The sequence below is a fragment of the Lissotriton helveticus genome, assembly GCF_964261635.1.
Source record: "Lissotriton helveticus chromosome 1_1 unlocalized genomic scaffold, aLisHel1.1 SUPER_1_unloc_58, whole genome shotgun sequence".
In the NCBI taxonomy this organism is placed as follows: domain Eukaryota; kingdom Metazoa; phylum Chordata; class Amphibia; order Caudata; family Salamandridae; genus Lissotriton; species Lissotriton helveticus.
The window spans coordinates 844006-1420721 of record NW_027611701.1 but is presented as its reverse complement, the minus strand read 5'-3'; the positions used below and the strand labels follow the sequence as shown (position 1 = coordinate 1420721).

The 576716-nt window shown below is 46.7% G+C and overlaps 2 protein-coding genes and 2 long non-coding RNA genes across 4 annotated transcripts; 2 read left to right on the top strand and 2 right to left on the bottom strand.

The window, feature by feature from the left end:
* Positions 1-32687: 32687 nt before the first annotated feature.
* LOC144806259 (uncharacterized) lies at positions 32688-49665 on the top strand. Its single transcript, XM_078672654.1, has 3 exons — positions 32688-34487; positions 34572-34875; positions 49063-49665. The coding sequence occupies exons 1-3, from the start codon at positions 33819-33821 to the stop codon at positions 49569-49571; spliced, it is 1482 nt and encodes a 493-aa protein (XP_078528780.1). The 5' UTR covers positions 32688-33818; the 3' UTR covers positions 49572-49665.
* Positions 49666-105405: 55740 nt separating this feature from the next.
* Positions 105406-485968, bottom strand: LOC144806261 (uncharacterized). The gene is given in 11 exon segments (XM_078672655.1): positions 105406-108359; positions 212189-213862; positions 381095-381098; positions 385637-385890; positions 385892-386859; positions 392526-392544; positions 410869-410925; positions 441157-441163; positions 449098-449113; positions 450016-451739; positions 485868-485968. Coding segments are annotated over 11 exon segments (6114 nt in total). The 3' UTR covers positions 105406-107069.
* On the bottom strand, positions 220247-266270 carry LOC144806264 (uncharacterized). The gene is made up of 4 exons (XR_013605747.1): positions 266211-266270; positions 265597-265666; positions 247340-247518; positions 220247-220634 (listed from the first exon to the last, which is right to left on the bottom strand). It is a non-coding gene; the product is annotated as an uncharacterized LOC144806264 (long non-coding RNA).
* Positions 266970-281761, top strand: LOC144806265 (uncharacterized). The gene is made up of 3 exons (XR_013605748.1): positions 266970-267029; positions 280443-280493; positions 281641-281761. It is a non-coding gene; the product is annotated as an uncharacterized LOC144806265 (long non-coding RNA).
* Positions 485969-576716: the final 90748 nt, after the last annotated feature.

Sequence of the window (576716 nt, the reverse complement as noted above, 5' to 3'; positions counted from 1 at the left end):
CAGCAGATAACAGCGCTGGGTAAGACCCCGGACAGGACAGGGTGGGGACAAGGGAATGGAGACAGGAAGGGCTGGGCCAGACCCCGGACAGGACTGGGTGGGGACAAGAGAAGGGAGGGATGGAAGGGTTCCACCAGCAGATAACAGCGCTGGGTCGGGCCCCGGACAGGACTGGGTGGGGACAAGAGAATGGAGGCAGGGAAGGGCTGGAGCAGCAGATAACAGCGCTGGGTTAGACCCCCGACAGGACCGGGTGGGGACAAGGGAATGGAGGCAGGGAAGGGCCGGGGCAGCATATAGCAGCGCTGGGTCAGACCCTGGACAGGACAGGGTGGGGACAAGAGAAGGAAGGCAGGGAAGGGCTGGAGCAGCAGATCACAGCGCAGGGTCAGACCACCGACAGGCCTGGGAGGAGACAAAGGAATGGAGGCAGGAATGGCTGCACCAGCAGATAACAGCGCTGGGTCGGACCCCGGACAGGACTGAGTGGGGACAAGAGAAGGGAGGCATGGAAGGGCTGGACAGCAGATAACAGCGCTGGGTCAGGCCCCGGACAGGACTGGGTGGGGACAAGAGAATGGAGGCAGGGACGGGCTGGAGCAGCAGATAACAGCGCTGGGTTAGACCCCCGACAGGACCGGGTGGGGACAAGGGAATGGAGGCAGGGAAGGGCCGGGGCAGCATATAGCAGCGCTGGGTCAGACCCTGGACAGGACAGGGTGGGGACAAGAGAAGGAAGGCAGGGAAGGGCTGGAGCAGCAGATCACAGCGCAGGGTCAGACCACCGACAGGCCTGGGTGGAGAGAAGGGAATGGAGGCAGGGAAGGGCTCAACTAGCAGATAACAGCGCTGGGTCAGACCCCTGACAGGACTGGGTGGGGACAAGGGAATGGAGGCAGGAAGGGCTGGGTCAGACCCCGGACAGGACTGGGTGGGGACAAGAGAAGGGAGGCAGGGAAGGGCTGGGGCTGCAGATAACAGCGCTGGGTAAGACCCCGGACAGGACAGGGTGGGGACAAGGGAATGGAGACAGGAAGGGCTGGGTCAGACCCCGGACAGGACTGGGTGGGGACAAGAGAATGGAGGCAGGAAGGGATGCACCAGCAGATAACAGCGCTGGGTCGGACCCCGGACAGGACTGGGAGGAGACAAGGGAATGGAGGCAGGAATGGCTGCACCAGCAGATAACAGCACTGGGTCGGACCCCGAACAGGACGGGTGGGGAGAAGGGAAGGGAGGCAGGGAAGGGCTGGAGCAGCAGATAACAGCGCTGGGTTAGACCCCCGACAGGACCGGGTGGGGACAAGGGAATGGAGGCAGGGAAGGGCCGGGGCAGCATATAGCAGCGCTGGGTCAGACCCTGGACAGGACAGGGTGGGGACAAGAGAAGGAAGGCAGGGAAGGGCTGGAGCAGCAGATCACAGCGCAGGGTCAGACCACCGACAGGCCTGGGTGGAGAGAAGGGAATGGAGGCAGGGAAGGGCTCAACTAGCAGATAACAGCGCTGGGTCAGACCCCTGACAGGACTGGGTGGGGACAAGGGAATGGAGGCAGGAAGGGCTGGGTCAGACCCCGGACAGGACTGGGTGGGGACAAGAGAAGGGAGGCAGGGAAGGGCTGGGGCAGCAGATAACAGCGCTGGGTAAGACCCCGGACAGGACAGGGTGGGGACAAGGGAATGGAGACAGGAAGGGCTGGGTCAGACCCCGGACAGGACTGGGTGGGGACAAGAGAATGGAGGCAGGAAGGGATGCACCAGCAGATAACAGCGCTGGGTCGGACCCCGGACAGGACTGGGAGGAGACAAGGGAATGGAGGCAGGAATGGCTGCACCAGCAGATAACAGCGCTGGGTCGGACCCCGGACAGGACGGGTGGGGAGAAGGGAAGGGAGGCAGGGAAGGGCTGGAGCAGCAGATAACAGCGCTGGGTCAGCCGAGTACTAAATTCGGCAGGGAGGTGGGGGGTGGGGAGGTTATTTAATTGAGGCGCCTGGCACAGGGTCCTCTTCCTCTGGGGAATTTCCACGAGAGAAGAGGTGCTGCTGCTCCAGAGTGTGAGGTGAGGGGGGGTCCGGGGAGCAGTGGGCCTTGAGCGGGATGGGGAGGTGAGATGCTGCTGCAGGGGGGTTGTGGCTGGACACGCAGACAGCAACCTGGTTTATTTAGTTTGTGAGAATGCTAATGTTGTGATAGAGGGGAAAGGTAATGTGTCACCAGGAACACAGGCCAAAACTCAAAACGTGAAGTTACGGAACTTTAATCCATCCAGACTGTAGCAAACATAAGAGCGCGGACACTTCTAACTGTTTTTGAGGTACAATGAAAGGATTCAAGTAGAGCACAAGGCGCGTGCACTGGTACAGACTGGAGAGGATCGACAGCAGCACAAAGACACGAGTGGATGAGAGCTTCCCTGAGCAGAGCCCGCGCCGGATCCGGAGTCAGAGCACCGCATCCGATCTGGGGGTGCGTGTTCGGAGAGGGGGGGGGGGAGCGGCGGGGATTGAAGTGCCATTAATGAGCGAGGGGGGTGCGGGGCTTTGACCACCAACAGAATAGGCAGAGGAGGACCATGCAGGGATAGCAACGGGGGTACCGATGCGAAGGGGATGGAGGGGGGTGAGAGGCAGGGGGTTGGGGGCACGCTGGTGAGGGGGGCTAGCTGTCGGTGCTGAGGTTCAGTGAGGGCTGCGTGGAGTCCATGACAGAGAACAAAGGGGGGGGGGGGGGCGGGCGAGGAAGCATGGCGCTGGAGCCAACAGCGAGAGTCTTCAAATCTAGTCTTCCATCCAGGGTTAAGAGTCCCGGGTCGGGGTGAGCCCCAGGCCCTGGATCCGAGCCCTGCTTTGGTATAATAACCATGCTTTAAATGAGAAAAAAAATAAGTGAAGGTACTTTATGTCCTTTAAAATACCTCCCTAGTGTCTGGATTCACACCCTCTTTCACTTTCTTTTTTCACTCACACACACACTCACAAACATGCGTAAACAAGCAGGCCAACACCCAGACACGAGCAGACAGACACTCATTCAAAAGACTTTGGTGGGATAAAGGCCATTTTACACCCCTTATCTCCCACAGCTTTCTTCATTGCTGCTATTGCTGCTGTCAGCGGGATGCCTGGATTCGAGTGTGCACACATACACACCATGGTGTGAATGTGACTGACAGCACAGGGCCTGAATGGACCCTGCTCTGTCAAACAGCGTGGGGGGTGGACACTGGACATTATGCGAATGAGCCCTGCCGAATAGTTTAGAGGTGGCTCCGCTTGGGTTACAGAGGTGCTTTGGCTGTCAGACAGCCTCGTTCGTGCTAGTGAGCACTAGCAAACATAAACGTCCTTAGATGAGTACCGGTACTCTCCTTGGCAGCAGAGAAGTGCCAGTACTCAAAGCGATAAAAATGAGAAGTGCCGGTACTCAGTACCGGTGAGTACCGGCCCATTTAAAGCAGTGATAATAACTGAAATAAGAGCTTCACTCTGAGATGCAGTGACACCCCCCTCCCCCCAAGAGACAGCCACATGTTTAAAATAGACACTAAACGTGCAATGAGCTCAGAGTTAAATGTTTAGTCAAAGCTGTGCAGTCGCCCCTCTGGGCCGGGCCTTGATGAAGCTTAAGGGTCCCCATTGCTCCCTGAACCCCCTCCTCTGTAATGGGGCTCCCAGTGACCCTCTCTGCGCCTCCGTTACTTGAGGAGGAGTGACCTCATCCAGATATTCAACATGGGTCTCTCCCTTCGTCTCCTCTGTCGTGTACAAGGTCTCGCAAAAGTGACCAAATATGTGCGCCTTTTAGATGTCCGACACTGTAACACCTCCCGTATCCCCTCTAATTTCCACAATGTATTCCTTTTCCCTCTTAACCCTCAACTGCCATGCGAAGTGGGTGCGCACCTTTTTTTTCTTTTTTTTTTTTTCGAAAGTGAAAAATTAATGGGAAAGTTTGAGCTTTTTAAAATTTGCTTTTATTGCTAAAAGACATAACAATATTGTTGACTATCATATCAATTTGTCTATTCTGTTGTCTCTTCTGTTCCTATTGCATCTTCTCTTTTTTTTTAAGTGTCTGAGTATTTATTTAATATATTTGTCTGTTTATTGGCATTTGAAATAATACTTACAATTTCACTGCCATGAACAACCATACAACCATTTGTGACTGAGTTTTACCCCAACAGTGTTCAAACAATACCAGTATTTGACTCATCAGCATTTGCAGTGACCAATTAAACATATCATGTGGCAGCACATCATTTGATTATATTAGTAGTGACGCTTATCAAACTGTGTGTCAGTGGAAGCCAGACCTAGCAGGTATTGGCATAGAGGTTCCCATATATCCCTGGGCCTTGACGTAGCCAGTAGCTCCTCTACATATAATGCAAGATTTTCATTACAATAAATCATATCGTTTACCCAACACTTAGTCGTAGGAGCCAATGCACTTTCCCAGTGCAGCGCAACTCGGTGCTTGGCCAATAACAGCGCAGCGCGCACAAAATTTCCCATCGCACCCTTTAAGTGAGGTACATGGCATAGCAAACATACTGACGGAACGCACTGCAATACAATCCCAGTCATTTCCTGTAGGTATTGCAATACCCCTTCCCAGAACAACATCTCTCGTCTGCACCCAGACACCAGATGTAAGAAGTCAGCTTCCGGCTGTCCGCATCTTTTACAGTTATTAGTTTCTCTAAGGCCACATCTGTGTAGTTTAACAGGCGTGTGGTAGACTTGGTGAATGTATTTGAAATGTTTGATGCGCAAGTTACCTTTGGGTGTGAGGGCACCGGTCAGCTTGCAAATATGGTCCCATTATGTTTCTGGTAGTGGTGGAGTTAAACTGCTATTCCCTCGGGTAAGACTTTTATCAGATCCAAGATCTATCCCATTGTACACCTCTGTCTAGAGTTTTGTTACTAGTTTACGAATAGTAGGTGCAACCAGTAGCGTTTGCAGCGCCGGCAGCACCGGGGGTTCAGATCGGTACGTCGCATAGTGGGCATTGATTGCTTGCCGCAGCCTATGAATGGTAAAATTAAACAACGGTGAGGGATTGGTTATGTAACTCAGGTCTTCTGTCATAAGGAAGTGCCCATCTGGGTATATGTCTTGCATAGTCATCATGCCCTAGTGGTGGTCGCACCCTCCCAGTAGATTGTCATTTAGTCTGTCAACACATGGGATGTGGTTTCCTTCCCAACCAGGTCTTCTAGAATGTCTGCCGGCATTTGCCATGTTCTGGGTAGGTGAGAGGGGGGTGACCCAGTGTGCCACACAACTGATCAGGGCATGATCAGACAGCAATCAAGCCAGATGGGTCACCTCCACGTTAGGAAGGCCTCCATCCCTGACACCAAGACCCTGTCCAACCTGCTGTGTGTGTTATGGGCAGGTATACAATTTCTGCGTTGGGTGCCTATCTCTCCCTATGTCCATTATTCCCAAGTCCTCCATTACCTCCCGATGCCTCTTGGTCATCTGCGGCTTATTTCCCTGTCTAGGAGGGTGCCTGTCCAAGTTAGGATCCAACACTCAATTTAAATCCCCCATCCAGAGAAGAGGAGCGTCCAGGTCCGGGGCCAGTATGTTTTGTATAGACTGATAAAAGCCCGGATCGCCTATGTTTGGGGCATAGATATTTAGGATAGTGATATCCCGTCTGTCAAGTATCGCCCTGAGTAGGACATAGCGGCTGTTCACGTCGGCTTTCATGTACTGCAAGACAAACGGCGTCCCAAGAGCCACCCATATCAATACACCTCTCGCATAAGTAAAATAGGATGAGTGAAATATCTGGCCTCTTCATTTTTTTTTTTGTCAACTTATTGGCTCCCGCATCATCCAGGTGGGTTTCTTGCCAGCAGGCCACTCAGACGTGGTGTCGCTTAAGAATTATATCATGTGCTGCTCCATTCGTTGCACTGCGTCCATCAGTATGCCTGAACTCAGAATAATAAAATACACCTTTTAGTGAAGTTTATTTTAATTTTCTGTGTTTGCAAATAACACTTTTAGAAAATAGGTATTTGCTTTTCTAACCATTCAAACCTGCCTCTGCTAGGATGTGTATTCCTATGTCTGGTTTCATGAAGTGACATGGCTGGGGAATTCCAGGAGACAGGCTGAGTCACCCAGTGGTGAATAGAGAGATCTGCATCTTGAGGGAGGAGTGCACCTGTACTCTGAATAGGGCTGTGCCTGCCTTCCACAATGCTGGCTCCACCCCTGGGGAGCGGCTGATGTCTCTGCCCTGCACACTGAAAGAAGTGAAGGAGTCCTGTCAACAAAGTGCTTCGTTTGTTAGTAGTTGTTATATGCAGCACATGTGGAATGTGGGTGGAGTGCACAGCTGGGGACTGGGACAACACCAAGCTAGATATCGCTATGGCAATGGAGGTTAAATTCCTTAGTTGAGATGTAAGGGGATTGGGTACAAAATTGTACCCAATCCCCTTACATCTCAACTAAGGAACTTAACCTCCATTGCCATAGCAATATCTATCTTGGTGTTGTTCCAGTCATCAGCTGTGCACTCCATCCACATTCCACATGTGCTGCATATAACAACTACTAAAAAACAAACCAAACTGTGCCATGCTCCCTCCACCCCCCAAGGACCAGTAACGTGCAACAGCGCTATCGTCAATGCCCTCCCCATGCTTGTTCCAGGATGTGCGCAGCTTCCCTCGCAGCCCAACAGGGGCCACTGAACTTCCCAAATTAACCAGCCTCACAACCTAGCCCGCCCATCACAATACCTACAAAATGCCCGTCAAGGGAAGTGTAGTCCAGCGGGGGTCCCCAATAAGGTTGCAGTACTCTCAATGTTACATTTGGATTGTCGTTACCCTCTTGCCACTCCAGGCACCCCCCCCCCAGTAGTAAATGTGTGGCCCACATGCACTTCATTCTTTAATTATTATAAATGTCAGAGCAGCCAACAGTAGTTCAGTTCCTGTGTGAATGTCCCCTTTTCCATGGAGCTTCCGTCGCTGGAACTGCTTTCAGGATGGTTTCAAGGACTATGTACATCATCGGGTTCAGTGTTTCCGGAGTATCCTCTGTGTCAGGCCCAGATTCAGTGTTCGGTGAGGAGGAGGCACCCAGCTTGATGGTTTTCAATGCATGGTGCCGTCCTCGCCCATCGTAATTCTCTATTCATCTTGTGGGTTCCCGTCCGTCTCTCTTGCAGCCCAGAGGATACAGTCGCTATCTTGATAGATCAATATTTTGGCGATTATTACCTGGGAGGGAGTCCGGGGGGAAGTACTGGGGGAAGAGGGGGCGGGGGGGGGCGAAGGCACCATGGCTCTGTGTTCTCTGTCCACTGCAAAGAGTTCGGATAAGCCTCACGGACGCAACTGGGTGCATATCCATTGCTCCAGGAATTGCTTCTCCCTGTCCTCCTCAACTTGCTCAGGGAACCCTAGGACTCTTATGTTGCTGTGCCTTGCGCGCCTCTCCGCAACTTTGGCCCGGCACTCAAGGGCCTTTGTGACTGGACGTCTGGGCCACGTGCTGCTTAAATGCTGCCACCTCTCCTTTTAAGTCCACTATATCTCCCTCCGCCGTGGACACTTTATCTGCTACTTTACGTAAATCGGCTCTCAATATGTTCACATCAATAGACACGGTCTCATTTTGTCTTTTCAGGAGATTCCTGGAACCCTGGATGGCCGCCAGGAGCTCCACACATGAGGGTTTGCAAGTTGCGCCATCTTCCCCCTCATTGCCAGTGCCGGTTTGTCTTGTAATTCTTTACGGGGGTGTCGAGGGGTAGTATACTGTGTGATTGTGTTGGCCCTAGCAAAGCAGGCCGTTTTGTCCTTGTCCATCGTGTGCACACCAGGTGCCCCCGTGCTCTAGACCCGGGTTGCGTCAACCACCTCAGTTCATCAGCCACCAAAGGCTTCTGCGGGCACTGTAGTCACTGTATTATCCTCTCTGGAGTGTGGTGGGGAGGACAAAGAAACAAGAAGAGGAGGCAGCTCTGTCTGACACCCTCCCAGGCCGACCTAAATGGCCTGCAGCAGTAGGACCAGGCCACATGCAGCTCGACAGCAAACCCTTTGTGTCAAATGTGTTGTAATTGCCTGTGATATTGTGCAGCATCCCATGCACCGCATAGCACCCTCAAGGAGAATTCGGTCTCCAGCACCCCAGGAGATTTCCCCCTTGGCCTTGCTAGGCAGCAATCAAGGCCCCACCTCTCCGCCCACAGTCCAGGGGGCCACAGGGGTCCAACGACAACTGTTCCTTGACTCCAGCAAGGTCAAGAATGTGCAACTGCACAATCTGCAGCCACCGCTGAAAAGGGAAATCGCCCTCGAGCTACAGGGAGAGCGATGTTTGGGACAAAACCGTCTGACTCACAAGCTCAAGAATTTGGGGACAAAATAGGATCCCTCAGATGCATGGACTGCCTTATTGACATCGCGCAAGATACTGAATCCCTTTGTGGGTTGGATCGATCACCACAAAAGAAAGGTCTTTATCAAAAAGGACATAGCCTTGAGAAAGTCGTGGGACGATTTCCCTTTGTAAGCAATGAAATACTTGGCTGTCTGAAACAAGACCAAAAGAATAAAAAAAATAATAATAATTGAAATAACTTGTGTATAATTTGTGCTTACATCGTTGTAGGAAGGTGGCTACCTGACTATGGTTACCCCAGATTTTTTGCCTGTGTTTAGCTGGTTTTTTGACTTAGTTGACCTGGTTCCCTGCTAATCAGGGCCCCAGGCCATCTGCTCTCTCTGTAAAATGGATTCCATGTACCCTAGGTACATACCAATTGGAAATGGACTCCTTGTCAGCCCCTGTAGAATGCACTATAGGTGCACAGGGCACAGGAGCCACTAAGGCCTACCAGGGGCTGCAGCATATCTTTTGCCACCCCTGGCTGGTTCTTAAATTGACACAACTGGCTGATCACTCAGCTGGGGTAAGGTGGTGTACACACCCCTTGCTTAGATATAGTATACCTATGTCTAAACCTATATCTGGACACATGTAAACCTGTGAGCCACTCCTATAGACAGGCCTCACCAATCCTGGAGGCTGGGTGCATGGTTTTTATGTGAGATGGAGCTCTAGCATGAGCTGAGCCTGTCTGCAGCCGTCGGGAACGAATCCCTAAGCTGTTTCAGGATAATGCCATACCATATACTATTAAGTGCCTTATAATCCTCGCGGTTATTTAGCAACTCTGGTTTGGCTTTATCAAAACATGTCGTGTAAGGTGTCATACGCTTTGGAATACCATCCCCTCGCCAGTTCTGGCGACGGGGATGGCATTCCACCCCTCTAGAGGGGTAAGACATGTTACTTCACTTTAATGCGGTTGATTTCTCCAAAGGCCTTAAGATCCACAAAATGGATGCCTCTGCCACAGACAAATGTCTGGACCCCTGGAGCTGACCGAAACCCAGTCAAGGGGGTCCTGGACAAAGGGTTTCCTGTCACAGGAGGGTGTCACCGCCCTCCAGACAGGAGATAGTGTATTGTAGCAGGGAGGTTTGAAAGAAACCAGACACTGCCTGGGGCGCACAAGGCTGCCCCTTGCATAATCCGGCCAAACCGGTTCTGGGGCACTCCAGCCCTCGTGCCAGGGCGGCCTGGATCAAAGGAAGGGGGTGTATCCACCCACTTCCTGGGTCCCACCCATAGGAGGGGACCTAGCAGGTAATCACGCCCACCAGATTCGAATAAGAGTGGGAGCAGTGCCAATGCACATCAGATTTCCTGGAAGAAACATTTGAAACGATATTCTGGACCCTTCGCCCTCCATCTCAACGTGGAAGCCCGAAGAATCTCCCTTGTGGTCAAGGAGTGACCACCCTGCAGCAGCAGGCACCATCCAGCCCTCGACGTCTACTTGGTTGCAGTTCCCGCCGGAACTCGAGCGACTGAGATCGACGAGATCAAGCCTGCCCAGCTTCTAACAGCCCGATCCACAGTCCCTGCAAAGCTGAGACCCGTGGAGGCGACCGGAAGCGTGGGGCACGCCATCTTGAAGTGACCACGAGACGCTGACCGTGCAGCCCACGAGCGACCCTCGAAGCTGTACACCGGGGTTTGAGAAGCCCCCACCCTGAGCTACTCCTGAGCCGAAGTTCAGCCCTCCACACTCGACGAGTGCTGCGTGGGGCCCTTTGGCACGATTTGGCTCAACGCGTTGGCCCGGTCACTTGCCAGCTGGCTTGTGGTCCCTGTGCCGACGAACTACAAAAGAAGACTCGTGATTCTGGTTGCTCCAGATCCACACCAGCTCCCCTGAAAGGGAGCCCCGACTCTGACCTTCCTGGTCCGAGTGAGACGCCATCTTCCAATCCCGCGTGGATTGCTCTTACCAAGGCTTGTTTGCTCCAAACCGGAAGCCGACTGCACCGACGGTGAGAGCCTGCGTGGGACAGATCGTGACCTGCTCCTGGACGTCGCAGATGCCCCAGAGCCCACGTGACAGCGAAGAGAAGCGCCTCGACGACCACCTGATTGCGCCCGACATTGCCTGGTTCCGTCCTGGTTCCACCCTGGTCACTGCTGAGTGACCCAGACTCTGTCCCCTCTGCTTTCAGGTACTCTACAACTTGAGTCCACCCTTGGACTCCACCGGACACTTCGTCTTCACCCTGCCTGCAGCCCTTTCAGCTTCAAGCACCAAGAGCCTGCGTGTCAAAACCCGACGCCACTTCGACCCTGTGCACCCACTTCCTGTGGGTGAGGTAACTTTGCTCCGCCGGTGTTCCCACACTGGTGCACACCTCTAGGGTCTGTGTGTTAAGTTTTGTTCCTCTAGGTTCAGCGGAAGTGTCCTTAAACTTTAACTATTTGACTTTTACGCACCATTGGTTAACATTGGTGCATGCGTGCGCTTTCCGCACATCTCCCGAATCCCGAGGGCCATTCCCGACTTCAGCATTGCTTGTCCTGACTGCTCCCAGCGATTCCCTAGGCCCTAGGCCTAACCACTGTTCGAGTGGCCTCTCTTATACCACTTGTTTAGTATATGGTTTGAGTGGCCCCCTGCCCTCATCCATAATTGTGCAACTTTGTATGTTTAAACAGTGCTTTTGATTTAACGCTTGTGCCCCTTTATTCATAAAGAATACTGGGGATTGTTTTTAGTAATAAACACATATATTTTTATAATATATACTTGTGTGGTGTCCTTTCATTTGGTATTACAGGATTGTATGTGGTAAAACAGCTCGCTTAACACGACCTCTTAAGTTAAGCCTTTAGGCTGCTTAGTCCATGCTACCCCTAGGATAGCTTGTCTAATAAGGTTGACTTACAACCAGACACCATAAGGGGATTGTTTGGTCAGGTAGTAGGTGGTTCCAGAATTGGAAACATCCCCTACCAGGCCAACTTCTCACATTGGTGAGCAGCGGTGCGGATTTGAGCTTGCTGTTGTTTTACCATTGCAATCTTTATATCAAATTGAAAGATCACATCAAGTACCTCTAGGTACATATAAAATCAAAAGCTTAGCATATTAAGTTCTACTGAACTTAGTAGTTGTAGGTTGAAGGGAGTAGCACACCCCTGACTACAACTCACTAGCAAGGTCCAGTAGGAAAACACTTAGTGTAGGTAAGTGCACCACTTACACCTCACTAGTAACCATGTCCGACACAGGAAAGGCCTCAGGGTCTAGTCCTGTGACAGTTGACCCTACCCAGGCAACTTCTGGATATGACAAACTAACCCGCAGAGACTTGATTGTCTTGTGCAAAGCAAGAGGGTTAAAAAGGGGCAGAAGCCCCACCTGCCTAATCCTGATAGGACTCCTAGAACAGGATGACTTAGAGAGGGCAAAAGCAGCTTCCCTAGATACAGGAACTGAAGGGAACCCCCCTGCAGTTGATCCCCCTGAAGAGGAGGATGATGATGACTTGGATGAGGACTCAGAAGTTGAGGACTTAGAAGTACAGGATCAGGGTAGCCAGGTTCCAGTTGGTAGGCTTAGCCAGGCCAACTTGGACCTACTGGGGAATGGAGAGGGCCAGCACCTCCCCAGAACCCAACATATGATTCCCCCAGGCAACAGAAGAGTGAGATCTCCCTCAGGAGACTCTCATCTTTCTAGTGCCTCCAGGGAATCACAGAGAGGCATGAATGCTTCTCAAAAGTTAGAGCATAGGGCCAGAATGAGGGCTGTCAAACTCCAGATAGAGAGGGAGGAGGTAGCCTTGGCTCAAGCTAAACTTGCCTTGGCAAGAGAGCAGAAATTGTGTGGCTTAGATGCCACTGGTGGCAGCAATATTCCAAAAGAGAAACCCAGGTCCTATGATAGTAGAAACCTGACAAAGATTGTGCCCCCCTTCAAAGAAGGGGATGACATCCACAAATGGATGACTGCTCTTGAGAGAGCCTGCATGGTACAGCAGGTTCCTGAGGAACAGTGGGCAGCAATCTTATGGTACTCCTTTTCAGAGAAAGGGAGGGACAAGCTCCTCACTGTCAGACATGAGGATGCAAACAAATACAAAGTCCTGAAGAGTGTTCTGATAGATGGGTTTGGCTTAACCACTGAACAGTACAGGTTGAAGTTCAGAGATACCCAGAAGACACAGACTCAGGACTGGACTGATTTTGTAGATTGTGCTACTAAGGCTCTGGAGGGTTGGCTACATGGCAGCAAAGTACATGACTTTACAGGATTGTATAATTTGATTATGAGGGAGCAGATCCTAAGTAATTGTCAGAACCAGCTCTTACACCAGCACCTGGTAGACTCTGATCTGACCTCTCCCCAAGAATTGGGAAAGAAGGCAGACAAATGGGTCAGAACCAGGATTAGGCCTAAGAATCAGGACAGTAACCAGAAGAAGGAGTCTACCAAGCCTCAAGATAAGGGTGGGGATAAAAGTAAAGAAAAGACTTCCCCAGGGCCCCAAAACTCCAAGGATGGGGGTGGGTCCCAAGACACTTCTTCAACTGAGAAAAAACCCTATTGTTATCCCTGTAAACAGGTGGGGCATTACAAAACAGACAGCTGTTGTCCCAAGAATAACAATAAAGAAAATATACCTCCAAAGCCAGCTTCAACACCTCCTGTTACTGTCAGCAGTAATCCCCCAGGAAGTGGAAGCACACCCAGGAATCTGGGTGGGTTTACTTTTGGAAATCAGGTGGACCCTGGCCTATCCAGGTCCCCATCACCCAATGATCTTGTTTATGAGGCTGGCATGGGGTTTGCCAACTTCTCTGCTTGCCCAAATACTTTGAGCAAGTATAGACAAGAACCCATCATCAATGGTTTAAGAGTTGAAGCTTTTAGAGACACAGGGGCTAGCATCACCATGGTGGCTGATGGCATAGTCCCCTCTAAGCAACTTTTACCTGGTGCCACATACCAGGTAATAAACATTGATGGCATCCAAACAAATCATCCCATGGCAGTAGTAAGTCTCAGCTGGGGAGGTGTCACTGGCCCAAAGAGAGTGGCAGTGTCCCCAAACTTGCCTGTAGACTGTCTACTGGGTAATGATTTAGAAATCTCAGCCTGGGCTGGGGTTGAACAGGAAATCCATTCTAGAATGGTAAATTCCAATGGAAAGGTTAGTGGGGCTGTAATGGCTACAGCCCCAATTCAAGATGTCCTTCCTGAAAAGGTTGGTAGGGCGGAGATACTCCCTGCCCCATCTTTAGCAAAAGCTCTTCCTGAACAGAATAGCAAAGCTGTTATGATAACAGCAGAAACCCAAACTGAGTCTCCTCCTGAAAAGGTTGGTGGGGCTGTGATGGCCACAGCCCAAACTCAAACTGACACGTGTGTTGTGAAACCTGAAATGATGGATAACTCCACACAAACTGAGAGCATGGAGGAGGAAGAGAAATCTCCCCCTCACCAGACTTTAGGACAGGATCAGCCTCCTCAGGGAACTGATCTTACCCCTGATGAAGGAACTGCCCCAGAGGTGGTTGGGCCTAGCCTGACAGAACCGCTGATGTCAGTGGACCCTTCTCAGGTGGGACCCAGTCTGGAGCAGGTAACCTGCCCCTCTCTACCTTGCCTTAGCCAGCCCAGGGCTGCAGAGGACAAGAAGGACAGTGAGACCCAGAGGGCCCCCTGTCAAATAAAGCACCCCCATCAAAAGATTAGGTGCACCAAAACTAGTAGCCCTAGTAAGGTGAAAACTTTAAAAACTCCTGAGGGAGCCCCCTTAAAAACAGTTAGGGACCTCCCACAGATGGATTCTGTTGGGCACAGCCAAACCTGGGACCCAAGGGGCCCAAACCTGAACTGTCCCTCCAGCAAGCCAAACAGAGGGACCCAGCCTCCAGCTTTAGGTAGCCAGAGGTTGACCCTGAGAGCACAGTGCAACTCAGTTAAAGAGAGAAAGGCACACATGGTGGAAGATAATTGGAGGAAGCTAAGCCCTAAATTAGTAGAGCCTCGCTTCAATACTCCACATCCAAACCAGCCTTTAACTTTGCATAAACACACCCAAGGTAGTGATTCCCTATGGTGGAGACCCTCTAATACCCAAAGGGTGAGGGACTGCTTAGTGGACCATGAGACAGGGGGTACCCATGCTAGTGCAGGTACTTCCTTATATGGCCACTCAGGCAATATAGGCTTACCTGGCCAAGGATAGCCTTATCTCCTTTCGTTTGGGGGGGGGTTATGTAGGAAGGTGGCTACCTGACTATGGTTACCCCAGATTTTTTGCCTGTGTTTAGCTGGTTTTTTGACTTAGTTGACCTGGTTCCCTGCTAATCAGGGCCCCAGGCCATCTGCTCTCTCTGTAAAATGGATTCCATGTACCCTAGGTACATACCAATTGGAAATGGACTCCTTGTCAGCCCCTGTAGAATGCACTATAGGTGCACAGGGCACAGGAGCCACTAAGGCCTACCAGGGGCTGCAGCATATCTTTTGCCACCCCTGGCTGGTTCTTAAATTGACACAACTGGCTGATCACTCAGCTGGGGTAAGGTGGTGTACACACCCCTTGCTTAGATATAGTATACCTATGTCTAAACCTATATCTGGACACATGTAAACCTGTGAGCCACTCCTATAGACAGGCCTCACCAATCCTGGAGGCTGGGTGCATGGTTTTTATGTGAGATGGAGCTCTAGCATGAGCTGAGCCTGTCTGCAGCCGTCGGGAACGAATCCCTAAGCTGTTTCAGGATAATGCCATACCATATACTATTAAGTGCCTTATAATCCTCGCGGTTATTTAGCAACTCTGGTTTGGCTTTATCAAAACATGTCGTGTAAGGTGTCATACGCTTTGGAATACCATCCCCTCGCCAGTTCTGGCGACGGGGATGGCATTCCACCCCTCTAGAGGGGTAAGACATGTTACTTCACTTTAATGCGGTTGATTTCTCCAAAGGCCTTAAGATCCACAAAATGGATGCCTCTGCCACAGACAAATGTCTGGACCCCTGGAGCTGACCGAAACCCAGTCAAGGGGGTCCTGGACAAAGGGTTTCCTGTCACAGGAGGGTGTCACCGCCCTCCAGACAGGAGATAGTGTATTGTAGCAGGGAGGTTTGAAAGAAACCAGACACTGCCTGGGGCGCACAAGGCTGCCCCTTGCATAATCCGGCCAAACCGGTTCTGGGGCACTCCAGCCCTCGTGCCAGGGCGGCCTGGATCAAAGGAAGGGGGTGTATCCACCCACTTCCTGGGTCCCACCCATAGGAGGGGACCTAGCAGGTAATCACGCCCACCAGATTCGAATAAGAGTGGGAGCAGTGCCAATGCACATCAGATTTCCTGGAAGAAACATTTGAAACGATATTCTGGACCCTTCGCCCTCCATCTCAACGTGGAAGCCCGAAGAATCTCCCTTGTGGTCAAGGAGTGACCACCCTGCAGCAGCAGGCACCATCCAGCCCTCGACGTCTACTTGGTTGCAGTTCCCGCCGGAACTCGAGCGACTGAGATCGACGAGATCAAGCCTGCCCAGCTTCTAACAGCCCGATCCACAGTCCCTGCAAAGCTGAGACCCGTGGAGGCGACCGGAAGCGTGGGGCACGCCATCTTGAAGTGACCACGAGACGCTGACCGTGCAGCCCACGAGCGACCCTCGAAGCTGTACACCGGGGTTTGAGAAGCCCCCACCCTGAGCTACTCCTGAGCCGAAGTTCAGCCCTCCACACTCGACGAGTGCTGCGTGGGGCCCTTTGGCACGATTTGGCTCAACGCGTTGGCCCGGTCACTTGCCAGCTGGCTTGTGGTCCCTGTGCCGACGAACTACAAAAGAAGACTCGTGATTCTGGTTGCTCCAGATCCACACCAGCTCCCCTGAAAGGGAGCCCCGACTCTGACCTTCCTGGTCCGAGTGAGACGCCATCTTCCAATCCCGCGTGGATTGCTCTTACCAAGGCTTGTTTGCTCCAAACCGGAAGCCGACTGCACCGACGGTGAGAGCCTGCGTGGGACAGATCGTGACCTGCTCCTGGACGTCGCAGATGCCCCAGAGCCCACGTGACAGCGAAGAGAAGCGCCTCGACGACCACCTGATTGCGCCCGACATTGCCTGGTTCCGTCCTGGTTCCACCCTGGTCACTGCTGAGTGACCCAGACTCTGTCCCCTCTGCTTTCAGGTACTCTACAACTTGAGTCCACCCTTGGACTCCACCGGACACTTCGTCTTCACCCTGCCTGCAGCCCTTTCAGCTTCAAGCACCAAGAGCCTGCGTGTCAAAACCCGACGCCACTTCGACCCTGTGCACCCACTTCCTGTGGGTGAGGTAACTTTGCTCCGCCGGTGTTCCCACACTGGTGCACACCTCTAGGGTCTGTGTGTTAAGTTTTGTTCCTCTAGGTTCAGCGGAAGTGTCCTTAAACTTTAACTATTTGACTTTTACGCACCATTGGTTAACATTGGTGCATGCGTGCGCTTTCCGCACATCTCCCGAATCCCGAGGGCCATTCCCGACTTCAGCATTGCTTGTCCTGACTGCTCCCAGCGATTCCCTAGGCCCTAGGCCTAACCACTGTTCGAGTGGCCTCTCTTATACCACTTGTTTAGTATATGGTTTGAGTGGCCCCCTGCCCTCATCCATAATTGTGCAACTTTGTATGTTTAAACAGTGCTTTTGATTTAACGCTTGTGCCCCTTTATTCATAAAGAATACTGGGGATTGTTTTTAGTAATAAACACATATATTTTTATAATATATACTTGTGTGGTGTCCTTTCATTTGGTATTACAGGATTGTATGTGGTAAAACAGCTCGCTTAACACGACCTCTTAAGTTAAGCCTTTAGGCTGCTTAGTCCATGCTACCCCTAGGATAGCTTGTCTAATAAGGTTGACTTACAACCAGACACCATAAGGGGATTGTTTGGTCAGGTAGTAGGTGGTTCCAGAATTGGAAACATCCCCTACCAGGCCAACTTCTCACAATCGTGCACTTAACAAATTGTTGCTACACCTATGACTGTGTGCTGAGGATTTCTTTGTCTATTCAGTTTTTGTATTTCACCCACAACTTGAACACCGAAAGACGTAATCTAAGATTAGCAGAAAGAGCCTGGAGATCCTCTCCATCCTTAGAACTTCTAAAACGCTTAAGATCAACGAGGAACACATACAACAGAAGTAAGTAAGGCAAGTGAAAGCTAATTTCTTTAGAGCACAGTTTGACCAAGCCAGAAATGCAGTCAAAAACTATTTGAAATAGTCAAGCAGCAGTCACGCCGGAACCAGCACCCTCCCAGACTGTGAAGAACTGGCTGCCTTGTTCATGGAAAATACCACAAAGATAGAGAATGAGCTACAACTAGTGAATGAACTACTACCGGTTTCCTCACTCAGTTTTTCACTCACCACCCAGTATACTGAAGGTAGTGATCCATCCAGGCACCCTTCCAAAAACAATGCCTCGTGCCACACCTTCTCCACAATCAACGAAAGTGACATTTACAAAATCCTTTCATTATTAAACCCATCTAATCACTTCACTGACCCTCTACCTCCATCTATATTCAAAGAGATCAAAACCTTCATTCTACCGATGGTCTAAGATAGTAAATGCCTCGCTACATCAAAACACTATCCATGATTGCCTAGAAGCAGGACACCCCAACTTAAAAAAAAACAACTCGCTGACTGCTCTGATCCTAATAACTTTCAGCCTATCTCCAACATCCCTACTCTTGCCAATCTCTTAGAAAAATGTGTATAGATCCAACTCTGCAACCACATAGACAACTTTTAACTCCTTGACCAACACCAATCAGTTTTCCGTCAAGGTCAGAGCACTGAATCTGCACTTACTTATTTTGTGGATGACATAGTAATGCTGGACCTAAATGAATCATCCCCCATGATACTGCTCAACTTTATGGCTGCCTTTGACAGTTAATCACGATAGACTACTGAAACTATTGGAACAAAGGATGGGCTTATTAGGGGTCGTATTGCAATGGTTTTCTTGATTCCACTAAAACAGATCTCAGAGAGTCCAAATGAATCCATCTCTGTCTAAGCCCTATACGTTCAATCTTGGCTTTCCACAAGGATCTGCTCTCTCACCCATTCTCTTCAATCTATTCCTGGAAACACTGGCAAATCACTTACAATCCGCTACCATCCAGTATAATATGTACACTGATGACATTCTGCTGTATCTCAAAATCACCTTCCCAGACATTATATTCCTCAATTCCACCTTGCAAAATACACATCACTGGCCCACGGATAACCATCTCAAACTCACTACTACCAAAACGTAATTCTTTCTCATCTCACCGCCGAATAACATCCCCAAGATTGATCTTTGATTGAAACCTCTTGCAGCCCTCACTTGCTCTCTTCACATCATACACTCTGCTAGATCCTTGGGTATTAGACAAACATCTGAATATGCAGGATCACATTACAGCAGTCACCAAAGGAGCTGAGCATTCTGCGGAAACTTAAACACTACCTTCCACATGAAGACCTAAAACAAGCGATTGTAGAAGTAGACCTCAGCAAGGCCTACCAGTGCTAGGGGTTTGCCCTTCTCTGCACACAAGTCCTCAGACCAGCAAATAGAAGTTAGCACGGAAACTGAAACGTCAAGAAAACAATGTATTAAACCTCATGAGGTGTAACTACATTCGCATAACACCCTTCGGCAGTGTGGATCAAGTAGCACAAGGAGTAGAAGAACCATGGGTCTTTTATAACCACACAGGAGCTCAAAAGGAGGCGGTACGAGTTCACATATGAAGAGTTTCATACATAGGTGGTCATATAGAGAATGCACAGTCAACAAAGAAGGAGGGCCGATAAGTTGCTGATCTCGGTTAAAACAGCCTATTAACAGACTATAGCAGGTGCATGGGCAGCTACAGACAGAGCATGTGCAAAGTAGCAAGGGCTAAGTATAGCCAGTTCTTGAGCAAAGCACAAGGGCAAGCAACAGCGAAGAAGGAAAGAGCACATGGTGAGCACATGCTCAGACAAGGTGGCTGCCGGAAACAAGATGGCGTCAGCTCAATGCTACTAAATGACGGGTTGAAGTGCACACCTTTAACTTGCTGTTTTCAAACTTGAATCATTTCAAATTGTGTGCATCCCGGAAAAGTGGTCCGCCCATCGGCTAACAGCGATCTCTGCCAAATTTCCTCAGACGTCCCTTTTAGGATTAGCTGAAGACATCTATAATCTAAGAGAGTCTAAGTATACATCATGTACATCGATCTGCATCATTTCATCAACTTCTTTGTCTAGTACACGTTGGGCATTCATTTGTTTAACATCACATCTGGCAGGTGTACAAGCATTGATACAGATGGAGCAAAGAATTGGACCACATTGTATACATAAACAGCATGTCAATAGAATTTCAAGCAATATATACAAACTGTTAACAGTTTCCTGCCCCGGGTGACAAACAATGTCCATAGCCAACCGGTTAAAGTTCATGTTCCAGTATCGGGGATGAATCTCAGCAGCAATCTTATGTAGTTTAGAGATCGCATCAGAAACTGAAGGGGCATGATCTGGAATGTACACGCAGCAACTACTCCAGATGAAGCGACATGCACCACCTCGATCAGCCAGGACTACGTCCAAGACCATACGGTGTTGGAGCGCCACAATCCTCGCAATCTGTAGTTCCTCTGTGATGTTTCCAAGTGCCATAGCTGTCTGGTTGGTCACAGCCTCTACGACCCACGTCAAACGTGTGATTTTCCTACAGTTCAGGGCAGCACCAACAAAGAACAGCCTCAAATTAAAATCAACATATTGCTGTAGTGTGGTGTCAGTCTGATCCACCTCGTCGTGATTTGCTGTCCTCTTAAATCTGTTTTTGGAAATGTCATTAAACAGTTTTGAGTCCTTGTGATATGATGCAGGAGCCAAAAATACAGGTGGCAATAAAAAGGACAGATAGCAATCTCCAGACGATCCAGCAGGTAGATGGTAGTATCCCTTATTTCCAAATATAAAATAGTTATTATGTGAAGACGTGAAGCTACTATTATTATTACCAACAATGTTCAGAACTAAAGTACATTAACTTTTCCCCACTGGAATTTTCCCAACACTACTCCCACATAAATCTGCTCAGGCTCTAGTTACAGCTATAACAAATGGTCCATTACCCTAAGCAGTTCGAGTATTTGGGTAAACATAATGTGTTGAAGCATTTCCTCGTCTGTACTCCTCCATCTCCTATTTAGTACCTTAAGCTTGCGGATCACCTTATTCATCAGGATAACATGCTTTATTAAGATAATATTTTAACCTCCCTACACCCATATCAGTAATATTAGTCACTTCATAAGCCAATAGAAGTGCAAACCAGGCTTGACAAGAACTGTTATGAGAAAATGGAAGAGGAATAAAAGGTGTTCCTCCCTTTTTCTGATGAGCTGGCATCATTCCATACACCGAGCAGTTAGTAATGTTCGTAGCATTGTGCGTGTGGTGCAACATCTGGATGAACGTGCTGTTCAGATAGCACTGTCTATGCTTCTGCTCATTGTAAGGGAGAGTGAAATAGTGGTGTTCAATGGATGCTGAAGTAGAGGCAGTCAGCATTCGTCGAGCATGAAGCACTTCCTCTACAATCCAAGTTATCACTGCCATAGTGAATGAACCCAACAATACACATAATCCTCTTGTCGCAAATCCTCACAGCGGTTGATGTCTTCTCCATAGGCATATTCATCTTGTTGTTGAAATAACAAAACAGTTGGAGCTCTAATGTCTTGATCAGTCGTTGGTTTCTTCACTGAGGGTTAAGATGAGTGTCACTACGCAAAAGACCCCCCCCCTCTTCAGCGCAGTTTCTCACTAACCCAGGACGGTTGCTCAACCAGTCGTTTTCAACAATGAAGTTTCTTTCCGGGGCCGCAGTTGATATTGAGATGCACCAGGAATCGTATGGTCCAGGAAGACTTCCTCAGGGTCTTCAGGTGATATGGCTTGGCCTTTCTCTGTGTCCAGGATATCTTGATGGTCGATTAGGGCAGCAGGTTCCACCAGGGTAGACGGCACCTTCTTGCAGTGGGTAGAATGCACCCAGTTCCTCCTGTTGGCTACTCGGACTGCAGTTCTCGTCGCTAGGAGGACTTGCTCTGGGCCGCGTCACCTAGGTTCCAAACTGCTCGATCTCTGGAAGGACCGGATCATCACATGATCGCTGGGCCGTAGTTTGTCGGCCTCACCTTTCGACCTGTCAGCAGGAAGAGCTTCTCGAACCTGTTGATGAATAGAAATCACACTGTCAGTCAACTGTGACAGGTAGTCACTCATCAAGACACAAGGTACATCATGTATGGGGCTTAGCTTAGGAATCCCCCAAATATTCATAGGCCTTCCAAATACCACCTCCATATTGTGTAAGACCAGTTCGTGAATGTGGCACTGATCTAATGGACAACATTGTCAAGGGTAGTGCGTCACGCCATTTCAAGCGTGTGGAAGCCTGGATCTTAGCTAGCTTAAGCTTGAGAAGCCTTGTACCGTTCCACTAGCCCTGCTGATTGTGGGTGGAAGGCAGTATGAAACTTCTGCTTAATCCCTAATCCTTTCAGGACATACTCAACAATTTGCCCAATAAAATGAGGTCCGTTGTCACTTCACAAAAGTTTGCAAACACCAAATCTGGGAAAGTATTCCTTTAGAAGTACCTTGGCTGTAGTAAGAGCTGTATTATCTTTCGTAGGGTACGCCTCTATCCACTTACTGAAGGCACATGCCACTACTAGAACATATTTTAGATTGTTGGAACATTCAAGCTGGATGTAATCCTTTTCAAAACTTCAAGAGAAGCAGTTGGTGTGGCAAACCCTCCTGTAGGAGTTTGTGTCCCTTTTCCAGGATTGTACTGGAGACTATTCAAGCAGGACTGCACTATCTTTTTAGCTGTGCCGGCAATTTCTGGATGCTCACAAACTTGTGTAAGCAACTTCGTTATCGAGGAGGCTCCAACATGTGCCGGCCCATGTGCCATATGAATCATAGGCTGTGGGCAGTTTCCACTTGGTCATTTCTTTATTTCTCCAACAGCCCTCATCATCCAATGTTCCCTCCTTAGACCATTGCCCATGTTCCCTCCTTAGACCATTGCCATGTTCTGCTGCATGTCTAGCATTTCCTGCCTGGCATCATGCTAACCTTCAGCCTGTGACTTCACTACGTACATAGATGTGGTGCTTCGCTGCATTGCAGTCTCACGGGCTGTGTGATCTGTGAAGGCATTACCTTGTCCGATTTTATCAGTCACTTTCTTGTGTACGCTACGCTTAACAATCGCTATTTTCTTCGGGTATGTCAAGGCAGTCAGAAGATTTTGTACCAATTCTCCATGCATTATTTGCATCCCATGGGATGTAAGAAACCCTCTTTCCTTCCAGAGCAACCCAAAAACGTGAGCCACTCTAGAAGCATAGCGGCTATCCATATAGATGTTCACAGATAAGTCAGTACTAAGTTCACACGCTCTTGTCAGTGCTATTAGCTCAGCTGCCTGAGCTGACTTCTGTGGGATACGAGCTGTCCCAACTACCGTCAGAAGTGTTGTGATTGCATATGCAGCTGATGTTGTGCCATCTGCTAATTTCAAACAGGACCCATCAACCCACAGTTCCCCATAAACATTTGAGAGGGGCGTATCTTGCAAGTCGACACGACCCTTTGTCTGTTCCTCAGTAAGAAATATACAATCATGAGGCTCTTGTGACTGAGTTGCTGGGTATGGCAACAGAGTGGCTGGATTCAGGGTTGAACATCTTTGCAGAGTGATGTGAGGAGCCAAAAGTGTCAATTCATATCCTGTCAACCTAGCACTAGTTAAATGCTGTGTTTTGGTTTGGTTCAGAAGGGCATCAACTGCATGGGATACTAACACAAACAGTCTATGTGACAAGACTATCCCTTCACTCTGACGTATGGTCACAGCTGCTGCTGCAACAGAACGGAAACACCCAGGCAATGCATGAGCAACTGGATTGAGAACAGCTGAAAAATATGCACAAGGACGCTGCTTGTCACAGTGTGTCTGTACTAAAACTGAAAGTGGACAACCATCTCTCTCGTGTACATAGAGTGTAAAAGCCTTAGTGTAATCTGGAGTGCCTAATACTGGTGCAGAACAAAGAGCTTGACGCAACTGGTGGAAAGCTTTCTGGCATTCAGTCGTCCATGGAAGGGGCATTGAAGTGTCTTTAGTCAGAAGAGTCAAAAGAGGTTTAACAATGTGTGAGAAACTTGGAATCCATTGCCTACAAAAAGAAGTAATACCAATGAATGCACGAACATCTGTCTTTGCAATGCTTGGCTGTAAATACTAGGACTCTCTGTATACCCTTGAGGAATTCTACAGTATCTAAAGGTCTGAGGAAGACGTGGTCCGTGAACTTTTGCTGGCCTTTAGGCGACTAGCCATTCCTGGCAACATGTTTGCAACAAATTTATCGACAAACCGATGCCTGCCCATACCATCTGTCAATGACTGGCCCCTAAAGTCGTGGAATGCCTCCTCAAGATGTGTAAAGAAGTCAGAGACCGATTCATCTGCCTTTTGCTTACAGGATGCTAACACAGTCCAATCTATCTTTTTAGGAGGCATGAGAGATTTCAATGTAACTAATATATCCTTTGAAGGTCTAAAAGTTCTTGTTGTGGTTTCTGTGCGGGTTCCCTTTCTGCATCTATCCTCTCTAGTGCCTTCCAAACATCCCCAAAAGTTGGATGATCATCAACTTTACGAATAGACCTTCACATATCAGAGGGTAGATAATAAGCCCAAAAAACATATCAATATCAGATAAAGTCATGGTACAAGACCGAATGGCTCCGTCAACTTCTTCATAGAAAGCGGCCGGATTTTTCCGTGGGTCAGGCAAAGCAGCTTTAAGAGCCATGACATCTGCTCTACTCCAAGGAGTATAGACCCAATAATAAATAAAATAACCCTTCGCATCAGTGGAATCTTTATTATCATCTGTTCTCGTACTCCAGGAGGGACATACAAAGGTGCGGCTTCCCGCATGGGTTTCCCATGAGCTACAATATTCTTATCTGTCCCTTGAGTGTCATCCTGTGGCACGGTGGTCTGAATTGTTTGTTCAGCTGCAGCAGCTGCCTTTTTCTCCTCTCAAACGGAATGCATCAGTTTGTGGTTTAACCACATGTCTAATTAAGTCAGCCACCTGGGAAGGGACAAAAAGACCGTCACGCAATTTTTTATAGTCATCTGCGATATCAACAGGCTCTAATTCTGTGAAATGCTTTCTAAACGGTTCAATTACTTCTGTGGTAAACATCTCTACAAAATATAACTGCTCTCTATCCAGCCATTGTTGTACATCGGCTATTAGATCTTAAGCAGGAGTGTTACCAAGGGCTGCTTTGCCAGCAACAGATCTAAGAGTGGCTGCACAATCAGCAGTCAGAAAAGAGCGAGTTTGACTTTGAGCATCTGATCCTGACTGATCCTGATCTGAAGGAAAAATATCAGCATCAGAATCAACCTTAGGGGCAGAGGGAAAAGTATATGGAAGCGGGCAACGATCTAACAAAATGGAATCGTCCTGTGGTCTATTAAATAGAGGGTAAAGGGGGCGCCGGACAGGGTATTGGCCATTTACCTGTAAACGACGCTCCCTATCCTCTCTCTCTTTTATCTCCTTCATTTCTCTATTTTTCAGCTCCAGCGCTTTCGCATGGATATTTTTGCGTTGTTCCTTTTCTACCAAAGCTTGCTCTCTTCTCACTCGTTCACACACTTCTTTCTCCCACATTCGTACACAGTCAAATATATCTTGTCTACTTTTGTGCTTAAACATAGATTGTTCCACATACTGAATTTTTCTAAGATCAAATGACCCATTTATAGGCCATCGCAACTCAGGATCATTACTAGTATATTTATTCCATAGTGTGCTGTAGGTTATAGAAGGAGTACCATTTTTAATATACATGTCCCTATTTGGTGTACCCTTGGGGGGAGGGGAGACAGCTGATTCCGTTCTAGTTCCATATTGGTACCTACAAGAAAGCAACACATTCTACGAAGTGTGCTAGGAACAGGCATGCCAAGAATATTGCAGCATATACAATATTATTTGCCAAGTGGCACTTACTCAATGTGTGCCGTTCAAGTTTTAAAAAAGTTAGAGAAAAATCTCCTCATTACCGGTCTATATAAATTGCAATTCATATATATCCAAGCAAGTTTCAAGATTTTGGTCAAACAAACAAGAAGTGTCGCATCGAATGACCTTACCAAGCAAGAGTCTCCAGATTCCAAGTGCCAAGTTCTGAATCGACCAAATGGTCTCTGCACGGCGAACACCAGAAGGGATCTCAGTCGAGGACCGGCACCACCTGAAGGGTCAGATCGGGAAGAGTAGAAAAACTCTGTGACTGCCAAGACACGGGCCTCCTCAGGCAGTAATCATCCGCAGCGAGATTCCAACCCTCCGTCAAGACCACTCCGTCGGGTATCCGAGTCGCCGATGAGCCACACGGGTGGGCGCCAATTTGTAGAAGTAGACCTCAGCAAGGCCTACCAGTGCTAAGGGTTCATCCTTCTCTGCACACAAGTCCTCAGACCAGCAAATAGAAGTTGGCACGGAAACTGAAATGTCAAGTAAACAATTTATTAAATCTCATAGTCAAAAGTCAAAGTCAAAAATATCTTTATTTAGATATAAAACAAATATCTTTAAAAGAGAATTTCCGGTTCACATTATTCATAACAATAAAAACGGTACAAGCAATCAATTGCTAAAACTTCTCCCCTGAGCTGCGAGTCCGTACATAAAACCACCCCATGCACGTGGACTACTATTCAAACCATTGTTAGCATTGTTTTCCCAGTACTTTGAGGTTCATTAAAATACATTGTTTAATTTAAAACAGGTAAAGGTAAAGTAGTGGCAGGCTGATTTTGTTTAAAATTGCGATAAGCATACTGGATCAAATTTGTCAGTCTTATGTTTAAGTCTGTATTATCTGGACTCAGTGCTGCAATAATAGCTTGCCTACAGGTCCAAACACCCAGCCGATTCCATTCCCCCCTCAGCTTAGCCCTGCATTGGAGGTCAAAGGCGGGGCAGATGCAGACCACATGCAGTAGCGTTTCTGCTACTTCGCCACACCCTCTACAGGTTGTATCCTCCTTCACGCGACGCCAGGGGGGAATATTTTGCAAGAATCGCCAGTCACCCATTCTAATAGTAATGAAACTGCGTTTTAAGTACAGTGAATAAGGACTGGAAAAGTAAGTGGCAGGGGTCAGTCGATTGTAGGAATTAATAACTGCCCACGCATGGCTTCGTTTTGTAAATAGTGCGTTGTCACTAATGAGTGATAGCAATCTTACGCATTTTTTGATGGCAAGCTTAAATGCAGGCTGACTAGGATTGAGCGCCCAGAGGCCTTCTGCTGAGATTTGTTGGATGTAGTCCTTAAATAGTCAACCAAATGATCCTCCTGGATTTTTTTCAGTTATTTCTTGCCAAACTAGGGTCTCTAGAGTGCCTGGATTGGATTGTCGTAGTTTGTGGCATAGGTTAAGAAATACCCCAATACAGGAGACGTCCTAATTCAGTAGCCCCATCTCTAATCTGATCTGTGGAGGGGATGCAGAGTATGGCAAGTGGAAAACCTTTTTATAAATTTTGATTGTGTGCTGATTTAGAGCACTGTTCAGTTTTCCCTTAAAGATCCCTATTCCATAGGACAGGGTGGGACCGATTTTCGCTTTCAAGACTTCCAAGAGAGAGGACAGCGTGGGGCCTGAAAGGTTTCTTGAAAGCTTAGCCAATGACACCACAAGCGTCATTGCTTTGACCGCAATCTCTTTGCGCTGCTTTATAAGGTTGCCCCTGGAGTCCAGATGGACCCCAGGTATTTGTAGGACTGGCCAATGGCGAGGCTGTTGTTGTTAAAGGACCATCCGCCACCGGTATATCGCTTCTTCCCGAATGGGACAACTTGAGTCTTCTTCAGATTGACTTCTAATTGGTTCTTGATCGTGTATTGCAGCAGTGTGTCAAGCAGCCTTTGCAACCCCACCCTGCTGTGGCTAAACAAGGCTAAATCGTCGGCATATAAAAGATTGCTCGAGGCCGTACCTCCTACTTTTGGCGAGTGGCTATTTACGCCATCCAGGGTACTAGACAGGTCAGCAATGAACAGGTTGAATAGGAGGGGGGCCAGCACGCATCCCTGCTTGACCCCTCTCGTTGTGAAAAATTTTCGCGAGAGCTGCGTGCCGGACCCCAACTTCACTCGAACCCAAGTGCGTGAGTGCAGTTGGATAATTGCATTCAGTAATTTGTCAGGGATTCCCCACTTCCTCAGCTTTTCCCATAGGGCCTCCCTGGGGACCCTGTCAAAAGCGGCTTTAAAATCGATAAAGCAGCAAAACGCAAACCTAGATGTTAAAAGGGCTTTGTCGACAATGGATGACATCACTAGTAAGTTGGTCATGGTCCCCGAGCTGGCAGTGAACTCGGTTTGGGTCATTGGGACAATGTTGTGATCGTTTGTCCATTGCCTCAGGTCTTCCAGATGGAGCCCTGCGTAATGTTTCGCCTCAATGTCCAACAGGGCTATGAGTCTATAGTTGTTAGGGACATCTCGCGGGCCTAACTTATAAATCGGATGAATGATTGCACCCCGCCACGAGTCTGGGCTTGTTGCGGTTCTCAATGCATAATTGAAAAGATTAGTTAACAATCCAGACCAAAAAGTTACGTCCGATTTGAACAAGTTTTGTGGGGGGCGTTGGGGCCTGGTGCTCTGTCTTGTCTGGCCTTTTTCACGGCTATGATAACCCTGTCTTCGGTCACCTGATGAGCCTCGTCAGAGAGTGGTGTTGGGTCGATGGGAGTGCGCCCTTTAATTCCAGGCCCGGGGCCCGATTCTGAAGGCAATTCTTGTCCTACTGGATCTTGATGGACTTGTGACGTGAAATGATCCGTAAGATAGATTGCCCATTCTGCTTCTTGTATATTTGAGTGTTGGACTTGACCCTTCTGGCAGGTTCACCCCTAGACTTTTTGCTTTTAATGGTGACCTGGTGATGGTGATTTTTGGGTTCTGCGCACTTTCACTGTGTCCCAGTGGAAAGTGCGTGCGCAATTTGAGTGCATGTGATGAGATAGGCCTGCCCTCCCATAGGAATGCATGGGGAATGTATGTGTCCCTAGTAGTTCCTGATGCGTGGGGTGTACAGGCTCGAGTCTGGTATGTGCAAAGTGAATGCTTCGCAATGCTGTATGTGGCATGATTGTGTCTTGTGCGGAAGTGCCACTCCTAGGAGTTGGCATATTAGTGTAAAATATTTCTGGCGTGTGATTGGCTGGAGCTGGCTGGTGAGCCTGGCTCCAGGAAGTCTGGATGGGTCTGCCCGGTGGTGAGTGTGAGATTAGCATGCTGATGGCTGGGGAGGGCTGCACCTGGTTCCTGAATGGGCTGGGCTTTCCCCACACAATGCTGGCTCCGCCCCCTGTGGTGCGACTGATGACCCTAGTCCTGCCAGTGAATGAAAAGGGTGATTGAGCACATCAAGAGTGCTCACCAACCAGCTGCGACTGGTTTCTCCCCCACCCTGCACCTACAGACAAAGGATTTACTAGTATAAGAAGGGGCTGTGTCCCCTAACAAAAGGTTCTGTTCTCTGCCAGGATCCTGCCTGAGGGGGCTGCTGCTGTTGCTGGGGCCAGGAGGACCGCCACTTGGATTGTCTCCCTGCCTGGAGACCCAGTGAGCTGGCTCTGGGCCCAGCCTTGCCCCCTGCCTGCTGCATTTCTTGAAGGGCTCTTACTGTACTCTTGGAGCCTCCAGCGCCTGGAAGCGCTTTAGTGATTGCCTGCTAGCGCTCAGAGCGCTTTGTTTTCCACTTATAGGGCTTGGGAGCGCTGTATTCACCTGCCTAGCGCTTGGGAGCGCTTGATCTTGGGGCCCCAGCGCTTAAGAGCGCTTTATTTTGTCTCCAGCGGCTGCCCACGCCGCATTTCGAGTGAGGAACCGCCGGTGCCCACCCAGCATTTGCCCCGGTGATTTGCCGCTGTTTTTATATTTTTCTAATTTAACTCGAGGGAGCCCACCCCTCGGTTAATTATTCCCCAGCCTACAAGTGACTGAAACGGCCCGGAAGTGGTTGTCAGGCCGGCCAAGAAGAGCCGCCGGGCAGAGGAGACGCGCTACTCCATTAGAGGAGACTGCGACCGAGGAGAGTCCGGAGGAGCAGGAGCTCTCCAGCCAGCTGCCACGAGACCGGTGAGTGCACCCAAGAAGGAGAGGAGGGGGCGTCGGGGCACATTGCCGGAGCCCGCCCCTCCCCTCCAGAGCAAGGGGCCGTTGTGTCGGAAGGCCCGTGGGGCCTTACTTAAGTCAGAGTCCCCCGAGAGGGACCCTACAGTAGAAGGGGGCAGTATCCTGCGTGTGAGAGCGGCCCCGGAAGGCAGCCGGCCGCTCCCCCCCCCAGCTATTCTCCAGCCCGAGGCTCCACAAATGGGAGGTGGTTCACAAGCCCACGAGGGGCTCCCGAAGGGCACAGGTTCTTAGTCCAGAGGCCCACGAGGGCCACGGGGGCATTGTGTGTGCAGCTCCAGAGGCTGAAGGTGGCCCATTTTGGTTATTTAGAGCCCACGAGGCTCCAGGGTCCCACAGTTGTTCTTCGAGCCCAGAGAGGCTCACAGCCCCCATTGTTTGTTTAGAGCCCAGCGAGGCTCTGGAGGGCCACATTAATTTCTTAGGGCCCGGAGAGAGGCTCCAGGCGCCACAGTTATTTTGAAGAGCCCACGAGGCTCAGGGGGGACATTTCCTTTGTGCAGAGCCTGAGAGGCTCCAACGTTGTCCCCACCATCATTGCTTCACAGCTGCCCAGCACTTCGTGGGCAGCTGCCACGTTTAGGCCCCTGACACTGGGACACAGTGCGTCCTAGCCCTAGAGAGGCCAGTTGGTCTAGGGACAGTCACAGGTGGTGACTTCTGTGAGTTTGGCGCAATTGTTCTTGTGCTGCACCTCTGAATGTGTTTTTATGCGTCATGTGCCTTGTTGATACCCCGCTGAATGTTTTTAGGCATCATGTGTTTTCCTTCCTTGCACCTCTGAATGTATGTTTATGCATCATGTGTTATGTGCTTATACCCCTACAGGTATTGTTGATACTTAGGTGGTTTTTCTCCTAGTGCAGGTGGTGCTAGTGAGGTCCTGGTTCCCTGCGCGACCTGTTCCTAAGGTGGTTAGGATTGCGTAGGTGGTGCTTAACCGTTACCAGTAGTTACTGGTTGTGTACTTTATGTTCTAATTTGTGATAAAGTGATTTATATTCTAAGTTCTAAAAGTGCTGATTCCTGACAGTGGTCCAGGTGGCCCTGTCTTGTACATATCCCCTGTAAATTCTGCCCATGCCTGTTGGCACGTTGTAAAGTGTGTGTTTTTATCTAATGTGTTTTGGTGTAATACAAGGGCTATTTTTATACATAACCTTGTGTGGATTTTCCTTTGGGGTGGGCCTTGGGTGTTGTTGCTGGGGTGCGTGCGCAAATACTTAACTCACATCGCCTCCAAGTTTAGCCTTGCTGCTCGCACCACGTTACCTAGAGGGTGAGCAGGGGTTATCTTGACGTGTAACTCCCTTGGTGGTCTCTGACTGACTTTGGCGCAAGCCCTGGCCAGCCAGGGATCCCATTTCTAACATTGAGGTTCCAAAATTTGAGGAACTCGAGGTTGATTGATTGATTAGGGCCCAAAATTTCCTGGCGTTTTTCTTCTTATTCTTTGAATATTCTCCCAGATCATTCAGTTGGTCCTCAGATCTTACCATCTGAGGACCAACCGAATGATCTGGGAGAATATTCAAACTATCCCCATTGATCACTGATTAGAAAATTTCTGCGGAGTGACTAGTGACTTGTGAATGTGATTGCAGCATTTATCTGGATGTGAGAAGTATGTATGTGTATGTCTGGTGATACTAGCTTGTGGTTTGATGTGTGGGCCTTGGTGAGAACACATTGGTTTTTAAATTGACGTCATGTCATATCCTGTTCTAAGAATTATATGCACTGTTGCGTTATTTTCTTTACTATGAATTCTATGTAACCTAGCTGTTTTTATGAAATGCATGATTTGAAAAGGTATTTGCTTTGATAAATAATTAAATAAATAATAAAATACGCAATTTATCTTGATATGTTGCTAAATACTGTTTTTTGAACTGCTAGTGTGGCTTGAGGCTAGTGCAAATATATTTGGACCTCTTCTGAGGCCACCTTGCATGTCGATAGGCAGGTATCTTTCTTCCTCCTTGATATGTATTTTCCCCGTCTACCTGCCTAGCATTGATGTGGGGTCCCCCTTCTTTTTGAGCTACCTTCCTCATGGACAAGTAGATATTTTATTAAATTCCACACCTCTGGTCTAGATTATGTGACTGGATGGGGTCAGCTATATCTTTGGCCTATTTAGCTGCTGATTGCAGTTGTGCAGTAAGCTTTTCAGTGTCTTTTTAGGCTATCTTTTTTCTGTCTTGATTACCTGTGATGAAGGGGATCTGTCTTACTTTTGGGAGGTTTTTAGTACAAGCTATGACTCATTGCGCCAGAGAAGTATTTATAGCTATAGTGTGTATTTTATAAGTTGTTTGTGTGGTGAGGGTATGTTATGTAAGATTGGCAAAGGTCATCAATGTCCACCTCTAACATCTGGTTTGTTGTCCTGTTGAGGCGTATAGTTGTGTTTGGCAAAGGTATTTCAATTGCCAGCTTAAAGTTGGCCAAAATATTCTATAATTCTTGTCTAGTGTCGACTCTTAAGTTGTTAACACATGCTTGCTCGGGAAAAGTAGCATTGTTTGTGGTGCTGGGAAGGGGAGACTGTTACGAGGATGGGCATGCTTGTTCTTTGAGATATTGCTTGCCTGGTTTAGGGAGTTGTGCGAAGAAGTATACCGCACAGTGAGTGGGAGGAATTTTGATCAGACACTTGAATAGCTTACTGATGATTACTGATGTGCACAAAACTGTTCATCAGAATTTCCATCTTTAGACCTCTTCAACCTAGTGTTCCATTGTTCTCAAGCTTTCTATCTCAAAAATGCATAGAGCCCTCTCATCCCTCTCTCAAAATGAACTCAGACTCTGAATGTCTGTTTTAGCTAATAAATGTTATTCCTTTGTTCCAGTTTGTATTCTTTAACAATCTCTGTTCTTAAATCCACAGGTGATTGAAGAGTGGGCGTAGAAGACAAAATGGTAGTCAGTAATAAGCAAATAATTGAAAACTATTAAAGGACCGATGCTAAAGAAGTAAAGTTGCTTCAGAGCTTCAACAAGAGAAAAGTATCTAATGAAAAGATGTGGTGAGAAACTTGGATTAGAGTAAAATAAGAATGTGAAAGCAGTTTATCTAAATAGACTTCCTTCTGCTCTAATGGTATGTGAAGAATGCCCTAGAGATGCTAACCCAGGGTAAGAAGACCAACTGTCTGAACCAGAGAGGACAAGCATCAGTCTAAAGTTCTATCCAGTCCAAGAGAAGATAAAACACACAGAACAAGTGGGACTTGAAGAGTTTTTAACAGACCTCGGCAAATGTAACACTTGAGCACCATATCCAGTGAATTGTCTTTATATCAAAAACAAATATCTGTTTGTCACTCATACAGTGTGAACAAAGCTGCTTAAAAGACAGGTAGTCTGCTTAGAACTAAGTTACCTGTTAGTTACGAACTAGCGATGTGGGTATATCTGGGACAAAGGGAAGGATAATGAGGGGAAAAAATGCACCTCTGTGACCAATAACCACCTTTTGCTTGTAGCCCGGGTCCACGTGCCCACTATCATTCCTGCCCATTAGATGTGACCTCGGGTACTTGTTACCTGGCAAGACCTGCAAAATCCTTAACATCCTCATTGTATACTTATATACAGACATAGGAGACATCCGTAAGAAGGGTGACCAGAAACAATGTGCTGCTACTGATACACAATAGTATTCTGAATGTTCATGCCAATACATTATGTGAATATGTACCTAGCTTTGAAATACTGAGCACCAACCAAAGACCTGATCAGTGCTGCATTTACTCATAAATAAATAAGTATGAGAAAAGGGTTAGAGAATCCACATGGATGTATTGAAGAGGCAATAATCCCATGAGAGGCTTCCCCATAAGTACCAGGGGCTGCTGATTAAGGTTGTAGGGTGAATTAGGTTGCCTGCAGAGGTTATACACTGTGAACTGCACAGAGAAGTGACCTTTGGCTAAATAAATGTCCAAGTGTTAAGTTGAACAAGTGCAGCAAATTTGAGTGGGTGATGCTAAACACATGCTGAATAAGATTTAGTATTGTCTTATGGTGTGTCTGCTAGCAAAATCCCAACTTGGAGATATTAACTTCAGAAAGAAATCTTATCTCATAATGGAATGTATACAAGACAAAACCGAACTTGGAGATATTAGCACCAAAAAGAAGTCTCATACCTGCTCTGAATGTGAGAAGAGCTTTAGTTGTCAATCCAGACTCAGTCAGCATGAGAAAATTCACACTGGGGAAAAACTTCATCAGTGCTCTGAATGCCTCAAACGCTTCACTCACAAACAGCATCTGACTCGACATGTGAGAACTCACACTGGGGAAAAACCTCATAAGTGCTCTGAATGCCTCAAACGCTTCACTCACAAAACCCAGCTGACTCAACATGTGAGAACTCACACTGGGGAAAAGCCTCATATGTGCTCTGAATGCCACAAAGGTTTCAGTTTTAAATTCAGCCTTATTCGACATGAGAGAATACATACTGGAGAAAAACCTTTTCATTGCTCCGAATGTCTGAGAAGCTTCAATTGTAAAACCCTTCTCAGTCAACATGAGCGCACTCACACTGGACAGAAACCGTATCAGTGCTCTGAATGCCTAAATTGTTACCAATGTAAATCAGATCTCACTCGACATGAGAGAACGCATACTGGGCAAAAACCTCATAAGTGCTCTGAATGCCAGAAAACCTTCAGTCGGAAAACCATTCTCACCCGGCATGAGTTAACCCATTCTGGGCAGAAATCCCATCAGTGCTCTGAATGCCCAAAAAACTTTAGTCGTAAATACCTTCTCACTCAACATGAGAGAACCCACACCGGAGAAAAACCATATCACTGCTCTGAATGCCAGAAAAGATATTGTCTGAAAAGTGGTCTTAAATTCCATGAGAGAACTCACACTGGGGAGAAACCATATAAGTGCTCTGAATGTCACAAAAACTTTACAGCTAGAACTAGTCTCACTCACCATGAACAAACCCACACTGGGCAAAAACCTTATCAGTGCTCTGAATGTCTAAAAAAATTCAGTTATAAAACCAGTCTCATTGTACATCAGAGAACTCACACTGGGGAAAAACCTTATCAGTGCCTTGAATTCCAGAAAACCTTTAGTCTGAAAAGTCACCTTACTGTTCATGAGAGAACACATAATGGGGGAAGAACCTCATCAGTGCCTTGAATGCCAGAAAAGCTTCAGTTATAAACTCAGACTAACTTTACATGAGATAACTCACTCTGGGGAAAAACCTTATCAGTGCTCTGAATGCCAGAAAACCTTCAGTGTGAAAAGTCATCTTACTGTTCATGAGAGAACACACAATGGGGGAAGAACCTTTTTGGTGCTCTGAATTCCAGAGAAGCTTTAGTTATAAAATAATTCTCATTCCACAAATAAAAGCCCATCCTAGCTAAAATAATGTATGAGTGTTATGAAGGCATGTAAAGATTCAGTTGGAAGGTCAAAGTTATAAAGGAAAAGTGTTTATTAGTATTTTGAATGCCAGAAAAGCTTTATTCAGAAAATTCATTTCAATGAACATGAAAGAACGCGTCCTGTGCCAAATCCTTATCACTGTTCTGAATGTCAGAAACACTTGAGTTGTAAAATGGATGCCCGTCGACATGAGAGAACCCCCACTGAGCGAAAAACCTTAAACATATACCTTTTGCCAGTGTACTTGTCACACCCATTGCAGTGGTTGTAAACCATCTATACTAAGAGCAAAACTGGTTTACTTCCAATCTCAAAAAGCTGACACTGATAATTCCTCAAATAGATCTTTGGTTCTCCCAAGCACAGTTCACAGGCCCCTCTTCTAAGATTCATGGGTTACCTTCGCTACAGCTTTTAGAATGACTTTATGTTTTCCTTTTTTCTTTTAAACATATCTTTGTTGCACATTTTATAGCTCATGTTTTAACGCACCTCTCCACGTGGACACTCCATTCTTAAGATTAATTCATGTCACGTCTTATACACAGATCAAACATGTATACATATATTGCTATCTTTCCCACGTAGAAGACACCTGCAGAAAAATGTATCCAATTGACCCCCATTCCCACATCTTATAGTGAATAGAAAGGTGCTCTACTATCCCTCTTCTAGTATACCCACCCACCTGTCAGAGGTGCCAACACCCTTGACCCTTTTCTCCTTGTCCCCTCTCCTTCTTTTTGCAAATATTGCCACTTCCGTATGATAAATAGCCATTAGACGAGCGAGCCATTGTTGGATCGATGGTGCTGAGAGGTCTTGCCATGCCGTAGCCAAGCTTAGCCGAAAATCCAGCATTACAATAAACACAAATGCCTGTGCCTGGCTAGGGATTGATTCATTACTAATCCCCAGTAATATAAGTTGCGGGCTCTGTACTATACTTAGTCCCAGTCTTCCCTCCAGGAACTCAGTAATGTCCCCAATCAGGCCACCTAGGGCTGGGCAGGTTGCAAACAGCGTATCAAATGCGCCCATGTGAATGGCATTGGGTACAATGTTCGTTTCTGGTTCCACCCCATTTAGCTAATTCCCCCTGAGTGTAGTACAACTTGTAATCTGTTTTAAAAAGCTGTACTTGAGAAAAGCAAAACTTAAGATTGTCTGTGCCAGATTTCTGGAATTCGCGAGGATGTCTGTTCCTGCTTGAACCTTCTCTTCCCACAGCATTATCTGCTTTTCTATATCATCTGTCATGAGCTTATTCAACAACTGATAAAGCTTCCCGATGGGGGTTTGCTAATCGACTCTATCCACCAGTTCAACCGTATATATACCTTTGCCCCTCCTGCTTTTTTCAGTAAAAAAATAAATCACAGAGCTGAAGATATTTTAAAAAACTTGTGATGCCCCAGATTAAACCTGTGCCGTGGGGTCTCAAACAATTCATATAAGAGTCCCAAAAAATTAACGGAGATTATACTTTTTGTGTAATGCAGTGTAGAAGTTCAGTCAACCCAGGCCTACTTTCTTCTGGACCTTGGCCCGTATTTTGAACAAACAATGGACCGTCTTAAATCAAACTCTTTTATAGTATCCATACTAAAGCTGCCTCCAAAGTACACCCCATGCCGGATCCCATATCAGAAGCTTGTACGGGATTAGGACTTTGATAAGCCTCTCATTTTATCCCCAACAAAATAGACATCTGTTGCAGGGCAGTGACCCTGTGGTAGATTGTTATATTAGGTACTGCTAACCCCCTGCGCTCTCTCAGGAGGGTTAGATATTTCAGCACCATTATAGGCCTAGTATAAGCCCACAAACTTTGAGAGATCGTCCCATCAATAACCTTAAACCATTGGTTCCCTACTTCAAGAGGGATGGCCCTAAAAAGTAGAGTATTTTAGGGTTCTTGATCAAATTGATTCTACCTATTAAAGACATTTGTAAGTTGTTTATTCTGCCAAATTCTACCCTTGTACTTTTTATTAATGGATCCAAATTTGCCTGTATAATTTTATCTACCTCAACTACGATTTTTACCCCTGAATAGGTAGCCACCTCTACCACTCGCCAATCCTCCCAGTCCACTTCAGTTTATTTAACAATTTGGTTCTTATCCTGATTTAATGGATATCCAGAAAATCTGCTGAACTGCTCAGCCTCTTCATTTATTTCTCTTAATGCTTCCTTGGGATCTGTAGTAACTACTGCCAAGTCATCGGCCAGTGTTTTTCTTTCCCAATCATGCAACCTAATAGGCTGAATAACATTTTTTTTCCCTATCCTCCTTATCATAGGATCAATATACAAGGCAAATAACTAGGGAGAGCAGGGACATTCTGTCTAGTACCTCACTGTATTTTTATAAGTTCCGACTGGCCTTCCATTATGGAAATCCTAACCTTGAGATGCTGTTACAATGCTTTCAAGGCCATTTAAAGCCTAGCCCCTAAACCAATCTGCTTGATCAGAGACTGTGCCAGGAGACCCTGTCAAATGCTTTTTCAACATCCAAGTGTATTTGCACCATTGAGTCTCCCTTCACTGCTGCTGCGTCAAAGTGTAATTACCCGCCTGACATGGTCAGTTGTTCCTTGATCCGGAACAAAGCTGTGTTGACAAGCAGACACGATTTTGTTAATTGTTCCAGACAGCCTTGTAGCCTAGATCTTGGAGTAGATTTTAGAGTCACTGTTCATTAGGTTAATCGGCTGGTATGAGCCTAGTTCTAATGTAGACTTCGCTTATTTTAGGAATACCACAATATTTATTAAGGCACAAGAACCCATGTGGCGCCTCCCCCCCTGTACTATAAGCAAAAGTTCCAGCAGGTACTTGTTGAGGCAGGGGACAATATCTTATAGAACTCTCCCGTAATGAGTTCCGTTCCAGCTGCCTTCCCAGCTGCAAGGGCGGAGGTTGCTAACTCTATTTCCTCCACAGTGATTGGTTGACTTAAATATTCCTGGTCTTCCTCTCCTATATTCCCCATTATCACGGAGTTCAGATATCTTATCAAGTCCTCAGACTCCCCTCCCACATCCTTGGTGTATACCTTTGGTAAAATCTCTAAAAGGCAGCCTTTATTCCTTTCTGGATCTGAGACTTTTCCTGACACAGGAACTTAAACTTCCTGAATATGGGACGGGGTTATTTGCTGCCTAGTCCACACCGCCAACAGATGACCCACCCCTAACTATATTCAAAATAATCATATTTCTGTGCCAGAAATTTGTCTGCGGCCTTCTTTGTCCAAAAACTCACTGTTGGGGCTTTAGCCACAGCCACTTTCAGCTGTGCCGTCTGAGTCTCCATACCCAAGGCCACTGTTTCCCTCACCGTAGCTTCTGTGAGTGACAGCCTTTTATAGAGGTCACCCAGAAGGAGTCTTTTTTTGACGGGCCCAGCTGTACCAGTCAGTCTCGCCTCGAACCCCATATTGGAAGGCATCCCAGATTATCCCAGCGGGAGCACTACCCATGGTTTTTTGGCATAAAATCTGAAATCCATTCCTGCATGTAATTTAGGTATGCATCATCCAGTAACAGAGCCCGTTCAAAAGACCAACCCCACGACTGACCCAACTTATCTAGATGAGGGACCTCTAGTACCTACGGGTTATGGTCTGCCGTGACCGTGGGATATTTCTCTATTCGGCTACCCTGCAAAAGATCTAGGGAAATAAAAAAAAATAGTCCAGCCTTGCATAAACTTTATGTGGAGCTGAAAAATTAGGGAAATCGCTACTCAAAAATGGAGAAAGAAGACCAGAACAAGCTGAACCGGCCAAGACATGGATACCAACACTGCCTGCAAACTAAGATGGGACTATTCTTGATCCAAAAGACCTCCCTCTATTAAACTTATTTACTCCACCTTAAAGCAAATGAAACGGGATGCCCGGTTGAAAAATCGTTGGGCCCACTAGGCCACAAAAAATTGCTAGGATCAATTTGGAAAATCAGTAAAACCTGCTCAGAAAAGAAGGAGAGAGTAACCCTTTTGGAGGAAGGGGCCGGATTAACAGAGGAGAAAGGCGGGAAACTCTAAAAGCATAACAAGGCACATTATTCACACATGACGGATGTAATGTGGAAACTTGAGGAATTCAAGAACCAACAGCACTGAAACAATCTAAAATTTCTGGGTCTTGCAGAAAACATTGAGAGGAGTGATATCAGATGTATTATGGTGAAACTTCTGAGGTGCAGCAAGCTCATCGTTTTCCGATGCTAAGAAAAAAACAAGTGGCAGGACTACCTGAATGGCCTCTGGCAGTTTTATTTTTCTTGGGTAACTTCCTACTCCGGTAAGCCATATTCAACAAGGCAGAAGGCACGCGCACCTATGAGATGCATACGTTCTTTATCCGCCCGGACTTTTGCCACACTATCGTGGAAAGGCCATGCCGACTATGCCAGCTGATTTAATCCTTTCAGGGCCTAGGTAGTGAGGCATATCTATTAAATCCAGCCCATCTTAAAGTCCTCTCAAATGGGAGGGTGCAGATTTTTACGTCTGAAATGAAGGCTGAAGAGTATCTGAAGGAGGTCCAGGGTGCCAGGATTAGAATGAAACATTTCCCATAATATTAACTCTGTAAGGATTTCTGCAGCCGGAAGTCTATGGACTTTAAGAAGGGGACTCTTTTTTTTTTCCTTCTTCTTACTTATATTATATTTACCACTGTATTTTTCTTTTCCTTTTTGTCTTTTTTTTCTGCCCTGATTTTTACATGAGGGTTGGAGCCTGGGGGCACTTCGGGTAAGGTGGAGTGGGTGGCATCAAAAGCGGGTCAGATCTGACCTATTTGCTTGTTTGTGGTAGAGGTGGTCAGGGGGTGTGTGCTAAGGGTGGGTTGGAGGAGGGGTCGGGTAGGGTAGGGCAAGGGGAGGTTATCAGAGTAGACAGGGACAGTCATGCACAAGGGGGGTGACAATTGTTTTAACATTTATTGGTTAAATGACCCCATGAAAAGGCGTAGGGTAGCCCTTGATATGCTTTGTCTCAAAGCAGGCATCATGTGTGCAAGACACACACATTGAGGGCCCTAGGAAGACACTGTTAGAGTGTTTAGGATACCAAGTGGTAGGTAGTACTTCACAAGGAGCACGTAAACGGGGGTGGCAATTTTGACGTGGAAAGGCGGGACATGTTCCCAAGGGTTTGGGTAGACAAAAGAGGGCGCTGGGTCATCATCGCTCAGTGTCAGTTCCCCTAAAAGGGTTTTACACTTTGTTCAGTATATGGGTCAGTCTTAGATGACCCAGCGGTGTTTGTGTGTTTAAATTCTGAGTTATCATTATGGCCACTCCCCCTTATCATGTGGGGATTTCTAGATCAATTTGAATGTGGATTTGGTAGGCATGGGCCCTAGAAAGTATAAAGGTCGTACATCTACGGCCCTTCAGTCTGCTGGATCTAGGCTCCACCCATGTTCTGAGGGACGTTTGGAGAAAGAAATATACCTCAGATCCTTGTTTTACATATCTGACGTGAAGTTTTCCAATGGCAAGATCATTGATATGCTCGCTAATATAAATGTCCCATATCCGCCAGAATGAGATCATTGTCCTTGCAGATCGATGGCCCTTCTGGGATTCCTTTGCCACACTGGTTGAAAGCATTTGTAAATAAAATCATCAACAAACTAAAACCTGTTACCACCTGCTCAAAAGCCTACAGTGCCAACACCATTTAAAATGACCAATATGCCTCAGTGACAATCATCACCATATTTGTTAAAACATCTCTGTTGGTAGGAAACATCCCAGACATACATGCTATTATAATGACACCTCTTGTAAAGACACCTGCCAGTGACCTGAATGTCCTTGCCAATTATAGACTGATTTCTGGCCTGCACCAGTATTACTAAATCCTGAAGTGTCTTAGTGACTTCTAGCCAGTCATCAGGCACCAAAGACGTATTAAAACTATCCTATTGAACCTCAGGTAAGCATCCCTCCGCCAGGGAATATAGTAAAAGCTGCATATAGATCCTCTTAGTCCTGTTTGCAGCTTTATATACACACAACCACATCATTCTCTCTTCTCAACTTTAGACCTCTTTTGGACTCAAATGTGTTCGAATCCAGTGGCTCAGATTGCATTTAACTAACTGCAATGACTAGTGATGTTTCTGAGGGTTTATCTCTCAGACCAACTCTCTTCAACGACAAAGGCTCCACTCACTTCTATCCTCGACAACACCAGCAGTGGCTACCACCAAGCTGACAATACCATAATACACATTAAAATCCTAAAAGAACTAGAGAAAAAAGGTAACTGCATCATTGCCTCCAACACATACAGAAATGATTGACAAACAATTGGCTATGTGTGAATAGCAGCAAAGCTATAGACTCTGTCTAGTTCCTCTCTCCCAAGCCAATAAATCAGTTGGAAAGCTTGGAATTTTTTTCAACGATGAACTGTACGTCTTCACTTGCATTGTCTTTTTTCTACCTCTTCTGCTGCCTTTGTGGACATCCACCCTACTGTATGGAGGGTCCAAACTCATGAACATCATGTCAAATTCAACAAACGGATGAGGATGCCAACATTTTATAAACTTTTGACAATCATCATGCTGCCAAGTTGTCGAAGCTCCAACAAGGCGATCTGGTACTTGCCAAGTCGAGTATTCATCACAAGGATGATACAGACTTCGCCCCTCAGCTTTATGTTATCACTGTTGTCCATGGCACAAGGACTACGGCCTGGTGAGATGAGCACACCATCACTCGCAACTCATCATATTTCAAGCCTCTACGAGGGGGAGAGCGTGAGTTAGTGATGAGAGATGACGTTAAAGATGACTCCAGCAACCCTGGGATACTTGATGGTGGAGGAGAAAATCACGAAGGCAGCACGGGACCAACTACCAAACAAACTGTGCACCCCTACTTTGTTTCCCAGTCCTTGACATCTTGGTTTTCTAATGGAAAAACAAGACCATAGCTCCTAGAATGAAAAGAAAAAATAAAATTAGCACAGCACATCACTACAGGACCTGAGAAACTTGGCAGTTATAACAATGGATAACTTGCTACCTTCGCCAAGCATATTGTGTCCTCTCTCTAAAAATTCACCTGCTCTGTTCTTTGTGTCCCTCTGTTTAAAACCTCTCTGTTGTAATATAATTATGTACAGATTGTTCAAAACGTAGATTTCCTTTATAAGGCATTCTTCACCCTCTATCTCCATTCACTGTGCTTTCACTCTCAATTCTCCCTTCACTTTCTGTTTGGTAGGTGTTTATTTTCCTATGTGTTTGTTTCTATTTTTCCTTTGCTCTACTGCAGCGCATGCTCCATCTCCATTGTGTGTACATAAAGAGATTCTGCCCTTAGGCTAGTCAGTTGCTGTTGTTTCCTGGCCTTGTATGTCTGCACAGGGACTGTAATTCCAGGAAACAATAAACTGCTTTTTCAAGACTTACCGCCTCTGGCACAACTCTAAAGTTTGGTCACAAGTTACTCTGCAGTCCTTTGTGGTGTCCACACCCTGCACCACAACTGATACAGGTTTTTACGTCCTGTATTCACATCAGTATTTCTCATACCTGCGCGTTCCTGCTGGCTGATATTTTCTTCAAAAGTGGTTTCCTGAAGCTTTGACTGTACCAGTCAAAATTGCCTTGTGCTGTTTATTTTCCTGATCAATGCATTTCATCAACTTGGAGGGGCTGCGCCCTGTTATTGTGTAACAGTGTCACTTATGTTCAAGTTGAATATCGCTTCTGGCAATTCATTTCAGTAAAGCTTTATGCGCACTTAAATTTAATATCTACAAGCTTTACAACTTCAAGTTGCTAATTTTCACATAAAGGTGGTCATTAAAAACATTTAGTTTAAGTGCGTGTGTGTGTGTGAACGTGTGTGTGTGTGTGTGTGTGTGAGCGTGTGTGTGTGTGTGTGTGTGTGTGCGTGTGTGTGTGCGTGTGCGTGTGCTTGTGTGTGTGTGCGTGTGTGTGTGTGTGCGTGTGTGTGTGTGTGTGTGAGCGTGTGTGTGTGTGTGCGTGTGTGTGCATGTGTGTGTGTGTGTGCGTGTGTGTGCGTGTGTGTGTGTGTGCGTGTGTGTGTGTGTGTGAGCGTGTGTGTGTGCGTGTGTGTGCGTGTGGGTGTGTGTGTGTGTGTGTGTGTGTGTGTGGGTGTGTGTATTGGCGGGGACTTGAACTCCTCCACTAATGGCATGTCCTCACCCTGGGAATACCACCCCTATGATGGAGCTGGACACTGTGGTAGGCACTATCCTTAGCAGCGGTGGCATCATGGCACCTGACAACTGTTTGTCAACTTGAATCACACCGGACACGGAAACTTGAATTTTGGCAGCATGAAAGCGCCCTTGTGAGCCCCTTTCTCCTTTTTAAATTGGATATTTATATTCAACAATGACCTTGTTCTCGAGCAGTAAAACTGTCCGTTGGGGACAAAGGTATTTAAAAGGAGCAAGGAATCAGATTGGGCTGGTAACCATGTTTGCATTGATTTCATTCAAATGGGCAGAAATGCGTGACATTTGCTTTTTTAAAAAGACATTATTGTGATGCCTTTATTTGCAGCTTAAGGACTTGCTTAGCAATCCGGTCCGGGTTTTACACGAGAAATGGCAAGGCATGATGGGACTTTGTGCAATGAGTTAAATTGTGTGCATAACTCTAACCAGCACAGCTAGTGAATTAATCTAAAAGCGATTTTATTTGCAGGATTTTCAATGCTGTGACTCGTGGTTGAAACTATGTAGTCTTGCAAAAATGTTGATAACTATGATTTTCCCATGTGCTTGTGTTAACCCAATTATTACAAATAATAGTGCCTCTTCTATTTCTAGTGTCATGGAAACTTTAAAATCAGCACCAATATGGCGCATTTTAGGTCGAGAAAGGCAGCGTGGCTGCCGAAACGCGTCCCTCCAGTGCCTGTTCTGTTTCTTGTGTCTGATGTGACTGACATAATAAACGGGAGAAACCCCATGATGACGAGTGCCGGCTCCTTTATTATAGAAGGTTTTGGAGACATTTATATATATATATTTTTTAATTTATTTATATTATATAACCTAGTGGTGTTGTCACTAGGAAGTTATAGATAGGTCTGTTTTCCTAGACAGAATGTTTTGGGGTGTTTTGGTAATAACTCTGACCCAATTTCCAACTTTCTAAAAAAGAGTTCATCCACCTCAGCTCCTTCCTGGAAAGTTTTGGGGTGACCCAGCAAGCAGTGGCCAAGATAAAAGGGAGGGTCACAAATCGCAAAATCCCCATGCATTTTTCATAGACTTCTTTAAGATGGGCTACAGCAAAAACTGCTAAATGGAATTACACCAAATTCTGCAGGAAGCTAGAGCTTGGTCCACAGATCGTGCTTTTTGTGATCTAATGTAAACCTATTTAGTAGTTTTTGAGAAATTAAGATTAAAAAATGATTGTATATCTGAACAGTTGGGTTTGAGGGATTCTTGCAAGAGTGCCTTGAACCCAATGTTAAAAAATAGAGAATTCATTTTGGGCAATTAGCTCTTTTCCCCTAGGGCCAGTTCACTCTGAAAAGGTTATTTTTTTTTTTTTAAACAAAAACAGATCTTTTGAACTTTTAAAAAAACACCGAAATTCACCAGTTATAGTTAGCACTGCTAACTATAACCTGTGCCCCCATCATGCAGTGCTTACGACCTCACATATTACATCATTCATGACATGTTGTGTAACATAATTTATGACAATACTGATGACATCTCAAATGACATAGTTGATGACATCACTGATGACATCTCTCAAAGTATGTTAGTTTTATTGTTTACACAGTGGTGAGTAGTTACCATATTAATTTTCTACCCAGTTTTGTACAGCCTGTATCTAGCTAATGGGTCTGTTTACAAAACTTGTGCTCTTAATACATCATAGGTGTGTAGTATTGAACACTTTATAAATCTTTGCACTGAAGAGTAATTCTGTGTGCAGATGACAGTTGACTGCATGTGTCCATTATGATCCTCACATTTTTTTTGTTCTACAGAGAAAGTTTCCAACAGGGTAAAGATTCTACTTAGTAAATACTACGTATTGTAAGCACATCTCAGTTGGCACCAAGGCACGCACACCGTGCTGCAGAGACTCACTTTCTTCCTTCACCCCCGATGCACACGCTAACCAGGCACTCTCACCAGTGCCTGCGGTGCACCATGACACGCACCCTGCGCGTCTGAGTCTCACTTCTCCGATACACATGCTGACCAGGCGCTCTACTCCATCCCCTGTAGTGCACCACGATATGCACCCAACGTGTTCAAGACTCGCTTCACCTTCGATGCACATGTTGACCAGGCGCTCTTCACCAACACCTCCTGTGCTCCACGACATGCACCCAGCGCGTTCGAATCTGGTTTCTCTGTGTGTCAAAAATCACAGAGCACACCTTCCGAGGGTCTCAAGCTGGCACAACACACACCTACCGCGTTGCTTGAAACTTCTCTGGAAACTTTTATATTCCTGTGTTTCCAAAGAGGGAGCCAGCTCACCCCGGGCCCTTGGGGTAACAATACACAGCACAAAACACAGTCTTCTTCAAGCAGGGGAACCCAGCGCACAAAGCACAGTCCCAACAGCCTCTTCCTTGGTTAAAACAGCAAACTGCAGACCAGCCTCAGATCACAAAGCAGGGGTTCGTCCTTCCAGCAGTCTCTTCAGTTGTTCCCTCCTTAGCAGAGGTTCCTTTTGACCACAAAATGGGTCCAAGCCTTTTCAGTCTCAATCCATTTCTATTCCAGCGTTCAGGGGTCTGAGCTCTCATAGTTCTACCCATAAATGTCTTTGAAGTTCGTTGCGCTCAGGGGTCCCTGACCCCTGCCTAAATCAGTTCTGGGTGTCTCCCTCCCAGTGTCACCTTTCTCCCTTTGATACTGGGGGTCTGGATCCTTAATCACTCAGCAGGAGATGGGTCAATTGTTTTATAGCAGCAATCCAGGCCTTTTCACTTCCTGGGCTTCTCCTCCCCCCTACTCCCCAGATGCAGGGCAGACTGGTGCCATCTCAACCCCTGCCTTGGGCAAGACCTCTCCCAGCTCCTCTCACCTCTCAGATCCAGACAGTCAATCCACATTCAGCAGAGACACACATAAATACTTAAAGCACAAAACTCAGCCACTTTCTAAAAGAGTGGCTTCTGAACACACAGTGACAAAACCACTTTCATAGAAAGATGTGTTATGACACTGTTAAACCACTTTCATAGAAAGATGTGTTTGGAAACTGTGCGTTCGTACATACTAAACTTCACCGCTCCATTTTAACACTATGGGAAACTAGGCCAACAAACACAATACCCAGCCTCCCCCATTCTGTCCTATGCGCAGGATGGCCTTTCACTACTGAAAAAACTAAATGGAGTGTTTTTCCCTGTCACGACATAGCACACACCTCAGTATATGTCCTTCCTTTTACGTACACTGCACCCTGCCCAGGGGGTACCCAGGACCTACCACAGGGGTGCCCACTGTGTACGCAAAAGGGAAAATAAGGCCTGACAAGTGGTTGCACTTGTCAGTACAACATGCTAACTTAGCAAAATGTGCGCAGGCCCTACACTGCCAGCCTGAGTTCCCTTCTCCGCGGACCTTTGCATTAGTAGCCCTGGCACACACAGTGCACATCTCTAGAGACTTTACTAGTAAGGCAAACATACCAATCATGGCCAACCAATTACCATTCCACTTTACACAAGGAACACTTGTACTTTGACACTGATCAGCATGAATTGGCAACTCTATGCAGAAAAAAAAACATTTAGCTAAACTACTGTAAAATTTCAGGTACCATTTCTTTGCAGCTGCAGCATCAGTTAGTTACGTGTTAATGTCTGCTACTATTTCCCAAACTATTCATTATGGGAAATCAGTGTAACCAGTTTCAGTAAGATTATGGGAAACAAAAATAAGCAAGCATCGGCAAAGCCAGTAGGTCTGAATTTCCTGGTCAGCTTTTTAGTTTTGTCAATGTGTGAATTGTTTTGGCAAGGTTTTTGAAAAACCTTATTGGTCTGGGAGCTGCCGGGCCCCTCACCATTATAACAAACTTTGGCAAAAGCAACAATTGTTTTTGGTCTTAAATAGCATACACTGCCGCAGTAGTTACTGGTATTGAGCAAAACTACTCTGTGCTGATATCCTCCTTGTGAAAGCAGAATGCTGTCACTCACAGTGAAACCAGCCGATACAGAGAGAGAGAGAACATTTTAATAAATGCAAAGTGTCATGGTCAACACTAGACCAAATTAAGGGCTCATTTATTAAAGGAAGTCTATGTCCTTTGCATTAAGTGCAGCTATACGCCTTTCATGAATTCCCAAGAATTTACAGAAGTACGACAAAACATAGTACCCCTAGAAAATACTTGTGAACTGCATTTTGTTATGAGCAAATATGCATGTGTATCTTTGCTCATGTGAACATCTGAGTGTTTGCAAGTTTACTTTCCCTCCAACCACTTTTTTCCCCAACTCTGGAAGAAGGTTTACCTCTGCCATTGTAAGGAGTACATTTCCCACATTTCTCAGTATGGGAAAAGATCAGAGAAGAGTTGTTGAAAACCCTTGAAATATGCAAGTTAGTAGGTTTACACAGACTCAAAAGGGCATTCTAACCCTAGAACTATTGCTTACCACTACCTTTAGCCCCAGTCTGTAGATCTGCAGAAATGTGGCAACATAAGGGGACCGCAAGTATTCAAACACTACTCTGGTATGAGCCCTGGCATAATCAGAGAGGCTCTATCCGAGCTCTTATATAAGGAGATTGCTTCCATAATTTGTCGCCACACTTCATGGCACTAAAGGGACAAGTGGATTTTGTTACAGGGCAAGAAGATTTATGAAGCAACCTGCCCCTTGGACAAGTAGATATTGTATTAAATTCCACACCCCTGGTCTAGATTATGTGACGGGGTGGGGTCGGCCATGTCTTTAGCATATTTAGCTGCTGATTGCAGTTGTGCAGTAAGCTTTTCAGTGTCTTTTTAGGCTCTCTTTTTCTGTCTTGATTACCTGTGATGAAGGTGATCTGTCTTACTTTTGAGAGGTTTATAGTAGAAGCTATGATGATTCATTGCTCCAGAGACGTATATATAGCTATAGTGGTATTTTATAAGTTGTTTCTGTGTGGTGAGGGTATGTTATGTAAGATTGGGAAAGGTCATCTAATGTCCACCTCTAACATCTGGTTTGTTGTCCTGTTGAGGCATATAGTTGTGTTTGGCAAAGGCATAGAGATCCGTCTAGGTGTGCTTGATACTGTGTGTTTGTGGTGGTGGGAGATCTATGCGGTCTCCTAATTTTCTGAGCCGTAGTTATTTCCACTGCCAGCTTAAGGTTGGCCATGATATTCTATAATTCTTGTCTAGTGTCGACTCTAAGTTGGTAACACATGCTTGCACGGGAGAAGTAGCATTGTTTGTGGTGCTGGGAAGGGGAGACTCTTTTGAGGATGGGCATGCTTGTTCTTTGAGATATTGCTTGTCTGGTTTGGGGACCTGTGCGAAGAGGTATACTGCACAGTGAGTGGGAGGAAGTTCTGATCAGACACTTGAATAGCTTACTGATGATTACTGATGTGCACAAAACTGTTCATCAGAATTTCCATCTTTAGACCTCTTTAACCTAGTGTTCCATTGTTCTCAAGCTTTCTATCTCGAAAATGCATAGAGCCCTCTCATCCATCTCTCAAAATGAACTCAGACTCTGGTTGTCTGTATTATGTAATAAATGTTATTCCTTTGTTCCAGTTTGCATTCTTTAACAATCTCTGTTTTTAAATCCACAGAAACCGTATCCGTGCTCTGAATGCCCAAAAGGTTACCAGTGTAAATCAGCTCTCACTCGACATGAGAGAACGCATACTGGGGAAAAACCTCATAAGTGCTATGAATGCCAGAAAACCTTCAGTCGGAAAACCATTCTCACCCGGCATGAGTTAACCCATTCTGGGCAGAAATCCCATCAGTGCTCTGAATGCCCAAAAAACTTTAGTCGTAAATACCTTCTCACTCAACATGAGAGAACCCACACCGGAGAAAAAACATATCACTGCTCTCAATGCCCGAAAAGATATTGGCTGAAAAGTGATCTTAAATTCCATGAGAGAACTCACACTGGTGAGAAACCTTTTCAGTGCTCTGAATGCCTAAAAAAGTTCAGTTATCAAACCAGTCTTATTTTACATCAGAGAACTCACACTGGGGAAAAACCTTATCAGTGCTCTGAATGCCAGAAAACCTTTAGTGTGAAAAGTCATCTTACTGTTCATGAGAGAACACACAATGGGGGAAGAACCTTTTCGGTGCTCTGAATTCCAGAGAAGCTTTAGTTATAAAATAATTCTCACTCCACATATAAAAGTCCATCCTAGCTAAAATAATGTATGAGTGTTATGAAGGCATGTAAAGATTTGTTGTAACTGTAGCTAGGACCCTAATTTAATATTCCTGATTTATGCCCTTATATAGTTATACTAAACCATATCCTTATATAGGCATAATATACCCATACTAAGTCATAGTTAATTATACAATAGTTCTGTCGGGTGGCAACACAACTGATTTGCAAACTCTAGTACATGTAACAGAAGAAACCAACCAACCTCTGACAAAAACACAAACCAGGTTCTTACAATTAATGAAAAGAAAGCCTGTATATGATTTGTTGTGCTTTTATATTTATCAAAATTTCATTCAAGGCAATTCACAAATGACTGTCAATATATTAATAACAAGTGCGAACAGTGAAGATAGTGAATAGTGATCACATGACAAGAACAATATATACAATAAAAAGAATTTCAATAAGGACAATCTATACAAATATATACAGGTTCTAATTACATAAAGGCCAACAATTGCTTTAAGTTTTTACAGAATCCTAGTCGTTTCATCGATGTACTAGGGTTCTGAAATTTTCAAGGCCTAGGTGGAAATGTCGACGTTTCGACCCTTAAGGCGCCAATCTTTGTGGTCGCAGAGGGTCTTTCTCAAGACAAGTATACAGGGCACGACAGTCCTGAGATCCAAGTGCGTGTAAGTCATCTGGACCGGATTGGTACAAAGTCCTTCAATCGGGCAATTTTTCATTCGTATCCCTCTGAGTGCGTAGCGTCTCAACCATCGGCTGCTGGAAGTCATAGCCAATGTAGTCCAATACGGCAAGGCTACTTCCACAAACTCCTAGAAAGTACAACGCGTTCTTAGAGAAACCAAAACATCCAGCATCCTGGGACTTTCCCCCGCCTCTGCTTCTGTATTGATTTGTCCTAGAACTCCTAGAGTCCTGAAAGAACTACGAGTTCTTAATGACGTCATATGTCCACCCTTACGTCAAACTCAGCCCCTACCAGGTATAAATATACCAGCATCTGCCCTAGCTAAACACATGGTGGTTTGGAGCAGATCGACTATCTACTTGCCTGATGCCCTGCTGTTGCAAGCGCCTGAGGAAGCCGACCCCTCCAGCTGATACACTGAGAGAGATGCTGTATTTTCTCCTGCCGAAAAATCCAGCTCCAGTGTTTCCCGGCTACCCTTGCGGGTTACTGGGAGATCGAGTCCTGAGAGAGAGATACAAGACCTCCCACATTCTATCACAAGGTACGGAGCTGATTAGACCCGTAGAGAATTCTTGGATAGACTCTTGGCAAAAACTATTTCAACTTAAACTTCTTATCAGTCACTTCTTCCCTGTACTAGGCTTAGGTTAGGTACACCGGGGTAGGGGTAACTTAGAAGCACTAGTTGAGTACGTTTAGTCATTGTTTTATCATTGTATATATTTTATTCGTTTTAATGCATCTTATGGCTTAGAAACTATATTGTGCTTTTACAGTATTATTTCATAATACTCTTTTTACTGTACGCACTTTACTTTATGACAAGTATTGTGATTGTAGCAATTCACTTCTCATGTTTGAGAAAGAGGACTGTTCAATAAATAACATTTTTTATTGAAAACGCCCGTCTCTCTGTTTCTCTGCACTTTCTGGTGAAACTAAGCATGCACGAATGACTGAGTAAAATAGCCATCTATTGTTTCCGCGACTCTGGAGATTTTCCTCCTCATTCTTGGAGAAGGAAAGTTGTCATGTTAATGCGGTTGTCAGAAACGAATCCCTTCTTGTCTATTCAGGAAGATTAATCTCTTCCTGTCTATTCGAGAAAGTTTCTAGTGATCTCTGAGCTAGCTGGCATTCATAATTAAGTCTAACATATTCAGTAGAGACCTGGTCGACCTCAGTCCCACGTCTAAACTACCGTTTATGTTATTCCAATGCGCAGAGCCTATTGGGAATATAGGAACTACACTACAGATTCAGTTGGAAGGTCAAGTTATAAAGAAAAAGTGTTTATTAGTGTTTTGAACGCCAGAAACGCTTCATTTAGAAAATTCATGTCAATGAACATGAAAGAATGCGTCCTGTGCCAAATGCTTATCACTGTTCTGAATGTCAGAGTTGTAAAATGGATGCCCGTCGACAGGAGAGAACCCCCACTGAGTGAAAAACCTTAAACATATACCCTTTGGCAGAAGCACTTGTCACACCCATTGCAGTGGTTGTAAACCATCTATATTAAGATCAAAACTGGTTAACTTCCAATCTCAAAAAGCTGACGCTGATAATTCCTCAAATAGATCTTTGGTTCTACCAAGCACAGTTCACAAGTCCCTCTTCTAAGATTTGGGTTACCTGCGCAACAGCTTTTAGAATGACTTGATGTTTTCCTTTTTTCTTTTAAACATCTCTTTATTGCACTTTTTATAGCTTATGTTTTAACACACCCCTTCAAGTTGACAGTCCATTCTTAAGATTAATTCATGTCACGTCTTATACACAGATCAAACATGTATACATATATTGCTATCTTTCCCACGTAGAAGACATCCAATTGACCCCCATTCCCACATCTTATAGTGAATAGAAAGGTGCTCTACTATCCCTCTTCTAGTATAGCCCCCCACCCATCAGAGGTGCCCACACCCTTGACCCTTTTCTCCTTGCCCCCTCTCCTTTTTTTGCATATACTGCCTCTTCCGTATGATAAATAGCCATTGGACAAGCGAGCCATTGTTGGATCGATGGTGCTGAGAGGTCTTGCCATGCGGTAGCCAAACTTAGCCGAAAATCCATCATTACAATAAACACAAATGCCTGTGCCTGGCAAGGGATTGATTCATTACTAATCCCCAGTAATATAAGTTGTGGGCTCTGTACTATACTTGGTCCGAGTCTTCCCTCCAGGAACTCAGTAATGTCCCCAATCAGGGCTGGGCAGGTTGCAAACAGCGTATCAAATGCGCATGGCATTGGGTACAATGCTAGTTTCTGGTTCCACCCCATTTAGCTATTTCCCCCAGAGTGTAGTACAACTTGTAATCTGTTTTAAAATGCTGTACTTGAGAAAGGCAAAACTTAAGATTGTCTGTGGCATATTTCTGGAATTCGCGAGGACGTCTGTTCCTGCTTGAAACCTTCTCGTCCCACAACATTATCTGCTATTCTATATCATCTGGCATGAGCTTATACAACAACTGATAAAGCTTCCCGATCGGGATTTGCTAATCGACTCTATCCACCAGTTCAACCATATAAATACCTTTGCCCCTCCTGCTTTTTTCAGTAAAAAAAATCACAGAGCAGAAGATATTTTAAAAAACTTGTGATGCCCCAGATTAAACCTGTGCCGTAGGGTCTCAAACAATTCATATAAGAGTCCCCAAAAATTACCGGGAGATTAAAATCTATGTGTAATGCAGTGTAGAAGTTCAGCCAACCCAGGCCTACTTTCTTCTGGACCTCAGCCCATATTTTGAACAAACAATGGAGGGTCTTAAATCGAACTCTTTTATAGTATCCATACTAAAGCTGCCTCCAAAATACACCCCATGCCACTTCCCCTATCAGAAGCTTGTAAGGGATTAGAACTTTGATAAGCCTCTCATTTTATCCCCAATAAAATAGACATCTGTTGCAGGGCAGTGACCCAGTAGTAGATTGTTATATTAGGCACTGCTAACCCCCTGAGTTCCCTCAGGAGTGTCAGATATTGCAGCACCATTATAGGCCTAGTATAAGCCCACAAAAATCGAGAGATCGTCCCATCAATAACCTTAAACCATTGGTTCCCTACATCAAGAGGTATGGCCCTAAAAAGTAGAGTATTTTAGGGACCTTGATCACATTGTTTCTTCTACCTATTAAAGACATTTGTAAGTTATTCTGCCAAATTCTACCCTTGTACTTTTTCATTAATGGATCCAAATTTGTCTATAATTGTTTTCTACCTTAACTATGATTTTTACCCCTAAATAGGTAGCCCCCTCTATCACTCGCCAATCCTCCCATTCCACCTCTGTGTTTTTAACAATTTGGTTCTTTTTTTTAATTCAAATAATTTTTATTGGGTGTTTCAGTATAAAGTAAATGCAAACGATACATAAATTGGAAACATACAATATTACAAAAGAAACAGTACAGTACAATAAAGCCAAGGGGTAATAGGCAACATACAGTGGGGTGGAAAATAATATACATTACAGTAGACAGTGTCCATGGTGATTTATAGTGGAGTCGCATGCAACAGTTTTCAGCAATGGAATTTGAAGGGGTACAGAATGAAGAGCAGCAAAGATGTGAGGTTGGGTTGCAGGGTTCCTGAGTGAACAGATCTAGTAGTGAAACTCACACAACCGGTTTGTGGTGTTGTCAGATCGGGTCAATGCGAAGGGGGGAGTGGATACCTAAGGTGGTTTATGGGTGGTAAAATAACTGTCGAGGGTAGACCACATCCTTCTTATAGGAGGGCGCCAAGGTGACTGTTGCAGAGCTATGTTATCCGCTCCCTGGAGGCTAATCACCCAATTGAGCCAGCATGCAAAGGTAGCTTTGCTCGAGTCTTTCCAATTACTAAGTCCTACTTTAACAGCTGCTGTGAGCAGGAGATCTAGTAGTGCTCTGTCGTCGGCGTGGAGGGAGGGTTCTTGGGTGAAACCAAAGGCCAGGTACGGTAATTCTCTGGATGGGGAAATGGGGAAGATTTTACTAATAAAGTCAAATATCTTGTCCCAGAAGGGGGTTACACAGTCGCAATGTAGGATAATGTGTGATAAGTCGTCTTCCGCCCTTTTACAGTTCCAGCAAAAGGTGTCTGAGCTGATGTTATGAGCGTAGAGACGCGCCGGAGTCTAATAGGCTTTGTGGAGGAACCAATATTTGGTCTGGGATAGAGTACGGCTAATTTTGTGTCTCATGCAAGATTCCCAGGTATTGGTCCAATCCGTTTCTGAGATCGGTCTAGAAGACAGTTCAGACCAGAACTGTGTAAGTGGTGCGGTCAGCTTGGTTTGTTGAGGGCGATTGAGTTTGTAGAGATAGGACACCTGATGGCCTAATCTGTTCAACCTAGTGAGGTAAGATGGGAGAAAGGGGGGTATAAAAGAGAGTTTCGCCTTAGAGAGTGCAGCTTTTATATTTAAGAAGGTGTAGAATTCTAGTGGCGCAAGACTGTAAGTAGTTTGTATGTTTCTGAACGGGATGGAGTATGACCTCTCGAATAGTTGGTGCGGGAAAAAGAGGCCTTTTTTAACCCATTGCGAGTTATACAGTGGTTTGCCTTTACATAATATAGATCGATTATTCCATAATGATTCCCAACCTGAGCGGCAAATGCTATGATCTAGAAATTTATCGACTTTAAGAAGTGCTGCTTTTGTATTACGGAAGATAGATTTCGAGTAGGATAACAAGTTTAGGTTGAGTGAAAGGGCTGCAGCAGGTGTGATGCCGTCTAGGATCGCTTGTTCGACTTCCAGCCAAACCGGGGTGTAGTCTATTGCGGGGGCTAGCCAGTGTGCACCTTGTCTCGCTAGAAAAGCAGTTTCATAGCGCCTAAAGTCTGGTAGGGTTACCCCTCCTAGTGATTTGTCCAAGCGTAGCTTTTTAATGCTGATCCTCGCTTTTTTCCCTTTCCAAAGGAAGTTGGTGAGTGCCTGGTCGAGCTTATGGTAGAAATCCTGGGTGAGTCTCAACTCTGCCCCACCAAGTGATGAAGCAAGGGGACCATCCTTCCAGTTGGCTTTTTATTTTAGTTAAGGTATCTTTCTCGTTCTGTTGAAGGGTTTCCATAAGGGAGTCCCCAAACTCTATCCCCAGGTACTTAACAAAACCTGATTGCCAGCAGAGACCCGAATCTCCCAGCACTTCTTTTGTGGTTAGGATGTTCAATTGCTTGACCTCCGACTTGTCCCGATTTAGTTTATACCCTGAATAGGTGGAGTATGTGTCAATGGTGGACATTAAGGCGGCGATGGAGGGTCCCGGGGATTCAGATACTATCAGGATGTCATCCGCGTAGGCGGCTAATTTGCACAGGTATCTCCAAAACTCACTCCCTTAATTTTATTGTTTTGTGTAATGTCGGCGATGAGGGGTTCCATCGCTAGGAGGAAATGGGATGGAGAGAGGGGGCAGCCCTGTCTGGTTCCCTGTTCCAGGGCGAACGGATCCGACAATGATCCATTTATGGCAATGCGAGCGGATGGGGAGAGGTATAAAGCCATCACCATATCTATGAAGGTGTTTCCTAGGTTGAAGCTGGACATACAATGCCTAAGGAAGAGCCAGGAAACTCTTAGCTCTTTTGAACGCTTTCTCCGCATCTAGCGTAATAGCCACGGAGGGAGCATCAAACGCTTTGGCCTTTTCTATAACATGGCAAAGAAGTCTCGTGTTGTCGTTAGACATGCGATGTTTTAGGAAACCAACCTGCGATATACTAATTAATTTAGGGAGGAGCGAGTTAAGTCTGGTCGCAAGAGTTTTGGCGTAGATCTTGCAGTCCAGATTTATTAATGATATAGGCCGATAGTTTTTTGTCAGAAGTGGGTCTTTCCCATCTTTGGGTATGATAATAATGGTGGCCTCACTCATTGAATTAGTCACCCCTTTTGTAGAGGCGAAGGATTGGAATACTTTTAGTAATAATAATAATTATTTCTTTATTCGTTTTTTTACCAATGGAAAACCATAAAAGTTATCACAATATACATACACATTTGTATAAAAAAGAAAAAAACAACTTATTACTTTAAAAACAATAATGTGACCGGAGTCCTGTGTGATTCTTGAGCGAGATATAAAATAATAGGTCTCATATCATTTTCTTTTATCTTTTATAGGTTATTCCTATGTCTCATAATGCACTTTAGGAAGTTAAGTACATGATAACAGGTACGTTCCGAGTCCAACATCTGAAGTGCTAGCATGGCTGGGCGACACTGTCTGTAACCCCAGCCCCTTAGTAAAGGAAATAGCCAGATTTTTCTATGGGTATGGAAAAATTTGCAAAACAAAATTGTGTGGATACATGACTGGTGGGACCTATCGTCACATGGGCAGAGGACCAAGTTTGAGTCCCAAGTGTTCTTTTCTGGAAAAGTCACTAGTCTGTGAAAAAGATTCAGTCTGAACCTTGTCAGGAGCATTTTATCATATGTTGTAAGTTCTAATGTCAAATAGAGCTGGATTTTCGGGTTATGCTGTATCATGTTTGCATGAAGCGCAGATTTTTTGGTCGATAGCAGAGTCAGCCTCAGGGACTCTAGATGGCTCAACGCTATTTTGTTTCAGGTCTTTCTTAGATATTTCAGTTAATTTTTCTGGGGTGGAATAGTACTTTTGTAAGCCCAGGTCGTAGAAAAAGTGTCTGATATAGGTAAGCCATGCTATTTTATGTGCGCCGTCCAGTGCCATGGAGTCCAGCAAATTATTGTCCGACAACCAGATTCGTCTCCAAAGTAGCAATGGCTGGATCTTTATCAGGTCTTCTATATATGGGATTCCCAGTTCCATATGGGAAGCATAGATGGAAGAGCCTTTTGGTGTGGATAAGAGGAATCTCATAAAGGTATTTTCTTCTATTTGCAATGAACCAATGGGTGTGTGTCTCCAAATCCCTGCCCCATAAAGGGCGATGGCTTGGCATTTTGCAGCATAAATCTTTAACAATTCGACTGGTGGTCGCTTTCCAAGTCTTTGTGAAAAATTCATCAGTGCTACAATTGCTCTTTTGAACTGATGTCTCCTGGCTTCGATAGCAGCCTTCCAGTTTAGGCTTTCATCTATCATAATGCCCAAGTAAGAGTACTGTGAGGTCCTTTCAACTTTTTGATCTTTTAAATAAATAGACTTTGTGGGTTTTCGTTGTCCGCCAGCTACCATAACATATGGTTTTTTTACATTTATATGTAGATCTAGGGCGCCCATAAAATCGGCATACTTGGATAGAGATTTCTGAAGCTCGATAGGGGTACGTGCTAAAATAACTGCATCGTCCGCGTAAAGCAGTGCGGGGATCGGGCGATGTTTCATTCTTGGTAGGTCCTGCCCCCCCCCTCAGCATCATCTCCTCCAATCCGTTGGTATACAGGGAGAAGAGGAAAGGGGCTAAGACACATCCCTGTCTTACTCCTCGCTCTACTCTGAATGATGCAGTCAGCTCTCTTTTTGTTCCGTAGCGTACTCTTGCAGAGGCTTCACCATATAGCTCCCTTAGAAAATCCAGAAGGGGCGGGTCCACCCCTCTTTTTCCTAACAGGGTCCAAAGCTTCGCATGAGACACGCAATCAAACGCGGAGGACAAGTCCACGTATACCATGTACATTGTCCCTGGCTTTGCGTGAATGTATTTAGAGACTATCATGCTTAAGTTAAGGGCCTGTTCCACAGTTCTGAGTCCTTCCCTAAATCCAAATTGTAAATCCGAAAGGATGTTTTTATATTTTGCCCATTGCTGTAATTTTTCTAGGACTACTCTGCCAACTACCTTGCCCAGAGAGTCTAACAGCGAGATAGGGCGATAACATTTCGGATCTTGGCGATCCCCTTTTTTAAAGATGGGAACCATGATAGAGCTTGACCATGACTCCAACAATCCCATTTTCGCCACTGCAGTGCAAACTCGGGTGAGTATGGGGGCCCAGAGATCAGGAAGATGTTTAAATAAATCTACTGGGACTCCGTCGGGGCCGGGTGCCTTGCCGCTCTTGCTCAACTGCAGTGCCATTTCGAGGTCTTGTAGCTTGAAGACTATCGATATTGGGTATACTACCGGAGGAACAATATGTTGGAGTTCTCCTATTAAAGGTGTTAGTTCGAAATTTTTTGAAAAGTGGTTTACCCAGGTTACCTCGTCAATAGCAACGTCGATCTGGGGAGTGGAATCCGATAGCAGGGGAGACTTTACTATTCGCCAAAAGGACTGACTGTCTTTCATGAGTGCGCTTTTATGCAAATCGCCCCATAGAGTCAGTTTCAGCTCTTTTTTCATTGTCTTTCTGGCCTTGTTATACTCTCGCCTGAGATGTTGTATCTCTAGCTGATCTCTATTCGATTTACCAAGCGCCTTTCTTAAGTTGGTTTGCGCCTTAGTGCATTCACGGTTGAACCAACCCGTAGTACTAAAGCTGTTTTGTTTAGGTGTTCAGGTCAACAGTGTTTTTGTTTGATCTAGTATTAACTTAAAATTTTTCAAGATTAGATTATCATCTGATAATGGATCTAAGCATGTCATTATATTGTTGTAAGCAGTCTTTATTAGTGTGCTAGTCAGCTTGTTGGGGTCCACCTTTTCCCATTTTATGGTGTATCCGTTTCTTTTGCCCAGTTCAAGCCTATTTTGGGAGAGAGTGTTTGCTATTTCTGTCAGGTGAGATTCTGGGTGGTTCAGCTGTAGATTCAGCCTGAAAGCAGAGTGATCACTTAGGATATTTTCCATAATTTTAAAGTCCCTACTTAGATGTTTCAAACCTTCTGTCAGGACTATATAATCGACTGTAGTCTCATGTCCCCTCCCCCGGTAGGTAGGTTCTAGTAGATACTTTGTTGGTTGTATTGGGTTTATTATTGATAGTTCCAGATCTGAGAGTAGGTTATTCAGAGCTAGCCCCGTCCGTGAATGGAGGAAATGTACGAGAGGATTCTCGTGTTCATCCACCATTCCACAGATCTGATTACCCGATAGAGGGCAGGGGTGTAGATTGAAATCCCCTCCCCATAATATATGAAAATTGCCCTTTTTTTCATGTAATTGTCTGTGATGGGCAGTTTTTTCTTGGATTGAGGAGAGAATGTTAAGTAAATGGTCATCCTCTAAATTATTATAAAGATTTATTAAGATAATGGTATGTTTTTTCCCTATCATGAGTGAAAACAGTTGGAAATTTGGCAAAGATTCTACCTCTAGTACCTTTAGGTCTGTTATTGTATTGGCTATGTAAGTTACCAGACCCCCCCTGGGTCTGCCTGCACTACTTGGTAGGGCAGGGGAAAAGTATGTCTTATAACCCACAAGATGTAGGGCCGTCATGGCCCATGTTTCCTGTAGACATATAATTTTACCTTCCTCCAAAAAGTGGGCAGCAGAACCATCCTCTATTTTCGGTCGGAGGCCTGCGATGTTCCAGAAAATAACGGGAATCCGTAATGTATTCTTTAATGGGTCTGCCGTGTCACTTTTTGGTGGCTCTGGGGCTAAGGCAGGAAAAGCCTGTGGGGGGTTCGGAGTTTCGACTAGTGGTCAGTCGACCATTTCCAGGCTGCTGAACCGATTCATGGTGGGAATGCCCGACCAATTTTCCCAGTGTGGGGTTTCTCTATAGATAGGTCTGTGTGGTTGATATCACGATCTACCCCACAGTTCCCAGTTTCTGCCTCTATTCTGTGGTCCCACGGTCTGCCATGGGCCCTCATAGTGTTGGTAGTTCTGATTTGCTGACAAATGTGCTCTACTACGCTTGGGTCCTCAAAGGTGATCACTATACAGTCTCCCTGTATACTTTTTTTCCTATATCCCACCCAAGGGGTCCTGCGTACTGATGTTATCCTACTTATCCAGGTTGGCGGAGTGCGTCGGTTTGTGTTCAACCAATGTTGTACCTTATTTTTTAACAACCAGTTTGGTTCCGCCCCCTCCCCCGTTAGTTCAGGTACCCCTGTCATCACTACCACGTATGGACATGCCTCAGGTGGCAGATTTAGGGGGGGCCTGCTACCAGTGGTCCCTCTCATACCTCCTTTATTTGGTGGGGGATTTGTTTTTTTGATAGCAGGAGTTTTGGGGGCCGGTGTTTTTATAGCTGGCGTGTTTGGTGACGGTGTTTTTGGTGCCGTATTACTCTGAGGGGGAATTGTAAGGACATTGGGAGTGGGTTTCGGTACTGTGGGAACTTTTGCTACTGTAGGACCCTTTGCTGTCGGTTGTTGTTTAGGCGACGGGCAGGCTAAAGTTGTAACTTTCTTTTGTGGGCCTAATGTGAACGAGTTATTTATCCCCACTTTTTGCGCTCCCTGTGTGATTTTTGGATTGGGACAGCCAGCAAGTTTTGTCAGTTGCGACTCGATGTTAAGGAGTCTAGTTTCTATTGGGCGAACATAGGAATCTAGCAGGGAAGCTATTTCCTTTATTAGCCTTGATGCTCCGTTGTCCTTGCCAGTTATTAAAGAGGGGGGGGATTCTTGGGTGATAGTATCTGGGATGTTCTGTGGTGGATGGTGGATCGTTACAAAGTTATTGGCTGGGTCAGGGATTTGGTAAGATGGACCTACCGAGTTTGTGATGTCAGTCAAATCGGTACGATCGTCCGCTTACTTATTTGCAGTGTTATCTACCTTTTCCGTATCTATCCTTTTCTTTATGGCTCCCTCCCTCCTCCCTCTTGCTTGTCTTACTTCTTCCGGGGTGTGATCAGGGAATATTTCAGGTGTTTTCTCTAGCTCGCTTTCTGAGAAAGTTACAGAGAGTTTTGAGGCTGAAAGGTCTACGACATTTGGAAGGCTAAGCCTATTGTTGGCCACTATGGTTTGAGTTGAGGGACAGTGTATTTCTGGTGTTCTTGCAATTGCTAGTTGGCCCAATGAGGATCGCCTTGCAATTGCAAGTTCAGTTGATACTCTACCCTCAATCAGGCTGATGCTTTGGTCAATGAATGTATTAGCTTTGGTGATAAAATCATCCATTGGACCCAACAGTTGTTCTCCTATCCCTGTCTTTTTCAGTTTTTTTTGTTTGCTTCCCCTCGAGTTCATTTTCACTAAATTGACTGTGCCAAGACTTTAGTTGATATTATTAGATGGATAGTTGGGTACGCAGAGATAGTTTATATGAATTCCTGTGATAGAGGTACGCAAATGTAAAGGTTAGGGGAGGGGCCCGGACCGGTCTCTTACGTTCTCGAACGGCCTCAAACGGCCCGCTCTTTGCCCGGTCTTCGCCCCGAGCTCCGCCCCGCGCGCGTCCCGCGTCGCGGTTATAATGGTATTAATTATATACTGGTAGGCGGTGGGCGTGTCCGTGGGCGTGGCCGCCACGGGAAGAGGAACCAGCTAAGGTGCGTGGAGAATGCTGGTCCTCGCAGTCCCCCGGCTCGCTGATGGTATTTGCCCCTAGCCTCTACCCTGGGGACTCTAGCTGGGAGCGTTTGGATAGTCCTGCCGATTGCAGGACGCGCTCACACCAGCGAGTCCTCGTTGAGGGGAGGCGGCGGCCAGACAAACAGGGTTTGATGTTAGGCGGACTTTCCTTTCGTCGTGAAGACAGCAAAGCAGCACATTTCACTGGCAGCTGAATGAGCGGCACCCGCGGAGCGGGTGTCGCGAAAGGTTAAGTGCAGGTAGGCGTGTCCATGGGCGTGGCCGCCGGGGGAAGAGGAACCAGCTAAGGTGCGTGGAGAATGCTGGTCCTCGCAGTCCCCCGGCTCGCTGATGGTATTTGCCCCTAGCCTCTACCCTGGGGACTCTAGCTGGGAGCGTTTGGATAGTCCTGCCGATTGCAGGACGCGCTCACACCAGCGAGTCCTCGTTGAGGGGAGGCGGCGGCCAGACAAACAGGGTTTGATGTTAGGCGGACTTTCCTTTCGTCGTGAAGACAGCAAAGCAGCACACTTCACTGGCAGCTGAATGAGCGGCACCCGCGGAGCGGGTGTCGCGAAAGGTTAAGTGCAGGTAGGCGGTGGGCGTGTCCGTGGGCGTGTCCGCCGGGGGAAGAGGAACCAGCTAAGGTGCGTGGAGAATGCTGGTCCTCGCAGTCCCCCGGCTCGCTGATGGTATTTGCCCCTAGCCTCTACCCTGGGGACTCTAGCTGGGAGCGTTTGGATAGTCCTGCCGATTGCAGGACGTGCTCACACCAGCGAGTCCTCGTTGAGGGGAGGCGGCGGCCAGACAAACAGGGTTTGATGTTAGGCGGACTTTCCTTTCGTCGTGAAGACAGCAAAGCAGCACACTTCACTGGCAGCTGAATGAGCGGCACCCTCGGAGCGGGTGTCGCGAAAGGTTAAGTGCAGGTAGGCGGTGGGCGTGTCCGTGGGCGTGGCCGCCGGGGGAAGAGGAACCAGCTAAGATGCGTGGAGAATGCTGGTCCTCGCAGTCCCCCGGCTCGCTGATGGTATTTGCCCCTAGCCTCTACCATGGGGACTCTAGCTGGGAGCGTTTGGATAGTCCTGCCGATTGCAGGACGCGCTCACACCAGCAAGTCCTCATTGAGGGGAGGCGGCGGCCAGACAAACAGGGTTTGATGTTAGGCGGACTTTCCTTTCGTCGTGAAGACAGCAAAGCAGCACACTTCACTGGCAGCTGAATGAGCGGCACCCGCGGAGCGGGTGTCGCGAAAGGTTAAGTGCAGGTAGGCGGTGGGCGTGTCCGTGGGCGTGGCCACCGGGGGAAGAGGAACCAGCTAAGGTGCGTGGAGAATGCTGGTCCTCGCAGTCCCCCGGCTCGCTGATGGTATTTGCCCCTAGCCTCTACCCTGGGGACTCTAGCTGGGAGCGTTTGGATAGTCCTGCCGATTGCAGGACGCGCTCACACCAGCGAGTCCTCATTGAGGGGAGGCGGCGGCCAGACAAACAGGGTTTGATGTTAGGCGGACTTTCCTTTCGTCGTGAAGACAGCAAAGCAGCACACTTCACTGGCAGCTGAATGAGCGGCACCCCTTTTGTAGAGGCGAAGGATTGGAATACTTTTAGTAGGGTTGGGCTAATAGAAGTCTTGAGTTCCTTGTAGAAACCGGCTGAGAAGCCATCGGGGCCAGGAGCTTTATTGCATATGAGGGTTTTAATAGACGCTAAGACTTCCTGTAGGGTGAGCGGGGAATTCAGCTTCGAATTGTCAGTGTCATCGAGTTTTGGGAGGCATAAGGAGTTTAGGTAATCAGAGCATGCCTGTGAGTCAAAGTCTAATTTGTTCTTGTAAAGGTCTTCATAAAAAGACTTGAAGGTGTGGAGAATGTGGTTTTGTTTAGTTTGGACAAGATTGTTTTGATCTTTGATTGAGGCAATGTTAAATTGCCTATGTTTATTTTTTAGGTAGGATGCTAATAGCTTCCCAGCTTTGTTGCCTTTGCATGTCTTCAAGGACTTGAATTTATTAACCCAAACCCCCGCTCTTCTGCTAAGAATCGCGTCGTAATCGTACTTCTTTTTAGTGAGGTCGTTTAAGATCGACGCGTTGTGGAGGTCCGCCGCATGAGATAATTCTAGAGTATTGATATCTCTCCCCAAAGCCACGAGATCTAGATTTAGTTTTTTGTTAGTTTGTGCTCGGATGCTAATAATCACACCCCTTATAGTGGCCTTAAGTGCGTCCCAGACATTCGCTATGTCCGAGCCAAGAGTATCGTTTAAGGTAAGATAATCCTGTATGGCGGACTCGATCTTTTTTTTGTTCTCTGGATCTGAGAAAATATCGTCATTGAAGCGCCATCTCTTCGGGGGAACAATGGATCTTGAGCCTACTAGTTTGGTTTGTATGCTGAAATGGTCAGAGACCAATTTGGGGGCAATATTCGTTTCGTCTATAAGGTGTGTGAAAGGGCTATTGACAAGGATATAATCGATTCTGGAATAGGAAGTATGTGGAGCCGAATAAAACGTATAGTCACGACCGTCAGGGTGTTGTAGTCGCCACGAATCCTGTAGGTCAAATTTGGAGCAGAGGCGTTTTAAACTGTCGTGTGAGCGGATGGGGTGATAAGTACAATTTGATTGACGATCAATCACCGGATCTAGAGGTTAGTTGAAGTCCCCCCCAATGATTAGTAGTTCATCCTGGGGGATGTTTTCAAGTAAGGGTTAGAGTCCCAAAAGATCGGGTCATCACCATTTGGGCCGTAAATATTCAGAACATGGATGTGGTCATCATTCTTTAAAAGGTGTGCCATGATGAATCTACCATCGGAATCCGGAGTGTGGGATATTATGGAAATGTTGGACTTTTTTTGAAGGGTAAGGACCTCTCTCTTTTTGTGCACAGCTGAGGAGCATAAAGTGTGCGAGATCCAGTGTTGTTTGATAAATTCTGCATCCTCGTTCGACAATTTGGTCTCCTGGAGTAGGAAAATGTCACACTTGGACTTGGCTAGATATTCTAGGACTTTCCTCCATTTTAGCGGGTGATTGAGCCCTTTGAGGTTTAGGGAGACAATGTTAAGGCCTTCCGCTATGGATTTGGTGCGGGTCATGAGGCTGCAGTATGCCGCTTGTGAGTTTGGAAACCTACTGCAGTGAGAATTACTGTAATGTTGCATTTGAGAATTGGTCTGATTTGGTGATAAGGTTTGTGAAATTCAGGAAAGGGCTGTGAGATTATTGGACGAGCAACCAGCCATAAACATTTCAGCATGATAAAAGTCTGTACTGTTGTAATTAAGAGGGCATCACAGAATGTGAAAAAAAAGAACAAAAGGCATACTGAAACAATCCAAGAAGACTTCCCCCCCCCCTCCACCCCCTCATCTCCCCCCTTCCCCTCCCGCCTCCTCCCCAGACCACTTCCCTCCCATAATTAGAATGTAGGAGCAGCGACGGCAGTACCGTCCAAGCTTAACGTAGGAATAATCAAAGCTGACAGCATAACAGGAGGATCAACAAATCTAGTTACTATGTTGTAACATATCATAACTAAGCAATACTGAGCAATTGGTGAAAAGCCAGTACAGGCAAAAATTAGACAGAGTTATAAGGCTAACAATTTACAGAACTATAGGATTATAGGAATTAATGCATAACTCGATGGCCATGCGAGGGCCACAGGTGTGAACAATTTCCACTCCAGAGTAGGTATAACATCAGCGTCATAAGGTGACTCTTCGAACTTAGTCCTTCCTGGACCAACAAATAACAGAGAGGTAATAGTTCTAAGCCGTAGCTTGATGCACAGATGAAGGTAAAGTTAGGTCCTACCTGGTGTTGAAGATCAACTCGGATTTTACGAACCATCTAGTACAGCAGAGACTTGCCTAACATGAAACAGGCAGGTAAGCAGATATATGTAGGCGACTTATGAGAATGGACAGACATGAAGCGTTGGTAAATCTCAGATAGATCAGTGAACAATTCATCCTTGTCCCATGATTGTGCTATCAGACTCATGGACGTCTGTCTTCCGTTTATTAGATGCGCTGTTAGAGGAGTCCATTGCTTGCGAAGGTGAGTCTTCCAGAAACTTCGCTAAGTCTTTAGGATCAGAGAAGAAGCGAGGTTTGCCGTGGATGATGGTTTTCAAGTTTGCCGGGCCTGCAAAGGAGAACTGTATACCTTTTGATCTCAATTTTTCCCTTTGGGCCAGGTATCCTTTCCAAACTTCCATCATGTCCTTTGAGTAGACCTGAGTGAAGGTGATTTTGTGGCCTCCCCAGGTGACGAACGGTTGTGTCTAGCGAATTGCAAGATGGCTTCAGTGTGCTGGAAGCGTAGAGGTTTGCAGATCAGTGGACGAGGGCCTTTGTATCCATGAGGGATGAAGGTTGGAGTTCTGTGAGCCCGGTCGAGCTCAAGCCCATGATTAAACGAAATACCTGTTATCGTTGGGATCCATGCCTCCAAGAAAGCAATGCAGGAATCAGCATCTTTCTCTGCGTTCTCAGGAACTCCAAAGATGCGAACGTTTCCCCTCCTATTTCTGTCTTCCAATTCTGCATTCTGGCGTTTGAGGCAGTCGGTCGATCTTTGAAGCTGTAGAATAGTTTTGGCTGAGAGGTTGGATTTGTCTTAAACGTCACTTATCCTTTGTTCTGCCTCGTCTAGGCTTTTGTGGACAGAGTTCATGTCCGCCCTAATCGCCGTAAGTTCAAGCTGCATGGTGTCTGTGTTGCTCTTCGTCAATTTGGCGAGGTCGTGTACTTCTGCAAGTTTTTTGAGGATAATGTCCAGAGTGCTATTAAGGTCCGCTCTTGCTTTGATGGGTGAATCCGATAGGGACGATTCCGGTCTCACCTTTTTGTTATTCTTTTTGTCGTCTCTCTCCGCCATTTTGTTGGATTTCCTTTTGCGGGCTGAAGGTGGGGCAGAGATCTTCCAGTTTGACAGACGGGTCAGCACCAGAGGAAGCAGTAGAGCTGAAGCAAGGCTGGGTTTAAACATAAACCTGGGCGACGTGATTTGGATGAAGGCCAGTATCATCAAGAGCTGCGTCGCTTGTGAATGTAGCGCTATATTGAAGCAGTGCAGATTAGAGTGAAAGCAGAGTCCATGAACGGAAGGCTCCCCGTCTCTCCACTTCAATGGCAATGGCAATGGTGATGCAATGGGGATGAACGTGGCGTCACCTCTTGAAGCAAGTTTGCGTGTCGTGACGTCACCTGGGCCTCCTCAGGGTTCCCTGGGATGGTAGGACACTGGACGGTAACTGATTCGGCGGCGGTGAGGGACACTCAGCAACACTGGAGTGTACAGGGGCAAAAGTTGGGCTTTTAAGGCAGTATTGCAGTATCCCTGGTGCTAGGTTGCAGTGTGTGTGAGGCTGTAGCAGCATCACTGGTGCATTGTGCAACTTAAGCCCACTGGTAACATTGACTCTGGCAATGGTTTCCTTGGTTGTAATTGCAAAGCCTTCCATGTAAAGGTGAGCATGGCTGGTGTTCTTCTGCTTGATTTAGAGTTTTTCGCGCCGTTTTTGTGTCCCAAACGTCACCATTTTAAGGTCAGGCAAGCCTCAGAGGATTGGTGCAGGAAACGTAGCGCCAGCGATCAGTGTTGGCATCTATTTGGGCCGTATAAGTAGTGATGAGGCTGGAGGAGACATGGCCATTTAGTGTTTGGTGAGCATTCACGGACAAGTCTATCAGTTGCGGTGATTACGGGCCGCCATTTGAGAGGCAGGCATGGCGATGACACGGGGACCGATTAGGATGGTGAAAACTCGGTGAGAACATGCAACGGGCACTAGCGGCAGACTCGTGGTGGGCTGCGCTGCGAGCGGCTCACCTCTGGAGGCATCTGTGGTGCTTATGGCATTTGTAGACTGGAGCAGCCGGTCTAGGGAAGCGACTCCCAGGCTTCACTACCCGTGAACAAGGGCAGAAGGGCGCTGAGATGCAGGAGCTAAACGGTACACTTCCCGATCCCGAATTACACCGCTTCTTCGCACCGAGTGAGCTCCTTGGCATCAGGGGTCCGAATCCGGCGAGTGTTACAGTGTGGCTTTGGTGTATCGCTCCTGTGGCGGCATAAGGCGCTCTCCTACACGACAGAGGAACAGATTAGGCGGCCATTACCACCGCCGTCCAAGTCACGCCCCCAACAATTTGGTTCTTATCCTGATTTAATGGATATCCAGAAAATCTGCCGAACTGCTAAGCCTCTTCATTTATTTCTCTTAATGCTTCCCTTGGATCTGTAGTAACTACTGCCAAGTCATCGGCCAGTATTTTTCTTTCCCAATCATGCAACCTAATAGGCTGAATAAAACATTTTGTTCCAATCCTCCTTATCATAGGATCAATATACAAGGCAAATAACAAGGGAGAGCAGAGATATTCTGTCTTGTACCTCATTGTATTTTTATAAGTTCCGACTGGCCTTCCATAATGGAAATCCTAACCTTGAAATGCTGATACAATGCTTTCAAGGCCATTTAAAGCCTGGCCCCTAAACCAATCTGCTTGATCAGAGACCGTGCCAGGAGACCCTGTCAAATGCTTTTTCAACATCCAAGTGTATTTGCACCATTGAGTCTCCCTTCACTGCTGCTTCGTCAAAGTGTAATTACCCGCCTGATGTGGTCAGTTGTTCCTTGATCCGGAACAAAGCTGTGTTGCCAAGCAGACACGATTTTGCTAATTGTTCCAGACAGACTTGTAGCTTAGATCTTGGAGTAGATTTTAGAGTCACTGTTTATTAGGTTAATCGGCTGGTATGAGCCTAGTTCTAATGTAGACTTCGCTTATTTTAGGAATACCACAATATTTATCAAGGCCCAAGACCCATGTGGCACCTCCCCGCCCTGTCCTATCAGCAAAAGTTCCAGCAGGTACTTGTTGAGGCAGGGGGACTATATCTTATAGAACTCTCCCGGAATGAGTTCCGTTCCAGCTGCCTTCCCAGCTGCAAGGACGGAGGTTGCTAAATCGATTTCCTCCACAGTGATTGGTTGACCTAAATATTCCTGGTCTTCCTCTCCTATATTCCCCATCATCCCGGAGTTCAGATATCTTATCAAGTCCTCAGACACCCCTCCCACATCCTTAGTATATACCTTTGGTAAAATCTCTAAAAGGCAGCCTTTATTCCTTCTGGATCTGAGACTATTCCTGAAACAGGATCTTGAACTTCCTGAATATGGGACGGGGTTATTTGCTGCCTAGCCCACACCGCCAACAGATGACCCACCCCTAACTATATTCAAAAAATATATATTTCTGTGCCAGAAATTTGTCTGCGGCCTTCTTTGTCCAAATATTCACTGTTGCTGCTTTAGCCACAGCCACTTTCAGCTGTGCTGTCTGAGTCTCCATACCCAAGGCCACTGTTTCCCTCACCGTAGCTTCTGCGAGTGACAGTCTTTTATAGAGGTCACCCAGAAGGAGTCTCTCTTTTTTAACGGGCCCAGCTGTACATGTCAGTCTCGCCTCGAACCCCTTCTTGGAAGGCATCCCAGATTATCCCAGCGGGAGTACTACCCGTGTTTTTTGCCATAAAAACTGAAATCCTTTCCTGCATGTAATTTAGGTATGCACAGAGCCCGTTCAAAAGACCAACCCCACGACTGACCCAACTTATCTAGATGAGGCACCTCTAGTACCTACGAGTTATGCTCTGACGTGACCGTGGGATATTTCTCTATTCGGCAACCCTGCAAAAGATCTAGGGAAATAAAAAAAAATAGTATAGGCTTGCATAAACTTTATGTGGAGCTGAAAAAATAGGGACTGATGCTAATCAGTCAGCCCTGGGGGTAGTCCCCGACAAAATCGCTTCTCAAAAATGAAGAAAAAAAACCAGAACAAGCTGAACCGGCCAAGACACGGATACCAGCACTGCCGGCAAACTAAGATGGGACTATTCTACCCATGAGGTTCACAGTGAGGACGGGGGAGGAAAAAGCTTAACACAAGTCGGCTCTGGCAACTTCCCTGATCCAAAAGACCTCCCTCTTTTGAACTTATTTACTCCACCTTAAAGCAAATGCACTGGGATGCCCGGTTGGAAAATCGTTGGGCCCACTATTTTCCAACCGGGCATCCCCTTGCATTTGCTTTAAGGTGGAGTAAATAAGTTCAATAGAGGGAGGTTTCTAGGTCAAGCAGAAAACATTGAGGGGAGTGATATCAGATGTATTATGGTGAGACTTCTTAAGGGAGTTTTTCCTGACTTATCTCAGTGGAACTGGGACGCTGAGGTGCAGCAAGCTCACCGTTTTCCGATGATGCAAAGAAAAAAACAAGTGGCAGGACAACCTGAATGGCCTCTGGCAGTTTTATTTTTCTTGGGTAACTTCCTACTCCGGTAAGCCATATTCAACAAGGCAGAAGGCAAGCGCACCTATTAGATGCATACGTTCTTTGTCCGCCCGGACTTTTGCCACACTATCGTGGAAAGGCGATACCGACTACACCAGCTGATTTCATCCTTTCAGGGACTGCGTAGTGAGGCATATCTATTAAATCCAGCCCGTCTTAAAGTCCTCTCTAATGGCAGGGTGCAGATTTTTACGTCTGAAATGAAGGCTGAAGAGTATCTGAAGGAGATCAAAGGAGGTCCAGGTGCCAGGATTAGAATGAAATGTTTCCCATAATATTAACTCTGTAAGGATTTCTGGAGCCGGCAGTCTATGGACTTCAAGAAGGGGGCTCTTTTTTTTCCTTCTTCTTACTTATATTATATTTACCACCAAATCTTTCTATTCCTTCGTTTGTCTTTTTTTCTGCCCTGATTTTTACATGAGGGTTGGAGCCTGGGGGCACTTCGGGGAAGTTGGAGTGGGTGGCATCAACAGGGTCAGATCTGACCTATTTGCTTGTTTGTGGTGGAGGTTGTCAGGGGGTGAGTGCCTTAGGGTGGGTTGGGGGAGATGTTGGGTGGGGTAGGGGCAGGGGAGGTCATCAGAGTAGACAGGGACAGTCATGCAAAAGGGGGGTGACAATTAGCTTTTCACAAATTATGAATTTATTTGCAGATTGCAACTATTAACATTTATGGGTTAAATGATCCCATAAAAAGGCGTAGGGTAGCCCTTAATATGCTTTAACTCAAGGCAAGCATCATGTGTGCAAGAGACAGATATTGAGGGGCCTAGGAAGACACTGTTAGAGTCTTTATGGTATCAAGTGGTAGGTAGTACTTCACAAGGAGCATGTAAAAAGGGGGTCGCAACTTTGGCGTGGAAAGTTAGGGGCATGTTCCCAAGGGTTCGGAGAGACAAATATGGACGCTGGGCATCGCTCAGTGTCAGTTCCCCAAAGAGGGTTTTACGCTTTGTTCAGTATATGGGTCAGTCTTAGATGACCCAGCGGTGTTTGAGTGGTTAAACTCTGAGTTATCATTATGGCCACTCCCGCTTACCATGTGTGGGGATTTCTATATCAATTTGAATGTGGATTTGGTAGACACGGGCCCTAGAAAGTATAAAGGTCGTACATCTAAGGCTCTTCAGTCTCTGCTGGATCTAGGCTCCACCCATGTTCTGAGGGACGTTTGGAGAAAGAAATATACCTCAGATCCTTGTTTTACATATTTGACATGAAGTTTTCCAATAGCAAGATCATTAATATGCTCGCTAATATAAATGTCCCATATCCACCAGAATGAGATCATTGTCCTTGCAGACCGAAGCCCCTTCCAGGGATTCCTTTGCCACACTGGTTGAAAGCATTTGTAAATAAAATCATCAACAAACTAAAACCTGTTACCACCTGCTCAAAAGGCTGCAGTGCCAAAACCATTAAAAATGACCAATGTGCCTCAGCGACATTCATCACCATATTTGTCAAAACATCACTGTTGCTAGGAAACATCCCAGACATACATGCTATTATAATTAAACCTCTTGTAAAGCCACCTGCCAGTGACCTGAATGTCCTTGCCAAATATAGACTGATTTCTGGCCTACACCAGTAATACTAAATCCTGGAAGTTTCTTAGTGACTTCTAGCCAGTCATCAGGCACCAAAGAAGTATTAAAACTATCCTATTGAACCTCTGGTAAGCATCCCTCTCGACCAGGGATCACCGTAAAAGCTGCATATTGATCCTCCTAGTCCTGTTCGCAGCTTTATATACAGACAACCACATAATTCTCTCTTCTCAGCTTTAGACCTCTTTTGGACTCAAATGTGTTCGACTCCAGTGGCTCAGATCACATTTAACTAACTGCAATGACCAGTGATGTTTCCGAGGGTTCATCTCTCAGACCAACTCTCTTCACCGACAAAGGCTCCACTCACTTCTATTCTCGACAACACCAGCAGTGGCTACCACTATGCTGACAATACCATAATACACATTAATATCCTAAAAGAACTAGAGAATTTTTTTTACTGCATCATTGCCTCCAACACATACAGAAATGATTGACAAACAATTGGCTATGTGTGAATAGCAGCAAAGCTATAGACTCTGTCTAGTTCCTCTCTCCCAACCCAATAAATCAGTTAGAAACCTTGGAATCTTTTTCAACGATGAACTGTACGTCTTCACTTGCATTGTCTTTTTTCTTCCTCTTCTGCTGCCTTTGTGGACAGCCACCCTACTGTATGGAGGGTCCAAACTCATGAATATCATGTCAAATTCAACAAACGGATGAGGATGCCAACATTTTATACAATTCTGACAATCACCACGCAGCCAAGTTGTCGAAGCTCCAACAAGGCGATCTGGTACTTGCCAAGTCGTGTATTCATCACAAGGATGATACAGACTTCGCCCCTCAGCTTTATGTGATCACTGTTGTCCATGGCACCATGACTACAGCCTAGTGAGCTGAGCACACCATCACTCGCAACTCATCATATTTCAAGCCTCTACGAGGAGGAGAGCGTGAGTTAGTGATGAGAGATGACCTTTAAGATGACTCCAGCAACCCTAGGATACATGATTCTGGAGGAGAAAATCATGAAGGCAGCACGGGACCAACTACCAAACAAACTGTGCACCCCTACTTTGTTTCCCAGTCCTTGACATCTTGGTTTTCTAATGGAAAAACAAGACCATAGCTCCTAGAATGAAAAGAAAAAAGAAAATTAGCACAGCACGTCACACCAGGACCTGAAAAACTTGGCAGTTATAACTATGGATAGCTTGCTACCTTCGCCAAGCATATTGTGTCCTATCTCTAAAAATTCACCTGCTCTGTTCTTTGTGTCCTTCTGTTTAAAACCTCTCTCTTGTAATATAATTATGTACAGCTTGTTTAAAACTTAAATTTCCTTTTGTAAGGCAATCTTCATCCTCTTTCTCCAATCACTGTGCTTTCACTCTCAATTCTCCCTTCACTTTCTGTTTGGTAGGTGTTTATTTTCCTATGTGTTTGTTTCTATTTTTCCTTTGCTCTCATGCAGCGCATGCTCCATCTCCATTGTGTGTACATAAAGAGCTTGTGCCCTTAGGCTAGTCAGTTGCTGTTGTTTCCTGGCCTTGTATGTCTGCACAGGGACTGTAATTCCAGGAAACAATAAACTGCTTTTTCAAGACTTACCGCCTCTGGCACAACTCTAAAGTTTGGTCACAAGTTACTTTGCAGTCCTTTGTGGTGTCCACACCCTGCACCTCAGCTGATATGGGTTTTTACTTCCTATAACCACATCAGTATTTCTCATAACTGCGCTTTCCTGCTGGCTGATATTTTCTTCAAAAGTGGTTTCCTGAAGCTTTGACTGTACCGGTCAAAATTGCCTTGTGATGTTTATTTTCCTGATCAATGCATTTCATCAACTTGGAGGGGCTGCGCCCTGTTATTGTGTAACAGTGTCACTTATGTTCAAGTTGAATATCGCTTCTGGCAATTCATTTCAGTAAAGCTTTATGTGCACTGAAATGTAATATCTACAAGCTTTACAACCTCAAGTTGCTAATTTTCACATAAAGGTGTTCATTGAAAACATTTAGTTTAAGTGCGTGTGTGTGTGTGAACGTGTGTGTGTGCGTGTGTGTGTGTGAGCGTGTGTGTGTGTGCGTGTGTGTGTGTGTGTTTGTGCGTGTGTGTGTGCGTGTGTGTGCTTGTGTGTGTGTGTGTGTGTGCGTGTGTGTGCGTGTGTGTGTGTGTGTGTGTGTGTGAGCGTGTGTGTGTGTGTGTGAGCGTGTGTGTGCGTGTGTGTGCGTGTGTGTGTGTGTGTGTGCGTGTGTGTGTGTGTGTGTGCGTGTGTGTGCGTGTGTGTGTGTGTGTGTGTGAGCGTGTGTGTGCGTGTGTGTGCGTGTGTGTGTGTGTGTGCGTGTGTGTGTGTGTGTGCGTGTGTGTGTGTGTGTGAGCGTGTGTGTGTGTGTGTGCGTGTGTGTGCGTGTGTGTGCGTGTGTGTGCGTGTGTGTGTGTGTGCGTGTGTGTGTGTGTGTGTGTGTGTGAGCGTGTGTGTGTGTGTGTGTATGCGTGTGTGTGCATGTGTGTATGTGTGTGTGGGTGTGGGTGTGTGAGCGCGTGTGTGTGTGTGTGTGTGTATTGGCGGGGACTTGAACTCCTCCACTAATGGCATGTCCTCACCCTGGGAATACCACCCCTATGATGGAGGTGGGCACTGTAGTAGGCACTATCCTTAGCAGCGGTGGCATCATGGAACCTGACAACTGTTTGTCAACTTGAATCACACCGGACACGGAAACTTGAATTTTGGCAGCATGAAAGCGCCCTTGTGAGCCCCTTACTCCTTTTTAAATTGGATATTTATATTCAACAATGAACTTGTTCTCGAGCAGTAAAACTGTCCGTTGGGGACAAAGGTATTTAAAAGGAGCAAGGAATCAGATTGGGCTGGTAACCATGTTTGCATTGATTTCATTCAAATGGGCAGAAATGCGTGACATTTGCTTTTTTAAAAAGACATTATTGTGATGCCTTTATTTGCAGCTTAAGGACTTGCTTAGCAATCCGGTCCGGGTTTTACACGAGAAATGGCAAGGCATGATGGGACTTTGTGCAATGAGTTAAATTGTATGCATAACTCTAACCAGCACAGCTAGTGAATTAATCTAAAAGCGATTTTATTTGCAGGATTTTCAATGCTGTGACTCGTGGTTGAAACTATGTAGTTTTGCAACAATGTTGATAACTATGATTTTCCCATGTGCTTGTGTTAACCCAATTATTGCAAACAATAGTGCCTCTTCTATTTTTAGTGTCATGGAAACTTTAAAATCAGCACCAATATGGCGCATTTTAGGTCGAGAAAGGCAGCGTGGCTGCCGAAACGCGTCCCTCCAGTGCCTGTTTTGTTTCTTGTGTCTGATGTGACTGACATAATAAACGGGAGAAACCCCATGATGACGAGTGCCGGCTCCTTTATTATAGAAGGTTTTGGAGACATTTATATATATAATATTTTATTTATATTATATTATGTAACCTAGTGGTGTTGTCACTAGGAAGTTATAGATAGGTCTGTTTTCCTAGACAGAATATTTTTGGGTGTTTTGGTAATAACTCTGGCCCAATTTCCAACTTTCCAAAAAATAGTTCATCCACCTCAGCTCCTTCCTGGAAAGTTTTGGGGTGACCCAGCAAGCAGTGGCCAAGATAAAAGGGAGGGTCACAAATCGCAAAATCCCCATGCATTTGTCATAGACTTCTTTAAGATGGGCTACAGCAAAAACTGCTAAATGGAATTACACCAAATTCTGCAGGAAGCTAGAGCTTGGTCCACAGACTGTGCTTTTTGTGATTTAATGAAAATCCATTCAGTAGTTTTTGAGAAATTAAGATTACAAAATGATTGTATATCTGGACAGTTGGGTTTGAGGGACTCTTGCAAGAGTACCTGGAACCCAATGTTAAAAAATAGAGCATTCTTTTTGGGCAATTAGCTCTTTTCCCCTAGGGCCAGTTCACTCTGAAAAGGTTTAAAAAAATGTTTTTTAAACAAAAACAGATCTTTTGAACTTTTAAAAAAACACAGAAATTCACCAGTCATAGTTAGCACAGCTAACTATAACCTGTGCCCCCATCATGCAGTGCTTATGACCTCACATATTACATCATTCATGACATGTTGTGTAACATAATTTATGACAATACTAATGACATTTCAACAACAGGGGGAACCGTATGCGGACAATATTTAACGGGGTCCAGTGTACATGTCCGGACGACTAGTAGCACAAGAAGGGTACAAAGTTCCCCGACGAGAGTGTGAGAGACAAGAGTGCGTGCAGCATAGAGGAAAGGAAAAAGGGAAAGGGCATTTCCCTTTTTGGAACTAAAACCCTCACACACCTAGCAAGCTAGATCTCATGCTTTATCATATGGGTTTTGCTCCTCGAAGTTCACCAGTTATAGTGGTGTGTGTGGGTGAGAGGGCAAGTGAAGGTGTAGTCGTGAAGTGGTGGTGAAAGTAAAAAAGGTTTGTCAGTCCACAAGGAATTTTATTAGCGTGGCTGACACCCTAGGTTAAAATGGTGGGAGGGGAGATATGTGCTAAGAAGTGTACTCAGCAGGATATCTACGACCCTCTGGTCAGGTCAACATGTTTCTTGCTCCAGTGGCAATTCTTCAGGACCTAAGTGCTCAGTACTACACAGTGAATACAAATTAAAACTCAATGTACAACCTTCTTCCAGGAGGTCAATAGACAGGTCCTGCTATTGAGTGGCGACCTAAGGAAAATATATGCAAATATGGAGAAGGGATCAATGCATCATTCCATTCATTTCTAGGTCACAACCATATTATGCTGGAAGAAGCACTCTTGTGGAAAGACACTCAATGGTTAAACACTTATAATGAAATTGGTGACAGAGATCCTACATAGGTGGGTATATCTGATTAAAACTGATTAAAAAGAGGGGGGTGGAGGTGCCCACACAGCTGAAGAGAGGGCTGGACAGTAGGAGAGAAAGAAAGGAGCTTTCCCTAAGTAATTCCCTAAGGCGCCTCGCAGTCTGCTCTCGTGGGACCTGCGCCAATGGTCAGGTACCTAAAGGGAAGAAGAAATAAGCAGCGAGGCCACAGTCTTAGGGACGACTCACAGGGGGGTGTGTGTAGTAGCGAGTCGACATCAGAAAGGGGCTCATGGGTGGTGGTGGCCGTGTAAGGAGTAGCTTTTAACCACACCATGAGTGGCTAGAATAACTGCCAAGCAGTCAAGATAAGGGCCCAAGAGGCTGTACAATACACCCCGGAGCGCCGCATACACTGAGCAAACCCGATCGGCCCTTGCCCACTCCAACCGGCAATCTGGCGGAGGTGGAGTCAGGCCAGAACGGTGCCCCGTGCATACATTGCAACCGGTCAGTACCGTACAGCTACCCAGACTTAAACCCTCCACTCAGGGAATTAGTTCTCGCCAACACTCAGCGAGCAAGAGCTCTCAAAACGGAACGGAACAACCCGCGCCCCCAGCCCGGTACATTATCAGGCAGAGAACGGGCTCGAATTTAACTCGTAAGGCACTTACCGGATATATGCGCGGTCACAGCCGTCACAACCTACCCCCACGAGCCTGGTCAGGGCATCAGAGTGACTGGTTGCGTCCATTCTGCAAACCCGCCGTATTTGTAATGACCGCGTTTCCGCCTCGCCGAGCTCGTGGTGGGCGGGGCCGCAAGCATAAGCGACTGCTTTTAATCTAGGTGAGGCATATATCAATATGGTCCTGGCCCTGTACTCTTGCCCTACTGCCCGAATAGCTATTATTGGCACCCTGTCAGAACCCTTCCGCTTAGAACAGGGAACCAGACAGGGCTGTCCCCTCTCTCCTGCATTATTTATTTTGGCCTTGGAACCACTGATCACGGATATCAATCGTAATAGCAATATAAAGGGTGTGTCATTCGGAGATACCATAGTGAAGCTGGCGGCTTACGCAGATGATATCCTAGTGGTTACAGAGAACACAAGTGATTCCATCAAAGCACTTATGTCCACCATAGAAAGATACTCTAGTCACTCTGGATACATATAAAACCGCGACAAGTCTGAAGTCAAACTTTTGAACATCCTTGGTACCCGAGATATGTTAGGGGACTCTGGGCTTGCTTGGCAACCTGTCTACATAAAATATCTGGGGATTGAATTTGGCAGTACGATCCTCGAGACACTCCATCGCAATGAGGCTAACACCCTAGGGAGAATTTAAGGTCTCCTTGATGCATGGTCCTCAAGATTCATAACATGGTGGGATAGGATTGAGACCATCAAAATGATGACCTCGCCCCTAGTTAACTATATAATCACTATGCTCCCCCTCCTTTTAACTAAGGACTGCCACCATAAATTAGACGCCCTTCTCTCCAAATTCCTGTGGAAAGGGAAGAAAGCGAGAGTTAGCATGAAGAAACTTAGATTAGATAATTCACAGGGTGGGATCAATCTTGCAGATTACAAACTCTACCAGACGGCTTTTTTAGCAAAACAAGGCTCCTATTGGCTTGTTAAATCAGAGGACTACACCCCAATTTGGCTGGACATTGAGAAACCAATCCACATGAATCTCTCCCCTGCGTCCCTGCTGACCATAAATCTCAAGGCGGTTACATGCCCAAAGTCCTTGTTTAAAAACACAAAATGGGCCCTACTGAAGATCAATAAATTTCTGGACAACAATATTAAGCGCTCCAAACTTGAATCACTTTGGAACAATCGATTGATTGAAAAAGCTTTATTTCGAGTTACACACTCATAAAAGCACACACATATAAATATATACATTTTAAAACTTCATGCATTCATTGACAATAAAATTGTAATTAAAAATACATAGTACACAGACATAAAAGTTATTGCCAATTGCGGTTAAAATAAGCTTTCTCATAGAGTGCTGAAACTAGGTGCATGTTGAGGTTAGGAATCCTCCGCGTTACGGACCATTTCCAAGTTTATACAAAAAACTCTTAACATACATATTAGCAGCATTTTATAGTTAAAATTCATATCGCTCTCCCAGTACGTTCTAACAAGGATGAATCAACAAGCGGAAAAGGTAAAATTCAAAACACATTAGGGGATAGAGCCCTCCTCCTTATGGACCATGCCCACCCCAGATATTTTGCAGTTCCAACTACAATGGACGTTTCAGTGGAGGAGCAAATAATTCTCAATCCCTCTACACCACTTAGCACACCAAGATTCCTGCAGACAGGAGCCAACCACGATTTTCTTGGATTTGAGTAAGCCTCGCATATAAATAGAAAATGTGCGATGCTTTCGTTGGGGGCCCCACATGATGGGCAGCGCGGACTACTAGTGGTTCTCCAGCTGGACGTCAGACACCCCAAGGGGAGAGAGCCTGCCCTTAGCTGGAAAAATAGTTTCCTATCTTGCGGAACAGATATAATGTCCCAATACTTTTCTAGGGCTGGTCTTATTTTAATTTCCATAAATCTACCCCCCATGGATTCCGAGGTTACGCTCCTCCAAAGCTTCTGATCGATGTAATCCCAGTATAGTTCTTTGATACTGGTTTTACTAGGGAACACTTCCCCAAGGGGATTTTCCCAGAGTCTGGAGAGGCCAAGCTCAGCAAGGACATCCCTTAGCTTTTTCAGCCATGTAATTTTACGGAAAACGTCTAGTTTAGCTAATGCTAAGAACCCCTCAGCGTAGTGTCTTATTTCCATGGTTGTCCATAGCCGTCTCCAATAGAGGATAGGCCTCAATCGGGCACGGTCGCTAAGCGATCTTCTGCCTAGGTCAAAGCCAAGCGGTATTAATGGGGTACTTTGGGGGAGACTAGTTATCCCTCTCATAAACCTGTTGGCCGATCTTTGGAGAATGGTAAGGCTCTCAAAGCCCCAGACTTCAGCCCCATAAAGGGTTGCGCCCAAGGCTTTCGCGTCATAGACCATGAGAACAGGTTTTATAGGCCTAGTTTTAGATTTTGCCTGCTCGACCCTGAGGGCTCCTGAGATCTGCTGGTGTTTCAGGACCGCCTTCTCAATGTGTCTCGACCACCCCAGTTTACTTGATATCTCTACCCCAAGGTATGTAAAAACATTTACTAGCTCTAATTTGATGTTGTTCAAAAATACCCTAGGTTGAGATTGGCGCTTTTGCCCAAAGGCCATCAACTTGGTTTTATTTACGTTAACCTCGAGACCCCGTTCTTTGCAGAACATATCAAATATGTTCAGGGCTCGCTGAAGTCCCGACGGGGTCTTCGACACAATCAAAGTGTCGTCGGCGAACATCAGTATTGGAACCCTGATGCCCGCCAGCGAAGGTGCGTCTACCATTGCGTCCAATAGCCTATCCACTATACCATTAATGAACAGGGAGAACAGCAGGGGTGCCATTGCACATCCCTGCCGCACCCCCCGCTCAACTGGGAAGTTGATAGTAGATTCCCCATTCCCCCCCCACTGAACCTTGGCGTAATTGCTTTCATGGAGACGCATTGGAACAATCATAAAGTATCCTACAAGGGAAACCCTCTATACAATAACTCCTGGGTTAACAGGGCATCTTTTTTCCACACCAACTGTTCAACGGCGCTTACCCCCTCTCGTTCAAAGTAATACAAGCTACTTATAACCTGGAACCAATTGAGTTCTATAACTTCCCAAAAATAAAATCAGCATTAAACAAAGCGAAGTTACCTCTCCTCTCTCCTTCCCTACCGCACTATCTCTCGAAGTTAAATAGGCTAGGTCATCCGGTCTCCTGGATATATGAGCTAATACGCCCTCAACAATCTTCCCTTAATAAGAAGTTGGTAACGTTTTGGGGATCGCAGTCCTCCTCCCCGATCTCAGAGCTCGATTGGTCCAAAACTTGGGCCTCAACACTGAGAAATAAAATTAGCCCGGTACTCTCCCAGACAAAGTTTTGGCTCTTGCACAAGGCCTACTGGACAGCAGCCCGACTCCACTCACACAAAATTAGGGAGGACCCCATCTGCTGGAATTGCAAGGACAAAGTTGGTGACCTTGATCATCTCGTACTCTAGTGCGTTTGGGTGACACCATTCTGGGATAAGATCTTCGACTTCATATCTAACCTTTTCTCTTACTCCCCTAGTAGTGATATCTTGTCACTAGATTTTGGTTTCCTTAGAGCAAAAGCACTGACTGAAAAGGACAGGACACTCCTAGATTTACTTCTAACTGTGGCAATTAAGATTATCCTCAACAATTGGAAAGACACACGCAAAGCCTCCTTTAATTGCTGGTTAATCTGGGTCATCAATCTAAGAGGCGCCGACAATATATCCCTCCAGAACGAGCCATGGAAATCTTCTACCAGACACATGTGGGAGACTCTCGACTCATATCTTAGCTCACACAAACCACCCTGATTCACCTCAATCACGCTAGGCCGGCTCACCTCAAAGATCTGACTATCGCACCAAGACCTACCAGCGGCACCGGCTATCTTAACCCCCCCTGCTCTCTGTGATAAACCTCTACAACCGGGTATCTGTTCACACCTCCTGACACTACTGTCATGTCGTTCACCTTAAGGCACTCTCCCCTGACACTACATATGCCTCAAAATTGTGGTAAGTATGTATTAGTATTGTTTTTATCTATGATTTTCTACTGTACCATTCTGCGCATTGATGTTAACTACGATACAATCGCACTTGTTACTTACTTATATGACTAGTTGATGTTTGTCCTTCCGTATATAGCCTTGTATGTCTTTAAATGATTTACTGTATGTAATTTCGTCTGGAAACAACCAATAAAAACTTGTTTGAAATCAATAAACCACTAGGACAGCAGCTGATGTCAAACTCTTGAACGGGGAAGAGTTGCGTTCCCTAAACCGCTGCAGTTAGAGCTGACCCTAGGAAACCACCCAAACTTCACGCAACTTGGCCTCCACTGGTTCTTTTGGTAGGGCATCACCAGAACCTCCTTTAGGCTTACTTCAGGAAGTAGTGGGGTTGAAACTCTTTGACTTGGATTACAGTCCGTCTTTGTGTAAGTAGCCCTAAAGTTGTAGGGTGCTTCATAGGGTTAGCATTAGAGTTGGAATAGGAATATCCCCTGCATTTGTTTCGGAGTTTCATTAAGCTCGCACTCGACCCAGAGGTATCGGGGATCATAGTGCTTTATGTGAGCCCCAGTTGCATTACAGATGGACACATTCATTTTTGTTAGGCACGGGGATATTGAATGATTTGCCCAGAATCACAGGATGTCTCATGTGACAAATCGGAGTGCCATGCCTGAACGTAGCTAAACCAGAACCCCTAAATGTGCGCTGCCAGCTTTGCTCAGTTTGACTTCTAATTATTATAGCAGCGCTTCAGCACTTGACAGCTCAGAAAGCCATACAAATGTGTGACTTTGCATTTCAGTACAGTGATGCGGACCACCACATTGAAATGTGTTATTCAAACCCCTGATGCATGGTACTTGTCAGGCCTGTTCCCCTCAACTCAGGCACCCTTGCACTATGGTGCAAGGCTGCCTGCATTGGTGCTAGGCAGCTAAATTTAGCACCAGCACAGGGCGAAATGCAAGGCTGCACCGTATTCTTGTAAATACGGTGTAGCCCTTCATTTCAGAAGTGGAGAGTGCGGTGTTAAGCCAAGGAGGCTAACGCCGTGCTCCACCACTTCCTTCTAAATATGCCCCTTAATGACAGCAGCCTGACCTATTTTATCAAGAGGCAGAAAATCCTCTTATTTCGGGGGATGCTCCTCCTTGATGTAGCATTGCTCCAGGAAACACACCTGTCACCTATAGAACATGATGAACTCAGAAGGGATTGGATGAGTACATGCCAGCCGGATCTAGACTACCCTTACACACCCACCTACTCCTTTGGAACAGAGGCACAGTGGGTTGGACATCTTATTTCACAAATTGCTGGGGGTTTGCACACAGCGAACATGGTGGGACCCCCCTTAGCAGATATATAACTTTGTCAAGGTTCACATACACAATGAATCTTTGTGTGTGGGCTCTATCTATGCCCTGGCAGCTGACCAAACTCATGCTCTTTTGTGGGACATCCAGGGTATTCATGAGGGGGGGTGCTGGAATATGGCACCTTGACAAGTCCAGAAACCATACGACCAGGCAGCCCCGAGACCGGTTCATCCTCTCTGACATTATTGATGATCATGCCTTGATGGATCCATGGTGGTTGACTCACCTGAGGGACATGGACTATACTTTCACCTCCTGCGTCCATTGTAAACGTTTACGCCTTGATCCTCCCAAACAGTACCTCTGATCATGATCTTCTGCTACTCGACCATAAACTTCGATTGTTGCAAACCCCTCAGGCCCATTGGCGTATGTATACAGCACGGTATAAAGCCCCTGAAAACAAGCACAGATGGTACCAATATCTGAGCCAGTACTTGGAGGAAAACATTGGGTCCACGTCCTCTGCACAGGTGCAGTGAGAGGGCACGAAGGCCTTTTAGAGGTAATTTGATGAATGATTTGGCTGCCTATAAATGCCACTGTGAGGCATAACAGCGTTGGTTGACTGACCTCACGTTTCACCTGGCTCAGACGTATAACGCATTGCTGACACCTGCTCTTCTCAAGGAGCTGCTTGGGGCCAAGTATGAGCTGAACTCCGATTACATAGTGAAGGACCAGAGGGATACGCTCTGTGGACGATATAGTAGGGGACGGTGAGTTGGCCCCCTTTGCTACTCTCATGCGTGATTATGGGCTGCCACAATCGCATCACTGACAGTATCGACAGCCTATGCATAGCCTGCCACACATGCTGGGTGCTCCCCCTTACGATCTAGAGACTGACCCAATGTTGCATTATATCCTGATGTGGAAAGGATTCAAGGACACTATGGTGGGATTGTATGTTACCACTATGGACAGCCTTTTTTCAAGCACCACTGCCCACACTTTATGCTGTTTGTTGGAGCAGAGGCTGTGCCTCTCACTGTCTGAGCAGGACGGGCACGACCTTTGGAAAGACCATGGCAGTTTCCTCCAGGAGGTCAGGCTGAAATGCAGTTATTTCAAGTTCCTACACCACTGGCACTGGACGCCGGAGTGGATCTATAAAGCACATATGGTGGAGGATTCCAAGTGCTGGAGGTGCTGAAGGTGTGACGCACTCGCCTATGATATTTTACATTTCCTGCAGACTGTACAGTACTTTGTGCTACTTGGGCTCCGTTTGGGATACCTTGATGACCAACCTAGGGGTGGCACCGCAATTGATGGCCCGTCTGACCTTGCTTCACAAAATGTCAGTATTCCAGGATTTATCCGCCACTGTAAGAGTCAGCTGGCTATGGCCTTCATAGTGGGAGTTGTCTTTTTTGGTGGCGACCTTTGGGCCTGGCACCCTAACATATTTTTTTTCCTGTTCCCAAGTCCCTTCCCCTCGTGTTCTCCCTCATCCTCCTTCCCTGATCATCTGCGGGATCTTCTGAGCCACATCACCTCTATCTAGAGGGTTTTTTCATTTACTGTTTTTCCTGTTTTCAATGTCTTCTCACAAGTTCTAGTTTACACAGTATCTTGCTGAATCGATAAACTTTCATACCTATTATATGCTCATTGTATATTAATAATCAATAGAGAATTGAGGTATAAAAAAAGACACAGGGAGTGGTGTCACTTAACATTTGACTTTGACAATTCCAAAGGAAGAGACATTACTGAATTTATAGACATGATCAGAACACATGTAAAGTGATAAAATTACAACCAAGTCTCACTAAAATAGACATTCAATGTAACATTCTACTGAACTGTGTGCAGTACTCATGGTGAAATATGAGAAAGGTTTTGCCACCAAAATGTGGGACAGAGGGCCTGCTCTGTGCCGAATAGTCACTTGTGAAGTTCTAGTTAATCCCCATAGTTTTGAAGAATGGGCCAGGTTTGAGTGAGACTTCAGACCGACCTCCAAATGTGTTAGTGTCACTTGTGATGAGTGAGGCTTGAGGGCTCTGAAGTATGCACCTCTGAATTAATGTCACTGTTGAGGCACTCAAGGCTGCTTGTATGACAATGCTACAAAGAGTTGACACCCTCGCTAATCAATGGTGTATTGATGACGAGCATACTGTGATATAGGGGCCTATGTGAAGGAGTAGAATATTTTCGATTAATGAAATGCCCCTCCCCTGTTCGTCAGACCAGTAATACCCACTCTTTTTATGATACAATGTAAACCGTGTGAGAAATTTCTGGTTCATACTCGGTTGCCCTATCTTAGGAATTAATTGTTTCAAATATATATTGCTTTATTTTTGTCAGTGAATCTTTGTTGAGAGAGGATGGTGGTTACTGGAAACAAAACAACAAAGCCTGCAAGAGACCGCTATCTTAATATTTTAGGAGACAGTGTGCTCTTAAACCAGAAACTCAAAACCTAATTAGAACCTACATTTCAGTCTTGTTCAAGGATATAAAACCGTATTAAATATAAGGAATAAGCCACAGACATAGGAAAATTAGAAATAAGCTGTTAATTGTCGCTTTGACACAAGACCTATGCCTCATTGTCACTGATCTGGTGTCTTAAACTCCATGGTATTTACCTCTGTTGACTTTGCAATCTAGGACGTTGTGGATTTGAAAAACTGCAAATAAATTATTTAAAAGAATAAATAAGCTGCCCAGTTTTTTTTTTTTTTTTGGTTTTTTTTTAAAACCTTTATTGACATCAAAAAGGAGAGACAAGTCAAGGCCTACAACCCAACCGGCCGGCCGCAATGTACAAAACAATCAGGAGTCACCAGGCAAATATCACATAATCAATCAATACAAAGCAGAGGCCGTACAATATAAAAGGGGGGAGAAAAGAATCGGGAACCAAAGGGCTAGAACACAGGAGTAAATAAGGCTTAATTTTATAATATGGGGAGAAGACGTATGACAGGCGCACTTTCAATACGGAGGCATCCGATATCCCGTAATCAACTGCAACATTAATAAGGGGGCATGGGGCCAGAAGATCGGGGGGGATAATACAATGCATTCAAGAAATCAGGATATGTGAAATACAATCAGCCCCTGAGCATTCTTCTCGTAACATGCCCGCCACCCAGGACACTACCAAGCCAGAACAGAGGTATCGGAAAGACAATAAACCAAAACCAACTCGTCATAAGAACTTCTAGGACACCGGGAGGAAAAAAGGGGGGGGGGACGAGGTAGGGAAGGGGAGGGGGAAGGGAAGGGAAAACGGAGGGAAAACAAAATAAGACAATAAAAAGGGAAATAAAGAAATAAGAAAAACGAAAGGAAGAAGACACGCCGACCCAGGCCCCCCGTGGCAGGAAGACAGGAGACAAAAGGAGTAGCGGCCCAAGTGGGGGATGGCAATCGGGGAGAAAGACAGCCGAAACCTATCAGGAGGATTAACGACGCCACCCCCCCACCCGAAACACACCAGAGGAGGTCAGGACAGACGCGGCCTCACAAAAAAGAGATAGAAAAGGGCCATAGAACCAGAGGACAAACAAAAAATAGTACCCAACCCACCCTGCACCCCTGTAGAAGGCTATGGCCTACCCTTCAGACAGCGTGCCTGTCGCCCTAAACCAGAACCCGAAATATAGCGAGAAGTAAGAAAGAAGAACGAGACAAAAAAGAACAACAAAAGCGAAGAAAAAAGGACAGGAGGGAGGAGCAGAATAACTATAATCCGAACGGGCGGCCGCAGCCCTCCGCCCAACCAGAAAAATACAGTCAAAAACAGACCAGGACGACACCCCATCACGCGCTATAAAACATTAAGAGAAGGGGACCGCCCACCGTTCTACGATTAAAAACAATGATGCTACTAAATCGTACACCGGGAATCAAACAGAAGTCGTACATTTCACCCCCAACCCTTTCGAGCGACAAATCCCACCCACCACATGGCAATGTAAAACCACATACTAAATACGAAATCAGCATATAGTCGAGTGGAATGGTGACTAACATAGCTACGTGGGGGGTAGATAGATCCACAAGGGAGCAATAGTCCGAACCGAAAGAGTAGATGCATCCACAATCGCAGCACGATCAGTGTAAAACAGGAGTTCAGTTGCGCCACCGGATCGGGCGAAGTGGTCCCAATGATAGACACAGGCAAAGTCATCGAAGTAAGCACAGGAGGCAGTCCACCAATAGTTTCAGGCAACAATGTCGAACATGGTCGCAATACAGCATCCAAGTCCCCGGGGTCCGAACCATGAAAAGCAGGGCGCCCCAAAGTCACCGGCACACCACACGATCTTCGATCAGCGGCGGAGACATTCGAGTCAATCGAGGGGGGCGAGGCAATGAAGTCGTCAAAACAAGAGGGCGACAAGAAGAAATGGCCGCCCAAAATGGCGGCAGATCGTGGCGGACCCACCGAGACTCCCAGGGCCAGGGAAGCGTGGAGGGATCTCAGGGCTTCCAGGATATCTCTGACCGTCGGCTCACGTCCACCAGATCCGCTCCCCACACGATTAGGCAACACGGGCCCGCCGCCACAGGGTGAATCTCGTTCCAGAGGGTCGGCCGCCATTTCGTGAATCAGCCCAATCGCCGCCCACCAAGACCCCCGGAAATAACAGTTCGCAAATGTAGGACTTTACAAGCTCCGGGGGTCCCAGCAAGGGCGGCCTCGATGCCAAAAGGATATCCGCCCAAAACGGGTCTCCGCCAGCACCAGCTCCGGTGCCCCAAACAAGCGGAGTCCGGGCCCCGAGGACCAGGGCCGCCGGACCAAGCAGCGGCGGAGGGAGACCCCTTCACAGAATCAGGTCCCGGGGCCTCTCACCCACGTCGGCCGCGAGGCCACCAGGGCAGGCCCGGGTCAGGATCGCCGGGATCTTCGCACATCGGCTCCCAACACTGGTTCTCGCTCTCGGCCGGGGCCGAGAGCCGTCGAATCTCGCCAGCCAGGTCCCGGTCCAAGTCTCGCAGAGGCCCCGATCCCTCGGAGGCCACAACTCCGGAGCCACTGCACACCGAGACCCCGGGGTCGGATGGTAAGTACAAACAAGCCGTTATGTTTCAATGCTCCAAAAGATGTGTCGTCCTCGGACAGGATAGAAGACAGGATCGTCAATCAGGACGGAGGGCTGCGGGAGCCGAGCTAAAAAGCGACCATCACGGCCGTGAGCTAGGCTCCTCCAAGCTGCCCAGTTTAATTGCAAAACTGACCCATTTACCCATATATTAATTGAAATACAGATATATTAATTGAAATACAGATATATTATTATTTGAAATACAGACTGCCACTTCCAGTTGTCACCTTTCTGTAAATACTCTTAAGTCCTTTACATCAGTGTTTGGAAGATGCTCATCTGAAGTGAAGCTATAAATTATTTTTGACAGCAGCAAAGTGTGAGGCCCTGTACTTGAACTGCCTGACCCTTAAAAACATTCCCATCTGTGACATCTGAAATCCCAGGTCTTTACAGGCACCAATGCTTGTTTGTGTGAAATGTATTCACTCTTGGAGCCTGGAGGCGGCGGTTCTGTCACCGGCCACCAGAGTGCGCTCCTCGCCTGCTGATGGAAACCCACTGAGCTGCACATTGGATGAAAGAGAGAAAGGTTTCCTCTTCTGGGTCAGAAGCAGCAGAGACAGCACCAGCAGCGGTGGTGACATCACTTCCTGTCTCTCCTGGTGTGCAGCCTGTTGCAGAGGAGGAAGGATCCCTGCCTGGTGGGCAGTTACCTCCATCTACAGCCCCTCACAGACTCCAGATCTGCCCCCCCAGGAGAAGGCAAGGCCTGTCCAGGGGTGCAGAGGAAGTGAGGCCTGTCCAGGGGTGCAGAGGAGGAGAGGCCTGTTCAGAGGTATAGAAGATGTGAGGCCTGTCCAGGGGTGCAGAGGAGGAGAGGCCTGTCCAGAGGAGTGCAGAGGAGGTGAGGCCTGTCCAGGGGTGCAGAGGAGGAGAGACCTGTCCAGAGGAGTGCAGAGGAGGAGAGGCCTGTCCAGGGGTGCAGAGGAGGAGAGACATGTCCAGAGGTGCAGAGGAGGAGAGGCCTGTCCAGAGGTGCAGAGGAGGAGAGGCCTGTCCAGAGGTGCAGAGGAGGAGAGGCCTGTCCAGGAGTGCAGAGGAGGAGAGGCCTGTCCAGAGGAGTGCAGAGGAGGTGAGGCCTATCCAGGGGTGCAGAGGAGGTGAGGCCTGTCCAGGGGGTGCAGAGGAGGTGAGGCCTGTCCAGGAGTGCAGAGGAGGAGAGGCCTGTCCGGAGGAGTGCAGAGGAGGTGAGGCCTATCCAGGGGTGCAGAGGAGGTGAGGCATATCTGGGAGTGGTGCAGAGGAGGTGAAGCCTCTCCAGGGGGATGCTGAGTGGTGAGGCCTGCCCAGGGGGATGCAGAAGAAGCTAGGCCTGTTCTGAGGGGTGCAGAGGAGGTGAGGCCTATCCAGGGGTGCAGAGGAGGTGAGGCCTGTCCAGGGGGTGCAGAGGAGGGGAGGCCTGTCCAGGGGGTGCAGAGGAGGTGAGGCCTGTCCAGGGGTGCAGAGGAGGTGAGGGCTGTCCAAAGGAGGGGCAGAGGAAGTGAGGCCTGTCCAGAGGAGGAGAGGCCTGTCCAGAGGAGGAGCAGATGAGGGGAGGCATGTCCATGGATGCAGAGGAAACAAGGCCTGTCCAGGGGTGCAGAGGAGGAGAGGCCTGTCCAGGGGAGCAGAAGAGTTGAGGTCTGTCCAGGGGATGCTGAGGAGGAGAGGCCTGTCCAGGGGTGCAGAGGTGGAGAGACCTGTCCAGGGATGCAGAGGAGGTGAGGCCTGTCCAGGGGTGCAGAGGAGGTGAGGCCTGTCCAGGGGTGCAGAGGAGGTGAGGCCTGTCCAGGAGTGCAGAGGAGGAGAGGCCTGTCCAGGGATGCAGAGGAGGTGAGGCCTGTCCAGATGTGCAGAGGAGGTGAGGCCTGTCCAGGGGTGCAGAGGAGGTGAGGCCTGTCCAGGAGTGCAGAGGAGGAGAGGCCTGTCCCGAGGTGCAGAGGAGGAGAGACCAGTCCAGGTATGCCGAGGAGGAGAGGCCTTTCCAGCGGAACAGAGGAAGAGAGGCCTGTCCAGGGGTATAGAGGAGGTGAGGACTCTCACGGGGTGCAGAGGGGGAGAGGCCTGTCCAGGGGACAGAGGAGGAGAGGCCTGCCCAGGGGTGCAGAGGAGGAGAGACCGGTCTGGGGGTGATGCAGAGGAGGTAAGGCCTGTTCTGTCCATGAGGGTGCAGCCGAGGTGAGACCTGTCCGGGTGGTACAGAGAAGGTGAGACCTGTGGAGAGGGAGTGAGGGGCAAAAGAGGTGAGACCTGTGAAGAGGGGGAGGGGCAGAGGAGGTGAAACCTGTCCTTTCGGGGGGAGGTTAGAAGAGGTGAAGCCTGTCCAGGGGGAGGCACAAAGAAGATGAGGCCTGTCCAGCAGGTGCAGAGGAGGGGAGGACTGTCCATGGGATGTAGAGGGGGGTGAGGCATGTTTGGAGGTAGGTGCAGAGGAGGCGAGACCTGTTGTGGGGATGCAGAGGAAGCAAGGCCTGTCCAGGGCCTCAGAGGAGGTGAGTGAGGCCTGTCCAGGGGGATGTAGAGGAGGTGAGGCCTGTCCAAGGGTGCAGTGGGGGAGAGGCCTGTACAGGAGGGTGTAGATGAGGTGAGGCCTGTCTCGTGTTTGGGTGGTTCAAAGGAGGTGGGGCCTCTCCAGGAGGGATGCAGTGGAGATGAGGCCTGTTCGGCCGGGCGGGTTTGTCGAGAACTGAGTTTAAGTTTGTTAATTGTTGTCCCAAGAGATTTGTGGAATGAGTCTAAGTTGCTTGTAAACTGGCCAATTGAAGAGCCACAGAGTGAAGCGCCTCAAAATATTTTATTATATAGTACAAGAGATTAATGCAGAGTTACAGACAATATTGCAAAGGCAAAGACCAGGTAAAAGAGGGCGCATCTTTTAGCGTTGCATCCAGAGGTTAGTCCACATATCCAGCAAAATGTGAGGGGCTAACATTCCGGATGAGATTTTGTTTTACGCAAAGTTCTATAGTGAGAATGTTGTTCCTAAGCAGAAAATTATCCCAAAAAAATAATGAGCGCTCAGACAAAAATGTTCCATACGGGTGACGATAGTGGTTCTCACGGATTGTATTCTTGTTTTGATTCTGGGTTTGTTGCTGGTGTGAATTTGGATATGCACGGCGTTGGGGTGCAGAGTAATGATGTTCAGTATGTGCAAGGAGGAAATGTTGTTCCTCTGGGTCAGGGCCAGACTTGGAACCCAAACCAGGCCTGACAATTTTGACAGACCAGCCCCCTGCCTCTTTTGTTGCTGGAGGGGGCGATATAGCAGCACCACAGCAAAACCAGCCCCCAGTAACAAATACGTTTCCCAGCACTGAAGAATCAGCCCCGACTCTTCCAGCCCCCGGGGAAACACCCGAAGCCAGTTACGGCCAGTCCGGCCCTGCTCAGAGTGTAGGTTTTACCGACAGTGGCAATTTAAATACCTCAAACACTGATAGTGTGCAGAATAAGACACGCTCCTTGCGATGTTTGCAGGAACCTGTGAAACTGGAACATGAATCAGATGGCACAGAATGGGATGTCTCAGTCAATGGTACCAGCCCAACTGGCCTCTGTGACGAGCATGCAGAATCAAAGGCAGATATATTGGAACATGCCTTCAGTCCCGATAGTCCCACAGCCCAGAGTAGAATAGAACGCCAAATTCTCAACAAATTCAGTATTTCAACAAAATCCTTCAGTGATTAATAAGGATTTTCCACAACTTCCTCCTACACTTGGAGTTTCTGCTGGACTGAATCAGACACAATGACGGTGCCTGGGACGGGAGAAGGGTTGCGTGCCTGGTGCAGTCCTAGAGGTCACCCAGAGTGGCTCTTTTGTAGAAGATGTAAATGGGAATCCAGCATCACTTTTAATCAATAAATGTGCCTCCTGTTCCACAGTCATACTGACGGGAGCTCCCAACCCCCCTCTTGGGAAAGGAGTCCAAGTTGTAGGCATTTCTATTAAACAAGTAATAATCTGTCAGCAAATGTTCCCGTACAAATTGTGTCAATGATGAATGGCCAGAAACTTAAACTGTGATTAAGATCCAGTTATTATGTTAGGGAATTACCTTGTAAAATGACTTGTGGCTTTTGGGGAAGAGTCACAATTAATTATTCATGTTGTAGGTGTGGTTTATTAAATTACATTTTGTTGTGCCATGTTTTCATGAACATTCATTGATTGCTGTCATTTTTACCCCATCGTGAACCATGTCAATAATGTGTTCTCTCTGTCTAAAAACATAAGAACTTTTCCTTGATTCCTAACTGAGCAGATTCCATATCAGTTTGCTATTTGATATAATAAAAAAAATGTTTTCTTATTTCTTAGCACACATTTGTTGTGTGTGGTCTGTCTATTGACATTACAGCTAGAGTTATTTCTGATTCTGGCTTTTCATATACTTTAGAGGTTATCTTTATGTGATTCTCCTGCAAATATTATGATGATTATTTCTCTGACTGAGTACCCATGTTTATGTCTTCAGTAATTATTTGAAACCTTTAATATAGCTTTGAAGCTTGTTGTAGCTCCAAAGGCAAGGGCCTTTACCAAGGGAGCGGTCCTTTAAGGGGCTGTACTGCCTGCTATGGCTGACTATAAGGTCATTACACTGTTTGCCCCATGAGGGCAGAATGTGTTAATTAATAAAACAATGGTGTCCCAGACACCGAGGGGGTTGAAACATCCCCCGTACTCCAAAACCTTTGTTTCACAGCTGTTGCGGTGATTGTTGAACAGCCGCATGCGGGACCACGGTGGTTAATTGTTGAACATTCACAGCAATAGCTGTGAAAGGAGGCTGAAGTCAGCGCTGGTTCGCCCTGGGCTCGGCTAAACTGCATTTCATCATTCAGGTGAGCCGGGGAGATGCAGGAGATGAGCAGAACCTCCCCTCCTTCCGAGACGCCAGTGACACTGCGAGCCACGGGAGGAGGAAGGGGGAGGCTCTTGTGTGCCCTGCTGCAGGCTCTATCTTCTGCCTTCTCCTGCCCAATCCATATATTTCGGAGAGGCAGAGGAAAGAAAGAGGCAGAGGCTGTGTATTTGGACATTGTAATGTTGAGAGCAGCGGGCCTATATCAGGTTGAATAGGCTGCTGCTGCTCCGTTGTCTTCAATGGAGGTCTCAACATTCCAATGTTCCAAGCTTTGTCTCGTGAAGGATTTATTCCAATGTTCTAGTGCTTTGGTCACTGTCCTATAGGGCTCACAAGACACTGATCCTCCACATCACACCTTTAGATAACTTATCAATAAAAAGCGGCAACACATTGATTGAAGCCTTGTTGCTTCCATTGCTCAGCATTCGAACTCTGCGTCAGCTGGAGCTTGAATTGCAGTTGCTCAGAGAACATGGTTTGGAAAAATCTAAGAGTCTTGTTGAATTATCTATGAACGGTGGGCAGAATTATGTACAAGGACATTAACATGCCTTTTGTGAACCAGATTGTTTTGATTTACAAGTTTCATGGCCTGGAAATGGAAAGATGGGGGTTATGAAGACGTGGACTGGGTTGTTGGGGTCTGTTATCTGAGACTGTGGGTGCACTCCATATTCACAGAGACCTTTTACAGCAGGGGATCATGGCTCTTGAGCCAAAAAAATTATTTATTCATAACCATAGTTGCTTCGCAATGGCCTCCAGAGAACAAGAGATTCTTTTGTTTTGGAAGTTCAGGACGGTTATTTGTAAAATGTGATGAAGTGTGATAGTCGTCTGACGCAAAACCATTTCTTTACTTCCTTTCAAGGTATTCTGGGATGACCAAGTAGTGCAGCGTGGCTGCCACACTCGGAGGAACCAAATATAATATAACTTTCAGGTAAGGATTCCTATACCTCTAAGTTTCCTCTTCCCGTGTTTCTTCTTTCTCTATTCCCTTTCTTGATCTCTGTTTTGTTTTTGTCTCTTCAGCTTCAACATTTGACTCCCTCAGTGCACTATTCTTGTTGTTATCAAACTTCTGATAATAATATGATGGAGCCACATTCCTCCTCGAACATGTGAGGGGTGTAGTGCAGGTCCAGTTCCTTTTTTGGTCAGTTTTGCCCAGCAGTTCCTTAACTCTGCCTTTGACACCGTCCCCCATGAGGGTCTCTCGCCAGACTCCATGACATCGGTCTGAGGGGGACGGTGTACAATTGGTTTGGATCATTTCTGGCTGGCCGCCGTCAAACGGTCTGGGCCTCATCTAGCTCGGCCGTGATGCCGCCACTGGGAGTCGGAGTTCCGCAGAGTTCTGTGTTGAGCCCGACTCTTTTTAACATCTTTATGACCCCTTTGGCGGCATTGGCTAGGTCCTTTAGGGCCCGGATCGTATCCTAAGCCGATGATACCCAGCTCCTCTTTTCGTGCAGGAAAGGAGAAGACTTCGATGGAAAGAGTATCCGTGAGTGCCTTGGGGCTGTTTTTAAATGGTTCCAGCTGAACAGCCTCAAGTGCAACTCAGATAAATCTGAGGTACTCTTCTTCGGCTGTCCTTTTGACCCAGATTGGCAGGCATGGTGGCCTGAAAACATGTTCCCTCCGTCTTCCCAGCTGGTTAAGAACTTGGGGGTCAAGATAGATAAGGGTCTGACGTTAAGATCTCAGACCCTTGGTTTAACGGGAACATGCTTCGGTCTCCTCAAGATGCTCCGGAAGTTTTTGCCTCTACTCTCAGAGGAGCACAGGAAGATGACAGTGCAGGCCCTGATTGGTTCAAGACTGGATTATTCCAACGTCCTTTATCTGGGCCTGCCGGAATATTTTTTGCAGCGGCTGCAAGTCGTCCAGAACTCGGCTGCGAGGGCGATTTATGGCCTAAACAGGCGAGTCAGTGCTGCTAGCCTTTTGCAGTCGCTCCATTGGCTGCCTATCCGGAAGCGGATAGCTTTTAAGGCCTTGACCTTGGCCTATAAGGCTCTTCATGCTGTGGGAGCACAGTATCTCCAAAGGAGACTTGCCTTTTACCACCCGGCCCGATCTCTAAGATCTGAATCTTTACTTCTTGCGGTGGTCCCGCGAGTAAAAAGGGCTTGTATTGGAGGCCGCTCCTTTGGGTTGCTAGCGCCACAGCTTTGGAATACTTTACCTCTGGTTCTTCGTGGTGCTACTAACCTGTTTACCTTTAGGAAGGGCCTTAAAACCTGGCTTTTTGCCCTTTAGGCTGTTTTATTCAGTTTTATTATCTTGTCTGATCTGTGTTCTTTATTGCTGTGTTGTGTTACCTTGATACAGGTTTTAAATAAAGCGCCGGGACACTCTTTTTGAGTAGCCGTGCGCTATAAAAGACAAACATATAACATAACATAACATAACATAACTATTATCACATTTGTCTCCTCCTCTACAGCACGTGATACCATAATCCCTCTGTCTGTCTTTCGGCGCCTTTTCTCTATGAATCTGACTTCCATCTCTTTAAATCCTCCTAAACTGCCCTTTTCTGTCTTGTCTACTACAAGCAAAAGACACAGTATATGTGTGTGGACAGACATGCACATAGGGCTTGCTTTAAGGTGGTGCGACTGGTGGAGCCGCACCTGGTGCTGACCTTGTGGGCACTGTGTTTAGAAGTAACTTATGGGTTCACAGGCATCTGCTACACAGTTCCCTGTGCTGGAACATGTGGTGAGAGTGGAAGATAGCCTTTTTTCTCTTTCTTCTGTTTTGTGTTTTCCTTATCAAGACCATTTTTCGTTTCCTTTGCTGTTGTGCTGGTTTTTTTCTCATTTTCAGGTGCTGCAGTACCCGGGTCCTTTCGAAGGAGCATGATGAGTTCTGGGCCACAAAGTAAGTCCTTATCATCCGCACAATTTGAAATGGTGAATTCCACTGAGCTAACTGGACACAGCGTCAGTCTATGGTGGCATTTAAAGCACTGAGTGTAACAAGGCCAATTCCTTTGTTCAATAAAATGTCCCTTCCTAAATCACCGGAAAAAGGAATAGATGAACAGTCTAGGTGGGCAGGAGAGTAAATAACATCTGAAAATTCATTAAAAGTATTACAAATATCTCATTTGATGCCAGCCTTTGTTACGGATATTGTAAATTGATAGTGTTGGCTGCTTCTGAAAATCTGTGTCACAATATATGTGCAGCTTATGTTTCTTTCTTAAATATTAATTACGTTTATTCTCACATCCTTGAGTTCCAGTGGTCCAAAGGTCCCGATCTACAGTGTCCCAGAGCTGTTTCACCACTATCAGAAATGATACTCAACTGATTTCCTATCTTGTTTTTGATAATGCTTTCTTTGTGCAAAGTATAAGGTCATAAATATTTTTTCTTTGTGTTCATTTACAATCTCTGACTCCATTTCTACAGGTGACTGAAGCATGAACAGAAAAAAGAAGGTTTAAATTTAGTGAAACACAACGAAAAGGATTATTTCAAGGAAAGTTAAAACATTCTCGAGCTCTTGAGAAGAAACATATTCTATGTTCCAAGAATGGTGAGGATGTTGGAGCGGAAGAAACTGGTGAATGTGAAAGTTGTCAAATCCCTAAAGGAAAAGGAGCATAAATGTTTACCAAGTGTCAGTAACTAGGATTGAGGAGAACATTGGCCACAATTGATCCCCATGCAGTGCACATGGGAAAACTCAGTGCTGTAACTTCTGTTTGATGGTTTATGAGAAATGCTTTGGAGACGCAAACCCTCCCTAACAGATCAGCATCCGTAGACGTGTTGTGATGTGACAGAACCGTCAAAAAGACTAATATCCTTGGTTTACAAGCACAAGCTTTGTCTCTGTCTCCTGAAGATGAGAGGAGAGAAAAGGTTGTTTAAAAGAAACTCATTGTAAATACACTTTCTCAGATGTCCATTCACCAAAGATGCTGGATTATCATTTCCAATATAGGAAGATTTTCCCCCACCAGCTCTGTCTCTTGGGTTGATCCGAGTGGTTTCAAAGTGACCTGTAACTTCCAAAGTGTATCATGTACCTGTCTTAGCCACTGAGCAAAAAAGCATATACTGGCACAGACAGTATAAAAGGGGCCTTAGTCTAGAAGCCCTACCAAAATCGTCTAGAACATCCATCACCTGTGGTAGATACGAATTCACGATCCTGAGGTACACAAATGCATCATCAGCATACAGTGATATCTCCTCTCAATTTGTCTCACTCGGTATACTGATTGCTGGGTCCTGTGAATGAAACAGGGCAGCAAACAGATCCATGGCTAGGGCAAAAGTAATCGACAGCGGGCCTCTTTGCTGCATGCTTCAAAAGAAACTGAGATCTCTGTCTGTCCAGATGCGGGCCAGCAGGATGGTGTATTAGTCAAAGCAGGGGCGGCCGGGCGCAGCGGGCTCCCCAAAGGCAAGCCGGTCTGCGCCCGTCCGTGCCATTACGAGACACGGGGCACGCCACCATGCCAAAAAATACATCTATTCTATAGCCAGTCTCCTACATATGGCACCCAATACACTTTATACTATTGAGGATCATTTACAGCAAAAGCTACAGTCCTTTGGGCTTTTAAACTCCAAGCCCCTGACTGCTGACGATATCCAACCCCGGGTGTACGATCTGTGATTCGTCTGATGTCATCCACATTAGGAACAGGCAGAGGCTTGGTTAAAGACCTCGATTTGATGTACCTTAATAACCGTTCCATGGTCAAACACCAGTTAGAAATTTGTAATACCATAGACACGAACGCACCGGATTGCCTGCTACTTACTGAGACTTGGCTCACAGAGGAGTCGTCACCTGACATCCTGGCAGCCCTCCCCGACAATTACTATATCCTACGCACAGACAGGCCACTAGGGAAGAGAGGGGGAAGAGTGGCTGCAATTTAAAAAAAAGAACTTCCCCCCTCTGCCCTGTCTCATCTGGTAATTGCATCAGTAGATTCTCTTGTAATTAAACTTACTTTATACAGTAGCACGCTTATTTTTCTGATGTTATACAGACCCCCGCAACAATGCCTGACTTCCCCAAGACCCAATCAATCAATCAATCAATCAAGAAATTTGTATAGCGCGCTACTCACCCAGGGTTTCAAGGCGCTTGGGGGGGGGGGGAGGGGTCCGCTACTGCTCGAACAGCCAGTTCTCGAGTTGCTTCCTGAAGGAGAGGTGGTCTTGGGTAAGACGGAGGTGGATGGGGAGGGAATTCCAGGTCATGGCTGCCAGGTAGGAGAAGGATCTTCCTCCCATGGTGGCTCTTCGGATGCGTGGAACGGTGGCAGGGCGTGGCTGGTTGAACGTAGTTGGCGGGTGGGAGTGTAGAAGGTCAGGCGGCTGTTGAGGTACCTGGGGCCTAGGTCGTGGAGGGCTTTGTGTGCTTGGGTGAGGAGGCGGAATGTGATTCTTTTGCTGACGGGGAGCCAGTGCAGGTCTTTCAGGGGTCCGGAAATGTGGCTGTGGCGGGGGATGTCCAGGATGAGTCGTGCGGAGGCGTTCTGGATGCATTGGAGTCTTTTCTGCAGTTTGGCTGTGGTTTCGGTGTAGAGGGTGTATCCGTAGTCTAGTCGGCTGGTGACGAGTGCCTGGGTGACCGTCTTCCTGGTTTCGGTGGGTTCCATCGGAAGATCTTTCGGAGCATGCGCAGGGTGTTGAAGCATGAAGACGAGACGAGACCCTTGCTAATCACATTGCATCTTTGATCACTGACTATGACAAAGTAATGATTATAGGTGACCTGAACTTCTAGGCCAATGAGACTGATGAGGGAAAATCTTCCAGAGAGCTTTCTGAGTCCCTTGCCTGTCTAAACCTTACTCAACACATTGATACCCCTATGCACATTAAGGGCCACACCGTTGATCATGTGTGGTCAATCAATGTTAACTTGACTAACCTGGCAGTACTACCCTGTGCTTGGTCTGATCACTATATCAATAATTTCATTCTGCTTGCCCCCCCCCCACTGAACTCTAATCTCTCACTCTCAAAAAGCACTTATAGAAACTGGAATCGGGTTGAGCTGGATAAACTAGTAGAAACTCTGTTTACAGAGCAGCTGGTATCAGAAGGCAATCCTGATAACTGGGAGAGTAAGATTAACGATTATCAAAAGAAAGCCTTCGAACTCCATGCACCTCTACAGACCAAACCTACCGCCCTAGGAAGCATGAAGATTCCAAAGGGTTTAACAAAGATCTAAAAAACATTAAACTCCAAGTACGCCAAGCCAAGCGGAAGTGGAGGAAAACCTACAAAGCACAAGATAAACTTGATTACACCACCATTCCCCATCAGTATATGGTGGCTATACTGGAGGCCAAGAGAGCCTTCTTTACGAATAGGGTACTCGACTCTGACAATGGCTCGAAAGAAATCTTCAAGATAGTAAAAGAACTCTCTAACCCCAGCCGTGTCACGCCATCTTTTGTGCCCAGTCAGGTACTTTGCGATGACCTGAACTCCTTTTTCTTGGACAAAATAAAGAAAATTCAAAATTCCATTGCTCCCACTAACCGTGACCACCGAAACAACAGGAGACTTCCAATCCTTGTGTTCTAAACTCCCTTCCCTTAATGGACAAGAAATGTTTCCTGGACCTTATAGCTAAGATCAAATCAGGCTCACCCAAGGAGGATTGCCCCATCTATGTCTCCAAAGCAATCTATCGATACTTCCCCAATACTTCTCTTAAATTACTGAACCATTCACTGTCCCGTGGCATTGTTCCACTTACTTTTAAAGAAGCAGTGGTTGTTATACTTCAGAAAAAAGGAAGGCATAGACCCCAATAAATTGGAGAACTACAGACCCATCTCTCTCCTCCCTTTCCCGACGAAAGTGCTGGAGACCCATGTGGCTACTCGCCTAAGCTCTTTTCTGGAAACCACTACATTCTTGGACAACCATCAGGCAGGTTTTCTTCCCGCACACTCCACCGAAGCAGTGATTCTATCAGTACTGGACGACCTCAAGGGACAGGTTGACATGGGCCATACTCGGGTCTGATCCTCCTTGACCTGTCTGCGGCATTTGACACCGTGAACCACAAAATCTTGTTGGAGCGCATTGCCGCAGCAGGTCTCGGGGGCTCTGCCCTTGCCTGGGTCAGCTCATTTCTGGAAGCCCGTAAACAGTTAGTGTGGCTCTCACCCTTCAAATCTAGAATGGTAGACCTGAACTGTGGCGTTCCTCAGGGTTCCTCTCTCTCGCCAATTTTATTTAATATCTATATACGACCCCTGATTTCAGGTCTACGTCAGATGGGTGTGAAAATCTTCAACTACGCAGATCACGTGCAGCTTATTTTCACCCTTGACAACTCTGTAGAATCTAAGGATTTTGTCAAGTGGTCGATGCTCTATGTGAAAGCATGGATGAATGAAAATCAACTAGAGCTGAACTCAGAAAAACCTGATATCATCGTTCCCCACAGCAAACATGACTACTGGACCCCTCCTATTGGTTCCTCGATCTAGGAGAGGCACCCATCCCTAAATCTGCTATAAAAAGTCTTGGTGTTCATATTGATGCCGACCTCTCTGTGAGCACCCAAATTGGCTCAGTGACTTCGGCATGCTTTGTCCAATTGCGCAAACTGCGCAAGATCAGACACTTCTTTAGTAAGAAAGCATTCACCCAAATCGCCATAGCCCTAATCCTTTCTAAAATTGACTATGGGAATGTCCTCTACATGTGTCTCCCACAATTCCTGAGACACCGATTGCAGATGATTCAAAATCAAGCGGCGAGGATCATCTATCTTAAGGACAGACAATGGCATATTACCCCCCTGCTTAGAGACCTCCACTGGCTCCCAGTGGAGCAACGAGCCTTGTTCAAAGCTGGTTGTACACTCTTCAAAGCTATTCAAGACACCGGCCCAAGATTCTTCATCTCTTTGATCAATAAACATCTACCTCAGCGGACTTTGAGATCCTCGCACCAGAACCTCCTGATGGTGCCCAGAATCCATCGCTTGAGGGAGACTATCTGCGGGTCATAAAACAGCTAAAGACCTGGCTTTTCACTACAGCCTACAACTAGCTATCTCAGGCCCACAACTGCACTCATCGATTCACTCTCACAGTGCCAAGAAACCTGGCGGTGTACCTGCGCTCTAGAAAGCCCCATATACCATAACATAACATACCATATTATGACACAGGACGTCACACCTTCTCCCCCTAACACATTCTAAACTTAAAGAAAATAAAAGGAAACTTAATAATGAATGCAAAGGATACAAAGAACATAATAGAGAATGCAGTTACGATCTTTGAAGAACTCAACAAAGCGATTTTATAGGCAAAGAGAAAACTGGGGTGCATGGGAAATGGGAAAGAGCTCACTTTAAGAAACACAATTGCACAAACGTCGGGGAATACATTTCAAGCGAAGTGGCCCAGAGCCCCTTTCTTGTGCAAAAGGCTCTTCCACCTCAGAGCCTGAATCAGGCCCACCAGTTGTGGTGCTAGTATCAAAACTAGCACTAGCCTGACACTTCACCACTCAACTTAAATTCTAAATTTTACGGTCACTCGTCTTTATTGCATTTTTGAGAACCTTGATAACCTTAAACGGAATTTGGATCTGGGAGACTTGATCTTGACCACTTGTTCTCTTCACAGACCTCCTTTTATCATACAAGATCTTTCTTTTTTATCACCCCTTTCTCTCTTTCCAGTTCTCAATACTGCCCACTGTTAGACCTGGTACCATTGAAGTGAGTCTCCCTTCCATTTTTCGCTGTTGTCTCCTCTGTTTTTGATATGTTTTTTCTGGTTAGATGCTTTGGGCACTGTGCCACTGCTATTCAGTGTCACAGTGCAAGTGCTTCCATTGTTAAATTGATGTAATGTATTAGGGACGCCATGAAAGTCTTATTTGGTTTACTCGTCAGTCCCTAGTACAGTACACTGCATGTGCCCAGGGCTTGTAAGGCAAATGCTGCTGGTAAGCTTGCAGCACTGATTGTGCCACCCGCAGAAGCAGCTTGTAAAGTGCATCTTAGGCCTAACCATCCAAGCCTGCCCCAGCTAGGTTGTGTATTCCATGTCTGGTTTGTGAGGAGTGAAAGGGGCTGGGGTGGCTCCAGGAGACAGGGTGAGTCAGCACAAGGCTGAATAGACCTATCTGCATTGGGAGTGGTGGGAGGAGTAGCACCTGGCCCTGAATAAGGCTGTGCCTACCTTCCACAATGCTGTCTCCACCTCCCGTGGGGCGTCTGGTAACCCTGGCCCACCCTGACAAAGGAAGAAGTAGTGCACTGGCAGGATGCACCCAGAACTGGTTTGGACTAGGTACAGAAACTCTCTGCCTTCAGAGACAAACTATTTGTGTGTATAAAAAGGGGAAACCAGAGCTTCTTTCTCTACAACAGAACAGTTGCATTCAGCACCTCTCAAGGGCCTACAGATGAAAAGAATGGCTTTATCCTCCCTATCAAGCATCTGCAAAAGAACTGCTCCTAACCCCTTCGACCTGGCTTCATTCAGATGTTTCTAAATGCACTCAAACTCTTCCTCACAGCCCCTGGACCAAACAAATGTGCCTCCCTTCTTGAGGAGAGTCCTCAAACAAGAGGTTTTCCCTGCAAAGTTCAGAATGAACTTGTGATAAAATTCAGCTATGGCCAGAAAGTTTACAAACTCTTCTTTGTTCAAAGGGGTGCGCAAATTACAAAGGGTGTTTACCAATGAGTATTTGGGTTTGATGCCTGCAGCAGACACAAAATGCCCTAGGTACTCTATTACTTTGACACCAAATTTGCACTGGTCAGCCCTAAGCGTGAGGTCAGCATCGCGTAATTTCTTCAATACTGACCTCAACATCCCGTTATGCTCCTCAAAATCCACGCCAAAGATGAGCACCTCATCTGGGTACACCTTGACATCCTGAAGGCCTCGAAGAATTCCCTTCATCACCCTCTGAAAAAATGAGGCTGCAGAAATCAGTCCAAAAGGCATTCATAGAAATCTAAAGGTACCAAAGGGTGTTACACAGGAGGTAAGGTCCTGGGAAGAAGAGTGAATATTCTGAATATTCTGACACGGTGTGAAGGCTGGCCTTGTGATAGGCAGAGGTCAAGTCCAAGGAAGGAAATGCCTCGCACCCTCAAGAGAACACAGCATTTTAGTTATGTTGCGTAATGGATTATGATCAATAACTGCTTTGTTGAGCTCCCTCAAGCTGACACAAAGCCTGGCCTCCCCATTGGCTTTGGGGCCATAACAACAGGAGAGACCCATTTTGTTGCTTCAACTTCTTGAATGATGCATTTGGCTAAGAGATTATCTAATTCAACTTTCATGCTCTCCCTTACTTACCAGGTGCATTCCTAACCTTAACTGTTTTTGGAACAGCATAGGATTTGACCTTTATCCAATGTACATAGTTGTTGAGACAACCCCAGTTCACCAGCAAAGATCTCAGGGAATTCCTTGATCCAGTCTCAATTAGCATTACTAACAACCTTAACTGGTGGTAATTCTTCTAGGCAGACAGATCTCATTGGGATCAAGGCAGATATGTAGATCATGTTGATGGGACCAACTTATGAGCGAGTCCCACTTCTACAAGACATAGATTTTACCAGTGATGACTCTCCCTTTGAAGTCAATTGTGCCCCAGAAATAACCCAGCAACTCAATAGTCACCCCACCTTAACCTTTTGGTCTAATGTCTGGCTTCAACAGGGTGACTATGCCCAGCAGATTATGCTCATAAAGTGTCTTGGGGACTAGCGGTATCTTGGCCCCAGAGTCAAAGAGCATGCTCACTGGAACATCATTAATCAAACTAGCTCCTGAGGGCCATCACTAGCATTCCCTGTGACTGGGAGAATATTGATTCCTTCCAAATCTTCTTCATAAAGATCAACTTCCCTGACTTTTTAATGCTCGTTGCCCATTCTGCAGCTCTTTGAGACGTGACCTTTTCTCTCACAAGTTTTTCACATGGCCTTCCAACCTGGGCAGTCTTTAAATTTGGCCACATGGGCAGGGTTGCCACACCTGAAGCACTTCCCCAGAAAATTATTTGTGTTAAAGGATTTTGAAGTGGTGCTCGATTTGGGTTTAACTAATCTATCCACCAGCACCTTGACATTAATGTTCTCCTTTTTATCACCTGAACTGTCTTTGTGCATAATATCAACACACGCTTTTGAATGCTTGTGACTTTTGGCTATGGTCAGCACTTCTTGAAGAGATGGCATGTCTTTTTGCCACAGGGCGTCTCTCATTTTGTCGAGGGCGCATCCCAACATGAACTGACCTCTTAAGCGCTCCTCTAAAGCTGCACCAAAATTGCATGTGAAAGCCAATTTGTGCAAGGTAGTTATGTACTGTTCGACTGACTTATCCTGCCTTTGCATCCTTCTCCCGAAGTGATATCGCTGAAGGACAGTACTCACTTTGGGGAGGTAGTGCAAGACAACTTTTTGAAGCAGATCTCGTATTCATTAAGAGTGACAGAGTCACTATCAGAGAGTTTAGGAAGATGTTCAAAGAATTCTTGTCCCTCAGAGCCCAAACAATGAATTAACAATGAGGCTTTCCTCTCTGTGCTTAAGGAAGTGCCACAGACACGAGCATAATGTGTGAAAACCTCCTTCCACGAGAGAGGAGGAACTCCTGGAGATGTCAACAAGAAGGGAGGGGCAATGACATTTTGCATGTTGTACGTACTGTTTTGACCTAGTTACTACTTAAGGGTGAACTTCAGTGATCTGCCCACAGTGCGCAATATCCACAAACCTTCTAAGCTGTGCGCATCAGTAAAACTGTGTGAAACTTCAGCAATTAAAATTTAGGCCAATGCGCGCAATCCCAGAAACTTTATTTGCTGTGCGTATCAGCTGAACCATCACCCCGAATACTAATGGCACATATTTATATAGGGAGTAGTCACTTTAGTCTGGTGCTCAATTACATGTGTAGATGTGAGTCTCGTGGTGCCTGATAACTGAAAGGAAAATATTTGTTTACATACAATTTCATATATGTCTGATTTATTATTCCTATTACAGTGCCTTCTATCTTGAGAAGGCCCACCCTAGACCAGTGTGTGGACAAAACACATGCAGAAAAATCGAGGACAAAGGGATTACGACATGGTCTAGGGACACTAACAACAAATCCTACATCAAACCTCACGTTTAACTGATGGAGAGCAAAGAGCGATATAAAGCAATATACTGAGAAAAAGTAACCTGGATAATTGCTGAAAACTAAAGTAAATTAAAATAAACTAATAAAGACCTACATATCCACAGCTGTATGACCTGGAAGCCGATTATTTCTCAATATATCCCTTGTTTGTGATTACCTTACAGTGCTCACATTATCATCCGCGCTAGAAGAGCTGGGACCCTGGGGTGTCTGGTCACAGAAGCTCATTTACATACAAAGGGGGGGGGGTCAGCCTGTTCACAACGCACTTCACAACTTGTTAACGTAAAATGCTTGTTCACAGAACAGGGTAAAGTCATGTGTCTCTTTTTTCATTTTTTTTTTTACTATATCCTGCACCTCACTCTCTTCTTCTCTTTCTCTCATTTCAATTCATCTTAAATCATTCAAATTCACTTCATCAGCAAGGCATAAGTCGAGGGTCGACACAGTTTGATGGGGTCCCCCCCTATTATCTGGAAACGAGACTCAGTTCCACCTAGCTCCTTAGCCTGCGACTGGTAATTGATACTTTGTGCCCCAGCACTGCAGACACAGGCATCTGAGTGTTTGTTTGTGTGAGTTGCGCACAAGAGGAACAGAGAACTAGACAAAATTGTCCCTTCTTTTGCTTAATACACTATAAATGTGAAACACTTTGGGGCTTAGGGGCTGGATAAAGAACAACGTCAGGAAACAAACGCAAATTAAGAGCACATTTTATTTATTCGTTGAAAACTGTTTAAAAATGTAATTTCCAAGTTCCACATATCTGTTTAAAAATATTTACACTTTCAGTCATTTCCGAGTTTAATTAAAAACTGATAGTGGGAAAAACACATGATGTATAATAACGGAAACCAAAAACATATTTTTACATTTTATGTTTCTTGTTTTTTGTTTTTAAAACAGGCCGTCGACCTTTCACGTGAAAATTATTATATGGGCCTAACATCACTTCTTGTGACGTCACTACTTGTGACGTCATTTGGATTTGCATATGATAATGGGCTCCTTCACTATTTTTCTTACTTGTGCCCTGTTTATTGGCATGACATGGGTCTATAGGTATTAAAAATAAATATATAAATTGACAGGCATTCAGCCTGTTTCTCTGGTGATGTCACACACTGACATGTATTCGGCTGCTTCTTCTATTTTTAGGTGAATACAAATCACCGGCTGTTCCCTCTCCTTCCATTTCTCTTTCTTTTTCTCCCCCTTTCTTTGTCTCTCTCGCTCTCTTTATCTCTCCCCCTCTCTATCTCCCACACACTCCTGTTAGCTTTAGCTTCATGAATGTCACTGCCACTTCTGGCATTCATACAACAAATCCTTCAGAACATTTGAGGACAAGGGACAATCAAGTGTGGAAAACAAGTTGCTGTGAGTGCAACTGATTGTCCTGGCACATATATGCTTATGCTGTGGGTTTTCGCTATTTCACACATTCTTCAAACAGAGTCTGCTGCTTACAGTGGCTCAATTCTGGTAAAAAGTAGAGTTTGGCAAGGCACAAAATGAATAGGGATAGCCAAGTCGGGGAGGAGCCACGGGTCACACTTAGTTTTAAGGCCCGATGCACAAGCTGATCCATCAACCGATAACAGTGTGTAAAAGGTGCAGCAAGCGTTACTTAAAAACAAGGTATATGCTCTTTTATATCTAAAAATAGGTTATTTCTTGAACACCTGTGCTTCACTTTAGTTCATTACATATACTGTAGTGGCATTTGTTAATAGTAATACATACATTTTACCAATGAAGCTTCCATCTCCAGAGCCCTGACAACATGTCCACTCTGGATGCGTTGGGTTTACAGGTTTTAATCTGACAAGTTAGGTGAAAGTACCGTTGTTAGTCCCAGTATTGTTCAGTGTTGCTTTTACAGGTAGTGTGATCAGATGCAATTGAATGTTTTTCTTTGTATCTCTTCATCACCAAATAAAAATCAAGAATGTTTCTTTTCTTTTAGTCCACAATGTGCTTGTCTCCCATTGTGTATCCTGATACATCATGTTGCTTTGCTTTGTGTACGGAAGTGAACAATCTCTGGAAACAAACACTATTATAATTCTGCAAATACCGTTATCTGTTTTTCTTCTTTACTGCTATTCAGGTCTTCTATCATTGGTATTTTAATGTCATACATAATTTGAATTTGATCTTTTTCCGTAATTCATTCCTCTCACAATAACTGCACTGTTCTGCTCTTGTCTATGTCCTTAGACGGGTCAATATTATTTTTGATGTTCTTAAATTCTTTCCGGAATCTCTGCATCTCTAGGATTATTTCCATGTGAGTTAAATGAAGGAGTGTATTCACTGAGGGCTGTGTGGGATCGAATGTTGACAAAAGCCCTTCTCACTTTCAGTGCCCTTCTATGTTTTCCCCCTGTGTGTTCGCTGATGACTTTGTAGCTCTGATCGTCGACTAAAGCTCTTCCCACATTCATTGCGCTTGAGTGGCTTTCCCCCTGTGTGTGTTTGTTGATGTTTTCGTAGGGTTGATAACTGACTAAAGCTCTTCCCACAGTCATTGCACTTGAATGGTTTTTCCCCGGTGTGTGTTCGCTGATGACTTTGAATTTGTGATAACCGACTAAAGCTCTTTGCACATTCACTGCACTTGAATGGTTTCTCCCCTGTGTGAGTTCGCTGATGTCTTTGAAGGTTTGATAACTGACTAAAGCTCTTCCCACAGTCATTGCACTTGAATGGTTTTTCCCCCGTGTGTGTTCGCTGATGACTTTGAATGTATGATAACCGACTAAAGCTCTTTGCACATTCACTGCACTTGAATGGTTTTTCCCCTGTGTGTGTTCGCTGATGTCTTTGAAGGTGTGATAACAGACTAAAGCACTTTGCACATTCACTGCACTTGAATGGTTTTTCCCCTGTGTGTGTTCGCTGATGTGCTTGAAGGTGTGATAACAGACTAAAGCACTTTGCACATTCACTGCACTTGAATGGTTTTTCCCCTGTGTGTGTTCGCTGATGGATTTGAAGGTTTGATAAATGACTAAAGCTCTTCCCACATTCACTGCACTTGAATGGCTTTTCCCCTGTGTGTGTTTGATTATGTCTTTGAAGGCTTGATAACCGACTAAAGCTCTTTACACATTCACTGCACTTGAATGGCTTTTCCCCTGTGTGTGTTCGTTGGTGTCTTTGTAGTTCTGAAAACCTACTAAAGCTCTTGACACATTCACTGCACATGAATGGCTTTTCCCCCGTGTGTGTTCGCTGGTGTCTTTGTAGTTCTGATAACCTACTAAAGCTCTTGACACATTCACTGCACTTGAATGGCTTTTCCCCTGGGTGTATTCGCTGATGTCTTTGAAGGTTTGATAAATGACTAAAGCACTTCCCACATTCACTGCAATGATATGGCTTTCCCCTTGTGTGTGTACACTGATGTTTCTGTAGGATTGATAACTGACCAAAGCTCTTTGCACATTCACTGCACTTGAATGGGTTTTCTCCTGTGTAGGTTTGCTGATGACGCTTGCATAGTGATGATAAACTAAAGCTCTTGCTGCATGTGTATGATTCTTTTTTCTTGGTTAGTGTCTGTGGGTCGGGTATATATTTGTCTACATCCCATGACTGCATTTCCTGATGGGCCGACATGGCTGATAAAGCACTTGTGTTTTTCTCACACACTTTATATGTGTGCAGTATTTTGCACGTTTGATTTCTGTTTTAACAATAAAATGCAATAGCCACCAAATATTTGCCACAGTCCTAATATGTAGAAGGTGTCTCTGTAGAGCCGATTGGGCCTTTAGATTGGATTATGGCTATGCACGCTTGCGGGTAAAGATGTATCTTCCTTCTGGCCGGTGCAAATCGGGACAGTCTGTTGTATTGTAGATACAAGAACTCCACTTTCCTTTACCCGTCAGTTGTCTGGCTCCACTCTGTTGTGCTCTTCTCTGGTTACTGTTGTTTGGCCAGAAACAGTTTACAATTCACCTAGAGCAGGGAATGATGGCTTGTCATCATATTAGAAAACAGAGCACTGCGGTAATCTCACCATACCGATCCCATGATCAAAGCTGGTGTTGGACACCTGTTTATACAGGAGGAGGTTTGTTATTGTTGTTGCCTTAATTTTCCTACGGTCATTTCTTCGTCTTGTGGCGTGGAGGTGCACAGCTCAGACTCTTACAATCACTGAACTGCCCTTGATGCTTCATCCGGGATCTGTCAGTTTGTGTGCAGGTTCCTCTGTCGCCAACTGCGCTGATGTTTTCCTGAATACTGTAGCTCATTATTTCTGCTATTATTGAAGATTTACAGCATTCGCTTCATTATTGATGGTCAATTCATACATTCAAGGCTTGTTTTCTGTTGGATGTAAAGATATTTAAAATTACTAAATTGAAACATATTGGAATTATAATTCACAAAGTTAACTGTTTGTAAAAGACATTTCGGGGGAGATTTACCAAATCTCCATGCAATGCAGCGCAGCCCTCCCCCTCACCCGGCGAGGCTGCGATGCTCGACAGGGAGGGAGCAGGAAAGCACCATATTTTCAAAGATATGGCTCTCTCCTTCCCTTTCCCTTGCGCTGGCACTGATTACAGCGGCCCTGCGCCATGCACACACCTTAGCACAAGAGCACTAGGATGTGTGTGTGTGAGCCCAGCAAAGGTTTTTGTACAGGATGTATACCCTTCCTGTACAAAATACTAGACACGAGGGAAAGCTTTTCCCACTTTGTATGCGTATTGCACGGTGCACCACGCATGTAAAGTCAGAAAAGGAAGGATAAATCAAAGCATTTCTCCTTCCTTTGCGCTTAGTTTAAAAGGGTGCAGTTTACTCACGCTAAACCCAATCTACTGTATTTGGTAAATTGGTTTTAGTGTGAGAAACCTTGGGTGGTTGCACGTGAACGCCCATGCACCCACCTTGACAGGCCCCCAAGGTGTGAAGTAATGCGAAGCAGTGATATGTACTGCTTCACATTACTTTTACGTTATTTCCAGCGCTAAACAAGAGTAGGGCTGGAAAGTAAATTAGGAAAAAAAGATTTTGCGCTGTTTTGTGCCACTTTTGGGACGAAAATACGGCGCAAAATATTAGTAAATCTCCCCCTTCTTCTTTACCGCCTTTAAAACTTAGCAAGGAATTGTTCATCATACACAGATATTTAACTAAAAGTTCTGTTGATCACGTGACATCTTATTAATGCCTGAAAAGGAGGTGATTTACCAGTGTTCACAGAGTAACTGAGCAAAGTAAGGGCGCTCACGGAGCACCCAAGTGCTAGAGGTATAGCTTAAGATAGACGCATATGGTCAGGATTTCATTTAAACAACAATAGAGTTTAGAAAAAGAGCTGGATCAGGCTGGGCTGAAAAATGTCCAGTAACTCTTTACGAAGTATACAACAAAAGCAACTCCAGTCACACACTTCTTCTTGTTCCTTTCCTATTCACTTAAGATCATCTCAAATGCCAACTCCTGTCTTTACCTCGCTGTTCATAAGTCACCTTTGACACTTTCAACAGCTCCCTTGGTTCAAGCATTTCTGGTTTCTTCTAACCTGGAAGATTGGAACATTATTGTCAGCTGAGGGGGTTTCCTATTGCCATAACATCTGTCCATCTCCCTGAAACTAGTGCAGCTTACAGCACCCTGTTCTGGCCCTGAAAGATAACTTTAAAAAGCAAGTCTTTAGTTCTTTCTAAAGTAGATAAAGTTCTGTAAGATGCAGCTCCTTCCAGGGCTTTTCTGTCAAACAGAACGAGGAGTTTACTGTAAGACCCGTCCTTTACATTATAAGCCCAGATAAGGCAAACAAACGTTGATTCATATAATTTAATATTCAACGATATCAGTCATTTAGTACTTATAGAGAATCCATCACAACCAATAATTTACCTGACATATCCCCGCAGCAGATGTGTGCATATTACTCTTTCCCCCCCTTTTCCACCATTACATGGCATCTGGCATGACGTTGTCAGTTTGGGGCCCAGGATGCCACTTTGTGACTGGATGGGCATTTGGCAGAGCGGTAGCAGGTGTCAGTTATCCACAGGTGATGCGGCATTTCTACCTTTCCATATATCTCATCTTCTAGTTTATCTTATTTCCTGTCCTTCGGCCCCCCTACTGCCCTCTGGCTGCTCACTCACTCTGTGGGGTTCATCAGAAGTCAGATAATGACCTGACACTCACAAGGCCGTGGCTCTCACTTCTACAACACTTATTGCAGACAAAGGGCCTAGTTAGGAGTTTGTCCAACAGATTTTTGCCTCAAAACTAGGGGTGGGTGAAGAATTCCACTCTGCCGGCGGAGCTCGCAAAGTTTTTCCCACTCCGCACTCTGTGCAGACTTGTTCCAAAAAGCTCCATGCAGAACGGAGATCTTTTCTCAAGCGGTTCGCCAATGGTAAGATGGCGAGCGCTTGTGAGAAAATATAACGCACTAGACCTCCTCCTGGCGAGATTTCTCAATGCGGGAGGTCACGGCAGGTCGCGACCACTCGAGTGTTAAAATCTGCCATTCTCGTTGATGAAGCTGCCATTCGATTAGAATGTCAATTAGAGCGGCAGTAAGCAACATCGCCCTCTGGCACGACGTGTAGTGCTGTTCATGCTGATTTTACAGTGGGGGTTGAACTCCTGGCACTAACAATCAGTGAGCACAGCGTAACTTAACAAACTCTGCCACTTGCGGAAGTCTGCAGAGTGCGGTGGAGTTTCCCTGGCACTTCGTGGAGTTCCGCAGAGTAAAAATCTGCAAACTACACCAAGGCATTTTCAAAACGTGACAGATATCCTGTCTGCCTTATTATAATTGCCACAGGATGCAATGCATTTTTAATGGGGCCAGCAGGATACCTGTCACATTTGTGATGGAATAAACCATCCGCTGAAATATAAATAAGGCCTTTGGTGTACATTGTGTCCAGTGTGGCTAGCTGGGCTTGAAAGATCTTGTTGTTTGTCGGTCTCTCACTGCTTTGAGTTCACCGCCAGGCAGAACTACTGTCAGCTGCACCCTGTACAGATCTTCCTTCCAGGCAGGGCTTCTGTCAGGGGTGCCTCGTGCAGATCTTCCTTCCAGACAGGACATTTGTCAGCTGATCCTTGTGTAGATCTGCTTTCCGGACAAGGGCTTCTTTCCTCAATGATCAGTTCAAAGGTCGGGAGAGGTAGAACTGGTCTAGGTCCTCTTCTTTATTGCTGTTCTACTGGTCAAGCCACAGACCTCGTGCTTTGAGAAGACGGAGAGTCTGGATTTTCTGAGCTCCGTAGAACATTAAGACAGTTCTACCACATCCAGCACACACTACAAGACTCCAAGAGTCAACGCTACAAGTGCTGCTCCAAGGTTTAATTCAAACACTGTATCTGAACATCCCCTTGGAAATGCCAACTAGAGAATAAACATCCTGCCTGCACCAGCAGAGGGCAGAAAGCTTTTCAAGCACCTCGAGGTACATGGACTTTCTCTATCTGCCGTAACTGAAGATGTTAAACCTTGGTAACATCAATCCCCTTTGGACAAGGTCCCCCATTTTGCTATCAGAATGTAACTCATCCTACGCAGACACAAACCCTTTAGTCCGTATTGCATGAAGCTCGGAGGTTCTCACCCAAAAGAGGGCCCTCCACAAATTGCTGACATTTCCTTACACCCCCTGGACAGCCGTGGCAACACACAGACCAACTAAACCCCTTCAGGGATCACCAGTCCATCTGCCAGGATCAAGACTCAGATCTTTCAACCTTCTCTGTTACCGTCTTTGGAACGGCCCATCTCTGAGATTCGTGGAAGCTCCACACTCAGTGAGATCAGATTTGCCTTGTAAAACCATCTCATGAGAGTGAAAGAAATGAACATTAAGTGACACGCTCTGCACACACGTGTAAATAGCTCTACCATTATCATTCCATGTACCATTGTCCTAGTGCTGTTGTTTCGAGATGGATATTTTGTCGTCTATCACAGCAGCTTCTTCATTTAAAATCTTACTCACTGCTGACCTATGTACTGTTTCTGACCCTACGACATCTCTGGCAGGCATGCTGTGCTGTCGGTTGCTACATAAATAGGAAAAAGATTGCTACTGCAGCAAGAGAGCAGTGTCCTAGCAGTCAGATGCACTTGATTGGGATAAAAGGTATCATGTTTGTTAGAAAAGCTGCAACTATTAGAATAATAACACACTAAAAGCAGCGCATATAATGCAATAACACAGACCAGGCACTAGAAAAACGTGACGCAAGCAATGCAATAACACAGTCCAAGCATTAGGAGAATACAGCACAAACAATGCAATACCACAGGCCACGCACGAGGAGAATCTGATGCAAATAATGCAATAACACAGACCAGGAACTAGGAGAATCTGATGCAAACAATGCAATAACACATGCCAGGCAGTAATAGAATGTGACGCACACAATGCAATAACACTGGCCAGGCACTAGGTGAATCTGACGCAAACAATGCAATAACACAGGCCAGGCACTAGGATTGATGCAAACAATGCAATAACACAGGCCAGGCACTAGGATTGATGCAAACAATGCAATAACACAGGCCAGGCACGAGGAGAATCTGTTGTAAGCAATGCAAAAACAGCGGCCAGTCGTTGGGAGAATTTGACGCAAACAATGCAGTAACACGGGGCAGACACTAGGAGAATATGATATAAACAATGCAATAACACAGGCCGGGCACAAGGAGAATCTGATGTAAACAATGCAATAACACAGGCAGGGCACTAGGAGAATCTGACGCAATCAATGCAATAACGCAGGCCAGGCACTAGGATTGATGCAAACAATGCAATATCACAGGCCAGACAAGAGGAGAATCTGATGCAAACAATGCAATAACACAAGCCAGGCACTAGGAGAATCTGATGCAAACAATGCAATAACACAGGCCAGGCGCTAGGAGAATCTGATGCAAACAATGCAATAACACAGGCCAGGCACTAGGAGAATCTGATGCAAACAATGCAATAACACAGGCCAGGCACTAGGATTAATGCAACCAATGCAATAACACAAGCCAGGCTCTAGGAGAATCTGATGCAAACAATGCAATAACGCAGGCCAGGCACTAGGATTGATGCAAACAATGCAATATCACAGGCCAGGCAGGAGGAGAATCTGATGCAACAATGCAATAACACAGGACAGGCACGAGGAGAATCTGTTGTAAACAATTCAATAACACAGGCCAGGCACAAGGAGAATCTGATGCAAACAGTGTAATAACACAGGCCAGGCACGAGGAGAATCTGATGCAAACATTATGTTATGTTATGTTAATAACATTTCTATAGCGCACAGATGCCCCAGCCAAGGGGCGTCCCGGCGCTTCTGGAAAATACCCAAACACAACACAGCAGAACGATGGAGGAAACACGCAGATGAGGATCCTAAGAGAAATGAGGGAACAGATGCGTTTTGATGGCTCTCCTGAATTTCAACAGCTCATCAATTTCTCGAATGTGGGAAGGTAGAGAATTCCACAACTTTGCAGCCAAGACTCAGAAGGAACGTCCTCCCGCTCTACACAGTCTGAATCGTGGGACCACAGCCAGATTTTGGCCCAAGGATCTCAAAGGACGCGAAGGAACATAAGGCTTCAGAAGATTGTCAAGAATCGGAGGGGAGGCCATCCTGAGGATCTTGAACGACAGGCACAGGGTCTTAAAATAGATCCTCTGTGTCACCGGTAGCCAGTGTAGCGACCGGATAGTACTCTCAGCAGAACAGAACCTCGGAAGCCCCAACAGGGCTCTGGCTGCAGCATTCTGGATACGTTGCATCCGCGCGATTTCAGCCTGGTTGGCCCCCAGCAATAGTGAGCTGGCGTAATCAAGCCGTGATAGTATAGATGCTTGAATAACCAGCTGCCTAGTTGAGGCATCGAAGAACCTCAAGATAGGTCTCAGCCCCGTAGAATACCAAAACAGGTGGCCGCTACTTTTTTCGTATGGCCACAGAAGCTGAGGGCAGGGTCAAGCCAAACCCCCAGGTTCTTAACCTCTGTCACTGGAATAGGGGTTACACCCAACTCAGGGGGCCACCACTTATCACCCCAGAGATCCGCTCGCTTACCCACTATCATGACCTCCGTTTTTTTGGCATTAAGCTGGAGACAGTTGGTATTCATCCAGCTGGCCACTGCCAGGAGTCCTTCCCAAAATCTGGGGGCATCACGGTCTGAGTCCCCACTCAAGGTGACCGCCAGCAGCGTGTCGTCAGCATAGGAGGCCATGGTCAGACCCCAATGTTTGACGACAACAGCCAGCGGCCTCACATAAAGATTGAATAATGTGGGGCTCAATGACGGACCCTGAGGCACACCCAGATCAAGGGGATAGAGTTTGGACTCAAACGGAGGAGTGGCAACCTTGAAGGTCCGATCAGATAGGAAGGAGCGGAACCAATCGAGTGCAGTGCCCTCAACACCTGCCTCTCGTAGACGTTGAAGTAAAATTCTGTGCGAAACCGTGTCAAACGCGGCACTGAGATCAAGAAGTATCAGTGCCGCAGTCTGACTGGAATCTAGCACAGAACGAAGATGTTCCGTCATAGAAAGCAGGGCAGTTTCTGTGCTGTGGCCCGCACGGAACCCATTCTGGGAAGAATCCAGAATACATTCCCTCGCAAGATGTCAGCACCTCATTCACATGGGCTTCCGCAATTTCCGCGGCCCAGAGAAGGAGGGAGATAGGGCGATAGCTCTCAAGTTTGAGGGGGTCTAGGGTAGCCTTCTTGAGAATGGGTGTCACAACGGCCTGTTTCCATTTTAACGGGACGATGCCCGAAGTGAGGGAGATATTAATTAGATGGCATACTGGAGGGAGGCAGACAGCAGCAGATTCTCTGAACTGGACAGGCTTCAAAGGGTTCTCTGGTGAGCCTGTTTAATTTTAGAGGCCAGTTTGTAAAATACCTCCATCGGTAAACTAGGTAGTGAGGATAGAACCTCACCTATAGTAAATATGGGACTGGAAGGCTCATCTCCCTGATTAATGATGGGAAAGGCGCGATAAATAGCTAGAACCTTTTCCCTGAAAAAAGCAGCCAGATTTTCGCAGTGGTCCACAGAGCAGACTTCTGCTTCAGTGGCTCTTTTGGCCATCAGGTCCTTAAGGACTTTAAAAACTAACTTAGACGGATTGGTGCTATTTCTGAATTCCTGGGCATAGTAGGCCGCACAAGCTATGCATACCGCTCTATGATATAGTTTAGTTTTAGAGAGATAGGCAGTTTTTTCCCAGCCTCATAAGATTTCCGCCATTCCCTTTCTGCCTGTTTACAGGCTTTTTTTAACAGAACCAGGGAACTGTCGTACCATGGGCTGGGTGCTCTAGAACTGCATTTAGTCCAGGCAGCAGGGATCAGAGCATCTAAAGCCCGGGAAACCCAATCACAGAAGGCGTCATACCCAGCTTCAACACTAAGGTGAGAGCCCAATGGGTTGACCTCCAGGAGATGATGAAAATCCTCCAGTTTGAGTTTCTTCCAGTGACGTCTCATCACCACTCTATCTTGGGGCTTAAACGGATGCTCTTTAATCACAAGAGAGATTTTCACCAAAAAATGGTCAGTCCAAGCTACAGAACTGGGCCTGGTTACCTTGGCCCCAGTTAAGTTAGTGGAAAAAGGATCAAGAATATGGCCCCCCAGATGAGTGGGGGAGGTGACCAGCTGATTGAGCTCAAGGGCCTCCAAATCAGCCAAGGTACTGCTGATAGTGGGCATATGGGTGCAGTCAAAATGAAGATTAAGGTCTCCAAGAATGCAAAAGCTGGCACAGCCCAATGCCAGGGAACTGACACAGTCAGGGAGAGCCTTTCGAAAAGCAGTGTCACAGCCAGGAGGGCGATAGATTAGGAAACCGGACAGAGTGAACTGATGGCTAATAGAAATCCTAAAAAAAGCACTTTCACACCCCACTAGGTCCACTACCCTCCATTCACATGGATAGCAGGATTTTACTACTACAGCAATGCCACCACCCCTAGATAACCGATTATGTGTAAAAATGGAATAATCAGCGGGGAGTGCAAGATTGATGGCAGCCACATCAGCATCTTGAAGCCATGTTTCTGTCATAAAAAATACGTCTGGCAGTTCTTCACTAATGAGATCATTGAGTTCTGCATAATGCTTCGGAAGGGATCTAATGTTCAGATTCCAGACCGTAATGTCTCGAGGAACCAGAGGCCTACTGGCGGGGGGCTTAACCGGGACAAGTTCTCTAAAGGCACGAATCGGAGCGGGGGCGATAAGGGACCATGTCCCACAACTACAGGTATGCGGACCACAGAGGGGACTGACCGGCTCATAGTGGCAGCGAAGAATGGAATGGCTAATGCCGAACAAGTCGGCCCGAGAATAAACATACCTTGGCAGCATTTACAGATGGAACCCTCAGGCAGAGTGCCACCACGCCTGATGCCCCCTTAGCGCGGACTGGCGCAGACGGGCAGGACTCTGGCACGACTCAGGCGCAGCGAAGGCACGCCCGCTGCGCGGAACCGCTGCTCGCTCGAGAACTGGCTAAAGTAGGGTTACCACGTGTAGGCAGCACCACTAGACCGCACCAGATGGCGCGCTAAAGCGTCACCACCCCTCCCAAGATGGCGGCCAATTTACAACAATTTACCAAGCCCCCAGAACCGGAGCCGCTAAAACAGCGGTGGAACATCAATTATATGCAGGTAAGAGGGAGAATGCCCTACGTTAAAAACAGGGAATAAGAAAATAAAGTAACAGAAATACAAAACAGGTATTAAAATGCGGAGCGCGCCTGCAACACAGCGCTAGCATGCGCGAGTCCGTAATGCAATAAAAGCAAGTGTACCTTGGCCAATGCAATAACACAGGCCAGGCACGAGGAGAAGCTGATGTAAACAATGCAATAACATAGGCCAGGCACGAGGAGAATCTGATGCAAACAATGCAATAACACAGGCCAGGCATGAGGAGAATCTGATGTAAACAATGCTATAACACAGCTCAGGCACTAGGAGAATCCAATGGAATAACACAGGCCAGGCACTAGGAGAATCTGATGTAAACAATGCAATAACACAGCCAGGCACGAGGAGAATCTGACGCAAACAATGCAATAACACAAGCCAGGCACTAGGAGAATCTGATGTAAACAATGCAATAACACAGGCCAGGCACGAGGAGAATCTGACGCAAACAATGCAATAACACGAGCCAGGGACTAGGAGAATCTGACAAAAACAATACAATAACATGGGCCAGGCACTAGCGTTGAAGCAAATAATGCAAAAACACGGGCCAGGCACCAAGAGAATCCGATGCAAACAATGCAATAACACGGGCCAGGCACCAAGAGAATCTGAAGCAAACAATGCAATAACACGGGCCAAGCACCAAGAGAATCTCTATGCAAGCAATGCAATAACACGGGCCAGGCACTAGGAGAATCTGATGCAAACAATGCAATAACACGGGCCAGGCACCAAGAGAATCTGAAGCAAACAATGCAATAACATGGGCCAGGCACTAGAAGAATCTGATGCAAACTATGCAATAACACAGGCTAAGCACATGGAGAATCTGAAGCAAACAATGCAAAAACACAGGCCAAACACTATGATAATCTGATGCAATCAATGCAATAACATAGGCCAGGCACGAGGAGAATTTGATACAAACAATGCAATAACACAGGCCAGGCACTAGGAGAATTTGATACAAACAATGCAATAAAAGAGGCCAGGCACGAGGAGAATCTGATGTAAACAATGCAATAACACTGCTCAGGCACTAGGAGAATCCAATGCAATAACACAGGCCAGGCACTAGGAGAATCTGATGTAAACAATGCAATAACACAGGCCAGGCACGAGGAGAATCTGACGCAAACAATGCAATAACACAGGACAGGCACTAGGAGAATCTGATGCAAACAATGCAATAACACAGGCCAGGCACGAGGAGAATCTGACGCAAACAATGCAATAACACAGGCCAGGCACAAGGAGAATCTGATGTAAACAATGCAATTACACAGGCCAGGCACGAGGAGAATCTGATGCAAACAATGCAATAACACAGGCCAGGCACGAGGAGAATCTCATGTAAACAATGCAATAACATAGGCCAGGCACTAGGAGAATCTTATGCAAACAATGCAATAACACAGGCCAGGCACCAGGAGAATCTAAAGCAAACAATGCAATAACACAGGCCAGGCACGAGAAGAATCTAAAGCAAACAATGCAATAACACAGGCCAGGCTCGAGGACAATCTGATACAAACAATGCAATAACGCAGGTCAGGCACTAGAGGAATCTTGTGCAAACAATGCAATAACACAGGCCAGGCACTAGGAGAATCTGACACAAACAATGCAATAACGCAGGTCAGGCACTAGAGGAATCTTGTGCAAACAATGCAATAACACAGGCCAGGCACTAGGAGAATCTGACGCAAACAATGCAATAACACTGGTCAGGCACTCGGAGAATCTGATGCAAACAATGCAATAACACGAGCCAGGGACTAGGAGAATCTGATAAAAACAATGCAATAACACGGGCCAGGCACCAAGAGAATCTGAAGCAAACAATGCAATAACACGGGCCAAGCACCAAGAGAATCTCTATGCAAACAATGCAATAACACGGGCCAGGCACCAAGAGAATCTGAAGCAAACAATGCAATAACATGGGCCAAGCACCAAGAGAATCTGATGCAAACAATGCAATAACACGGGCCAGGCACCAAGAGAATCTGAAGCAAACAATGCAATAACATGGGCCAAGCACCAAGAGAATCTGATGCAAACAATGCAATAACACGGGCCAGGCACCAAGAGAATCTGAAGCAAACAATGCAATAACATGGGCCAAGCACCAAGAGAATCTGATGCAAACAATGCAATAACATGGGCCAGGCACTAGCGTTGAAGCAAATAATGCAATAACACGGGCCAGGCACTAGGAGAATCCGATGCAAACAATGCAATAACACGGGCCAGGCACCAAGAGAATCTGAAGCAAACAATGCAATAACACGGGCCAAGCACCAAGAGAATCTCTATGCAAACAATGCAATACCACGGGCCAGGCACCAAGAGAATCTGAAGCAAACAATGCAATAACACGGGCCAAGCACCAAGAGAATCTGATGCAAACAATGCAATAACACGGGCCAGGCACCAAGAGAATCTGAAGCAAACAATGCAATAACATGGGCCAAGCACCAAGAGAATCTGATGCAAACAATGCAATAACACGGGCCAGGCACCAAGAGAACCTGAAGCAAACAATGCAATAACATGGGCCAAGCACCAAGAAAATCTGATGCAAACAATGCAATAACATGGGCCAGGCACTAGCGTTGAAGCAAATAATGCAATAACACGGGCCAGGCACTAGGAGAATCCGATGCAAATAATGCAATAACACGGGCCAGGCACCAAGAGAATCTGAAGCAAACAATGCAATAACACGGGCCAAGCACCAAGAGAATCTCTATGCAAACAATGCAATAACACGGGCCAGGCACCAAGAGAATCTGAAGCAAACAATGCAATAACATGGGCCAAGCACCAAGAGAATCTGATGCAAACAATGCAATAACACAGGCCAAACACTATAAAAATCTGATGCAAACAATGTAATAACACAGGCCAGGAATGAGGAAAATCTGAAGCAAACTATGCAATAACACAGGCCAGGCACGAGGAGAATCTGAAGCAAACAATGCAAAAACACAGGCCAAACACTATGAAAATCTGATGCAAACAATGCAATAACACAGGCCAGGAATGAGGAGAATCTGAAGCAAACAATGCAATAACACAGGCGAGGCACTAGGAGAATCTGATGCAAACAATGCAATAACACAGGCCAGGAATGAGGAGAATCTGAAGCAAACAATGCAATAACACAGGCCAGGCACGAGGAGAATCTGATGCAAATAATGCAATAACACAGGCCAGGCACTAGGATTGATTTAAACAATGCAATAACACAGGCCAGGCACGAGGAGAATCTGATGCAGGTGAGCATGTAATACCTGGTGGAATCTAGTGTATTGTGTGGACATGAGGGTGGGAGGGCAAAGACTAGCTTCATATGGACTGAAGCATGGGCAAAGTGAGCAATATTTTAAGGAAGTATTACCATATAGTAAATCATCCAGAGTCAGTTTTTTTTTTCCGGGCCAGGTACGGGATATTACGTACCAAGGGGTGTCAGAGAGATTATAATCTTCCCTTCAAGGGTCATCTGCTTTACAAAGAATTTCAATACAGGGAGTGACTCTAAAAAGCAGCAACGGGACATGCAGTGAGAGGAGAGATTGCAGATTATCACTAACGTTATGGAACAGCACACAACTTTAGAGGCTGCGTAGAAACAAAGGAGATCCCTGAAATGGGCTCTGCACTTGGCCCCCCAGATAGAAGAGCTCAGCTCAGCCCCAGGGACCCCTGACAGAAGAGCCCGGCTCAGCCCCGGGACCCCGGATAGAAGAGCCCAGCTCAGCCCCAGGGGCCCCAGATAGAAGAGCCCAGCTCAGCCCCCCAGGGGCCCCGGGTAGAAGAGCCCAGCTCAGCCCCAGGGGCCCCGGATAGAAGAGCCCAGCTCAGCCCTAGAATAGCCCAGCTCAGCCCCAGGGGCCCCGGATAGAATAGCCCAGCTCAGCACCAGGGCCCCCCGGATAGAAGAGCCCAGCTCAGCCCCAGGGCCCCCCAGATAGAAGAGCTCAGCTCAGCCCCAGGGGCCCCTGGATAGAAGAGCCCAGCTCAGCCCCAGGGGCCCCCGGATAGAAGAGCCCAGCTCAGGCACAGGGGCCCTGGATAGAAGAGCCCAGCACAGCCCCAGGACCCCCAGATAGAAGAGCCCAGCTCAGCCCCAGGGGCCCCCGGATAGAAGAGCCCAGCTCAGCCCGGCTCCTGCAGAGATTTTCTCCAGGATTATTCAGTCTATTTCTACAAACACAGCAGAAGGTGCTGACAATCTCCTACCTGAGCGGAGACCTGTGCAGACGTGTCCAGGCTCTCTCCTCCTCCTAGGGCTTGGGGGGGAGGTCTGGGGTCTGGGGGTGGTCAATCTGGGGTTTGAGGGGGGTCTGCAGATGAAGGTAACTGCACAGACAGACAGGGCTCCTTCCTTCTCTGCTGCAGGCTGCAAACACCAGGAGAGGCCGGAAGTGATATCACAACCGCTGCTGGTGCTGTCTCTGCCGCCGCTGACCCGGAAGACGAAACCCTTCTCCCTTTCATCCAATGTGCAGCTCAGCGGGTTTCATCAGCAGGCGAGGATCGCCCTCTGGTGGCTGCTGACGGAACCGCCACCTCCAGGCTCCAGCAGGAAAACAAGCACTGGCACCTGCAAAGACACAGACATGGATGACTTGGTCTCATATGGGAAACAAGCATTGGTTCCTGTAAAGACACAGACATGCGTGTTATGGGAAACAAGCATTGGTTCCTGTAAAGACACAGACATGCGTGTTATGGGAAACAAGCATTGGCGCCTGTAAACACACAGACATGGGTCTTATGGGAAACAAACATTGGCGCTGTAAAGACACAGACATGGGTGTTATGGGAAAAAAGCATTGGTTCCTGTAAAGACAGACTTGAGTGTTATGGGAAACAAGCATTGGCGCCTGTAAACACACAGAAATGGGTGTTATGGAAACAAGCATTGGCTCCTGTAAACACACAGACATGGGTGTTATGGGAAACAAGCCTTGGTGCCTGTAAACACACAGACATGGGTGTTATGGGAAACAAGCATTGGCTCCTGTAAACACACAGACATGGGTGTTATGGGAAACAAGCCTTGGTGCCTGTAAACACACAGACATGGGTGTTATGGGAAACAAGCATTGGTTCCTGTAAAGACACAGACATGCGTGTTATGGGAACCAAGCATTGGTGCCTGTAAACACACAGACATGAGTCTTATGGGAAACAAGCAATGGCACCTGTAAAGACACAGATATGGGACACTCACAGTCCAAGGGCAGGCCTCACCCTTGCATGGTGTGCTCTTGATGAGCCTCAGGTTCAGCCCTCATGCCAGCTCTGCTCCCTCCCTCAGTGAAATACCAGCAATTTGTTCATTGTTTAACTTCTTCAAAGGCACAGACATGATATTAAGGAGTGAATTGAAATGAGGACTTGTATTTCATTCAATGTGTTCAATGTAGACACAGCTGCTGCAATGAGGCTGAGCAGCGTTTCTAATGTTCCTGTTCCTGAGGGTGATTCCTTATATTTGACAGGGCTGCGAATCCTCAAGCTATAGCTGCCAAGGTTTCAGAATGTTATGTGTGACATTTTCATAATTTCAGTCAAAGTATGAGTGACATTCCAATGACTATGAGTGACACTGTCTTGCGGCGGGCAAAATCAAGTAATAAAGATTAGAGAAACAGATAAATATCAGAAATTACCCCCATTTGAGCAACTAGAAACTCTAATAAGGTCTTAAAACTGCAGCAAAGCAGCAGAAATGGAAAGAAGGGCAATAACCGGAGACAGCAGCATGACTGCAGCTCTCAGTGACAGAGACATTTTCCCCCTGAAATAAAACCAAACACGTAAGTCCACGGAAGAAGCTAAATATCAGAAATACACCCTTTAAAACAGTAATAAGCTTTGGAAAGACGTTCAAGCTTCTGCACAGCCCCTGAATTGCAAACTAACTAACCCACAGTCCCTTTCTAAGATGAATGATACTGGAAGGGGCCTGCTAGCAGAAGGCTTGTGTTTTAAAACTTCATGGGATATAAATTGCACATAGATGATCAAACATGATAATTAAAAAATCATTTTTAGAACCATTAAATGTGAACTGTAACTCGTCCAAGCATGTTTTTTTTTAAGGGACCATTTCTTCCTTTTCCGTCTTAATACTGCTTTTCAAAAAAGGTTTTTCTTTTGGCGTTTATAAAAATAGAAGAGTTCAGGTCTTACAAGCAATATTCTGCTTAGGCCGCATGTGGAGAGCAGGGCACGTGTACACTCCAGTACGGATGAGAGCGCTAGGTCAGGTGTAACATGAAAACGAAGTACAGAACTCCCACGATCGCTTTTAGGTGACCTCAAGACGCCACAATGTACTAAAGAAACAGCCCATGGAAAATAAAATGCAATCGTTTAGACAAAAACGCAGTCATGTAGATAAGAACCGGAGTATGTGCAAAACAAGAGAAGTTCGGTATTAAATACACTCGTATCACTGCTAAACAATTCCCAAGCAGGCCTCTGCGACAGATTATGAAATAATTGCATAACATTATGATGTGAATGCAGAGCCCCCACACTGCCCAGATGAACAGAAGGGCCCTGCACACATTTGTTTTCAGAAGTTGCTGTCAAGGAGAGCTACAACATAGATACTGAGCACGTGAGCTGCGCTGAATTAAGTTCGCTAGAAGAAACCAAGAGAACCTGTTTACTAAATAGAATAATTCAGTCTAAAAACAAAGCTACATTGGCACAACTTAGCTGAATAGCTTAGACAATTGTGACAAATGTGGCCTCTGTCTTTACAAGAATGGAATAAGACAACTGCAATGTATTCGCATGTCTTGTAAAAAAAAAAAAAACTCTGCCACACACGCTAGTTACATGAGGAAAGAGAGCGCACGACGGGAACGTCGTACCACACATAAATCAAGGACAATTTGCAATTAAATACATGTTTACTTTTTAAGGAACGCTACAAATTGAAGATATTTTCCATTCTTATTGAACAATGCCACTCCAGTAAGCAAAAACATAGCCGGGACTGCATAGAAGAGGGTTTCGCTGTGAATAAGCAGCACAACCTTTTACTATTTAGTACAAACAACTCAGGTCACAAACTGGCACTGAAAATATTAGGAACAGCAGCACTGGCAGTGCCCTAGCGCCATTAATAAAATGTAAAGTACACTTTGAATAAAACCGATACCTCTCGAACAGCAGCAATTGTACGGGCCGGATCTCGCCGCAATGACTACCTCCGACAATCAACTCTCTCCCGCTGCTTTGCACCACATCAGGGTTTGCATTTCTCTGCTGCTTTCTTGTCCACCTCCCCCTTCAGGAGCTCACTCATAAAACAAGGAAAGAAGCAGGTTGTAGTCACAATAAAGTCATGAGACAGAACCATCAGGTGTGACCCACACATGTGTCTCTGACTCAGTGGATGATGTCTGCTGGAGGGGGTATTTCACCCACACAGGGGTCTCTCACTGAGTGGATGGGGTCTGAGGACGGAAGGGGTATTTCACCCACACAGGGGTCTCTCACTCAGTGGACGGGGTCTGAGGACAAAGAGGGTATTTCACCCACACAGGGTCTCTCACTCAGTGCGCGGGGTCTGAGGACGGAGGGGGTATTTCACCCACACAGGGACGGTGGCGAGGGTGAGGTCAGCGGAGCGAAGCTGGCGGTTCGGGGTGTAGAAGCTGAGTCATCTATTGAGGTACGCTGGTCCGGTGTTGTGGAGTGCATTGTATGCGTGGGTGAGGAGCTTGAAGAATATCCTCTTGACGGGGAGCCAGTACAGGTCTCTCAGGTGGGATGTGATGTGGCTGTGGCAGGGGATGCCGAGGCTGAGGCGTGCTGAGGCATTCTGTATGTGTTGTAGTCGTTTCTGGAGTTTGGCCGAGGCTCCTGCGTAGAGGGCGTTGGCGTAGTCCTGCCTGCTGGTGACGAGGGCCTGGGTGACTGTCCTTCTGGTTCCAGTGGGGATCCATCTGTAGATCTTGCGGAGCATGCAGAAGGTGTTGAAGCAGGAGGAGGATATGGCGTTGACTTGCTGGGTCATTGACAGCGATAAGTCCAGAATGGACCCCAGATTGCGTGTGTGGTCGGTGGGAGTCGGTGCGGCTCCCAGTGTGGCCGGCATTCAGGAGTCGTCCCAGGTGGACAGGGTGCAGCTGTCTTGTCCGAGTACAGTTTCAGGCGGCTGTTCTTCATCCTTTCGGTGACGGCCTTCATTCCTTTGTGAAGGTTGGTTTTGGCGGTGGTGGGGGCCTTGGTGAGGGAGAGGATCAGCTGGGTGTCGTTGGTGTATGAGATGATGTTGAGGTCATGCGATCGGGCTATGTGGGTGAGCGGTGCCATGTAGACGTTGAAAAGTGTCGGGCTGAGGGATGATCCTTGGGGAATATGTAATTCAATATAATGATTAATCAATAGAATAAACGGTGGATGTTGCCAAACTGATACAAATACCCATCATTGATAAGCATGCCAAAAGCCAGGTGTTTCAATGTGCGAGATAACCATATCATGCAATCACGTCAACGTGAAGTAATAGAGGTATCACCCTATGTGAATGATTGTAGCAACCACAAACGCCAACAGAATTGTTAAACGACTGTCTGCTTACTGAATGTAATGTGTGGTCTCTCTCCTAGATGGAGGAGCTTTACAAGCTACCAAAATAACAAAACAGGAATGAGGGGATGCCACATTGCTACATAATAGCACATGATTATGTTGTATTTATCAGTAATCTCATGCAGACAATACCTTTAACGATAAACCTCATGTGAGGTTCCAAGGGTCAATATCTGGACACAGCGTACACTCGAAAATTATAACCAAACCATAGTGCACAAATTAGTGCAAGATTTTTAAACACAGGTGGTTAGGTGGAAAGGTAATCACAGAATTCTTACCAGCAACCTATGCTGACTTTACAATACTCCTTGAGTTTTACTCGGTGATCTGGAGCTCTCTATAACAAACAGAGCCATGTTAGCCTCACGTTCTACAAAATGAAATTACATCTACAAAGGGGTCGTGTAAGAAGCCTTCTTACCCAAAATAAATATCCTCCTATTCTTCATACTCCTCTGCTTATTGCTACGCTGTGGCACCAAAACAGTTGAACAAGAGTATCAGGGGGATTTTAATTGTAATTTGTGTGAACTAACAAAGGATAATAGGTGTGGCCTAGCACAGGACAATGGTGAGGGCCATTTGCATTTCAAACATACTATTTTAGGGGAACAGTTTAACAGTTTGTTAGCTAACTTTGACCTAGGGTTTGCAAATTAAATGTGTACCTCACCTTCTGTATCAGCTCCAACATTTAATGGTAGGGGTTGCTCTACAACCATAGACTATGTTATTATTTCTAACAAATGTGGGAACAGAATTCACTCCTTTAGTGTTTCCGATATAGTATTGAGCGACCACTTCCCGCTTTGTGTGACCGTCCTACTACCTACTGTATCCACGCTGATTAATGAGAAAGAAAGCGACAGTTTGGACACGAATTTAGCCATCGGTAGCGTTAATGGATATACGCTGAAATGGGCCATGGTAAACGAGGCAGAGATAATTCAAATAGTGGTTGATAAATGCTTTTCAGAAATAATGACGTGTCTAGGGGTAGATTCACCACCTGAAATTTGTCTTGCATCCTTCCTTGTAATATCGAATAAAATTAAAGATTCCCTTATGAGGCAGTTTAAGAATCAAAAAAAAGGGGGAGGTTGGTTTGACTCTAGGTGCCAAGCGCTGCGAGGCCTCCGGGTGGCTGGCGCTATACAAATATAATTTTTCATTTCATTTCACTAGGGCCTACGCGCTCCTAAAGAAGGCGCTGTACAAAAAACCTAGATCCGCTGAGGAGGTCAGTAGATGTAGGAAAGAATACAAAATGGCAATTAAAGAAAGGAAGAATACTCTGAGGACTGAAGCTTGGGAGGCTCTTCATTCTGCTTCTACAAGGAATGATGGCGCAAGTTTTTGGAAACTCATGAGAACTCCCTTTCTTAGGGAAGAGGTCGATCCAAAAATAGAAATAGCAATCCCTGACTCAGACTGGGTTAGACACTTCTCGAGAGTATATGAGGGCGAGGAACAAGTGGGGTCTTCGATCCCTGCTGTTGATTACTCCCCCAATAGAAACTTGCACTTTACTCTCGAGGAGGTTGAAAGAGCTCTGAGTAAAAGCAAGAGCGGTAAAGCACCTGGCCCAGACGGGGTCCCCATAGATATATTTAAGACAATTTCTTCTCTCTGGGCGCCCCTCCTGGTCCAGGTGCTTAACGCCAGCTGTGTTACTGATTTCCTGCCCACCTGGGTGGAATCTGTAATAGTTCCGATCTATAAGAAGGGGAATAGACATGACCCGGCCTGTTACAGGCCTATTTCCCTTCTGGATTCCTTTACAAAAATAGCAGGTAGAGTAATTTTGGACCGGCTCTTGGAGTGGGCAGAGGAAAACTCTGTTCTGTCTGATCTTCAGTATGGCTTTCGCTCCGGCTTGGGGACAGTAAAACAGGGATTGAACCTCCTTATATTGGTCGGGAAATACACGAGGGCAAAACAGGGCAACCTGTTTTTGGCCTTCGTGGATCTCTCGGCCGCCTTTGATTGTGTGATCCATTCTAAGCTGTGGTTATTACTGGAACAACTCGGGGTTGAATCTAATATTATTTATTATCTTAAACGTTTTTATAGCGACGCTTCAGCCCGCGTTCGCTTTGGCCTAAGGGGAGAACGCACCGACAAAATTCAAATCAGGAGTGCGGTCAGGCAGGGCTGTGTCCTGGCCCCTTTCCTTTTTAACTTGTATATAAATGGATTGGAAGAAGTTCTGTGCAAAGATAGCTTGGATCCCCCATATGTAGGCGGCCACCCAATACCAGCACTTCTGTACGCTGTCGATGCTGTACTTATGTCAGGTACTCAAGTGGGCCTACAGCGAGTGGTTGATAGCTTTTCCCGCTTTATGAATGAGCTGGGCCTGAAAGTCAATACATCAAAGACTTTCACTATGTATTGTGGTAGGCATAGCAAACCTAAGAGGCCCATTTTTATTGCAGGACAGAAGCTCGAATTTGCCAAGCATTTTTCTTATCTTGGGATACTATTCGCTCAAAATGAGACATGGACCCAAGCTGTGTCTGTAAAAAAACTTGAGCTGCTACAATCGACTGCTGCTCTTAAAATCTTTTCAAATAAATTAGGGACTAGACCACCTGTAGAATTAATTAAAATTTACAAAGCTAAGTGTGTGGCTGGCGCTACCTATGGTAGTGTTGTTTGGGGTTTTGCAAACCCCGCACCCATCCAGATGGCTGAAAATTCATTTTTAAAATATATCTTGGAACTTCCCAAAAGCTCACCTAATGACAATTGCCATGCAGAACTGGGTCTTTCTTACATAACTGATCTAATTAAACTAGAGCCTGTGCTATTATGGCACAGACTTTGGACACAAGAAGCAACGCACTTAAATAGAGATGTTCTGACAGACATTTTAAAATTAGAGGGAGCCACAAAGATACCATGGGTGAACTATGTTTGTAACTTTTTAAAGGACATGGGGAGAGAAGATTATTTCTTGAACCCTACCAACATTTCAGCTATCTCACGGAAAGAGTTGAAAAGGTAGGGTCTAGCTCTTCTGGACTCTCACACAATTACAACGGAGGTCTTAAAACCTTCTGTCCTACAGCATCAAATGGTTTTAATGACTTTTAATATTCAGCCCTATTTAATACATGTATCTAATAAATATGAGCATGTTTTACTTTCACGCTTTAGATTTGGTATTGTCCACAGATTGGTTAGTTTTCCTATGATTAATAACTGGATGCATGATCTACCTCCTACCCCTGGGACAATATTTCACCTCAGAGTACTATCCATGTTTTCCTATTTTGTAAATTTTATGATGCAACAAGGAAAAATGTCTTACTGCCATTATTAAGAGAATTAGGACATTGTTAGTGTCGTGCGGCGATGCTTAATATTCAATGTCTTGACAATCACTTATGTGTAGCGACAACAACTTCGTATTTAAAAGATGTGATGCGCATTAGGAAAAGCATGGACATTTAAACGCACTTTATAATTTAAATTTCATCCTCGGAGCTGAATCCCTTGAAATTGATGAATCCCTTAAAATTGATGAATTCCCATATTGTAATTATGTATTTTTAATATTGTAATAATGTGTTTTTATCTGTACTTTTATGATTGCTTCCAACAATCGAAATAAAGATATTTTGATTTTAATTTGACAGCTCAAGGCCATGACATACCCCAAACCCCATACCCTCTTGAACCCCTGCTCCCAAGTCACAAACAGTGCACAGTCTTTGCTCCAGTGAGTGAGTGAGATTGAGTGCAGAGGCGAGTTTGACAATCAGCAATTGGCACTGTGGAGTAGTGCGTGAGATTGGCATTCAAGGAGAGAGACTCTGTTGACCAAAGAACGACCCCCTGGCAGCCCTGCCGTGTCGCTCCTGTACCCGCTGTCCACTGGCGAGAGGCAACTCTGTTTCCAGACACCACCATTTCCTTCACCCAGGATCCATATGTCATGTCCTGGTTATGTGCAACAGTGCAGTTGTGCTCTTTATCCGGGTCCTTCACATAAGGATGAACATCTCATTCACTAAACATTCCAAGTGTCTGATCGAGACAACCCATCCCGAAGGAGTCCTTCCTCCTGCTTGCACCTTCCGTGACCTCGCCTGGACAGCACGTGCGATTCCTAATATATTCGTCATTAACCACGACCCCTTCTAAGCACAAACCTGCTTGGTAAGGTCTCCTTCAGTGACCGCTGAGGGAAAGCACCCGCTTCCTGGTGTCAGTGGCAATGACCCGGCCATGAGTTCACCGACGCTGTCCCTTTCAGTGCCAACCCATTCTGCCACTCTGGGCCCTGCACAGGCCGCAGGAGAAAGTGAGTGGGGGAGCTTTGGGGAGGGTGAAGCTGTCTGTGCTAAGGTAAAACTCAGCTTTGACATAAGTCGGCACCAAGGCGTGCCCCCGCTTGCCCTTTTTCGTGCTGTGCAGACACAAGCTTGGCAACTTGCGAGTCTCAGTCTGAGGTGCTTTCCGGGCGCAGGCCTGTCAGAGACTTCTGTAATTGGGATAATTTATTAACACCACGAGGGACACCTATAATGGTTCCATGGTATGGAGCACTCCCTTCAAAATACAAGTACGGTCCACCGATTTCTTATCTTTATTGGGCGATGTGTCTGAAACACATGGCCCCATAAAGATAAGTAAACTTCTGAGACGTAATGAGACGAGCTTGTCCAAGTGGGCCGCCTCAAAAACAGAAAAGTCTACATCACGGAATGCTCTTTCCCAATGGCTGGCCACCGTTTAGCATTAACGGTGACGCCAGCCAATGGGAAAGAGGGGCGGGGCTTAAAGCCCCTTACAGAATTCCCTCTAAATCATTAAATCTCGCCAGCGAGACTGCGCATGGGCGCAGCCTTACACTAGCCGAGACCTACAAATCTGAAAAGGGAGGGAATGTAGTTGTCTGGTCCTTAAAAATGTATTTGAGGAAAGGCAAGAGACAATTAGATGATGTGAACGATTATGAAACAAGCATTTACAATGCAATGGTCTCGGCATTATTAAAGGTAGAGCTATTGGCATTGCTCATGATTTTATGATTTTTTAAATTATTTTTTTAAATCATAAATAAATGGCATTGTCATTTGCATTGCCAATAGCTTAATCGCTTGCATATGAGACCTATTGCATTAGCACCCACACACAGAGTAAGTAGTAGAGTGAGTAGTTGATAGTGAGTGGGATAGAGTTATTAGTAAAGAGCGTATTAGAGAGCGAGTAGTAAAAAGTGAAAGAGTGAGTATTATATAGTGAGAGAGTGAGTAGTAAAGAGTCCTAGAGCCACACACATTTAAATGCACAGCCACACCTTTACATATACAAAGTTTATTTTTATTTTGTAGTAGTAAAGAGTGAGTAGTATAGTGACTAATTATGAGTGAGTAATGTTGAGTAGTAAAGAGTGTAGCAGAGTGTGTAGTACAGTATTACAGTACATACTATACATTAGATGCTATTTAGTACAGTGAGTAGTAGCGAGTAGTTGATATTGAGTATTACAGTGAGTAGAGAGTGTTATGGAGTCGTATAGTAAATATTCGAGTGAGTATTGATAATGTTGATAGTGAGTATTATAGGGTGACTATTTGAGTGAGTATTTGTGAGTAGTAGAGAGCGTAGTAAAGGGTGTGTAGTAGAGTGTGTAATAGAGCGTTATAGTGAGTACTGTAGAATATTTATTTGTGTACTAAAGTGAGCAGGGAGTATTAGAGAGTTGTTGAGTAAGTACTTTAGTAATAGAGTGATCAGTAGTGAGTAGTTGATATTGAGTAGTACAGTGAGTATAGAGTATTAGATATTTGTCGTGTAACTAGTACAGTGAGGAGTGAGAATAAGAGAGAGTAGTAGTGTGTAGTAGATCGTTTTTTGTAGAGTATTAGAGTGAGTACCTTACAGCATTTTTTCTCATTAGTAAATCTATTAGGCAGTATTAGAGAGTTGTAGAGTAAGTAGTACAGTATTAGAGTGAGTAGTAGAGAGTGATTAGTAGAGAGTATTTGAGAGTGAGTAGTCTAGAGTGTAATATTTAGTATTAAGTAGTGAAAGAGTGAGTAGTAAACAGTCTTAGAGTTACACACATTTACATGCACAGCCATACTCTTACATATACAAAGTGTGTTTTCTTTTAGTAGTAAAGATTGAGTAGTAATTGTGACTAATTATGAGTGAGTAATGTTCAGTAGTAGAGAGTGTAGCAGAGTGTGTAGTACAGTCTTATAGTAAGTACTATACATTAGATGCTATTTAGTACAGTGCGTAGTAGCGAGTAGTTGATATTGAGTATTACAGTGAGTAGAGAGTGTTATGGAGTTGTATAGTAAGTATTCGAGTTAGTAGTGATAATATTTGAGAGTGAGTAGTATAGAGTGAGTATTTGAGTGAGTATTGTGAGTTGTAGAGAGTGTAGTAAAGGGTGTTATAGTAGAATGTGTAATAGAGTGTCATAGTGAGTACTGTAGAGTATTTTTGGTGTACTAAAGTTAGTAGGGAGTTATAGAAAGTTGTAGAGTAAGTATTTTAGTAGTGAGTAGTAGCGAGTAGTTGATATTTAGTAGTACATTGAGTAATGGAAATAGGTGGGCAATAGGTGAGCATTAGAGAGTAGTAGAGAGTATTAGCGGACACAGAGCCACACACACACACAGAGCCACCCACACACACACACACACAGAGCCAGACACAAACACACACAGAGCCACACATATACACACAGAGCCACACACACACACACAGAGTCACACACACACACACAGAGCCACACACACACACACAGACAGCCACACACACACACACAGAGCCACACGCACACAGAGAGCCACACACACACACACAGAGCCACACATACACAGAGCCACACACACACACAGAGCCCCACACACACAGAGAGCCACACACACAGAGAGCCACACACACACAGAGCCCAACACACACACACAGAGAGCCCAACACACAAAGACACACAGTGCCCAACACACAGACACACAGAGCGCCACACACACACAGAGCACCACACACACACACACACACACAGAGCGCCACACACAGAGCGCCACACACACACAGAGCGCCACACACATACACACACACAGCGCCACACAGAGCGCCATACAGAGAGCCACACACACAGAGAGCCACACACACACACACACACACAGAGAGCCAGACACACACACAGAGCCACACACCCACAGAGAGCCACACACACAGAGAGGCACACACACAGAGACCCACACACACAGAGAGCCCAACACACACACACACACACAGCCCAACACATAAAGACACACAGAGCCCAATACACAGACACACAGAGCACCACACACACACACAGAGCGCCACACACACACAGAGAGCGCCACACACACACACAGTGCCACACACACACAGAGCAACAGAGCAACACACACACACAGCGCCACACACACACACAGAGAGCGCCACACACACAGAATGCCACACACACACACACAGAGCACCACACACACCCACACAGCGCCACACACACACACAGAGCGCCACACACACACAGAGTGCCACACACACACACAGAGCGCCACACACACACACACATAGCGCCACACACATGCAGAGCGCCACACACACAGCGCCACATACACAGAGCACCACACACACACACACACAGAGCACCACACACACACACACACAGTGCCACACACACACAGAGCCACACACACACAGAGTCACACACACACACACAGAGCCACACACACACACAGAGCCACACACACACAGAGCCACAAACACAGAGAGCCACACACACAGAGAGCCACACACACACACACAGAGCCACACACACACACACAGAGCCACACACAGAGCCACACAGAGCCACACACACACAGAGCTACACACACACACACAGGGGCTCCCTGGGACATGGCACAGCTGAGGCTCTGATGCAAGCAGCACATCTGCTTGTGGGATTTATACTATGGTGTAAAGTGTTGTCAAACGCGTGTGATATTTTGTAAGTTGAGGATGGGCGCCAGAATGATGTGATCTGGGTCAACAGCAGATACTGAAAACAAGATATTTTATATTTTTGGTGCATACACGTAATGAAGCAGATGTGGTTCTAAAGCCATGGCATACTTTTTCAATTCACCCTCCAAGCCCCAAAACGATGGTGACGGCTCTCTTATTGTTATTAATGCAATCACCGCCATCAAGCCTCCACTCCCACCCATGACACAACACAAGCAGCTAGTACTGAAGGAGGACCAATACTTCAGAGCCCGGCCTGTCATCTGCAACGGGCCTGTCACCTGGAGCGCGCCTGTCATTTGGCGGGCGGAGGCTGTCACAGGCAGGTAGTGGGAAGTCGGGCCTCTCGGGAAGGAGGGCGGGGGCACAGACTCTCACCCACAGGGGGCGCAGCAGTCTTCCTTCAAAAAGAGTGCACCCGTTCCTTGTGATGGTCACCAGCTGGTCGCGGGCTCCTTCCTGGCAAGGGGAGGGTGGCAGAGACCGACCAAATGCCCACTCATGGCCGAGTGTCACTTTCAGGGAAACATGTCCGCATCTCTCTACTTCAGGGTGCAGATATGAGAAGAGAACTGGGCGCACATGCAGGGCCCCCTGGAGAATGGGGTGACCTAGGCTTGCTCCTGGACCTGGAGGTGCCTTGAAGCCAAGGAAGTAGCGGCTGTTTCCATATCACCAGTGCAGCTGAGCTGATCACAGCCTCCGTTTCTCAATCTCTCTGGTATCGAGTTGGTATCAAGCCTGACCCAGGAGGGAGGCGCTGGGATCTGCTGAGAAGACTAGCCCAGCTCTGGGATCGGAGTGCCCGTGCGGCTCAGTGATCTCCATGGCACTCGCCGCAGCTCTGCTCCGGTCCTATCGGTGCAGAGAGCAGTTGGATGTAAGGCAGGTAGATCGAGGAAGGGTCTGACCCCCGCTATTTGCTGATCTCACGTGAAGCTGATCAGGCGCTCCCTGGTGCCTCAGCATGAAGGTGTCTGTCAGCCCGGTTTCAGAACTCTCAGCCACTTTTGAAGAGAAGGAAAAAAGGCAGGAGGCGGGTGCGTTCCAGAGAGAGGAAGTGCATGGGGGCGAGGACAGTGGTGGCGTCTTGCCCCTATGGGAGCCTGTGGTGTCCGTACAAAGCCGCAGCAGCAGCCATCAGAACTCCCTTCCGCGGCCCCTCAGATCACACTGTTGAACACGGGGAGCCGAGCTCTCCCAGCTGTGGGCAGGCTCTGTTCAGGTCGGGATCGCCCTACCTCCCTCATTCCTCCCCGTGACTCCCCCCTCCTTCTCTGCTCACGTTACTCCAGAGGATTAGAGGGCCAGAGGTCAATCAGGGCTGGGGAAATAGTTTTCAAAGCAGGTAGTAGAAAGGTGGGGGCCGGCACTCCTCCTTCGAGCAGAGGGGCCCAGTGTGAGGAGTTCAATGAGAATATCTTATTCTTTTCTCAGACTAGGGCACATTTCAAGCAACCAACCAATACGGCAGCCTCTAACAGAACCCCGGGTCTCTTTCCAATGCCTGCCATCCCGAGCATCGCTTTCTGAGAGCCCCGCAGTATTTCCTTTCTGTCCGCACCTAAGAAAAAATACAATTACATTAATACTCTCACCACCTGGTGAGCCCGCCATGAAGCATGCATTTATAGTGTGCATGCCGAATAACCGTGTGCTTTAAAAAATCTACCTATCAACGGTGTTTGAACATTTCCTTCCTGAGATGCATGCATTAAATCTGCTGATCATGTGTTAATGAAGCCGTTCTCAGGCGGGGCCTTTATTAGCTCAGCAGCCCTGACCCCTGGCCCACGCACACCTTGCCTGACCCCGGTGGTTCAGATTGGACACCCTCTGGCCGGCTTCCAGCATCCTCGGTTTCTAAATGTCTCTCTGAATTAATAGCCCGCTCCTCGCTGTGCCTTGTAATGTGCTCAGCATCGCGCCATCTATCAGCCTCAGAGCCACGGGAAGGGGGGATGTAGTCGATACACTCAATTTAGCAGCTCCGGCGGAATGTCCTCACATGTTCTTTCTAATGTGAAAATTGCGGGCTCCCTGCGGGCCGAGGGAAACGCCGGGGCGTGTTGCGCGCTTGGGACGGGAAAAGCATTTCCATTTATTTACTATGTGTATTCGTGTTGGGGGGCGGGGATGAGGCATGAGAGGGGAGGACAAAAGGAGAGAGGTAAAAGAAAACAAAAACAGACCTTGTGTAACGCGGTAACAGACGAGGGGGCGGCACCAAGCACAACAAGGGAACAGATGGCAAAAAACTTACCTGCACAACGACATGACACCACCATCTTTCTACAAGGTGAGGCAGAAATGCCTTGGAGAAAGCAGCGTATTTTTCAGATTCGGGGGCGTGGTTTTTGTTCTCTCCTCTTCCCATTGGCTGGAAGGTAAAATTAGGAAGCCAGCCAATGGAGAAGAGGGGCTAGTTCAAGCCCCCACTAAGAGACATTAATTCTCGGCTGCGCGAGCACTGCTGCGCAGTGCAACGCTAGTCCGAGACCTAAAAACGGACAGAGTGAGCTATGAAAGAAGCAATGAGAGATACAGAGTGTTGGACCCGGCATCGTGGCGTGGTCCCACCCCTGCCGCGCGGGCCCTGGATGACATCGGCCCCTGCCCTCCCCCCTGAAGATCCCCTCTCCAACCTTCAACCAGAGCCGCCACGCCTGGCGACCTCCGGCTCTCCCCCCCAGGAACACGGCGACCCCTACTCGCCCCACTCTGCTGGTCCGGCCCCTACCCCGGGCCGCCATCTCAGGCCCGACTCCATCTTGGGCCCTCCACGTCCGGACCACGTGGCCTCGGCCCGACCTCGGCCGCGGCCCCAGCGAAGCCCCGACATCGAGGCACCAAGATCTGACCAGGTGGTAAAGCGGCCACTTGACGGATCAAGGAGGAGGGGAGTTTCGATGGCCCTCCAGCCGTCCCCGGACGCCTGGTTTCGATCGCCCTCTGGCCTCCCTGGGCGCTGGCTCCACCCCCCTGCTGGGTGTCTGGACACTCTCATCCCGGCCCCTCTGACCCCCAGGCGCGAGGGTCCGGACATCAAAGGACTCCAGACCTATATCTGCGGCAGCCCGGGAAGGGGTAAGGAGTTGTATCCTGGAGTCGAGAGCCCGGCTGATTGAATCGCGGCTGACCCTGAGAAGAACTCGCTACTTTAAACCCTGGAACCTCAGAGCCCTGCTGACGCTGTTGCGGCCCGACCTCGCTGAACCATCCTCAGAGCCCTGCTGACGCTGTCGCGGCCCGACCTCGCTGAACCATCCTCGGAGCCCTGCTGACGCTATCGCGGCCCGACCTCGCTGAACCATCTTCGGAGCCCTGCCGACGACGTCGCGGCTCGACCTTGTGGAACCCCCCAGCTCGAGGATTGAGAGCTGTGCGTAGGGTATCCCCGTGCCAGGCTGGTACCAAGACTGTCCCGCTACCCGCTTCCCCCCGTTACCGAGACATTAAGGATCCCTCGATCTGTTTGAACATATTGCTGAGAGAACCTACTGTTATTGCTGATAAAGACTCTAAGAATCTATCCTCTTGTGTGGTGTCCCTTTGTAGTGGTGTGATTGCTCGGCTGTTACGGTTCTAGGAGAGGAGCCTCGCCAAGGGGGCCTCTCGACGGCGCTCGGCCAACTCCAGAAGGAGAGGTGGTTCTCGAGGTGGTCAGTCAGACATCTTCTGCCTCCCCTGGGATCGCCTTTCTAACACAGAGCCAATCTAACGAAATGGAAAGATTATTGTTTAATAACAATGGATGAGTATACATTCTTAAGCTGTGCTTTCCTGAAACTATCAGCAATGTATATGTTGCCTACAATCCACAAGGATAAGGATAATCCTCCGGGAGTCCAATAGTCTCCTCTATGGGTAGCCTAAATGAAAATACTTCAAGGTATATTGACTACCTTTTGAGACCCTTTGTGCAACTGCTTCCGTCCTATGTAAGAGATACAGGCGACTTCTTACGGTTGATCAACAATATAATTTGGGAAGAGAGCCTGTTGTTGATGGTATTGGATGTAAATAGCCTGTACACATGCATACCTCACGATTTAGGAATGAATGCGTGTAGCCATTTCTTAAGCGCATGGTCCATGTCATACTTCATGCATCCTGAGATGTTGTTAGACATGATGTACACATATTTGACAAATAATTTCTTCATTTTCAATCATGTATTATACAGGCAAACCCAGGGGACGGCAATGGGGACCTAATTAGCCCCTAGCTATGCAGGGTTGTACCTAGGCTGGTGGGAGGAGCAGATGGCCAATAACATCAAGGCTTTGACCAACATGTCGTTCTCTGGGTAAGGTATATCAATGATATTTTTTGTATTTGGAGAGGAACAGAAATGGATGCTAATGATTTTGTGGAAACCCTGAATAGGAATGAATTTAATCTTAGATTTTCTAGTGAAGTACATGCAAATGAAATTGAATTGCTAGAAGTAAAAATAAGGGTTGTTAACAAATTGGAAAGCACATTATTTCACAAAAAAACATCTGGTAACAGTTTCCTACATGCTGATAGCTGTCACCCCAAGAATTTAATTAACAGCGTACCATACGGAGAACTTCTTAGGGCAAGAAGGAACTGTAGCTCCGAGGAAGCCTTCTATGATGAAATGAATAAGATGAAAGTGAGATTCAGAGAAAGAGGCTACTCTAAGAAAGTGATAGAACAGGCCAGTAATAAAAGTAAGAACTGTGAAAAGGGATGACTTACTGTGGTTTTGACAAAACAAACTGACACATGGTTTGCTAATAAGCCTTGATTTAGATGTCAACTATTGGCTTGGATACAAGATATAAATATTTTTACTTTTCAAAATTGTACAAGAGTACCACTAAAGCTACTACTTTAGTATTTAAACAAATGTATGTGACTTCACTCGTTGTCCATCTTTAGTGTTGATATGACCTGTGGGGTTTAAAAACAGATCAACTGACCACATCACATGATGCATATGAATAAAGCCTAGAGGAGGCTCAAACGCGTTATGCTGAACCATCCAACAAATTAATAAAGGATTTTTGCCTCTGGGAGCAGAGGCTGTCTCTTTTGGAATACATGATACGGACGACACCCGCATAAAGAGCCCCGGTCCGCCAGGCAGAGCATCCTCAGGGCGTCACATTCATTTGGAAATATATGTATTTTTTTTATATCTAGTTTAATGAGAGGGGCAAGTCAGTAGAGAAGCACATTTTAAAAAGAAGACAAGTGGGATCCATTAGCATCGTGCCGTGCTGCAATGCAATAGGTCTCGCATTAGGAAAGTTTGAGTTATTTGTCTTGTACATGACAAATTTGTTATTTATGTGTTATTTTTGAAGATTGTGAAATTATTAGCCTTTTCATTTACAATGCTAATACTTTTATTTTTCGACAATGTGACACCTATAGCATTTTTAATTTAACATGTTTTGTATTTACGTGACTTAGAAGTATTGATTTTACAAATAACAATGTTTTAAAAAAAATAATTATACCTAAATAAAAGTTATTGTAATTTATAATGGCAAATAGCTTAAACTTTTGTAATTAACTTTTGTGAAGATTATGTTCAGTGTATTTTATTGTGACTAAAATATAAGAACAGAAGGGAAATATCAACTTTTTTTGTGACATTTGTAATAAAGCTTGAAACATTGAGAGAACATATTCAATAAGTTGTTATTGAATGTTTGCACAGATTGATATTGTGGTGGTGCTGAGTGATATGGTGGCGACAAGTGATGCTGTGGCGTTCAGTGATGCTGTGGTAGCGCATAGTGATGTTGTGGTGCCCCCAAGTGATGCTGTGGTGCCCGTGAGTGATGCTGTTATTGTGCGATAGATAGATAGAGTGAGGGCGATAGATAGCTAGAGGGAGGGGGAAGATAGATAGAGTGAGGGCGATAGATAGAGTAAGGGCGATAGATAGAGTGAGGGCGATAGATCTATAGAGTGAGGGCGATAGATCTATAGAGTGAGGGCGATAGATAGAGTGAGGGCGACAGATAGAGTGAGGGTGATAGATAGAGTGAGGGCGAAAGAGTGAGGATGATAGATAGAGTGAGGGCAATAGAGTGAGGGCGATAGATAGATAGAGTGAGGGTGATAGATAGATAGAGTGAGGGCGATAGATGTGTGTTTGTGTGTGTGTGTGGTTGTATGTGTGTTGTTGTATGTGTGTGTGTGCGTGGTTGTATGTATGTGTGTGTGCGGTTACAGAAGGATGTATGTGGAAGAGAGCAGCAGATCAGCATATTATAAGAGAAAAGGGAGTTAAAGAAGGATGCGTGTTGAAGAGATCAGCAGATCAGCACAGGAGAAGAGAAAAGGGAGTTAAAGAAGGATGCGTGTTGAAGAGATCAGCAGATCAGCACAGGAGAAGAGAAGAGAACAGGGAGTTCAAGAAGAAGGCGGTTGGAAGAGAACAGCAGATTATCACAGGAGAAAAGGACAGAGTTAAAGAAGGAGGCGGGTGGAAGAGAGCAGCAGATCAGCACAGGAGAAGAGAACGTGGAGTTAAAGAAGGAGGTGGGTGGAAGAGAACAGCAGATCAGCACAGGAGAAGAGAACAGGGAGTTAAAGAAGGAGGTGGGATGGAAGAGAGCAGCAGATCAGCACAGGAGAAGAGAACAGGGAGTTAAAGAAGGAGGTGGGTGGAAGAGAGGAGCAGATCAGCACATGAGAAGAGAACAGGGAGTTAAGTAAGGAAGCTTGTGGAAGAGAACAACATATTAGCACAGGAGAAGAGAACAGTGAGTTAGAGAAGTGGGCGGGGTGAAAGAGAACAGAAGTTTAGCACAGGAGAAGAGAAAAGGGAGTTAGAGAAGGAGGCGGGTGAAAGAGAGCAGTAGCTCAGCACAGGAGAAGAGAACAGGGAGTTAAAGAAGGTGGCGGGTGGAAGATAACAGCAGATTAGCACAGGAGAAGAGAACAGTGAGTTAGAGAAGTATGCGATGTGGAAGAGAGCAGCAGATCAGCATAAGAGAACAGGGAGTTAAAGAAGGAGGCGGGGTGGAAGAGAGCAGCAGGTCAGCAGAGGGCTAAAAGAAGAGAACAAGGAGTTAGAGAAGGAGGTGGGTGGAAGAGAGCAGCAGATCAGCACAGCAGAAGAGAACAGGAGTTAGAGAAGAAGGTGGGTGGAAGAGAGCAGGAGATCAGCAGAAGAGAACAGGGAGTTACAGAAGGAGGTGGGTGGAAGAGAGCAGCAGATTAGCACAGGCGAAGAGAACATGGAGTTAGAGAAGGAGGCAGGGTGGAAGAGATCAGCAGTTCTGTACGGGAGAAGAGAAGAGAACAGGGAGTTTCAGTTTCAGTTTCATAATCTTTATTCGGTTTTCATTATTCAGAAAAAAACATAAAAGTACAGGTTCAGCATGGTTTCAGTTAGCATCATTTTTAAAAAAAAACATATAATTCATTATACAGTTTAAAGTAGAACATACATTGGTTAATTAAGATTGGGTCGATGATTTATACAACATTTTAAAAAACAGGCAATGGACTTAGCATTCAGTTTGTTTTCTAACATCAAAAGTGCTAGGAATGCTGGTCGGCAAGTTCGAATTCTAATTTGCCTCAGTAATGGAAGAATCCATTGTCTACATGGGGCCTCGTAGAATTTGCAGAACAGGGACACGTGAATTGAAGATTGAGGTGAAATATTATCACACGGGCACGGTGGTAGATTCTTAGTCCAGTCATTCTGCTTAAGGAACAAAATCAGCCTGTGAAATATGGTTAGTCTAAGGCGAGTAAGCAGGAATTTCCCAAATTGGGTTAATTTGTACTTTAGATATCGCTGGATTGAAAAGGAGGTTTGAATGGTCAGCAGGTGTTGAATTGAGCACTTTCCTATTTCTTCAACCAGTCGAAGGGCTCCCAAATGGTGAAGTGAAATCTTTTTTAGGTCTTTTCTAGATATTTCAGAGATTGTGGTTGGATGATTGAAATATCTCTGTAGACCTAAATCATTAACACCATCAATGCTGCAGAGATCCCTCCTCCATGCTGATGATCTATGAATCCCATTGTTCATGACGAGCTCAGCTCGTCATGAGCAAACAAGCAGTGTACTGCATGACGAGCTCAGCTCGTCATGAGCATGGAAGGGGTTAAAAAAGGACTTTACATAAGCTAACCATCTAATTTTTTTGCTGTTATCAAGTTGCATGCATTCCTCTATAAGAGAGCGGGTTAAGATGCACTGTTCAGTGGTCCATATGCGCCGCCATAGCATTATGGGCTGGATCTTTATGATGTCTACTATGTAGTCCAGTCCTAATTCCAAATAACAGCCAGATGTCTTTGTGCTCTGGGGGACTGACAAACGGTATCTAATAAAGGAATTCTGTACCTTCTGTAACCCTTCAGTGTTTGAGTAACCCCATATCCCTGAACCGTAGGTTGCCACACTTATGCATTTGGACTGATATATTTTTAGCATCTCTTCAGGCGATCTCTTGCCTAACTTTTGTGCAAAAGCCACCAGTGCTTTTGTGGTTATTAAAAATGATAGCTTCCTACTTTGAATTGCCCTTACCCAGCTTATCTTATTGTCAATTAAGATCCCTAAATAGGGGTAAGAGGTAGTGGTCTCTAAACTTGAGTTGTTAACAAATATTTCTTTGCTTTTAGTTGTGTTTCTTCCCGGACCAATATGCATTGTAAATGTCTTTTTTATATTAATTTTGAGGTTCAGGGACTGCATAAATTTGCAATATGTGTTTAGCGAGCGCTGTAGCTGTACAGCGGTTCTGGCCAGTATGACCGCGTCGTCGGCATATAACAGGTGCCGGTATAGGACGGCGCCGTATTGATGGTAAATCTCGACTCTCTCTGGCCATCTCTTGCTCCAGCCCATTAGTATATAGTGTAAATAGAAAGGGGGCCAGAACACACCCTTGTCTGACCCCCCTTCCTATACTAAATGGCTTGGTCAGCTCTCCATCTACCCCATAGCTTACCCTTGCGGATGCATCTGAGTAAAGTTCTCTTAAAAAGTTCACCAAGTGGGAATCTACCCCCATGTCTAAAATTATTGCCCATAACTTTGAATGACTAACAAAGTCGAAGGCTGCGGTTAGGTCTACATAGACCATATGCAGGGCTCCTCCCTTTGCTGAAACGTACTTCCCTATTAGTAAAGTGAGGTTCAACGCCTGGTCCACCGTGCCCAAGCCTTCTTGGAACCCGTACTGTAGGTCTGATAGTATCTTATTGTCGGAGGCCCAAATCTGAAGACGAGCTAAAAGGATTCGTCCAGCAGTTTTGCCGAGGGAATCCAAAAGTGATATAGGCCGATAACAGGCCGGACTTTCACTGTCACCCTTTTTAAAAATTGGAACCAAAATGGACGTGGACCATGACTCAACCAAATTATATTTAAAAAGATCTACCGGAACCCTGTCCGGACCTGGTGCTTTTCCGGTTTTTGATTTTTTTAAGTGCGGTGATGACTTCTTTATGTGCGATTTTTAATTGGAGTGGATAGTTGACTTGAATCAAGGACTCTTCCGTACCTGGTGGGTTGTCATCATCCTTTTTAAAGATGTTTGAAAAGTGATCAACCCACTTGGCGGCTTCTATCGCCACTTCCAGCTTCGGGAAATCATAGCCATCACAGGGAAAGGGGGATTTGACTATCCTCCAAAATGTGATGTTGTCTTTCAAAGAGCAGCTCTCATGTAGTTGTTTCCATAATTTGTTCTTAATCTGTATTTTGCGTTTTTTTAGGGCTAGCTTGTATCTTTTCCTTAATTCCACTATTTCATTTCTGGACCTTATATCTCCTGTTAGGGCTACCTTTAATTTTGTATAGGCTTTTGTGCAGTCTGTATTACACCAACCCTTCCTTTCGGATCCTTTTGGTTTCTTTTTACATAGCAATTCATCTCCTATGATTTTAGTAATGGAATCGTAGTTGGACAGTACCAACTCAGGAGTAGTAGACAGATCTAAACAAGCAAAAAGCATAGGGAGAGCTTTCTTTACTACAGTGCTCGTTATTATGGTTTTATCAATCTTAACCCATTTTAATGAGAAACCATTTAATTTGTCTTAGTGGAGAGATTGCTGATCTAGGGTACTCCAATAAGCTTTCTCTGCAATGGCAGAGCGAATACTCATTGAAAACGTATTTGGGAAGTGGTCGCTAACTGCATTCACTCTTGTTTCAAATTTGCCTAATCTTGACGTATTGGTTTTTGATGTAAGTATAAAATCAATTATACTAATGGTGCCTCTTCCATTAAAAGTTCTAGAGAATGGAACCGATGGATTAACTATTTCATTCGTAAAACCCAGATTTGTAGCTGCCATTATTTCGTTCATATGCTCTCCGGCCCTCGTATGTGTAAAATGTGTCGGATGTTTTCCATCCTCGTCCTCAATACCACATTTTTTAGAGCCGCTATCTTTGCACAAAGTCAAATTGAAGTCACCACCCCATATTAATGTTACCGATCTTTTGATGTGTTTCTGAGTTAGATTCTGAATTAAGGAAGAGATCTCATTTAACACTTCTGTTAAATCTAACATATTCAAATTATTATAAAAATGTATAATGATAGAAATAGTAGAAGCCCTGTGTACAATAATTAAGGCCTGGTAATTGGAGCCCAATTTTAAGACTTCAATTTTGTCAGCAACTAGGGTATTAGATACAAATATTATCAAACCCCCCTTTGCTCTTCCAGATATTGACGGAATGGCTTTTGAAAAATAGGTCTTGTAGCCCAGCAAATGAACTGGGGTACAAAGCCATGTTTCCTGCAGAGCAATAATATTATGCAGTGTTGCCTCTGTACTCCAGTTAATGTTCGTGAGTTTATTCCAGCTACATTCCAAAAGATACTATCTAACGTTGGGCTCCCTTTATCAAGTTCAACTGACACTTTAAAATTCATTGGGGAAGGTATTATCTCGGGTATACTGACTGTGTACATCTGTTCAACCTCTCCCTCACATGTTATCTCTCCCCCATCTCCTGTAAACTTTGAGCTTGTTAAGTCTAACAGACTTGATAATGGTCCCTTGTAGGTGTTTAGGGGAGCCTTTGTATTTGATGGACATATGGGCATGGGATGAGCGTCATTTCGTCAGTCAACCCCATCTAAACTGGTAAGGGAAGCGAACCTATTTGAGGTCTGGATGTCGAAGACTGAGCCCCCCAGGATGTTATAATTTGGGTTAATTGATCTTCGTTGGTGGGGGAGTAATGACCTGGGATAAAAATAACTCAGGTCATGTATCCTAATCCCTTCCCCTCCACTCTCATGGTACCAGTCATTGATGAACGAGATAACCCTATGATCTCTAAAATTAATGATTATCACGTCACCTTGTGTGTCTTTGGGCCTCTGTCCTACCCAGCCAAGCCTTCTCACATTCAAAAGCTCCCCGTTAATATTAGGGGGTAAGGGTCTATTCTTCCCTAACCAATATATTACCTTGTTTTTAAGGACCGAGTACCCCTCAGTTTTCTCTGTTTTCAATTCTGGAACCCCTGTCAGTATTGCAAAGTAAGGGGCTGCTTCTGGCGGGAGGTCTATCTGTATCTTGGGGACATTTACATTTCTGATGTTTTGCCTCTCCCTCTCACCTTTTCTATATACATCCAGTGGGTTGTTTTGCTGTTCTACGGTTTCTTTCACCGTGGGAGCCTTAGATGTTTTCGGGGCATTCATTTTCTTCGTAGGGGGAGTTGATTTCTCCGTCAGTGGAGGTAGTGGTTTTGGTGTTTTGTTTCCTTTATTTAGGTCACACGGCCCAGGGTTTGCAACTAGTGTTAGTTTTCTGTTGTCTTCAACTAAAACCTTCATTAGGGTTGTATTTGTGGTGATGGTTTCTCTCTATTGACCCCAGGTGAGTTGCTAGCCTTTTGACTCTTTCAACAAGGGGCAACAATAAGGATTTTACTAACACCTCAATATTCCCCATTAGATCTTGGTTTGGATATTGGTGTCTGGTCGATGAATGGCCTGAGGCTATGATCTCTATTCCTGTAGTATGAGTAGTCGGATTAAGTCGAGAGGTGTTAGGTATTTTAGCCGGCCTCCCCTCTTGACTGTTTACCCCCCTTTTTCTCTTTAATGTGGGCCTTTTAGGTGGTAATGGGGCCTGGGGATTGTTCTTTTGATTGGACATTAGAGGGTGAAGCATCAGGGATTCTTCAGGGATTATTTCTAGGACAAGGTCTGTAGTGGTGTCCCTATTAGTATCGGCCCTATTGGGTTCAGATATTGTTGTAGTTTCAAGAAATATAGAAGGAATGCTAATGTCGCTGTTTGTGAGTTTTTCCTTCCCATTTGCCGAATTTGGGGTGATGGCTTGTTGTATTAACCCCAATGAGGAGTGCCTATTTTGCAGTTCTGTAGACGGCGCTCAGCGTTGGCAATTTCTTGTTCCAGCGCTGTGGCTGCTTTTGTAATATATTGATCTATGGTACTCTTCAAGGACCCTCCCGGTAGGGATTTCCTTCCCTTGATACCCCTAGCACCCCTTTGGGGACATGACCGATGGTATTCTAATACTGAATTACGATGTGAGTACCAGCGCAATGCTAGTACATGCAATGAGGGAAAAAATATAAAAGAAAAGAAAAATACAAGGCAATGGATGGTAGGTCCAAGAATCAGAGTACCTTAATTTGTAAGTAGTCTGGTGATCTGGGCAGTTGAATAAGGGGGGATCGGGCCAGGCCTGGCCTCCTCTGGTCTCTGAGGGCCTCAGAGGGCCTGCCCTTTGACCGGGCTTCGCTCAGCGTCCCGCGCCGAGGATGTGTGAGTGTTTTAATGCGCCTCCTGCCGCGTCAGCTGTGCGCGCCGCCGCTAAGGAAGCCGGGAGTTGCAGTCCCGGGGCGGCGACCCGGATGCAAACTGCGGCGGTGATGCAGGTAGGGTCGTGTCAGCCGGTGGTGCCGCTGGCCTCGCAAGATTGGCCCCTCCGCTGCACTCTCAGGACTCTTGCCGGTGTCGGCAAGACAAAGTAAGTTCCCCCCGCTCCACTGATGTGTGAGCGTTTTAATGCGCCTCCTGGCGCGTCAGCTGTGCGCGCCGCCGCTAAGGACTCTTGGAGGTGTCGGCAAGACAAAGTAAGTTCCCCAGTTCCCTACAGGGAGTTAGAGAAGGAGTTTGTTGGAAGAGAGTAACAGATCAGCACAGCAGAAGAGAACAGGGAGTTAAAGAAGGAGGTGGGGTGGAAGAGAGCAGCAGATCAGCACAGGAGAAGAGAATAGAATAGGGAGTTAGAGAAGGAGGTGTGGTGAAAGTGAGAATCAGATCAGCAGAAGTTAACAGGGAGTTAAAATGCAATGCAATATGTTTCTCATTTGTAAAGTTTGAGCTATTGCTATTGTAAATGACCAATTTTATTTTAATGTTTTGTTGTGAAAAATAGTGAAATTAATTGCTTTGTCATTTACAACGCTAATAGTTATAACGTTTGCAAATGTGACACCTATAGCATTTGTAATGCAATATGGGTTGTATTTATGTGACTTACATGCATTGATATTACAAACAACAATGGTTTGGAGTTGGAGGGTGGAGTTGGAGGGTGGAGTTGGCTTTTGATTTGGAGATTGGAGTTGAAGGTTGGAGTTGGAGGTTGGAGTTGGAGGTAGAAGTTGGAGGGTGGAGTTGGAGGGTGGAGTTGGCTTTTGAGTTGGAGGGTGGAGTTGGCTTTTGATTTGGAGGGTGGAGTTGGAGGGTGGAGTTGGATGGATTATTTGGAGGTTGAAGTTGAAGTTGGAGGGTGGAGTTGGCTTTTGATTTGGAGGGTGGAGTTGGAGGTTGGAGTTGGAGGTTGGAGGTTGGAGTTGGAGGGTGGATTTGGAGGGTGGAGTTTGATAGTGTAGGTGGAGGGTCGAGTTGGAGGGTGGAGTTGGAGGGTGGAGTTGGAGGGTGTATTTGGAGGGTTGTGTTGGAGAGTGGATTTGGAGGTTGGAGTTGGATGGTGGATTTGGATTTGGAGGGTTGATTTTGAGGGTGGAGTTGTAATTGGAGGGTGGATTTGTAGTGTGTATTTGGAGTCTGTAGTTGTAGTTTGCGGGTGGATTTGGAGGGTGGATTTGGATTTGGAGGCTGTAGTTGTAGTTGGAGGGTGGATTTGTAGGGTGTATTTGGATGTTGGAGTTGAAGGGTGGAGTTGGATGGTGTTTTTGGAGGGTGGTGTTGGAGGGTGGATTTGGAGTGTTGAGTTGGAGGGTGGAGTTGGATGGTGGAGTTAGAGGGTGTAGTCGGAGGGTGGATTTGGAGGGTATAGTAGTACTTGGATGGTGGATTTGGATGGTGGATTTTGAGAGTGGAGTTGGAGGGTAGAGTGGTGGCGCTAGAGTGTGGGCGCTAGAGTGTGGGTGCTAGAGTGATCGGGTGGTGAAAAGAGTTGTAAAGCATAGAGTGGTGACGGATAGAGTGGTAGAGTGTTGGTGGAGAGAGTGGTAGCGGTAGAAGGCTGTACTGTGTGTGAGAGAGAGTGCATGTGTGAGAGAGAGTGTGTGTGTGTGTGTGAGAGAGATAGTGTGTGTGTGAGAGAGTGTGTGTGTGAGAGAGAGTGTGTGTGTGAGTGTGTGTGTGAGAGAGAGAGTGTGTCTGTGAGAGAGAGAGTGTGTGTGTGAGAGAGAGTGTGTGTGTGAGAGAGAGTGTGTGTGTGTGTGAGTGTGTGTGTGAGAGAGAGAGTGTGTCTGTGAGAGAGAGAGTGTGTGAGAGAGAGAGTGTGAGAGAGAGAGAGTCTGTGTGTGAGAGAGTGGGTGTGAGAGAGAGAGTGTGTGTGTGAGTGTGTGTGTGAGAGAGAGAGTGTGTCTGTGAGAGAGAGAGGGTGTGTGTGTGTGTGTGAGAGAGAGTGTGAGCGAGTGTGAGAGAGAGTGTGAGCGAGTGTGAGAGAGAGAGTGTGTGAGAGAGTGTGTGTGTGTGAGAGAGAGAGAGAGTGTGAGTGCGGGTCCAAGAAATGGCGTATCATATCGGGTTGTGCAAAATTTGCTTTTGCATAATTAAGTGAAATTTGGCAAACATTACAGGCAATTGTACAGTATGCAAAAAGAATATTTAGCATTATATTTTTCTGTGAAATGTATCTTTGTGTACATTTTGGATAGAAGAACACATTTCGCGCTCAACCAAAAAAAAACCACAAAAACAACACATGCTGGAAGCAAGAGCTGCCAGTGTTCTGGTCGTTCACATTGTTTGACTGCTCTTGAGGGAAAATGTGGCGTAATTCCGGGAATTACTCCCAGACTCCAGGCGCTGGTCCAGACGTACCACTATAGATTGACAGAGCTGCAGATTCAAAAGCGCGGCTGCGCCCCCCCTACCCCACGTTTAACATCCGTAGCGAATTATTGCACCTAATGTAAAGCAGGGGCTCGGGATGGTATGAAGAATTGCTAAGAGAGCCTCCTACGTCCGAGACTGAATATGCCTTTCTCGCATACTATTACAATTGTATTTCTCTGGACATTAATAGACAACTGGCATTGCTAGAAACAACGGGCTGTTTGTGCAGCGAGAACATCCGGGCAGGCTATTTATTGTTGCACAGTTATGCAATTCACACCAATGCCTCCCAGCTGACGATATCATGCCCTCATTTTCATAGAAGGGCTCGCTACTCCCTACTCGATATAAAGTGATTTATCACCAAGAATCAATCGTCATCAATTAAATACACAGATGCAGATAGCTAAGGGTGATAAATGAACTGATGGGAACTTGGGGAGCAATTGCTACTCGTGTTGGCAACTGGCAAAAATCTTTCATTCTTTTGAAAGTAGCAACAAAAAATCAAAGTCAAGATGTCATGGACACTAAAACTGGAGCTCATAAAGCATGGACTGGTGGTGCTGGTCCCCTGAGGAGCGGAGAGTGGAAATACAGGAAATGAAAGAGCCGTAGGAATGGATCAACAGACGGGGAAGGGCAAGGGAGAGAATTCACTAGGACATCAAACGATGTAGGCATGGGAAGTAGAGGATGTATGGGTAGAGGAAAAGCCAAGGCCACGTGGAAGATAGAAAGTAACTGGGCAATATAAAGGAGGTACAGGAAATGGAGTAGTGGGTTTCAAAAAGGCTGAGTGGGTGGGACGGAAGGGGTGGTTTGGGCTGGGGCTACAGAATGGGAGCGCTGGACGGCAGAGACGGAAGAAAGGAGCCCGGGCTGGAGTCAAGGATGGAGGGAAGAGTAGCAAGAGAAAGAGGACAAAGCCTATTATTAGCAGTCCAAGTGGCCTGCAAGGGGGAAGGCAGATCGATGTAAATATTCTGGGCACTAAATGTACCCATTGATGGAATCCTATGCATTTTATGTGGCAATGCTTGTCATGTCCACACAGTGGCTTGTGCATCAAGACGGGAAGCAGGAATGGGGAGGAGGGCGGGAGTGGGGGATGCAGGGAGGGCACGTTGCTCCTGAACACTGGGCTCTGCTTTTAGGACATGTGAGGAGAGCAGAAGAACACAATTTTCTTGCTCGGAGATTAGCATCAGAGCACAGATAGCTATGGGGAGGGGCGAATAGAGCAAAGAGGGGGGTATACCTATAGCAACGGAGGAGGGGGCACAACTGGCCACCCTTGGCCATTACAGAGAGCAAAAGGCAGTGAACGGGGGAGGGGGTGCATCACCTGCAGGGGGAGGAGGTGACGTAGCAGGGGCAGACAGAACAGGGAGCATGAATTGCAGCTGTCGAGGTGGGAGGTAAAGGGACAGGGCGGGGGCAGAGCCAGCTGGCATCGGGTATTACTAGCAGTGGAGAGGAGAGAGTGCAACCAGCGACGGAAAGAAAATAGGAGCGGCGGGGGAAGTAGAAAAGAAGGGAGGAGGTGAAACAAGCTAAGAAAGGAATGAATGGCAGAGCTCAGAGTAGGGTGAAAGAAAAGGAGGAGTAGAAAAGCAGTGAGGGGCAAAAGGTAGTGAAGGCGGTAGAGGAAATAGGTGAATGAGAGTGCGAGGCAGCGACCATATGGAGAGGGATGGGCTGCCTACTAATGCGTGTGGCAACAGTGAGAGAGAGGCGGACGCTGGCAAAGCTCTTGGCATTGCTGTGGGGGGGGCGGGGTGGGAGCGCATTGCTTTGAAGTCTTATGCAGGGGCGGGGAGCGGCAGCTTTGAAGTGTGATGGGAGGCGGTAGGCACAGACAAATGGTTGTTTGTGATGTGGCTGGTCTGTGCACGCGCATAGGTCATATGAACTGTGCCAAATCTGCCGTTGGTAGACTGTTCTTTTGCCCAATTACTATAATCTCAGCCAGCAATGCGCAAGCGCATTGGCTGGCCGAGACCTAAAAATAAGAGGCCGCCATTATTAAAGTCCAAGCAGGGCATGATGCATTGAAAAAAAAAGTAATTACGTTGCGGGTGAGCGTGTCGTACCTGCAACAGCAGGTTGGGGAAAGTCTTTTAAGGAAATAGTGGCCAAGATTGTAAATAAAACATACAGCGCAGGAACACATGTAAGGGGGCAGTCACAATGGGAGGTTACAACATGAAAAAAGGTGGCTATAAATGAGAACTAAGCCTATTTATTTATATATGTTATATAGCGTAAGCTAGACGGAAAGGTATCAGAGCGCTTTACATAAAAAGAAAGAGCCTAATGCAGCTTTACATAGGATGCATCAAATTAGAAATAGAATAACTTAGTTCTGCGTAGGATGCTATACACTCACATTAAAGAGCAAGCATAAATAGAGATAAAGATAATCAGGCAAAAAAAGGTGTGTTTACAGTGTGAAGACTAATTAGAAGAGCATAAATCATAGAAGTGAATGGCATACTAGACAGCTGAAACAATCAAATAACTAACTACCCCAAACGGTCGAGTCATGGAGAGAGTGAGCTATTGGAGCCCAGTTCAGTTGGCGTGTGTGGTAAGGTATTTGTTAAGGAGGAGTTTCAGGCTCCCTTTGAAGCAGGAAAAGGAGCGGTGGCATCGCAGGTCTCTAGGGAGTACATTCCATACACTGGGTGCATTCTATTGACCAATGAAAAGCCACCATTTACAAATGACAGTAACAGGAGACAATCAAAAAGATGGGCAGAAAGTGGGTGGAGCTTCACTCCCATTATTATTATGCATTTTATACCGCGCAAACTAAAACCCGAAGGTGTCAAGGCGCCTAGCAAAAAGATCAGAAAGCTAGCACTCATGCGCTCAAATTATATGCTTGAGCAAAGAGACGGGTTTTAAGAGCAGCTCTAAAAGTTTGCAGAGAGGGGAGGGTCCTGAGCTCTAATGGGAGATCGTTCCACCAGTTAGGAGCCAGGCTGGAAAAGGCCCTGCCACCCCATCTGGCTTTCCGAGTACGGGGGACATGGAGAAGAAGATAGTTGGAGGAGCGAAGATTCCTGCCAGGATTGTAATAGGTCAGGATGGAACTGATGCCTGTAGGTCTGCTTTTTGCCAAGGCCTTATAGACCATACACATGGACTTAAAGACAATGCGCTCCTTCATCGGCAACCAATGGAGCTGCTTTCTGGCCAACGTTGCCGAAGAGCGTCGGGGAAGATCAAGAACAAACCTGGCTGCCGCATTCTGGACCACCTGCAAGCGCTGCAGCTGACTCTTATTCAGTCCAGCGTACAGCGCATTGCAGTAGTCCAGACGAGACCCCAGAAGGGCGACAGCCAGTTGCCTTCTTGCTTGCAGGGAGAGGTAGGTCCTGATTTTTCTAAGGACATGAATTATACCCCAGCAGGTAGATACCGTCCTGCTGACCTGTTGGTGCATATCGAGCATAGGGTCAATCATCACCCCGAGATTCTTGGCCGAAGAGGTGGGTTTAGGGCAGGAACCAAGCGAGTCAGGCCACCACTCCATGGACCAGATGTCTTCCCTACCGCCGAACACCATCACCTCGGTCTTCTCCCCGTTCAATTTAAGTGAGTTGTAAATCATCCACTGGCCGACGGCCTCCATACAAGATCTAAATCTGGAGGCCGTCAGCTCTATTGACTGGGAGAGAGACACGAGGATCTGAGTGTCGTCCGCGTAGGAGACTACCTCCATCCCGAAAGATCTAATAAGTCTGGCAAGGGGGGTCACATAGATGTTAAAAAGGGTGGGACTAAGCGCCTACCCTTGAGGGACCCCACATTGCACAGACAGGGATGGAGATAGAAATTTTCCCAGCATCACCCTCTGCTCCCTATGATCTAAGAAGGAGGAGAGCAGACCCAGGGCGGCCCCCCGGACCCCAATCTCACCCAGACGTGATGTTAGGACCCGGGGAGATAGGGTATCGAAGGCGGCCGTAAGGTCCAAAAGTATCAGGAGGGATGTCCGACCCTCGTCCACACTCATACGAATGGAGTCGAGGACCAAAGTGAGGGCGGACTCGGTGCTATTTTCCCTCCTGAAACCATGCTGGGAAGGGTCCAGGCAGCCCGATTTCTCCACAAAGGCAACCAGATGCCCATTTAGGTGGGATTCAAGCATCTTTGCCGGGGCCGGAAGCAGTGAGATGGGGCGAAAGTTTTTTAATACCCCAGGATCTAGGGAGGGTTTTTTAAGGAGAGGCCTCACCACAGCATTTTTCCACTGCTGTGGAAAGACACTCTCCCTCATAGCCCCATTCATGATCTCAAGTAACGGGGGTAAGAGAGATCCTCTGCACTGCTTCAAGATCTTAAGAGGGCAGGCATCTAGTGGAGACCCTGACTTCGTCTTCTCAAGCAACATGTCCAGATCTTGTAGGGAAAGCAGGGGAAAAGATTCCAGGTAGTCGGCCACAGGAGGCTCCGCCGCGGAAACGTCCTGAACAACAATGGCCGGAGGTTCAGCCGTTAGGAGTCTCTGTGACTCCAGGGAAGTATAGATGTCCGATATTTTGGACTGGAAGAAGAGGGCTATGTCATTGCAGAGCTCCTGAGATGGAATAACCGGATCGGGGACCTGAAGGGATGTAAGGGAGTCCACGATCCTGAAGAGCTCTTTGGGAGATGAAAGGGAGGAAGTCAGGGTCACAAAGTAGTCTTGTTTGGTCCCAATGACTTCCGCTTTATATCTCTTAAGCAGGGCTTTATGAACTTCCCTGTCTTTGAGATCCCAATTTGCATGCCATCGCCGTTCCTGCCTCCTGACTTCCTGCCTTAGAGTTCTAAGTTGTTCCGTGAACCAGGGAGCGGAAGGTCTTTTCCTGGCTGAGTGGCACGTTCGAGCCGGCGCCAGTTCATCTAAGGCCTCTGTAAGAGTATTATCATAATACCCAGCGGCCGAAGAGGAATCCATCTCCCAAATAGGAGACAGACTAGGAATCCATGGGTCAAAAGAATGTTCCCCGATGTTCTTAAGATTCCTACGTACTTCAAAAGTACTTGGAACTTTCCTGGAGGTGTCATGGCTAGGGAAAGACACGTTAAAAGGAACAGCCAGGTGATCTGACCAGGAGAGGGAAAAGGGATCCGCAACTAAAAGTCTCTGGTCGTTGGAGAAAATCCCATCGAGCGTGTGTCCCGCTCGGTGGGTAGAGCCTTTCACTAATTGGAAAAGTCCGCAGGCTGAAAGTGCTTCCACCAACGTGGAAGTGTCATGTGATTCCAATAGCTCTAAGTGGAAGTTAAAATCGCCCAGAATTGTTAAGTTCTCCCGACCAAAGTAGGGCTCAAGGAGTTGAAGCAGTTTTAGGCTAAAATCCGCTCTTGGCCCGGGCGGACGGTAGACCAAAATCCCATTAAAGGGAGAGTTAGAGGCATCCTGTAATGAGAAATACAGGACCTGGGTGGCATCCTTAAGATCAGACAAAAGCAAAGTATGACATTGAACATTGTCCCTATGAAGGATGGCTAATCCACCACCAACTCGGCCTACTCTGTCTTGCCGAGTCAAGCAGTACCCCTCAGGAACCGCTTCAATAAGGTCTGGGCCCGAGGAGTCCTTAGCCCACGTTTCAGTAATGAAAATCCATGTCGGATTTTTCTCCAGGACCAGCTCCTTAAACACAATATTATTTTTAATAAGTGATCGCGCGTTAAGGAGCAGGCCCTTAGCACTCAGTTTACTCAGAGGTATAGGCGCACGAGGCTCCCGGAAAGGAACAGGGAGAACGGAATTTACGCCAGCTAAATCCAACCTAAAGCAGCCACATACCTTAGACATGGAGAGGTCCTCAGGGGTAAATCTGTGGAAGCATGGAGCAGTGATGGGCCTAAGGCGCAGCATATCCTGTAAAGAATATTTTAAAACGCCATGGCCACCCATGACCGACTTATGGGTCCAGCCGTCCAGCCCGTCCTCAGAGCGGACGGGCGCAGACGGGCTGGACTCTGGCATGACTCCGGCGTAGCGAAGGTTTACCCGCTGCGCGCACACGCTGCGCGTCATTGCTCCGATAAAAATAGGGCTCTGGCTACTCTGCCTGCCTGCCTACTAGAGCGCCCAATAGCGCAGCGCTTCCCACACCCACCCAAGATGGCGCCCACTAATCCCAAGAAGCGAGGGTCAGGGCCGCCCAAACAGCGGTGGGGACACAAATTATAATGCTGAATTGCGGAGGGTGAGTGACAGCAAAGAATACTATGCTAAAATGAAGCAGAATTAAAATAGCAGAAAAACGGGTAATTTTAAAAGTGCAAAGAGCGTCTCAGAGCTCGCGTTATACAAATAACATGCTGCCATATCCTGAATACAGCATGTCTCAAAGAGACAGCGCAAGCGCTACCTAGGCAAGACCTAAAAAGGCCCCTGAATGGGAATAAAAACCCTTGTTAGCCTAATGTTATGTAAATCTGGAGGCTAGCCAAATGTAGAAAGCATGTTAAGACTCACTTCCCAGCCGGGATGAGATGAAAAGTGTGGATCAATGTTTTGTCCACGGGGCAAGGTAACCTAATTAGGAAAATTAATTAAATTAGGAACGCTATACAAGATACGGTGCCAAAGTTCATAATGCCATCTTTGATGCAATCTTTCCTGGCTTTTCAGTGCAGGGCATTAGAAAAACGAATTTGCGGGAAGTCGCACTGAGTGCGGCACTTATTTACAATCTCAAAGGGATACTATAAGGACAGTATCCACTGGTCCTTGCTAAAATTTACATTTTGTTACAATCAGTCAGGGAACTTAGAGTCAAAGAACTTAAAGTATAAGTAAAAGAGAGGGATTCATATATTCATTAGAAGTTTCAAAACTCCACGTTCAATTTCTGAAGAACAAATAATTCCACGTGGCTTCTCTCCGCCCTTCTGGTTAACGAAACACGGTATAATAGACCTACAACATAAGCGGGATGCAGCTGCAGCATGTACATGCACGTTTTTTACAGTGTTCAAAGGCCTCGTGTAAGATGGCCAATCAGTTGGCTGGCGGTTTAGCTGCCGCTTGCTGTATGGTACAAGTGGGATGATACGAAGTATGCATCTAAGACTACCCAAGGTTACAGTCCTGTTTTTCTATTACAAACTTACTTCAAATGTTTAGTTTGATTTAAGTTATTCCTGTAACTGTAGAAAATGAAAGATAGATCTTGAGAACAGAATTTGTCACAAGGGGAGGCTGAGAATTAAGAAAAACAAATCTCCTGGTTTTATAGCTTCCATCTTGTTTTTTAGTGGATGTCACTGTCTGTGATGGTGAGACCGGGACTGTTCTTATCATGGAAATGCCACTGAGTGCGAGCTGCCCAGACCTTTAATAGAGAGTTCTCAACCACAATATTTTGGCAAAGAGGTCAAGCCAGGAATAAATGAGCGAGGTTTGGGGCTGCCCAACTCAGTTCAACAACCTTTATTTGGTTTTATAAAAGAAATAAACCATAAAAGTTATACATAGGATGCCCAGTCGCCAATTTTTAGGTCAGCCCCTAACATGACCCCTCGCAATGGGTTGGGCCAAGCAGGCACTAAGAGGAAGCACCCCTCGGTTGGGGGCCCTTGTAAACAACATTGGATCACAGTCATCTTCAGCAGTCCAGCCAGGAATGCCTAACCTGGATGCTATTTTGTTAGACATGCCCAAAGCAGCCTTGCTGTCAGCACTTGGAACTAAAATTGACCCATCCTACTCCGACTTTCTGCACTGGATAGCAACCTTTCTGAACTGATAGCCTCCTTGCAAAGGGATTGTGCTATTCTCTCCACAAGTATCCCTCCTACAAGGCCTACAATCTTGACCACCATTTCCAGTCCCAGTAGTAGTGGCAGCCTAGTCATATGGTAGGAGATACAACGGCACCTATTATGCCCAGGATTGACACTCAGCACCATCCAGTCAACCGGAGGGGGGTAGGGAGGCACCCTGAACCCAGTTTCTCCTCAGTCTCGGCAATCTCAGGGTTTCAAAGTGGGTGGATTGTACAGTTCCGATGATAGGTGTTAAGGGCCGGAAGAAATGCCCCCCGGGGACTTGAAAAACTATTCTCCTAGTTTGGGCTCTGTTCATCTCCTACCTGAGTCCATTCCGCTTGTTGTGGTGTGAGTACCATGCCTCAACCCCGGGACCAAGAAAGACTTTTACCAGCTGAACAATAAGGCAGTGCACTGGCTCAATTCCAACATTGCCCCTGGGCTTAGGGTGGAAAACCAAATTATCATGGTGCCGTACACAGTGGGTTGATAGCGCCAAGAAATCCTGGGTGGGGGACTGCATTATCATCAATTTTAACAATCCAGTCATGGTAAACCGAATCTTAAGCACAGTTGCCCAGTCTAACTACAGGTGTTGGAACTCAGCAATTTTGACACTCCAGCTGGGATACTTCTACAGACCCAATTATTACCAACTATGGTCCCAGCGCGAGCGGCTCCAAGAGGTGGGCCATAGGGGTTGTGCAGAGGGGATGAAAGGGGTGAGCACAGAAAATTGGAAGATTGCATTTGACGATGTGTGGGTCCCTCGGACCCTGTGGCACCCGGCATCCCAGGAAAATGATTCGCCCCCAGAACAGGTATTGAGTGTGAATGGAGGGTGTAATGCCCACGCAGTCGGCAGCCCGATGTGGATCTGCTCCATATGCTTTGGTCTTGCACCTTCCTACAAGGCTACTGGAGAGAGGTCGCTGTAACTCTGGCGCATTATATCGACACCTCCTTTACGCCCACATGGGAAATCTGCATTTTAGGGGTATATGTCAGATCTAAAAAAATTGCGTCACATCGCGATTCAGAGACCCTGGTTTAATAATTGCCAAGCGCTTAATTACAAAACGGTGAAAGCAGGCAGATCCCCCAGAAATGAACGACTGGATAAGCTCACTTAAAATATGGGCACAGGCAGAGAGTACAGCGCTACACAGGGTGGAAATGGTGGGGCTCCGCAAGTACCCCATAGCGCACTAATGGGACACCAGACTTATGGAGTAAACGGGAAGGGCAATGACACCGAGCCAGCGACTGTATGATATACTAATTGAAGTTTCCGGGCGGCGGGGAGAGAGATAGCGGTGGATGCCTATCGCATTCTACTACATGATACTCCGTGGAGAAAGTCTGATGTACTGGGGGCCCTGTTCTTTCCTGCCCCGACGCCTAGTGCTGTGACATTAGCCCCCTACACCCACATGAGTCCGAGTCGAGTCCCGATGAGTCTCCAAGTAGTTATTCATGCACTTACCGGTCCAGCACTCAGTAAGGCAAAGGTTAATATAATTTTTCCAGATAGCAGCCCTTTAGTTTTGTTGTTCACTATTTTTCATTTACATAAAATATGCTTTATTGATGTGTCTGTTGTTATAATCATGCACCATCCCTTTTCTTCTTTGGCAAAGCCCGCTTCATTGTAAGATCGAACAGGTCACATGTATAGGTCTCCAGCGCCGGATAACGTTGTGTCCATTTGACACAAAGGACTTAAATAATGTGGGAAATATTAGCAATGTCCCTTTGATCTCTTTATATTTTTATTCTAGCATAGGCACTTAAAAGCTGCAGAGATATGTGGTGGGCAGGCAATCGCAACAATGTATGTGAAACTGTCTATTAGCGATAAGCTGATGTGAAACTATAAATCGTGTTGCTGTAATAGGAACAGTTATTCTATTATAATGTTATTAAGACGACGTTACATGCGGATATACACTGTATTCTCCAAATTTTTGCTTTGCCATGTATTGCAAGAGAATGGAATAATATGAAAAAGACCAATTCAGATATTTCTTTTTTTTAAAGTGAATGTAGGGTGTACATTTTTTTCTTGGAATATAGAGGGCCTGGAGAGCAAGATCGAGAACACCGAATGGTTGACCCTTGTTAAGAGTTTTGATGTGATATGCCACCAGGAAACATGGGCTGTAGACAATAATTATCACCTGGATGGCTATAAAACCCTCTTCGTTCCAGCTACCCCGTCCAGGTCAGGGAGAGCCAAGGGGAGGCTTATCACCTTTGTTTCTCTAGCTTTCCTTGGCATCTCCGCTCACTATATGTCTCTCCCAATTTACATGTGATATTGTTGTCCAGTGGAAAGAGCAAGCTACTTCTGGTAAACTTTCACAACGCAGGAGTTATACACCCGGATGAGGGTAATATAACTCAGCTGGGGTCTGTACTTCAGCATAGCATCTTGAAAGGTCAGAGTTATCCCTACATTTTTTAACAGGGGATTTTAACACTCATATGTGTGGGGACATCAGGCAAGGAGGAGTGGAAGCTATGGGCTGTGCACGACAAGCAGGATTACATATGGAACATACTCCCCAGGGTATTGAGCTCAACTCCATCTTGCTTGAATTTGATCTAACATCAGTAATGAATAAGCTGCCTCCAGGGAAGACATTACTCCCACCTTTTTAGGAGCGGGTGTGAGACTTTTATTGATTTCACCTTTGTATCTACCCCCTTTTATTTTCCGTTTACTGATTTTTCTGTGCAGGCAAGTGAATGTAGTGACCACAACCCCATTTGTGTCTTTACAGGCTGGACCCGAACACTCGCACACACCAAGGTGGACTGGTGTCCCCCTTAAAGCGGTAGAAGCGGGAAGGAGCTTAAAGTGGGGGTGTTATTGTCCAAGAGCTACTCCACAAGTCCCTTTTAACTCAGTGTTGCAGCGAGTTTGCAACCTGTGTCGATGATGAGGCAAGTGCTCCGGACATCATGGGTGCATTTGGATCCATGTCTACTGTCATAAGGAAGTTACTACGGGCCCCGGGTGGGGTCTGTAAGCAACCAGGTCCAAGATGGTTTAATTTGTCGTGCTCCCAGGCTTCCAGGGACCTGAGACAGGCCTTAGGTGTTAAGCCCCGAGACCGGTTGGAGGTCAAAGGCCTACGAAGAGCATATAAGGCTGCTCTAGCAACTCGCAAGTCTGCCCTGAAGGAGGAGGCCAGGATCAATTTAGTGGAGGCTAGTACACTGCGTAATAGCTCAAGGTTCTGGGGTATTATTAACAGCCCATTTTTATCTGGAAATAATGCTAATTTACTGGATGCCCAAATCACACAGGACGATTGGGTACATCATTTCGAAGGTATCTTCCAGTCGGATACCCCGCCAACTGAAGGGCAGAAAAGGGTGGAAGGCAAGACGGAACTCATTTTCACCACATAAAAGGTGAGAGCCGGTATTCTGGGTCTATCTAAAAACAAGGCCCCGCGCTGGATGGGATCCCCCCAGATCTCTACACCGCCAACGTACAAACCTGAGTGCCTGTCCTCACAGCTGTCATCAATGCTGCAGTCCAGGTTGGCCGCCCAGATTCTTGGGCTTTAACGATTATAGTCCCGGTATTTAAAAAGGGATAACAGGACAGTACCTATTGTTATAGGCCCATTTCTCTGCTGGACTCTGTGGTGAAGATGGTGGGCCGCATGGTACTTGACACACTTGTATCATGGGTTGATGAAAACAACTTTTTATCCGATATCCAAAACGGCTTTCAACCAGGTCGTTCCACTGTGGAACAGTGTTTAAACCTGTACATGGTCCTGAACAAATACACTGTGGCTCGTTCCAGCCCCATATACCTAGCCTTCATGGACCTGTCCTCAGCATTCCACTGGGTCAATATGTCCAAGCTGTGGCAGTTGATGTCCTCCATTGGCATTGACAGTAACATCATTTTATTTCTGAGGGATCTTCACCGTGATTCAACAGCGGTTGTCCGTTATTCAAAGAACCTGAACGTGTCCTGTCAGCTTGACATCAAGAGAGGGGTGCATTTTAGCACCTTTTCTTTTTAACCTATATATTAATTCCTTAGAGAAGGCCCTTTTGGCGACAAATGTGGATTGTTCCCAGGTAGGCCAGCGTAGCCTGCCAGTCCTCCTATACGTGGACGGCGCCGTCCTCTTGGCGAGGACAGCTAGGGGCCTACAACTGCTTCTGAATTCTTTTGCCCTTTTCATGGAGGACTTGGACCTTTTGTTTAATCATGCCAAGTCGTTAATTATGCAGGTGGGACCTCGTAAAGCTAAGAAGTTTACTTTTAAACTCTGACTATCATCAATACCGAAGACCAATGTTTTCTCCTATGTGGGAGTTGTGTTTGACGATTCCTTGAGTTAGTGCCCTATGCTTACTTTGAAGAAAGGGGAACTAGTGAAAGCTTTTGCAGCTGTTTTGAACTTTGCCAGCAGAGTGGGAGGGAAGCCAATAGGGGCTCTTTTGAAGACATATGAAGACAAATATATCTCAAAGGTTAGTTATGGGAGTGAGATTTTGGGCCACATTGGGGCAGGGGCAGTGCAAAGTGCTGAAAACTCTTTCCTGCGAAGGGCCCTTTCTGTCCCACAAAGCACTCTGTTTTATGTCGTGCACGAAGAGTTGGGGATGCCTTTCGTTTCAGATGTACTGGCATTCCGTCCCCTGGCTTTGTGGCTTAATATTTGGGCTAAACAAGAAAATACACTTAGCAAAGACATCCTACAGGAATGCCTTTCACTTGACCGTGTCTCACGCATCCGATGGCTCCAGTATATAAGAGTTGGCCTCTCCAGGGTAGGTAGGAACTATTTGATAACCCTGAGAGCATATGTAAGAGGGATCTTTCTCTGATCAAAGAATGTTTTTTAAAAATGAGCGACTGTGGGGGGGACGCAGAGGGTCGGCCGAATACTGGGGGAGAGGCCTCCGATGAGGGCCGTCTCCGGCGATCGTACAGATAGGTCACTTCCCTCCCCACAGATAGACACCACTCAAGGATGAGATCAACACTTTATATAGGGTTCTTGCGGCAAGGTTATCAGCGATACAGGAGGTACAGGACTCGCGGGTCCTCTCAATTCTAGTCTCTGTAGGAAAAGGGGGTAGCGGGACAGTCTTGGTACCGGATCGGTACAGGAGGTGGCAGGAGGGAAGCTCACAATCCTCGAGCTTAAGAGTCTGCAAGGTCGGGCCGCGGCAGCGCCAGCTGGCTAGGATGAGGTCTACAACGAAGGGGCCGCGGCAGCGCCAGCAGGCCAAGATGATGGTTTCACGAGGCAGAGGGCCGCGGCAGCGCCAGCAGGCCAAGACGATGGTTTCACGAGGCAGAGGGCCGCGGCAGCGCCAGCAGGCCAAGACGATGGTTCACAGGGCAGGGCTGCGGCAGCGCCAGCAGTCCGTCAAGGATGAGTTCTTCTCGGTGTCTCTCGACTCCAGGATACAACTGCCCTCCTGGTCTGGCGCTGCCCCAGTTATAGGTCTGGTCCCCTTTGATGTCCGGACCCTCGCGCCTGGAGGTCGGGAGGTCAGGGATGAGGGAGTCCAGACACCCAGCAGGGGGGTGGAGCCAGTGCCCAGGGCGGCCGGGGGTGATCGACACCTGGCGGAGGAGAGCCGTTGACGCCTCCTTCTTCCATTGACCTGCCAAGTGGTCTCTCTACCTCCTGGGTGGAGGTTGGTGCCTCGATGTCGGGGCCTGGCCAGGCCCAGGGTTAGGGTCGAGGTGAGGCCGCGCGGCCTCGTGCTGTAGTATCCAAAGATGGCGGCTGGGCCGGGGCCATGGTGCGGATGGGGACCAGGGCCAGCCGGTACGGGAGGGTTCAGGAGCTGGCGTCTCGTTGTGGACGGGTTGTGGATTACTTCGGGGGGTCGCCGGGGAGGCTCTTGCTGGGGATTCAGGGAGAGCCGGGGTCCGGGCCCCGTTGTGCGGAGGGGGACAGCCCGACCACGAGGCCTGTCCAACATGCGTCCCCCCCAGCTGAAGGCAGGGAGAGTCAGCCATCCTCCTGGGGACTCTCCTCGCCGAGGCGGAAAAAGCGTGACAGGCCGTCTGCGTTGGCGTGGTCCTGGCCTGGACGATGCTCCACAGTGAAGTCCATCCCCTGCAGGGAGATGGACCAGCGCAACAGTTTCGGGTTCTCCCCCCGCATTTGCATCAGCCATTGCAGAGGTCGGTGGTCTGTTTGTACCCGGAAGTGGGTGCCGAAGAGGTAGGGCCGGAGCTTCTTGAGGGCCCAGACTACGGCGAAGGCCTCCCTCTCGATGGTGCTCCATCGCTGTTCTCTGGCCAGCAGCCGCCGGCTGATGAATGCCACTGGTTGATCGACTCCCTCGGTGTTGAGTTGGGAGAGGACGGCCCCCACGCCATGATCGGAGGCGTCCGTCTGTACAATGAATTCCCGGCCGTAGTCGGGAGCCTGGAGCACGGGGGCAGTGCACATGGCGGCCTTCAACTTCTCGAAGGCCGATTGACAGTCCGGGGTCCAGTTGACTGCTTTGGGGCTCTTCTTGGATGTGAGCTCTGTGAGGGGCCTCACGATGCTGCCATAGTCCTTCACAAACCGCCGGTAGTACCCGGTGAGTCCCAGGAAGGCCCGGACCTCGGTTTGGGTCATAGGGGGTTGCCAGGCCTGGATGGCAGCGATCTTGAGCTGGAGGGGGGCCACCAGCCCGCTTCCCACTTGGTGTCCCAGGTATGTCACGGACCCTTGGCCATCCTGGCATTTGCTGGCCTTGATGGTGAGCCCGGCCTGCTGGAGGGAGTGTAGAACTTCCCGCAGGTGGCGGAGGTGGTCGGTCCAGTGGTGGCTGTACACAGCGATGTCGTCCAGGTAGGCGGCGCTGAATTCTTCGAGGCCCGCCAGCACCTGGTTCACAAGTCGTTGAAATGTTGCCGGAGCGTTCTTCATGCCGAATGGCATCACCTTAAAGTGGTAGTGACCGTCCGGGGTAGAGAAGGCGGATCGTTCTTGGGCCCTAGGGGTGAGGCCGATTTGCCAGTAGCCCGCTGTTAAATCGAAGATGCTCAGGTAGCGGGCGGCCCCCATACGGTCAATTAGCTCATCTGCCCGGGGGATAGGGTGAGCGTCGGTCCTGGTAACGGCATTCAGCCCCCAGTAGTCCACACAAAACCGGAGCTCAGGGGCAACGCCCGGGGCGGCAGCCTTGGGGACCAGGACGACTGGGCTGGCCCAGGGGCTGTCAGAGGGTTCGATCACTCCTAGGGCCAGCATCTTGGATACCCTGGTTTGGATGCAGGCGCGCACCCGATCTGGTACGCGGTACGCCCGGTGTCGAATAGGGGGGCTGTCCCCGGTGTCCACATCATGAAGGCACCAGGGGGTGACCCCGGGGGTGAGGGAGAATAGGGATACGAACCGTTTCAGGAGGGCTTGACAGTCTTGGCGTTGCTCCGGGGACAAGGCCTCGGAGAGTCGGACCCCTTCCACCGAGCCATCCTGCTCGAGGGTCCTCAGCAGGTCAGGAAGGGGCTCGGAGTCTTCTTCCGTCCCATTATCGGTAGCCATCAGGAGGCTAAGTTCTGAGCGTACAAAATGGGGCTTGATTCTGTTGGCGTGGAGGACCCGTAGGGGGTTCCGTGCGGTTTCCATGTCGATTAAATAGGTGACGGGCCCTTTGCGTTCGATCACCTTGAAGGGCCCGGACCATTTGTCCTGTAGTGCACAGGGTTCAACCGGGGACATCACCCAGACCTGTTGTCCCGGTTCGAACTCAATGGAGGAAGCGTGCTGATCGTACCATCTCTTCATGTCCTCCTGACTGGCTTCAAGGTTTGCTTTGGCGATCTCCCTGAATCGCCGGGTCTGGTTGCGAAGGGCCAGGAGGTACTTGTATATGTCAGGGGGAGTTTTCTGGGGGGGTTTTTCCCAACCTTCCTTGACTAGGCTGAGGGGACCCCGGACAGGGTGTCCGTACAGGAGTTCAAATGGGCTGAAGCCTAGGGATTTCTGAGGGACTTCTCGATAGGCAAACAGGAGGCACGGGAGTAGCACGTCCCACTGGCGATGGAGGGGTTCTTCTAGGCCCATGATCATTCCTTTGAGGGTGCGGTTAAACCGCTCGACCAATCCATTTCCTTGCGGGTGATAGGGGGTCGTGAATTTGTAGGTGACCCCGCACTGTTGCCAGAGAGACTTCATATATTTTGAGATAAAGTTCGTGCCCCTGTCGCTGACGACCTCCCGGGGAAAACCCACCCGGGAGAAGATCCCCATCAGGGCTCGGCCTACCACGGGGGCCGTCACGGTTCGAAGAGGGATGGCCTCGGGATAGCGGGTGGCGTGGTCCACCAGGACCAGGATGAACCGGTGTCCTTGGGCGGATCGGGGGTCCAGGGGCCCCACAATGTCTATTCCCACCCGTTCGAACGGGGTGGTGACGACGGGAAAGGGCTGTAAGGGTGCTTTGGTTTTCCGGCCACTTTTTCTACTGGCCTGGCAGGTGGGGCAGGCCCTGCAGTGGTTGGCGACATCCTTTCGCATTTGGGGCCAGAAAAAGTGGGTCACTAGGCGGTCGTACGTTTTGTCCTGTCCCAGGTGCCCGGCAAGGGGGACATCGTGGGCTAAGTTCAGGAGGAAATCTCTGAAGGGAAGGGGCACCACCAGCACCCGACTGGCCCCCAGTTCTGCAATCCTTTGCTTGCTGTAGAGCAGGTCATGGTCCCAGTAGATCCAGTGGGCCCCCGATGTATCCCCTGCGCTCTGGGCAAGGGCTTGCCGCCGGAGTCCCTCGAGGGAGGGATAGGTTCTTTGTTCGTGTCGGAATTGTTCCTGGGTGGGGCCCCCCTCCTGACGCCACTGTGCCAGGTCAGGGAGGTTCTGTAGCTGGTCGGATCCTTCTTCGGTTTGGGTCGGGAGACTTGCTTCTGGGGCGGCCTCCTCTGGGATGATCGCGGGAGGAGGCTCCGGCCACTCGGGCTCTTCTGGACTGGGGACCGCACGGGCGGTCATGGACCGGGTCGTGACACAGACCCATTTGGGGAGGCCCAGCATCCCCAGGTGTTCTCTCCGTTCGACTGCTGCCCAGGGAGAACTTTCGAGGTCGTTCCCTAGGAGGCAATCCACGGGGGCATCATCGCGGACAGTCACTTTTAGCATCCCGGATACTCCCCCCCCATTCGAAGGGGACGCAGGCCATGCGACATAGACTTTCTGAGTTGTCGGCTGATCGGACAGGGCAAAGAATGTTCGGCAAGATTTGGTCTGGGGTTGAGGTTCCGTAAAAATTATTACGACGTTCTGGGCATTACCGAATATGGACGAGTTTAGTATCTACGAACCGTAAATGGCGAGTTCGGTAAGTGTATGCATTTTCGCTACACTACCTGATAGGGTTCGCCTAATATTACGGGTTCTTCATCTGAACCCTCGGGTTCCATTTTAGATACGGCATCCATTTTGTTTCTTGCCCTCACGTAGTCAGCGAGCAGGTAACTGTTCGCCCCCTGACCTTCTAGTTCCCAAGCCTTGCGGAAGACGCATATTCCTTTCATGCGTCTTTATGGCCGGAGGAATGACACAGCGAAGGCAGATGGCTCAGCTTGAGGGTAATCTGGTCGTGCCGGTCTATTGTGACAGCCGTGCAGGCGATGGGATCCAGCTCTTTGATCCTACGATCATGCTTCCGATATTGCCCCCACACTCTTTTCTCTACACGTGTCTGACTTCCTTGCAGCTGCTCTTGTTTCTTCTTCTTGGTCATTTACAACTCTAATGGGTGTGCCTAATGGTGGGAAGATGTACTTTTACAGTTGGGAACCGGCACTGCTATTGTAATTATATTCCGGGATTCGGAAAACATGAAAGCGACCCTTTTGAGGTTTTACTGTGGGAACTGGATTGTAACCTTTTGTTCATATGTTGTGCAATGGCAAAATTTTGTATAAAAGAGAGCGACCTACATATGCAATTTGAAGCAGACTCGCAGAACCTACATGCCGATGTACTTCTATTGACTCTTGTTTCCCTGCAGTAAATAAACGCTGATCTTTGACGCCGAAGGAAGTGTCCCGTGTCTCTGTCACTTGTGCGCCGAAACAGGTATCCCATGAAGGTTATAGGTGTTGTTCCCTGGCACCGCTGGTTCTGTTAAAAGTCCAGTCCTTCAGTTGGCGCCCAACGTGGGGCAACATCAGCGGTACCGGTCCAAAGCCTGACGATCGTGAGGAACTTCGTGTGAAATCTCCGAGGGAAGGTGCACCCCGCTTCATCGATCCTGTTGTCGAAATAAGTGGCCCGAAGATTTTCCCTGCGAAGATTCCCACCTCCTGACGGCTGCGACGGACCAATGCCCTGACTGTCGACCTGTCTTCGACGCCCGGCGCAGACCTTACGTACAAGCGAGACGATAGACGGGCCTTCCTGGTGACGCCATTGAAGTTCTGAGTTAAGTATTTGTGGGTCGCTCCCAGTCCTTAGTGGTTGTTCTAGCTTCTTGAAGCTTTGTTGTAGCCTTTCAAGGCTTTGTTGTATTAGCTCACCGAGCTTTGTTGTAGCCTCTTAAGGCTTTGTTGTTGCAGCTCACTGAAGCTTTGTGGTAGCCTTAAGGCTTTGTTGTATTGCATGGTTCCATTGCATTTGTGGTTCTTAGTATTGGTTCTTAGTATTTTATTTGACAGTTGCAATTGCCAAAAACCGAGGGTTTTGTCTTACACGAAGGTTTAGCACTTCGGTAACCCTTGAAGTTTGATACTAGGTTAGTGTGCACGATGCCTAGCCCTAGTGGTTTGTTTGGTATCTTCAAATGTTGCGCAATGGATTCCCGGTTGGAGGACTCGTGTCCGATACCTCCAGTTGGAACTCCGATACATGAGCTCTACAGTCGACATGGTGTGGGTCCTATTATATATAATGAGTACTGGGTCCGCTACACGAAGAAAGACGGTGACCTTAGTTGGCCACCACATGGAAGTTTTGAACTTACGATTTTAGATAATCTTGAAGCTAAATTATTTTTAAAGAAAGCTAGGCCAGCTATGTTTGATTCTTTTCGGCTGTGGCGTAAAGAGGCCAAGCAGAAAGAAATCAAAAAACTTAAAAAGGATCAAAGAGAAGGGTTCGTTCCGATAATGCAAACTATACGAGAATGTAAACAAGAAAAAGAAGAAAAGGAAATGGAAGTTTCCACTAGATTACATCACATGAAAATAGATAAATGTTATCCGGTTTTACCGACTAGCCTAGATAAGAAAGAAGAAGATTCGAAGGAGGATTCCTTGTTAGCGTATTTAATGAAATCACCACCTCCTTATGCACAGGGTGCTACGGCTCCTGTAGCTCCTCCTGTAATTCCTCCTGGTGTTCCAGCGGCTGCGGGTCAGCCCGTTGTTAACCCTACGTTTGTTCCACCACCTGTCCTTGTTCCCACTGCTCCTGTACCTGTACCTCCTCAGTCTGTTATTCCTGTTACCCCGACTACCTTGTCCGTTCCTACTATGCCTTCCTTCACTTCCAGTGTTGTTGCCCATGTTTTTCTTTCTCCTTCTGTTCGTAAGCGTATCCCTAACACTGTCGCTACTCTTTATTCACCGCTTTCTGGACAGTTATTCCCATCCGATACTTCTGAAACTCCTCAGAGACGGAGTCAGATCCCTAGCGGAAGGGAGAGAGAGACATTAGTGACTATGGCACATAGATGGATAAGACATCCTGCTAACTACACTCCACGTGTGATCTTCGACACGTTTTCTCAGTTTAATGAGCCTACGCAGAGATTCGTGTTCGAAGAAATGTGTAACTTTTTGAGGGAAGAATGGTATAACGATGATCTAGATACTGTACCGCTCGATATAACTGAACTCCAGAGTCACTTTTCGAACGGTATGATTATAGGGGATGATGTACGACGTGCCTTGGAACGTTTGTTAGCGCGCAGATCCACAGTGCATTCTCGAGTGTCATTCGATGACGCCACTGAGAATTGGAAAGCGGCTCCTGGTCAGTATCCTATGAGAGAGGTTCCGCCACTTTGGGTGCCTGGTGATCCTGGTGCTGTCCCTGCGGTTTTACCGCATTTTCGAAGAGTGTGGATACACCTCCCATGGAAACGATCGGAAGTTTTGCAAGTGAAGCAATCCTTGCCTGATCCGCGTAAGAATCCAGCTGGTTATTATAAGGAGCTATCCCAATTGGTGGAAGCTTCTGTTATGAACCTTGCCGATATCGACATGTTGTTTGGTAATGTTGTACCACAACCAGTTTGGGCGAAAATTCGTCAAGCAAACCACGCAAATGAGCTAGGTGGTGATTGGGCTGCACTGGTAGCGGCTGATGCATTACAAGTCGGTGGGGCTAAGCCTGAGCAATTGATCTTGGATTTACCTCAGAAAATCATTACGCTCATGAAAACACTCATGCCAGCGATGAAGGTGAACTGGGATAAGTTATCAGCTTGTAAGCAAAAGAAAGACGAGAGTGTCTCGGATTTCTTCACAAGGTTTGAGGAAGCGTTTGTCGACCACAGCGGCCAGGACATGGGCGCTGAGGGAGGTCAGCGGTTATTTGTCGACAAGTTCGTGTCGAATTTGTTGCCTGAGCTAAGCAACAAATTGAAGAATTCAGAGAGTGCGTGGGCGGTTTCAACCACTGCACAGATATTAGCAACGGCTCAATACTATGAGAATAGGGAAAAGGAAGAAAGTGATCGTGTAGAAAAGAAAACGAAGGAGCTCAAAATGAAGGTTTTGTTGCAGCAAGCGTATCCTCCACGATCAAACCAAAATGATTCGCAACAGCAGTATCGACCGCGAGCACAGCCCGATAGGATGCAGCCGCGTACTGACAACTTTGACTATAGATCTTCACTTGGGTATAATCAGTGCGCATATTGTAGGAGAGAGGGACACATAAAATATGATTGTCCTGCTTTACGGGACCGTCTGAATGGTGTGTCGATACGAGGAAACCGTGGTGGTGGTCCTCAACAGGCACCACGAGGTAGAGGTCGCGGTGCACCCCAAAATCAGAGTGATCGTCTTCATAATCAGTCAGACGCGAATAATTGTTTTGACCAGCGAAATGCGGGGCCAGTTCGATCTGCACAATATAATGTGGACGATTATTACGTAGAACATGAGACTGTTGCAAACGACCATTACTAGGACAGCCAACGACAAAGAGAGGGAGTAGTATCAGTTCCGGTCGATCAGAGTGGGCCTTACGTTGCAGTGGCTACATCGGGCGTAGTTGAGCCTTTTCTGTTAGACACTGGTGCGACGAAAAGTTCCATCATGCATTCGAAACTCCCTGGCGCACCTTTGTCTGGCTTAACGAACGTTTCCGTTGGATTCTCTGGCGCCCCTGTTAGCAACCCAGTCTCTAGTCCTTTGCACCTTACGATTGGCCCTCGTGAGCTAACGGCTCCACTGATTCTATCTACAGGTTGTGGTGAGAATCTTTTGGGTCTGGATTTGTTGAAACGACTATATGCAACTTTGTATTGTTCCCCCGAAGGAGTGGAGCTTACATTAGGTCGGAGAGTGATCTCTCCTATGTATTTATCGGTCGATAAATTCCCACCGGAATTGAGTTCCCTTCCTGCGTCTCTATGGGCCACAGGTCCCAATGATGTGGGTCTGTTAGACATTCCACCTTATGTGATTCAATTGAAACCAAATGTGCGATTACCACGTTTACCTCAATATCGTATCTCTCTTGATGGTGAGCGAGCGCTGTTAGCGATCGTTCATGATCTAATTGGAAAAGGTGTTGTTGAAGAAACTCGTGGAAACGTGTGTAATAGCCCTGTATTGCCTATTTTGAAACGAACTGACCCATCTAAACCTCCTGTGTATCGTTTCGTAATAGATTTGAGAGAAGTAAATAAAATAGTGATTCCACAATTCCCCGTGGTCCCTGATATCACGGCCTTACTAACAATGATTCCGGCCTCTGCCTCCTGGTTCACGGTGATCGATCTAAAGAATGCTTTCTTTAGTATCCCGATTGCTGAGGAAAGCAGAGATCTATTCGGATTCTCATTAGGTGGTCGCAGTTTTAGGCTAAAACGCGCTCCACAGGGCTACTGTGAGAGTCCGTCAATCTACAGTCAAGCACTTAAAAGTCAGCTTGATGCCTTTGTTTTACCGACGGGTGCGGCTTTGATTCAATACGTTGACGATCTTCTAGTGGCTGCTGATACAGAAGCTATTTGCAAAACGGCTACAGTATCATTATTGCATTATCTACATGACTTACATCACAAGGTATCACCTTCTAAGCTACAATATTGTTGTCAAGAAGTTACCTATTTAGGTCACTTATTGTCAAAAGAAGGGAGAAGGTTGACCCCAGAGAGAATCACAGCGATTTCCCGAATGACTGTGCCAAAAACCCAGAGAGATGTTCGTGCCTTTTTAGGTATTACGTCCTACTGCAGACAATGGATTCTAAATTTTTCATTGTTGGCGAAACCATTGATAGCCCTTACGTGCAAGGATGTTTCATCTCCATTGCCTTGGACTGAAGAGTGTCAGAAAGGTTTTTCTGAATTACGTGATGCGTTGTGTTCGGCTCCTGTGTTGGGTACTCCTGACTACAGTAAGCCGTTTACACTATACGTTCACGAGAGGGATGGTTGTGCGTTGAGTGTTCTGACACAACCTTTTGGCGGCAAAGAACGCCCATGCGCCTATTTTTGCTCGACTTTAGACCCAGTAGCTAGAGCCTTGCCGAGTTGTTTAAGAGCAACAGCGGCAGCTGCGGCGACCATTCGACAGTCCGCAGGTCTGGTCATGGATAATATGCTTACGGTGATGGTTCCGCATGCAGTTGACACTCTTTTGAATCGAACGAAAACTCAACACTTGACGAGCGCAAGATTGTCTGGATATGAGTTGACGTTACTGGCCAGTCATATACGGATAAAACGATGTAATGTGTTGAATCCAGCAACATTGCTGCCGATCGACACAGAGCCAAGTAGTGAAGCACTACATGACTGTTATCTAAGAACTGAAGAGGAGACAAAGGGTCGTATTGACCTAAAAGATACTCCATTGGCAGATCCCGATGGTACTTTGTATGTGGATGGTTCCTGTTTTAAGTTACCGAATGGTGATGTGACGACTGCGTATGCTGTAGTAACATTGAGTACGATTGTGGAAAGCGCAAGATTGAGTCAGAATTCGGCTCAGGCTGCTGAGCTGATCGCATTGACAAGAGCGTGTGTATTATCTAAAGATAAACGGGTGAATGTGTTTACAGATAGCCAGTATGCGTTTGGTGTGGCACATAGTTTTGGGCGATTGTGGAGAGAGAGAGGATTCCTTACGTCGCATGGCACGAAGATTCAGCATGGTCAGCTTGTGAATGACCTTTTAGATGCACTCACATTGCCTAAACAGGTGGCCGTAATCAAATGTAGTGCACATCAGAAAGTGACGGATGATGTGGGTCGTGGTAATGCGTTTGCGGATGAAACGGCTAAAGAGACAGCTAAAGATTTGACGAACCGAATGTATGTTACGAGTTCAGTGAGATGGCCAACAGAGACTAGTATGTGTGAAGACACGATTGAGAGTGTGAAGGGAATACAGAATGAAGCCACTGAGACGGAAAGGACTAAATGGAAAGAGAGCACGGGAAGATTGGATGAGAACGGATGTTGGGTTGATTTGTCAGAAAAGCAGAGATGGATGTTACCGGATGCATATGTGCTCGCTGTCGTTACAATGGCTCATTGTACAGCGCACATCAGCACAAAAGGCATATGCAAGTTGTTGTCTCATGTATGGAAGAATGATGGGATTACTAAGTGTGCAGAGAGAGTGGTTAAGAATTGTATGGTGTGTTTGATGCACAATCTTGGTAAGGGCACTCCCACTCCACCTGGCCATTTTGCCCCTCCTACGTACCCTTTCGAAGTTATCCAGTTGGACTTCATCCACATGGAGAGATGTAACAATTTGAAATTCGTGTTAGTTGTGGTGTGTGCATTCTCTAGATGGATTGAGGCTTACCCCCTTAAGGATAATATGGCCTTATCCACTGCAAAAATTTTGCTCAAAGAGTATTTTCCCCGCTACGGAATGCCTCGGGTTGTATGGTCGGACAACGGAAGTGAGTTTGTGGGAAGTGTGATGAAGAGTGTGTGTCGTGGCTTAGGGATAGTACAGAAGTTCCATAGTGCAAATCATCCACAATCAGCAGGCTTGGTGGAAGGATACAATGGCACCCTAAAACTAAAACTGGCTAAAATTCAAGCGACAACTGGTCTATCATGGCCCGATGCTTTGCCCCTAGCTCTCCTATCGACCAGGGCAACTGTACACTCACGAGTAGGGCTTAGCCCATATGAGATCGTATTTGGCCGTCCTGCTAATATATGGGGAGTCCCAAGGCCTAAGGAGTTTGATAGAATCGAATATCCAATGTTGATTGACTATCTTCATGGTCTGACTGCTAAATTGAGTTTGATTCATCAACAGGTCTTTGAGGCTTTGCCGTCACGAACAGAGGGTCCTGGTCATCGGCTCCAACCCGGGGATTGGCTTCTTGTCCGAAATTTCGGACGAAAACAGAACCTTGAGCCGAGATTTGTGGGACCATTCCAGGTGCAGCTAGCAACGAGGACGGCAGTTCGGCTGGAAGGCCGGAAGAACTGGGTACATGCTACCCACACCAAAAGAGTCCCGCTTCCTTTGCCGTCGGACACTTGGATGAGAAGAGGTTTTTCTTCATCTGAAACCGACACTCCACAACGTTTTGTCCCATTCAGCGAAGCTCAGCTTGTATCTGACGCCCTTGTTGATTCCCCTCAAACAATTTCCTCTCCGTCAACCTTGGAAAATTTGAGTGCCAAACAATCGCCTGAACAATTGAACACTCCTTTGCCGTCCAATCCACTATTTGAAGACCAGACTCGCCCTGGGAGCAGCCGATACTTTCTTCGTCCACGCACAAGACACTGAATAAAAAGATTTTTCTGTTTCTAGGTTTCACATTTGAACTGAACATAGTGGACATTGTATATTGTGTATTTTTTTCCCTTTTCATACAGCCAAGAACATTATAATAAATTGAATGTTCAATTTAGCTAGAACCTATCATCCAGGTTGGCCGTAGGGCCGTGCGGGTACTTCCTTCTGTTTAGCAGCTATCGACACAAGGTCGGTTTCTTTTGTCGATTTCCGGGAACTCCTGGGAATTGATAATCGCTACTCAGAACGAAGTACGTCAAGAACGTCGCGGACGGTCGTTAGGGGATGGAATCGTCATTGTCTGAGCTGTCGAAAAGAGAGAGAATGTTGGCGCAAAGATCTGCATTAGGTAAAATGTTTCGTACAAAATGTTTTTTTCTACAGGTTTCCATATTGTTCCTGACTGTATCTATGTTACTGGTGGGGGGAGTATATTATGGGTCCCAATTCTTATTGCCTTCTACTACACCTACTCTTTCATCTCATGATCTAAATTTCGTTTCAACTGTCTCTACACATTCCTTTCATCTTCTGCCTCAACACGAACAAGCCAGACGTGCGGAATTCAGAAACAACTCCTTTATTCAACTCTTGCATCAGCATCAGTTAGTGGTAAACACTACCAATTGTTGGGTGTGTGGGTTAATGCCACATACCATGGATAAGGGTATTCCGTACTTAGTTCTGCCTTATAGTGCCCAAGGGTGAGCTCGAGCATTGCAAACTATGTTCCGTAGCGCACTAGATTCCTACCCTCATCGAGAACCACGCTCAGCAAACTTTGGTCCTGGCCCGTACCACAAGACTCTGGCGAGAGCTATTGCTGATTTAGATAGAGATATTTTTGATGCATCGCTTATCCCAGAGGAGGAGGTGCGAGCATATAAGGAACTAAGTGAGGCTGAGTATAGTGTATCAGTGGGTGATAGGCAGCTTAAAAGCTCATCACCGATATGGATTGTACCTCACCTTGGTAATTTCTGCTTGAAAGGTCTAGGTCGAAATCCGAGAGCTCAGTTTGGGGAGAGTGCGTGTACTGAGACATATGTCTTACCAACGCTCTCATCCCCTGTCTTCCTAACTGCCAAGGGTACCTACTTTGTATGTTATGATCGAGCCTATACGTGGTTACCTCATGACTTCTCGGGTACCTGCTACATTGCAAATCTTTTGCCTCCGACTTTCACTGTGGCCTCAGATTATCACAGAACTAGAGTTGTGAGAGGTGTTGTTAACAAAGAAGATACTGCCGGTCAAGAAGCAGGAGACTTCTTTAAGGGTTTTCTACCGTTCTGGGGCCCTATGGTCAATAGCAGGAACCTGAGGCAGTTAACTCGTGTAGTAGAATTAACTGCCAACATAACTGCAAGTGCCCTTGGTAATTTGAAAGCCGAGCTTCAGGCGGATAGACTGATGACGTTACAGAACCGTATGGTTCTAGACGTTGTTCTAGCAGATAGAGGTGGTGTTTGTAAAGTCATCCATTCGAGCTGCTGCATATTCATACCTGATAACGCTCCAACGGTTTATCAAGCCATCTCTAAGTTGCACAAAATTTCGGAGTCCATACACGTGGACGAAGGAAATTGGACGCTTCTGGGATGGTTTTGGGGTCTGATGTCGACTTGGGGTTGGAAGATTCTGATGATCATAGCGGGTTGTTGTGACGTTTCTATTCACATGTTGTCTTTGTGTGCAATGTGGTCCTGCCTTATGTGGCCTTTGTGCTACAACGTGTATAAGACAGCCCGTTGTCACCAAAGAGGCATTGAAGGATAGAATAATGAATCAGCAACATCTAAATGATCTGATGAGTATCGAAATCGATTATGATTCCGACTAGTGTTTGCCTACATGAGGGCAAAAGGACCGTCTGAGGTTCCGTAAAAATTATTACGACGTTCTGGGCATTACCGAATATGGACGAGTTTAGTATCTACGAACCGTAAATGGCGAGTTCGGTAAGTGTATGCATTTTCGCTACACTACCTGATAGGGTTCGCCTAATATTACGGGTTCTATTTTAGATACGGCATCCATTTTGTTTCTTGCCCTCACGTAGTCAGCGAGCAGGTAACTGTTCGCCCCCTGACCTTCTAGTTCCCAAGCCTTGCGGAAGACGCATATTCCTTTCATGCGTCTTTATGGCCGGAGGAATGACACAGCGAAGGCAGATGGCTCAGCTTGAGGGTAATCTGGTCGTGCCGGTCTATTGTGACAGCCGTGCAGGCGATGGGATCCAGCTCTTTGATCCTACGATCATGCTTCCGATATTGCCCCCACACTCTTTTCTCTACACGTGTCTGACTTCCTTGCAGCTGCTCTTGTTTCTTCTTCTTGGTCATTTACAACTCTAATGGGTGTGCCTAATGGTGGGAAGATGTACTTTTACAGTTGGGAACCGGCACTGCTATTGTAATTATATTCCGGGATTCGGAAAACATGAAAGCGACCCTTTTGAGGTTTTACTGTGGGAACTGGATTGTAACCTTTTGTTCATATGTTGTGCAATGGCAACATTTTGTATAAAAGAGAGCGACCTACATATGCAATTTGAAGCAGACTCGCAGAACCTACATGCCGATGTACTTCTATTGACTCTTGTTTCCCTGCAGTAAATAAACGCTGATCTTTGACGCCGAAGGAAGTGTCCCGTGTCTCTGTCACTTGTGCGCCGAAACAGGTATCCCATGAAGGTTATAGGTGTTGTTCCCTGGCACCGCTGGTTCTGTTAAAAGTCCAGTCCTTCAGGGTCACCAGGTGACAGCGGACCGCGGTCACACTGGCCCTGGTGTCGCGGAGGGCTTCCGCCCGGCGGCCATTAATGTTGACCCACTGGCTGTACTTCTGCGTGTTGGCGGGAAGGGGGGCCCGCGGGATCATGTCTCTTTCCCCTAAGCTGACCAGGGACATGGCGGCCGGTTCCCACTCAGGCTGGTCGGTCTCGTACTCTTCGTGGTCTTCCGGGACTGGTTCTTCCCCTAGGGCGGCAGCCGCGACCTGGCGGGGTATAGTGTTCTGGTTCTTTGGGCAGTTGGGATCATTGGCGTAGTGGCCGGGTCGTTGGCATCGGTGGCAAATAATGTTGGCCCGGAAGCCGGGCCGCATCGGAGGGCTCCCTCTGCCGGCCTGGGGCGAGGGGTTGCTCGCGGGAGTCATCGGGCCGGTGTCTCTACCCCGACCCTGGCCTCCTCCTCCCCCACGGGGGCAATGGGGCCCTTGGTAAGTTCTGTGCGACTCGCTGGGCCCGTTCCGTCCAACTCGTGTGCTTTCCCATCGGTCAGCTTCGGCGGCGAGTTGTCGAGGTTCCGTCAGTTTACTGTCCAGGAGGTGTTGCCGGAGTTCGATGAAGCAGTTGTTAGAAAGGTGTTCCCATACGATGAGGTCAAAAAGTTGTTCGTAGGTGGTCACTTTGCTGCCCTTGATCCACCCCTCGAAGGCTCGGCTAAAGAAGTTCACGTATTCCACCCAAGTTGTACCCGGGATCCGTTTGCAGTCGCGGAACCGCTGGCGGTACATCTCGGGTGTGAGTCCGTAACGAGTGAGGAGGGTGGCCTTCATGTGGTCGTAGGATGTCATCAGATGGTCCGGGAGTTGCAGCAGGGCGTCTCGTCCTTCGTTGACGAACCTCCCCCATAACCTGGCTCCCCAGTCGCTCCTGGGAATCCGGTGGGAGGTCATGGCTACCTCGAAGGCTTTAAACCACTGCTGGATATCATCGTTCTTGTAGTACTCCCGGATGACATCTTTGGGGATGTGAACCTTGGGATCGGTAGTGGCAGGCAGGATCGGGCGTTCGGGGACCCCGAGCTCTTTATTCTGTTTCTGAATTTCTAGTTCCTTGAGGTTGCACTCATGTTCGTAGGCTAGCTTCTTTTCCTCTAGCTCTCTCTGTCTTTGCTTCTCTTCTCGCTCCTCTCGGAGCCGTAAGTGTTCCAGCGTTATTTTTTGTTCCGCCAGTTTGAGTTCTCCGTCTAAGCGAAGTCGCGCCAGTTCCAATTCATGGAGTCTGCTTTTTTCTCGTTCTCGGACCTCCTCTTGGGAGAGGCCCGATCTTCTTTCTTCTATCGGCGTGGGGCTCGTTTCGGGGTTTCGTGTTTGGGGTACGGCCGTACCCGTCTCTGCCCAAGATTCCAGGGCTCGTTTGAAGTCTTCTTTCGTGCTCAGTCTGTGGTAAATAAATAATTAATTACCGGTACTATTTTTGAATACATTAATAATAACAGATAGCTCAATAAATAAGAGGCAGGATCCGGGGAATCTGAGTCTAACAGGCTTTAATCAGGCACAAGGGAAGGGACAGGATCGGAACAGCCTGAAATAGAATGGCATAGAAGGCAGCTGCAACGTCTCATTAACAGTACAAGGTATATATAGTAAAACATCACAATTACATTACATACAGTAGGCGTAACAAGTGACAAGCGTAAGATAAGAACACATGGGCGCGAAAAGAAGGCGTGCACAGGGCGTGCACGTAGACATGTGATGAGAACGTCACAGAAGTGTCATAAATGGGTGGATACATAGAGGGGGCTACCTGAGCAGCTGGAACCTTTAACCTAGTGGTGCGCGCAAACGGGCAATGACGTGTAACTGGGAGAACTGGGGGCTATGACTTCTGCACTAGAAGAGGAGACTAAAGTCTGCGGTGTCAGGACGACATGTACCTATAGCATATCTGGTATCTGGTGTTTGGAGTACATGTTGATAGAATCTAAAAGTTATCAGGGTAAAGGCTACTTGACACTAAGGCTGGTGCATGCATATATTCTACATGTATTGCGTGTGCTATGAATCTTCATGAATATTAATACAGTAATTCTCTTGCATGGAGACAGAAAGACTAGACTATAGCTGAAGCTGTTTATGCGGTTCGCTAGCTTAGGAATGTGAAGACGGAGAGCTGAACTGATAACTAGAGGCATAACATATTCTTGGCAGACAGGCAGGCAGAGCCAGGCCGGGCACCGCGCTGCGCGGCAGGGAGTAAGTGAAGGGTCAGGGATGCAGGTGGGGCTGCATCGCTCCTCGGAGTGGGTTCAGGAGACTGGAGCTTGAATCTGGTGTTCAGGCCCTTTTGAGGCCTAGAAACGGGGACAATTCAATGAATTAACGTGCACACTATAAAACGTGGCAACATAGGCCTAATATTTGTTGCTTTCACGAGAACTGGAAAACTGGCATACTAGAGTTGGACACAACTATAATTGCGTCTTTAATCGATCAAGGGGGATATATGCATATCGATCATGCACATATAACATAGGATGGGGAACACGTAGGCACATATGACAAGGCAAAATTCAATTTTCCTCATTCCCTCCTTGTGCCCTACGTTTCCATCAGGAAACATCAATATTCATGATACCATCTATCTGTTCATATAGCATCATTTGCTCGTCTTGAATTTTCTTGGAACGGGACTTAGGACTAGGAATACAAGAGGTAGCACACAAGCCGCAAATCGCAGGGCCACATTGTAAACAGAGACAGCAACTGAATATAATCATTACTGCTATACCCAGGAATGACAATACTTTCCATCCCCAGGCAGATATTATACTCCAGAGCCAACCGGACCATGTCCAGGTGCCTGGATTCTGGTGTAACTGATGGGCAGTTTTATGAAGTCTGGTTATAGCTGAATAAACAGACGGTGCGTTATCAGGAATGAAAATGCAGCAACTAGATCCAATGACTCTACAAGCTCCTCCCCTATCGGCCAGTATGACGTCAAGGACGAGACGGTTTTGGAGCACAACAAATCTCATAGCAGATTGCTCTTCAGTTAAGTTACCTAAAGCGGAAGTAGTCTCATTCACTACTGCTTCAAGAGTTCTGGTTAGCCTACGTATTAACTTACTATTCTGGACAGGACCTATGAAGAAGAAGAAACCTTTATTGAAATCTTGATATTGTTCTAAGGCAGTTTCAGTTTGATTGACAATTGGGGACTCAGTCTCCCTTCTATGTCTAACGTGTACTAGATGTGTGTTTCTGTGATAATCGGATGGGGCTAGAAAAACTGGTGGCAGTAGGAAGGCAATGAAACATGTTCCATCCCAATCTAGGGGCAGACGAACATATGCGGTCTGACCACACACAAAATAAGAATGACGTGAGGCTTTGAAAATAGATTTCCCACTGTCACTATACTCGACTACAGTAGTACAATCACTATGACCTACATGTGCGGAACCATTCTTTCTGACACATAATTCGCCTTTCACAGGTAGAACTGAAATAGCAGGCAAATCTGGAGTAGTCTCGGACTGAACATTCAAAACCATGAAATTCGAGGAATAATTACCTAGATCATATACTTCATTTTCTAGATCTAACCCTGTTCTATGGGAAAGACCTTCCTTGTCTGGGAAACATGTTCTATTCAGAAGGGACATATCATTTGAGGATGACGTTAACGTGGACCATGCTCCACACGAACCATTGTGTGAAAACGGATAGGGAAAGAGTGGCAGAACTCCCTTCGGTGTCTGGAAAGGGGGGAGTCGACCACACACCCAACAATTAGTGGCATTGCTGGTCTGATGTGAATAGTGTAACATTCGCATAAACGTATTATTGTGCATGGCAAGACGATAGGATAACTCTTGAGGAGGCAGGTCACTAAATGTGTGCTCTACTGTAATATTAGAAAACATATGTACATGTGAATTAATAGGAAAACATAAATGTAAGGCATAACTTATGCAGGTAACCATAAGACTCAGAAATATCATGAATAATAGAGTAATAATGCATCTACTTCGAAGATTCTTACAATAACGTATTCTCTTAGAGTTTTGACTAACTCTCTCACTGTGTGGGTCTATCTCATACATGTCAGGAACCTGTCTAACCGTTTCACCCGAGAGGGACTTAGACAATTAAACTGGCTGACTTACTAGACCGTAATTTCTCTTTATACTCCTGCTGCGGAGTTTTCTCTAACAGGGGAAGCTTAGAGTCAGTATCTAGGCAGTCCTTGAGAACGGGGCAGTCTTTGAAAAAAGTTTTTGGCCGAAGTCCATGGAATCGCTTCACATGACTGGAGTGCAACCACCCCTTGCGCCCCTCGACCTTGATGGCCGTCCTTGTTGTTAGCAATACAAGTCTTGGCTCCTTCCAGCGGGGCTCCAGCGGACTTGAACGATCAAAATTCCTCACAAGGACTAGGTCGCCTGGTATGACCTCGTGCGGTTTCACTTGGGTGTTGTCTGGAAAAGCAGCGGCAACCTGTGAACGACAAGAGAGTAGTGCAGACATCAAGGAAGCCAGGTAATCTGTCAGCATATTACTGTCAACATCTGTAATTGTACGTGGTCTAGGTGTACCCCACATGTTTGGGGGACGACCGAACACTACCTCATAAGGGGACAGACCTGAACGGGAGTGAGCGACCATTCTCATATAGAAAAGGGCGACTGGCAGTGCTACCATCCAATCTACGCCTTTCTCTGCGCATACTTTGGCAATGCGGATTTTCAGAGTCTGATTATGTCTCTCTACGAGACCGGCTGCTTCGGGATGTCGTACACAATGGAACTTCCACTGGTACCCTAACAGAAGAGATACTTGTTTCATGAGTTCGGATGAGAATGGCTGGCCGTTATCTGAATACACGACCCTAGGCAATCCATAGCGGGGGAAAAACTCACGAACCAACTGCCTGGCAGTGGTCGCAGCGGTGTAATCTGGAACTGGATAGGCTTCTGTCCACCTGGACAAAGCGCATACGACTACGAGGACATACTTGAAACCTCGACATCGCTCCATCTGAATATAATCCATCTGGAGGACTTCAAAAGGGTGGTCAGGAGGATGGAATCCACCTTGTTCCACCGGAACACCTTTACCTGGATTGAACTGACAACAGATCATGCAGGTACGTACTTTCTGCTTGGCTGCTGCTCGTAAATGCTTGTTAAACCAGAGATTCTGAATACTGTCTAACATGGCTTTTTCTCCCAAGTGTGCTGGACTATGTGCGGTGTTAATAATGACTTGAACCATAGAGTCGGGGAGAAACCATGTGGCTTTTCCCTTCGTCAACCATCCTTGATCTGTCTGGACCCCTCCTTGTTCAGACCATTTCTTGATTTCTTGATTTCATTAAAACTTACCTGTTCGCTTCTGTTAACTGATCTTTTTTCCTCTCAGCTCTGATCTGTTGTGTTGTGGTATTTGATCAGGCGCCAGGACGCCCCTTAGCTGGGGCAGCTGTGCGCCAAATAAAAGTTATTAACATAACATAACATAACATTTCATCGGGAGTAGCATGTGACTGTATATCTAGTACGTCTTGTATAGGGTCCTTAACTGTCATACAAGTAGTCTGATCTGGAATGTCTGTCTGTGTCGTGTTAACTGGAATGTCTGGAGTCTGAGCTGTAAGCTTGGCTGTTCGATCTGCTAGATCGTTACCCTGGGAAATGATGTCAGTGACTTTCGTATGTGCCTTGCACTTCATGATAGCGATAGCTGTCGGTAAATGTATTGCATCTAACAGAGCTTGAATGAGGGGACCATGCTGAATCTTAGTTCCATGAGAAGTCATTAAACCTCTTTCTTGCCAAAGCACTCCAAAGTCGTGTACGACTCCGAAGGCATAACGTGAATCTGTGTATATGTTTACTTTCAGGTTCTTAGCTCGTATGCAGGCTTGAGTCAGAGCGACGAGCTCTGCTGCTTGAGCAGACAGGGTGTCAATACGATGTGTTTCTATAACTTCGGTGTCAGTAGTCACTGCATACGCGGCTACTAGTTCTCCTGTACTTGTTCTCATACATGAACCATCTACATAAAGTGTCAGGTCGGGATCAGGTAATGCAATGTCTGTCAAGTCTTGTCTTGGCTTTGTCATGGTGTTAACAACTTCCACACAGTCATGTGTGGCAGGATTTGAGGTAACTGACGGTAACAGTGTAGCGGGATTTAAAATGTTGCAGCGTCTGATTTCTATGTGTGGCTGAAACAGTGTCAGTTCATAACCTGTTAAACGTGCAATTGTCAAGTGCTGAGTCTGTGTTCGGTTTAAAAGAACTTCCACGGAGTGTGGAACTTGTACTGTCAGGGAGTGTCCTAACACTATGGAATCACTTTGTCTGATAGCTAGAGCTGTGGCTGCAACGGACTTGAGGCACGCAGGCAGAGCCTGGGCCACTGGATCTAATGTGCTAGAAAAATAAGCACAGGGCTTGTATTGTCCTGCTTGATCTTGTGTGAGAACAGATAATGCAGTACCATCACGTTCAGTGACAAAAAGTGTAAAAGGCTTACTGTAGTTTTGCGTTGCTAGAACAGGTGCTTGGCATAAAGCTTTCTTTAACTCATTGAAAACAAGTGTATGTTCCTGGGTCCAAGGGAGGACAGTCGATACGGCTGCCTCCTGTGTCGTTAACTGTATCAGTGGCTTGGCTAGAAATGCGTACTGAGGAATCCATTGTCTGCAATAAGAAGTGAGGCCGATAAAAGCTCGTACCTCTTTCTGAGTCTTGGGCTGTGGAAGATGTGCTATTAACTGGATACGGTCAGGTGTCAACTGCCTACCCCTCTTGGACAGTAAGTGTCCAAGGTAGACCACTTGCTGGACACAGAATTGCAATTTAGAAGGGGACACCTTGTGCCCCATCTCGGCCAGGAAATACAAGACTGTAAGTGACGCACGTTCGCAGTCACGTTCAGAACGGGCTGTGATCAATAGATCATCGACATACTGGAGCAGAGCAGTGTCAGTTGGCATGTGAATATTGTCTAGTTGTCTTTTAAGTGCTTGACTATAAATGCTAGGGCTTTCTGTGAAACCTTGAGGAGCTCGTGTGAATTTATAGCTCCTTCCATTTAAACAGAATCCGAAAAGGAATTGGCTGTCTGGATGAATGGGGACACTAAAGAATGCGTTCTTGAGATCGATAACAGTAAAGAACGTAGCTTCAGAATCAATGGCAGTCAATAGGGAAGAAATATCTGGAACCACTGGGTACTGGGGTATGATACATTTATTAAGTTCTCGAAGGTCAATCACTAATCGATAAACTGGAGGTGCATTTGGATCAGTACGTTTCAGAATCGGAATGATAGGAGAATTACATACATTGGAGTCAGTTTCTACAACTACTCCTTGAGCAATGAGCTCGTCAATAATTTTGGATAAGGCTGCTACAGCCTCAGGTGGCAATTTGTACTGTCGGATTCGTGGTAATACAACACCTTTCTTCAGAGTGACACGATGGGGTGTGATGTGCATACAACCTACATCAGTTGGACCTTGCGCCCATAAATGCTGTGGTACATTCAATAATCTTGGATCAAAATCACGTAATACATAATGACCTTTAAAATCTCGCAAAAACAATCGCACCCCTTCTGGGGAACAGCATATAACTGCTCCTAATTCTTTCAGAGTCTTTATACCAAGTAAGTTCTCTGGACATGATTTTGTGAGTAACAAGTCTGTAGTTCGGGACAATGGACCAACTTCTAGAGTAACTGGTTTCGATATTTCATTAACAATAGGCTTTCCTGAAAATCCAAGGGAAACATTTCTAGAGCCTGAGAGTGGAGCCCCTGTAACCTCATCATGACTGATGGTAGTCCTACTTGCCCCTGTATCAATCAGAAACTTTCTGTCTTTCCCTAATACTTGACTGTGTACATAGGGACCCTCTTGATCTACAGGAATCTCGATGAGAGGCAAGCCAACCTCCCTCTCTAGGCTGTTTCATGAATACGGCTGATAATCTGGATACTCTGACTGTGCGTACTGGTACATCTGCTGTGTAACGTGTTGTGTTGCAGCTATAGGCTGCGGTACTGTAACTGTCTGTGGTGCATTCTGCGGTGGCTGAGAAGTCTGTGAAACTTGCTCTTGTCTAGGCGGACGTGGTCTCTCTTTCGTTTTACCAGTAGCTATGTTATGTTTCAGAACTGCACATTCGTTTATATAATGACCTGGCTGTTTACAGTAATTGCAGGTCCCTTTAACGGGAGCTGTAGGATGACTGGCTTGATTCGGACCCCTCTTCTGACTGTCTTGCGGAACAGACTGTGCAACTAGTACTTTCATTTTCGTGTCTTTCATACGTCTCCTTTCGTGTTCCTGCTCCTCCCTAATTCTGTTCTGGTGGTACTGTAGCATCTGGAGCATTTGTGACGGAGTATTAGCTTGCCAGGTACTTTCGACTTTCAGTACTCGATTTTTAACTTGTGGACTTGAATTCTCAACTAGCTTGGTAACAAAAAGGTGTGGATACGATTCACTACTTGTTTTCAGACCACTATTAATAATGAAACATTTCTCAAATCTAGAATAAAAATCACTAGTATCTTCGTCTTGTTTCTGTTTACAGGCTGAGATGGCATCCCAGTCTTCCTTTTTCGTGGCTAGTAATCTTGGCAAAACTTGGATTAATAACTCGGGCAATGCTTTAGCTTTATCCCCAAGACCGGTACCTGGAACTCGGGTGTTATCTTCAGTTTCTAATGCTGTCCAATCTATCTTTTTCTCTCCCACCTCCCATTCTTTCTCTTTGAGTTTTTCATATGTGCCCGCAGGCAACAGGACCTTTAACATTTTAATGATATCAGGATACGTGTATTCTCCCATACGGAGCATGTCCTTTAATTCACGGTGGAACCCTGCTGGATCTTTATCGTGACAGGGTATTAACTTTTTCATTTCCAGAAGTTCTATTTTCGTGATAGGGGTGTAAACAAATACTCGTTCTAGACCGCCCCCATCTCCCTTAACTGGATGTACTTCTCGCAACGGATTCTGTCTGTCTATGTAGAATGATTTTCTTTCTGGGGGTGGAACGGGAACAAAATGTGGATTCAGGAACGTTCTGTATTTGTGGCGCTGTTCTAATATGACACTAATTAAATCGGTACCTAGACCTTTCCATCTATTTAGGAGTAACTCGTTCAGTACATCATGTAAAGGACCTGGATCAGAATGCTGATCCTCATACAGTGTCATGAGGTGCTGGATCATATACGTACCCACCAGACGCTGCTCGGCTGGGGGCAGTTTCAGAAACGTTTGGGCCACTATTTCATCTGGAAACGTGGTAGAATCACTAGTCCATCGGACTGCTGATCGGGCTAGTTCTTGTTCATGCATTGTACTAAGCTCGCTATAACCTATTCGTGATTTCAGAATTTGATCGGTGGCCTGGAATACTTGTTCAAGAGAACACTGTTCTGGTACTGGAGGAGGAAAAACTTTCTTGTAATCTAGGCGTGAATGTCTGTCGGAAAATCTAGTTCTACCTACATACGCTATTCTGGAGGGATTCTCGCTGTCTACCTCTTCACTAGAAGAGTCATTCTCTTTCTCGGTTCCTCTTTTTGCTTCCTCCTTCTGGTGTATACTTATAATTTCCTTACGAATTTTCTTGTACATACTTTCTACACTACCTTGTGTCTTGTGTTTTCCCTCGGCTATATTGTCACTCCACCTGGTCAGGCCTTTCATCTCGTCTTTGTCTTTATCAGGATAATCTTGCTCTCTTATTAAACAGTTAATCAAGAACTGTAAAATCATATGTTGAATCTCGGCTTTTCTGTGTGCCATAGCTTCGTGAATACTTCCTGGATTCTCCCCTGTACGGACAAAACGATATATTCTGTCTAGATGTTCCTTCATGTCGGGCAGGGTGACCAAAAAGTTGGCAATCCGTCTTAAACGTACTGAATATAATACCATGTGATCTTCGCCTGGAACTGGATCATATATACAGTCAGTAAGAAGTCGCTTGAGGTCTGTGTATGTAGCCACTTTTGGCGTACGCTGTAACGCTGCTTCTCGCGGCGTCAGTCGTCTTACTTGAGGCGGGGTGATAGGAGCACCTCCCCCCCGCTGCTCCTGAACTAGAATCGTCAGTTAATACTGTACGTGCTGGTAAAGTGACTGGCAAAGCGGGTACATTTAATGTGGGCTGGTCCGGGGGTACTGGCACATTAACTTGGTCCCCGGGACCAGTGGCTGGAGGAACAGGAATTACATTATTTACAGGATGCTGAGGGTGAGCGGGCGGAATACGATTTGCATATGCTGGGACTGTGTCGTCCAAGTAGGACGAAAGAAAAATTTCAGCTGCGGTCGGTTTATGACGTAGCTTAATCGGGACCAATGGTGGCGGTAAATTACAGGGTGCTTCCGGGGTTGCCTTTGGCAAGCCCTCGGCAAGAAGAGGATACATACCTTTAATAAGGGCATTTCTCTGTCTGTCTGACTGTTCTGCTCTAACTCGTTCACCTTCTTCGATTAATTCCCTTTCTTGGGCTTTCTCTGAGGATTCCCTACTTAATTCTGTTTTTCTGAATTCTTTTTCGGTTCTTCTATGAGATTCTTTGCGCCATAAATTGATGGCATCTTTCTGGGATTGTCTGGCTTTCTTTTTCCATAATGCTTCTTCTACTCGCATGATGCACTCGGCATCCCATGTACCTGATACAGGCCATCTATATTTCTCTTCAAGATCCTTCGTGTAATCCGCCCATAAATCTAGATATAATATGGCATCTAAGCCATGCTTGTGATACATAAAGTGTCCAGGACTGTCCCTAGGAGGGACAGGAACTGCTTCTTCGAGTAACCCTTTTCTGGTTTTTATCTGACGTAATTTCGAAAACAGAGGCATGTCTGAATTGTACTTGCGAACACAATACACAATAATCACAGTAATGAAATGGCAAACAGATCACTCATACCACGACATAGAAATACATTAATAACAGTTCGAACAGAATACTACCTGATACACTGAAAACATAACACTTGAATTTCTCGAGAATGGACTTACTAGAATTACTGGATGCACTGCTAAAACAGTACAGAACATACCGGTCTCGTAAAGAGACACGTCATACCGTATCCACCTAGGTGAATACTTCGGACTGGATCTGTGTACCCAAACCCATCGGACCAGGAACAAACTAATGAACCTGTCTAGATACTTCCCCCGCAACGGTACTCACCGGGAAGCAGAAACTGAAGGCCTCGGACTGGACTGGACTGCTACGACGTCGGACTACGAACTTCGGACTTCAGAAACAGGTGGGCCTCCGGATACCTCGGACCTTGCTCTCTCGGCTTGGGCTCTGGTCGGGACGAACCGCATTCCTCACCGCCTCGTCTGGATGCCGGACCGCAGTTTCCGTCTCCTCCGTGGGCCTGAGGGAGACTTGAAGCAGAAATATCTGCACGTGCACGGTAGAGTTCCGTCACGGCTGTAGAAGGGTCAGGGGGCCTGCGTTACATCGCCGGCGCGTGGGGAAGGGGCTCGGCCCTGTTCGGGCGCCATTTATGTGGTAAATAAATAATTAATTACCGGTACTATTTTTGAATACATTAATAATAACAGATAGCTCAATAAATAAGAGGCAGGATCCGGGGAATCTGAGTCTAACAGGCTTTAATCAGGCACAAGGGAAGGGACAGGATCGGAACAGCCTGAAATAGAATGGCATAGAAGGCAGCTGCAACGTCTCATTAACAGTACAAGGTATATATAGTAAAACATCACAATTACATTACATACAGTAGGCGTAACAAGTGACAAGCGTAAGATAAGAACACATGGGCGTGAAAAGAAGGCGTGCACAGGGCGTGCACGTAGACATGTGATGAGAACGTCACAGAAGTGTCATAAATGGGTGGATACATAGAGGGGGCTACCTGAGCAGCTGGAACCTTTAACCTAGTGGTGCGCGCAAACGGGCAATGACGTGTAACTGGGAGAACTGGGGGCTATGACTTCTGCACTAGAAGAGGAGACTAAAGTCTGCGGTGTCAGGACGACATGTACCTATAGCATATCTGGTATCTGGTGTTTGGAGTACATGTTGATAGAATCTAAAAGTTATCAGGGTAAAGGCTACTTGACACTAAGGCTGGTGCATGCATATATTCTACATGTATTGCGTGTGCTATGAATCTTCATGAATATTAATACAGTAATTCTCTTGCATGGAGACAGAAAGACTAGACTATAGCTGAAGCTGTTTATGCGGTTCGCTAGCTTAGGAATGTGAAGACGGAGAGCTGAACTGATAACTAGAGGCATAACATATTCTTGGCAGACAGGCAGGCAGAGCCAGGCCGGGCACCGCGCTGCGCGGCAGGGAGTAAGTGAAGGGTCAGGGATGCAGGTGGGGCTGCATCGCTCCTCGGAGTGGGTTCAGGAGACTGGAGCTTGAATCTGGTGTTCAGGCCCTTTTGAGGCCTAGAAACGGGGACAATTCAATGAATTAACGTGCACACTATAAAACGTGGCAACATAGGCCTAATACTCGTTGCTTTCACGAGAACTGGAAAACTGGCATACTAGAGTTGGACACAACTATAATTGCGTCTTTAATCGATCAAGGGGGATATATGCATATCGATCATGCACATATAACATAGGATGGGGAACACGTAGGCACATATGACAAGGCAAAATTCAATTTTCCTCAAGTCCTGTGGTTGGAAGGCCAAGTTCTATGCAAAATTGTTTCAGTTCTCGGTGGTTGTATTCTTCCAACTTTTCCATCTGGAATTTTTCCGTTGTTCCGCTCTCTTTTGTTGTCATGGTGGTTGTGTGTCGTGGGGCGAGTGACTCTCTGTACGATTATGCGTCGGTTCGGATCGCGCCGCTGGCCACCAATGTTAGACGGGGACCCAGAGGGTCGGCCGAATACTGGGGGAGAGGCCTCCGATGAGGGCCGTCTCCGGCGATCGTACAGATAGGTCACTTCCCTCCCCACAGATAGACACCACACAAGGATGAGATCAACACTTTATATAGGGTTCTTGCGGCAAGGTTATCAGCGATACAGGAGGTACAGGACTCACGGGTCCTCTCAATTCTAGTCTCTGTAGGAAAAGGGGGTAGCGGGACAGTCTTGGTACCGGATCGGTACAGGAGGTGGCAGGAGGGAAGCTCACAATCCTCGAGCTTAAGAGTCTGCAAGGTCGGGCCGCGGCAGCGCCAGCTGGCTAGGATGAGGTCTACAACGAAGGGGCCGCGGCAGCGCCAGCAGGCCAAGATGATGGGTCAGCTGCAGAAGACCGCGGCAGCGCCAGCAGGCCAAGATGATGGTTTCATGAGGCAGAGGGCCGCGGCAGCGCCAGCAGGCCAAGACGATGGTTTCACGAGGCAGAGGGCTGCGGCAGCGCCAGCAGGCCAAGACGATGGTTCACAGGGCAGGGCTGCGGCAGCGCCAGCAGTCCGTCAAGGATGAGTTCTTCTCGGTGTCTCTCGACTCCAGGATACAACTGCCCTCCTGGTCTGGCGCTGCCCCAGTTATAGGTCTGGTCCCCTTTGATGTCCGGACCCTCGCGCCTGGAGGTCGGGAGGTCCGGGATGAGGGAGTCCAGACACCCAGCAGGGGGGTGGAGCCAGTGCCCAGGGCGGCCGGGGGTGATCGACACCTGGCGGAGGAGAGCCGTTGACGCCTCCTTCTTCCATTGACCTGCCAAGTGGTCTCTCTACCTCCTAGGTGGAGGTTGGTGCCTCGATGTCGGGGCCTGGCCAGGCCCAGGGTTAGGGTCGAGGTGAGGCCGCACGGCCTCGTGCTGTAGTATCCAAAGATGGCGGCTGGGCCGGGGCCATGGTGCGGATGGGGACCAGGGCCAGCCGGTACAGGAGGGTTCAGGAGCTGGCGTCTCATTGTGGACGGGTTGTGGATTGCTTCGGGGGGTCGCCGGGGAGGCTCTTGCTGGGGATTCAGGGAGAGCCGGGGTCCGGGCCCCGTTGTGCGGAGGGGGGACAGCCCGACCACGAGGCCTGTCCAACAGAGAGGGAAATAAGACGTGTAAGCCTAGTGTGTGTAAGTACATTGTGTTAAAAACTGTACCAACTACCGAACCTTATCTTCTAGGGTTTAAAAGCATCCATGATCATTTTCTAGTGACCCGGTTTCGGCTCAACCTCTTCCATTACCTCTTGGCACACCCTTGCGGCTTCCGCAGAGGCCAGTGCCTCATGCCCTGTGGCTGCAACGGTGAGTCTCCTTAGGACATGATGCACTTTACAATGTTTTGTAGTTTTTATGCTGTCACTAGAAAGTTATTTATTATTCCCATTCTCAATACAGCGGGCTTTAGGAGGGTGAGACCAGCTCTTATCTTTTTACAACTCCTCTCTAATGACACTGTTTTGCATATGCGATTAACTAATGTATTGTAATTCATGAATTTGTATGTTGTGTTTTCATTAAGTTTGACATATTATATATGTCAATCTGTAACTTGGAAGATGTTTTATCATTTTATGTATGACTTTTATTGTTTTCATTTTATAAAACCGAATAAAGTTTGTTGATAATAATCACTAGGAGATTTATTTACAGGGTAGCATGGTATCCCTCACAATAACTCCAGGAGTCGCAGTCCACACAATGTACATGCTTTGTTCCCCCTACTTCCAACCTTACATGTACCCCCAATCACCTGCCCAAACCTCTCCCTGCTGATGCCAATGTGGTCCTTCGTCAACCCGCAGACCATATTTTTTGGCCACTTTGAAACTGCCTATACAATAAAAATGCTGCAGTTGTAAATACATATCAACTACCATTTGTTGTGTTTGAAACATTTTATTGAATAATAAAACCTAATAAACATAAGCTGATTTTTAAAGCAAAACAAAACATCAGTTGCCATACACATAAGAAACACAAGTTGTACATAAAAATCAACAAACTGTAACACAGCAAAGTTATGTAGAGCACAATTCTTAATTTCGGGCAATCTTTAAAGTTCAACAATAGAAACGTTTATAAAGAACAGAAAAGGAAAGAAAGATGGTGAGATACAGTGATTTCATTAATGTAATACTTCCTACATATAGAAAAACAAATACTAATTATTTTCCTTAAGCAATAAAGTCCTTACATTAAAAAACTAAGAGAAATATATTGAACAATGAACATTTCATGTGTAATTTGAATTCAATTTGAATATTTTAACCACCTCAGCATTATTTCACTCATGATTACAACCTGAATGCTTTCTGGAAAGGAACCGCCACATGGGGTTCAAAATCACATCTTTTCCAACAATATGATTAAAATGATAAACTTGAATTTCAATTCAATTTATTGATTCAGGCCTTTTTGAAGAGCAACAATTTTAAATATATACAAACTCTAATACACATTTTTTAAATTTTCACCTAAACTTGAATTCAATCCACCTTTTGATTAAACACTTCCCATTCCAGCAAGCTTGTACAGTGGTTATTGTCATCTGCTCACCTACATTATGCTTAATATAAATAGTGCACAGTTTAGGCGTTTGTGTCCGCCTACAACGTGGACCTGATACAAATAGCAGTACCTACAAGGTGGATGTTACAATTCAACAAGAGTCTAAGATAGTCTAGCGCAACTGACTTTGCATCAACATTACGGGGCATCAGCCTTGATGGCAAGCCAACTTAAAACTTATCCGTATTGTTTACATTATTATCAGAGACCATACTTGTCTCTTGGATACAACTTTACAACAGAATTTTTTAAATTTTCATTCAGTTGTGTGTATATAATAAAACAACCTACCTACCATAATTGATCTATCTATTCATCTTTTTGGGTTCTGGAGTAGCATGCTAGTTGCCGAAAAGCGCTTCAACACTTCATCAGGGGTAGCAAGCACTATATAAATGCAAAACCTTCCCTCTTCTATCCCTCCACTATCTTTTTCAACCCAACTAACAGACCAACATGTCCAGCTCCCAAAATATTTTCTATATTTCCCTATACTAATTCACCACTAATCATTTTTGGATCCCGGAGTAGCGTGCTACTCTCTGAAAGAGCGCTTCAAAGTAGATCAGGGGTAGTAAGCGTTATATAAATGCAAATACATTACAATTACTGTTTACATCAGGCTGCACTAACACGAGGATAGCAGTAGAGTGGGGCTTAGAGTTTATCTGCCCAGAACGAATCATACTACAGAAAGTGTGTGAACAGTCTATATATTGTGTGCCAGGCAGATAAAAAACAACATACAATATTTATCGAAGAGTCTATTGGCTCAGTCAAGGCTTCTATTTTTAATACAATTCATCTTCGCAAGCACAAGGATAGGAAAAAAGCTTTCTAAATACACAAAAGAAAACTGAATGAGTTTGAAAAACGTTCCGGCCCACACCCATCTCCCATATAGCAGGAAGGATACTCTGTGAATGCAATATCCTCTGTGGAAATGTGCGCCTTTACAGGACTTACATTTGAATTATCAAAAACATACCTCCTCCCAAAAAGAAAATGTTAAAAGGCCAACTGGAAAGTAAATGTAAAGGAATAAATAGGCACGGTATCAATACTCTAGGCATTTTGGACAAACAGGGGTTAAATGTTTCAGAAGGCAACAATTCGATGAACCAGGCTACCACAGCACAGGAATGCGGTCTCCAGCACTGGGTCGGATTCCTGCAATGATGCATACGCCGCAGGGAACAGATACAAGGGGCATGCAGCGTTCTCGTAAACTACCTTGACCTATATGGTGCAAAAATCTAGGCGCTTTCATTATTTGTTATTAAAACACATAGATATAGAAAACAGACCCCACGCTTCGGATCTCAAAAGAATTGCTTCTTAGGCATTCTGAATTTTTTGTGCAAGGAGGGATTTAAAATTAGCTACATCGCCTGCAAAAGGTCAGAGGACACGACATGCTCCGGAGTGTGCATGATTTGGTTCCCAGAACTCCTTGCAAGGAGCTTGAGAATTTGAGTCTCCGCAGAGCTGCTGCGGGATCTCTGATGGGTCAGTTCATCTGTCCAAGCTATTACGCAATTATTTTCTCCTTAGTTAATGCTCAGAAACCGGCAGACGAGGTCCATTTTTCATGGGTTCGTCGTACTCCAATCTGCCATAGCTTCCAGGCAAAGGGTGATAAAAAAACAGAACAACGATCGGTCAGCAGGTTTTACAGCTTTTTGTTAAACATTGAAAAGCTCCCAAAGCAAGAGAGGGAAAGGCAGAAAAGAGGAAGATGACAAAGAGAGGCAGCAAGGATGAACAAGCGAGGCCGTGCGTGCCAGGTCGGCGGCGAAAGTGAAAGCGCCACATTTGGAGCAAAAGTGCACCAGGGCCGGCGCGACCGCCATCTGTTTCCAATTAACGGGACAGCGAGACGTGGGCATTATAACTGGAAAAAGATGGCGCTGCTGCTCGCTCCTGAGCTGCCTAGTCCAGGGGTGAGAGAAGGCGGTACATGCACCGCCCTTTGGCCAATTGTATGCTGTCTTTCTTAGAAAGACAAATGTATAGGCCGATACCTAGTGATGAAAAAACAAAAAGTGCACGCACGGGCGTGTGTTCAGAATTTAAAGCCCTTACTAAAAGCCTTGCAGAGCAGCGCATGCACGCTGGCTCAGGCGAGACCGGAAAATGGTGTACGAACCAATATAAGTATACAGAAGTTTTTAATGTACAAAACCATCCAGTGATCATATTAATCTACATAGAGTGGTGAATTTACTAGTGGTACCTAAAAGAATACATACATAGGAAATATAAGAAAAAATCTAGGTCAGACATTTGAACAACTGTGCAAGCGTTACATTTCAAAGCTATTCAGTCCAGGACATACAAAACCATCTGAACGGGACTACCATAAACTGTATAGTCAATGTCTGCTATTCTTAGTATAGGTGAAGATTTTTTTAGACAACAAGATTCACTACAATAACAATATACTGTACAAGGGTTAATCATCTGACGTTGGGAAATGTACCTCAACTCACCGTGGCATGCGGCTCAGGGTGACTCTCCGCCCTATCAAATAATTATAGGAAGGGGAGCATGGTAAGAAAATAAGTCTTTTGGAAGGCTGTAAGTGTTCTAGGCTTTTTACAAACAAGTGTAAAGATAAAGTGTGCCCATGTAGATTAAAAACCATCCAAATACTCATAGGCGGTGTCTGCGATAGTGAATCAGGTATTTTCGTGTGAAGTCCCTAATAGGTTCCCCAAGCATGTATTCAGATGTCACCAAGGTCTATCGAGACAAGCGGACAGCGTAATGGTGTTGAACACTAGGGGGAGACACACTAGGACCATAGAGGCAGTCGTGTGTCTGCCTTGAAGTTTGTGTATCAATGCATTTGATGGCTCGTGCTTCATAACAGGCGTGTGTTAAGGCAGCACAGGGGGAACAAAGGCAGAACCTAGTGCAGTAACTTCCATAGCAAATGTGGTGTTATGGGGAAAATCAGAAGCAACTGCCCCATCAAAATATGCAGAGGTAAGGCACATGATAACACTGCCTAGTTTAAACATAGATGCAGCATTCTTCAAGTTGAAAACAGCAGACAAAACAGCAGACGTGTTTGATGTGCACTGCAATAACAAGGCTGCGATGCAGTGGAGGAAATTCGCTTAAAATTGTTGACCTCAGCATGGGGGCAGCGTGCTTTGTTTTCAAGACAAAACACCTGCCACATGTGCACTGAGCGTTGAAAGGAAATACCCAGGTCCCAGTGACTCCTTTGGGTTAACCCTTTCTCTCATACCACAACATGTGCACTGAGAGCTTTCCTACGACATGAGAGAGTGTGCTTTGACACTTCCATATCTTTAACACAAATGCAACATTCTTTTCCGTTTTCATAACAAGAAAAAAAGAAAAGACGCGCTCAAGGCACAAAAGATTCAAGTTAAACAAAAAGGTAGGTTCAGGGACCCATTTCTGCATACAAGGAACATGCTGCTTCGGTGCAGAAACAATTACAGATATAACAAACGTAGGGTCAGAGACCCATACCTATATACGGGAAGCCAGCAATCCGTTATACCACTGCAGATGAAGGACGGTGCCCAGAGTAATTTGAATAGAGGTTCCGGGGCTAGCTAAAGCCGAATTTGGTGTGTGGCTACTCACTCAGGTTGTATAATCGAATCACTCTGATGCAGTCACGTGACCATGTGTACTTGGGAAATGTAGTCCCATGCCAGCAGCATGAATCTGAATGAACACGCACTAAATGCTGAAGGCTTTCGTGCCTCTGTCACATGCAGCAGGGTTCTTCACGTGGAATAGAATCACTAACGACGGGCCTCCATCGAAGTTAAATGCAAATGCCACGATGTACTGGCATGTGTTTTTAATGGGTCAGCGCCATAAACCCAAGGGCAGAAGACCCATTAGGAAAATCAGCCCACCCGAAAATCAGATTGCTCATAGTAGAAATGAGTGATGGGTGTGTAAACCATGTCCCTTGTACTACGCATGTATCCTGTTGCAAGCGGTCAGCCCCATATGTCTAAGGGTATAGAGAAGTCAGTGCACCTGAATCAGAGTGCCCAATCTTGTATGGATAAGTGTATGATGTTTGGACCATGCCCAACGGTATTACAGGTATCTGGTGGTGGTAATCTTCTTCTGAGCTTATGAGAGGACAATAAAAAAATATATATATGAAAATATAGGAAAGAACACGCAGTGTCCCTGGCACATATTCTAAGGCACCTGGTTATCAGAAGCCACAGTTCTATATGGTTAGCCATACGTATTCTCTTGTATGTTAGGTGACCTGTGGCACTGCACCACACACCCTGAAGAATTGCTCACGTGGAAAAGGTCAAGTCTAATGGGGCCGCCTCCGCCAGAGAAGGGACAACTCCCTTGTTCCTATATCAACCAATCGAGATTTGGGACTATCCTACATGGACAAGGGAAAATGGTGTTCAGGCCCGGTCCTATCCCAATCACTGCTTTTGTTCCCATGGTTTGTCTGTGCCAATTGGGATTTCAGTTATATGTGTGTATCAATGATATTTTGGTCATCTGGCGACGTGAAGATCAATCTATCACTACCTTCGGAAAATCGATTTGCAAAAACGTGTGGCATGCCAATGACTTCTTCCACAACAACTCCAAGAAAATATTGTCCTACCTTATAGTCCCTATTAACTGCGCAAATAAAATTTTCCTAAAGTAAACAATTGGTTTAATAAGGAATTCAGACTATCAAGTAGATATCTGAGTAAGGCACTTTGCACAAAGGACATTACAGAAATCAGTCTGGGTGGAGAGAGGTACAAAAGGGCCCAGGCTCGGGCTACGAAAGAATGGGAGGAAGAAAGATGGCAGGAACTCAAATTGGCTTGCTCTCTTAAGAACTCCACCAGGTTTCGGGCACTTGTAAAGTGGAGGGGAGAGAGGTCTCTGCTTCACCTCTGCAAAATAACATTTCTCCCCAGACCTGGGTTGATCATTTCTACAATCTTTATTCAATAACTCCATTTAATGAGCCGGACACTGTGCTGGGGACCGTGCAAACAGACAACTTTATAGCTATACTTGGCCCTTTCCTTAACCTGGCCGACATCCTCAGCTCTGGATGTAATAACCAGAGGTAGAGCTCCAGGATTAACCAGCATTCCAGCCTATATCCTTCTGCTAGAAAGAGATAAATTGTCTTAGTATAACCTTTTCTTAACTAATGTCATTATCAGTGGTGCCCCAGTACCAGACTCTTGGAAGGGAGCGGAAGTCGTCCCGTTATATAAGAAGGGGGAGAGATTCCATCCAGCCAATTACAGGCTGATCAGCTTGATCAACTGTGCAAAAACAAATTCTGCCCAACTGATCTTGAGCAAGATTGAGGAATGGACTGCTGCTAAGGCCAACGTATCCTCCTTTCAGACAGGCTTTAGGAAGAAGATATCCACGATTATGCCCAGGTTCTCTGGAGAACCCAGGGCCAGGTGACTGAACGATTTCTTATCAATTAAGGTGTTTGCCAAGGCTGTGCACTGGCACCCACCCAGTTTTTTTTATATCTTAATGTTGTTCATTATCTGCCCTCAACTGATGCACCATACCTGGCAGGCACAAAAAGAACGAGTTACTTTACTTCGGTAACGATGTATCTGTAAGAGACATAAATTATTTATAGATTCTTTACCTTTCTTAGCAGTACCCCTGCGTGTCGGTAGGTGGCATCGGTCGACTCCGGGTCCGTCATCAGCGCCGTGGTCGCCGGGATGACGCCGCAGTGTCTACTTAGACTCCGCTCCAGAGCGCTAATCTCAGTTCTGACACAATGTCAATGCCAGAAGCGCAGACCCATGCATGACACTGACCATTGGTGCACAAAACTAGGGCCCTGCAAGGGAATCCCTATCCCTAGAAGTCAGTGTGCAGAATGGGGAGGATTGGTGGGGCAGTAAGGAATCTATAACTAATATATGTCTCTTACATATACATCGTTACCGATGGTAAGTAACTTGTTCATCTGAAAGAGACTATTGGTTATAGATTCCTTACCCTAGAATAAATACCCCAGCAATACCAACCCTGTAGGCAGGGCCGGGGAACTAAGTTCACCCAAAGAAGTCCTGGAGAACAGAACAGCTAAAATAGCCATATCTCCGGACTTGGCTGTCCAGGCAGTAATGCATAGTAAATTTGTGCAGGGATGCCCACGTGGCTGTGTGACAGGTGTCAACCAGCGGAACTCCACGTCCCAAAGCAGTAGTGGCTGCCATCGCCCTGGTAGAGTGGGTGCGCAGTCCTACTGGCGGTTCCTTTCTAGCCAAATAACAGATCCTAATGTATAGGACGACCCATTGAGAGATGGTACCTTTGTGCACTGTCCGACCCTTCTTGGTGTCCACATAATCAGCAAAGAGTTGATAGTCCACCCGGAAGTGTTTAGTGTGGTCAAGGTATAAAGAGAGCGCACGTTTTGGGTCCAGACAGTGGAACCTCCCCTCCTCTTTGGAAGGGTGGAGTGGGCGGGAAGAAGGTAGGAAATGTGATGGTCAGACCTATGTGGAAAGAGGCAATCACTTTGGGCAGAAAAGAGGGCTTATACGGAGGACCACTTTATCCGGATGGACAGCAAGAAAGGGAGGTCTGGAAGATAAACCTGAAGCTCACTCACCCTGGGAGCAGAGGTGATGGCAAGTAAAAAAGCAGTCTTCAAACGAGGCAAAGAGGACAATTATGTAGGGGCTCAAACGGAGCACACATAAGATAAGCGAGGACAAGATTCAAGTCCCACTGGGGCATTACGAAAGGAGAAGGAGGTAAGAGATGAGTAATGCACTTCAGAAATCTGATAACAATAGGATCGATGGCCATGCTCAAGAGCTCGGGGTACCAGACTCTTCGTGCCCAGTCAGGAGCCACAAGAAAGACTTGGGACCGGTCGCATTTGATCTTCTTCAGCAATCTTGGCAGAAGTGGTACAGGCGGAAAGGCGTACAGGAGGCCGCAACTCCACTCGCAACGGAAAGGGTAGCCGAGTGAGAGCCGCCTTGGAAACTCTAACACGCAGAACTGCTGACATTGCATGTTCTCTTCGGTGGCGAATAGATCTAACCAAGGCTCTCCCCACTGTTGAAAGAGACCTTGCACCATCTTCGAGTAAATATGCCATTTGTGATCCATCATGCACCGGCGGCTGAGTTTGTCCGTCCTGGTGTTCAGTGAACCTGCTAGTTGTTGAACCACCAGAGATATGCCCTGATGTTCCAGCCATGTCCAAAGGTGAAGAGCCTCTTGACATAGGGTCCCCGACCCCACCCTGCCCTGTTTGTTGCAGTACCACATGGCGGTGGTGTTGTACGTGAACACCTGCACAACTCTTACTTTAACAGAAGGAAGGAAGGAATGCCTTCAGTGCAAGATGAATCGCCCAGAGCTCCAGAAGGTTGATGTGGTGCCTGGACTCCGCCGGAGACCAGAGGTCTCTGATCTCCGCCTCTCCCAAATGCCCGCACCGTCCCAGGAGTGAAGCATACGTCACTACTGTGAACTCAGGTTGAGGAAGGGAGAGGGATCTGCCGTTGACTCAATCCTGGTTCGTGAGCCATCACTGCAACTGACTTGCAGTCCCCTCCGAGATCTGAACGTCATCGGAAAGATTCCCCTGGTGCTGCGCCCACTGGAACTTCAGGTCCCACTGCAGAGCCCGTATATGCCATCTGGCATGATCCACAAGCAGGATGCAGGAGGCCATGAGGTCCAGCAGCCTCAAGGTCATTCTCACAGAAAACCGGGATGGATGCTGAAACTTCGGTATCATAGTCTGAATATCCTGGACTCGCTGCTCCGGAGGATAGACCCAAAACTGCGCTGTGCCAGAACCGCTCCGATTCAAAGGACTTATGGGAGGGAATCAGGTGCGACTTCTGCACGTTAACTGTGAACCCTAGCAAATGCAGGAAGTCCGCTGAAGTCTGGAGGTGGGAGACGACAGCCTGGGCGAGCCTGCCTTCAACAGCCAGTCATCGAGATAGGGGAAACTGGAACCCCTGATCTGCGCACATGAGCTGCGACCACCGCCATCACTTTCGTGAACACCCTAGGGGCGCTGGTAAGGCCAAAGGGGAGCGTGGTAAACTGAAAAAGCTTGTGGCCTACCATGAACCGTAGGTAGCGCCAGTGGGCAGGCAAGACGGGGGTGTGAAAGTAAGCGTCCTGCAAGTCCAACGCTACCATCAAATCTCCAGGGTCGAGGGCAGACAAGACCTGAGCCAAGGTTAACATCTTGAACTTCTCCTTCTGGGGAAACCGGTTGATGTCCCTGAGGTCTAAGATAGGACGCAGGCCGTTGTCCTTCTTGGGTACCAAGAAGTAGTGGGAATAGCAACCACGACCTACTTCTGGCACAGGGACGCATGTATCTCTTCTGGAATGGGATGGGAAGGCCATATGGGAGACAGAGATTAGGGAACCCTCGTCAGCGGCAGATACCCAACTCCACATCAAGCTGTTGGAGTTGCGAGCATTTCACTTGGCGGTGAAGGTCTTCCGGCCCACCATCACAGGAGGGCTGGAGCAGCTTCTCACAGACAAGACAGTCAATGGCGATGGTCTCATCAGGAGTCACACTTGAACTTGTTTGACAGCCAGCCCAGGATTCATTGGCTGCAGTTGTTTGGTACGACGAACAGGCGCTGGAACTGCTTGGTGGAGTTTGACTTTCATGAGCAGTACCCCTGCGTGTCGGTAGGCATCGTCTGCGGCTCCGCGTCCGTCATTGTGATCACCAAATGACGTCACTGGAGTACTTAGACGCCACCCTCGCTGATGTCAGTTCTGTACATAGCTTTCCGCGCCAGGAACGCAGAGCCATGCAAGAAACAGACACTGGTACGATGAAACTAGGGCCCTGACAGGGAAATTCCTGAACCCTAGATATCGGTTCGCAGAAACGGGGAGGACGGGTGGGGCGGTAAGGAATCTAACACGAACTAATGTTTCTTACAGATATATCATTACCGATGGTAAGTAAATTGTGCATCTGAAAGAAACACGTTAGTGTTAGATTCCTTACCTTAGAATAGATACCCCAGCAATACCAACCCCGGTGGTGGGTCTGCAAACCAAAATCACACCAGGAAGTCCTGGAGAACAGAACGGCCAAAGAATAAGTCTCTCCGGCCTTGGCTCTCCAGGCAGTAATGCTTGGCAAACGTGTGCAGCGAGGCCCACGTAGCTGCCTGACAAATGTCCAGCAAGGGACTCCCCGTCTCAAACCAGTAGTAGCCGCTGTAGCCTGAGTGGAATGGGCGCGCAGCCCCACAAGAGGTTCCTTTTTAGCCAAGGAATAACATATCTTGATGCACAAAACGACCCACGAGAGATGGTCCGCTTGTGCACTGCCTGTCCCTTCTTAGCTCCCACGTAGCCAACAAAGAGTTGGTCGTCCACCTGGAACTGTTGTGTGCGGTTCAGGTAAAAGGAGAACGCATGTTTTAGGTCCAGACGGTGGAGCCTCTCTTCCTCTTTCGAGGGATGTGGAGGCGGAAAGATGGTGGGCATGGTAATGGTCTGTCCGATGTGAAAGGCAGTAACCACCTTGGGTAGAAAAGAAGGACAAGTCCTCAGAACAACTTTGTCCGGATGGACAGAGAGGAAAGCAGGCTAAGAGCCTGGAGCTCACTCACTCTTCTGGCCGAGTTGATGGTAACCAGGAAAGCAGTCTTTAGGGTCAGAAGACGGAGAGGGCAATTATGAAGTGGCTCAAAGATTCAAGTCCCACTGAGGCATCACGAAAGGAACAGGAGGAAACATGTGCGTGATGCCTTTCAAGAATCTATTTACAACAAGGAACTTGAAAATAGAAGGCTGACCAGGAAGCCACAAGAAGGCTGAAATGGCCGAAAGATAGCTCTTGATAGCGCCCAGGACAGAGCCCTGCTGGGCGACAGAAAGAAGAAAGAGGAAAACCTCTGAAAGAGGGGCAGAGAGAGGATCCACAGCCTTTGCTGTGCATCATGCCACAAATTTGTTCCACCTGCAGGCATATACCGTTTTTGTGGGGGGACGCCTGTCTGGCAGAATAGCATCACAGACTTCAGGAGGCAAGTCAAATGGCCTCAACTGTCGCTGCTCAATCTCCACGCATGGAGGTGGAGGCTGGACAGGTTCGGGTGGAGGACCGTTCCCTGCTGCTATGACAGAAGGTCCTCCTGAAGACGCAGTCGAATCGGGGGATCGATTCACATTCTGAGTAGCTCGAGATACCAGTATCTTCGTGCCCAATCCGGAGCCACAAGGATGACTTGGGCCCGGTCGCACCTGATCTTCTTCAGCACTCTGGGCAGAAGTGGGATAGGCAGAAAGGCGTACAACAGACCGCAACTCCACTCGCGACGAAAAGCGTCGCCGAGCGAGTGCCGCCTTGGAAGTTCCAATGCGTAGAACTGAAGACATTGCACGTTCTCTTCGGTGGCGAATAGATCTAACCAAGGCTCTCCCCACTGCTGAAAGAGACCTTGCGCCACGTCCGAGTACAGACGCCATTCGTGATCGATCATGCACCGGCGGCTGAGTTCGTCCGCCCTGGTGTTCGGCGAACCTGCCAGGTGTTGAACCACCAGGGTGATGCCCTGATATTCCAGCCATGTCCAGAGGCGCAGAGCCTCCTGACAGAGGGTCCACAACCCCACCCCCCCTTGTTTGTTGCAGTACCACATGGCGGTGGTGTTGTCCCTGAACACCTGCACTACAGTTCCCCGGACAGAGGGAAGGAATGCCTTCAGTGCAAGTCGGATCGCCCGCAGCTCCAGAAGGTTGATATGGAGCCGGAGACCAGAGGCCTCGGATCTCCGCCTGTCCCATGTGGCCACCCCATCCTAGGAGGGACGCACCCGTCACCACTGTGTGCTCCGGTTGGGGAAGGGAGAGGGATCTGCCACTGACCCAATCGCGGTCGATGAGCCACCACTGCAGCTGTCTCGCAGTGCCCTTCGAGATCAGGACGTGGTCAGTCAGGTTGCCCTGATGCTGTGCCCACTGGAACTTCTGGTCCCACTGGAGAGCCCGCATCCGCCACCTGGCGTGATGTACCAGCAGGATGCAGGAGGCCATCAGCCCCAGGAGCCGCAGGGTCATTCTGACCGAAACTCTGGATAAAGGCTGAAAGATTGGAAACAGATCCTGAATATCCCAAACCCGCTGCTCGGGAGGATACACCCAAAACTGCGCGAGTGTAGAACCGCTCCGATGAAGAGGATCTTCTGAGAGGGACTCAGGTGTGACTTCGGCACGTTGATGGAGAACCCCAGCGAGTGCAGGAGACCGGCCGTACTCTGGAGGTGGAAGACGACTGTCTGGGGCGAGCCCGCCTTCAACAACCAGTGGTCGAGATAGGGGAAGACTGGAACCCCTAATCTGCGCAGATGAGCTGCAACCACTGCCATCACTTTAGTGAACACCCGGGGGGCACTGGTAAACTGAAAGTGCTCGTGGCCTACCATGAACTGCATGTAACGCCGGTGGGCCAGCAGGACATGAATATGGAAATAGGTGTCCTGCAAGTCCAACGCTACCATCCAGTCTCCAGGGTCTACGGCAGCCAGAACCTGAGCTAAAGTCAGCATCTTGAACTTCTCCTTCAGGAGGAAGCCGTTGACGCTCCTGAGGTCCAAGATAGAGCACAGGCCCCCTTTACCCTTCTTTGGAACCAGAAAGGAGTGGGAATAACAACCACGTCCTACTTCTGGACTAGGAACGCGCTCAATGGCCCCCTTGGCCAAGAGGGCCGTAACTTCCTCTCGCAGAAGTTGCAAGTGATCCCCCGACATGGTACTGTGGTGGCATGGCTGGAGGTGTCGCCTCAAAGGGGAGGGAGTAGCCCCTTCAGATGATTTGCAGCACCCACCTGTCCGAAGTGATGGAACGCCAGTGGAGTACGTGATGGCAAACCCTGCCTCCGACTGGCGTGGAATGAGCCTGAAAGCTCGGACTAGGAAGGCTTTGAGGCAGAAGCTGCGGGAGCTGATGTGGACTGACCGGCTCTCTGACCCCCTGCTCCGCCACGGCGGGCAGCACGTCCGCGACCGTGTTGAGGCTGTACAAATGTGTGGGGGTGCCCCTTCCGTGGCCACGAAAGAGACGAAAAGCAGAAGCTTGCTGGCGCTGGCCCGACAGGCCCAAGGACTTGGCCATAGCCCTGAAGTCCTTAAAGCGCTCAAGCTCGCTATCTGCTTTGTCGCCAAAGAGGAGACGGCCATCAAAGGGCATGTCCATGAGTATGTTCTGGACATCCCCTGAAAAACTGGCGGACCTCAGCCAGGCGTGACGAGTAATCGCCACAGTCGTTGAATTTGCTCTGCCCAGCGAGTCCGTGGTGTCAAGTCCACATCGGATGGAATACCGTGCTGCGTCTCGGCCGTCAGCGACAGCCTGGGTGAGCCGTGTCTGGGCCTCCGCCGGACACTGGGGCAGCACGTCCGCCACCGTATCCCGCAGAGAGTGGGTGTAACAGCCCAAAAGGCATGAAGTGTTAATGGACCGCAATCCTAGGCTGACCGAGAAGAACAGTTTCTTGCCAAACTAATCTAGCCTTTTGGATTCCTGATATGGCAGAGCGGTCGGGAATGCGGTCTGGGACGTGGAGGCCTGGATAACCAGACTCTCGGGGGTGGAGTGGGTGGACAGAAAGCAGGGGTCGCCCGAAGCCGGGCGTTGGCGTCGGTTCACGTACTGATCCACAGGGAGAACTGTGGAGGGCTTGGACCAAGTGCCCATCAGAAAGTCAGTGAGGGCCTCAGTAAACGGCAGCAGAGGCTTCGTAGAGCTGACTGGCGGTTGAGTACTGAGAGAAAGGGGTCCCAGTGTGGAAGCAACAATGATTTTATCATTTCACTAAAAAAAAAATTCAAAAACAACAAATGAATCCACATTGTTTTAATTCACAATGAGGATGGGTATAACGAATATACAAAGTATCGTAGGTTGTACAGTGCCCAAGGGGGGAAGGAGGAAGTAATTGAGTGAGGATGGTGTGGTACGGGAGTTGTGACAGTAAAATCAACCTGAGTAACAAAATTACATTTGTATGTTAATTCAAATACAAAAATAGGACCAATGGTTCAATGCAGCAGTATATACATGTCATACTCCAGAAGTGCAAATAATGTCAAATTAGGTATGGAGTTGACAAATATCGGGACAGTTGTCGATGTTTCGACCCTCAATGTAACGCAGGGATTAGTGCAGCCCTTGCAGCAGGGTCTTCATCAGGACATGGAACTGGGCGGGCAACCTAACTAATATATATATAAGTTCTATTAATAGTTCAAAATAATCGTGGGACACAACTTAATTGTGAGTTGTAACAAAAAGCACACATCAACAAAGAGCATACCGTTATGATTATTGCTCTTCCTGTGAGGGGCTTTCGTCGCCGTGGGTCATATTCATTACTAAGGGTGGGAGACAAATTAAATTAGAATTGTGGGAACCGAAGGTTCTGAGAGCAGCAGAATAAACATACTGTTATTCTTTTCAGAGGCTCAAAATGGATTACCGGTCATCATATACACAAGCGTTGTGTACTCACTTTGTGAAATTGAGAGAGCGGTGGAGGTCGAGACCGGCCCGCAGGCGGTGGATTTGGCCGTATCTGGAACAAGACATTGAGTTAGACTTTACAGAGCAACGTCTCGTTGGAGTGATCCGGCACCAGAGACGTGTGGAGAAACATGCGCTTACCTACGTAATGCGGTAGCTCGGCAAAAAGTCCAGAGGTGGTCTTAAGGGGATCACTCCGTAGTATCTGTGAAGCAATAAGTTAAAAAATGATCGTGAATAGAGGATCTCATCGGGGATCACGATCTCAAAGACTGCAGTGGCAGGGCGGATGAGGCTCACCGAGCACCGTCCCGTGGGAGTGACTCAACACCGGAGACGTGTGGAGAAAAGGGCGCTTACCTAATGCGGTAGCTCGGCAATAAGTCCAGAGGTGGTCTGAAGGGGATCACTCCGTGGTATCTGTGAGGCAATAAGTTAAAAAATGATCGTGAATGGAGGATCTCATCGGAGATCACGATCTCAAAAGTTGGAGTGGCAGGGCGGATGGAACTCACCGAACGCCGACTTAATCGGGCATGTACTCCCGCTCGTGTCTGCGTCTGCAATCGCAAGACGAGCTTCCTGGTTAGGTTAGTAACCTAGGGAACGGTGTCACGTGACTATGGGTCATGAATAGACATTGAAAAAAGACTGCGCGTTTAGTACGATTATAATACTTTAGCGGCAATTAATGGAGTTCGTTTGAAGTGCTCTATAATAGCCGAAAAGGTCATTGACATGATGAAATGATGATTAATCAGACATAGAAAAACCACAGACAATAATTGCAAAAAGGATTAGATATAGAATTCCCCAGACACATTGGTGAAGCCATTGCAGTGCGTAACAACCAATCAAAGAGGAGCATCTTTAAGGATCTAACTCATTCTAACCGATTTTAGCTATTTTTGGCGTACCTCTCACATGAGGGTATAGGCCAGTTCTGAGTCAGATCAGTTCAGGATTATGCTACCACCCCAGGGTAGTCAGTTACATAGGAACATATTAGGGTAATATTGCTAACTGGGAAAAAGAGATATCCTGTTCGTTGAGTCCATTATGGATAGAATTAAAAAGAAGCATCCACTTTACTTCGCGTACATTTAGAATACTAGCAATGTTACCACCTCGTGTTCCCAAAACTGCCTTTTCTAGTACCACCCACCGGAGACTATCTGGGGGGTGTGACGCGAGTTTGAAATGGTCTACAAGTGGGGCGCCTTGGACCTCACATCTGATCCTGCTCATATGTTGGAGAATTCTTACTTTAGCCTTTTGTTGGGTTTGGCCAATATAAATCAATTTGCATGGACATACTATCGCATAGATGATGTTAGATGTATTGCAATTGCTGTGGAATTTGAGTTTGATTCTGTGTTGGAGATGTACGAATTCCTTTGTTGGTATGGTGGTGTCACAGGCCTTGCAGTGGCCACACCTGAAGTGGCCAACAACTGGTGGAAGATTCCATAATGAGGTAATGGTGGGGTCATCAGGACTTGGTAGAAAGGACCGCACTACATAATCCTTCACACTTTTGGCTTTTTTGAAAGCATGTAATGGTGTAGCCATTTGATTGACATCGTCGGATATCAATTGCCAATGTTGGTTTACAATGCGTTTGATTTGATTGCTTTTAGTCGAAAACGTTGTCACACACACAATCCTGTTATTTTGTTCCTCTGTCCTGTCTTTTGGAGTGAGTAGTTCATCTCTTAGATAAAACCAGGCACGTTTCCTTGACTTCTTGACTAGCCGTCTAGGATAGCCCCGTTCTTGAAGACGGTTCGCAAGGTCCTCAGATTCCTTGAAATAGTGATCTTTGTTGGAACAGTTCCTCCGGATACGGAGGAACTGTCCGAATGGCAAGTTGTCACGGAGTGCGCGAGGATGATGGCTGGTATATTGTAACAGTGAATTCCTCTCAGCAGGTTTGCGATAGAGTGTGGTGAATAAGGTTCCAGACTCCTCGTAGATGGTAATGTCCAGAAAATTGATAGTTTTGTTGTCCGATTGGCTTGTGAATTTGAGATGGGGTGATTGTTGATTCAACCATATGAAGAACGATGATAATACCTCAGTGTCGCCACTCCAGATTAACAGTATGTCGTCAATATATCGCATCCAGAGACTGAGTTGGTCTCTGAATGGATTGGAGTTGTTTAGTACAGTATCATCTTCAAATGCCGCCATGTATAGAATTGCCACGTCTGGGGCGAAGGGAGCCCCCATCGCTACGCCAGAGATCTGAAGATAGAATTGATTTTTAAATATAAAAAGGTTTTTTGTCATTGCAATCGTCAGAAGAGCTACAATGAACTCTGTTGGAACTTGCACTGGAGCAGGTCGTTGGTTTAGACACCTGGTTATCACAGCTAAAGCTTCCTGTTGAGGGATGCAGGTGTAGAGCGATACCACATCGCATGTAGCTAGTACTTGACACTGTGGGTCGAAGGATCGATTCTCGACAATGTTTATAGTGTGCATGGTGTCACGCAGGTATGATTGAGTAGACTCTGCGAGAGGTTTAATGAAGAAATCGATATACTTCCCAAGTGTTTCCAGTATGGACCCACAGCCAGAGACTATGGGGCGTCCCGGGGGGTGGTCCATGCTTTTGTGTATTTTGGGTATAGTATAAATGGTTGCCAGTCGTGGATGTTTTTGATTATGATATAAAAATTCGTGTTCGGACAGAAAACCCTGGTCCAGGCCAGCTTGCGTCAGCTGCTGAATTTAGATGGCGGTGGCTTTTGATGGATCCGATCTTAGTAGTTGGTAACTGGTCCCATCGTTTAATTGGCGCAAGATCTCTGACTCGTAGTCGGACATGTCTTGGATCACAATTGCGCCACCTTTATCCGCTGGCTTAATCACCACATCGTTGTTGCGGGCGAGTGATTGCAGGGCCAACTTTTCAGTTTTACTGATGTTGTACTTTGTGAATGATTTTGTATCCAGAATTTGTTGTACATCTCTCCAAACAACGGTCTCATAGGCCAGTATTTTGTGTGACATGGCACTGGCGTGCGGTACAAAGGTAGATGGTGTTCGTAATCCTGTCAATGAAGGGTTGGACTGTGCATCAGAATTGCGAAAAAAATATTTCAGCCGTATTTTTCGAAAGAACTTGAAGAGTTCAGTTCGTATTGTAAAGTTATCAGGTCTGTGGGTCGGTACATATGATAACCCTTTGTTTAGAACTTTGATTTCATCCTCGTTCAAGTTGTGTTGAGATATGTTGATAATGGGGCTCAGGATCTCAGGAGTGTCTACCATCGGTAGGTTTTGTTGCGGGTTACCCTCTCCCCATGCTGTTCCGGTTGAAAGTGCACTTGCTTCGGGGCCTGGCCTCGTCCTCCGTCCCAATTGTTCGTATTCTGTTGGCCGCGTTGCTGGCCACCTCGCCAGTTGTTGCCTCTGCCACGGGATGGACGCCATGGTGCTTGGCATTGTCCTAAAAAAGGGTTATATTGATGTTGCTGGTAGCCGTAGTTTTGATAATTAAAGAAAGGGACTGGGGCCTGAACTATTAATAGAACTTATATATATTCATTAGGTTGCCCGCCCAGTTCCATGTCCTGATGAAGACCCTGCTGCAAGGGCTGCACTAATCCCTGCGTTACATTGAGGGTCGAAACGTCGACAACTGTCCCGATATTTGTCAACTCCATACCTAATTTGACATTAATTGCACTTCTGGAGTATGACATGTATATACTGCTGCATTGAACCATTGGTCCTATTTTTGTATTTGAATTAACATACAAATGTAATTTTGTTACTCAGGTTGATTTTACTGTCACAACTCCCGTACCACACCATCTTCACTCAATCACTTCCTCCTTCCCCCCTTGGGCACTGTACAACCTACGATACTTTGTATATTCGTTATACCCATCCTCATTGTGAATTAAAACAATGTGGATTCATTTGTTGTTTTTGAATTTTTTTTGTGTGAAATGGTAAAATCATTGTTGCTTCCACACTTGGACCCCTTTCTCTCAGTACTCATTCAACCCAGGTCCCAGTGACTATTTTTGGGTAAACCCCCCCATATATATATACGACTGGCGGTTGAAGCACCTCGGTGAAGAAGTTAGTCCTCCCGCTGCTGCAGGGAGCTCAAGGGCTAGGGCCTTGGCCGCCCTGCGCAACACCACAGCATAAGTAGCCCCCTCCTCCGTAGTCACGGAGGGAGGAGAGAGAAAACCAGTGTCAGGCGAAGTGGCTAGACCACTGGCACCCCCCAGCTCATCATCCCAGTCCTGACTTAACTGGCACTGCTGTGCCAGAGGGTCCTCAGACCCCTCCCAGTCCTCCCCTTGATCCGTGTCCTGATTAACAGGCATGTCAAATGTCAAAGGTTCTTATATAGCGCCTTATCACCGATAGGTCTCAAGGCGCTTGCTTTGGGAACCCGTCCTGGCTTTTCCCTGTGAGATAATCCCTACTGGGCATCCCCAAGGTGAAAGCCAGGCATCCCGCCGCTGGGAGGCCGTAGTGGAGATTAAGCAAGCTATTGCCCAGAGTTGCAGAGTGTGAACCCGTGATTCGAGTAGGCACCGAAGCGAGAATTGTCGAGTCCGTGGACATTTGGGCTCAAGACCCTGCCGCGTCGGGAATTGAACCCTGGTCCCGGGTCTGACCTCTGCTTCAGGGTCTGCCTCCTCTAACCAGTGAGCCACACTTGCATAAATGACAGAGCCGGGTCATAGGTGAAGGGCTCACCCATCGACATCGGGGACGGCACTGCTCCGACGCCGAACCGGGACTGGGGCTAAAACCAGAGACGGTGTTGTCCGAGGATGGTGCCGGGGTCAGCACCAGCGGAGGAGTCATAAGGTCAACTGGCGTTGACCGGGATCCAGGCCTGGATCCCACGGGGTCCTGCACGCCGAGACCGAAGTTGCTGACGGCACCGGGGCCGAAGCCGCCAGCAAGTTAGGACTCCCAGTCGGACCCGCGGGCCCGAAGCCACGCCGGCAGGTGTCGACGGCGGGAAGAGAGTCCTCTTGGCTACGAGGAAGTCTCTAATATCGCCCGGAGTCGCATTCAGTCCAGGGACCAGAGGGTGTGGGACAGGATGCGACTCCTGAGCCGCGTGAGTGGCGAGGGGAGTCCTCACTGCTTCTTTTTGACAGGCCTCGGCTTACCTGAGTGCGAGGACTTGGATCCGGATGATCGGTGATGACTGCGGCTCCGCGACCAGTTCCTCGACTTCCTCCCCGACTGGGACCTCAAGCGGCACAGAGTCGACTGCCGGAGCTCGAGGAGCTTACGGTAACGCTCCCGCCTAGCCTTCGACGTCAAGGCCCGGCAGTCGCCCCCAAACAGTAGGAACACCGGTGGAGGGGGTCGGTAACAGACATCAGTCGGTGATAGGCGTCACACAGCTTGAAACCGGGCATCCCTACTGGCACCAGGAGTCGAGTCGACTCGACAAAGATAGACAAAAATGTCCAAAAAGTTAGTAAAAAAATGACTAAAGGTACGTGCTCTTCCCGGATCTGCGCTAGCTGGCGCGGAAAAAAGAAGAACTGACGTCAGCGCACGAGAGCGGCGTCTAATTACTCCAGCGACATCATTCCGGCGATCACGACACCGACGACGGACACGGAGCTGCAGACGACGCCTACCGAGGCGCAGGGGTACTGCTGACGAAAAACTTTCCGTATCCAGTCTGACGCCTGGGGGTAATTCTAAGGTAAGGAATCTAACACTAACGTGTTTCTTTCAGATTCTGTCTTTCAGATACTAGCTTTTTTGGCATAAGGATTTTCTCCAGTGTGGAGTTTCTCATGGTGAGATAGCGTTTTTCTCTGCAGCTCTTCTGGCATTCAGAACACTCATAAAGTTTTTCATCAGTATGGAGAATCGCTTATGATTAGTGAGGCTGTGCCTATCAGATAGGAATTTCTGGCATTCACAGCATTGGTAATGTTTTTCCCCTGTGTGTGTCTGCTCATGTAGAGGGAGATTGTGTTTAAAACTGATGCTTTTCTGGCACTAAAATATTTTGATGGTGTGTTTTCTTATGGCGCTTGAAATTATCTCTACCTCTGAATCTTTTCTGACAATTAGAGCACTGATAATTGTCTTCTCCAGTATGGATTCTCATATGTTTAGTGAGATTACATTTAAGGCTGAAACATTTTTGGCATTTGGAGCACTGATAAGGTATTTCCCCAGTGTGGGTTCTTATATGGTAAGTGAGACTGCCTTTTTTACTGAAACATATCTGGCATTCCAGCACCTATATGGTTTTTCCCCAGTGTGGGTTCTTATATGATTAATGAGACTGTTTTTTTGGCAGAAATATTTTTGGCATTCAGAGCACTGATATGGTTTTTCCCCAGTGTGGGTTCTTATATGATTAATGAGACTGTTTTTTTGCCCGAAACATTTTTGGCATTCAGAGCACTGATAAGGTTTTTCCCCAGTGTGGGTTCTTATATGCTGAGTGAGATTGCTTTTTACCCTAAAACATTTGTCACATTCAGTGCACTGATAAGGTTTTTCCCCAGTGTGGAATCTCACATGCCCAGTTAGAAGTGATTTAAGTGTGAAATCTTTTGGGCATTCAGAGCACTGATAAGGTTTTTCGCCAGTGTGGACTCTCACATGTGCAGTTAGAAGTGATTTAAGTTTGAAATCTTTTGGGCATTTAGAGCACTGATAAGGGTTTTCCCCAGTGTGGGTTCTTATATGCTGAGTGAGACTGAGTTTGTCTCTGAAACATTTCTGACATTCAGAGCATGGATAAGGTTTTTCCCCAGTGTGGGTTATTGTATGTTGAGAAAGAGTTCTTTTGTCAGTGAAACATTTCTGGCATTCAGAGCACTGATAAGGTTTTTCCCCAGTGTGGATCTTTGTATGCTGTGTGAGTCTACTTTTTAAACTGAAACATTTCTGGCATTCAGAGCACGGATAAGGTTTTTCCCCAGTGTGGATTCTTATGTGCCGTGTGAGTCTACTTTTTACACTGAAACATTTCTGGCATTCAGAGCACTGATAAGGTTTTTCCCCAGTGTGGATTCGTATGTGCCGTGTGAGTCTACTTTTTACACTGAAACATTTCTGGCATTCAGAGCATTGATAAGGTTGTTCCACAGAATGGGTTATTGCATGTTGAGAAAGACGTCGTTTGTTACAAAACCTTTCCTGGCATTCAGAGCACTGATAAGGTTTCTCCCCAGTGTGGGTTCTTATATGATGAGTGAGACTGTTTTTGTCATTGAAACATTTCTGGCATTCAGAGCACTGATAAGGTTTTTCCCCAGTGTGGGTTCTTATATGATGAGTGAGACTGTTTTTGTCATTGAAACATTTCTGGCATTCAGAGCACTGATAAGGTTTTTCCCCAGTGTGGGTTCTTGTATGCCGAGTGAGACTCTTTTTTTCACTGAAACATTTCTGGCATTCAGAGCACTGATAAGGTTTTTCCCCAGTGTGGGTTCTTATATGATGAGTGAGACTGTTTTTGTCATTGAAACATTTCTGGCATTCAGAGCACTGATAACGTTTTGCCCCAGTGTGGATCTTTGTATGTTCAGTAAGTCTTCTTTTGTCACTGAAAAATTTCTGGCATTCAGAGCACTGGTAAGGTTTTTCCCCAGTGTGGGTCCTTGTATGTATAGTAAGTCCTCTTCTGTCACTGAAACATTTCTGGCATTCAGCGCACTGATAAGGTTTTTCTCCAGAGTGGATTCTCATATGTTCAGCGAGTTTCGATTTACGGGCGAAACTTTTCGGGCATTCAGCGCACTGGTAAGGTTTTTCCCCAGAGTGGGTTAATGCATGTAGATATAGACTCGCTTTGACATTAAACCTTTTCTGGCATTCAGAGCACTGATAAGGTTTTTCTCCAGTGTGGATTCTCATATGCACAGTGAGATAAGATTTACGCCTGAAACTTTTTTGGCATACTTTGCACTGAGAGTGGTTTCCCCCAGTGTGCATTGTGTCAAATTCTGTGAGATAAGATTTATGGCTGTATCTTTTTTGGCACATGTAACTTTTTCCCCCGACTTAGGTTATTTTGCCTTGATTGAGGCGGTTTTGAACACTGAATTTGTTCTCACAGTCCGTGTTTTTATAAGGTGTATTCCTAGAGTTAATATCTCTACGTTTAGTTTTCTCTTGCTTATATGCCACAGTAAGAGTGAACCCGATTTTAGAGTTAGGCTTGTTTAGATAATGTTCAGCATTTATCTCTAAAAGAAATTGTGTGTACTCTTTTTAACACTTGAATTGAGCAAACTATGTCTGGAAGCAGCCCTGTAACACCTGTCGAAATATTTCTAGCAGATAATAGTCTTTAGGTTATAGCCTATCCGGCAGCAACTTATTTTGTGACTGAAGATTTTCTCAAATCTATTTGTAAAGGTTCTTAGCAATGCAGTGATAAGGTGTTAGTCTGATATTTATTAATTAAACTGATAAGTACCTTTTTGCACTGACGTAATGGCAGTAACTGAGGGCGTTAGAACGTGCACAGTACTATTGTGGATCACGAGTCTCAGAACATCAGTTCCTTTTACCCTTTCTATGTTTGGTGTAAGGTTAAGGTTTGTAGTTCTGAAGACGAGGATTTATTTACATTACCTATAGCGCAACTGTGCTCATTTAATCCATTTTTATATTTAACAGTTTTACATATCACTCATTCACAGCAGATACTGTTGAGGCGATTTACATAGAATTACAGAACAGTACACAATAAAAAATAAACAATCTGAGATGGTTATGAACACAATAAAGTGGTGAATTTTTAAGGTTTTCGCAAGAGTGAGCAGAGTGGGTCGTGGTTTTCTACCCAGAGTCAGATAGTCTCAAACTTGTGTAACTGGTTAAAAACAGTTGTTGAACAAAGGTGATTTTCCAATCTTTCAGTTGTTAACGTGTCAGCTTCGGAGTCTTCTCTCAGCGTCTTTTCTTTGATGGTCTGCAGAAGCAACCTTTTGTTATAACTTTCTTTTTATGCAGTGTGTGCTTCCTCTCTAGAATTACATGATGTTTTAGATGAAGGTTATTCTGTACACAGATATGGCTTTGCTCTGGGTTAATGAAATGCTAAATTAGAGACTTCACTTACAGTATAGTACTTTCCTCAGCTCCCACTTCCTCGACACACTTAGATTTTGGAAATTGTTTAAACATAGAATGCTGGATGTCCTTCAGTTTTTCAAAATAATCCTTCTTATGGCACAGACTTCAGTTGCCTGGTGCTAAATCTTGCTTTCTTCGTCAGTAATTTCAATCACCTATAGTATTAAAATTAAATAGTTAATACATGAAAATTTCCCAAAATATAAATTACAAGCCAAATCAATGCAGAGTTGCTGAATTTTGAAAATGTTGAGCTGGTTTTCATACAGAGCAGAGTGTAGAATTGTAGCCTGAGAGTACTTGGATGTAGGAGTGAGGATTTATAGAATTTTCAACATTTTATTAAGCTCACAAAGGATACATGCACCCTATGGACTTGTAACATTGAATCCCAAAGGCAGAAATTAAAGTCATATGCACTGGCACCAAACAGATATTTAAAAAAGGATACTATTAATTAATTTTTAATGTAGATTTCTGGGACGGGAATTTCCCCTCCACGGACAACAGGCGTTTCCCCTGCCCTGAGTTACCACCTACTTGTATCTGGTATCCTGACTTTTGAGTTCTGGTCTCTGCCGCACACAAATCTATTGTGTGCTGCGAGGACTATGCCTACACATATCCCTCAACTATGTCCAGAGTATGAATCAAGGGCAATGAAATTAAGGAGTACTTTCATGTGCTCATTTTATTCCACCTGATTATCAGTTGTTAGGTTTTTCTGCACCTGGATGTACCGGGTGCAAAAAAACAGGATACCATTTTTTTCCAGACAGGAAAATAAGACTGAAAAGACGCACAAGACTCTGGGTGCAGCAGAAGCAGCCAAGACTTATGCTGTTTTTATACAAACTGGGAGAAACACACAATTCTTCCCTTTGTTAGACATTTCTTTACCCTCCCCTCCCCTGCTTCACTCATCGCCCAACCAACCACATGCATTTATCTACCACCTGCTTAAAACAAGTGGTAAATAAAAGCAGAAAAACACTATGAAATAGGGAATGGCATGTGGTTTGACAGGCAGAAGAATCTGTTCCTCGTGGCAACTCCCCTGTCCATGGCGTCAAACTTGTGACTGGATGTTGCTGGGGTAAATATACCACAAAGTTTTAAAAAAAACAATAACATGAGATTTTTCTGCCACTCCAGCACTGTGCAACTTCTAACAAGGGACTATGAGCGGTCTTGGACCGGTCCTGTGACCTGGAGGGTCACACCAAGTGTTCCCTTATTTAAGCCAGAGGACTATCATGGGTTTAACAGCTTGAGCGGTGGTGGCAATGCACCCTGTTGGAAGGATCAATAGCCTGATGAGATCTTTGCATCATGGTCAGTGGAGTGGCGTCCTGCTGACACACCTATGTTTATTTTTTTTGTTTTTTGTTTTTTATTAGCAATACATGAGTATTCAACTCACAAGAGTACAAACAAATTAAAGTATAGTGAGTACATGCGTCTTAACCATCACACCACATTTAAGCATATACATTTAACTCGGACAGTTCCATAGCAGATCGACTTCTTCTGGTATGCCCAACTTTAGTACATAGAATTAAACACAACAAAAAAAAATTGCCATTCAAAAATCCAAATAAGATAAAACAGGACCCCAAATTTGTACGCCCAGCTTTCGCTTACGCCTACCTTTTAATGCATACAAACTATACTCTAAATTAAATTTAGCCTAGAACCTAGCCCTCCAAGCCTCAAACTATGGGGGATCCCTTTGTTATCAGCTTGAAGCTATACATAGCCTTAATACTGCTGTTGCTAAAAAATTCAAATATATAGCATTCCTTGGTACACTATGAGCATTTACCCCCATCTCTACACCCAACAAAAGCTGCGTAGGCGACAAATCAATAGGTGTTTCCAAAATAGCAGTTAGAAATTTATCAACATGCTCTAATAATTCTTTTAATAGTGGACACGTACAGAAGATATGCATCACATCTACATCAGGGTTATCACAGCGAAAGCATTTCCCCTCCTGTCCACCACCCCATTTGGCAATCTTATGAGGTGTCATATATAAATAAAAAATAGTTTTATAATGTTGGGCAGACAGGTTAGCAGTCATAAATAATCGACTAGCTAATTCAATGGAGGTCTCCAAACTAATATCAGAACATCCTAACCTGCTTTCCCACTTACGATTATGTTCTTCCAAATCATTGGATCTTGTTTCTAACATACAACTATATAACCCCCCTATTCTTACTGCTTTTCGGCTAGCTTCAATAAGAGAATTAGTCTGAATATTCCACCGGGCAGTGAGGAGATAGTTCCTAATTTGTAAATATTTTAAAAAATCTGCCCGGGTATATGGTATTGTTCCATGATCTGATTAAATGATTTCAGACCCCCTTCCGTATACAAACCCCCCACTATTTTTATACCCTTACTCTGCCAGTTCTGCACTGTCCTATCCCAAAATACACTCGGAAAGCAAGTAACAACAGTTAATGGGGTATACCAGGAGACTTTCTCTATCATGAACATTTTCTTAATGGCTTTCCAAACCTTCCAAGCTGCTAATACAGTCTTGAATCTTGTGCGCTTATAATAGCTCCAGTCTAGGTGAATGAACAAACAGTTTTTTGCATCTGACCCCAGCAACATATGATATATAGCAGGAGATTCAGCAGCCACACTTGGCCCTATTCCAGTAAAGAGTATATTCATATGTTGGAGCATGCATGCTTAGTAGTAGAGTGTAAAGTCCGGTACAGACCACCCCCCAACCGCTCTAGGTAACACCATAAACCGTGCAGCTTTGCGGGCCTTCCCTCGTGCCCATATAAAGTTTATACATAAAGACTGTAATTGTGTCAAATGAGTGCGTGAGACTTCAAGTGGAACACATCTAAAAAAATACAGTATTTTTGGCAGGATCATCATTTTCAGCATATTGCACCTGCCAACTAATGACAGATGCAAGCATTCACACCGATCAAGCTGTCTACACACCCCTTGTAAAAGCTTCCAACAATTAGCGCCAACTAATGCTGGTGCCGACGTCCTTAATAGCACTCCTAGATATGTTACTTCCTGTGAGACCCTTGGGTCATTAAAACCCCTAACATTATGGCACAAGATTTGCGTTTTGGCGGTGTTTAATTTATATCCCGAGACAGACCCATATTCTGCAGCGAGATGTTCTACTGCCTGTATTGCTGCTGCAGGTTTAACAGAAAGCACCGCAACATCGTCTGCGTAAGCCAGAACCCGATATTGTTGTTGCTGAACAATAACAGGCTGTATTTGTGGGCTATGGTCAAGCATTTTCAAAAAAGGCTCTATATACAGGGCAAATAATAATGGGGAGCAGGGGTAGCCCTGTCTAGTACCCCACTTTATTACCACTGCTTTTGACTCGAGGCCCAGGGTACAGATCTTAGCGACAGGTTGGCAGTATAGCGTTTGTATTGCTACTATATATTGCTGCCCAAAACCCCGCTGCCGCATTACTTCCCATAAAAAACACCAAGACACTCGGTCAAACGCCTTCTCGGCATCTAACAAAATAAGGCTCAGCGGGTCCCCAGTAGCGTTGGCGTTATCTAATAATGCAATAACTCTACTAACATGATTTGTAGTGCCACGCTTAGGGATAAAGCCATGTTGTCTAATAGACACAAGTGGCGATATTACGGTGGCAAGCCGAGTGGCCAACATTTTTGAATACATTTTGCCATCCGCGTTTAAAAGAGATATGGGGCAATACGATGCTGGAAGCTACGCTGGTTTACCTTTTTTCTAAACACAATAATACTGGCTTCGCCCCGTGATTTCGGTGCCAATCCACCTTGTGCTCTTTTAAATATTAATAACATATCATCTTTTATAAATTCGAAGAAAGCTTTATATACCTCCAATGGTAATTTATCAGGGCCCGCAGCCTTACTAATTGCAAGTTCCTTAATAGCTTCTTCGAGTTCCAGCATTGTAATAGGAGCTTCTAATCTCGTTACGTCCTCCTCCCCAATATCTTGCTCACACTGTTGAGATACAAATTTCTTGACTTTCTGGACATCATATTGATCATCCGTGTATAATGCTTCATAAAAACTTCTGAACACCTCCAGTATACCATTCTCATTCTCAACACGCTGGCCATTACTATCCAAAATGTAATTGATTCTCTCAGCTGCGTCCTTCATCCTTAATTTTTGCGCCAAGCACCTACCGCTAGCCTCCCCATATTCATAGTTAAGTCGCTGTCTTACTACATATTTTTTAGCAGCCTCTTGGCTCCATTGGAGATTTATTTTCGCCTTGATCTTTGACACTTCTACTACTAATGCCCCAATGTCCCTACCCATATGTATACCCTGAACTAGAGCCTCTTCAGCTCTGACCAGACCCTGATATAGCTCATGTTCCTTTAACACCTGTTGCTTCTGATTATACAAACCATAACTAAGGGTTTCTCCCCTAAAAGCAGCCTTGAATGCATCCCAAACATACTCGGGATCAGTACTACCCTGATTAATACGAACAAATTTAGCTATCCAAGCCTGCATCTACACAATAAACTGTTCATCCAGGAGAAGGGAGAAGCTTCCGGTCAAAAGAAAATGCCCTGGGTTTATTCAGAACTGCTACACCTGGAATAGATGACACACCTATGTAATGCTCCATTTCTCTGCCTGTGCCCAGACTTTGCACTAACATCATGTGCGTGTTTAGGGTGTTGGTGTGCGTAGCATAAAAGCAATGTGAGAGTGCGACAGAGTAAACTGCATCTCCTGCCTGCCAGTTGTGTATACAAGTGGGACCATCTATCCCTCTTTTATACCCCAGTTCAAAGTCCTGTTGTTACCTAGGAATAATGTGCTCTACAAAGTACCCAGGTTCCTTTTACCCTTTCTATGTTTGGTGTAAGGTTAAGGTTTGTAGTTCTGAAGACGAGGATTTATTTACATTACCTATAGCGCAACTGTGCTCATTTAATCCATTTTTATATTTAACAGTTTTACATATCACTCATTCACAGCAGATACTGTTGAGGCGATTTACATAGAATTACAGAACAGTACACAATAAAAAATAAACAATCTGAGATGGTTATGAACACAATAAAGTGGTGAATTTTTAAGGTTTTCGCAAGAGTGAGCAGAGTGGGTCGTGGTTTTCTACCCAGAGTCAGATAGTCTCAAACTTGTGTAACTGGTTAAAAACAGTTGTTGAACAAAGGTGATTTTCCAATCTTTCAGTTGTTAACGTGTCAGCTTCGGAGTCTTCTCTCAGCGTCTTTTCTTTGATGGTCTGCAGAAGCAACCTTTTGTTATAACTTTCTTTTTATGCAGTGTGTGCTTCCTCTCTAGAATTACATGATGTTTTAGATGAAGGTTATTCTGTACACAGATATGGCTTTGCTCTGGGTTAATGAAATGCTAAATTAGAGACTTCACTTACAGTATAGTACTTTCCTCAGCTCCCACTTCCTCGACACACTTAGATTTTGGAAATTGTTTAAACATAGAATGCTGGATGTCCTTCAGTTTTTCAAAATAATCCTTCTTATGGCACAGACTTCAGTTGCCTGGTGCTAAATCTTGCTTTCTTCGTCAGTAATTTCAATCACCTATAGTATTAAAATTAAATAGTTAATACATGAAAATTTCCCAAAATATAAATTACAAGCCAAATCAATGCAGAGTTGCTGAATTTTGAAAATGTTGAGCTGGTTTTCATACAGAGCAGAGTGTAGAATTGTAGCCTGAGAGTACTTGGATGTAGGAGTGAGGATTTATAGAATTTTCAACATTTTATTAAGCTCACAAAGGATACATGCACCCTATGGACTTGTAACATTGAATCCCAAAGGCAGAAATTAAAGTCATATGCACTGGCACCAAACAGATATTTAAAAAAGGATACTATTAATTAATTTTTAATGTAGATTTCTGGGACGGGAATTTCCCCTCCACGGACAACAGGCGTTTCCCCTGCCCTGAGTTACCACCTACTTGTATCTGGTATCCTGACTTTTGAGTTCTGGTCTCTGCCGCACACAAATCTATTGTGTGCTGCGAGGACTATGCCTACACATATCCCTCAACTATGTCCAGAGTATGAATCAAGGGCAATGAAATTAAGGAGTACTTTCATGTGCTCATTTTATTCCACCTGATTATCAGTTGTTAGGTTTTTCTGCACCTGGATGTACCGGGTGCAAAAAAACAGGATACCATTTTTTTCCAGACAGGAAAATAAGACTGAAAAGACGCACAAGACTCTGGGTGCAGCAGAAGCAGCCAAGACTTATGCTGTTTTTATACAAACTGGGAGAAACACACAATTCTTCCCTTTGTTAGACATTTCTTTACCCTCCCCTCCCCTGCTTCACCCATCGCCCAACCAACCACATGCATTTATCTACCACCTGCTTAAAACAAGTGGTAAATAAAAGCAGAAAAACACTATGAAATAGGGAATGGCATGTGGTTTGACAGGCAGAAGAATCTGTTCCTCGTGGCAACTCCCCTGTCCATGGCGTCAAACTTGTGACTGCATGTTGCTGGGGTAAATATACCACAAAGTTTTAAAAAAAACAATAACATGAGATTTTTCTGCCACTCCAGCACTGTGCAACTTCTAACAAGGGACTATGAGCGGTCTTGGACCGGTCCTGTGACCTGGAGGGTCACACCAAGTGTTCCCTTATTTAAGCCAGAGGACTATCATGGGTTTAACAGCTTGAGCGGTGGTGGCAATGCACCCTGTTGGAAGGATCAATAGCCTGATGAGATCTTTGCATCATGGTCAGTGGAGTGGCGTCCTGCTGACACACCTATGTTTATTTTTTTTGTTTTTTGTTTTTTATTAGCAATACATGAGTATTCAACTCACAAGAGTACAAACAAATTAAAGTATAGTGAGTACATGCGTCTTAACCATCACACCACATTTAAGCATATACATTTAACTCGGACAGTTCCATAGCAGATCGACTTCTTCTGGTATGCCCAACTTTAGTACATAGAATTAAACACAACAAAAAAAAATTGCCATTCAAAAATCCAAATAAGATAAAACAGGACCCCAAATTTGTACGCCCAGCTTTCGCTTACGCCTACCTTTTAATGCATACAAACTATACTCTAAATTAAATTTAGCCTAGAACCTAGCCCTCCAAGCCTCAAACTATGGGGGATCCCTTTGTTATCAGCTTGAAGCTATACATAGCCTTAATACTGCTGTTGCTAAAAAATTCAAATATATAGCATTCCTTGGTACACTATGAGCATTTACCCCCATCTCTACACCCAACAAAAGCTGCGTAGGCGACAAATCAATAGGTGTTTACAAAATAGCAGTTAGAAATTTATCAACATGCTCTAATAATTCTTTTAATAGTGGACACGTACAGAAGATATGCATCACATCTACATCAGGGTTATCACAGCGAAAGCATTTCCCCTCCTGTCCACCACCCCATTTGGCAATCTTATGAGGTGTCATATATAAATAAAAAATAGTTTTATAATGTTGGGCAGACAGGTTAGCAGTCATAAATAATCGACTAGCTAATTCAATGGAGGTCTCCAAACTAATATCAGAACATCCTAACCTGCTTTCCCACTTACGATTATGTTCTTCCAAATCATTGGATCTTGTTTCTAACATACAACTATATAACCCCCCTATTCTTACTGCTTTTCGGCTAGCTTCAATAAGAGAATTAGTCTGAATATTCCACCGGGCAGTGAGGAGATAGTTCCTAATTTGTAAATATTTTAAAAAATCTGCCCGGGTATATGGTATTGTTCCATGATCTGATTAAACGATTTCAGACCCCCTTCCGTATACAAACCCCCCACTATTTTTATACCCTTACTCTGCCAGTTCTGCACTGTCCTATCCCAAAATACACTCGGAAAGCAAGTAACAACAGTTAATGGGGTATACCAGGAGACTTTCTCTATCATGAACATTTTCTTAATGGCTTTCCAAACCTTCCAAGCTGCTAATACAGTCTTGAATCTTGTGCGCTTATAATAGCTCCAGTCTAGGTGAATGAACAAACAGTTTTTTGCATCTGACCCCAGCAACATATGATATATAGCAGGAGATTCAGCAGCCACACTTGGCCCTATTCCAGTAAAGAGTATATTCATATGTTGGAGCATGCATGCTTAGTAGTAGAGTGTAAAGTCCGGTACAGACCACCCCCCAACCGCTCTAGGTAACACCATAAACCGTGCAGCTTTGCGGGCCTTCCCTCGTGCCCATATAAAGTTTATACATAAAGACTGTAATTGTGTCAAATGAGTGCGTGAGACTTCAAGTGGAACACATCTAAAAAAATACAGTATTTTTGGCAGGATCATCATTTTCAGCATATTGCACCTGCCAACTAATGACAGATGCAAGCATTCACACCGATCAAGCTGTCTACACACCCCTTGTAAAAGCTTCCAACAATTAGCGCCAACTAATGCTGGTGCCGACGTCCTTAATAGCACTCCTAGATATGTTACTTCCTGTGAGACCCTTGGGTCATTAAAACCTCTAACATTATGGCACAAGATTTGCGTTTTGGCGGTGTTTAATTTATATCCCGAGACAGACCCATATTCTGCAGCGAGATGTTCTACTGCCTGTATTGCTGCTGCAGGTTTAACAGAAAGCACCGCAACATCGTCTGCGTAAGCCAGAACCCGATATTGTTGTTGCTGAACAATAACAGGCTGTATTTGTGGGCTATGGTCAAGCATTTTCAAAAAAGGCTCTATATACAGGGCAAATAATAATGGGGAGCAGGGGTAGCCCTGTCTAGTACCCCACTTTATTACCACTGCTTTTGACTCGAGGCCCAGGGTACAGATCTTAGCGACAGGTTGGCAGTATAGCGTTTGTATTGCTACTATATATTGCTGCCCAAAACCCCGCTGCCGCATTACTTCCCATAAAAAACACCAAGACACTCGGTCAAACGCCTTCTCGGCATCTAACAAAATAAGGCTCAGCGGGTCCCCAGTAGCGTTGGCGTTATCTAATAATGCAATAACTCTACTAACATGATTTGTAGTGCCACGCTTAGGGATAAAGCCATGTTGTCTAATAGACACAAGTGGCGATATTACGGTGGCAAGCCGAGTGGCCAACATTTTTGAATACATTTTGCCATCCGCGTTTAAAAGAGATATGGGGCAATACGATGCTGGAAGCTACGCTGGTTTACCTTTTTTCTAAACACAATAATACTGGCTTCGCCCCGTGATTTCGGTGCCAATCCACCTTGTGCTCTTTTAAATATTAATAACATATCATCTTTTATAAATTCGAAGAAAGCTTTATATACCTCCAATGGTAATTTATCAGGGCCCGCAGCCTTACTAATTGCAAGTTCCTTAATAGCTTCTTCGAGTTCCAGCATTGTAATAGGAGCTTCTAATCTCGTTACGTCCTCCTCCCCAATATCTTGCTCACACTGTTGAGATACAAATTTCTTGACTTTCTGGACATCATATTGATCATCCGTGTATAATGCTTCATAAAAACTTCTGAACACCTCCAGTATACCATTCTCATTCTCAACACGCTGGCCATTACTATCCAAAATGTAATTGATTCTCTCAGCTGCGTCCTTCATCCTTAATTTTTGCGCCAAGCACCTACCGCTAGCCTCCCCATATTCATAGTTAAGTCGCTGTCTTACTACATATTTTTTAGCAGCCTCTTGGCTCCATTGGAGATTTATTTTCGCCTTGATCTTTGACACTTCTACTACTAATGCCCCAATGTCCCTACCCATATGTATACCCTGAACTAGAGCCTCTTCAGCTCTGACCAGACCCTGATATAGCTCATGTTCCTTTAACACCTGTTGCTTCTGATTATACAAACCATAACTAAGGGTTTCTCCCCTAAAAGCAGCCTTGAATGCATCCCAAACATACTCGGGATCAGTACTACCCTGATTAATACGAACAAATTTAGCTATCCAAGCCTGCATCTACACAATAAACTGTTCATCCAGGAGAAGGGAGAAGCTTCCGGTCAAAAGAAAATGCCCTGGGTTTATTCAGAACTGCTACACCTGGAATAGATGACACACCTATGTAATGCTCCATTTCTCTGCCTGTGCCCAGACTTTGCACTAACATCATGTGCGTGTTTAGGGTGTTGGTGTGCGTAGCATAAAAGCAATGTGAGAGTGCGACAGAGTAAACTGCATCTCCTGCCTGCCAGTTGTGTATACAAGTGGGACCATCTATCCCTCTTTTATACCCCAGTTCAAAGTCCTGTTGTTACCTAGGAATAATGTGCTCTACAAAGTACCCAGGTGCCTGCTGTGACACCAGGGATGGTGTCAGCCTGACAGTCTATCTAAGTTGAAGGGACATCACCTGCAGGCTGAATTACTTAATGGAGAAGCTTTGTACCTGTCCTGAAGAGCCTGGAAGTCTGCCTAGAAGCCTGCCTGTCTGGTAGGAAAGGGAAGGGAGTTTGACTATCCAGCAGGAGGACAAGGCTGCCCTGGAAGAAGCAAGGTCCGACACATCCTCGTTATTTGTAGGGCGGGCCAGAAAGCCATCCAGCAGGACCAGCTAGTCTGAGGGACCCCCTCCTCCCCCCGCCAAGACTCTCCCAACAGTTCAAGGCAGGAAATAAAACTCTACGACAACGTGATTGTTGAGGCCCAGTTGGACGATTGTGTGCTGCCAACTGCCCGTTCAAGGTTGCATTTGCCAAATTCCTAACACAACAGGGTCTGAATCTACTGGCTTCCTGGAGAGCCTGTGTTGGGCTTTTAGCTGCTGAATTTCTGACTACTCTGTGTCAGAGGCCCATGAGGGACTACAACTACTCCAGTGTCGAACACCCTGTCTGAGCTTACGCCTGTGGTCCAGCCGACCACAGTGTGGGCTTAATTGCTGACGGTCGGGCCTCCAGAGGGGCTGCACTTACCGACAGGCCAGGTGTGACTGCTACCTTGGGACTGCTGATCTTCAGGCAGAGGCAAAGAAAAGACAAAGTGGATGCCCTACTGTACGCAGCCTTACATCCAGGACAAAAGCTCTCCACAAAAGCCTGCTGGTGGGTCACTGCTCTCTCGAGTGTTTGGGCGTGCAATTCAAGTGCCGGGAAGCAGGAAAGAGACCCAGACAAGACTGACTCATCCTGTGGAAGGATAAAACGCTTATGACAGAGCATATACGCATTGGGGTGACTGGAGTGACAGAACTGCACCTATACTATATTCATGATACTCCTAAATGAAAATGTAAATTTGGGTATACTTGTAAAGCGCACTATCACCTGAAAGGTATCTTGGCGCTGTATACCGCTGTGGAACCCTTCCTGGCTTTCCCTGTGAGATGCCCCCTTACTGGGCACCTCCACGGTGAGGCCAGGCATCCTAGCGCTTTCGGGTCCGTTGTGGAGATTAAGCAAGCTATTGCCCAGAGTTGCAGAGTGGGACCCATGATTAGAGTAGGCACCTAGGCGAGAATTATCCAGTCCGTGGACATTGAGCCCAAGACCCTGCCGCGTTGGGAATTGAACCCTGGTCCCAGGCCAGACCTCTGCCTCAAGGTCTGCCGCTCTAATCGGTGAGCCACACTTCTCCTCTTCCCCTTGAGGGGAAGAGGGTATCAGAACCGGACGCACCTATCTGCAGCACATGGTAGTCTGGCATGCCTGCACCATCCTTTCACCCAGACTGTCCATAAAGTTGATTTTAGAGCTGTTACGCACATAGCAGGGGGAATCTCAGACCATTCGCTGGTGGAGGTGCAACTCGATGGTCCGGTTGTGGACTTCATCCTACCCCCAAGGGTTGATCCGTGATATTTAAAAGACAAGACAATCAAAGGTTGTATGAGAGATAGAGCAGAATTCTATTTTAAGGAGAATGGGCGGCCTGTTGAATCAGCTTGCGTGCTATAGGGTGAATTCAAGGCAGTGATTCGAGGCCAGACACAAGCCTTGATTGGGAGAATGTCGAAGGAACGTAAATTGAAGTGCGAGGCTCAGGACAAGGAATGTGCTTTCCTGGAGGTTCGCTTGGCAAGTGGGGAATCAGTTTCTCTCCCATTACACCATCAACTGAAGCAGCACACATTAAGAGCACTAATGGAAAATAGCGTGCACTCATGCGCTGGCTACCCAGCATTGTCTCTATGATGTCGGTGATAAAGCCAATGAGTTGCTTACATGGTTAGAGAGACAGGACAAAGGACGGAACTGGATCCTTGAGGTTATTGACAACAAGGGGACGGAAATACTGGGAGAGACTTCCTGAAAGACCTGACCCTGCCAATGCTAACGAATGAGGACCGAGACGCACTAGACCAAGACCTGACAGTAGACTAAATAAATAAGACAATAGGAACCTTGCAAACAGGGCAAGCGATGGGGCCTGATGAGCTACCCTTAGAATTATATAAAAGCATGATGGATAAAATCAGGGAGTACCTCCAGAGTAGGTTTCAGACTGCCTGAAAGTAAGGGTGTCTCCCGGAGCACCAAAGAACGTCTGAGGTGGCGGTCATCCCAACAAGCATTAGAAATGCAATAGGTCTTGGATTTATTTGAGTTAGAGCTAACGGCATTGTAAATGGCAATGTCTTTTAGCCATGAGTTATGGAGTGTATGCAGGTGGTGTGTAGTGGAATTATGTGGGTTGGATTGGAATTGTAGCAATGGTGGCATGCTGCACTCACTCACACTCTGCCGCACTCACTCACACTCTGCCGCACTCACTCACGCGCTGCCCTCAACACGCTGCCCTCAACACGCTGCCCTCAACACGCTGCCCTCAACACGCTGCCCTCAACACGCTGCCCTCAACACCCTGCACTCAACATTCTGCCCTCAACACTCTGCCCTATGCACGCCCTCAACACTCTGCACTCTCACACACTCTGCACGCCCTCAATATGCTGCCCTCAACACTCTGCCCTCAACACGCTGCCCTCAACACGCTGCCCTCAACACGCTGCCCTCAACACGCTGCCCTCTGCACGCCCTCAACACTGCCCTCAACACTCTGCCCTCTGCACGCCCTCAACACTCTGCCCTCTGCACGCCCTCAACACTGACCTCAACACTCTGCCCTCTGCACGCCCTCAACACTCTGCACTCACACACACTCTGCATGCCCTCAACATGCTGCCCTCAACACGCAGCCCTCAACACTCTGCCCTCAACACGCTGCCCTCAACACGCTGCACTCACACACACTCTGCACGCCCTCAACAAGCTGCTGTCAACACGCTGCCCTCAACATGCTGCCCTCAAACACGCTGCCCTATGCACGCTGCCCTCAACACTCTGCCCTCAACACGCTGCCCTCAACACGCTGCCCTCAACACGCTGCCCTCAACACGCTGCCCTCTGCACGTCTTCAACAAGCTGCCCTCAACACGCTGCCCTCAACACGCTGCCCTCAACACGCTGCCCTCAACACGCTGCCCTCAACACTCTGCACGCCCTCAACACTCTGCACGCCCTCAACACTCTGCACGCCCTCAACACTCTGCACGCCCTCAACACTCTGCATGCCCTCAACACTCTGCACGCCCTCAACACTCTGCCCTCTGCCCTCAACACTCTGCCCTCAACACTCTGCCCTCAACACTCTCTGCCCTCAACACTCTCTGCACTCAACACTCTCTGCACTCAACACTCTCTGCACTCAACACTCTCTGACCCCACCCCAGCCCAGCGCCCCTCTGTGTCTGCAAGAACCATGCCCTAGAAGCTGACTGACCCTGCCCCAGCCCAGCGCCCCTCTGTGTCGCAAGAACCATGCCCTGGGAGCAGACTGACCCTGCCTAAGCCCAGCGTAGACACAGAGAAGAGGCTGACAGGGAGAGCTCCTTGCTCAAAATACATATTTGGAATTTTTGCAGTTTCCCAACTCCAGCTGGAAAGCAAGCGCCGGCCCCAAGTGCTTTTGTTATTCAGTTCATAGACAGCTAAGCGGCCCTATTTGCTGACATAAATCATGGGCATGAAATGTATCCAGTCTCTCAATTAAAAGTTTTAAATATAATTTAAATATAATATACAAGTCTATCTCTCAGCACCCCTGCCTACTCGATCTCATAACAGATATTAGTATGCCCGATACGAGAGCAACTCGCAACAAAAAACAGAAGCCGCAAAAAAAAAAGAAAGAAACATAATCGTAAACCGCCAGCGAGTGGTGCACGCGCGCACGCCACTGCCACCATATGTCTCAAATTATCTCCGCCGTGACGGCTGAGATAATTGAAGATATATGGCCTTCTGGTGCGCGTAACAGACACCAATAGGCCATAGGCGGAGCTACTCGACCGCCTATGGCCTATTGCGTGTTCTGTTTCTAAAGCACACGCACACGAAGGACAATAGCAATGCACGTAGCAAAAAAAAGCACGAAAAACCACGAGCAGCCAGGAATTCTTAGGTACGTTTTCAGAAGCCCTGAGAAAAGGACTCTTAGGCCACGCCCACTGCTGACGCAGTGGGACAGTTGGCCGAGCCCTAAAAAGGACGAACCAGCAACTGAGTGTGGGTCTTATAGGCCTATCTCCCTGCTTAATATTGAGACCAAGGTCCTTGCGAACGCCCTGGCGATCTGCCTGCGGACAGTAATTGCAACAGTGGTTCATCCTGATCAATCGGGCTTTATACCACACCAGGGAACGCGCTTAAATCTCCGACACCTTAATGGAGTACCATATGCAATAGGGGATTCCTTTGCTGAACCAGTGGCGCTGCTGTTAAGCTCTTGTATGTGGCCCCTCTAGCGAGCAGGTGCCTCAATAATACAGTCTACCGAGTCTTTGCCATCCAACAGGGATGCTCCTTGTCTCCTATGCTCTTCACACATGTTTGGGTTCACCAGGACCTCTCATATGGGGTATTCCAGTTGATCAGGAGTGGGATGTGAGAATCTCCGTCTACTCAGACGTTTTGTTATATGACACGTAGCCAGCCTTCTCGAGTGAACGAATCCTACACATTTTTCACATACTTGGAGATTATTCAGGATATAATATTAACTGGAAGAAGTCCTTAATATTCCTGCTGATGGCAGGGACCCTGCGGCTGCACTCTAGGTGCACAGTTAGGGTGGCACTACATAGTTTTAAATATTTGGTTGTGGTCATTACAAGAGAGCACAGGCAGGAACATACTCCCGAAATTAGACCTTCTTCGCTGGGATGCCCCACACTTGCGGGCGCTCCCGCTCTCCTTACTGGGCTGGGTGGCCCTATTTAAAGTGATGACCCTCCAGGGTCTCCTGGAGATTGTGCAAAAAATGTCCTTTAAGATCCCACCAGACATTTTTTTTCAAAAGATAGTCTGAGAACTTTGGCTCCTGTTGTGGGATGGTGGCACGTCACGCTGAGTAAGTTGCAGAGGGGAGTTTATTAAGGTGGACTGGCGGTCCAGAGCATTCACAAGTATTACTGGGCCTCGCAGCTGGTGGCAGTCAACAACTGGGTTTTTGCGGACCGTGAGGATCCTGCTTACCGGGTAGATAGTTTGGCCATGGACAAGAGAGGTTACCCCACCCTGGTGCTGTATCGAAGAAAGTATGAGTGCACCCTGCCTACTCATACCCAAACATTGGTAAAGGTGTGGAAAGAGGCTACCAGGTATTTAGGCTGGGAAGGTAAGCTGACTGAAATGACTCCACTGTAAGATGGTGATCTCGTAAGTGCAGCTGGAGTATTGCAGGGCTTCACAAAATGGGGATTGATTAGCTTAGAGCAGCCGGGCGATGTGTGGGGGGACAGGCGCTTGTGTCCTTCACGTTCCTACAACAAAAGTATAAATTAGGCGACTAAAAACAGTTCTGGCATTTGCAGGTGGCCATGCTCTGCAAAGTCACATCCGGGAAGGGGGGCAGTTGCCTGATGCATCCCTACTGGAGGACCAGCTACTAACTGACCCCCTGACCAAAAAAGTAATCTCAACAATCTATAGGAAGTTGAACTACAATTCTCTGGATGCCTTGGGGATGCGGAGAGCTGTGCGGGAGAGGGATCTAGGAAAGCTTGGCGATGGCGATTGTGTTGAGGTCATTCAGGGTGTCAGGGAGTTGGCAATTAAAACTCATTTTTGTCTAATTTAACTGCAGATACTGATACTGCCAAATCAATTACCCTGTTTACATTAAAGGGCAGCATGAACTCCGAGCTCAACAACAGACTCAATTGAATAAATAACCAGCACACTGCTTATCTTGCCAAGACACAGGTACTTTGTAAATCTCTTTTTATTGAACAAGTGCTCAATCGATGGTGTTGACACCGAAAATACGGTGCACATTAATGAGAGTGATTAGACCAAAAACACAAAGTCTGCAAATATAGAGTGAGTAGCATAGCTTGGCTTGTCCTGACACTCCCTGGCCAAAACCCACTACATAAAACTAGATTGCCCTTTATCGAAGGCAGGTAGTCCTCCCAAGGTTATGGAGGTCGCTGGGCTGCAAGACGACTTGACTTTTGGTTCTGGATCATCCAGGGATGCAGACAGGCCAGTAGGACTGGGACCAGGACAATGGTACTCTACAGATCCTCACCAGCAGAGAAGGCTGCAGTGCCCTTAGGTAGCCAAGAACTGAAATTCATGGTCTGGGGATGCCACCTAAAATCTTGATTTAAGGGTGTTACAAGGGAGTGACTAATGGGCCCCTTTACTGGGGTATCTACACCCTCTATTATGCCCACCTCCTGTTGGAAGGGGACATAGTCCTAGCCCTGATTGGATAAGTCCCATCATCTTCAGGATGGTGGGCACTACAAAGTGTACTTCACCTCGCCTCCAGCACCTGAGGGATGGAGTTAACAGAGGGGGCGGGGGGCACACCTCCTGTTGTATCTAAGGTTTCCACCTGTCCTTGCGCCTAAAAGGGGGTGAGGACAGGAAGATCGCTTGCTCCCTCTAAGAGGAGAGGCTGGGGCCGCATTACAAAGGCGGCAAGCCCTTTGAAAATCCTTGCCACAGATGGCTCTTCCTGACCAGGGGTGGAGTGAGCACCTCCACCCAGGAAAGGCATCGTTATCGACCTCGAAGTACACAGGCACTCTCCCCATGAGGACAGAACACACTCTGGTGGTAGCAGGCTGGCTCAGGCCAGTCGGTGACCACAATAAGGATTGGTAGATTTTAGGGGACCCCTCTAAGGGGTACTCTGTGTGCAATTTTTAATAAATCGGACACTGCAATCATCGCAGGTATATTTCCTAGGACAGCGAAAACTCTACAGCAGGTCTTGCTCATAGTCCTTATACTGTGACTGCCACTACTGAACATTAATCTTGAATTGTTAAACCAGGGCCAGGATGTGGACAGGAGCCAATGAACAGGAGGGCAACTCACCAGATGATAGAAGTCTTCTGTCTTCACTCTCACTCAAAGAGAACAATGCCATCCCATGTATTGCATGACTAAGAGGCCACAACCCTCAGTGAAACACTCACCTCTCAGATGTGATTCCTTAATAAGAATAAAATTAACATAACGCGTCCCTGGGGACCCCACAGATACACCGTTCCTACCAGTACCATAAATGCTTGGGGTCCCACAGGTAAACCTAACAGTGCTACAAAGGCTTAGGGGCCCTACAGGTAAACCTTTCCTAACCCAGTGCTACAAATGCTATGTGCTCAGTGCAGCAGGACTGGGCGCTCTAGGGGCGCAATTAAGTTGCTTGGCATTTATCTACCCTTAGCTAAGCCACGTGATAAAGGCAGTAGATCAGGATGATTTTCTTCGATCAGAAGTAGCTCTCACTATTGAAAAGGGTAAGACCCTGGTATAACACAAACGCAGACATGCGGTTAGGCTCTACCACGACATGTAGTAAACTATTAATTTATGTATCTGTAGGATTTGATTGCATTGCAGGTTAATTCTTATGTCACTATTTTCCGCACACAACATACAACATAGATTCCTCACATGCATCCCCTGATGAAGGGAGAACCCCCAAAATGAATTGGGCAGACTGAATTTGAATTTACTTGAGGAACATTGGATTTTGAAACTGATTCTCTGAGAATAAATATGCTTAAACTGGAATACAGGTGGATTTGCTTCCAAGGGAAGGAGACATTGATGCACTTTTGCGGGTACAAGCTGTGGAGCAGGAGACACAGACCTGATCTAGTCTGGGCTATATAAACAACTGTAGCCACCCACATCTCCCTTCCCTTCTGGCACGCGATGAGTGGATTACATAAATACTAGAATAATGAATGAAAAACACACAGCATGCATAGACAAGGTTTGCTATGTAACCTCTGGACTCCTGTAAACCTAAACAAACACCAGTAAATCATACACTAGGGACATCACCTGAAGCTCCTAAGATTATCCTTTTGTTGGTATCTTGTTTTTGGATGGTGGGTTTTTAGGATAAGCTATTTTTAGGTGTGTCTTCTTTTATTCCAGGATGGGGATTAGTTTTAGCATTGTCAGCTTTATACTCTGCATACCAAGGCAGTACATAAAATGCAGCCTGCATACCACAATCCATGGCTGTATCCCATAAAACATCCTTACCTTTTAACAAAAAGGACCCAAGACCTTCTGGACTTTATTCAGTTAACCAGACGCATCTCCCAGTCGATTGACATTAGTTATAGGATCAGCGTTAAGAAACAATTGGTGAAATGCCTCACAGTAGCCAACAATCTAGCACCTAAAAAAAGAGCGCAATAAATGTGTCTGGTCTCTGTCGCAAGGGTTGGTAGTTAAATGCCACTCTAGATATTTACATAGTGACTTTTCCGGGCTCAGCTCTGTAGGATACCAAAGGGCGTGAGTCCTGTGTTTATTATTAGAATACGTTCTAAAAGGAGCAATGTTATCAAAGGCAGAATTTAAAGCCGTACACTAGTCCGCCAAGGCGTGCTTTATGTCTTGTTCCTTTGAGGTTACAGAGAAATCCAATTTTTCAGCGATAGGAGTAATGCGCGGCCATTGACAAGAGACTCTTTTGCTCAGGTCTTGTTTCTCAGGCAACCCAGCTTTAGGTATTTGAAAGAAGAGTAATGAGTGGTCAGTCCACGTCAAGGCATGGGCTTCACAAGTCAGTGCAGTAGAGGAGGTGAAGAGTAATGAGTGGTCCGTCCACTTCAAAGGCATGGGCTTCACAAGTCAGTGCAGTAGAGGTGGTGAAGATTGATGAGTGGTCAGTCCACGTCAAAGGCATGGGCTTCACAAGTTAGTGCAGTAGAGGAGGTGAAGATTAATGAGTGGTCAGCCCACGTCAAAGGCATGGGCTTCACAAGTTAGTGCAGTAGAGGTGGAGAAGATTAAGTCCAAGATTATGGCCCGCCGAGTGAGTAGGGTCCGTAATCTTTTGTTGCAGTCCTCAAGTCTTTAAGTCTGATAATAGTTTTGCTACTTCCATATCTAAAAAATCTTCTCCACGATAATTATAATCCCCAAGCAGAAGAAATGTTTGTGATGACTACACATAAGTCGCTAAATAAAATAGTCAGGTTCCAAACAACTAGTCTGCTAATTTGCCCCTACAGCTCTGGATGTGGGGCTTGAAAGACTTACTCTGCTCAATCGGGGAAGTCCTGCTGCAGATCGGGATGTCAAAAAGATACAGCACAGTCTATAAAAAAAACAAAGATGGTATATACAATAAAATCAGAAGCAGCCAAGTTTTTGTCTTTAAAAGTATTAAGAAGTACTAATGCTCTATTTTCATTTGCCTGCAAGGTCCGCTGTGTATTCCTTATATATTTCTCTGAGAGAAAGCACGAGTGACTGAGCGAAAGGGCTATAGATTTGTTACCACAATTCCTGGAGGGAGACGGGGCAGTCATGTTTGGTGGCTGCCAAAACCATTTTCTACCTTTCTAGGTTTAGGGATGCTTATAGTTTTGTTGCTTGCTGTTGCATTATTTTTCTGCTTTACTGAGGGTGTTATACTCCTTTTTTTCCTGCACTTGTACTTTGAGGAGCTGTTCGTGCCCGGGTGGCCATTTTGTTCGGCCACACTCTCCCTCCGCGAAGCGCTCTAGTCGCTGCAGGCGTCCTGCCTAACCCCTACTCAATGGCCCCAGATCGGATGCGTGCAGCTCGCTTAATTTTCCCAATGGCCCCAAGCGCCGGGATGCCTCCAGGTAGCTGTGCACTTTACAAATACTGGATTTACAAGTTGCTATATATTTTACGCAATGTTTCTTACTGAAACATGGCTGCACATGAGCTCCCGCCCTGATGTAGCTGCAGCTTTACTGTTTAACTATGCTATAGTCAGGAAAGACAGGAACTCCAAGACAGGTGGTGGCATTGCTATAATTTATAAAAAGTCCTACATGTGCAAATTTGAAGACCTGCCATTTACGAGCTGTGAGGCAGCTTTATTTAAGCTTGCCCTGACCCCTAAGTTCACCTTCTCAGGCATACTAGTTTATCGTCCACCAGGGTCATCCGGTCCATGGGCTTCATCCTTTCATGACCTAATATCCCCTTTTCTCTTATATGCCACCAACTTCTACTTCTTGGGTGACCTTAACTTACGCTAGGATGACTCTGCATGTACTAATAGCGCTACTTTTATCTGGCAGCATTGAATATTGCACTTTGCAACTCCGGTCCCATTCATGTGGCCGGCCACCCTATTTTCTCCAGTTTATCCAACATTCAAAGCCCACCAGCTCTTCCCTTATGTTGGTCTGATCACTTTGCGATCGGCTTGCGTTTCGAGATCTCAGTGAACTCACCTGTAGCCGCACCTAGCATCAGGAAACCAACTATGAACTGGGGAAAACTGGACATTGAAGCTCTCAATAAGATTCTGTCTTCCAATGCTCCTATCACAAAACAAATGTCTGTCACTCTTTCGGGTGGCGTCCAAAAGTGGCTTTTACATGCCATTGATACCTGTCTCCCACCCTCTATTAAGAAGGTGAACAACCACAGCCCCCTGCCCCTTGGTTCTCTGAGAATTTAAAAACAGAGAAAGCCGGGGGGGCGTGGCCAAGTAACATGGCCGACAGGACGTGAGCTCCCGTCCTACGGACCCGATATCCTGCCAATAACATCCTGCCCGGGCTGTCCTCAACAAGAATACAGCATCGGAGGTTCCCCTCGTGCCTCTGGGCTTCAAGCGGGGCGTTGGACCTCGGGGGCTCGCCCAAGAAACGACAGCATTGGCTCTGTGTGCCGGCTCCCAGCTACGAGAGGCCGGGGACTGAGGCCTCGCCGGAAGGGGATTGCGGACTGGGACCGAGCCGCGGCGCACCTGAGGCATGGTCTTGCTAGTGCCGGGAGATCCGCCTTGGTGAGTGCGGCGCTGTACCGACAGGCTTGTGAGCGTCACTGGCGGAGGGCCCCTGACCCGTGTCGGAGCGCGGAGACGCGGAGGCCGCCATCTTGCGGACGTCCCTCGGCCAGATCTGCGGCTGCACGGTGAGACCCCGTCGGCGGCGACGGCTATGTCCTCCTGTTCACCGGGGGCTTGCTGATGCCCGGCGGTGACTGAACAGTGCGGGCCCCAGGGGGATGCGAACGGTGGACCCTGCGCCCCTCCCCCATTGGGCCGCCAGTTTCGATTCCCCGGACGGACCCCTTCTCTGGAGATTCGCGGCCTCATGAAGGCCTACCACCTTACCTGGGCAAATTGAGACAGGCGGCGAGACTGGGGGATCGTATATACTGCCGGGGACCTGGGCAGTAGCTGGGAAAACTCATCCGGTACCGCGAGAGGCGGACTCCCGTGGCTTGCTAATTTGTCTACTGGGCCCGGGCCTTGTTGACGGCTCGGCGGGAGTGCTGCTGCTTGCTGCTGTTGCCTCACGGTGGGCCTGGATCCTCCCGACCCGGGTGTTCTCTACGGAGGTGGTAACAGGGAGTTGGCCTTGACGCTGGTGCGATCCTGGTGGAAAATAGGGTGCCTCGTGCACCTGACCGACCTCCTGCGGTGTTATAGACTGGCACACCCTGACCTGCTGGGGGTTGAACGGCGCCATTGGTGCGGGGACTCGTTGTGGTCTCCGAGCAGCCCTGGAAGTGCGTACCAGAGAGACAGAGGTCGAGGGATCGCTTTACTCGGCCCCTAGAACGATTGTAGGGACTCCGGCCTGATGTCCACGCGCAAGGATAGGATGTCGCGATCTACTCAGCCCAACACCATTGTACAATATACTACCCCGCGACTCCCGTCGCAGCGTCTTGCGCGGCAAGCGGGTCAGGAGGTGAGCGAAGATGGACCGGTGGAGCCTTCCCGAGCGGAGATATTAAAGGCCATACAGGGCTCTCATTCAGCACTGGAGAGACAAATTGAGACTGTCTCAGTAGATGTCAATTTATTGCGGACTGACCTCCGGAAGGTAGCTGATAAGGTCTCAGATGCCGAGGGTAACATTACCCAACTGCAAGGGGAAGTGGCCACGTTAAATAAAACGGTGGCACAACTCACGGCTACGACGCGAACTCTGGAGCGGAGAGCTGAGGACGCGGAGGGTCGGGCACGCCGGAGTAACATCAGGGTCCTAGGTGTTCCGGAAAGGCTGGAAGCGGGGAATGCTGAACGATTTCTGGAGACATGGATACGTGACCACTTATGCCCGCGGGGACTGTCGAATGTGTTCGTCGTTGAAAGGGCGCATAGGGCCCTGGTCCCCCCTCCGCGGTCCGGAGAGCCCCCCAGGGCGCTGATTGCAAAGATATTGAACTACAAAGACCGGGATTGTATCCTGAAGGCAGCGAGAGAGGCAGAGTCCCTTACCATAGAGAACAGTCGCATATTTGTATATCCTGATTACACCCAATTAGTTCAGGAGCAACGGAAGTCCTACCTTGGAGTCAAGCAAAAGCTCAGAGAGATGAAGCTTCAATACATGTTATTGTACCCGGCCAAACTTAAGGTGCTCTCACAGGGCCGAGCACACTTCTTTGCATCTCCGGAGGAGGTCTGGGAGTGGCTGGAGATAAGAGGAGTTGATCTTCCTCCGGGTGAGCGCGGAGGACCCCGAGAATCGTGGGGGACACGTCCCCAGAGACGAAGGCGCGGGCGGAGAAGTCGCAGGTCCAGATCAGGTGGCTCTGTTGAACCTCGAGTCCTGGTAGGAGAGGATGGAGCTCTACTTCTAGGCTCTCCATTGGATGGGGATGGTCCTGAGACTTCTGGGGCGTCCGCCCCGGTGGATGTTCTGGTCCCAGACACACTGCAGAACGATGTGCCAGGTATAGACTCGACGGCCCTGGTGGTTCCAGAAACAGGTCTTACTGAGCCCCTGTCGGAGCTGGCTCCTGCCTGAGGTACTGTTTATTATTTGAAATGTTGATCGCTGCTGGGGTGGCCTCCGGACGGGTATCTGACCCGTGGAAAATGCTGGTGGCCCACACTATTGGGTATTGGATGATTGGATGGAGCGGAGGACTTGCACCCTGTGGAACTGAAGGCATGGAGGAAGGAGATTCAGGGTGTCGTATAGGGAGATCTTGGCTCTAGGGGGACAAGCCGGGGAATTGGCTCATAGTTCTGGGTCCTGTGGGGAGCTGGAAGGGGGGCGGGGGGGAGTGTGTGGGATTGCATTGGTGTGAGTGGGGGTTGTTGAGTGGCTGTATGGGGTGGCTGTGCACGTCCTGGCACCGGCAGAGGGAGAATGGGGTGGCATTATTGGTTGTTGTTGTCATCTTATTCGTGGGTGGGGGTGGGGGGAAATGTTTAGTGGGGGTTTTGAAGTTGTCAGTTTTTGGGGGGAGGGACGGTATGGAAATGGGTACAATCATTGGCATTGTGGGTACTGTACTACAGGTTTATATGTTGTTGATCAGGAGTGCCGGATTGCTCGTCCCTGGCACTCAATGGGCCTGGCGGTGGTGGACCGCACTAACTGTACAATACGTCCCGAAGGGGCGTAATCTTCAGACATGGGTCTTAAATTCCTAACTTGGAATGTGCGCGGCGTGGGTACTTGCACCAAGAGGCACCGGGTCCTTTCCTTTCTCCGGAGACACGGCGTCTCCATTGCGCGTCTTCAGGAGACACACCTGGACGAAGAGGGCGCCCAGCGATTGTCCAGAAAATGGAGAGGCCAACTATTCCATTCCTCCCTCTCCACCTATGCTAGGGGGGTCCTGATCTGGGTGGCGCCAGGGGTACCCTGCGCAGTTCAATATGTTGAGGCAGACGTTGAGGGCAGATTTCTAATGCTGAAGGTTAAATTGGATGGTAGGGATTTTCTGATTCTCAACTCTTATGCGCCAAATATAGATGAGCCTGGTTTCTTTTCCCGCCTACAGGATCTTGTGATCCCGGACCTCGATGCGCCCCTTCTCTGGTTAGGGGACTTTAACTGCGTGCTTGATCCGAACTTGGACCGGCATCCCCCTCGCGCTGGCACCAAACCGCGTATGTCGGCGTGCCTTAGAGAAGTAATGCAGAATCTGGGAGCTGTGGATGTGTGGCGAGCGGCCCATCCCACACAGAGGCTCTATACTTGCTATACCCCAACACATAACACCCATAGCAGGCTTGACCGAATTCTTGCGGCCAATATCGCAGCCTCTCTCTCGTTGACAGTCACCCACCAGGCCCGTTTCCTCTCGGACCATGCCCCGTTAACATGCGTGGTGCAATGGATAGATCAGGCCCCACGACCCCGAACCTGGCGTATGCCGGCGGACATTCTGCAGGACCAGGTTGGGAGGGATCATGTGGCCACAGCAGTAACGGACTATATAGACCTGAATTGGCACAGCGGTGAGTTGTCCTACTCTACTAAGTGGGAGGCCCTGAAAGCGGTGGTACGCGGCGCCTGTATGGGCCTTACCTATGGGGTCCGGAAGCAATTGCTCCGCGACCTGCAGGATGCGGAGGAACACCTCAGGCGATGTCAAATTCTACCTAACCCGGATGACGTGGATCGGGAGGCCGAGCTGGCGGCCCATGTGTCCGTGCATGACATCCTTACGCGTCTTGATAGATTTACTCTGGGTCAGTATAGACAACGTCTTCACCGTGAGGGGGACAAGTCGGGTCGCCTACTTGCCTGGATTCTTCGCCGTGAGTCCGCACCAGAGAGGATAGTTGCCCTGCGGAATCCGGCGGGGGACGTGGTGCACTCGGTACACACCCATATCTAGGTGCTTCCAGGCGCTACAGCAGGGTCCAGTTATTTTATGTAGCCCTTAATACTGGCCTTCAGACAACAGTTCTCTGCATTCAGACAAATAAAGAAGCTAACACACAGGGAATAAACACCAAGGACGTCCAAAAATATATAAAAGCCTGCCCAGTGTGCGCACGACAAAAGTCCTCCCATTCATCCCCTAAAGGTCTTCTACAACCATTGCCCATACCTCTGCTTCCCTGGCATACTATCAGTTTGGACTTCATCACAGATTTGCCTAAATCCCACAACTTCACTGCAATTTTAGTAGTTGTGGATCTTTTGTCTAAAATGGGGCACTTTATTCCCCTACAAAAACTACCAACAGCTACAGAATTTACCACCACATGCATCAAAGGTTTTTGGAATCGCAAACGGTGCGAATCGGAAAATTCGGCCGTTTGCGATTCCAAAATCACTTTTTGCTATGCATGAAAGTTTTAGGAATTTTTTGCACTTCTAAAAAATGCGTTTGCATTTAAGGAATCGCATGTGTGCGATTCCTTAAATGCAATGCATGATTTAAAAAAAAAAAGCGAATTCTAAAATAGGAGGTGCAAATTAACACGAGGTTGACCCTCGTGTTAATTTGCGAAAATTTTAAAAGAAGCAAAAAAATGCATTTTTTAAACATGCATGTTACAGACACACATGTCCTTAGGACATGTGTGTGTGAAACATGCACTTGAAAATACATTTCAGGGGTGCAGGGGGGGGGGTCCTTTGGACCCCCCTCTGCACCCTTGCAATGCATCAACAAATTGCGAGTGCAAAAAAAAAGAAATGCAAAACGGCATCAATGTAATGCCATTCCTTAATTGCGATTCGCAATTAAGGAATGGCAATTTCCGAAAATTAAGAAATCCTAAAAACTTTTAGGATTTCTTGATGCATAGGATTTTGCATTTCCTAAATAGCGATTCCTTAATTTTCGTTATTTAAGAAATGCAAAATCCTAGATTGATGCATGTGGGGGTTAGTGAAGTGTTTTGAAACCATATTGGAAAACTACATGGCCTTCCCAGTAAAATAATTTCCGACAGGGGCCCTCAATTTGTTTCAAAATTCTGGAGTCAGTTGTGCACACATTTAGGAACTGAAATAACATTATCCTCCGCTTTTCACCCACAGACTGACGGCCAGACAGAAAAAGTTAATCAATACCTTGAACAAAGTCTACGGTGCCTAGCCTCCATTATATCGGCTCATTGGGATGAGGTCCTACCATTGGCAGAGTTTTCATACAACAATAGCTATCATGCAGCTTTAGGATTTTCCCCTTTCTTTTTTATAACTGGCTTACATCCACGATCTATTCCTGCCATCCTTCCAGATTTATGCCTGCTGTGACCAAAAGATTAACAAAATTGCGGGAATTTCAAGAACAAGCCAAGCGTAGTTTAGCCAACAATAAACAAAAAGGTCAAATTATCAGTCGATAAACACAAAACACCAGCATCACCCTATAAAGTAGGGGATCTCGTCTGGTTATCAACCAGAAATATCCAGATTGAAGGCCCCAAGAAACTAAAACCTAGGTTCATTGGCCCCTTTCCCATAAATAACATTTTGAATCCAGTTTCAATGAGATTAACTTTGCCCTCGGAATATGCCAATCACCCAGTTTTTCGTGTATCTTTGCTCAAACCACATGATCCGGTGTAGTGACTGAGGTATTGGTGCTTTTTTGGCTCGGTTATGACCGTTGCCCACCACCATCTCAATATTATTATTATTATTATTGTGAAATTTATAACGCGCTCAGTTACCCAGGGGCATCCCGGCGCAGGACACAGCGAAGGAAAAAAGACTCAAACTCAGCCATTACACCGGAAACAGATGGGTCTTAAGGAGTTTCCTAAAGTGCAAGATGTTAGGCTCTGAGCGTATCTTAAGGGGCAGGGAGTTCCACAGTGCCGCTACTGGCACCGAGAAACGCCGGCCACCTGAACGAGCTCTTTTAACTCTGGCTGACTGAAGCGGGTGTTTTTGGTCAGAGCGAAGAGCCCGTGTGGACTTATATGGACGTGCCATATTAATCAAAATGGAGGGGCCCCTCCCATGCAGGATTTTGTGTGCAGTGCATAAGGATTTGAATTTCACCCGCTCCTTAACAGGGAGCCAGTGAAGAGTTTTTAGGGCCGGTGCAGCTGATTGTCTCCTAGGGACCATCATCAGCAGTCTAGCGGCTGCATTCTGAACCTGTTGGAGGGTCTTAAGAGTCGACTCCGGGGCACCGAGGAACAACGCGTTCCCATAATCGAGTCTAGACAAAACAAGACCACGGATCAGAAGTTTCCTTGATGAATCAGGGAGCAACGGTAACACCTTGCGAGCTGAACGCAGCAGGCCAAAACAAATCCCCGCTGTCTTCCTGGCGTGTGTCCTGAAGGACAGATCTTCTTCCAACCATACTCCTAAGCTCTTGATCTCCTTCTTAGGAGATGGTGGAACGCCCAAGGACCGGGGCCAACAACTAGCTATGAGTGAAGGCCTGGATTTACCAAGCAACATCAGCTCAGTATTTTCTCCATTGAGCTTCAAAGCAGAGTGGGACATCCACCGATGTACATTGGCAAGACAGTCGTGGAGAACGTTAGGTCGTTCCGCCAGCTGGGTCAGACCTACTACCAGCTGAGTATCATCAGCATAGCTGATGATCTTCACACCTGAAGGGGAGACCACTCTTTCAAGTGGAGTCATATAAACATTAAATAAAGTAGGGCTCAAAGATGAGCCCTGGGGGACTCCACATTGAAGAGGGAACGAGGTCGACTGCCCTGCCCCTTCCCAGACTTGATAAAAACGGTCTGAGAGGAAGGACTCAAGCCACTTCAGGGCCATTCCCGTAATGCCCACCTCTGACAGACGTTGGAGGAGCACCTGATGACTAACGGTGTCGAAGGCAGCACTCAAGTCCAGGAGGATCACTGCCACTGACCCCCCTGAATCAAGAATGCTCCTTGCTTCCTCCACCACTGCCAATAAGGCCGTGTCCGTCCCCTGACCAGGGCGAAAGCCAGTCTGGGAGTCTCCCAACAAACGATGGAATTCAAGATGGTGTGAGAGCTGGCGATTAACCAATTTTTCTGCAATTTTAGAAAACCCGGGCAAAAGTGAAATGGGCCTAAAATTGGCCAAATTGGAAGGGTCCAAGCCCGGTTTTTTCAGCAGTGCTTTAACAACTGCTTTTTTCCAACTCTGGGGCACCGTACCCTGAGAGAGGGAAAGATTGATAAGGTCTGTAAGCGGGGTGGAAAGAATGTTGGCCACTTGTTTGAGCCATTTCATAGGCACCGGGTCACTAGGCGACCCACTCTTCATTACTTTCAGGACTTTTACAACCTCTTCCTCCGTAAAAGGGCCAAAGGAGGACAGCTCAAAAGGGCATGTTACTGGGCCAAAACCCACCTCCAAAATCTGTGACGTCACCGGCAAAGAGGACAAGATCTTCACTATTTTAGAGTGGAAGAAGTCTGCCAACTCCTCACATTTTTCCTGAGGGTTACCATGCACGACTGGAGGGACCGGAGCCTTCAGAAGATCCTTAAAGATTTTAAAGGATTCCCCTGAGGAGTTACTCGCCCTATCAATCCTGTCACTGAAGTAGCTAATTTTCGCGTCCTTCAAAGCAACTTTGTATTTCCTCATGGCTACCTTATAGTCTTGCCGGCTCTCTTCATTCCACTCTCTCCTCCATGCCCGTTCCAATCTTTTACAGATTGTTCTCAGACACCTAAGTTCAGGAGTGTACCAGGGAGCGGAACCAGTTCTTCTATCCCTGGTAGGCCTTTTCTTTTTCGGTATTATTAGATCAAGGGAACTAGTCAGCCAATTTTCCACGTGCTGGTCAGCTGTAATTGGGTCAGAGACAGGAGGAGGATAGGTTCTCGCCAACTCAACCGCCCAGCTGTCCACTGGCAGCCTAGACCATATCCGCTCAACTGTATACCGTCTGGGTACAGGGTCTCTCCCCTTCTCCAACTGCCACCTAAGGGGGACTAGGCAATGGTCTGTCCAAGGAAGCGCCAGGGGCGGCAGGGCCTGTAGGTTCTCTGAATTAGAGAAAGCCACATCCAACTGGTGACCCTTGTTGTGGGTAGCTCCGATGTTAATGAGCTGCAGATCAAGTGCTCCCAACATGCCTCGTAGGTCTCTCGCCACTGCATCACTCGGATCTTCAAAATGCAGGTTGAGGTCCCCAAGGACTATAAAGTTGGAGGACGCGGCGGCTAATTGTATAACAGGCTCAAGAAAAGAATCAGTGAAATTCCCTATCGCTACAGGAGGCCGATAGACGAGAAGGCCCGCAATAGAAATGGTAGGAGAGATAAGTAGCGAGAATTGACAGCCTTCACAGTTATCCATACCGCTATCTAAGGCTTTACACGTAAATTTATCTCTGTACAAAATGGCCACTCCTCCCCCTCTCCCGACTGGCCAATTTAAATGAAACATAAGATATCCAGGAGGAAGGGCTTGGACAATATCAGGTCCTGAGCATGGGGTCAGCCAAGTTTCAGTAAGGAGCAAGGCGTCTAAGCTGTGGTCCAGAATCAACGAATTAATTTCCGTGGCGTGACAGGGCAATGACCTGCAATTAAGCAGAGCCATAGAAATTTGAATGTGATCTTTTGACGAACTACCGGAGCAACATAAGGAGCAGTTCTTAAAGGGGACACCTTCTGCCCATTGGTAGCCGCAACTAGGGTGTCTAGGAACGCGTAGCGAAAGTAAAGTGTTACTGGAGTACCTGCGAGTAGGATCCGTGAGTCCGGTCGAGCTGGGCAGAGTAATGCGCCCTATGCCCATCTGGGCCCGGACGGGCACAGACGGGCTTAACTCTGGCGAGACTCCGGCGACGTTCCGGCGATGACGCTGCGTAATGACGCTGCGCGTCAGCATGGCTGGCTTTATGTTCGCCCAGCGTCAATAAACTAGAGCGCTGACCACGCCGCCGGCAGTGTACCCCCTCCCAAAATGGCCACCACAAACGAGACAGTGGGCAAGGGACCCGCGATAACGCGGTGTTCTCACAATTAGAGTGGGGGTAAGCGTGACAGCCGTGCAAGTCTGCGAATGGCCTCAGGTAAAAGCAGGGGAAAAAGGTAAACTAAGAAGCAAAACAAAATAGGCAAAAACGGGACGATTAAAAAAGAATTAAACAGAGCAGAGTTGCAGTAATATGCTGTGAGCACCAAGTCCTTCCTAGAGCGCTATGAATCAAGATGTTAATATATGCTGCTGTCAAACGAACATGTATGGTGTTTTGTCCATTCCCGACCTTTATTTCACCTAGTTGGTAGGGCTTGCCTATAGACTTTGACAGCTTTATGTCCCCTTATATGCTGCTTTTTGCTCTTTTTCGGGCCTAAAGGCTTATGCTCGAGCGATGCTATGTTCTTTTCTGACACCATCCTGCTAAGCCTCTTTAGGTGAAAGGCAATGTTTTAGTTTCAATGTGTTGTTCGCTAGTAGTGAACCAGCAAGCACCGGTTCTTGTCGGAGAAATGTACTCTCTTCGCGCTGGAGCCATAACAAAAGCTTGGCCAGCTGCTGTTGTGTGCCAGGAACGGAAAGGTACAGGAATCTCATGAGAACGGTAGGCGGGTTCTTCTAGAAGCTTCGAGAGAGAGCTACATTCTATATTAGTGAAAGCGGGTCCAAATGAGGGTGAGAGGATTGTCTGGTGGTTTTGGCGGTCTGGTGAAGCATCACAGTGCAGACGTGCAGTCGTGTTTGTGGAACAGAGAGTCCTGACCCAACCGAAGAGGGAAAGAGAGACGGACCTGTCTTCAGATTGCAGATGTCTAATAATATGGTGAGGTGTTCCATGTATGACTCATTTTATCTAATTATTCCTTTATTTTCAGGTTCTATATGTGTGTATGTATATTAATATGTCATTTCTTTCTATGTCCTTTCATCATTGTCTAATAAAAGACCCCAATTTGCATTAATTCCATTTGTTTGTTGTCACTAAGAGAGAGTGTGGGTTCTTCTTAACCAGGTGCTGTAGTATAGAAGGAGGGGTGATTCCCTTCTTACAGGTAACTGATGATGGGAAGGTGTGCTGCTCATAATTAGGGATGACTACATGGGAGAATATATAATTTGTCCTTATTCTCTGTGGAGGAAGGTCGGGCCCCTTTTTTACCAAGTGCTTACAGAGGGATGTGCTAGTTCCCCTCTAATGAGTACTTGTAGATACGGAAGGGAAATCGGCTCCTAAGCAGGAATACCTAAATTGCTGGTAGACCAACCCAACATAGCGTAAGAGGTATGTACTGATTTTCACCGGAAGGTGTTGCTGATTCGCACCAGGGTGCGTTGCTCGCATAAGTGCGCGTTGAACGTCGGAAGACGTTGCTGACTTGATTTGATATTTGATTCGTCGGAAGACGTTGCTGATTTGATATTGATTCGTCGGAGGACGTTGCTGATTTGATATTGATTCGTCGGAAGACGTTGCTGATTTGATATCGATTCACACCAGGGTGTGTTGCTCGCGTAAGTGCGCGTTGATCGTCGGAAGACGTTGCTGACCTGATTTGATATTTGATTCTGATTCGTCGGAGGACGTTGCTATACATACCCTCTGAGCTTTGATCTATAGTATCTTTAGTTATTTATGTTACTCCTCTCTCAGATAGGTAGTCTGAATGTGGTGTTTTGTTGTAAGGCATTCTGGGAAGGGACTGTGATGAGTAATTACTTTATAGCTAACTAGCTGAAACACCAGAAAAGTAGGAAAATATCAGTCATTACATCAGTCCACATGAAAAGACAACCCTCCTCCACCTGTTGTAGTTGGAGACAATATTGCATATGAAGAAAATCGCATTATAGATGCAAAACGTAAACATGGTCGATTACAGTATTTAATTAACTGGAAGGGTTATGATGCGTCAGAAAGATCCTGGAAACAGGAACACATGTACATACTACAAGATTGGTCAGATCTTTCCATGCCTTGCATCCGGAAAAACCCTGTCACATACGAAGACCTTTGGGGGGGCAGGAGGCATTTCCTGCATGTGTAAACGTTCTTGGCATGTACACGTGAATTACTTGGGAAAGATCTAAGGCCCAAATCACCTTCACATGCACACGTGAGAAAACCTGAGACCCAAAGCAATTCAAACCCCACCCACTTGGTTCCCGATGCTTCGCTTCGTGCCTAAACACTCACCTGACTCCGGACCTTGGTGGCAAATACTCCGAAGCTCTTTAGCGCTCCACCCAGCTTCCTTCCCTGTCTTCACTCAGTGTCTTCGGCTGTGTTCTTGCTCCCCGGAGCACATTTCAGACATTCCTTCCTGTTTCTGAATTTCCGGCTCCAGATCCTCTCCCGGCACTGTTTCCGATTTCCTGCAAAAGAGAAAAGAAAAGAGAATCAACAAAGGGATGCCAAGCAACACCTCGCTCTGAATGGTAAAGCGTTAGCATGCTTGAACACATACCAGTAAGAATTTAAACTTTATGAAAACTGTGGCAGACCTCTTGACCTTCTATAAATCAAGAGAACGTTTTGAAACTCTTCCTGAAACAATCCAAGGACTTTAAGGACATTGAGTAAGTGAAGAATGTTAAAGTAAAACAGACATTTGTGTAAATACCTTGAGTCTGATTAGAAGACTGAAAGGAAACAGAGAGCTCGATTGTTGTTATTATTTATATATATTTAATGTGAAATTACGGAGCAAATATTGTAAAGGAAATCAGTAACTCTTGAGATAATTTGAGCAATCACAGATTATTAGTGCACCTGTAGTGTTTTTTTTGTTTATTCTTTCTTTTAGTTTCAAGAATCCTTTTGAGAAAAGGTCAAGGGTAATTCAGGTATACCTAATTAATAGTTCCAAAGCAGATGTTTGACCTAAAAAAGTGATTTAGGGTGTTCAGATTAATCGGGTACATTTATCAAATTATACACGAGCTGAAAACTGAAGCCCAGTCACACTTTGCCTTTCTCGAGAGACATTCTACACGACTGAATTGTCAAGTCGGTCTACAAGAATCCAGTGTGTCTTCTCTTTTCTCGCGTCCCTATTCCCCCCTCCCCCGGTGTTCGATCAGGGCAGCAAGTGAATCCTATCCTTGCCTCTCTGGTGGAGTTCAGAGTGAGTTGGGTAATAGAAGCATCAAGGAAGGAAAAAACCGGAGTACAGGCTGGTGAATTCGTGACACCATGGGCCCCAGGGACCACCACCTCCAAGGGGCTTTGTACTCGTTGGGAGGGGGGGGCCGCGCAGCCCCCATTCTAGAGCCCTTGATGGCCTGGGGAATATCACCCCCTAGGGCCAGCTGCATGGTCACCTGCAATGCCATAGAAAACTCTGCTTTTCTTCTTGGAAGCGAGAGCAGGAAACCTGCTCTCGCTTTCAAGAAGCAAAGCAAAATTGCTTTTGGGCAAGGGGAGCTGCATGTTAGCAGCTCCCCTTGCCCAAAAGCAATTATGGCTCCCGCAGGAGGGTCGGCCCCCGGGGTGCTGGTTTCCTTCACAGCGGGCTCTTCCCTCAAGGCAGATTGGTATCCTAGCGCTGCTGCGCCAGACACTGATCACATTTAAAATTGTGACGATTTATTTTAGTACTACTGCGCAGAACTGTGTACATTGCCTGCTTACATAGTGAGCATTTTGTTATCGTAGCACTGCGCTGGTCAGCTTCATTAGTAGCATTTAAAGTGTGCCACATCGTAGCGCTATATCGTAGCGCTACATCGCATTGCCTTGGAATCACCCATGGACCCTTCACCTGCCACTCCTGCAAACTCGACTGCATCAGGACCAACCCTAAATCCACATCCTCCAAACAGAGCAGCAACACTAACCACCTGAAGTGCATCCTACTCAACACCCGCTCGGTCCACAGACACGCCATTGAACTCTGGAACCTACTCGACACCACTTCGCCGGACGTCGCCTTCCTTACAGAAACCTGGATGAACGCCTCTTCAGCGCCCGACATCGCCATAGCCATCCCGGACACTTATAAGATCATCCGAAAAGACCGCACCAACCAAACAGGAGGAGGCATCGCCATCGTCCATAAGAACACCATCCGAATCACGACCAGCTCTAACGACAAGCTCGCGACCGCCGAACACCTTCACTTTCAGATCCACCCCGACCCCAGGACCACACTTAGAGGCACCCTCATATACAGACCACCAGGAACACGCACGCAATTCAGCGAAGACATCATTGACTTCATCAGCCCACTTGCCCTTGCCTCCGAGAACTACATACTACTGGGAGACCTCAACTTCCACCTGGAAAAGAATAACGACAGAAACACCACCAACCTTCTGGACAATCTCGCCAATCTCGGACTCAAACAACTCGTTGACACCCCCACCCACCTGGCCGGACACACGCTCGACCCCATCTTCACCTCCAGCAAGCACATCTCCTTCGATCTCACCACAGCTCTCCATTGGACTGACCACAGCTGCGTTCACTTCAGCTACCAAAAGACCACGTCCCACAATCCCCCACAACCTATTCCTCGAAGAAACTGGAACAAAATCACCACCGACCAACTCTTCACATCACTTAACCAAAACCCTCCTACCATATCATCGGACCCAAACCTAGCTGCTAACAAACTCACACATTGGATCACCCACAGCGCTGACGAACTAGCACCCTTGAAAAACCTCCAGATCAAACAAGGCAGCAAAAAGGCCCCCTGGTTCAATGATGACCTTAAGAAATCCAAGAAATGATGTCGTACTCTCGAGAAAAGCTGGAGAAAAAACCCAACCACTGATAACATGACCACCTTCAAGGACGCCACCCGCAAACACCACCAATTGATCCGATCCACAAAGAAATCAGCATTCAAGGATCGACTCAACAACAACGCCCACAACAGCAAGGAACTATTCAACATCGTCAATGAATTTACCAACCCCACCGCCAGCACCAACGACATCACTCCCTCCCAAGACCTCTGCGACTCTTTAGCCTCTTTCTTCCACAACAAAATCGCCGACATACATAACAGCTTTGAAAACCATTCCGAAGAACAGTCCATTCCACCCACCTCCGAACCAAAAGAACACTCTCACAACCTCTGCGCCTGGAACCCAATCACTACCGAAGACACCATCCGCCTGATGAACTCCATCCACTCTGGCTCACCAACCGACCCATGTCCCCACCACATCTTCAACAAAGCAGATTCCATCATCGCACCCCATCTCCGCGATGTCATCAACTGTTCCTTCAACTCCGCAACCTTCCCGGAAAGCTGGAAACATGCCAAACTCAGCGCCCTTCTGAAGAAACCCACAGCAGACCCCTCTGAACTTAAGAACTACCGCCCCATCTCACTCCTTCCATTCCCTGCTAAAGTCATTGAGAAAGCCGTCAATAACCAGCTCACCACCTTCCTTGAATCCAACAACTCCCTCGACCCCTCTCAGTCCGGCTTCCGAGCCAAACACAGCACTGAAACCGCCCTCATCGCTGCTACAGACGACATCAGAACGCTACTGGACAACGGAGAAACAGTTGCCCTTATCCTACTTGACCTCTCTGCCGCCTTCGACACAGTCTGCCATAGCACCCTCATACAACGCCTCAGCAACGTCGGAATACAAGGAAAAGCTTTGGACTGGATCATCTCGTTCCTCGATGGAAGAACCCAGAGAGTCCGCCTCCCCCCTTTTAGATCAGAAGCCACCAAAGTCATCTGCGGCGTACCACAAGGATCATCACTCAGCCCCACCCTCTTCAACGTCTACATGAGTCACCTCGCATCCATCGCGCGACAACACAACCTCAACATCATCTCCTACGCAGACGACACCCAGCTGATCCTCTCCCTCACCAAAGACCCAAACACCGCCAAAACAAACCTACACGAAGGAATGAAAGAAGTAGCCGAATGGATGAAGAACAGTCGTCTAAAACTAAACTCTGACAAAACAGAAGTCCTTATCTTAGGATCATCCCCCTCTGCTTGGGACGACTCATGGTGGCCACCGGCCCTGGGTACAGCACCCTTACCTACAGACCACCACGCAACCTGGGCTTCATCCTAGAATCCTCCCTCTCAATGAGCAGACAAGTCAACGCTGTCTCATCTTCTTGCTTCAACATCCTACGCATGCTCAAAAAAATCTTCTGTTGGATCCCCACCGATACAAGAAAGACAGTCACCCACGCACTGGTCACTAGCCGACTGGATTATGGAAATACCCTTTAAGCCGGAACCACAGCCAAACTACAAAAAAAACTCCAACGCATACAAAACGCCTCAGCCAGCCTCATACTGGACATCCCCCGTCAAGCTCACATCTCCAGTCACCTGAAAGACCTCCACTGGCTCCCCGTCAACAAGAGAATAACGTTCCGCCTCCTCACCCACGCACACAAAGCCCTCTACGACCTAGGACCCGAATGCCTCAACACACGTCTGTCCTTCTACACACCCACCCGCCAACTACGATCGTCCAATCAAACCCTCGCCGTAATTCCGCGCATCCATAGATCCACCATGGGAGGAACATCATTCTCCTACTTAGCGGCCAAAACCTGTAATTCCCTCCCCAATCACCTCCGCCTTACACAGAACCACCTCTCCTTCAGAAAGCAGCTCAAAACCTGGCTTTTCGATAAGTAATGCACCCACCATCCCTTAAGCGCCTTGAGACCCCCTGGGTGAGTAGTGCGCTATATAAATTACTGAACTTGAACTTTAACAAATGGCATGGGAGGGGGGCCACAAAGCCGCCTCCCCTTTAGTTTATTGCTTTTTTTTAAATGGAAGGGCAGCCCTGGGGGATGTGGTCCCCGGGGGCTAGAGGTGGCCCAGGGGAGTGAGGCCACGCTGTCCCCCTACCGGCAACATTTTTTACCACAAGGCCAGGTCCTGGGGGATTGGGTCCCCGGGGTCAGAAATGACCATGGGGCATGGGGACCGCCTCCCTGCAAAAAAATAAATAAAACAAAACCAGGCCCCGGGGGATGGGGTCGCCGGGGCCAATAGTGGCCCAGGGATTGTGGATTTCCTCTCCAAGGTACATAAACTCTTTAATAATTTTATTTGGCAGGATAAGGAACCGAGAATTTCCCTGAAAAAACTTCAACTGCCAAAAGACAAAGGGGGTGTAGGTCTACCTAACTTTAGATGCTACCAAACGGCATTCTTGTGGCAAATTGGTTCCTTAACCAACAAGAATACACTCCTGTGTGGGTTCATGTTGAAAAATCCATCATTCACAACCTGCCTCTCTCCGCTATAATGACTATGGACTCTTCAGCCTTTACTTAATCAAAATATATATTTCTCAACACTAGGCGGGCTCTACTTAGCCTTAAGAGACACTGTAAAGCTAAAATAAAATTCTCCAAATCAAACCTAGCATCGTTCTGGTTTAACCCGGCTATAAAGGATGAGTGCGGAATTCTCTTTTGGGAGGACTGGGCTAACAAGGGTCTGAATTTGATGCGGGACCTTTACGACAGAACTTCCCTGCTACCTTTTGCCACCTTACAATCGCAATTTGATCTCCAACCGCTCAACTTTTACAGGTTTCTACGCCTTAAAGCACTTGTCTCTGCCAGAGCCATTGTCCCGCAGCAACCCACTCTATGCACCAAGCTAGCTCATCTTATGTCACAAGGCCACATGGTATCAAAAATATATAAAGTCATATCACCGTCACCACAGAAAATACATAGAAAGTGTGAGAGGGATTGGGAAAAGGAAACAAACTCCTCTAACCTGGTTTTTGATTGGGACAAGATTCCTCTCACCCCTTTCTACGATAAAATATCCCCGATATTATCCCAGACCAAACTTATGTTGATAAATAGATCCTACTGTACACCTGAGAAACTCTTCAAGCTCAAACTTCTGGACAGTCCTCTTTGCTGGCACTGTAAAGCACACGTGGTTAAGCATGGCGCATATGTTCTTTTATTGTCCGTTGCTCCAAACATTCTGGGATAAGATCTATGCCTACATCCATCGCACCTTCCACTTCAGTCCACCTAGGGACTTCTCAAATATTCTCCTGAGAGCGATTGATCCGAACATTACTAGGGAACATGACAGATACCTCCTAGACCGTATGCTAACGCTGGCTTGCAAAATTATCCTTAGCAAGTGGAAGAACGCTTCTGACGTCTCCTTTGTGCACTGGCAAGAATGGCTAGCTTCATTGAGGGGTGCGGATAACGACGTTTTACATTCCTCCCCCTGGCAAAAGCCTCACGCCAAACTCTGGAGTTTGCTTGACTCCTTGGAACTCTGTTATGACCCACCTTAGATACACTAACAAAGGGCTTGCTATGTCTCTACATGGCCGCTGCTGCTACATTGGGCATTACTCCCGACAGGTATGACGGATGTCCGGACACAAGCAATTTCTACAAACCTTGTTGCGGTCATTCCTTTCTCCTTGTCTAACCTCTCTCCCTCTTCTTCCCTCTTTGTCTTCTTTGTCTTCTTAGTTCCTTCCGCTCCAAGAGACAGAGAGGTATGTTTGGATATCTGAAACAATGCTTCTTCTGCTTGACAATTATATGACTCGCGGTGTATTTCCCACGGATGTGTTATGTTACTGGCATCTTCTTATTTCCTGCTGACCACATTGAATGTAATTATCCAGGCATTGTTCATTGTATCTATCTTGCGAGCTAATTATTGTATGACGTCCTTCCTTTTCTTTGTACTGTTATGTTTTTGTACTTTAATAAAAAAGATTTGAAATAAAAAAAAAAATGTTAAGAGAAGGCGGGCCACACAGCCCCCTCCTAAAAAACGAAAAAGAAAACCGAAGCTGGATCTCGCCGTAGGCCCGCCCCCTCCCTGTACCACTTGAAAACACGCCTCTGGCGCGTTTTGGGTTGGGGGATGAAGTCCCCTCGCATCTTATGGGTCCTTAGGGGCCAACTAGCCCACTAGGTACCTGCAGCAAGCACCACACAGTGGGATTGCTGAGAGGTGGTCCGAGGCCACTCCCTTTTTTACACCACTTTGCAAATGCGCCTTGTGGCGCATTGCTGATGGGGCAATGAGGTCCTGTTGTGCCCTGAGGCCCTCAGGACTAAAGTGAACTTCATCCCCTGAGCAGCAGTGTGCCATGAGTCGCGTTTGCAGAATGGTGTAAAAAGGTGGCGTGGCCTTTGAACACTCTCAGCAATCCAGCTGTATGGGGCTTACTGGAGGTAACAGGAGGGCTAGTTGGCCCTGAGGGACAGGGCACTGTCGCAATTAAAGCTCACATGTGATCAATGGCAGTGGTCTGCATTTTCTGAGACTCTGGCTTTACTGCCTCACTGATGAGTGATCCTATTCACTTTCGGGTACTCACTGACACCCAATGTGCTCCTCAGCCCTTACCTCTACGCTCAAAGATATCAATTTATAATAGGATCTTCCATTTAAGCCATAGGCTAGTTAGTAAATTCTCTCTCTCTCAATCTATGCAGCCTCCATTTGTAACTGCTTCGACTGCCTACTCTTTGGAGTGCAGCACGTTGGCAATCAAAGTCTTGTATCGATCATGATTACTGGACTATTTATACTTCACAGATGTGCCTGCGATTACTCTGTGGCATACTTTTTCCCCAAAACAGCAGTCTACAGACAGCATTTGATTGTGAGAACTAGTTGGCACTGAAAGTCGATGTATCATTCTATTGTGAGATAATTTCAAACTGTTTATCCTGAATTTTTTTAATGGATCAATATTGCTACAAGTGGTGTAATTGTTTTGATTTTCATTAGTAAATCCCGTACAAAAGACATTGCTACCTGCGCCTGGTTATAGTTTTTATGAAAAGTATGTATAGTTATGAGAAAAAAACCTTTAACATCACAAATTCCTTCACTGAGCCTTTCTTCTCAGTGCACTTTACTTTATCTCCTAACATGTCTCTCACGAATGTGGTCCCTCTTCTATCCTTTTCAGCCTCTCATTCCCTCACTCAAGTGAACCTTCATGGTCTTAATTTATCTCTTACTTTCTCTTTCTAGCTTCTCACTTTCTTTTTCCCGTATTATCTCACTGTTTTCTTTTAACTCTCTTCCTCTTTTTCAACAGCCTTTTTTTCTTTCAATCTTGTTTTTTTCTCACTTTTTTTCTTGCTTTTACTTTTTATGTCTCACTGTCTGTTGTATTTTCGCTCTCTTGATCTTGTTCTCTTCTAGCTCTGCTGCTCTTTTTCTCCCTCTGTTCTTCTCTCATCCTCATCTTTGTCTCCTTTTATCTCTCTCTTCATTTTTGCCTTATTTGCTCTTCTTCTCAACCATTGCCTGCATCACCCTCTTTCTTTCCTCTTTTTCACTCTGTTCTCTGATACCTTTGGGTTTCCTCTTGCTCTCCATTCTCATCTTTCTCTCCCTCCACCCTACTTGCAGAGTGTGCACCTTTAAGCACTCTGAATAAGTGGGACATCATATCTGACAATCTCTGGCTGATATCCATCATCTCACAAATTCTAAATGCTAACCTTTGACTTTTTCACTCTATTCTAAAATTCCCTTGATTTTGCAGTCACTTTCATGTTAATTTGTTTCTCTTTTGCTCTGGTTCTTACCCTATTTCATTCTCTCATGCTATTTCTCATATAAATGGTACATTGACGGCTCCCTTCTCACTTTCACGCGGAATGAGACAGGGCGGTCCGTTGTCGCCTCTGTTGTTCATTTTAGCCACGGACCCACTAATACGGCACTTCCAAAAGAAACACCTTCATAGGTGTTTACACTTTACCACCGGCCCATTGTTAGTATCATTTTATGCAGATGACACGATTTTATATGTATGCAACCCCCAGACTAATTTGGATCCTCTGGGAGACCGACTTGGGTATTCCGATCACAGACGAACAGTGGGCTGCCTGCTGTGCAGTTACGAAAAATGTCTCCCTTAATAGCCGACACAAACTAATACACTTTAAGTTTCTTCGTAGGATATACATTACCCCCTCCAGACTCCACAGGATAGACCCTGCTAGACTGCACCATTGTGCAAGATGCAACGCTCCAAATGCAGACTTCGCCCACCTCGCCTGGACCTGTCCACGCAAACACTCATACTGGGTAGGAATACATAAGATAGTGAGTGGCTTGGTTAAGGTACCGATGACCCCCTTGCCCGAGATTGCTCTATTGGGATATGTAAAGCAGTTCCCACCGGCAATTTGCAGGTTTGTTGCCATAAGCTTACTACTGGCCAAAAGGGAGGTATCCATTCATTGGGGTGGCAGAACAGCACCATCGATAAAGGGATGGCTGAAGAGCATGGCGTCCTGTTCCACAAACAGCGACCTATACGCAATAACGGTCCCCCCCACCTCCAGGCCCAAAGATATCTGGGGACCTTTCAGAACATACCTAGAGGCGCAGCGACAAGACCCCCTACCCAGAAAGAACAGGGCATAGTCCCAACAGGGGTGGGTTAGACTGTCCCGAGATACATGTCAATAATCAACTACACCGGATGCTAAACTCCTTTTTTTATGTCGGTACAGTTGATGTATCCCTATGTCATGTTTGTAAACACCGTTTATGTGAATTAGAGTCAAGAACGATTGTAACAGAAAATATGTTAGCAGCCGAGGGACTTGCTTTATGTAACATGTGATCACTCTGCAGCATTGATTGAACACTTGACAGTGTGTATTATGTCTACCTGTACTTGCCAAAGGATTTTACTTGTCCTAGTGTACTTCTTTACTCATACCTAAACGCAAAATAAAGTTTAAAAAAAAATAAGGGGTCAGAGCTCACTGAAGCCTACCCTACGCCCACACAGGAGCAGCAATCATTAGTGAAGCAGGTGCAAGGAAGCTCACCAAGGTGCAATTTCTGTAATCAGATGTAGGATAGATATATAGCCAATCACCGCTGCATGCAAGACCGTCTGTCTATCAGATCGGATAGATGGCTTTGCATACCCGACGAGACTACATGCTAGGACTTATCAAAGGCAATAATCCTTTCAAGATTTTAGCTGAGTGGATGCGATGGTGATTACCAGCTTATTGATATTGCATCTCTTAATGAGAATAAGCGACTTGGTGTTCTTCAATAAAACTATTTCAATATGGATCGAAGGAATTAAATCAATCATGAATGATACGGTGATTGCCTATATATCTATACTACATCTGATTACAGAAATAGCACCTTGGTGAGCTTCTATAAAAGACTATTCCAACCCTGATGAAGTCCATGTTGGACGAAACACGTTGGCTGGGCTGATGCATTTGAGTACAAATAAAGAATACATTGAAAAAAAGAAATCTCAAGACTCTGCGCTGTATTTTCTGATTTGGTGGAACTTATAATATTTTGTATAGTTTGCAAAGGAAATGAGGTTTAATTACATGCTTGAGCATAATTGATTTAGGAATCTAGTAATAACTGTATGCTCCTTTTCAGAATTTGACAATCCTAGTCAGTATAAGGCACAAGCAAACCCCATATTTAAACTGTGGTCAACCCCCTGGTAGCTTGGCACAGAGCAGTCATGCTTAATTTAGAGGCAATGTGTAAATATTTGTGCAACACTTCAAACAGTAAAACAGCGTAAACAGCACACAAAATCAACACCAGGTTAGAAAAATAGAGCTCAATTTAATCAACAAATCGAAACCCAAAGACAAAAATCCAATCAGTATAACCGGAGATATGAATTTTTAAAGTATAAACTTCTATACAGCACCTAAAAACATAAAGCGTCAACCGAGGCAATCTGGTCATGCTGGACCAGGTTAAAGTAAAAAGTTCAAGCTAATCACAATGGAGCGCGAATTAGATAGAACCCCAGATTAGTTCAGCTGAAGGTTTTACCCTCTCAAGTTTTGAGCCAAGAGCCCCGTTCGCATTGGAGAGGGTCGCAGGGAGTAAGGAGAGAGTTGATGGCGGTGGTGGACATGGCACAAAGAGCAGGCCAGGTGTCGCAGAAGGTCGGGCTGGAGCTTTACGTTGTTGGTCTTCCAGATCGATTGATGCTTTCCGTGCAAGGGGATAGGCAGCAGGGGCTTGTGCTGAAGTTCCGTGCGAGCAGTGGGATTCCGGTGCGAATGGGCTCATTTCCACTCATGAAGAGTTCAAAAGCTTGATTTAGGAGCCCACCGAACCACAGCAAGGGTCTAGGGCCTGAGAGGCACCTTTTGGGAGCAAGGAACGCGCTGAAGACTGGTCCAGGCACTTCCACAAAATGAATGGGAGGTCAGGAACAGCTCCAGCCCTCACTGCACAAGCTTCTGTTGATTGTAAATACAAGAGTATGGCTTTAACCTGTTTATTGCAGCGGCAATTCCGCTGCGGTGTGGGCGTTCGAATGCGCAGGCGGGGCCGTGTCGGCTAACGGACGTGCGGAGCACTAATGAGGCAGTGCTTGCGACGGCTGTTGGCCAACGCACGCACGCAAGGGTTAAAAAAATATTTGCTGCAAACCCCAGAACAGCCAAATTAAAAGATGCTCATGTGGACACACTTGTGTCAAAAACTTATTTTATAGATGCGGTCAGCAAGTGGGTAAAGTCTGTGGTTGCGGTGGCTCAGGAGAAAGGTAAGAATGTGCAACTTGAGATTCGCGGACTACGGCGGCATTCAGAATCATGCCTGAAGCCTCCAAAAGCAGCCCGCCGGAGCCTGAGGAATTGCCAGTTCTGAGTTGAAAGCTGCAACAGTCTTTATTCTACAGACCTGAGGACGTGTGACTGGGAGCCCCAAGGCCACGACGAGCCTCCAACAGCCTGGTCGCAGGGCATTGGATTTATTTAGGCATTTTTTTTGCGCATACTTTACCCAGAGGAGTCAGAGCGCTTTACAATAGAGCGAAGTATATAGGATTAGATATTATGGTAACATATTTACAGAGTATAAATCCACCCAAAATTACACGATACAAACTAAAGTTGGAGCGATTAGGGTTCCAAAAAAACACATTCCAGAGTTGAAGCGTAAGGACAAACTAGTCTCCAGTGAGGAACACGAAACAGTCAATGCCTCCAGGCTGTGTAGGTGTATTGTTTTGACCCCGCCCCCACAGCCACTGACCACGCCCACATGCCCTGCCCCCAACTCACAGACCCCGCCCCTACTGCCACAGGCCCCGCCCCTACAGCCACCACACCCACAGGCCCCACCCCCACATTCACTGACCCCACCCCCGGCAGAGGAGGAGCTTTAACACCCACAGGCCCTGCACCCCACAGGCCCCGCCCACACATTCACTGACCCCGCCTCCAGCAGAGGAGGAGCATCCACACCCACAGGCCCGGCCCCTACTGCCACAGGCTCAGCCTTGATACCCACAGGCCCCGCCCCCTTGCAGGAATCATAAGTTAATGCTGTTCCACCACTGCCTCGAGGCCTTGCCTCCCCTTACCTCTCTTGTGGTTTCGAGGGGGCAGTGTCGGCCTGGTGGAGGGGACACACCCGAGGGCCCCGCGTGACAACAAATTGTGCACGGGACAAGGGCCGCCCTGATCTGTAGCTGCGCATGCGCAGGACACTCAGTTTGTCACAAGTGCGCATGCGCAGGATGTCTGCTCGTTGTGGCCGCGCATGCGCTGAGAATAGCGAAGCACATAAAACTGTAAGAGTGTGTAATTGAGCAGCCCGCAGGGAAGCACGGCCTGGGGAGTCCAACCGAGAGGGGACGCAACTGAGACCGTACACACTGTCTTCCATTCAGAAAAACTGAAAACCCCAGGACTTAACTAAGAGCGCGGGTTAAAGAGGTCTTGATGGGTTAACAACTGCGCATGCGCTGGGGACAGACACTGCGTCCCGCAGCGGAGCACGAGCTAAGAAGGGCCTTCGATTAACAACTGCGCATGCGCTGAGAACAGACACCTTCAAGAGGGCCTTGTATTAACAGCTGCGCATGCGCTGAGGACAGACACTGCTCCCGGGCCTTGGATTACCATGAGCTCCTCACTGCCATGCCAGGGACACTGCAGCAGCAGCTCCAAGCAGCAGGTAGAGGGAGCACAGAGGGGTGAGACTCTGAGACACACATGCAAACAATCAATCAATACAATCTGTATTCGATCTCTTAAATACAGATCATATTTTATCCCATAAAGTGCATCATGTGCCTCATAGACCGAATCCAGTTAGTTTACATCAAATTACTCATTTCTGCATATAATTATTAGTTAAAACCAACCTCGCGCCTTTCTACTTTTCATACAGGCCCACAAAAAGGTGGCTACCACAGACAAAGGGATCAGGCAGAGATTTAAAGAAGTAACGTGCCACCTGGCATTGTTTAAAATTGTGGCGCTTTAAAATCGAAAGGATAAATTCTTCTCTTCCTGTATTATAAAACACACAGAACAAGACTAGGTGCAGGTCACATTGGGGGGAATGGTTGTGGGTGGGCACCGGCCTCCAGCAACAAAGCGCTCCCAGCGCTAGAGGTAAAAGAAAGCGCTCCCAGCGCTATAACCAGAAAATAAAGTGCGTCCAGGCGCAAATACCGCGCTTCCAAGCGCTAGGAGGCAATTCCAGCGCTCCCAGCGCTAGAGGACAGCACAAGTCCAGAGAAAGCCCTTGGAATGCAGCAAGATGGGGGGGCAAGGCTGGGCTCACTGGGCCCTCCTGGCAGAAAGGCAGTCCCAAGTGGCGGTTCCTCCTGGTGCCAGCAGCAGCAGCAGCCCCCCTCAGTAAGATCAGGAAAGAACAACTTGCAAGGGGACACAGACCCTTTTTATACTAATAAATCCTTTGTCTGTGTGCAGGGTGGGGGAAGAACCAGTCGCAGCTGGTCTGGGAGCACCCTTGATGTGCTCAGCCCCTCACTCTATTCACTAGGCAGGCTAGGGTCGTTAGACGCACCACAGGGGGCGGAGCCAGCATTGTGTGGGGAAAGCCCAGCCCTATTCAGGACCCAGGTGCACTCCTCCCCAGCCATCAGCACGCTAATCTCCACACTCACCACCGGGCAGACCCATCATGACTCATGGAGCCTGGCATCCCAGCCAGCTCCAGCCAATCACACGCCAGCACCTTTACAGCACACACACAGCCATGTCTAGAAGTGGCACTTCCACACTAGACACATACACGCCGCATACATCATTTCGCAGCATTCAATCACACGAGTCCGCACATACCAGACTCGAGCCTGTACACCCCACGCATCAGGAACTACCAGGGACACATACATTCCCCATGCATTCCTATGGGAGGGCAGGCCAACCTTACTCCACGCACTCAGAGTGCGCACGCACTTTCCACTGGGACACAGTGAAAGTGCGCAGAACACAAAAATCACCATCACTAGGCCACCATTAAAAGCAAAAAGTTTAGGGGTGAACCTGCTAGAAGGGCCAAGTCCAACACTAACCATGAAGAAAATGCTAACCACCGAAGGGAAAGAATGGGACATGTTGTTGCCACTCGCCCTCTTTGTTATTTGAAGCCAGGTTCAGAGAAGCTTGGGTTGTTCTCCCTTTGAACTTCTTTACGGGAGACAGCCACAAACCTTGCTAGAAATGACAAGAGAAGCGTGGGAACAAGAAGAGACACAACACCATCTAGAATACACCCTAAGAAACCGCATACAGAAATTGCGAGAGTTTGCTCACAAAAACCTAGAAAAAGCTCAAAGAAGCCAGCAGATGTCTTACAATAAAGGAAAGAGGTGACAACAGTTACAGGTCCATGACTGGGTGCTCCTATTCCTACCTTCCTCTATACGCCAAAAACGGGCAGAATTGAAGGGACCATATGACGGTGCTGAAAGGGTAGGCCTCACTACTTACCGGTTACGCCTTTCCTCAACCAAAACCCAGATATACCACATAAATCTACTATAGAAATGGTTGGGACCCCTCCCCAAAGACACCCATTACGTTTTGCCTGACTCAAAACCCATTCCTTTAACATTGAATAAATTGCCCATAAACGAACATCTAACAGAGGAACAAAAAGTGTCTCTTCAGACCCTCTTAGAGTCCTTCTCCTCCATCTTTTCCGACCTCCTGGGAAAATCAACAATACTCGAGCATGCCATTGTTACCCCACCAAATAAAGCAATAAAACAAAACCCCTACAGAATACCAGGCGTTAGGCGGGACGCAGTTCCTGACGAAATAGAGAGCATGTTACAACTAGGAGTCATAAAACCTTCCAGCAGTAACTGGTCTCCCCCATTGTCATAGTTCTGAAACCTCATGGTTCCATCCGTTTTTTAATAAAGGTCCGATCAGTCAATACCATCTCGAAATTTCACTCATACCCGTTGATGAATCGAGAAATTAGGCTTAGCCCAATATATAACCACATTCGATCTTACAAAAGACTATTAGCAGGTACCACTTAAACAGGAAGACCAAGAAAAATCGCCTTTAGCACCTCTAATGGGCTATACAAGTTTACTATACTGCCTTTTGGGTTACACAGAGCACCAGCGATGTTCCAAAGACTTATGAACAAAGTTTGCTCCCAACATCAAAAGTACTCCTTAGCCTTCATAGACGATATCATAATATTTAGCCCTAACTTGGAACTACATCTCGTCCATTGTGGGAAGATATTCCAAGCACTTAGGACTGCAGGGCTCCACGTGAACTCCAAAAAGACCAGGATAAACTTCACCAAAGTCAAATATTTGGGCTATTTATTGGGAGATGGGGCTATCGCTCTGCAACAAGAGAAATTGAGAGCAGTCTTAGACACCCCCTTCCCTCCCACCAAAAAAGGCATTAGATCCTTTTTGGGCTTACAAGGCTACTACCGCTGGTTTAAACCCAATTATTACTAGCAGAAGCAACTAGCAGAAGCAACTTTCCCTCCTGAGGCGGAAGCCGGGAGGTCTCTTCCTTTACTTTGGCACTTTAGAAACATTTCTTGCAATTTTAATCGTGTTTGTAATTTCGCCTGATTAAGAAGCGTTTTAACTATTTCCCCTGCAATTTTATTTTGTGTGTCTGACTGCGCTTGATTACGAAGCGCTAGAGTTTAGAGACCCCCTTAGCGCTCACAGCGCTTCGTGCTCTCTCCCCCCTCCCCTACCTCTGGACCGCCCTCGGCCGAGCATTGACGCCGAGGGCTGGGATCTCGAGCTTGGCGGCCATATTGGGTGTGGGCCAGGCGGATCTCGCGCTCTAGCAGCGCTATAAAAAGAACAGCCATGACTCCGCGCAGCGGAGGCGTACTGCGGACGCGCCGGACCTGCGCCGGAGTCATGCCAGAGTCCTGCCCGTCCGCGCTCGATCGGGCTCAGGGATTAGGTACTCTGGCAGGCGTTTGTCTTATTCTGCAAACGACCTTCTCTCACTGGATTCAGATGGGCACATTATAAACTCCATAACGTTGTCCACCTTAAAGGAATGTAACATCCTATGTCCTCCTAGTCGGAGAAATAATTGCCAACCACCTCCTTTAAAGTTTGCCACCTTAAACACCAGGTCACTCCAGAAACATCACCTGGAAATATTTACTCTTTTACAGGATGAGACTATCGACATACTGACCCTTACCGAAACATGGTTGGGTGAAAATTCTTCCCCAGACATCATAGCTGCTCTCCCAAGTGGATATGATATGATCTGGCATAATCGTCCGGATGACGCTCGAGGTGGAGGTGTAGCAATTATTTTTAAAAAACAGCTAACAGTAGCTAAGGTTCTAGCTGAAACTATAAACAATGTAGATCTACTTGGAGTAAAAATCACATTGAATAACTTCTGTTTCATCGTTCTCACTGTTTATTGCCCACCACGAAGTACGTTGGTATTTAATGACCTTTTCTTCCCTATAGTATCGGACATATGCACCCGATACAAGAAAATCCTAGTGACAGGTGATTTTAACGTTCATTGGGATAGAGCAGATAAAGATCTACCGACACGTCAGCTACAGACCTCCATGACCACATTAGGCTTTGAACAATTAGTGGAAGCCCCAACCCATATAAAGGGCCACACCCTTGATTTAATCTGGACCTCTATTCCGGAGGTGGCCCTCACGAGTATTGTACCAGGTATCTGGTCCGACCACCATCTACTCCTGTGTGATGTCCCTCTGGACAGTCCTCAGGCCAAACTCCCATTAAAAACTAAAAAAGTGCGTCAGTGGAAAAAAGTTGATTCAGTAACTCTCCCTGATGTCCTCCCCAAATACATAAAACAGTCAACGAGCCCACATGATACCCCAGATTTAGACCAAAATTACATTACCATAGTGATGAGTCTTAGACAATCCATCGACCAGATAGCCCCGGAAAAGACCCAGAAAATAAAGGGCGCAGAAAAAGGAGCTCCCTGGTTTACTCAGAGCCTGAGGGATCAAAAAAGAAAGCTCCGCCACCTTGAGAGATGCTGGAGGAAATCTAAAGATGATATAGACTGCGATCTTTATAGAACATCGTTGAAGTTGTATAAAAAACTGATCATATCAGCTAAAAAGGACTATTATGAAATCCGTATAAAAAATGCAGTAAACGTCCAAAAAGAAACTTTCAAAATCTTAAAAGAACTAAGTAAGAAGGAGGAAAAGGCAGATACAGTGATTGATTGTGATACTTTTCAAAACTATTTTCTTGATAAGGTAGCAAACATTCTGGCAGAAGGATATCCCTAATATGCCTATTATTTCACCGGCCCCCCAAACTCCTCCGACCTTCACTATCTCTAAATTCCCCGTATAGACTCTACAACTTTTAGACAGATCGCCATCTCAACCAAATCTGGCTCCCCCGCAGATCCTTGCCCTCCTGGAATCTTTCGGATGGCGCTTCCCGTTCTGGAGGACCAGATTTTAGACCTTTTAAACAACTCTCTAGATACAGGCATATTACCAACCTGTTAAATTTCTCTGTTGTTGTATCGGTTAGTAGCGCCTTGAGACCTGACGGTGATTTGGCGCGATATAAAACCCAGTTAACAATAACAATAACAATTCTGAAATAGCAGCACCACTAACCGACCTACTGAAGAAAGAGAAAAGGAACTAAGAGTTGGTAAATCCTCCCCAAGCCGCCAGAAAGGCATTCCATGAGCTCAAGTGAGCCATAACCTAAGGCGGAGAAACCAGCAGGGAAGACCGGAAAAACGGAGAACACCGAACAGCCTTCCGAGAGAGAGAACTGGAGCCTTGGGGAGGTCACAGCTTGTTGGCGAGGAGGGAAAGTCGAAACAGAAGGAGACCAGACCTCACTGAAGGACGTGGAGTTACCACGCCATGGCCCCGGAGTGACGTGGCTCTTACAGGTGAGTGGGCGTCTATGGGGCTTTTGGAAAGGGGCTGAGTCAGAGAGGGACCGGAGGGGAGGCTGAGGGGTGAAAGGGACCCAGGGAAAAGGAAATAAGTGAGATGGAATAGGAAGACAAGAGCAGAAATCATTGGGTACTCTTCTTGTTTTGGCTGCTCCAACCCCCTCCCTTCACATTTATGCATAGCAATTATTTATCTCTCACATCCTCCCTTGTCTAAACCATAAAGCAAAAACACTTACCTGAGTCTTTTCCTTCTGTCCGAGGGACGACGGCGGCCGAGGCTCACCTAAGGGACTGAAGTGGAAGACCCTGTGGGAAAGAAGAATATAACAGAGACAATCAATCATTGTGATTTCCTGTAATACTAATAAAAAGTTCACACCAAGAAATTATTCAATGCAGTGAGCTCCTTCTTGACCGACTCTTCTACAACGGGGAGCTACAAACTCTCCCTACAGGGAATGGGAGACAGAAACACAGAGACCAACAGACACACAGACAGACACGCAGACACACACAGACATGCAGACACACACACACAGACACAGACACACACACAGACACAGACACACACACAGACACACAGACAGACACACAGACACATAGACACACACGAGGGAAAGCAAAGTAGGAAAACGCTACATACAGTTGTTCTATGCTGGCATATGTACACTGTTTTATAAAGATGGAGGAACTATTGATTTGAATGCACTCTCTTTTCTTAAGTCACACATGTATGACGCAGTTCAGAGTCTGGACAGCACTGCAGCCCCTGCCCTGAATGTTGCCTCTCAGTGTCCTGAAGATGCCCCCCGCGCTCGAGAGTCACCCTGGGGTCAGAGGCCTCCCTCACCTCTGCTGGAGCCCCGGGGGCACGGCTGCCTGTGAGGAGTGGGGCCCGGTGTGTTATTCCTCCCCAGGAGTGATGCGCGAGCTCAACAAAATAAAACAATGCGTCTCACTGCTGGGCACGCGCAGGACCGCGCGCTACAGCTGCGCACGTGCGGAGCAAAGACACTACATCCTATCGCCGAGTTAGGACCTTGCACGGGGTACGGACTGTAAACCGCCCTCCACAGAGAACACTCAGCCTTACTGCGCATGCGCAGAGAAAAGACATTTCCCCCAGAGGAGCGGACCGAGGAGCTTTGCATTTAAATACCTCTCACCCTGTGCTGTGGCGCGAGGCGCCTCGCGCTCCGCGGCGGGAGGCAGTTATATCTCATTCATTGTGTCCCCGCGCGGACACTGGAATTCTTGTGCTTCTTTGAGTCCCACCTGTGCTGGCTCTGAGCTGTCGCCCTTTACTGCGCTCCGTACTGTGAACTAAATGAAATCTTTCTTGCACCGACTTCTGGAGTTGGATTGTAGTAACATCGGCGTCTATTCTCCGCGCATGCGCAGTTGTTCTTCCAAGGCCCTCTAACCTTCGTTCCGCAGCGGGAGGCAGTGTCTGTCCTCCGCGCATGCGCAGTTGTTCATCCAGGGCCCTCTAACCCTCGCTCCGAAGCGGGAGGCAGTCTCTGTCCTCCGCGCATGCGCACCAATCCAATGCCCGATTAGCCCGCGCTGTGGGAAGCAGTTTCTGTCCTTGGCGCATGCGTAGTTGTTCATCCACAGGTCTTGTAACCCGACCCACAACAGAGAGCACAGCACCCACATGAAACCCCAGGTGAGGTCATTTATTTAATGCATTCTTATAAAGCGCGGACTTTACCCGAAGGTGTCAGAGCACCGTACAATAGAACCAATAGAACCAGTTACGTTACATGAGAGAACTGTTACAGGATGGAACAAATAAAAATAGCAGGCCATAGAATCAAAACAACGCAGGCAAAAGGAACACAATCTCAAGCACAGCAAGCTCAGACTGTACCAGAACGTAGACATTGGGAGGACTCTGGTTCAGACATGCCAACACTCCCGATTCAGGCGTGAGACTACCGATTTCAGGGCTAGTCTCCCGCCTCCCGATTCCTGCAAGCCAAAACCCGATTCCTCGGAGTTTCAGCTGACAGGGCTTGGTATTGTGTAAAGTGCCAATTGTTCCAGCGATAGTCAGAGTGACCATGCAGGGGCTCTAGAAGGGGTGAAAAACAAACAAAGCGCCATTAACAAGGGAATGGTCTTTTAAGGATCTGTGAAGTAGGGGTGGGCATCTGTGTGTATGAACAGGAAGCTGTTTCAGCGGGGCGGGGGGGCTGTCACACAGGGGGGGGGGCGCGCATGCACTGCCAGCAGCCTGCCAGGCCAGTGCACAACACTTGCATCCTCCTCTCTCTGCCTGCCATTGCGCTGCATGCTTCGGAAAGGTAAAAAAAAAAACGCGCATTTGTGTTTCAAATGTCCGATCCTGCAGCAGCCACTTCCAAAGCCCATACATGACAGTAACCCGATTCAAGGCCCCATTCTCCCGAATTTTTTTTTTAAATCTCCCTATTTGCTCTTCTGAAATGTTGGCATGTATGCTCTGGTTGGGAAGGCTTGCTAGCCGCAGCAAGGGCAGGAGATCAATCACTTTTTTTGCGGATTGTTGCAAACGGCAATAAGTCGAGCAAGCCAGCCCAGGACTACCATCTAGATCCTAAAACATGGTTCAGACACTTTGCACATTTATATGCATGTCCGGGTTCACCTTCAAGTGAGAACTTATGCATAATTAAAGAGCTGACAATGTCCAAGGAGTTTGAACCACTGTATTTTAGTATCTTAGATACTAAGCAGGCTATAACCGCCATTAAGCCGTCCAAAGCGCCAGCCCAGATAACATCCCGGGAGACCTCTTAAGACATGACCCAGAGGTATGGGCACCGTTTATCAACTTACTGTGCAATGCAATTAGCAGAGGGCAGCCTATCCCTATATCATGGAAGGGCGCGGAGATCGTCCCTATATACAACAAGCATTTACAATGCAATGGTTTCGCCTTTGGAAAAGTTTGAGCTATTGGCATTGTAAATGTTAAAATTTGTATTTATGATTTGGTTTTGAATACAGATAAATAAATGTCATTGTCATTTACATTGTCATTAGCTTAATCTTTCGCAACTGTGAGACCTATTGTACCCTACGAACGAGCTCAGCAGACAGCAATTACTACTACACACACACACACACCCAGAGCCACACACACACACACACAGGGACGTCCTGGATCTTTTGTATCCCCATGATAGTGAGACATCTGGCAGCCTGGGCATGACCCCGCAAGTCTGATATTCCTCTCAGTTCAGGTGTCAAGGTAACTAAATTCCTGACCCGAGAAACGTGGTGGGGGTGGTATTTCTAATCCCAGCGTTGCCACTGCACTACAAAATTTGTGTTCTGGGCAAAGACATTTAGTACAATATGGCTGAAATTGAAAATATGTAGGTTTATGTAGCTCGGTCCCCAATACTCCATTGCATCATAAGCCACATCAAATAAACCTCTGTATCCATCAGAAAGCATTAGACAGAACACTGATTCCACATCCAACATAGTGCATACATACTATGATGGTTGGTATTACTCTGCTCCTCTCAGCAACAAGCACACCGGACAACACATTAGACACTACTCTGCCTATGCAACCAACACAGCTCACATATTCCATATAGTTTGGGATCAATGCACTAGTAACATCGTGCAGTATAATAAATAACAGAAGTAGCCATGCATGCAACCTACATGGGGATGCACTTGGATGTACAGAGTCGGGTGGATTCAAATAGTACTTAGAAGCTACATTAGATAACTGGGAAAATGCAACATAACACACTGGAAGGAACACTACGTATTTGTATCACACACTGACATTCCATAGTTGGATAACGCAACACATTAGTCAGAACAATGCACATATATCAAACACTGTTTGAAAACAATGAATAACACCCTACACCAACACCTGACAGCTAACAAGACTAAAAAGGATACTGTGGACCTTAACAAGACAACATAGTCTCAGTTTCCTCCTGCAGATACCTCAAGCTGAGTAATACCCATATCAATCTTCAGGTGGCACATACCTGAAACTGAGTAAGATCTCTGGTTACCCACACTATAATCAAATATAAACACTTAGCATAAAGCATGCCTAAACTGCCAGTGTTGGTGCTGACACACAAAACATACTATAGTGTGTGATGAATTCTCAAAACCTGAGGGAGAAGTTACCCGAACCTGAAAATGCTACATGGCCATACTAAAGGCTATACAGCACTATACAAATCTCTGTTAACATAAAATAAAGTTATCAGTGGGCAACAACAGACTCATATAAAGCCCACTATGTACGCATTTGCAATATAGGTTTAGTAGTGCATACTCAGTATAAACCTAGCACCAGCCACAACGAGAGACCTAACTGCTTACACAGACCCCACTGAAAAAGAAATGCCTGTTGCTCTAGGTTTCTCGTTTCGTGGTTTTGGAGAGTTTCCACGACACTCTGTTGGGACAGAAGACCTGACGGCCTGATAATCACCCAGAGGTCTCTTATAGCAGACATTGTGTGGAAAAAACACGGACTACATCACCCGGTGTGCTGGGAAAGAACCTGAATAGTTTGCTCAAAAGCAGCAAACCCGTGTTTCATGAGTAGCACCGGCAGCATGGTCCCAAATGAATAACTGCACTCAGACAGCGAGCACTCGGGAATAAAATGGTGGATGATGTAAGCAGCCATTCTGGTGTATTTACTAGCTGTGCATCAGTGCGTCACGGGTTTTCGGATCTTGGAAACGTGCATTTCTCAACGTGCAATATTTATGAGCTCTTATGTATCTGTTATTATTGACAACGGGACTAGCTAGTAACCGGGTTTATTTCTAAGAGACATCCTGGTTCAAAACAAGCCAGAAACAAAATGAGAGGTTAGATATAAACAAATACACGTCACATACGATGCCCTAAAATTGAACTATTAATTACACGTTCGAGTTTCAAATCCGTGGAATGTTGGGTACATAGCGGAAAATCGAGACTAAAGCAGATACTGATCGGAAGACTCATTTAACACAAATATTTTGCTACTTGCTTTGCTAATAATTGCTGCTTTGCTAATTGTAAATCCATTAAAAATGATTAGCACAAGAGCAGCAGCCGGGAGCCCGGCCGGAGACGAGGGAGGCGGGGATCTGCTGTGGGAGGGGAGAGGGAGGCGGGGAGATCGGAGGCCGTGTTACATCGGCAACGGGACCGGCTGCGGCTCGGGAGGCGGGAAACATGTTTCAAATAAACAGATCTCAGCAAGTGACAGAGCATTCACTGTTTCAGGCAAAATAAACAAGCTCAAGCACCTACGAGCACACGGACAGCGGGAGGGGGCGGGGAGGCACACGGAGAGCGGGAGGGGGGCGGGCACACGGAGAGCGGGAGGGGGGACGGGCACACGGACAGCGGGAGGGGGGGGCGGGGAGGCACACGGAGAGCGGGAGGGGGGACGGGCACACGGAGAGCGGGAGGGGGGACGGGCACACGGACAGCGGGAGGGGGGGCGGAAACGGCCAGCACTCACCTGGACCTGGACTTCCTCTGGCAGAGATCGGCCGCACAATGACCAAACGAAACGGACAAAAAAAAAAAATAAACCCCGCCCACGGCTTTGATGACGATGCGAAAAGGGTGGAGAGGGAAAAAATCTCGGGAACGCCCACGAATCTGGTCCGGCCTTGACGGACAGATCCATCTTCCAATGGCTAGCCTCCATTTATGGAGCTAGCCAATGGAAGAAGGGGCGGATTCAAGTCCCCCATACTGCAAAACAAAAGATTTCGCCTGGGGGCGGAGCTAGGAGCTCCGTGCCCCAGGCGAAACCTAAAAAGGGCAGTAGGGACGATCCCGCTAATTATAGACCTATCAGCTTGATAGACATTACCCAAAAGGTCTATTCAAAGCAGATACTGAACAGGCTAAACAACTGGCTAGTTGACAACAACATATTATCCCCATGCCAGGCAGGGTTCAGAAAAAGAATCAGCACCATAGATCAGGTGTTTAGGCTGCTAACCATTGCCTGGAAGTATACTAAAATAAGATCCGGCAACTTGTATATGGCCTTTATTGACCTAAAGGCCGCTTTCGATTCAATTCCAAGAGATCTGCTGTGGATAAATCTGCTAAATCAAGGGGTCCTAAAAAACGTACTGGTGCAACTCATAAAATTACATGAAGATAATTTTGCAAACGTGCGCTGGGGTATGGGCGGGGAGTTGACAGAGGAGATACCGGTGAGGAGAGTGTCCGCCAGGGCTGTGTCCTGGCGCCTACCCTGTTTCTCCTCTATGTTAATGATATGGTGGATTTCCTATTGGACACAAACCACGATTCCCCAAAGTTAGGTGGCTCTCATGTATGTGCTCTGACATTTGCGGATGATACCATCCTCCTCTCACAGACCCCAATGGGACTGCAAAATCTTCTGAATAAGTTGGTGGTGTACTGTAAACAAAAAGGATTGGAAATAAACCCATCAAAAACAAAATACATGTCCATCAGGCCGCACAAAAGTTTTAAGAAAAAGATGATGCTGAATGACGTAGCGATAGAGAGGGTTCACACTTTTGTTTACTTAGGGGTGACCCTAGATTCTAAGCTCTCATGGTGCCCGCATGTCAGAAAATCTGGGACCATTTTAATGCAAAATTCAGTGCCCATCTTGAAAAAGCTCCATGCAACTAGTACCAAGTCCATCACCCCAGCATTAGAGGTATATGAATCTAGGGCCCAAACCGCTTCTCTCTATGGCTCAGAGCTGTGGAGCGGAGAGCAAATCTCCACCTTAACCGTGGGAGAAAACAGGGTTTTAAGAGCGATGGTCCCCCTCCCCCAAAATACACCATTGATCCCCTACATGTACGATCTGGGGTTAAAACGCATCGAGCATAGGGCTGTGTGGATGACTTTGTCATATTGGTTTAGGTTATGGGCCACTGATGAACTCCATATCTACAGGCAGGCACTAAGTGAACTTATCGCACTAGATACCCATGTTACTTTCCCATGGCTGGCTAATATACGTAGATGGATTTTGACCTTGGGGCTTACTGAGTCCCGGCACCACCCAGAAAGGTTGACCGCAGAATCAAAAAGGGAACTCAGAAGGGTCTATTGGAACTTCACTGTGCACAAAGTTTTACAAAATTGTGGAGTTGGCTCACTCACAAACAATATTCTGATGGTTAAACCAACACCCCGCTTTGAGGCATTTTTAGACCAAATAGAACCCCAATTGGCGAAAATATTGTACTTGAAAATCAGGTATGGGACCCTCCGTGTTAAGTCCTTTACAACCAAATGGGAAAGTTGCCGAAATGGGGGGGAAGATAGTGCGTGTAAAATGTGCCAGCTGGGAGTGCAGGAAAATATAGCACATGTTTTGTTCTTCTGCCCCACTTACCTGAGAGCTAGACAAAAATGGATTGTGCCGTTGGGCAGGAATATGGGTGTCAGAAGATATAATGATATGTTACGCATTTTAAAAACAGATAACACCCAGCTTACTGTATTTGGAGTTTCTACATTTTTATTGGCTATCAACTATATAAGAATGAAGAAGGGTTTGAAATTTTATCTAGGATTCTGCAATAGAGGATAAAAGAACATTAATTGAGTATTGCAGGACTGAATCGCCGAAACGTTTTATTGTATATAGTATTTAATATTTTATAATGTATTTGGTTTGTAGTAGTTCTTATTATTTCCTTTTTTAATTGTTACTGTGATAAACATATAAGGGGCACAAGTACCTTTGGGAATACAACTATGATACATATGCACTGTACTTTACTATTGTAATTGTCTATTGCACCGAGAACCTAATGGCCATGTTATTTGCACTGATTCTACTAACTGCACCTTATCTTGGAATTGCGTATTTGCACAAATGTAATGATACCCAAAAATATGCAATTTACTTTCTCAAGGATTATGGCATTGGACGGAAATGATGTATCTATAAATATTGCATTGTTTTTCTTTTATGATTCCACAAATCGAATAAAGATGTTTTGAATGAAATAGATAGCAATATCCAATCCATAATGTAGCAAAATACAGTAAACCTAGGTAAAGTGCATATTGTGAATAGTACAATATAAATGACTTCATAGATCGCACATAGATTTCCGTGCACCTGTAGCTAATCTCAAAAAGGTGCCAATGCTCAAGATCAATTCAACATTGTCCAATTTAAATTTGCAGTCAAGAGCGTCTGTTAAATTAATAGGTGACAATTTTTTAAAATACAGAATTAGCAACCATAGTGCATATTTCATATAGTATCTACTAAAGAATAAAAAGTGTAAAAGTGTTTGACCGCTGTGACCATCACATGGACATGGCAGGGAGTCACGTTTTGCTTTATAGCTATAGGGAAAACAAAGCAAATATCTTACTGTCCCAGCTCTTAACGGAATAGGAGGCCTCTCTCCCATTAGGACATGGGTGGTGCAATATAACTTGGAAGACAATGCTCAGGGTACGCAATGGATATACATTTTGCAACAGTTTGTTTATTCAATTCCCTTTCTAGTCTTTCCGCGCTATGAAGTGCGTACAATGCTGTCTTTAAAACTTTTTTGTCCATTGTTCCATCTGTGTTTGAATTGGCAAACAGTCTACCAAGGTTAACGCTTTCCAGACTCTTGACTACCCCAGGAAGCCATGGAATATCCATCCCTTTCTCACAGCGAAGACTAGCATCTATTATGTCCCTTGTGAGAGAAGCCTCGGGATTCTTCATTATGGCTAGCCAAAATAGTGTGGGGCGGGCCCTTATGATGTCTTCAATGTATCCTAATTTCAGTTCGTCTTGACATATGTACAGAGGGGTGGAGATTGGAGCGCCAAGAGTTTTCTACAAAATCTATTTTCCTCTGATTAGACGCAAGACCATTTGGCAACACTCCATACCTCTGCCTCATAGGTAGCTATTGGTACACTCTGGATCTTAAAAATCTTTAAAAAGGCTGAAATTGTTCTCGATCTTTTAGGGCGGAGGAGACTGAGGATTGATTTAAAATCCCTCAAGAACTTACTTTTACAATATGCCAAGTGTTCACACCAGGTGCTGTTCGCAGCGAAGACCATTCCCAGATAAGGTAAAGTAGCAGTGCAAGTTAATTTTTAGTCACCCACAGAGATAAAATTTAAAGGACATTTCCTTGGCCCACAAGGCATTATAAAAGATTTCTTAAAATTTGTGCAAAAATCTAAGCCGGACATAAAATCTGTGAAACCTCGAACTAAAGTGCGTAGTGCATTTGGTGTGCGACCAATTAAAACCGCATCATCTGTGTATAAAAGCACTGGGAGAGGTTTGCCTTGAATTCTGGGAATATCATTAGTTAGTGTGATCAGTGATTTATCTAAATTGTTTATATATATGATAAATAGAAAAGGGGCCAGAACACACCCCTGTGTGACCACTCTGTCTACACTGATGTAAGTGGAAACCTCTCCCCCACCAACAATCCTGACCCACGCTTTCAGGTCCCTATGGAGATAGGCCAAAAAATGAACAAGGGCCTCATCCAGTCCATATTCTAAAAGGATGGACCATAGACGGGACCTATTGACAAAATCAAAAGCTGAGGACAGGTCCATAAAAGCTAAGTAAAGTGGCGAGTGCTGTGCAATAGTGTACTTCCCTATGATCAAATTAAGATTAGGACTTTGCTCGTTTGTGCCAACTTTACCCCTGAAGCCTAGTTGGCATTGTTCTAAAATCTGATTGTCCTCTGTCCAGGTTAAAATGTTTGTATATAAAACTCTGCTAAAATTTTAAGGGTGTTATCTATGAGGGAGCTCGGTCTACAGCAACAAGGTTGTGTGCAATCGCCCTTTTTAAAAAAAATAGGAACGATCGTGCTAGTACACCATGTCTTAGGCAGTGGGGCATTGGTTAGAATATTAAAAATATTTAACAACAGTGGGGCCAACAAATCTGGTTTATATTTAATAAGATCGATTGGCAACCCATCAGGGCCTGGAGTTGTATTGCCCGCACTTAGCTTCCTCAACCTCGTTTATTGATAATGAGACACCAGGTGGCACCCTTTTCATAAAAGGGTCGGATTCAAAAGCAGGCTCTTGGTAAATAGTGGAAAAGTGACTTTCCCAGGTAGCGCTCATTATGTTGCAGCTGATGGGAGTTAACGGTTGTCCCATTGATCTTAACTCTTTAATGGTAGTCCAAAATATATTCCCATTATTTAAGCTGGCAGCATTAATGAGCGCATCCCAGTGCTCACCTAATAATTGTTTCTTCCTATTATTAATAGCCTTGCCCATATGTCAACCTTAAGGACTTGACCAAATCATTACACCTAGGGCTTTGAGATAGGGCCTTGCGGAGCTTCCTGTTGACAATTGAGCACTCCTGATTGAACCATCTAGGTTCGCGCAGTACTGTACAAATGGGGTTAGACAGCAAGGATTTAATGGCTGCACTGAATTCGGTAAAGGCGCTGATAGCCACTGGGTGTGGAACAGGGCCTCTAAACAGATGTTACTAAGATTCATGTTTCCCCTAACCATAGAACTGAATCGGTCTGCGTTATTAATGCCTCGCCATACCAGTCTGCGGTTATCTGTGGATGGTGATAGATCTCCAGCACCACATTCTGTCTGAGGCGTTGGAACTGGAGACATCCGTAACATTATTTATATTGGGTTATGGTCCCCAAAGATTGTGGCCATAATTCCGGCTTTAAGCAAGCTTGCTTCTAAAGCGGGGGGGGATAAAAAACATTATCAATTGTAGATGAGCAGCCCCTCCCTCTGAATGTCGGTTCAGGGGGAGCATTATCTTTTGTAGTTGCATCAATTTCCATAACATTAATTAAGTTAAGGGTGTTCAAATGGTTCATTAGCTCTCTACCCCTAATGCATGTTTGTCTGCTGCTATGTGAATATTCGCTTGACCATGAGTAAGTTAGCTTAGCATTAAAATCGCCCCCCCCAGACAGATTCCTACCGACTTAAAAGAGTCTTTGGATTTTTCAATAGATGCATTAAAATTAATCACATTTAAAATGCATATTTGGAACAGAATGAAAATAATTGTTATAAAAATAAATTATCCAAAAGGAAATTACCCTATTAAATAATATGCCTAGAAAATTATTGTTATCTGTATTTACAGTTTTTATGCATCTCCCTGTCTTAATATTGACCCAGATTGATAAAGTCCCCCCCCCTGCTTGGGGGTTGTTGCTAGGATATTATGGCATTCAAACACCTCAATATGCGATTCTTGTGTGGCCCATGTTTCCTAACACAACAGGATATCTTGGTCTTTAATAAGTTGTACCCAATCTGGCTGGTGAAGTTTAGAGTACAACCTTGCAACAGTCCAGCTTAAGATACGGATGTCTGAACTTGCTGAGGCCTTCGTTTGCATAGGGGGGATAAGTGGGTTGTGGGAATAGTACACTCAGTTACTGGCAGGGCATGAGGTAACCTAATAGCAGGATCAGTATTTTCCCCAAAAGTTCATAGTCAGTCCTGTGTCTCTAATCCAGACAAGGTCTGGAACCTATTAGAGGTAGTAATTCAAGAGAAATTGTTGGTGAAAGGAGCATGACTTGGTTTGAGGAAATAACCAAGGGGTAGTGTGCATATGTTAGTGCTATTAGGTGTTATGAATTTGCAACCCCTTAGTAGGTGTCTCACCAAAGAAGGTCTGCGAAAGTTAATTAGAATACTGTCCCCGTCGATATTTTTTTGTAGATGCACTGACTCACCCAACTCTGCGTGCCATAATAATATCCTTTAATTCGGATACATGGAAGCTTCTATGCCTTGATAGCCAGTCCGCACATTTCATGCGTAGCTGGCTCCATGACTCATGCTGATCCCTCTTTAAAGTGGGTACCCCTGCCAGTACCAACACATAGGGCAAGCAGCGGGCGGCAGACTCAGGACATCCTGATTATCCATTCATACTTGGGGCGGCAGGAACATTAATGCACGAGGTACTAGGCAACCTGTTCTGATTCGAGCCCCTGGGCCTGTTTAACCTATTAGCACCATCCCTGGTGGGGTTGGTATTTGAAATGGTTATTGGTATAGGGGGTTGGGGGGAGGACCCGATTCTATCTATAGGCAATTGACGCAGCCCCTGGATTGATCGTATATCGGGTGAAGGGTGATTGCAGGAGCAGTATCTGCCAGTTTGCGACACAATTTCGGCATCTAAAATACTCATACCAACACCTACGCTATCGATGGCCCTGCTCCCATCAACCTCTTTGATTTCGGCCACCTTTTCCCCCACTGTCCCCTTAAAACGCTTGGCTAATAAAATAGCCACCCGCCTTCTTATCCAGGGTAGATGAAAAGAACTGCTGGGGAAAGAGTCGTGACCTCATTCTATGCCAATCTATGGAGAGGAGCTGTGTCTCCTGGAGGAGGCACACATCTGCCTCCATGTTATCCCGGTAGGAAAGGATGGACCTCCTTTTATTGGGATTGTTGAGACCTCTCGCGTTGAGAGTGAGAATTTTCAGTGTGGGCTGGGAAAAGCGTGTCATAGTGAGTGCACCAGCTTTGGCCTGTATTTGGGTCCCTGTGATCCCTTTTCCCCCTGAGCCCCCAACGTCTGCCCGGCCTTCATTGCCCTTTGATCCTCTCTTCAACGTCTTTAACCTGCATACCAGTTCTCCACCCTCCCCTCCCTAACTCCAACTTAGAAACCCATTAACCTCAAATTGTCCAGGGCCCGCCTTTCATGCGTGCGCGTCCTTGGAAGTCGGAATAGTTGGGAACGTGTGTTTCCTGTTCCCCATGTCTCTACACTCCCCGTGTCTCTACGCTCCCAGCAGATTTGTTCGCCGCCCACCCAGCCTTGCAAATGTCACTTATCTGTCCCTCAGTCGTTCACGGTGTCATCATAGGGGAATGTCTCTTTCGCCAATGTCTCCAGCACTGCCAGAATTTCTCGTGCCATGGTCTTGGGGTTCGGTCTCGTTGCTCGCTCTGTGCTACCTTATGCCATCTTTCTCGAGGAGTTTTGGTCTGTGGGCCCTCTGTCTCCTCCTGGATTGGATTCTCGATGCCCAGCACCTGGCAAGTGTCCTGCATGGATCTGAGCTGGAGGAGTTTGCCCTGCCATATGAAAATCAGCCAGAAAGGGTGACCCAAAGAATACGGTATTCCTTGATTTCGAAGACGCAGAGTTGCCACTCGGAACTCTCTACACTTTTGAAGGGGTATAAGAGCCAGGTCATGGTGCAAAGCTATGGAGTGGTCCTGATATCTTAGTGGTTGCTTGTCCCTGGCAGCACGTAGCATACACTCATTTAGTTGAAAGTCTGAAATGTAAGCCAAAATATCCGGTGGGGCGCCCAGTATGCTCCTGAAGAGACCCTGCAGGTATTGTGTGATGTCTGGCCCTTTTTCTTTAGGTGGAACTCCCTTAACACGGATGTTGTTTTGCCGAGACCGATTCTCCAGGTCTTCTCTGTGTGTCTGGAGATCGATCTGTTGAGCCTTGAGCCAGACTATCTCTTGCTGTAGATGCTCCACCTCCTTTTCCTGGGCTTGCTCCTGATCCTCGATGGAGGCCATACGATCCCCAACGGTATCGACGTCCCGCCTTATCAAAAGGCGGGACGTTGATGCCGTTTGGGAACGTGTGGCCTCCATCGGTTATCTCCTTCATCTCCCCGCTATTTCCCTTTTCAGCGTCTGCAAGTCGCCTTGTAATGCACCGAATAGAGACTCTAAAAAGGCGTGGGTAACTGGGGCTTCAGAGGTGTCCACATCTTGGTTGATTTGTGTCGTTGGGGAGAGCATCCCTTCTCCGCTGCTGTCATCGGGAGCTTGGTCAGCATCTTTTTTAGATTCTGATCCTTCTTGCTTCTCGCTGAGGACATGGCTGCTATATCTCTTACCACATCACCAGACCGGCATGCCTTGTCGTGGGGGTCCCAGCCCCAGTGGGTGGCAGTCACCGGATTGTCTTCCCGCTGAGCTCCACTACGCTGTTGCTTGATGGTGAGGGCCCTAGGTGTCACTCCCTTTCAGTCTCGCCCGGGCCATGCTGTCTTCGACCGTCTGCTATTGCCCTGCTGGGCATCTGCTGCTTGTTCTCAATACTCTAAGCAATTTGCGCCCAAACCTGCTGTGAATCCCCCTGTAGGCCAGCAGCCCTATCGGAGCCGGGAGCACTAGATGTCTTCTAGTACCACTGCGGCTAATTCCTGCATTATGTGCTTGCAGGCCGTGGCCTCCGGTTTCCTCTGACTTGGCAGTCCGCTCCAGAGAGACTAATCCATGCCCAGGCCTCTCACCCATTGGCACCTTGTGATTCTTACAGAGTTACAGTTTATATCTCATTCCCCTTATTGGATTTTGTCATTTTAGTGTCATGTTGTTCAATACACTTTACTTTATTTTTCTATTTCTTTTTTTGTTTTTTTTTGTTTTGCATTTTGACTTTTACTTTTTTGGTTTCTGCATACATATTTTTCATATTACCTTAAGTTAAGCCTGCCTGTTCGGTGATTAGGTACCAGGGGGTTGATCCTAGGTTAATTGAATGGCTTTGAAAGTTCACGCTGACAACGGTTGTGATTGTTCCACATCTACCGCAAATAATAATTCAGTTTCTTACAGAAACTATCTAACATTATCTGCAAAACAGGCAGTTGATAACCTACCAGGGTTGAAGCACCATGTGGACAGATTGAAATATGGGACGAGTATTGTGTGGCAATAGAATCTCTAAAAAACTTCAGTTTGCTGCAGACGAACCAAGAATTACGCTTGAATGTCATAACTTTTTAAAACAAGGTAGTCAGGAAAGTGTGGCGAATATATGGCAGCATTTTGACAGCCCCAAGCAAATTTGAGAACAGAGTTGATGTATGTTGCAGAGACGAGTCTGTTCACCCAATGTGAGTTGTGATATCCGCTTTGCTGATCTGCCTGAAGTTATGATGCTGCTGACAGTAGCGTGTCTGCTAAAAGCGATGGCGTGACTGGTGGAACTATAAAGCCAAATAAGAGAAAGTTATCTTCCGACACCGCAGTCTTCGTGACTGAGACCAGTAATGCTGAAGACTCTGAGACTCACAGCAGTAATTTCTCCTTTCAGACCGTTATTGCTGCAGATGGAGCGAAGCCAAGAAGTAAGCACATTACTAAGGTACCAACAAAGTTTAATATTATTAATTTGTATTAACTTTTTCTCTTTTACAGCATTTGGAAATGCATTTTCTAATTGTGTTGCTTTTTGGTTAGTTTTTTTATTGTAGGCTATTATCTTCGTTTTAAAGGGAAGGATGTTGTAGTGTGTGACCTTAATGCTGCAGTTTGCATTTCATTACCATCATTTGCTTACCCAGGAGAATCTCCAGGGTGGAGGAGGTTTGCTGTTCCAGAGTTCTTTCTTCAGCTTCTGGGCAGTTGTCGCTCTGTGGCGATCTGTGGTCCTGTTTCTCTGCTCTCCTTGTAGTAGCTCTTATCAGAGATTCATCCATCCGCCAACGATAATAAGATGCCAGGCATCACCCAGCACACAACACAGACTATGATGTGCTACGTCTATCTGCTCGGCGCAGTTAAAGCGCGGATAAAGTTCTCCGGACCCATCAGGCTGTGAATGTAACCTAAGGGCTTAAGATGAAATGAAGAGCTTACCTCCTTCCTGAGTGGCTCCAGACTGCTGTGTGCAGACCCGATAGCTGGCAGTACCCTGGACTATGTATGTATAAATCAGATTATGTTGGAAGTAACCTGCAATATATAGTGGCAGGCAGCACCCTGCCATAGAGTAGGATTTCCTGGGTGTGAAGGGCGGCTGATTCCGATTGGTTGCTTGATGGTTTTCCAGAAACTCATGTTCTTGATTTTTCATGTAGTTAATGAAACATGCCTAGGCGTTTTATCTCTTCAGTTGACAGAAGCTGCAATAAAAGTTTCTTTGTCGTTGCAAAAAAATATGAACGGCAGACGAGCCTCTGTCTGTCAAAGAATGGAAGGGCTGGGGAACTGTCCGTCATCTCACTGCTAAGCAGAGCAGTGTCATGCTTCATCCTCCGTCAGGCCTCTGATTTTGACCAACATCGCTTAGAACACTGGGACTTTAGAGCCCATCCTTTTAATGAGAAAAACAAAACGACAAGTCCAATAAGCAATAGTGGTGGAGGGTGTCACACATGACCTGGCGCAACATCCGATTCAGCATATCCAGTTTCATTTTATAAGTATTTGACACAATATTGAATTTATAACATTTGTTTTTTATGGTCATGAGTCACCAGAATACTAAAAACGTGTCTTTTATTTTGAAGGTCAATTAAGTAATGGTCACCAGCTTGGAAGCTCTGTTAATTCTTCAGTATTTGTCATTGATCTCCACATGTGGATGGTTTGGGTCTGCCTCCTGCATCGTTCCCGATAACTCACACAGGTAAGGAGCTTGTAGCAGCAACATGATAACCCTGTACTCGTCTGTAGGAAGTGCGCTCCGAGGCAGATATCTGATCATTTTTGTGAAACAAGCAAGCGCCAATATCTGCTATGTACATTTGTTAAAATAAAACAGTCAAATCACAGTATACTGTTCCGCAGGTTCAGTCCCAGAGACATTATCTGTAACTGAACGCAGACACCCTAGGAAGCATGTGCTTTTAAGACAAGTTGCGTTCACTCACCTGAAGGTGACATGCTTCATCATTGGGCTATACTCCTCACCAGGCCGGCGCTACAATGCCTGGCGGGCACCACAAGAGGCCACTTTGTCGGAGATCTTTTAATAAGTACGCCGGGTGAGCATAGTAGGACAGAGGATGTTGTGTCATAAGATGTGAGATTGGTGAAGTCTGAATATAAGATCAACCATCGACCAGTTGCCACAATATAGTTAATGTTATCTTCCTGGTCCATGTTGAGATTAAAAACAGTGGCAGAGAAATTGAGGAACTAATGGCCCCTATCACTGTGTGAAAGTGTCGATCACCTGTGGACCTGCTGGTAAGCTGGGGTCTATACTTCAGGTCAACGTTTTTCATGCTTTGTGTAGTCATGGAGCAATCTGTTGGCATTTCATCAGGACCAAATATGGGAAAATGGGTAAATGTGACCTAATCTTCTCCACAGCGTGAGGAGCTCTGTAACTCAAAGCCCTGCACCGTGCATAGGTTATAAGGTGCCTATTAACATCTTACTACCACAGGTGAGCACTGCCTAACAGGGTACACTAGATACGGTAACCCTCCTAAAATTCAGGGCATATTGACTTATCCAATAGCGAGGACGCCGCATCAGAGGGCAACTGGTTTGAAAAGCACATGCTTCCTAGGGTGTCTGCGTTCAGGTAGAGATAATGTCTGTGGGACTGAATCTCCAGAACAGTATACTGTTAGTTGATTTATAAGAAGAAAGTGTATACTGGACTGCCATTTTCCTTGTCATCTCACACCGGGAGGCCAACACATCTATCATACATTTAATTCAAAAATAGCAAAAGGCCAAGCAAACTAACAAGTGACAATTGTCTTTGCAATGGACGAGTGCATCCACCCTAAAGCAAGTTGGAGTATATAATGCTAATGCTACACAATGTATTTTTATACACTTTTCTCCTAATACAAGTCAATGAAACATGAACACGTGATAGAAGCAGTTACTGTAACAACACTAATGAGTAGGAGGCAGGATCTTCTCTCGAGAGGAATGTGAGGAGTCCGTGAGGTGCAGATCAAAGATACACAGAAAAGCTGCAGAATTCACTGTTTCTGGAAATAACACTTCTGTTTGTCAATGTTCAATTTACTACAAGATGCAGGAAAGTGTGCAGATGGACATCACTAAAGAAAATGGTTCTGGGCCCTAATAGAATCATGTAACTTTGCAGGCATATTAAGGCGAACAGACACATCAAATTAATATAAGAATATTGTAATTTGGTAATGTAATATATCAATGCAGGTTGTGGCATTCATGTGTAACCAATTATCGGTATTAAAGAAACCAGTATATCCAGTTATGCTTTCTCAATTCCTTCTTCCTAGAGGTCACCACTGCTGCTAGCCAGCTGTATTCAGCAGTGCCTCCTGTGACCTGGAATCCTGCATTTAATCAATACCAAAGGTTGTCAATGCTTCTAGCCAACTCCGGTCACTGGTGCCACTCGCACCCCACCATCTATGGGCCTGTTATTCTTTTAGCCGGCTCCAGTCAGTAGTGGCCCCTTGGACCCGTTATCATTCTAGCCAACGTGAGTCATTAGTAGCACATTGGGACTAGTGATCATACTAACCAGCTTCAGTCAGTATTGGCCCCCTGAGACCTATTATCCTGCTAAGTAACTCCAGTCAGTGGTGACCCCTGTACCTTAAATCCTGCTAATATTCAAAACTAGAGGTCAACTCTACTGCCAACCAGTTCCAGTCAATATTGACATGCATTGTTACCCTGCCTGTAATGAATACCAGAGGCTAGCGTTGTTGCTAGCCAGCTCCATTCACCAGTGGCCCGTCACATATTATCCTCAATAGGATCAATGCCCATGGCCTTTGCAGCTGCTAACCTGCTCTAGTCAGTAGTGACCTCCCAGACCTGTTATTCTACATATAATCAGCAAGGCTTCGGCCCTAATAACACTCACCCCACATCCTTATGGTTAGCGATGTCCAACAAACTAATGGTCTGCCTGATCTAGTGCACGTCAGGTGGATTGTCATGTGTCCAGCCTTTCTTGGGTGCCGTCGGTGTAAATACATCGGACGGCCCTTCCTTTTTAGATCACGCAGTCTGATGTATTTTTCTCTTATTCTGGACCACAAGGGAATACCTGGCAGTCGTGATGAGAATCTTTTTTGAATAAACCCCACTTCCTGGGATAAAGTTATTCAGGGAGAAAGTTCCAAGGGTGTGAGGGTGATTAGTTATTGGTTTTCAAAATCAAACTGCAGCTTTGGAAGCTTGTTTTTGAAAAACACACAAGTTGGTGAATGGGCGCCTGAAACATGGCAGCCGCTCACCACCCATGCAGTGCCTTCAGAGGAGCCACCATGGCTGCTGAAGGGACATAGAGCGCCACAGGGCCAGCAGGGATCTCTAACAAGTCGGGTGACCCTTTGGACTTTTAATCAAACCCAAAGTCTTGATAATTGAAAAAATAGAGGAGTGGAGAAAAGAGAGAGTTAATTAGAATGCTGCAGGTATGTGATTTCTTGTATGTGAATAAGTAAATGACAAGACGCTGCTGTGTTCCTTACCTTAACGCAGCATTTTTTTAAAAACCTGATATATATGTCGCATTGGTTTATCTCTGCAAGTTCAGCTGAACAAGTTACTGGTTATGTTAAATTATGTCATACTGGATTGCGGTCTAGAAAACATACAAGGACCAAACGCTTCAGCTTGTCAAAGCAAGGCAGTTTCAGTCCAGCTGATAGAGAGCCCGGGTCACCCGGCCAAATAATTTCACCATACACGTACCAGGCCCATATATTGTTTCAATTTATCATATACACTAATCGGGTGACCTTACACTCTACTATCAGTAACCCTGATTCCTTCCTATTTATTCTTGCTGTACCTGACTTACCAATCCACCGTTACGGGTACCTATGACCACAATGGATCAGGGAGCTAGCTGGAAATAAAAGCAGGCAACCAAATACCAACTTTTATATTTTTCTGTATTAAATGACCACAGACTACTGGAAGGTTTAAAGGTTTATCTAGAATTCAGATTCGGAAAGCATACAGTTTACAACCAATAGGCAATCAATAATCAAGATAACGAACAGCACATAGCCATAGAGAAAGTAAATCAGGGCAACCATTTATGAATCTATAGAAAGATGAGGACATGAGAAATACTAGACAAATTTCAGGAAATGGAACTTTAAGAAAGTATAACTATAAATGGGCAATTTTATGCACGTACTAGAATTTCACTACCGAGAAATACTTAAAAGATTTGGTGAGAAATTGGAAATCCTATACATCTATAGGGAGGGTAAAATAGGAACACGCTATAGTTCTAACAAATTTACTTCAATCAGCTTACAGGAGAAAATTAGAAACCAGATCTATAATTTATAAACAGTATGGAGAGAATATGCTCTAAAGGTGGGGAAACATAGGAACATGCTATGAAAAATAAATGTATGTCTTTTCATATAGTAGATTGCGAAAAGCATGGAAAATTAACGTATGCAAAAGTATGTCTTTATTGAAGCAAAGACAGAAAAATAGAAGGTGCAGTATAGAGTTTCAGCACTATATATTTACCTAGAATGGTGTGAAGACCAACCCTGGCCACGGATCAGTCAAGGACAGGAAATACCCCAAGGAAGGACAGTTATCAATGGGACAGCAGGTGCAGAATGGACACCCCAGGACAGGACAGGAAAACCAGATTAGGATCAGGACAGGACCACCAAGGAACGACCAGCACCCGCAGTTCGGAAGCAACGCCTGCGCTCCACCCTCTCTGCAGCTATCAGTCAGAACCCCGATTGGGTTAGCGAATTCCCCAGCAAAGTGCTCCGCCAGCACTTAAGGTTTAGTAAAACCTCTTGAGTCTATGGTATATTTCAGACAGAGTGCTCCGCAACCCTATGTATCAGTCACCTATTGAGTGCGTTGGGTCAGTGACAGGTCAGCTATTCAGACAAGTCGGACAATTTCTCTAGCTAAACCTAGGCTAGTTATACTGTTTTCGGGTCAGTGTACCACCCCCCAAATGTTGCAAGTGTCAGAATCCCCAATTTCGATTGGTCCCCAAGTAGGATAGGTCAACACACCAATCATATTCGAATTCTACAAGCCTAAATTTGCATACTCTAGGACCGCCTAGTGATTTTGGGGTTCTCATGAGATATTCTACAGAATACAATGGAAAAATTACAAATGTAACAATTGCGGTACAGTTCAGCTCCATCCTGCTGGGTCGCAGGTCACGTTCTCAGGAGCATCTTGACTGTGGCTGCCAGCTGGCTGAGTTCCACTGCTCAAGGTTGCCTTTTCTCTGCCAGGGTGACATGCACAGTAGAGACTTTCAAGATGGCTCGCATATCCCTCAGACCCCCAATATCGCGGTACATGAAAGGAAAGCGAAAATAAATTAAAACATAGAAATAAATGAATTCACTGTATACCATGAATAGTTACTCTATACCTCTTACTTGAAAAATATACTATGGTATTACGGTTTAGTGCAACAGACAATAACACGAAAACATCAGCGCAAGCTTCACCATGTGAGTACACAGACGGCCATTTTAAAAGCAAGTGCGCAGGCGCAAAGATTCCCTCCAAAACTGCAAGTATGTCACGTCACGTGAGTGTGACTAACGCATGCGCAGAAAGAAACCCGCCACGCAGCGCCATTTTTAGTCACAAGGGTTATTGAATTAGTAGACACATAGGCAAGCGTCACAAGGACACCCAAAATGTAAATTAAAGGGAAATTAGTAAGATGAACAGGTTGAATTACATGATTATATGTTATTCGAGGTTCTTGAATTCCAGCAAGTCGCGTAATATGCGAAATCTTGCTTCATCAATCCCCTCTTTGATGATATTTACTATCTTCACAAACATAATAGAATCAGATGCCAACTTTTTCATACTTTGTGCATTTCAATCTCTTCCAACATTCGATTCAATTTCTCCTTCACATCTTTGTTAGGGTGAGAATTTTTCACCCTTTTGTAAATCTGATTATTCAGTTCCTCCAATTCAAGCTCATCCACACTCCGTTTCATACCTCTCCTATTCACAGTGTACTTCTTTGTGTGCTGGCGACATTTGCAACAGACACATATGAGGAATATGATGAAACCTATTACTCCAATTGGCATCAGTACCTTTAACAAAAATCCTTTACCTAAATTAGAAAACCAATGACCTACAGCGGAGAGACCATCAGTAAGTCTCTTCCAGGCACTATCAACCTCCAGTGGTTTGAGTTCTTTTTCCAAATTGGTAATGTTTTTCACATATTGCTTGATTTGCACGCTTTTGTCCGGTATGTAAGTGCAACAATGTTGCGCCTTCAACATCCGGCAGACTCCGCCCTCTTTTGCTAATAAGGTGTCAAGAGCAAGTCTGTTCTGTAAAACCATAGATCTGATCGCAACCATTTCGGTATTGACCAACAGAAATCCATGAGCTGTGTCAGTAGACAACACATCCACTATTGTGGACAATTTGCAAATTCTGTGTGTGTTCAGAACCACTCCCACTCCAGGTATCAGTGCACTAAAAATACTACCCATTATTTCACCTACACTTTCTCTTTTACTACGCACTAAGCCATTAGTGTTTTCACTGCTTCCAGCAATTTCATTCACATGGTATATTTTCGGGAAGACTATGCCAAAGTAGCTGCTTCCATACCAGTGATCCGGCAATTTGAAATAAGCCTTGTTTCCACATATAATAAATTCCGGGAAACACAGGTTCTAACCCATTTTTGAAACCCCAACCTCCAATTACTTTGTAATTGTGTTCACATTGACTGGAACCAATGAAAATGTTATTATAATAACTTGTCCTTTCGCGGTGAAGACACAGTTTCCCCTTTCTTTCGAAATCCAGTAACAAAGCAGGACCAGCCCCACCATTCGAGGTGCTTTCCATGTTTTCAGCCTATTTATGAGTTCTCTGCTTTTTATCATTTGCCTTTCTTTGGAAACTTTCTCTTCTTTTCTCTGCCATGTCTAAAAACATGTTTTCTTGTTCATGTAATGAACAGGTCAAGTTATCTCTATGTGCTTCACCTAAATCCATGGTACCTATAGTCAGAAAGTATTCTCCCATATAATGTGTAACGTCACTTTTAGTATGTACAGGGTTCAGATTTCCACGTATAGGAAGTTCAGAAAATATCACGTCTGAGTTAGAGTAATAGTACTGTAATGGTCCTCTTTTGTAAAACAAGCTAGCTAAAACGCTACAGGAAATTCCATATGTCAGGGGTAGGTGATGGTAAGTCACTCCCTCGGCTACAGAAGTAGGTAGCTTCATGCACACATAACAATCTTCTATCTCCATGGTCTCTACGTAATGCACTAAGAGATTTGCGAAAACATTTAAATGAGTCCTGTTCTTTATTCCGTGATAATGTAGTCCTTCCTCACCTGATGCTTCTAAGTCTGATTTTGTTTGTCTGATCCTAAGTGCTTTCTCACATCTTTCTACACTACGTGTTGTCAGTTCTTCAGTGTCTTTTGTCACCGTCTGTGTAGGGTCAATATTAGTATTTTTGCTCATCATAAAAGGAATAAAAACTGTTAGTCCTATCCAAATTATTAACACTATAGCTATACTACATATACATACTTTGCAGCATGTTTTGCAACAATTGCGTCTAGGCCTTCCATTCACATTTGAATCAGACATTTTCGCTTAGAAGAAGTTCTCAACCCCTCTTTGTAACTATGCACAGGTAGCTTACACTGAGCAACTTCAGGTTGGTTCGTCTTCTTCAGCAGACTGATCAGCAATCTGTTCTTCGTCACTTTCGTCAGTTATATCAAGATCCTCAAATTCCTCCAATATCAAATAAGTCCATTCAGGATCCTGGTATTTTTCGTTCAGTCTTTTTATTCGATCACTTCTTCTTTTGGAGCTTTCTCCAACTTGCTCTGCTATACGAGAACTTTTCCTTCTTTCTGCAAGTTTTTCTTCTACTGTTTTTAGTCTCAGTCTCAGTCTCTTAATATATCTTGGTTCGATATTTTTCTTTTTCTTAAGTCTTTTAGTTGGCACTGTGGTTTGGTTTTCTTCTAATGCTCTTTTATTTTCGTTTGTTTGTGGCACTTATACTTCTGCTTCTTCCCTTCCTATCTGACTAGTCCCAGGTCTTGTATCTATTTCTTCTGCCTGGTTACTAAGCTGGCCTTGTTCAGGTGTATATTGGATTTGGCTTTTGGGCGTTCTAATTTCTGTATCCTGAACACGTTCTTCTAATTCTATCTGGTCCTGTTCAAGCACTTCGACCCTTTGATTTTCTTCCGCTTGAACCTTTGCCCTAATGTCTACCTGTCCCTTTTCAATCTCAGGAGTTTGTGGAGGTGTGTCGATCACTTGCTCTGTCCCTGTCTGATCTTCTTCACCTTCAGATTTGACATGGATTTCGATAATCTGATTGTCTTCTCCTGTTCCTGTCTCTTCCTCTCTATTCCACTCTCTATCTGCGTAAGTTTGACTTCTTGTTCTGATTGGGTCATCAATCAGGTCGATTATGGGTATCCACTCATCTTGACTGGTGCTCGGTTGTTCGTCATCAGCTACTTCAGGACCATCATCTGGAGACCCCTCAGCTGGACAACCTTCAGCGTCAGTTTTCTCGTCTCTGACCACCTTCTTGGTATGGCTGGCATGGATCCACTTTGGAACGCCGGCACACTTCACCGCTGTCGTGGTCACCAGTATCACTTGGCGTTGTTGTCCCCACCTTGGTGAAAGGCAATCTGTACGAGTATGCTTCTTTAGTACAACCCAATCGCCTGGAACCAATTTATGGATTGGAGTTGTTGGACTGGCGACGGCGTCTTCCCCAATCTGGCGAGAGATAGAACGCACTTGGTCACCCAGTTGCTTGCAGTACTCAAGTACCAAATCATCAGAAATGCTTATCAGTTTATGTCCTGGTACCCATGCTTGTCTCATCACTCTTCCCATCAGGATTTCATGGGGGCTCAGGCCCGTTTTTCATTCTGGAATACTTCTGATTCCCATCTGAACAAGAGGCAAAGCATCTATCCAGTTCATGCCAGTAGATTCACACATCTTTCCTAGTCTTGATTTTATAGTGCCATTTATCTGTTCCACCACTCCAGAAGCCTCTGGACGATATGCACAGTGCAGCTTTTGTGTAATCTTGAATGCTTTACAAAGCTGATCAATTACTTCATTCTGGAAATGCCCACCTCTATCTGATTCAATTGTGACTGGAACCCCGTACATAGGTATCAACTCTCATAGTAATAGCTTGGCTACAGTCGGTGTGTCATTCTTTTTGGCTGGGTAAGCTTCCACCCATTTTGAAAACAGGCAGACAATGACAAGGACGTATCTCATTCCCTGACAAAGGGGCAACTGAATGAAGTCTATCTGTAATCTTACAAAGGGACCGCCTGACTTCCCAATTTTTCCCAATTCGACCACTGTTCTCTTCCCAGCGTTGAACAGCTGACATATCAAGCACCTCTGGCAGAGTGACTCTGCTACCTTCCTGAACTTCGGGTTGTACCATGTCTGTTGGAAAACCAGAACCATGGCATCCCTACCAACGTGTGAATCTCCATGTATCAGCCGGGCCATTGAAGCAAGCAGATGTCTAGGTAACACAGGCATACCATTTGGGCCCACAATTACACCATCCTCACTTCTCTGTCGACAACCAAGTTTCCTCCATTTTTCCTTTTCCTTTTCCTTTGGTGGCACAGCATGCTGCCAATCTTTCAATTCTTCCCAGGTAGGCACATCCTCAAACACCATAAGTTGGCAGCTGTTTCCACATCCCCCCAATTTGATGTTAACAGACATTCGATGTTTGGCCAAATGTTGGGCCACTTCATCAGCAAATCGATTTCCTACTGTCACATGATCAGTGCCAGATTTATGAGCAGCACATTTGACCACTGCCAATTCTTTTGGTAACTGGATTGCCTCCAGTAATTCTTGTACAACTTTTCCATTTCTGATGGGAGTACCTGAAGAAGTCAGAAACTCCCTCTGTAGCCACAATTGGCCGAAGTCATGCACAACCCCATAACAGTATTGACTGTCAGTGTATACTGTTATTCTTTTGTTTTTCCCAATTTTGCAAGCTCTTGTCAATGCAATCAATTCGGCTACTTGTGCAGACTTTACTCCAAATAAACAGGATGCTTCTTCAATGCGTTTTACTGTGACTACAGCATAAGCAGCACTCAGGCCTACAAGTTCGTGTCTCATACATGAGCCATCCACAAACATCTCGTTATCTTCCACAGGCAAGGGTGTTTCTTTGATATCTGGGCGTGGTTTAGTACTGAATTCTGTCAGGTCAATGCAGCCATGCTCGACCTCTCCCTTGGCTTCTGCAATTATTGAGTCTGATAATAAAGTAGCTGGATTCAGGATGTTACACCGAGTAATGACTACATTTGCAGCACCCACGAGAATCCTCTAGTATTTAGTCAGCCAACTAGGTGTGAGATACTGAGTCTTAGTTCTGGTCAGTAGGATTACAACTGCATGTGGAACATACACAGTTACAGGATGTCCCATGACAATGGATTCACTCTGTTCTAGACTCGTGCAAGTCGCAGCTACTGCTTTTAGACATCCGGGTAATCCAGCAGCCACCGGATCCAAAGTGGCAGAAAAATATGCCACTGGACGTCTGGTCAAACCATGGGCTTGGGTTAGGACTGACAATGCACAATTGTCTCGTGTATCACAAAACAATGACAATTCTTTAGAATAATCAGGCATTCCCAAAGCAGGGGCTGTACACAGACATTCTCGTAACTTTGTAAATGCTGTCAAGCTTTCCTCATTCCATTCCACTGGGTCCTTTGCTCCTTTCTTGGTCATCTGTATCAAGGGCTTTGCTAGGACTGCAAATCCCACAATCCATTGCCTGCAGTAACCTACAACTCCAAGGAACATTCTGACTTCTTTCTGAGTACGGGGTAACGGCATGTTCCGAATTATTCTGACTCTCTCTGAAGTAACTTTTCTGATGCCTTTTTCTTTCTGGTGCCCCAGATATTTTACTGACTTTGTACAGAACTGCAATTTGTCAGGTGATACTTTATGTCCTCTTTCACCTAGGTGATTCAGTAAGGCAATGGTGTCAACAACACAGTCTCTCTGACTCTTAGACGCCACCAAGAGGTCGTCTATATATTGCACCAAAACAGATTTTCCGGGTAAGACTAAAGATTCAAGGCACTTTTTCATAATCTGGTTAATAATAATAATAATAATAATAAGATCGAGGGGCTTTCTGTGTACCCCTGAGGGATGCGATTCCAAACGAACACGTGACTGTCGAAGGCAAATGAGAAAAGAAATTTGCTATCTGGATGCAATGGGATCGAAAAGAATGCGTGACATAAATCAATCACAGTGAACCACTCAGCATCAAAGGGAATCTGATACAGGATCTCTGCTGGGTTTGGAAAAATAGGACAGCAAGGAACGACAATTTTGTTTACCTTTCTCAGGTCCTGCACTACCCTATATTTGCCACTAGGTTTCTTGATTCCAATTATGGGTGAGTACTACTCATCACTTCTTGTATGATGTTTGCTTCTAGCAATCTTTTTATTTCAATGGCAACTCCTGCTCTCACTTCTGCACTCGTTTTGTATGGCTTGGTATTGGGGTAAACTGCATTTTCTTTCATAGCTATTTTTATTGGGTCTACATTTTCCATTAAACCTACATCCTTTCCAGTAAAGTCCCATACTTCTGGTTTCACTGTCTTTTGGAGTTCTTCGGGTAAGTCTTTTATAGTCATTTGTTTAATTTCTGAGTCAGGTTTGATTAACATTAATTTGTATATGCCATCTTCGTCTGGGGTTTGAATTTCGACGCCCTTTGGTGTGCAAAAGATGGTACAGTTCATTTTACACAACAAATCACGTCCCAGTAAGTTTACTGGACTGGTATCACAAATTACAAATCTATGCATTTCCTTGAAGTTTCCTATAGTGATCTCCATGGGCTCAGTAACTGGGGTACTAATCAATTGATTAGATACACCCACTACTTGGATTGTTTCTCCCGAGAGGGGTAGGTTTGGAACGTCCGCTGTTCTCACAGTAGAACGGGTAGCACCAGTGTCCAACAGAAAGGTGACATCATTTCCATCAACCCTTCCTTTAATGTATGGCCCTGACTAGTCTACCGGCAAGGAGGCGCCAAGTACACACTCCTCGTCCTCCCCTCTCAGGCCCCGTCAGTATTGATCGTCACACAGAAAAGTATCATTCAACAGAAATTGCGAAGTTGCTGCATTTCTATCCTCGTTACCTCCCCAGATTTCTATATCATCACCCTGCAGTGTTTTCCCCTTATAATTCGATTTAGGTGCACGAGGCAACTGACTCGCCTTTACCTGTTGCTGGGTCTTTCTTGGTTTCTCATTCTGCGTCTGTGGAGTCAAATCAGTGGTTTGGGGGTTACCATTCTGTAAGTATGGACATTCGTCTCTCCAGTGCCCGATTTCTCCGCACTGGTGACAGGGAAATTTCTTTTTAGCTTCTTCCCTGCTCATTTTTACTTTGAGCTTCCCTCCACCCCCAGAGCCTTGATTTTGGGAATTCTTATTCATTTTACTCAGTTGCTTTTTCTGTTGTTCTGCCAATTTTACCTGTGCCCACATAACTTTCTCTTTCAGAGCCTTTCGCTTATCAGCCATTTCGTCTTCACAATACTTTGCGTATCGCAAGACCTCATCCATTTTCTTAGACTGCCAACAAATTTTATTGTCTTTGATCCACTGGCAAATTTCGGGTCTTAAACCGTTTACAAACCTGTAAATGAAGTGGGTCATATCCTTCATCTCGATGTTATCTATACCACTGTAGGTTTTAAACACCTGTAACAGTCTCTCATAAAATGAGTGCACAGTCTCGTCCCTTTCCTGTGTGGTTCTATCTATCTTAGTCCAATCAGTTTCCTTTGCAGGCACTTTTCCTTTTAGGTGCAATATTACCTGGTCGTATTTTCTCATCACCTCATCGGAGGGAGCTCCTGTTTTAGAGTCCCTCGGGTATTCCTCACTAGGCCAACCCACGGCAACCTTGCATTCGGTCCATAAATCCACTGGAACCACTATGTCGAAAAACCCATCCAGGTCTTTCCATAGGCATTTTTGCACCTTTACAAACCTTTCCACCTGCCTGTACCAGTCCACAGGCTTTTCTCGTAATTTTGGAAAATCATTGGTAAAGGACACAATATCCTGTCTGGACCATGGAACGTGCACATACTTTCCACCTGGCACTTCACGCATAGGGTATAACTACTCTGGCTTGTCAGCTTCCTTTAAAACGAACTCAGAAGATGTCTGTTTAGATCTAGCCTCATCTTTCTTCTTTGCCCACCTGGCTTTCCATTTTTCTACGTCTCCCCATTTTTGCAACACAGTCAATAATTCTTTGATCTGCGCCTTTTTCCCTGACACATTCATGTTTTCCAGATCTTTGTCTGAGAATTCTGCTCTGTAGGGTTTTTGTAGTGGCTTTGATTTGGAAATATCTATTCCCATACTAGCTGCAGTGTCGGTTAATTTCTCATGGAGCACTCTAGTATTCCAGGTAAGACTCTTGCAGATAAACAGCAGCTCTTCCTCAGAATAGGTGTTTAATCTATCTAATCCTACGTTTCCTGACATCAGTTCTTCCATTTCTACTCTCAGCTTGTATATATCTAGAGGTTTCGACTGGGGAGTTTGTCTTTCTAACTCTCGACTCCATCTTTCAATCTCTTCAGGAGTCACCAACGTGACACTCTTGGTACCCGAAGTTGATTCCATTTGAATCTCCCTCGTATTGAAAGGATTATGTATTTTCTGTAATCTTTTTCCTGCATCCCTAATTGGCAAATCCATTAATGAAACCTCAGACTCACATTCACTTGTCTGATCATCCACGATTAAGGGCTCTGGTCTCGGCTGTGCTATAACTGGGGTAATAACTGGAGTTTTTGGGCTTCCTTATCTGTCCCCATACAACGGAACCACTGGTCCAATAGTTACCGGTATTGTCAAGGCCTCAGGACTTGTATTTAACTGGGAGATTTTCTGAATTATCTCAGCTCGTTGTTTCGCTAGAGCCTCTCGCTCCTTTTCTTCTAATAACCTGTCTAGGGATTTCTCATGCAATACCTGTGGAGTCAAAGTCGGGGCACAACTCGGGGCAGTAGGATGTGTCATACTCGGTCCTTCACCATAATTAGGTTTTGGGAACAAGCTTCCCGTGCTTAAGGATCTGGGTTCTTCCTCATACGGAGGTCTCGAGAACGGAATCCCTGAATTAGAGGGTCTTGCCTCACCCTCGTAGGGAGGTCTGGGGCAGAAGTCTCTTTCTCCTGAGTATCTTGACTCCCCACTAAATGGTGTTCTTGGACAGATATCTCTCGCACCTATGGGTCCCAAACCCTCGTTATAAGGAGGTATTTGACAACCATCTCCTATGTTTACAGGTCCAGTCCCTTCCTGAGGAGGAGGTCTTCGGGAAGCATCCCCTACACTAGAGGATCTGGGTCCCTCGTTATAAGGAGGTGGATTTTTCATGAACAAGTCCTCCAAATAATCATCATCCGACTCCCCACTGGTTACCCAGTGTTTGGTCTTTTCTGCCTTTTTCTCTCCCACAGGACCACCCATTGACATCATTGGATATAATCCCTCGACTATCATATTCTGTCTCCATTGTTTCATCTTTTTATCTCGGGTTTCTTGTTTCTGTTTCGGATACCATTTGGTCAAACCTTTATCCAATGCGGGGTTTGTCTCTCTCAAAAGCCTCTATTTCCCATTCCTCTAATGCTTCGTACTGGGTCAATCTAGGTTTGGGATGTAAATCATTCATTCGGGTTCTTAGATTAAATAAAATCCTGCCATTAAATGTACCCTCTAACGGAAAAGCCAAAATTGCGTCGTCCTTTGTGTATTCCGCCCAGTTTTCCAACCATACACACGAGTGGTACCCTTTATCAAACATCATGAAAGATGCGGGAGTATTCGGTGGCGGTATGACAACACCTTCTCTGGTTTTAATCGGCTTGTCCTTTTTGAAATAATTTTTCACCTTATTTACAAGTGACAATTTTCTTTTATTTCCATACATGATGCTAGTGTTATGACCTTTCCACTGATCGTTCTCAAACCCCAAATGTCTCGGATCCGGTCTAGTGTGTGGTCTATACGTATGCCACATATAATTTTCTACACGCGACTTTTGTTTACAAAATCACTTCCAATCCAAGTGCGTCTCTTATTTTCGTGCGACCAATGAAATGCACGATTTCAAATAATCTCGACCAATGGGTGCGCGGCCTTTTCGTGAGACAGGTTCTCACGCTTCGGCACTCACCCCTCCTTTACAATTCCAGCTCCGCTACACACCCGCTGTTTCGACCAATACCAGCGCGGCACAGAGTGACGTCAGAGCAGCTCCGCAACTGACTCCCTCCTTTACAAGGTAACGGCAACTTGATTTCTCTTTTAATGTTCAAGTGCTTTAGTTATTTTAACAACGTGAACACATTCGCCACTGTACTCGAGTGTCTAGAAAGGAAAGATTATGTTTTACTGCAAGTAAACCTCTTTTGTCTACTTTTCGCACACTATGGATAGATCTCTTCTGCCTACCCTTCACACAAGCATTAGGGATCCTGCTACTTCTTTGACTCATCCACTTCTTTCCGGGATATATACTAAGTCTAAAGTTTCACCAGCGAACCCCTTTGCTGTCACCCAAGCTCCGACGAACCTGCTACTCCTTCCGGTGTGACCCTTACTAGGTTATATCACAATAGAAGTTTTGCCAGCGAACTCGTTGCTATCATTTATTCAAACATATATTCAGAAACCCTAATTAGTGCTTCCAGTTCTGCTTAACCTGCACCAATTTTCATAGAGTAAGTGACCGCAAAACGAAGTGGATTCTCTTCACCACTCGCTAATCAATTCCCTGGGGATTCCAAACAAACATTTAACAATTACTAACGAGTGGGTTAATACGTATATCAGTATAACAATAAGAAAAACAATTTAAAACATTTCATACTTTTTCAAAGCAAAACATTTCACGTGATTGATCAATTCACAAAAAATGTTCACCGTTTAGCAGCAATAAAATGTTAGCAGCATCCGACCTATCTAGCTATCTTAACTAGTCCTACCTAACTTTAACTAGTCCCTAACCATAGCTCTGCTACCAGAAAATTACTGATAGAGCGCGCAGGTCACCCGGCCAAATAATTTCACCATACACGTACCAGGCCCATATATTGTTTCAATTTATCATATACACTAATCGGGTGACCTTACACTCTACTATCAGTAACCCTGATTCCTTCCTATTTATTCTTGCTGTACCCGACTTACCAATCCACCGTTACGGGTACCTATGACCACAATGGATCAGGGAGCTAGCTGGAAAAGAAAAGCAGGCAACCAAATACCAACTTTTATATTTTTCTGTATTAAATGACCACAGACTACTGGAAGGTTTAAAGGTTTATCTAGAATTCATATTCGGAAAGCATACAGTTTACAACCAAAAGGCAATCAATAATCAAGATAATGAACAGCACATAGCCGTAGAGAAAGTAAATCAGGGCAACCATTTATGAATCTATAGAAAGATGAGGACATGAGAAATGCTAGACAAATTTCAGGAAATGGAACTTTAAGAAAGTATAACTATAAATGGGCAATTTTATGCACGTACTAGAATTTCACTACCGAGAAATACTTAAAAGATTTGGTGAGAAATTGGAAATCCTATACATCTATAGGGAGGGTAAAATAGGAACACGCTATAGTTCTAGCAAATTTACTTTAATCAGCTTACAGGAGAAAATTAGAAACCAGATCTATAATTTATAAACAGTATGGAGAGAATATGCTCTAAAGGTGGGGAAACATAGGAACATGCTATGAAAAATAAATGTATGTCTTTTCATATAGTAGATTGCGAAAAGCATGGAAAATTAACGTATGCAAAAGTATGTCTTTATTGAAGCAAAGACAGAAAAATAGAAGGTGCAGTATAGAGTTTCAGCACTATATATTTACCTAGAATGGTGTGAAGACCAACCCTGGCCACGGATCAGTCAAGGACAGGAAATACCCCAAGGAAGGACAGTCATCAATGGGACAGCAGGTGCAGAATGGACACCCCAGGACAGGACAGGAAAACCAGATTAGGATCAGGACAGGACCACCAAGGAACGACCAGCACCCGCAGTTCGGAAGCAACGCCTGCGCTCCACCCTCTCTGTAGCTATCAGTCAGAACCCCGATTGGGTTAGCGAATTCCCCAGCAAAGTGCTCCGCCAGCACTTAAGGTTTAGTAAAACCTCTTGAGTCTATGGTATATTTCAGACAGAGTGCTCCGCAACCCTCTGTATCAGTCACCTATTGAGTGCGTTGGGTCAGTGACAGGTCAGCTATTCAGACAAGTCGGACAATTTCTCTAGCTAAACCTAGGCTAGTTATACTGTTTTCGGGTCAGTGTACCACCCCCCAAATGTTGCAAGTGTCAGAATCCCCAATTTCGATTGGTCCCAAAGTAGGATAGGTCACCACACCAATCATATTCAAATTCTACAAGCCTAAATTTGCATACTCTAGGACCGCCTAGTGATTTTGGGGTTCTCATGAGATATTCTAGAGAATACAATGGAAAAATTACAAATGTAACAATTGCGGTACAGTTCAGCTCCATCCTGCTGGGTCGCAGGTCACGTTCTCAGGAGCATCTTGACTGTGGCTGCCAGCTGGCTGAGTTCCACTGCTCAAGGTTGCCTTTTCTCTGCCAGGGTGACATGCGCAGTAGAGACTTTCAAGATGGCTCGCATATCCCTCAGACCCCCAATATCGCGGTACATGAAAGGAAAGCGAAAACAAATTAAAACATAGAAATAAATAAATTCTCTGTATACCATGAATAGCTACTCTATACCCCTTACTTGAAAAATATACTATGGCATTACGGTTTAGTGCAACAGACAATAACACGAAAACATCAGCGCAAGCTTCACCATGTGAGTACACAGACGGCCATTTTAAAAGCAAGTGCGCAGGCGCAAAGATTCCCACCAAAACTGCAAGTACGTCACGTCACGTGAGTGTGACTAACGCATGCGCAGAAAGAAACCCGCCAAGCAGCGGCCATTTTTAGTCACAACGGTTATTGAATTAGTAGATACATAGGCAAGCTTCACTAGGACACCCAAAATGTAAATTAAAGGGAAATTAGTAAGACGAACAGGTTGAATTACATGATTATATGTTATTCGAGGTTCTTGAATTACAGCAAGTCGCGTAATATGCGAAATCTTGCTTCATCACCACCTCTATGTTCAGTCCAGTTCTGGGGCCACGGGATAGGCAGCGGCTACTGGTTTGAGGTCACTTTCCTTTGATGTCATGTGACCTGTCCTAGTAAGGCTGCGCAAACTGACCAAGTAAACCCTTTTTTGTACTTGACTCTCAAGTTAGCGAGGGCGAGCATTCACAATATTCTCAGCTTTGTAATGTCGACCAGCTTGAACTCCGAGCTCAACAATAGATCAACAGGCTTGATTTAATAAGTGTCCAGCACACTGCTTATCTTGCCAAGACACAGGTATTTTAAAAAACTCTCTTTAGTGAACTAGTGCTCAATCGATGGTGTTGACAACGAAAATACGGTGCACATTAGCGAGAGTGATTAGACCAAAAAGGCAAAGTCTGCAAATAAGAAGTGAGTAACATAGCTTGGCTTGTCCTGATACTCCCTGGCCAAATCCCACTACATAAAACTAGGTCGCAAGGATGGTACATATTCAACTTTCACTACTTCATGGCGCGTCACATGGCCCGGTAGCTCTACCATCTCTCCCATATCTTTCCCATTTAAAAGGGCAGCCCCTGCTGAGATGCACCCTGTGTCCACCCGTTGACACCAATCAAGATCTGCTTCCCAATCCTCCACCCTGGGGGGGGAAAGCTGGCTCCCCAACAGCTGCAATATTACGCTTGCCAACCGCCGAAGCCAGGGCCAGTCATATTCTGCAAAAACGATGCCATGTCACCTCACTCGTGATATTCAGGAGGCGCCATTTGCCCCCACGGGGATCGCTAGTCCCATGACTTGGGACATTATTCTCATGATCTCTACCCAGTACCATTGAATTACCGGACAACTCCACACCACATTAAAAAAAGCCCCCCCCTCACATTCCCTTACACAGAGAGGTGGCCGCCCACCCTATTCGGCGCAACAAAGCTCTGGAGTAGTAGGTCCTATGTAGGATCTGTAGTTAAATTAGAGCAAAACAAGTTCTAATTGCCACCTCCCTGGCACCCTGAATGGCCTCAACCCAGTCGCCATCACCAAGCGTGCCTAGATCCCTCTCCCACACATCCCTCCGCGTCCCCAAGGGATCCAGGGAATTGTAGATCAACTTCCTATAGATGGTTGAGATTGCTTTTTCAGTCAGGAGATCAATTAGTAGCTGGTCCTCCAGTAGGGATACATCAGGCAACTGCCCCCCTTCCCGGATGTGACTTTGCAGAGCGTGACCACCTGCAAATGCCAGAACTGTTTTTAGTCACCTAATTTATACTTTTGTTGTAGGATCGTGAAGGACACAAGCGCCTGTCCCCCCACACATCGCCCGGCCGCTCTAAGCTAATCAATCCCCATTTTGTGAAGCCCTGCCATCCTCCCACTGCACTTAAGAGATCACCATCATACAGTGGAGTCATTTCAGTCAGCTTATCTTCCCAGCCTAAATACCTGGTAGCCTCTCTCCACACCTTTACCAATGTTTGGGTGTGAGTAGGCAGGGTGCACTCATACTTTCTTCGATACAGCACCAGGGTGGGGTAACCTCTCTTGTCCATGGCCAATCTATCTACCCGGTAAGCAGGATCCTCACAGTCCGCAAAAACCCAGTTGTTGACTGCCACCAGCTGCGTGACCCAGTAATACTTGTGAATGCTCCGGACCGCCAGTCCACCTTAATAAACTCCCCTCTACAACTTACTCAGCGTGACGTGCCACCATCACACAACAGGAGCCGAAGTTCTCAGACCATCTTTTGAAAAAAAATGTCTGGTGGGATCTTAAAGGACATTTTTTGCACAATGTACAGGAGACCCTGGAGGGTCATCACTTTAAATAGGGCCACCCAGCCCAGTAAGGAGAGCGGGAGCGCCCGCAAGTGTGGGGCATCCCAGCGAAGATCTAATTACGGGAGTATGTTCCTGCCTGTGCTCTCTTGTAATGAACACAACCAAATATTTAAAGCTATGTAGTGCCACCCTAACTGTGCACCTAGAGTGCAGCCGCAGGGTCCCTGCCACCAGCAGGAATATTAAGGACTTCTTCCAGTTAATATTATATCCTGAATAATCTCCAAGTATGTGAAAAATGTGTAGGATTCGTTCACTCGAGAAGGCTGGCTACGTGTCATATAACAAAACGTCCTGAGTAGACGGAGATTCTCACATCCCACTCCTGATCAACTGGAATACCCCATATGAGAGGTCCTGGTGAACCCAAACATGTGTGAAGATCATAGGAGACAAGGAACATCCCTGTCGGACGGCAAAGACTCGGTAGACTGTATTATTGATGCGCATGCACGCTAGAGGGGCCACATACAAGAGCTTAACAGCAGCGCCATTGTTTCAGCAAAGGAATCCCCTATTGCATATGGTACTCCATTAAGATGTCGGAGATTTAAGCGCGTTCCCTGGTGTGGCATAAAGCCGATTGATCAGGATGAACCACTGTTGCAATTACTGTCCGCAGGCAGATCGCCAGGGCGTTCGCAAGGACTTTAGTCTCAATATTAAGCGGGGAGATAGGCCTATAAGACCCACACTCAGTTGCTGGTTCGTCCTTTTTAGGGCTCGGGCCTACCGTCCTTTTCTCAGGGCTTCCGAAAACGTACCTAACGAATTCCAGGCTGCTCGTGGTTTTTTGTGGTTTTTTATGCTACGTGCATTGCTATTGGCCTTTGTGTGCGTGTGCTTTAGAAACACAACACGCAATAGGCCATAGGCGGTCGAGTAGCTCCGCCTATGGCCTATTGGTGTCTGTTACGCGCATCAGAAGGCCATATATCTTCAATTATCTCAGCCTTCACGGCGGAGATAATTCAAGACATATGGTGGCAGTGGCGCGCGCGCATGCACCACTCGCCGGCGGTTTACGATTATGTTTCTTTCTTTTTTTTTTGCGGCTTCTGTTTTTTGTTGCGAGTTGCTCTCGTATCGGGCATACTAATATCTGTTATGAGATCAAGTAGGCAGGGGTGCTGAGAGATAGACTCGTATATTATATTTAAATTATATTTAAAACTTTTAATTGAGAGACTGGATACATTTCATGCCCATGATTTATGTCAGCAAATTGGGCCGCTTAGCTGTCTATGAACTGAATAACAAGAGCACTTGGAGCCGGCGCTTGCTTTCCAGCTGGAGTTGGCAAACTGCAAAAATTCCAAATATGTATTTAGAGCACGGAGCTCTCCCTGTCAGCCTCTTCTCTGTGTCTACGCTGGGCTTAGGCAGGGTCAGTCTGCTCCCAGGGCATGGTTCTTGCGACACAGAGGGGCGCTGGGCTGGGGCAGGGTCAGTCAGCTTCTAGGGCATGGTTCTTGCAGACACAGAGGGGCGCTGGGCTGGGGCAGGGTCAGAAAGTGTTGAGGGCAGAGAGTGTTGAGGGCAGAGAGTGTTGAGGGCAGAGAGTGTTGAGGGCAGAGTCTTGAGGGCAGAGTCTTGAGGGCAGAGTCTTGAGGGCAGCGTGTTGAGGGCAGCATGTTGAGGGCAGCGTGTTGAGGGTGCTCAGAGTGTGTGTGAGGGCAGAGTATTTAGGGCAGAGTGTTGAGGGCAGAGTGTTGAGGGCAGAGTGTTGAGGGCGTGCAGAGGGCAGCGTGTTGAGGGCGTGCAGAGGGCAGCGTGTTGAGGGCATGCAGAGGGCAGCATGTTGAGGGCGTGCAGAGGGCAGCGTGTTGAGGGCATGCAGAGGGCAGAGTGTTGAGGGCGTGCAGAGGGCAGAGTGTTGAGGGCGTGCAGAGGGCAGAGTGTTGAGGGCGTGCAGAGGGCAGAGTGTTGAGGGCAGAGTGTTGAGGGCAGAGTGTTGAGGGCAGCGTATTGAGGGCATCATGTTGACGGCTGCATGTTGAGGGTGTGCAGAGTGTGTGTGAGTGCAGCGTGTTGAGGGCAGCGTGTTGAGGGCGTGCAGAGTGTGTGTGAGGGCAGAGTGTTGAGGCCGTGCAGAGGGCAGCGTGTTGAGGGCATGCAGAGGGCAGCATGTTGAGGGCGCGCAGAGGGCAGCGTGTTGAGGGCGTGCAGAGGGCAGAGTGTTGAGGGCGTGCAGAGGGCAGGGTGTTGAGGGCATGCAGAGGGCAGAGTATTGAGGGCAGCATGTTGACGGCAGCGTGTTGACGGCAGCGTGTTGAGGGCAGCGTGTTAAGGGTGTGCAGAGTGTGTGTGAGTGCAGAGTGTTGAGGGCAGCGTGTTGAGGGCAGCGTGTTGAGGGCAGCTTGTTGAGGGCAGCGTGTTGAGGGCAGCGTGTTGAGGGCGGCATGTTGAGGGCGTGAAGAGTGTGTGTGAGTGCAGAGTGTTGAGGGCGTGCAGAGGGCAGAGTGTTGAGGGCTTGCAGAGGGGAGCGTGTTGAGGGCAGCGTGTTGAGGACAGCGTGTTGAGGGCAGCGTGTTGAGGGCAGCGTGTTGAGGGCAGTGTGTGAGTGAGTGCGGCAGAGTGGGAGTGAGTGCGGCAGAGTGTGAGTGAGTGCAGCATGCCACCATTTTTTTTTTTAAAGTTTCGAAAACCTTTATTTCACATCACATAGAATACACAGCTGTGAATCCACAACCCGGACGCCGGCAGCGCTACATAGCAACATATCAGTAGCACGATATTAATCCATACCTGCGTGAAACATATCCAATCATTTTAGAAAACACTTTCTTTATGTCCTTGGAAACCAAATCAACAGTACCCTAACTCAACTTCCTGCCATGGCCCCGAACTGTATAATAACGATGTACGACGTCTCACAGTGTCCAACCCATGGAACTCGTTTTTTGTCAGTCATGAGGATCGGGAGGTCCCAACCTCCACTTGTATGGACACTGTGACGTTGCCCATCGCTTGTCGCAAAAACTTTCTTGAACGCAATTAAACTCCCATGACACCCCACCCATCCCCCCTCCCCTATTCGCAACTTCCCCTTACCCTTCCCCCCCCTGCCTAGATTAGAACCCTTCCCAATGTGGTCAGTGTGCTCTACAGTTTGATTCTCTAGAAACAAGCAAAAACAGTGATATCGGGTCTGTGCAATCAGCTCCTCAAATCGGGTCACCAGGTTACATGCATACACTCCATAACACATGGCTAAAAAACATTGCCATTTACAATGCCATTAGCTCTAACTCAAATACATTCGAGACCTATTGCATTTTTACTACTTGTTGGGATGACCGCCACCTCAGACGTTCTTTGGTGCTCTGGGAGACACCCTTATTTACAGGCAGTCTGAAAACTACTCTGGGGGTTTTCCCTGATTTGATCCATCATGCTTTTATATAATTCTAACGGGAGCTCATCAGGCCCCGTCGCTTGCCCTGTTTTCAAGCTTCCTATTGTCTTATTGATTTAGTCTACTGTCAGGTCTTGGTCTAGTGCGTCTCGGTCCTCATTCGTTAGCATTGACAGGGTCAGGTCTTTCAGGAAGTCTCTCCCAGTGTTTCCGTCCCCTTGTTGTCAGTGTCCTCAAGGATCCAGTTCCGTCCTTTGTTTTGTCTCTATAACCATGCAAGCAACTCATTGGCTTTATCACCGACATCATAGAGACAATGCTGGGTAGTCAGCGCATGAGTGCCAGCTATTTTCCATTAGTGCTCTTAATGTGTGCTGCTTCAGTTGATGATGTAATGGGAGAGAAACTGATTCCCCACTTGCCAAGCGAACCTCCAGGAAAGCACATTCCTTGTCCTGAGCCTCGCACTTCAATTTACGTTCCTTCGACATTCTCCCAATCAAGGCTTGTGTCTGGCCTCGAATCACTGCCTTAAATTCACCCTATAGCATGCAAGCTGATTCAACAGGCCGCCCGTTCTCCTTAAAATAGAATTCTGCTCTATCTCTCATACGAGCTTTGAACGTCTTGTCTTTTAAATATCACGGATCAACCCTTGAGGGTAGGATGAAGTCCATAACCAGACCATCGAGTTGCACCTCCACCAGCGAATGGACTGAGATTCCCCCTGCTATGTGCGTAGCCTCTCTAAAATCAACTTTATGGACAGTCTGGGTGAAAGGATGGTGCAGGCATGCCAGACTACCATGTGCTGTAGACCGGTGTGTCCGGTTCTGATACCCTCTTCCCCTCTAGGGGAATTTAGGAGTATCATGAATATAGTATAGGTGCAGTTCTGTCACTCCAGTCACCCCAATGCGTATATGCTCTGTCGTAAGTGCCTTATCCTTCCACAGGATGAGTCAGTCTTGTCTGGGTCTCTTTCCTGTTTCCCGGCACTTGAATGGCACACCCGAACACTCGAGAGAGCAGTGACCCACCAGCAGGCTTTTGTGGAGAGCTTTTGTCCTGGATGTAAGGCTGCATACAGTAGGGCACCCACTCTGTCTTTTCTTTGCCTTTGCCTGAAGATCAGCAGTCCCAAGGTAGCAGTCACACCTGGCCTGTCGGTAAGTGCAAGCCCTCTGGAGGCCTGACTGTCAGCAATTGAGCCCACACTGTGGCCGGCTGGACCACAGGCGTAAGCTCAGACCGGGTGTTTGACACTGGCGTAGTTGTAGTCCCTCATGGGCCTCTGACACAGAGTAGTCAGAAATTCAGCAGCTAAAGGCCCAACACATGCTCTCCAGGAAGCCAGTAGATTTAGACCCTGTTGTGTTAGGAATTTGGCAAATGCAACCTTGAATGGGCCTGTTGGCAGCACACAATCGTCCAACTGGGCCTCAGCAATCACTTTGTCGTAGAGTTTTATTTTTTGGCTTGAACTGTTGGGAGAGTCTTGGCGGGGCTGGGGGGGGGAGTCCCTCAGACTAGCTGGTCCTGCTGGATGGCTTTCCGGCCTGCCCTACAGATAACGAGGATGTGTCGAACCTTGCCTCTTCCAGGACAGCCTTGTCCTCCCTTCCCTTTCTTACCAGACAGCCAGGCTTCTAGGCAGACTGACTTCTAGGCTCTTCAGGACAGGTACACAGCTTCTCCATTAAGTAATTCAGCCTGCAGGTGATGTCCCTTCAACTTAGATAAACTGTCAGGCTGACACCATCCCTGGTGTCACAGCAGGCACCTGAATACGTTGTAGAGCATTTTATTCCTTGGTAACAGAGGACTTTGAACTAGGGTATAAAAAGGGATAGCTGGTCCCACTTGTATACACAACTGGCAGGCAGGAGATGCGGTTTACTCTGTCGCACTCTCACATTGCATTTATACTACGCACACCAACACCCTAAACATGCACTTGATGTTATCGCAAAATCTGGGCACAGGTATAGAAATGGAACATTACATGGGTGTGTCAGTAGGAAGCCACTACACTGACCATGATGCAAAGATCTCATCAGGCTATTGATCCTTACAACAGGGTGCATTGCCACCACCGCTCTATCTGGTAAACCCATGACAGTCCTCTAGCTTAAATAAGGGCACACTTGGTGTGACCCTCCAGGTCACAGGACCGGTCCAAGACCTCTCATAGTCCCTTGTTAGAAGTTGCACAATACTGGGGTGGCAGAAAAATTCAGTCTAATTTTCCTGTCTGGAAAAAAATGGTGTCCTGTTTTTCTGCACCCGGTACATCCAGGTGCCGAAAAACCTAACAAAGGATAATCAGATGGAATAAAATGAACACATGAAAGTACGCCTTAATTTCATTGCCCTTGATTCATACTCTGGACTATAGTTGAGGGATATGTCTAGGCATAGTCCTCGCAATACACAATAGATTTGCGTGCGGCAGAGGCCAAACTCAAAAGTCAGGATACCAGATACAAGTAGGTGGTAACTCAGGGCAGGGGAAAATGCCTGTTGTCCGTGGAGGAGTCATTCCCTTCCCAGAAATATGCATTACAAATTCATTAATAGTGTAGATGTTTTTAATATCTGTTTGGTGCCAGTCCATATGACTTTCATATCTGCCTTTGGGATTCTATGTTGCAACTCCATAGGGTACATGTATCCTTTGTGAGCTTAATAAAATGTTGAAAATTCTATAAATCCTCACTCCTACATCCAAGTACTCTCAGGCTACCATTCTACACTCTGCTCTGTCTGAAAAACAGCTCAACATTTTCAAAATTCTGCAACTCTGCATTGATATGGCTTGTGAATTATATTTTTGGAAATTTTCATGTATTAACTATTTAATTTTAATACTATAGATGATTGAAATTACTGACGAAGAAAGCAAGATTTAGCACCAGGCAACTGAAGTCAGTGCCATAGGAAGGATTATTTTGAAAAACTGAAGGTCATCCTGCCTTCTACGTTTAAACAATTTCCAAAATCTAGGTGTGGCGAGGAAGTGGGAGCTGAGTAAAGTACTATACTGTAAGTGATATGTCTAATTTAGTATTTCATTAACCCATAACAAAGCCATATCTGTGCACAGAATAACGTTCATCTAAAACCTCATGTAATTCCAGAGAGGAAGCACACACTGCATAAAAGAAAGTTATAACAAAAGGTTTCTTCTGAAGACCATCAAAGAAAAGACGCTGAAAGAAGACTCCGAAGCTGACACGTTAACAACCGAAATATTGGAAAATCACCTTTGTTCAACACCGTTTTTAACCAGTTACGCAAGGTTGAGACTATCTGCCTCTGGGTAGAAAACCACGACCCACTCTGCTCACTCTTGCGAAAACCTTAAAAATTCACCACTTTATTGTGTTCATAACCATCTAAGATTGTTTCCTTTTTATTGTGTACTGTTCTGTAATTCTATGTAAATCGCCTCAACATTATCTGCTGTGAATGAGTGATATGTAAAACTGTTAAAGATAAAAATGGATTAAAGGATCACCGTTGCACTATAGGTAATGTAAATAAATCTTCGTCTTCAGAACTACAAACCTTAACCTTACACCAAACATAGAAAGGGTAAAAGGAACTGATGTTCTGAGACTCGTGATCCACAATAGTACTGTGCACGTTCTAACGCCCTCAGTTACTGCCATTACGTCAGTGCAAAAAGGTACTTATCAGCTTAATTATTAAATATCAGACTAACACCTTATCACTGCATTATTAAGAACCTATACAAATAAATTTGAGAAAGTCTTCAGTCACAAAATAAGTTGCTGCCAGAGAGGCCATAACCTAAAGACTATTATCTGCTAGAAACATTTCGACAGGTGTTACAGGGCTGCTTCCAGACATAGTTTGCTCAATTGAAGTGTTAAGAAGAATACACACAATTTCTTTTAGAGATAAATGCTGAACATTATCTAAACAAGCCTGACTCTAAAATCGGGTTCCCTCTTACCGTGGCATATAGGCAAGAGAAAACTAAATGCAGAGATATTAACTCTAGGAATACACCTTATAAAAACCCTGGCTGTGAGAACAAATTCAGTGTTCAAAACCGCCTCAATCAAAGCAAAATAACCTAATTTGGGGGGAAAAGTTACATGTGCCAAAATAGACACAGCCATAAATCTTGTCTCACAGAATTTGACATAATGCACACTGGGGGAATCCACTCTCAGTGCAAAGTATGCCAAAAAAGTTTCAAGCGTAAATCTTATCTCACTGAGCATATGAGAATCCACACTGGGGAAAACCACTCTCCGTGCAAAGTATGCCAAAAAAGTTTCAGGCGTAAATCTTATCTCACTGAGCATATGAGAATCCACACTGGGGAAAAACCTTATCAGTGCTCTGAATGCCAGAAAAGATTTAGTGTCAAAGCGACTCTATATGAACATGCTTTAACCCACTCTGCGGAAAAACCTTACCAGTGCGATGAATGCCAAAAAAGTTTCTGCCGTAAATCTAAACTCACTGAACATATGAGAATCCACTCTGAGGAAAACCCTTATCAGTGCTCTGAATGCCAGGAAAGTTTTTGTAACAAACCAAGCCTATTTCGACATGCATTAACCCACTCTGTGGAAAAACCTTATCAGTGCTCTGAATGCCCGAAATCTTTCAGTGACCAAAGGAGTCTCACTCTGCATATAAGAACCCACATTGGGGAAAAATCTTTTCAGTGCTCTGAATGCCAGAAATGTTTCAGTGTCCAAAGCAGTCTCACTCGGCATATAAGAACCCACACTGGGTATAAACCTTTTAAGTGCTCTGAATGCCAGAAATGTTTCAGTTACAAAAGCACACTCACTGAACATACAAGAATCCACACTGGGGAAAACCCTTATCAGTGTTCTGAATGCCCAAAACATTTCAAACTTAAATCACTTCTAACTGCACATTTGAGATTCCACACTGGGGAAAAACCTTATCAGTGCTCTGAATGCCCAAAACATTTCAACCGTAAATCTATTCTAACTGCACATTTGAGATTCCACACTGGGGAAAAACCTTATCAATGCACTGAATGCCAGAAAAGGTTTAGTTTCAAAGCGACTCTATATCAACATGCATTTACCCACTCTGTGGAAAAACCTTATCAGTGCTCTGAATGCCAGCAATGTTTCAGTACAAAAAGTAGTCTCACACGGCACATACGAATCCACACTGGGGAAAACCGTTATCAGTGCTCTGAATGCCAGAAATGTTTCAGTGAAAAACGCTCTCTCACGGTGCATATAAGAATCCACACAGGGGAAAAACCGTATCAGTGCTCTGAATGTCAGAAATGTTTCATAAACAAATGCAGTCTCACTAAGCATATAAGAATCCACACTGGGGAAAAACCTTATCAGTGCCCTGAATGCCAGAAATGTTTCAGTGACAAAATAAGACTCACTCAACATACAAGAATCCACACTGGGGAAAAACCTTTTCAGTGCTCTGAATGCCAGAAATGTTTCAGTGTAAAAAGCAGTCTCACTATGCATATAAGAATCCACACTGGAGAAAAGCCTTATCAGTGCTCTGAATGCCAAAAATGTTTCAGCCAAAAATCTCATTTCACTGGTCATGTGAAAATCCACACAAGAGAAAAAAAGGTATCAGTGCTCTAAATGTCAGGAAAGATTCAGAGGTAGAGATGGTTACTAGCGCCATAAGAAAACACACCATCAAAATAATCAGTTCTCCGAATGCCAGAAAAGCATACATTTTAAACTCAATCTCACTCTACATGAGCAGACGCACACGGGGGAAAAACATTACCAATTTCTGTGAATGCCAGAAATTTCTATTTGATAGGCACAGCCTCACTAACCATAAGCGACTCCATACTGATGAAAAACCTTAAGAGTGCTCTGAATGCCAGAAAAGCTGCAGAAAAAACGCTATTTCACCATGCGAAGCTCCACACTAGAGAAAATCCTTATGCCATAAAAGGTTGAATCTGAAAGACAGTGTTATGCTTTATGAGCGATCTCACTCTGGGGAAAAACCTTATGAGTGCTCGAAATGCAAGCAATGTTTTGGCTACAAATTACTTCTCACTTGACATGAGCGAACTCACACGGGGGAAAAAAGACTTATGTGTATTCTGAATGTCAGATAAGGTTTAGTCTTGAATACAATGTCATTTCACATGAGAGAATTCACACTGGACTAAAGCCATATACAGGAGGGGAAAGCCAGAAACGTTATACTCAGAAAGGAGATATCACTAAACATGAGAAATGCATCCACACCAGGTGAAAAGTAAGGCGTATCTTGAGTTGCAGAAAAGCTTCTAACAGCCTGACTTTACATGAGAGAGCACATATTGTAGTTGCAATAGAATTCATCAAGAAACTCTTGCAGGATAACTTAGGCTGCCTGCATGCAACCTCCAAAGAAATTTCAGGCCTGGAAAATTTTTTCATTGCAACAGAATCCACAATTTGAGTATCTGAAAGTTACAAAACTCTCAAGGTCTTTACTTGACACAGAGAAGTGTTAGTGCTTGCAAAAATCAACTAATTGCCCAAAGGTTTCTGCTCACCCTTGTTTCTTAACATATGCCTTATATCTATTTTTTCATGATAAGATTAAGCCTATGCGGAGTTCCTCAGTGAGGAACTCCGCAAAGTGACAAAAAAACTCTGGCGGTCTACGCGGAGTTCCGCAAGCAGCGGAGTGCGTAAGGGTCATGCAGTGTGTGGTGATTTCATCCCATGTCGGAGGATCATTTGGCCCTTCTCTTCCAGGAAGTTATGGATCTCTTTGTCAAACGCGTCCCTGTGCCAGAAGTAGGTCGGTGTTGCTACTCCCACTACTTCTTGGTACCCAAGAAGGACAAAGGCCTGCATCCTAGCTTAGTCCTCAGGGACATCAACCGCTTTCTCCGAAAGGAGAAGTTCAAGTTGTTAACCTTGGCTCAGGTCTTATCTGCCTTCGACCCTGGAGATTTGATGGTAGCGTTGGATTTGCAGGACACTTACTTTCACATCCCCGTCTTGCCTGCCCACCGGCAATACCTACGGTTCACGGTGGGCCACACGCATTTTCAGTTTACCACGCTCCCCTTTGACCTTACCAGCCCCTCCCCCGGGTGTTCACGAAAGTGATGGCGGTGGTCGCAGCTCATCTGCGCAGGTCAGAGGTTCCAGTCTTCCCCTTTCTCGACGACTGGCTGTTGAAGGCTTCCACATCCAGACTACGACGGACTTCCTGCATTTGCTGGGGTTCTCAGTTAACGTGCTGAAGTCACACCTGATTCCATCCGATAAGCTCCTTTTCATCGGAGCGGTTCTGGACACAGCACAGTTTTGGGTCTATCCTCCCTAGCAGCAAGTCCAGTATATTGGGGCTATGGTGGAGAAGTGTGGCTCACTGGTTAGAGGAGGCAGACCTGGAAGCAGAGGTCAGCCCGGGACCAGGGTTCAATTCCCGGCTCGGCGGGGTCTTGAGTCCTAAAATGTCCATGGACTCGACAATTCTCGCTCCGGTGCCTACTCGATTCACGGGTTCACACTCTGCGACTCTGGGCAATAGCTTGCTTAATCTCCACAACGGCCCCTCGCGGTGGGATGCCTGGCTTTCACCTTGCGGATACCCTGCCAGGGTTATCTCACAGGGGAATCCAGGATGGGTTCCCTAAGCAAGCGCTTAGAAACCGCTCGGTGATTTGCGCTATATAAATTCCTGTACATTTACATTTACATATGATACCGATGTTTCAGCCTCCATCCCGGTGTTCGGTGAGAATGACCCTGAGGCTGCTGGGCCTCCTGCATCCTACTGGTGCATCATGCCAGATTGCATATACGTGCTCTGCAGTGGGATCTGAAGTTTTAGTGGGCGCAGCACCAGGGGAATCTTTCCGATGAAGTTCAGATTTCGGAGGTGACTGCAAGTCAGTTGCAGTGGTTGTTCACGAACCAGGATTGGGTCAACAGCAGATCCCTCTACCTTCCCCAACCTGAGTTCACAGTAGTGACGGATGCGTCACTCCTGGGTTGGGGCATCCATATGGGAATGGTGCAGATCAAAGACCTCTGGTCTCTGGCGGAGTCCAGGCACCACATCAACCCTCTGGAGCTCTGGGCGATTCGTCTTGCACTGAAGACATTTCTTCTTTCTGTCAAAGGAAGAGTGGTGCAGGTGTTCACGGACAACACCACCGCCATGTGGTACTGCAACAAACAGGGCAGGGTGGGGTCGTGGACTGTATGTCAAGAGGCTCTTCGCCTTTGGACATGGCTGGAACATCAGGGCATATCTCGGGTGGTTCAACACTTAACAGGTTCACTGAACGCAAGTATGGACAAACTCAGCCGCCAGTGCATGATGGATCACAAATGGCATCTTCACTCGAAGGTCCAGCTAGGTCTCTTTCAGTAGTGGGGAGAGCCTTGGTTAGATCTATTCGCCACCGAAGAGAACGCTCAATGTCAGCAGTTCTGCGTGTTAGAGTTTCCAAAGCAGCTATCGCTCGGCGACCCTTTTCGTTGCGAGTGGAGTTGCGGCCTCCTGTACCACTTCTGCCAAGATTGCTGAAGAAGATCAAACGCGATCAGTCCCAAGTCTGGTACCCCGAGCTCTTGAGCATGGCCTTCGATCCTATTGTTAACAGATTTCTGAAGTGCATTACTCATCTCTTTCCTCCTTCTCCTTTCGTAATGCCCTAGTGGGAGTTGACCTCACTTATCTTATGTGTGCTCCGTTTGAGCGCCTATATAATTGTCCTCTTCGCCTCCTTAGAAGACTGCTTTTTTGCTTGCCATCACCTCTGCTTGCAGGATGAGTGAGCTTCAGGCTTATCTTCCAGACCGCCCTTTCTTGCTGTCCATCCGAACAAAGTAGTCCTCCGTGTAAGCCCTCTTCTCTGCCCAAAGTGATTGTTTCTTTCCACATAGGTCTGACCATCAGATTACCTACCTTCTTCCCACCTCTGCTGTGTTTTTCTTTGCCAGGCGCACAACATATAGACTGTTCACACACTTTCTGTAGTATGCTTTGTTCTGGGCAGATAAACTCTAATCCCCACTCTACTTCTATCCTCGTGTTAGTACAGCCCGATGTAAACAGTAATTTTAATGTATTTAGATTTACATAACATTTACTACCCCATACGAACTTTGAAGCGCTTTTTCGGCGAGTAGCACACTACTCTAGGATCCAAAAATGATTAGTGGTGAATTAGTACAGGGAAATATAAAATGTATATGAGAGCTGGATATGTTGGTCTGTTGGGTTAAAAAAGATTGTGGGGGGATAGAAGAGGGAAAGTTTTGCATTTATATAGCGCTTGCTACCCCTGATGAAGTGTTGAAGTGCTTTTCGGCGAGTAGCATGCTACTCCAGATCCCAAAAAGATGAATAGACAGATCAATTATGGTGGGGAGGTTGTTTTATTGTATACACACAACTGTACACAAATTAATAAAATTCTGTTATAAAGTTGTATCCAAGAGGCAAGTATAGTCTCTGATAATAATGTATACAATACTGATAAGTTTTAAGTTGGCTTGCCATCAAGACTGATGCCCCGTAATGTTGATGCAAAGTCATCTGTGCTGGTGTATCCTAAACTCATGTTGAATTGTAACATCCACCTTGTAGGTACTGCTATTTGTATCAGGTCCACGTTGTAGGCAGACACAAACGCCTAAATTGTGCACTATTTATATTAAGCATAATAAGCATAATGTAAGTGAGCAGATGACAGTAATCACTGTACAAGCTGTATTAGGTGCTTAGAAGTAGAGTGACATAGAGGGCAAAAAACACTCACTAAATCTTTTTTATTATTATTAACAGTCCTCATAAGAACATACAATTCAATACGATATACAAATAGCCCATTGGGGAACAGTTCAGGCATCATCTGGGGATTACATATCCGAGAAACACAAGTGTCTTTCATGAATACAAATTGACTACTCCTCCAAGGACTGCACTGTATTATTGACACGGGCGAAAAGGCAAACAAGCAGTCAGGAGGCGCACTGATTGTATACCCCCACCTGACAGGATGGTGACAGACCCCAACCACCTGCAGGGGAAACATGCCACCTCACTTAATAGCTGCCAGACGATTTACTATGTAAGCAGACTGGTGGTTTACAACTGCGCCTACGTTGGGGCACCACATGTTTTTTCCAGCATAATCTGGTGTGCTCCCCCCTGTGTGGGATGATAGCACCCACTGAAAACTGCACCGTTGTGTAGTCTGGGACAGTGTCCCTTCCATGTAATTCTGCACTGGGCCTTTAAATATGGTACTATTTTGTGTGCCTATTTAATTCAGGTATACAAAGAATGTGGTACTACTTGTATACTAGGGTAGGACAAGGAAGATTGAATTTCTATGGTGGCAGAAATGTTTTTGTCAAAGTGCTTTATGTCCTAAACACTCTCCCGTACCCTGAACATAATGAGATTACGTAGAATACACCTCTGCGTGCCTAATGCTGCCATTTGTATTTCAAGACCAGTGATTAATGTGGCTTTATCAAGTTTAAAGCCATTAGGCGTTTCCGACCTGTCTGATACTTGCATATGGAAAAGATGGGTCATTTGAACCTAAAGATAGATAAACATGTTCATAGGTCACGATTTAAGTCTGCATCTAAAATAAAACTGTAAACGGTGATAAGTGAGAAGTTAAAGGCAGTTGCTAATCGAGCTGCATTTGTACATAGGCCTTCCTATATTATGATATCTATTCCTGCTTAAGTCTTTAATTGTAATGAATACTTTAATACCCAGGCATGAAGTCATCGTCGAGCTGTTTAGATAATCCACCTGTCTCGCCACTTCTTCCCCACTGCATCCTTAACCAGTGGCCTAGCCAGTGTGCCCTGGGCCCCAAGGCAAGAAAGGAAATGTGACCTCTGCCGTTTATTTGGACTGTGGAAAACAGCAATAATCATTGTTCTGTGGGCCCCTCAGGCCTCTGTTTGAACTGTGACAAACAGCAGTTATCAGGGTTCAGTGGGCCTTTAAGGCATCTGGGACCTGGTGCCACTGCACCTGCTGCACCAATGGGAAGCTGAGCCCCTGCCCTTAACAGCTTCTATTCTAGCCCCACTGGAGAACCGAAACAGCAAAGTACTGATCTGGCTGTATATGCAGGCATGCAGCCGCCTCTTCAACTGCAGGGATTTAAGTCGCATGAAAGCAGCATGCGGGAAACAACCATTTTCTGAGGTAAAGTCAACCAACACCTCGTCTGTTCCAACCTGAATCCATTTAAAACCAGGGACGAAAAAACGGTTCATCGTCATCCCTTGCTTATCAGAAGGGTAAAACAGATTCATCTAACATTACAGTGTACCACATAACAAATTGTGATTCTGTTTACAAATTAAAAATAGCATGCATATAGAAAGGGCAGCTTTTGGCCAAAATAGCCATTTTCCCTACCCATACTTTTAACACATCTTATTCAAAAAATGCTAATTACGTTGTCATCCGGAAATAGTCATTTGTGCCTACTCATAACCAAATGCCACTTAGAATTGTCTTTCACTTCAAGCTTTCAAAGGTAACTTGATATAAAAGCAGTATTGAATTTTTTGACGTTGTGTACTCTTACCAAAATTTAGAGCATCAATTTTATTTGACACACCATAGAAAAAAGGAGTTATTTATATATACTAAACCTCCAGAAAGGTTTGATTAACTAGTTATAAAGTCACGTCTAGCTTAGTTAGTTTATAGTCTTCTTTTTTTAATAGTAATTATTTCACATTGTTACTGAATATGCATGGCTAAACACTTATAAGGTCCCTAAGGCGAGACCTATTGGCTATGACAATGCTTGTTATTGATTGAGTACATTGAGCGGCACAACTTTTGATTAAGTCCTGAAGAATGCCGCAAACACCTCTTTGGAGGGTTAATAGGCTGAAACATGTTGACCTCTTATTGACTCTAACAGTGCATATATATTTCTCCTACAGTGTCCTTGTTTTTAATCCTGGCCCAGGGGCGTTCAAATAATGGAAACCACATACCCTTTAGCAAGTTTTAACTTTTAACTTTCACTTTGCTGCCCCCACTACCCTGAGCTCATTATTGTGATATTTAGTATACCTTTCTCTATAACAAAATATGCCTGAACTCCTCCCTCTCAGTGAGTGGGTTGTTTCATGGTGCAAAGAGATTCCCAATAAGCAAGCGTGCCAACTATGGTGGGTGAGGGAAATCATCCTTTTAAAGGGATATTTCATCTTAGCTAGGTCTTCGTTTGCAACAGTAATCGTCATAGACCCAAGGGTTTCTTGATTGTGGTAGAAATGCATTTTAACTCCTTCATTGTTCGTTCAAGCACAGACCATTGCATGAAATGTTGTGATCTATGTAGGGAAAATACTCTGTGCACTGACAAAATGTGTTAAAAAGACAGAAAGTTGATAATCGCATTAAATAACTTCTCAAACCTGGATTTATCTAGAAGAGAAGTCTGTTAATTCTATCATATTTTTGATACCATAAGGTATAAGAAATTAGGGGATCTTTATCTGATATCTTTATCAGTAAATTATTGAAAATAAACTTTTCCAAGTATTATTTCTAAAGATTAAGGAATTGGTCTTTTCTAAACTAACCCCAGTGCGTATGACTACAATAACCACCACTCTCAAATCAATATTGTGCTTGTTTTAGTGAGAAAGCTAAATGATCTAGGAGAAACCAGGAACTGGCGTCAGTATTTTTCTTAGGAAGCTTCAAGTTAGAAAGTGAAAACACTTTTTAGAATGCCCCAAAAATTGTGATAAAGATATTTCAATATGTTTGACAAAAAGAATAGGTACATTTCATGACAATATTGAAAGGGGAACTAACAGGAACAAATATTTACACAACATTACAAAAATATAGAGACAAAATTTCAGCAATATAGGAAATACTGAGGTTAATGTACTAATAATCCATTTGTTAAAAAGTGGTTGCTTGTAGAGTCAGCACACTACTTTGTCTGTGATAGCTTTTAAATAAAGGCATTTTTAATGCACCCCATTTTACTTTCAGATTCACAAATGTCCCCTTGGGTTACTACCTCCTGTTACTGTTTTTCAGTCCACATATGGTTTGAAAGCTCAATACATACCTTAACAATGTATTAAATATTCAGAAGGGAAACTATTAACATTCCCCTTCCAAATTCTGAATTGTTAAATGGGCTTAGTACATTTCAAAAAGGGGTTTAGCATTTGCAAACTCTGTGAATTACTGAACCAGTGGATTTTTTTAACAATAAAACATGAGGCCATTTTTCTCAATTCCCTCCAAATTAAGGGGCAGATTTATGAAGGCCTTGCGCCGCCGGTACGTCACTTTTTCCCATGTTAAAAATGACGCACCGGTGATGAAGGTTGCATATAATCACGTGCAATGGGTTAGGGAGGGATGAGGGGTGGGTAGTTGGGAAGTTGGGTTGTTGGGGATGGGGGTGGAGGGTAGGGTGGGGGGGATCTGCTTGATCCGTTTCATTGTTTGAGATTTGTGATGATGCAAAAACATGTCTTGATATTTGGTGGCACTCTCCTGCTTGTGGGGAGCCACGTGTATGCTTCTCTCTGACCGATCAATAATAACATTTTGTTGTGAAAAAAAATGACGCACCGGCGGCGCAAGGCCTTCATAAATCTGCCCCTAAGTTTGCTAATAATGTTAGTTGGATGATAACAGGTGCATGTACCTATTTAGTGTTAGTGTTGCTTCAGATCAAAGAAAAACCATCACACATAACTCTTACACAATACTTAAAGACAGAATTTCTGACATCCAGCGTTAATGTTTTGTTAAATATAATTGCAAATGTCACTTAAACAGGAAAGCAGCTAAAGCAGTCTCTGGACATAAAATAGGATGTAATCATAATCTTTAGATACATTTTCTGAGTTTCAGGAACAATGTGTGTCTTCTGGGTTTACTCTAAACCACTATAATAAACAAATTCAATGATTTTAGATTTGATCTGCTTGTACTTTTTAGGTCGCGCCTGCGAATGCAGGGGCGAAAGCCCCTGCTGTCGCAAAGCGATCTATTGTTATCATTTCAGTCCTTTTCCCGTTCAAGGACTAGGCAGAGACAACAGACTGTCACGAGCACGCAGCCGGCCGGGATCGGATCAGGTCACGCGCTCCGATCCCGGCCGGCTGTTCACAACACATGCACACATGCACACGCAAGCACAGGCAGGTACGCACACACACAGGCAGGCACACACGCAGGCACAGGCAGGCACACACGCAGGCAGGCACACAGGCAGGCACACACGCAGGCACAGGCAGGCACACACGCAGGCGCACACAACACACGCACAGACAGACGCACGCACGCACGCACACTCCCCCCCTCCCAAACTCACCGGGCTAAACAGTCACAGAGGACGGACTTAAAAACAAAAATGCTGTCGCACTCGCACCCCTTCTTCTGGGAGCAGTGTAGGCCACTTTTACATAGCTGCCAAGGTTTGAGATTGCCAAGTGTGACATTTAAATAATTTCAGTTCAATTAGGAGTGACATTCCAACGAATATGAGTGACACTTTTTGCAAGCAAAATCAAGCAATGAAGACTAGGAAAACATATAAATATCTGCAATTACAACCCATTTGAGAAACAAGACACTTGAAGAAGATGTAAAAACTGCTGGAAAGCACCAGAAAACTAAAGCATCTAGTGCCCCTTTTAAGCTGATCCTACTGTTAACCACAACGAGGACTCAGATCTGCACCACTCATTGACAGTCATTGCCATACCACTACTAACAAAAGGACGCTTCTGTAAATTTCAGCAAAGTCAATATTTGTAAAACAGCCTGTTGAAAATAAAATGTAAACCTGTATACAAAAACGCCGTCATGGAGAGTAGATGCAGTCAGTCAGAGCATGTGCATAACGAGGGGTTGGAATCAATTTAAATGTGCTAGTGTGACTGCTGAACAATTTCAAAGCAGGCCGCCCTCTGCAACAGTCTAACTTTCATAACATAATGTAAGTAATGCTGAGCCCGCACACTGCCCAGATGAACAGGGGGGCTCCTTCACATATTTGTTTTCACTTACAGGCTGTCACAGAGCAACTACACCGACACAGAATAGGAGGTACTGACCACGTGAAGTAATAGGATCGGCAGCGCTGTTGGCGCACTAGCGCTATTAATAAAATGTAAAGTACTGTACACTGAAAAGAGAAATACCTCGCTGACTGAGGCACAACTTACTTTATGAGTAGACTTCAGTAACGTTAATTGTGCAGGCCGCACCTCGCTGCAAAAACTCCCACCTCAGCAAGCACTGGCCCGGCATGATTACAGGAAGGGCTGGTGTACTGCTGGGGAAGAACTCCACAGGCTGCCACAGTCCGTGCGGACGCCGGAGTTCAACTGATCCACCGGTCGAGACCCACGGTCATGGTGTCAGCAGCGCACCGCTGCCATTGCCACTCCCTGTAGCCACTATTTTATTTAAACTACAGCCGCCGCTCCCCACTTGCGCCATAGCGCACTTTGTGAGGCTAGTAGAGCGACAATTCTGTTCAGTTGCACCCACCGTTCTCAGTCGAGTCATGCATTCTCAGCTACCATGAAAGTACGGGAATTACACCCGTGAGTTTTAATCCATCGTTAAATATTATTTCGCCCCACAGTGCGGGCGGCCCGGCCCGGCCCGGATCAGCTTGCTGGGCAGCCGAGCCCCATTCCAGCGCCACCCGCTAACCATTGAGGAGCCGGCCTCCACCTCAAATGTCTTTACAAAATGTATGTAACGCCCTGCGCGCACCCTGTCTGTAGGACGTGACGTCGCGTCCCCACACGGCGCCACGCACAATGCCCTATATATTTAAACTGCGGCAGCTAGGTGGCAGGCAGGGCCCGGATCTCCAGGGCACATCAAATATAACATTGTAGCACTGAGAGCAGTGCACATGACGTCGAATCTTTAACTGCTACACACTGAGCCTGCAGCCAAGCGAAGTCTGCTTTACCCGGGCCGGGCCACAGCACACTTGTGTCAGGGGAGCTGGAGCATGCGCTAGCATCTGGCGTAGGTTAATGCAGCCACTTTCAGCTCTGTCAGGTTAGAGTAAAAATGCGTGACCATGCATTTCAGTGCGGTGATGCGGGAACACCACACTGAAATGCGTTAGCGTCACGCCAAATGCGTGATACTTGGCAGGACTGCTTTTACGTCATTGTAACATCAGAAACCGAAGGCTCGTCAGCTAGGGGAGTCCCCGGTTCCTCTTCCATGCCGTGACCACGTCATTCCAGCTCTGACGTAAGGAGCCGCGCCTCTGCTGGCGCCGTGCCTGGGGGGAGGGGGACTGCAAGGGTTAAGTTGACAAGTCAAATGAACTCCGCGGCTCCTGCTTAATGCACTCTTATCCGAGCCCGGCTGATCCAGTCAGCGCAGCTGTTCGCTCAGTTGTGCACTTGGGTGCCGCGTCCTCCGGTCTCATGCAGTAGTCCAAAGAGCCGGTTTCTTTTACTTTGTGTTTTAACCTTTCCGTCTGTCTGTTCTGGTTCCGACCTCTCCTTTGATCCCCAGTATTGTCGGAGTCGGCGCAGGGCTAGTGTGAGGAGGCGCAGGTTCTGAGAACCAAAAACCGAGACATTTCTCTCACAGAAATGCACGGCTGTAATTTGGCATCGCCCAGGGGCCCACGGTGGCTTGATTGACAGCGCTCATCGTCAGAGAGAACGCAGACAGTGGGCGGGCAATCCATTGCACCTTTTACACACACTGCTAGCGGCTGCTAATTCATTCTGCACTACGGCACGTGCAAAGGGCTCTCGGAAAACTGGGTCTGTACTAAATGTTCTGAAATTTGCTGGAGCCCAGAACAGGTGCTGAAAAGGGAGGACTGCCCTAGCAAATGCGTGGCGCCGTCACCCTGGCTTATTTTTTTTTAAAGCAACTGTTGCAGAATAGATAATGCTGGCCATCAGGTGCCTAACGAGCCACTAACCCAGGCAAAACTAACCCAGGCAAAACGCGTCGTCCCTGATTACTCGTCAGTTTCATTGCAGCATCTGCAGAAGTCCGTGCCTTATAATGTGTGGCCTATAGTAATCAGGAGGCCACACTCGAAAGCATGAAGACGCCGTGGAAGCAAGTGCACAGAGAAGGCTTCCACTTACAAATAATGCATGTTTGCACAGAAAGTGACTCGCATGCACTTTGAGGTCTAAATGAAGCTGCAGCAGGATGAATGCATTTCTGCATTAGAGAGGGAAAAAACACATACGAATATCGAAGCTTAGAACTAGAAGCAACATCTGCCTCCCGGCCTGGACAGTGGGTGGCAGCAGACATGCGGCATTAGGTTGGGAGGCGGCACCAGTAAACTCTGCTCCTTGGAGATTGGCAGAGTTCTTTTTGTGCGCTAAAACTCTGTGTACTCCTCCAACGGAGCGCAGTTAAACGCCCACCCCTAGACAAAAGGCCCTGGCTAGAAGCTCGGACCAAGACACTGGACGACCTTTCAGTACACAGGATGCTTTGCACAATACAAAACAGTGAGGACGAGCATTAGTTGGACCAGGTCAATTCATCATATAAAATGTATATATAAAATGTCCTAATACATGCATTGGGCCAGAACTGGGAGGACCATTGGCCATCTTGCAGCCCTTGATTACCCACAGCCAAGCGAGAAGGGTTTTGATCTGGCTTTTGTCCTGGTTGAATGCAGCATTGCGACATCATGTAAGTCACCCAAGCCTTATTAACTGAGCTTGTGGCAGAAAGACCCGAGTCTGACACTCGACCACCTTGAGGCAAAAGTTAGAAGAAAACCGGTATCCTTGGCTGTGCCGGTTTGGGCGGTGGTAAAGAATGGGCACTCCATTAATGGAATTTGTTAAGTACATCTGTTTGTCAAGCTGCACCATAAACGTATTATGAATCAAAAGTTAGGGCTACCATCGGACCAGGAAGGCCTTGGATGAAAGATGGACTTAATATGACAACCTTGTTACATGCTTAAGTTAAAAAGAGAATGCGAGAGGTGAGAACTGATGAAACAAGCATTGGTATAGCCAATAGGTCTCGCCTTTGGGACCTTATAAGTGTTCAGCCATGCAACAGTTGATGTTGTTGCACCAAGGATATTGTGCTGGATAACTAAACACTTATAAGGTCCCAAAGGCGAGACCTATTGGCTATGCCAATGCTTGTTTCTATTGCAGACAATAATCTAGATTTAGACCAAGGATCAATTCCACCCATGGCTTTAAAAATCTATTTATCAATGATCTTTATTAGTGTTATCGCAACTAAAACTGTACTAGAACTGATCTGAGAGATGGACCTTGAAGTATTATGCTCAGTCAATTTATTGAACAAACTATGGAGTTAAAATCTGAATAGATTAGATCCACAAGCATTGCCTGACCACTGTATTTTACATCAATAGATTACTTATCAGCACAATTTCTCTAAGTACAATTCACTCATCTTCTATTTTTCGCGGAGCTCGTGCTGGGTCTGTTAGAACTCTTTCAAAAATATGACATTTAAATGTCCAAAAAATCAGGAATTCTAGTTTCAAGCCTGGTCAAACCTTAATGAATGCTACACCAAAATATGCCCTTGTGTTCCTACATTTTATTGTGCACCATGATTCAGAAATGGCATGTTTTTGCTTTCGGAGGTAAAATTATAAATATATTTATTGTTGTTGCCAGCCGAAACATTATCACTAATTGGGAAGATAACAACAAGTGGTATTGTGATGCTTGCTAGAATGGGAAGTGTTTAATCAAAAAGTGGATGGAATTCAAGTTTAGGAGACAATTTTACAAAAGTGTATGGATGTTGTATATATTTCAAATTGTTGATCTCCAAAATGGCCTAAATCAATAAATTGAATTCAAATTCAAGTTTATCACTTGAATCCTATTGTTGGAAAAGATGTGATTTTGAACCCCATGAGGTGGTTCCTTTCCAGAAAGCATTCAGGTTGTAATCATGAGTCAAATAATGCTTAGGAGGATACAATATTCAAATTGAATTCTAATTACATATGAAATGTTCATTGTTCAATATATTTCTCTTAGTATTTTAATGTGAGGACTTTATTGCCTAAGCAAAATAATTAGTATTTGTTTTTCTATATGTAGGAAGCATTACATTAATGAAATCACTGTATCCTACCTTCTTTCTTTCCTTAACCTGTTCTTTATGAACGTTTCTATTGTTGAACTTTGAAGATTGCCCGAAATTAGGAATTGTGCTCTACATAACTTTGCTGTGTTACAGTATGTTGATTTTTATGAACTACTTTTGTCTCTTATGTGTATGGCAACTGATGTTTTGTTTTGCTTTAATAATCAGCTTATGTTTATTAGGTTTTATTATTCAATAAAATGTTTCAAACACAACAAATGGTAGTTGATATGTATTTACAACTGCATCATTTTTATTGTATCAATTTATTGTATCAATTTGTATAGAAGAGATATTCAGTGAAGGCCAAAGTGGCGACTCCCGGCTGTCTTGGTTTTAGGAAACAATACTTGCATACAGCATGTGACCCTGGCTGACACAGTTACTAGATATGGTAAACCTGGCAACATGCCACAGCAGCTGCGATCATTCAACGTAAGGTAACTCCCATTCGAGAGTTGTCTAAAAATTGGATCAATCACTGCGGCTGGTGAAACTTGCAGGTGGCAGCATACGTTTTTAGAGGAGCTATTGCAGGCCCCGTGTAAGTTTATACCCTGACATAGGAGAGAACCGCTTGGTACATTTTCACAATTTTCCCCGCTAAGAAACATTTCACTACCCCCACTCCAACATCTGTATGTGTACGGCAATTCCCAGGATGTCTTGATGTATTCTTTACCCAACCTTTTATATGTGCCTGCTGGTATATGTTGTAGGCAATATTGAAAATAGAAAATTGTAACAGGCAGAGTGATTGTTCCATGTATAATCCATTCCATAACTGGCTTTTCAGCGACAGTAAATTTGCAATCTTTACAGTTTTTCAATGCTCAGCACCGTATTGTCTGATCCCCTTTGTGCCAATTTGATCTGATTATCAGTGAGATTGAATTCTGAAAACAGTGACGTAGTATTGATTAAACGTCACGGCACATAGCCTGAATGAAGATTTTGCAACGTCCAGCCTAATAGCATGATAGAACGTAAATGCGACTGACCATGTTGCAATATGACCAAGTCCTGTTCCATGATGTCTATGGCAGAAGACACTATGCTACATAAAGAATATATCCTGGACCACTGAGTCGTTAACCCATTGTCAACCACAGAGAGAGATTTCTCAAAATTAATACGATCAATTTCTCGTATTCGTTCTGCAGTCTCTGCTTGCGTAATTTTCCATGCTTCATTATGAGCAGCAGAGATACCGGCATATATAAAATGTTTATGACGTGATGTTCTTGGTCCTAGCAACAATTCCCCAAGATCAGCGCCATCTTTAAGTAAAGATAAGTGTTGCTTTACATCCTTAAGTGTAGATCTATGTATCCAATCAAGGCAAAGTTTACCTACACTGTATGTTGTTACTATTCCTGGATGCTGTCTTTGAACATATCTTGGTTCTGGCCTAATGAATGTGAACCCCTTTGTTTTATTCAGGAATCTATCTTGACAGTTGTTTGTGTCTGTGGGCCAGATCAACCATTTATTCCAATCTGAATCTGTTCTGTTGTGATGCAAAATAGTATGTACGTCGACTCCCCCCTCTGAAGTGTTATCACTAACAGGTGTAGGTGTAGGTATAGACGGATTGTTCAAGCTTTTATCTTGGCTAACCCAAGACAAGACATCTGTTGGACAGTGTCATTCAAAAACATAATTTGCTCAGGGATGATGTGTAGGAGAGTAGGGTCTGCTATCTTATGGTCACCCCATTTTTTTTTTTTGCTTTTTGCTTCACTGGTTTCGACTTAATGTGGCTGTGGGCCTGCTAATCAGACCCACAGCCCTGCTTTTCTCTCTCTAAATTTACAACCATGTACTTTAGGTACATCACCAATTGGGATTGGGTCACCTTATGAGCCCCTGTACAGAGTACTATAGGTACCCAGGGCATAGGTGCATCCAAGGCCTACCAGGGGCTGCAGCATATCTTTTGCCACCCCTGGCTGGCCATCCAAACTGACACAACTGGCTGATCACTCAGCTGGGGCAAGGTCGTGTAATCACCTCTTGCTTAGCTATAGTATACCTATGTCTAACCTTATATCTGGACACATATACACCTATAAGTCACACCTATGGCCGGCCTTAATAATCCTGGAGGCAGAGTGCTTGGGTTTATGTGAGATGGTGCTCTAGCATGAGCTGAGCCTGTCTGCAGCTTTCGGATCCATGCCCTTATAGCTGTTCTGGGATATTGCCATACCAAATACTCTTAAGTACATTATAATCCTCGCGGTTAGATGCTATCTTTGGTTTGGCTTTATCAAAACATGTTGTGTAAGGTGTCATACACTTTGGAATACTACCCCCTCGCCAGTTTTGGCGACGGGGGTAGCATTCCACCCTTCTAGAGGGAGAAGACATATTACTAACCTTAATCCCGGTTAAAGTTAACCAGAGCCTCAGCATCACAAAATGGATGCTGCTGCCACAGACACACGTCTGGCCTCCTGATGCTGACCGAAACTCCGGCAGGGGAGGCCTGGACAATAGGTTTCCTGTCACAGGGAGGTGCTAGCACCACCCCAGACAGGAGATAGTGGATTGGGGCAGGGAGGGCTGAATGAAACCAGACACTGCCTGGGGCACACAAGGTGTCCCATGCATAGCCCAGTTCAAACCGGTGCTGGGGCACTCCAGCCCCAGCTCTGGCGCGAAACTGGACAAAGGGAAAGGGGTGTAGCCACCCCCTTCCTGGGCCCCACCCATAGGAGGGACCTAGCAGGTAATCCAGCCCCTTGATTTGGAATAAAGGTAGGAGCTGTGTCCATAGACTTTAGATAATCCTGACTGAAACTTTGAAACAGAAATCTGGACCCTTCGACATCCTACTCGATGTAGAAGACTGAAGAATCTCCCTTGTGGTCAAGGAGTGACCACCCTGTGCAAGCAGGCACCATCAAGCGCTCAACGGTTTGCTTTATCATTGCTCCCGCCGGAGCTCGAACGACAGAGCCTGACAAGAACCAGACTTCCAGACATCCAACAGCCCGATCCACAGCCACAGCAAAGCTGAGACCCGTGGAGACGACGTGAGACGTGTGACCGGCCATCTTGGAAAGCCAGCAAAGTGCTTTCTGTGCAGCTCCTGAGGCACCCTCGAAGCTGTGCATTGGGGATTGAGAAGCCCCAGCCCAGAGCAGCTTTTGCACCGAAGATCACCTCTCCACACTCACCGAGTGCTGCGTGGGGCCCTTTTGTATTTTCCTGCTTGATGCGTCCATCCGGTCACTTGCCCGTTAGCTAGTAGCCCCCGTGACGACGAACCTTCGAATTTTCAACGCTGGTCTGGTTGCTTCAGACTGGCCCTTGCTCCCCTGAAAAGGAGCAGCCCATCAGACCTTGCTGGTCTGATCCAGAAGCCATCTTCGATTCCTGCGTGGGTTGCATTTGCCAAGGCCTGTTGACTCCGAATCGAGAACCGACACCGCCGACAGCGAAAGCCTTCATGGGACAGTCTGTGTCCACCACCTGGTTGTTGTCGACACCTCCTGGTCCACGTGGCAGTGGAGACAAGCTTCACGACATCACCTGATTGCAACCCGACATCGCTTGGTTCCTTCTTGGTTCTTTCCTGGTCACTGGCTAGTGACCCAGACTCTGTCCCCTCTGCTTTCAGGAACTCTACATCTTCGATCCACCCTTTGATCCAACCGGACTCTTCTCTCCTGGTCGCCTGCAGCATCTTTTCTCCAAGGCTCCATAGAACTCCACAACGAAACCCGACACACTTGGACACCTATGCACCCGCTTCCTGTGGGTGAGGTAACGCGAGTACTGCAGTGCTCCTATAGAGATTTACATCCCTAGTGTCCTAGTTTTAAGTGGTTAAGTTCTAGTCCAGTCGGAAGACTTCCAAATCTGCAACTTTCTAACTTTACGCACCCATTGACTTAAATAGGAGCACGCGTGTGCATTTAGACACTGCACCCGCATCCTGTGGGCGTCCTGCTCCCTAACTGCTGTTAGTCCAGTGTAGCCCCAGCGATTCCCAAGACCCTAGGCCTTACCATTGTTCGTGACGTGGTTCTTATACCACTATTTTAGTATATGGTTTTAGGGGCCACCAGGGCCTATCCATATTTGTACAACTTTTGTATGCTATATTAAGTTTCTTGTTATACGCTTGTGTTCCTGTGCTCATAAAGAGTTAAGGGGATTTATTTAGAAATAAATACATATATATTTTGAATATATAACCTGTGTGGTGTCCTTTCATTTGGTATTAAAAGGTTTGCATATGGTAAAACAGCTGGCTTCACATGCCCTCTTGAGTTTAGCCTAAGACTGCTTTTGTCCATGCTACCACTAGGATAGCTGGTCTATAAGGGTGACTTTACAACCATCACCATGAGGGTTGTTTGGACTGGTGCAAGTTGCTCACTAGAATAGTGAACATCATATACCAGGCCAACTTCTCACATTGGTGTGCAGGGGGTGGGATTTGAGCTTGCTGTTGTTTTACCATTGTAATCTTTGATATCATTTGAAAGATCACATTATGTACCATAGGTACATATAACAAAGCTTAAAATACATAAGTTCTACTGAACTTAGTTGTTGTAGAGGAAAGGGCCTAGCACACCCTGACTACAACTCCTAGGGAGGTTTAGTAGGTAAACACTCAGTGTAGGTAGGTGCACACACCACACCTCACTAGACACGTCTGGCACAGGTGAACCCTCTGGTTCTCTACCTGTGGTAGGTGACCTTCCCAAGGCACCCTCCAGATATGAGATGCTCAACTTCCGAGAGATGAGGTCACTGTGTACCTCAAGGAAGTTGAAACAGGGTTCCAACCCTACCATCCAGCACCTGATAGAAGTCCTAGAGGCAGCTGATCTTGAGAAGGCCTCTAAACCAGGCCCCCAGATCATTCAGGTGATGGTTTCCCCTCCACAGAAGATGACCCCTTAACCCCAGAAGTAGAGGAGGAGGAGGAGGAAGAGGAAGAATCAGATGGAGAAGATAGCCAGGCCCAAGTCAGGAGGCTTAGCCAGGCTAACCTAAGCTTACATGGGGATGGAGAGGGGTCACACCTTCCCAGACCTAACAGTAGGTTTAACCCAGGCAATAGAAGGGAAAGGTCTCTTTCCAGGGAGTCTCTCCTCTCTAATGCCTCAAGGGGTTCTCAAAAGGGAATGACTTCCCCCCAGAGAAGAGAACATGAGGCTAGGATGAGAGCTGTCCAACTTCAGATAGAAAAGGAGGAAACAGCCCTGGCCCAAGCTAAACTTGCTTTAGCAAGGGAGCAAAAGTTATGTGGATTAGATTCCACTGGTGGCAGCAATATCCCCAAGGATAAAGACAGGTCCTATGATCATAGAAACCTGAGTAAGATTGTGCCCCCCTACAGAGATGGGGATGACATCCACAAGTGGATAACTGCTTTGGAGAGGGCCTGCATGGTACAGCAGGTTCCCCAAGGTCAGTGGGCAGCAATCTTGTGGCTCTCCTTTTCAGAAAAAGGAAGAGACAAACTCCTCACTGTTAGTCGTGAGGATGCTAAAAACTACTCTGTCCTGAAGAGTGCTCTGATTGATGGGTTTGGCTTAACCACTAAACAGTACAGGTTAATGTTCAGAGATACCCAGAAGACACAGACTCAGGAGGACTGGACTGATTTTGTTGATTGTGCCACTAAGGCTCTGGAAGGTTGGTTACAGGGAAGTAAAGTCAAGGACTATACAGGATTGTATAATTTGATCATGAGAGAACAAATCCTTAAAAATTGTCAGAACCAGTTGTTGCACCAACACCTGATTGACTCAGATCTGACCTCTCCCCAAGAATTGGGAAAGAAGGCAGACAAATGAGTCAGAACCAGGGTTAAGCAGAGACCCCAGAACCAAGGTGGTGATCAGAAGAAGGCAGACCAAAAGGGTGGAGATCAAAACCAAAAAGACCAGAAGTCTTCTTCAGGCCGCCAAAATACTTCTAATGAGGGGGGTCCCAAAATACCAAGAAAAAGAAGAAAGAAGGTCCAAAGAAACCTTAGTGTAATTATTGTAAAACTGCCTCTCACTGGTTTAGTGAGTGCACCAAGAAAGGTACAGCCCCTACCACTACAGCCCCTAAGGCACCTGCATCCCCTGGTACAGTCAGCAGTGGTAGTTCCCAACAGCAAGGCTATAGTGGGGTTAACCATAGGTACTGAGGTGGATCCTGGCCTAGTCCGGATCCCTACTCAGGGAGTCCTGATCTGTGATGTGGACATGGCTATGTCCACTACTGTGTGTCCCAATACTTTGGGCAAGTACAGACAGACACCTTTGATAAATGATAAAGTGGCTCAAGCTTACAGGGACACATGTGCCAGTGTCGCTATGGTGACACCTAACTTTGTGAACCCTGGACAGATTGTACTGGGTGATAATTACCTAGTGACCAATGCTAGCAATGTCACTACTGCACATAGTGTGGCAGTTGTTAATTTCTCCTAGGGAGGGGTAACTGTCCTCAAAAGAGTTGTGGTAAGTGCAGACCTCCCAGTTGAATGTATTTTGGGCAATGATCTAGAAAACTCAGTATGGTCAGAAGTGGAGTATAGGACTCATGCAGAGATGCTAGGTATTTCAGCACAAATCCTTGCTGTGACCAGGTCACAGGCCAACAAGTGCTTACCTGAACCTGTGCTGGATCTTGAAACAATATACCAGACACAACCCAAGAAGTAGTAGAAAAATTCTTTATTTAGATATAACATAGATATCTTTAAAAGAGGGTTACATTATTAACTTCATGTGCAACTTGTTAGAAATGAAGACAGCAAAACAGTCGGTAAGTCAGCCGTAGTGAGAATAATAAAAGAAAGATAAGAACCAAGAAAAAAATAAAATAAAATAAAATAAATAATAATAATAGAATACAAAAGTTAAAACCTGATATACAAGGAACTTCACTCCTTTTTCTTTACTCTCACTGACTTGTATATCATACATTTAAAAGACGACCCAATTTTCCTAGGGGTACTGCTCGTATTCTTTTCAAGTCATCCCTCTAGAAATTTGGCGTGTATCATAACAATCGTTAAGTGGTAAAAGAGAAAGAAAATAAGAGGGAGGATTTTAACAGGACCTCTTTAACTTAAAATTGCAATATGCTTGCCGAATGAACCTTGTTAGTCTTATATTTAAGTCAGTGTTTTCAGGGTTCAAGGCCACAATAATGGCTTGCCTGCAGGTTCGAGCGCCCAGCCTGTTCCATTCTGCTTTTAGTTTGCACCTGCGTTGGGAGTTGAAGGCTGGGCAAAGGCAAACCACGTGTAACAGTGTTTCGGCTGTTGTACCGCACCCTCTGCATGTTAGATCTTCCGCCGTGCGTCTCCAGGGGGGTAAGTCTTGCAGGAACCGCCAGTCACCCATTCTAATGGCTATAAGGCTACGTTTTAGAAACAATGGGTATGTGCAGGAGAGATAAGCGGCAGGAACTAGCCGACTATAGGAGTTTACAAGGGCCCAAGAATGGCTCCGTTTTGAAAAAAGTCCTTTGTCTGTAATGAGTGATCTCATTCTTACACATTTTTTGATAGCAGTTTTAAACGCTGTCTGACTAGGGTTAAGAGCCCATAGGTCTCCTGCTGACATTTGTTGGATATAGTCCTTGAAGAGGCGACCAAACGTTCCTCCTGGGTTTTTCTGGGAGATTTCTAGCCAGACTAAGGATTCTAGTGAGTCTGGGTCAGCCTGTCTCAGCTTGTGACACAGGTTAAGGTATACACCAATATTAGAAACCTCATAGTTTGGTAGCCCCATCTCCAATCTTATCTGTGCGGCAGATGCAGAGGTTGGCAACTGGAGGACCTTTTTATAGATTTTGGTGGTATGTTGGTTTAGGGCCGTATTCAGTTTGCCCTTGAATGACTCTATCCCGTATGATAGGGTGGGGCCGATTTTCGCTCTCAGGACTTCCAAGAGTGGAGAAAAAGTTGGACCTGAGAGATTTTTCGAAAGCTTAGTTAGAGATACTGCAAGTGTCGTGGCTTTAATTGCTATCTCATGGCGCTGTTTTATATGGTTGCCCCTTGAATCCAGGTGGACGCCAAGATATTTATACGATTGACCTATCTCGAGGCTTATGTTGTTAAAGGACCACCTGTGGAAAAGTATATTTTGCCATGTTAAATGTGCCTACGTGTTCCCCATCTTATGTTATATGTGCATGATCGATATGCATGTATTCCCCTCTGATCGATTAAAGACGCAATTACAGTTGTGTCCATCTCTAGTATGCCAGTTTCCAGTCCTCGTGAAAGCAACGAATATTAGGCCTATGTAAACCTACGTTGCCACGTTTTACAGTGTGCACGTTAATTCATTGAATTGTCCCCGTTTCTAGGCCTCAAAAGGGCCCGGACTCAGATTCAGCTCCTGTCTCCTGAACCCTCTCCGAGGAGCGATACAGCTCCCACCTGCATCCCTGACCCTTCGCTTACTTCATGCCTCGCAGTGCCCGGCCCGGCCTGGCTCTGCCTCCCAGTCTGCCAAGATTATGTTATGCTTCTAGTTATCAGTCCAGCCCTCCTTCTCTGCATTCCTAAGCTACTGAATCACATCAATAGTTTCCGTCATGGTCTAGCCTTTATGTCTCCATGTATGAGAAATACTGTATTAATATTCATAGAATATTCCTCGCACACGCAATACAAGTAGAATTATGCATGCACCAGTCCTAATGTCTATTAGCCTTTGCCCTGATAACTTTTGGATTCTATCAACATGTACTCTAAACACCAGATACTAGATATGTCTTGGGTACATGTCGCTCTGACACTCCAGACTTTAGTCTCCTCTTCTAGCGCAGAAGTCATAGCCCCCAGTTCTCCCTGGGTGGTAACACGTCATTGCCCGTTTGCGCGCACCACTAGGTTAGAGGTCCCAGCTGCTCAGGTAGCCCCCTCCATGTTTCCACCCCTTATCTTTCGCGACTGCTACGAGTCACGCCTACTGCTATGCCTACTGTATTGAATGTAATGCAATTGTTTTGATATATATATTGTGAACTGTTACTGAAAGTTGCCCAAGCCCCGATTTCCATTCCCCGGCAGCTGCCTTCATTCCTTTCCCGTACAGGCTGTCCTGTTCCTGTCCTTTATGCCGATTAAAGCCTGTCAACTCAAGATACCTCGAATCCTGACTCTTATTTATTGAGCTACCTGTTTTATTGATTATACTGAAAAATAGTACCGGTAATTAATTATTTATTTACCACATAATGGCGCCCGAACAGGGACTTGCCCTTTCCCCACGCGCCGGAGAAGCCACGCAGGCCCCCTGATCCTCTGCAGCCGTGACGGAACCATACCGTGCACGTGCAGATATTTCTGCGTCAAGTATCCCTCAGGCCCACGGAGGAGACGGAGGTTGCGGTCCGGCATCCAGACGAGGCGGTGAGGAACGCGGCGAGTCCCGACCAGAGCCCAAGCCGAGAGTCCAAGGTCCGAGGTATCCGGAGGCCCACCTGTAACTGAAGTCCGAAGTTGGTAGTCCGTCGTCGTAGCAGTCCAGTCCAGTCCGAGGCCTTCCGTTCTTGCTGCCCGGTGAGTACCGTTGCTGGGGTAGTATCTAGACAGGGTTAATTAATTTGTCTCTGGTCCGTGGGTTTGGGTACGCAGATCCAACACGAAGTGTTCACCTAGGTGGACGCGGGTCCTGACGTGTCTCTTTATGGGACCGGTAAGTTTCGTGCTGTTTTAGCAGTGCATCTAGTCATTCTAGTAAGTTCTGTTCTCGAGAAGTTTATGTGTTCTGTCCGAACTGTTATTTTAAATGTTATTCCATGTGTTTTCAATGTCGTGGTATGAGTGATTTGTTTTTCCAGTTATTATTGTGTTTATCGTGTATTGTATTGTGTCCAGATTCCAGCCTAAACCATGCCTCTATTCTCGAGGTTACGTCAGTTAAAAACCAGAAAAGGGTTATTAGAGGAAGCAGTTCCTGTCCCGCCTAGGGACAGTCCAGGTCATTTTATGTATCATAAGCATGGCTTAAGTGCCATATTATATCTAGACTTATGGGTGGAGTACACCAAGGAATTAGAAGAGAAATATAGATGGCCCGTATCAGGTACGTGGGATGCCGAGTGCATCATGCGAGTAGAAGAAGCATTATGGAAAAAGAAAGCCAGACAGTCCCAGAAAGATGCCATCGAGTTATGGCGCAAAGAATCTCATAGAAGAACCGAAAAAGAAATCAGAAAGACAGAATTAAGTAGGGAATCCTCAGAAAGAGCCCAAGAAAGAGAATTAATCAAAGTAGGTGAACGAGTTAAAGCCGAACAGTCAGACAGACAGAGAAATGCCCTTATTAAGGGTATGTATCCTCTTCTTGCCGAGGGCTTGCCGAAAGCAACCCCGGAAGCACCATGTAATCTTCCGCCGCCATTAGTTCCGATTAAGTTACGTCACAAACCGACCGCAGCTGATATTTTTCTCTCGTCCTATTTGGACGACACAGTCCCAGAATATGCAAATCCTGCTCCGCCAGCTCCTGTAAATAATGTAATTCCTGTTCCTCCAGCCACCGGGGCACCGGTTACAGCACCTGTTACGGTACCCCCGGTTCAGCCTACAGTACATGTACCCGCTACATCAGTCACTCTCCCAGCACGTACAATACCCGTTGACGATTCTAGTCTAGGGGCCGTGGGGGGAAGTCCTCCTGGAACCCCGCCTCAACACAGACGTCTGACATTACTCGAGCTACATGCACGAGCGTTACAGCGTTCGCCCAAACATCAGTCAGTTGCAGATATCAAGCGAGCCCTTACCGAATGCCGTTATGATCCAGTCCCAGGCGATGATGATATGGTCCTGTATTCATTACGTGTAAGACGGGTGACCGAATATTTGGACACCCTGCCGAATATGAAAGGTTATCTAGACAGAATATATCGTTTTATCCGTACAGGAGTAGATCCAGGAAGTATTGGCGAGGCCATGGCTCAAAGAAAAGTCGAGATTCAGCTCATGCTTTTAAAGTTTCTAAATAATTGTTTGATAAGAGAACAAGATTATCCGGATAAAGATCCGGAAGAAATGAAAGTCCTGACCAGGTGGAGTGACCATATAGCCGAGGGAAGACACAAGACACAGAACTGTATAGAGAGTATGTACAAGAAAATCCGTAGGGAAATAATAAAGTTACACGAGAAACGAGAAGCAGCACAAGTAACCGAGAAAGAAGACAACTCTGATACCGAAGAGGTAGACGACGAAAATCCCTCCAGAATAGCGTATGTAGGTAGAACTAGACTCCCCGACCGACATTCACGCCTAGAACACAAGTACGTTTTCCCTCCTCCAGCACCAGAACAAGGTTCTCTTGAGCAAGTATTTCAAGCTATCGATCACATTCTGAAATCACGAATCGGTTATAGTGAACTTAGTACCATGCATGAACAAGAACTAGCCCGATCAGCAGTCCGATGGACTACTGATTCTACCACTTTTCCAGACGAAATAGTGGCACAAATGTTTCTGAAACTGCCCCCAGCCGAGCAGCGACTGGTGGGTATGTATATGATCCAGCACCTCATTACACTGTATGAGGGACAGCATTCTGATCCAGGTCCGTTACATGATGTTCTGAACGAGTTACTCCAGTATAGATGGAGAGGTCTAGGTACCGATTTAATTAGTATCATTCTAGAACAACGCCACAAATATCGAACGTTTCTGAATCCACATTTTGTTCATGTCCCACCTCCAGAAAGTAAATCATTTTACATAGATAGACAGCATCCGTTACGAGAAGTACACCCAGTTAGGACAACGGGTGGTGACCTAGAACGAGTATTTGTTTACACCCCTATCACAAAGATGGAACTCTTAGAGATGAAAAAGTTAATTCCCTGTCACGACAAAGATCCAGCAGGGTTCCATCGAGAATTAAAAGACATGCTCCGTATGGGAGAATACACGTATCCTGATATCATTAAAATGTTAAAGGTCCTGTTACCCGCAGGGGTATATGAAAAACTCAAGGAAAAAGAATGGGAGGTGGGAGAGAAAAAGATAGATTGGACGGCTCTAGAAGCCGAAGATACTTCACGAGTACCAGGTACCGGTCTTGGGGGTAAAGTTAAAGAATTGCCCGAGTTATTGATACAGGTTTTGCCAAGGTTACTAAACACGAAAAAGGAAGATTGGGACGCAATCTCAGCTTGTAAACAGAAACAGGATGAAGACACTAGTGATTTTTACTCTAGATTTGAAAAATGTTTTATTATTAACAGTGGTCTGAAAACGAGTAGTGAATCGTACCCTCATCTTTTTGTTACCAAACTAGTCGAGAATTCAAGTCCACAAGTTAAAAATCGAGTATTGAAAGTCGAAAGTAGTTGGCAAGCTAATACTCCGTCACAAATGCTACAAATGCTCCAGTATCACCAGAATAGAATCAGGGAAGAGCAAGAACACGAAAGGAGACGTATGAAAGACACGAAAATGAAAGTATTAGTTGCACAATCTGTCCCACAAGACAGTCAGAAGAGGGGTCCGAATCAAGCCAGTCATCCTGCAGCTCCCGTTAAAGGGACTTGCAATTACTGTAAACAGCCAGGTCATTTTATAAACGAGTGTGCAGTTCTGAAACACAACATAGCTACTGGTAAGACTAAAGAAAGACCACGTCCGCCTAGACAAGAACAAGTTCCACAGACTTCTCAGCTACCGCAGAATGCACAACAGACAGTTACAGCACCGCAGCCTATCGCTGCAACACAGCATGTTACACAGCAAATGTACCAGTATGCTCAGTCAGAGTATCCAGAGTATCAACAGTATTCATGAAACAGCCTAGAGAGGGAGGTAGGCTTGCCTCTCATCGAGATTCCTGTAGATCAAGAGGGTCCCTATGTACACAGTCAAGTATTAGGGAAAGACAGAAAGTTTTTGATTGATACAGGGGCAAGTAGGACTACTATCAGTCATGACGAGGTTCCAGGGGCTCCGCTCTCAGGCTCTAAAAATGTTTCCCTTGGATTTTCAGGAAAGCCGATTGTTAATGAAATTTCGAAACCAGTTACTCTAGGAGTTGGTCCATTGTCCCGAACTACTGATTTGTTACTTACGAAGTCATGTCCAGAACATTTGTTAGGCATTAAAACATTAAAAGAATTAGGTGCAGTAATTTGTTGCTCCCCAGAAGGGGTCCGATTGTTCCTGAGAGACTTTAAAGGTCATTATGTATTACGTGATTTTGATCCAAGATTATTGAATGTTCCACAGCATTTATGGGCGCAAGGTCCTACTGATGTAGGTTGTATCCATATCACACCCCATCGTGTAACTCTCAAACAAGGTATAGTTTTACCACGAATCAGACAGTACAGATTGCCACCTGAGGCTGTAGCAGCCTTATCCAAAATTATTGACGAGCTCATTGCTCAAGGAGTGGTTGTAGAAACTGACTCCAATGTATGTAATTCTCCTATCATTCCGGTCCTGAAACGTACTGATCCAAATGCACCTCCAGTATATCGATTAGTGATTGACCTTCGAGAGCTTAATAAATGTATCATACCCCAGTACCCAGTAGTCCCAGATATTTCTTCCCTATTGACAGCCATTGATTCTGAAGCTACATTCTTCACAGTTATCGATCTCAAGAACTCATTTTTTAGTGTCCCCATTCATCCAGACAGCCAGTACCTTTTCGGTTTTTGTTTAAATGGAAGAAGCTATAAATTCACACGAGCTCCTCAAGGTTTCACAGAAAGCCCTAGTATTTACAGTCAAGCACTTAAGAGACAACTAGACAATATTCACATGCCAACTGACACTGCCCTGCTCCAGTATGTCGATGACCTACTGATCACAGCCCGTTCTGAACGTGACTGCGAGCGAGCGTCACTTACGGTTCTGTATTTTCTGGCCGAGCAGGGGCACAAGGTGTCCCCTTCCAAATTACAATTCTGTGTCCAGCAAGTGGTATACTTAGGACACTTACTGTCCAAGTGGGGTAGGCAGTTGACACCAGACCGTATCCAGTTAATAGCGAGTCTTCCACAGCCCAAGACACAGAAGGAGGTACGAGCTTTTATCGGCCTCACTTCTTACTGTAGACAATGGATTCCTCAGTATGCATTTCTAGCCAAGCCACTGATACAGTTAACGACACAGGAGGCAGCCGTATCGACTGTCCTCCCTTGGACCCAGGAACATAAACTTGTTTTTAATGAGTTAAAGAAAGCCTTATGTCAAGCACCTGTTCTAGCAACACCGAACTACAGTAAGCCTTTTACACTTTTTGTCACAGAACGTGATGGTACTGCATTATCTGTTCTCACACAAGATCAAGCAGGACAGTACAAGCCCTGTGCTTATTTTTCGAGCACATTAGATCCAGTAGCCCAGGCTTTGCCTGCGTGCCTCAAGTCAGTTGCAGCCACAGCTCTAGCTATCAGACAAAGTGATTCCATAGTGTTAGGACACTCCCTGACAGTACAAGTTCCACACTCCTTGGAAGTTCTTTTAAACCGAACACAGACTCAACACTTGACAATTGCACGTTTAACAGGTTATGAACTGACACTGTTCCAGCCACACATAGAAATCAGACGCTGCCACATTCTAAATCCTGCAACACTGTTACCGTCTGTTACTTTAAATCCTGCCACACATGACTGTGTGGAAGTTGTTAACACTATGACAAAGCCAAGACAAGACCTGACAGACATTGCATTACCTAATCCCGACCTGACACTTTATGTGGATGGTTCATGTATGAGAATAAGTACAGGAGAACTAGTGGCCGCGTATGCAGTGACTACTGAAACTGAAGTTATAGAAACACATCGTATTGACACCCTGTCTGCTCAAGCAGCAGAGCTAGTTGCTCTGACCCAAGCCTGCATACGTGCCAAGAACCTGAAAGTAAACATATATACAGATTCACGTTACGCATTCGGAGTCGTACACGACTTTGGAGTGCTCTGGCAGGAGAGAGGTTTCATGACTTCTCATGGAACCAAGATTCAGCATGGTCTCCTCATCCAAGCTCTGTTAGATGCAATACATTTACCGACAGCTATCGCTATCATGAAGTGCAAGGCACATACGAAAGTTACTGACACCATTTCCCAAGGTAACGATCTAGCAGATCGAACAGCCAAGCTTACAGCTCAGACCCCAGACATTCCAGTTAACACGACACAGACACTCACTCCAGATCCGACTATTTGTATGACAGTCAAGGACCCTACACAAGATGTCATAGACATACAGTTACATGCTACTCCCGAAGAAATCAAGAAATGGTCCGAACAAGGAGGGGTCCAGACAGATCAAGGATGGTTGACGAAGGGAAAAGCCACATGGTTTCTCCCCGACTCTATGGTTCAAGTCATTATTAATACCGCACATAGTCCAGCACATCTAGGAGAAAAAGCTATGTTAGACAGTATTTAGAACCTTTGGTTCAACAAGCATTTACGAGCTGCAGCCAAGCAGAAAGTCCGTACCTGTATGATATGTTGTCAGTTCAATCCAGGTAAAAGTGTCCCGGTGGAACAAGGTGGATTCCAACCTCCTGACCACCCTTTTGAAGTCCTCCAGATGGATTATATTCAGATGGAGCGATGTCGAGGTTTCAAGTATGTCCTCGTAGTTGTATGCGCTTTGTCCAGGTGGACAGAAGCATATCCAGTTCCAGATTACACAGCCGCGACCACTGCCAGGCAGTTGGTTCGTGAATTCTTTCCCCGCTATGGACTCCCTAGGGTCGTGTATTCCGATAACGGCCAGCCATTCTCATCTGAGCTTATGTATGTAGTTGAGCTTATATAGCGCACAGCTACCCGCAAAGCAGGTGTCCCGGCGCTTGCTTAGGGAACCCTTCCTGATATTCCCCTGTGAGATAGCAGGGTATCCACAAGGTGAAAGTCAGGCATCCCGCCGCGAGGGGCCGTTGTGGAGATTAAGCAAGCTGTTGCCCAGAGTCGCAGAGTGTGAACCCGTGAGTCGAGGAGGCACCAGGGTGAGAATTATCGAGTCCATGGAATTTTTAGCCCAAGACCCACCGGGGCGGGGAATTGAACCCTGGTCCAGGACCGCTCTCAGATTCCGGGTCTGCTGCCTCTAACCCCTGAGCCACACTTCTCCACTAATGAAACATGTTTCCCTTCTGTTAGGGTACCAGTGGAAGTTCCATTGTGTGCGCCATCCAGAAGCAGCCGGTCTCGTAGAGAGACATAATCAGACTCTGAAAATTCGCATTGCAAAAATATGTAAAGAAAAAGGTGTAGACTGGCTAGTTGCCCTGCCAGTTGCTTTATTCTATATGAGGATGGTTGCACATTCCAGATCAGGTCTGTCCCCGTATGAGGTCGTATTCGGCCGACCCCCAAACATGTGGGGTACACCTAGACCCCGCAGTATTACAGATGTTTCCAGTAATATGCTGACAGATTACCTAGCTTCCTTGATGTCTGCCCTACACTCTTGTCGTTCACAGGTTGCCGCCGCATTTCCAGACAACACCGAGGTAAAACCGCATGAAGTCATTCCAGGCGACCTGGTGTTGGTGAGGAATTTTGATCGTTCAAGTCCGCTGGAGCCCCGCTGGAAGGAGCCCCGCCTCGTTTTGCTAACTACAAGGACTGCAGTAAAGCTCGAGGGGAGGAAAGGCTGGGTCCACCTGACCCACATAAAGAAATTCCATGGAGTACGAGAAAAGACTTTTGCTAAGGACTGCCTTATTCCTAAAGACTGCCTAAAAACAGACTCTGAACTCAAAGTTCCCCTGTTAGAGAAAACTCCGCAACAGGAGTATAAAGAGAAGCTTCGGTCTAGTAAAATAAGTCAGCCAGTTTAATTGTCTAAGTCCCTCTCGGGTGAAACGGTTAGACAGGTTCCTGACATGTATGAGATAGACCCCCATAGTGAGAGAGTTAGTCAAAACTCTAAAAGATGTATTATTGTTCTAAGTTTCTTGTTATTTTTGAGTCTTATGGTTACCTGCACAAGTTATGCTTTACATTTATGTTTTCCAATTTCACATGTACATATGTTTTCTAATACTACAGTAGAGCACACATTTAGTGATCTGCCTCCTCACGAGCTATCCTATCGTCTTGCTATGCGAAATAACACATTCATCAGAATGTTACACTATTCACACCAGACCAGCAATGCCACTAATTGTTGGGTGTGTGGTCGACTCCCCCCTTTCCAGACACCGAAGGGAGTTCTGCCACTCTTTCCTTATCCGTTTTCACATAATGGTTTGTGTGGAGCATGGTCCACTTTAACGTCATCCTCCAATGATATGTCCCTTCTGAATAGAACATGTTTTCCAGACAAGCAAGGTCTCTCTCATAGAACAGGGTTAGATCTAGAAAATGAAGTATATGATTTAGGTAATTATTCTTCGAATTTCATGGTCCTGAATGTTCAGTCTGATACTACTCCAGATTTGCCTGCTATTTCAGTACTACCAGTCAAAGGCGAATTATGTGTCAGAAAGAATGGTTCCGCACATGTAGGACATAGTGATTGTACTACTATTGTCGAGTATAGTGACAGTGGGAAATCTATTTTCAAAGCCTCACGTCATTCTTATTTTGTTTGTGGTCAGACCGCATATGTTCGTCTGCCCCTCGATTGGGATGGAACATGTTATATTGCCTTCCTACTGCCACCAGTTTTTCTAGCCCCATCTGATTATCACAGAAACACACATCTAGTACACGTCAGACCTAGAAGGGAGATCGAGTCCCCAATTGTCGATCAAACTGAAACTACTCTAGAACAGTATCAAGACTTTAATAAAGGTTTCTTCTTCTTTATAGGACCTATCCAGAATAGTAAGTTAATACGTAGGTTAACCAGAACCCTTGAAGCAGTAGTGAATGAGACTACTTCTGCTCTAGGTAACCTAACTGAAGAGCAATCTGCTATGAGATTTGTCGTGCTCCAAAATCGTCTCGTTCTTGACGTCATACTGGCCGATAGAGGAGGAGCATGTAGAGTCATCGGATCTAGTTGCTGCATTTTAATTCCTAATAACGCGCCGTCTGTTTATTCAGCTATAACCAGACTTCATAAAATTGCCCATCAGTTACACCAGAATCCAGGCACCTGGACATGGTCCGGTTGGCTCTGGAGTATTATATCTGCCTGGGGATGGAAAGTATTGTCATTCCTAGGTATTGCAGTAATGATCATATTCAGTTGCTGCCTCTGTATACAATGTGGCCCTGCGATTTGCGGCATGTGTGCTACCTCTTGTATTCCTAGTCCTAAATCCCGTTCCAGGACAATTCGAGACGAGCAAATGATGCTATATGAAATGATAGATGGTATCATGAATATAGATGTTTCCTGATGGAAACGTAGGGCACAAGGAGGGAATGTGGAAAAGTATATTTTGCCATGTTATATGTGCCTACGTGTTCCCCATCTTATGTTATATGTGCATGATCGATATGCATGTATTCCCCTCTGATCGATTAAAGACGCAATTACAGTTGTGTCCATCTCTAGTATGCCAGTTTCCAGTCCTCGTGAAAGCAACGAATATTAGGCCTATGTAAACCTACGTTGCCACGTTTTACAGTGTGCACGTTAATTCATTGAATTGTCCCCGTTTCTAGGCCTCAAAAGCGCCCGGACTCAGATTCAGCTCCTGTCTCCTGAACCCTCTCCGAGGAGCGATACAGCCCCCACCTGCATCCCTGACCCTTCGCTTACTTCATGCCTCGCAGTGCCCGGCCCGGCCTGGCTCTGCCTCCCAGTCTGCCAAGATTATGTTATGCTTCTAGTTATCAGTCCAGCCCTCCTTCTCTGCATTCCTAAGCTACTGAATCGCATCAATAGTTTCCGTCATGGTCTAGCCTTTATGTCTCCATGTATGAGAAATACTGTATTAATATTCATAGAATATTCCTCGCACACGCAATACATGTAGAATTATGCATGCACCAGTCCTAATGTCTATTAGCCTTTGCCCTGATAACTTTTGGATTCTATCAACATGTACTCTAAACACCAACTAGATATGTCTTGGGTACATGTCGCTCTGACACTCCAGACTTTAGTCTCCTCTTCTAGCGCAGAAGTCATAGCCCCCAGTTCTCCCTGGGTGGTAACACGTCATTGCCCGTTTGCGCGCACCACTAGGTTAGAGGTCCCAGCTGCTCAGGTAGCCCCCTCCATGTTTCCACCCCGTTTATGACATATTCTGTTACGTTCACATCACATGTCTATGTATACGCCCTGTACACGCCTTCTTGTTACATCATTTTGCCCTTATCTTTCGCGACTGCTACGAGTCACGCCTACTGCTATGCCTACTGTATTGAATGTAATGCAATTGTTTTGATATATATATTGTGAACTGTTACTGAAAGTTGCCCAAGCCCCGATTTCCATTCCCCGGCAGCTGCCTTCATTCCTTTCCCGTACAGGCTGTCCTGTTCCTGTCCTTTATGCCGATTAAAGCCTGTCAACTCAAGATACCTCGAATCCTGACTCTTATTTATTGAGCTACCTGTTTTATTGATTATACTGAAAAATAGTACCGGTAATTAATTATTTATTTACCACCAACATATCGTTTCTTCCCAAAGGGAACTACTTGGGTTTTCTTTAAATTGACATCTAATTGGTTCGCCAATGTATAACGAAGCAGTGTGTCAAGAAGCCTTTGCAGCCCGACCCTGGTAAGACTGAAAAGAACAAGATCATCGGCGTATAACAGATTGCTAAGTGCCGTGCCTCCCACCTTTGGGGGATGACTATTGGTTTCATCCAGGGTCGACGACAAGTCTGCTATGAACAGATTAAAGAGCAAAGGGGCCAGCACGCATCCCTGCTTGACACCTCTCGTTGTCATAATTTTGCGCGAGAGATGCGTGCCGGACCCTAGTTTCACTCGGACCCAGGTGCGAGAGTGAAGTTGGATAATTGCCTCCAATAGTTTGTCAGGGATCCCCCAATTCCTAAGTTTTTCCCATAAGGCCGCCCTGGGAACCCTGTCAAATGCTGCTTTGAAATCGACAAAGCAGCATAGCACTGTCCTAGATGTTAAAAGAGCTTTATCGACAATGGTTGACACTGTTAGAAGATTTGTCATAGTCCCTGAATTGGCGACAAACCCCGTTTGATTCATCGGAATCCGGTTGTGTTCCTTTGCCCATAGCTTTAGGTCCTCCAGAAGGAGGCCTGCATAGTGCTTAGCCTCAATGTCCAAAAGAGCAATGAGTCTGTAGTTGTTGGGGGCTGCGCGGGTTCCTGATTTATAAATTGGGTGTATTATTGCACCCCGCCATGATTCTGGGATAGTTGCGGTTCTCAGGGCATAGTTGAATAGGTTTGTTAGGGTTCCTGACCAAAAAGGAATATCAGATTTAAAGAGGTTCTGTGGTAGGCCATTTGGGCCTGGTGCTCCGTCTGATCTTGCTTTAGTCATAGTCAACGCTACTCTGTCTTGGGACACCTGAAAGCCCATATTAAGAGGACTTGGCAGCTCAGTGGGTGCACTCCACTTAATGCTGGCCTCGGTATCAGTCTCTCTCGGCGGGTCACCTCCTATGGGACCTAGATGTTCTGAGGACCTGAAATGTTCTGTGAGATATGATGCCCATTCAGACTCTTGTATATTTGCTGATCCAAAGCTTGAGGTACTCGGGTTGGTGCGGTTAACTAGGGCCCAGAATTTTTTGGGGTTTTTGCTCTTACTCTCCCACACCAATTTGCACCAAAATTGATTTTCGTGTATTTGTTTGTCTTTGATGATCGCCAGCCTGAATGACTTTTGGGCAGCATGATAAAGATTTAAACATTCACTGTTCCCAGGGTGTTTTGCAAGTGACCGCAGGGCGTTATTCCTGGCTTTCTTAAGTACCTTTGACTGTAATGAGAGTTTAAATTTGTAGCGCTGGTTTGTCCTTTGGGCCTGCTGTTCTACTGGAAAACAATTAGTCAGGTGGGTGCACAGCGTCGTCCATGTTACAATGGGGGAGGCATCATGTTTGTTTCCGTTTTTTATACGTTCCATGCATACCTGTAAGATGGACGGGCTGATGTCTTCGCTCCACTTGAGGCGCTTAAGATTTTCCGTATATGTTCCTCGACACGTTGGGGGGGCGGGTTTGTGCTTCACAACCCAAGAGAAAGAGCAAGAGGGTTAAGGCAGTGCCTCCCCCCCTGCCTCAGGTTGAGGATCACCCCTCCCAGGAGGATGATTCTGTGATCCAAGAGGGAACTGTCCTAGAAGAGCTTGAACCTGATCAGGTTGGGTTTCTTGGGACAGGGGGACCCTCAAGGGCAGAGCTGGGGCAGGCTCAGTTAACTTGTACTTCTCTTGATCCCCTCAGACAGCAGGCTGCTGCTGAGGCTGCTGGGAATGCTCAAGGTACCCATAAAGTGTATTGGGATGATGGACTCCTTTATTCAGAGGCTAGAGACCCCAAGCCTGGTGCTTCCAGGAGGTTGGTTATACCTCTGCAATTTAGGGGATTCCTTACCTTGGCCCATGATATTCCCTTAGCATGACATTTAGGCCAGAACAAGACTTGGGACAGGCTTGTCCCTCACTTTCACTGGCCCCATATGTCAGAAGATGCCAAGGAGTTTTGTCGCTCCTGTGTTACCTGCCAAGCCAGTGGCAAATCAGGTGGCACAACAAAGGCCCCCCTCATACCACTACCTGTGGTGGGGGTACCCTTTGAGAGAGTGGGGATAGAAATTGTTTGCCCAATTGACCCTCAAACAGCATCTGGGCACAGATTTATACTGGTGGTAGTGGATCATGCCACCAGGTATCCAGAAGCTATTTCCCTGAGGATCACAACAGCACCTGTTGTGGCAAGGGCCCTACTTGGATTTTTCTCCAGAGTGGGGTTTCCAAAGGAGGTTGTCTCTGACAGAGGTGCAAACTTCGTGTCAGGATATTTGACTGCTATGTGGAAGGAGTGTGGTGTTAATTACAAATTCACTCCACCCTATCATCCACAGTGCAATGGGCTTGTTGAAAGATTCAACAAGACCCTCAAAGGGATTGATAGAGCAAGATTTCGCATATTACGCGACTTGCTTGAAATCAAGAACCTCGAATAACTTATAACCCGATAACTCAACCTGTACGTCTTACTAATTTTCCTTTATCTTTATATTTGAGTGTCTTAGTGACGCTTGCCTATGTGTTTACTAACTCGATAACTCTTGTTCCTAAAATGGCCGCCGCTTGATGGGTTTCTTCTGCGCATGCGTTAGTCACACTCACGTGACGTGACGTAGTTGCAGTTCTGGTGGGAAACTGTGCGCCTGCGTACTTGCTCCTAAAATGGCTGTCTGTGTCCTAACGTGGTGAAGCTTGCGCAAAACGCTTTACGTTATTGTCTGTTGCACTAATTCGTAATGGCATAGTATATTTTTTATAGTAAGAAGTATAAAATAGCTATTCATGGTATGCAGTGAATTCATTTATTTCCATGTTTTAATTTGTTTTTGCTTACTTTCCATGTACCGCGATATTGGGGGTCTGAGGGAGACGCGAACCATCTTGAAAGTCCCTACTGCGCATGTCGCGCAGGCAGAGAGAAGGCAACCTTGAGCAGTGGAACTCAGCCAGCTGGCAGCCCCAGTCAAGATGCTCCTGTGAACGCAACCTCTGACCCAGCGGGATGGAGCTGAACTGTTCCTAACTCTCTACAAATGTTATTTTCTATTGCATTCTGTCAAATATCTCGTGAGAACCCCAAAATCACTAGGCGGTCCCATAAAATGCAAATTCAGGCTTGTAGACGTAAATTGTGATTGGTGTGTTAGCCTATCCTACCTGGGGACCAATCGAAATTGGGGATTCTGACACTTGCAACATTTGGGGGGTGGTACACTGACCCGAAAACAGTATAACTAGCCTAGGTTTAGCTAGAGAAATTGTCCGACTTGTCTGAATAGCTGACCTGTCACTGACCCAACGCACTCAATAGGTGATTGAATACAGAGCGCTGCGGAGCACTCTGTCCGAATTTGACCATAGACTCAAAGGTTTTACTAAACCTTAAGTGCTGGCGGAGCACTTTGCTGGGGAGTTCACTAACCCAATCGGGGTTCTGACTGATAGCTGCAGAGAGGGTGGAGCGCAGGCGTTGCTTCCGAACTGAGGGTGCTGGTCGTTCCTTGGTGGTCCTGTCCTGATCCTAATCTGGTTTTCCTGTCCTGTCCTGGGGTGTCCATTCTGCACCTGCTGTCCCATAGATAACTGTCCTTCCTTGGGTTTTATCCTGTCCTTAACTGACCCATGGCCAGGGTTGGTCTTCACACCAGTCTAGGTAATTATAGTGCTAAAAGTCTATACTGCACCTTCTATTTTTCTGTCTTTGCTTTAATAAAGACATACCTTTACATACGTTAATTTTCCATGCTTTTCGCAATCTACTATAAAAAAGTCATACATTATATTTTCCTTAGCATGTTCCTATGTTTCCCTACCTTTTAGAGCACATTCTTTCCATACTGTTTATAAACTATAGATGTGGTTTATAATTTTCTCCTACAATCTGATTTGAAGTAATGATGCTAGAACTATAGCGTGTTCCACTTTTCCCCCTCCTATAGATGTATAGGATTTCCAATCTTTTTTTACTCTTGAAGTATTTCCCAAACAGTAAAATTCTAGTTTGTGATCCATTCCCGAATCTGCTTAGCATATTTCACTTTGTTCTTACCTTCCTATAGACTCATAAATGGTTGCCTTAGTTTTCTTTCTTTACGGTTATGTGCTGTTCGTTATTTTGATCATTGACTGCCTCTTGGTGGTAAATTGTATGCTCTCTGAATCTGAATTCTAGATAAACTTTTAAAACTTTCCAGTAGTCTGTGGTCATTTAAAGCAGAATAATATAAAGTTGGTATTTTGTTGCCTGCCTTTCTTTTACAGCTAGCTCTCTGATCCATTGTGATCATAGGTACCCGTAACGGTGGATTGGTAAGTCGGGTACACTAGAAATAAATAGGAAGGAAACCAGGGTTACTGGTAGTAGAGTGTTAGGTCACCCGATCAAGGTATATAATAATTTGGAAATATATGGGCCTGGTACGTGTATGGTGAAATTGTTTGGCCGGGTGGCCTGCGATCTCTATCAGGATGATAAAAGGGTTACCTGAAAAGCTTAGGCGAAGATGGGGCATCCTTTTACCCTGCCTTTGCTTACAGAGAGGTCCCACAAAAGGGGGTTGGCTACAGCCCTTTTGAGCTTTTGTTTGGGCATCCTGTAAGGGGACCCCTGTGTCTTGTGAGGGAAGGATGGGAGTTACCTCTCAAAAAGCCTAAACAAGATATAGTGGACTATGTACTTCGCTCTCCGCTCCAGGATGGCTGAGTATATGGAGAAGGCTTCCAAAAACCTTGAGGCCAGCCAAGAACTTCAGAAAGCTTGGCATGACCAAAAGGCTGTGCTGACTGAGTATCAGCCAGGACAGAAGGTGTGGGTGTTGGAGCCAGTGGCCCCAGCAGCACTCCAATACAAATGGTCTGGACCCCACATCATTGTTGAGAAAAAGGGAGAGGTCACCTACTTGGTGGACCTTGGCACCCCTAGGAGCCCCACAGGGTGCTCCATGTCAACAGACTCAAGGCATATGTTGACAGGGCAGACATGGGCTTGCTCATGGCTACAGATGGGGAACAGGAGGAAGAGAATGACCCTCTCCCAAACTTGTTGACTCAGAACCCTGATGATGGTTCAGTTGATGGAGTGGCCTTGGCAGGCAGCCTCACTAACCAGCAGCAATGGGACTGCAGACAAGTTCTACACGCCTATAGACATATGTTTTCCTTAACACCTAGTCAGACTAACTGGTGCACCCATGAGGTTGACACTGGTGACAGTCTGCCTGTGAAGAGTAAAATCTACAGGCAACCTGACCATGTCAGGGACTGTATAAAGACTGAGGTGCAGAAAATGCTTGAGTTGGGAGTAATTGAGCCATCAGAGAGCCCCCGGGCCAGCCCAGTAGTCCTTGTACCAAAACCTCACACCCAAGATGGTAAGAGAGAGATGAGGTTGTGTGTGGACTATAGAGGTCTCAATGCTGTCACTAGGACAGATGCTCACCCAATTCCAAGAGCAGATGAGCTCATTGATCGATGGGTTTCTGCCAAGTTTCTGAGCACATTTGATTTGACAGCTGGCTATTGGCAAATCAGGTTAGCTGAGGATGCCAAGGCCAAAACTGCTTTCTCAACCCCAGGAGGTCATTATCAATTTTTGGTAATGCCCTTTGGTTTGAAGAATGCACCTGCCACTTTCCAAGGGTTGGTGAACCAAGTCCTTGCTGGGTTGGATGACTTTTGTGCAGCTTATCTGGATGATATTGCTGTCTTTAGCTCCACCTGGGAGGATCACCTGATCCACCTGAAGAAGGTTTTAGAGGCCCTGAAAAAGGCAGGCTTAACTATCAAGGCCACAAAGTGCCAGATAGGGCAGAGTAAGGTTGTGTACCTAGGCCACCTTGTAGGTAGGGGTCAGGTTCAACCACTGGAGAGTAAGATCCAGACCATACAGGACTGGGCTCCTCCAACCACCCAGACACAGGTCAGAGCTTTCTTGGGCCTGTCTGGGTACTACAGAACATTTGTCAAGAATGATGGGTCCATTGTGACACCACTCAATGACTTGACTGCAAAGAAGATGCCATAAAAGGTTCAGTGGACAGTTAGCTGTCAAAAGGCATTTAATGACCTGAAGAAGGCCATGTGCTCTGCACCTATCTTAAAGAGTCCTGACTACTCCAAAGAGTTTATTGTCCAAACAGATGCTTCTGAGTTGGGGGTGGGAGCTGTGCTTTCACAACGTAATGTAGATGGTCAAGACCAGCCCATTGCTTTCATCAGCAGAAGGCTGACCCCTAGAGAGAAACGTTGGTCAGCTATTGAGAGGGAGGCCTTTGCTGTGGTTTGGGCTCTGAAGAAGTTGAGACCATACTTGTTTGGCACTCACTTCAAGATTCAGACCGACCATAAGCCCCTCTTGTGGCTAAATCAGCTGAAGGTTGAAAATCCCAAACTGCTTAGGTGGTCCATTTCCCTACAGGGGATGGACTTTACAGTGGAGCACAGACCAGGGACTGACCATGGCAATGCAGATGGTCTCTCCAGGTATTTACACTTAGAACATGAAGACTTATCTTTTCAAGGTTAAGTTTAATGTCCCTGCGTTTGGGGGCGGGGGGTTATGTAGGAGAGTAGGGTCTGCTATCCTATGGTCACCCCATTTTTTGCTTTTTGCTTCACTGGTTTTCGACTTAATGTGGCTGTGGGCCTGCTAATCAGACCCACAGCCCTGCTGTTCTCTCTCTAAATTCACAACATGTACTTTAGGTACATCACCAATTGGGATTTATTTATAGGTTTATATAGCGCGGAATCGACTCCCAGAGGAGTATCTCTATGCTTAACTCGCCTAACAGGTAGAGAGTGGGGTCCTCAAGGAGGAGCTACATTTGGAACTCGAAAGTTTTCAATAATTTCCTAAAAGCCAAGTGGCTGGTGCAGAGTCTGAGGTTGACAGGTAATTTGTTCCAGTAACATGGACCCAAATAAGAGAGAGCCTTTCCGCCCAGTCTCGCCCTTTTAATAGGAGGAATTTGAAGCTGGGACTGATTGCTCGATCGGAGAGTTTGTGTGGGGTTGTAAGGGACAAACTTCTCTGCCAAATACGTGTGCCCTAGTTTGAGCAAGCCCTTATGAATGACACAACAGATCTTAAATTTGACTCTCTGTCGAATCGGTAACCAGTAGAACTGGTTCAAGAGAGGGCGCAAAGAAGTTCTGGGAGGGGCATTCAGGACCAACCTTGCGGCTTTATTCTGAACCACCTGAAGCCTACTAAGGAGGCTCTCATTGGCTGCTAGAAGCAGACCGTTACAATAGTCCAGACAGCTGAGGACTAGAGCCTGGACAAGAGTTTTTCTTGAGGAATTGGGTAGAAGTGGAAATACTCTTCTGAGTAGTCCAATTACATGGAAGCAAGACCCCGCAGTCTGATTCACATGTTCTTTGAGGGACAGGTCTTGGTCCAACCGGACACCCAGATTCTTGTCACCTGCTTGGGGTTGGGTACTGGGCCAAGATCTAGAGGCCACCAGTCCGGAGTCCATAGCAGGGGGGCTTTCCCAAAAAGCATGACCTCAGTTTTCCCTACGTTACACTGTAGGAAGTTTGTGGCCATCCATTGAGAGACAGCCCTCATTCCTTCTGAGAAGGCTTGTATGACTGACGTAGTTAGGGTCTGAAAAGGGAAGAGGAGCTGGATGTCATCTGCATATTATTATTATTATTATTATTATTATTATGATGCGTTCTTATATAGCGCTCAATTACCCGTAGGTATCTCGGCGCTTGCCTTGGGAACCCGTCCTGGCTTTTCCCTGTGAGATACCCGTACTGGGCATCCCCAATGTGAAAGCCAGGTACCCCGCCGCGGGGGGGCCGTAGTGGAGATTAAGCAAGCTGATGCCCAGAGCTGCAGAGTGTGAACTCGTGATTCGAGTAGGTACCGAAACGAGAATTATCGAGTCCGTGGATATTTTGGGCTCAAGACCCTGCCGCGTCGGGAATTGAACCCTGGTCCCGGGTCTGACCTCTGCTACAGGGTCTATCTCCTCTAACCAGTGAGCCACACTTCTTCACGGGACTGACACGGGAATTAAACCAAATGATCTCATGAGGGCCGCCAGGGGGGCCACATAGATGTTAAAGAGTGTGGGACTCAAACACGACCCCTGTGGCACCCCCTTGGTGAGTTCCACGGGAGTAGAGTGGAACAAACCCATACTAACACTCTGTTTTCTACCTGATAGAAAGCTCCTCACCCAGGACAGTGCCGAACCCTGTAGCCCCACCTGGGTCAGGCGCCTGAGCAAGATGTCATGTGATATCGTGTTGAATTCTGCAGACAGGTCCAACAGCACCAGAATCATTGAGTGCCCCTCATCTTGTGACATCCTGATGGTATCGGTCACAGAGAAGAGTGCTGATTCTGTGCTATGGTTGGGCCTAACACCGGACTGCGAAAAGTCCAGGCCACCAGTTGATTCAATATAGTTCGACAGATAGGTGTTGACACATTTTCTGTTATCTTGCTCAGGAGCAGAAGGAGGGATATGGGTCGGAGGTTTGATAAGTCAGTCCATGGAACGGTGGAGTTTTTGCGGATGGGTCTTACCAAAGCCTTTTTCCATTCCCCGGGGACCATCCCTTTCCGAAAGAGAGAGGTTAACCAGAGTTTGGATAAAAGGGCCAAGTGATTTGCTCATGGAAGGAATCAGTCTAGCAGGAAGAGATCTGAGGGGGAGCCAGATTTAATACGGTCCATAAGTGCCTCTATATCGCTTAGACTGACTGCTGGAAATGCCGTAAGCAGATCAGAGCCAGTGGCCAGTGGGTCACCTTATGAGCCCCTGTACAGTGTACTATAGGTACCCAGGGCATAGGTGCATCCAAGGCCTACCAGGGGCTGCAGCATATCTTTTGCCACCCCTGGCTGGCCATCCAAACTGACACAACTGGCTGATCACTCAGATGGGGCAAGGTCGTGTAATCACCCCTTGCTTAGATATAGTATTGCTATGTCTAAACCTATATCTGGACACATATGCACCTATAAGTCACTCCTATGGCAGGCCTTAACAAGCCTGAGTGCCGCTCGCAGTCGTATCTTGCCGCCACTGAGGGATTTGTACCTGCTTTGCCTCATCGTGACTTTGGGACTATCGTTCCCCTTGCTGCCATCGAAGTGCTGCTGGACCCAGGAGTCCGGGACTGCGAGGCCCACAGGTCAGCGCGTCTCTCACATCACGCACACCTGCTGCCTCTTCCCGTGACTCCTCCCTGCTGAGCCTGCTGCCTGCCGCCCTTAAAACACGACTCGCGGCCCCCGCTCTGCGGGAGCCGCTCGCAGTCGTATCTTGCCGCCACTGAGGGATTTGTACCTGCTTTGCCTCATCGTGACTTTGGGACTATCGTTCCCCTTGCTGCCAGCGAAGTGCTGCTGGACTCGGGGGTCCGGGACTGCGAAGCCCACAGGTCAGCGCATCTCTCACATCACGCGCACCTGCTGCCTCTTCCCGTGACTTCTCCTCCCACCTCTATTAGAGGTTGGCACATTACGCTACCGCGGGACGCGCGCGGGCCGAAGCGCGGGGCTAAGCCCGGGCAAAGGGCGGGCCGTCTGAGGCCGTCCGAGGTCGGCCGAGGTTGGGTTGGGCCACCCCCCTTTTGTTTGTCTTGATGCTTTAGTTTATCCAGGGAGGTAATGTTGTTCATCTTTGGTCGTCTTTAATACCTGTTGCCCCTTGTTATTATTTTGAATCATGCCCTTACGTTCGGGAAAAGAAAGATCAGTACAATTGCAGACGTGTAGTGGGGTGGTAACTGGCCCCCTAGACGCTTTCATAACCAGGGCGACCGGTATCTTGGAAAAGGAGATAGCCTTTGCCGAGAAACGCCTATCGCTAGATCTTATTACGGGGAAGCGCTCCTCTATAGGTCGTCTTGCAACAGTGGTTAGTCCCCAGGCATCCACCAGGATTCCTATCCTGACTTTGGACACAGTGTTGGTGGATGTTCATCCAGAGGTTGAGAGATCATTTTTTAACTCAACCGAGGGTGGCTCACAATCCAGTGTCTCCATAGGTAGTGGGGGTGGGGAAAGTGTGTTAATTGCTAGTCCAATTCAATTGGATCCTATTACTGGAGAGTCCCAACGGAATGTGCCCTGCAAGAGGAAGAGAAGTAAGGGCCCTCAGAAGGGGGGTACTTCTAAAATACCTAAAATAAATAGCATACCCCAGCCCATCTTTGTCCCCAAAACTATTATCAGCTCCCAGCCCGCATTGGTTACAACTAATTCTTTGTCCCCTTCTCAACTACCACCCAGGAATTTAGTCATTAGCCCGGAGTGTTCTAGTAAAGACGATTGTCTTTTAAGTAAAATGGAACTATTAGTAAAATCACTTATGTTACCACTACTAGAACGAACCAGACTTATGAACTCGAAACTGGACTTATTGGAGAATCTTGTAAAAGATAATACTGGTATATTGAATAAGCTAGTAAATGTTCAAGCTACACCTCCTATTCCAACTAGAATATATAATCCCCCGGGTGTCGCTGTTACAACTAAGCGGTCACTTCAGGCTCCTGTTAAACAACCAAATATTCGGCCTGCTATAAACAATCCTGCTGGGGTAACCTCTAGGGGTGGGAGCTTAAAAGCTGATACAACGCAAAATACCAAGTCCTCAACAGTTGCCCAAGCTCTGAGCCTTGCGAGGGGTAATTCCAAAATGACCACCGTGACCAAACCGAGCACCAGAGCTTTGGGGAGCCAAGATACAAATCCTTCTGCCTTGGGTCAGAAAGTTCATAAACAGGGCCTTCCTTGTATCGACTTACCTTCTGAGGCCACTCCTTATACGATTGTTCTAACAGGTGTCTCATCCCTCAGGGAAGACACACCCGAATCCTATGGGGACCTCAGAAATAAAGTCGTTTTTTGGTTAAATAAAAACAGACCCCTCCCACCATCTTCTGCCCTGGAGATACCGAGTGTCAGAAGAGTAAACTGGGTGGGACCCTGCCCGAAGGACCTGGAAGGCGATTGTATCATTATTAATTTCAGGGATCCTTGGGTGGTGGATTTTATACGTAGGGAAGCTAGATTTGGGAGGATGGGGGATGTGCAGTCTTTGGGCCTCAGTTATTTTTATCCTAAAAGAAATAACTTCCCCTTTGCCAACCCCCTAATGCCCAGAAGAACTTACGGGAGATTTCCAATAGATAGGAACACATATACCCCATTCATTCCACATTCGTTTAATCGCTTTGAAGCACTCTCTGGTTTGGAGGGTATTGATTGACTCCGTCTTGCATCCGGCGGAGAGAGTCACTCTGGTAACCTTGATCATGGGGAAGCTGACCTACCTAGTATAACATGTTTAGCCAATCAGGAGGGCGTGCATATGATGAAGATGGATGTGGATGCTGGGAGTGTTTTAGAGGGTAATTCCCCGGACGGTACTCTATCTATTGACGGTGGAGATCTAGGACGAGAGTTGATGGCTTTGAACTATGAAGCCCCTTCCCCTCAGGATATGGCACTCAAAATAGCATCATGGAACATTGCAGGGATTAAAGGGAGAATAGCCTCAGATGACTGGGTAGATTTTGTTGATTCCTTTGATATTTTATTATTTCAAGAGAGTTGGGCCCCGGAACCAATCTTTCGAGCAGGTTTTCTTAATTTTTATAAACCGGCCATCAAGGGTACTAAGGGCAGAGCATCAGGGGGTTTAGTAATTTGGGTTAGGCAGTCCATCAGCTACAGACCGGTGGAAATCTTAGTAAAAAACCCCGATATTCTGGGGATCAAGTTATGTAGGGAAAATCATCAGGACATTATTCTTATCAATATATATGCTCGAGGCCTCCCTGGCGGGAGAAGCCCGGCTATTTTCGATGAGTTGGACTCCTACCTAGAATCGATTGGGAGAGATAATTTAATACTCATAGCGGGGGATCTAAACTGCACCTTCGAACCCCTGAAGAGTGAGGGTGAGGATTTGTGTTCTGAGGAAGACGCTATATGGAACATTCCAAACTTGACACTTAATTATATTAACAAGGGTTCCGAGGCTGCCAATGGTCGTACGATTTCTGACAAGGCTGGTCATCCTACATTTGATAATGGGGCTAGCAAAAGTAGAATTGATTACATTTTGGTAATAAAAATTGAGTATTGGTCCCTCCTGGAAGACATGGTAGTTGTGGATCGTCCTGAGAGTGACCATAACCCGTTGTCTCTAAGTTTGAAGCTCTCTGGTGGCCTAGGCAGGTGTCCCGCAGCCATGTGTGTGACCGCAGAGGCTGTTTTAACTAACGATAGAAGGAGGGTCAGATGGTGTAGGGTCCTGGCGGATCCCGCTATGTTAGATGGCATATCCCTGGAAGTTTCATCAACCCTGAGTGCCATACATGATCTACCTTCTAATATGGAAGTAGTTCATCAGATTAGTGATCTACATGAGCAGTGCTTTAACAAACTGAAGGCTCTCCTTACCCTACCTCCAACGCTAAAGCTTGGGAAAGAGAAAATAATTAGCATCAGTAAGAAATGGTATAACAAAAAATGCAGGGGGGCATATAGCGGGCTCAAAAAAGCTATTAAAACCAGAGTAACACTTGATATTAAACTGGCGCGACAAAAGTACAAGAGGGTACAGTGGGAGGCGAGGAGAGAGTGGGACGAGTGTTATTGGTCAGATTTATATGAGGCGAGCCTTTCCTCTAACCAGACTAAGTTCTGGGAAGTTGTTAAATGGGGCAGAAACCCAGACTCTCAATTCCCAGTTAATTATGTCTCGGCGGAAGCATGGGTGGACTTTTTCTCATCCCAGTTTAAAGACCCTGAATATGAACTTTGTGACGCCCGGTGGATTGGGTCCGAGCCCCTTCGTCTACTTGTCATCCTTTGGTGTTTACGAATGATGACACAGAGTCTGCACTTCGGTTGGTTCAAGCAGGGAAGGCTCCCGGGATGGATTGTATCCCGGCTGACCTATTTAAACATGACCCCCAACTCTGGGTCCCTTATATTACTCAGGTTGCTAACGCTATTGCCAAGGGGGCAAGGATTCTGGAGTCTTGGAAAGGAGCTGAAATTCTTCCCATTTTTAAAAAGGGGGACCGATCGGTCCCTGGTAACTATCGCCCCATAAGTCTCGTAGATTATGTGAGAAGTTGGCCTGGTAGGGGATGTTTCCAATTCTGGAACCACCTACTACCTGACCAACCAATCCCTTATGGTGTCTGGTTGTAAGTCAACCTTATTAGACAAGCTATCCTAGGGGTAGCATGGACTAAGCAGCCTAAAAGCTTAACTTAAGAGGTCGTGTTAAGCGAGCTGTTTTACCACATACAATCCTGTAATACCAAATGAAAGGACACCACACAAGTATATATTATAAAAATATATGTGTTTATTACTAAAAACAATCCCCAGTATTCTTTATGAATAAAGGGGCACAAGCGTTAAATCAAAAGCACTGTTTAAACATACAAGTTGCACAATTATGGATGAGGGCGGGTGGCCACTCAAACCATATACTAAACAAGTGGTATAAGAGAGGCCACTCGAACAGTGGTTAGGCCTAGGGCCTAGGGAATCGCTGGGAGCAGTCAGGACAAGCAATGCTGAAGTCGGGAATGGCCCTCGGGATTCGGGAGATGTGCGGAAAGCGCACGCATGCACCAATGTTAACCAATGATGCGTAAAAGTCATAGAGTTAAAGTTTAAGGACACTTCCGCTGAACCTAGAGGAACAAAACTTAACACACAGACCCTAGAGGTGTGCACCAGTGTGGGAACACCGGCGGAGCAAAGTTACCTCACCCACAGGAAGTGGGTGCACAGGGTCGAAGTGGCGTCGGGTTTTGACACGCAGGCTCTTGGTGCTTGAAGCTGAAAGGGCTGCAGGCGGGTTAAAGATGAAGTGTCCGGTGGAGTCCAAGGGTGGACTCAAGTTGTAGAGTACCTGAAAGCAGAGGGGACAGAGTCTGGGTCACTCAGCAGTGACCAGGGTGGAACCAGGACGGAACCAGGCAATGTCGGGCGCAATCAGGTGGTCGTCGAGGAGCTTCCCTCCGCTGTCACGTGGGCTCTGGGGCATCTGCGACGTCCAGGAGCAGGTCACGATCTGTCCCACGCAGGCTCTCACCGTCGGTGCAGTCGGCTTCAAGTTTGGAGCAAACAAGCCTTGGCAAGAGCAATCCACGCGGGATCGGAAGATTGCTTCTCACTCGGACCAGGAAGGTCAAAGTCGGGGCTCCTTTTCAGGGGAGCTGGTGTGGATCTGGAGCAACCAGATTCACGAGTCTTCTTAGGTAGTTTGTCGGCACAGGGACCACTAGCCAGCTGGCAAGTGACCGGGCCAATGCGTTGAGCCAAATAGTGCCAAAGGGCCCCACGCAGCACTCGTCGAGTGTGGAGGGCTGAACTTCGGCTCAGGAGCAGCTCAGGGTGGGGGCTTCTCAAACCCCGGTGCACAGCTTCGAGGGTCACTCGTGGGCTGCACGGTCAGCGTCTCGTGGTCAATTCAAGATGGCGTGCCCCACGCTTCCGGTCGCCTCCACGGGTCTCAGCTCTGCAGGGACTGTGGATCGGGCTGTTGGAAGGCAGGCAAGCTTGATCTCGTCGATCTCAGTCGCTCGAGTTCCGGCGGGAACTGCAACTAAGTAGACGTCGAGGGCTGGATGGTGCCTGCTGCTGCAGGGTGGTCACTCCTTGACCACAAGGGAGATTCTTCGGGCTTCCACGATGAGATGGAGGGCGAAGGGTCCAGAATTGCGTTTCAAATGTTTCTTCCAGGAAATCTGATGTGCATTGGCACTGCTCCCACTCTTATTCCAATCTGGGGGGCATGATTACCTGCTAGGTCCCCTCCTATGGGTGGGACCCAGGAAGTGGGTGGATACACCCCCTTCCTTTGATCCAGGCCGCCCTGGCACGAGGGCTGGAGTGCCCCAGAACCGGTTTGGCCGGATTATGCAAGGGGCAGCCTTGTGCGCCCCAGGCAGTGTCTGGTTTCTTTCAAACCTCCCTGCTACAATACACTATCTCCTGTCTGGAGGGCGGTGACACCCTCCTGTGACAGGAAACCCTTTGTCCAGGACCCATTTGGTCGAGTTTCGGTCAACTGCAGGGGTCCAGACATTTGTCTGTGGCAGAGGCATCCATTTTATGGATCTTAAGGTCTTTGGAGAAATTAACCGCATTAAAGTAAAGTAACATGTCTTACCCCTCTAGAGGGGTGGAATGCCATCCCCGTCGCCAGAACTGGCGAGGGGATGGTATTCCAAATCGTATGACACCTTACACGACATGTTTTGATAAAGCCAAACCAAAGTTGCTAAATAACCGCGAGGATTATAAGGCACTTAATAGTATATGGTATGGCATTATCCTGAAACAGCTTAGGGATTTGTTCCCGACAGCTGCAGACAGGCTCAGCTCATGCTAGAGCTCCATCTCACATAAAACCACGCACTCAGCCTCCAGGATTGATGAGGCCTACTATAGGAGTGGCTCACAGGTTTACATGTGTCCAGATATAGGTTTAGATATAGATATACTATACCTAAGCAAGGGGTGTTTACACCACCTTACCCCAGCTGAGTGATCAGCCAGTTGTGTCAATTTAAGAACCAGCCAGGGGTGGCAAAAGATATGCTGCAGCCCCTGGTAGGCCTTGGTGGCCCCTATGCCCTGTGCACCTATAGTGCATTCTACAGGGGCTGACAAGGAGTCCATTTCCAATTGGTATGTGCCTATAGCACATGTGTCATTAATTTAGTGAGAGAACAGCAGGCTGGGGGTCTGATTAGCAGGCCCACAGCCTCAGTAGTCGAAAACCAGTGAAGCAAAAAGCAAAAATTTGGGGTGACCATAGGATAGCAGACCCTACTCTCCTACACAACCCCCCCCAAACGCAGGGACATTAAACTAACCTTGACCAGATAAGTCTTCATGTTCTAAGTGGAAGTACCTGGAGAGACCATCTGCATTACCATGGTCAGTCCCTGGGCGGTGCTCCACTGTAAAGTCCATCCCCTGTAGGGAAATGGACCACCTGAGCAGTTTGGGATTTTCACCCTTCATCTGATTAAGCCATAAGAGGGGCTTATGGTCTGTCTGCACCAGGAAGTGAGTTCCAAACAAGTAGGACCTCAACTTCTTTAATGCCCAAACCACAGCAAAGGCCTCCCTCTCAATGGCTGACCAACGTTTCTCTCTGGGAGTCAGCCTCCTGCTAATGAAAGCAATAGGCTGGTCTTGACCATCTTGATTAAGTTGTGAGAGCACAGCTCCCACCCCCAACTCAGAAGCATCTGTCTGAACAATGAACTGTTTGGAGTAGTCAGGACTCTTTAGGATAGGTGCAGAGCACATGGCCTTCTTCAGGTCATCAAATGCCTTCTGACAGCTAACTGTCCACTGAACCTTTTTTGGCATCTTCTTGGATGTCAAGTCATTTAATGGTGTCACTATAGACCCATAGTTTTTCACAAACTTTCTGTAATACCCAGTCAGGCCCAAGAAGGCTCTGACTTGTGTCTGGGTAACTGGAGGAGCCCAGTCCTGTATGGCCTGGATTTTGCTTTCCAGTGGCTGAACCTGGCCTCCACCTACTAGGTGGCCCAGGTATACAACCTTACTCTGCCCTATCTGGCACTTTGTGGCCTTGATAGTTAGGCCTGCCTTTTGCAGGGCCTCCAAAACTTTCTTCAGGTGGATCAGGTGATCCTCCCAGGTGGAGCTAAAGACAGCAATATCATCTAGATAAGCTGCACAAAAGTCATCCAACCCAGTAAGGACTTGGTTCACCAACCTTTGGAAAGTGGCAGGTGCATTCTTCAAACCAAAGGGCATTACCACAAACTGATAATGTCCACTAGGGGTAGAGAATGCTGTTTTGGCTTTTGACTCCTCAGCTAGTCTGATTTGCCAGTAGCCAGCTGTCAGATCAAATGTGCTCAGAAACTTGGCAGAAGCCAATCTGTCAATGAGCTCATCTGCTCTTGGAATGGGGTGAGCATCTGTCCTAGTGACAGCATTGAGACCCCTGTAGTCCACGCAAAACCTCATTTCTCTCTTTCCATCTTGGGTATGAGGTTTTGGCACCAGGACTACTGGGCTGGCCCATGGGCTCTCTGATGGCTCAATCACTCCAAGCTCCAACATCTTTTGCACCTCAGCCTTGATGCAATCCCTGACATGATCAGGTTGCCTGTAGATCTTATTCTTGACAGGCAGACTGTCACCAGTGTCCACAACATGGGTACACCAGTCAGTCTGGCTGGGTGTGAGTGAAAACATTTGCCTGTGAGCCTGCAAAACTTGTCTGCAGTCCATCTGTTGCTGGTCAGTGAGGCTGCCTGCCAAGGCTACTCCATCAACTGAACCATCATCAGGGTTCTGAGAAAGCAGGTCTGGGAGAGGGTCACTCTCTTCCTCCTGTTCCCCATCTGTGGCCATGAGCAAGCTCATGTCCTCCCTGTCCACAAATGCTTTCAAGCGATTCACATGGATTACCCTGTGAGGGCTCCTGGGTGTTCCAAAGTCTACCAAGTAGGTGACTTCCCCCTTCTTCTCAATAATAGGATAGGGTCCACTCCATTTGTCTTGGAGTGCTGCTGGAGCCACTGGCTCCAGTACCCATACCTTCTGTCCTGGTTGGAACTCTACCAGCACAGCCTTTTGGTCATGCCAAGCTTTCTGTAATTCTTGGCTGGCCTCCAGGTTTTTGGATGCTCTCTCCATGTACTCAGCCATCCTGGAGCGGAGACCAAGTACATAGTCCACTATGTCTAGTTTGGGCTTTTTGAGAGGTAACTCCCATCCTTCCTTCACCAAACACAATGGACCTCTCACAGGGTGGCCAAACAAAAGTTCAAAAGGGCTGTAGCCAACCCCCTTCTGTGGGACCTCTCTGTAAGCAAAGAGCAGGCAGGGTAAAAGAATGTCCCATTTCCGCCTGAGCTTCTCTGGTAATCCTTTTATCATGCCTTTAAGGGTCTTGTTAAATCTCTCCACAAGCCCATTGCATTGTGGATGATATGGGGTGGTAAACTTATAGTTTACTCCACATTCCTTCCACATTGCTTTCAGATAGCTGGACATTAAATTCGTCCCTCTATCTGATAGTACCTCCTTAGGAAAGCCCACTCTTGAGAAAACTGCAATGAGGGCCTTTGCCACCACAGGTGCTGTGGTGGTCCTCAGGGGAATAGCCTCTGGATACCTGGTGGCATGATCCACTACCACCAGTATGAATCTGTTCCCAGATGCTGTTTGGGGGTCCATTGGACCCACAATATCAATTCCAACTCTTTCAAAGGGGACCCCCACCACAGGTAGTGGTATTAGGGGGGCCTTTGTTGTGCCACCTGACTTACCACTGGCTTGGCAAGTGACACAGGAGCGACAAAACTCCTTGACATCCTCTGACATGTGAGGCCAGTGAAAGTGTGAAACAAGCCTGTCCCACGTCTTGTTCTGGCCTAAGTGTCCTGCAAGGGGAATATCATGGGCCAAGGTAAGAAGGAACCCCCTAAACTGCAGAGGTATGACCAACCTCCTGGTCATGCCAGGCTTGGGGTCTCTAGCCTCTGAGTAAAGGAGTCCATCATCCCAATACACAGTATGGGTACCTTGGGCATCCCCAGCAGCCTCAGCAGCAGCCTGCTGTCTGAGGGGTTCAAGGGAAGGGCAATCTAATTGAGCCTGCCTCAAGTCTGCCCTTGAGGGTCCCCCTGTCCCCAGAAACTCAACCTGGTCAGGTTCAAGCTCCTCAGAGACAGTCTCCTCTTGGACTGCAGAATCAGTTTCCTCTGAAACTTGATCCTCAACCTGGGGCAAGATGGAAGGCTGGGCCTTTCCTCTCTTGCTCCTTCTCTTGGGTTGTGGATGGTCTATTGTTTCAAGATCCACCACTGGTTCAGGAAGGCACTTCTTAGCCTGAGCCCTTGTCATGGCAAGGACATGCTCTGAAATCCCTAGCATTTCTGCATGAGTCCTGTACTCCACTTCTGACCATGCTGAGCTTTCAAGGTCATTGCCTAACAGACAGTCTACTGGTAGGTCTGCACTCACCACAACTTTCTTTAGGCCATCAACCCCTCCCCAGGAGAAGTTCACAACTGCCACACTATGGGAGGTAGTGGAGTTGCTGGCGTTGGTCACTAGGTAGCTCTCACCTAGTACAATCTGTCCAGGGTCCACAAAGCCAGGTGTCACCATGGTGACACTGGCACATGTGTCCCTGTATGCTTGAGCCAGTTTCTCATTAATTAAGGGAGTCTGCCTGTATTTGCCCAGGTTAGTGGGGCTTACTGCAGTGGGCAACTCAATGTCCACATCATACAGGAGAACTGCCTGTGTAGGGATTCTGACTAGGCCAGATCCTACTTCAATACCCAGGGTCAACCCAGCTACACCCTTGGACTGTGTTCCACCACTGCTTACTGTACTTGGGGTTGCAGTTGCTTTAGGAGCTGTAGTGGTGGGAACTGGATTTGCCTTGGTGCACTCACTGCCCCAGTGTGAAACTGATTTGCAGGTATTACACCAAGGTGTCTTTGGACCTTTGTTCTTCTTCTTCTTGTTACCATTTTGGGAACCACCCTCCTTACTATTAGTTTGGGGGCCTGAAGACTTCTGGTCTTTTTCTTTATCTTTCTGATTCTGGTTACCACCCTTCTGGTCTGTTTTCTTCTGGTCACCACCTTGGTTCTGGGGTTTCTGCTTAATCCTTGTTCTGACCCATTTGTCTGCCTTCTTTCCCAATTCTTGGGGAGAGGTCAGATCAGAGTCAATAAGGTATTGATGCAACAGCTGGTTTGTACAGTTATTAAGGATCTGTTCTCTCATTATAAGATTGTACAATCCTGTATAGTCTGAAACTTTACTTCCCTGCAACCAACCCTCCAAAGCCTTAGTGGCACACTCAACGAAATCAGTCCAGTCTTGAGTCTGTGCTTTTTGGGTGTCTCTGAACAACAACCTGTATTGCTCAGTGGTTAGGCCAAACCCTTCAATAAGAGCACTCTTCAAAACAGAGTAGTTTTTGGCATCCTCAGGTCTAACTGTGAGGAGCCTGTCTCTCCCTTTCTCAGAAAAGGAGTACCACAAAATTGCAGCCCACTGATTCTCAGGAACCTGCTGTACCATGCAGGCTCTCTCAAGAGCAGTCATCCATTTGTGGATGTCATCCCCTTCTTTAAAGGGGGGCACAATTTTGGTCAGGTTTCTATTGTCATAGGCCCTGTCTTTTTCTCTTGGAAAATTGCTGCCACCAGTGACATCTAAGCCACTTAATTTCTGCTCTCTTGCCAAGGCAAGTTTAGCTTGAGCTAAGGTAAGTTTAGCTTGACTCAGGGCTACCTCCTCTCTCTCTATCTGGAGTCTGACAGCCCTCATCCTAGCCCTATGCTCAGCTTTCTGAGAAGCAGTCATGCCTCTCTCTGATTCTCTGGAGGCACTAGAAATATGAGAGTCCCCTGAGGGAGATCTCACTCTTCTGTTGCCTGGGAGAATCCCATGTGGGGTTCTGGGGAGGTGCTGGCCCTCTCCATTCCCCAGTAGGTCCAAGTTGGCCTGGCTAAGCCTGCCAACTGGAACCTGGCTACCCTGATCCTGAACTTCTAAGTCCTCAACATCTGAGTCCTCATCTAAGTCATCATCATCCTCCTCCTCCTGAGGGGGATCAGTTTCAGGGGGGTTCCCTCCACTTCCTGTGTCTAGGGAAGCTGCCTTTGCCTTTTCTAAGTCATCCTGTTCTAGGATTTCTACCAGGATTAGGCAGGTGGGGCTTCTGCCCCTTTTTAACCCTCTTGCTTTGCACAAGGCAATCAAGTCTCTGCGGGTTAGTTTGTCATATCCAAAAGTTGCCTGGGTAGGGTCAACTGTCACAGGAGCAGACCCTGAGGCTTTTCCTGTGTCAGACATGGTTACTAGTGAGGTGTAAGTGGTGCACTTACCTACACTAAGTGTTTTCCTACTGTACCTTGCTAGTTAGTTGTAGTCAGGGTGTGCTAATCCCTTCAACCTACAACTACTAAGTTCAGTAGAACTTAATATGCTAAGCTTTTGATTTATATGTACCTAGAGGTACTTGATGTGATCTTTCAATTTGATATAAAGATTGCAATGGTAAAACAACAGCAAGCTCAAATCCGCACCGCTGCTCACCAATGTGAGAAGTTGGCCTGGTAGGGGATGTTTCCAATTCTGGAACCACCTACTACCTGACCAACCAATCCCTTATGGTGTCTGGTTGTAAGTCAACCTTATTAGACAAGCTATCCTAGGGGTAGCATGGACTAAGCAGCCTAAAGGCTTAACTTAAGAGGTCGTGTTAAGCGAGCTGTTTTACCACATACAATCCTGTAATACCAAATGAAAGGACACCACACAAGTATATATTATAAAAATATATGTGTTTATTACTAAAAACAATCCCCAGTATTCTTTATGAATAAAGGGGCACAAGCGTTAAATCAAAAGCACTGTTTAAACATACAAGTTGCACAATTATGGATGAGGGCGGGTGGCCACTCAAACCATATACTAAACAAGTGGTATAAGAGAGGCCACTCGAACAGTGGTTAGGCCTAGGGCCTAGGGAATCGCTGGGAGCAGTCAGGACAAGCAATGCTGAAGTCGGGAATGGCCCTCGGGATTCGGGAGATGTGCGGAAAGCGCACGCATGCACCAATGTTAACCAATGGTGCGTAAAAGTCATAGAGTTAAAGTTTAAGGACACTTCCGCTGAACCTAGAGGAACAAAACTTAACACACAGACCCTAGAGGTGTGCACCAGTGTGGGAACACCGGCGGAGCAAAGTTACCTCACCCACAGGAAGTGGGTGCACAGGGTCGAAGTGGCGTCGGGTTTTGACACGCAGGCTCTTGGTGCTTGAAGCTGAAAGGGCTGCAGGCGGGTTAAAGATGAAGTGTCCGGTGGAGTCCAAGGGTGGACTCAAGTTGTAGAGTACCTGAAAGCAGAGGGGACAGAGTCTGGGTCACTCAGCAGTGACCAGGGTGGAACCAGGACGGAACCAGGCAATGTCGGGCGCAATCAGGTGGTCGTCGAGGAGCTTCCCTCCGCTGTCACGTGGGCTCTGGGGCATCTGCGACGTCCAGGAGCAGGTCACGATCTGTCCCACGCAGGCTCTCACCGTCGGTGCAGTCGGCTTCAAGTTTGGAGCAAACAAGCCTTGGCAAGAGCAATCCACGCGGGATCGGAAGATTGCTTCTCACTCGGACCAGGAAGGTCAGAGTCGGGGCTCCTTTTCAGGGGAGCTGGTGTGGATCTGGAGCAACCAGATTCACGAGTCTTCTTAGGTAGTTCGTCGGCACAGGGACCACTAGCCAGCTGGCAAGTGACCGGGCCAACGCGTTGAGCCAAATAGTGCCAAAGGGCCCCACGCAGCACTCGTCGAGTGTGGAGGGCTGAACTTCGGCTCAGGAGCAGCTCAGGGTGGGGGCTTCTCAAACCCCGGTGCACAGCTTCGAGGGTCACTCGTGGGCTGCACGGTCAGCGTCTCGTGGTCAATTCAAGATGGCGTGCCCCACGCTTCCGGTCGCCTCCACGGGTCTCAGCTCTGCAGGGACTGTGGATCGGGCTGTTGGAAGGCAGGCAAGCTTGATCTCGTCGATCTCAGTTGCTCGAGTTCCGGCGGGAACTGCAACTAAGTAGACGTCGAGGGCTGGATGGTGCCTGCTGCTGCAGGGTGGTCACTCCTTGACCACAAGGGAGATTCTTCGGGCTTCCACGATGAGATGGAGGGCGAAGGGTCCAGAATTGCGTTTCAAATGTTTCTTCCAGGAAATCTGATGTGCATTGGCACTGCTCCCACTCTTATTCCAATCTGGGGGGCGTGATTACCTGCTAGGTCCCCTCCTATGGGTGGGACCCAGGAAGTGGGTGGATACACCCCCTTCCTTTGATCCAGGCCACCCTGGCACGAGGGCTGGAGTGCCCCAGAACCGGTTTGGCCGGATTATGCAAGGGGCAGCCTTGTGCGCCCCAGGCAGTGTCTGGTTTCTTTCAAACCTCCCTGCTACAATACACTATCTCCTGTCTGGAGGGCGGTGACACCCTCCTGTGACAGGAAACCCTTTGTCCAGGACCCATTTGGTCGAGTTTCGGTCAACTGCAGGGGTCCAGACATTTGTCTGTGGCAGAGGCATCCATTTTGTGGATCTTAAGGTCTTTGGAGAAATTAACCGCATTAAAGTAAAGTAACATGTCTTACCCCTCTAGAGGGGTGGGATGCCATCCCCGTCGCCAGAACTGGCGAGGGGATGGTATTCCAAATCGTATGACACCTTACACAACATGTTTTGATAAAGCCAAACCAAAGTTGCTAAATAACCGCGAGGATTATAAGGCACTTAATAGTATATGGTATGGCATTATCCTGAAACAGCTTAGGGATTTGTTCCCGACAGCTGCAGACAGGCTCAGCTCATGCTAGAGCTCCATCTCACATAAAACCACGCACTCAGCCTCCAGGATTGATGAGGCCTACTATAGGAGTGGCTCACAGGTTTACATGTGTCCAGATATAGGTTTAGATATAGATATACTATACCTAAGCAAGGGGTGTTTACACCACCTTACCCCAGCTGAGTGATCAGCCAGTTGTGTCAATTTAAGAACCAGCCAGGGGTGGCAAAAGATATGCTGCAGCCCCTGGTAGGCCTTGGTGGCCCCTATGCCCTGTGCACCTATAGTGCATTCTACAGGGGCTGACAAGGAGTCCATTTCCAATTGGTATGTGCCTATAGCACATGTGTCATTAATTTAGTGAGAGAACAGCAGGCTGGGGGTCTGATTAGCAGGCCCACAGCCTCAGTAGTCGAAAACCAGTGAAGCAAAAAGCAAAAATTTGGGGTGACCATAGGATAGCAGACCCTACTCTCCTACATAGATTCCCTGCAGAAAATTGTTGCTAGGATGGTTCTTGCCAGGGTTCAAGGCTGGATGGAGATGGAGAGTATTCTCTCGCCATTACAGGCTGGATTTAGATCAGGCACCAGCACCATCGACCAGGTCTTCCGATTTGTTCTGATATTCTGGAAGGTGGTGCTGTTGGACCATCTATGCCGCCTTTGTGGACCTTAAGTCCACCTTCGACCTTGTGCCCAGGGCAAAATTGTGGGCTGTCCTGGGTAAGTTAGGTCTGCAATCCAAACTCCTCGAAATCCTGGTAAGACTCCATTAGGGCAACTTCGCTAAGGTGAGGTGGGGGAGACAGGGGCAGGTGAAGACAGTTTTTCCGTCACAAGGGGTGTCCGTCAAGGGTGCGTTTTGGCACCTACCCGTTTCCTATTATTTATAAATCAGGTGGTGAAGTTTTTCGCAGATACTCCAACTGATGCACCCACATTGGGCGGGACTAAGTTCCCATTACTCATCTTTGCAGATGACACATTAATCCTCTCTAAGACACGTAGTGGTCTTCAAAAAGCGATTAATAGATTTGAGGATTTTTGTAACCAAAATGATCTGCAAATAAATGTGAGCAAGACCAAATTCATGGTTTTAACTAAAAATCGCCCTATTAAAAGTCATGTCAGCATGAATGGAGTCGCTCTAGAACAAGTGGATGTTATGACCTATCTTGGAGTGACTTCAGACTATCGCCTACGATGGAACCCACAGGTTGATGCTCTCCACTTAAGATCTGTACGCCTTTTGGGTTGTCTAATCCAGGAGCAAAGAATGTCTTTGACCAAAAGGGTCTTACCAGTACTAAAGATTTTTGAAGCAAAAATCAGCTCTGCAATTCTCTATGGGGCCGACCTATGCGGTTTTATGGATCTAACCCCCTTAGTAAGAGCTCAAAACAAATTTTTGCGCAAACTGGTAGGTTTACCCCAACCCACACCAATTAAACCCCTCTTGTTGGATATGGGCTGTAAGCCGATAAATGAGATGGCACGGTCCCAGCTCGTTGCATTGTGGAGACGGATCTGGACGTCGCCGGATCTTAATCTCTTTGCCAACAAACTAGCGGAAGTGAGATCAATCTTGGGTTCTGGCAGTATCGCATGGTTCCGGGAGGTGAAACTAATCTTGGAAAGTATGGGACTTAGCCAACTGTGGGCTAACCCGGGGTCTACTGCATTCCCCTCTAAAAAAGAATTTAAAGAGCTCTTCTGGGCTTCTGTTAGACACCAATTTGTTGCACTGGCAGATGCTACTACCCTAACGGGTCGATTCCTGGTCCACAAATTGGATCCCATACTTGAAGACTACTGGGATGTTATTACCAGGAGCCTGGACAAAAATTGATACCATCAGTTTAGAGTTGGGTCTTTGCCAGTAAGGTCCTTCTCCAAGAAATTGGATGGTTATACAACAGAGTACTGTCCCTGGTGTAATGACCAAAAAGAGAGTGTGGGTCATTTTTTCTTTGCCTGTCCGGCCTATGCAGCCCCAAGGAATAAATGGATTAGGCCCATTTGCCGTCAGTTGAACATTGGAGGGAGTGCAGAGGCATTATGGGTTCTAAGAACAAACACCTCAGAGATGGTGGTTATAGGAGTAGCAAAGTACCTAGGGTGGGCTTGGGTCATCAGAGCTAGACACCTTCATGTACATTGACTACATTTTTAAATTTGGATTTTTCTTTCATACTTGGGGCCAGATGTAGGTAATTCCTATTTACCAACTCTTAAGTAACGACTCATACCGAATCGGTATTTAAGAGTCGGTAAATAGGAAGGAGGCAGATGTGGGTAAAAAATTACCGAATCTGTAAGAGTCGGTATTTACCGAATTTGTAAATACCGATTCGGTATTTCACATTAATTCCTATGGGCCTTGCAGCCCATAGGAATCAATGTGAAATACCGATTCGGTATTTACAGATTTGGTAAATACCGAATCCTGCAAGGGTGCAGGGGGTGTCACTTTGACACCCTCTAGCACCCCAAGTACAGGCATGTGTGCCATGTGGCACACATACATGCCCTAAGGGCATGTCTGTGTGTCACATGGCACAGGTGTGCATGCACAGATGTGCATGCACACCTGAATTCGGTATTTTACCACCCAATAGGATTGGGTGGTAAAATACCGACTCTTAAGGGCCTGTGGCACACTTGGGAGTGTCACCTACATATGGATTTACAGAATCGGTATATTTACCGATTCAGTAAACTACCAAATTGGTAAATTTACCGAATCGGTAAATATACCGATTTTGTCAATTCAGACCCACCTACATCTCAAAAGCCAAATACCGGTCGGTAAGGGCCGAAATCGGCCGTTACCGACCGGTATTTGGCGACCTACATCTGGCCCTGAGTCTTTAAAATTTACTGTTTAATTCTTGTCTTATAAAGTGAATTGTTTTGGATGAAATTTGATGTGTTAAATTATATGTATATATGATCTGGTTTTATTCCTTGTATGTAGATTGTCTATTATGATGTAAAAATCGAAATAAAGACGTATGAACTGAACTGAATCCTGAAGGCAGAGTGCTTGGTTTTATGTGAGATGGTGCTCTAGCATGAGCTGAGCCTGTCTGCAGCTTTCAGAACCATGTCCTTATAGCTGTTCCAGGATATTGCCATACCATATACTCTTAAGTGCATTAAAATCCTCGCTGTTATTGCTAACTTTGGTTTGGCTTTATCAAAACATGTCGTGTAAGGTGTCATACGCTTTGGAATACTACCCCCTTGCCAGTTCTGGCGATGGGGGTAGCATTCCACCCTTCTAGAGGGAGAAGACATGTTACTTTCCTTAATCCCGGTTAAAGTTAACCAGAGCATTAGCATCACAAAATGGATGCTGCTGCCACAGACACAAGCAGTACAAAAGGGGGTGGTGATGGACGGAGCATCTGAATCAATCAAACACTCACATCCAGTCAAAAGATCTGGGTTTAATCCATCACCGTTCTTTAGCCCACTCTGCCACCCCAGTTCAGACATGGCTATATGCAAATCAGTCTGACCCTGTGCCTCATGGGAACAGTCCAGCCCGAACTGCAAAGCCATGCCTTCCCTGGACCGGAAACAAGCTTCCGAGGACCGGTTTCTGGCATTCCAGCCGTCTTCAGCCCGGCTTGCTTGAATCCAGTGGCAAAGTGAGCAAGGGACTCACGTCTGAGCATACCCTGCCACACTTATGGCGGCCAAAAGCGGTACAAAAGGGGGTGGTGATGGACGGAGCATCTGAATCAATCAAACACTCACAACCAGTCAAAAGATCTGGGTTTAATCCATCACCGTTCTTTAGCCCACTGTGCCACCCCAGTTCAGACATGGCTATATGCAATTCAGTCTGACCCTGTGCCTCATAGGAACAGTCCAGCCCGAACTGCCAAGCCATGCCTTCCCTGCACCGGAAACAAGCTTCCGAGGACCGGTTTCTGGCATTCCAGCCGTCTTCAGCCCGGCTTGCTTGAATCCAGTGGCAAAGTGAGCAAGGGACTCACGTCTGAGCATACCCTGCCACACTTATGGCGGCCAAAAGCGGTACAAAAGGGGGTGGTGATGGACGGAGCATCTGAATCAATCAAACACTCACACCCAGTCAAAAGATCTGGGTTTAATACATCACCGTTCTTTAGCCCACTCTGCCACCCCAGTTCAGACATGGCTATATGCAAATCAGTCTGACCCTGTGCCTCATGGGAACAGTCCAGCTGGAACTGCCAAGCCATGCCTTCCCTGGACCGGAAACAAGCTTCTGAGGACCGTTGAACGGTGATGGATTAAACCCAGATCTTTTGACTGGGTGTGAGTGTTTGATTGATTCAGATGCTCCGTCCATCACCACCCCCTTTTGTACCGCCACAGACACAAGTCTGACCTCCTGCTGCTGGGAGCACTTCCAGCGAGGGAGGCTTGGACAATAGGTTTCATGTCACAGGGAGGTGCTAGCACCACCCCAGACAGAAGATAGTGGATTGGGGCAGGGAGGGCTGAATGAAACTAGACACTGCCTAGGGCACACAAGGTGTCCCATACATAGGCCAGTTCAAACCGGTGCTGGGGCACTCCAGCCCCAGCTCTGGCGCGAAACTGTACAAAGGGAAAGGGGTGTAACCACCCCCTTCCTGGGTCCCACCCATAGGAGGGACCTAGCAGGTAATCCAGCCCCTTGATTTGGAATAAAGGTAGGAGCTGTGTCCCAAGACTTTAGATAATCCTGACTGAAACTCTGATATGAAACTCTGGACCCTTCGACATTCTACTCGACATAGAAGCCTGAAGAATCTCCCTTGTGGTCAAGGAGTGACCACCCTGTGCAAGCAGGCACCATCAAGCGCTCAACGGTTTGCTTTGTTGTTGCTCCCGCCGGAGCTCGAACGACAGAGACCAACAAGAACCAGACTTCCAGACATCCAACAGCCCGATCCACAGCAAAGCTGAGACCCGTGGAGGCGACGAGAGACGTGGGACCGGCCATCTTGGAAAGCCAGCAAACTGCTTTCTGTGCAGCTCCTGAGGCGCCCTCGAAGCTGTGCATTGGGGATTGAAAAGCCCCATACCCGAGCATCATTTGCATCGAAGATCACCTCTCCACACTCAACGAGTGCTGCGTGGGGCCCTTTTGCATTTTCCTGCTCGACGCGTCTGTCCGGTCAATTGCCCGTTAGCTAGTGGCCTCTGCGACGATGAACCTTTGAATTTTCAATGCTGGTCTGGTTGCTCCAGACTGGCCCTTGCTCCCCTGAAAAGGAGCAGCCCATCAGACCTTGCTGGTCTGATCCAGAAGCCATCTTCGATTCCTGCGTGGGTTGCATTTGCCAAGGCCTGTTGACTCCGAATCGAGATCCGACACCGTCGACAGCGAGAGCCTTCGGGGGACAGTCCGTGCCCAGCTCCTGGTTGTCGTCGACACCTCCTGGTCCACGTGGCAGCGGAGAGAAGCTTCATGACATCACCTGATCGCAACCCGACATCGCCTGGTTCCTTCCTTGTTCCTGCCTGGTCACTGGCTAGTGACCCAGACTCTGTCCCCTCTGCTTTTAGGTACTCTACATCTTCGATCCACCCATGGACCAACTGGACTCTTCTCTCCTGGTCGCCTGCCCACCGGGCACCAAGCCAGAACTTCGGTTCTGTGTGGATTATCGGGGATTGAACTCTGTCCCCAAGACAGACGCTCACCCGATCCCACAGGCAGATGAGCTGATTGACCGGCTGGGAGCAGCCCGGTACCTCAGCACCATCGACTTAACGTCAGGGTACTGGCAGATTACCATGGCCTATGGAGCAAAGGAGAAAACAGCGTTCTCCACCCCCGATGGACACTTTCAATTTAGAGTGATGTTTAGAGTGATGCCCTTCGGGCTCAAGAACGCTCCAGCCACTTTCCAGCGGTTTGTGAACCAGGTGCTGTCTGGCTTGGAGTCCTTCTCAGCGGCGAATCTGGATGACATAGCTGTCTTCAGTAGTAGCTGGGAGGACCATCTGCAGCATCTCCAGGAGGTGCTACAGGCTCTGCAACGTGCTGGCCTGACCATCAAGGCTAACAAGTGCCAGATTGGACAGGGATCTGTCGTCTACCTGGGACACCTGGTGGGCGGGGGTAAGGTACAGCCCCTCCAGGCCAACATTGAGACCATCCTGGCCTGGGAGCCCCCCAAAACACAAACTGAGGTCCGAGCTTTCCTCAGCCTCACCTGATATTACCGCAGGATTGTCAAGGGGTATGGTACCATCGTAGCCCCCTTGACTGAGTTGACGTCCAAGAAGCAGCCACGAAGAGTAATTTGGACAGCTGCTTGCCAGGAGGCATTCGAGACACTGAAGCGTGCGATGTGCACCGCTACGGTACTTGCAACACCTGACTTAACGAAATAATTTATCGTGCAGACCTACGCCTCAGAGCATGGCATAGGTGCTGTGCTCTTGCAACTCAACAACGACGGTCAAGACCAACCTGTGGCCTTTAACTCTAGAAGGCTCCACCCAAGGGAACAACGATGGAGTACCATCGAGCGAGAAGCCTTCGCTGTGGTCTGGGCCTTGAAGAAGTTGAGGCCATACCTTTTTGGCTCTCACTTCCTGATTCAAACCGACCACCTACCCATTCGCTGGGTCATGAAGATGAGAGGCAAGAATCCCAAGTTGCTAAGGTGGTCCATTTCCCTACAGGGGATGGACTTTCGGGTGGAACAACGGCCCGGAGTTGACCACGCCAATGCTGACGGTCTCTCCAGATTTTTCCGCCTTAGTGACGAGAACTTCCTAGAGGTTGGGTAGCTCTCCCCGCTTTTGGCTGGGGGGATGCATGTTAGACCTGTCAGCCCTAGGGTGGTCTTTCCCTGTTTTTTTCGCCCTTGCCTCATTTTTCCCACCTTCTTTTTTTGTTGGCCTTAGGTCTCCGAGCGCCTTTTCATTGCTAATCACTGCTAAGGTGCAGGTGCTCTCTACTTCAAACATGGCTGCCACTGGCCCCTGCTACTGCAGAGTGGCCTTTTTAGTAGCACTCTAGTTTCCAGGAGCTGGCTGTGACCCCAAACATTGTTGCAATACCAGCCTGCCTTGCCTGCCCATAGTTCGAGTGGGGAAGCTCCTGGAACCTTTTAGAATAGGGGCAGAGTCTATTTTTGCCGCTTTAGAGGGTGGTCACCTGACCTGGGCATATATAAAGAAAGGTGGGAAAGTTTTTAGTCAGTTGGGGCATCACTGACCTGGGAGACCCTACGCAGGAGACTTAGGTGGTAGGGCCTAGTCAGGAACCTATACCACTGGGGGTGACAGGGTGTAGGCGCTGCCCACCAAGCTGTGTGAGAAACACTGAACTAGCCCACTGATCTGGCCCGGCGGGAGGTGAACCTAGGGACCACCTGCAGTGACCTGCTGAGGACTCCTGTCAGCAGCCTGCAACTCAACCCCTCAAGAAACCAATAATCTGTTACCTATCAAGGGCGCAGGAACCACCAAGCGCCAAGAAGAAACCTAACTGCCCCAGGACTATGGGGGATCAACCAGGTATTGGGCTTTGCCATCTCTGCGCCCTGGGCCTCAACCTGTGCCCCAGTGCTGTCCTGCCCTGCCTGAACTGCCTTAATTGCTTGTCCTGCCACTGTGGTGTGGCCTGTCTGGCTTAAGCACCAAAATCAAGAGGGAGTTACTCTTTTACAGGAAAAGGCATGGGTTACAGTATCAAAAAACAACAGGTTTCCCTTTTCCACAATTTATCAAAGGTGATGATCCTAGTGGGTCACTAAATATTAGTGCGCCCTCCCCATAACACCTGAATATAGTCTATGCAAGAGTTACCAAATGTACAGATTTCTTTAGAACAGTTCTTCAACAAGAGCACCTACTCACACATGAGCTTACATTGTCAATGATTTATTGAACAAATTATTAAAATATCAGTATTCTACTGAGGTCCTAATGTACATCATTTCCAAGTCGGTAATCACAGTTCAAAAAAACATTTCCATTAAAATCATACAAAAATCATTAAAAAACACAATATATTACAACAAATCTTTTCCTTTTTGGTGCACTTTATAATTAATGAAGAACAAACAAATTGTCGACGCGGCGTTTCGGTGACATACACAATCTTGCACCTTCTTTAGGACTTTGTTCATAACATGTACATCTAGAAGATATATAATAACACGGCATTAGACCCGGCTCAGTTCTTTACTGTCTTTACATTTATCCATACTAATTCATCACCCTATTATTTGGTAACCCCACACGACAATTCAGCAACTGCATTCTTTAAATGCCCCTACTGGGTTCTTTCTATTGATATGGCGCGCCCTCTCCCTTAGGGATTTAATAAATTTTATGCGCATACCTATTGGCTCCAGATGGAACCTCCGATAGTCTGTGTAATGAAAAACTCGGCGGCTCCCAAATATGACAAGCTGTAATCCAGGAGAGAGAAGAGATAATTACTCTGTCCTTGTCTCTTATTTGCTATATCAGCTTCAGCTAGTTAGTGCTGTTTCTTACCTAGGGATTATTTCCTTCCTGGCAAGATATTCAGAGATCCGAATGTATTGTTTTCCTGTCTTTAAATGCTCTAGGAGAAATATCAGAACAAGGAGTCTATATCTTGTCCCAATGGGCATGGCTGGGTTTTACTTGTCTTCCCTCCCCCATCTTTTCAGGGCAGACCTCTGTTTCAACATTTGCCAATATTTACCTTACAAGAGGGATTTTCTTGCTTTTTCTCTGTAAGGTTTGTATAAGCTGTGTAGATTTCTATTAAAGAGAGAGGTTATCTTAATTTTTTAGTTATTTTTGTTGGTTATTTCTTTATCACCTAATTGCATATTATTCTTACCGCTAATGGTTCTTTTCTCCTCTTTGGGGTAGGGGGGACGTCTTTTAGTTAAAAAGGTCCAAGATTCCTGAGTTTGGATCTGTAATGTAGTCAGGATATTTCTCATCACTATTTAATATGTTAATTTCGTGAGTATTGTCACTAAGTAGAGGGAGTTCTTACCGTAGTTGTGTCTTTAGTAATTGGTAAGGTTTCTTGGTACCCCTCTCTTAGTTCCTCTTGATCTTGTATAATTTAATCAAGGTCCACTGTCTTGGAATTTTTTAACAAATTGTTCCAAACTGTGGAAAAGTCAAAGGGTAGTTTTTAATATTAAAGCATTCTAGCAAGCTATTCTACCAGGTTGCTCCTCCCTGTCCTTCCTCAATCCCCAGTGTACTTACTAGTGAATCGGTGAATTCAGCACGACGTCCTCCCTTGTCAGCTTCCTTTCGGCATATGAATCTAAGGGGAGTTTGGTACTTCTTACATAGCATAGACTGTCTGGCTTAAGCTGCATGAACTGCCTCAAGCGCTGCGATCCCCTGACCTGCTGGTGCGCCGTCTAGCGCTGTGCCTGTGCCCCGCAGCGCGACCTCCCTTGAGGCGCTGACTAGCCCCACTCACCACCGCAGCTCGGAGACTCACTGGCGCTGCACTGAGGTGCTGACATTGCCATCAATCGCCCTGGCGGCCCCCGCAGCCAGGTGAGTGGCGCCACCGTGCTGCTGTGGGCCGCGTCCGGTCCGATTGAGTGAGGTCCCTGCGGCAGCTCCCGGAGCCTGAGGGAGGCCACCACGAACTCCAACTAGCTGGGCCCGAAGCTACTATCATCCCTGTTACGTGGTGGGGGACGCTGGACGCGTCCCTGGTCGTGCCCCCGTATTTCCCCGCACTGCTGGTTGGGCCGGGTGATTGCGCCCCTAGTCGGCCGCACTGCCATTGGCGGCCGGCTCTACACCCCCACGGGGCCGCAACCGGATTGCTCCCAGAAGACCGAAGCAACGTCGGGCTGTAGGGAGGCCCAGGAAGAGCGCCAGAGCCGCGCAGGCCTCCCCTGATCCGCCTACTCCCTGCCAAGGCCGGAAATACCGCTGAGGGGGCCCGGCTGGACAAAAGACATACTACTTATCAGGTGTATGATCATTGTTTTTTGTATGTTATCTTATCCACATGTAGGGACCACTGTTTTTTGTAAATTGATACTGCCCAATGTCCCTATGGCATACCTTTCGGGTTCCCATGTCTTTGTGAAAACATTGTTCTTGTTTAATGATATGCTGATTCCTGACTCAAAGGAATGTTATTGCTAAAGTAATGAAATGTTACACCTTTGATGAAATGCTTTGATGGACCAGAGATCCCGTGATTATTGAGTAACCTGCTTCTGATCGTAGATAACATTTATTGATTTGAATCATACCGACAGGTGTGGGCTCCGTCATTGTGTGCATTTCATTGTCTCAGTGGATGTGTGTGCTGTGTGGTCACTTTACACCAAAGCTTTCGGGTGCCTACCGGCTCGTGCCAAGCTACCCCCCGGGGAACTGGTGACCCCAGTTCCTACACTTACTATTACAAGTCAAGCCACTCCTGTTCACGCACCTCAACTGGAATTAGGGGTAGTGAGTGCATATACAAGAGCCTTGGCAAACCTTGTCAGGTGGGCTTATAACATATTGCATGCACCTGAAGGAACATTGAAAGCAATTATATGTCGAGCAACTTTAAGGTTGGGCCAGGAATAAATACGTTTAAAGGAAATATAGAGATTGCTTTGGAGCACTTCCAGTGCTCCAAGAATCTTTTATAAAGTTGATCTCAGTACACCTAAAGATTTTTCAGAAAAACTCTACTCCGACCTTCAGCTATGAAATGGATAAACTTGATTGTCAACAGTTATCGCATTGTAAGCTCTCACTAGCCAAGGTGGAGTATAAAGAGATCCCAAAATATTTGAGTTTTACACTGGACCATAAGGTTAGGAGTTGTATCCTGATGCTAAGACTGAGGACATTACCGCTAAAAGATATAACAAAAAATGGGGCGGTAATTTTGATAAAACCGGCCAATGTGATTTGCGTAGCGGAGGAATCCACCATCTGGTACATGTCCTATTTGTCTGTCCAAATAGCAGCTTGGTCGATGCCCGCAATCGATTCATAAAACCGATTTGCACAAATTATAATATTTTTAGAACAATGGATCTGCTTGGTCTTATAAGACCCCCACAGGATAAATTTGTAAGTCACAAAGTTTTTAATTTTTTTAAAGCATTTCTCCCGCTATTTTAGAGATGTTTAAATTAAGAAGAAGAATCTCTTTTGTATATAATGTATTTCGTGATATATCGTGGTTCTATGGAATTGAAAATCTGTATGTACTATTTTAACATATTCTGGATCTCGGAAGAGGTCTGTACCAATTACATTTAATTTAATTTAATTTAATTTCACTAACACTCCCTCAACTCTCCTGATATTGTCACTCCTCTTATACAATACCACTCCATTCCCCTTCATCATTAGCGCTGGCCGATCTCATACCACTGCTGGCCTGGACAATCCCATGAGCCTCTGCAGTTTCTTTACACCTTTGACCCACCTAGGGCTTTAAAAATTCATGTTTATGCTCTTAACTTCATTTCTCAGAGATGACGTAAAAACCCTAACGTCCCCCAGGTCAGCAGAGCAGTCCCCGTTCACATTTCACATGCTTTCATCCATCTTGCATTTCCTAAAAGAATTTCGTTTTTTCAGATGATGTGTTTCTGTGTCTTGCAGCTAAATTGCCGCCGCGGTTAATAAAAAACTGTCATGCGTTTTGGGAAGTCCTAGGAGGTACGGGCCTATTGTGGGTACGTCTTAAGAATAATAGATTTACATAAACTGGGCTTCATTAACTCACGCTCTTCCCTGTTCACCAGCCGCTGTCTAAAAAAAAATCTCCTTGGCCCAATAAAGATCTTTTCTTTCTTTGAATTCGGATTCCTATAGAGATCCGCCCTAAAAGGAGTCCTATATCCATCCCGGATGTATTTTAACCAAGGGATGTAGTGGGCATGGTCCAGAGCCAAACAATCCCTTAGGATCTCTCTATTTAGGGTGATACCCTTGTTCAACCAGACTTTGAGCCAATGAGAAAGAGGGCGAAACGAGTACATGTCAATTTATTGCATCTAATTTACCTCACATCCTAGGGGGGTCCTTATCTGGGCTGACAATAAATTTGAATTGAATTGAATTTAAAAACATTTATTAAGCGCACGTATACCTGGCGGTTTCTTGGCGCTGGGAGATGCAGAAGCATGGGAGACAGAGGACCAGGGACTAAGGCGAGAATGCTTGCAGAAAAAGAAAAGTTTTGAGCCCCTTTCGGAACTCAGAGTACGAGGATATAGATCTAATAGTGGGGGGAAGGGAATTCCAAAAAGTGGGGCCGAGAACAGCAAATTTCATGCCCCCCAACTTGCTCCTCCTGCATCGCGGCACAGAAAGGAGGGACTGGGTGGAAGAGCGTAATTCTCGAGCGGGACTGAGGTTATTAATTTCCGAGTTTATAAAAGCTGGGGCAGTTCCAGCACGGGCCTGAAACGTTGTGCATCCCAGCTTGAAGAGAGCCCGCTCTCTAATGGGGAGCCAGTGCAAGGCCTTTAGTAGGGGAGTAATGTGGTGCGACTTGGGGAGACCATAAATGAGGCGAGCAGCTTGGTTCTGGACCAATTGAAGACGCCGAAGGGCATAGGCGGGAGCGCCATTGTACAAGATGTTACCGTAATCTAGGCGCGATAGAACCATCGCCATAAAGATAAGTTTTAAGGCAGGAAAAGAAAAGAATCTGGAAATCTTTCTAATGGTGCGAAGGGTGAAAAAACAAGATGAGACCACCGTGCTGATCTGGGAGTGCAGGGTGAGGTGTTGATTCAGGGTGATACCAAGTGTTTTGACTGAGTGGGAAGGTGAGGGGGGGAACCAAGGGAGAGGGGCCAAAACGTGGGGGTCCAGGGACTGGATTTACCACCAGTGAGAACTAGCTCTGTTTTATCTGGGTTAAGTTTAAGGTGGTTGGAGTTCATCCAGTCCCTGATAAAAATCATAACTGATTGAAAACTGTGAATGGGAGTGTGAAAAGTTGAAAATGAGCTGGAGGTCATCGGCATAGTTAAAACCGTGACCTCCAACTGCTGTAAAGCAAAAATAACAGGGAAGATGTACAGGTTGAACAGAAGAGGAGAGAGGGAGGAACCCTGGGGGACACCACATTGCACTTTGCACGGTCATTCAAAAAAGAAGTAAGCCAAGCCAGGACAGGCCCCCTGACGCCCGCCGCCTCGACACGGGTAAGAAGGATGGAATTATCTACCGTGTCAAAGGCGGCGGACAAATCAAGGAGGACCAGAGCCTGGGGCGGGTTGACGTCCATCCCCTCCCTGAGCTCGTCCATGACTGAGACCACCACTTTCTCGGTGGAGTGGAGTGGACGGAAGCCAGCCTGGCAGGGGGCTAAACAGCCCTTGTCCTCGACAAAGGAGCTGAGGATTGTAGTAATGTGGCACTCCAGGAATTTTCCCAAGTAGGGGAGGAGGGAGAGGGGGCGGTAGTTAGAAAGGGAGGAGGGGTCCGCTCCGGGGTTTTTTAAAATAGGGATTATTGTTGCCGATTTGTGATGGCTGGGGACAGTGCCTTGTTTGAGGGAGTCATTAAGAAAAAACAAGGGGGGGGGCGCAGGGCAAGCTAGGAAGATCTCTCTCAATACAAAAGCAGGGCAGGCATCAGAGGGGGAACCAGATTTGATCCGGGCCAGCAAGGGAAAGAAGGTTTTCCTGGTCAAAGGAGGTATATAATCCAGGTGGAGTCTGTTGGGTGGAGGCTGAGGGGCAACGAAGGAGGGAGAGGGCAGTGGTATATTAGCCTTGATGATTGCAATTTTTTCAATGAAAAAAAATTTGCAGAGAAGTTGGGAGGGGGAAGATTTAAGAGAGGCTCTATCTGACGAAGCCAAAAATTTCCCTGGGCTGATTTTCAGCCGAGAGAATCTTTCCTGAAAAGTAGTCCGTCTTGGCAAGGAGGATGGCCTTTTTATATATATTGAGTACAAGGGAATAATGTGCTTTTAAGGTCGGGCAATAGGCGCACCCCCTGGTGCGCTCAACCTGACGCACAACCAATTTTTCTCCTTAAGGTCATCAGTGAACCATTTGTTGGCTTTGTGGGCGCGTCTGACTGTGACGCGTCTCAAGGGAGCCACTTGGTCACATGCTCTGGAAAGCCATTCATTAATGAAGAGGGGACAAGCTCCTCTAGGGCAGGGCAAGAACTTTGAAGGGAAGAGCAAAGGGAGGGCATATCAACCTTATTCCAATTGCGGGCCCAGGTGTTCTTATGAAAGGAGGGGCGCTTGTCGAGGCTAAGGACAAGGAAAAACGAGATCAAAAAGTGATCAGACCAGAGGCAAGGCGTAATAATAGGGGACGTGACTGGAACGTTGAGAGACCAGATTTGGTCGAGTGTATGCCCCCCGGACATGGGTGGGTGTATGAACGTGCGGGACAAAATTTAGACTATGAAGAAGATCGGTGAAATCTTTAGACACTGCATCGTCCGCGGGGTCAGATGGCCAGAAATTAAAATCTCTAAGGACTAAAACAGAGGAGTTGTTGACTGCTAACGTAGCGAGCAACTCCTGGAACGAGTAATAAAAAAAGGAGTTGATTGGGGGGGGGGCGGTAGACAAGGACGCAGGTAATGGGGACTTGAAAGGAGGCAGATCGCATCACCAGGCAGTCGACTGACGTGATGGCCGCGGAGGAGAGCAATTGGAAGTGAAGGTCAGAGCGGACGATCAGGGCAACCCCGCCTCCTGCCTTGCCTGCCGGTCGATCGGCCCGCAGGACATAGTAGGAGGAGGGGAGGGCCGCGAGTACATTGGGCAGGGAGTCTGGACAGAACCAAGTCTCAGTCAGAAACAAGAGGTCAGGCTTGGGAGAGTCGAGAAACACAAATAATTCAAGATGATGCTTGACTGCCGATCTGGTATTTAACAGAAAGGCCGAGATAGTGGACGCCGAGTGGGCGGGGGTGGGGGGGATCCTAGGAGAGGGGGGGAAGGGAAGGGTGGCGGAGGCAGAGTGGCTGAGGGAGAGGGCACGGGGTGACGATAAAAAATGTACGCATTGACCCAAGCGGTAGATTTGTGGTGGCCCGTTGTTACAAGGAAGACGTAGCAGTCCTGTTGGTTGGACTCTATGGTCCTAACTATGATGAACCGCAGTTTTACCACACACTCGGCACCTACCTGCACCAGGATGATGGCCTGCCTCAGATTTAGAGGGGCGAATTTAATTGCCTCCTGGAACCTGCTATGGATAGATCAATGGACCCGACCCGCAGACAGGCAGCGGCTGCAAAAACTATCACAGATTTAATGGACTGTTTGGGGATGGTGGATATATGGAGACATTGCTTAAATACGAGTCAGGTATATTCACTTTGTTAAGTGGTTAATCTTTAAGAGCCTAGTGCCTAGGGTTACCCAACGTGAACCTCTCCCCGTACATATTAGTATCACTCGCCAGTGATATTGACCATGGAGCTCTGACAATGCCAGACCTCTGCCTTTACTTGGCGATTCCCACCGTACTCTCTCCTAGACTCCGCCTTTAAAAAGGAATTCAGCCAGCTAATAAGTGAGATTTTTCAGACAATGTTGGCTCGGTGGATACATTTGCTACGGTCTGGGAAACATTCAAAGTTTATATTGGGGGGATGGTTATATCAAAGCACTCAGGGGTACTGAAATCCCCCGGAGTAGGTGAACACTCCTAGAAAAAGAAATATCAGCACTAGAAACGAAACATCAACGGTTGGGAGATAAACAAACGTTAAGGTACATCCAGGTTGGACTAGAAGAGGACAATGAAATAGCAGCCTAGGAGTTTCAGCACAAGGGACAGTATTCGGTAGCCAGAGCATACGGAAAAGGGGAACACCCAGGGGCAACGCTAAGGGGCACCCTAGGAGAGAGGTAGAGACTCTGTTGGAAGAGTTAGATGAGGATGACCAACCCCTACATGAGCCGCACCATATAGCCGAGAGATTCCGCAAATACTATGCTGAGTTAAATAGGTCTTGAATAACCCCAGATGAGGCAGCCATAAATGACCATTTGGAGAACATTAAAATGACGTGGGAGCATCTGATGGCTCTGCTGGACCCGGAGGAGATCAGTGCAGCACTGGCGGGTATGCAACCTGGGAAAGCACCGGGGATGGATGGCATAACTGTGGCTATTTATAAAGCATATTAAGATGTCCTGATACCACACTTAGTCACACTCTATGAAGAAATGGCAAAGACCGGAATAATGCCACCTTTGATGCGCGAGGCCTTTATAGTAGTTGCAATACCTAAACCTGGTAAACCTCCCAATGTGTGCTTCTCCTGTGGGCCTTTATCGTTATTAAATGTTGACGTGAAAATATACGCTAAAGTACTTGCCAATAGGCTGACGTTGATATTACCAAGGGTGGTGGGGCCAGAGCAGTCGGGATTTGTCCCGGGTCGGAGTCTGAATACTAATCTTAGGACGCTGCTGGATGCAGTACAGATCCTGGACCCAGAAGCGGCCGCAGTCTTTTTGTATGCCGAAAAGGCAAGTGGGTATTCATGAGAGCAAACTTGAGACGTTTGGAGTGGGAGAAGTATTTCAACAATTGGTTAGGACACTGCACAACAAACTGGTGGCACATATTCGTATTGGTGCAATAACCACATCCCAAAGTTCGATTACAAGAAGCTGCCCACTATCGCCCCTGCTATACGCTCTCATAGTTGAGCTGCTGGCGTGCGTGCTCCAAGAATATCATGATCACAGAGGGCTGCGATCCCCGAGCTACAGACTAGTCATATCAGCATACGCTGACAACATGTTGCTGTATGTTCGGGAACCAGGGAAGAATTTTACGCCTATGTTAAGAGAAATGGTACGATTTGGGGGTCTTTCAGGGCTAAAGGTTAATTGGGATAAGTCCATCATTTTTCCACTTACCCCATCCACGATGCCACCAGTATTGGAATTCCCCGTACGATAGACCACAGAAGCAGTATGGTATTTGGGAATACAGATTCATACAGATCCAGCAATAGTCATACTTGAGAACTACGGTAAGGCAATACAAATGTTAGAAGATGTGAACCGCTGGGTCAAACTACCATTCTCTCTCATTGGGCGCATAGCTCTTATGAAAATGGTAGTCCTCCCTAGGTTTCTGTTTCTGAACATACCTATTCTCCTGCCTAAAGCAATTTTTGCGACATTATGCAGTTTTCTGACAAAATTAGCATGGGCGGGAAAGCAGCCAAAGGTTCGGTGGGAGGTCCTCACTCTACCTTATGACATGGGGGGGTCTTAATGGCCCAGACCTAGAATTGTACTATAAAGTGGTGCAAAGCTCCTTCGCCTACTACTGGATTCATGGCCCACATGATCTGCCTAATCAGTGCTTGGAGAGAGACGCTGCACACCCCAACACACTCCCACAGAAACTTTTCAAGGCTCCAACCCGCCAAATTGAAGTCTTTGATCTACTGAACACTACATCACATGCACGGTGGATCTTGTGAGATAAACAAGGGGCACACGCTTGTATTCCCGCATGTTATACTGGAGCAGTGCACCTGGCTCTCGTTAGTACTGGTAACAAATATGAGAACTGCTCTGCAAACGCAAGGGGTAACAAAGATGGGAGATCTTTTTCACACAGTAAAGGTTGGGAATTGGAGGAATATCCCTGAGCAAATCCCCCACCATCAGCCCTGACTCGATATTACTGCCATGAATTTAGAGAACTATTAGGACAAGACTTGCAAGAGCCACCAAACATGCCGGCACGTTCTGCCCTGAAACAGAAGAAGCCCCAGACAAGTTAGTAAGAGTGCTCTATGCTTACGCACAGGCAAGCGCAGACCCAGTGTGACTAAAGCAAGATCGGACTAGCCGAGAGACTTGGGTAGACCCGTAGAAGATAAGATATGGCAGTCCTGCTGCGCTAGAACGAAGGAGGGATCTGTAAATGGGGACACCAGTTGATACACTTTAAGTACATAAACCGTGTGTATTATACGCTGGAAAGATTGTACCGATATGGCCTACGGGAATCTGCAAACTGCCTGCGATGCAGTGAGCAGGAAGAAGGGTTTATACATGCTGCTTGGTACTGTCTAGCGATACTTCAATTCTGGGAGGGAGTTTTCCAGGCATTGACGGCTAGAACAGCCTCACTATACAGATGGAACCAATGCTAGCTTTATTGGGATACAATAAGGACCTAGGAAAATCGGTCAGGAAGCTAGTAGCTATTGGACTATTATTAGCTAAGCGCAGAGTAGTGATGCGCTGCGCAAGGGGCCCAGCTCCAAAATTGGGGGATCGGCACTCGGACATGGTATACTGTAATGAGTAGTTGGACACTTTTAATGAGCTTCAGTCTGTGCAGAACTGCCCTAGGGACTACTGGGCCCTTTATAAGGCATACTTAGTGGACAAAGGCGAAAATGCCGAGGAGGAAGGGCACGCAGAGGGGCGATGTTGGACACAGGATACTAAAAGAGGATTGCAGGCTGCAGCGTGGTGGGCTATGGAATGGGGCTGCGGTAACACCAGACCCCTGCATAGGACGAACGAATGTATGCAGCTGAAGAATGTACGGACAATAGGTCACGTGGAGCAGATGTGTGTGCGGATAGGTCTATCGAATGACTGTCAGCAGCAGAAAGGTATACTAAAGAGCACCACTTACCACTGAATGCTTTGTACTACTTTCTGTATCATACAAGAACTATGTTGTGCAGTGGGACTACAAAGTGGTGAAATGTGCACGTGTGATCTTTAAAATGTTAATAAAAAATAATTGTTAAAAAAACAGTAGAGAGGAGTTGGTCAAGAAAAGAAACAAATCCCCTGAGAGTTACGAGACTTGACTTTTGATTTAAGCTCTTCTTGCACACAGTGCAGTACAAAGGCTTCTCTCATGTGTGTATGCTTTGATGCCGTACAAGGGATCCCTGATAAGCAAAGCGCTTGGAACACAGAGTGCAGTGGTAAGGCCGCTCTCCTGTGTGAGTTCTTTGATGCAGTACAAGGTTTCTCTTCAGTGAAAAGGTTTTGGAACACACAGTGCAATGATGGAGTCTCTCTCCTGTGTGTACGCTTTGATGCCGTACAAGGGTTGCCTTACAAGAAAAGCTCTTTGAACACACAGTGCAATCAATGATAAGGTTTCTCCCCTGTGTGTTTTCTTTGGTGCTGAAGAAGATTTGCCTTTTGATTGAAGCTCTTCTCACACAAGGTGCAGTGATAAGGCTTTTCTCCTGTGTGTATGCGTTGATGCTGAATCAGAATTTCCTTTCGAGTGAAGCTCTTGGCACATACAGTACAGTGATAAGGCTTCTCTCCTGTGTGAGTTCTTTGATGCAGTACAAGGTTTCTCTTCTGTGAAAAGGTTTTGAAACACACAGTGCAATGATAAGGTTTCTCTCCTGTGTGTTTGCTTTGGTGCTGTAGTAGATACGCCTTTTGACTGAAGCTCTTCTCACACAGGGTGCAGTGATAAGGCTTTTCTCCTGTGTGTATGCGTTGATGCTGTACAAGGCCTTTCTTATAAGCAAAGCGCTTGGAACACTCTGTGCAGTGATACGGCCTCTCTCCAGTGTGTACGCTTTGATGCTGTACAAGGGTCGCCTTATAAGAAAAGCGCTTGGAACACAGAGTGCAGTGATAAGGCTTTTCTCCTGTGTGTATGCGTTGATGCTCATGGAGAGTGTACTTTTGAGTGAAGCTCTTGACACATACAGTACTGTGATAAGGTCTCTCTCCTATGTGTACGCGTTGATGCCGTACAAGACCTTTCTTATAAGCAAAGCGCTTGGAACACACTGTGCAGTGATACAGCCTCTCTCCAGTGTGTGTTCTTTGATGCTGTAAAAAAGTTGTCTTTTGAGTGAAACACTTTTTACATGTTTCGCATTGATATGGCCTGAGGCTGGTATGTCCTTTTTTGTGCCTCACAAGAAGTGTCTCATTGATAAATCCTTTCTCACACACATTACAAGCATAGAGTCTCTCCCTCATGTGCATTCTGCGCTGTTTCCTTACGTAGATATTTTGAGTAAAGTTCATCTTGCCTCCGGAACCTTTATGGCTTTCTTTCCCATTCATATTTTCTAGATGTGATTGTTGTTCTGCAAAATAGAAAAAACATTGAAAATAACATGAAGAAAATATTTCTTGAAAAAGCTGCATTGTTATAGTATGGAGAAGTGAACAGTTACAATTCAGGGGAAAAAAATTATGTTCTAGGAAAAAGAGTCATACTTCCCTTTGAGACACAAATGGTGGCTAGTCCTCCTACATAAAGTGTGTTGACCTGGTCCTGCAGCAGGAGCATGCTGGGAAATCAAGTGGTTCACAAGAACCACTGTTCGACATGGGGTTTCTGGTTGGCTAGGGTAGGCACCTAAGCCAGGCAGAATCCACCACTCTAGTCAGGGTGAGCCAGATACACACCTGAGATAACCTGCGCTCACCCTCTGGTAGCTTGGCGCAGAGCAGTCAGGCTAGTTTAAAGAGGCAATGTGAAAAGCATTTGTGCAACACACTCGTGCAGCAACACAGTGAGTAAACCACAAAAGGGAATCCACGCAGGATTATGTAAAAATACATTCTATATTGTAAATCAAACAAGACCAAAATGACTTAAATCACACCGTTAGTGCAAATAATGCACGTTTGACAGAGACAAACACAAATTACTATGAAAACATAGGTCCAGCGCACCTGAGCTCCTATTGCACTTCATACGGTAACTGTAGTGAACGTTGTTGAAGTGATTGCATTTAGAAACAAAACGTACGGCGCAGGAGCACCTACTAAACGCTAAACAGTAATTGAGCTTGAGTCTTCAGCAGTTCTCCTCTATGGTCGGCCCTGCACCATTCTTGAGGTCATCTCCAGAGCAGTGACAATGCTGAACAAGAAATGCCCCTCACGCTCTTGTGAATTTGGAGCCCGCCGGGGCCGCTTGAATCGCGTCTCTTTGCCCAAGGGAAACCAAGCAACCCGCCTCACAGTACCCAACCCGCCTCACAGTACCTTTGTGGGTGCAGGGTCACTGTCCTCAAGGCATCTGTAACTTGCTAACAATGTTGTCATGTCTCGGGAGTGGGACCCGACGTTGAGAGCTTCGTGCAGTATACTCGTTAAAACCAGAGGGCGAGGCTGGCTGCAATGAGCCTCAAAATGCTGGCCCGCCGCATGTTACAGAACAACGTGTCGTCGAAACGCCTGCCTTGAAGGCTTTGTGCAACTCCTGTAGCTCTGCAGCCTTAGACGCTGACTTTACCACCTCAGGGGAATACAAGTGTTCAGGGGGTTGTTCCTCGAGTCTCACGACCAGAGGGGCCACACTAGTTTGTTCTTGGTGGCATCTGATGGTGGCGATATCTTGCCAGACTCCGGGGGCGAGGTTCACAATACAATTCAGCTGCAGGGAGCACGCTGGCTCAAGGACGTGTTTGTTTCTCTGGTAACGCCTCCAGGCGAAACAACGCTGTTCACGCTAGAGAAAAAACACTCACCACACTCAACACTCACCACATGCTGGTTTGTAAAACATGGAACACTTCCCTAGAATGCACAAAGGCACTCCCTGGTCAGAGCGCTGCACTGTAGGCCCATGGTGCACTGTCCTGTAATGCACAAAGTTTTACCTTGGTGCAGAAGGGAGCACTGGCGACATGCTAGCCCTTGTAAAATGGGCTCACCCAGCAGAAGTCTTGGAGAAAAGAGGCAACAAGGTCTTTGATGGCCCTGAGATTTTGCGAGAAAAGGGGGCAAGCACACAAACCCTTGGAGAGCACTTCAGGGAACTAAAGGAGGTGGCAGACAGCAGGTTGCAAATTGGTAGTCCCTACTGCAGACCATCAACAATGCTTGGTTATCAGCCACTAATGTGAAGTGCTTTCCATACGCAAACACATGGAAATTATTCACAAGCCCAAACCAGTGCCAAACATTCTTTCTCAGGGTGCGAGTATGCACATTTAGTTTGTGACTAGCTCTTATTGGCATGTACCACAATATGTCTCCAGGTATTTGGCGGACCGTTGTGCTGTTCAAGGATTGTGCCTAACCTGACAGGGCTAGCATCAACTACAACCTCTGTATGGAGTTTGGGATCAAAGTCGGGCGTTTCAATGGTGCTCTCAATAGCTTTTTTGATTTTTTGGATGCTCTTCTCATACTCACGTGACCGATGAAAAGACACATACTTTTTGGTTAGTTCTGGTGGAATGACCATAGCAAAGTCTTGTATGTATCTAGAACAGTAATTGACCGTTCCAAGAAATAATCGTAATATAGAAATGCCTTGTGGGGGATTTGCAGTAGACAATGCTTGTACTCTAGCTGGATCAGGTTTCATACCCCCATCACAAAAGACATGGCTGAAGAATTTCAAGCTTTTCTTGTGGAATTCACATTTGTCAGCATTAAGAGTTAAGGCTGCATCATTCAGCAAACGACATACTTGCATGAGTGTTTTGTAATGCTCTTTCTGTGCAGCCCCATAATACCAATATATCACTACAGTTAAATGCATTTACTACAGGCTATATGATAAGTCAAATGAGGTCTTAGAAAAGTTCTGCAGCAGAGGATATACCAAAATTCAATCGCTTGTAGCAAAACAAACCAATATGCGTAGAAAAGGTTGCAACGTATCTGGAGTTTTCTTCAAGTTCCAATTGGTAAGATCCTTTATTCAGGTTGAGTCGAGAGAAGAACTCTGCGCCATTCAATTGAGTTATTATATCACCAATGTGCAGACTGTGAGGTTTCTCTCGCTCAGTTGTCTTGTTGGCCTGACACATGTCAACACTTATGCGTACAGCTCCTTCCCTGTCTCTTTTAGGCACTGTTACAATGGGAGAAAGCCATGGTGTTGTATCAATGGAGCATTCAATGATGCCATGTATAAGTAAAAAATGAAGTTCCTTTTCAACAGCTTCTTGTAAGTGAAACGCAACTCGTCTATGTTTTTGATGAAAATTCTCATTTATGTGTAACCTTACTTTCATATTTTGAGTTTTCCCGACCCATGAAATAATGAAAGAAATTGACTAACAATTTCATGAGGAGCATTCATAGTGTAGTTCACGGATATCAGTCCCATATCAGCACCACTATGGAAACTCAGCAAGCACTTGAAGCTGTTCCTTGAAGTACATGAATAGGCACATTCACCACAGTTTTCTTAAGTTTCATTGTGGTTAAAAAAAAATTATTTGACTTTTGAAGGGCGTTGAGTCAGCCGATGAGTATACTTTAGTCTTTGAATTCGTAAGTTGTGGTACCGGAGAAATTTCGTGATACATCTCCAGCGGCATAATATTTATCGACGCACAGCTGTCTTCATGTTGAATTGTCTTCACTTTGGATTTTTTCTCACATTCGACTAGCCCCATATGTGCATGCCTTTTTGAAGTAAACATCAATGTTGCACAATTGTCATTGTACCTTTCATTGTAAACAGACACGGAGGAATTCTTTCGCGATGATTTAGACGATGATCAACTTCATTTTGCGTCGATTTGCCTCAATTGGTGTGACCGGGAGTACGTCGAATGTCACTGATGTAGCGTTTGGTCAGCCATTTTGTCTACACGCTGCAACACACTTACTTTTACCTTCGCGTTGGAAGTCGTCACAAAATGATTCGCTTTACCAAAGTCTATGCATATCTGTCCAATAGCGGGACATTTACCTTCGTGTGGAAATGACAGTCCATATCTGTAACACGTTTTCTTTTTCTGTGGAGACAGGACATTATGTCCCTCGACCTTGTACCTTGACTTACTTTTCATGCTCATGACCGACGCACTTTGTAGAAACTCCTAAAATAATCCCTAGATGGTCCTTGTGAGTGACACACTCCCCCTTTCCAAAATGTGAGGCCATCCACGTCTTCCGGCTGTGACAGTTTTAATAATCATGTGCAGTCAAAACAAGGTGGCAGTGACCTTCTCAGATCAAGGCCTTTATTAGACAATGATCCCACCTTTCTGCACCTCATATAAATTACACACATCTCTGCTGAACAATCAAGATGGCTCCTGGGGTTCATGAAATACAATACCCAACTAGTGCTATGTGAGCAATGAGGGAAAAGTTAGTTTCTGCTGATGAAATCTCCTCCCATTTAATTCCTCTACTGTACAGGAACCTTTTGATGCTGGGGAAGAATACGGGTCACTAGCTGACCAATTAGGTTTCCTAAATTGTTCTCTGTGAGCGTAGAGGTGTCATAAGGCTCTCAATCTTTAAATACAATATTAAACAATATACATCTCATAACCCTTTTATCAGAATAAAATCATTAACATCTGAATTCGGAGTTTGGACCCAAAATTTGAAAAGATTCTAAAATAACAGTCCTCTGCAGTCACTACCAGTCCAGACTTCATGATTTTATGTACATTAAATTGTAGGCCGGGGGCATCTGCAGGCAAAAGACTTTTGTAGAACATAAATGTCACATGAGATATGTTTGGCTGAGCAGAATAATCCTACTGTATGGTCTTCTACCTCAAGCGCAACTAGATACTACAGTCAGCTTGTACTCTGCAAGTAACTAAGGTTTGGCAAATCCCTACACCCTCCTGCCAAAGGGTTAAAATGTTCCATTTGAACAATGAGGGAAACACTGTTCTAGCAGCATGTGGAACGTTTTATGCCAGCAGACGTTCCATCCAATCAAAGGCAAATTACATGAGGGAACAACTTCAGGTATATGAATTCTTATGCGCACCTAATTTCGAATAATTCAACTGCCCGTATTGTAGGGATTCATCTAGCATAATGTCCCAAGAGTGGCGTAGAAGGCTGTATATCACCTCCGACCCCAATACTTTTTCAAAAAATGTTGAAAGAAAGCAGTTCTCTTTATTCATGTAAGAAGAGAATAATTTGTCTCTTACGGTCACAGCTTCTGCGGATAAGCCGGCAAACAAGTCACCACTAAACCTATGGACCTACATTTTTCAGACTGCTGAATGACCCACCAACACCCTTTATGATACGGGAAAACAAAGAAGAGAGAGAGCGAGACAGGGCAGCAGAAGAAGAGACAGAAGGAGGAAAGAGGGAGAGCATATTTATACCCGAAAGGAGCGAGACAGCCAGGGATGCAGAAACAATAAAAAATACAACAGTACCAGAGAGGCAAATGACCACTACAGGGAGATGGCCAGGGAGGAGACAGAAACTTATGACATCACAAGGAGAGAGTCAGCCGGGCACCAGTCGTTAGAGGAGACACTACTTGAGTCCTGACACCAGGTGATTACACTGCCAAACGAGGAGAGACGCTCTTGAAAAGGGCACAGCGGAGCAGAGCATCAGGGAAACAAGCACACGAGTGGTGCATGCGTGCTCGAAAACAAGGCCGGGAGTTGTGTGTGCGCCCGTACGCTAAAAGAAAATAAAAAAACATCCGAGCGGTGCACGCTTGACGTCAAAAGTGAAAGCAGGCTGGCGAGTGGTGTGCGATGTGCGCGCACCATGACGAGAGAAGAAAGCCATATTGCGCCTCTGCTCGTAACTGTGTGCGTAACTGCACGCTCTATGCCAAACAAAAAGCTGTGGTCGGCTTTTTAAAGCCCACACACTAAATGTCTTGTCAGTGCAGCGCATGCGCAGGCTCAGGCGACACCTGAAAAGGAGGGCATTTCGGCCGATTACGTTCCACCTCCGCTCCATCGGAGTTCTCTACTCCTGGGGTCATCCCTTCCGCTTGATCATCTGCTTACATGGCATGATCCACCACCTTTGCTCACCCAAGGAGGCCTGCCAGCTGTTGGACATTCCGGCTGAATCCCCAGAGCGATCCCCTCTGGCTGGGGGGTGGGGAGACTAGAAGACCATGGGTCGCTCCCCTGCTCGGGTCCGTCAATGGCAGAGAGCGCCGGGCGGTGTTGGCATCCCTCGGTGAGGATTCCCCTACCCGAGCATAGCCCTGATTCTTGTCACATTTCCTGATCACTGTTTTTGATATGAGCCTGCTCTCCTTCCAGCCTTCTCTCTTTATCTTTCTGAATGGGTGGTGGGCCCTGGCGGGTTGGGGTGCGAGGTGGGGTGTCAGTGCATCTTTCACCTCTCTCTTATGGTGCCTCTTGCCCTGGACATTTATAAGGTTTACTTCGTTGTGTTGAACATTTTTTAGGTTTGTATTGGGATGTTTGGTCTCCCTCCACTCCTGGGTTCCCCCGGGGCAGGTTCCAAACAGCTACACCACGGTGCCACTTGCTTCACGGGCTACCACACTCCCCCTCACCCCAGATTACAATTGCCTCTGGATTCACATTATAGTCCCTTCGACGGCCCCGGATCTTCAGATCATCACACTAAATGTGAGGGTCTCAACAACCATCTCAATAGGCGCGCCATCCTCTCTTAACTGGAGCATTCCGAGGTCCACATTTGCGTCTTCCAAGCTAGCGACACCTATAGGCTCCACTCCAGGGCGTTCCCCCACCAGCTCTGCTCTTCCTATTCCATCAAGTCAGCGGGGTGGCCATCCTTATGTCAACCGCCTTCCCTGGAAGATTGGTCCAAAACAGGCAGAAATCTGGGGCAGGTTATTAGCCTACTCATTTTCGCTGGGATAACACACCCCTACAGTGGGCTCACTGTTTGCACGAAATGATTGTCAGGAGAGCTTTTTGCGCTGGGCGGTGGCCGAGTTAACTAGGTTGACACATCGACTGTTGCTGATGGAGGGCGACCTTAACATAGCCATTGACAACGCAATGGACTGCTCGGGTCAACGTCAGGGACAGTCTGGGGCTCTCTCATGGGAACGGACACAAAAGCTGGAAGAGATGGGCCTGATAGACATCTGGAAGGCCATGCACCCCACCATTCAGGATTACACATTTACTCCCACTCCCATAACACGTATGCGAGGATAGATTACTTCCTGGACCATTCTGGTTTCGTATCCCATACCTAAATTGACAAAAATTTGCCCCGTTCACTGTCTGACCATGCAGCGGTTGTTCTCATGCTTTCTCTTCCATCCACCCGCCTTCCACCCAAGACTTGGCATCTATGGGACACGCTCTTGCATCGCCCTGCTGTAGTCCAGCAGATTACCACGGCGCTCAGGGACTTCCTTGAAACGAATGACAATCCCGGACCTCGATCACCACTCTCTGGGAAACCCTGAAGGCAGTGATTGGGGGGGTGGTTTATCGCGCTTACCTCAGCTGAAAATAAGATAAGCAGGGACAAGCGGGGCCAACTCTCACAACAGGTCCAAGAACTGAAGCATATCCCTCAATGGACTGATGCCCCCCCGGATCTGGCAAAAGCTCGAGGCTGCGCACACTCAGCTGTCCGGCATTGACTTAGACAGAGCAGAACACGCGGTGCTCTGAATGCGACACACCTTTCATGTCCTGGGTAATAGATATGGGAGGCTGCAAGCCAAAAGGCTATATCGCCCAAGGGCAGTCATCCAGAGTCTCGGTGGTTGGTTCAACTGAGACGGAGCAGACTGAGGACCTGTATATAGCCGAAACATTCTACCAATACTACACAGACCTCTATGAGGCGCAGGCACTCACCCCGGGAGCCCTTACTTGTTACCTCCGGGAAGCCGCAACCACCAGACCAGCACTCGATCAGGCTGTGACTCTGGACTCCCATATACGAGTTTAGGAAGTGGTGTCTGCTATCTTCCAGCAAAAGCTGCTTAAATCCTCAGGGCCAGACGGATTCTCCACGCTTTTTTATAAGACCTTTTTTGCCATCCTGGCTCCCATACTCACAAGAGTCTACAATGCTGTTGGGGTTTGCTCCGTGTGGGGGGCTTCTATCGTCGTCATACCTAAGACTGGCAATGACAAACGTCACTCTGCCTCTTATAGGCCGATTTCCTTATTGAGCGTTGACCTTAAACTGTTCACGGGGATCTTGGTCTCAAGATGGACCCCTCTTCTGCCTGGCTTGATAGATCCAGACCAAGCGGGGTTTGTCCTTAATCACAAATGTGGCGACAATATGAGGAGGCTACTCCATATTATCAATAAGGAACAACGCTTTGAAACAGAACGCATGCTTTTATCTATTGACGCAGAAAAGGCTTTCAATAGGGTTCATAGGCCCTACCTGAGAGAAACCCTTCGGTACTTTGGATTTCCTAATCGGTTTACTCCGTGGGTCTTGAGCAGTTGCACACAGCTCTCTGCAACAGTGCGAGTGAATGGTTATACCTCTGCCCCTTCCCAATCCATAGAGATATGAGACAGGGCTGTCTGCTGTTTCCCCTCCTCTTCGCCCTGTATATGGAGCTGATGGCAGCCGGCAGTCAGGTAAGCAATTAACGTCATCACCCATCTGCTTTAAAAATCTTTGTTGGAAACAATGGCACTCAAGTGAAGCCTTATCGTGGTAAAAGTAAAAAGATTCACTACTATGCTAGTTGGTGAAAACAAAGGTAAATCCGTCCTAGTCCCTACTGAATCTCTGTCTAAACGACATGGCCCAGAACAGCTCAATTAATTTTTTGAACAGACCTCTTAAAAGGAGAATAGAATAAAAGGCCTAAATCACACCCAGTGATGTCGCACTGAGTCATGCCAATTGAAAGATACCGTAGTCCATGTGAAAATCGTTTATCTTGAGTCTATGAATCATGTGCAACAGTGTTCAAAGCAGCCTCAGCTGATGCAGTCTCTTGATTGCAACAACTGAACAGAATTTTTTCCAGATGAACCTTTCAAGCCCAAAGAGGAAACACTTGACGACCATAAGCCATGAATACAAGCTCAAAGTGTGCCCTCAAAGGTTGGCATACCCTGATCTCTATCTCTAGTTACCATTGAAACTTTCATGAGTCACATTAACATTTTTCAAGAATTCATATTTTATGAAAGCCTTGACAAATTTGTTCATTATTAGGCTATTTTGCTTATTCAAGCCTCGTCTTTTATTTCTATTCATTTGGACGTTGTGTTCTTTATTTCTGAACCTTCATTGTTGTTCGGATGGTTTATGTCACACATATTTCCCAGAAAGGTTCCCTTGCTGCTCATGGCAAGCTTCTAAATGTAAGCTAAAGGTTCCCTTAAAGAAAATGTGTTTGTTCTTGTGAATCCCTTTCTTCATTAATGGTAGAAGTTCAGTGACAACTCACATCAAGACTATGAGCCCCTCCCTTATAGACTCCCACTGTCATTCCTTACTCTATGTGTATGTCTTATCACAGAGACCTAGTAAGGTTATGGACAGGAGGGCTCGCTGGAGTCTTCCACGTCTTTTTGTTGTGTTGGAATCAACAACCCCAAATTATCCGTGTAACCTATTTCTGGCATAGCCATCATGCATGATGTCTATAAAATCTTTCCATCCTCATGAGTTCTTTGTGGCGCAGCAAACCTATGGGCTAAGGACAGGAACGGTGGTTACCTTGCTCAGTGAGTTTAGGTGCATGAATCAGAGTCCTGGAAACTACATGGTGAGATATACTATTAAACAAGCACTGGCATAGCCAATAGGTCTCGCCTTTGGGAATTTATAAGTGTTTAGTTATCCAGCACAATATCCTTGCTGCAACAACATCAAGTGGCTAAACACTTATAAGGTCCCAAAGGCGAGACCTATTGGCTATGTCAATGCTTGTTTGAAGAGTGGACTATGTGAGGTCTTGGTACAAAGTAGGTTTGTACCCGGCTACTGTCCGTGACCTTTTTAAGAACGCGCTCTTTCAGCTGGAAATCATGGACACAGGTGAGGATGTCGGCAGGGGGTGCTGGGGTGGGCCTTTTTCGACTAATACAGTGAGTGCAGTCAAGCTCAATCTCAAAGTTGCAAGGGGCCTCTATAAATCGCCCGGAAGAGGTCACTCACAAAAGGTGTTCTTCATGCCCTCTGCTCCGTTCGTGATCCCCTGATGCGAATGTTATTACTTCGGGAGCGATTCTCCAAAGCTTTGGCATGCACCTGAAGGTCCAGGTGGAAGTCTCGAAGGCAGATTATCTCCTGCTGGAATTGTTTGATCTACTCGTCCCTACTTGTGTCACATGCTTCCAGTGTGTCTACCCTGTCCCCAGCACATCCATATCTCGCTTCACTTCTCTGGGATCCTGAGAGAGCTCCTTCCTCATGGCTTTTAGGTCCTCACGGAGGAGGACGAAAAGAATTTCTATAAAGGAACGAGTAAGCGGGGCCTCAGCGTCACTGGCATCCGTGGACACAGACGGATCAGGGGCTTGCATTGAACACCCTCGACCTGAGAGCTGGAGGCCTTGAGGAGCAAGCCCTTCGCTGAGCAGTTCTTCTTTCCCTTGCTAGCCAGCATGTGAGAGGAGTGTAGAGTGAGGCAGTGCAAAGGGTGCGCCGCGGCTCCGTCGAAAAGTCAACACCCCAGGCAGTCAGGTAAGCAAGTGTTGTGCGACCAACGGGGCCCCCTGGAGGCAGTGGCAGCTGATAGGCCCTGGTTATGCACCTTGCATGGGCTCACCTCCATCAATAAGTGGGGTCCTCTTGTCGTCCAGATACAGGGAGGGCTCCCAGTTATACAGTAGTCCAAAGGAACAGCACAGCGTGGATTATCGGTGGTGGGGGGGGCCTCCAGACCCCAGCAGCTCAGGCGAGCAATGTCATGCTCATAGACGGGCCCCAGCATCCCCAGGTCAGGAAGGGTCCACCCCAAAGGTGCACAAGGGCAAGGGCTGCAAGTCTGGTGCCTCTTTCAGGTGACAACGGGGGGCGGGTGGGCAGCATGGAGCACAGCAGTGTGACCTCTCAAGAGGCAGGTCGCTCCCTCTGATGGAAGTGAATGTGGAGACAAGCATGTCGGGCCGTTAGCATGTGGTGCAAGCCCCGGGGCCCGGTGTTCGACTGTGCTCCGCTCCTTAGCAGCATGGGCCCCAGCAGCCCGGCAGGTCCTCAGAGCCCAGCAGCGGTTGCAGGCTCCGGGTGCAATGCGTTGCAGCCCCAGCACGGAGAGCAGAGCTATTTGCGTGAGTGTCAGGCTAGAGGTGAAGAGATGAGGGCCCCAGGTCCGGTTGTCAATTGCGCTAACCTTCTCAGCAGCACGGCCCCTCAGACGGCCAGCAGATACCCAGGTTCCTGTAGGGGTTGCAGCCTCCGGGACAAGCTGTCGCTGTATCAACAAATAGGGCGGGGAATGAAGGCCGTTGTGGATGGGCGCTCCATCCGCTATAGCAAAATCAGGATCCTTTGTCAGCGAGGGGGCACCACAGCCCAGCCGGCCGACCCAGGGACGCGGCACAAGCCAGAGCCCCCTCAAGCGTGTGCAGCCCCTCTTCGAGGAAGTCTGGGACCACAGGCTCAGACAGCCCCCTTTCAGCTCACCTCAGGTCGGCCCCAGCAGCAGAGTCCCTGTCGCAGGGGCAGTGGGAGCAACGCCAGTCAGCCAGCACCCTCATACCGCCTCGTAGGTAGGCAGGGCCCTCTTGGAAAACGGCCGGCAGGCAAGCACGAACCGACAAAGCCTCACCCGCTTCGGCACTGAAGCCACGCCCAGCCTTGGGTTCGCACGCCCCATTCAATCTGCTGTCTACTCAGTCCATCTGCTGTCTTGGGCAACGTCTGGGTGCCTTGGTCGGCTAATCAAGTCAGGTGCTGCGTTATGAAGACTCTCTGCTCCAGCAAATCAAGGCATGGACGGATGGGCCTTGTCGGCAAGCAGGAACAACAAGCTGGCATGTTCTACTCAGTCGTCATCTTAACCACGCTCCCTATCTATGGTTTTAAAGTTGCTTGAATGTAATTCACTGGTTTTTATTAACTATACAATAAACTTAAACTTGAAACAATCTACCTCACTCCACCCCAATCTACCACACTCTGCTCCAATCTACTCCACTCGGTCCCACTCTACTTCAGTCCAATCCATTCCAATTTACCCCACTGCAATATATCCAATTCTTCCCCACTTTTGCAACTCTGAACTTTTGGCAGTAGCCTCTTAATTGCTCTACTGTGTAGCCCTCCAGTCCTCTGTGTTCCCAATCTACATCTTCAATTCCAGAGATCTCAGATGGTGCTCTTCCAGCAGGGAGTGAGCCAGACATGATTTCCCCCCAAAAAATGGGAGATCTCTCAACAAAGTTAAAAAATGGAAATCTGTGGCTGCGTTATAGGTCTGCTCTCACTATGTGGTGATCAATAATTCACTGTATGTTAACTACAAATGCAAATTCGCAATCCTCACCGCTGCCAGCAATGTTAGATTTGGGGGTCTCTGGTTGGCGCAAGTATGCACTTGTGACAAGCAGGGACCCTCTCCTCTAAGTCAGGGCGCAGGATGACCCCTTCAGAATTACCCTTGCTCACCCTCTAGGTGCGTGGCATGAGCAGCCAAGGCTAAACTTCAGGCGTTATGGTTAAGCATTTGTAGGTACACACAGTAAATACATTAATCCCCTCACAAATGGACACCAGGCTTTGGTTATGTGAAAATACGAATACTTTATGTAAAAATATAAATATCTATGCAGGCAAAATATTACAAGACCTTTGATAACGTTTTAGTTAGGCCACAAGCTGTAAAACAATGGCAAGTTCTCTTCTTGATTGTAAAGTTACTTCTCGGTAGTCTCTGTTTGTTTTAAAGTCCTTTTACACACTGTGGGCACCTTATCCAGGCACGGACCGTACCGGCGGCATGCTGAAACGACCTTCTCTACGCGTCGTACGGGCCGGGGAGCGAAGTCCTGCTGACTCTCACGCGCGTACAGCGCTGCTGATGTTAGAGGCGGGTATGAGTCGTACTGGGCTGTTGTGACTCGTACGCTGATGCGAAGAAGAGGGGAAACATGTCCCGGGTACGCGCCGAACTCTACCAGCGGTCCAGGTGGCAGAGAGGCGTACCGGGCACGGTGAGGGCGCACAATGAACAACGGGGAAAACAAACGTTGCGGGCCCCAAGCCCGTAGTGTGTAGTTCGTTCTGGGAAGTGCGCGACATCCGCTCCTGAGCCAGGCAGGCGGACGCGTCGTAGAGCGCTTCTCAGGCCAGACGTACCTTGGGGTCTGTGGACGGTGGGTGGCTTCCAGAGGGCGGGCGCGGCACGGAGACCTCCAATACAGGCTGTAGAGGTGGCGAGTCCTTCGGTTATGCGGTGCGGCCTCTTCCTGAGGTCAGAGGGCACAGCGGGGCAGCCGGGTGCGATCACAACGCACGGGCGGCCGTCCAGGCTATAAATGTGCGCTCGGGGAGACCAGGATTCCGGTGGGAGGGGGCAGATGAACACTCCAAGTCCTCCAGTAGCGAACAGTGGCAGAGGAGCAGGCGGCCTGACCAGAGGGGCAGAGAGCGGCTCAGTGTAGAGCGAGGCTCTCAACGGGTGAAAGGGCAGGCAAGCTCCCGAGTGACAAAATTCTTAGAGGGGGTGCGGGGGGCGCAGTCTTGCCTCCGGCGGGAGGAAACACACGGCTCAATCGCAGATGAGCCAAGGCACAGAGAACCCACTAGTCCTGGGGTTCAGATCAGGGGGCAAGCTCAATCAAGCCCTTGGAGAAAGTTTCAAGCACAAGTCAGCAAAGTCTTTTTAGTAAGTCTTCTCCTCTCCTTCCTCAGCAAGGCAGACAGCAGGCCAGTCCTTCCAGCTTCTTCTTCTTCCTTCTAGTTGGGCAGAGGTTCGTTGTGGGAAACAGGATCTAGTTTCTAGGGAGCAGGGCTCCTACACTTATACTCAGTTTCTTTTGTTCTTTCAGGCCAGGGGGGCCTTTGCGTAGCCTATTTCAGTTTTGAAGCACTCTGTTGTGCTGTTCCTGACTTTTCCTTTCAGTGTGAGGGGCAGGCACATCAGACGCTCCACAGGAGGTGGAGCCAGCATTGTGAAGCCAGGGGCAGCCAGGAATACTCTGTTGACAGTCCTCCCTCTTCCTGGGCCAGGTGTCGGGCTGAGTCATCAGTCGCTCCCCAGGAGGTGGAGCCAGCATTGTGGTGGCAGAGCACAGCCCTATTCAGAGTCCAGGGGCACTCCCAATTCCCACTAAGGTGTAATCCTTGCATTCACCACCTGTCATCCCCCAGCCCTGTGTAGTGAATGAGCCACTTTAGTGGTCTGATGATCTGTGATGACCCTCGATCACCACCAATGTGAACTGACTTTAGTGTGCTACGTTACTTTAGCCTTAATGTAGGATGGTCTTGCATTAGAATAATCTTGCCAAAGAATAGAAGGTATGGGATGTCGAGGTGCAGAGTTGTTGGTGATGGTGCACACATGTGCTCCATAGTGGATACTGAGGGATTAAGTGCATAGTGTTATTTGAGTTAGGTGAATTATGACTTTAGCCTATTGGCTTTGACGTGGTCTAATATCATTCTGTTTTCCAAGTAGTAGAGGCCTAAGCTTGAGCAACTCCATATTCTAAACTGCAGCCATCTTCTGAGCCTCTGCAGGTGAGAGGTGATATTTGAGATTACATGTGTTGTTCACTGCAGTGAACCAGACCAGACCAGTTCTTATCAGGAGGAATGTGCCTTCTTCGCATTGGCGCCATAACAAAACGCTTGGCCAGCTGTTGTTGGGTGCCTGGTGTGGAAGGGTACAGGAATCTTGTGAGAAAGGTAGGCGGGTTCTTCCCGAAGCTTCGATAGAGGATAGAGTTCTATATTAGAGAAAGGGGGTCTGAGAGAGGGAGAGCTTCTGAGATGCTGAGCTGGGATGCTGAGCTGAGAGGCTGGTCTGGTGTTTTGGCGGTCTGATGATACATCACGGTGCAGACGTCCAGTCGTGTTTGTACAACAGAGAGTCCGGACCCAACCAGAGAGGGAAAGAGAGACGGACCCTTCTTCAGATGACAAGACGCCTAAGATTATGGTGAGGTGTTCCAGGTGTACTTATTGTATCTAACTATGCTTTTATTTTCAGGCTCTATGTATACAAATGTCTATTGTGATATCTAGTTATTTCTTTCAAATGTTTACTGTGATGTGTAGTCATTTCTTTCTTTGATCATCCTATTATCATGTAATAAAGACACCCTAGAGCATATCATTTGTTTGTATTCCTTGTGAGGGAAGGTCGGGACCCTTTTTTACCAAGTACTTACAGAGGGTTGGGTGATTCCCCTCTAATGGGTAATTGTTGATACGGGAGGGAAATCGGCTCCCATCAGGGATGTCTAAATTACATTGCTAGGAGGAGCATGAATTGCGTACCCTCTCGGATGGGGAGGTGTTGTGATTTGCTGTGTACCCTCTCGAGTGAGGTGTTGTGACTTGTTATTTGCGAGCTCCTCAGCAATGGTCCTATATGTTGTCAGTGTTTATTCCTTTCTTGGGTAAGTATAGTGAAATGTGGTGTCTTTCTGGATCCTGAGAAAGGATGTGGTAAGTAATGGCCTGGTGACTGACAGAAGCACCAAAATATACAGAGAAGTAGGTCATTACACCCTGTCACTCACACAACCCAGACAGCAGATACACATCCTAGCAGAGGCGGGCTGAAATGGCTGGGCAAGCAAACACTAGCTTTCTAAAAGTAGCATTTGCAAACACAGGATATTAAAATACACTTTACTGAAATAAGTATTTTATTATTCTGAGTTCAGGAATACTAAACTTGACTTTCTACCATGTTCCCTGAGCCTGCTGGGATTATAGGGTGTAATAATTCCAGCAGCCCATCTTGGCCTAAGGGAACAGGTAGCCTTACAATAGTGAAAAACGAAATTGGCTGTAATTCACTATTAGGACATGCCACATGCATCAGGGCTTGTCCTACCTTACACTTACAAAGCACCCTGCCCTAGAGCCTACCATAGGGGTGACTAATATGAAGCAAAGGGAAGGTTTTGAGGCTGGCAAGTGTGTGCACTTGCCCAGCCAGCATGACAGTACCAGACTGCACACAGGTTCTGCAATGGCAGACCCTAGACACATTTTAAAAGGCTGCTTCTGTGGGTGGCGCAACCAGCGCTGCAGGTCCACTAGCAGTATTGGCATTTACAAGCCCTGGCACTCCTGGTGCACTTTACTGGGGACTGACAGTAAATCCAATGAGCCAATCATGGAAATCAATCACATATACATTTTACATTGGGAGCACTTGCACTGCCGCACGGATTGGCCGTGGCGCAGTGCCCTGAGCAGCAAACACCAGCAAAAACATCTGAGGCACATCAGCAAAAAGTGGAAGGGAGACTCACGACAAGGTGCCAGGTCTAACACGAAGGAACAGCATGGCGTAGATGGTCGGTGGTGGTGAGGGGGCCCTCCAGACCCCAGCAGCTCAGGCGAGCAATGTCATGCTCATAGACGGGCCCAGCGTCCCCAGGTCAGGGAGGGTTCACCCCAAAGGTGCACAAAGGCAAGGGCTGCAAGTCTGGTGCCTCTTCCAGGTGACAGGGGGGGGGGCGGGCAGCATGGAGCAGCACGGAGCAGCACGGCAGTGTGGCCTCCCATGAGGCAGGTCGCTCCCTCTGATGGAGGTGAATATGGGCCCAAGCAGGTCGGCCGTTAGCATGGTGTCCTGGACAGGCAGCAAGAGGTGCAGGCCCCGGGGCCCGGTGTTTGACTGTGCTCCGCTCCTTAGCAGCATGGGCCCAGCAGCCCAGCAGGACCTCAGAGCCCAGCAGCAGTCGCAGGCTCTGGGTGCAATCCATTGAAGCCCCAGCATGGAGAGCAGACATTTGCGGGAGTCTCAGGCTAGAGGTGAAGAGATGAGGGCCCCAGGCCCGGTTGTCAATTGTGGTAACCTTCTCAGCAGCATGGCCCCTCAGCCGCCCAGCAGATCCCCAAGTTCCTGCAGGGGCTGCAGCCTCCGGGGACAAGCTGTTGCATCAACAAAGAGGGCGGGGAATGAAGACCGTTGTGGGAGGGCGCTCCGTCCGCTATAGCAAAATCATGACCCTTCGTCAGCGAGGGGGCACCACAGCTCAGCCGGCCGACTCAGGGACGCGGCGCAGGCTGGAGCCCCCTCAAACGTGCGCAGGCCCTCTTCGAGGAAGTCCGGGACCACAGGCTCTGCCAGCCCCCTTTCAGCTCACCTCAGGTCAGCCCCAGCAGCAGAGGCTTTGGCAGGGGCAGCGGGAGCAACGCCAGTCAGGCAGCACCCTCACACGGCCTCGTAGGCAGGCAGGGCCCTCTTGGAAGGGCCGGCAGGCAAGCACGAACCGACACAGCCTCACCCGCTTCGGCACTGAAGCCACGCCCAGCCTGGGGTTCGCACTCCCCATTCAATCTGCTGTCTCCTCAGTCCATCTGCTGTCTTGGGCAACGTCTGGGTGCCTTGGTCGGCTAATCAAGTCAGGTGCCGCGTTATGAAGACTCTCTGCTCCAGCAAATCAAGGCATGGGTGGATGGGCCTTGTCGGCAAGATGTAACAACGAGCTGGCATGTTCTACTCAGTTGTCATCTTAACCACGCCCCCCTATCTATGGTTTTAAAGTTGCTTGATTGTAATGCACTGGTTTTTATTAACTATGCAATAAACTTAAACTTGAAACAATCTACCTCACTCCACACCAATCTACCCCACTCTTCTCCAATCTACTCCAATCAGTTCCACTCTACTTCAGTCCAATCCATTCCAATTTACCCCACTGCATTGTATCCAATTCTTCCCCACTTTTGCAACTCTAAACTTTTGGCAGTAGCCTCTTAATTGCTCTACAGTGTAGCCCTCCAGTCCTCTGTGTTCCCAATCTACATCTTCAATTACAGAGATCTCAGAGGGTGCTCTTCCAGCAGGGAGTGAGCCAGGCATGGTTTCCCCCCCAAAAAATAGGAGATCTCAATATATCCAATTCTTCCCCACTTAAACCACAATCTACCCCAATCTAATCTATCAGATCCTATCCCACTCCAATCTACCCCACTCCACTGTAATCTACCTCACTCCACTTCACCCAATCTACCCCACTCCACTTTACCCAATCTATCCCACTCCATCCAACTACAGTCCACCTTACCTACCCCACTCCACACTAATCTTCCCCACACCACTCCACTGTATCCAAATCCACTCCACCTCACTCCAATCTACCCCACTTACCTCTACCCAAATCTACCCCACTCCAGTCTGATCTAACAAACTCCACCCCACTCCACTCCAATCTACCCTACCCCACTCTACCCCAAACTATCCTATTCCAATCTACTCCATGCAATTTAGCCCACTCCAATCTACCCCACTTCACTCTACCCAAGTCTACTCCACTCCAGTCCAATCTAACCCATTCCACCCCACTATAATCTACCCTACCCCACTCCACCCCAAACTACCCTATTTAAATTTACTCCATCCAATATGCCCCACGCCAACATACCCCTCTCAAATCTACTCCACCCCAATTTATTGCACCCAAAACCAATCTATCCCACTCCAATCTACCCCACCTCCTTACAATCTACTCCACATGAGACCACTCCATCCAACTCCACTCCAATCTACCCCACTCCAAACAGCTCCACTCTACCACACTCCATTTCCTTCTACCCAATTTACCCCGCTCCAATCTACCCTACCCCACTCTACCCCAAACTATCCTTTTCCAATCTACTCCATCCAATCTATCCCACTCCAATCTACCCCACCTCCTTCCAATCTACTCCACATGAGACCACTCCATCCAACTCCCCTCCAATCTTCCCCACTCCAAACAGCCCAGCTGTAGGAAACTGCCTCTCTGTAAAATGTACTAAAATGAAGCACACTATGTAGAGTGCGAGAGATCCTCAAAAGGCAGGTAGAGTTGGAAGATAATACTAACTCTTTTTTTGTTGTAGTGTGGGTGCGCAGGTAGGCTTTTTAGAGGGTAGTGCTAAGCATTTGTTGTACTCACAGAGGCAATGAATGAGACACACACTCAAGAATAAAGTCCAGACCAATTTGTAAAAATAACATTGATTTTCATATAATTTTTAAGACAATATAGACAGTTCTTTAACCCCTTTGCCGCGGCCGTAATTCTGCGCCTGTGCGGCACATTCCGATCGCGGGTGTGGTCATATCAGCACACGCCCACCGTGATGCATGATGGCCGGGGGCCGTCATCAGCATGGAAGGGGTTAAAGACAGCTCTGGGAATGAATATGCTACTTACCAGTATGCATCTGTTCTTGGCATGTAGGGCTGCTGACATTCATATCTATAGCATAGATCGCCGCCTAGTGTTGGGTCCGGATGATTGCACATTGTTGTCCTGGAAGAGTCTTCGAAGTATCACGAGATAGGTGGCTCCTCCCCTGGACTACAGTGCGCATGGGCATCGACTCCATCCTCAGATTGTTTTTAGCCTTTGTGGCAAAGATGGAGTGTAATAGTGTAAGCGATGGCCATGCCTAAGAGTAAATGCAAGAAAAGTCTGCAGCCGCTACAGGCGCCGGGGAGGAGGGCGGGCGATATGAATGTCAGCAGCCCTACATGCCAAGAACAGATGCATACTGGTAAGTAGCATATTCAGTTCGAGGCATGTGGGCTGCTGAATTCATATCTATAGCATAGAATACATAGCAGTCCCTCCATTAACGGCGGCCGCCCATGCCAGCTGCAGAAGTCTGAAATAGTGTCTTAAGAACAGCCTGCCCTACAGCTGCCTGCTGCTTGGAGTGCACATCTACACAGTAATGTTTAGTAAAGGTATGTGGTGTAGACCATGTGGCTGCTCTACAAATATCTTCCAAAGGGGTATTACCGAGGAAAGCCATAGAGGCCCCCAACTTGCGGGTGGAGTGGGCTCTGGGAGGGACCGTTAAAGTGCGCTTAGTCTTGTGATAGCAAATCTGAATACACTTAACGATCCACCTGGCTATACCTGCTTTGGAAATGGGGTTGCCTTTGTGCTGGGCTGAGAAGGCAACAAAGAGCTGTTGTGTTTTTCTAAAGTCTTTTGTCCTATCAATGTAGTACATCAACGCTCTTTTGACATCAAGAGTGTGGAGCATCCTTTCTGCTACTGTCTCAGGGTTCTGAAAGAATGCAGGCAGTTCTATGGTTTGATTAACATGAAACTGCGAAACCACCTTAGGAAGGAATTGAGGGTTAGTGCGCAGCACCACCCTGTTGGAATGAATTTGAATAAATGGCTCTTGTACAGTGAGCGCCTGTAGCTCACTAACACGCCGTAGAGAGGTAATGGCAATGAGAAAAGCCACTTTCCATGTTAAGAATTGAATCTCACAGGAATGGAGAGGCTCAAAAGGTGGGCCCATCAACCTGGTGAGGACCACGTTGAGGTTCCACACAGGAGCTGGGGGGGTCCTGGGAGGGATGACCCGCTTCAGTCCTTCTAGGAAGGCTTTAATGGCAGGCACCCTGAAAACAGAGAGATGCTGCCTGTTTTGGAGATAAGCCGCTATGGCGGATAAGTGTATCCGAATGGAAGCATATGCTAGATTGCATTTGTAAAGATGTAACAAATAGCAGATGATATTCGGTATGGATGCATCTAGCCGGTTGATGTTGTGTTCTGTACAGTAAATGACAAACCGCTTCCATTTTGCCGCATAGCAGGCCCTAGTGGTGGGCTTTCTTGCCTCCCGTATGATGTCCATGCATTCAGGGGGCAAATCAAGGTAGCCAAACTCTAAGACCTCAGGAGCCAGATCGCCAGATTGAGCTGTTGCGGATCTGGATGCTGAATGTCGCCATGGTTCTGCGTCAAGAGCCTGGGCGTGAGGTGCAGCCTTTGATGCGGTACCACGGAGAGTTCTAGAAACGTGGTGTACCATGGTTGGCGTGCCCACGTTGGAGCAACCAGGATGAGTGTCATCGAGTGTTGCTTTAGCTTTCGTGCCACCAGCGGTATGAGAGGTGCTGGGGGAAAAGCGTAGGCAAATCTGCCTGACCAGTTCATCCATATCGCATTGCCCTGCGACTGTGGGTACGGGAACCTGGCGGCAAAGCTTTGGCATTTTGCGTTTTCCCTTGTGGCAAATAGGTCTATCTCTGGATGACCCCATTGCTGGAAGTACGGGCGGAGTACTGATGGATGTAACTCCCACTCGTGCATCTGGTGGCTGTACCTGCTGAGCAGATCCGCCATCTGATTGTCCTTGCCTGGGAGGTGTTCCGCCATGAGGAAGATGTTCCTCTGAATGGCCCACTTCCACATGCTCTGAGCCAGATGAGACAACTGTGGAGAGTGCGTACCTCCCTGCTTTTGGATGTAGTACATGGCCGTCATGTTGTCCGTCCGGATCAACACGACTTTGTTGCACAGATGTACTTTGAAGGACTTGAGTGCCATGAAGATTGCCATCAGTTCTAGGTAGTTGATGTGCATCTTCTTTTGCTGCGTCGACCATAGTCCCTGCACCGTGTAATGGAGCACATGAGCTCCCCATCCCTGGAGAGATGCGTCCGTCATCAGGATAATCTGAGGCACAGGCACTTGGAACGGTCGGCCCTTGCAAAGGTTGTGTGGAGTCCACCAATGCAGAGAATTGTATGCCCGACCGGTCACCAACACTAGGTTGTTCAACTGTCCTTGAGCCTGAGTCCACTGATGTGCCAAGCATTCTTGGAGTGGACGCATATGCAACCTTGCGTGCAGGACTATGAAGATGCAGGAGGCCATCATGCCTATCAACTGAATGAACACTCTCGCTGGAAGTGAGTGTTGCGGTCTGAACTTCTGGATTAGCGACTGAATGTTGTCGATCCTCACTGAATTTGGCTGAGCCGTGGCTGCCAGAGTATCTATCGTCGCGCCCAGATACTGCCGCACATGGGCTGGCTGAAGGTGCGACTTCTGATAGTTCAGTGAGAAGCCCAGACCGTGAAGAAGGTGAATGGTGTGGGACATATCGGCGGCGCACTGCTGGGCTGACTTTGCCTGGACCAGCCAGTCGTCCAGATAAGGATAGACATGGACGTTTTGTCTCCTGAGGTGCGCCACCACAGTCGCCAGACATTTCGTGAACACTCTGGGGGCTGTGGTCACCCCGAAAGGAAGGACCTTGAATTGGTAATGCCGATTTTGAATGGTGAACCTGAGGTATTTCCTGTGGGATGGATGGCGTGGGATGTGAAAGTAAGCATCCTTGAGATCCAAGGTTGCGAGGAAGTCTCCCTGATTGAGCAATAGAAGAACCTGCTGCAGTGTTAGCATGTGGAAGTGTTCTGAGAGAATGTACTGGTTTAGGGGCCTTAGATCCAGAATAGGTCTGAGGGACCCGTCCTTTTTCGGGATTAAGAAGTACAGGGAATACACCCCTGTGCCTTCTTCCTCCACTGGCACGAGCTCTATTGCGCCTTTTTGCAGCATGACAAGAACCTCCTGCTGCAATAAGTGCAAATGCTCTGTGGACATAGGATGGTGTTTTGGTGGTATGTTGGGTGGAGTGGATGTTAGCTCCAAACAATACCCGAACTGGATAAGTTTCCTGACCCACCTGTCTGTGGTGATGGATTTCCAGACTGGCAGGAACTGCTGGAGTCTCCCCCCGACAGGTGTTGGATGGTCGGGGGGCAGTGACAGGGAGTCACTGTTTGTTGGTGGCGGAGGAACGGGAGTTGTTGTTGCCCCATAGGACGGTGTTTTGGTGGTATGTTGGGTGGAGTGGATGTTAGCTCCAAACAATACCCGAACTGGATAAGTTTCCTGACCCACCTGTCTGTGGTGATGGATTTCCAGACTGGCAGGAACTGCTGGAGTCTCCCCCCGACAGGTGTTGGATGGTCGGGGGGCAGTGACAGGGAGTCACTGTTTGTTGGTGGCGGAGGAACGGGAGTTGTTGTTGCCCCTGCCTCTGCCCTTGGCGCTGTTGCCGCGGTATCCTCCTCTATTCTGCTTGGTATAAGAGGATTGCGCCCTACCTTTGTTGAATTGTGTTTGCTGTGACATTTGGCCCCTGGTAACACCTCTATTGCCTGAGCGACGAAAAGTGCTCCCCCGAAACTGCTGGGACTGGAGCGCCCCCATGGACTTGGCAGTTTCGGTATCTTTCTTTATTTTTTTGAGGGTGGTATCCACCTCGGGACCAAATAATCTGTCTGGTTTTACCGGCTGGTTAAGGATGGTAGTTTGTATTTCCGGCTTAAACCCGGAGATCCTAAGCCATGCCTGATGTCTGAGCATCACACTGGTGTTGATCGCCCTAGCAGCAGTGTCCGCAACATCTAGTGCACATTTGATGGAAGCGTTCGAGATGAGCTTCCCTTCTTGGATAAGCATTTCCCCTGCCTCTTTATATTGGTCTGGTAGATGCTGCAGCAGGGTCTCGAGTGTGTCGTAGTGTGCCCTGTCATATCTAGCCAAGAGTGCCTGCGTGTTAGAGATACGCCAGATATTGGCTGCCTGAGCTGCTACTCTCTTTCCCGATGCCTCAAGCACTTTGGATTCTTTGTCTGGGGGAGGAGCTTCACCGGTGGTCCGCGAATTCGCCCTTTTGCGGGCATTAGAAACTACCAAAGAGTCCAATGGCAACTGGCCCTTGATGTAGGTAGGATCTCCAGGTGCCACTCTGTATTTCTTCTCGATTCTAGGGTTGACTACCCTTGACCGTGTGGGTTCCTTAAAAATGTCCGCAGCATGCTTAAGGACCCCCTTCAGCATAGGAAGAGTCTTGACAGTCTTTTCAGCAGTTGAGAAAGTGTCAAAGAGGAAGTCCACTTCCACAGGGTCAGCATGTAGTTCCACGTCGTGGTTCTTGGCTGCCCTTTCAATTAAGGCATTAAATGCCGCAGAATCCTCGGTGGGAGTGGTCTTAACATTGTACACCTCAGGGTCGTGGACGGTGTGCTGATCCCCTTGGTCACCTGCCCCTATCCAGGAGTCCTGTTGTTCATCAGGAACTGTGTTGGCTGGAAAATTGTATTCCTCGTCCTGCTCTCCTGCATCCTCTCCATCAGAGTAAGTGGGTGAGGGTGTCGCAATTCTTGGAGACTGTGGAACTATTGGTTTGACCAAGACCATTGAATCTGGAGCAGGCCTTTTGCGCTTTAGAGGAATTGTATACGACTCCAAAGGCTGCGATGCCGTGACTTTCCTTTTGTAAAGCGTAAGCTTCGCGGTGTCGGCATCAATGAAATGCTCTGACTGCTCCTCTAGTAAGTGTGGTCGAGGCAGCAAACTCCCAGCCGGGTGAGTCGGCTTCGATACCACAGAGTCCTTGGGCACCGATCGGGGTGCGAAGGCCTTCGGCGCCACCTTCAGCGGCAACGTGAAGAGGATCGGCGTCGAAGTCTTCGGCGTCGGGACAACCGGCTTCGGGGTGGAAGGTGTCTTCGGATCCGACGTTGAAGCCTTGTCCCTAATCCGCTTGAGGGAGTCCGAGACCTGCTTCGTAAAGGAAGTGGACGGTTTCGTCGACCCGACAGTCGACCTCTGTCCACCCCCAGGGGAAGACCCGAGCGTCGATGACTTCGGCTTCTCTGAGCGAGGCGTAGGAGCATCCTCCTTAGGTGCGCCACGATCCTTGTCTTTGGCCGCAGACGCGGACGGCGATGGTTTCGGATCGGCGGCCTTGACTACTGGCGTCGGGGTTCCGGTCTACGGCTCGACGCCCTTGCCTGATGTCGGCTCGACGGCCTTCTTGGACTTCGGCTCGATGGTCTTTCTCGACTCCGAGTCGGCGGCCTTCTTGGACTTTGGCTCGACGACCTTGACCACTTTCGGCACCTTGACCAGGTCGACAGCTTTCTTCAGCGTCGACCGCTTCGACACCTCGGAAGATGACTGCGTCGATGGGGGAGCAGACGTCTTCGGTTTTGATGGTGCCTCGGCCATCTTTGTTTTCGTCGACACCGATGGTTTCAGTTTCGGTTTCGACAATGGCGGCTCCGCCGAAGTGTCCGTAGCCGGGCAAGAAGGCGGGGCCGTGGATGCTGGTATAAGGTCTTGGGTAAGGCCGAGTGGAGATCCCTCGACCTGAGCCTTTGTAAATGTACGAACGGGGCATAGCTCTTCCTCTGAGCTATCTTCCATGGGGCCATAGGCCTCATTGTCGTCTCCTACCTCGTCGACGACTTCTTCTACATCGAGGCCTTCGACATCCGCGTCGCATTAGATGTCCACCGTTGGAGGTGAAATCTGCATTCGAACCTCTTGTTCGTCTGCTTCTTCGTCGTCGAAGATGTCCACCGGTGCCGGGGCCGACTGCCGGGCCGCCATGCGCGCCACGCGCCGAAGCCGAAGAGTCTTCGTCGAACGAAACTTTGAACAAGCCATACAGCTGGCTTCATTGTGGTCCGGCGACAGGCACTTGTTGCACACCGGGTGGACGTCGATGTGTGGGTACTTCGATCCACACACGGGACACTTCTTGAACGGGCTCCGTTCCATGTCGTGTTGTCGAGGGTCTTGCTGCGTCGACTGGGCCTCGATCACCGAAGAGTCACTCGACTCCCTGGAAATCCAACTCGGGAACTGAGTCGGAATAGAACCGGGGCACCGAACGCAAACAATACCGATGGATAGAAAAAGGTCTTCGGGCCTCGAAAAAGTTTAAGTTGATTCCGAACTGGAGATAACGAAATTACATCCGAACCCAATGGCGGAAAAAAACTATCTGAGGATGGAGTCGATGCCCATGCGCACTGTAGTCCAGGGGAGGAGCCACCTATCTCGTGATACTTCGAAGACTCTTCCAGGACAACAATGTGCAATCATCCGGACCCAACACTAGGCGGCGATCTATGCTATAGATATGAATTCAGCAGCCCACATTCCTCGAACAAATACTTTCAGAGTTATGAATTTTCAAAGTTCGATAAATATATCATTTCGATGCGCAATTACGCACTACAAGAGACAATGGGGATGGTGGAATTTCAGGAGAGGGGTTCACCTCGCCTGCCCTGCCCTAAAGGTGGTGTAGGCTAAGTGGGGACCCTCCTCCTCACCTAACTAATTTTCCCACCATTCCTCCCGCCAAAAGTGGAGGAAAGAGGGATTTACCTCAGCCACTATCTGCAGGTTCCTGGGTTGGATTTAAAAGGCGGCATTTCCTTTGAAGCTTCCCACCCAGGAAGGCCATCCTGTCCGGGAGGAGGTGTGAAGCACCTCCCCCCAGAGCTGGCTTTGTTTCTGGTATCTGGAGCGCTGGCTTTCACCCCATGATGTCAGAAACATGTGTGGTGGTGACAGACTGGTGAAAACAAGTCAGGAACCACACCAGTGCTTGGTAGGTTTTCAAGGGATTCTCTAAAAGGGTCTCTAGTCTAAATCCATTATTAAATCCACCACGGGAATCAGTGGGGATTTATAAAGACGAGATGTTTGGTCCCAAACATCTTTTTTTTACAGAATTTTATATAGCGCGAACTTGACCCGAATCGGGTGTCAGAGTGCTTTACATAGCACCAGTTATGTTACATGAGGACACACATTCATTTTGGTTAGGCACGGGAGATTGAGTGATTTGCGCAGAATCACAGGATGTTCAGCGTCATTGCCGAGACTCGAACCCAGTTTCCTATATTCGGAGTGGACCGCCCTAGCCGTTAGGCCAACCCTCTTTCTTACAAATCAATGGAGACATCATGGAGCTAGGATACTCGTTTTGACAGGTATCCACCACATCTACTCTTTATGGCTTCCCTGTTCAATTACAACATCCCCAAGTAGGTTGGACATTTATTTATTTATAAAGTTTTATATAGCGCGAACAGGATCCCCAAGGATATCAGAGCGCTTTACAATAGGTTGGAAGAGAGGACAAACATGAAATGTACACAGCGATTGTAAAAAAAAACGATAAACAGTAAACAGTGGTACACGTATAGAGTATAGTATTATGCTGAAGAGACGATCCATGACTGTTAGTTGTGCCATGGAGATAGAAACCAAGAACAACCGCCTTATGAGTGCCTCCACCATTGTAGGGGCGTATCTGCTCAAGCTGATATGCCCACATATAGGATATAGTGCACCCTGCCTTAGGGCTCAAGGCCTGCAGTAGACACGACTTACCTATACCGTATGCAGTGTATGTGGGCATGGCACACAGGGCTGTGTGCCATGTCGCATCGCAATGGCAGAGTGCTTAGCCATGGTGAGGGGTCCGTGCGGTGGCACAGTCAGTGCTGCAGCCCCAGAAGACCCTCTTCAGTACCCATGCCCTCGGCACCAGGGGTACCATATAATATTAGGAACTTACAGTGGCAACTGAAGTGGTGCCAATCGTGGTACAGTTTTGGGACACGAGATCTGGCACCTGGTTAGCAGGAACCTAGTGCACTTACAGTACAAAACTACATCAGAGATCGGCCAAAAAGTGGGGGCCTACCATGTCAAAAGAGGCCCTTTCCCACACTTGCAAACTTGTGTATCCTTATTGGACATCGATAGGGTTTCAGACCAAGCAACAGGTCTCCAAAAATCACAAATGTCCACCAGGGTCGAAGGCCAATTGAATGGTTTCGCAGTCATTTGTCCAAGGTTTGCAGACCTCATGGGCCACAATGTGGAACCCAGCTTCGGTCTTAAAATCAGCTAATTGTTTTCCAATGTTAACATTAGGCAGCTCCTGTGCCAGAGAGAGACAGGATGGTACCACAGCTCCTTAAGGCTTTAGTATTGTTTCACGATGCGGGGAACAAGTCCCTTTATCCTGTAATGGTTCGAATTGTAGCCAGCCAATCAGGGAGCTTCAGGTCGGAGGACCCAACTTTGGGTTTATGTATCCGAAATGGATGACAGGAAGATTCACTGACCGATTCTAGGCTAAAGATCCAGCTAGCTTTAATTTAATTGACTAGTGGCTTGATTTGAAGCCCACAAAAAACACACTTTTCAAATGCTCAACTTCACAAACATAACTGATGGATTTGTAGCAAATGAATCAAAGGCCCTTCCATGAGTAAAGTGTGTTGTAATTTCGTTCAGCCTTTTTTCTGTTGATCTATTAGTAGCTTTTTCAATGGGAATTAAAAATGGCACTTGGCCACCCACTTGATAGACGTACATAAAAGTAGCCAAGCCAAACCCAAATAGTTTTGTGCAGATTCACTGCACTGTCCCAAAGTTATTACATGTTCATATATTATTTATATTACATGGGATTCTGTAATCCCTGTATAAAAGGGAGTCTTATAGGGCCAGATGTACGACTGTAATTTGCGGCCGCAAAGGAGATTTTAGCCCCTTTGCGACCGCAAAATAGGTCTGCCCAATGTACTAACCCTATTTTGCGAGCCGCTAATCGATTAGCGACTCGCAAAATGGGGTTAGCGACTCCCTATTAGGAAGGGCCTTGCCAAGAGCGTTCCTTCCTAATGTTGAATGTTGTGCGACAGCAATTGAAAAAGTTTACCACTCGCAAACAGGAAGGGGTCCCCAAGGGACCCCTTCCCCTTTGTGAATGGATGCACAAATAAGGCCAGTCAGGTTTTTATGGGTAATGCGGAGGGACTTAAAATGTATACGTTCTTTTATGGGTAACCAGTGAAGTAAGCTTAATGCTGGTTTTTCTGAGGAGCGGTTGTTCGTGCCCATCAGAAGTCTGGCCGCAGAGTTCTGGACCACCTGGAGCTTGTGGATCACCGAGATGGGGGCTCCCAAGGAGATGGCGTTGATATAGTCGAGCCTGGATAAAATCAGGGCTTGGACTAGAATCTTTTTAGCATTCTCAGGCAGCTGGAGAAGGATTTTCTGGATAGATCTTAGCAGGCCAAAGCAAGAGGGCGCTGTTTTTCTGGCTTGAACTTTGAACGTAAGCTCATGGTCCAATCAGAGTCCCAGACTCTTGATTTCATTTTTTGGAGTAGGTCCTCGTCCCATGCAAGGTGGCCATAGAGTGGAAGCATCGAAAATTGCCTGATTGCCTAATAGCATGAGCTCGGTTTTGTCACTATTGAGTTTGAGTTGAGACTGACTCATCCAATTGGCGACTTCTTCCAGACAGGAACTTAGGTTAGTGTGGCACAGTTCTACTTGACTTAGGGAGACCACAAGCTGTGTGTCGTCGGCGTAGCTGACCAATTGAATTCCGAAGGGAGCCACTATCTCGGCCAGCGGAGACATGTATACGTTAAAAAGCGTAGGGCTAAGGGAGGAGCCCTGAGGAACCCCACACTGCAATGGTTTGGGTGAGGAGTGAGAATTCCCTTCAAATACCTGAAAGTACCTTTCCTGCAAGAACGATTCCAACCAGGAAAGGGCCTTTCCTGAGACTCCTAGACTGTTTAGGCAAGATAGGAGGATACAGTGATTCACCGTATCAAAGGCCGCACTGAGGTTCAGGAGGATGATAGCCACAGTACCTCCCACGTCCAGGATCCTTCTGGACTCCTCAACCACTTTTAGGAGTTCTGTCTCCGTGCCTTGTCCCGGACGGAAGCCAGTCTGGGAGGGGTGGAGGAGATTGAAGGTTTCCAGGAAAGAGGACAGTTGGCGGTTTATGAATCTTTCCGCCAACTTGCTGATACCAGGGAGGAGCGATATTGGACGATAATTAGATAGTTCTTCGGGGTCAAGATGTTTTTTTTTTTTTATTAATGGTTTCACCATGGCCAATTTCCAGTCCCGTGGAACTATGCCCGATTCCATCGAAGAATTGACCAGATTGATTATGGGTAAGATGATGGCGGGCAAGGCCGCTTTTAAGATGTGGACAGGGGCAGGGTCCAGCGGAGAACCACTTTTTATTAGGTTAAGGAGAGGCGGGAGAAGTTCCTCAGTAAGGGGAGTGAAAGATGTCAGTTTGGGAGCGTTATTTTGAGGGGATGTTTCGGACTGAGGGGATGAGTCAAAAGTAGGGCTAGGAGGAAGGTGCGTGAGTATTTTTTGAATTTTGGTGGAAAAAAAGTTGCTAATTCTTCACAACGGGATCCCGTTGCGTCTGGGACAGAGGGGGGATCTGGGGCCTTCAGAAGGGATTTTATAATCCTAAAGATCTCTTTTGGTGCGTTAGGGGAGGAGATGATTTTCTCTGCATAGAAAGCAGTCTTAGCTGCCTTCAGAGCAGATTTATAGATGTTGATAGAGGCCCTGTATTTGGTTTTTTTTCCCGAACTATAGTCTTTCTTCCATTGTCTTTCCTCTCTTTTGCAGCCCTGCTTAAGTTTAGAGTTCAGGGCCAAACCAATGGTCGTTACATCTGGCCCTAATTTCTTTATAATCAGCAACTTTAACGCAGCGAGTCGCTGATTAAAAAGAAAAGACATCAGAACTCGACTATTATAAGTTACTAGCAGCCCGTCCCGACGTTGTCCGGGTATGAATTGCTGCCGGCCAGTAGTATATTGTTTTGTAGGATTTCTTATCTGTCACAGGCCTGTGAAGCGCTCCGATTCACAGTGCACTGCTGATGCACTTAAGAGTGCGCGTTCAGTAGTGTGTGAACTCGAGTTTCCCTACTTTATTTTTCCTTTCAATATTATATAGCGCGAACTCGACAACATGGCATGAGCACAATTTACATTACAGAAGAACACATTCATTTGTGGTAGGCACGGGGAGACAAAGCGATTTGCCTAGAATCACAGGACGTTGAGCTGATACCGAGATTCGAACATAGCTCCCCAGCTCTAAAGTTCGCAATTTTAGAACTTGTGGCAGGAGGTGTGTCTAAAAGTGTATGTCGGTGCTGGCCATCAATGAGAGAGACCTGTGCATTTTTCAAATGGATGGTGAAAAAATATGAGTATGTTGCTGGAGATGTGTGCCGCCATGCCACCAATGTACTTACAGGGGGAGGGTAAACACCCATTATTCCGCAACTTTGTTTCCGCATACCATCACTCCGCATACTTTCATTACGAAAGTACAAAGACTCCACAATGCCATTATAACGTATGGCATTACATTTTATATGCTTTTACCACGCATACATTTACAACGAAATTCGTTGTAAATGCATGAATGGTAAAAGCATGTTTTTTTTTAATGTTTGGATATGGTAAGTATGGGTATAGGGGTGTATGTTTTGAGGTACTGAGGTATATGTTTTGGGGTGTTTGGGTATTTTAAGGGTTCAGATATAGTTTTGGGTTATGGGGTACAGGGGTAATTTTAGGGTTTAGGCATAGGTATGGGTTTTGGGGTACAGGGTTTTTTTAGGGTTCAGGGCTAGGTTTGGGTTTTGGGGTATAGGGGTATTTTTAGGGTTCAGGGGTAGGTTTGGGTTTTGGGGTACAGGGGTATTTTAAGGGTTCAGGGCTAGGTTTGAGTTTTGGGGTACAGGGGTAATTTTAGGGTTCAGGGCTAGGTTTGGGTTTTGGGTTACAGGGGTATTTTAGGGTTCAGGGGTAGGTTTGGGTTTTGGGGTACAGGGTTATTTTTAGGATTCAGGGCTAGGTTTGGGTTTTGGGGTACAGGGGTATTTTAAGGGTTCAGGGCTAGGTTTGGGTTTTGGGGTAAGGGGTATTTCAGGATTCAGGGGTAGGTTTGGGTTTTGGGGTACAGTGGTATTTTTAGGGTTCAGGGCTAGGTTTGGGTTTTGGGGTACAGGGTTATTTTTAGGGTTCAGGGGTAGGTTTGGGTTTTGAAGTACGGGGGTATTTATAGGGTTCAGGGCTAGGTTTGGGTTTTGGGGTACAGGGGTATTTTTAGGGTTTAGGGATAGGTTTGTGTTTTGGGGTACAGGGTATATTTATAAGGTTAAGATGGGTTAGTGTTTAAGGGTGTTGGGGTATTTTAAGGAGTAAGGGTGGGTTATGATTATGGGGTGCAGGGGTATTTAAAGGGAGCAGGATGGGATTAGCACACGAAATGAGACATGGCATGAAGGGCGGAACGTACCACACGCCCCCAGCGTTTGTCACGCCCCCAGCACATGCCCACAGCAAAACGCAGACACGCCCACAAGGGACTACTTTGCTGGCACGGTTCTTTTACCTTTTAAATGTATATGGTGGGCGTCTGCATAGCCTATGTCCTTCTGCTGCAACTGCCCTTTCCAACGCTGTATTGGGTGTTGTGATTGGTGCTGTACTTTTTGAGTTTACCCGCCTCAAAGGTTTAGGCTCTCTCTTTATTATATTAGTATAGATTACGATCGATTTCTGAGGTCAATGCCTGCTGCAAGAGCCAGCAGCCAGGGTGAATGGCAGGTCAGGTCATGAAACATGTTAGAAATGAGGGTCTCTAGTTAGCATTGGCTGGCACCAATGTACAAATAGGGACTCTTCTTCCTAAGTCAGGGCCTACCCCCTTTGACAACCCTGCTCAACCCTGTGGTAATGTAGCACAAGCAGTTAGGCCTATCGCAGAGGCAGTGTGTGAAGCATTTATGACCATGCACAATAAGGCAGTAACGACACCACAAAAGGACACAACTCAAGTAGGTATAGAAAAATTATATCTGTATCTACGATTTAAATCAAGACTCTCAAAGCGTTTTAACAAGCTACAATGCACGTAAGCCAGTAGGGACTCGAAAAGGCAATAACGTATTCACCAGACGCGACGCTGACTGAGTTCAAGGCCGGGGCCTGCGCGACGCGTTGCATACCAGATACCTGCACTTGAAAGGGGACACAGCACGCAGCTTCTCAAAGAAGCGGAGACGGTGACAGGCGGACTCCCAGTGTCAGGTCCCCCACGAGACGTGTCCCTAAGGCAGCGCAAAGAGGCAATAAGAACAAGGGGGTAGTGTTAGCAGCAATCACACAATTGCAGAAACTACATAAGAAGCAAGGAAAGAAGCAACATGGATGCCAGCGATCCCTTAAGCTTGGTAAGGTTAGCGTTCTAGCTGATTTACCGAGTTGAACTCAAGCAGGTGAAGCGCGTGTGGAACTACGCATTTCACCTGAGCCTTTGGAGTAGCAAGACGCGTATCCTTGTGCGGCGCGTAGTCAGGGAAATTATCGCGTCGCGTGTATCCAGAGTTTGTTGCAGCAATTACTTGAAGAATCTCCGATAAGTAAGACTGTTCCGAATTAATTACGAACTAACTGTGTTGTGATTTGACTGATGTGCGCACGCTCCTTGGAGGTTATACCTTCTCTTGAGCCTGCGCAGTTAGTAGCGAATTTCTGACGAGGAGAACAAGACTGAATAAGTGTTTCAAAAGCTTGTATAGCATATTTTCCTCTGTGCTAAATTGGTCTTGTTTGCGCACGCTCCTAGAAGCTCCGCTTCACTTGAGTTTGCGCAGTTCAAAACTGTGGCATACTGTAGGAGAGTAGGGTCTGCTATCCTATGGTCACCCCAAATTTTTGCTTTTTGCTTCACTGGATTTCGACTACTGAGGCTGTGGGCCTGCTGATCAGACCCCCAGCCTGCTGTTCTCTCACTAAATTACTGACACATGTGCTATAGGCACATACCAATTGGAAATGGACTCCTTGTCAGCCCCTGTATAATGCACTATAGGTGCCCAGGGCATAGGGGCCACCAAGGCCTACCAGGGGCTGCAGCATATCTTTTGCCACCCCTGGCTGGTTCTTAAATTGATACAACTGGCTGATCACTCAGCTGGGGTAAGGTGGTGTAAGCACCCCTTGCTTAGATATAGTATACCTATATCTAAACCTATATCTGGACACATGTAAACCTGTGAGCCACTCCTATGGAAGGCCTCATCAATCCTGGAGGCAGAGTGCGTGGTTTTATGTGAGATGGAGCTCTAGCATGAGCTGAGCCTGTCTGCAGCTGTCGGGAACAACTCCCTAAGCTGTTTCAGGATAATGCCATACCATATACTCTTAAGTGCCTTATAATCCTCGCGGTTAAATAGCAACTTTGGTTTGGCTTTATCAAAACATGTCGTGTAAGGTGTCATACGATTTGGAATACTATCCCCTCGCCAGTTCTGGCGACGGGGATAGCATTCCACCCCTCTAGAGGGGTAAGACATGTTCCTTTACTGTAATGCGGTTAATTTCTCCAAAGACCTTAGATCCACAAAATGGATGCCTCTGCCACAGACAAATGTCTGGACCCCTGCAGCTGACCGAAACTCGGCCAAATGGGTCCTGGACAAAGGGTTTCCTGTCACAGGAGGGTGTCACCGCCCTCCAGACAGGAGATAGTGGATTGTAGCAGGGAGGTCTGAAAGAAACCAGACACTGCCTGGGGCGCACAAGGCTGCCCCTTGCATAATCCGGCCAAACCGGTTCTGGGGCACTCCAGCCCTCGTGCCAGGGCGGCCTGGATCAAAGGAAAGGGGTGTATCCACCCCCTTCCTGGGTCCCACCCATAGGGGGGGACCTAGCAGGTAATCACGCCCCCCAGATTGGAATAAGAGTGGGAGCAGTGCCAATGCACATCAGATTTCCTGGAAGAAACATTAGAAACGAAACTCTGGACCCTTGGACCTCCATCTCAACGTGGAAGCCCGAAGAATCTCCCTTGTGGTCAAGGAGTGACCACCCTGCAGCAGCAGGCACCATCCAGCCCTCGACGTCTACTTAGTTGCAGTTCCCGCCGGAACTCGAGCGACTGAGATCGACGAGATCAAGCTTGCCTGCCTTCCAACAGCCCGATCCACAGTCCCTGCAGAGCTGAGACCCGTGGAGGCGACCGGAAGCGTGGGGCACGCCATCTTGAATTGACCACGAGACGCTGACCGTGCAGCCCACGAGTGACCCTCGAAGCTGTGCACCGGGGTTTGAGAAGCCCCCACCCTGAGCTACTCCTGAGCCGAAGTTCAGCCCTCCACACTCGACGAGTGCTGCGTGGGGCCCTTCTGCTCCATTTGGCTCAACGCGTTGGCCCGGTCACTTGCCCGCTGGCTATTGGTCCCTGTGCTGACGAAACTACAAAGAAGACTCGTGAATCTGGTTGCTCCAGATCCACACCAGCTCCCCTGAAAAGGAGCCCCGACTCTGACCTTCCTGGTCCGAGTGAGAAGCAATCTTCTGATCCCGCGTGGATTGCTCTTGCCAAGTGTTGTTTGCTCCAAACTTGAAGCCGACTGCACCGACGGTGAGAGCCTGCGTGGGACAGATCGTGACCTGCTCCTGGACGTCGCAGATGCCCCAGAGCCCACGTGACAGCGGAGAGAAGCTCCTCGACGACCACCTGATTGCACCCGACATTGCCTGGTTCCGTCCTGGTTCCACCCTGGTCACTGCTGAGTGACCCAGACTCTGTCCCCTCTGCTTTCAGGTACCCTTCGACTCGAGTCCACCCTTGGACTCCACCGGACACTTCATCTTCAACCCGCCTGCAGCCCTTTCAGCTTCAAGCACCAAGAGCCTGCGTGTCAAAACCCGACGCCACTTCGACCCTGTGCACCCACTTCCTGTGGGTGAGGTAACTTTGCTCCGCCGGTGTTCCCACACTGGTGCACATCTCTAGGGTCTGTGTGTTAAGTTTTGTTCCTCTAGGTCCAGCGGAAGTGTCCTTAAACTTTAACTTTATGACTTTTACGCACCATTGGTTAACATTGGTGCATGCGTGCGCTTTCCGCACATCTCCCGAATCCCGAGGGCCATTCCCGACTTCAGCATTGCTTGTCCTGACTGCTCCCAGCGATTCCCTAGGCCCTAGGCCTAACCACTGCTCGAGTGGCATCTCTTATACCACTTGTTTAGTATATGGTTTGAGTGGCCACCCGCCCTCATCCATAATTGTGCAACTTGTATGTTTAAACAGTGCTTTTGATTTAACGCTTGTGCCCCTTTATTCATAAAGAATACTGGGGATTGTTTTTAGTAATAAACACATATATTTTTATAATATATACTTGTGTGGTGTCCTTTCATTTGATATTACAGGATTGTATGTGGTAAAACAGCTCGCTTAACACGACCTCTTAAGTTAAGCCTTTAGGCTGCTTAGTCCATGCTACCCCTAGGATAGCTTGTCTAATAAGGTTGACTTACAACCAGACACCATAAGGGATTGTTTGGTCTGATAATAGGTGGTTCCAGAATTGGAAACATCACCTATCAGGCCAACTTCTCACATTGGTGGCAGCGGTGGGATTTGAGCTTGCTGTTGTTTTACCATTGCAATCTTTGTATCAAATTGAAAGATCACATCAAGTACCTCTAGGTACATATAAATCAAAAGCTTAGCATATTAAGTTCTACTGAACTTAGTAGTTGTAGATTAAAGGGATTAGCACACCCTGACTACAACTCACTAGTAAGGTACAGTAGGAAAACACTTAGTGTAGGTAGGTGCATCACTTACACCACACTAGAGTCATGTCTGACACAGGAAAAGCCTCAGGGTCTACTCCTGTGACAGTTGACCTTACCCAGGCAACTTTTGGATATGACAAACTAACCCGAAAGGACTTGGTTGCCTTGTGCAAATCAAGAGGGTTAAAAAGGGGCAGAAGCCCCACCTGCCAAATCCTGGTAGCCATCCTAGAGCAGGATGACTTAGAAAGGGCAAAGGAAGCTTCCCTAGAAACAGGAAATGGAGGGAACCCCCCTGTAACTGACCCCCCTCAGGAGGAAGATGAGGAAGAAGAAGAGGAGGAGGAGGAGGACTCAGAAGTTGAGGACTTAGAAGATCAGGATCAGAGGGGTAGCCAGGTCCCAGTTGCCAGGCTTAGCCAGGCCAACTTAGACCTACTGGGGAATGGAGAGGGCCAGCACCTCCCCAGATCCCATCATGTTATTCTCCCAGGCAACAGAAGAGTGAGATCTCCCCCAGGGGACTCTCATATTTCTAGTGCCTCCAGAGAATCACAGAGAGGCATGACTGCTTCTCAAAAGCTAGAGCATAGGGCCAGAATGAGGGCTGTCAAACTCCAGATAGAGAGGGAGGAGGTAGCCTTGGCTCAAGCTAGACTTGCCTTGGCAAGAGAGCAGAAATTAAGTGGCTTAGATGCCACTGGTGGCAGCAAATTTCCAAGAGAAAAAGACAGGGGCTATGACAATAGAAACCTGACAAAAATTGTGCCCCCCTTTAAAGAAGGGGATGACATCCACAAATGGATGACTGCTCTTAAGAGAGCCTGCATGGTACAGCAGGTTCCTGAGGATCAGTGGGCTGCAATTTTATGGTACTCCTTTTCTGAGAAAGGGAGGGACAGGCTCCTCACAGTTAGACCTGAGGATGCCAAAAACTACACTGTCTTGAAGAGTGCTCTTATTGAAGGGTTTGGCCTAACCACTGAGCAATACAGGTTGTTGTTCAGAGACACCCAAAAAGCACAGACTCAAGACTGGACTGATTTCGTTGAGTGTGCCACTAAGGCTTTGGAGGGTTGGTTGCAGGGAAGTAAAGTTTCAGACTATACAGGATTGTACAATCTTATGATGAGAGAACAGATCCTTAATAACTGCACAAACCAGCTGTTGCATCAATACCTTATTGACTCTGATCTGACCTCTCCCCAAGAATTGGGAAAGAAGGCAGACAAATGGGTCAGAACAAGGATTAAGCAGAAACCCCAGAACCAAGGTGGTGACCAGAAGAAAACAGACCAGAAGGGTGGTAATCAGAAAGATAAAGAAAAAGACCAGAAGTCTTCAGGCCCCCAAACTAATAGTAAGGAGGGTGGTTCCCAAAATGGGAACAAGAAGAAGAAGAACAAAGGTCCAAAGACACCTTGGTGTAATACCTGCAAATCAGTTTCACACTGGGGCAGTGAGTGCACCAAGGCAAATCCAGTCCCCACCACTCCAGCTCCTAAAGCAACTGCAACCCCAAGTACAGTAAGCAGTGGTGGAACACAGTCCAAGGGTGTAGCTGGGTTGACCCTGGGTATTGAAGTAGGATCTGGCCTAGTCAGAATCCCTACACAGGCAGTTCTCCTGTATGATGTGGACATTGAGTTGCCCACTGCAGTAAGCCCCAGTAACCTGGGCAAATACAGGCAGACTCCCTTAATTAATGAGAAACTGGCTCAAGCCTACAGGGACACATGTGCCAGTGTCACAATGGTGACACCTGACTTTGTGGACCCTGGACAGATTGTACTAGGTGAGAGCTACCTAGTGACCAATGCAAGCAACTCCACTACTTCCCATAGTGTGGCAGTTGTGAACTTCTCCTGGGGAGGGGTTGATGGCCTAAAGAAAGTTGTGGTGAGTGCAGACCTACCAGTAGACTGTCTGTTAGGCAATGACCTTAAAAGCTCAGCATGGTCAGAAGTGGAGTACAGGACTCAAGCAGAAATGCTAGGGATTTCAGAGCATGTCCTTGCCATGACAAGGGCTCAGGCTAAGAAGTGCCTTCCTGAACCAGTGGTGGATCTTGGAACAATAGACCAACCACAACCCAAGAGAAGGAGCAAGAGAAGAAAGGCTGAGCCTTCCACCTTGCCCCAGGTTGAGGATCAAGTTTCAGAGGAAACTGATTCTGCAGTCCAGGAGGAGACTGTCTCTGAGGAACTTGAACCTGACCAGGTTGAGTTTCTGGGGACAGGGGGACCCTCCAGGGCAGACCTGAGGCAGGCTCAATTAGATTGCCCTTCCCTTGAACCCCTCAGACAGCAGGCTGCTGCTGAGGCTGCTGGGGATGCCCAAGGTACCCATACTGTGTATTGGGATGATGGACTCCTTTACTCAGAGGCTAGAGACCCCAAGCCTGGCATGACCAGGAGGTTGGTTATACCTCTGCAGTTTAGGGGGTTTCTTCTTACCTTGGCCCATGATATTCCCCTTGCAGGACACTTAGGCCAGAACAAGACGTGGGACAGGCTTGTTTCACACTTTCAATGGCCTCACATGTCAGAGGATGTCAAGGAGTTTTGTCGCTCCTGTGTCACTTGCCAAGCCAGTGGTAAGTCAGGTGGCACAACAAAGGCCCCCCTAATACCACTACCTGTGGTGGGGGTTCCCTTTGAAAGAGTTGGAATTGATATTGTGGGTCCAATGGACCCCCAAACAGCATCTGGGAACAGATTTATACTGGTGGTAGTGGATCATGCCACCAGGTATCCAGAGGCTATTCCCCTGAGGACCACCACAGCACCTGTGGTGGCAAAAGCCCTCATTGCAGTTTTCTCAAGAGTGGGCTTCCCAAAGGAGGTGTTATCAGATAGGGGCACCAATTTTATGTCCAGCTATCTGAAAGCAATGTGGAAGGAGTGTGGAGTAAACTACAAGTTTACCACCCCCTACCATCCACAATGCAATGGGCTTGTGGAGAGATTTAACAAGACCCTTAAAGGCATGATAAAAGGATTACCAGAGAAGCTCAGGCGGAAATGGGACATTCTTTTACCCTGCCTGCTCTTTGCTTACAGAGAGGTCCCACAGAAGGGGGTTGGCTACAGCCCTTTTGAACTTTTGTTTGGCCACCCTGTGAGAGGTCCATTGTGTTTGGTGAAGGAAGGATGGGAGTTACCTCTCAAAAAGCCCAAACTAGACATAGTGGACTATGTACTTGGTCTCCGCTCCAGGATGGCTGAATACATGGAAAGAGCATCCAAAAACCTGGAGGCCAGCCAAGAATTGCAGAAAGCTTGGCATGACCAAAAGGCTGTACTGGTAGAGTTCCAACCAGGAGAGAAGGTGTGGGTACTGGAGCCAGTGGCTCCAGCAGCACTCCAGGACAAATGGAGTGGACCCTATCCTATCATTGAGAAGAAGGGGGAAGTCACTTACTTGGTTGACTTTGGAACACCCAGGAGCCCTCACAGGGTAATCCATGTGAACCGTTTGAAAGCATTTGTGGACAGGGAGGACATGAGCTTGCTCATGGCCACAGATGGGGATCAGGAGGAAGAGAGTGACCCTCTCCCAGACCTGCTTTCCCAGAACCCTGATGATGGTTCAGTTGATGGAGTAGCCTTGGCAGGCAGCCTCACTGACCAGCAACAGATGGACTGCAGACAAGTTTTGCAGGCCCACAGGCATTTGTTTTCACTCACACCCAGCCAGACTGACTGGTGTACCCATGTAGTGGACACTGGTGACAGTCTGCCTGTGAAGAATAAGACCTACAGGCAACCTGACCATGTCAGGGATTGCATCAAGGCTGAGGTGCAAAAGATGTTGGAGCTTGGAGTGATTGAGCCATCAGAGAGCCCATGGGCCAGCCCAGTAGTCCTGGTGCCAAAACCTCATACCCAAGATGGAAAGATAGAAATGAGGTTTTGCGTGGACTACAGGGGTCTCAATGCTGTCACTAGGACAGATGCTCACCCCATTCCAAGAGCAGATGAGCTCATTGACAGATTGGCTTCTGCCAAGTTTCTGAGCTCATTTGACCTGACAGCTGGCTACTGGCAAATCAGATTAGCTGAGGAGTCAAAAGCCAAAACAGCATTCTCTACCCCTAGTGGACATTATCAGTTTGTGGTAATGCCCTTTGGTTTGAAGAATGCACCTGCCACTTTCCAAAGGTTGGTGAACCAAGTCCTTACTGGGTTGGATGACTTTTGTGCAGCATATCTAGATGATATTGCTGTCTTCAGCTCCACCTGGGAGGATCACCTGATCCACCTGAAGAGAGTTTTGGAGGCCCTGCAAAAGGCAGGCCTAACTATCAAGGCCACTAAGTGCCAGATAGGGCAGAGTAAGGTTGTATACCTGGGCCACCTAGTAGGTGGAGGCCAGGTTCAGCCACTGGAGAGCAAAATCCAGGCCATACAGGACTGGGCTCCTCCAGTTACCCAGACACAAGTCAGAGCCTTCTTGGGCCTGACTGGGTATTACAGGAAGTTTGTGAAGAACTATGGGTCTATAGTGACACCATTAAATGACTTGACATCCAAGAAGATGCAAAAAAAGGTTCAGTGGACAGTTAGCTGTCAGAAGGCATTTGATGACCTGAAGAGGGCCATGTGCTCTGCACCTATCCTGAAGAGTCCTGACTACTCCAAACAGTTCATTGTACAGACAGATGCTTCTGAGTTGGGGGTGGGAGCTGTGCTCTCACAACTTAATCAAGATGGTCAAGACCAGCCTATTGCTTTCATTAGCAGGAGGCTGACTCCCAGAGAGAAACGTTGGTCAGCCATTGAGAGGGAGGCCTTTGCTGTGGTTTGGGCATTAAAGAAGTTGAGGTCCTACTTGTTTGGAACTCACTTCCTGGTGCAGACAGACCATAAGCCCCTCTTATGGCTTAATCAGATGAAGGGTGAAAATCCCAAACTGCTCAGGTGGTCCATTTCCCTACAGGGGATGGACTTTACAGTGGAGCACCGCCCAGGGACTGACCATGGTAATGCAGATGGTCTCTCCAGGTACTTCCACTTAGAACATGAAGACTTATCTGGTCAAGGTTAGTTTAATGTCCCTGCGTTTGGGGGGGTTGTGTAGGAGAGTAGGGTCTGCTATCCTATGGTCACCCCAAATTTTTGCTTTTTGCTTCACTGGTTTTCGACTACTGAGGCTGTGGGCCTGCTGATCAGACCCCCAGCCTGCTGTTCTCTCACTAAATTACTGACACATGTGCTATAGGCACATACCAATTGGAAATGGACTCCTTGTCAGCCCCTGTATGATGCACTATAGGTGCCCAGGGCATAGGGGCCACCAAGGCCTACCAGGGGCTGCAGCATATCTTTTGCCACCCCTGGCTGGTTCTTAAATTGACACAACTGGCTGATCACTCAGCTGGGGTAAGGTGGTGTAAGCACCCCTTGCTTAGATATAGTATACCTATATCTAAACCTATATCTGGACACATGTAAACCTGTGAGCCACTCCTATGGAAGGCCTCATCAATCCTGGAGGCAGAGTGTGTGGTTTTATGTGAGATGGAGCTCTAGCATGAGCTGAGCCTGTCTGCAGCTGTCGGGAACAACTCCCTAAGCTGTTTCAGGATAATGTCATACCATATACTCTTAAGTGCCTTATAATCCTCGCGGTTAAATAGCAACTTTGGTTTGGCTTTATCAAAACATGTCGTGTAAGGTGTCATACGATTTGGAATACTATCCCCTCGCCAGTTCTGGCGACGGGGATAGCATTCCACCCCTCTAGAGGGGTAAGACATGTTCCTTTACTGTAATGCGGTTAATTTCTCCAAAGACCTTAGATCCACAAAATGGATGCCTCTGCCACAGACAAATGTCTGGACCCCTGCAGCTGACCGAAACTCGGCCAAATGGGTCCTGGACAAAGGGTTTCCTGTCACAGGAGGGTGTCACCGCCCTCCAGACAGGAGATAGTGGATTGTAGCAGGGAGGTCTGAAAGAAACCAGACACTGCCTGGGGCGCACAAGGCTGCCCCTTGCATAATCCGGCCAAACCGGTTCTGGGGCACTCCAGCCCTCGTGCCAGGGCGGCCTGGATCAAAGGAAAGGGGTGTATCCACCCCCTTCCTGGGTCCCACCCATAGGGGGGGACCTAGCAGGTAATCACGCCCCCCAGATTGGAATAAGAGTGGGAGCAGTGCCAATGCACATCAGATTTCCTGAAAGAAACATTAGAAACGAAACTCTGGACCCTTGGACCTCCATCTCAACGTGGAAGCCCGAAGAATCTCCCTTGTGGTCAAGGAGTGACCACCCTGCAGCAGCAGGCACCATCCAGCCCTCGACGTCTACTTAGTTGCAGTTCCCGCCGGAACTCGAGCGACTGAGATCGACGAGATCAAGCTTGCCTGCCTTCCAACAGCCCGATCCACAGTCCCTGCAGAGCTGAGACCCGTGGAGGCGACCGGAAGCGTGGGGCACGCCATCTTGAATTGACCACGAGACGCTGACCGTGCAGCCCATGAGTGACCCTCGAAGCTGTGCACCGGGGTTTGAGAAGCCCCCACCCTGAGCTACTCCTGAGCCGAAGTTCAGCCCTCCACACTCGACGAGTGCTGCGTGGGGCCCTTCTGCTCCATTTGGCTCAACGCGTTGGCCCGGTCACTTGCCCGCTGGCTAGTGGTCCCTGTGCCAACGAAACTACAAAGAAGACTCGTGAATCTGGTTGCTCCAGATCCACACCAGCTCCCCTGAAAAGGAGCCCCGACTCTGACCATCCTGGTCCGAGTGAGAAGCAATCTTCCGATCCCGCGTGGATTGCTCTTGCCAAGTGTTGTTTGCTCCAAACTTGAAGCCGACTGCACCGACGGTGAGAGCCTGCGTGGGACAGATCGTGACCTGCTCCTGGACATCGCAGATGCCCCAGAGCCCACGTGACAGCGGAGAGAAGCTCCTCGACGACCACCTGATTGCGCCCGACATTGCCTGGTTCCGTCCTGGTTCCACCCTGGTCACTGCTGAGTGACCCAGACTCTGTCCCCTCTGCTTTCAGGTACCCTTCGACTCGAGTCCACCCTTGGACTCCACCGGACACTTCATCTTCAACCCGCCTGCAGCCCTTTCAGCTTCAAGCACCAAGAGCCTGCGTGTCAAAACCCGACGCCACTTCGACCCTGTGCACCCACTTCCTGTGGGTGAGGTAACTTTGCTCCGCCGGTGTTCCCACACTGGTGCACATCTCTAGGGTCTGTGTGTTAAGTTTTGTTCCTCTAGGTCCAGCGGAAGTGTCCTTAAACTTTAACTTTATGACTTTTACGCACCATTGGTTAACATTGGTGCATGCGCGCGCTTTCCGCACATCTCCCGAATCCCGAGGGCCATTCCCGACTTCAGCATTGCTTGTCCTGACTGCTCCCAGCGATTCCCTAGGCCCTAGGCCTAACCACTGCTCGAGTGGCATCTCTTATACCACTTGTTTAGTATATGGTTTGAGTGGCCACCCGCCCTCATCCATAATTGTGCAACTTGTATGTTTAAACAGTGCTTTTGATTTAACGCTTGTGCCCCTTTATTCATAAAGAATACTGGGGATTGTTTTTAGTAATAAACACATATATTTTTATAATATATACTTGTGTGGTGTCCTTTCATTTGATATTACAGGATTGTATGTGGTAAAACAGCTCGCTTAACACGACCTCTTAAGTTAAGCCTTTAGGCTGCTTAGTCCATGCTACCCCTAGGATAGCTTGTCTAATAAGGTTGACTTACAACCAGACACCATAAGGGATTGTTTGGTCTGATAATAGGTGGTTCCAGAATTGGAAACATCACCTATCAGGCCAACTTCTCACACATACTTCAGAGAATAAAGATTCAGAGACAGAACAAGCATCCTTGATGTGAGTGTCGTGGTAGACACTTGCGATAACGAAAACATAATATTTTCCAGTAAAGGGGGTGTGGTAGCTGTGAAGTTAACAGCAGTCAGCTCCAGTAATAAGCTACAGCTTAGGTGAATAAAGGACTTACCTCAGCAGCGGCTTCTTGGTAAAACATAGGTGAGAGTAGAATACAGTAGAGAAGAAGACAAGTCAGAAGTAAGAGAAGAATAGATTATAGAAAATAAATTGCATTTGTCATTACAGCCAGGAAAGAGCCAAACGAAAATATAATAAAGGAAGAGAGGAAAAGGCACACAGAATACTGGGTATGTGTAAGAATAGATAAAAAAGATTAAGGAGAGTAGAATTGTAAGCAGGTCAATGCAAGTGTGACTTTTATTTTACAGCAATATTCAGCCAGAAAGAAGAAGATACAGAACACTTCTCAGAGAGGAAGAAGAATTCAGAAACAGAATCCTCCCTTAGAAGAAAGAAGAAATTTGTGTGCATTCTATTCTCTGTTCAATTCCCCTTTCCCCATGAGGGCTCTGCTGGCAACTCATATATATCTTAAGTGAGTGGCTGGGGAGTTCTTTTGCGGAATTGGGAGCTAGCGTCATTCTGCTCCTGTGACGAGTGCCAGCGGGAAGAGCAGCTGGTTCTGACAGAGTGAAGTGACCACGAGGTAGGGGCACCTGAGCAGAATGGCTGAAGGTTTAGATTTAAAAAAGTTAGGAGAAATACTGGAAGGCATACAACGAGAGTTAATTATAGTTAGAGAAGAAAATAGAGAGCTAAAGAAAGACACCATTGAGTTAGCACAAAAGATGGGAAGTTTAGCTTCTGGGGATGGAGTCAAATTGTCGTCTCCCGATTTAGGATCATTTGGAGATTTTTCCTCACCACAACCCAAGGTAAACACCCAGGTCATACATTCCTTGTCACCAGTTATACCACTAGCCCCTCCAGAACGTTTCAGTGGGGATCCCCAGAAGGCACAGGTCTTTCTGACACAATGTCATTTGCACTTTATGTGTAGACCAGCCTTGTTTCCTGATGCGCAGTCTCGAGTAGCTTTCATCTTGTCTTATTTAAGTGGGGATGCGGCAGCCTGGTCTATGCCTCTGGTCACCAAGAATGATCCAGTACTTTTTGATTTGGACGCATTCAAGAAAGAATTCATGAGAATATTTGATCGACGGAGAGTGTCACAAGCCACTGATAACGAACTATTGGAACTTAAGCAAGGAAATAGAGACCTAGGGCCAGATGTAGGAGGCCATTTACCGACCGGTAATGGCCTATTTCGGCCGTTACCAACCGGTATATGGGTATTTGGTATGTAGGGGGCCATTTTTACAGATTCGGTAAATTTACCGATTCTGTAAAATACCGAATCGGTATTTTTACCGATTCGGTAACGGCCAGATGTAGGTGGGACTCTTCAGAGTCCCTAAAGCCTTACAGATTCGGTATTTTACCACCCAATCCAATTGGGTGGTAAAATACCGAATCCAGGTGTGCATGCACATGTGTGCATGCACACCTAGCCATGTGACAGACAGACATGCCCTTAGGGCATGTCTGTGTGCCACATGGCACACATGCCCGTCTTTGGGGTGCTAGAGGGTGTCAAAGTGACACCCCCTGCACCCTTGCTGAAATCGGTATTTACCGAATCGGTAAATACCGATTCGGTATTGCCCATTGATTCCTATGGGCTTCAATGCCCATAGGAATCAATGGGCATTACCGAATCAGTATTTACAGAATCGGTAAATACCGAATCTTAACAATTCGGTATTTACCGATTCTGAAACACCTACATACCCCCCCTTTATTTTACCACTTCTTAAATACCGAATCGGTAAAATTCGGTATTTAAGAAGTGGTAAAATAGAATTACCTACATCTAGCCACTAGTGGCTTATTTGGCGCAATTCAATAAGTTGGTATTAGAAACGGACTGGCCTGAGAAAAAAAAAAACGCAGTGTTCTATCGGGGTCTGAAAGACGAATTGAAGGATGCCCTAGCACAAGTTCCTAATCGTCCAACGGAAATATCAGCTCTAGTCGATCTAGTATTAGAAATTGAATTTCGAATCAGTGAGAGGAGAGGAGAAAAGAAGCGAGATTTTCGTCCAAACATACCTCGTTTTGACAGGGCCAGGTACGATTCTCAGAAGGAAAGTGATTCGAACAAAGGAGTGGAGCCCATGCAAATTGGAGCAGTACGTGGTCCGCTTTCAAAAGAAGAAAAGGAAAAGAGGCGTGCAAATAAGTTGTGCTTATATTGTGGAGGTAGTGGTCATTTCGTCCGAGACTGTCCAAAGAAGCCCAAGTCAGTGTGGGCGGAAAACGCTTCGCGCCACCAGTAAAGGGAGTTGGACTGGTGGTAGCAGAAACAAAGACAGCTCCAGGAGATCATGCTTTAGCTAATACTCTTCAATCGGAAGCCCCTCATTTAGTTTGACCATGACGCTAAGTTACAGAGAAGAAAGATTGGAACGAGTGGCGGTGATGATAGATTCAGGTGCCACTGGCAATTTTTGAGATATACGATTTGCGTAGAGAATTGGTTTACAAGCCATAAGGAAGATAAAGAGTCAACCAGTGAGAGCCGTCGACGGCACCAATTTGTCATCAGGTCCCATCGTGAGCCATACTGAACCAGTGTTGTTGGAATCCACAGAAGGACATCGAGAAACCCTGCAGTTTAATTTGATAGACGCGCCTCAGTTTCAGTTGATTTTGGGGTTACCCTGGCTCACTGAGCATAACCCCACAGTAGATTGGGCGGCAAGAACAGTAACCTTGGATTCCAACCAATGTTCCCTCTAATTTTTTTCCTCTGTGTGCGGCAATGTAAGGTCTCTGTGTGCTGCAGCCAAGGCTATGTGCATCAAGAACCAGACCGCACGTGGTGGTAAAGTGACCAGGTTCTGACATGGGGATAGCTGTTTTATTGTGAGTAGCATGCTACTCCAGGACCCAAACAGGATTAGTGGGGAATTAGTATAGGGAAATATGAAATTAATTTGAGTGGTGGACAAAGCGCAAAGAGTCTGCCCTGTGTGCTTTCACACTCACTAACATATTAGTGATTGTGAAAGCAGACATCGTCCTTTTAGGCTTGCTACATACCTTTTGGTAATAGAGTGCAGCAGACTGCGTGCCTTTTTGAACGTTTTCTGTTAATTGCAGCGCCCGACATGCCAATACACGGGCTGCAATTAACATGAAAACTTTCAAAAAGGCACGCAATCAGCCTCGCTAGATTAACAAAAGGCACAGCTGCCAAGGTTTTATATTGCTATGTGTGACATTTTCATATTTTCAATGTAATTATGAGTGACATTTAAATGACTACGAGTGACACTTTTTAGGGAGCAAAATCAAGCAAAGAAGAGAGGCAAAATAGCAACAAAAAATGTTTCAGCTGCAGCAAAGCACCTGGAGGCGCAGAGAAATCTCAGGTATAGCCAACCGCTGGTGCGCTGTAGTGTTTATAATTTTACAAACGAGTCTCTCTCAACATATAGACAGTTGTTTCGAAGTTCCTCAAGGAATGGCCTGTTCAACTTGAGGCCGCTCAGCACAAATTAGTTAATATACAAAATAAACGTCCTGCTCTATTTTCCATTCACATGCTCCAATAATTAGTGTATTTTTAATGCACTTCAACTTCAGTTTAGCTAGCAGTCATGTACCACAGCGATACATCCGGGTATCATCCGCCTTCATAAACACAGGCAATACCTTCCAGAGACACCTACAAGCTTCTTATAAGCGCTTCTTTTAATTTCCTATTATCATCCAAGAAAAAGCATGGTTGGGCTGTTGGCTCGCCAGAGTGAAGTCAAGTGAAAACTGACAGGGGCAGACCGGAGCACGCCCCCTAGCATTTTGGCAAGGCAGCCTCAGGCCCTGTGAAGCACACTTACTTGGTCACATCGTGCGTGGCCGACAGCCTCGAGCTGGTAAGCAATTATGTGGGAGATGATAGATCATGTGTAGTGGCTTTAGTAAGCAGTGTCAAGTGAGCATTTAGACAAGCACAGAGAAATCATGTTACATCAGCTGTCCTTTGAAAGGTGCTGTGCTGTGCATGTTGTGTATGTATGTGTGTGTCATGATGGCCGCTACGTGTAAGTCTGTGTGTGGGTGTGACTTGTGTGTGTGTATGGGACTTGGAGGTGGGAAGGCAAGCTGAGAACAGAGTTGCAACTTGATTACAGACAGCAACTCTTATCATACGCCCCTCACTGACTCCAGTACTTAGCACACACTTACTCGAAATTATGGGATCTATTCATAGAAAAATCATACTTGTTCCCAAATGAAAAGACATATACTTCCATTTTAGACATGTTCTATTATTTGTATAGATCGCAAAAGCCAGTAAAATGCCTTTACAGTCCATGGCTTTCAGAGTTTTCTATATTCTCAAACATAGTATTCACAGATAAATTTTCGAGCACGTTTGATTTTGGTGATCAGCTAGTCTCTTGATGTTTAATATATTTAATTGAATAATGTGATTTGGTTCCTGCACATGGAGATATTCATTCCTTAGGATCCCTATTTGTTATGCCGCATATACATCTGCTCATGTAGGTATATGTTTAGAAATGCCAATAATTGTACCAGGGTGTTATGTCCTGGACAGAGAGAAATGTATTCTGCTAATTTCACGCAGCACCCCAAAGTCTTGACCCAGACGCTCAGTCTAGAGAAAAAGCATAAACTTCTAGCTTGCTCCATCCACACATTGTCCATAAAATACTTAGTGAAGTGTTATGTACTGGTTTACATTACATTTCCGGTGGAGAACAGCTGCATATACGTGACGCCGGCTGCCTTGCTTCCCTCTCTTCTAAGGTGACAAGCTGCCCGAATCAAGCTTGCTCGGGCCTGCTGCTCAACTTTACAGTCAGGGGTCCCGTTGCACTGGGGGCCACGAATGAACCTCTCTGGCCGCCCCAGGAAGTCAGGGGGTTATAATAACATCGCCGCTGTCCGGGCCATGGTGGGAAAAGCTGGGTTCGTCGCTCGCAAATCAGCAGGATTCATGACAGCACCGGCAGCAAAGAGCAGGAGCTCATTAACAGCAGGGGCCCATTTCATTCGCCTGCTGCCCGCTTGCATCACCAGTACTTACTATAACTTCACAGTACTTCAGACTGTGTTGTGACTCTGTCCAGGTCCCTGTCCTCCAGCGGCCGTGGAGATGAGCCACACGGGGACCCGCAGCCACACAGCACACACTGACACACTGAATGCAGTGTCTGTCTTGGATCCAGGCCAGACTGATAGACACTCGACTCACCGGGGCCCAGCCGCGATCATGCCACCACTGCCTCTCATGAATGCCGCAGCCGAAGCCATCAAGTGAGTGATAGCAAGCATGCCCTTTCTAAATACAGCGCAGCTGGGGGCCGATTGTCTGCTTTTGTTAAAGTATTCCTGTTGATCGCAGCGCCCGTCTACAGGGCGCGCCGATCAACAGGAATACTTGCCTCTAGGTGGATGGGTGTGCTCTGTGTGCGCACTTCAAAGACACTGCGCGCTGGGAGTGAAAGACATGCGCGCCCGCACACGCGTGCATGTTGATGGGAACAGTGATTCCAACTATTGTAGAGAGAACTGTTTCGGAAACTGTCAGAAGAAAACGGAAAAATCCCCAGCATATCATCTGAGTGAAATTGAAAAGGTGGTTTGCGTAATTGATGCAGTGGTGTTACCGGAGAAGTATCAAGAGTTCCAGGATGTCTTTAATGAGGCGGAGGCAAGGAAACTTCCCCCGCATAGAGAATACGATTGCAAAATTGATTTGGAAACCGGGGTCAATTTGCCCTGCAGCAGGATTTATGCGCTGACTGAGAAGGAAGATCAGCATTTGAAGAAGTATCTTGCAGAGTATTTAGAGAATGGCTTCATCAGACCCTCGCAGTCCCCAGTCTCCTGGCCGTTATTTTTTATTCCAAAAAAGAACAGGGAATTGCGCATCTGTATTGATTACAGAGCAATTAATAGCATTACTGTCAAGAATCGGTAACCTCTGCCTCTTATTTCAACATTGTTGGATCAAGTTAAGGAAGCCACAATCTATACGAAACTTGATTTGAAATGGCGCATATCATCTAGTCAGAATAAGAGAAGGAGATGAATGGAAAACCGCATTCAGAACAAAACATGGTTTGTTTGAATATCAGGTGATGCCATATGGGTTGTGCAATGCACCAGCTGCCTTCCAGCACTTTATTAACGATGTGCTAAAGGATTGCATAGACCAAATGGCAATAGTCTATATAGACGATATATTGATTTATTCATCAGATGTTGAGAATCATGAGAACCATGTGAGAAGAGTTTTGCACAGGCTACGAGAAAACGGACTCTATGTGAAACTGGAAAAATGTGCCTTCGATGTTACTTCAGTAGAGTTTTTGGGTTTTGTGCTGACTCCTGGAGGAATAACTATGGACGAAAACAAGATAAAAGGCGATGGTCGATTGGAAATCTCCTACTTCAGTTAAGGAAGTGCAAAGTTTTCTTGGATTTGCAAATTTCTATAGGAGATTTATTCAAGACTTTTCTAGAAAATTGATTCCAATCACACGCTTATTAAAAAAAGGAGTTCCTTTCCAATGGACTGCTGAAGCTGAAGATGCATTCGAGCAGTTAAAAGGAAATTTCACCACAGCTCCAATCTTGTTACACCCGCATCCAGCAGAACCTTTCTTTGTGGAAATTGACTCTCCCAGAGATCAATTATACGATCACTGAAAAGGAACTGCTGGCCATTAAGGATGCCTTCAAGGAGTGGAGTGGAGGCATTATCTAATGGGAGCCAGTCATGTGGTAACTGTATATACCGATCACAGGAATCTGACATTTTAAAAATCTGTGAGGACTCTAACTCCATGACAATTGCGTTGGTCCTTATAGTTCGCTGAATAAAATTTCGTGATTACATATCGACCAGGAAATCAGAATGGAAAGGCTGATGCTTTGTCACGGTTGGAGACAGAAGGAGTAGTGGAAGAGATCCAAGATCAGCCAATTATTCCACAAGAAAACATCATTAGTGCAGTATTACCAGAGGAAGAGGAGATACCAGAGGAATTGAGTTCACTGAGTAATGGGGAATTCAGTGCTTGGTTAGCAGAAGATTCCAGGAGAGAGATTCGAAAAGGTTTGCCGTACCATGATGGAGGCTTGTTTTTACCAACTACAGAGATGCAACAGAAGGCGTTAAAAGAATGCCATGACAGTATTCTGGCAGGGCACAAGGGCATCAATAAGACCAAAGATTTGGTTCGAAGACGATTCTGGTGGCCAGACATGATTAAGGATGTGCATCGGTATGTAGCTACTTGTTAGACTTGCGCAAGAGGAAAATCAGAAAGGAAGCGTCCACAAGGGTTATTGCATCCCTTACCCACCCCTCCATATCCTTGGCACACAGTGACATTAGACCTCATAGTGGAGTTACCCTCTAGTCAAGGTTATGATACAATCTTAGTATGTGTGGACGCTTTCACTAAGATGGCGCATTTTGTGCCTTTAAAAGGGGTGCCAACGGCCAAGACTTTAGAGAGTGTATTTAGTCAACATGTAGTTCGGGCACATGGGAAACCAAAGATTTTGATCTCAGACCGAGGTTCCCAGTTTTTGTCCCATTTTTGGAAAGCATTCACCAAGCGTTTAAACATAGAAAACCGGTACTCCACTAGTTTCCACCCAGAGTCAGATGGGCAGACAGAAAGGGCCAATCAAGAACAAGAACAATATTTAAGGTTGTGTCTGTTAGAACAGGAGGGAGATTTGTGGGCAGCAGAATTTGCATATAACAACACTAAGAATTCTTCCACAGGTTACACCCCATTCTTTCTGAATACAGGTAGACACCCACAGCACTCTTTAAATTTTCAGGAAGTAGATGTTCCGGCAGTTACGGATTTGGTAGGACACCTGACAAAGATTCATGATCTCGCTACTAAAAATTTAACGTTAGCAAAGGCAAGTTATATGAAGTATGCTGATCAGAAGAGAAGGAAAGAGCCAGAGATGGAAGTAGGAGACAAGGTCTGGTTAAATACCAAGAACCTTAGATTGAAAGGAATCAGAAAATTTCAACCACGATTCATTGGGCCTTACCAAATTGTCAGGAAGTTAAGCACACTAAATTATCAGTTAAGGTTGCCCAAGTCCTTACGAATACATCCTGTGTTTCATGTGTCGTTGTTAAAAAAGACAGAGCCAAACCTGAGATTAGGAGAAACCCCAAAACCAATTCAAACAGAGCAGGGAGAAGAGTTTGAGGTTCAACAAATATTAGACTCCAGAATAAAAGAGGGTAGGCTTTACTATTTGTTGCACTGGAAGGGTAATGGCCCAGAAGAGAGGTCATGGGAATTAGCCTCTGAAGTGAACGCTCCAAGATTGGTGGCTGAGTTCCATAGAAGATACCCTAACAAACCACAGAAGGAAGGACGCTCCTTGAGGGAGGGTACTGTCAGGTCCCCCACTAGACGTGTCCCTAAGGCAGTGCAAAGAGGCAATAAGAACAAGGGGGTAGTGTTAGCCGCAATCACAAAATTGCAGAAACTACATAAGAAGCAAGGCAAGAAGCAACATGGATGCCAGCGATCCCTTAAGCTTGGTAAGGTTAGCGTTCTAGCTGTTTTACCGAGTTGGACTCAAGCAGGTGAAGCGCTTGTGGAACTACGCACTTCACCTGAGCCTTTGGAGTAGCAGGACGTGTATCCTTGTGCGGCGCGTAGTCAGGGAAATTATCGCGTCGCGTGTATCCAGAGTTTGTTGCAGCAATTACTTGAAGAATCTCCGATAAGTAAGACTGTTCCGAATTAATTACGAACTAACTGTGTTGTGATTTGACTGATGTGCGCACGCCCCTTGGAGGTTATACCTTCTCTTGAGCCTGCGCAGTTAGTAGCGAATTTCTGACGAGAACAAGACTGAATAAGTGTTTCGAAAGCTTGTATAGCGTATTTTCCTCTGTGCTAAATTGGTCTTGTTTGCGCATGCTCCTAGAAGCTCCGCTTCACTTGAGTTTGCGCAGTTCAAAACTGTGGCGTACTTCAGAGAATAAAGATTCAGAGACAGAACAAGCATCCTTGATGTGAGTGTCGAGGTAGACACTTGCGATAACGAAAACATAATATTTTTCAGTAAAGGGAGTGTGGTAGCTGTGAAGTTAACAGCAGTCAGCTCTAGCAATAAGCTACAGCTTAGGTGAATAAAGGACTTACCTCAGCAGCGGCTTCTTGGTAAAACATAGGTGAGAGTAGAATACAGTAGAGAAGAAGACAAGTCATAAGTAAGAGAAGAATAGATTATAGAAAATAAATTGCACTTGTCATTACAGCCAGGAAAAGAAAATATAATAAAGGAAGAGAGGAAAAGGCACACAGAATACTGGGTATGTGTAAGAATAGATATAAAAGATTAAGGAGAGTAGAATTGTAAGCAGGTCAATGCAAGTGTGACTTTTATTTTACAGCAATATTCAGCCAGAGAGAAGAAGATACAGAATACTTCTCAGAGAGGAAGAAGAATTCAGACACAGAATCCTCTTTTAGAAGAACGAAGAAATTTGTGTGCATTCTCTTCTCTGTCCAATTACCCTTTCCCCATGAGGGCTCTGCTGGCAACTCATATATATCTTAAGTGAGCGGCTGGGGAGTTCTTTTGCGGAATTGGGAGCTAGCGTCATTCTGCTCCTGTGTCGAGCGGGAAGAGCTGCTGGTTCTGACACCCAGCGACCACAAGTCGTGGCTGCAGGGGTCCGCAGCGTGCACCCACAGTGATTCGGGCACAGGTGGGCTCTCAGTGGCAGCAGCACGCGGCAGCCCGGGCTGGTGATAGCAATGACTCTCGTCTTGCAGCTCCGTGGTGGGCACACAGCGGCAGCAGCTCTCTCTTACCTGCGGCGGCCCGCAAGACAATAGCGACAATCCTTGACAATGGTGAACAAGATGCGGGCACACAACGGCGGCAGCTCTCCCTTAGCTGCGACAGCCCACAGGACAAATCACGATGAGGCAACATTGGCAAAGGTGAGGGCGCTCAGCGGCAGCAGCTCTTTCTTAGCTGAGACAGCCCACAGGACAAATCACGATGAGGCAACATTGGCAAAGGTGTGGGCGCTCAGCGGCAGCAGCTCTCTCTTAGCTGTGGTGGCCCACAGGACAAATCACGGTAATGCAATGTTGGCAAAGGTGCGGGCACTCAGCGGCAGCAGCCCTCTCTTAGCTGCGGCGGCCCACAGGACAGATCACAATGATGCAAAGGTGCGGGCACTCAGCACCAGCAGCTCTCGCTTAGCTGCGGCAGCCCACAAGACGAATCACGATGATACAAAGTTGGCAAAGGTGTGGGCACTCAGCGGCAGCAGCTCTTTCTTAGCTGCGGCGGCCCACAGGACAGACCACAATGATTTCAAGTTGGAGAAGGTGCGGGCACTCAGGGGCAGCACCTCTCTCTTAGCTACGGCGGCCCACAGGATGAAGGATGGAAAACGACCAGGCTGGCACAATGGTGGGCACTCAATGTCTACAGTTCTCTCTTAGCAGCAGGGGGCCAATCATGATTCAGCGAATGTTCTGAAGGTTCAAATTCAGATGGGCTCTGAGCGACGGCAGCTCTCTCTTAGCTGCGGCGGCACACACGTATTCAGCGAAGGTTCAAGAGGTTCAAATTCAGACGGGCTCTCAGCGGCAGCAGCTCTCTCTTAGCTGCAGTGGCCCACACAGATTCAGTGAAGGTTCCCAGTCCGCGTTCCTCACAGTAGAACTAGAGGCTCCGCATTGCTCGACGGAGGCCTCACCTGCAAGCAGAATTCCTCGAACAGGGATTCCGACAGCTGACGGGGTGAAGTCTAATGTCCCTGTGACTTCAGCAGGAGGCGCTCTCGTTTCAGGCCCTCAGGTAGTTTCTTCAGCAAGCTTGGTGAAAGTTTCAAAAGTCCTTTCCTCTGTTCACTCGGAAAGAGTTTCGTCTTGACATCCAGAAGGAAAACACCTGGACAAGGTTCCAGCATAGCGTTTTATACCTAAAAAGTCTTTGTTCTCTAAAGCCACAAATCACTCAATCCAGTCAGAATCAGTATGGTGGGGTCGGGGAGCACTTGGTTTACGAGGCGACATCCTGCCCTTTCAGAATGCGGGTGTCTGCTATCAGACGCCCAGTGGGGGGGTGGAGCCATCATTCACCTTGCCAGGCACGGCCTTGCTCAGATCAAAGAGTCACCCCTCCCCATGCTCTGAATACCGATCTCTCTCTCCAGCCAGGTCTGACCCAGCTGGCCCAGCTGCTCCAAAACCAGACGGCCAATAGACATACTAGCAAAGCCTAAAGGAAAGATCAGGCAAGGAAATACAGCGATTCCAGAAGAGCCATTTTCGAACATGGGATATATAAATGGTTCTTACTAAAAAGTGTATCTCACTGTCCTGAGCATAAACATATCAAATTTTAAGTTACTATCAGGTTCTAGGGGTTGGATAGGATTATAGAAGGTAATCGTCAACCTGCCCATTCTGGCCTATGAGAACAGATAGCTTCACAATAGTAACAGTGAAATGGAAGGTAACTCGCTATTAGAACATGCAATACAGACCTAGGCATTATGGTTATCCTAATTCGTACAGTCATCTTTACAAGGGGAGCATTCGTGCTGTGGCACTGATTAGCAGTGGCACGGTGCCCAGTGCATCTAAATCCAGCCAACATAAAAGATACCTGGGAACCAATGGCCCCAAACCTGACCTGTCCCTCCAGTGGTCCAACAAAGGGACCCAGCCTCCAGCTGTAGGCAGCCAGAGGTTGACCCTGAGAGCACAGTGCAACTCAGTCATGGAAAGAAAGGCATACATGGTGGATAGTGATTGGAGGAAGCTGAGCCCAACATTAGTGGAGCCTCACTTCAGTACTCCATCCCAGCACCAGCCTTTTACTTTGCCAAAACAAACCACAGGTAGAGATTCCCTATGGTGGAGACCCTCTGATACCCTTAGGGTGAGGGATTGCTTAGTGGACCATGAAACAGGGGGGTAACCATGCTAGTGCAGGTACTTCCTTATATGGCCACTTAGGTAATATAGGCTTACCTGGACAAGGATAGCCTTATCTTCGTTCGTTTGGGGGGGGGGGGGGTGTAGGAAGGTAGATATCTGACTATATGGTTACCCCAACTTTTTGCCTAGTGTTTTGCTGGTTTTTGACTTAGTTGGTCTGGGATCCTGCTATTCAGGCCCCCAGGCTATCTGCTCTCCCTATAAAATGGACTCCATGTACTTTAGGTACATACCAGATTGGTTACTCCTTGTGAGCCCCTGTATAGTGTACCATAGGTACCCAGGGCATAGGTGCATCCAAGGCCTACCAGGGGCTGCAGCATGCACTATGCCACCCCTGGCTGGCCCTACAAACTGACACCACAGGATGATCACTCGGCTTGGGTAAGGTGGTGTAATCACCCCTTACTTAGATATAGTATATCGATATCTACCTTATATATAGACACATGTGCACCTATAAGTCACTCCTATGGCAGGCCTTATCGATCCTTGAGGCAGAGTGCTTGGTTTTACGTGAGAGGGTGCCCTAGCATGATCTGAGCCCCTCTGCAGCTTTCAGAACCAGCTCCTTATAGCTGTTCTATGATATAGCCATACCATATACTCTTAAGTGCATCATAATCCTCGCGGTTAATGCTAACTTTGGTTTGGCTTTATCAAAACATGTTGTGTAAGGTGTCAAACATTTTGGAATACTACCAGTTCTGGTGGTGGGGGTAGCATTCCACTCTTCTAGAGGGAGAAGACATGTAGTTACTGCTAACCCTGGTTAAAGTAAAACAGAGCCTCAGCATCACAAAATGGATGCTGCTGCCACAGACACGAGTCTGACCTCCTGCTGCTGGACGAAACTCCGACAAGAGAGGCCTGGACAATAGGTTCCTGTCAAGGGAGGTGCCCCCACCTCCCCAGACAGGGTTTTGTGTATTGGGGCAGGGAGGGCTGCATCAGCAGATGCTTTTCCAGACACTGCCTGGGGCACACAAGGTGCTCCAAGCATAGCCCGGTTAAAACCAGTTGCTGGGGCACTCCATCCCCGCTCTGGCGCGAAACTGGACAAAGGGAAAGGGGTGTAACCACCCCCTTCCCAGGTCCACCCATAGGAGGGACCTAGCAGGTAATCCAGCCCCTTAACTCAGTATAGGAGCTGTGTCCCCAGGACTTTAGATTATCCTGGAACGAAACTTTGCTACAGAACTCTTGGACCTTCGACATTCTATTCTGACTAGAAGACTGAAGACATCTCCTTTGTGGTCAAGGAGTGACCACCCTGTGCAAACAGGCACCACCAGTAACTTGCCGGTCTACTTAGCTACACAGGAACTGGACTTCCATACTTCTCTGACTCCGACCCACATCCACAGAAAAGCTGAGACCCGTGGCGGACACGAGCGACGTGGGACAGGACACCCTGGACATCCTGCATTTTGCTAACTGCATCGACTTCTGAGGTAACTCGAAGTTGTGCATTGGGGTACGAGTAGCCCCAGACCTGAGCATCTTTTGCACCGAAGCTCAGCCCTCCACACTCCACGAGTGCAGCGTGGGGCCTGCTCTTGCATTTCAGCTCGACAGGTCTTCCTGGTTCCTAGTCCGTTGGCTAGTGAGCCCCCTGAAGACTTTCTTTTGAAACCAAACTGCTTTCCTGGTTGCTCCAGGCTTGCTCCAGCTTCCCTTCAAAGGAGAAGCTCCCCAGACCTTGCTGGTCTGCACCGAAGCCAATCTTCACTTCCTGCGTGGGTTGCGTTTGCCGTGGCTTGTTGGATCCAATCCGGATACTGACGCCGCAGTCAACTAGATCCTTCATGGGACAGCTTGAATCCAGCTCCTGGTCGTCGTCGACAACTCCTGGTCTTAGTGGCTGCAGAGACAAGCTTCACCTCTTCACCTGAGATCATTGCGACCTTGCCTGGTTCCTTCCTGGTACCTTCCTGGTCACTGGCTAGTGACCCAGACTCTGTCCCCTCTGCTTTCAGGTTCTTCAGATCTGCAATCCACCCTTGGATCCACCCGGACACTTTTCCTCTGGTAGCCTGCAGCACTTCTTTGCAGATCTCCATAGAAAACATCGACGAAACCCGACACCAAAAGGCACCTATGCACCCGGCTTCCCTGGGTGAGGTAACACGAGTACTTCGGTGCTCCAGTGGGTCTTGACTCTCGAAGTGTCCTAGTCTAAAGTGGTTTTGTCGTAGTCCATCCGGAAGTGCCCTTAAATAGTAACTTTGTAACTTTTACGTTTCCCATTATAAGTCAATGGTAACTCGTGACTGTGTTTAGACTCTGCACGCATCTCCTGTGGGTCTCCTACTTCCTAACCTTTGGTTGTTTAATGTAGCCCCAGCGATTCCCTAGGCCCTAGGTCTACTTACTATTTTTATCGTGGTCCTTATACCACTATTTTAGTATATGGTTTGTGAGGCCCCTAGGGCAAAACTGTATTTGTGCAACTTATCGTATACTAATTAAGTAACTTGTGATGTACTTTTACCTCTGACCTCATCAAGAGTGCAGAGGGGTTGTGTTTAGAATACATACATATATATTTGATATATACCTTGTGTGGTGTCCTTTCATTTGGCACTCAAGGGATTATAATTGGTAAAACAGCTTGCTTCACATGCTCTCTGAAGTCTTAGCCTATTACTGCTGGTCCATGCTACCACTAGGATAGCTTTCTATAAGGTTGACTTTACACCCACCATCAATAAGGGTCGATTCGACTGGTGCAAGGTGCCGACTAGAACTAGTGGACATCATATGCCAGGCTAACTTCTCACACCAGGTCTAACAAAACATAATTGAAGCAGCTGCTTAAACCAACAAATGGAACTTTGATTTTCTTTCTTCTGCTCTATTTTGCTAGCTTACTTTGACAAGCAGAGAGAACATGCTTATTTATTCAACTCCTTAGATAGAGGAAAGGTGGAATCGTGGAATCTTTCTGCATGTTTCTACATGTTCCGAGGTACAGCAGCTTTTTTAATGACTTTTATTTAACTGTTTCTAATATCCCACAGGTTTTTGATGTGCTTAATTCTGCACTAGAGGCTTTATTTTTATTCTTCATGTTTGCAAACATGTTTGTTCTTTCATACGAAAGAGCTAGGCAACAAGGTTTTAAGCGGTTTGTGGGAAAGGTGATGGTGTGGTACAAAAGGGGGTGGTGATGGACGGAGCATCTGAATCAATCAAACACTCACACCCAGTCAAAATATCTGGGTTTAATCCATCACCGTTCTTTAGCCCACTCTGCCACCCCAGTTCAGACAGGGCTATATACAAATCAGTCTGATCCTGTCCCTCATGGGAACAGTCCAGCCCGAACTGCCAAGCCATGTCTTCCCTGGACCGGAAACAAGCTTCAGAGGACCGGTTTCTGGAATTCCAGCCGTCTTCAGCCCGGCTTGCTTGAATCCAGTGGCAAAGTGTGTGTGTGTCGTATACTTGTAAAGCGCACAGCTGCCCCAGCAAAGGGGCGTCCCGGCGCTGTATACCGCTGGGGATCCCGTCCTGGCTTTCCCTGTGGGATGGTCCCTACTGGGAATCCCCAAGGTGGAGCCAGGCATCCCCGGCGTTGATGGGGCCGTTGTGGAGATTAGGCAAGCTATTGCCCAGAGTTGCCGAGTGGGACCCCAGGTTAGAGTAGGCACCGAGGCGAGAATTGTCGAGTCCGCTGACATTGAGCCCAAGACCCTGCCGCGTCGGGGATTGAACCCTGGTCCCGGGCCGACTTCTGCTCCCAGGTCTGCTGCCTCTAACCAGTGAGCCACACCACTCCAAGTGAGCAAGGGACTCACGTCTGAGCATACCTGCCACACTTATGGCGGCCAAAAGCGGTACAAAAGGGGGTGGTGATGGACGAAGCATCTGAATCAATCAAACACTCACACCCAGTCAAAAGATCTGGGTTTAATCCATCACCGTTCTTTAGCCCACTCTGCCACCCCAGTTCAGACATGTCTATATGCAAATCAGTCTGATCCTGTCCCTCATGGGAACAGTCCAGCCCGAACTGCCAAGCCATGTCTTCCCTGGACCGGAAACAAGCTTCCGAGGACCGGTTTCTGGCATTCCAGCCGTCTTCAGCCCGGCTTGCTTGAATCCAGTGGCAAAGTGAGCAAGGGACTCACGTCTGAGCATACCCTGCCACACTTATGGCGGCCAAAAGCGGTACAAAAGGGGGTGGTGATGGACGGAGCATCTGAATAAATCAAACACTCACACCCAGTCAAAAGATCTGGGTTTAATCCATCACCGTTCTTTAGTCCACTCTGCCACCCCAGTTCAGACATGTCTATATGCAAATCAGTCTGATCCTGTCCCTCATGGGAACCTGTAGTGTGTTTATCTAGGAACCTGAATCGATATTTTTATTTTGTGCCCCTGTCCGGTTATAAATCAATAATATCCATACAACGGCATAAAAACCCTATTCATAATTCAGTCGTAGCACATGCTGTCACATTAAGCAAGCCTACTCCTCCAGCCCCCTAGAAAGCACACCGAGTTCTCTAAACAAACCAAGCCTTCAGCAACCTGGGAAATCCCCATTGCCTTTGTTTTGATTTAGTCCGAGAACTCCTGTAAAGCACTGTAAGAACGACCAGTTCTTAGTGACATCTTTATTGACGTCTTATATCCAGCCTTACGTCAAACCCGGCACCTTTCAGGTATAAATATACCAACGCTGCCTTAAGCAAACACACGGTGGTGATTCTGGAGCAGCTATCTACTTGCCCGAGAGCCCACGGACACTGCCCCTCCCTTTTGACGCGCTGAGAAAGACGCTGTCTTTTCTCCTGCCGAGAAAATCCAGCTCCGGCGTTTCCAGCCTACCCTTGCGGGTAACTGAAATATCGAGTCCTGAGAGAGAGATACCAGACCTCCTGCCTTCTATTACCCAGGTACTGAGCTGACTAAACCCTTACAGAGAATTCTTGAGTCAGATTCTTGGCAAAACAAACTTAACTTAAACTTCTACTTACTTACTCCTTCCCACGTATTAGGCTTAGGTCAGGTACACCGGGGTAGGCGTATTTAGAAGCACCAGTTGAGTACGATTAGTCAATGTATATATGTATGTATATATTTTATCTATTTTAAAGTATCATATGGCTAAGAAACCATATCAATGCTTTTACAGTATTATTTTATAATCCTGCTTTTACTGTACGCACTTTACTTTACTATAAGTATTGCAATTGTAGCAATTCATTTCTCTTGCATGAGGAAGGAGACTGCTCAATAAATAATACCTTTTATTGAAAATGCCCGTCTCTCTTTTCTCTGAAATCTGGTGAAACTATGTATGCACCTTTGACTGAGTGAAATAGCTGTCTTTTGTTTTCACACGACTCTAGAGATATACTCTTAATCAGGGAGAGCAAAGTTGTCATGTTTTATGGTTGTCAGAAACTAAATCCCTTCTTGTCTATCCAGGGAGGTTAAACTCCTCCTCGCTTATTCGAGAAAGTTTCTAGTGACCTCTGAGCTAGCTGGCAAAAACTTAAGTCTAATATAGTCAGTAGAGACCTAGTTAACCTCAGTCCTACGTATACACTGCTGAATATATTATTCCAATGCGCAGAGCCTATTGGGACTATAGGAACTACACTACAAACCGTCCAGCCCGAACTGCCAAGCCATGTCTTCCCTGGACCAGAAACAAGCTTCCGGGGACCGGTTTCTGGCATTCCAGCCGTCTTCAGCCCGGCTTGCTTGAATCCAGTGGCAAAGTGAGCAAGGGACTCACGTCTGAGCATACCCTGCCACACTTATGGCGGCCAAAAGCGGTACAAAAGGGGGTGGTGATGGACGGAGCATCTGAATCAATCAAACACTCACACCCAGTCAAAAGATCTGGGTTTAATCCATCACCGTTCTTTAGCCCACTCTGCCACCCCAGTTCAGACATGGCTATATGCAAATCAGTCTGATCCTGTCCCTCATGGGAACAGTCCAGCCCGAACTGCCAAGCCATGTCTTACCTGGAGCGGAAACAATCTTCCGTGTGATGGTGTGAACATGTATTATATGAGATAAAGTACCACCTGGCACACATTATAGGATTACTGCAAGTCACCTCAGGGTCCCATAACCTTATAAAGTAACTCTACCTTCCCCTCGTTCCTCTATATAGTTATGGAACTACTTGCTGACATGTAATATCCTTATAATATGTGACGTGAGGTACTTTATCCCTAATATATTTTCACTGAATAAGGTTAAAGTGAAATTTTAGTTGGTTTTGTTATAACACCTTAATGGATCTTTAACCCCTCCCCTGCCGGTGACGGAACCACTCCGTCATCAGCCGCGGTCGCGTTGTGCTGATGACGGAGCGGTTCCGTCACGGCCCGCTCGGAACGCCTGCGCGGCGCGGATTCCGCGCCTGCGCTGAGCGTTCCATTGACCGGGCGGGGCCGTGACGGAACCGCTCCGTCATGGGCACAGTGCAACCGCGGCTGGTGACGGAGCGGTTCCGTCACCAGCATACGCCCGCCGCGCGCCCCCTTAGCACTGCGGCAGAATAGCTGCCGCAGTGAAGGGGTTAAAAAAAAACAACTAGAAAATTTGCTTAAAAAACAAGGGTATAGTGCATTTAGAGTAAAAACTTAAAACTGATCAAACCACTGCAATATGCAAGCTATAGTTAGAACCACAATCCATAACTCGCACTACGGGTGTGCAAACCCTAACTCAGCATTTTACATGAGATGATGCGATGACATTTTACATAGTTAAAGAGTTTGCTAAAGCAGGATACTGCTGTAGGGAGATCATCGCTACTTTAATCTTCCTTTAAAACCATTCATAGCACACTTGGGACTGAGCTAGAAGGCGGGTGGGTGAACTCACAAGGCACATAACAAATCACTTTGTGTATCTTTCTATCATGAGGTGGTGCTGAGGCCGAATACAGACTAGGATTTTTATATCAGGAACTGGAGACGACTGCGTCTTACCCAATGTAACTGTGCACAGGAAACACTTCCCTCTCTAGACTGTGCATGTCGGTTATTCTCAATGAACACATCACTTGCACCCGAATATTACGTTTGATTCCGGCCAGTAACTCTTCCCATGAATAGCTCTATTTCCAGTTCCTCAGCCTTGAATGGGGACGGACAAGGAAGGACGAGAGCTACTGACTTTTTTCTCTCATGCAGAGTCCCATAACCAGGCCTGTTTCTGCACAGGAAGGATGCAGTCCTGTGTGAAAACAGAGGCAGAGAACGCAGGGACACATCTGCACCCTGTGTACTCGTACTCTGGAGGTCAGTATCGCTCAGTGGGTTCCACTCAAACCATATTAATCCCCTCGGAGACTTTCTAAAATCTGTACATATGCATTTTGAAGAGATTACCTGTGTTAGTATGCACTCTGAGTTTCTATGTATAGCGAAACACATACCTGGGGTGGCTTTGGACGGCAATAAATGGGACTGTGTTGGTCCTGTCTCCATTGAGTCTGAGGGGGCGTCTTCATCTGCAGTAATTGTGTCCAGTTCTAGGCATGATGGGGGCATATATGGGCCCCACTCCTCAGGACAGAGCAGTTCTAGCTTGCAGTTGTGATGTTGATGCTGTGATTCAGGGTGCAGTGGTTCGAGTATGTAGTTCTGATCTGAACCCTCTCTATCAGTACAGGGAGGTTCTAGCTTGTACTTTTGATCCGAACCATGTGCATCTGCACAGGTCTGTTCTAGCTCGTCGTTCTGACCTGGTTTCTGTGCTTCAGGAAGCACTGACTCTAGCTCTCTGTCCTGTGCCGCAGTGTGCAGTGGTTCTAGCTTGTACTTTTGATCTGAACCCGGTGCATCTGTACAGGTCTGTTCTAGCTTGTCGTTCTGATCTGGTTCCTGTGCTTCAGGATGCATAGATTCTAGCTCGTAGTTCATGTTTGGATCCTGCACATAAGGAAGTTCCTGCTTCAAACATAGGTGTTGCTGTAGGCACTGGGTTTGTTGTGACCCCAACTCATCAAAGGACAACAGCCCAGACTCAAAGTGTTCGTCTGATGACTTCCCATCAGGTGACACGGGTTGTAAGCTGCGGTTCTCCTGTGGATCTTGGAAATCAAAACACATCAATTCTTCCTCCAAAGGATCATCAGGTTCCTTCCCATCTGGTAACTCGGGTTGTATACGGTGGTTTTGCTGTGGTTCGTGTCCTTCAGGAAATTGTGGGTGAGGGCAGAGGTTATGTTGCTGGTCCCAGCTATTATCAGACAATGGGGATGGTTCTTGCTTCAGGGGCTCATCGTGTTCCCTCTTTTCTGGGAACGCCAATTGTATGCGGTGGTCTTGCTCTGGTCTCTGTCCATCAACAAATTCCGAGTGAAGACACCGCCTTACCTCCAGTGATCTGCCTGGAGGATCTGTCTGAGGGCACCTGGATAAAGTACAATCCTGCTGTACTCCATTTCCATCAGGAAAACCAGTTTGCATGCACCGGTCTTGCTTCAACTCGTGTATGTCTGGAAAACCAGGCTGCATGCACTCGTCCGGCTGCAACTTGTATACATCTGGAAACCCAGGTTGCACGCACTGGTCCTGCTGTGGGTCACATCGATGTAGAAACATTGGCTGTAGACAAAGGTTTGGCTCCTCTGGACGCCCTTGAACATTGGTCGGAGAAGAGAGCGTACACTCCTGCTTTGGTGCATGCCCATCAGAGAACACCTGCTGAAGGCACAAGCTCGGTCCACCTGGCCTGTCCAGTTGAGGTGTCGCAGGAGACCGGCTAACAGCACAATCTCTAATGCTCGCCCGACAGACCATCTCCAAAGACACTGCACCATTGTCTAGGGAACCTTGATCCTTTTCTATCCAGATTTTCTTAATCAGCCCAGCGACTCTAGAAGGTACGTCCTCCACAGTATTCATCAAGTTATCCAGTTTTGCTTCCAACTCCTCCAACATGGATAAAAGGATAATGTGGGGCAGGTCATCGGAAAGCGATTTCAGCTCCTGGTCCCTCTGAGCATCATTTCGGGATCTTGAAGCTGAGACGTCATGAAGAGGTAAAGATGGGACTGTGGCTCTTACGGATTCTTGTGAACACTGCTCTTTCGCTTTCTTTCCTGGAGCCCGTCTTCTCCCCATTCTGGTAAATTGATGTTCGAGTCTCAAGTGTCTGCAGAGGAGAGGAAAAGAGAAAAGACAACACGTTATCACAGGCCAACTATGTCAAAATACTCCTTCCTGTCTCACCAACCCCAGTGTGATCAGAGGAAATTGTGAATTTCTAAAACCAGAAAAAAATTCAATCATTAAAATTTAACAATATCCATAACATAGTTCATATATTATGAAAGGCACTGATTTGAAATGCGGTTCCAATACTATGTCTGTTCCTTGGTCTGCTCAAATTGCACACTTTTATGAAAACAAATAGAATACTGTAACAGCCGTGCAGCAATGAAAGGTTTATCATACCCTAGCAGACAAGACTGCGCAATCATTCTCACTTGCATTGTACACCTCTCTTTTGCAATATTCAGTTCAGTGACTGTAGCACGCGCCAACATACCAAACCTCTCTACAGGATCTAAAAAATGCTTGTTATGTTATTGCATATGTAGAGCGTATGCTCAATCTGATGTTTCTTGGAACTGAATCAGAAATACATAAAAGTGGAGACAATGAATCAGACCAGGGAAGAATGTAGGATGAGTAGGCTTGTATTTTTTTTAGATTTCTGGAAAAACACTTTGAGTTAGATTCAAAATGGATTTCGCCTGGGAGAGAGATCCGAATTGAAGGAGCTTGTACCAAAGCGGCGTCCACCTGATCTGATCTTCTATAATTTTGCAATAGTAAGTAAATTCAAGTGAGGCAATCTCTGTTTTTGTACGGGTGCAAGCATTTCCACCTGGTTTACAATGAAGTGAGGGGCTAGACCTCTCAACTCTTTAGGGCTGAGGCAGAGGGTCTTAGACTGGATTTGTTATTTTGATATAGGTGTGGCGCGTGCCCACCTCTGAAGATGATGTAGTAAACAAGCTGCATCGCTGTGAATTACTTTTAGTCTATGAATGGTGTTATTGGGTAATCTTACATATACTCGGTTGGCATAATGCGATCTAGATAGGACTGCGACCACCACTATTGCTTTTCTTGCCTAAAGTGGGAGAAGGGGGGTTAGTTTCTCAAGAAGTTTCAGTATAAATCTGTATTTAGATCCTACTGCTCCAGCCTGCTGCTTCTTGCTAAGATTGATATCGATTATCACTCAGAGGCTTTTAGCTGTGGGTTTAGGCTCCGGTAACAATCTCATTTTTGTTGGTGAGTAACGTTGGCTCCAAATATTGGTCTTATTCTTTCGAATTGCAATCTCAGTTTTGTCAATATTCAGTTTTAGTTGATTCAACCTCATCAAGTAATTATCAATTGCATCATATTCTTACCCTGCAGTGGTGAGGCTGACATTCCTTTGATAAGAATTATCTGAGAGCTGATGTATTTATAAAGCCTGTAACCTCTTGAAGACAGTTCTCTGACCAATAGTTTTTGCAGGTTAAGGGGACAGAGGTATTTCCCTATAAATCTTTTTTAGATCCGGGACTTCTCCATGGTTTTTCAGTAACGTAAGCTCTACAGCATTTTGAAACGCACTTGGAACGATCGATTGAGCTGCTGAATTGATAAAACGCTCAGCAGGGGATAGCTCAAGACCTGGCTTTTCGACGGATAACCAGCACCCTCAGCGCCCAGATATCCTTGGGGTGCGCCTTATAAATGCTGATTGATTGATTCTTAAGATCAGAGATTCTATGACTGCTGGAGGGCAAGGGTCAGTTGGTGACCCGCATTTGCCCTTGATCATACATTCATGGAGATTGTTTATTTCTTCAAACTAGGATAGGGTGGTTGAGTTCTTTCAGACTTAACTTTAGAATTACTGCTGCTGCGTATGTGTAGCAGGGGGACCAGACTCATAGAAACCCCCCCCCCCTCCCAACAATTGAATGGTAGGTCACTGACTCTACAAATCTCCCCTCTCTTCACTTACCCCAGAGCGAGTGGAACACGGACACAGAACCGCTCTGTAAAAACCCAAAGCTACACGGATCGAGACGGCTCCTTTAACTGGGCATACTCGGAGTTCGAAGCCCCGCCCCTGGATGACGCAGGACGCAGGATGAAAGACGAGAGTCGGGGTGTGATGACACCAAGGAGGAAGTTTGTGTGGTGTTTGGGGAACGAGAGAGGAGCGGAGAGGGAGCTGACCGAGAAACGGAGACCAGAGTGAGAAGAGCGGGAGGAGTTGAGGCGCCAGGAGGCCACCGTCCCCACGAGTCGCCCACCCACACTCCCGGAGGGGTGTGGCTCAGTCAGGTATGGCAGGTGTGTCGAGCTGGGTGGGGAGGCGGGGAGACTCCGCTAACAGCTAGTTCGTTTGTTTGAAGAACCAGCGCCTGTGGGCCACTAATTGTAAATACTGCGCGTCACTCCCTTTGAATTCTCCCCCCTACCTATATCACACTTCCCTCACTGTCATTCACCGACGTCCATTGTGTAAAGACCCATTGTATATACACTTGAACAAGAAAACCCTCACTCCTTGGTTCACCCCCTTGGGCATTGTACATAGAGGACTGTTGCCTGACTGCCCCTTATCCTTTCTCTCCTGCATGTCCTACGTGGAGAAACCCAGACAAAGCAGACAGGAGTGGGCCCCACGAGGAAAATATCTTCTGGAGAAGACCCCCGGGTACAGCTACAACAACGGACCCAGCTAGAATTTCCCGGGAACGGCTTACTTCAAAGAAAAAGAAAACCTTTATAAAAATAAAGCCATATTTACCTTGGTCCAGTCTCAGGTCCCTTCCTACTACCCCGCCACAACTGGTATCAGAAGTGGGATCTCCCCCTTCCATCCCATCACCTGAGATGGATCAACTCATTCAACACTTAATAAAGGGACAGGAGAAGCTGGAATGGGCCATTGAGCGCCAAATGTCTTCGGCCCAAGCTGACAGAGAAGTGTTCAAAAATGCCATGGCTGCCCAGATAGAAGGATTACAAAAGGCAATACAAGAATCAGGGGCAACTCCTGTGGTAGAGCGACGGTCTCCCCTGCCCCACCCGTCAGGCATGGCATTACAGAAGTACGTGGCAGGAGATGATCCTGATGCCTTTCTCGCTAATTTCGAAAGAGCCGCGAGGGCCTGTGGATGGCCCGAAGATAAATGGCCCTTTTACTTACCCCTTTGTTGTCAGGAGCTTCCCAGGAGGCATACCAAGTAGCAAACCCTACCGGGGACACACCCTACAAAGACATAAAAAACATAATACTGGACCACCTCGGGCTAGACTAGGAAGCCTATAGAGTCCGGTTCAGGAAAGAGAAGGGGGTACAGGGAGAAAACCCCAAGACCCTGTTTTTCAGGCTAAAAGCTGCAGCCGACACATGGCTACGACCAGAAAGAAGAAGCAAGGAGGAAATCATGGATAGTATATATTTGGAGCAATTCATGGAAGCACTCCCATATGGAACACAAAGGTGGCTGAGACAACATTCCGGATTAACACCAGCCCAAGCCATTGAAATGGCCGCCAATTATTCCAGGGCCCAACCCCGAACTCTTCCCTGGGACGCTGAAAAGACATCGAAAACTTCACAGGCACCAAAGATAGAAAAAAAAAAAACGGGGCTGGAGCCCTTAGACCCAGACCCATCAAGATGGAAATTCCTCTAATGAAAGGACCACAATGTTTTGATTGTGGGGAATGGGGCCATATTGCACGCCTCTGCCCCAGGAGAAAAGCACCCGAAGTACCCATGGAGGTGGGATACGTCCCGAGAGCCGTGATGTACACCGCAGAGATGGGGCCATCATTTTATGTACGAGTCACTATCAATTGCATAAGTATAAGGGCTCTCCTCGACTCAGGGTGCCCGCAATCAGTAGTACAAAAAGCACTAGTACTTCCAGAACAGGTTCTCCCAGACAAGCTAGTACACATCAGATGTGTTCATGGTGATGTGAATCCTTATCCCCTAGCACAAGTAACCCTCCATCCCATGGGAAGGCCCCCTTGTACGGTGAAGGTAGGCGTAATAGAGTCCCTACCTGAGGACCTGATCATAGGGGTTGATAATCCCGTTTTTTTGTCCCTATTTCAAACAGAGGTAAGGGAGGTCACAAAAGTAAAGGAGAGCCTAGCCCCGGCCCGGATTGCTTCAGAACACTGGGTATTAGATCGCAACTTTAGATTTGCACAAGCAAACGATGCCACCCTATTTGACGCCTGGGAAATGGCCCCTGTAGCCCAGACCACCCCCAATACACCGTTCCCAAAGTTCATCATAGAGAACGACTTATTGTATAGGGAGTGCAAAGCTGGTGAACTCCGCCAGTTACTGGTACCAAAGGCCTTCAGGAAGCAAATCCTCTTCTATGCCCATACCCACTTAACGGCAGGACATACGGTATCGGAAAAAAACCTACAGAGTATTTTAAAAAGTTTTTACTGGCCAGGCATTTATAAGGAGGCCTCTGAGTACTATAAAACATGCGAGGTGTGTCGAAAAAAGGAATCTCTGTAAACCCCCAGCAGTACCTTTACAGCCCCTTCCCATCATAGGGACTCCTTTTGAAAGAGTGGGTATGAACATTATTGGGCCCCTTCCCAGGACAGCCAAGGGCAACACATACGCGTTGGTAATAGTTGACTATACCACACGCTTTCCTGAGGCCTTTGCGCTGCGTGCCCCTACAACAAAGAACATAGCTGAGAAATTCTTAGAACTGTTCTCGAGAGAGGGGTTCCCCAAGGAAACACTAGCCGACCAGGGAACCCCATTCATGTCTCGACTCATGAGAGAAGTGTGCAAACTGTTAAACCTAAAACAGATACGAACCTCGCATACCATCCCCAGACCGACGGTCTGGTGGAAAGGTATAATCGCTCCCTAAAAAGTACCTTGCGAAAAATGCTGTCAGTAGAAAACAAAGATTGGGATCTACTTTTGCCTTTGGCCCTTTATGTACTTAGAACGCAGACTCAAAGTAGTACAGGGTATTCCGCTTTCGAGATGCTGTACGGGCGACAGCCCCGATTTCTACTAGAGATAACAAAAGAAGCTTGGGAAAGGGAAGAAAAGGACGAACATAGGTTGATATTGGACTACACACAACAGTTAAAGAGCAAGTTGGGAAAATTGAGAGACTTGGCTTATTCAAACATCGAGAAAAGCCAACAGCGGCAAAAACAATATTATGACCGTGGAAAGAAATGGAGAAGACTGTCAGTAGGTGATTGGGCTGTGCTTCTTTTACCATAATCCACCAGACAGTTCCAGAGCGAATGTATGGGACCCTACCCGGTCATAGTAACATTGGGCAATACCACCTACCGGTTACAATTCTCCCCGTGGAGAAAACAATGTTTTCACATAAATCTCCTAAAAAAAATGGGTGGGTCCAGTACCAAAGACTTCCCAGTTTGGATTACCCGTCACAACCAGTACCTCTACGTTAGGACAGTTACCCATGAATGAGGACTTATCACCTAAGATGAAAGAGGAGCTACTTACGGCCCTACAGCTCTCCGCTCCCATGTTCTCGGACAGGCCTGGGCGTACCAACCTCATCGCACATAGAATAGAGACAGAAGAAGGAAAACATGTCAAAATGAGACCATACAGAATACCCGCAGCAAGAAGGCAAGACATCAGACGAGAGGTGCAAGACATGTTAAAGCTAGGTGTGATACACCCATCCCGAAGTAGTTGGTCGTCACCGATTGTCTCTAAATGCAATATCCTCTTGTGATACATACCCAATACCCAGGGTGGACGAATTGATGGAGAAAATTGGAGAGGCTCGTTTTATCACTACGCTGGACCTAACGAAGGGTTACTGGCAAGTGCCCCTCAGGTAAGAGGACAAATGTAACACAGCCTTTGCCACCGACGAGGGACTCTTTGAGTTTAACGTCCGGCCATTCGGTCTCCATGGGGCCCCGGCAACCTTCCAGAGGTTGATGAATGAAATACTCCGGCCTTACACAATGTTCTGTTCAGTATATCTTGATGATATAGTCATTTTTAGCACCTCAAGGTCCGAACACCTAACCCATTTCCAAGCCATCTTAACAGCTCTGACAACAGCAGGCCTGCATGTTGGACTTGGCCCTTCTGGCAGGTTCACCCCTGAACTTTTTGCATTTAAACTCTGAAATAATTATAATGATTTCTGGTCTTGGCGCACTTTAGCACTGTGGCGCAGTGTAAAGTGCGTGCGCTCTGAGTGCATGTGTGAGATTTGCCTGCCCTCCCATAGGAATGCATGGGGAATGTGTGTGTCCCTGGTAGTTCCTGATGCGTGGAGAGTGCAGATGCAAGTTTGGTATGTGCGGACTCGTGTGATTAAATGCTGCGCAATGATGTATGTGGCGTGATTGTGTCGAGTGTGGAAGTGCCACTTCTAGAAGTTGGCATGTTTGTATAATTTGTGTCTGGCTTGTGATTGGCTGGAGCTGGCTGGTGAGCCTGGTTCCATGAGTCATGATGAGTCTGCCCTGGTGGTGAGTGTTGAGATTAGCATGAGGGATGTGAGGGAAGAGCACACCTGGGACCTGAATAGGGCTAGGCTTTCCCCACACAATGCTGGCTCCGCCCCCTGTGGTGGGCCTAATGACCCTAGCCTGCCTACTGAATGGAAAGGGTGGCTGAGGAAAACAAAGTGCTCCAAAACCAGCTGCGACTGGTTTTTCCACCACCCTGCACCCTGAGACAAAGGGATTCACTGTATAAAAAGAGGCTGTGACCACTTGTAAAATGTTCTTGTTTCTGACTGGAATCTACCAGGGGCGTGCTGCTGCTGGGGCCCAGGGGAAGGCTTGCCTCCCTGGGCCCTGTCCAGCCCCTGGATATCCTGGAGGCCTGGTGGACTGTTCTCTTCCTGGATCCTTTTCCTGAGGGGGGCTGCTGCTGCTGGGCACCAGGAGGACCGCCACTGGGGATTGCCTCCCTGTCTAGGAGGCCCCTGTGAGCTGGCTCTCGGCCCAGCCTTGCCCCCCACCTCCTGAAGGACTTTGTTGCTGGACTTTTGGGCCACCCGCGCCTGGGAGCGCTTTATTTGGCCCCTAGCGCTTGAGAGCGCTTTATTTTGCACTAGCGCCTGGGAGCGCTTTATTTTGCCCCTAAGCGCTTGGTAGCGCTTTCGTGTAACTCTCGCAGGAGCCCACCCTGCAGGTTTGTCCCATATTTGTGTATTTTCTGAGGGTGCCCACCCCTCGTCTGCCTGGGGAATATTGCCGCCGCGGCCCTGAGGCCGAGTTTCCCGTGTGAGGGAAGCCGCTGGCATCAACCAAAGGCCGCGCTGGGATTGGCCCAGCCTACTCCGCGCTCCTGCCCTGCCCAAGATCACCGTCGCCGTCCACCCCCCCCGGGGCGCCCAGGAGCGAGGGAGAGCCCCGGAGAAGCGAGAGGAGGCCACGACATCAGAGAGTCCCGAGGAGCGGAAGCTCTCCAGACAGTCACCACGAGACCCGGTGAGTTCCTTGAAGGAGAGGGCGCGTCGGGGCACATTGCCGGTGCCCGCCCCTCTCCTCCAGTGCGAGTCCCGCAGTGTTGAGAGGCCCGTGGGGCCTCCCTTGAGTCTGAGTCCCCCGAGCGGGACTCCAACGGGCACATTTTGTTGAAGAGCCCAGAGAGGCTCAGGCGGCATTACTTAAGGTACTGAGCCCGGAGAGGCTCCAGGCGGCCTATCTGATTTACGAGCCTGAGAGGCTCCTGGTGGCCATTTGTTCTCGAGTCCCCTGAGAGGGACTCCAACGGAGAAGGGGGCATTGTTCTTCGAGTGAGAGCGGCCCCGGAAGGCCGCGGGCCGCTCCCACTTGCCCCCCAGTTATTTTCGAGCCCACGAGGCCCCTAAAGGACACAAGTGTTTAGGCCAGAGCCTGCGAGGCTCCACCGTGTTGGCCACTTTATCCCCCCAGCTGCCCAGCACTTAGTGGGCAGCTGCTCCGTTTTGGCCCCCTGCATTCTTGTATGGCTGCCTGCGCAGCCTGCCCTGACATTTGGGACACAGGGCGTCCTAGCCCCAGAGAGGCCAGGTGCCCTGGGGACAAGTCACATGTTGTGGCTTATGTAATTTCTGCAAATTATTCTGTGCTGCACCTCTGAATGTGTTTTATGCGCCATGTGCTTTTTCCTAGACCGCTGAATGTATGTTTATGCATCATGTGTTTCCCTTCCCTACACCTCTGAATGTTGTGATGCATCATGTGTAATGTGTTCTTGTCTATACCCCTAAATGTATGGTGATACTTAGGTGGTTGTTCTTTCCAGTACAGGTGTTGCTAGCGAAGTCCAGGTTCCCTGCGTAATATTCTCCTAAGGTGGTTAGGGTTGCGTAGGTGATACTTACCTGTTACCAGTGATTACTGGTTGTGTGCTCTATTTTCTATTTTTGTGCTACAGTGATTATCATTCTATGTTCTACAAAGTGCTATTTCTAAACAAGTATTCTAGTTCTAAAAGTGCATATTCCTGACAGTGGTCCATGTGGCCCTGTCCTGTACATATCCCCTGTAAAATCTGCCTGTGCCTGTTGGCACATTGTATAGTGTGTGTTTTTATCTAATGTGCTTTGTAATACAAAGGCTATTTTTACATATACCTTGTGTGGAGTTCCTTTTGTGGGGGGCCTGGGATGTTGTTGCTGGTGGGTGCGTGCGTAAATGCTTTACACATCGCCTCTGAGATAAGCCTGACTGCTCGTGCCAAGCTACCAAGAGGATGAGCAGGGGTTATCTTGGCGGGTGACTTCCTTGCCCTGACTTAGAATGGTGGTTTATGCCTGGCTTTGGCGCAAGCCTTAGCCAACCAGAAATCGCCATTTCTAACACTGCATATAAAAGCCAAGAAGTCAAGGGCAGCCTTCTCCAAGGTGAAATACCTTGGATTTATGTTGGGAGACGGAGTCATTGTGCCTTAAGAAAAAAAGGTCAAGGCAATAGTAAATACCCCTTTCCCATCCTCCAAAAGGGAATTAAGAGCCTTTTTGGGGTTTATTGGATATTATAGAAGATTTCTGCCTAACTTTGCTGAAACGGCTAGTCCTCTCACTGATCTTCTAAAAAAAGACACACGCCACGCTGAACTCCAACACCCCACTGAGACTGCCAGACAGGAATTCAAAGACCTAAAAAAGGCCATAACCACTAGTCCTGTACTCATATCCCCTAACTTTGACAAACCGCTCTTCTTGGCCACTGATGCCTCCTATACAGGTATAGGGGCCATGCTCTCTCAGATAGGACCCGACAAATTGGAACACCCCATTCTCTACATTAGTAGGAAGTTGCACCCACGGGAAATCAAGTACCCTACTATAGAAAGAGAATGTCTGGCCATACGATGGGCTGTGGACAAGCTAAAGTATTATTTGGAAGGGCAACCCTTTGTCCTCTATACTGACCATGCTCCACTACAGTGGATGTACCAGAATAAATCACAAAATCCCAGAATACTCAGGTGGTTCTTGTTTTTACAGCCCTTCTCCTTTAGCGTTAGGCACAAGAAAGGCAAAGAAAATTGTAATGCAGATTTCCTGTCCCGATGTTTTTCTCTCCCCGAGCGGGAGAAACCAGGGGGGAAGGTGTGTAGCAGGGGGCCCGACTCATAGAACCCCCTCCCCACCCAACAACTGAATGGTGGGTCGCTGACTCTGTGGAAAAGTAAATTTTGCCATGTTCTGTGTCCCTACGCCTCATCCATCATATGTTATGTGTGCATGACCAATATGCATATGTTATTCCCCATGTCCGATTAATGACGCAATTCCAGTTGTGTCCACCTCTAGTATGTCAGTTTCCAGTCCTCGTGAATACTACGAATATCAGGCCTATGTAAAGTTATGTTGCCACGTTTCTCAGTGTGCACGTTATTCCATTATAAAGTCCCCGTTTCCAGGCCTCAACAGGGCCCGGACCACAGATTCAGCTCCTGTCTCCTGAAAGCCTCGCTGAGGAGCGATACAGCCCCCACCTGTATCCTCGACCCTTCACTTACTTCCTGCCTCGCAGTGCCCGGTGCAGCTTGGCTCTGCCTCTGAGTCTGCCAAAAGTATGTTATAGTTCCAGCTATCAGTTCAGTCCTCCTCTTCTGCATTCCTAAGCTACTGAACTGCATCAATAGTTTCCGTCATTGTCTAGCCTTCACGGCTCCACGTTAGAGAAATACTGTATTAATGGTCATTTAATATTCTTCATCACGCACTACATGTAGAATAATGCATGGTCCAGTCTTAGAATCAAGTTAGCTTTTCCCCTCGTGACTTCTAGTTTATATCAACATGTTCCCTAAACATCAGATACCAGATAGGGTTTAGGTACATGTCGCTCCGACCCTCCAGACTCTAGTCTCTGCTCCTAGCACAGAGTTCGTAGCCCCCAGTTTCTCCTAGTAACACGTCATTGCCAGTTTTCGCGCACCATTAGGTTAGAGGTCCCGGCTCCTTAGGTAGCCCCCTCCTATGTTTCCGCCCATTCATGACATATTCTGTTACGTTTGCATCACATGTCTATGTATACTCCCAGTTACACCTACTTTTACTGTTATCTCTCGCGACTGCTACGCGTCACGCCTTCTGCTCCACCCACTGCTACGCCTACTGCAATGTAATGCTATGTGTTTGCGCTATGTATATAAGTCAATGCATTGTTATTAAAAGTTAGCGCGCTCATCCCAGACCCGGCCCCAGCAGCTGCTGGGTCATTCTATGCAGGTTGTCCTGATCCTGTCCTTATGCTGTAATAAACCTGCAGAAACTCCTACTACCTCGAATCTTGACTCTTATTTTATTGAGCTATCTGTTATTCATTCATTTCATCCAAAAATAGATCCGGTATTATTTATTTATATACCACATAATGGCGCCCGAATAGGGACTTGCCCTTTCCCCACGCGTCGGTGAAGCCACGTCGACCCCCTGACCCTCTGCAGCTGTGACGGAACCATACCGGCCACGTGCAGATATTTCTGCTTCAAGTATCCCTCAGGCCCACGGAGGAGACGGAGGAGGCGGTCCAGCATCCGAACGAGACGGTGGAGGAACGCGGCGAGTCCCGACCAGAGCCCAAGCCGAGAGTCCAAGGTCCGAGGTATCCGGAGGCCCACCCGTAACTGAAGTCCGAAGTTCGTCGTCGTAGCAGTCCAGTCCCGTCCGAGGCCTTCCGTTCCGTGCTGCCCGGTGAGTACCATTGCTGGGGTAGTATCTAGACAGGACCAATCTAAATTGACTCCTGGTCCGTGGGTTGGTGGTGCCCAGACTCACAAACGAAGTGTTCACCTAGGTGGATACGGGTCTTGATGCGTCCCTTTATGGGACCGGTATGTTCCGTACTGTTACAGCAGTGCATCCAGTAACTCTAGTCTGTTCCGTTCTCGAGAAAATCTGTTCTATTTCTGTTTTCAGTATTTTCAGGTAGTATTCTGTTCGAACTGTTATGTTATGATATTGTTTAATGTAATTCCAATGTCGTGGTATGCCTGAATTGTTTTCCCAATTATTATTGTTCTTCGTGTATTGTATTGTGTTCCGATTCAAGTTTACAATGCCGCTCTTTTCAAGATTACGTCAGTTAAAAACTAGAAAGGGTCTGTTAGAGGAAGCAGTTCCTGTCCCGCCTAGGGACAGTCCAGGTCATTTTATGTATCAGAAACATGGCATAAGCGCCATAATGTATCTAGATTTATGGGTAGAGTATACCAGACAGTTAGAAGAAAAGTATAGATGGCCCGTATCGGGTACATGGGATGCCGAATGTATCATGCGAGTAGAAGAAGCATTATGGAAAAAGAAAGCCAGACAGTCACAGAAAGATGCCATCGAGTTATGGCGTAAGGAAGCTCATAGAAGAACTGAAAAGGAAGTCAGAAAGTCGGAGTTAAGTAGAGAATCCCAGGAACGAGCCCAAGAAAGAGAATTAATCGAGATAGGTGAACGAGTCAAAACCGAACAGTCAGACAGACAGAGGCATGCCCTTATTAAGGGTATGTATCCTCTCCTTGCCGAAGGTTTGCCAAAAGCGACCCCAGAGGCATCTAGTAATTTCCCGCCACCATTAGTTCCGACCAAGCTACGTCACAAACCGACCGCAGCTGATATTTTTATTTCGTCCTACTTGGACGACACAGTCCCCGAATATGCAAATCCTGTTCGCGCTCCGCCAGTCCCTGTAAATCAGGCACTTCCCGCTCCTCCAGACACCGGGGTGCCCTTAACAGCTCCCCCGGTCCAGTCCGCCATACAAGTCCAGCCCACGTTACAACTACCGACCCTGTCAGCACGAAGAATGTCAATCGACGATTCTAGTCTAGGGGCCGTAGGAGGAGGTCTTCCTCAAACCCCGCCGCCACACAAGCGTTTAACATTACTCGAATTACATGCTCAAGCGTTACAGCGCACGCCCAAACATCAGTCTGTTACAGAAATCAGACAAACCCTTAACGAATGTGTCTATGATCCAGTTCCAGGCGAATATAATATGGTTTTATATTCCGTACGTGTAAGGAGAGTGACCGAGTATCTAGTCACCTTACCGAATATGAAAGAAGATCTAGACAGAATATATCGTTTCATCCGTACAGGGGATGATCCAGAAAGTATTGGCGAGATTATGTCTCAAAGGAAAGCCGAGATCCAGCTCATGATATTAAAGTTCCTGATCAATTGTCTAATAAGAGAACAAGATTACCCGTCTAAAGATCCCGCCGAAATGAGAATCCTAACAAGGTGGAGTGATAATATAGCCGAGGGTAAGCACAAGACCGTCGGTGCTATGGAGAGTATGTACAAGAAAATCCGTAAAGAAATAATAAGGTTACACGACCAGCGTAAAGCAGCACAAGTAAGCGAGAAAGAAAGTATCTCTGATCCTGAAGAGGAAGAGAACGAGAATCCCGCCAGAATAGCGTATGTAGGAAAATCTAGATTTCCAGATCGCCATTTACGCCTAGAACACAAGTCTGTTTTTCATCATCCAGCACCAGAACTAGGTTCTCTAGAACAAGTATTTCAAGCTACCGATCACATTCTGAAATCACGAGTCGGTTACAGTGAATTAAGTACCATGCATGAACAAGAACTAGTCCGATCAGCAGTCCGATGGATTACTGATTCTACCACTTTTCCAGACGAAATAGTGGTACAAATGTTTCTGAAACTGCCCCCAGCCGAGCAACGACTGGTGGGTATGTATATGATCCAGCACCTCATTACTCTGTATGAGGGTCAACATTCTGATCCAGGTCCGTTACACGATATCCTGAACGAGTTACTCCAGTATAAATGGAGAGGTCTAGGTACCGATTTAATTAGTGTCATTCTAGAACAGCGCCACAAATATAGAACGTTCCTGAACCCGCATTTTGTTCATGTCTCACCCCCAGAAAGTAAACCATTCTACATAGACAGACAGAATCCGTTACGAGAAGTCCACCCAGTCCAAGGGGCGGGTGGCGTAATGCAACGAGTGTTTGTATACACTCCAATATCGAAGATGGAACTTCTGGAAATGAAGAAATTAATCCCCTGTCATGACAAAGATCCAGCAGGGTTCCATAGAGAATTAAAAGACATGCTCCGTATGGGAGAATACACTTACCCAGACATCATTAAAATGTTAAAGGTCCTGTTACCCGCAGGGGTGTATGAAAAGTTAAAGGAAAAAGAATGGGAGGTGGGAGAGAAAAAGATCGATTGGACAGCTCTAGAAGCTGAAGACAAGGCACGAGTACCAGGTACCGGTCTTGGAGATAAATGTAAAGAATTACCAGAATTATTGATTCAAGTTTTACCCAGATTATTAACAACGAGAAAAGAAGACTGGGATGCAATCTCAGCCTGTAAACAGAAACAAGATGAAGATATTAGTGATTTTTATTCTAGATTTGAAAAATGTTTCAGTATCAACAGTGGTCTCAAGACAAGTAGTGAGTCATACCCTCATCTTTTCGTTACTAAATTAGTCGAGAATTCAAGCCCACAAATTAAAAACCGAGTTTTGAAAGTCGAAAGCACCTGGCAAGCTAATACCCCGTCCCAGATGCTCCAGATGCTCCAGTATCACCAGAATAGAATCAGAGAAGAGCAAGAACACGAGAGAAAACGTATGAAAGACACGAAAATGAAAGTGCTAGTTGCACAATCTGTTCCTCAAGACAGTCAGAAGAGGGGTCCGAATCAAGCCAGTCATCCTGCAGCTCCCGTTAGAGGGAACTGCAATTATTGTAAACAGCCAGGTCATTTTATAAACGAGTGTGCAGTTCTGAAACACAACATAGCTACTGGTAAGACTAAAGAAAGACCACGTCCGCCTAGACAAGAACTAGTTTCACAGATTCCTCAGTCACAGAATGCACCACAGACAGTTACAGTACCGCAGCCTATAGCTGCAACACAGCACGTTACATCGCAGATGTACCAGTATGCACAGTCCGAGTATCCAGAGTATCAGCCATATTCATGAAACAGCCTAGAGAGGGAGGTAGGCTTGCCTCTCATCGAGATACCTGTAGATCAAGAAGGTCCCTATGTTCACAGTCAAGTATTAGGGAAAGACAGAAAGTTTTTGATCGATACAGGGGCAAGTAGGACCACAATTAGTCATGCCGAAGTTCCAGGGGCTCCGCTCTCAGGCTCGAGAAATGTTTCCCTTGGATTTTCAGGAAAACCCATTATAAATGAGATATCAAAGCCAGTCACTCTAGAAGTAGGTCCATTGTCCCGTACTACTGATCTGTTACTTACTAAGTCATGTCCAGAAAATCTGTTAGGCATTAAGACACTGAAAGAATTAGGTGCAGTTATTTGCTGTTCCCCAGAGGGAATACGTCTGTTCCTACGTGACTTTAAGGGTCACTATGTATTACGAGATTTTGATTCCAGACTGTCTCAAGTTCCGCAGCATTTATGGGCGCAAGGTCCAACTGATGTAGGTTACATGCAAATCACACCCCATCGTGTGACTCTCAAACCAGGTGTAGTGTTACCCCGAATCAGACAGTACAGATTGCCACCTGAGGCTGTAGCAGCCTTATCCAAAATTATTGACGAGCTCATGGCTCAAGGAGTAGTTGTAGAAACTGACTCCAATGTATGCAATTCTCCGATCATTCCAGTCATGAAACGTACTGATCCGAATGCACCCCCAGTATATCGATTAGTGATTGATTTACGAGAGCTTAATAAATGTATTATTCCTCAGTACCCAGTTGTTCCAGATATCTCTTCCCTGTTAACTGCTATTGATTCCGAAGCTACGTTTTTCACTGTCATAGACCTCAAGAATGCATTTTTCAGTGTTCCAATTCATCCAGACAGCCAGTTTCTTTTCGGATTTTGTTTAAATGGAAGGAGCTATATGTTTACACGCGCTCCTCAAGGTTTCACAGAAAGTCCTAGTATTTACAGTCAAGCACTCAAGAGACAACTAGACAATATTCACATGCCAACTGACACTGCCCTGCTCCAGTATGTCGATGATCTACTGATCACAGCCCGTTCTGAACGTGACTGCGAACGAGCATCCCTTACAGTTCTGTATTTCCTAGCCGAGATGGGGCACAAGGTGTCACCTTCGAAGCTTCAATTCTGTGTCCAGCAAGTGGTATACTTAGGACACTTACTGTCCAAGAGGGGTAGGCAGTTGACACCCGACCGTATCCAGTTAATAGCGAGTCTTCCCCAGCCCAGAACCCAGAAGGAGGTACGTGCCTTTATCGGCCTTACTTCTTATTGTAGACAATGGATTCCCCAGTATGCATTTCTAGCCAAGCCACTGATACAGTTAACGACACAGGAGGCAGCCGTATCGACTGTCCTCCCTTGGACATCTGACCATACACTTAGTTTCAACGAGTTAAAGAAAGCTTTATGCCAAGCTCCAGTTCTAGCTACACCGAACTACAGTAAGCCTTTTACACTTTTCGTTACTGAACGCGAAGGTACAGCATTATCTGTTCTCACACAAGATCAAGCAGGACAATACAAGCCCTGTGCTTATTTTTCGAGCACATTAGATCCAGTCGCCCAGGCGTTGCCTGCGTGCCTCAAGTCAGTTGCAGCCACAGCACTAGCTATCAGACAAAGTGATTCCATAGTTTTAGGACACTCCCTGACAGTACAAGTCCCACATTCCGTGGAAGTTCTTTTAAACCGAACACAAACACAGCACTTGACAATTGCACGTTTAACAGGTTATGAATTGACACTGTTTCAGCCACACATAGAAATTAGACGCTGCAACGTCCTGAATCCTGCTACACTGTTACCATCAGTTAATTCAAATCCAGACCCACATGATTGTGTGGAAGTAGTTAACATTACGACTAAGCCAAGACAAGATCTGACAGACATTCCGTTACCAGATCCTGACCTGACACTTTATGTGGATGGTTCATGTATGAGAACTAGTACAGGAGAACTAGTCGCCGCGTATGCAGTGACTACTGACACCGAAGTTATTGAAACACACCGTATTGATACCCTGTCCGCTCAAGCAGCAGAGCTAGTCGCTCTGACACAAGCCTGCATACACGCCAAGAACCTGAGAGTTAATGTTTACACAGATTCACGTTACGCATTTGGAGTTGTACACGACTTCGGAGTGCTCTGGCAGGAGAGAGGTTTCATGACTTCTCATGGAACCAAGATTCAGCATGGTCTCCTTATTCAAGCCCTGTTAGATGCCATACATTTACCGACATCTATTGCTATCATGAAATGCAAAGCACATACGAAAGTTACTGACATTATTTCTCAAGGTAACGATCTAGCAGACCGCACAGCCAAGCTTACAGCACAGACTCCAGACACTCCAGTTAACATGACACATACTCCAGATCCGATTACATGCATGACAGTTAAGGACCCTACACAAGATGTCATAGATATCCAGTTACATGCTACTCCCTCTGAAATCAAGAAATGGTCTGAACAAGGAGGGGTCCAGACAGATCAAGGATGGTTAACGAAGGGTAGAGCCACATGGTTTCTCCCCGACTCTATGGTTCAAGTCATTATTAATACCGCACATAGTCCAGCACATTTAGGAGAAAAAGCTATGTTAGACAGTATTCAGAACATTTGGTTCAACAAGCATTTACGAGCTGCAGCCAAGCAGAAAGTCCGCACCTGTATGATATGTTGTCAGTTTAATCCAGGTAAAAGTGTCCCGGTGGAACAAGGTGGTTTCCAGCCCCCTGACCACCCTTTTGAGGTCCTCCAGATGGATTATATTCAGATGGAGCGATGTCGAGGTTTCAAGTATGTCCTTGTAGTTGTATGCGCTTTGTCCAGGTGGACAGAAGCATATCCAGTCCCAGATTACACAGCCGCGACCACTGCCAAGCAGTTGGTTCGTGAATTCTTCCCTAGATATGGACTCCCTAGAGTCGTATATTCTGATAACGGTCAGCCATTCTCCTCAGAGTTAATGAAGCACGTTTCCCTTTTGTTAGGGTACCAGTGGAAGTTCCATTGTGTACGCCATCCTGAAGCAGCCGGTCTCGTAGAGAGACATAATCAGACCCTGAAAATCCGTATTGCCAAAGTCTGTAAAGAAAAAGGTGTGGACTGGCTAGTAGCTCTGCCAGTCGCTTTGTTCTATATGCGCATGGTCGCACATTCCAGATCAGGTCTATCCCCGTATGAGGTCGTATTCGGCCGCCCCCCTAACATGTGGGGTACTCCTAGACCCCGAAGTATTACCGATGTTTCATGTAATATGCTGACAGATTACCTAGCTTCCTTGATGTCTGCCCTCAACTCATGTCGTTCACAGGTTGCTGCCGCATTTCCAGACAATACCGAGGTGGCACCGCACGAGATCGTTCCAGGCTCCCTGGTGATGATCAGAAATTTTGACAGATCAAGTCCGCTGGAACCACGTTGGAAGGAGCCACGTCAGGTCCTTTTGACCACCCGTACTGCCGTCAAGTTGGAAGGCAGAAAAGGATGGATCCACCTGTCTCATGTTAAACTTTTTAAAGGACTGAAATCCGTTTCTAAAAACATTTCCCAGGATTCCCAAGATTCTAAGGACTGCCAAAACATTGTTTTAAAGGACTGTCCCGCACAAGACATTATTACAACCCCTCCCTTGTTAGAGAAAACTCCGCAGCAGGAGTATAAGTTAAAGCTCAGGTCTAGTAAAATAAGTCAGTCAGTTTGATTGTATAAGTCCTCCCCTAGGTGAAACGGTTAGACTGTTTCTGACATGTATAAAATAGACCCCCATAGTGAGAGAGTCAGTCAAAGTTCAATCAGATGTATCGTTTTTCTGAGTTTCGTATTATTCATCAGCATTATGATTTCCTGCACCAGCTATGCGTTCTATCTGTATTGTCCAGTTCCTCATGTAAATATGTCTGCTAATGTTACAGTAGAGCACACGTTTAGTGATCTGCCTCCTCACGAATATTCTTACCGCCTCGCTATGCGCAACAACACATTTATCCGTATGTTACATTATTCACACCAGACCAGCAATGCCACTAATTGTTGGGTGTGTGGTCGACTCCCCCCTTTCCAGACACCGAAGGGAGTTCTGCCACTCTTTCCTTATCCATTTTCACACAATGGTTCGTGTGGAGCATGGTCCACGTTAACGTCCTCCTCAACAGATATGTCTTTTCTTAACAGTACATGTTTCTCAGACAAGCAAGGTTTCCCCCACAGAACAGGTTTAGATCTAGAAAATGAAGTATATAATTTAGGTAATTATTCGTCGAATTTTATGGTCCTGAATGTTCAGTCTGATACTACTCCAGACTTACCTGCTATTTCAGTACTACCTGTCAAAGGCGAATTATGTGTCCGTAGTTATGGTTCCATACATGTAGGTCATAGTGAATGTACTACTGTTATCAAGTATAGTGACAGTGGGAAATCTGTTTTCAAAGCTTCACGTCATTCTTATTTTATTTGTGGTCAAACTGCATATGTCCGTCTGCCCCTCGATTGGGAGGGAACCTGTTACATTGCCTTCCTACTGCCACCTGTTTTTCTAGCCCCATCTGATTATCACAGAAACACACATCTAGTACACATTAGACATAGAAGGGAGTCCCCAATTGTCGATTATACTGAAACTACTCTAGAACAGTATACAGATTTCAATAAAGGTTTCTTCTTCTTTGTAGGACCTGTCCAGAATAGCAAACTGATCCGTAGGTTAACAAGAACCCTTGAAGCTGTAGTAAATGAGACTGCCTCTGCTCTAGGTAACCTAACCGAAGAACAATCTGCTATGAGATTTGTCGTTTTGCAAAATCGTCTCGTCCTTGACGTCATACTGGCCGATAGGGGCGGGGCCTGTAGAGTCATCGGATCTAGTTGCTGCATTTTCATTCCAAATAACGCGCCGTCTGTTTATTCAGCTATAACCAGACTCCATAAAATTGCCCATCTGTTACATCAAGATCCAGGCACCTGGACATGGTCCGGTTGGTTCTGGAATATAATTTCCGCATGGGGATGGAAAGTCCTGTCCTTTTTGGGTATTGCAGTAGCGATCATATTTAGCTGCTGCCTCTGTATACAATGTGGCCCTGCGATTTGCAGCATGTGTGCTACCTCTTGTATTCCTAGTCCCAAGCCCCGTTCTAAATCCCGTTCCAAGATAATTCGAGACGAGCAAATGGTACTGTATGAAATGATAGATGGTATCATGAAAATTGATGTTTCCTGATGGAAACGTAGTGACAAGGAGGGAATGTGGAAAAGTAAATTTTGCCATGTTCTGTGTCCCTACGCCTCATCCATCATATGTTATGTGTGCATGACCAATATGCATATGTTATTCCCCATGTCCGATTAATGACGCAATTCCAGTTGTGTCCACCTCTAGTATGTCAGTTTCCAGTCCTCGTGAATACTACGAATATCAGGCCTATGTAAAGTTATGTTGCCACGTTTCTCAGTGTGCACGTTATTCCATTATAAAGTCCCCGTTTCCAGGCCTCAACAGGGCCCGGACCACAGATTCAGCTCCTGTCTCCTGAAAGCCTCGCTGAGGAGCGATACAGCCCCCACCTGTATCCTCGACCCTTCACTTACTTCCTGCCTCGCAGTGCCCGGTGCAGCTTGGCTCTGCCTCTGAGTCTGCCAAAAGTATGTTATAGTTCCAGCTATCAGTTCAGTCCTCCTCTTCTGCATTCCTAAGCTACTGAACTGCATCAATAGTTTCCGTCATTGTCTAGCCTTCACGGCTCCACGTTAGAGAAATACTGTATTAATGGTCATTTAATATTCTTCATCACGCACTACATGTAGAATAATGCATGGTCCAGTCTTAGAATCAAGTTAGCTTTTCCCCTCGTGACTTCTAGTTTATATCAACATGTTCCCTAAACATCAGATACCAGATAGGGTTTAGGTACATGTCGCTCCGACCCTCCAGACTCTAGTCTCTGCTCCTAGCACAGAGTTCGTAGCCCCCAGTTTCTCCTAGTAACACGTCATTGCCAGTTTTCGCGCACCATTAGGTTAGAGGTCCCGGCTCCTTAGGTAGCCCCCTCCTATGTTTCCGCCCATTCATGACATATTCTGTTACGTTTGCATCACATGTCTATGTATACTCCCAGTTACACCTACTTTTACTGTTATCTCTCGCGACTGCTACGCGTCACGCCTTCTGCTCCACCCACTGCTACGCCTACTGCAATGTAATGCTATGTGTTTGCGCTATGTATATAAGTCAATGCATTGTTATTAAAAGTTAGCGCGCTCATCCCAGACCCGGCCCCAGCAGCTGCTGGGTCATTCTATGCAGGTTGTCCTGATCCTGTCCTTATGCTGTAATAAACCTGCAGAAACTCCTACTACCTCGAATCTTGACTCTTATTTTATTGAGCTATCTGTTATTCATTCATTTCATCCAAAAATAGATCCGGTATTATTTATTTATATACCACAACTCTACAGATCTCCCCTCTCTTCACTTACCCCAGAGTGAGGGGAACACGGACACAGAACCGCTCTGGAAAACCCAAAGCTACACGGAAGGAGACGGCTCCTTTAACTGGGCATACTCGGAGTTCGAAGCCCCGTCCCTGGATGACGCAGACCCAACCGGGTTGGACAAGAAGGAAGAAGGACGAGACTCAGGGTGTGACGACACAGAGGAGGAAGTTCGTGTGGTGTTTGGGGAACGAGAGAGGAGCGGAGAGGGAGCTAACCGAGAAACGGAGACCGGGGTGAGAAGAGTGGGAGGAGTTGAGGCGCCAGGAGGCCACCGTCCCCACGAGTCGCCCAGCCACACTCCCGGAGGGGTTTGGCTCAGTCAGGTACGGCAGCGTGTGTCGAGCTGGGTGGGGAGGCGGGGAGACTCCGCTAACAGCTAGTTAATTTGTTTCAAGAACCAGCACCTGTGGGCCACTAATTGTAAATACTGCGCGTCACTCCCTTTGAATTCTCCCCCCCACTACCTACATCACACTTTCCTCACTGTCATTCACCGACGTCCATTGTGTAAAGACCCATTGTATATACACTTGAACAGCGGTGATCCTCACTCCTTGGTTCCCCCCCTTGGGCATTGTACATAGAGGACTGTTGCCTGACGGCCCCTCATCCTTTCTCTCCTGCGTGTCCTACAGTGGAGAAACCCAGACAAAGCAGACAGGAGTGGGCCCCACGAGGAAAATATCTTCTAGATAAGACCCCCGGGTACAGCTGCAACAACGGACCCAGCTAGAATTTCTCGGGAAAGACTTACTGCAAAGAAAAAGAAAACCTTTATAAAAATAAAGCCCTATTTACCTTGGTCCAGTCTCCGGTCCCTTCCTACTACCCGGCCACAGTTTGTTTATACTATCTTTAATCAACTTTTTTGTTAAGTATTTAGATTGTCACAGAATGCCTCGATAGGATTCAGGGAAGTTCTCATTTCATCTGGGGGCGACAAATCATTCAGGATATAAAAAAACGTATTTTTATCATTTGCCTATTAAGAGGACTTTGCATGAGCGGTTTTGCCTTTATATTCCTCAAGCTCAATTTTAAATTTGATTCTGCTTTCTTCATTATCCCTTTCCCGCCAGTGTCGACGCAATGCAGGTTTTGCCTCCTTTAACTCTGGCTTGTACCAGGGTACTGGTCTGGTGCGGTTTATAACACGCTGTTGAATTTGCGGGGGTGTGGGTCACTTGCCTGTCTGAGCCACAGAGTGGATTATTTTTCTTTGGAGAGAATGTCTTCCATTGATGGTAAGTGGGGCGGGGGTGGGATTGTGAGAGTGTTGATAACACTGGCTCTGTATTAATGTGTCGCCATGTGTGTATGGTTTCGTTTGCTGCTTCTGGATCACGTTAGAAAAAACTACTGGAATACAACGTTGATCAAATACTGATTGGACCGTAAGCAAGGAGGGATGATTATATTTGGTCGATTCAAATCATACGCCTAGATCAGATCTAAGGGATTTCGTTTTATGTGACCTGAGCATATAATGTGTTGGTGTAAACTCAACAACGCCATTAACTCAGCAAATTCAATATCTTTAGGGTCCGAGTTGTTGTCATCAATTCCAAAATTGAGACAGGGAAGCAGATCTACACCTCAGTTTGAGTAATTTGTAAAAGAGAAGTGTGGATCCACAGGTGAATAATTGCTGCTATCTCACTCCTTCCTCTGAGCTTGTTTTCTTTTGGTGATCTTCGGGTATGGCTTCTGGAGATCTGAAGTAGATTCCTCTGACAACCAGGTTTCAGTTAAGAACAGGATATCTGGTTTAGAAGATTCTAATAATTTGAGTATTTCCACCTTATCTTTGCCTAGGGAGGGTGGGTTTAGTAAAGCCGCTTTTAACGACTCCTCCTTCTGAGGATGTAGAAGAGTCTTATTGTTTGTTGGTCGGGAGTGAGAGCTGTTGAGTACCAGATTATTCGATATGTGTGGCTAGCATACATGCCATTTGCTTCTAAAGTCGAGACAAGCATTGGGGAAGATACTAAAATCTGTGTACCTGAAAGACAATAGATCTTATGCTGAAGATGACAAATATTGAGTATACTACGGGATTCCTGGTCCCAGCGGATGCAGTCAGGTGTGCCTGGCAGCACACAGGCTTGTCATTGGCAAAATGTTTGCAACACACACGCAAAATGTTTGCAACAAACACGCACACCGAAAAAATTGCTCTTTAAAAAGTCCATTCAATTGTGTACTCAGATGTGACACAAACTCCAACTCTCACTTGCACAGCCTCACACCTTATTTATAAATGGATTAATGTAACAAACTAGATATCTCTTAACCACATCTTCAATGCTGCACAATGACACAGGCATTGTGCTCTGCCGTGCACACCCACACACGTGAAACACAATTGATCTCCAGGCACAAAGACCTACACACTGCTAATAAGTAATCAGACGGATCAGTCGCTTACACACTCATATAGATTCAATCCTCCCAAGAGGACCAATCACAAACAAGCACATACACACTGTCTCGCACACACAAATCGCTTCCATAAATTTTTTAGTGAAAGATTAGGCTTCGTCCAGGCCATTTACAGCCATCACCTACTCCCAGAGACCTACACACAGGGCGGGCACAGGGTGGGCACAGATCTGCACAATCACATGTAACACCTCAAATAATCACGGCTCACTCTTCACACAAAGGTCTTGCAGTCTCTTCCACCGAGCTGTGACATCCCAGAGTCCCTGAGGCAACACTGCATATGGAATGCTGTTGAGGGAGTTGGAAGGTGTCAGTATCTGAGGAGGAAGCAGATCTGTGGATGGAGCATTCAGTAAGAAATAAACTCCTCCTTTCTAGTACCACCATGGACACGTGATACGTCATATATTAGCGACGCGCGGAAATATGGAAAAATGTACAAGGCTTCAATATCACATTGTGAGAGTACTGAGGATCTGTTAATATTATGTTAAAAAAGCCACTGAAGCAGGTGATAACACGGAAAAACGATGTCACTTTTTCAAACACTCCACACATTGCATGTGCGCAGCACACCACAACACAAACACAACCTGACCTGCTCTACACAGCACATACACAACCAGTGCAGCACCTTACAGCACAAACACAACCTGTGCAGCACTTTACAGCACAAACACAAACTCTGGAGTGTTTAAGGATTACTCTATGTATAGGAGTTTATACTGGAATGGTTTGTTTCCAGTACGAATCCTATGCTAGACAACACACACACCTCTGTCCTACGGTGTAAAGGTTTTGTGTGGCACTAGGTAGACCGTGTACTTGTGCCGGGGCAGTGAGCAACAGCAGAAAAGCTATATTATAACGTCGACAACTGAATGCAAAACAACTGCCTCAAACTCAACACAGAAAAAACAGAAGAACTGATCTTCGAGAGCAACACCCACTCGTGGAACGACTCTTGGGTGGTTTGCTGAACTAGGACCCTCACCCACTCCTAGAGATCATGCCCGGAACCTCTAAATCCTCCTGGACAACCTCACCCAAAAAAAAACATCAACGCAGTATCCTCCGCCTGCTACGTCACTCTTTGCAAGCTCTGAAAGATCTTCAAATGTCTCCCAATCAGCACCAGACGCACTCTCACTCAAGCCCTCGTTACTAGCCGCCTGGACTACGGCAACACCCTATGCATGAATTACCACAAACACCCTGAAGAGACTGCAGACCATACAGAACTCAGCGGCCAAGCTCAGCGTCTACCTCCCCAGACATACCCACATCACCCCACACCTCAAGAAACTCCACTGGCTCCTCGTCCAAAAAAGGTGTCAATTCAGGACGCTGACCCCCAACTACAAAGCTGTGCAAAACCAAGGACCAGCTTATATCAACCACCACCTAAGGTTCCACCAACCCTTCAGACATCTGCGCTCCACCTCCCTGTCGCACTCCGCTCCGCATCCGCCGAAGCAACAATAGAGGTCGCTCCTTCTCCTACCTCGCAGCAAAGTCCTGGAACAGCCTCCCCCCTCCACCTCCGGCCTCAACCTCCATTCAGGGAGGAACTCCAGACCTGGTTGTTGAACTGATTCACCCGAGCAGCATGGCTACCAGGGCCTGGAAACCCAAGTGGGTAATTAGCTGTGCTTTATAAATCTGCTTCGATAAAACCCTCACAATACTTTGGAAAACAAAGGTTGGATATCAAAGATTTCAATGTATGGAACTGTGGGCAAAAGTGCTTAGAAATGTATTTAAAAAGACGAAACCAATATTTTTGTGTAAAAATACGCTTTTGTTTCCTTCTAGCACAACTGTTAATCCATTAAAGTGATAATCTCCCCCAAATTAAAAAAAAAGAATCGAAGTACAAGGTCTGAACATGTATTTGTGAAAAAAAGTAAGAACCGCAAATGGGCTAATTCTGGATCCTTTCCCAATATAAAGGAGTTTAAACCCACACACTGAGACCAGATTGAATCTTTGATGTACTATAACAAGGTCACAAAGTGTCCCCATTGCACAGTGCAGTCTAAAGTCCTAAATTTCAGCAATGAAACATAGCATTATGGGACGTGTAGTTTGGGTTTAAGCACTGTTAGTATGGGTGCAAAAATATCATAATACAATTTGCTGTTATATAATGACCTCCTTCCCTCCCCTCCCCTCCCCTCCCCTGCATACCCCGCCCCCCCTCCCCCCTCTGCCTCCCCCTCGCCCCTCCTCCTCTGCCTCCTCTGCCCCCCCTCCGCCCTCCACTACCCCTCGCCTCCCCTCCCCTCCGCCCCCCTCCTCTGCCCCCTTCCCTCCTCCCCCCTCCTCTGCCCCTTCCCTCCTCCCCCCCTCCTCTGCCCCTTCCCTCCTCCCCCCTCCTCTGCCCCCTTCCCTCCTCTCCCCCTCCTCTGCCCCCTTCCCTTCTCTCCCCCCCCTCTGCCCCCCCTTCCCCTCCTCAGCCCCCCTTCCCCTCCTCTGCCCCCCTTCCCCTCCTCTACCCCCTCCCCATCTCTTCCCTCTCCTCCCCCTCCTCTCCCCTACCTCCTCGGCCCCCCTTCCCCTCCTCTGCCCCCCTTCCCCTCCTCTACCCCCTCCCCATCTCTTCCCTCTCCTCCCCCTCCTCTCCCCTCCCTCCTCGGCCCCCTCTCAGACTCACCCTCTTCTCCTCTCTCGAAGCTCCCTTCTCCTTCACTGTAAGAGACTGATGTGCAGTTCCACTTCCGGGTCAGCACGTGCTGTTTCTCCCTGGCAGAGTCAGAGTCACTTCCGTGTTACCGGGGGCAGAGTGAGCGCCAGCGGCAGACTGAACTTCTCACTGGCCTTTGTTGGTAATAACCTCCGGGTCAGCGGCGGCTGCGACAGCACAAGCAGCGGAGGCTGCGGAGCTCTTCTCTTCCTGTGAGTGTGAAGAGTCTCCGGGTCATTGGTGGCAGAGTCACCATCAGCAGTGAGTCATGCCAGGCCCAGCCTCCACTGACTCCAAGGCAGAGGTTTATAAATCTATCTTTGAATTAAATGTTTAAACATTTCACCGCAGACAAGAAAAAGAGCAAAATAAACTAAAGAGTGTCAGTTCATTTATAAATGTAAATATGAAGGAGAAACTAAAGAGCGTCAGTTAATTTATAAATGTAAATATGAAGGAGAAACTAAAGAGTGTCAGTTCATTTATAAATGTAAATATGAAGGAGAAACTAAAGAGCGTCAGTTCATTTATAAATGTAAATATGAAGGAGAAACTAAAGAGCGTCAGTTCATTTATAAATGTAAATATGAAGGAGAAACTAATGAGTGTCAGTTCATTTATAAATGTAAATATGAAAGAGAAACCAAAGAGCGTCAGTTCATTTATGAATGTAAATATGAGGAGTGACAGCCACAGTTGTAAGAAAGGATCCAACTTTCCATCCCACTCAATAAACCTGTCAGTTTCCAAGTCACCCTCAGTATTGAGTATCAGGTGTGGCGCAGCGTCCAGAGCAGCTGACTCCGGAGCACAGGGCTCCGGGGACAGTGTGGCGCAGTGGCCAGAGCAGCTGACTTAGGGGCACAGGGCTCCGGGGACAGGTGTGGTGCAGCGGGCAGAGCAGCTGACTCCGGCGCACAGGGCTCAGGGGACAGGTGTGGCGCTGCAACCAGAGCAGCTGACTCCGGAGCACAGGGCTTCGGGGGCAGTTGTGGCGCAGCGGCCAGAGCAGCTGACTCTGGCCCACAGGGCTCCGGGGACAGGTGTGGCGCAGCGGCCAGAGCAGCTGACCCGGGCGTACAGGGCTCACTGCTCGAGCACCAGCATTGGCCGCAGCTCAGCATCATGTGACTCTGGGCAACAGTTCACTTTATCTCCCCGACGGCCCCAGCGCCTGGATACCCTTTGGGGGGATAAATTACACTTTACAAATCTGCAATTTAGGGACATGCTAGAGTAAAGGAGGAGTATGCTGAATTCAATCACTTTTAGGTGCTTTTATTTAATCTTGAGGGAAACAGCTTCTGTATTTATTGTTACTGGTGTTTCTTTTTCCTTGGCTTTATAGGGAGTGGGTGCTGATGGCTTCTTCCACTTATCTTCGAGGGATCAGAGAGTCTGCCTTTCTGCATAGCTGCCAAGGTTTCAGATTGCCATGTGTGACATTTGAATAATTTCATTCTAATTGTGAGTGACATTTCAACGAATATGAGTGACACTTTTTCGCGAGCAAAAATCAAGCAATGAAACATATAAATATCAGAAATTACACCTATTTGAGCAACAAGAAACTCTAAGAAGTAATAGAAGTAAAGTGCCCTAACTTAGGGTGCAAAAAGCGACGGCGAACTGCTCTGCCAATCAACGCGCCCATGCTGAGCGGTGGCCTGAGTAAAAGCATCCATGAAAACTAAAAATAAGCCAAACTTAAGCAAATGTTCGATTTACAATATGTGTAGAGAGAAGAGCCAGTGTGGAAATCAGCATATTCAGGACAATGTCAGCAACTTAGCCGCCCATTATACCATCCCTAATACAAAGAAAGTTATCCTCTAAACAAAGTGATAGTCAGCAAACTCCTCATAAACAACACAGGTGGAAACAATTATTTTAAACATGCAGCTGAGTTAATCTAGAAACACGTGACTGCAAGCTGAGCCAAGAAATAAGAGAAATACGTGACTCTGCAGTTATACTCTGCTGATTCACTTTACTACGTGAAAATGAGACCAAGCACAATGCAAAGGAAAAGTGATAATCACAACAATTGTCGAAAGCCCACAATGCAGCAATTGCTGCCTAAATTAACAATGAATTATAATCTTAAACCAGATGATGCAGAACCCTCACAATCTCAATTCAACAGATAAATGATGAAAAGACTTTGGTAGTGCGTCAGACACAAATGTTTAAATGCACCCTTTTGCTGAACACAAAAGGAAATAGAAAAATGAAACAATGCCCCATGCATAATTATTCACCATTTGCTGTTGTATAAAGGTTTTCTCCTGCTTATGCACAGAATACAACTCGATTTTTCCAGGAGGCATCTGTTGTTTCGTAATATGTAACTGCTAGCTAAAATGCTCAGGGTGCTACATAACCAGGCGGGACAGAATAAGAATGAATGATAGTCAAAGGTCGAATACACTCAATTTTTCCCCAAATTCTTTTCTTACATGCTCGAAGGCACGAATTTCAGGAATAAGACCCCAGCATACCCCCAGCGGACAGAGACCAGCCGCCCGCCTCCTAGGAGGCTACTTCCCTGCATGCAGCAATCACACACAGGGCAGCGCGCCTTGAAAACACAACGACGACAAGCCGCAAAAGACAGCCTCGCTTGGATTTGCTGTTGATGATTTATTCATTCAACCGGCTTCGCTGCGCTCCACTTCTCCATCTATTCACAGTCAGACACCGGCACGCTTTGTATAGCACAGTCAGCTCGCTGTTGCAGCTCCTTGTTACAGCATGCCTGGGGGTGGTCGTGAGTCCCTAATTATGCGTGACTAATGCATTTAGTGCGGTAATGCGGACACCAGCACTGCAATGCCTTGGCGTCACGCCTGATGCGTGATACTTGGCAGGGCTGCTAAGGGTATCCAGGCGCTGGGGCCATTGAAGAGATGAGGTGAGCTGTTGTCCAGAGTCACATGATGCTGAGCTGCGGCCAATGCTGGGGCTCGAGCAGTGAGCCCTGTGCGCCGGAGTCAGCTGCTCTGGGCGCTGCGCCACACCTGTCCCCGGAGCCCTGTGTCCCGGAGTCAACTGCTCTGGCCGCTGCGCCACACCTGTCCCCCGAGCCCTGTGCGCCATAGTCAGCTGCTCCGGCAGCTATGACACACCTGTCCCCGGAGCCCTGTGCTCCAGAGTCAGCTGCTCTGGCCGCTGCGCCACACCTGTCTCCGGAGCCCTGTGCTCCAGAGTTGGCTGCTCTGGCCGCTGTGCCACACCTGTCCCCGGAGCCCTGTGCTCCGGAGTCAGCTGCTCTGGCCGCTGCGCCACACCTGTCCCCGGACCCCTGTGCGCCGGAGTCAGCTGCTCTGGCCGCTGTGCCACACCTGTCCCCGGAGCCCTGTGCACCAGAGTCAGCTGCTCTGGCCGCTGCGCCACACCTGTCCCCGGAGCCTGTGCTCCAGAGTCAGCAGCTCTGGCCGCTGCGCCACACCTGTCTCCTGAGCCCTGTGCTCCAGAGTTGGCTGCTCTGGCCGCTGTGCCACACCTGTCCCTGGAGCCCGGTGCTCCGGAGTCAGCTGCTCTGGCTGCTGCGCCACACCTGTCCCCGGAGCCCTGTGCGCCGGAGTCAGCTGCTCTGGCCGCTGCACCACACCTGTCCCCGGAGCCCTGTGCGCCAGAGTCAGCTGCTCTGGCCTCTGCGCCACACCTGTCCCAGGAGCCCTGTGCTCCAGAGTCAGCAGCTCTGGCCGCTGCGCCACACCTCTCTCCGAGCCCTGTGCTCCAGAGTTGGCTGCTCTGGCCGCTGTGCCACACCTGTCCCCGGAGCCCTGTGCTCCGGAGTCAGCTGCTCTGGCCACTGCGCCACACCTGTCCCCGGAGCTCTGTGCGCCGGACTCAGCTGCTCTGTCCGCTGCGCCACACCTGATACTCAATACTGAGGCTGACTTGGGAAACTGATAGGTTTATTAAGTGGGATGGAAAGTTGGATCCCTTTCTTACAACTGCCCGTTGACAAGAGGGAGGTCATGGACGCCCATCGGCCTCCAGAGAGGCCACTCAAGGCCCCACTGTGCCACTGGCGGCGTCCCAACAACACAGACATCGCCCAAAAAACCCAGATATCAGCCCCATAGCCATTCCCCGAGTGCCCGCTTTCCAATCCAACCCTGCCTCCAGGGCCTCCGATCCGAAGAGGTGCTGCTTGATGCCGTTTATTCACAGTTATAGGGAGTGATCCAGCACTACACTTTATCAGGGATCGATACCTACTAATAATTCTTACAAAACGGCCCATGCACATTCACCCAGCTCATAAATCCCTATTGCACTGGAGGTCAAGTTTTGAAGACGTGAAAATAGTTTCATTAACAGATTCATGTTAATCATTTCTAAATACATAACAAAATGTTTATATCAGCACTCTCCTCTTGGTCGATGGAGCAATTAGTTGAGTAGTTGATGGTAATAATAGTACTATCTAACTAGCTAAATAATCACAGACTCTCGGTCAAGTTTATAAAGTTTATCTCAAATGTTTGTGAATAATTAATGCTCATTGCATACAGGTTGCGAATGCAATCAATTAAATCTAACAAGAGGGAGAGAAAAAAATCAGCAAATGCACAGTGTCAAACTCATCATCAATTTACAATATGCATATGTAGGATTGGATAGATGAAGAGACAAAAGTTTCAGCAAAATAATGTGAAACGATATACATATGTCGGAGTGGATAGATGAAGAGACATAAGTTTCAGAGACAAAAATACATTTGTAAATGATTATGCAAAGTATGAAAAAGGAAATAATACAACCCCAAAGGATCCGGGAAAGGAGATGGTGGGGTCACCCGAAATAGAGTCAGGGAAGGAAGTTTTCAAGAATCAGGAATGGGACAGGGACAGGAACAGCTAGGCCTCTCTGCAAACCGACAGACAATGACGCAACTACACTCTCTCCTCTGCACCCGATCTGAGATCTGCTACGCAGCCATCTAAAACCACTCTCCCAAAGTCACTCCAGTTATACCCTAAAACCTACATGTCCAACCCACATTAGTTGAAACAATTCACAGGATTCAACATTTTATTGGTCAGTTTGGGAGGTGGTGTATCACACCACTGTGACTGCATCCACAATTTGTACATTCTCAATACATAATATTTGACCAGTTTATTCAATGTAGTGTTTGTTACATTTCAACATTTTCACATATAACTCTCAGCCACGTCCCCGGAAGAAGTCTTGGGTCCCACGGGCAGTCTCATCTTTTGCAGGCGAACAATAATCTCTAAGCTGTACGACCATGTACTTTTATTTTTTCTTTGCAGCGTTCAGCACTTCTGTCTGTTAGGTCAGTCTTGCTCACCTACCAGCCCCTCATCCATCCGGACAACGAAAGAAATTGCAGGCCCGTTCAGCTCACTATAGCGAATGAAACAAATACATTCACTAATTACTTGAAAATGCACTTTTCACTGTTTACCACCCACCTTTGCACTAATCCTTATTAATATTTTCCTAGCATAAGCTTAGAGCAAAAGCGGCATTATTTATTATTAATTTTAAAGCAAGAACCAAAATGCTGCCTAGTTGTGGAGTAGTGTGGCTCACTGGTTAGAGGCAGCAGGCCTGAGAGCAGAAGTCAGCCCGGGACCAGGGTTCAATTCCCGACGCGGCAGGGTCGTGGACCTTGGTCAGCGGACTCGATAATTCTCGCTTCGGTGCTTACTCTAATCAGGGGTTCCACTCGGCAACTCTGGGCATTAGCTTGCCTAATCTCCACAACGGCCCCACCAATTCCGGGGATGCCTGGCTCCACCTTGGGGACTCCCAGCAAGGGACCATCCCACAGGGAAAGCCAGGACGGGTTCCCCAGAGTTATACAGCGCCGGGACGCCCCGTTGCTGGGGCAGCTGTGCGCTTTACAAGTATACTACATTTACATTCTCTCCTGCATTAGTTCACATTAGTGCACAAATGTGCAAAGCGGTTTCCCTCGTGTTCATGTGTTTTGCATGTTAATATTTCACTGCACGCTGTTAGCAAGAGTTATGGGGTTATCAATTTGAGCAGGTTTTCTCTTTGCAAAACCCAGCTCCATCAAGAGGAAGGCACAGGTGCAGCAGAGACCAGAAGAGTCTCACATGCAGATTGACAAACGTCCTAGTTAACATGAAGGAACGTTTCAATTCTGTTAAGGACACGGAGGCGAGAATTACGCAGTCCTTTCTTCACTTTTATTAATTAGCAGGTTCAAAGGTAAAAAATAAAAAACACTTGCACAAAACTACATCGCCCATGAACCTTGGGGAGCAACCATGGGAACTGATAGGCCAATTATATTACAGGACCGGAGGCTTCGGATTATGCTTTCTCTTTTTTTACTGAATTTTAACAGCAGCCAATGAAAAAACGTTTCAAATACAATACACTACATTTCCCTCAATGCTCAGTAGTACCACCAACGACCATAGAGACTGTCCCTGTATAAGACACTCTTCAATAAGTGCGCCTTCTTTGTTTCCTACTTTATTGCTTATTGGTGTTATCATAGTATATAGGCGCGTTGCCAACATTATAGCATTACTGTATGCTGTATATCTTTAGTGAAACGACTGAGCGTTTCTTGCAAGAGGACCCACGTGCGCTCCTGCATACCTGCGGGGATCCTCTGCTTGTCTGTCAAGTAGGCGGCTTGCAGCATGAGCGGGGGCAGCTCCGGTGTACCTTCCGGCTCGCCGCAACGCGTCTGCCCAAATTTACCTCAGGAGGTGCACCTCCATTTGATATAGCAATGGTGTCCCTCCCTTGTCAGGCCTGCATCTACGAGAGAGCCAGTCGTCGCGTAACCCATTTGGGCTACTTTTAGGCCAGTATGGGCTACGCAACGCCTAAAATAAACGCTGTGAAGTTCAAATAGCTTCTCAAAACCGCAGAGTTGTCCAGGCAGTGATTTTTTTTTCTGTCCGGACTTACACCCCTCCTTGGCTGAAATAAATTGGAAGGCCCAGGCCAGGTGCAGGCCAAGTATTCCAGATATAGCAAGTTTGGGTCTCGCTTACGAACTGCCAGGCTGGATTAATAGTTGACTACATCTGAGCTGAGGAGTCTGTGAAGTTGTGCACGGTAGGTGGCTCCCCGTGTAATTCTTTGGAATTTATTTGATTATTTGCGTTCTACGCATTTTTTTTCCTCCTCAATGAAAAACTCCATTATGGATGACTGGGTCACCTTTGAAGATTAATATTATTCATACTATGAGGAGGAGCAGGGTCCCCTTTTGGATGACAGGTTGGTGGATGCCCTCGACGCATCAGTGCAGCAGTCCGTGAACCGAGCTATTGAGACTGCAGTCCCTCAAAAATTGAACCAGGTGTTAGCAGCGGCCCTTAAGCCCATCACTGCTCTGATGGAAAAATTCGCAAAACGGCACGATTTCCAGGCCCCTATACTGCAGGCCCGTCGCATAAATAATTGGACGGTATGGGTAAGGCCAAAGCTCCTTCATGGCCTCATGCACAGGCCTAGGCCTTCCATCCCCAGACCACAATAACAGATTGCCTATATTCTGTGCCAGCATTAGCACCGTTCGCGCCCCCTTAACCCCAAGATACAGATGCAGGTACAGACACGGATTCCTCGGCCCACATGTCCCCTCCTAAGAAGAAGAAGGCCAAGAGAGTGCATGTAATCCCCCCTGATCCCGCCTCATTCCAAACTGGGAGTCCTTTCGATTTTAATCCCCTGACATTGTCCATCCGTGGTACTCGAACTGGGGTATGGCTCCAGAGGTCTCGGAATATTTAATTAAAATCTCCGCAAACATTTTGATAAGGAGGTACGTGGTAGATTGCGGTCCGAGTGTCTCCGCCCGACATACCGAATAAGGTGGTTGACACGCCAGATATTGACCCCGGCATGCTGGTGTTCTTAAAGAAATTCACAAAAGACCCCCAAAAAGGGATAGATCGCACCTGGCGGGTCTACCAGGACAAACAGCTGGATGTGACAGGGCCCCTGGCCAAGATTCTGGAGATGGCGTTAGTGGCCAAGGAGACCGGAGTCTCAGTGGACCCCGATATTTTGGCGGGATGGACACATAGCAATTTGTTTTGTGGGCAATGCGAATTGTGCCATCTGAGCTGAGCAGCACAAATCGTTGTTTCCTCGGATGGACACCAACCTGATGGAGTTGGCCTCCACGGAGGCGGGACCATTGGTGGAAGGTCTGCTGTTTGGGGAAAAATTTGTAAAGGATGCAACAAGATACATGGGTACCTTCATCTCGTTGGACAAGGCCCAGACGAACATTATAAGGGTCTTCCAGGCTGGGCTTTTTGGACAGGCGAGGCAGGGGTCGCTCGCCCAGCCATCAATACCATCAAGGCCTTCCCAGAGGCCATTACGGTCATGGTAGAGGAGACTGGAATGATTCCACTAGGGACCGTACCCTCTACCCGACCAGAAGATTCTCCCATTGCTGCTATCAAAGGAAACTTCCAGCCCTAAATTACCTCAGGTAAGCGTTCTTGGTCTAGAATCCTACCCTCTGGGGGGGTCGTATCCGTTTGTTACTACACAATGGGTCAGCGCATATACGGGATGCATGGGTCTTACAAAACCATCTAGTGTTTTCACATAGAGTTTTTCCAGACCCCAGCACAAGAGTTCATCCCACAGCAGTTGTTTTTTCCCAGCAAGCAGAGCCTTTATAGAGCACAAAATTGCAGACTTGCTGGAGAAACCTGCAGTGGCGTACTGCGACAGCAGTCCTGTGGGTTTGTGCAGCAATGTCTTCCTGGTGCAAAAAAGAGGAGGTGGACACAGATTGATATTAAATCTAAAGGAGTTCAACCTATTTGTCCAATACAGACATTTTAAAATGGAGAGTATCCGTTTATTGACAGACATTCTGAGACAAGGGGATTGGATGGTCCGTCTATTTAACTGTGCCGATCTTTCCTCCCCACCGACGCTTCTTGCAGTTCCGGTGGCAGGACAGGTGGCTGGAGTATTTGGTCCTGCCTTTCAGTCTTTCTTCAGCACCTTGATGTTTCACCAAGTTGATGAAGCCAGTGGCCGCACACCTCCGGAAACAGGGCGTGCGTCTGATAATCTACCTAGACGACAAACTCATCATGGCAGCAGCGCCCTAATTAGCAGCCCAACATCTATAGATGGCAATTCAGCTTTTGGAGATTCGAGGCTTTGTGATCAACACGTCCAAATCAATCCTATGCTCGAGTCAGTCAATAGAGTTTCTGGGTTTTATGATCAATTCTCAGACAGCCCAACTTCAATTTTCCAAATCCAAATTGAGAGATCTGAAGAAAGAGTTGAAGGTGGCATTGAACAAGCAAGTCATGTCTTTGAGAGCTATCGCTCACCTGGTAGGGCTTCTAGCCTCATCAAAACAGACAATTTTTCCGGGCCCTCTACATTACCAGGCATTTCAGCAGCTAAAGATACAGCACCCTCAGAAGGGACTCTCATACTCACATAAGGTTCCCCTTCTGAAGGCCAGGGAAGCGCTCAAGTGGTGGCTAGCCCATGTGGACGCCTGGAATGACTGACCCATAGTCGGCTCTCTCCCTGAAGTAGTGATAGAATCAGATTCCAGCCGGTGGGGTTGGGGGGCGCTATGCAGGCAGGTAGCAACAGGAGGCAGATGGTCTCTCAAGGAGTTGGCACTACATATCAATTGCTTAGAGCTATTGATGAGAACCTTTGCGATCCGAACCCTCTTTTTCAAGAAGGTATCTCAGGATGGAAAACATATCAGCTGTGAAATACATCAACAAGCTGGAGGCAGAGATCGCCAAGGACTTTTGGAATTATTGCCTGTCTCACCTCTGTAGAATGTCGATTGTTCCAATATTCTAATGCAGTTGACCGTGTGCTCGCGTCCTGTCAGTTGAGCGGCTGCTGGCTGTAGGATGAGGCGTGCTAATGCTAATAGAAATAAACTTGTCAAATCAACAGTCTGTCTTTGTGTCGTGCTGTGATTACAACATGTTTATGGAGGCGAGCTTCAGTCAGTGGAGCATATAGCATATAGCGGTGAATCTACGCGTGCTGTGCGCTGATCAGATGTAATTTGTGGAAAGGTGTGAGGCACTCTGTGTGAGACGACTACACTGCGGGGTGAGACGACGCCTGAAGTGAAACCCCAACGCATCGCTCTCGTGTACGTCTGCCTGGAGAGAACACCTTCTTTGAAGTAACGGCGTACTGGGACCATGAGTAAGCGAAGTGCTGCGATGTGTGAAAGAGCGTCAAGTGGTGCAGGATGAGAAGACGCCTGAAGTGAACCCCCAACGCGTCGCTCTCGTGTTTGTCTGCCGGGATACAATATTTTCTTTGAAGTGACGGCGCACTGGGACCGTGCGTAACCGAAGTTCTTAAGGGTGTGAAAGAGCATTAAGTGACTCCAGCGTACTAATCTATCTCAATATCTCAGCCGTCCATTGAGTGTGGATAGTGCCGCACGTCTAACAACTGCGCTTCGAATATTGAAGGTTTAATTAAGCGCACTTTCTAAAGTATACCATTCACCTCACGCTACATAACTGCATAGTGTACCTTGTGAGTCTTGAGTTGAGGTCCTGAACTGTTGGCTGATTTCGCTGACGGAGTTTAGAAGCATACACTCTCGCCTGAAAGAAATGCGTGTGTTCTTACGTGAAGCTTGCTGATACACATCCACGGAGGAAGAGTTTGATTTTCTTAAAGAGACAGGTTATCTTTGTTTGCCTGTTCTTATTTGTCAGCATTCTTTCTACCCTTGTCATCACATGTTTAGCCTATTTTCTTTTTATTCATTCTTTTTGACACCCTGCTCATTCAATATGGATATCACAGCGTTAGATGTTTCGGCAGTTTCTTCTTCTCCACATTTTCTCAATCAACCACGTTGTCCAAGCATAGAATGGGATGACTGGATTGAAATGTTTGATAATTACTTGGAGGCATTGGATGCCCAAGATTTCAGCTCAAATAGGAAAAAAGCAATTTTACTCATCAATTTGGGTAAAGAAGGTCAACATATTTTCAAGTACCTGCCTGCTGTCACCAATGAACGTGGTCAACCCATTGAAGATGTCTTTCAAGAAGCACGTAAAAGGTTGGAGGTTAGGTTTGCAAAGGAGACTAATGTCGTCATGAGGAGATTAAAATTTTATACTCAACTCAGAGAGATGGAGAATCTATTGATGACTTTGTTACGAGACTCCGTGAACTTTCAATTAAATGTAAATTTGGTCCCATGGCTGAAGAAATTATACCGGATCAACTCTTTGTGCAATGTAGAAGCAGAAAGACACTGGAACACTTATGGGCTGCTAAAGACCCCTATCTTAAAGATACTATTGACATAGCAAAAATAGTTGAAGAATCCGAGTTCTGTATGAAGGAGATGGATCGCAGAGATTCCCAACTGAACATTACTAATGAAAGTGAAACATCCATTGTAGAGGGTGGTGAAGGGGATGTGGCTGCCTCTACCAGATTTAAAGGTGTGAGGAGTATTGCTGGCAGCAGGTTGTATCCCAGTAAATTTGGTAATATGACTTGTGGCATTTGCGGGAGCACTTATCACATGCCGGACTCTAGAAATTGCCGGGCCATTGGTAAAGAATGTAGAAAGTGTGGCCGTAAAGGTCACTTTGCCAGATTGTGCAGAGATGCCAACAAGGGAAAGGTAGCAATGTTGTCTGAGGAGACACATGTTAGTGAATGTTCGCTCAGACCAGACAGAATTCTTTGTGTGGAACCTTCCCTGGATGATATTGTAGACAACGAACATGTTTTCCTCACCAATTCTTTCTGCTTAGCTGATAAGAGGAGACGTAGACCGAAAGCAGAAAATTGATCTAATGGTTGATTCAGGATCCTTATATACCATCATACCAAAGAGAATATACCAACAGGAATGGCCCCACATGAACTTATTACCCAAAGATAAAAATCCCGGTGTGTATCAAGGTGAGCAGATAGACATATTGGGTTACATTTTGATGGACATCTTCTTCAAAAACAGGTCTGTCAAAGGAAAAGTTTATGTGGCTGAATCTGGGCCCCCCATATTGGGTTTCTATCACCAGTATGACCTCCATATTAGGATTGACCCTCACGCTGTTGAACAAGAAATGGTGGTGGATGAGATCTCAGTTGAAGATGAGAAGACACCACTGCTGCAACGGTGAGTTCATGCCCCACCTTCACCCCACCACAATATACATCACTGAAACGGGCGGAGAGGGGGGCAAGCGGAAGGGATTTGAAGCGGCCCGACCCAGCAAGATGATAGCTGGATGCCGCCCTTCCCCCACTCCCGGTTGATCATCATTAAAAACGGCACAAGCGACTTCTAGAGCGTCTCCGGTGTGCCCTGCTTACGTGTTTGGGTGCCCACCGCGCAGCTCTACGCTGGAGGTGCCTGACTTGTAAAGGACTTCTTACAGCCTTGGGCAGCTTGACGACCAGAAGGTAATTAAGCTAAGCTATTTCACAGTTTTTCTCACTTTCTGCCCGGAACTTTACAAGCAAAGCTGTTAATTCAAACCTTCAGGCTGATCTTCCATTTTATGCCCGGAATGCACTGTAAGCTTTACATTTTCGCGGGCTTTGCAGTCTCCTCACTCACCATTGGTCAATATGACTGGGGGCCATAAACTGGAGCCATAAATCGCCCTCCAGCCTAACAACTGACCATGAGGCCTATTACCTAAGCGGTCAGGAATCTGCAAAAGAGAGATAAGACTCCCTCCCAGTAAGCTAGGAATTGGGCTGGCTCATACAGGAAATGAAACCACCCTCCCCTGCTCTAAAAGGAACAACAACAAAAGAGGACTACCATCTCGATCTCCCCTATTTGGTGGCCATCTTGGTCCAGTCTCTCCCTCGCTCTGGCGGCCATCATGGACTAGTCTTTCCCACCAGTTGTACATAACCTAAGAACAGGCCATTCGTACCCATCCAAGACTGTACAGAGCGCCACGTCTAATTATCTTGTGACTTAGTGTCTACCTTTTATTGCAGTATCATATATTTAATGGTATTTTATACAACCGATTACTACCTCATATATGTGTGATATGTGTGATTAAGTATCTGCCCCTTATTGCAATACTGTACTCCTACCTGTACTTTGTAGAATTTTTGTACCCCGCACCTATGTCACTTTCTCCTCACAGGTATTGCACCGATCGCTACCTCATATTTCTTTTGGATGCTCACTAGTGTCATTTATGACTCAAGCAGCCTCTGTCTGCACCCTGACTCTGTTAGTATTATACTAGTATTTGTATTTGTAGTGTATATGTATCTTCGTGCGATTAAGTGACTGCTCTATATTGCAGCTTTATACCTCTACTAGTACTCTATACACTCTGAGTAAACTGCACCCATCTCACTTTTCCCTCACCGGTTCGGCACCAAACGCTACCTCATGCTGCACCTGCACCTATCTCACCTTTATCCCTATCATTCACTGTTCGCTACCTCATTTATTTGGTTCTTACACTTACACCCCTAGCTTTATTTTGAACATTGGTAATGCACTGAATGTGAATACTTTTTTTCTGCATTTGACTGCTGTTTGTAATTGTTTTTTGTTACTGGCACATGTACCTCACATATTTTTGACTACACACTACTGTCACTTTTGATTCAGGTATTTTACTGCCTGCATAGGTATTCTATTTTATTCCAGTATATTATTTATATTATAGGCTATCACTAGTGACACTCACTAGTGTCTTCCTTGGCCCTGTAACTAGCCGCTGACAGTTTGTACTATCGGCCTATTTCCTACCCCTATCACCACAGCCTCTATAAAATGGAGCTCAACGGCAAGAACACTTTTAGAATTAACTACCCCTCCACTCCTCTCTCCAAAAATGCCACTAAACGTTTTAAACACAACTTCTTGAGGTCACACCCAGAAACACCCTTTGCTGACACTTACTTCTCACTGGGCAATGGAGCCCTGAATACTGATATCATCTTCCACACCTCACGCAGAGCCCAATGGAGGAAAACTTTCCTATCCCTACTCACAGTCTCCACCACCAGGAAAACAACTCATGGCCTAAGTCTCACCATCACACCTTCCCACCTCTTTCCGGGCAGGTCTACCATTACCATCTACAATAACGGGATTGTCCTAATCCAATCCACGGACAAGAACCTGGAATTACTAGACAACCTGTTCCCCAAGTTCAAAGAGCACCTCTCCAAGCTGCGGACCCCCACTCAGAACTCCGCGGGCACTATCACCCCTGACGTCGCAGCCACCACCTACTACACTTCTACCCCTGGCACCCCAGTAAATGGCCCACCTGTTGTTAACGCCCCCCACTCCCCAAGAACAGTCACAAATAACTCCACCGCACATACTAGCAACCCCTCTACCCTTCTTATCCCCACCCATATCCCCTATATCCCTCCCCCCCGGACAGAACATCCCCCACCCACAACACACCATCATCTGAACAAGCCACCGCCCAAAGTTTATCCACCCCCCCTCCCATCCCCTCCACGACAGACACCTCTCCCTCCCCATCTCCCTTCACACTCCCACCCACGAGTCTCTCACACCTGACACAACAACTCCCGCCCACAACACGCCTACATCTACACACACCTTCACTCGGAGTTTATCCACCCATCCTCCCCATCTCCCCCACGGCAGACACCTCTCCCTTCCCTGCTCCCTCACCACTCCCACTCACAACTCCATCTCCCTCCCAACAAAAGATACAGAACATACCTCCTCCCTTACCCTAGCATCCCCCTCTCTCCCACCTCCTATTCTCAGCCCTCACTACCCTCCTGTCTCCCCCACTGTCCTCAGCCTTCACTCACTATTCTACTCACCGGCACCGTCTCCCACTGAAGTCACTACCTATGCTTCCCACCCACCGCCTGTCGCACCTACATCACCCACACCCCTCGCCCACAAACACGCCCACTCCTGGAATACCATCCCACCCATTAGCTCCGCGGAACCCCTCAACAACACTAGTATACCCCCCCCCCGATACCCTGCCTGCTCACCAGCTCACTACTCAACCACTCACCAACGGCTCTCTCCACCAACACCTTCCCCAATGACCCTCCTGACCTGACTTTATCCACCCTCCAACAAGTCAAAGAGGAAATCTTACAAATCAAAAAAGACATCCACGCAATCAAAGACCTTCTCTCCTCACAGCCCAGTCTACCTCCCACCATCCCACTACCCTACAAACGACGCACACTCCCTGCATACCCTCGCCCCCGACGACACCAGCAATGGCCTACTATCCCTCGCCCCCGACGACACCAGCAATGGCCTACTATCCCCGTACGCAATAATTCCCACCGCCCCCGTCGTGTTCTCAACTCCTTGTCGGACCGCGACCTATGCTCTCTCCTACGCTCTTATGGCCCAGGTCCGGTAAAAGACTTTTCCAACTCACACATCCCCATACCCACAATTCTTACAAACCCTCTAAGGCCCCCAACACTCAACAACAGAGGCTCCGTCCCTAACAACCTCAGAAAAGTTCCCCTCACACTAGAAAGCTCGACCACCCTTCTCTCTCCCAAACTCAAATGCATCCTACTAAACTGCAGATCGGCCCAGAGACATTCCTCCGACATCGCGGATCTCGTCTCAGATAGGGATCTGGACCTAGCCATTCTAACGGAAACGTGGCTCACTGAAGCCTCTACCCCGATTATGGACATACTAGTCCCCCCCAATTATCACATCATCAGGCTGGACAGGTCTCCTGGCAAGACGGGTGGGGGAATTGCATGCATTTTTAGGAGCAACCTCTCCGTTACTCAAGTCACCTCCCCCTCCCTTTCCTCCTATGAACTCCTCTGCCTCGACATCACCAGTGAGGGCAAACAAGTCTGTGCTTTACATCTCATCTATCACCCGCCTGGTGACAATCTCATATTCACTCAACAATTCATGGACCTGATCACTTCCAATGCCGGTCGGCAGACCACTCAAGTCTACCTGGGTGACTTCAATCTCCATTGGAACGATCAGAAAGACACCGTGGTGAATAGTCTCAAAACTTTCCTCAATGCGCTTGACCTCACCCAATTATGCGATAAACCAACACACGACAAAGGCGCGATACTCGATCTCATCATTGCCAAAGAGAACGCTATTCAACTGGAGGCGATTCTACCCTGCGATTGGTCAGATCACCACATTATCACCTTCTTTATCAACGAAAAAGTTAAACCTAACCCTACTCAACCAATCAAAACCAAAGCATGGAAAAGGGATTTGAAGAATCTGAATCCCTCTACCCTACCTCCCCACATCGGCAACCTCCTCCTTCCCCCTTCAGGGGCCTCAGATGTTCAATCACTGACTGACCACTACCTTGACTCTATGAACACAATAGTCAATGAAGTCGCCCCTCTGCAACTGAAGAGAGTCTCCACCAAAATCTCTAACCCCTGGTACGATGACAGACTCAATGATGAAAGGCGTAATATGCGAATGGCAGAGCGCACCTGGAGATCGGACCCTTCAGCGCTGCATCTCAAAAAGCTTAAGAACAAGAGAAATGCCTACTTTAGGAAAATAAAGCGCACAAAGTCGGACTTCTTCAGCCGCCAGTTGGACCAAGCGAAGAACAGGCCAAGAAAGCTGTTCGAGCTAATCAAGACCCAAACAAAGGCACAACCCACACAATCAAACAGCTCAACAAACGACACCCCACACTGTGAAGCCTTCTCTGCTTTCTTCAAACTAAAGACTGACAACATAAAAAATGACCTCATCATAGATGTAAGCCGATACCCCAACCACACCAGAATGGCAGACACTCAACCTAAAAACAAGGCATCCTGGCAGTACTTCGATACCTATTCAGAAGAAGCAATATACAAACTGCTCTGCACCTTGAAGCCCTCTAATCACCTCACAGACCCTCTACCTGCTAATGCTGTAAAAGACTTTATCCCCTTGCTCCTCCCTCTCTGGACCAAGATCATCAACAGCTCTCTGCAACAAGGCCACATTCCAGACTCCCTTAAGGTGGGGCAAGTCACGCCCATACTCAAGAAACCTACAGCTGATCCGTCTGACCTAAACAACTATCGGCCCATCACCAATATCCCCACCCTGGCCAAACTGCTGGAGAAATGTGTCCAACTCCAACTAACAAAACACATTGATCAATTTGACCTCCTCAACCCTCATCAATCAGGCTTCAGAGCGAAACATAGCACGGAAACAGCTATGACACACATAATTGATGACGCCCTCCAAATTCTGGATCGCAATGAGTCCTGCCTCCTCATCCTTCTTGACCTCTCGTCAGCATTTGACACGGTCAAACATGAGAACTTGCTGGAGCTGCTAAGTACTAGAATGGGGCTATCGGGAACTGTTCTCAAGTGGTTTTCGTCTTTCCTTCACAATCGGTCTCAGAGGTTCAAGATCGACAATGTGCTATCTACACCTGTGCCTGCAGATCTAGGTGTCCCACAAGGGTCCACCCTCTCCCCTACACTGTTCAACCTCGTTATGGAACCGCTCACCACCTTGCTTCAAGCATCCAATGTTCAATTCCATATGTACGCCGATGACACACAACTCTATCTAAAGTTACAATCCCCGGAAGATATCAAACATCTGAATTCCACGCTTATTAACACCCAATCTTGGCTGGCCGATAATCACCTCAAACTAAATGCTCTGAAAACTGAGTTCCTACTCATCACACCCCCGGCGAAAATCTCCACCACCCAAACCTGGCTCAACAACCTAACAGCACTCAATGTCCAACCTACCATTGTGGACTCGGCGAAATCCCTAGGCATCACACTCGACGCCAAGCTCAACATGCAGCAACACGTCAGCAAAGCCACAAAAGCAGCTAATTTTCAAATTAACACGCTGAGGAAAATTAAACCCTTTCTCCCGGCCAAAGACTTCCAAACTGCTGTACAAGCTTTAGTCATCCCTCGAATAGACTACGGAATTGCGGCCCTCAGCGGTCTCCCACTAGCCACAACAGCACCCTTAAGAGCCTCCCTGAACGCTGCTGCGAGACTCATTACTGGCTCTAGAAAGCATTCGCACATATCCCCAGACTTAAAGACTCTAAAATGGCTGCCTTTTGAGGCCAGAATACATCTAAAAATTGCAGTTATGACACACGCGGCCGTGCACCACAAGGCACCCAACTACCTCGCTCAAAAGCTGTCTATATCAGGAGGTTCGAGATCCAATAGGAGTACAAAAAATCTACTCCTGAAACCTCGTAGATTCCGGAAAGTGAAAACCTACAAGCGCTCCTTCTCAGGAAAGGCACCCAGGATCTGGAATGCGCTCCCTCCTGAAATCAGGCTGATCCCCTCCACTGCACTCTTCAAGAAAGAGGTGAAAACCATCCTTCTGGCCAAGATCTCCTGATCGTTATAGATGCTGGTTCAGAGACTCTTCATTGCTTGTATCACTGCGCAATATCCCCTGGCACTATACTCTACTTGTTGGGGGCACCACTACGCTACTCTCTTACTACCGACCAAGATGTGATACACGTTGGTTTACTGATTCACCTGTACACCTCTGTAGTGGGATCAATGACCTGTGCTGTCCTATATTACTTCCTTACCTGATTGTATATGGATTGGTTTTATGTATGTTTTTATTAACCATGTTATTACCATGCTATTGACTATTATGCTGTTCCCAGTATCTCGGTTGACTCCTACTGCCCCTACCCTGTCTTTGTAAAGCGCTCTGATATCTGTAAGGATCCTGTTCGCGCTATATAAAACTTTGAATAAATAAATAAATAAATAAGATATTTTGGAGAGAGGTAAAGGAGTTTTCAGAGACCAACGCGGTAATTTAGAAGGTTACGTTCACAAAATAAAACTTAAACATGGTGCCATCCCTGTTCAACATAAGCTTAGGAAGGTTCCCATCATGGTGAGAGGCGCGGTCCAGAAGATGTTGGATGAAATGTTATCCAGTGGTGTCATTGAGCCCATTGAGTGTTCTGCTTGGGTTTCTCCTGTCGTTATTACAGAGAAGGCAGATGAAAATTTGCATTTCTGTGTTGATTTGAGGAGTTTAAACCAGAATATTATCCCTGACACTTTTCCTCTACCCAATATCAACGAGTTAATGGTATTGTTACAAGGAGCAACATTTTTTCTCCATGCTAGACCTTCATCACGCTTATCACCAAATACGTTTGCATGACTCCTCTAAAAATTTGACAGCCTTCATCACCACGGAAGGTATATTTCAATTAACTAAGATGCCTTTCGGCTTTCCTCGGTTGCTAGTGTTTTTCAGAGGATGATATCAGAAGTGTTTAAAGATCTAAACAATATAATCTACTTCCAAGATGATATCCTGGTCTTTGGTGATAGCGTGAGTGGCCACAATTTAGTGTTAAAAGATGCCCTTGCCAGAATTTTGGAATCTGGTTGAATGCTACATGGAGAAAAATATTCCTTCCTTGCCACAGAGGTGGAGGTGGAGTACTTAGGACACTCCATCTCTTCTGAGGGTGTCAAACCCAAGAGAGATTTTCTTGCATCCATAAAATTGGCTCCTATTCCCAGTAACAGAGATCTGCTGCGTTCCTTCCTTGGATTAATTGAGTAATACTCTAATTTTGTGAAGAACTTTGTGAGTAAAACTGAACCTTTTAAGGTACTTATGAGGAAGGGTGTCAATTTCATTTGGGCAACTGATCAACAAAATTGTTTTGATAACATCAAGCTTGAAATCTGTAATGCAGGTATTCTGGTTCCTTACGATGTTAACGCAAAAACCATTGTCACTGTTGAAGCCAGTGACACTGGTAACGGTGCTGTATTATCTCAGAATGATTATACCTCAGAGAAAACTGTAGCGTTCACCTCCCGGACCTTGACTACTATTGAACATCATTACTCTGTAATAGAGTCAGAAACCCTAGTGGCCACATGGGGTGTCGAATATTTTAGAACGTATGTTTGGGGGCGCAGGTTTCTCCTTCGCACCGACCATAAACCATTACTTAAAATTCTGTCACCAGGTGGAACAGGGAAAGGGCCAGGAAGACTAGCTCGCCTAGCCTCAAGGTTGCAAGAATCCAATTTCAATATCGAGTATATTTCTGGATTGCAAAATGTTCAAGCTGACTGTCTGTCGCCTCTGCCTTTAGACTCGGAGGGAGTGGACAAAAGTGGCGTTTCAAAGAGTGAAAGGGAAGGAGCTATCTCCAGTGTGGTTGATGCTGTCCAGTGGAGTTGTGGTGCAGTCAGTAAAGAAGAATGGGCGGAGGCCATGTCCCAAGATGAGGTCCTAAAGGGAGTTCTCAACCTCATTTTCGAAGGTACATGTAGGGAGAGTACATTACCCAGTAGTGTTAGTCCCTTTAATGCTGTCATTGACAAACTATCCACTGTCGCTGTACATTTTACCATCATGGCGATAAAATATTTCCCCCGTTTGGCATTTGCAAAAGATTATTCAACTTATCCCATGAAGGACACTTAGGGCAGACCATTAAAAAAAAATTCTGGTGGCGGGCATGGATAGTGAGGTGGTTGATAGGGTTGAACGATGCAGTGAATGCAGAGAGTGTGAGAAGAGACTTAAGGTTGGGCCACAGTCTGTCTGAAATTCCATACATGATCCTGGTGTGGTTTGGCATAGCATTTGCCTTGACTTCATTGGACCTATGCCAGGAGTTCACCCCAGCAAGAGATTTGTTATAGTTGTAATGGATCTTCACTCTAGAAGGCCTATTGTGTATCTGCTCCCTAAGATTGCCACTAGAGTCACCATTAAATTGCTGCGCACCATTTTTAAAGAGGAAGGTTTTCCCACTGTCCTTATTACGGACAATGGCACACAATTAACTTCCACGGAAATGTGTGAGTTTCTACGTAAGTGTGGTATTAAACATTCCCTCACCACATTGTACAATTCTCAATCCAACGGTATTGTGCAAAGAGCCAACCGTATGATTAAAGAAGCTATTGGTCTTGCTCTCAGCAATGATCTTGACATTGATGAGACCTTAAATGAATTGGTGTGGGCTTACCGTACCACAGACAATTCCACCACTAGTGTGGTTCCCTTTATTGCCATGCGAGGTAGAAAACCTTTTTCCAAACTAGTACCTTCATTGGTTAGTGAGTTGTTGGAAGGGAAGAATGTGAGTGGCAGTGATAAGGGTACCTTTATGTATGCACCCTCGCTTGTACATTCTCAAACCAAGCCTTCTGTCAACCTACTTATTGGAGACTGGGTCAAAGTCAGATCTGGTCGTTGGATCAAAGGCCTATGCAAGTTTTGTGGTCCTTTCAAAGTTCAGGAGGTGCATCCTTTGTATGTTATGTTGGCCAATGGAGAGAAATGGAATTTGCTCAGAGTAGCCAAGTATCGCTCACGAGACAAATCTCCCAAAGCCATTATCGACAGATATTCCTGTTCGGGTTACATGTTATCTCATGATCACCATTTGCTCAACAGTTCCCGTACCTGTGCAGAGATGAGAGTGTCAGGTCCCAGTGGTGACAATTTTGGTAATAGCCTAAGGTTCAATGTTGAGAATCCAGATTCTCATGGTCCTCAAGCTACATAACTGTGTCGGAGACCCTTACGGATCAGGAGACTTCCTCAACACTTGCAGGATTTCATGGTGGGGTGATTTGCCCTCATTCTTCTTTATTCATGGTGGGGTGTTTTGCTTTCACTGTTATTTCATTGCCCCTGTTCTCTCTTTACTCTCCTCCTCTGTTTTTCCTCTATTCATTTGCTCTACCTGCGTGTAGTGGAAAGGGGGTATGATCTTCCTGTCATTGAGGTTGCACGTCGCGCGCCTCTGTAGAATGTCGATTGTTCCGACATTCTAATGCAGTTGACCGTGTGCTCGCGTCCTGTCAGTTGAGCGGGTGCTGGCTGAAGGATGAGGCACGCTGATGCTATGTGCTAATAGAAATAAACTTGTCAAATCAACAGTCTGGCTTCCTGTCATGTTGTGATTACAACAAGTACTTTCTGGGTCAGGACAATACAATAGCAGACAGGAATTCCTGTCACTTGAGGGACTACAGCGATTGGCAAATCCACCCCTCGCTTTTTCACATGATCCATTCCATTTGGGGTCCCTGTGAGATTGACCTCTTTGCCTCCAGACTCAATCATCTCTTGGAGTCCTTTTTCAGTGGGAGACCAATCCCTCTAGCAAAGGCCATGGATGTCTTCCCTCAAGACTGCTCGAAGGTGCTGAATTACACGTGTGTCCCCTTCGTCCTCATTCCCTGGGTAGCGAACCAAGTAGTTCACCAGCAGGCAGAGATTCCCGTAGTCACTCCAGTGTGGAAAGCGCAACCACGGTGTCCTATTCTATTGGAGCTAGCGTGTGACTTACCGCTGCTCCTGCCATGCTCTCCAACGATGCTCCGGCGCCGGGCACTGCACCCACTAGTCACTTCGGGTCAGTTATCAGTTAAGTGCATTATAATCCTCGCGGTTAATGCTAACTTTGGTTTGGCTCTATCAAAACATGTCGTGTAAGGTGTCAAACACTTTGGAATACTAACGGCGGGGGTAGCATTTCACCCTTCTAGAGGGAGAAGACTTATAGTTACTGGTTTACCCAGTTAAAGTTAAACAGAGCCTCAGCATCACAAAATGGATGCTGCTGCCACAGACATGAGTCTGACCTCCTGCAGCTGGACGAAACTCCAGGAAGGGAGGCCTGGACAATAGGTTTCCTGTCGAGGGAGGTGCCAGCACCTCCCTAGACAGCCAGTAGTGTATTGGGGCAGGGTGGGTTGAATGGAAAGATGCTTTTCCAGACACTGCCTGGGGCACACTAGGTGCTCCATGCATAGCCCGGTTCAAACCAGTTGCTGGGGCACTCCAGCCCTGCACTGGCGTGAAACTGGACAAAGGGTAAGGGGTGTAACCACCCCCTTCTCAGGTCCACCCATAGGAGGGACTTAGCAGGTAATCCAGCCCTCAAAATCAGTATAAAGATAGGAGCTCTGTCTAGAGCAACTCTGAAACGAAACTCTTGGACCTTCGACATTCTATTTCGACTAGAAGACTGAAGACATCTCCCTTGTGGTCAAGGAGTGACCACCCTGTGTAAACAGGTGTAGAAAATAAAACGACAATTATGAACATTGCCGGCGTCATCTTGCTTAACGAGGGCCTTTACGTGCGCGTAAGCAGCAACCATTTTAGACATCGCGGCCTTTTCATACTCTGCTGGTCACCTGTGTGTCACTCTGACCTCGCTATCCTCCCCCAGTGCTCTGACTAAGCCTGAACAAATGTACTGGGGTTGTAAAACCTTGTCATCATGACAAAGCCCCGGAGTCACTTCCCGCGCCAAACCAGTTTGTCCTTTCATCCGCCATGCACAGGCAAGCCCCTTTGATAACCTCCTTCCCTGCACCTGGCCACTCAATCCGGTCTCAGGCACCAACCGACCCCTGTGGACATAGTTTATTACCTACACACGGCAGGGCTTGTTTCACCAACAAAGGGGCCTGACTTAATCAATAACCCTGTAGTGAATCAGTGGTCTGATGCTCTGTGATGACCCTCAATCACCACCATTGTGTACTGATTTTAGTGTGCTATGTTACTTTAGCCTTAATGTAGGATGGTCTTGCATTAGAATAATCTTGCCAAAGAATAGAAGGTGTGGGATGTCGAGGTGCAGAGTTGTTGGTGATGGTGCACACATGTGCTCCATAGTGGATACTGAGGGATTAAGTGCATAGTGTTATTTAAGTTAGGTGAATTATGACTTTAGCCTATTAACTTGAGCAATGGCCCAAAGAAGGAATATTGGACGATAAGGGTGGTTGGTGCAACAAAGACATGGATAAATGGAAATTGCCTGCAGCCTACTTACAACCTATGGTTCAAATGGCACATGGGCTAGCACATGTTGGAGCTCTAGCAATAACGAAATTTCTTACACAAGTTTGGGAGCATCCTGAGATTGCCAGCACAGCTAAGAGAGTAGCACAGTCCTGTTTGATCTGTTGGCAGTATAATCCTGGTAAAGGGACACAAACTCCTACAGGAGGGTTTGCTACACTGACTGCACCTTTTGAAGTTTTGCAGATGGATTACATCCAACTTGAACGCTGCAATCATCTAAATACGTCCTAGTGGTGGTCTGTGCCTTCAGGAAATGGATAGAGGCATACCCTACAAAGGATAATACAGCTCTTACCACAGAAAGGTGCTTCTCAAAGAGTTTTTTCCTAGATTTGGTGTTTGTAAACTTTTGTGGAGTGACAACGGACCTCATTTTATTGGGCAAGTTGTTGAGCATGTCCTGAAAGGATTAGGGATCAAACAGAAGTTCCATGCCGTCTTCCACCCACAATCAACAGGATTAGTGGAGAGGTACAATGCTACTCTGAAACTAAAGTTAGCAAAAATTCTGGCTTCCACATCCTTAAAGTGGCCAGATGTGTTAACCCTGGCATTGCTGTCCATAAGATCAGTGCCACACTCACGATCTGGGCCCACACCTTACGAGGTGGTATTTGGAAGGCCGATGAATGTTTGGGGAGTTCCTAAGCCATGCCCCAAACATGATGTGCCTAGTGTTCTAATGAATGATTATTTGGCACAGTTAACCAACAGTTTAATTTCCATTCATCAACAGGTTCGATAAGCTCTTCCTGACAGATCTGCAGGTGAGGCTCATGATCTCCGGCCTGGAGACCACGAGATGGTCAAGGTCTTTGACCGATCGAACAACTTGGAGCCGAGGTGGTGAGGACCAGAGCAAGTCCTCCTAGCAACGAGGACAGCAGTTTGAGTGACAAATAGAAAGAACTGGGTCCACAGCACACACTGCCGCCGACGTGTGTCGCCTACCTTGGTGGAACCTGCTGCGTTGACCGACCATCGAGATATCCTGAACACGGAGAAAAACTCAGCCATCTCACCTGACGAATCTGAGGAAGTCTTCCCGGACCACACGATTCCTGAAGCATCGCGATACCACTTGAGACCGAGGAAAGAATCTGCAGCGTTGAACGAGACTGGTTGAGCTACCGCCCTGGGTTAGTGAAATGGAGAGCCAAAGTGGCAAGGGGGGGGGGGGGGTCAGCCCTGCATTAGTGTAGTGTATATTACAGAAAAGAATTCATAAAAAGTATGTGAAGTAAAAATAAAATAAAATACTATCCAAAAAAAGAAATACATATCCGGTAGATATGATTTATTTGTTGAGGTGATGAGTGGCAAATGACACAAAAAAGTGTACTGATTCATTCTCAAAGAAACTTTTCAGGTAGGATGAGTAATTTATAAACCTGTTCTGAAAAATCATTGAAATCGATTGGTCCCTTAGAGTCACTCTTTGTAGTTATGTATAGTTGTTCCCAGATGCTTTTTGGGTTATAGAGGGAAGACCCCTTATTGTAATAAGGCTGCATTAGTGTAGTGACACCCGTCTTGGCCCGTGGTGAAGAAATGAACGGCTGCCCAGGGAGAAGGGCTCTAACGATTGTTTTCAGCAAGTTTTAGAAAGATCAATCATCACTGTTGCTGAAATGAATAACAAAAGAATTATGTGTGATGTAGGGTTTGTTGCTGCCCTGGTGCTTATGGCGATAATCACCTGGTTTGTTGAGAAAGTGGCTCCTGCTCAACAGCTTTTCGTTGCCACTACTACAGCTCCAGTGGAACATCATTTTTATACTCTTCCCTACCATGAGCAGAAGCATCGACAATCCTACTTGAACAACACTTTTATCCAGATGTTGCATCATACGCATAATGCCACGAATACTACCAACTGTTGGGTGTGTGGGATGATACCTGCACACCAAAAGAAAGGAGGAACGCCTTTTATTCATCTACCGTTTTCTCACAATGGCTCTTGCCAAGCTTGGTATGCACTTGTGTTTACTTCTGGAAAACCCTCAGTAGGTGGAATCATTTTTCTGTTGAATAAAGTATGCTACCAAGATGAAGATGGTTATCCTCAGGCTAAAGGGACTAAATGGGAATGGTACGAGAACCAACCGGACAATATTTCGACACCATATGTCTTCACGAATATGAGGACTATCAAAGACAATGGACCTTTTATAATTTCTGTGACCAGAGCTTAAGCAGAACTGTGTATAAATAGTGTTGGGAGAATTCCAGTAGGACTGAGTGAATGTATTTTGACATTAAGTATTGAAGGAGCTAACAACAGTAGTTTTACATCGTCGCACACACATACTTTGTATGTTGTAATAAAGGATACTATCAATTACCTGTTGGGTGGTCCAGGGTATGTTACACATCATTTTTATTACCCCCTGTGTTTTCAGCACCTGTGTCATATCACCTTGACCTAAAGTTGTTCAATGATAATTCCAAAAGCAGAAATAGGAGGACAATAAGTATAGATGATGTTGACCAGACTGACACTGCTCTACAACAATATGTTGATTTCAACTTGGGCTTATTTTTCTTTGTGGGTGCTGCATTGAATCGCAGAAAGATCAGACGATTGACTTCGTACTGTGGAAGCTGTCACCAATCAGACAGCCATGGCACTTGGGAACATTAAAGAAGAACTGCAAATTGCAAGAATTGTAACACTCCAAAATAGGATGGTGCTTGATGTGATATTAGCTGATCGAGATGGTGCAAGTTGCATCATTGGTAGCAGTTGCTGCATCTTCAACCCAGACCACTCACCTTCAGTATATGATGCAATCTCAAAACTGCATAAAATTGCTGCAGAAACCCACACAGAGACTGGTACATGGACATTTTCAAGTTGGATATGGACACTCTTTACCGCCTGGGGTCGGAAGCTACTGACCATCCTATGTATAATAATTGCAATACTATTTACATGTTGTACTTATATACAATGTTGTCCTATGCTTTGCTCCATGTGCATCACTGCTTGTATACCTGTTGGAAAAAATGTAGCAGATATAAAAACACAGAAAATGTTGAACAAAGAAATTACTGAAATGATGAACATCAATGTACAGGATGCATATCTAGATTACCCCAGATAAACAAATGTCTTCAGCTAGTGCTGAAAGGGTCGTCTGTTGTAATTTAGCAGCGATTTGGTTAAGCATTAGCAGAAGACATCTTGTATTTAGAGACTATCTTGTCCGTTCTGTGGAATCCATTTTGTATTTCTGTCAGACATTTTGTTTGCCATGTGCAGTGTCCTACCTTCATGTTAACTGCTCATGTATTCTGCCTAGAGACAAATTATATTTAGCTTCTGCCACTCCACGCATGCTCAGAAGAGCTTGCAGCTGTCCCAAGAATGTAACTGTCAGGATGTGTTTACTCCAACTAGCTAACTGTTAGCTCCTCCCACTTGTCGACTGTGCATTTTCTGTATGACCTTGTACGTACCTAAAAACAGCAGTTTGTACTTGTACCACCTTCATTTGAGCCCCTGTGTGGGTATAAAAGGGCCCAGCTCCTTCCAGTCACTGTGCTACCTCATACACGACCGAAGGGTGTTGTGTGAATGTAGTTCCACCTCATGAGGTTTAATAAACTTTGTCTTTTCTATTCCAGTTTCTGTACCAACTTCTTCCTATTGGTCTAAGGACTCTGTGCAGAGAAGGGAGAGCTCCTAGCACTGGTAGGCCTTGCTGAGGCCCACTACTACAGCATGTGTGCCTGATTTTACTATTAATTGACATAGGCCTCAGCCACATTGGAAGTAGTACCATGACTTTGACCTAGCACTCGTAAAAAATAATCAGCAGGGTTTGGTCTTTCGCCGGCCAGTGCACAATGGTGTAATCGTATTCCTGTAATCATAAACCCCGCCTCTCAATGTGAGGAGGCATCTTGGCTTTAGTATTGCCAAAGTTCGTAAGCAGAGCTTGATGGTCACTAACAAGAGTCAAATGTTTTCCATGCAGGAACACATGGGAATGGTCACAAGCCCAAACAACAGCTAAGCTTTATTTTTCAGGTTGTGAATAGGCACGCTCAGTCTGTGAAAAATGTCTGCTAGCATGAGCCACAATATGTAGCTTTGGATCAAAGTGGGCCACTTCATTGGTGTTCTCGATTGCATGTTTGATTTTCTTGAAACTTTGTTTGCATTCATGTGACCATTGAAATGAAGCATTTCATTTTGTTCAGTCTGTCAGTGGAGCACTTACTGAGGCAAAATACCGTATATATCTTGAGCAGTAACTTGCCTTGCCAAAAAAAGAGCATAGCATAGTTACTTATTGAGACGGGTACGTAGCTCACAACAGATGCATTTTAGCTGGACCTGGAGTCATTCTCCATCTGAGAAAATATGGCCAAAGAACGTTAGTTTACTTTTGTTGAACTCACAACTTTCTGCAATTAAAGTGAGACCCGCATTAGTAAGTTAGTTAGTATGTAGACGGCACACTTGTGTAAGAGCTTCATCATGTTCTTTGCGTGTGGCCCCAAAAACATGTATATCATCACTGTAATTGACATTTGTGACACGCTGTCTTATGCGTATAATGACATTTTCAAACACTTCAGCAGCTGATGACACTCCAAAACGTAATCGTTTATATCTGAATAAACATGTGCAGAAAAGATAGTAATGCACCTGCAATTTTCTTCCAGTTCCAATTGATGATACCGTTTGTTCAGATCAAGGCGAGAAAAGACTTTAACACCATTCAGCTGGGTGATCACATCGGCAATGTGTGGCTCTAGATGTCATTCTCGTCCAATGTGTGGTTCCGGAGGTCGTTCTCGTTCAATGTGTGGCTCTGGATGTCATTCTCGTTCAACGTGTGGCTCTGGATGTCGTTCTCGTCCAATGTGTGGCTCTGGAGGTCATTCTCATTCGATGTGTGGGGCTGGATGTTATTCTCTTTCAATGTGTGGCTCTGGAGGTTGTTCTCATTCAATGTGTGGCTCTTGATGTCGTTCTCGTTCAATGTGTGGCTCTGGATGTCGTTCTTGTTCAATGTATGGCTCTGGAGGTCGATCTCGTCCAATGTGTGGCTCTGGAGGTCACTCTCGTTCAGTGTGTGGCTCTGGATGTCTTTCTCGTTCAATGTGTGGTTCTGGAGGTCGTTCTCGTTCAATGTGTGGCTCTGGATGTCGTTCTCATCCAATGTTTGGCTCTGGATGTCGTTCTCATCCAATGTTTGGCTCTGGATGTCGTTCTTGTTCAATGTGTGGCTCTGGAGGTCGTTCTCGTTCAATGTGTGGCTCTGGAGGTCATTCATGTCCAATGTGTGGTTCTAGATGTTGTTCTCGTTCGATGTGTGGCTCTGGAGGTCGTTCTCATCCAATGTGTGGCTCTGGAGGTTATTCTTGTCCAATGTGTGGCTCTGGATGTTGTTTTCGTCCAATGTGTGGCTCTGGAGGTTGTTCTCATTCAATGTGTGGCTCTGGATGTCGTTTTCGTTCAGTGTGTGGCTCTGGATGTTGCTCTCATTCAATGTGTGGCTCTGGAGGTCGTTCTCATTCAATGTGTGGCTCTGGATGTCATTCTTGTTCAATGTTTGGCTCTAGAGGTCGATCTCGTCCAAAGTGTGGCTCTGGATGTCGTTCTCGTTCAATGTGTGGCTCTGGATGTCGTTCTCGTTCAATGTGTGGCTCCGGATGTCGTTCTTGTTCAATGTGTGGCTCTGGATGTCGTTCTCGTTTAATGTGTGGCTCTGGATGTCGTTCTCATTCAATCGCATTGTTAGCATGGTACACAGCACCTCCACTGTCCATTTTGAGCACTACCACCAAGAGTAAAACCCACGGCATAGGCCCATCTCTCAATAATATCATGCTTTAGGAGGGTCTTAAGCTCCATTTCAACTGCTTCCTGTAAACAAAATGCAATTTGACGATATCTCTGAGCAACAGGTCGAACGTCCTCATTTATATGCAATTGTACTTTCATTGTTCTCAGTTTGTCTAAACCGTGAAATAATGAGGGAAACTGATTCACTATCTCATGATGTGCATTCATATTGCAATTTACAGATATCAGTTCCATATCAGCAGCAGTATTGATGCCGAGTAAACAGGCACTTGATGACATACCTTGCAATACATGAAATTGGTGCTTGTACTTGTGTTTTCTTGTGTTTTGTAGTTGCTGTATATGACCCTTGACTTTTTAATGGTATCGATGCAGACCTTGTATATACTTTAATCTACGATCAAGTGAGACACAGTATGGCAGACATTTCATAATATTTCTCCTCAGGCATAATGTTTATTGAAACACCACCATCGATAATAAAACGTATCGAGCAACCTTTCACCTCTAGGGTTATTTTAGGGCAATGTTTGAATGACTTTTGTGGTTTTACTTGTCGACTTTTCTTCAACTCATATTCTTCTCTGCATGTGGCCAGTTCTACATCTGCACGTTTGTCTGATGTAAACACTGATATCACACATCCATCTTCTTCACTTTCACTTGATACTGCAATTGAAGAACTTTTAGATGAAGATTTAGACGACGATCTACTTTGTTTAGTGTTTGTTTGCCTCAGGTGTTGTTGTGACTTGGCCTTGTGGGCATCCATAGAACGTTACATCTGGAACATTCTGGCTGCCATTTTGTCTTTACGCCATGACACACTTAGTTTTTGCATTGACTTGCACACTGTCACAAAATGTTTCTCTTTCCTGCAACCTTTGCATACTTAACCAATGGTGGGACATTTACCAGCATATGCGAAGGAAAATCCACATCTGAAAAACTATTTCTTCTTCTTTGGAGACATCACTTTGTGTTTCTCAACCTTATGTTTTTCTTTACTCTTTTTATTTATGAATGACTCACTTGGAGCTCCTCCGGCTTCTATGTCAGCAGCTTGTTTGGTAGCAACTTTCTCAGCACTAGCGGCCATCAGGACTCGCTCTAGACTTAGATTTTCTCTAGCATTTGTAGACTTAAGGAATTAGAAAGGCAGCCATCTATGACTCTTAGTCTTATAGCTTCTTCGTCGTTGAAGTCATTGAATCAGCAATGTTTGATAAGCATATAAAGCCGTTTTACAATTTCGTTGATTGTTTCACCAATGTTTTGTTTTTCGTGGCTGAAAATATATTGCTCATAATAAAAAATTTGGCATTGGATTGAATTTTATATTGAGCCCCTCTTTGTTTTGATGGTAAGAAGCCTCTTTAGCTTGTAGTATTGGTTCTGGAGGTATTGGATTATCCTTTTGTTATCCACTTCTTCCAGTGCATCAATGAAATCATCAAACGTTTCAATGCAGGCAGTCCACAATGCGCCAATATTTTATTTCTTGGCTGTATGAAATGGAAGCGGTGGTTTTAGGAATGCATTTGCTGTTCAGTGTAACCTGTAAATGCCGGATAAACTAATAATAAACATTGAGGTTGGAGGTAGACGGATATGGAACAAAGATGATGAAAACCACACAAGTACCAGTCAAAATGACAATGTATTGTTGTGGTTACCAAACAATTTAAATGGACACACACAAGAAAAGATTGCCAAGCTTCCTTTTTTTTCTTTTCTTCAAAATATTTATTTTCACAGTAGTACAGTGAACACAGCTTGGTGCCTACAACTATTGGGGCCAGCAGCATTTTAAAGTGTCTTCAAACTCGTCGTACACCGCCGTTTTGCTGACATCCCTGAGGCTCAGCGGCGGTTCAGCCCTCCTAACATTTGAGGATCTACATAACATGCAATTTAATAGTTTCTCTGAGTCACTTCCACTGTAACTAACTTATCATCTCAACAACCCCATAGTAACCTCCCTTACCCTGTCCTCCTGATATTTCAAATTTCCTACTGATGCTACCTGCCCACCTATCAATCTCCATACGTGCACTGTAAACTTCCTGTATATGTCAGTGTATAGTCCTCTGCCCTCACAGTTAACTGGGTCAGTTTGGCCATTCCCCCCGCGATCACCCTGTCGACCCCCAATTTGTGTACTTTGTTTTTAAATAGCGTTCTGTAGGTCTGCGCCCCTGGATTGCAACCACCTTGCAAACAGCTCCCATATATCTACCGGTCTAGATCTTACTGGTGTTAGTTCCCAATAATTCGTCAGCTGATCTCTGCAGTAGATGGCTGCATGTAGCCATCCCGCTATCGTGGGGAGCCGGTGCTTCTTTCAGTGTATAGCTGTTAGAACTGGCTATTTCTGGTAGGCTAAGGCTGACGCCAAAGCCAGGCAGAAACCACCATTCTAGTCAGGGCAAGGAAGTCACACGCCAATATAACCCCTGCTCACCCCCTTGGTAGCTTGGCACGAGCAGTCAGGCTAAACTCGGAGGCAATGTGTAAAGCATTTGCGCCAGCACACAACAGCAACAACATCCTAGGCACACCACAAAAGGAACTCCACACAAGGTTATATGAAAATAACTTTTGTATTGTCAAAACACATCAGATAAAAATCCCACATGTACATTGTGCCAACTGGCACGGGCAATATTCATAAGGGATTATTTACAAGACAGGGCCATATGGGTCACTGTCAGAATCAACACATTTAGAAATAGTACTTTGTAGATCATAGAAGATAAGATATAAAAAAAAATAACAGTTATAAATTACATCCAGTAACTACTGGGAACAGGTAAGTACCACCTACGCAACCCTAAACACCATAGGAGAATGTCACGCAGGGGACCAGGACCTCACTAGGACCATCTGTCCCAAAAAGAACAACCACCTAAGTATCACACAGCATTTAGGGGTCTAGGAAAGAACACATTACCCATGATGAATAAATATACATTCATAGGAGTAGTAAAGGGAAACATATGATGCATAAACCTACACATTCAGCGGTGTTAAGAACAAAGCACATGATGCATCACAAACACATTCAGAGGTGCAGCGCTAGGAGACACATGACGCCTAAAACATTCAGAGGTGCAGCGCAGGGAAAGAAAGACACATGATGCATAAAAACATTCAGAGGTGCCCCAACACAACTCAATAGTGCAAAAACACACAGTAGGCAATTACCATCCTAAACATAGCAGGTAACCACTTTGCGCAAAACTTTACATAAGCCACCACCTGTGGCAGTCCCTAGGCCAACTGGCCTTGTTGGGGCTAAGACGCCCTGTGTCTCAATGTCAGGGGCCTAAACGGTGCAGGTGCCCACTACTTGCTGGGCACCTGTGAACAATCCCAAGCGCCTAAACGATGCAGCTGCCCACTAATTGCTGGGCAGCTGGGAACTTCAAAACGTCAACAGGGTCCTCGCTGACCCTTAGGCGCAAACTGCGCCCACTGCTGGAGCCACACAGGCTCTGGGCATCTCACATGCCCCAGACGTTGGAGCCACACAGGCTCTAAAACTATATATGCACCATGGAGCCCTCAGGCTCTGAAAACCATGGCACCTCGAGCCTCGCTGGGCTCGTGAATCAAAATAGGGGCGGGAGCCTCTCGGGGCTCCAAAGAACAAAGCATGCCCCCAGAGCCTCTCTCAGGCTCTCAGTACATAAAAATGGCCATGAGCCTCTCTCAGGCTCTAAATACCCAAACTGGCACTTGAGCCTCTCTGGGCTCGACAACGAAGAGGCTGGGGCCGAGCCTCGCAGGCAGGAGGGGGGGCGGGCACCGACAATGTGCCCCGACGCCCCTTCTAAATGCTGCCCTCGTTGGAGTCCCCCTCGGGGGACTCAGGATGCCAAAAATGCCCGCAAGAGCCTCTCTGGGCTCTGAATTGCACATGCCCCCGGAGCCTCGGGGGCTCGACACAGAATGTGGGGCAAGGTGGGAGCGGCCCGCTGCCAGACGGGGCCGCTCCAGATGAGGACAGAGCACGGTGCCTCGAGGCACCCAACAAGAAGCCCCCACTCACCGGCCCTGCTGCGGGGAGGCTCCATCGTCGCGCCGCTCTCTGCGGCATCCTCCCTGCTGCCGGTCACTTCTCTGCAATCGGGTCGGGCCTCTGCCCGCACACAGGGCTCTTCACTCGAGCCCCGGCCACGCTACCTCTCGGCTCCTCTCTTCTCTCGGGGCTCCCTCTCGGGCACACGGGAGCCCTGCCGCAGCCACCGCCATCTTCTCTCCTCAGCCGGCCAGACTGGCCAATCAGAGCGCGGCAGCAGGCGGGACTTCCTCCGGGAACCAGAAGTCCCGCCCCACATCAGGCACTACGGTGCCTGACTTCCTGGTCGCGGCGCGAGGGCCGCGGCGGTGATGAAAAGTGGCAAAACGAGGGGTGGGCACCCTCGGTTGGCAAAATAAGAATAGAAACGGGGTGAGCACCCGTTAGGCAACTAAATAAATGGGGTGGCATCCATCCATAAAAATATCGAAACTCGGGCTAAATGCAGGGTGGGCTCCTGCCTCAAACCACGAGCAGGTCAGAGAGCAGCTCCATGCTGCAAAGGTCAAAATAAAGCGCTCCAAAGCGCTAGAGGCAAACAAAGCGCTTCCAGGCGCTTTAGGCTAGAATAAGCCCAGGAAAGTTATCTGAAAGGAAATGCAGCTTCTCCATGCTGCCAAAGGTCCCAGAGATTCCAAGGGGCAAAGCAAAGTCCCCCCACTCAGCCCAGGCAAGGCAGTGGGGTCCCCCAGAAGTCCTCCAGGCATCCAGGGGCTGGGCAGCGCCCGCCCCTAGTAGATTCAAGTCCAAAAACAAGAACATTTTGGAAGGGGACTCAGCCCCTTCTTATACACAGAAAAGTCTTTGAAGTCTTTGTGCAGGCAGTGTGAGAACCAGCTAGAACTGGTTATAGGGAAGTCCTTTCAGTATCAGGGACAGAGGTGACAGTCGCCCAGCGGGGAGGTGGAGCCAGCATTGTGGTCAAGCAGGCACAGCCCTTCACTATCAGGTGCTATCTCCTCCCACTTCCCTGGCAGCAGATGCTGCCTTTCATCCACGAGCTGACTCAGACAACCTCCTGGGGCTCCCCAGCCCCTGTCATCCTCAAACCAGACAGTCAATCCACAAGCAGGCCCAGGCACTCCTGGGCCAGGCTCACCAGCCAATCACACGCCAGCAGACTCACTACACAAATATGCCAACTTCTAAAAGTGGCACTTCTAGACTAGACACAACCATGCCTGAATACACCATTACGCAGCATTCAATCTCACGAGTTCACACATATCAAACTCGACCCTGCACTCCCCACACATCAGGAACTACCATGGGCCTACATATTCCTCATTCATTCCTATGGGAGGGCAGGTCACTCACCACACATACACAGAGAGCTCACGCACTTTACACTGTACCACAGTGAAAAAGTGCGCAGAGGCCTAAATTCACCAACACCAGGGCACAGAAACAGGCTAGGAAAAAGCAAAAAGTTTAGGGGTGAACCTGCCAAAAGGGCCAGGTCCAACAATAGCCACCTGCATTTTGCCAGCAACAGCAACACCGCAAGCTTTTTGGTGTTTCCGCTAAAAAGCCCAACAATGCAATCAATGGGGTGAGGTGTAATTGTGTCTCAGTTATCTCTCCAATGTGCCTGCCAACTTCCTCCCAATAATTCGCAATCGTCACGCACACCCAGGCTAGATGGAGGAACGTAGCCTCCTGCACCCCACATCTCCAGCATCTCGTAGCAGCCTGTAAACCCATTCGGTGTAGCTGTATCGGTGTTCTGTATATCCTGTTTTAAAACTTGAAGTGTATAAGTCGCAACCTGTAATTTGGTGATAAATGTTCTAGTTGCGAGCAACAAAATTGCCACTGTTTTTCGGTTATAGTGGTCTCCGTGTCAGCCTACCACTGCCCTTCAGATGTACTCGTAGTGATAGGGCACGAATTCTGGGTGGTACTATATATACGGGTTATCAATTTGTGAGGAGATGCATTTGATAGTACATCTTCTAGTGCTGCCAAAGTGGGGGGCGCCTGCGGAAAGATTTCATATCTGGCACTACTTGCCGCCCTTAGTTGATAATATAACAGCATGTCTGATGCCGATGGTGTCTGTTGTTTGCACATCTGTTGTAGCTCAAGAAATGCATTGTCTGGATATAGGTCCCCCCCCTTCGTCAAGTCATGTGCCTTTGCTCTTAGTGTAGTGGCTCGGTTAGTTAGCGGCGCCAATAGTGGGTTGCATCCCAGCGGCATTGATGGTGCGTACAGTTCGCTATAACCTGCCCTTTTAGCTATGTTTCTCCAGGCCCATCTCGTTACTTCTACCGTGTTCATTTCATCATGAGGCCTCTTGTATGGCTGGTATACCGCCGTGTTTAGCGGGGTAGGCGCAACTCTGTCAAGTTCTATCGATACATGTGGTTGATATGGGGTAGGACGTTGCCAAAAATGGAGGTATTGTGCCTGTGCTCTATATGCATAAAGCTCAAATTCCGGTGCCGCCAGACCCCCCTGAGCAAATGGCAATGTCAACAAGTTCCACGATACCCTGAGTTGTCTACCCGCCCAGATTAGCTCGATGTTATTGGTATGCAGCCTTTTAAAAAAAGTGTACATTTAGCGGCATTGGTATGTTTACAAAGAGGTATAGAAGTTTGGGGAGTATTATCATTTTTATTATAGCTATGCGGCCCGTTAATGACAGTGGGAGCCCCTTCTAACACCGGACTCTTCTTTCGATCCAGTCCATCACCTTCCCATAGTTAGCCAACCATATCTCCTGTATGGACCTACTTATCCATATGACGAGATACCTTGTAGTGCCTTCCGCCCATTGAATGGGTAATTCCGTCGCACAGGGGTTAGTGCCGTCAGTGTGTGGTAACATTAGAAACTTCTCCCCAGTTTATCCGTATTCCCGTTAAGCCTCCAAATCACACCAGTTCTCTCATAATGACATCAAAGTTTTCACTTACGTTCACGAGATATATCGTCGTATCATCAGCGTACATAGAAATTAGTAAGCCCTGAGACGTAAACCCTATGCTTCGTTGGGTGTTATGTTGGTGGAGTCTGGCAGCCAGTGGCTCAGTGGCGATCGCAAATAATAGTGGCGAGAGTGGGCACCCCTGACGTGTCCCTCTCGTGATATCAAACGAGCCCGACATTCACCCATTCACCTTTACGCCTGCCATCGGGTTGCAGTAAATTACCTGTATCTGCTTTACAAACGCAGGGCTGAACCCTAACCGGGGCAACAGGGTGAAAAGATACTTCCACTCCAGTGAGTCGGACGCTTTGGTTGCGTCCAGTAAAGCAGCCACTGCCTTCACATGGGGGGCCAGGTAGTGCAATAAACCAAATATAGTTCGTAAGTTGTGCGCCGTTGACCGGTCTGGGATAAAACCGGATTGATCTGTCAACACTATTTGTGACAGCATCGTCTGTGGTCTGTTTGCAAGCAATTTGGCGTATATTTTGGCATCTATATTAATCAATGATAGTGGCCTGTAGGAGTCCGGTCTAGTGGGGTCTTTGCCAGGTTTCAATACCGTAATTATTGTTGCTTACCTAAGGGTGGATGGAAGCACACCTGTTTCCATTGCCTTCATATATACCCGAAATAGATGCGGGGCCAGTACCTCTGCGTATTCCTTATAAAAGGCTGCTGTCTATCCGTCTGCCCCAGGGGATTTATCTGCTTGCATTCCACTTATCACCTGCCTCACATCTTCAACCGTTATCGGTAAAATCCATATATTCCCCGGCTCCCCTATTAAACCATGCTAGCGCCACTGTATCTAGGTATTCTACAATGGTGGAGTGGGCGGGATTCGTCTGCGAAGTGTACAGTTGTTTATAGAATGTGGTCATTACGTGCAATATGTCGCTGGGCGTTCTTACTACCTCACCACTCTCCGTCTGCAGCTCAGTGATATAGTTAACTCCTCTTGGGCCTCTTAGCAGACAAGCCAAGGTTTTGCCTGCCCTTTCTCCCCCACCATATCGTCTCACTTGTGTATATTTACACATCTACGTGGTTTCTCGTTCTGCCTCTGTCTGATATTCTGTTAGTTTGGTTCTCAGGTGAGCAAGGGCGCCGGGAGACGGGGCTTGTCGGATTAATCTCTCAGTTTCGCCTATGTCGCGCTCTAGCCTATGCATTGTGTTGCGTATGTCCCTAAGTACACCTGTTTTAAGTGCCATACAGTTCCCTCTGATAACCACCTTAAACGCCTCCAGCAGGGTACCCGGAGAATCTACTGTTCCCTCGTTCAGTGTGAAGTATTCGTGTATTTTCTCTCTTAGCACCTCACGAAAAACCTGATCTAGGAGCGCTCTTGAAAGGGAAATGCCAGCTAAAGGGTTGGCGATATGGTGTTGGTATTTGCAGTGTTATCAGTGTGGGTGTATGATCAGAGAGAGTTCGGGGGCAGTGTACAGCATCCAGTACCCATGCGTGTATGTTTCTTAACGCAAGCCAGAAATCCAGTCTAGACCAGGCATTACGATGATACGTCATGCACGTGCCTTCCCTATCTTTCGGATGTAACCTTCTCCAGACTAAACAGTGTTCTTCTATAAGTCCCAACAGAACTTCAGTTGCTTTCGGGTGATGTTCCCGCAGTGCTCCCTGCCTGTCCACACCCGGTGAGAGTACCAGGTTAAAGTAATCTCCCCATAGGATTGCCGTGTTGCCTAAAATCCTTATCTTTTGTCCCAGCTCGTTAAAGAAAAGGGGATCGTCTGTGTTTGGCCCATAGGTATTTATCATCACTACTGGGCTGTTATACAGTGTGCCTTGTAATAATATATACCTCCCTTCTCTCTCAATATGTTTGTGATGTGTCCGCCACTGTAGCCCTCTGCGAATCAGTATCACCACCCCCCTTGAATAATTTGAATACCCAGCTTCCACCACCTCCCCCATCTTGTGTGTTTAAGTGCAGTAGCTGCTGTAGTCGTCAGATGGGTCTCTTGCAGCAGGCATATGTCTTTTTCGTGTCTTATTAACTATGAGTGGACCAACCTGACCTTTCTACAGTCATTCAGACCCCGCACATTCCAGGAAAGGCATTTTAACACTGACATATTAAACCCGTAATATCAATATCTAACAGGGGGCATGCATCATACATTTGTGTTCCATTAGCAGTGACAGTTGTCTATGCAGGAAGAAATTGTCGAACGTTACCCCGTACTCCCCCCCAACCCACACCAACCCCCCAAACAGGTTGTGTAGTACCCTCCACCTTCCCCCAAAACTGTAAACAAATGGTCCACAGTAGTGAACCAGCGGGACTCATCCCAGTGGGGTGCATGAGTGTGCTGGCAATACTCCCCTGTACTCATGACAGTTTGATATCCGCATAAAGCGGGCACATAATGTGCAGAAAGAAACTTTTAATATTTTGTGAGAATTGACAAAGAAACCGGTAAATGCGGATACAAAGATTGATTGCAATACCTTCCAACAATACTTCTTAGAGAAAGTAGAAACTATTCTCTCTGAGATTAAGAGCAATACAGTAAGCGGGTTTATCCCGCGGCAGAATGCCAAATTTCCTCAGGACTGTACCATCTTAACCTTTCCAGAGCTTGATTCTACTAAGCTTGAGCACTTGATGAACTCCACAAAATCAGGGTCACCGGCGGACCCCTGTCCCCCAAGTGTTTTCCGGGCGGCGCGTCCTATCTTGGAAGATTACATCGTCTCCTTCCTAAATAGATCACTGCAGACGGGCTATCTCCCGGTGAAGCTTAAGGAAGCCCGGGTCAGACCTCTGATAAAGAAACCAGGAGCGGACCCAGGAAACCTAAAAAACTTTAGACCGATTTCTCAGCTGCCATTTGTGTCCAAAATTCTGGAACAACATGTGCTGCAGGCGCTGTCCGTCTTTCTGGAGTCATACAATCTTCTCCAGGGGCGTCAGGCAGGCTTTCGGGCACATCACAGCACCGAGTTAGTGATGCTCTCGGTGCTGGACGAGCTCAGAGGAATGGCTGACAGTAGGAAACCAAGTGCCCTGATACTTTTAGATCTATCAGCCGCATTTGATACTGTCAGCCATGACCTGCTCTTGGACAGACTGGCTAGCTTTGGAATAAAGGGCATAGCCTATAAATGGCTAGAGTCCTTTTGACAGGGAGGTAGCAGAGGATCCAGTTGGGAGATGGTATCTCCGAGGTAGGCAGTGTGGAATGTGGGGTCCCGCAGGGCTCTGCGTTATCACCACTACTTTTTAACCTCTACCTACAACCTCTGATTGAGTCCTTGGTACACATGGGTTGTCGAGTATTTAACTACGCTGACGACACCCAGTTGTTATTTAGTATCGAGAACTCAACTGGGGCACAGATACATGTGCAAGAGGTTCTTAGGTATACAGTCAGCTGGATGACTGCTAACCTGCTGAAAATCAACCCTGAGAAGACAAAGGTTTTGGTGGTGTCGACGGGCATATCACCTTGGGGTGACCTGTTTTGGCCCCAAGAACTCGGGCCCACTCAAATACCAGTGTCGAATGTAAAAAGCCTTGGGATAAAAATTGACCAAGAACTGTCAATGACCGCCCAGATTTCAACCGTCGTGGGAACCTGCATTGGCCTAATCAGGCAACTGCGCAGATTAGTCCCTCTTCTATCCGAGTCTATGCTTCGGACTGTGGTTTCGGCCACAATTATATCAAGATTGGACTATGGCAATGTCCTTTATTTAGGCCTGCCAAAGAACCTGAATAACAGATTGCAGGTTGTCTTGAACGACGCTGCACGTTTAATCTTCAAGCTTCCTAGAAGATCTCACGCGTCCCCTCTATTGCTCAAGCTTCACTGGCTCCCCGTGAAACAGAGGGTAGAGTTCAAAAGCCTGTGTATAGCACATAAGGCAATATATGGGTAGGCACCTGTCTATATAAAGGATCGTTTGATGCCTTACAACCCGAAACGATCTCTTAGATCGTCCAATGCTCAGCTGTTGGCCTGCCCTCATTTTAAAATGGCTACAAGGGGCGGAATATCTTTCTCTATACTAACTCCACTACTGTGGAATAAGTTGCCAGATCCCCTTCGTAAAGAGGCTAATCTTTTACGCTTTAGAAAGCAGCTGAAAACAATTTTGTTTAGGGAGGCTTTTGGATCTATATGATGATATGTTTGTTACTTCATCCCATATTGGGGCTGCTGCCTTGCAGCGCGCCACCTCACTCAGCGCTCTAGTTCTCCGTGTGGAGAACGAGGAGGCTGCACTTAAAGCTCGCTCCTCCCGCGCAGCGGTGACGCGCAGCGGAGGCGCCTGACTCGCGCCTGAGTCAAGCCAGAGTCCTGCCCGTCTGCGCCCGTCCGCGTCCCGGAGGCGTTTCGGCCGGCGGGTGGGGCTCTGCTATTCCAGCATGTGCATAGCTAGCGCACCTATTGTGCACTACTCGTTCATGGAGCTGTGCTCTCTAAATCATCGGGAGAGCCGCTGCTGCTCTGTCTTCCCTGGCCGCCACAGGGGCAAGTTTCATTGCCCTTGTTGTGGCTGGCATCCCAACCGGGCGTTGTCATCTGCCCCTATTAGTAACATACCTGGCGCAGAGTATTCCTGCATGCTGCTCAACACCAGATCGGCGTGCAGTCATGCGCAAGACATCTTCGAGCTACTCGATACAGAGAAGCCACTCTGTTTAATGTTGACCGAGACTTGGTGGGGAGAGGCCTCTAACCCTGACGTGGCGACGGCAATCCCGCCTGATTACAACATCTTCAGGAAGGACAGAGCCAAGGGAAGGGGCGGAGGGGTCGCACTGGTGGTGAAGAAGGGCACGTTGTGTACCGTCTTGCCTACGGAGGACATCCGCGGCTCTGAATCGCTTGCCTTTTCAATCACGCTAGCGCCGCACCAATCAGTGAAGGGACTTTTGGTCTACCGACCCCCTGGTCCGCCCGGAACGTTCTTTGCAGATCTCGACTCGGTGTTGCTGGGCCTGGCCCTGAGAGCAGAACACTGTATAGTAGCAGGGGATTTTAACTTTCGGATGGATGATCCGTCTGACCTAGCTGCTATAAAACTTTCCGAGGCTATGATTCCGCTGGGTCTTATCCCTTACTTGCAGGGGCCGACTCACGTCAAGGGGCATACTCTTGACCAGGTCTTTTCTTCATCTCCTCTGGTGGTAAAAGAGATTCTCCCGGTGTTGTGGTCTGATCATTGGCTTGCCAAATTTGTAATCATTGGCACTGCCAGGTCGTCCATCTCTGTCCCACAGCAACGGGGACGAGCGTTCAGAGCGTTCAACAGAGTGACCCCTGAGATGCTGGCGCAGGCTGCGTCGGATCATCCCTGTCCTCTCTCCGGTGAGCTGGAGAGAGATTTGGAGTCCCTGCAAGCATGGCTTTCCGATAGGCTTAACGACCTGGCCCCGGTGTTGCCCCCCCGCTTGACACCAAAGCGGGTTTCGGCCCCTTGGTTTACCACTGCACTGTGGGCTAAGCGGCAGCAGTGTAAGGTAGCCAAACGGGCCTGGCGGGCACACTATGATAGTACGGACAGGTTGGCCTACAAGGCTGTGGTTAAGGTTTACCACCGGGATATCCGCCTTGAAAAAAAAGCCTATCTTGCGGGGAGAATTGAAGCGGCCTCTAATTCCAGCAAAGAGATCTTTACCATAGTTAGAGAATTTATTTCTCCTCGGACCATCACATCGGTAGAGGTGCCCTTAGAATCCTGGGCGGCGGACCTTGCTGGTTTTTTTACAAGCAAGATAAAAATCATACAGGACTCTTTTCCATCGGGAGTACCTGTTAGGCCGCTTACATCTCCAGCCGGTATGTTCCCTCCGGCCTCGCAGGGTGTCACATTGGCTGCGTTTCCATCCTTGCCAGCCCCAGCCTCCTTAGCGCTTATGGGCAACTTGAAATCTGGGTCTCCACTTGACCCTTGCCCAGCCAAGCTTTTGGGGAAGTTGGCGGAAGTGATCAATCCACTGGCGAACCCTCTTCTGAATCTCTCGTTGAGTCAGGGAGTGATTCCGCCAGTCTGGAAGCAGGCAATGGTCATCCCGCTGCTTAAAAAAACGGGTCTTGACCCGAAGGTCCCAGCCAACTATAGGCCGATTTCTTTGTTGCCGGCTCTCGTAAAAATCTTGGAGAAACATGTTCAGTCGGTGCTCTCCAACTTTTTGGAGACCCATGAGATCTTACATGACTCCCAGTCTGGCTTCCGCTCAAATCGTAGCACCGAGACCGCGCTCCTTGAGGTTTCTGAAACTATCAAAGGGGTGTTGGACACCGGGGGCAAAGTCATGTTGGTGTTGTTGGACTTGTCGGCGGCTTTTGACACCGTCCCCCATGATGGCCTTCTCGCAAGACTCTATGAGATCGGCCTACGGGGGACGGTGCTTAGCTGGTTTTCGTCCTTTCTAGCTGGCCGCCGGCAAACGGTCTGGACATCGCCTGACACCGCCGTGATGCCGCCTTTGGGAGTCGGGGTCCCTCAGGGCTCTATATTGAGCCCGACCCTCTTTAACATCTTTATGACCCCTTTGGCGGCGGTGGCGGAGTCGTTTGGTGCCCGGATCGTGTCGTATGCCGACGACACCCAGCTCCTCTTTTCTTGTGAGAGAGGGGCAGACTTTGACGGGGAGAGTATCCGGAATTGCCTTGGGGCTGTGTTTACATGGTTCCAACTGAACAGCCTCAAGTGCAATTCCGATAAGTCCGAGGTACTCTTCTTCGGGTGCGACACGGAGCCCAGCTGGCAGGCCTGGTGGCCCATCGATATGTTCCCTCCATCCGGTTCTTCCCCTATGGCTAAGAACTTGGGGGTCAAGATGGATAAGGGGCTGACGATGAAAGCCCAGATCCTTGGGGTGACCGGCACCTGTTTCGGTCTATTAAAGATGCTGCGGAGGTTCTTGCCTCTTTTGTCGGAGGAGCACAGGAGGCTGACTGTGCAGGCTCTGATAGGCTCCAGGCTGGATTATGCCAACATTCTTTACCTGGGCCTACCAGAGTACCTGCTGCAGCGGCTTCAAGTTGCGCAGAATGCGGCGGTCAGGGCCATTTTTGGTCTAAACAGACGTGCCAGCGTCTCGGGTTTATTGTTGGCGCTGCACTGGCTACCCGTCCGCAAACGGATCGCCTTTAAGGCGATGACTCTGGCCTACAAGGCTCTCCACGCTGTGGGAGCAAAGCATCTCCAAAAGAGACTGGCCTTTTACCATCCGGCCCGCTCTCTGAGGTCAGAGTCTTTGCTCCTGGCGGTTGTTCCTCGAGTTAGGAGAGCGCGCCTGGGTGGCCGCTCCTTTAGCCTGCTGGCTCCACAGATGTGGAACTTGCTTCCGCTCCCACTTCGGGGAGCCCCTAGTCTTCTTGACTTTAGGAGGGGTCTAAAAACCTGGCTGTTTACCCAGTAGGCCCCAAGCAGTCCCTTTTTTTAACTCTTTTACTTATTTGTTCTGTACTCTCTTTTTACTGTGTTATGTTATTGCGAATTAGTTCTCCTTACCCAAAGCGCCGGGACACTCTTTTTGAGTAACCGTTGCGCTATACAAAAGAATAAATAACATAACATAACATAACATCCCCTCTTGCTGGTAAGAATGTGGGTGGTTTCTTTGGTCTAAAGCGCCTCGAGACCTATAGGTGAGCTGGCACTATATAAACCAAAGTAACATAACATAAAATTGCCGGTGTAGCACATGCATCCACGGTCCTAATATGTACACTATTGTTTACAATCATTATCGACCGTCAGGGAACCTATATTGTACAATAGTGTCCCAGCCATTCTGCCGATCTTACAATTCTACCTACGTTATCAACACCCCGCCACTGCCTAACCTTTGCCCCAGAGTTCAGGACTCAATACTTATCTACGTGATCTGCTCCAGTTGTCCGCTCTCAGTCGTTATCGCTCATATTGTTCACAGTCTGCAGGCAGCTAGTCCCTTCCTGTTGCTTGTGGTCTTTTGCCATTTGCTTACCATACTGTAGCGCTGCTTTTGCATCTGTAAAAAAGGTGGGTTTTCCTGGTCCCTGGACTCTGAGTTCTGCAGGGTAAATTAAAAGAGTATTTAGTACCAATTTGTTGGAAGATCTTCCTGGCCGGTACAAATTCCCTCCGTGCCGCCTGAACCTGCAATGTGAAGTCTGGGTATAGCGCGATGTTGTTGCCTTGGTATTGTATTTCTCCTCTTTCCCTTGCCTTTCGCAAAATAGTGTCTCTATCCCTGTAGTTTAACACGCGCGCCACGATGGGCCGTGCCGGCGCTCCTTGTCTTGGTCGTGGTCCCAGCGTGCGATGTGCACGTTCTATAAGAAACATAGAAGATAGATCTTGTCCACATAAGTCCTTCATCATCAACTCTATATATTGCTCCATATTTTGAATGTCCGTGGATTCCGCAATCCCTGTAATTCGTACGTTGTTGTGCCTAGACCTGGCTTCCAAATCCTCATTCTTCTGTTGTATCGCATACAAGACTCCATCCATACTTCGAATCTTCTTGTCCATTTCTGTTAGGCCCTCTTCCATTTCAGTGACCCTTGTCTCTAACACGCTCACACGGCTCTTCTGCTTGTCCATCCTTTGTGTGATCCTGTCCATCCTATCCGCCAATGAGTCCATCTTAGTGTCGAGGCCCTGGAGGTTGGATTTGAGATCCCGAAACATTTCACGGATGTCTTTGTCCGGAGGTTGCTGCAACGCGGTGTCCCCCGCTTGGTCTTGATGGCTAATATCCGTATCCGTTCCCTTAGCGTTTCTTTTAGCAAATGAAATCTTTGGTTGTCTAGTGTCCGGCTTTCCCATCTTGCTGTTTCAGCTCCGTGATGTATCTACGTCACCAAAAAACTAGCTTATACATAATGACCCAGTCGAAGCACTCTTCTATGTGCACTGACCCGGATCTGCAGCAGGACACAGCTCACTCCATGTCACGACTCCCAAGGGCCGTATCTTGTCGTATGCCTCTTTTGGATGTTTCCGCTGCCTCCGTAGGCTGCCCACTTGTCACTTCTGCGAAGTCCAATGTGGCCGCTCTGCATCTGTATATAGATTTCCAGTGTACTTCCGTGTGCCGCGAGGTGTTGTAGCCTGGGCAGTTGGAGTGCTTCTCCAGGTGAGCAGCCCGCAATCCGGCTCTCTACCACTATGCTGCTTTCTCTACACGGTGTTCTGCACTGCCGCCTCCCTGTCACAACCGCAGGGCGAGTGCGTAACTGTCCTCTCTGGCCACTTCTCAATGCCACAAAGTTACATGAATGGCTCACGCGCTCCCTCACCTTCCGCTGGAGTCACCCACTTCTCTCTGCGCGGAGGCTTCCTAGTCCTGCCTTCACAACTCCGTGCCTCCCAGGTTGCAAATTGCCCTCCAGTGCTCCCCACTGTACTCCTCCTCGACCACCGCGTTTGGTCCAAGGGTGCTGCCACCAATTGCCAATATTCTACCCCCGGTGGCCATCTATCGTTCAAAACACTTATGGGGGTATCACCAATATCAAATGTTCTATCTCCGGTGACCGTCTGTTGTACCAAATGCTCAGGAGGATGTTTCCCACAGCCAATATTTTACCCCTGGTCTCCTTCTGCAGTCCCAAACACTCAGGTGGGGGTGTTCAGTGTCCAGACTGCCGGTAGGGGGCGCCGCACACCACCAGCGCCCAAAATAACTCAAAACGGCAGCCCCACTCCTTAATTGCCTCGTCTCTCTCCCACAGACCGCCGCACCACGGGGGGGGTCCGCACAACTCCACTGTCTCCCGGAGCACTTCCCCCTCTCCCGCGTATCCCTGCAGCTCACCTCTACTCAGCCAGGACCGCCTGGGCACCTTCGATCACAATCTCGCGGATCCAGTGGCGGTTTTGCCAGTCAGCGCTGCCTCCGATATGCCTTCAATTAGCGGGTCTCACTAGGAGCCGATCCAGTCTCCTGGTCTCCGGCGTCTCTCTCCAGCAGCGCCACCAGTCCCCACCTTCCAATGCTCCGATGCGCCCGCTCACAGATGCACCGTCTCGTCTCCACACGGAAGGCGCAGGAATCCAGTCCCCGGTCTCAAGCAAGCACAGCGCGTCCAGGTCCCACAGCGACGCGCGTGTCGTTCGTTCTGCCGTTTCTCCCAGCAGTCGGGTCACCAATTACTGCTGGGCAGGTCCCGGGACGGTTCACAGCTGGTGGACCTCATTTGCATGTGTTCTAACGGATGGTGTAGCACATTAAGGGCCAGATGTAGGTAAATTTTATTTTACCACCTCTTAAATACCGCATCATACCGACTCGGTATTTCAGAAGTGGTAAAATAAAAGTACCGAGATGTAGGTAAATGCAGATGTGCAATTACCGAATCGGAAACAGTCGGTATTTTCCGATGCGGTAAATACCGACCAGTTAATGCCCATTCATTCCTATGGGCTTTGAAGCCCATAGGATTGATTGGGCATTTACCGGTCGGTATTTACCGCATCGGAAAATACCGACTGTCACAAGGGTGCAGGGGGTGTCACTTTGACACCCTCTGGCACCCCCAAAAGAGGCTCGGGTGCCATGTGGCAGGCATACCTGCCCTAAGGGCAGGTCTGCCTGTCATATGGCATAGGTGTGCATGCACACATGTGCATGCACACCAGAATCGGTATTTTACCATCAAGTAGTATTTGATGGTAAAATACCGATTTTGTACTGCTTGTGGGACTCAGAAGAGTCCCACCTACATACCAATTTTCCGGAATCCGTAATGATACCGACTCGGTATTTTACATACTCGGTAAATTTACCTATCGGTAAATTTACCGAGTCTGTAAAATACAGGGACCTACATGTCAAATTGCTTTTACCGGTCGGTAACGGCCGAATTCGGCCGTTACCACCCGGTAAACGCCTACCTACATCTGGCCCTTAGTGACTCGGCCGGCGGAGCCGCTCTACAATGCGGCCATTCCGCTGCTCAGCCAAGCTACGCCCCCCCCCCCCAGCTTCCTTTTTAGCAACAGCTCCACTATCGTCTTGTGGAACATAACCAGTTTAAAATTTGATAAAATATCTTGGTTGCTAGGTATCCAACCTTCAATAGTATGCCTACAGGAAACTTGGTTAGTCAATAATTTTGACCAAAAAAAGACTACTTCGTCTTCAGACGAGGACATGCAAAGGGAGGCCTTGCTATCCTGTTATCAGAAGAATTACTGGGACCAAGAAATAATTCACCTAACTAGCCCTAATGACTTAACCTAAAGCACTTAGATAAAAATGCTCGTACTAAGTCAATATTTCTGTTTACCATTTTTGTTCCTCCTGGGTTTGAACACGATACAATACTCAAACGTTTTCTCCAAATAAATATCACCCTAGGTTCAAAAGAGAATGCACAGATACTCCTAACTGGTGATTTTAATGCAAAAATATCTAATTCTTTACTGCATGCATTTTGGAATTCCGTCCTGCTCTATCCCAGCGGCAGTTTTCCCAGACCATATCAAAACTAATAAAAGAAGGAAAATCATATTGGAACGAATCAATGAAATCAACAGGATAATTTTAAACGGAAGAACGAGAGGAGATGTGCCAGGTTCATATATGCGGAAGGGTCCATCAGGGCTATCTAGACTGGACTATATTATCAGCAGTTACGACTTTTTCAATACATTTTTCAGTTTATCAACACAATTTGTCCAAAGCAGTGACCACGCAATACTTCGTCTGGAAATAGACCTCCGTCTTCAGCCAGTTTCTACATGGTCTCTATCACAAGGTAGGGGAGAGGTATTAGTCAAACAAAAGCCAGCCCTAATATTTTGGAATAGCGAGAATCAGAAGCAAATTAACAAAACAATTAATAGGATAATTGAGTTCCGGTCGCTTGAGCAAACCAACAAGAGAGCCAATCCAATCTCCTAGTTTGAAAGTACTAAAATCTTGATATCGAGTACTATGCAGAGGAAGTCTCTTCCCATTAAAAATAGTCCCTTAAAAAAGAAAGACTGTATGTTCGGGAACCAGGCAAGAATCTTACGCCTATGCTAAGAGAAGTGGTACGATTTGGGAGTCTTTCAGGGCTAAAGGTTAGCTGGGATAAGTCCATCATTTTTCCACTTACCCCATCCACGACGCCACCAGTATTGGAATTCCCCTTACGATAGACGACAGAAGCAGAACGATATTTGGGAATACAGATTCATACAGACCCAGCAATAGTCATACTTGAGAACTACGGTAAGGCAATACAAATGTTAGAAGATGTGAACCACTGGGTCAAACTACCACTCTCTCTTGTAGTGTAGTTCCTATTATCCCAATAGGCTCTGCGCATTGGAATAATACCTTCAATAGTATAGGCCTAGACCAGACGTTAACTAGGTCTACTACTGTCGATATTAGACTTAAAGTTTTGGGTTTGCCAGCTAGCTCAGAGTTCACTAGAAACTTTCTCGAATGTTCAGGAAGGAATTAACTTCCCTGATTAGACAAGAAGGGATTTAGTTTCTAACAACCATAGAACATGACAACTTTGCTCTCCCCTAATCAAGAGTGTATCTCGAGAGTCGTGTGAACAAAAGGCAATTTATTTTACTCAGTCAGTACGTGCATTCTTAGTCTCATCAGAATGTAGAGAAAAGGAAGAGACGGGCGTGTTCAATAAAAGATGTTATTTATTGATCAGTCTCTTTTCTCGTACAAGAGAAATGGATCGATATTATTGCAATACTTATAGTTAAGTAAAGTGCATACATTAAAAGCAGAAGTATAAAATAATACTGTAAAAACATTGATATGGTTTCTAAGCCATATGAAGGTTTAAAATGAATAAAATATATTACATACACATATACATTTGACTAAACGTACTCAACTGGTGTTTCTAGATACGCCTACCCCGTGTACCTGACCTAAGCCTAATACGTGGGCGGGAATAGAAAGTTACAGTTTAAGTTAAGTTTGTTTTGCCAAGTGACTGACTAAAGAATTCTCTGTGAGGGGTTATTCAGTTCTGTACCTGGAATCTTAGGATGAATGAGGGATGGTATCTCTCTTCTCTGCTCTCGATATTCCAGGCTGCCTGCGAGGGCTACCCGGAAACACCGGTGCTTGATTTCTCGGCAGGAGAAAGCAGCGAGTCTCGTTCTCAGCGCGTCAGGAAGGCGGGGCTGCGCCAGCGGGGTCTGCTCTGCTCTGGGCTTCGGCAAGTATGGCTGCTCCGTCTCGTCACCACCGCGTGTGTTTGCATAGGGCAATATCGGTAATATTTATACCTTTAAGGTGCCGAGATTGACGTAAGGATGGACATAGATACGTCAATAAAGATGTCATACGACCAGGTCGTTAGCACATTCTTTTGCTGAAGTTCTCGGTGAAATCAAAACAATGGCCGCAGGGTTTTTCCCAGGTTGTCATAGGTTTGATTTGTTATGAGAACTCCGTATGCCTTATCAGGGGCTGGAGGAATATCGCTTGTCTAATTAGATCGCAAGCGTTATGACCTAATCAGATAACACGTTCCTGTGCCGTAGTGTGGCTTCGTCAGATAATGGTATCTGCATCATGGGGGTTTGCTGCCTCATGGGCTGACTGCTAGTTAACTTGTTGGTTTGTTAACCAGAATAGGGTCAGGAATAGGGGGATCGATTCAGAACCTATAGGAATACATCACACCCACTCCACGCTAACTATGGTCATATTTACTAATCTATGCATAGTAAAACATAGTACAACATACTATAGAGTATTGTGTATACCTTACCACCCCAAAATACATAAATGCATTTTGAAATTTACAAATATACGGAAAAATTGCAGTCATATGTATTGTATGCACTCAAGCTGTAGAATAATGCTAAAGTAATCACGCATTGGTATACAATATTGCTATTCGGTATATGAGAATTTACACATGAAATGGCTCTTAATACAGAAAAAAAGTTCGAGACCATTTCATCACAGAATAAAATATTCATGAACATGCCAGCGGGCAGCTAAAGTCTATAAGCTATAAGTCTATAAGCTCTCTAAGTTTAGAAATCTTAGTTCTCCAAGAATAGTTCTTACTTTAAGCAGAAGATAGTGTCCCGAAAAATATGCAAAAATATTTTGGGGCTGCTGAAAAAATTGCTGTCCGTGAACTGGAGGGAAAATTGTTCATGTGACTTTATTATTAAAGTTGAAGGCCAAATTCAGGGAACGCCGTGTACGAGCTTGCTCAAAAGTCGCTATTTCTGTTCTGGTGAGAACATCATATCATTTAGACTCTCGAAAAAGTTGTCAACAGCTTCCTGGGAGAGTTCCACTAACTCGGAAATAGGTGTAACCATGCATTCGTGCGCATGATTGTCTCCATTGACATTCTGATTTGGATTGCTGACAGAAGGTCGTACCTGATCGATGCTGCTTTCATCTTGTACTTCACTACCCCTTAATCGTAGTGGTGAAACTTCCACGAATGCCGTCATCAGGATTGGTAGCCTTTGAGGGCAGCACAAAGCGTGAGCCTTGATAGGACTCAACAATGTTTCTGCATCCATTGGCGCATCCGATTGTAGCGTCAGACAGGGGTCTAACACGCATTCTTCTCCGCATAGCAGTCACCTTAATACAGGTAAAACACATCGTTGCCACATAGGTCGAAATGATAGAAACCAAGTCATGTTCAGGTCTCTAAGCCGGTATAGTCCCAGGATTCTTGATATCCGGTCCCGGTATCCAATGGCTAGGATTGTTTCTTCCCTTGTCGCAGGTGTTTTGTCTGTGACATGGTTTGCCATAACGAAAAATAAGGACTAGGAATAGGATTCCTGCAATCAGTCCTAAAATGAGGGGAAGTCCGCCAAAAATCGAATGGACGAAGTCTGGAAAAATACCCAGTATGGCTTTGAATGGTGTTAATGCCATCGAAAATACTGTCTTAAATACTTGTGAGACCCCACTGGTATCAGAAATATTTAAGATTTCATTCAGGATTTCTGCGAAATGTATGGGGGAATTAGTTGATAACAATGAATGTATCTCTGCAGTCGTCCTTGCGACTTGTAGATCATACGTTTCTTTTCATGACGTGAGCCTGGTCGGCGTCTGAAGAAGCACTGTTTTCATTCTGCTTAAAGTATCTATTCGAATAGAAGTAATTTTCAAGTTGGGCCATGCCCTTGCCTCCCTGTCTGGAAAGGAGCTGGGGAACAATGAGTGTCCACAGCACTTGACCTTCGCAGTCGTAGTTACGAGATAAGGAGTCCCGGGCATAAGACTACAACATCTGCGATCTACAATTAGAATGTAACTCCCATTATAGAGTCTTTGAAAGAATGGTTCAATCTCTGTTGCAGGTGCGCCTTGCTGGTGACATGAAAGGTTATTTGAGTTCCCTTCACAGGCTCCATGCAAACTAATTCCGTTACACAGAAGTGTGCCGCTTAGTGACATCGCACAATTATTGCCACTAAGAAACACTTTCTGTCCTTTATTACTGACACATGCATGTGAATAGGGCAGGTTCCATGTTGTTTTAATGTACCCCTTTCCCAATTTCTCGTACATGCCAGCCTGTATATATTTTTGGCAGTATTGAAACCTGAAGGTTGATATTAGAATATTTATTATTCCATGTATTATCCATTCACTGACAAGTCGTTCTGACATTGTCACTGGTAATCTCTCAAGTTTCTCAATGCTCAGGATTGTATAATCAGCTCCCTTTTGGGCCATACTGATTTGTCTATCAGTAAGGTTAAAGATATAGAATAGTGACGTTGTGTTGATTAAACGCCAAGGCACATAGCCTGAACGAAGATTTTGTAACGTCCAGCCAAGCTGTACAATAGAACGCAATTGAGACTGGCCGTGTTGTAGCAACAGTAAGTCTTGCGATAATATGTCGATTGCTGAAGACACAATGCTGTCCAAAGAAAAAATTCTGGAGGACAGAGTCATTAACCCATTGTCCACTACAGAAAGTGATTTTTCCAAATGAATACGGTCAATTTCCCGTATTCTCTCTGCTGTTTCAATTTGAGTAACCTTCCAGGCCTCATTGTATGCTGCATATACAGAGGCTGCTATGAAACGCTTTTGACGCTGTTTGCGTGGTCCCATAGTGAAATCACGCAAGTCAGCACCATCAGTAAGTAAAGTTAGGTGTTGCTTAATTTCTGCCAGTGTGGAAGTTTGTAGCCATTGAAGGCATAATTTGCCCACACTGTAGGTGGTTATTATCCCTGGGCGATGTCTTTGAGGATATCTAGGGTCTGGCCTGGTCATTTTGAACCCCTGTGTTTTGTTCAGGAATCTGTCTTGACAGTTATTAGTATCTGTGGGCCAGATCAACCACTTTTTCCAATCTGGATGTGTTCTGTTTTGGTTTGATACATAATTTACGTCTATCTCTTCATCTGTGGAGCTATTGCTGAACATTGTTGGCTTTGGAATAGACGGTTTATTTAAGTCTTTAATTTTGGCTAGGCCAAGACAGGTAGTTTGTTGAATAGTGTCATTTAAAAATATAATTTGTTCTGGGATCATGCAGGCTCTAAACAATGATTCTATACCCTGTACTTGCCATTCTTTTGTGCCCCGAACACTTTTCAATTCAACATTTTTGTCCCAATAATCAAAACCAAAAGTATTCATTTGTTCAAAGAATGAGTCTGAATATATCAATTTCGTGTTTGTTATCATGGTCTTCACCCCTGTCTTATTTGACAATTTGAAATAAAAAGTTTCAGCATTACTCATGTTAAAACCTGAAAAATATGAATATTTGTCGTAAACGGTTCTTGAGCTTCCTTTTGGAGGGGTTGCACAATGTTCCCATTGATTATAATTTAAAACATTTCTAGGTTGTGCAGATCTATGTAGAAAATGGTTACCATAGTGGTTATAACAGTACATACTATCATAATTTGTAGAACCCTGCAAATAATCATGTTTGGTAAATTTAGCAGACATTACTAAGTCAGACATCATATTATTAATGCTTTCGAAGTCCCAATCATCAGCAAATGAGCTTGGTTTTACAAAGTCACTCAAAGAGATCTTAATTTGGTGTGGATATTTCAGGATTTCAACCGGACCATAGATTTCGTAGTCAGTGTTGTCCCATGCTACCCCACCCGGTATAGGATTGGCTGTGAAGTTGGCTGAAGAAAGTTCTCTTTTCTCGACGTGTGAAGATGTGTGTGGTTTGAGGATCAAGTTGATTTTCTGACTTGCTGTGTCCATTTTAGCATATTTTCCCTCAATGAAGCGTCCCAAGGTTAGTACCATGATGAGCCAAAGTATGAGGATAAATGTACCAAAACCCACCCAAAATTCGATCCATGGAGAAATCAGATATGTTTCTTTCAGTTGTTTCAAAAGTTCTTTAGCTTTATCTTTAAAGGTTTTTGATGATGGCTGTGTATTTGATTCAGTGAAGCCTTCAGAGGAATCATCGAAGTTTATGAAGTAGCCGGATGCAGTTCTGTCAATTGTTCCAATTGGTTCAGGATTACTGTTTCTTGCATTTGCACTTGGTACTTCATTATAGATTGGTGTGTCTCTGCTACATGTTTTTATTTGGGTTTTCAGAGGTCTATGTTCCATTGCATTGCTGCATAGTCCTTGTTGTTCTTCTGTAGGCGTTTCGAATGTGATGAGCCTCTTAGTTAGGACCTCTGTACTGGTAGCAAACCTTGGTGTTCTGCTACTTATTGGGAGTCCACTTGGCCTACTATTTGTTATCGGCCACATGATTGTGGTTTTACCAGGTCGATGGATACAACTCGGTTCTCCTTTTTTCCAGCAAGCGGCGGTAGTACAAATGATCTTGTCCCGTTGACAGACAAGACAGGAACTGCTTTTCTGTAAGAAGGCCCAAATTCCTTCTTTACCGCGATCTTTTCTCTGACTAGATCCCCGACTTTTGGAATCCAGACAGGTCTTGCTGGGACAGGTGGTGGTTCTTCAGTGGTTGTTGGCTGTTGTTGCTCAGGTCTTTTCTTGTTTTGTTTAAGTCCTGCAAAATAGCCAAACGGTCTTTGATATCAAAGCTTTTTTCTTTCACCACTGAAGTCTGACTATCAAGGTCAGGGATCAACATCCTAGTTCCAAATAATAATTCGTACGGACTGAATCCCTTCAGAGAATTTCTTGGCAAGTTATTTAGACTACGTTGGACACTTATTAGATGTTTGACCCACCCAGCTCCCGAACCTAATACCTTTGCCGTTATAGATTGCTTTATGTCACGGTTTTTTCTTTCAACAATTCCGTTCCCCTCAGGGTGAAATGGACAAGAGTACCGCAATGTCACGCCCATGCTGACCATGGCCTCCTTATAAGCTCTAGAGCTAAAAGCAGGACCGTGGTCTGAATGCAGCATGCCAATTGCGTATGTGCCGATAAAGACTCGCAAATCTTTTATAACAGTTCTGGCGTCAGCCGTTCGCTGGGGCCACATCCATATGAATCTCGTGCATGAATCCACTGCGACCAAGATATATTTATAGTTACCATCCCTTTGTAAGGGACCACAGTGGTCTAGGTAAACGCAGGCTAATGGTTTATCCGAGATTAGAAGGGGCGTCTGAGCTGGACGTCTCACCATTGATACTTTCATTCTTTGACATATTTCACATTCTAGAACATAGTTCCTTGTTTGTCTTCTCATTTGTGGCCACCAGTATCTCTGTTTTAATAACGATACTGTGGCTGAGACGCCAGCATGTATAGAAGCAAGCCCTTCGTGTGCCGCTATTATCAGTCCTAACCTGTGTTCCATGTTTGGAATTGCCCTATCCCCCACTCCAGGGATTCGAGCAAAAGGAACATTGTTTGCATCAGTTATGTATGAGTATTTTACTGGAAAGCCTTTCGGGAGTGTTTCTATCGAATCCTTTTCTGAAGCGCTGACAGCTTGTAATATTTCGCTGTCTATTTTTGTTTTTGACCGGGTGATGGCAGCTACGGAAGCCGTTTGCACAGCTGCCTTCGCGGCCTCATCAGCCAATGAATTCCCTGCAACGTGAACGCCATCACGTTGATGACTCAGCGTATGTATCACGTGAGTCTTTGGTAGTTCTTTCTGTAAAAGAACTACTTGTTCCCAGAGAATTTTATGCTTGATTGTGCCACCTTTCGCATCCTTGAAACCATTCTGAAGCCAGATCTGCAAGTATTCATTGTAAGACTGAACTCAATAATACGAATCGCACACTATGAGTGTGGGGAATTCTCGATCGGTATTTTCAAGCGCCATCTTGAACGCCAGTAGTTCAGCTCGCTGAGCTGTACAATCTCCTAAAGATTGTGTTTTAGTGATTGCTGGTTTTACTGGTATTCCACCTAAACTATCTCTACCTAGTTCCTCATAGGATTTTTCTATGATTCTGGCAATTTCAGCAGGTTAGTCTGCTATATCTGTCTCCTTTAACCTCTGGCGGATCACCACGTTTGCTGCTTCACCTTTTATGTTGGCTAATAATATAGCCGAGACCTGCTTGAAGTCTTTCAGTAATTTCATACCAAGAGTTAAAGCGGGTTCTGGACCATATTCGTCTTGAATTTGTTTTAGCACATCTGGTATTACCGAAATGGATGGAACACCGTGCGTTTTTGTGTAGATGGAAGCAAAGACTGTACCCCAAGTGTCACAGTCCTCAATGTGTGGTGCGATTCCCATTGGAAGACAGATAGTCAGAATCCTGTGTTTTTCTAACGGGGTGGTGTCTGGAAACACCGCCTCTATTTGGGTGATTTTCTGTGCTAGCCAGAATGGTATTTGTTCCCGTTTAGCCGGTACTTTACCTAGGCAGGACTGTATGTTCTGTGGTGTAATTGTATTTGTGTTGCCCTGGTGAGGGGTCAGCTGTGGAATTTTAATCGCTGGTTGAATTGTTGAAGTCCGCATCACATACTGGACTAATTGTCTGTGTATTTTTATTAGTTGTTTTAGCTGTGTTAAAAGGTTTGCTGCAGACATCCCATCGATGTCTGGATGTGGTGTGTATCCGGCTAGGACCGGCCACGTTGCTCCTGGTCTACCTAAAGGACCGAGCCTGGTGATGTGATTATTATGTTTTAGGGCGCCATCAAATAAGAGCAAATGCTCTTGAAATTTGAGTGGTACTTCCACCTCCTCGAAAGGAGTGTACGTTTCAGGAGGTTCCTCTATTTTGTAATAGTGGAAGTACTTTGTTACAGCATTTGCTGCTGGAAAATGTATCCATGAATAGTATACCTCTGTCTGCCGATATTCGTGTGCCTCAATTACGAATATGACTGTGCCACCTCTAGGTGTCAGTCCATTTTCTATAAGTTTTAAGGTTATAGATTTCCTTTTGATGAGCGGGATGAGTATTATCTCCGGGTCTGCATTTTGTAGTGCAGTATCAGCTTCTGCTATGTCAGCTGCTAATCTAACTGCCTCTCTTTCTTCATCACTGTCTCCCATTTTACTGACAGGATGGTTATTTCTTTTGTTTGCAGATCAGGTTTCTTATGGAAACGAAAGATTAGATGCACAATATTTTGGAACGGTTTTATCCTTCAACGTTGACTAAACCAAGTACCATACATAGGAGTTTCCTCTTGCGAGGTTTGGCGGATATTACCTTTTACCCACTCAAGACGTCTTTGGAGTATTATGGGAGAAAGGGGTCTGAGTGAGAAAGCACGACTGAGTTACTTTAAATGTCTTACGTTAGTTTTATCGCCCTTTCCAAACGCGTTGGGCGCCATGTAGTGTAGTTCCTATTATCCCAATAGGCTCTGCGCATTGGAATAATACCTTCAATAGTATAGGCCTAGACCAGACGTTAACTAGGTCTACTACTGTCGATATTAGACTTAAAGTTTTGGGTTTGCCAGCTAGCTCAGAGTTCACTAGAAACTTTCTCGAATGTTCAGGAAGGAATTAACTTCCCTGATTAGACAAGAAGGGATTTAGTTTCTGACAACCATAGAACATGACAACTTTGCTCTCCCCTAATCAAGAGTGTATCTCGAGAGTCGTGTGAACAAAAGGCAATTTATTTTACTCAGTCAGTACGTGCATTCTTAGTCTCATCAGAATGTAGAGAAAAGGAAGAGACGGGCGTGTTCAATAAAAGATGTTATTTATTGATCAGTCTCTTTTCTCGTACAAGAGAAATGGATCGATATTATTGCAATACTTATAGTTAAGTAAAGTGCATACATTAAAAGCAGAAGTATAAAATAATACTGTAAAAACATTGATATGGTTTCTAAGCCATATGAAGGTTTAAAATGAATAAAATATATTACATACACATATACATTTGACTAAACGTACTCAACTGGTGTTTCTAGATACGCCTACCCCGTGTACCTGACCTAAGCCTAATACGTGGGCGGGAATAGAAAGTTACAGTTTAAGTTAAGTTTGTTTTGCCAAGTGACTGACTAAAGAATTCTCTGTGAGGGGTTATTCAGTTCTGTACCTGGAATCTTAGGATGAATGAGGGATGGTATCTCTCTTCTCTGCTCTCGATATTCCAGGCTGCCTGCGAGGGCTACCCGGAAACGCCGGTGCTGGATTTCTCGGCAGGAGAAAGCAGCGCGTCTCGTTCTCAGCGCGTCAGGAAGGCGGGGCTGCGCCAGCGGGGTCTGCTCTGCTCTGGGCTTCGGCAAGTATGGCTGCTCCGTCTCGTCACCACCGCGTGTGTTTGCATAGGGCAATATCGGTAATATTTATACCTTTAAGGTGCCGAGATTGACGTAAGGATGGACATAGATACGTCAATAAAGATGTCATACGACCAGGTCGTTAGCACATTCTTTTGCTGAAGTTCTCGGTGAAATCAAAACAATGGCCGCAGGGTTTTTCCCAGGTTGTCATAGGTTTGATTTGTTATGAGAACTCCGTATGCCTTATCAGGGGCTGGAGGAATATCGCTTGTCTAATTAGATCGCAAGCGTTATGACCTAATCAGATAACACGTTCCTGTGCCGTAGTGTGGCTTCGTCAGATAACGGTATCTGCATCATGGGGGTTTGCTGCCTCATGGGCTGACTGCTAGTTAACTTGTTGGTTTGTTAACCAGAATAGGGTCAGGAATAGGGGGATCGATTCAGAACCTATAGGAATACATCACACTCTCATTGGGCACATAGATCTTATGAAAATGGTAGTTCTCCCTAGGTTTCTGTTTCTGAACATACCTATTCTCCTGCCTAAAGCAATTTTTGCGACATTATGCAGTTTTCTGACAAAATTAGCATGGGCGGGAAAGCAGCCATAGGTTCGGTGGGAGGTCCTCACTCTACCTTATGACATGGGGGGGTCTTAATGCGCCAGACCTAGAATTGTACTATAAAGTGGTGCAAAGCTCCTTCGCCTACTACTGGGTTAATGGCCCTCATGATCTGCCTAATCAGTGCTTGGAGAGAGACGCCGCACACCCCCACACACTGCCAAAGAAACTTTCAAGGCTCCAACCCGCCAAATTGGAGTCTTGGATCTACTGAACACTACATCACATGCACGGTGGAGCTTGTGAGATAAACAAGGGGCACACTCTTGTATTCCCATATGTTAAACTGGAGCGGTGCACCTGGCTCTCGTTAGTTCTGGTAACAAATATGAGAACTGCCCTGCAAACGCAAGGGGTAACAAAGATGGGAGATTTTTTTCACAAAGTAAAGGTTGGGAATTGGAGGAATGTCCCTGAACAAGGTACCCGCCATCAGCCCTGACTCGAAATCACTGCCATGAATTGAGAGAACTATTAGGACAAGCCTTGCAAGAGCAACCAGACATGCAGGCACGTTCTGTCCTGAAACAGAAGAAGCCCCAGACAAGTTTGTAACAGTGCTCTATGCTTACGCACAGGCAGGCGCAGACCCAGTGTGACTAAAGCATTCATTCAAGCAAGCTTTATTCGACAAATGTCATAAAAGCATAAGATACATAAAATGCATCTCAAATGTTAAAAAGCTTAAAATACATAATATCTAAAGTGCAATTCATCTTAAAATTCGGCATTAAATTCATAATAGCTAAAATATACAATATACCACAAAATACCACATAAGCACAATATGGTCAAATTACGCCTTCAACATTTTAATCCTAATAGTCCAAGACCACCCTAGGAACTTTGCCACTGCTACATATACAGGAGGGTTAGTACTTGTGCAAATAATTCTAGTAGCTGCCATACCACTCCTGGTACCCAATAGTTTACACATTGGGCGCAGCCATGCCCTGCGTGGGGCAGAATACGCAGGGCACCCAAATAGCATGCGGCCGATTGACTCCAAGGGGGCCGCACAACAGGGACAAGAGGCCTTTCCACCATTTGACCACCTAGATGTGAATGCTCTGCTTGGTAAACTACCAATTCTAAGCTGGAAATAGAGCTTTCTATCCAGTGGTTTGGTTATGTCATCCCAGAATGTTTCTAAAATAATCTCATCTTTGAAATCCCGGAAGATCCCTGTGAGCGAGAGTGGAGCAGTAGTCCTAAAAGCTTTTGAGGCCACTAACTCCCAGTACATACCCTTTAAGACCTTCTTCGGTGGAAACCTAGCGTTGAGTGGATCCTCCACAGCTCTGGCATTCCTACTCTACAAGGTTCCCACCAACGCCCAATAACCACTTGATTTTGTGAAAGGTGTCACTCTTAATTATATCCATGAGTCCTGCAGCAAATGTTCTTAGTTCAGGGGTTGACCATAAGCGCCTCCAGTACAATATTGGTCGCAAGTTAGCAATAAATTCGATTGGTCTCATTCCTAAATTATAAAAACCAGGACACATAGGGTTACTCTGGGGTAAATTAATAAGATTGCGTAGGAACCTATTTTCAGATACAGTCATTTTACCTAAATTCTCAAAGCCCCAGATCACTACGCCGTAAAGGGCTGAGCTAACCACCTTTGCGTCGTAAACACGTAGAGCATGGGCAACTGGTTTTGTTAATGACTTAGCATGCTCTAAGTTCAAGGCTCCAGCCAGTTGGCGATGCTTGAGCGTTGCAAACTCAACCTGTTCCATCGCAAATCATGTTGAATACTAACACCCAAATAGTTAAAAGCCTTGACTTGCTCAAGGGGTAATTAATTCGTGAATATATTACCCTTATAGGATTTATGTTGATTAAAAGACATACATTTGGATTTTAAAACATTTACTTCTAGACCGTGGTTGGTGCAAACATTTTCAAAAATACCTAGAGCTTTTTGCAATCTACTCGGGGTCTTAGCAATAATTAGACAATCGTCAGCAAACATTAAAACGGGTACTTTCGCACCTGCTAGAGTTGAGGCATCAACGTTAGCTTCAATCAGTAGTTTGGCCACATCATTAATGTATAGAAAAAAACAGGGTAGGCACTAGCACACAGCCTTGTCGCACCCCTCTTTCTACTGGAAACTGGCTGGTAACGCTTCCAGGAGAACCCCATCTTATCTGCGCATAATTATGCTCATGGAGTCTCATAATTAGCGAAAGAAGGGCACGAGGCATACCCATATCATGTAGAACAGACCCCAGGATCGAGCGTGAAACAAGATCAAAGGCTGCCCTTAGATCAATGAAGGCAGCATATAAACTACCCCCACATAATTGCACAGTCTTCCAATGAAGCATTGAAAAATGCAATATTTGGTCGACTGTGCTAATACAGGCTCTAAATCCTGCTTGGAGGTGGGATAAAATATTCTGCTCGCGCTCCCATTCCTGCACTTTGTTCAAAATCAGTCTACCAAAGATCTTTTGCATGGTATCAATCAGACTGATTGGGCGGTAATTACCGGGGAGTGACTTATCCCCCTTCTTAAAAACTGGTATAATTTCCGCACCATTCCACGATTTGGGTATAGGTGCTCCGTTTGCTATTAGATTTGCCAACAATAATATATACCTCCCCTAATATTCTCTATCATGCAAAAAGGTATCAGCTGGTACGCCGTCTATACCTGGCGCCCTACCAGGTACCACAGAATCTAAGGCGCAATTTATATCCCCGATATTGAATGGATCTTCTGAAAAGGGTGTGCGTATAACCTCTACACTTGTACTTGGTTCCACACTTTTTGCATATTGCGGCTTAAAATAAGCCACCCACTCTTCTTGGGCTACCCAGTTTTGTGGCTTTTCAGGTTGGCCCTCACAACCCCACTTAAGTATATTCCAAAAACATTTGGAATTCTTTGGGGCGCTAGCTTCCTTGAGCTCTTGCCACCTCTTCTCATCCCAGGCTCGCTTTGATTTGGATATTACACTTTTATAGGCTGCCCTTGCAAGGCGTACAGCGGTACTAGATCCAAACTTTATAGCCTGACCCAAATCATGACGTGCTTGCCTACATTCTTTGGAATACCAGCGTGGAGTGCGGTTAGTTTGTGCCTTATTCACCTTGCATGGTCTAACAAACAAACCCTTTAATTGGTTAAACAATGTTTCGTGTGTCCTAGTACCAGATTCTAAATCTAAGTCTTTTTTTGCTTGAAATAAAATCTATATGCTCCTGGCATTCTAGCAATTTTGCCCATTTTATGTGGCGCATATCATTCGCAAGAACTATATTTGGGGGAGACACTTCATTCGATCCCCTGGCAGCCGTAGGCGCCTTCCAATAAGACAAGAACATACATAGAGGATTGTGATTGCTCTCCAACCGATCAACAACCATCATATCCTCTATGTATTCCCACATTCCAAGACTCACTAAAATGTAGTCAATTCTACTTTCCCGTAGGCCGCTCTTGAAACTAGTAGTACCCAGCTTATCCTGTGATGTCCTGCCATTGGTTGCCCTCAACCCCTTATTGATGCAAATTTAATTAATCTGAATTGTCAGCTCAGACCACCTCTTTACACGCTCCAATTCTAATTTAGGAACTCCCCACTGCTTATCGTCTTCATCTGTGAGGTTCCAGTCGCCACTTAACAATGGCTCAAAAGTCGTGTTAAAATCGCCTGCTACAATTATATATGATTGCGTGGAGTATCTTTCTATAAGTTCTTCTAGGGCGGCAATAGTTTCTGATTTTTTGCCCCCTGTACTATTCGCATATACATTGTCGATATCTACAGGGTTAGCCTGTCTATACTTAAGGGTAACAATCTGTATATCCCTGTGGTTTGAGGGGAGCACCTTTACACTAACTTCTAAGTCCTGCCTAATCCAGATAAATAAACCCCTTGAAGGTCTCCCTCTTTCCACTTTTCTGCGGGTACGATACAATTAAAAAAAACGGGAAATACTGTGCTTCAAGTAGCCAGGTTTCTTGGAATAGACAGATATTATACAGATTAATAAACGAGGCCCATTCCGGGGTTTGAATCTTCGTGTTCAATCCTGCGGTGTTCCAAGATAAGATTGAACGAAATTTCTCAAGGCCATCAGGGAGGTTAGGGTTCATATTTAAATTTGGGCCTTCTAGGACGCGACCTGACATGGGGTTATCATGATCTTCCAACAACCACGAGGTTACTGGTGTGCAAAGAATGCCTGGATTAAGATCTACATGCAGGCTCGGACTTTCCGCTACGATAGAGACTGAGAGCCCGATTGGTCACCTTTATCTGGTAGTCAATCATTAGATTCTAAGCCCGAACAGCCTTGTTCACTTTCAAGTACTCGCTTTCCTGTTTCAGCCAGGCAATGTTGGGGGGGGGAGAAGATCTCATTTGTATGGCAGAATAATCTGGGGAGCAACTTCTAAATTCAAACAGTATTAAATTCTCTGCCATATTTTCCTATTTAAAAACTAGTTCATTACAGTCGGTTTTGCCCCCTTGGGTAGAAAGCCTTTGTGCCCTAACAATATCATCTCTTATCACTGATCGACAACCCCTGGTGTGCCTAATCCAATGAATACCCTTATTAGTTAGAGATTCACTTGATTCTCGATCCCTGCCAGGGATCAATTTTGGAACATTCACCAAATAAACTTTCGGTGTTTCATTCATATTGGCATGGTGTTGTTGTTTATTGTGCATTGTAGGAATATTATTGTTCATTTGTTTGGACATGCTAGCTTGGTCACGATGTCTACCTCTCAGTTTGGAATCACCACTTCTTTCCCTTAGCTGTGTTTCCCCTAACGTTGCAATTGGTTGTTTGCCAACATTAGTGTAAGGGACTTGCGACAACCCTTTCCTTGCCCTAGCCGCTTCGCTATACAAAGCACCAGCCTGGATCAAAACATTATCTCTGCTTGGGCGAGACACAATGCGTTGAGTTGCCACATTGCCCTGATCTATAGGCATACCATTTGTTTTCTTATTTGCTATGCAAGTAGAACAGGGACCACGGCCTAATATGGTTTTATTTACTGAAGCGGTAAGGCTTTCGATCTTAACCCGCATGCCCTCAACCAGTTTACATAATTGTTTGACCACAATGGTCAGGGCAGTGCTGTCTTCCTTAGTGGGAACGAGAAAGTCAAGAAGTCCCCCCAGTGTTGATTCACTAGCTCCTTGGAGAACAACAATCTCACATGTACTGGGTTGGGCTCCTTCCCCATCAATCGTAGAACTACAGCTATCAGTATTTGCTAGGGCTGAAAACCTGTTTTAACAAATAATAATTGGATCAACCACAAGGGGGCATATTGCTCTATGTTCTATACCAGAATTACTGATCTCATTTCCCCCCTCAGCATTCCCTTGATCTAGAACTCTGTCACCTTGTTTTCTCCCTAGGAACATGTCAGGGACCACTATTGGGCCTTGTTTAATCCTCCCCCTTAGTACTTCCACGGGGCTCTTACATCCACTTTCTGGCTTCTGATTAGGGAGGTGGTTGGTTGTAAGTAGTGTTCCACATTCCTCGTTTAGCCCGTCAATAAGGTCCATAACACAGTTCCCCCTGCATGCTTTGCTACTTTCTTAGACTTTTTTGACTTCTTCCCCTTTGTCAGTACACTTGGGCCCTCACCCCCTCCCTCCATACATTTTCTCTTTGCCATTACTTAGGTTCTCGTGCTATTAAGGCACTCGTACAATGTCAACAGCACCTTCTTGAGGCGATAACAAGTGGGGTGGCCCAGCCCAGCCTCCTCTGGCCCCCGAGGCCATAGACGGCCCACCCTTTGCCCGGGCTTAGCCCGGCGCCCGCCCCTGCAGCGGGAGGGACCAGATGCTTATGTCCTTCCGATGGCTAGGGGGAGGGGCAAGCTGTCCTCCGGTGTGCCCACTGCCTTCTGGGCCTCGCAGTTCCCAGCTGGAGCCTTCTGCAGTCGCGAGCGTCTCCCGTGTAGCAGGAGACGCGAGAGGTCTATGTAGCCCCCGGTGGCTAGGTGGAGGGGCAAGCTGTCCTCCGGTGTGCCCACTGCCTTCTGGGCCTCGCAGTTCCCAGCTGGAACCTTCTGCAGGCGCGGGCGTCTCCCACGGAGCGGGAGACGCAAGACGTCTATGTAGCCCTGTTAGACCTGGCACCTTGGCGTGAGTCTCCCTTCCACTTTTTGCTGATGTGCCTCAGATGTTTTGCTGGTGTTAGTTGCTCAGGGCACTGCGCCACGTGCAACGTACCTGGCCGCCCCACTGCTGCCCTCCGAACCTCTGTAACAGGCCGTGCCGCACTCGGGAACGACCCCCAGTATGGATTACTGGAGGTCCTGTGCCGCGCCTACCTGGTGGAGAGCATCCATCCCCCGATACCCGGAAGTACGCTTCGCCCGTCGGCACGTACTGAGAGGTGAACGTCTTGCCCCCTCTATACCCGCCGTGTGGACCGAAGCGCATCTGCAACAACAAAGTAACTCAAGGTACTGTGACCAACACGGACTCGGGGTCCGCAACGTTCTGTTTTCCCCGCTGGTAGCATAGCGTCACTATTTACTTAAACCCGGTACGTCTCAACCATACTGCACTGTGCGCCTCATACGTGAGGCGCGTAGCTGTTTGAAGTAGTCCTCGCACTGAGGGGTACGCCGCGCACTCCCGGCTAGGCCTCTAGCGGTGTACGCTTCACATTACACGCAGCGCTTGGGACAGACGTGTCCGCATGGGGTGTGAGAGTCGGAAGGACGGCTCCAGGACCCCCGTTAGTGAGGTACTAGAGCACTACGAAGTGCCTCCCAGCAGATAGACTGCCAAAACAGAACAAAACCTTGAGGTGACCGTTTAACAAAGCAACCTAAAGTATTTTGAAACTGAGAAGAACACTTGCCATTGTTTTATACCTTGTGGCCCCAACCTTGAAACGTTATAAAAGGTCTTGTGATACATATGCCTGAATATATATATTTTTACATACAGAATACGTATTTTTGATACAATTCACAGCCTGGTGTCCATTTGTGGGGGAATCAGTGTATTTATTGTGGAGGAATACAAATGCTTAACTGACTTTTCACTCCTGAGTTTAGCCTTGACTGCTCGGGCCACACAACCTAGCCGCCTGCTCCTCTGTCACCCCACCTGTAACAGGAGCGCGTCGTGTGCTCACACGCCCCTACCGCCGGAATCCAGGACTCGAAGCGCAGCGTCTGTCTCGGACGGCCGCCCGTACATGCAACGTACCCGGCCGCCCCGCTGCTGCCCTCCGAACCCCTGTAACAGACCGTGCTGCACTCTGGAACGACCCCCAGTACGGACCGTACTGGAGGTCCTGTGCCGCGCCTACCTGGTGGAAAGCATCCATCCCCCGAGACCCAGAAGTACGCTTCGCCCGTCGGCACGTACTGAGAGGTGTACGTCATGCCCCCTCTACGCCCGCCGTATGGACCGAAGCGCATCTGCAACAACAAAGTAACTCAAGGTACTGTGACCAACGTCCGAACTGGTGGTGTAGCGTCACCCATGAACAACTGTAAAGTCATTTTGATTGTATTACAGTGCCTTTTGTATTGTTGAATTTACAAATACCAATAAACAGATTTGCAAAAAAAAAAAGGTACTGTGACCAACACGGACTCGGGGTCCGCAACGGTCTGTTTTCCCCGCTGGTACCATAGCGTCACTATTTACTTAAACCCGGTACGTCTCAACCATGCTGCACTGTGCGCCTCATACATGAGGCGCGTAGCTGTTTGAAGTACGCCTCGCACTGAGGGGTACGCCGCGCACTCCCGGCTAGGTCTCTAGCGGTGTACGCTTCACATTATACGCAGCGCTTGGGACGGACGTGTCCGCATGGGGTGTGAGAGTCGGAAGGACGGCTCCCGGACCCCCGTTAGTGAGGTACTAGAGCGCTACGAAGCACTACGAAGCGCCCCCCCAGCAGATAGACTGCCAAAACAGAACAAAACCTTGAGGTGACCATTTAACAAAGCAACCTAAAGTATTTTGAAACTGAGAAATTTGTTTTATACCTCGTGGCCCCAACCTTGAAACGTTATAAAAGGTCTTGAGATACATGTGCCTGCATATATATATTATTACATAAAGAATATGTATTTTTGATACATTTCACAGCCTGGTGTCCATTTGTGGGGGAATCAGTGTATTTATTGTGGAGGATTACAAATGCTTAATTGACTTATCACTCGTGAGTTTAGCCTTGACTGCTCGCCCCACGCAACCTAGAGGGTGAGCAGGGGTTATCCTTAAGGGGTAGTTCCCTTGCCCTGAGTAGAGGAGAGGGTCCCTGTTTGTCAGAAGTGTATACCTGTGTCAACCAGAGACCTGCAATTCTAACAAGCCCCCGGTGCCTAGGGGGACGGGCAAGCTGTCTTCTGGTGTGCCCACTGCCTTCTGGGCCTCGCAGTTCCCAGCTGGAGCCTTCTGCAGTCGCGAGCGTGTGACTAAAGCAAGATCGGACTAGCCGAGAGACTTGGGTAGGCCCATAGAAGAAAAGGTATGGCAGTCCTGCTGCGCTAGAACTAAGAAGCGGTCTGTAAATGGGGACACCAGTTGATACACTTTAAGTACATAAACCGTGTGCATTATACGCTGTACCGATATGGCCTACGAGAATTTGCAAACTGCCTGCGATGCAGTGAGCAGAAAGAGGGGTGTATACATGCTGCTTGGTACTGTCCAGTGATACTTCAATTCTGGGAGGGAGTTTTCCAGGCATTGACGGCTAGAACAGCCTCACTATACAGATGGAACCAATGCTAGCTTTATTGTGATACGACAAGGACCTAGGAAAATCGGTCAGGAAGCTAGTAGTTATTGGATTACTATTAGCTAAGCGCAGAGTAGCGATGCGCTGGGCAAGGGGCCCTGCCCCAAAATTGGGGGATCGGCACTCGGACATGGCATACTGTAATGAGTAGTTGGACACTTCTAATGAGCTTCAGTCTGTGCAGAACCACCATAGGGACTACTGGGCCCTTTATAAGGCATACTTAGTGGACAATTGCAAAAAAGCAGAGAAGGAAGGGCACGCAGAGGGGCGATGCTGGACACAGGATACTAAAAGAGGATTGCAGGCTGCAGCGTGGTGGGCTATGGAATGGGGCTGCGGTAACACCAGACCCCTGCAAAGGACGAACGAATGTATGCAGTTGAAGAATGTACGGACGACAGGTCCTCTGGGGCAGATGTGTGGGGAGAGGTCTATAGAATGAATGTCCGCGCAGAAAGGTATACTGAAGAGCGCCACTTTCCACTGAATGCTTTGTGCTACTTTATGTATCATAAAAGAACTACGTTGTGCAGTGGGACTATGAGGTGGTCAAATGTGCATGTGTGATCTTTACAATGTTAATAAAAAAAGAATTTAAAAAAAAAACAGCAGAGAGGAGTTGGACAAGAAAAGAAAGGAATGCCCTGAGAGTGTGAAACATTTTTCTGGACTATACAGCTATTTCTGATATTTCAGGAATTGCCTTAAATAAATGAAAGCTCCAAACTACTTGCGCGTGGAACGGTGGAGGATGAGTGGAGCCTGCAACCTGCAACCAATTCTCAATTGCATTTTGTTTTCGGTGGACTGGTAATGGTGAGCCGCAGCACAGTGAACATGAAATGCAAAGTGCCACAGAAAGAAAGTGCTTGTATTACTAAACAAAAAGGTTTAGGCGATCCTCTAAACCAAAATGTTTGTTGATCCTCAGTTACAATAGACACACATACAGCATTGTTCCTGTGTCTTAGTAAGCATGTAAGGTAGCGCAGATAGTTAAGGCATCCACTGCGGACATCTGCAGCACGCAGAGCACAGGCTTGAAGCCTTTTAAGATGCAACACGTCCTCGACCCTTCTTTTGTGAAGGGGTCCCCTCCTTATCATGGGGAATGGTATACACCACGTGGAGTGGAGTATAATGGACATAAGGTGTGGATATTCTTAAAAGGATTGATGCGTGTGTGTTTCTGTTTGTATTTCCAAAACGCTTGCAGGTATAATCCTATGTGCTGTTCATCCCACTAAAATCTATCTTTGCCGCTGCATTTAGGAAGCAAACTGTGTTGTTAAATGAAAAATACGGGAACCTTATTTTAGGCAGAATGAAGCCCCACATGAACCAAGAAGAGGTAGACGAAGGGTTCCTGCCGCTCAGGCGTCGGCACCGCAGTCGCTCGTAATAATGATCATTTTATCTGAGCATGGTCCTGAGAGATCGACTCTCCTTCCAAAAAGTACAGCCCTCCATCAGCGCTAGTAGTGTCTCCCAGCTCGGGTTTATGCATGTTTGTGGAAAGACCAGGATGCCATGAGCTCAGGTGCAAGCACAGGAAATCACCAATTTGACTGTTGCTGGGCTGCTAATATACAGTAATTTACAGGGTCAACGGGCCCCTCACAGTCCTGGGCCCCGTGCCACTGCACCTGCTGCACCAATGGAAAGTGCACAGAAGCATAAAGAGTCAGCAAGCACCAGCAGGAGTGTGTGATGAATGGACCAAGAACAGCAGGAGCATCTGCCGTCCGCTGGGAAAACACGAACATGGACTTCAAACAAAATATTATCTCCAAGCTTAAGACTGAAATAGATATCTGCAATCATGAGGAGCGCAAATAAATGAATGTTTGCAGTGATTAATTTGTTTAAAAAAATAAAAAAAAAGCCTGTGCCAGTGCTCATGCCATCGCTGTTGCTGCACACGTGCAAAGCTGGCGCTGCACCATTAGTTTAGTGCCCTATTGGCTAGTTCTCCAGCTGGGGGAGTAAATCATTAGGGGCCCCTTGTACAAAGCATTTTTGCAGTCGGAAACGCCCAACCACAAAAATGCTTTCACAAATGTACCAAATACAAATTGTGATTCAGTAACACGCTGCCTACTTGCAATTAGTGTTTGCGATTTGGTATTTAAAAGGGGCATGTTTACGGCATTTCTTCCAATTACTGAATCTGAATGGGCTGTATGAAAGTTTTGCGACCAAATTAAGGTCAAGTTTTACTGACTCCCTGAAGGAGGTGGTAACCTATTTGCAAATAGGTACAAGGCCTTTGAAGAATGGAAAACAAATATTTTTAAGAGCAGGCGGCTGTCCCACGGACCCCACTGTCTACTCTTAAAAAATTAAACGAAAAAGCTTTTTTTCTTTTCTTTTTAAATGCATCCCATTATCCTTTAAGGAAAACGGGCTGCATTAAAAAAAAATAAACAGACTGCTTTATTAAAACCCAATCTTAGACATGGTGGTCTGCTGACCTCAGCAGGCTGCCATCTCTGTGATGGTTGTGATTCCTAATGGGTCTCAAATTGCGACCTACCTCACTAATATGCATGAGTTAGGTCTATTTGAATCTCGCTAGCAATCGCTAATGAAACTCAAAAGAGTTGCTTTCATACATTAGGAATTCCGATTTCCAAATTGCGACTCATAGAGAATCGCAAATAGGAAATCGGTATTCCTGATGCTAGTACATCCTGCCCTAAGTCTTGTTGTATTTTGCATTGTTCGAATGAGGAAAGCAAAAAAGAACTGGAATGAAAAAATAAATTTAAAAATCAGTCTGGACACAGTACTTACTCCTTACAAGAGGTAAATCAAGTTATACCTGGCGGCACTCATAGATAAGGGGCTGCTCAGTGGGTTCGCTGCTGTGTAGTTGGTTGCGGCAGCACTCTTCACTACCGAAGCCTGAGCGCTGTAGAGCTTACAGAGTGACACAAAAATAAATGTGAGTCCTATAGGAGGGGATCCTAAATGCACAGAATGCGGACTCGAACCCATTGTAATGCAAGATACAGCAGGATTTATTGAGGAAAAGATGTCTACATACATCTGCAATAACCACAGTTCAACTATTAACTCTTAAACAAATGTGGTAAAAGGTATGATGGGAAGGTAAAAGAGCCCACGTTTCTTTCTGCAGCTCCAACGGTAATCACGCACCACAAAGAGCGAGCAGGACCAGGGCTGAAGACGAAAGCCAGTCTGTTCTGAGAGGCGAGTACCTCTGTGCGCTGCAGAGGGGCTACGGGCTTTGGTTTGTTGGGACTTTGGCATCTCTGAATAGGGGGCTGTGCTGAGAGCCCTAGCTGTGAGCTAAAAGTTGTTGTGACGTGTAAGTAATAGTTTAGTGTGTGTTTTGTAAGACGGTGTGATAGTGTTGCAGCTGTGCCCTCATGTAATGGCGTGAGAGAGGTGGTAAATGAATCCTATATTCGGTTGGTACAATAGAATCAACTAGCAGTGAGAAAGACTCAGAACATTTATAAAGAAATAACACAAGGATGTGATTGGTTACCAATCATATCTCCTTACATTCTTGTACGGCTGCTCGCAATCACGCTTCACAGGTGACCAGAGCTGCAATTACAGAGCCCATGTCTAGGCCGGGAAAATGACTCATCTGAATGATGCTGCCTCCCTGGGGACATATATGCCTTAGCATGCTTGCGGTAGGGTCAGAAATGACTTCTCTAAATACATTTAGCACAGGCATACCATTATGAACGGAGTGCTTGCCTTTTGAACACTTTTAGCTGGGACTTAAACATCAGTATGCCATACATCGTGCCCTTAAATACCGAACAATGCTAATTAGTGCATGGACTTTTAAAATAAAATAATCTGCAAGGCGCGGATCATGCCCGGAGAGCCACTGCTGCCTTTAAAGCCCTGTAACCTCTCTCAGAAACTAGTGCAGCAAACAGCATGCGAAGAAGAAACATGCTGCACAACTTGTGACCCTCGGCAATCTGATACCTGCCGTTTAGGCGGCACGCTGCAACGTTCTCCACTCTTCCACGGTGGTATGTGGCTAGGCCCAAGATCTGCTCTCTGTGCTCCTTCACGCAAGAGATCTTTTTTTCCACGCTGCTCGCTTTTTAAAAGCAAGAGCTGCAAATGGTGCCTTAGTGATGTATGAAGTGTATGCGCTTCGTAACGGAGTTTGCGCACTCAGGGTTATTACACTAAATGTACGCTCCCTACAGGGAACCCTGGCCATTAGGAATTTATGACTATAAGCCCTCGCTAAGTTGCAACATTCCAGTAAAACTTACTTTGGGGTAAGCAGGACATAAGATTGTTACAGTGAAAATGGATCTAGTTTGTATTTATTGGTGTTGTAGAAACGTTCATTTTGAGTGGAATTCCTGGCATAAACTGTGCAGTGATAGGGTTCAGTTTAGTGTGTATTATTTGGTGCCGTTGCATATGTGCCTTTCGAATAAAGCTCTTCTCTCACCCAGTGCAGCGATGAGGCCTTTCACTGGAGTGTAAACTTCGGAGCTGTAGAAGATGTGCCTTACCAGTAAAGCTCTTCTCACACACTGTGGGGTGATAAGGCCTCTTTCCTGTGTGTGCACTTTGATGCCATACATGGCCTTTCTTTCTAAGAAAAGGGCTTGGAAGACACTTTGCAGTGATAAGGTTTCTCTCCAGTGTGTTTGGTGTTACGAGACTTGACTTTTGATTTAAGCTCTTCTCGCACACAGTGCAGTGAAAAGGCTTCTCTTATGTGTGTACGCTTTGATGCCGTACAAGGGATCCCTGATAAGCAAAGCGCTTAGAACACTTAATGCAGAGATAAGCCCTCTCTACTGTGTGTGTTCTTTGATGCAGTACAAGGGATCCCTTATCAGCAAAGCACTTGGAACACCCTGTTGCAGTGATAAGGCTGCTCTCCGGTGTGTGTACTTTGATGCAGTACAAGGTAAGACTTACGAGAAAAGCGCTTTGAACACTCAGTGCAGTGATAAAGCCTCTCTCCTGTGTGTACAATTTGATGCCGTACAAGGGCGCTCCTATCAGCAAAGCGCTTGGAGCACAGAGTGCAGTGATAAGGCTTCTCTCCTGTGTGTGTTCTTTGATGCAGTACAAGGTTTCTCTTCTGAGAAAAGGTTTTTGAACACACAGTGCAATGATGAGGCCTCTCTCCTGTGTGTACGCTTTGATGCTGTACAAGGGTCGACTTACGAGAAAAGCGCTTTGAACACTCAGTGCAGTGATAACGCTTCTCTCCTGTGTGTACGCTTTGATGCTTTACAAGGGTCGCCTTATGGGAAAAGCACTTTGAACACTCAGTGCAGTGATAAGGTCTCTCTCCGGTGTGTATTAGTTCGTGCTTTAGTAGATGCGCCTTTTGACGGAAGCTCTTCTCACACACAGTGCAATGATAAGGTTTCTCCCCTGTGTGTTTTCTTTGGTGCCGAAGTAGATTTGCCTTTTGACTGAAGCTCTTCTCACACATGGTGCAGTGAAAAGGCCTCTCTCCAGTGTGTGTTCTTTGATGCCTCACAAGAAGTGACTCATTGATAAATCCTTTGTCACACACATTACAAGCAAAGCGTCTCTCCCTCATGTGCATTCTGTGCCGTTTCTTTAAGTAGATATTTTGAGTTATATTCATCTTGCCTCCAGAACCTTTATGGCTTTCTTTCCCATTAATATTTTCTAGATGTGATTGTTGTTCTGCAAAATAGAAAAAATATTGAAAATTAAATGAAGAAAATATTTCTTGAAAAAGCTGCATTGATATAATATGGAGAAGTGAACAGTTACAATTCAGGGGAAAAAAATGGAAGTTCTAGGAAAAAGAGTCACACTTCCCTTTGAGACACAAATGGTGGCTAGTCCTCCTACACAAATTGCGGTGACCTAGTCCTGCAGCAGGAGCATGCTGGGAAAGCAAGTGATTCACAAGAACCACTGTTCGACATGGGGTTTCTGGTTGGCTAGGGTAGGCACCTAAGCCAGGCAAAATCCACCACTCTAGTCAGGGTAAACCAGATACACACCTGAGATAATCTGCGCTCACCCTCTGGTAGCTTGGCGCAGAGCAGGCAGAGCATTTGTGCAACACACTCGCACAGCAACACTGTGAGTAAACCACAAAAGGGAATCCACGCAGGATTATGTAAAAATAAATTCTATATTGTAAATCAAAGAAGACCAAAATGACTCAAATCACACAGTTAGTGCAAATAATGCAGGTTTGACAGAGAAAAACACAGATCACTATGAAAACATAGGTCACAGCGCACCTGAGCTCCTATTACACTTCATACGGTAACTGTCTTGAACGTGGTTGAAGTGATTGCATTTAGAAACCAAACGTACGGCGCAGGAGCACCTACTAAACGCTAAACAGAAACTGAGCTTGAGTCTTCCAGAAGTTCTCCTCTATGGACAGCCCTGCGCCATTCTTGAGGTCATCTCCAGAGCAGAGACAATGCTGAACAAGAAATGCCCCTCACGCTCTTGCGAATTTGGAGCCCGCTGGGGCCGCCCGAATCGCGTCTCTTTGCCCAAGGGAAACCAAGTCACCCGTGAAGGGGAGCAGGGCAGCTTTACCACTCTTCTGGACCCAACCCGCCTCACAGTACCTTTGTGGGTGCATGGTCACTGTCCTCAGGGCATATGTAACTTGCTAACAATGTTGTCAACCAACGTGGAGAGCTTCGTGCAGTATACGCGTTAAAACCAGAGGGCGAGGCTGGCTGGAACGAGCCTCAGAATGCTGGCCCGCCGCATGTTACAGAACAACGTGTCGTCGAAAGGCCTGCCTTGAAGGCTTTGTGCAGCTGCTGTAGCTCTGCAGCCTTAGACGCTGCACTGTACCATCTTAGAGCAGTACAAGTCTTCAGGGGGCTGTTCCTCGAGTGTCACGACCAGAGGGGCCACACTAGTTTATTCTTGGTGGCATCTGACGGTGGGGATATCTTGCCGGACTCCGGGGGTGAGGTTCACAATACAATTCAGTTGCAGTGAACACGCTGGCTCAAGGACATGTTTGTTTCTCTGGTAATGCCTCCAGGCGAAACAACGCTGTTCACGCTAGAGAAAAAACGCTCACCACATGCTGGTTTGTAAAACATTGAACACTTCCCTAGAATGCACAAAGGCACTCCCTCGTAAGAGCGCTGCACTGTAGTCCCATGGTGCACTGTCCTGTAATACACAAAGTTTTACCTTGGTGCAGAAGGGAGCACTGGCGACATGCTAGCCCTTGTAAAATGGGCTCACCCAGCAGAAGTCTTGGAGAAAAGAGGCAACAAGGTCTTTGATGGCCCTGAGATCTCGAGAGAACAGGGGGCAAGCAAACAAGCCCTTGGAGAGCACTTCGGGGCACAAAAGGAGGTGGCAGGCAGCAGACAGCACATACAGTTAGGTTGCAAATTGGTAGTCCGTCCTGCAGCCCAGCTGCAGCAGGTCAACACAACAAGGCAGTTAGTTGAAATGGTTGTTGCTCCTGACAGCACAGCAGTCCTCACGGCAATGAGCAGTTTGTAGTGCCCACAGTGTCTGGCTACCAGTCCCAAGAAGCATCTAAAAACATGGGATCAGAGCTCCAGTACATATACTCAAAAATGTCTTTGATGAACGGGTGACTTCAAATGAACCCTCAGAAGTGTGCAAAAAAAAAGCCCATTCCTGGCTCCAGACATTCACTAGGGGGTAAATCAGCCCTTTGAGTGAGGACAGGACAGAACCTATTCAAATGTAAGTGTAAACCACCTCTCTCCCAGCCCAAGAAGACTATCAGCATGCAGATGTATCCCCTGTCACACCCAGCCACGACCATTGGGAAAGCTTGGTTGTCATGACTCTTCCAAACATGATAGTTGCAGGGGTTTCCTCTGTGGTTGAGTGAGGGGGTCAAACAGTAACCTCAAAGAATAGTGTTCAAAACACCTTCGAGGTCGAACTTCCCCAATGTAGAATGCTGAACAGCTTTCTTTGGAGTACGCATGAGGCGTTCTACCAGACCATTGCCCTGGGGTCAAAGGGGAGTGCTTTTTTTGATTCTTTATATTGAGGTGATTTCGAAAGTTTTTGAACTCTCGACTATTAAAAGGTGGGTCATTGTCAGATTTTAAGATTGCAGGTACAAGTCATGTCTCAAAGATGCCATCTAGGTTTTGAATAACCCTGCTCATGTGTAGTGGATGAAAGGTCTTCTACCAATGGAAAATGGGAGTATTGATCAACAATAACTAGAAGATAATGTCCATTATACAGAGGGCCATAAAAAATCAATAGCAATTCTCTCCCAAGCATGATGGGGCAATTCTGACATAATCAAAGGTTGCTGACTAACTTGACATGAAAGACAGTTGCATATGTGACAAGTCTTCAATTCTTTTTTGACCCTTTTTTCAAGATACGGAAACCAGACTTGATCACGGAGAGCTCTCTCAGAGGCAACTATTCCTCGATCTCCTTCTTGGGCAAATTCAACTACTTGTTCTCAGAGACTTTGGTGAATAACAATCTGTGTACCTTGCAGAATGAGGCCTTCCTGCGTTACTGAAAGTTCATCTCACATTTCTGAACTTCATATACTCGCTGTCATTAGTGAGAGGTTTAGAATACTGGTTCCACAACTTTTAATCTTGACATGCCACTACCTTAGCTTGTGGCAGTGGCAATTTGCTCTAAAGACATGGCAGTTGGTGTGCTCGATTTCACAATAAATTGGATATAATCCTCCACTGTCTTAGATGGGGGACCAGGGCATACTCAGCCAGTTTCTGATCTTTCCCTGGACAATGAAGAATCGTTTAGTTGTAATTCTTGTGACCTCAAACACCAATGCTCAATTCTAGGAGGCATTTTTGCTGTGGGATTGCCAAATACCATCAACAATGCTTGGGGATCAGACACTAATGTGAAGGGCTTTCCATACACAAACACATGGAAATTATTCACAAGCCCAAACCTATGCCACACTTTATTTCCCAGGGTGCGAGTAAGCACGTTCAGTTTGTGACTGGCTCTTATTGGCATGTACCACGATATGTCTCCAGGCATTTTGCGGTCCCTTGGGCTGTGCAAGGATTTTGCCTAACCCGACAGGGCTAGCATCAACTACAACCTCTGTATGGAGTTTGGGATCAAAATCGGGCATTTCAATGGCTCTCTCAATGGCTTGTTTGATTTTTTGGACGCTCTTCTCACACTCATGTGACCAAAGAAAAGACACATACTTTTTGGTTAGTTCTGGTGCAATGACCATAGCAAAGTCTTGTATGTATCTAGAACAGTAATTGACCGTTCCAAGAAATGACTGTATCATATAAATGCCTTGTGGGGGATTTGCTGTAGACAATGCTTGCACGCTAGCTGGATCAGGTTTCATACCCCCATCACAAAAGACATGGCTGAAGAATGTCAAGCTTTTCTTGTGGAATTCACATTTGTCAGCATTCAGAGTTAAGGCTGCATCATTCAGCAAACGACATACTTGCATGAGTGTTTTGTAATGCTCTTTCTGTGCAGCCCCACAATACCAATATATCTCTACAGTTAAATGCATTTACTACATGCTATGTCAAATGACGACTTGGAAAAGTTCTGCAGCAAAGGATATACCAAAACTCAATCGCTTGTAGCAAAACAAACCAATATGCGTAGAAAAGGTTGCAACGTATCTGGATTTTTCTTCAAGTTCCAATTGGTAAGATCCTTTATTTAGGTTCAGTCGAGAGAAGAACTCTGCACCATTCAATTGAGTTATTATATCAGCAATGGGCGGACGTGGAGGTTTCTCTCGCTTAGTTGCCTTATTGGCCTGACGCATGTCAACACTTATGCGTACAGCTCCTTCCCTGTCTCTTTTAGGCACTGTTACAATGGGAGAAAGCCATGGCGTCGGACCAATGGAGCATTCAATGATGCCACGTATAAGTAAAAAATGAAGTTCCTTTTCAACAGCTTCTTGTAAGTGAAACGCAACTCGTCTATGTTTTTGATGAAAATTCTCATTTATGTGTAACCTTACTTTCATTGTTTGAGTTTTCCTGACCCATGAAATAATGAAGGAAATTGACTTACAATTTCACAATGAGCATTCATAGTGTAGTTCACTGATATCAGTCCCATATCAGCAGCACTATGGAAACTCAGCAAACACTTGAAGCTGTTCCTTGAAGTACATGAATCGGCGCATTCACCACAGTTTTCTTAAGTTTCATCGTGGCTACAATTTTTTTATTTGACTTTTGAAGGAAGTTGAGGCAGCCCATGAGTATACTTTAGTCTTTGAATTCATAACTTGTTGTACCGGAGATCATTCGCGATAAATCTCCAGCGGCATAATATTTATCAACGCACAGCTGTCTTCATGTTGAATTGTCTTCATTTTGGATTTTTTCTGACATTCGACTAGCCCCATATGTGCATGCCTTTTTGAATTAAACATCAATATTGCACAATTGTCATCGTCCCTTTCATTGTAAACACACACAGAGGAATTCTTTCTCGATGATTTAGACACGATTATCAACTTCATTTTGCGTCGATTTGCCTCAATTGGTGTGACCGCTTAGCCTTGTGGGAGTACGTCGAATGTCACTGATGTAGCGTTTGGTCGGCCATTTTATCTTCACGCTGCAACACACTTACTTTTATCTTCGCGTTGCAAGTCGTCACGAAATGATTCGCTTTACCACAGTCTATGCATTTCTGTCCAATGGCGGGACATTTACCTTCGGGTGGAAATGACAGTACGTATCTGTAACACGTTTTGTTCTTCTGTGGAGATAGGACCTTGTGTCCCTCGGCCTTGTACCTTGGCTTACTTTTCGTGCTCATGACCGACGCACTTTGGGGGCCTACGGCCTCCATGTCAGTCACTTGGCGATAAGTACGCTTGTCAGCGCAAGCAGCCTTGAGGACTTGATACAAGCTCAGTTTCCATCAGCATTCGTCGTTGAAATGCTTACGACAGACATCCATTGATCACTCTGAGGAGGGTAGCCTCCTCATCATAAATTAATTGAATTTACAGTGCTTTACCAAACATCCAGTCTTTCAACAAACTCATCAATGGTCTAACCTGGTCTCTGGATGAATATATATCTTTTATAATTCACATTTGACACTGGCTTAAACTTGACATTAAAGGCCTTTTCGATTTGATCATATGTCTTTTCACCTTCTTGTAAATTCTTTTTCATGGCTTCTTTCCTCCTTCACCGGATATGTTTCTCAAGATACTTTATACTCTTTTTCATCTATTGCATCTAGGAACTCTTCAAAAGTCTCTATCCATCGATCACCAATATTCAGTTTTTTTGCAATATCAAACACAGTTGGCGGAATTAAGAATGCAGCAGCCGTACAAACATTGGAGGACAGTAGTGGTCTCTCAGGCACTCCCTGTGGAACTTGATCAGACAGAGCTTCTCTAGCGCCTCGTGATGTGCTGGCTTCGAGGTCAGCCTTAATGACTTTTAGAGCTTGGATCTCGTCCTGGCTCTCCATCGGAGCACTGTATGTTATGGCTGTCTAAGGAGTTGTTCAGGGCTTCTTAGACAGCAGCTTTGGTGGTGGGCCGCTTCGTCTGGGGAAACTAGGCAAACCCAACCCGTCCCTCTTTCTGGGACTGCTCTCCAGCATGTTGTGAGACAATGATTTGTTGATGGTTTAGAGAAGGAGATAAATCTTTGTACACTACAAGTACATGAAAGCAGATAACACTGGTCGATTTTGTGCTGAAATGTTTCTGCACAAACACCTGGTTAATCTCTGCTTCATAGCATGTGAATTTCAGTGTAATATGTACTTCACTATTTCTGTGTGCTTTCCTTCTCCACCTTTAGTTTTCTTACTCCACATAGCATTATTGTATTAATTTGCGCAATGGCGCCATATATTCTATTAGAAGCTGTTTTGTTCAGTTCCTGTCCAGCGACATGTAGACTTTCAGTGTCGCTGTCTTTATCTTTAAGCATTTTATGCAGGATGGCATTGCTCTGAGACTTCACCAGCGCCAGCATCGATTCTGCACTTCAACTGAGGCACATGTGGCACGCACGAGCAGTGTGCTGGACCACGGCAAACTCTCTGTAAGAGCGCTTTTAGTGTACAGGCTTTGTATCCCCTATCTTGTCACCAGTTATAGCTTCCTTCCAGCCCAGGTACTCACCAATAACCAAGCCACACATGGAGAGTAGTTGAACACATCTTGATTACACTGCGTGTACGTCAGAACTCAACATTCTACGCCGGCCTTTAACTCATCTCTCCAGCGCTTACGTCTTTACCGATGATATACCTTGGAAGTCACTCATGAAGGATCGATGCTACTACTGCAACAATAAGCTTGTTAGTTGCACTTGAAGAAAACAGCTATTGAATTTGTTAGACATGGCCTTCTCTACAGGTTCACCCCCAAACTGGTGCCTCCACCCTTCCTATTACTGCTGAATTTGTTTCTGTTGGCCTTAGGACACCCTCCTGTTCTACGCCACTGTGAACCCATGAGGTACCCTTTGTAAAAGCTCTCAGGACCGACTAGGCTACCCCACTGGTACTTCCTAGCTGCCCGCGGCCAGGACCTGGCCCTAGGCCACCCAGATGCCACTGGTCCTTGCCCATCCCCAGAGTGGGGGTAGTTACCCATGGCATATAGTAGGCATTCTCCACTCTTCCCCTCATAAGGGCAGTTCTATACTGCCACTGATCCTCCAGCCTAGGGTCCGCACCCTCAGTCTGACCAGAAGTCATGGGCGAGGCTTTCCTCCCCCTACCTCTCCTCCCAGGGTTCAGCACTCTCCTCCTTTGAGAGGCCCGCCCAGAACACAACTCTCCCACCAGTTCAGGACCTCTCTCCAGCAACTGGTCTCCAAGCCTAGGGTCTAAACCCTCAGGTTGCACCGGGGTCAGAGGCAAGGGCTCCCTCCCTCTGCACCCCCTTCCAGAGTTCTGCACCCTCCCAACTGGAGCGGTACCCCTGGAAGCCAAACTGGTCAAGACACTGGTTACAGATGTCCCTCCCTCCAGGTCAGGCAGATCCTGAATCTGTCCTCCCACCCAAGGGACCAACACCTGCCATTGAATACTTGCCTGGTACGCCAGGACTTCTGGGGGCGCACACAGCCTCAACCCCATGAGGGTAACACATGACACATGTGCCGTGTGAAAGTCTGCCTGGCGCAGATCTCCGACCCTTGTTCATCTGACAGCACGCGATGATCCCCCAGGACAGAAGTGGTGGCACCATTGCCATTCAATGGTGACTCAGTCCTTCTGGCTGGCCCCTGACCCACTGGTTCTTTCACTGGGGAACACACCCCCCACTCACCCCTCAATCCGGACTTCTGCACCCTCCCAACTGGAGTGGTACTACCAGACACCAGAACCACTGTAGCTCCGTTTACAGATGCTCCAGGGTCTCCTAACACTAGGAGATCCCCCTCAAATGGATTCCTAGTACAGCCTAGGCCCTCAACCTGGTGTTCCCTTAAGGAACCCTCCAGGCCCTGAGACTGGGTTTCGGGCACCTGGGGACACACAGTCCCACACTCACTCCTACTCCACTGAGACAGGACGTGAGCCCCTACACCCCTCCCACTACACTGGGACCTAGCTGGGCTACACTGAACCTCTTCCCCCACACAGGACGGGAAGATACCCAAGCCGCTACTTTTGGAATCACTCTCCAATGCTTTGGCAGAACTTCGGGCACTTATCTAGAAGTGTGCCTCCTGTGCAAGTTCATAGGGATTGGATTAAAGGACTCACACTCCAACAGGTGTTGGCACAACCCCGGCAAACAACAACTGCACATGTGCCCTTTGATAATCATATTGATCAGTCCCTCAAAATCATGCTCCGGGTTAAACGTCACCCAATCAACCAGTGCATCATAACATTCATCCGCAAACTCCCCCCAAGACTGGTGAGACAGTTTCTTACTGTCCCTGAACTTCAACCTGTACTCCTCTTCTTGGGAACAAGGTACCATACTTTGGGAACTGGGAATGGAACTTCCTGCACTGGACTCCATATTGCTGCCATCACTGAACCCCACCCTCACTGGTGAATCCAGAAAACCACAACTGCACTCAGGGGATAATCTACCCTCCAGAGCTAATTTCTCCCTGACGAAGGCCCTCTCAGCCTCCGCCATCTTCTCCTGCGCTAAGACCCTTTCAGTCTCTAGCTTTTTCTCCTCCACCCTCAGCTGCGCTATCTCCTTGGCATGCTCTAACCTGAGCTTCTCCACAGCCAGCTGATGCTCCCTTTCTTCCCTCCTATCTACCCACTCCGATAGGGAAAGGGATGGGGCACTGCCCCCAACACTGGCCCCAGCTAGAGACTCCCTATCTATGGGGTCCTCACTATCTACTAGCGTCCCGGTCCTGTCATTTCCTTCCTCCCCTTCAGACTCCACAGGGCCCTCTCAGACCCACCACCCTCTTGGCATGCGTCCAGGGTCCTCATCTCTTCATTGCGCACACGTTCCCATTCATCCTTCTGCCATTGGATCAGGTTTTTCCAAAGTTTTGACGTGGTGTCTGACCCACTCACTGCTGTGTCTCTCTCCTCACAGAACCCCACCAACTCCCACATACTGTATCTAAACAGACCATAGAAATTAAAGACAGACTCCTTTTTGGCAGGACGCTCAGAGACACGAGCAACACAGGAGACCTAGGTGCTAGAGCTGCAACAGGGGTACGTAATTCAAAAAGGACACTTTTAGGAGAAAAAAATAAAATACAACTCGGAAACAATAATCCCCAAACACGTGATTATCTAAATGCAGGGTTGTAGAGCAACCAGATGTCGCTGTGGTACTGTGCAAATGCAAGTCCTATCCTCACGCTGACAACCAATGATAGAAATGGGATCTCTGGTTGGCTAAGGCTTGCGCCAAAGCCAGACAGAGACCACCACTCTAGTCGAGGCAAGGGAGTTACACGCCAAAGATAACCCCTGCTCACCCCCTTGGTAGCTTGGCACGAGCAGTAAGGCTGATCCCGGGGGCAATGCGTAAAGCGTTTGCACAACAGACACACACAGCAGCAACACCCTAGGCACAACACAAAAGGAACTCCAAACAAGGTTATATAAAAATAGCCTTTGTATTGTCATAAACACATCAGAAACATAATCACATAATATACACTGTGCCAACTGGCACTAGGCAATATTCACAGGGGATTATATACAGGACCAGGCCAATCGGGCCCTGGTCATAACCATCAGAACAGGTAAGTAAAACACAAGTAATGAAACAACCAGTAACTACTGTTACCATAATGACCTCAGCATTATCACCTGTAATAAACACATTATGTCTGCATCACTTTGGGCATACACACATTACACTATCTCATTGGGCATAAACACATTAGGATAGACCTCATACTCATAAATCACCTTAGGGCCTGGCGCCCTACAAACCTATTAGTCCCCCTGGCCAACTGGCCTTCTCAGGGGCTCAAATGCCCTATGTTCCAAATGTCAGGGCTGCTGCCAATGCAGCGGAATTCGCAGTGTGCAATTGCGTTGGGCAGAGGAGTGCATCTCACTCCTGCCTCATTCAGAGATGCCCCCAAAGGAGTGCTGGCCTAAACGTGACTGCTGCCCTCTACTTGCTGGGCAGCTGTGAAATCCAAAAAGATGGGCACTGGCACCCTCTGTCCCCCACTGGGACTCTAACAAAATAAATGGGCCCACACGTTGCAGCTGCCTGCCCTTCGCTGGGGAGCTGTGGGAATGCACTGGCAGTCCTGGCACTCACTGTGCCTTTGGCGCCCAAAACAATGCCCCACAAGCAATGAGGATGGGCACTGTGCACATGGTAGTCCCGCCCTCGGACTCTGAAAATAAACTCTGCCCCATATGTTGCAGTTGCCCACTGTCACGCGGGGCATCTGTAACAAAATCTTGCCAACACGGGGGAGAGCACGGGAATGTTGTTGGAGATTAGACTGGAGAAGGGCCCAAAACGTTGCAGCTGCCCGCTTCTGTGGCGCAGCTGAGAAAATGCCACAAGCACCGACAATGTGCCTCGAGCTGCACCAACACGGCGGTGCATTCAGCCCCCCCTCACTCACAGGGGTGCACTGGCAGAATTCTCTGGGGTCCCGGTGGGTGGGGGCAGGCATTGACAACGTGCCTCGTCTCTCTTCCACCCCTGGTAACCCCCTCCTCACCTGGTCGGGCGGTCTCTCGCTTTTTTTGGTCCAAGGAGCGCGGGGTAGGCTCCCGTCTGCTTCCTTTTTCCTTTTTCCACAGGAGCGCGGGGTAGGTTCCCGCCTGCTTCCGGCTTCTTGCGGAGTGCCCCGCCCATAACCAGGCCGCTCTGCCTGGCTTCCGGGTCGCCACGGGCAGCGCCGCGGCCACACTTGTAGATCCTCTGTGTTCTCGGTGGCAGCCTCATGCAGGGGGCCAGAAACGGCAGCGTGGGCTCCCGCTTCGTTTTTTTAAAAAGTACTAATCCGTGGAAACAGTGGCAGTGCGAGGTGGGCACCCACTCTTTCAATAAAGACGATTGCGGGGTGGGCACCTGCCGGCAGCACACACAAATGCAAGGTGGGCTCCTGCTTCAATAAGGAGCTCAGGGAGGAATCCCACACGCCGGGATTCCCTCGCAGCCTCGCACTGCAGCAGGGCCTGCTCCTCTTCCCTTCAGCAACCCAAATACAGCACTCACGAGGTGCTAGGCCACAAAAGTCCTCAAAAAGGCAGAAATAAGAGAGTCCTTGGTGCAGGGGAGACCCCAGCAAAGTGCAGCGAGGCAGGCCAGCACGCAGGGACCCCCAGGAAACAGCAGCCCCTACATTTACAGCATTAGGCTTGGGAAACCAGATGCAATTGGTTTTGGAGCACTCTGTGTATCAGGCTCCTCTTCCCTATTGTTAGGTGGGGGCTCAGTGATCAGACGCACCACAGGAGACGGAGCCAGCATTGTGGAGGGAAGGCACAGCCCTATTCAGGTCCCAGGTGCAACTCCTCCCTCCCATCTGCATGCAGATCTCTCTATTCATTACTGGGCTGACTCACCCTGTCTCCTGGAGCCACCCACACCATCCAGCCCATGTCACTCACAAGCCAGACATGCAATTCACATCAGGCAGGCAGACACACAGCAATGCCAAATTCTAAAAGTGGCATTTCTCCATCACTCACCATAAATCTGTGCACACCATTGCGCAGCATTTATTCTCACGAGTTCATACATACTAAACTCGACCCTGCACTCCTCTCATACCAGGAATTACCATGGACACACATATCCCCCATGCATTCCTGTGGGAGGGCAGTCCAATCTCACCACAGCACTCAGAGAGCGCAGGCACTCTACACTGGGCCAAAGTGCTAAAGTGCACAGAGGTCTAAAATCACTACCACCATGTCAGAGCTTAAGGCAAAAAGTTCAGGGGTGAACCTGCTAAAAGGGCCAAGTCCAACACAGATGAAAAGTGGGTGGAGTCTAGGGAAGAGCGTGCGCTGCACTCAGCTTTAAAGTTACAAAATAAACCTTAAACAGCATGGCTGAAGCGGCGTAAAGAGAGGGGGTTGTCTGTAGTGTTGCTTCTGGTGTATGCAGCAGAAGGGGGGTAGGGTTGATGAAGCAATCAGAAAGAAATGTGAGTAGACTGACAGCAACATACTGGTTACCTTGGACTTCTGTGCATTATATACTAGTATCCCCAAATCTGGGGGGATTGCTGCCATACAGCATTTTTTTTTAAACGGAGACGCCAATCTACTTGAGCATTCTGGAATGCTAATAGATTTGATTACTGTTGTTTTGGCTCACAATGACTTTATCGGGAGTAGTATGATTTTACAGCAAGTTGCAATAACTTAGCATGGCCAGGTTATCAGGCACAATCTGTTTTAGGATTTCACCCGATGCATTTGGCTCTTCACAGGGTATCCTTCAGGATCACAACGGTGTTCTTCTTGTTCTATCTGGTGGTGGTGACTTAACAGCTGCATTTCTTATCCCTATGTCATTGTGTAAGATACTTTCTATATCCTATTGCAGCCTTGAAAAAGTCTCTGACGAAACACGTGACGACTGCCTGTCTGTAATGGATTTTATGTCTCCAACGCAAGAAAAGTGAATAATTGTGGAAACAAGAAATCACAACAAACATCTCTGATCTTGCAGTACTTCTTTACGGGTCTGAAGGCATGGCCATTGGACTTTGCTGAGTGCTTCGGTATTCCTTTGCTCATTTGGAAGCGAGGTGTTAGCAGGATAGGCCTCTTTGACTTAACGAGGGGGAGCAGCTGTCACTTATCACATTGCACATCACAAAGGCTCTGCATGAGCACTCTCACAAAGGAGTTATCACTGGTCTTTTGTGACTCCAGACAAACTGGACCCAGGGCAAGGAGGAAGGGGATGCCTGACACGTCATGGCGGTGGAAGCCTCTAGAAACTCCCACTAGTGGGCACCAGGTATAAATATTGCACTCCAGACCGCAAAAGAATAAATGAGGTGCCAGTGCCACCTACTGTTCCTTTTAATACTTCATGCCAGTAAAAACAACTCTCAACAAAGTCCCACAAAATTATAGTGTCCGAGACAATTTACATCCATGACACCTAGTGACCCCTCCTAACATATCTCACCATTAAAATGAACTCTCAACCAAGTTCCACAATGCTAAAGTGCAAGATGTTCTCCTGCGAGTATACTGTGTTTTTATATCTACACTGTTATTCTAAGCGTACATGGGGATTGTTTTGCCCATCTTATTCCAATATTATCTCGTGCATATACTGTCATCTCAAGTTGATGCTGCTTCCTATCCTACCATGTGCCTATAGCAGTGACCCATCCTTTGTGATTTCTAATAGTCTATGCTGATTTTGATATACTACCTATGATGTGGGTGTATAACTTGTATATATGCCCTCGAATATAAAGGACATTTCTGCAGACTGACCAATAAACTCCATCACACCAGCTCCTAGATACCGTGGCCACTAAGAACCCAGTGACATCAACAGGCCCACTGGCGCTTTTCAGCATTCAAGGCCCCCATTTCCTCAAAGGGATACTACCAGATCGCCTTGGTGACCTTTTTCACACGCCTCTGACACTCACATCCCACTCTTCCAAAGAAGTGCCCACCAACCGTCCATTGAAAGGGCCCAATGTTACAATCAGGCAGCCATCTCAGCTGTTGGAGGCTGCCTCTTGACCACTATGCACAGCTCTGAATGCTTCTCCTGAAGTCTAACTTTGGTTATCCCCAGAAACAACTTCTGAGTATCACTTCAACTTCGGGAACGTGGAAAGATACGCCCCCAACTAATTTCTGCAAAACCTCTCCAAACACGCTGCTAAAAAGTACAACCACAAAATACTTAAAGAACACCCAGAGACACTGATAACAGACATCTTGTCAATCCAACACACGGAAGTCTTAAAATGGACTTCATCTTCTACACTACGAAACCCGCCAAAAGGAGAGAAAACATCATTCAACACCTTCATGTAACTAATTCTACCAATGTCCCTTATGGATCTAAATAAACTATATCCCTATCCCAGAACTTTAGCGGAGGTCGGTCCATAACTATATACAGAAATGGGAACATCCTAATCAAAGCCACTGAACAAAATTATCTATTTTCCACTTTCCGGCTCTCTGCGCCGCCATGCCATTCGCTCCCACCGCCACCCCTCCACCCTCCCCCATGCACGCGCTCATCTACTAACTGAACCTTCTACTCCCAAACCCCCTCGCACTGCCCCCACCTCTACCCCCCCCTACAGCCTCTCTGATCCACAGACGCACTGAAGCTTCTGTTTCGATACCAAAACTACTTGCCCCCTCTGCATGGCACACCTCCACTGCCCAGCTTCACTTATCTATCCCACTGGAATCCTCTCAGTCCTCCAACCACAGCAGGCTGGATACTACATTAGCCCAGGAGCGGCCTGTGCAGGTAAGAGCAGTGGGGAGCCGGGGGAATGCGACAGACGATGACAAGGGAAAATTAAATAAATCATTCCCCCCTCCTTGTCGTCTATTGAATCCCCCCACCCGGCCCCACCACTCTTACCTCCACGGGCCACTCCTGCATTAGCCTCCGCCCCGAATTCAGCCGAGCTTCACCGCACTCCACTTCCTACCTCTGACCCAAACGCCACTCAACTGATCCCTACAACAGCCCAGCTTGAACTCACAATCAACACTATACTGGATGAAATCTCGTAAGAACGCAAAGATTACCTACTTCCTGCCCCAGCTTCATGCATCTATTGCGTACATTGATCCTGCCACAAACATACACTCTGATCCCCTATCCTTTACCCCTAGACAAACTATCCCCTATATCCATCACCAACTCAAACATAGATGCACCACGACTGAAATCACGCAACGGGAAGCTGAAATGCTGAGCAACACGTATGACAATGCCCCGAGCAAGCCTTGTCGCCGCCAGATCCCGGTCATCCTTGGCATGAGTAGAACCCTGAACACCACTCGCCCTCCCAGCTGGCCTACCCAAATAACAACCATCCAACCCTGTAAGCCTGGTCCAAGATCACTACCTACGCGTTGCTGCATGCTACTAAACTGTCAGTCAGCAGTCAAGCATGCCACTCAAATAGCCGAAACCATGCTAGGACACAAAATTGACTTCTGCTTTCCAACTGAAACCCGGCTGAATGACCACTCATCCTCTTTTATCAATTTCCTCAACCCACAGGGCTTCTCAATCACCCGTACGACCGCTAAGATCGTATTGGCGGTGGATGAACCATTATACACAACAACTATCTGTGCTTAACTCCATTCCTAAACACGAAATACCCTACCTTTGAATATGTAGGAGTTCAAATCTCCTCCAAAGCCCCCAACTCTATCAAAATTCATGTTATCTATCACCCTCCTGGTGAAAAATGACAAACCTTTGAGGACTAAACAAATCTATTAACGCAAAACTATCTTAAAGGCAGCGCAGACGATCTACTAGGAGACCTGAATCTGCACTTGAACAATGCCAATGATCCAACAGTACAAGCCCTATCCACCCTCCTGGAAGCAAACGATCTCACCCAACACTGCAATAAACAAACTCATGCCAAGGGCTCTATCCTTGTGTTGTATATGACTCTAGGACCCTAGTGTAATTTTCCCGATTCATGGCCATATATAGGTATAAATTACCCTATCCTTATATAGGCATAGAAATCATAACCATATTTAGACTTAGCCTATGCAGCCCAAATACGGCATGGCTACTTCTGCTAGTTCTGAGAATCTACAACGATTTCTTAGAAAAACCCGCCATCAGCAGCTAGGGACTGCCCCTTGCTTGAATACTAATTTATCTAAGAAATCATGGAGTTTTCAAAGAACTGAGTCTTTGATGACGTTATTATGTCCAACCATACGTCAAACTCGGCACCTTCAAGGTATAAATATGCCCACATTTGCCCAGACAAACACACGGTGGTTTGGAGCAGTTCGACTATCTACTTGCCCGACACATCATGCCGCAGCAAGTGCCGAAGGAAGCCGACCCTCCAGCAGTCGCACTGAGAGACGCTGTCTTTTCTCTGGCCGAGAAATCCAGCTCCAGTGTTTCCAGGCCACCTTTGCGGGTTGCTGGGAAATCAAGTCCTGAGAGAGAGAGATACAAGACCTCCTTCATTCTAAACCAAGGTACAGAGCTGATTAGACCCTTAGAGAATTCTTGGAATAGATTCTTGGCAAAAAGAATACTGAAACTAAGCTACACCTCACTTACTTCTTCCCTTGTACTAGACCTAGGTTAGGTACATCGGGGTAGGCGTATTTTAGAAGCACCAGTTGAGTACTTTTAGTAATTATTTATTAATGTATGTATTTTATGTTATTTTATATGGCTTAGAAACCATACCATGCTTTTACAGCACTACTTTATAATACTCTTCGTATTATATGCCGTGTACTTTATAACCAGTATTACAATTGTAGCAGTTCATTTCTTGTGCTTGAGAAAGAAGACTGTTCAATTAATACATTTATTGAAAACGCCCGTCTCTCTATTTTCTCTGCACCTCTGGTGAAACGAAGCATGCACGATTGAATGAGTGAAATAACTATCTATTGTTCCGCGATTCTAGAGATTGATTTCTTTTTCTTGCGAAACAAAGTTGTCATGTTTATGCGGTTGTCAGAAACTAATCCCTTCTTGTCTATTCGAGAAAGTTTCTAGTGACCTCTGAGCTAGCTGGCACTCACAATTAAGTCCAATATATTCGGCAGAGACCTAGTAGACCTCAGTCCTACGTCTAAACTATAGTACATGTTATTCCAATGTGCAGAGCCTATTGGGAATATAGGCACTACACTACATTTGATGAAATCATCTCTAAGCAGAACACCTTATCCCTCCGTTCTATCCTACCCACCGACTGGACTTACCACCACCTAATTCTTTTCAATCTCAATGCTATCCAACCAAAGGCCCACCCCCAAAATACCCGGCCCAAGTACTGAGCGAGGTACATACACTGAATCTCCCAGGCAGAGTTAGAAGCGTTAGTCAGTTCCCAAATTCCAAGGTGCTGATCTCACTGCCCACTACAACAGAAACATGGGAGAACTCCTCGACATAGACGCCCCTTTGAAACTCAAGAAATCAAGAAGTATCCCTTCCAGATCTTGGTTTAACAAAGAGCATAACAAAGAGGCAACAACTCCGGTTGGCTGAAAGAAACTGGAGACAACAACCCTTGTTAACATCCTGCGATACCAGGAGCTAAACACATAAAATACAAAAAACATATCTTCAAAGAAAAATCCCCCTTCTTCTGAGCCCAACTTGACCGTTCTAGGAACAGACCTAAAGACCTTCTCAACATCATCAAACAACAAACCTCCTCTTTCCCTCAACACTCAATAAATGACTCTACCATGCCAAGTACAATTTGCACGGAGGCACTTTTACCGACCAGGACACCAGCGGCTTTCTCTCCTTCAACGCCCACATCTCGCCGCACCCGCTCCGCGGGTGCTGCATCGCCTTGTGAGGCGCAGGGGCAATCTCAGAGGAACTGCAGCTGTAGGGCGGTACCGGGCGTGAGGTGAAAGTGGGGCTGCGAGCGTGCAGGGACTCCAGGAACCAGGAGTCCCTGCGAGACCGATCTCCACCTTCCGGTCCGCTCTCCCTGCTGGCCCGCCCCATGGCTTCCACGCCCCCTATATCTTACCACATACCTCCCGCAGCGCGGGACGCAGCTCGGGGCGAATACCGGGCTAAGAGCGGGCCGTTTGAGGCCGTTCGAGGTCTAAGAGGTCTGGGCTGGGCCATTTCCCCTGGTTGTTGATTATTGCGATAAACTTTACTTGTGTCACAGTATTCTGTTAAGCATCCATTATGTGTACACGGGTAAGTTGCAGCAAAACTGCTAAGGGCCTTAATAAACCCAATGGGACCCTAGATGATTTCCTCACAAAGACCAATTTGGCCATTGATGTGGAAATTAGTAAAATGCAGCATAGGGTCTCCTTAGAATTAGAAGCTGCGCGAAGACTCTCCCTTACCTTAGCTTCCTCCAAGAAATCATCTTTAGGTAACCTTGCTCTAGCTTTAACCCCTGAGCGTACGTCAGGTCCCCGTCCCCTATTAACATCGGCAGACATCCATCATCCACCAGCGACATCTCTACCCGAGCCTACTCTGAAATCTACATTGCCACTTTTTAAGCCCTTGGAGGAGCATGCACCGCCTATTCTTGTGGCTGGTATAAGCTTTCCATCTAAAAATACTCTGCCCAAAACTGTGGTAAATGATAAGAAAGTTCCCCTACAAAAGAAGAAATGCCTCGCTAGATATAGATCTACTTATGCTCGCAAAAAGGCAAAAATTGCGAGATCTCAGTTTTTTAATAGTAGACGACACTTGGGCACATTTGGGGAAGGGGAAGAAATAGCCAAAACCAAAATTGCTTTACCGGGTAATGATACCGTCTCTGATTTAAACTGTGTTGTGCTTGATCCGCCGGTGGTAACTCTCCCAGAAAGGAGCAAGGAAAGGTCAATAGAGGGTGGGTTGAATGTGGTGGAGGGGGATAGGAGGGGGGATGAGGAATTTCTTAAAACTGTCTGGGACACACTAAAACAGTTACTTACCCCCCTGGAACTTAGGCTCTCCCGAATGGAAAACCATCTGTTAGAAATGGATAGGACTATAGTTACATTGGCGAGCTTTAGTCTTAAACAAATGGAAGCTAGGCTTTCTCAGGGTGAGGGTCCTACCCCTCATGTACAGGAGTCAGAACCCCCGGTCCCTACACCCCCAAGACTTAAACCTATACCAAAACCCCGTACCAAAGTCAGTGTTACTGCTGCTACCACTTCAAATCCTATTATCCCCAGCGCTTGCCCCCCCCAGAATATAGTACCATCTAAACCTAGGCCACAAGCTGTCGTACACCAGTCTAATCAATTGGCAAATAAAAAAGTACCATCTTATGAATCTAGCCGTTTAAACTTTCGTGGTGGGTATATCGACCTACCACCCGAGGCTAGTTCTTATGTCATAGTACTAGCTGGTGTACCTACTCTCGACCCTCAAACTAAAGAGAATCATTGGTCGTTAAAAAATAAGGTCATACATTGGCTTACCACCAATAGACAGCTCCCCAATCACCAAAGAAGTCGGGTATTAATGGCGCGTAGAGTACCATGGGTTGGGCCTACGCGCAAATCCATCGATGGTGACTGTATAGTGGTGTCATTTGCGGACCCCCATACAGCGCAGCATCTTTGTTCATGGGCCCCTTGTGAAGAAAGATCCTCTGTTGTTGTTGTTGTTAGACCCCTTACCTTTTTCTATCCTCCTCCTCGACAACAGTTTGACATAGAGGGGCCTTGGTCAACAGTCCAAAAATTTAGACAGAGGGGGCGTAGGAAATGGTTGGCAAAACCAAAACAACTGGTGGCAAGGGGTCCCTACTACTAATATGTTTGGTTGCCTGGATGAGGTTGACTGACTCGGGGGGATTGATGCCTCGATACAGTCAGTGGTATCAATTTCGATTGCAAAGAACAACCAACCAGTATCTTGTGTGGATTGTTCCATACCACAAGCAAGTCCAAAAATAATACCGGACCATGCTTATATTACTCCTTTGAGTGAGACAGGGGTTCAGGGACAACTAGAGCCTATTCTCATCTGTAGCCCGGTTAATGAAATCAAGATGGCTGAGACAGGGGTTCAGGGACAACTAGAGCCTATTACCATTAGTAGCCCGGTTAATGAAATCAAGGTGGCCTCATGGAATATAGCAGGATTGAGGGGTCGCCTGGATAATGACGATTGGGTAAATTTTATTACTACACATGACATCATCGTCTTCCAGGAAACCTGGTCAATCGAGCCCCTATTTAGGGTAGGCTTCTTAAACTATTATAAACCAGCTATACAGGGCCACAGGGGTAGGGCTTCGGGAGGCCTTACTATATGGATTAGAAACTCCCTGGGCTTCAGCGTTAAGGAAATCCTGGTGGATAATGCTGACCTCCTTTGTATTTCCCTGAGCAAGGACAATTGTAAGGATATTGTTCTAATTAACATCTATGCCCGAGGGTGTCAGGGTGGGAGGAAGCAACCCATTCTTAAAGACCTGGAACATTTCCTGAATGAGTATATAACTGGTCATCTTGTCTTAGTAGCTGGTGATCTGAATTGCTCATTCGAACCCATCCTGAGTTTAGCTGAGGATGTGGGGATTGATGAAGACACCGCCTGGAATATCCCCCCGTTAGCTATAACTAAGGGTGTTAGGGGAATGGAGGCTGCCCTAGACTGGTTGGGGCTCTGTTTGGAATGGGGGCTACGGGCAGTGAATGGCCGTTGTCCGTCTGACAAGGTAGGGAAACCAACCTTCGATAATGGAATTAGTACAAGTCGCATTGACTATATATTGGTCAATACAGAATACTGGTCACACGTAATTGATATGCTAATAGAGACCAGGCCAGAGAGTGATCATAATCCTCTCTCCCTGGGGCTCAGGGCTCCTGGATTAGGTGTCCCCCACGTAGAAACAGCTTGTATAACATCAGACCTAGTCCTGTGTGACAACAGAAGACGGGTCAAATGGCCAAGGGTTTTAGCTGACTCAGAGCTTATTGGTCAAATAGAGAAGTTGGTCCTAGATACAAGAAATAGGATGACTGCATCTTCTCCCAATGGCGGGGTAGAGTCTACTACTGTTGATCTCCATGAGAAATGTTTTGCGGCTCTTAAAAAACTTCTTACTAGACCATCTAAAAAACAGAAAGTTAATCCACACAAAAGATGGTATAATAAAAACTGTAGAGAAGCCCATAGCAAATTAACATTAGCTGTTAAAACCAGAATAACTGCTGACATTAGGAAAGCTAGACAGTTTTACAAACAGACCCTTTGGGAAGCTAAGAGGGACTGGGACGACTCGTACTGGCTAGATCTTCTCAAAGCCTGTGAGTCGTCTAATCAAGTAAAATTCTGGGAGATAGTTAGATGGGGCAGGGATTCGGATTCCCAAACCCCTGTAAATCATGTTTCAGCTACGGATTGGGTGGAATTGTTTTCTACCCAGTTTGAAGATTCAAACATTGAACAGGAGCTGGCAATCGAGCCCATAGTGGGGATAATACCAATATCGTCTGGGGATAGACTTATTTTTAGCACCTCAGACACTGTACATGCCCTTGGTTCTATTCAGTCTGGTAAAGCCCCAGGTTTAGACGCCATACCGGCGGATCTTTTTAAATTGAACCTTGATCTGTGGGTCCCATATATTACAACTCTGGCAAATTCTATTGCAGCAGGTGAAAGGGTTCCGCAGTCCTGGAAAGGTGCTGAGATACTTCCAGTTAATAAGAAAGGGGATCGGTCTTTACCGAAAAACTATCGCCCCATTAGCCTGATCGACACAATTCAAAAAGTTGAATCAAGAATGGCCCTGGCAAGAATACAGGGGTGGATTGAGCAGAATAACATACTCTCCCCCATGCAGGCAGGGTTTAGATCAGGCACCAGCACCCTAGATCAGGTGTTCCGACTCACCATGCTGTATTGGAAGGTGGTTTTCCTGGGCGGTGGGGTAATCTATGCCGCCTTTGTTGATCTTAGGTCGGCATTCGATATGGTCCCTAGGGCAAAACTATGGGAAGCTCTCAGACTCATGGGTCTCCCACCTGAACTTTTAGAGCTAGTCAGGCGCTTACATGAGGATAATTTCGGCCAGGTAAGATGGGGGAAACAGGGCCAGGTGACCAACAGCTTCCCAGTTCAACGAGGGGTCCGGCAGGGTTGCGTGTTGACCCCTACCCTGTTTCTTCTGTTTATAAACCAGGTGGTTGCATTCTTTAGTGATGTGCAAACAGACGCACCTATACTGGGGGGTTCGAAATATCCCATGTTAATATTCGCCGACGACACCCTGCTCCTTTCTAAAACCCGGAGCGGGCTACAGGCAGCCCTGAATAAATTTGCTGAGTTTTGTACTAATAATGACCTAGAGACCAACGTCGATAAAACCAAATTCATGGTTTTTAATAAAAACAAACCAATTAAAAGTTCGGTTACATTAAATGGTGCCCCGATAGAACAGGTCAAGGTCATGACCTATCTGGGCGTGACTCTTGATCATCAATTTACTTGGAGCCCCCAGTTGGAGGTTTTAAAATTAAAATTTGTTCGCCTTACAGGATGTTTACTGCAGGAACAAAAAAAAACCTTGACCAAACGCATTATACCAGCGGTTAAAATTTATGAGGCCAAGGCTAATGCTGCAACCCTGTATGGAGCGGACATATGGGGTTACAAAGATTTGTCATCTTAACTACAGCACAGAATAGGTTTTTGCGGAATTTGGTGGGGCTTCCACAATCATCACCAATAAAACCACTGCTTTTAGATCTAGGCTGTAGACCTCTGAATGAGATGGCGCAGTATCGTCTCGCAGCATTCTGGCGTCGCCTTTGGACGACCCCAGAGCTTAGTCTTTTCGCTCACGAATTGGGCGAGGTCATATTGTTGTGGGGTGCTCATAAAATTCCATGGCTTCGGGAAGTAAAACAAGTTTTGTATTCAATGGGCCTCCCCGAGTTATGGTTACATCCTGAATGCTCTAGGTTCCCATCTAAACAAGAATTTAAAGATCATTTTTGGGCTGCAAAGAAATTTACTCTGATCTCTCTTTCGTCAGACAATAGCTTAACGGGACTTTTTCTGACACATAAGGTAAAACCGTCCCTCGAGTCCTATTGGGACTTGATCTGCAAAACCCTGGACCGTAAGCTGTATCATCAGTTTCGGGTGGGGACTTTGCCGATCAACTTCTTTACTGCAAAGTGGGCAAAGAAGGCAAGTAATAAATGGTTTTTTTGCCCTGACCAGGTAGAGAGTATTGGTCATCTGTTTTTTGCATGCCCAGCATATCGATCGCCTCGACTGAAATGGTTGAAACCTATTTGCAAAACCTTGAATTGTGGGGGGAATCGTGAAGCCCTGTTGAAATTACGTGATATACGTATTGAAATATTTGTGACCTGTGTAGCCAAATTTTTGGGGTGGGCATGGCTGATTCGTGCAAAGAAATTGAAAACCCTTTTGAATTAATTATTATGAAATGTCGGTTGAGACACATTCTTTTTATATATTGGGGGCTTATCTTAAGATGGTTTTAATGTTATATTATGTATGTTGTCTTTTATGAATTTTATTCGAAATAAAAACATAATGAATTCTGAATTCTGACTCTACCATGCGCTGCGAAGAGTTTGCAACATTCTTCTCTGAAAGAATATCTAACATTGAAATCTCTCTTGACCCACCCATCTCTCCGTCCTACACCAAAGATGTCCCCCTAACAAAGAGGGTCTACCCAAGGCCCTACCTCCAACTAATGGTCGTCTCACCAAACTCACCCTTTGCCAGTTGGACTGAATTCGACTATGTCCCTTAAGAAGAAGTGCTCAAATTACTCGCTTGCATGAAACCAACATCGCACATTTCCGATCCCCTCCCTCCTGAGCGTGTCAAGAATCTCAGTCACATCATATCTCGCCTGCATGGACCAAAATCATCAACTCCTCCTTTTACGAGAAGCTCCTGGCCAACCTGCCTCAAACTCGGCCAAGTCACCCCCCTCATCAAACAACACAGATGCCGACTAGAACAACCTTAACAATTACAGACCTATATATATTCACATTTACCTTCAGAAGCAAGTCTCATCAAAGCACAAGAGTGCCTGACGAACTTGGTAGTCCATACGCTGATACTTTTCAGACTGGATTATTGGAACTCTTTCCTGTCTGGCCTTCCCCAAGAAAATTAGTATCACTGAGAGAAATGCTTCATACAGTTTTCCACTTTGTGACAGATCACAAAATTTTTTATTCACATTTCTTCTGTACTTCGCATCCTACAATGGCTTTCAATTGAAGCAACAGACCAATGTAACACTGAATGCATCACCCACAAAGCCCTCCACAACTCCACACCCTCCTACTTGGTTGAAAAACTCAAAATCTCTGGATCTGAGCAAGGATCGAGAATTCGTAAAGTCCTCCTGCTGGAACAAGCGGCATTCAGGCAAGAACGCTTTATAAAGCTCGCCTTCTCTGCCAGCGCTACAAGGATCTGGAAATCCCTCCCACAACCACCTTGAACAACCACAAGTCTTGCCACAATTATAAACTCATAATCCTCCTATTTGAGAGACGCTCTGAATAATAAATCTGTGGTCACTTTTCTGCATCCACTTTTCCAATGTATCCAGATATTAACTGTTTGAACTTTCTCCCCTGACGTGAATTGTGGGATTAGTCTATTGCTTATCTGTTATTTTATGGCACATCTAATCTGCAGTTTGGTCGTTCTTCTTTAGAAAAGTGCTTCAATGCCCTTCAGCCAAGATTGTGAATGAAAAAAAATATTTATGAAAAAAGCATTTATATAGCGCATGGATACCCAAGGGCATCCCAGCTCTTATCATGACACCTTGTCCACCTCAACTGATCATGGAAAGAGGAAGATTTTAAGCAGACGGAGGAAAAAGGAAGGTTTTAAGCTGCTTCCTAAATCTAAGATGGCATGATTCAAGTCGTAGATACTCTGGAAGCTGGTTCCAGAACTTGGCTGCATTATAGGAAAACCGTCGACCCCCAGTTCGTGACCGCTTGATCACAGGAACTACAAGTATATAAAACCACAAAAATAAACACATTTTGTATAATAAAAAGAAACCAGAAAAAACATCTTTTTGAAAAGTTTGTACAGATTTGTTAAAAGATTCTAAAGTTATTAGCAAAGAAATAATTACTTTTCAATAGAAACTATTATAACCACAAACTATGTGGGAGGGAAGGAAGGAAGTGAGGGAGAGAGAGAGAGAGAGAGAGAGAGAGAGAGAAAAATAGAAAGAGAGAAAGACAAAGACAAAGACAGAAAGAGAGAGAGTGAGAGAGAAAGAGTGAGAGAGAAAGAGAAATAGAAAGGAAGTATGATAGAAAGAAAGAGAAAGAGAAACCGAGAAACAGAGAAAGAGTGACAGAGAGAAAGAAGGAGGGGGAGAGAGGGAGAGAGAGAGAGAGAGAGACAAAGATAGAGAGAAAGAGAGAAGGATAGAAAGAAAGAGAAACAGAGAACGAGAGGGAGAGAGAGAGAGAGAGAGAGACACCGTGGTTTAAGTGAGTTGCAAATAATTTTTTTGAATAAATTAAGATGTTAAAAGCAATCCCAATAATAACTTCAACGTGACCTTTGTGTTTTAGATCCAAGACTGCCAGACAGCGCTAAAGACATCGTGGGGATATTCAGGAAGCATCAGTGGGAATACATTCCACCCATTCCTTACCATTGGATTTGTGGTTTGTAACTCACATCCGTCCCTCCCGCTACCCAAACCTTGTTTACTGTATTCTTCCACAAACACGCGTTCTGTTAAAAGGCCTTTAAATTAACCCTGGGCATAGTTGGCGCAGTAACACTACGCGTAGCTTCACGTAGTATACTTTGAACTTTGCGTAGTACTGAACTTTGCGTAGTGCGTAGCTGATGGCACTGTATACTTGTCTACACTGTGCAATAATTGCAAATGGCATCTTGCACAGCACCAGTTATAATGAAATAAGTATCTTGCTAAAGAGCATATAGCACTTTTACAAAAGTGAATGTAAAATTAACAAGCAGTGAGAGAGGTGATGATTTTGGGATCCTCCTTAACCTAGGGAGAGAACCAAGCAGACACCTTGAAAACAAAAAGCACA

Coding starts and splice junctions, on each gene's coding strand:
- LOC144806259 (XM_078672654.1), top strand. CDS start 33,819: ATGGTGTGTCTGCTAGCAAAATCCCAACTTGGAGATATTAACTTCAGA. Junction 34,488..34,571: donor AAACCTTCAGTCGGAAAACC/ATTCTCACCCGG, acceptor AGTCGTAAATAC/CTTCTCACTCAACATGAGAG. Junction 34,876..49,062: donor GGAAAAACCTTATCAGTGCC/TTGAATTCCAGA, acceptor CGTATCCGTGCT/CTGAATGCCCAAAAGGTTAC.